Here is a 523,867-nt window from a genome sequence, read left to right as displayed (position 1 = left end):
TCCAAATGACCCCTGGAGAGTGCCGAGTGGCACCTCCCTAGTGTAATGGGGGGTTCACGCAGTGGCAAGTGGGTTTTGTAGGAGGGTGTCCTTGTGTGTGGGATAGTGTCAGGTGAGTGGGTAGCATATTTGTCAACCGCTCAGGGATGATTCAGAAAATAAATCACTATGATGAGTGCAGCTCTGGAAAGCAAGGGACCGAGGGCAAACATGATCAAATGTCCACCTTCAGGGAATCCATCTGAAAGAAGTTTCTTTGGTTCTTTGCCATTTTTCTGTAATTCTGAAATTATTTCAAAAGAAATTATGAAAAAAATTTAAATTTTATTTAATTACTTTATGTTATTGAAAAATTTAAAAATCATTTAAATTTTTATTTTTAATTATTAAAAATATTTTTTAAAAATGTGACCACATATTTACCAAATATATTAATGTTACTTTTTCTCTCTTTCATTTTTCACATACATTTGCAATCATTGCAAGTTGTATTACTACCATATAGTATTTCTTGTTTTCATTTTTTTTTTAATTTATAGATTTTTTTGGGGGGGGGGATCAGCTTTAAGTTTCCAGGAAAGTAGACTAGAAAGTTCACAGTTCCCCTTGCAACAATTTCCCCTATTATTAACATCTTGCACTGGGGTGGTACATTTGTTAACAATTGATGAATATGAATATTGATGTATTATTACTTAAGTCTGCAGTTTATAGTAGGGTGGTGTACATTCTATTTTCAGAAAATGTGTGCTGAGTCGCTCAGTCATGTCTTACTCTTTGCCATCCCATGGACTGTAGCCTACCAGGCTCCTCTTTCCATAGAATTTTCTAAGCAAGATTACTGGAATAGGTTGCCATTCCCTCCTCTAGAGAATCTTCCCAACCCAGGGATCAAACCCAAGTTTCTTGCATTTCCTGCATTGGCAGGTGGATTCTTTACCACTTCACCACCTGGGAAATCCATTCTATGTGCTTTAACAGATGTATGATGTCATATATCCACAATTGCATGATCCTAAGATTAGTCTATTCTTTTTCAATCATAAAAAGAAAGAGAAAGAGAGGGAAAGAGGGAAGAAAAAGGGGAAGGAAGAAAATCTAGGTCAGTCTCCTGGTCTTTCCCCTTCTTGCCTTCACCCCAGCCATCATCCTCTCCTGCCCGCTGTCAAAAGGTGAGCTCCACAACAGAGGGGACAGGAGGGTGGTGTGACTTGGTCACACTGCCCATCAGTCGTGTTGCATTCCAGAATACGATCTGGGACAGGCACCCCTGGCCCACCCCTTCCTGAGTCTTCAGTCCCCAGAGGTCCCTCAGCCTAGGACCCCGCTTGGCAGACTAACTATCCATTTTATTTTAGAAATGATGCTAAAATCACAAGCAACAAAAGAAAACAGGTTAAAACTTTTGTGCATCAAAAACTATCAAGAAGGACTTCCCTGGCAGTCCAATGGTTAAGACTCCACTTGCAATGCAGGGGGCACATGTTTGATGCCTAGTCAGGGAACTAAGATCCCACATATCATGTAGTGCAGCGTGGGGAGTGAGCTATCAAGAAAGTAAAAAGACAACACGAAACGGAATGAAATAGTTGCAGACAGTATAGCTGATGAGGGATCAATACCAGAATATATATATATTAAAAAAAAAAAAACCCTTATAACTCAGCCTTAAAAGGACAAACAACCTAACTGAAAAATAGGCAAAGGGCTTGAATAGACATTTCTTCAAAGATGATACACAAATGACCAATTAGCACATGACAAGTTGCCCTAAATCTCTAGTCATCAAATAAATGAAAATCAGAACCACAACAAGATACCTTCTCGAACCTGTCAGGATGGCTACTATCAAAGCAGCAGAAACTAACAAGTGTTGAGGAGGACATGGGGAAACTGGAATACCTGTACACTGCTGGTGGGAATTTAAAATTGTGCGGTAGCTGTGGAAAATAGTCTGGCAATTCCTCAATAAGATAAATACAGAATTAGCATATGATTCAGCAATTCTACTTGTATATACATATATATGGGCTTCCCACGTAGCTCTAGCGGTAAAGAATCCGCCTGCAAACGCAGGAGACAAGAGACGAGGGTTTGATCCCTGGGTTGGGAAGTTCCCTTGGAGAAGGGCATGGAAACCCACTCCACTATTCTTGCCTGGAGAATCCCCATGGACAGAGGAGCCTGGGGGGCTACAGTTCATAAGGTCTCAAAGACTGAAGAGATTTAGCATGCATACATATATGTATATATATATGTATGTGTCTATATATGTATATATATGTATGTATATAAATATATACCTGAGAGATTTGATAATATGGACTCAGATAATTGTACAAACACAACCACAACAGCACCAGTCACAATTGCCAAAAGGTGGAAACAGGCCAAATGTCCATCAATGAATAATGAAATGATGAATGAATAAACAAAATGTGGTCCATTCATACAATGGAATATTACTCAGCCATAAAAAGGGATGATGCACTGACACATGCTACTCCCTGGATGAACTTGAAAAACATCATGCTGAGAGGAGGAAGTCAGACACAGACAGACAGACAATGTGTGATTCTATTTATGTGAAATATCCAGAACAGACAAATCCACAGTCACTGTTTATATTATTAGTTGTGGATAATTAATCATAATATAGGGTCCTAGGTCCTGTATTTGGAGAGGTAAATGGCAGCCCACTCCTGTATTCTTGCCTGAAAAATTCCATGGACCGTGGAGCCTGATGGGCTACAGTCTATGGGATCGCAAAGAGTCGGACACGATTGAGCAACTTCATTATACTAGGGTCCTCATATCTGCTGTCACCCTTTAACTAAAGAGTCTTAGCTTGTTGAGGGGAAAGATGTACTTTATGAACAAACTTCTATAGCACATTTTGTGGGGTGCTTTATTGGCATGACCAATAAAATCTAATATTTTCATGACTTTTGATAGCTATTTGTTGGATGTTAAAAGAGAACTATGGAAAGTTTTCTTCTCTTTGCTGTCACATTAAAATAAATTATTAAAAATTATTTAAAAAATTCCACAGAGATGACAGAAAGCAGGGTAGTGGCTTGGAGTGGGGGTGGGGGTGAGGCTGCTGTGGGAGGGGACAAGAAGTAACTGCTCGTGGGCATGGGGTCTCTTTTTGGAGTGAAGTGTGTGTTAGTCGCTCAGTCGTGTCCGACTCTTGGCAACCCCAGGGACTGTAGCCCGCCAGGCTCCTCTGTCCTTGGGGATTCTCCAGGCAAGAATACTGGAGTGGGTTGCCAAGTCCTCCTCTAGGGGATCTTCCCGACTGAGGGATTGAACCCAGGTCTCCTGCATTGCAGGCAGTTTACCATCTGAGCCACTAGGGAAGCCCTTTATGGGGTGATAGAAACATTCTAACATGGGCTCTGGTGGGGATTGCCTAACTCTGGGGATATATTATAAACCATTAAATTGGACCTTTAAAAATGGGTGAATTGTAGACTTTCTTGGTGGTCCAGTGCCTAAGACTCTGCATCCCCAAGGCGGGGACCTGGAGTTCCATCCCTGGTCAGGGAACTAGATCCCACAAGCCACAACTAAAGATCTGCCTGACACAATTAAAAGAAAAAAAAAAAAAAACCAACATGCCGCAACAAAGATCAAGGATCCCCCATGCCACAGCTAAGACCTGGCACAGCCAAAATAAATAAATAAATAAATATTTTTTTAAACTCCATTTTTTAAAAAATGGGTGAAATGTATGAAATCTCTCACTAAAGCAGTTACTCAAGAAAATGAAGCTCCGTATAGCCTTCTAATTCTCTGTATATTCATTCTATTAATGTTTGAGAGTTTGATATTGAAATTCCCACTAAAAATCATCAGTTATCTACTTAAAAAATAATTGTACCATATGAAACCTAGTTCTGTACTTCCAAGTCTCCTGGAAATGTGTCATCATGCTTTCATAATTTAAAAAAACAAAAATAAGCCCCAGACATGATCTGCCGAGTGTGGCTGGCAGACAGGGTCTGGCGCTGGTGGCCACCCTCTGGCCCTACGTGCCTCTTGGGCAGCAACCTGAAGCCCCAGATGGCGCTGCTGAATTTGCTTTGAAAATTTGGATCTAAAAGTCTATCCTGGCTCTGCGTCCCTGTGCTGGGAATGGCTTCTGTCCACGCCCACTCCCACTCCTGGCCCCCGCCACGGGAGACTGCAGTTTTTCTCCATCGTGCTGTTCCCAGAGTGACAGGCTGTGCTTGCTTCAGCGGGGAAATAGGCTGAGATTTCAGCATCACTGGAACCTGGACAGGCCACAGGAGATGGTCTGCGCCGGGCAGGAGAGCTGGCTCTGGGCCAGCAGGGCTCCACAGACCCAGGAGACCCTTAGGAAGTGGAAACCCCAGGGCAGGAGAAGGGATTTCCTCTCTAGCTCCGGTCATGCGTCGGGCAGGGGGTGGGAGACCTCCACTCACAGAGCCTGGGCACCTTTTCCCCCCCACACCGCTGGGCGCCCTGCCAGGGCGGGGTGAGGGGGAGTGAGGTAGGCAAGCACACCCTGACCTTGGCAACAGCGACAGATGCCCTGGGGAGGGGGTCATGCTGGAAATTTGATTGCTGGCTGCTTTCAGGATTCAAGGGAAGTTATTGCTAGTGGGTACAGGGGCGGGGTAGTGAAAAAACGTTCTAGAATCAGACAGAGGTGAGAGTTGTACAACATCTTGAATATACTAAATGAAACTGAATTGTTCCCTTTAAAACGGCTACTTTTATGGTGTGTGTGAATCTCATCTCCATTAAAAGAAAAGAGAAGGGACTTCCCTGGTGTTCCAGTGGTTAAGAATCCACCACACAGTATTCAGAGAAGGCCAGTTTAGAGATTTTATTTCCTGTGGGTATCCTTTAATAAAGAAGGAAAAGTATATCTTTAGAGTACATGCAAAACAGAAGTATCTGATTAGAAATTATTTTGAAAAAAAAAAGTGAAAGTCGCTCAGTCGTGTCTGACTCTTCGCAACCCCACGGACTAGTCCATGGACTTCTCCAGGCCAGAATACTGGAGTCGGTAGCCTTTCCCTTCTCCAGGGGATCTTCCCAACCCAAGGGTCAAACCCAGGCCTCCCACATTGCAGGCGGATTCTTTACCAGCTGAGCCACCAGGGAAGCCCAAGAATACTGGAGTGGGTAGCCTGTCCCTTCTCCAGCGGATCTTCCCGACCCAAGGAACTGAACCAGGGTCTCCTGCATTGCAGGTGGATTCTTTACCAAATGAGCTATCAAAGAAAAAAAAATCTGGCCTGCAATGCAGGGGATGCGGGTTCAAACCTTGGTCGGGGAACTAAGAGCTCACGTTCTTTGCAGCAGCTAAGCCCACTCGACATGACGACAGCCTGTGCACTATGGTCTCTATAAAACAATGAAAAATCCCGTGTGATGCAAGGAAGAGGCTCATGCTGCAAACAGGACCCAATGCAGCCAAACAATGTTTTCTTAAAAGCAGAGAAGAGAAAGAAAGAGAAGAGAGAAAGAAAAAGAGAAAAGAAGAGAAAGAAAAAGAAAAAAAAATGCATTTTGCTGCTGAGGAACCCAGAAGACTCAGCGTGGCCAGGATTTTAGAGGGTCTTGATTTTAAAAAATAAAAAATTCACATTTTGAGATACAGTAAAGTCATTCTGCCTTATGCGTAAGTTAACTTGAATTTTATGCTAAATAAACTAGCTTGTCCGTGGCCTATCATAGATACACTGTGTGCGTGCTCAGTTTCTCTGTCGTGCCCGACTCTTTGCGAACTCGTGGACTCTAGCCTGCCAGGCTCCTCTGTCTATGCGATTCTCCAGACAAGAATACTGGAGTGGAGTGCCATTACCTCCTCCAGGGGACCTTCCCCACCCAGGGACTGAACCCTCATCTCCTTCTTCTCCCACATTGGCAGGCAGAGTCTTTACCACTAGTGTTTCCTGGGAAGCTCAAATACATTGTACATCTGCTTTATTTATTTAAGGAAAGGCCATGTTGACCAGAAGTAAAGAATGTCCACAATAGAAAATCAAGATTGAATGCCCCTTCTCCTGGAATGACAATGCTAGTCCTCCTTTGATGATAAGACTCCTTTCCTGGGTGCCAGGCCCTGCTGACTCGCTGTGTACGAGCTAGTCTGTCCTTTATTTTGAGCCACTAAAGAAATGTAACCCTGACTTGTTTAATGTTTTGTTTTTGATGGTTAATAAAGCATTTTTATTAACCAGCTAGTTACTGCCATTGGAAGTTACATGGATTTTATTTTTTTTTTCCATTTATTTTTATTAGTTGGAGGCTAATTACTTTACAATATTGTAGTGGTTTTTGCCATACATTGACATGAATCAACCATGGATTTACATGTATTCCCCATCCCAATCCCACCTCCCACCTCCCTCTCTACCTGATCCCTCTGGGTCTTCCCAATGCACCAGGCCCAAACACTTGTCTCATGCATCCAACCTGGGCTGGTGATCTGTTTCACCCTAGATAATATACATGTTTCGATGCTGATCTCTCGAAACATCCCACCCTTGCCTTCTAAGCCCACAGAGTCCAAAAGTCTTTGTTTAATGTTTTCTGTTCTCTCAAGATATAAAAACTGTGCTGAAAACCCTGCCTCTCCCGAGCAGCTTCTCAGAGTAATCTGGAAAGATGACTTCTGGGCTAGTCCTTAGTCTGGCTCAAATAAAACTCTTTCCTGTTCTTATTATGCACAGAGCAGACGTTCAGTGGAACAAGTGAATTTTGGAGCCAGGCGTAAGTTCAAATTCTGACTCTTGCATTTACCAGCTGTGTAACCTGGGAGAAGCTGAGTCTTTTAATTACCTCGGCTGTCAAGTGGAGATCACAACACTTCCTTTCAGACCAATTTGGGGATTAAAACTCAATTTGCAGATTCAACTCACTGGGACCTTGTCTGGCATGTAGAATGCACTTGATAGAAAGGAATCATGTTCACCCAGTGGAACACAATCCCTGAGGCAATGAAAAGGAAAGATATAGTGACACATGCAATGACATGGACAAATCTCAGGATAATAATGCTGATTGAAAGAAGATAAAGAGTACATATTATAAAGTTCTGCTTATAGAAAACTATAGAAAATGCAAACTACAGTGACCAAAGTGGCTGCTTGAGAAAGAAGGGGAGGGACAGGCAGGAGGGATTTGGAAATATTCTGTTATTTCCTACTTATTATAATGTAACAAGAAATATATACCTGTTCTTCACCCCCAGTTTCAGGAACATAGCTCCTAAAACCACTGTTACTTCCTAAGTGATAAGAGCAACAGGAGCATATTTTGTTAAAATATTTGGTTTCAGTCCCATTTTTGAAATAGAGAAGTGTCTTTTATTGTTTATACCGTTTTCTTTAAAAGAGAATAATGTCAGATTTTTAAAAATTCTGTTTGTATATTTCTGGCTGTGCTGAGTCTTCATTGCTGCACGCCAGGCTTTCTCTAGTTCTGGGGTGGGGAGCTTTGCTTCTCGTTGGACGGCTTCTCTAGGTGCGGAGCACAGGCTCTAGGCTTCAGTAGTTACGGCTCTCGGCTCTAGGGCGCAGGCTCAGTAGCGTAGTGCTCGGGCTTGGTTGCTCTGTGCGCTGTAGTTGTGGCGGATGGGCTTAACTGCTCTGTGGCATGTGGAATCTCCCCGGACCAGGAATTGAACCCGTGTCTCCTGCATTGGCAGGTGGATCCTTATCCACTGGACCACTAGGGAAATCCTAAAATAATACTTTTTCAAGCACACCTGAATTTCAGGTACTGAGATGACCTCTGGAAAGCACGTGAGGGTGAGGGCTGGTTGCCTGGAAAATGAACCACGTGATTAGAGAGTTGGATCTTTCGGTTCCACCCGCTCTGACCTCCAGGGAGAGCAGAAGTACTGGCGATTGACACTGAATCACTAAAATCCAACGATTAGTCAATCGTGCCTATGTCATGGAGCCTCCATAGAAACCCAGAAGGGCAGGGCTCAGAGAGCTCCTGGGTTGGTGAACAGGTGGAGGTGCTGGAAGGGTGATGTGTCTGGAGAGAGCATGGAAGCGCCACGCACCTTCCCGCAAACCTGGCCCTGTGCGTCTCCTCTGTCTGGTTGTCCCTGAGTCCTGTACTTTATTAGAAACAAACAAACAAACAAAAAAACAGTAACAACAAGGAATGTTCTTTCCTGAGTTCTATGAGCCAGTCTAGCAAACTGTTGAAGCCAAGAAAGGGATCTTTGAAATCCATGATGTATAACTGGTCTTTCAGAAGTCCTGGAGGCCCCGCCTTGACCCTGGCATGGAAAATGGGGACAGTCTTGTGGGACTGACTGCTCTTCTGTGGGGTTTACACTAACTCCAGGGCATTAGTGTTGAATCATACTGAGGACAGGCTGGTGGTGGCCAAGGGGAAGGGGGTGGGGGGTGGTGTGGAACAGGAGGTTGAAGTTAGCAGATGTAAGCTTTTTAAAAAAATATGTATTTATTTATTTCGCTGCACCAGATCTCAGTTGTGGCATGTAGGATCTTCTTTTTATTTTTTTTTTTTCAGTTGCCTCGTGTGGGATCTAGTTTCGTGATCAGAGATCGAATCTGGGCACCCTGAATTGGAAGCATGATATCTTAGCCACTGGACCACCAGGGAGGTCCTGGATATAAATTTGCATTTATCAGATGGATAAACAATAAAGTCCTACTCGACAGCATAGGGAACTATATTCAATATCCTATGATAAACCGTAATGGAAAAGAATGTTTTAAAATGTACGTATGTTCCCTGCAGGCTCAGCAGTAACGAATCTGCCTGCAGAAACACAGGTTTGATCCGTTTGCTGGGAAGACCCCCTGGAGAAGGAAATGGCAATTCATTCCAGTATTCTTGCCTGAACAATCCCATGGACAGAGGATCCTGGTGGGCTACAGCCCAGAGGGTCACAGAGAGTCAGACACAATTTAGTGAACACACACATATGTTTAACTGAATAACTTAGCTGTACAGTAGTAGTTAACACAACATTGTAAATCAACTATACCTCAATAAAGATACAATTAAAAAAAACACAGCTTACTTCTAAAAAAATAATAGCAAAAGAATTGTTAGTGCGGAAAACCCCTATGTTTGGTGTCAGAAGTGCTGTGTGAATAGAGGACAGAAAACAGGAGTTTTCTTTTAGGTCCTCAGGGACTTCGAGGGGTGATGGTTGTGTTCACTATCTTGACTGTGGTTACAGGTCCATGGGCCGGTGTATGTATCAACACTTGGCTAGTTAAGGGCTTCCCTGGTTGTCCAGCGGTGAAGAATCCGCCTGCCAATGCAGGAGACACGATTTGATCATGACTTGGTCCAGGAAGATCCCACTCTCTCTGGGGCCACTGAGCCCATGCACCTCAACTACTGAGCCTGTGTTCTCGAGCCTGGGGGCCGCAGCCAGTGAGCCCGCATGCCCTAGAGAAGCCCCTGCAGTGAGAAGCGCGTACACCACAGCCAGAGAGTAGCCCCCACTCCCTGCAGCTAGAGAAAAGTCCTCAAAGCAACAAAGATCCAGTGCAGCAAAAAATAATAATAATTAAAAAATTAAATGGCTAATTAAAAAAACAACAACAGCTAAATTCTTCACATAGGTGCCATATGTCAGGTATACCTCAAACAATCTGCTTATAAAAATAGAAACATACTTTTTTGGATGTTTAGAACGCACATAATTTTATTTGTTGCTGTTTCATTTTCTGCTTAAGTTTTTAAAATTACTCTCATACAATTTTTAAAGGCCATACTCTGTTTAGTGATTAGAAAATATTAGCTATATTCCGTTACATTTTTAAAACAGGGAACTCTTCCCTGGTGGGTCGGTAGTTAAGACTCTACACTTCTACCACACTTCTACTACAGGTGGCATGGGTTTGATTCCTGGTCAGGGAACTAAGATCTCACATGCTGCACAGCCACAGTCAAAAATAAAAATTAAAAATACATTAAAAATGGAGACGCAGGAGAATGGGGTGCAGGGCCAAGACTTTGCAAGGAAGCAGAAGCATCTCAGAGCTAGCAGGACAAAGGGGTCTGCAGTGTACATTTGGATTCCGTCCACTTTGGGTTTGGGAGAATCCAGCTGCCCAGATGCTCCTCTGAGCACAGAAAGGTCACACACGGTCCTGTCGACAGGAAGGAGCTCCTGCCCACTCCAAGTAGCATGAGGAAATGGTGAGGGGATGTGTCCAGTTGCCATCTTGGGGTGGAGGGACCCAGAGATAAAGCCAGGCTCCTCTCCTGGCCCAACAGGGTCCATCCCATCTTCCCGGAGCTGGGAGGGCGGTGGCGGGCAGGCAGGCCCCAGGCAGGCCACATCTGGCCCATCAGTTCTCAGGTCAGCTGTGGCAGAATCCATGTGGCCCTGAGGGCCTGCAGGGATGTCACCTGCACTTCTGAGCACCCATTGCAGCCTCACTGCTCCAGACTTGACAGCAGGAATGTCTGGTTGGATGGCCCCAGAATCACTTCCTGGAAACTCGAGTTTGCCGGGTTTTCATCTTCAGAGCAAAAGACACACCCTTCATCATCATCAGACGCTAGACTATCTCCCTTGGGGCCTGAACACAGCCACACTGTCACGGGGTAGACACCTGGCATCCCCCTGCAGGCCACCTGTGTCGGGGGGGCCCATACTGATGCACTGTCTATACCCCTGCGGCTCCTTCTCACCTTTCACGTACTGTCCAAGAGCTTTAGCATTGTTGTGGGTTCATTAACAAGATGGCACCAGTCAGGTTCGCTCGCCCCACCCTCTCACACACTCTCGCGCTCTGTTTTGTAAACAATGACTTTGCACGATAATGCCGTGGCTGAGATCACTTATAGCACTGCACATGCGTGGCACAGGGTACTCGCTTGGTCACAAGCTACTTTGTGTGGTATGCCTGTATGCACTTCACCATGAAAGCGCTGGCTGCTGCTGCACTGGGCTTGCAACATCATGGCTGTGTTATATGAGGTTATGTTATGGCTACATTACAGCTACATTATGGTTATGTTAGGGCTTCCCTTGTAGCTCAGTTGGTAAAGAATCTGCCTGCAATCCAGGAGACCCGGGTTCGATTCCTAGGTTGGGAAGATTCTCTGGAGAAGGAAATGGCAACCCACTCCAGTATTCTTGCCTGGAGAATCCCGTGGACAGAGGAGCCTGGCGGGCTACAGTCCACGGGGTTGCAAGAGTCGGACACGACTTACTGACTAAGCCAGCACAACCATGGTTATGTTACGGCTGCTGAGTCAGCTAGGAGAGAGGCTGTGTTATGGCTGCCGTGCCGTATCTGCAGTTCCTACAGCTCCTCAAGTCCCCTTCCAGCCTCTTAGTTTGTGCCTTGCCTACCCTGGGTTCAGCGAATAGTGTGACCATCAAGACAATGGGCGTCATGAACAGGATCAGCAATGCAGTTGCTAAGGCCCTCCTGGGGGACACCCCCAACCGGGTGACCATGCCTCCGCATGAGTCCCTGTAACATGTACTGTGTTCACCCGCCCCCCTGACCTGGGGGCTGTCTACACCCATTTACATCACCCAGGGCTATACATCTTTAGGAAGACCGCCATGCAGGGGCACTGCATCTGTCCTGCGAGGAGTTGAGGGTACCACCTGCAGCCCTTCTTACCAGCACCAGAGCCCTTGGCATGGCCCAAGGTCAGACTCCTCTAGGCACCAGCATCTAGGTGGTCGGCACCTTTGTCTGTCCCCTGGACTTCGACCTGGGCTTAGTCATTCATTCTTGGAAGCTCCTGAGAAGTGAGAGCAGGAACCCGCCTCAGATGGCATCCCTGCTCTGAAGTTTGATGGAGGCAAAAACTGAGGGCCAGCCCCACCTGGGCATCCTGGCTGGTTCTCCCTTCTGGGCAAACAGGCTGGAAATAAAAGTGCCACTGTGAATGCCCTGGCCCTGCCAGTCAGGCTGTTTCTGTCCCGGGGAAGATGCCAGCTCAGTGCCAGGAATGTTCTGGACACACCCTGGGCCAGGAAGGAACTAAAGAGTCATCAGTCCACCAGCAGTTCCAAGTACCCACTCCTCGGTGGGTGAACTCACCTCACTGTGCAGGAGACTGAGTCTGTAGCGGGCCGAGCCTGAGATAGCCCCTGGGCCAACAGCAACTCTGATGCAATCGCCAGTTGGGGGGACAGAGACATGGCCCCTTGGGTGAAGTGGGCAGGTGCAGACAGCTTCCAGATGAGGTAGACGGGGTAGACAGTCCCCAAGTGAGGTGGACAGGGGAAGACAGCCCCCAGGTGAGGTGGACAGAGTAGACAGTTCCCCAGGTGAGGTGACAGGGGTAGACAGCCCCCAGGTGAGATGGGCAGAGCTAGACAGTCCCTAAGTGAGGTTAGACCGTCCCAGATGAGGTGAATATGTGCAGACAGTCCCTAGGTAAGGTAACTGATCCTTCCCATTCTTCCCTTCTCTCATCAAGTACTGTGGACTCCACTTACCAGGCCAGAGAGTCAAGTGTTCAAAGATGCACCAGGTTAATCCACCTTTCAGCAGCTCACAATATTTAGGAAGATCTGTCTTGACAGGTGAGTTCCAGAGCCTCAGAGAGCAGAGCTCACATCCCAGGGCACCAGTGGGGACCAAACCCAGATGTAAAGCCAGCCCAAGCCCAGCGTGGAGTCCGTGGTCTGAAGAGAACACACTTTCTGTGATGCAGTGGTGGCTTCCCAGGTTTGACATAGGCAGCCTGGGAGCAGGACGGACCAGCTCCCCAGCGGGCCGCTTTGCAGGAAATAGTTCATTGCTCTTTCGTGGAAACCTTCTGAGGCTCCCTCAGCATCCTGGCTCCCGAAGCCCGTGGCCCACCCGACCCTGAACACTCACCCTCCCACTGCCCCGTGAGCCAGATGGTTCGTGCTTGCCTCCCGCAGCCGGTCCCGATGTACCCGCCTCGTCTCCAGGGGGTTTCAGCTACAGGGCTAGGCCTTGCTCTGAGGCTGCCTCTGTCTGCCTGCCTCCTAAGTTGCTTCAGTTGTGTCTGACTCTTTGCGACCCCAAGGACTGTAGCCTGCCAGGTTTCTCTGTCCACAAAAGTCTCCAGGCAGGAAAATTTGAATGGGTTGCCATGCCCTCCACCAGGGGTCTGGGGGTCAAACTCACTTCTCCTGCATTGGCAGGCGGCTTCTTTACCACTAGGGCCCCCTGGGAAGGCCCTGCTACCTCTATATAGAAATATAATTCACATCCTAGATAGTTCACCCAACAGGAGAGCTACATTAAAAGAATGAAATTAGAACATTCTCTAACATAAAAACAAACTCAAAATGGATTAAAGACCTAAATGTAAGACCAGATACTACAAAACTCCTAGAGGAAAATATAGGCACAACAGTGTTTGACATGGATTGCAGCAAGATCTTTTGGGGCCCTTCTCCTAGAGTAATGGGAATGAAAACAAACATAAACAAAGGGGACCTAATTAAACTTAAAAGCTTTTGCACAACAAAGGAATCCATAAACAAAATGAAAAGACAACTGACAGAATGAGAGAAACTGTTTGCAAATGATGCGACCAACAAAGGACTGATCTTCAAAATACACAAACAGCTCATCAGTTCAGTTCAGTCGCTCAGTCATCTCTGACTCTTTGCAACCCCATGGACTGCAGCACACCAGGCCTCCCTGTCCATCACCAACTCCCAGAGCTTGCTCAAACTCATGTCCATCGAGTTGGTGATACCATCCCACCATCTCATCCTCTGTCATCCCTTTTTCCTCTTGCCTTCAGTTTTTCCCAGCATCAGGGTCTTTTATAATGAGTCAGCTCTTTGCATCAGGTGGCCAAAGTATTGCGGCTTCAGCTTCAGCATCATTCTTTCCAGTGAATATTCAGGACTGATTTCCTTTAATTGACTGGTTTGGTCTCCTTGCAGTCCAAGGGACTCTCAAGAGTCTTCTCCAAAACCACAGGTAAAAAGCATCAATTCTTCATCACTCAGTTTTCTTTATGGTCCTACTCTCACATCCATACATGACTACTGGAAAAACCATTGCTTTGACTATATATAGGGCCCTTTGTTGGCAAAGCAATGTTTCTGCTTTTTAATACACTGTCTAGGTTTCTCATAGCTTTACTTCCAAGGAGCAAGCATTTTTTAATTTCATGGCTTCAGTCACCATCTACAGTGATTTTGGAACCCAAGAAATAAAGTCTGTCACTGTTTCCATTGTATCCCCATCTATTTGCCATGAAGTGAAGGGACCAGATGTCATGATCTTCGCTTTTTGAATGTTGAGTTTTAGGCCAGCTTTTTCACTCTCTTCTTTCACCTTCATCAAGAGGCTCTTTAGTTCCTTTTTACTTTCTTCCATAAGGGTGGTGTCATCTACATATCTGAGGTTATTGATATTTCTCCCAGCAGTCTTGATTCCAGCTTGTGCTTTATCCAGCCTGGCATTTTGCATGTTGTACTCTGCATATGAGTTAAATAAGCAGGATGATGATATACAGCCTTGACGTACTCCTTTCCCAATTTGGAACCAGTCTGTTGTTTCACGTTAGGTTCTAACAGTTGCTTCTTGACCTGCATACAGATTTCTCAGGAGGCAGGTAAGGTGGTCTTGTATTCCCATCTCTTGAAGAATTTTCCACAGTTTGTTGTGATCCACACAGTCAAATCCACACAACTGCAGCAAGATCTTTTGGGGTCTGTCTCCCAGAGTAATGGAAATGAAAACAAACATAAACAAAGGGGACCAAATTAAACTTAAAACCTTTTGCACAGCAAAGGAAACCATAAACAAAATGAAAAGACAACCAACAGAATGAGAGAAAATGTTTGCAAATGATGTGACCAACAAGGGATTGATCTTCAAAACACACAAACAGCTTATCAGTTCAGTTCAGTCGCTCAGTCATCTCTGACTCTTTGTGATCCCATGGACTGCAGCATGCCAGGTTTCCCTGTCCATCAAAGGCTTTAGCGTAGTCGGTGAAGCAGAAGTAGATGTTTCTCTGGAACTCTCTTGCTTTTTCGGTGATCCAACGGATGTTGGTAATTTGATCTCTGGCTTATCTGCCTTTTCTAAATCCAGCTTGAACATCTGGAAGTGCTCAGTTCATATACTATTGAAGCCTAGCTTGGAGAATTTTGAACATTACTTTGCTAGAGTGTGAAATGAGTGCAATTGTGCGGTAGTTTGAATATTCTTTGGCATTGCCTTTCTTTGGGATTGGAATGAAAACGGACCTTTTCCAGTCCTGTGGCCACTTCTGAGTTTTCCAAATTTGCTCGCATATTGAGTGCAGCACTTTAACAGCATCATCTTTTAGGATTTGAAATAGCTCAGCTGGAATTCCGTCACATCCACTAGCTTTGTTCATAGTGATGCTTTCTAAGGCCCACTTGACTTCACACTCTAGGATGTCTGGCTCTAGTTGAATGATCACACCATCATGATTATCTGGGTCATGAAGATCTTTTTTGTATAGTTTTTCTGTGTATTCTTGACACCTCTTCTTAATATCTTCCACTTTTGTTAGGTCCATACCATTTCTGTCCTTTATTGATGCCCATCTTTGCATGAAATGTTCCCTTTTTATCTCTTAACTTTCTTGAAGAGATCTCTAGTCTTTCCCATTCTATTTTTCCCCCTATTTCTTTGCATTGACCACTTAGGAAGGCTTTCTTTTTTATCCTTGCTCTTTTTTGAAACTCTGCATTCACATGGATACATCTTTCCTTTTCTCCTTTGCCTTTTGCTTCTCTTCTTTTCTCAGCTATTTGTGAGGCCTCCTCAGACAACTATTTTGCCTTTTTGCATTTCTTTTTCTTGGGGATGATTTTGATCACCGCCTGCTGTACAATGTCATGAACATCCATCCATTTTTCTTCAGGCACTCTGTCTATCAGATCTAATCCCTTGAATCTATTTGTCACTTCCACTTAGTAAGGGATTTGATTTAGGTCATACCTGAATGGTCTAGTGGCTTTCCCTACTTTCTTCAATTTAAGTATGAATTTGGCAATAAGGAGTTCATGATCTGAGCCACAGTCAGCTCCTGGTCTTTTTTTTCTGCTGACATATAGAGCTTCTCCATCTTCAGCTGCAAAGAATATAATCATTCTGATTTTGGTATTGACCATCTGGTGATTTCCATGTGTAGAGTCATGTCTTGTGTTGTTGGAAGAGGGTGTTTGCTATGAGCAGTGCATTCTCTTGGCAAAGCTCTATTAGCCTTTGCCTTCCTTCATTTTGCACTCCAAGGCCAAACTTCCTGTTAATCCAGGGATCTTTGACTTCCTACTTTTGCATTCCAGTCTCCTCTGATGAAAAGGACATCTTTTTTTTTTTTTAATTTTTTTATTTTTCAGTGGGTTTTGTCATACATTGATATGAATCAGCCATAGAGTTACACGTATTCCCCATCCCGATCCCCCCTCCCACCTCCCTCTCCACCCGACCCCTCTGGGTCTTCCCAGCCCACCAGGCCCGAGCACTTGACTCATGCATCCCACCTGGGCTGGTGATCTGTTTCACCATAGATAGTATACACGCTGTTCTTTCGAAACATCCCACCCTCCCCTTCTCCCACATAGTTCAAAAGTCTGTTCTGTACTTCTGCGTCTCTTTTTCTGTTTTGCATATAGGGCCATCATTACCATCTTTCTAAATTCCATATACATGTGTTAGTATACTGTAATGTTCTTTATCTTTCTGGCTTACTTCACTCTGTATAATGGGCTCCAGTTTCATCCATCTCATTAGAACTGATTCAAATGAATTCTTTTTAACAGCTGAGTAATATTCCATGGTGTATATGTACCACAGCTTCCTTATCCATTCATCTGCTGATGGGCATCTAGGTTGCTTCCATGTCCTGGCTATTATAAACAGTGCTGCGATGAACATTGGGGTGCACGTGTCTCTTTCAGATCTGGATTCCTCAGTGTGTATGCCCAGAAGTGGTATTGCTGGGTCATATGGCAGTTCTATTTCCAGTTTTTTAAGAAATCTCCACACTGTTTTCCATAGTGGCTGTACTAGTTTGCATTCCCACCAACAGTGTAAGAGGGTTCCCTTTTCTCCACACCCTCTCCAGCATTTATTGCTTGTAGACTTTTGGATAGCAGCCATCCTGACTGGCGTGTAATGGTACCTCATTGAGGTTTTGATTTGCATTTCTCTGATAATGAGTGATGTGGAGCATCTTTTCATGTGTTTGTTAGTCATCTGTATGTCTTCTTTGGAGAAATGTCTGTTTAGTTCTTTGGCCCATTTTTTGATTGGGTCATTTATTTTTCTGGAATTGAGCTTCAGGAGTTGCTTGTATATTTTTGAGATTAATCCTTTGTCTGTTTCCTCATTTGCTATTATTTTCTCCCAATCTGAGGGCTGTCTTTTCACCTTACTTATAGTTTCCTTTGTTGTGCAAAAGCTTTTAATTTTCATTATGTCCCATTTGTTTATTTTTGCTTTTATTTCCAATATTCTGGGAGGTGGGTCATAGATGATCCTGCTGTGATATATGTCAGAGAGTGTTTTGCCTATGTTCTCCTCTAGGAGTTTTATAGTTTCTGGTCTTACATTTAGATGTTTAATCCATTTTGAGTTTATTTTTGTGTATGGTGTTAGAAAGTGTTCTAGTTTCATTCTTTTACAAGTGGTTGACCAGTTTTCCCAGCACCACTTGTTAAAGAGATTGTCTTTTTTCCATTGTATATCCTTGCCTCCTTTGTCAAAGATAAGGTGTCCATAGGTTCGTGGATTTATCTCTGGGCTTTCTATTCTGTTCCATTGATCTATATTTCTGTCTTTGTGCCAGTCCCATACTGTCTTGATGACTGTGGCTTTGTAGTAGAGTCTGAAGTCAGGCAGGTTGATTCCTCCAGTTCCATTCTTCTTTCTCAAGATTACTTTGGCTATTCGAGGCTTTTTGTATTTCCATACAAATTGTGAAATTATTTGTTCTAGTTCTGTGAAAAATACCGTTGGTAGCTTGATAGGGATTGCATTGAATCTATAGATTGCTTTGGGTAGAATAGCCATTTTGACAATATTGATTCTTCCAATCCATGAACACGGTGTGTTTCTCCATCTGTTTGTGAAAAGGATATCTTTTTTAGTTGTTTTTTAGATGTTAGTTCTAGGTCTTGTAGGTCTTCATAGAACCGTTCAACTTCAGCTTCTTCAACATTAATGGTTGGGGCATAGACTTAGATTACTGTGATATTGAATGGTTTGCCTTGGAAATGAACAGAGATCATTCTCTTGTTTTTGAGATTGCATCCAAGTACTGCATTTCAGACTCCTTTATTGACTATAAGGGCTACACCATTTCTTCTAAGGGATTCTTGCCCACAGTAGTAGGTATAATGGTTTTCTGAATTAAATTTGCCCATTCTGGTCCATTTTAGTTCACTGATTCCTAAAATGCTGATGTTCATTCTTGCCATCTCCTGTGTGACCACTTCCAATTTACCTTGATTCATGGACCTAATATTCCAGGGTCCTACAAAATATTGTTCTTTACAACCTTGGACTTTACTTCCATCACCGGTCACTTCCACAACTGGGTATTGTTTTCACTCTGACTCAGCCTCTTCATTCTTTCTGGAGCTATTTCTCTGCTCTTCTCCAGTAGCATATTGGGTATCCACTGACCTGGGGAGTTCATCTTTCAGTGTCATATCTTTTTCCCTTTTCATACAAACCAATCAAAAATTGGGCAAAAAAAAAAAAAAAAATTGGGCAGAAGATCTAAATAGACATTTCTCCAAAAAAGACATACAGATGGCCAAAAGGCACATGAAAAGATGTTGGACATGGCTAATTATTATAGAAATACAAATCAAAACCACAGTGAGTTATCACCTCACACTGATCAGAAAGGACAGCTTCACAAAATCTACCAATAATAAATGCTGGAGATGCTGGAGAAGAAAAGGAACACTCTACTCTATTGGTAGGAATGTAAATCGGCACCCACTATGGAGAACAGTATCAGGCTCCTTAAAAAACTAAAGATAGAGCTACGTACGAACTAGCCATCCCATTCCTTGGCATATGTCTGTAGAAAACTGTAATTTGAAAAGGTACATGCACCCCAATGTTCACAGCGGCAGTATTTCCAATAGCCAAGACATGGAAGCAACCGAAATGTCCATCAACTGATGAATGGACAAAGAAGATATGGTATAGTTATGCAATGGAGTATTGTTCAGCCACAGAAAAGAGTGAAATAATGTCATTTGCCACAATATGGATGGATCTAAAGATGATCATACTAAATGACATCAGGTAAAGACAAGTATCATAGCATATTGCTTACATGTGGAATCTTTTAAAAATGATACAGGACTTCCCTGGTGGTCTATTAATGCAGAACCCACCGGCCAATGCAGGGGACATGGATTTGATCCCCAGTCCAGAGAGATTTCACACACCACAGGGCAACTAAGCCCTCACGCCACAACTTCTGAGCCTGTGCTCCAGAGCCCAAAAGCAAGAATAACTGAAGCCTGAGTGCCTACAGCCCGTGTCCCACACCAGAGAAGGCCCCGCAGTGAGGAGCCCGGGGACCACGGTGAAGAGAAGCCCACTCTCGTCACAGCTAGTGAGACTGCCAGCAGCAAGGAAGACCCAAAAACCAATAAACAAAAATTTTTTAAATGGTACAAATAAACTGATGTACAAAACAGAAATACAGTAGATTCACAGACATAGAAAGCAAACCTATAGTTACTAAAAGGGAAAGGGAAGAGGGAGTCTGGGATTAACATATACACACTGCTGTATATAAAATAGATATATTTTATATAGATAACCCACAAGTACATACTGCATGGTACAGGGAAGTATACTCAATATTTTATAATAACCTATAAAGGGAAAGAACCTGAAAAAAAAGAAAAAGATGCATGTGTGTATGTAAAACTGAATCATTCTGCTGTACACCAACACAACATTGTGAATCTACTACACTTCAACAAAAATAAACATTTTTAATTAAACTTTTTATTTTGTATTGGAGTATATCCGATTAATGGGCTTCCCCTGTGGTTTTTAACTGGTAAAGAATACGCCTGCAACGTGGGAGACCTGGATTTGATCCCTGGGTTGGGAAGATCCCCTGGAGAAGGGAACGGATACCCATTCCAGTATTCTGGCCAGGGGAATTCCACGGATTGTATAGTCCACGAGGTCGCAAAGAGTCAGACACGACTGAGCACACACACATAGCCGAGTAACCACATTGTGATAGTTTCAGGTGGACAGCCAAGGGACTCAGCCATCCCTACACATGTATCCACTCTCCCCCAAGTCTCCTCCCATCCAGGCTGCCACGTAACATTGAGCAGAGTTCCTTGTGCTATCCGGTAGGTCCTTGTTGGTTATCCACTTTATTTATTTTTTAATCTTTTTACTTTGTATTGGGGTACAGCTGATTAGCAAACAGTGTTGTGATAGTTTCAGGCGGATGGCAAAGGGACCCAGACATACATATACATGCATCCATTCTCCCCCAAACTCCCCTCCCATCCAGGTTGCCACATGACATTGAGCAGAGTTCCATGTGCTATAGAGTAGGTCCTTGTAATAAAACTTTTTTAAAGAGGAAGTTCACTCATTCCAAATGTACAACTCAATGGTTTTTTTGTATTTTACAGAGTTATGCAGTCATCGCCTTAACCTACTTTCAGGACATCTCCATCATCTCAAAAGGAGACCTCTGTCCCTGTCATTCATTCTCCAATTCCACTACAGCCCCTGGAAACCACTAATCTGCTGTCTCTATAGAGTTGCCTGCTCTGAGTATTTCCTGTAAAAGGAATCATGCAACTCGTGGGCTCTGGGGTCTGGTTTCTCTCACTCAGCATCACATTATCAAGGTTCCTTTCTGAGGTACCCTTCACAGCTTATCTGAGTTGGTGGAGTAAGCCAACCATGGTTCTGCTGAGGACCCCAAGGGGCCCCACAGTCTCTGACATGAAAAAAAAGACTACCACCATCAATAAGAGCATTAATAATAATAATGGTTGGAGCTTCCCTTGCAGTCCAGTGGTTAAGCTACCACCCTTCCTCCGTAGGGCACACAGGGGTCAATCCCTGTTCAGGGAACTAAGATCCCGTTTGCGGTATGGTGCAGCCAATCAGTAAATACTAAAACCTTCCTAAATAATAATAATGGGAGGCCTTTGTGACTGTGGTTGAACTGCACATACCGGTTATGAATCACGTCCTTTTTCTTTCTTCTCACAACCGCTTTGAACGAGGATGAGTTATCCCCAGTCCTCAGATGAGGAGGCCATATCTGGGGGACCCTGGCAGCCCAGTGTCAGAACCAGGATCCCACCACCCGCCTCCCTCCTTCCCCCACACCCCTCAGCAACATGTCTCTCTTCAGCCGCCTGCTCACACGCTCAGCTTGGAAGGCTGTTTGCAGCAGCCTTTCATGGCCAACCTCTTCCTGGGAGTGTGGAGGCATGCAACCCTCTGTACTCACAAGGGAGAAGGAAATGGCAGCCCACTCCAGCAGTCTTGCCTGGGAGCTCCCATGGACAGAGGAGCCTCGAGAGCTACAGTCCATGGGGTTGCAAAGACTGAGCAACTAGGCACGTACTTGCAAGGATTCCCTGGGGTGGCAACCTTGAGTCTGGGCACAAGATAAAGAATTTGACTCTTTTGTTCTCATCAGAAAAAAAAAGAAAGATAAAGAAGGAGGTATTTTTCAGGGGGATGTACCAATCCGTGAGCCTCTTCATTTCTTTTATAATCCTCGACTGGTGTTAGTGCGTGGACTAAACTCTGCATCTCCTGTCGTAGCTTAAGTCAGCTGCTGATCATTCACTAAATCATAATAGCATAGGTCAGTTCCTAAGTTAAATCTAGACTGCTTCCATTAAGACACAAATCTCTAAGAGAAAAATCTCTTTTTTACTATGAAACCATAAAGGATCTGTTTTATAATATTGAGATTAATTTACTGTTATGAAAATTTCATCAGTTTAAAAAAAAAGTAAGTGCTGGGACTTCTCTGGTGGCCCAGTGATTAAGAATTTGCTTTGCAATGCAGGGGACGGGAGTTCAGCCGCTGGTGGGGGGACTAAGATTCCACATGCCCACATGCTGCTCTTAACCCCCACGTGACACAGCAAAGACCCTGCATGCCTAAACTAAGACCTGATGCAGTCAAATAAATAAATAGTCAGTGCCGTGAAAATCAGAGGGAAAAAGAGCTTGGCCACTGTGAGTGAGTTGAAGTGTGTCCTCCGGCCAAAAATTATATCCTAGTCCTAATTCTTGTCCTGGAACCCGTGAACATGATCTTCTTTGGAAATAGGGTCTTTGGTCTCAGGTGTCACCTGAATGCCTCGCTGTCAAAGGAGATGCAGGAAGACAGGAGATGCAGAGACATTGCTCAGGGCTGTGGGGGGCGGGAGGCGGAAAAGCGTCATAGGAAAGTGCTCACGAACAAAGATCAGGATGTGACCCAAATCACTTTTCCCCTGTGTGACTTCCCTCTGGTGATTCGATCACTGGCAGTTAAAAAGGATAGCACATAAACGACCCTGATGCTGGGAAAGATTGAGGGCAGAAGGACAAGAGGGTGACGGAGGATGAGCTGGTTGGATGGCATCACTGACTCAATGGACAAGAGTTTGAGCAAACTCAGGGAGATAGTGAAGCACAGGGAAGCGTGGTGTACTACATACAGTTCACGGGGTCGAAAAGAGTCAGACACGACTTAGCGACTGAACAACAACAAATTCAAAGGTCATCATGTAATTTGACAAGTCATTTTGCATAAAATATCTTCAGAATTCTTGAAGACATGTCCTGCTCTGCTTTGGAATTGCAGAATCATTGCAAATTGCTTTGGCTCAGGCACTGCTGGGGCCCCCCTTGCACCTCCACAGATCTGCGCCCCCACCCTGTTCGTCCCTAACGCCAAATCTGCGCACGTTGATCCCCACGGCCTCGTGTTCCCGGGCCTCTCAAGGCAGCTCTGGGAGGCAGATGCAGAGGCGGCCGTGTGACTGCACAAATTGCTGGCGCGTGGCCAAGTCAGCTCTGGACCCAAAGGCCAGAAGCTTCTAGCTCTTCGGGGGCAAATGTGGTGCTGACAGGAAAATGTTTGTTTGGTTTGTAAGTTGAGCTGGCCCACTGTGGAAGGGATGATAAAGATGGAAACCCATGTGGTCATGATGTGGTCAAGGCTCTGAACTTGGCTTTGATGGGCAACGCCACAGGCGTGATCCTAAGGGGGCTCAGCAGAGAGTTGACGGACGTGACCTGCGACCCTTTCCCGTTCTGAAATCATCAGACATCTGCTGAGTGAGCTGTTTGGGAACTGGTCCCAGGCCAATGTCATGGAGGGAGCAGAGTATGGGGCGGGGGTGGTGGGTGGGGGGGGCAGATAATCTCCAGGGCCCTTTTCATCAGGAACACACATGAGTCATTTTTAATCAATCAAAAAGAGGAAACGAGACCAAATGCAGTTAATGAAGGCTCGAGTGCCACGCTGTGAAGAACTTCCAGGAGTTGGACAGGCAACAGTGAAACCTTGGAGACAGCTTAAAGGGCCATCAGGAGGGAGGATGGTTAAGTAATCAAGGTCCCCACCACACAATGCGATATCAGTAAGTTGAGAAAAAAGAGCAAAGGAAAGCTACATATGCTGACATGGAAAGATACATGACATAGGGTTCAATGCAAGAAAAACCTGCGAAATAGTCTGTATTTGTTTCCTATGCCTGCTGTAACAAATTACCACCAGTCTGGCGGCCTAAAACCACACATACTTATTATATTACAGTCTTGGAGACTGGAAATCTGAAAACAGTGTCTTCAGGCTAAGTCAAGGTATGAGCAGGGGCTGAGTCCTTAGAAAGACTCAAGGGGAGAATCTTTGTCCTTGACTTTCTGAGTCTCTTAGGCTGCCTGTGTTTCTGGCCATTTGAACCCTTCCCAGATCGCTTCCAACTCTTGCTTCTCACATCTTCTCTTTCTGTGGGAGACTACCCTCTGCTTCCCTCTGATAAGGATACTTGCCTGTGATTACCTTTAGGACATACCTGCAAATCTAGAATTATCTCACCATCGTCTCAAAATCTTTAACATAATCACACTGGAAAGTCCATTTCATCATAAACCTGATATTTACAGGTTCTGGGGATTAGGACATGAACACCTCTGCAACGAGGGAGAGTATTATTCAGCCTTGAGGGTGGCAGAAATTGTGTTCTGGTTCTATGAATGTATCACAGTTTATTATGCGTCATAACATAAGGTATCACTCAGGGATCGAGGCGGGAAACAGTAGTCACTTGAGGTCTTTTAACAGAAAGGGCTTTATTTATTTATTTATTTTTAAATTGTTTATTTTATTTATTAGACACACAGCATGTGGGATCTTAGTTCCCCAACCAGGGATTGAACCCATGCTCCCTCCATTGGGAGCTCAGAGTCTTAACCACTGGACCACCAGGGAATCCCCAGAAAGGGCTTTAATACAGGAAATTCACAACGGCTTGACTCTGCAATTGGAGCATGAAAGCGGCCACAGACAATATAGAAATGAAAGAGAGTGGTTGTGTGCCAATAAAACTTTATTTATAAAAACAGGCTGCAGGCTAGATTTGGCCCTGGGGGCTTTAGTCTGCCATCTCTGGGTGATATCACAGCAGACGGCGCAAGCAAATGGCATAGTCCTCACTCCTCTGCTCCAAACGCCCTGAAGGCTCCTGGTCTGGCCATAGCACTCTTGCCCAGGGTCTTTGCACTGGCTGTTCCCTCTACCTGGAACATACTTCACCTGGATACTCCCATGGCAAAACTCACCACCTACTCAGTAACAGATACAATTGCTGTTCTGATTCCTTGATCTCCTCACCCTTGTTGTTGTTATTGTTGTTTTTACCTTTTCCGGATATGATCAGCTCTGTGTATCTGAGGATGTGGGACCCACCAATAAAGAGGGCTTACTGTACTACACCATTTTATATAAGGGACTTGAGCATCTGCAGATTTTGGTACCCGTGGTGGTCCTAAAAGCAATCCCTCTTGGATACTGAGGAACAACTGTGCAGGAATACTTAATTTTATTGTACTTTGAAGATATTGCACAAGACTTTTCACAGATTGGAGGTCTGTGGCCACTTTGCATCGAGCAAGTCTACTGAAACCATTTTTCCAACAGCATTTGCTCACTTCATGTTCTGTGCTTAGTTGCTCAGTCACGTCCAACTCTTTGTGACCCCATGGACTGTAGCCCACCAGGATCCTCTGTCCATGAGATTCTCCAGGCAAAAGTACTGGAGTGGGTTGCCACGCTCTCCTCTAGGGATCTTCCCAACCCAGGGATCGAACCTAGGTTTCCCACATTGCAAGTGGATTCTTTACTGTTTGAACCACCAGAGAAGCCCTGGAAGTCCCACTGAGATATAACCACTTCATGTTATATTTTGGTAATTCTTGCAATATTTCACACTTCTTCATCATGGTTATATTTGCTTATGGGGATCTGTGATCAATGATCTTTGATGTTACTACCACAGCTCACTGGAAGCTCAGATGATTGTGAGCTTTTTTAAACAATAGGGTATTTTTAAGTTAGGGTACATACACTGTTTTTTAGACATCATGCCACTGTACTCTTTATTTTTAAAATAAATGGCATTCAATGCTTTTATTCATATTTTTGAAGTTTGTGTGAAATTTATAACTTGAAGGTGATGTAAGGTTTATTTTTGAAACTTACACAATCAAGGTTGAGTAACAAGTGTATGAGTAGAACTTTTTTCCTTTCCAAATATAACTCAAAACAGCTTTTATCCCAGTTTATTTTTCTGTTTACTGGATGCATTTATGGAAGGCACACAAGTATTTTGTTTTCTATTTTAACAACTTAAATGTAGATAAGACATATAAATCTATTTCTGTTAATTAAGGAAACTGGCAGATTTTCAAATATTGCTACAAATTACTATTAGGGTTTCCCTGGTGACTCAGATGATAAAGAATCTGCCTGCAACTCAGGAGACTGGGTTCGATCCCTGAGTCAGGAAGGTCTCCTGGAGAAGTAATGGCTACCTACTCCAGTATTCCTGCCTGGAGAATTCCATGGACAGAGGAGCCTGGCGGGCTACAGTCCATGAGGTTGCAAAGAGTCAGATACGACTGAGCAACCAACAATTGCACTTTTCACTTTCACTATTAGACCAGATACTATGGGTACTTTGAGAAAGCCTCTTTTTAGGCCAAAAGAGTAATTTTTTTTTTTTTTTTGAGAAGAAGAGGAACAAGTGTTTTTTTTAATTGAAATAATAGTTGATTTACAATGTTGTTTTAATTTCTGCTGTACAGTAAAGTGACTCAGTTAACATATATATAGTTGTTCAGTCTGTAAGTCATGTCCGACTCTTTGCAACCCCATGGACTGGAGTCCGCTAGGCTCCTCTGTCCATGGGATTTCCCAGGCAAGGATACTGGGGTGGGCTGCCATTCTCTTCTCCAGGGTAATTATTTTGATGTCTTCTTATACTCAGTTAACTAAAGGCTGGCAACATGCAGAAAACTTGGGCTTAAAAAAATTGCTTTGCTGTTTCGAAATACACTATAATCATGTCCAGGCTATTATCTAAACCAGGGGTCTATTTCCTATAGGCCAAATCTGATCTGCCGCTTGTTTTTGTAAATAGCTTGGTTTCCATAGTGCTTGAGCTACAACAGCAGAATTGAGTAATGATGACAGACACCGTGTGACCACAAAGCCCAAGATATGAACAGGCTACTGTACAGCGCCTACATGACTTTCATGGGTACTGGGAAACCAAAAAATTTCGCTTGACTTGCTTTATTGTGATATTTGCTTTATTGCGGGGGTCGGCAACCAAACTCACAGTTTCTCCAAGGTATGCCTGCGCTTATTCCCCCTCTGATGTCCTATATAACTTATTGTGCTTATCATGTCTTGGTGATGTCCCCTCACTAGAGGATAAACCCCACTAGAGCAGGAATCTTTGGATCAACTCTCTGCACACTTGATTGAATGAATGATAGTTCTGTGTGTGTGTGTGTGTGTGAATGCACATGTGTACGAGTGTGCATAGAGATATAAACACATATCAGGAAAGAGCCACACCAAACTGTTGGAGAGAAACTAGGGAGAGATTCTCATTTCTCATCTCACATATTTTTTGCAACAAGCATATTTTCTGTTTTAAAACACAAGAAAAGACAGGAATGTTTCCCAAAGGCATAGCATTTCTTTATAAGAGCTTGGAACCAATAGAAGATGTACAAAGGCAAAGCACTGGATTTGGGTGTACCTTTTAGGGACGATAAAAACAGGATTTCTGAGGTGAAAATGGAAAAAATAAGCAGGGTCTCTTTGTAATCTTTTTTTTTTTTTTTTAGCTTTTTTTTTCCTTTTGAACATTTTATTTTGTATTGGGAGTATAGCTGTTTAACAATGTTGTGATGTTTTCTGATGTTTTTAGGTGAACAATGAAGGGACTTAGCCATACATATACATGTATCCATTCTCCCCCAAACTCCACCCGGTCCAGTCTTTCACATAGCACTGAGCAGAGTTCCCTGTGCCATCTTGGTGAACTGTTTTTGGTGTTAGAGTTCATGTGGTGATGAAGCCTTGGATTAAAAAAGCCCTGATGAATCACACGGGCAGATTTCAGCACGGCAAGTGGGAGGAAAGGGCATTTCTGGAAGTCCACTTCTTTGTCCGTGGCAGGGGTGTGCGCTCCAGAGTAGGGGTTGACCCTTGCAACCAGGGAGCAGTGTGCAGGGGCACCTAACAGATCCGGGGCTTCAGGAGCACTCGGCTTTTACCTGCTAGGTCAGTATCCTGGGGCTGTGTGGCAAAGTAGTGTTAAACAACAGGAATTTCTTCTCTGACAGTTCTGGAGGCCAGAAGTCTGAAATAAAGGTGCAGGCAGGGCCATGCTCTCTCTGAAGGTGCTAGGGCAGTGTCTAGCTTCTGGGGGCTCCGGGTGTCCTTGGCTCGTGACTGCATCACCCCCATCTCTGCCTCTATCTTCACACAGCTTCCTCCTTCTACATCTTCATGCTGGCTTCCCTCTCTGCTTGTCTCTTGTGTCCCAACTCCCCCTTCTTATATGGACATCAGTCATTTTAGACCCAGACCTTCCCTAAGGATCTCATCTTAACCCACTTAAATCTGCAAAGACTCTGTTTCCAAATAAGGCCATGTGGTGACGTGGTGGGCGTTAGGGTTCCAGCTTTTTTTTTTTTTTCTTTTTCACGGCTGTGCTGAGTCTTTGTCGCAGCTCGCAGGCAGCTGCTGCAATGAGCAGGGGCTACTCTCTAGTTGTGGTGTGCTGTTTCTCATGGAGTGGTTTCTCTTGTTGCAGAGCACGGGCTACAGGGTAAGCAGGCTGCAGTAGTTGCAGCCCTCGGGCTCGGTAGCTATGGCTCTTGGACTCGAGAGCGCGGGCCCCAGCAGCTGTGGTGCATGGGCTTAATTGCTCTGTGGCATGTGGGAATCTTCCTGGACCAGGGATCGAACAAGTGTCTCCAGCATTGACAGGTGGATTCTTAACCACTGGACCACCAGAGAAGCCCCCAGCATATCTTTTTTTAGGGGACACAATTCAACTGGGAACAGAGGCCGTGTCTTTCTCACAAGGCAGCAAGAGATAATATGTGTCTGTCCGTCTCTCGGGGAAGGCTGAGGGCTGTGTGTGCTGGGCCTGCCACATGGAATCTCTTCCTACAGTCTCAGATGCTGGAGCTACACTAACCTCTCTTCTCTACCTCCTAGTAGCCTCTGATCATGTGAACTAACCCACTGCAGTCAGGAGACAGAACAGGCTTCCACTGTTAATAAATTGTTTGTGAAAGTATCATGCCCGTCACATTTGCGTAATATCATGCTTATCAGAAGGGCGCCTGTGATGGCTCTAGGATGATTACTGGAGGGAGAAAACAGCAGTCTCCAAGAGTCTTATTTTGCTAATATGTTAAAAGTGAGAGAAGGGAATTCCCTGGGGAGTCCAGTGGTTAGGACTTGGCGCTTTCACTGCCAGGGCCTGGGTTCAAACCCTGATTGGGGAACTAAGATCCCGCAAGCCTTTTTCAACAAGGGAGGGCACCCCCTCCCCCCACAAAAGGAGAAGAAAATGAATCCTCCCCACGTATGAACCAGAACATTCTGACTCAGCACAGTTCAATTCAGTCGCTCAGTCATGTCAGACTCTTTTTGACCCCATGGACAGCAGCACGTCAGGCTTCCCTGTCCATCATCAACTCCTGGAGCTTACTTAAACTCATGCCCATCACATTGGTGATGCCATCCAACCATCTCATCATCTGTCATCCCTTTCTCCTTCTGCCTTAAACCTTTCCCAACATCAGGGTCTTTTCCATTGAGTCAGTTCTTTGCATCAGGTGGTTAAAGTATTGGAGCTTCAGCATCAGTCCTTCCAATCAATATTCAGGACTGATTTCCTTTAGTATCGACTGTTGGATCTCCTTCAGGAGAAGGAAAGAGAATCACAAAGGAAGAGGAAAGATGAGAGCTATGGATCCCCTGTGTTGGGGATTAGTGATATGCTAGTATCTGCCTGGGCTTCCCCAGTGGCTCAGCAGTAAAGAATTCGTCTGCAATTCAGGAGCCACAGAAGACACAGGTTTGATCCGTGGGTTGGAAAGATGCCCTGGAGGAGGGTATGGCAACCCACTCCAGTATTCTTGCCTGGAGAATCCCATGGACAGAGGAGCCTGGCAGGTTACAGTCCATGGGGTCACAAAGATCCGAACACCACTGAAGTGACTTAGCATGCACACACACACGATTTGCCTGAGCACCAGCCAAACCCCACCTGGGTCCGCAGTGAGGGCATCCCAACCTGAGTTCTGCATCCACCACGGCGGTGCTCACTGTACCAGGAAAACTCCTAATTTCTCAGGGTCGACGGTTCACTGAACTAATCCTCAGGACATGAGTTCTCAGCGATCACTGAGGGGGGCTTCCGGAACTCCCTGGAACCCAATCAGTTCCAATTAACCAGAAAAGGCAGGAATGTGGGCTGTGGATGGAGCGGGGTGAAAGGGTTTCTCAGCAGGAGAGCAAGCCTGGTCCACAGGCCGCCTCATGGAAACAGGCGCGGGTGCTGCCACAACCAGAGGAGGAAGGAAAGGAACCCAGGTCTCATGGTCAATGGGGTCTCCCTGTTCGATGGGGCTGCCAGGCCATGGGATCAAGCAACACCACCCTTTAGAGTTAATTTGATCATTTAAAAACCACATTTCAGTAAGCTAGACAGAAGGACAGATACTGCATGATTCCACTTATATGAGGTCCCTGAAATAGGCAAATCCATACAGATGGAAAGTAGAATCAAGATTCACAGGGTCCTGGGGCTTGCGGGGGAGGGTGGGGGCATGGGAAGTCAAGTTTTTGGTGAGCAGAGAGTTTATAATGGGGTTGATGAAAAACTCTTGCATATAGATAGTGGTGATGATTATAACTTCTCCAGGGGATCTTCCCAACCCAGGGATTGAACCTGGGTCTCCTGTGTTGCGGGCAGATTCTTTACCATCTGAGCCACCAGGGAAGCCCTATATAACATGATGAATGCATTTAATGCCCCTTCCAAATGTCAAAAATGATCACTGTTTTGTTATGTGTAGAGTCTATCACACTGAGTTTATTCAAGGCAAAGAAAACAAACAAACAAACTGGATGCTTTCTGCACAGAAGCCAGAGTCCTTGAAAGGAGCCATCACAGTCCCTGTTAGCAGGGAAGCAATGCGTGTTCCAGGGAAACCCAACTGTCCATCTCTTGCCAAAACTTGGCCTCTGTTCACAGGTGCCAAATAGAAACACAGAGACAGAGTTTTGGGTGAAGTAGAAAGAGTAGCTTTTAAGGCTTTGCCAGGTAAAGGCGGCTACAGGGAGCTGATGCCCTCAAGACTGTGTGACCCACCGTGAGGGAGGAGTACACAGTTATATAGTGTTCAAGGAGCAGGGTGTGAGCAGCCCCGGGACAATTCTGTGACTGGTTGGCATCAAGGTGAAGTCTTAGGCATCATCAACCTTCTGGTTTCAACCAGCATAGGGTCTATCTTGAGCCTCCTAGGTAGCCAATGCAGGAGACACAAGAGATGCAGGTTAGATCACTGGTTTGGGAAGATCCCCTGGAGAAGGCAATGGCAACTCACTCCAGTATTCTTGCCTGGAAAATCCCATGGACAGAGGAGTCTGGCAGGCTATACAGTCCACGGGGCCGCAAAAGAGGACACAACTTAGCTACTAAACAAAAACAAGAGGGTCTATGTTTTTGTGGTCGGCAGTTTTGACCTGGTGGGGGTCTGCTTCCTGTAAAAACAAGCTAGGGACGTTCGTCAGTCCTTTATATCTTTCGAGGACTTCCCTGGTGGCTCAGATGGTAAAGTGTCTGCCTACAACGCAGGAGACCTGGCTTTGATCCCTGGGTCTGGAAGATCCCCTGGAGAAGGAAATGGCAACCCACTCTAGTATTCTTGCCTGGGAAATTCCATGGACAGAGGAGCCTGGTGGACTACAGTCCATGGGGTTGCAAAGAGTTGGACACGACTGAGTGACTTCACTTTCACTTTATATCTTTCAGGGAACTGGAAGTTCGGTGATTTTGTTATGTGACAGAATTACAGTCTAAACTGTTAACAGTTCTCCAGCCCAACAGCTCTTCTTTGTCTTTACGTCTTCGCATCTCCCAATCATTCACTCTCCAGTCAGCACTTCACTTCAAAAGTAAAGGACACAGGGGTTTGTCGAGATCCAAGTTCACTGTCATTCCTTGGGGTCGAGTGGAGTCTGTGATTCACCTGTGGAAACCCGTCCCAGCCCCTGGCTGTGGCAGGTCCTAGGAAAGGAGTGTCTGAACTTCAGTTGTGGCAGGTGAGACGATCCAGGTTCAGATTATCTGGCCTTGTTCTGATAACGGCCCATGGAGCTCTCACCAGTCACATCAAGTCATTCTCACGCGCCTGGGTCTACTTCTCCCCACCTTGTCTGGTTCACTCCAGCAGCTACACTTGGCAGCCACAGCTCCTGCCTTGAATCGAGGTAGCCAAGGGAGAAGTTTGAAAGCTGCATATTGTCCAGACTCACTAAACAACCTTAGGCCAGAGGACCCCCACCCCCAATCTGAGCAGTGAGGGTGAAGCAGGAGATAGCTGTGGCCCCAGGCCAAACAAAGGTCCGTATAGTCAGAGCTATGATTTTTCCAGTAGCCATGTATGGACGTGAGAGTTGAACCATAACGAAGGCTGAGCAACGAAGAATTGACACTTCTGAACTGTGGTGCTAGAGAAGACTCTTGAGAGTCCCTTGGACAGCAAGGAGATCAAACCTGTCAATACTAAAGGAAATCAACCCTGAATACTCATTGGAAGGACTGATGCTGAAGCTGATGCTCCAATACTTTGGCCACCTGATGCAAAGACCTGACTCATTGGAAAAGACCACGATGCTGGGAAAGATTGAAGGCAGGAGGAGAAGGGGACGACAGAGGATGAGATAGTTGGATGGCATCACCGACCTGATGGACATGAGTTTGAGCAAACTCAGGGAGTTAGTGAAGGACAGGGAAGCCTGGTGTGCTATAGTCCATGGGGTCACAAAGTGTCAGACACGACTGAATAGCAACAATAGGCTGAACAGTTTCTCCCCTGTGAACAGAAACTCCATAATAGCAGGATGATGGAGGACTGGGCCCTGCCCAGATAAAAGACCACATGTTCCTCATTCTTAAAGTTAAGGAGACCTCTCCCATACACATGCACAGAAGACCCTGGAGGTCAAAAAGGGATGGAACATCACCTCACACTAAGTGATGTCAACTACCTATAAGCCTCTTCACTAGAATTCATCTTGGCTAAGAGATGCATGTGCATATATGGAAGGATCCTGAGATATATCAAATACAGACTCAGGGCCAGGCAAATCAAAATGATTGGCCAAAGGGAACCTCAAAGAAATGCCCCATAACAGTAAATCAAACTATCACAAGGGTGTGACTCAATGACTCTCCTGAGCCCGCCTGTGTGTCTGCCCACACACACTGTACTCATTTTTTCCTCCTAAAAAATACTTTACTTTGTTTCACTACTTCCTATCTTCGTGGAAATTCTTTTCTGCAAAGCCGAGAAGCCAGGGCCCTTGTCACTGACCCCTGGTCCAGTGGCTAGGATTCAGTGGTCTCACTGCCACGACCTGACCTCAATCTCTGGCTGGGAACCGAAGCTTTCTTCAAGCTGCTGCAGGCCCCCCTGAGATCAAGGGTCAGCTCAGGAGGCAGAAATGGTCCCTGACACCCTCTTCTCCCCATGTGTCTGATTGGACCCTGTATTAGTCTCCTAGGGCTGTTGCCACAAACAGCTACACACTTGGTGGCTTCAAACAACAGAAACTTATTCTCGTGCAGTTGTGGAGGTCACAAGTCTGAAATCAAGGTGTCAGCAACTCATGGTTACCGAAGGGGAAGGGGGTGGGGAGGGATGAACGAAGAGACTGGGACTAGCAGATGAAGCTACTATACCTACAACAGATAAACAACAAGGACTTACTGTATAGCATAGGGAAATATATTCAGTACCTTGTAATAACCAATTAATGGGAAATAATATTGAAAAGGAATATATTATACATATATATACAATATATGTACATTTCTATTTGAATCACTTTGCCATACACTAGAAACTAACACAACATTGGAAATAAACTATACATATTTAAACTGCTTATTTATTTTTGGCTACGCTGGGTCTTCGTTTTTGTGCACGGGCTTTCTCTAGCTGTGCTAAGTGGGGGCTACTATTCGTTTCCATTCTCCCATTGCGACGGCGTCTCTTGTGGCAGAACACAGGCTCTGGAGCACAGACTCAGGCTCCGCAGCACGCAGGCTTAGTTGCCCCACGGCATGTGCGATCTTCCCAGACCCGGGATCAAACCCATATCCCCTGCTTTGGCAGGCAGATTCTTAACCACTGGGCCACCAGCGAAGTCCTATACATTTCTTTTTTCATTTAAAAAAGGAAAAAAGAAACAAGAAAGATGTCAGCAGGACCATGTACCCTCCAATGTCTATAGCAGAGGTGTCTTCTTGCTTCTTCAAGCTTCTGGGAGCTCTCAGCATTCCTTGGCTTGTGGCTGTATCACTCCAGTTTCTGCCTCCGTCTTCACAAATTTCTTTCTCTGTCTCAAATCTCCCCTCTGTCTTTCTTTTGTAAGGACACTTGTCATCAGCTTTAGGGCTCACCCAGATCTTGAGATTCCTCACTTTATTACATCTGCAAAGACTGTTTTCCAAATAAATTCACAGTCACGGGTTCCAGGGGTCAGGATTCGGAGGTAACTTGGGGTGGGGGCGCAAATTTTACCCTACTATGGCACTCAAGCACATTCTCCATGAGGACCAGGTGTCTGCCTGAGTCTCATTGGTCCTTTGGGCAAATCTCGTTCTTTTAATGTCTCTTCCAGGTAGTACCCCAAACAGACTCAACCTTCTCAGGATGCGGAATTCTCTTTGAGGACCAACAACCCCAGAATTGAAACCTCCATCATGGGACTTCGCTGGTGGTCCAGTGGTTAGGACATGCTTCTACCACAGTGGGCACAGGTTTCATCCCTGGTCAGGGAACTGAAATGCCTCATGCCACTCGGCAGAGCCAAACAACAAACAAACAAACAAAACTCCACCACAGTTCACCACCACTTGAATGTTCCACGTGACATAGTCAGACAGACCACACAAGGCCTGGTGACCATCCAGGGTGCAGAGCTGAGAGTTTCCAGGAGAGAGTTGGGTCTGACAACCCACCCCTACAATTCCGGTGCAACAGGAAAACGTGAAACAAAGCCAGGAAGAGAGATGACATTTGACACAAAAAGATGCCCATGCTATTGCAGATGGCATATCACCAGGGTGCATTTCCACTTCATTTTTGTCTGAAATTTGAATGGAATCATATGCTCCAGAATATGAATTGTGCTTGTCTCTGCTGCTGGTGACAGTTTTTGATGATTTGCAACTCTCCTTTGGATGATCTCAATTTTCTACAATGAAACTATCAAAAGAAGTCTGAGATGTAAGAAATACTAAAACACGAATACAATGTGAGCATCAAGACTTTCTTTTTTAAAGCGTGAAAAGACATGAACAATTTCATCTGAATTGATGGGTGATGACCGCAGCAGGACGCAATTGGCCGGGGGACTGAAAAAGTGGACGCTTTCGAGCTGGGGACTTGCTGCCCCCTAGAGTCCATCGGGAGGACTTCAGCACCAGGACCAGAAAAGGGAAGATGGAAGGGCATGGAAGTCAGGCAGAGAGGCTGTGTCAGCACGTGCTCTGACTCCTGCAGGCCCCCTTCCTCGTCTCCTCCTTGAACATCTGGCCTGACAGTGGTCCTTCGGGGTGCTTTCCTCCCCCACCCCCAGTCACGGGCAGGGGAGCTGTCCACTTTGGGTCCCCTGCCAGCTCCCCAACTGATCTGAGTGCCATCCCTCAAGAGCACTGCTACCCAGCTGAGGACACTGTAGGGACAGGATGCTCCAGCTCACCTCCAGAGAGGTGCCCGGTCCAGAGTGGGCACCTCAAAGATAACTGGAGGCACAGGTGACCTCAGGACTGCATCTCTGGGGCCTCTTCCTTCCGGTCTCATCTCTGTCCACCTCAGCCCATTCTGTGCAGACTAGAGGTTACAACATATGGTTCAGCAATTACACTTCTGGGTACTCATCTGAAGGAAACAAAATTACTAATTCCAAAAGATATCTGCGGACTTCCCTGGTGGTCCAGTGGTTCAGAATCCGCCTGCCAATGTGGAGGACATGGGTTTGATCCCTGGTCTGGGAAGATCTCACACGCCATGGAGCCACCAAGCCCGTATTCCACAATTACTGAGCCCTCACTCCACAAGAGAAACCACCACAATGAGAAGCCAGAGCACTGCAACTAGAGAAAGTCTGCATGTAGCAGCTAAGACTCAGCACAGCCAAAAATAAATCAATAAAAATTTTTTTTAAGAAAATAGTTTTTAAAAAAGATAGTTGCACCCTCATTTTCACTGCAGCATTACTTACAGTAGCCAACACAGAAGCAACCTAAGTGTCCATGGATAAAGAAAATGGAAGAAGGAAAAAAAAAAAAAAAAAGAAAATGGAAGATATGTATGTATGCAATGGAATATTATTTTGTTATAAAAAAGGAGGAAATCTTGCCATCTGTGACAATATGGGTGGACCTTGATGGCAATAATGAAACGAAATAAATCAGGGGAAGGCAAGTACCAAATGATCTCTTGTAGAGGTGGAATCTTTTAAAAAATGGACAAAGGATCTGAATAGATATATGCCATGGACTGAATATCATGTTCACCCTAAATTCACAGTCTGAAATTAAAATATCCAAAGGGATGATATCAGGAGGTTGAGAAGCTGGGAAGTGATTAAGTCATGAGGATGGAATCCCCATGAATGAGACTGTAAGAAAAGACACCAGAGAGTAGGTGATCTCTTCTCTTTCTCCTTCCTGCCACGTGAGGATACAGCTAAAAGGTGTGTGTGTGCGCGCACACACATGCGCTTGGTTGTGTCCAGCTCTTGGCAACTTCATGAACTGCAACCTGCCAGGATCCTCAGTATACAGGATTTTCCAGGCAAAAATACTGGAGTGGGTTGCCATTTCCTTCTCCAGGGGATCTTCCCAATCCAGGGATTGAACCTGAGTCTCCTGCTTTGGAAGGTGGATTCTTTACCACTGTGCCACCTGGGAAAAGATGGCCATCTGTAAATCAGGAAGAAGGTCTTCACCAAGAACCTAACCATGATCTCAGAATTCCTCAGCCTCTAAAACTGTGAAAAATAAGTTTGCTGTTTAAGCACTCAATTCAGTTCAGTTCAGTCACTCAGTTGTGTCTGACTCTTTGCAACCCCATGCACTGCAGCATACCAGCCTTGCCTACTCCCAGAGCTGGCTCAAATTCATGTCCATCGAGTTAGTGATGCCATCCAACCATCTCATCCTCTGTCATCACCTTCTCCTCCCAACTTCAGACTTTCTCAGCATCAGGGTCTTTCCCCAACGAGTCAGTTCTTCACATCAGGTGGCCAAAGTATTGGAGTTTCAGCTTCAGCATCAGTCCTTCCCATGAATATTCAGGACTGATTTCCTTTAGGATTGACTGGTTTGATCTCCTTGCAGTCCAAGGGACTCTCAAGAGTCTTCTTCAGCACCACAGTTCAAAAGCATCAACTCTTTGGCACTCAGCTTTCTTTATGGTCCAACTCTCATGTCCATACATGACTACTAGATAAGCTCTTGGTTTAGCACTCAGTTTACAGTAGATTCATTACAGCAGCACAAACTAAGACAACATTTTTCCAAATAAGATATACAAATGGTCAGTATGCATTTGAAAAGATTCTCAACATCACAAATCATTAAGGAAATACAAATCAAGCCCACAATGAGATACCATTTTAGTATATCCACAGATTTGTGCAACCATCACCATAATCAATTTTAAAGTTTTTCATCACCTCACGAAGAATCATCATACTTTAGCATTCAACCATATCCCCCTTTAATAATACACTTTATTTATTTTGGGGAGGGGGTGCTTTCCAGGTGCCTCAGTGGTACAGAATCCTGCCCACTAGGAGACACAGTTTCCATCCTTAAGTCAGGAAGATCCTCTAGAGGAGGAAATAGCAACCCATTCCAGTAGGCTTACCAGGAAAATTCCACGGACAGAGGAGCCTGGTGGGCTGCAGTCCATGGGGTTGCAAAGAGTTGGACACGACTGAGCACACACACACTTTTTAATTTTTGAAATTTTTTTATTGGGGGATAATTGCTTTACAATGTTATGTCAGTTTCTGCTATACAACAATGCGAATCTTGTCCATGTATACATATATCCCCTCCCTCTTGAGCCTCCCTCCTTTCCCCTAATTATACAGTTTAAATGGATGAATTATGTGGTGCGTGGATACATCTCAATAAACGTGTTAAAAAAAAAAAAACCTTCTAGGTGAAAGGTCAAAAAAGTTAATAATAGACTCACTCTTACGTTCTCACCCCCAAGTTAAAGTGTTGCTACTCCCTGACCTTACCTTCCTTTTTGAAAGTAACCATGAATTTGTGTGTGGCAACTGTTGTCTTGCTTTTTGTCAGCTCCACTACCTGTATATGGAGCCCCCATGATCTTTTTTCATTTTGAAAAACCTGAGCGTCACCCAAACAAGGTCTAGTTACATTCCCTTCCAGCTGCCCATGTTGCTACTGAGAATTCAGACACCAGGACTTTCATTTCTGTTTCTTCTTTCTCTGCAGGTTTGAAAGTCTTTCCTTTAATCCTTCGTGTTCTGAAACATATGCTGACTTTGTCCAGTTTGACAGATAGCTTCCAACATGGCCTTTGGGGTGATCAGGTCATGAGGGTGGAGCCCCCATGAGTGGAATTAGTGCCCTCATAAAGGAGACCCCCTTCCACCATGTGAGGACACAGCAAGAAGATGCCGTCTATGAACCAGGAAGCAGCCCTCACCAGATACTGAATCTGCTGGTGCCTTGATCTTGGATTCCTAGAACTGCAAGAAATATACTTTCTGTTGTTTGTAAGTTGCCCAATCTATGGTATTCAGTTATAGCAGCCCAGACGGTCTAAGACAACCTGCTTCCAATTCTTTGCTGTATGTAACTAGGAAGGGAATTGCAAAGGTATTTAATAGAGAAGGCGGGCATGAAACAGCCCTGATTTTCAGGTAGTGATGAGCATGGATTCAGGTGTATAAAGTTAAAAATCCCTCTCTCCTTACTGGAAGAGTCAGAAGGAGCTGGCAAGGAGTTTTGGTGTGATGGCAGATTGGGGAGGTGTTAAGAGGTGCGGGAAGATCTGGGGAGGAAGAAGGTAGGAGTGGAGGGTGGTTGTAACTCCCTTCACAGAGATGGTCACTTCCTTCCCTGTGTGCTCCTAGAGAAGAGCTGTGTCACCACGGTATGTGTGAGTCACTCAGTCGTGTCTGACTCTTGGCCACTCCCCTGAACCGCAGCTGGCCAGGTTTCTCTGACCATGGAATTTTTCGAGCCAAGAATACTGACACTGCTTATTTGCATTAGTTCTTTGTTTTGTGAGTACTCTAACTGCAGGATTTTCAGAGAGAATTTGAGCACCACCTTGGGTTGTGTCGTCTTATCTCCAATTTGCTATGACAATTTACCCTAACCCCTCCTTCTGTAAGTCGTCAACAAACTGATATGAAACCATAGCTTTTCTGATTGTACACCTGTGTTCATTACAAAAAATAAAAGGAAAACGTAGACCAAGAGGGCAGAAGCTTTCTCACGACCTGTCACTCAGACCATCAGCGTTGGCATATTTGATGTTCAATTCTAGTCAGTGTGCTCGTTCTCTAAGAAATCTGGGAAGGCCCTCCCTAGCACAGCACTTTGTCCAACCTCTTGCATGCCTGCCTCTCCAGCACTAGTGAGAAGCTCTTCTTTTGCATGGGAGCAATTCACAAAAAGCAAATCTATTTCTTGGCCCATAAACTTTCATTCAAAAATGGTGACAGCTTTGAGTGCCATAGGAAACAAACTATGTTATTTAACAAGTTAATTTCCTACTTTACTGTTTAGATCAGGGTCAGCAAACTTTTACTATGTCAGATGGAAAGTACTTTAGGCTTTGCAGACCTTAGGGTCTTTACCACATAGACAACTTTGCCATCAGAGTGAAAGCAAACACAGACCATTTGTACAGAAAGGGTGTGACTGCGTTTCAATAAAACTTTACATGCAGTCATGGGAAAAGGCTCAGATTTGGCTTGGAGTCTGTGTAAGTTTGCCTGATGGCCCAGATGGTAAAGAATCCGCCTATGATGCAGGAGACCCAGGTTGGATCCCTGAGTTGGGAAGTTCCCCTGGAGGAGGAAATGGCAACCCACTCCAGTATTCGTGCCTGGGGAATCCATGGACAGAGGACCCCGGCGGGGTCCAGTCCATCAGGTAGCAAAGAGTTGGACACAACTGAGCAACGAACACTTTCACTGCAGTTTGCCAACCCTGGTTCAGATTTCTTCCAGTGATTTGTGCTCATTCTCAGCAGTCATGGGAGAGGAGCAGTCACACAGACCTGCCTTTGTCTTTTCGTTCACAATGAATGAATGATGTTAATGAATGAAGCAGAGAAAGACGGTGTGGCCGGTGGGGTGGGGGTGGGCACAAGGAATGGGCCTGCACCCCCTCTCATCACAGGGGTTATCACACAGAGTGGTTCCAACTCTCGGGGTCACTGGGCAATGTCCAGACACATCTTTGATTGGAAGAATGCTACTGGACACGGCGAATGAAGGACAGGGATGCCACTCAACATCCCTCCGTGTGCAGGATGGCCTCCACTGCAAAAAATGACCTGGCTCCAAACATCAACAATGCTGAGATTGAGACCATAACTTAAACACAAGCATGAGAATTTAGAAAGCCTGTCTGGGGACTTTCCTGGTGGTCCAGTGACTAAGACTCCATGTTCCCAGTGCAGGCAGTCCAAGTTCAATCCCTGGTCAGGCAACTAGATCTCAACATAATGCAATGTAGGAAACCCGGATTCAATCCTTGGGTTGGGAAGATCCCCCTTGGAGAAGGAAATGGCAACCCACTCCAGTATTCTTGCCTGCAGAATCCCATGGACAGAGGAGCCTGATGGGCTACAGTCCGTGGAGTTGCAAAGAATTGGACACCACTGAACAACTAACACTGTTTTACCTAAAGATTCCCACATACTGCAACAAAGATCAAAGATACCACGTGCTGCAACTGAGACCCAGCACAGCTAAATAAATAAATAAAAATAAATATTTTTAAAGAGTCTGTTTGCTTGGGCTCCATTGTTATGACTTCATTGTGGAAATGTGATACATGCAGATGAGAAAGTATTTGACCTAAATGTTAAAAGAACACAAAGATGCAACAAGAATCACAAGCAAGCATTCCTCCCACCTCAAGGTTCCCAGTGACTCCACCCTAGAGACAGCTTCTCTCTCAACACATTTTTGTTTATCTTTTCAGGCTTTTAGAAATTTTAACATTAATCATTCCACACCCTACACGTTATTTTGATTTATTTTCATTTAAAAATTCATGGGAACCAGTCCATGTGATTTCTTTCCACAATGAATAGCTGTTCTTTGAAGAGTTTTCAGTTTAGTTCTTAACACGACAGAACATACTTTACATACCATCTGTTCATTCTGCAGCTCTCTGGGATGCATGTGTGCTAAGCTGCTTCATAGCCCTTGCTAAATTGAGGCATGTGGGACACCACTGCCCATTGTAGACAGTGGGTGGCATAATTTCACAATTGTTTAACAGAGGCTAAAAGATGAAGGGAACTACAGGGAAGATGGACAGTCTAAAAGCTGCTAGAGAAAGGAGGAAGAGCAGAGGGATATTAGACACTTATATCCTGAATACGGGGCCACAGGAGGGCTTGGCCTACGGGCTAGAAGCTTGGACTGTCACTGGTGGAGGTGGGGAAGGCTGCAGGAGGGTTATATATATGAACGTGCTTACTACCATCAAGTGTACCATCCAAGAGCCTTCACTGCGGTCCCGTGGTTAAGAACCTGGCTTTCAATGCAAGGGATGCAAGTTCGATCCTTGGTCAGGAAACGAGGTCCCCCATGTGCCACGGAGCAGCCAAACCTGAACTATAATTTCTTAGCCCACACAAATGGTGGAAAAAAATGGGTCAGGACATGGAGACATTTCTGGGACTCAGATATAGGAGCTCCACGGGAAACTCCAGAGGGCTTCAATGGATTTGGAGATATAAGAATGGAAGGGTTGGGAGTGTGGATGCAAATCGGGAGGTTTAAACCAGCTTGCTGGGAAAAGGTTGTGGGTTTTGTGGGAATGGCTCCTTCATCTGAGTGGGGACACCTGTACCACGACCTATAGCTGTAAATTCACACCCTACTGATGGAGGCCCCAGAGGCCCCCGTGAGGAGGGGAAGTTTTGGCAGGGTTAAGGTGAAAGGGGGACAAAAGAGAGGCTATGTTCACAGGCTTTGGGTTAAAAAGGCCACATTTCTTTAATCTAAAAGCATCATGGGGGGACTTCCCTGGTGGTCCAGTGGCTAAGACTTGGAGCTCCCAACGCAGGGGCCTGGGTTAGACCTCTGGTCAGGGAACTAAGATCCCACATGCCAAGGGGCACCTAAGGCCACGTACTGCAACTACTGAACCTGCGTCCCACAGCGAGAGAGCCCACACAGCCAAAAGTTAAACGGTAAATTTTAAAAATGATAAAAATATTTTTTCAATGATAAAAACTTAAGAATAATGTAAACAAAAAGTAAGTGCCATGGGGATGGATCCTACATCTCACTGGGCACCGCTCCCCGCCCTGGTGTCCCAGCACAGAAGGTGTGTAGACAGGAGGCACGCGGGAACCAGGAAGACTGCCCGGCCTACGTGGGGAGCACGGGAGCCAGGCACGGGCTGGACGCGGTCCCTGTGCCACATTCCTGAGTGGGGTGCAGACGGCAGCTACAAGACCCTGTAGGAGTGCCCCCAGCACGGCCACCAGGGCTCTGGACTGCATGGAGAATCTCCACTTGAGGGCCAACTCCTAACCCGCTGTCGGTCATTCAGCAGAACCACCCGGTGACTGAGGACATGAAGCCATCTTGAGAGTGAAATATAGCTGACTCTTGAGCAGCACTGGGTTAGAGGCTCCACAATCAAAAATCTTCACAGAATTTATGCCTCCGTACCCACAAGTTCTGAAATGTGGATTCTCCCCACCAAGGACTGCATCATGCTACACAGTATTTGAGCTTCCCTGGTGGCTCAGTGGTAAAGAATCCGTCTGCAATGCAGGAGACATGGGTTCAGTCCTTGGGTTCAAAAGGTCCCCTGGAGGAGGAAATGGCAACCCACTCCAGTATTCTTGCCTGGGAAATCCCATGGACAGAGGAGCCTGGTGGGCTGCAGTCCATGGGGTCACAAAAGAGTCAGAAAAGACTCAGCAACTAAACCATCATGTAGTATTTACTACTGAAAAAGATCCATGTATAAGTGACCTGGAGTTCAAACCTACACTGTTCAAGGGTCAACTGGTCATAATGTCTGGGAGGTTCTGAGGCTCAGGACCAGGTTTTCAGAAAAAGCTGGGACAACACGCGCCTTCTTCTGCCCCTTACAGAAAAGCCAAGTTTCCATTGCAAAACAGTTTTATTTGTTAAGTTATCAAATGAGATTACCACACAAAAATAACTACATGGCTAGGCTAAGTACATAAAGTGCTCAAGTTTCAAGAACCTGGGCGGGTCGCGGCAGGTTCCCCGCCCTCGGAACAAGGGACACAGGACATGCTTCCTTCCCCGTGGGGTGCAGTGATGTCCTTGCTTGGGGTGGGGACACACTCTGCATGTGGACTCACAGCTCATCCTGGCCAAAGAGGCTCCTGACCTCTTCCTGAGTTTCCCCGCCAGTGGCCTCCGTGGGATTAAAATACCACCGGCTGAGGGCCTTGGGGCTCTGGGCCTCTTCCCAGACCTCCTGGTTGATTAAGGCTGCCTCTTTACTTGCCTCGGCGGAAAGTTCCAGAACCTGGTCGAAGCTCCTGCATCAACAAGAAGACGATGGAATCTTTTCACCACCCCTACAAGCTTGCCCGAGTGCCTATGAGGCTGCCACATGGGGGAGACAGGTTCAGGGTGACCCTCCTTGGGCTCGTGGGAAAGCGTGGGTGAGTAAGATTTGTCTGAGCAGAACTCAAACAGCAAAGCCTCTAGAACAGGACTGGCCAGGTGTGAAGGAAAAGAGTGGCTTGCTCGACAAATATTTAAGGAGTACCAACACCGTGCCAGGAACCGTCCTAAGGGCGGGAGGCAGAGCCATGAACGGGGCACCGTCCCAGGGATCCCACGACATACACAGCGGTGGGGAAGCGGGCATAAAACATGCTTTCCATTCGTGTGTTTTCCATTCACTCCAGTGACCCTCGTTCCCATTCCCAAATGAGCATGTTTCCCATTCACCCCTGTGACCCTGGTAACCTAGAACCTGTTGGCGTGTCTGATTTCACCCCAGGCACACAGAGTGAGGTGATGGCATAGCAGGTGGTGTTTATCATGAGGACCTTTCAAACTTTTCAGGCACCTTGGGAAGTACATTTGGCATCGTAAAGGAGAAGAAAACTAGATTCTCTTTTGGAAGAGCTGGAGGAAAGCCCAATGATTAGAAAAGTCCCGTGGGTGGGGGCAGGCAGGCAACTTTGTGGGATTGGCCAAGGGCTGTATGGACCTGGGCCCTGGTTACACAAGGGCGCCTGTTTGTGAAAGCCATCGTCACCACCTGTGGCTTTTCTACATGTATTTAGACATTAATAAGAGGTTCCAAGATCTCTCAAAGCCACTGTTCTGAAAAACACATAAAGACCAATCTAAGGGTCCCTGATGTGCTATGTTACCCTGGGGAAGTGACCGCCCCTTTCTATTTTGGCTGCTCAAGAACACACACAGGGGACTTCCCTGGTGGTCTAGTGGTTAAGACTTCACCTTCCAATGCAAGGGGTGTGGATTCAACCCCTGGTTGGGGCGCTAAGATTCCACATGGCTCCCATGCCAAAAAACCAAAAAACATCAAACAGAAGCAATGCTGTAACAAACTCAATAAAGACTTAAAAACCGTCCACATCCAACAACAAAAACAAAAAATTTCTTAGAAAAAGAACATACACCGGGTTTTCTTGGGTTGCAAGAATCTTGCTCTCTCCCTGCCTCGCTGAACCTTTGTACCCTTGGCCCCTGGAAATATCAGAGCTGCCCACCCTCCGGAGCACAGCAAACCCTCCACAGGGCAGCTGCCAACAGCCCCTCTCTGCCCGAAGGGGAGGTGTCAGGGAGGGGTGCTATCTTTTTCTTAAACTATTTTCTGCAATACCTTCGGAGCTCCAGGTCCTTCTTCTGGATCACCTCCCTGAGTTCCCTCATCATGTCAAATGCCTTCACATTGTCTTCTGAGCTGCCAATGCCAAGTGCTCCCAGCAGATGGCGTGTGGTCGTCAATTCCCGCTGCAACTCGTCTGGAGGGAAAAAGGGGTCGTCAACCAGTTTCAAGGCGCCCCAAGCAATGGACACACGAGCTGGGTGGCCACCTAGATTTTTCTCCTTTTGCTGGAATGCTCTCATGTGATGCCAGAATTGTGAAAGGCTTGAAGGAAGAAAGGGCAGTGAAGGAAGACATTCGTGCACGGGCACCGCCTCTGTGCCCCTTTGCCTGAGATCACAGGGGCCTGAGATGATGGGTCAGGTGTGTCTGCCATCCAGGAAGTTACGGAAACATACCTGAAATGGCATACTGGTGTCCTCTCTATAGAAATGAATGCATAAGACAGAGAAGATCTGGGCGAGAAGTAACTTAAGAACAAACCCGTGGTTTCCATTCCCCGGTCCCACCACTTTTGCGCCCGCTCCCCACATCACCCCCATGTAGAAAGCCATCTGCAAGAGCACTGGGTCCCCCACCTGCTCTAGCAAAACCAGCATTTCTGAGTCTGGTACAAGTCCCAACACTACACGCCACAACTGTACGTTATAACACTTGGGGACCCTTATAAGGGTTCTTCTTATCAACACACATCTTTGCCGACAGACTGAACTGTGTCCTCCCCAAAAGCCATGTTCAGGTCTTAATCTCAGGTACCTATGAGGGTGATCTAGCTGGAAATGAGGTCTCCAGAGATGTAACTGAATTAGAACGAGGTCATTAGAGAGGGGCCTAATCCAGCAACTGGTGTTCTTGTAAGAAAGGGGGAGTTTAGATAAGGAGTCTCAGAAACAAGGTCATGTGAAGACAGAGGCAGTGCCGCAACACTGTAATAAAAAACAAAAAACAAAGCCAAAATAAACTTAATAACAATAGGGATTTCCCTGGCGGTCCAGAGGTTCGGAAACCGCCTGCCAACGCAAGGGACATGGGTTTGATCCCTGATCTTCAGTTGCCTCGGGGCAACTAAGCCGTACGCCACAAGTCCTAAAGACTGTGCACCTACAGCTCGTGGTCAGAAACAAGGAGCCCACACACAGAAACGAGAGGAGCCCCCTGCTTCCGACAACTAGAGAAAACCACAAATACCCAGTGCAGCCAAAAAGAAAATAAATCATTAAATATAAAACAAATAAAAGGAACAGCTGGGGAAAAAAGGAGAGAGAGGGGCAGAGTTTGGAGAAATGCTCCACCAGAGAACACCTGCCAGAACACTGAAGCCAGGAGAGAGGCACTCTCCACCAGAGATTCCAGAAGCATCCAACCCCAATGTGGCCCCCTCAACGGGGAGGGAACACTTATCTGTTGTTTTCAGCCACCCCGTTTGTGCTATTTTGTTACAGAAGCCCTAGGAAACTAACAGTCCCCAATCCCAACTCCTCCCAACTGTCTAAGGAATTTATCAGACATGGAGACCGAGAGTTACAAATAAAATTAGAAACCTGGACAGGGATGATGGTTCAACAAGGCTCATTTTTCAAGGTCCTGTGCCATACATATACTATTTCACATTGGAAAAGGCTTGATTTTACATCAGCTTCAAACAAAGCATATGCAAGTGGCTCATGAGAACTCAGCTTAGAAATGACCAAACTCTATGCCATGTGAACCAACAATCTCACTCCCGGGCATTTATCTAGACGAAACTTTAATTCAAAAAGATACTCGCACTCCTACCGTCATAGCAGCACTATTCACAACAGCCAAGACACAGAAGAGACCTAAGTGTCCACCAGCAGGTGAATGAGTAAAGATGACGGACATATACACACAGCGGGATACGACTGCGTCATGAAAAAACATGAACTATGCCACTGCAGCAGCATGGACGGGCCCAGGGTCATCACACTCGGGCAATGAGCCAGGCAAAGACAAACGTCATATGTCACCCACTATGGTGGAATGTAAAAGAAAAATGGGTACAAATGAACTTATCTACAAAAGAGAAACAGGCTCACAGACACAAGAATAGACTGGTGGTTACCAAGCAGCAGTGGGTTGGGAGAGAGATGTAGTGAAGTCTGGGATTCAGTTCAGTTTAGTTCAGTTGCTCAGTCGGGTTCAACTCTTTGTGACCCCATGGACTACAGCAACGCCAGGCTTCCCTATGCAGCACCAACTCCCGGAGCTTGCTCAAACTCACATCTATCGAGTCAGTGATGCCATCCAACCATCTCATCCTCTGTTGTCCCCTTCTCCTCCTGCCTTCAGTCTTTCCCAGTATCAGGGTCTTTTACAATGAGTCAGTTCTTCTCATTAGGTGGCCAAAGTATTGGAGTTTCAGCTTCAGCATCAGTCCTTCCAATGAATATTCAGGACTGATTTCCTTTAGGATTGACTGTTTTGATCTCCTTGCAGTCCAAGGAACTCTCAATAGTCTTCTGCAACACCACAGTTCAAAAGCATCAATTCTTCAGCACTCAGCTTTCTTTATGGCCCAGCTCTCACATCCATACATGACAACTGAAAAAACCATAGCTTTAACTATATGGACCTTTGTCAGCAAAGTAATGTCTCTGGCTTTTTAATATCCCGTGTAGGTTGGTCATAGCTTTTCTTCCAAGGAGCCAAGGTCTTTTAATTTCATGGCCGCAGTTACCATCTGTAGTATTTTGGAGCCCCCCAAAAATAAAGTCTGTCACTGTTTCCATTGTTTCCCCATCTATTTGCCATGAAATGATGGGACTGGATGCCATAATGGTAGGAATGTTGAGTTTTAAACCAACTTTTTCCACTCTTCTCTTTCACTTCCATCAAGAGGCTCTTTAGTTCTTCTTCACTCTCTTCCATAAGGGTGGTGTTGTCTGCGTATCTGAGGTAATTGATATTTCTCCCAGCAATCTTGATTACAGTTTTCACTTCATCCAGCCCGGCATTTCGCACAATGTACTCTGCAGAGAAGTTAAATAAGCAGGGTGACAATACCTTGACGTAACAAAGCCCTCTTTTTCCAACTTGGAACCAGTCTGTTGTTTCATGTCCGGTTCTAACTGTTGCTTCTTGACCTGTGTATAGATTTCTCAGGAGGCAGGTCAGGTGGTCTGGTATTCCTATCTCTTGAAGAATTTTCCAATTTGTTGTGATCCACACAGTCAAAGGCTCTGGCATAGTCAATAAAGTAGAAGTAGATGTTTTTCTGGAACTCTCTTGTTTTTTTGATGATCAAACGGATGTTGGCAATTTGATCTGTTGCTCATCTATCTTTTCTAAATCCAGCTTGAACATCTGGAAATTCAAAGTTTACGTACTGTTGCAGCCTGGCTTGGAGAATTTTGGGCATTACTTTACTAGTGTGTGAGATGGGTGCAATTGTGCAGTAGTTTGAGCATTCTTTGGCATTGCCTTTCTTTGGGACTGGAATGAAAACTGACCTTTTCCAGTCCTGTGGCCACTGCTGAGTTTTCCAAATTTGCTGGCACTGGAGTGCAGTACTTTTACACTTTTGATGATGCAGCACTTTTACATCTTTTAGGATTTGAAATAGCTCAACCAGAATTCCACCACTAGCTTTGTACATAATGATGCTTCCTAAGGCCCACCTGACTTCACATTCCAGGATGTCTAGCTCTAGGTAAGTGATCACACTATCATGGTTATCTCAGTCATGAAGACCTTTTCTGTATAGTTCTTCTGTGTAATTTTGCCACCTCTTCTTAATAACTTCTGTTAGGTCCATACCATTTCTGTCCTTTACTGTGTCCATCTTTACATGAAATGTTCCCTTGGTATCTCTAATTTTCTTGACGAGATCTCTAGTCTTTCCCATTCTATTGTTTTCCTCTATTTCTTTGCAATGATCACTGAGTAAGAAGTTTGGATTAGTAGATGCAAACAAAGCATATATAGAACGATAAAGCAATATGGCCCCGCTGGGGAAGTATATGCAGTATCCTGTGAGTAACCGTAACGGCTGCTAAGTCGTGTCAGTCGCGTCTGACTCTGTGCGACCCCACAGACGGCAGCCCACCAGGCCCCTGTCCCTGGGATTCTCCAGGCAAGAATACTGGAGTGGGCTGCCATTTCCTTCTCCATAACCATGATGGAAGAGAATATAAAAAATGATTTTTTTTTATACACACACACACATATATGTAGAGTTGAACTGGGCTTCCCTGGTGGCTCAGCAGTAAAGAACCTCTCCGCCAAAGCAGGAGACCTAGGTTCGATCACTGGATGGGGAAGATCCCCTGGAGGAAGAAATGGCAACCCACTCCAGTATTCTTGCCTGGAGAATCCCATGGACAGAGGAGCCTGGTGGGCTACAGTCCATGGGGTCACAAAGAGTCAGACATGACCAAGCACACACGCATGGCTGAATCACTTTGCTGCACAGCAGAAATTAACACAACACCAATTCAATTATACTTAAATGAGGAAGGAAGGAAGGAAGGAAGGGAGATAGAAAGTGGGAGAGAAAGGAAGGAAGGAAGGAGGCAAACTCTAGGGCAGCTGAAAACTTGCGTGAGAAAGAGACTTGTTCTAAAGAGAACCGTAGGGTCTTGGATGGTGCTCTTCACACCTGCCAACTTCTTCAAGTGAAGTATTAGATGGGAACGCCCTACGGGAAAGATACCATCTCCGCTCTGCTTAGAAGACAGGACAAGGCAGGGGGTGGTGGCCCTGTGGTTTCCCAGCTGCCAAAGCACCTCACTAGATCTGCCCCAGGTTGAGAGAAGGCAGGTTCCCCAGCATGCCTTTCAGGACGGGAGATCACTGGAGGGTCATCCTACAAACCTGGGTTCAAATCCCAGCGCATCTCTGACTCGGGACCCGACCCTGAGCAAACGTCAGCCTCGCCGGCCCCCCGCATCCTCTGTCATTTGACGGGGGACACATCATCTCCTTGTGAGGAGGCCTGGGACATGACACAGAGGGATAAAGGCACCCAGGACCCAGGAGATGCCAACAAGCGGCAGTGGCTTGTCCCGCCCCTTGCCCAACAGCCGCCCAGCTCTCACCTAGGAAGAGCTGCCTGTCTCCATCCAGGTGGACTGATTTCACGGGCAGCTCATGCCGTGTGGTGTCCAGGGCCGTTGCGAATGTCTTGTACTGTTCCCGAAAGCGGCTGGCCACAGCCTCCAAGGGGCTCAGCATCTCAATCTGCAGGCAGGGAAGGAAGAGCCTATGAGATGAAGCCCTGCGCTCCCCTCCCTGCAAGTTCACAGGACGGCACATGTGAGGTAGATTCAGTACTGTTCTGGGACTTCCCTGGGGGTCCAGAGGTGAAGACTCCACACTTAGAGTGCTTCCACTGCAGGGGATGTGGGTTCAATCCCTGGTTGGGGAATCTCAGATCCCACAGGCTGCACAGTGCAGGCAAAAGTACAAGAAAATAAAAATAAAGAAACTGATTGTTGTTCAGTCGCTAAGTCGTGTCCGAGTCTTTGAAAGCCCCTGGACTGCAGCACTCCAGGCTCCTCTGCCCTCCACTATCTCCCCAAGCTTGCTCAGTTTCCTGTCCATCGAGTCAGTGATGCGGATACCACCATTTAAGAACTGGCCGCACCATTCAGAACATCTGATTAGACAAACCTTAATAAAAAGACGCAGCACTGGCCCTGCCAGGTCTCCCTGGGCAGCTTCCGGGGGGGCGGGCTCTCCCCGGTTCCAGTCGGCCGGGAGCAAGGTGGCCCAGGCCTCCTCACCAGGAACATGTGCTGGCCTTCCAGCATGTTCCAGGGCTGAGCCCTCGACTGGGATCACGGTGGACCCAGGAAGGCTGGGCCCTCCTGTTTCAGAGCATGGAGTTGATAGGCCGCCACCCACCAAGGCCATGCCTGCCAAGCCTTCTTTCCTCATACACGCTGTCTGGGGGTTGTAAGGATTCCTTTGTGTGATTATCTTTTCTTTTTATTCTACTGTGAGGTCCAGGAGGACAGGGACCCCGTTTTCAGCTTGGGGCCAGGCCACAGGGAACACTCACGAGCATGTGCTGGGTGTCACGGGCTGGGCTTGTTCTCACAAACTCCTTGGTTGATACCCCAACCCCCAGCACCTCAGAACGTGACCTGACCTGGAGACTTTACAGAGGTAATCCAGTTAAGGTGGGGTCATTAAGCTGGGCCCTGATCAGTATGACAGGTGTCCTCATTAAAGGGGGCAATGTGGAGACTGACGCTCACGGGGAGAAGGCCAGGTGACAATAAGACCCAGGGAGCAGATGGCCGCTGACAAGCCAAGGACAGAGCCTGGAATATATCCTTCCCTCACAGCCCATGGATGGAACCCACCCTGCTGACACCTTGATCTCAGATGCACAGCCTCCAGAATGAAGGGAGAAATAAGTGTCAGTTGTTTAAGCTGCCACCCCATCTGTTGTCCTTTGTTATGGTGGCCCCAGACACACACTTCCTGGGTGAGGAGCCCCATTTCCTGATCGACACTTCCTAGGTTCCCAGGGTTCACTGGGACCTCCCTTAACATGGACATTCCTGTCCATTCAGCACCAAGCTTGAATCTCCCACCAGCACCCTGGCCCACCTGGGCCGACCAGAGCACGTCTCTTTTTTTTTCTGGCCACACCCCATGGCACGTGGGACCTGTTTCCCAACCAGGGATGGAATGCATGCCCCGGGGCACTGGAAGGTGGAGTGTTAACCAGCAGACCACTGGAGAAGTCCCAGTGCCCATGTGTGCTAAAGAGATAGGCCCATTGGCAGGTTGGTTCTGACACTGTTCTGACATTACCGCCACGTCCTCTGATAAACTGCCACATAGAAATACCCAGTGGTGTCAAAAGCCGAGCACAGAGCTGAAGCCAAGTGAGGAGGGACACTCACAATAAAGGCTCTCTCTGACCCCCCCCGAAGGATGACGCTGCTGGGACACGAGGCTCGGAGGCCGTGGTCACCCCTGACCTGTGCATCCAGGAAGTCCTCCAGCTCCCTCTTCTTCTGACAGAGGAGAAGCCTGCGCTTCAACTCATAAGCCTTCTTCTGGAGTTTCTCTTTCTCTTTACACAATATTTCTAGGTTCTTTTCTGCCTGTTCTTCGAATGCAGACAGGCCATTCTCCATCTGGGAAATGCAAAGCAAAAGTTCAGGCCAGAGAGGACCCTGCCTCCATGGCTGACAGAGGCCACCCTTCCATCTGCAACGCAGAGGAAAAGAGGCTCCATCCTTACCCTCACGGTCAGCAGGGTCAGAAGGAGAGTCTGGGACTCCATCATTTCCATCGCTTGTGACAGATCCTTCAGAAAAGAAAAAGATATTCCCAGTTCCCCAAGAACTGATATAAATCCAGTTCTCTCCCCCTAGGAGAGAAGGGGCAGAACCCTAACCCATATGCACCATCTTCAAACTAGTAATCTGCTGTTTCTTGACTGTGTATCACCAAGCGGGTTCTATTTTCTCACTTCGTCTTTTGGGGCCTCTGTGAAAGGACGAGGGTGCTCTTTGGTCCCTTTCTGGCAGTTGGGTGGTCTAGTGCCAGCTGGACGGCACCCACCAACCCAGTGACCCACCAGAACCAGGACTAGGGGTTCCCCCATGGGTGAGACCACAGCCCAGCCACCTTCCCTGCCATGGTCGGGACCTAGCCTATAGACTGCCTGAGTGTGGCGCCAGAAAACCAGACCCCAATCTCATTTTTCACATGACCCTGAACTTTATCTCCTCCCAGAGGTGTATACTTGGGAAGATGAAACTGTAAATCCTCTAAGAATGTTGTGGTTTTTGTCCTAAAAGACATAGCTGGCTTGTTCGCTCTTGGAGCAAGGCACTGAGGGGCGCCTGGCATAAGGCAGGAGTTGGGACAGACTTAGTCAACCTGCAGCAGCAGCTTCCCTCTGATTCCAGACACTCACTGGGCTCTTTTCACTCACGGTGGAAGATGATGACAACTCAGCTTTCTTTGACTTTTTTTTAAATTGCGGAGTCTTTCGGACCACACTTTTATCTAAGATGAAGAAAAGTGTTATCCATAAAGGGAAAGACATAGGCCACCCAATGTTCACTGCAGCACTATTTACAAGAGCCAAGACATGTAAGCAACTAAATGTCCATAGACAGATGAATGGATAAAGAAGATGTGGTACGTATCTGGGGCTTTCCTAGCAGCTCAGATGGTAACGACTCTGCCTGCAATGCAGGCGACCTAGGTGCGATTCCTGGGTTGGAAAGATCCCCTGGAGAAGGAAATGCCAACCCACTCCAGATTTCTTGCCTGGAAAATCCTGTGGACAGAGGAGCTTGGCGGGCTACAGTCCATGGGGTCGCAAAGAGTCAGACGTGACTAAGCGACTAACACTGGTATATATCTACAATGGAATATCATTCGGCTATAAAAAGAAGGAAATAATTCTATTTGCAGCAACATGGGTGGACCTAGAGATTATCATACTAAAGAAGTCAGACAGAGAAAGACAAATATCATATGATATCACTTAATGTGGAATCTGAAAAAAAAAAAAACAACTTATATACAAAATGGAAACAGACCCACTGACAGAGAAAACAAACTTGTGGTTACCAAAGAGGAAAGGTGGGGGGGGATAAATTAGGAAGTTGGAATTAATTAACATTTAAAACAGATACCCAATAAGGACCTACTGTACACAAGGGAACTATACTCAGTATAACAGGGAGGTCTGTATTTTATAATAACATATAAGGAAAAAGAATCTACACAAATACAATCTTTATATATATATATGTATATATATGAATCACTGTGTTATATATCTGAAACTTACACAACCACTGTAAATCAACTATACTTTAAAAAAGCAAGTGTTTCTAAGGTGAGAAGAGCAGACTTCGGAAGACCTCAGGGAGGCACGGCAAGCCCCGTCGGGGAATGGACGGGGACAGTGAAGGACTCACCATGAATGGCCGAGAGATCCAGGTCAGACAAGGCAGTGTCATGCCCATCCAGCAAGGTAGACTGCAGGTTGCCTTTGTTGCCTCCACTGCCATCTACGAGACTCAAGGAGAATTCCGCGAGTCAGCACAGTTAGCAAGATGCTCTACACCTAAGCCTGGAAGCAGGAAACTTTTCTCTACAATACCACCTGCTTCCAAAAGTTGTTTCTTGTAAAGAAGGCTGAAAAACCTTTGGAAATTCCCACCCACCAACTTGAATATATTTTAAAGAAGAACTAGAAAAGAGAGGCATTCTTTATGACCAAAAGACACAAATAAGCCTTTCTGCCTAGTTTAAATAAAAGATGCTGTGTACATATGAACGTATAAAAGATAAATAGACCTAAGACCTACTCTATAGCACAGAGAACTACACTCAATAGTTTGTAATGACCTATAAGGGAAAAGAATTGGAAAAAGAACAGACATAATATAGAACAGACACTTAGTATAGAATAGACATTTAGTATACGTATAACTAAATCACTGGGCTTTACAGTTGAAACTAATACACTGTTAAATCAATTATCCTTCAATAAAAATACAAAAATAGGGAATTCCCTGGCAGTCCAGTGGTGAGGAATCCACGCTCTCACTGCTAGGGCCCTGGGCTTGACCCTGGTTGTAGAACCAAGATCCTGAAAGCTGTGTGGTGCAGTGAAAAATAAATAAAGAAAAACAAAATAAACTTATAAACAAACAAACAAGACGCTTTGCGCAGAGAGTTCTCCAGACAAGAACACTGGAGTGGGTAGCCATTCCCTTCTCCTAGGGGATCTTTCCAACCCAGGGATCGATCCTCGGTCTCCTGCACTGCAGGCAGATTCTGCCATCTGAGTCACCAGAGAAAGCCAAGAGTCCAATAGAATGCAATATACATGTTCTGCCCTCTGCTCTTTTTCTCTCTTTCTCTTGTAGCTTCATTTTTTAGCCTCTATTTAAAAATGTGAAATTACACCTTGTACTGTCTAAAATGGGCATTTGGTGAACTGCAGGTTTCAATTAAACAAGGTTTCCAGAAGGCTGCAGAATGAGCAAATAGTATATAAAATACAGTCATGTTAGCAAGTAAACAGAAAACTCTTCAATGAACAACTATGCAGTTGAGGAAACAAAAGTAAAGTGACAAAAAGTATAGATGGTGGTACCTTTTGTGTTCAAATGTTCATTAGATAAACAAAACTCTATCAAGAGCAGTTGGTTGCTTCCTAGGTGAGGAATGGGAACTAGAGGTAGGAGATGGTGACTTTTTCTGTTTCCACTGGTTGAATGTTCTGTCATCTGCCTGTATAGCATTTCCATTAAAAGTAATTTCCTATCAAGCCATACAGTGGAACTCAAGCAGTCCCTCTAAATTATCATGGCTATGTTTAAATTATAATTCTGTCTTGGCACTACTGACATGGTGGGGGGGGTGTCGTGTAGATCATTCTTTGTGGGACCATCCTGTGTTCTGAGGGTATCAATCTCTGGCCTCTACCCACCAGCATCCCATACCTCCCCCTTCGATAATCCCAGCTGAGAACCCTGAGTTATAAATGTGGCAGGCCCAGTTTTTGGCCCCTCTGACCATGCCAGCTTTCCCAGCCTCACACATGGCCCTCAACCCAACTGTGCGGGAAAAGACTAGAAGGCTGGCTCCAGCTCCATGTGCCTGCTTCTCAGTCGTGCCTGGGTCAAGGAACAGGATAATTTCTGACAAACAGCTGAAACAGGATCAGCAAGTTGCAGCCTGCAGGCCAAATCTGGCCCACTTCCTGTGTTTGTTAATGAAGTTTTATTAAGACACAGACATGCCCATTTGTGTACACATGGTCTGTGGCTATTTTCACGCTGAGAAAGGCAGAGTTAACTGTTTGGTGACAGAGGCTGTCTGGTCTGCAAAGTCTAAAATATTTACCACTGGCTCAGAAAGCTTTGCTGACCCTTGATCTAAACAATAAAGCAGGAAATCTAAGTCGGAAAAGAACATATTTAGTTTTCTCCTATGAGAGTCAAAGTTATTGCCATTTTGAATGAGAGTTTGTGGGCCAAGAAAGCTTTGCTTTTTGTGAATTGCTCTTCTACAAGAGAACACCTGCCCACTACCACTGGTGAGGCAGGCACAGGAGGAGTTGGATGATGTGCTACTTTGGGGAGGAGGCTTCCCCAACTTCTAGAATGAGCACACTGACTAGGACTGAATAGCAAATACACCAATAATAATCCTCTAAAGTAGGTCATGGGTGAGCTTCTGCCCTCCTGGGCTACATTCCCCCTTTTCCTTGGTCACACGGCATGTAGGATCTTAGTTCCCTGACCAGTGATCAAACTCATGCCCCATCCCTCAACTCCCGTGGAAGCACAGTCTTAACCACTGGACCGCTAAGGAAGTCCCCATTACCCATTTTTAAAATAACCAACACATGACATGTCTACAATCAGAAAATGTGAAAGTGTTTCGTATCGCTCTGGTGATAGCTTTTAGGGGACGATCCAACCCAAGATAGTGAGAGGCAGGAGGAGGGTGTGGGCTCATACCCTCTCTGAAAGTCCTGCTCTCAGAGATCTGGTGGGGAAATGGTCACGTGAGCAAGGAACTGGGGCCACAATGGAGCACCATGACGGCCTTGTGGCTCTTCTCTGGGGCCGCCCGGCAAGGAAGGGACCGGCCCCCTCGTTCCTCTGCCATCCCCTGCAGCTCCTCACACATCCCAAATCAGTCTTTATACTGAAACTCTCTGCCTAGTTCCTTTCCTTCATGCTCCCCATGAAGGATGAAGGAAAGGGAGTTTTAACTCAGCATACTTAGAAACAAAATTTACCACCATGCTCATCACCATCTGAGCCTCAGAGCTCTTTCACGCCCTCCCTGCATCTTTACCCACCTTTGCTCTTTTGGAGCTGGCTGGATTTTGTTCCACCTTCAGGCATCGTCCCACCGGCCTTTAATGCATCTGCTGCAGAAGCCTGTTAGGGGAATATGTGACCTTCAGGGGACAAGACACCTTCCATCCTGCCGTCTGCAAAGCCTGCATTTGGTCTTACTTGGAGGCAAGGGGATAGACTCAAGGAGTTCTGACATTTAACCGCATATAAACAGGATGAGGGCTTCCCAGGCAGTGCTAGTGGTGAAGAACCCACCTGCCAATGCAGGAGACATAAGAGATGTGGTTCAGTCCCTGGGTTGGGAAGATTCTCTGGAGGGCATGGCAACCCACTCCAATATTCTTGCCTGGAGGACCCCACTGGCAGAGGAGCCAGGCAGGCTACAATCCATGGGGCAACAGAGAGTGGGACATGAGTGAAGCAGCTTAGCATGAAAGCCCACACAAAGAGGATAAATGTTACTTTTTTCAAAAAGGATACCCTCATATCCATTGAACATAGGAAACAATCAAAAATTTGCTGGCAGTGGTATCTGACATGGCAGATTACAGATGACTGATTTTCTGTATACTTTTTAGTATTGCCCAGTTTTACAGAGAGAATATATTAATTCGGTAGTCAGAAAAAAACAAAGCTTCTGTACAGGTCTTACTCTTCAAAAATTATAAAAAAGCAAGGAACACTTGGGGCTGGCAAGCCATCATAGTAATATAAAAGCAAAAAGAAAACCTTGTAAAGAGTGAAAATATTCTGATGTACAGACACCACTCCTATTCAGCCTCCCAACGGAGATCTGAGAATAAGAAATAAAAGGCAAGCGAGTTGCAAAAGAAAAAAGAAAACTCCCTTCTTGCAGACAGGATACTTCACATTGAAAATCCCAAGAGAGGTTTAGAACCACTGCTAAAATTAGAAAGTAAGTTTAGTAAGTTTGCAGGATACAGGGCCAATATAAAAAGATACTTCTAGCAATGAACAACTTTGCGACCCCATGGACTGTAGCCCACCAGGCTCCTTTGTCCATGGGATTATCCAGGCATGAATACTGAATGGGTTGCCATCTTCTCCGCCAGGGGACCTTCCTGAACCCAGGGATCAAGACTGGGCTTCCTGCATTGCAGGTGGATTCTTTTACCACTAAGCCACCTAGGAAGCCCCCCCGTATGCTGGACACCTAAAACCAATACAATGTTATATGTGAATTATTTCTTAATTTAAAAAATTAATAAAATCTCATCACAGAAAAAAACAAATTAAAGAAAGAAAAGACAGTATCTTGTATAACAGCATTAAAAACCACCAAATACTTAGGTATAAACCTAACCAAACATGGAGAAGATCTGTATGCTGAGAATTACAAAATACTGATGAAGGAAATCTAACAAAAACAAATAAATGGAGAGGAATACCATGTTCATAGATTGAAAGACTTGGGTGTTTTTAGGATGTTATTCTCCCTAAATTGGTACACAGACTCAGTATAATTAAAATTCCAGAACCTTTGGTAGGAAATGGCAATATAAGTCTGAAATTTGTACAGAAAGGCAAAGGAACTAGAAAAACCAGTTTTGGAAAAGAACAGAGTGGGAGAATTCACAGGATCCAACTTTAAGACTTACTACAAAACTATGTAACCTGGGCGGTATATAAATGGCCAAAGGACAGGCACACAGAACAGTGGAAAAGAACAGAGGCTAGAAAAGATGCACACATGTACAGGCAATTACTTTGCAACAGAGGTGATGAGACATACAGTGGGGAAAGGAGAGTCATTTCAACAAATGGCGCTGGATATGAGGACATCTGTACACTTAAAAATGAACTTGAATTCCATCATCACTGCAGATACAAAAATTAATTCAAAATGGATCCCAGACCTAAATATAAAACCTAAAACTTTAAAACTCAGTGGAGAAAACATGGGAGAAAATGTTTGTGATCTGGGCTGAGGCAAAGGTTTCTCAGCTAAGACACCAAAAGCACATTCCGTAAAAGCAGATATTGACAAAGTTCATCGGAAATGAGAACATCTGCTGTTCACAAGACACTTAAGAGAACAGAAAGCCAAGTCACACACTGGAAAAAAAACATTTGCAAATCACCACAAAGGGTTGATATTGAGGACATAGAAAGAACTCTCACAACTCAAGGATGAGAAAAAGAAAAACACCTAATTTTTTTAAATGGGCAAAAGATGTGAAAGGACACATCACCAAAGATATAGGAACGGTCAATAAGTGCATGAAAAGATGCTCAGTATCATCAGCTGTTACGGAGATGCGATTTAAACCCACAGTGAGATGCCCTGTCACACCCACTAGGACAGGGTCGTCTTAAAGCAATCACTCTCCTCTGTGGCTGCAGCCTCCCTGGGTAAGTCAGGCAGTCTCTTACAAAGTCAAACACACAATTCCCTTAGAATTCCCTTCTCGGGAGAGATGCCAACACATCCATGCAGAATCCTGAACAGCGATGTTTAAGGTGGCTTTACTCAGAACTGCCAAAAACGGGAAACAAACCCGATGTCCTTTGCCAGGGAACGGCTGAGCACGCTGTGGCCTGTCCGTGCAGTGGAATATCAGCCAGCAAAGGAACCAGCACTAACTGTACAGGGCAGGCAGGGCGACCTTTACGTGAGAGCGGCCAGTCTACAAGAGGCTGCATCCTGGATGGTGCCTTTAAAAGATCTTCTGGAAAACCTGAGCTACAGGGACAGAAAACAAATCGTGGTTGCCTGGGATGGGGAAGGGCTGGTTCCATCAGAGCACAAGGGGTCTTGGAGGTGACAGACTTCTCCATCTTGACTGTGGTGGGTCTGTGACTCGATGCACTGGTCAAAACTCACAGAACTGTATGCTGAAAAGAGTGATGCTTCCTTTATGGAAACTACACCTTAATTTAAAAGATGAAAAAAAAGAAAACAGAGAAGCTCTTAAAAATCTAAAATACTATATAAGCATGCAGACACATGGGGGTGCTGTAACCAAGCTGGCCAGGGAATTTTAAAATTATGAAGTGTGGACTGTTAGCCCTTGTTGAAAATTACTTCAGTAATGTAAACCACAGACTCTGGGTCCAGATGCATCATTTTAGGTTCATCAGCTGTAAACACGTCACACTCTAGTGTGAGATGTTGACAACAGGGAGGATAGGCATGTGAGGGGGTGGAGTGGGGGTGATGTATGGGAAACCTCTGTACTTTCCACTCAGTTTTGCTTTGACACTCAAATTGCTCTAAAAAAATTAAGTCCATTAAAAAAAAAAAATCACCCCAAGCAGCGTATCAGTTGGCACAAAGGTATCCTTTTCCTTCAGGCCAGGTCTTAAATCATGTTACTTAAGAAAGAACCTGCCATTCACCCTACCAGAATAAAAGAAAGGCAGTAGAAATAAATATTTAACTAAACTTTATCAAATCATATTATTTTTTCCAAATCATAAACAAAGACTTGAAAAATGGGGTAACACAAACCTTATACACACTGGCGGTTGGTACACGCTGAAACAAAACATCACTGGGTAACCTAAGGACTGTTTTCATTAAACATCACACAAAGTGGGTTCTCAGACTGTTCAATGTTTTCTGCTGTCATTTTCAATGGCCTCATCATCCTTGTGGTGTGGCTAGAAGGTAAGTCACTAAGCCCTTCCTGTAACACTGGGCGATTCAGGCACGTCATTTTTCCCTGCAGTCTTTCTCTCACACCCTACAGGTATTCTTTATGACACCAGCCAAGGCCAGGGAACTGTGTGCCAGGCATCAGAAGGAACTGCTTCAGGACAGAATCCAGAAAGGAATTACTGTGTTGAGAGACAGGAATAACTTTATGATTCACTAGAGCTCACAGCTCTGCAAAGGGAATTCTCTAAGTGATCAGCCACCCACAACAGAGATTCATGCCTTGGCACGATGGGCGTGACAGTCCCAAAGGCAAACTGGGCCAAACCCCTGAAATGTTTCCTTTAGGACCAGGCTGTGTCTGGCTGGTGCAACTTGTCTCAGAATTCCAAGTTCAGAACTGTTTCAAATGTACGTTATATGTTACCTTTCTGGGGGCTTTCTTTTCATACTGCAAGTACCGCGACTCCACTATCCTTCCACCTGTAAAAGACACACAGTTGGTTTATAATAAAACCACAGCATGAGGTGTTAACGATCCACCAGGTAAGAAGGATGCCAACACTCCACCCCGAAAGCTGGGCACTATCAGCCCTCCCTGCTCAGCCTTGAGCATGTATGAGACATCTATTGTATGCAAGAACACGTACGAGATACCTCCTGTATACAAGGGCTTCCCAGGTGATTCAGCCATGAAGAACCTGCCTGCCAATGCAGGAGGCGTAGGAGACGTGGATTTGATCCCTGGGTCAGGAAGATTGCCTGGAGAAGGGAATGGCCACCCACTCCAGTATTCTTGCCTGGGAAATCCCATGGACAGAGGAGCCTGGCAGGCTAGTCCCAAGGGTCACAGAGAGCTGGACACAACTGATTGATGGAACGCGCGCACGCGCGCGCACACACACACACACACACTCTGTACACAAGTGCTTGGGCTAGACCCTCTCTCTCTCTCTCTCTCTCTCTCTCTCTCTCTCTCTCTCTCTCACACACACACACACTCTGTACACAAGTGCTTGGGCTAGACTCTCTCTCTCTCTCTCTCTCTCTCTCTCTCTCTCTCTCTCACACACACACACTCTGTACACAAGTGCTTGGGCTAGAGGCGGAGCCACAGAGACCCGAGAAACTATGATCAAGGAAGAGCAAGGGGGCTTCCCTGGCGGCTCAGTGGTAAAGAACCCACCTGCTAATGCAGGACACCGGGTTCAATCCCTGACCCCACATGGCTTGGAGAACTAAGCTGGGGCGCCGAGCCTGTGCTCTGAAGCCCGGGAACCACAGCTACTGAAGCCCCCAGCACCCTACAGCCTGCATTCGGCAAGAGAAGCCACTGCAGCGACAAGCCTGACACTGTAACTAGAGCGTAGCCCCCGCGCACCGAAACTAGAGAAGAGCCCATGCAGCATCGAAGATACAGCACAGCCAGAAATAAATAGGCAAATAAAATTACTTTTTTAAAAAAGGAAGAGCAGGAATATGTGCCAACGGTAAGAACAGAAAGTGGACTCATGGCAGGGCAGGGAAAGGAATAAAGAGCTTCCAAGGTGGCCACCTAGGAATTCCCTGGTGGTGCAGTAGTTAGGACTCCGGGTTCAATACCTGCTTGGGGGAACTGAGAGCCCACAAACCCTGCCACATGGCCAGAAAAAGGCAAAGATGGCCACCTGTTTACTTTCTCCTCCCGCCCCAACTTGCTCTGTGTGCTGTGACCCCCAATTGCCCTTCTCCCACCCAAGCCCGCCTATGACCCAACCATGGTACTGCCTGTTACATCCCCCAAACCCACTCCTAGCTCAGGACTGCTCCCCTGAGACTCACTCAGTACCAACACCCTTCTGGAACACAGCCATATTCGCTGGTCAAAGTCCAGCCCCACGTCCCCTTCCTCACCTGACCCTGGGACACTGAAGGTGGATGGAGGAAACCCACATGTCCCCTCCATCCTCCAGGGGCTCTCACTGCACACCCAGTGCTCACCCCCAGTTCTCTGCTCCGACCGTCCACCTCCTACCCCGGGCCGTCCCTTCGGTCAGCCGGTGACACCTTCCCTACTTCACCGGGAAGACAAAAGCAGTCCCAGGAGGCCCGCCCAAGTGGGCATCCAGCTGCCTCCCAACCTCAGGGCCATACCCTGGGCTCCCCCGTGTGATGGAACTTCTGTGCTTGGGGGTAAAGCAAACCCCCAGCTCTGGGTGCTGGGGCCCAGCCCTTACCCAGTTAGGAAACTGCCCTGGCAAACCCACTCCCCCAGCACTGCCCTGTATCGCCCCACTTCCTCTCTCCAAGGGTCACACTGTTCATTCTCCCTCCACTCCAACCCCCGTCCCCTCCCACTTCTCTGCTCCCCTTTACTATGCTGGCTCCTCCTCCTTTCCTCCCTGCTTCCCTGGAATCCCCCCACTCCCCAGTCTGGCCCTCACAATCACAAGGCCACCAAAGAAATTCCTTCCGGCCAACCCCCTGAGGTGTCCGAGCTCCGAAGCCCAGTGGGCCGCTCTCAGTGCTCGTTCTGAGGCAGCAGCAGTGGGCAGCACGCTGGCCGCACCCTCCTCTCTGACGCACTGTGTCCTCCAGGCTCACCGCCCTGCAGCAGCTACAACAGGCTGTCCTGTGGGTCCCGTGTCCCCTGTTCCTCAAGCTAGCAGGCTGGAGGCAGAGCTGGTGGTCGCCCCAGGCAGGCCCCAGGCAGGGAAGAGCCGTGCCTGCAGGGAGAGTGGGCTCAGTCAGTCAGGCAGGCAGGACGCACCGAGGGTCCAGGTCAGAACAGGCAGGGTCCAGGGCGGAGAATCAAGCCACACGTGGGCTCAGCCGCCAGGTGTCTGGCAAGGGACTGGGGCGAAGGACACCCCTAGTTTCAGGTGGAGATCATAATGTGCCGGGTCTAATACCATCAACAAAGGATTTGACTCATCTAGGAAGGAGATTCTGGGTTCCCTGCACAATTGAAAAACAGCTTCAAGTTGCTGGAAAATAGAATGCACCTGCTTGTTCTCAACAGTGATGGGTTTTCCAAACAAGCAATGTTATAAGGAAGGATATAATTTGTGTCCAAGAACTAGACCATGTGTAAACAGGACAGATGTTACAGACCAGGTAACATAAACCTCCAGTCACTGGGGAACTAGAATTCTGCTCCAAATTCTCTGACAGCCACACTGATGCAGGGCATAAAAATACTTCAGTCTAACAGAGGTTTGAGCTGCAACGTGGGAGAACCTTGGGTCTACCACCCAAACTGGGTACTGCCAAGAGTCAAGGGCTGTTGACGGTGACCCCAGACACACAGGTGGACTTCAGACACGTGGGTACCCCCAAGAGACTGACACACTTATTCAGAAACAAACTGTGATGTTTTATAACAAATTCAGCTCAGACTCTCCTCACCCACTCTCACCAGTGGGTGTCCCTGGCACAACCCGAGACCCACATGGCCAGAAAGGCCCACTGCCCTAAGCAACCCCCACCAGGGCCTGCTGCACCCTTGGCTGCAGGGCTGGGTGACCAAACTCTGGGTCCCCAAAGGTGTGACTAGAAAGAAGGAAAGTCCCAGCTCTCCTGCTCTGACCTGTTTTTTCCTTTTTCCCCAGAAGCACTTACTGTGGGGCGGTGGGGGGGGGGGGGAGATCACTTTTTTTTTGGCCAAGCCTGCAACATGTAGGATCTTAGTTCCCTGATCAGTGCCCACTGCATTGGCAGTTCCACAGAAGTCCAAAACTCACTTAATTTCAGTGAATTCCATTTCAAAAGATAGATTCTCCAATGTTACTCACCTTGTGTCCTTCCTTTGCTCCTAGCACCCCTAGCAGTACTGGGGCCCACGGCAGGAGGCTTCCTAAAAGAGAGGAACGGGAGAAGGGAGGTCTTGTTAATGCAGGTGGATAAAAAGCTCTGGGAAGCCACCCCGGAGGCTGGGCTTCCTTGGGACAGCCTTGTCCCAGCACCCACCCCTCGTGCCCACCTCTGCAAGGTGGGGCTACCTCCACGGGACGAGGGATTCTGGGTCCCAGCCTTGTCACCTGGGGAGAACACCTAAGAAGAGCAAGCTTTTCTTTGCTGGCTGGGCCATGTGGCATGCGGGACCTCAGTCCCCCCACCAGGGATTGAACCCAAGCCCCCTGTGACTCAGGTGTGGAGTTTTAACTGCTGGACCGCCAGGGAAGGCCCAAGATCAAGCATTTTTGCCGAGTCTGAACGATCTCAACTTCACTGATTCATCAGACGTTTGTGTGCCAACTGTATACCACTGAGGATACATGGTAAATAGTAGTCTAGGTTTCTCCTCTGAGAGGGATAACCAGCAATTTCCTATCAGGCAAGTGTGAAGAGGGAACGCCCAAGACCGGTAAAGGGGTGGGGGTTGGGGGTGAGTGACAAGTACCATTCATTAACTCACATACGTGACGAAGGACATTCCCAGACAGGGATCATCAAGGTCAAGGGCTCAGGAGCCCTTGAGGAGAGGGCACAGAGAATGATGTGGAAACTGGAATCGGTAAGACCCAGTGTCTCAGGAGTAAAGAATCTACCTGCCAATGGAGGAAACGTGGGATTGACCCCTGAGTCAGGAAGACCCTCTGGAGGAGGAAATGACAACCCGCTTCAGTACTCTTGCCTGGGACAATCTCATGGACGGGAGGCCTGGAGTCGCAAAAGAGTTGGACACAACTCAGCAACTAAACAATAAGAGCCCTATGGCTTAGCTGGAGAAGACTGAATTTAAGGAGGCGGTGAGGGATGACAAAAACACTGCATCCCAAGAGCGAGGCGGGCAGGAGGTACTTGATAAATATTGTCAGCTAACCCTAACCCTAACTCAGGAGTGCTTGCTGAAGGGCAAGTTTGACCCTAGGAGACATTTGGCAGTGTCTGAACACCCGTGATGGTCACAACAGAAGGGACTGCTATCAGCCTAGTGGGAGAGACCAATGCTCAACACCCCGCAATGCACAGGACTGCGCCTATCACAGAGATGACCCTGCTCCAGATGTCAACACTACCAAGGTTGGGGGACCCCTGAGGTGGTGAAGGAGTGATTGGCAGCGTGGGAGGCAAGTCTGCTGCAAAACTCCTGTCAAAAAATTACGAACCCTGATGGGAGTCAGGGGGAGAATGAATACATGTTTGTGTATGGCTAGTCCCTTCGCTGTTCGCCTGAAACTATCACAACACTGTTAATCGGCTATACCTCAAGACAAAATTAAAAAAAAAAAAATGAACCCTGAATATTCTTCAACCCTAAAAAGGAAAGAAGTACTGATACGTGTTGAAGCAAATAAATCTCAAAAATGTTGTCCTGAGTCAAAGAAGCCAGGCACTTAACATCACGCGTTGCATGATTCCATTGATAGTAAATATCCAGAACAGGCTAATCCATAGAGACGGAAAGCAGAGTGCTCAAGAGAGAAGGATACCTATATATGTATGTAATTATGCCTGATTTGAGTTGATGTATGGCAGAGACCACTACAGCGGGATGCCAGGCAGGAGTCTGGCCGCTGTCAATCCTCCTGACGTCACAAGACAGGCTCCACTGGTGACAGTGGGGCTGGGCCCCTTGTTCAGCTCAGGGTGGCCACCTTCCTGGTTACAGGTCCTGATCCAAGGTGAGACCCAGGCCGGGGGACCTCCAAGCCACAGTGGGGAGAGGCAACTTAACAAATGCTGGCTGGGTGCCAGGTGCTCTGCCCCTTCATGGAGTGTTCCTAACCCCGCAGACACCTAATTGTTGGCCTGCTTTCTCTCTGTCTTCCAGGCAAGGACCTGGGATTTATACAGGCCACTCCTAGGGAGTCTCAGAGCTGGAAAGAGACAGAGTAAAGATTCCCTCTGGGCTACTCAGGTGGTGCTAGTGGTAAAGAACCTGCCTGTTGATGCAGGAGATAGAAGAGACGAGGGCTTGATCCCTGGGTCGGGAAAATCCCCTGGAGGAGGGCATGGCAACACACTCCAGTATTCTTGCCTGGGGAATCGCATGGACAGAGGAGCCTGGCAGGCTACAGTCCACAGAGTCTCAAAAGACTCGGACATGACTGAAGAGACTTAGACAGACAGACACACACACACGGATTCCCTCTGGAGTCTGTGCCAGGGCTCTGGAGACAAAGCAAAGGGACTTAGGCCAAACCTGCAGGGACCTGGAGGGTTGGGGAAAGGGGGGCACTACACCTGTGCCAGCCTCAAGTGCTTCCCCCAAACTTCAGAGAGGCTAATGTCAACCTCACAGTTAGGACAAGGGGCCATGGAATAAACACAAGTGATTTATTTCAGGCGGCCCGCTAAATTTTCATGTGCACAGGCACAATAAACCTTGGTGGAATAAACAAAGCCTTGTGAGACATGGAGTATTTCCTGTCATATCAATAAACAAGGACATCCCGGTCATCAATGATTCCAGTCCTCCAGGGCACTCAGGAAGGAGACAAATACATAGGCAACCCAGCAGCCATTAGGCCACAACAACTCCACATGGGGAGCCCTGAAGAACTCAGTGCAGGATCCTGGCCCTAGACAGCTGAGATGAATACGAAAGGAATGATTTCAGTGAGCCTAGAATCTTGCATCTTTCCCTACATATAAAAGCACTAGATTCCTTAATTTGAGACACCTGGTTTTCTTTAATTCACAATAATCTCTTGACGTTCAGGCTATCTGCCCTTTGTTACCAACTGTTGAGTCCTGCCCCCCAGGCCACTGGAGGCCTTGCACCAAGACCACAGACACGAAGCCCAGAACCAAGGTCACCTCTGAAACTGACGGAGCCCCTTTGTAACCACTGTAAAAGCCCACCTGCTATGATCATCACCAGCAGGGTTCTAGATCCCGAATTAGGCACAAAAAATTAGGTACAGCCCACAGCTGTGCCCTAACCAATCACCTAACGCCAACCTTCCAGCAGGAATTTTCTTGGTCTTGAGGCTATAAAACTTGGCTATTAATCCATGAAACCTGTCAACCCACTTGCTGCATTTGCAGCGCCCTCATTATCTCTGCTCTTTGCTCTTAATAAACTCACTCCCTTCTGAAATGCTCTCTGTCTGGAAACTCTTTTCCAACTGGAGCTCAGACTGCCTCAACACAAATTTTCATATTATTTGACTCCTCCCTGTCCCTTCAGAGCAGTTTTCTCACGGTTACCTGAGATGCTGCCTCCCAGGCTTAAGTCCTAAACATTTCCGCTGAATAAAACATAACTCTCAACTTCCAGGTTGTGACTATTTTTTAACTTGACACCCGGAATCACACCTGGCAAGAGGGAAGTATTCCACATCTGTCTCTTGCTGTGTGAGCCTGGGCAAATGGTCTTTCCTCCCGAAGCTTCCATCGTCTCATTTGTAAATGAGGAACACAGGATTTAAAAAAAAAAATGTAGATGAAAGGAGATATTTCAGCGGTTCAACAGCTGTCCATTACAAAAAAGATAATTGGAAGAACTACGGATCACATTTAGTAGCGAGGCACGGCTCTAAACCACACACTAGGCGGCGGCGTCATCAGCCAGGTTTCTCCAGGGAGGAAAGCGAGGCACAGAGAGGTTAAGTCACTCGCCAGAGGACGCTCCGGATGGAAACTTCTGACCAGGGACTCGAACTCGTCCTCGGGTCCTGCGCCCACGCTCCCCAGCATGCACAAGGCCGCGTCCCACCTCCCAGAACCCGCGCAGCTCGGTGGTTCTTGGAGGGGCTCAGATTCGAACTCACCCCGAAGACATTTACCTCCCCAGCTTCGCGGCCCCTCAGTCCCCAGACCTCGACTACAGCCCTCCAGCTAACACCCACAAACCCAGGTCCGCACAACTTACGCAGCGCCCCGCCCCAAGGTATCCGCCATTTTCCCGCCTTCCACTCAAAGGCCGGCCTTTCAAGTCGAACCCCCCGCCCTCTCCCGGACCAGGCCATATCGCGACGCCGCAAGAGGGGTGACCATGAGTAGAGCGGCGGCCTCCTGCGCGCGCGTCTCTCTGGCCTCCCCTCACACTTGGTTTCGCCCACAAGCGGCAGGGGGCGGGGGCACGGGCAAGAAGTCGGAAGCGAGGGGCGGAGATTCGTGGCCCTCCGCCCCCTGGCGCTTTTGCGTCACGCCCCCCGATCCCGCCCCTCCGGAACCCGGAAGCCGGAGCGCGCGGGGGAGCGGCGGGCGCGGCGGGGCGGAGCGGCCAGACTAGCAGCGGGCTGGCGGCCGGGCGGGGACCTGGCCCGGGACCGGCGGCGCGCGGCGGCCGAGGCCCAGGTGAGTGCCTGGCGGTCGCGGGTTCAATATTCTACCTCGAAGCTCGCACCGGCGGGCTGCCTTCCCGAGAAAGACGGGACTAAGGGTTAGTGGGGAGGGGTCTCGCGAAGGCAGGGGTCGAGGGGGCGGGAACGAGCTTGAGGGTCTTGGAGAGTTTGCAGGAGGCGGAATGGGAACAGGACGTTAAAGGAGAAAGTTGATGTGATGGGCCTGGTGAGAGAGTTTTTGGGCGGGTGTGAGGGCAGATCTTGTGGCTTTGATCAGCTTCTCTGAAGAGGACGTGGCTTAAGTGGTAGTTGGGGGGTCGCAGGAAACGGGGCTGGGAGAGAGAACGGCAAGGAGGCGGGGTTGAGAGGCCCAGGCTGGGGGTTGAGAGGAGCGAGGCCGGTGGGGGAACAGCCGGGGTGCGTTGGGAGGAAGAGGTATAGGACGGCCTGGGGGCGTCTGCTTACGGTGAAGAGGTAGACGGATGGTGCCTGAGGGAGGGCAGCGCCTGCGACTGACTGGGTGCTCAGTGTGAGGTGCTGTGGACCCACTGGTGCCGTGGCCGCCGGTACGAGGGGAAATGGGGGATGGGAGAGGAGGCAGAAAAGGGGTAGAAGCCATGGCGAAAACCGAGGTCTGGTTCAGGGAGAGACAGGGGAGGAGGGGGAGGACAGGACTAGAGTGGCCCGGTTCAGATGTTGGCGTGCACCCCATGGAGATTTGGGGAGGGGACGCGTCTTCCCCTCTTGATTCAGCTTATTACTGGCATCACCCGCCAGCTGCTGGGTGACCCAGGCTAGTCCCAGCGCCTTCTGAGCGATATTCAGAACTTGAAAACTCAGCACACTCCTTCTAAGACTGGACTGGCTGGAGCCTGGGGATTCTAGGGAGCAAGGAAGGAGCTCTTGGGCCCCCGCTTTGGGGCCGGAACTGGGTTTCAGAGGCGAGGGGGTGGGTGTGCACACACCCACATGTGCTAGGCTGTCACCACCTCCTCCCAGTTGCATCCTTGGACTTAAATGGGTAAAATGACATACAGGAAATCTGTTCCCCAGCGGCCAAGAGCTCAACCCGGGACAGGCACAGCCTCTGGTGGGCGCTCTGTAGACCAGCAATCTTTAAGGGGAAGCCTCTCCCACACCTCTGTCTGAGGTGGGAGATGCTGGGGGACATTGTGCCTTACAGTTGAAGGGTACCAGCTCCTACCTCCCTGAGGTATGTCCTGGTCTTGGAGTCCCCAGACTCTCAAGGCCTCCGGGAGCATGGAAGGTGACATGGCCAGCTGGAAAAGTTGTCTGATGGGCCTGGCTCTGGCAAGGGCCTTGCACTAAACAGTTTGGTTTGTTTTTTTGTTTTTTTTAAATCTGACTGCATCACACAGCATGTGGCATCTTAGTTCCCCAACCAGAGATTGAACCCAGGTCCCCTGCATCAGGAGCTCAGAGTCCCAAGCACTGGACCACCAGGGAAGTCCCTGCACTAGATGGTTTTGATCAGCATTAATTTCTTTTCTTTCCCAGCCCTGGGGATCCTTGTCTGGAATCTACTAGAAGGGCTAGAGAGCCTGGATTTATAGCATGTTCAGGACAGGAGTCTGGATAGCTTGAATGTGAAGAAGGCCATGGAAAGATAACCACCCCGTTCACTTCCAAAATGTTCTGGCGCTTAGGGAACCTTTGTAAGCAAGACTCTCAGCCTTGTTTCCCCAGAACACATGATTAGAGCCCACAGTCATGCCTCCTGCAGGTTTTGCGTTTGGACTTGCCCTGGCCGGGACTCCCCCGCCACCCCACCGCCCCGTCCCCCCTGCCCTCGCCCTCTTCCTTCATGAACTGGACCAGAATCTTCTGGTTCCAAAGCCCTGCTATTGTCTCCTTCCTGTACGAGGAGTGTGGCTAGGCACATTCTCATGGAGGGTCCTGTGTTGGGGGTCCTAACCTCCAATCAAATCTGTTTGTCTTTCTCCACCTGCAAAATGAGTGGATTGGCCTAGTCAGTGTTTCTCAACTTGGAAACCCAAACCTTGGCTTCTCCAGCACGCAGCCTCCTCTAATTTTATGCAGCCTGACAGATGAATCCCCACTGCAATAATCCCTCTTTTCCATCCTACAGTTTATATCTCAAAATGATTATTGTATTGCATTCCCTTATCTTCCATGTAGAAAATTGCAGTGCCAAACGTGCTTTCACACGTCGTACCTGTTCCCAGGGTTTCAGCTGCATCCTTCTGGCTGAAAATCCCTGGGCGAGACCCTCTGTTTGTTGAGTCCAGGCCTGTGACTCAGAGAAGCAGGTGGGGACTTGGGAATCTCCCTTTTCTATTTCACTGTAGGATCCCCAGGGGAGGGGGGCTTGTTAACGTACTGCTTCCCATTCCTTGTCTTCCTGAAGTCGTGTGTCTTGGGTGGGTCCAGAGTTCAGTAAAGCAAGGGCTGATTGTGTCAGACACTGTGAACTGAGTGCCAGGGATGAGGATAGGCCCTCATGCCCTGATGGAGGGACATTCTAGTGGGCTACCCTCACCCACAGGCGTGATGGAGTTCACAGTAACTGGTCAGTTCAGTAGCAGAGATGACACAAGAAGTTGTGGGGACAGAATCAGGAATGACCAGCTCAAGCTTCAGGGCATGGGGGATTCCAGTAGGTTTCCTCGGAAGAGGTGACTGGCTGCAAGCCAAGCCTTGAAGGATATGGAGGTGTTGAACCAAGCCGGAAGAGGGAACCACATAAGTGTGTCCCTGTGTGGCTCTTCATTGAACATCTGCTGTGATAGACACTTTCATACCCAGTTCTCTTACTCTGCCAGGCATCAGCAGGGAGACTGTGGTTCCCGTTTACTAGATAGAGTGAGGCTATAAACTGAGGCTCAGGAAGGTGATGACTTCAGAGATGGCTCCCTGTGCTTTCCAGAAGCGTGAAGGATCATTAGAAAGCTCAGTTTGCTAAAGACCAAATTATTGGAACAGTGTCTTGACTGCAACACCATTGACATCTGGGGCCAGGTCATCTGTTGCTGTGGGGGCCACCCTGGGCCTTATAGGATGTGGAGCAGCAGCCCTAGCCTTCACACACAAGATGCCAGTGGTACATACCCACCTCAAGTTGTGACAACCAGAAGTGTCTCCAGACATGGTTTGTGTGTCCCCCCCAGGGACAAGAGGTCTCTAGTAAAAGCTGGCTCCTGCCACCAGGCCTACCGTCACCTCAGTGACTCTTTGGTGTTTGTTGGACTCCCAGCAAATTGCTGCCAAGAGCAGGCATGGGGAAAAGAGGCCAGCTACTGAATTCTGCCGTCCCCTCAGTTCTTAATCTGGAGTCCTGATAAAAAGGAGACACCACTGGGACTGGACCAAGGGGGAGTTAGGGAACGTGCCCTGAGAATGTTGCACGGAGGAGGAAGAGGAGGTGAGCCGGAGCACTTGTCATTCGCTGGCACAGCAAATGCCATTGCCTTTCTCTTCTTTGTCTTCCCACTGACCTGGATTTCTGCAGGCACCGTCCTTGTCTCAGAACAAATGGTTGCTTTTCTTCCGAGATTAGAGGTATTCGATTCTCTTCTCAGAGAGCTCCTTTGGAGGCAGTCCCAGATCACTGTGGCTCTCGAAGCCACGTTATCTTCTCCCGTTTGCCCTCCTGGCTCCAGACACAGGTCCATCCTCAAGCACAGGCTGTCTAACTTTTGCTCTCTGTGCATCCCCCTCTGCTTGCTCCCCGACCTTGACACTGCTGCTTTAACTCCGGGGGCAGAAAGGGCACATTCTGGGGCCATCCGACCCCTTCTGAAGGCCGCCCTCCCCCCAGCCCCCATCCACCGGCCCTTTGTGCGGCCAGCATCCCCAGTCAACTGTGCCAGGCAGCCCCTGCTCGGCCTCCCCGCCGAGCAAGACAGGCCCTTCTCTCTGCCCTCGTCCCGGAGACGGAGGAACAGAACAAAGGGCTCTGTCTGAGCGCGGCCGGGGCCCCCAGCAAGCCAACCCACTGCCGGCTGCAGCTCAGAGACCCCCACTTCACCTCGTTGCCTGTTTCATTTTGGCCCCCAAAGGGCTCCAGAGATTAGGCACGTCTCAAAAACGCAGCCGATGAGTTTGGGTTCTACTCATTTCCTTGTTGAGACTCTGAGCCTGAGTCCTGATGATAAATAAAGTAGTGATTCAAGGGTTCAGCCTGTGGCTTAGTCGGAGCAATGAATAAGCTGCCCTGGTCTGAGTCATTCGTTTACATCCCAGCTCTGCCCTGTTTCTTGAGGTTGTGTGTGTAAGAGGGAAGCCAGCTCCAAGTGTTTCATGACTGTCACTGCCGGCTGTGAGGGTTTCCTGGGGCCACCGCAGCAAAGTACTACAGCTGGGTAGCTTAAGCAACAGAAGCATATTGTCTTGTGGATCTGGGGGCCAGAAGTCCAGATCAAGGTGTGAGCAAGGTTGGGTCCTTCCAGGGGCCACGAGCAAAGGATGCACACAGGCCTCTCTCCTCAGCCTGTCAATCGCCATCTTTTCTCTGAGTCTTCACTGCATCTGTGCGAGTCCATGTCCAGTTGCCCCTTCGGATCAGTGCCCATCCTAGTGACCTCATTTTAACTGAATCACCTCTTTAAAAACCCTGTCTCCAAGTACAGACACATTCTGAGGTCCTTGGAACAGTAGGACTTCGATACAATGAATTGTGGGGGGCAGGTGCATGCTCAGTGGTGTCTGACTCTTTGTGACCACATGGAGTGCAGCCATCCAGGCTCCTCTGTCCATGGGATTTTCCTGGCAGGAGTACTGGAGTGGGTTGCCATTTCTTCTTCCAGGGATCTTCCCAAGCCAGGATTCGAACCCAAGTCTCCTGCATTACAGGCAGGTTCTTTACCTCTGAGCCACTAGGGAAACCTTATGGGGGCCAGCAGAGGGTTGGCGGGGGACAGAGTTCAGGACACTGGGTAGGAGATGTTTCATTTTTTGTGAAATTAATTTAGTAAGGGAAATTTCATTTAATAAGGGAATTTTTGATAGATAATCATCCAGATAGAGAAAAGTTCATTCAGTTTTGTCTCATTCACTGAAATAAACACTGTAGGGGAGATGGGCAGGTTGGCCACGTCACCTTGGGAAGTGCCCTCTTAGGGAATTTTCCAGCTCTTGCACATGTCCTTATACTTGGAGTGACTACAGAGAGGCAAGAACATGACTCAGGGGGAGCAGAGCGTGTGGGACTTTTATTAGGGATGTGTTTAGAGCCAGACCTGGGAGACAGTGTGTGCCCACCCAGGGGCTAGCCAAGGTTTATAACTGAGGTATATGGGGGCCCCTCTCCTCAGTTTTGCCAGAATCAAGAGGGGGAGTCTAGAATCAACTCCATTCATGAAACAAAGTGACTTTGGGGCCAGCTGCTTCCACAGGTGATGAGACAAAAGAAGTTTTTGGAAGACTTTAAAATCATTCCACAAGAAATGTCGCCAAGCCTGGACCAGATTTGGCGATCTCAGGTGTGCCAAGCATCAGGAGTAGCCCTGGTCTCTCTGCCCAAGCACAGGTGTCTGGCTGGCAGTCATGCCCACTGAAGTCAGATTCCCAGCCTGGTGAGGGCTGTGAAGTGCCTGGCACTGGGCAGACTTGGAACCTGGGCCTAGCCTGAAGTGGCTGTTGAAGAGGAAGACGTGGAGCTCTGGTGTGGTCATCTCCTCCAAGGCCACTGCTGCTGCTGCTTCCTCGCAAATGGGGTGAACATAGCATCAGCATCAGGACCATGAGGGCTTTGCCAGGATCTTCCCACTCATCTCTCAGAGCGTCTCCATTCCATGCAAGGGTAGACAGAACCTGGGGAGCCGAGCGGAGAAGACTTGGAGATTTTTGCATCTCAGATCCCATGGGTGCACCCAGGGGCTTTCATTTCCTGGCGAGTGTGCCAGGGTCCAAGGCCACTGCTTGGGAAGATGGCCAGAGTCCTTGGCTGTCATGTGGAAATGCTGTTTATCAGAACGGTGACACAGAGGACTTCCTTGGTCGCCCAGTGGTGATGATCCCCCACTGCCAATGCAAGGGGCGCGAGTTCAGTCCCTGGTTGGGAAACCATTTTCTGGCATGCCACATGATGCACACAAAAACAGGTGGCACACGGTGTTAAGAGCATAGTGGCCTGCCCCATAGACCCTCAGGGAGCTGGTCCCTTTCCTCCTGGTGGTCCCCAGGGAGTCTGCCCCTGGATTAGCAGGAAGAGGAGAGGATGAAGGTAGGGGGGCTAAGGAACACGTGTCTGAAAGTGGAAAGAGTGACTTGAACAGGGACAGGTGACTCTAGGCGCCAGCAGCTCGGGCAGCTCTCTCTAGCTCCCTCCTTCTCTGTCTTGTGTGGTCAGGTGAACACGGACTTGGAATCACACGAGCATCTTTCATGCCTTTGAGGCCCTGGAGAGACCCTAAAGTGTGCAAACTTTTGTTTTCTGATTTATTCAAAGCATCTTTTCTCAGCCTTGGCGTTGGTGCTGACCGGGGCTGGATTGTAGTCTGTGGTGGGACCTTGTTGCCCGTCATCATGTTCAACAGTGTCCCCAGCCTTCACCCACCAGTTGTGAGTAGCACCCCCTCCCAGTTGTGACAACCAGAACTGTCTCCATACATGTCAGGTGTCCCCTCGGAGGAGAGTCACGCCCCCCACTCCCCACCATGGCAGACCTAGCATTGCAACCCCCAGAGCCCTACCCTGAGGGTCTGCAAAAGGGAAAAAAAGGTGTTAGTTGCCCAGCTGTGTCCAACTCTGCGACCCCATGGACTATAGCCCCCCAGGCTTCTCTCTCTATAGGATTCTCCAGGCAAGAATACTGGAGTGGGTTGCCATGCCCTCCTCCAGGGGCTCTGCCTGACCCAGGGTTTGAACCTGGGATTCCTACATTGCAGGCAGATTCTTTACCCTCTGAGCCACCAGGGATGCTGGCTCTGAACTGCCTGTAAAAACCAAGCGGGCTTCCCTTGTTCTCTGGGGGCTGCTCGGCCTGGCCTCAGGCAGGGCCTTTGTGTGTTGGCTCCGCAGCTCTGCCCGTATTAGGTTCTCAAGGTGGCTTTCCATTTGGGCGCAATGACAGATGCACTGTGTGATTGGAGGGTAGGGGTCACAAAGGGCCCCCCTCTGCCTGCCCAGACCCGCTTCCCAGAAGACTTCCTGAGTCTTTACCAGTCCACTGGTCTATAGGAAAGAACCCAGATGCCAGCCCCCGACAGGGCCTTGCAGGTCTGCCTTGCCCTTGTAATCAGAACCCACCAGACCCGTGGACCTAACCCAGGCCACCCTCAGTCCCCCTGACCTGTCACACCTGCAGGGACTGCCCAGTACCCCTCCCCCCTCCCCCCGGTCTGCCTGCCATGCTAGGTCTGGCTGATCCTTTCCTGATGTGTCACTATGTCTTCGTCCTTTCTGCCTCCAACCCCCCAGGGCTCCCTATCAGCCTTGCAGGAAAATCTAGACTCCTTCCCACATTCACAAAGCCCTGTGGGATTTGACCTTCCTGACCCCGGCCCCTCCCCCTCCAGCCTCGGCCCTGCCAGCCACACTGGTCCCCTTGTTCGGAGGCCAGCCCGGGCTGCCCCTGCCCTTGGAGCTCACCGCCCTCGCCTCGGCTGCCATCGCCACGCTCAGGCCATCCATCCCCTCGCGCTGCGCAGGCCTAGGCAGCTGTCTCCTCTGCGCACTCCCCTGCGCCGCTCCCCGGCTGGTCCAAAGTGACCACCCGGCTCTGGTCAGTTTCCATCCCCGTGGCAGCACCGCTGACATCCAGGACCAGATCACTGCTGTGGGGGACGTCCCGCGGGTTGCAGGGTGTTGAGCAGCGTCCCAGGTCTCCACCCACCAGATGCCAGAAGTCTCTCCCCTCCCCCCAGTGGTGACAACCAAAAATGTCTCCAGCCTTTGCCAAGTGTCCCGTGGGGTGGGGCAGGATCACCCCCTCACCCGCCCCACGGCTGAGAGCTGCTGCTTGCACACACTGCGCTTTTTCTTTTCGGAAGCACCGTTACTGTTGGAAAAACCTCTTCACTAGTGGGTTGGTCTGTCAGGTTGCCTGAAGGCCAGACCTCATCGCCACATTCTCACTCCCTATTTTACCAGCTGCCTGGCCCAGCCCGGTGGGGTGGGCAGCAGAGAGACACTTGTTGACTGGGTGGATTTTGAAAGAAGACATCCTCTTTGGGGATATAGCACAGGCTCCAAGAAGGATCGGCCTCGGGGAGAGATGCATGGACCAGGTTGCCCCAGCATGGGCCTGGGAGAAAGAGCTTTTTCTAGGACTCAGACTGGTTGGGCCAGTCTGGAAGACCAAGGGACGAGTTAAGAGAGAAAGGGACAGTCACGAGAGGGTGTTTGGGAGCGGCTTCTCTGGGGGTTTTCAAATTAAGCAGAAGAGAGGTGGTGGTCCTTCCTGATCACGGCTTCTCTTGGGGACTCGGCACCTTGTGCACACAACACCCTGGACCTATGTCCTGGGGCTTCTGTAAATTGGCACCACAAGCTTGCATGACTTAAATGATAGAAATTGATTCCCTTGAAGTTCTGGAGGCCAGAAGTCCAAAACTGGAGCATGAGCAGGTCCATGACTGTCTGCAGAGACCCCGGGGGCGGGGGGGTGGGGGACCCTTCTTTGCCCCTTCCAGCTTCTGGGGGCTCCATGTCCTGTGGCCACATTCCCCCACCCCTAAGTTAAATTAAGCCCTAATCAGTCTTACAACTCTCAGCCGCCAAGAGTGAGAAACATGCTTCTTTTGTAGCTGTTTCTCGGCAGGTCCATCTTACCAATAACTTCATGTCATCGTTTCCTTAAAAACAAAATCCCAGCAGGCTCAAGGAAACACGCCTGGAAAAGTGGAAACTCGCTGCCTCCAAAACAGCATCCTAACTGATGCTGCTGTAACTCTGGCCTCCTCCTTTTAGCTTGAGGATGATTTCATCCAGTAAACATGTGGCTTCAAATTATGGCCTTATATAAACGAAGCAGCTAAGCTACACTTTCTAGAGGCCCCCATCCGCCTCATTTTCCAGTCAATTCCGAATCTTTCGCCAAGCCGATAGGCAGAATCTGGGCTTTTTCATGCACGAGGCCTCGGCCGGACTAGAGAGAACAGCTCTTTCACATTTGTCACTGGCCCCCAGGGCTGGACTTTGGGTCGCCTCCTCCTCTTCCCGGCACCTCCTTTCTCTGAGAAAGGCCCTGTACTGAGGCTCACATCTCCTCAGAGCATGGAAGGGACACTGGTACAGTGTTTGCTAAAACTTTTTCATTTTTCACCATTCAGACGATTCGGCGGGAATTCTTGTTATTGTGCCCCGAAGACTGGCTGTTAGTTAAGAGGGAGTGAATTCCCAGTGTTCTGCAGCCACCACCTGTGTCGAGTTCCAGAACATTTCCATCACCCCTAAAGTAAACCTGATACCCATCAGCAGTCAGTCCCGATCCCCTCTTCCCCAGCCTCCTGCAACCACTCATCTACCTTCTGTCTCTATGGATTTGCCTGTTCTGGACATTTCATTATCAATGGGATCATCCTTGGTATCTGGCTTCTTTGACTCAGCATGATTTTTTGGAGGTTTGTCCACCTTGTAGTTTGCCTTAGAGTGTCATTCCTTTTTTATGGCTGCATAATATTCCACTGGGTGATTGGACTGCATTTTGTTTATCCACTTATCCTTTTTTTTTTTTTTAATTTAATTCAAGTTTTATATTTTCGACTTTACCAGATCTTCATTGCTGCCCACGGGCTTTCTCTAGTTGCAGCGAGCAAGAGCTACTCTTTGTTGCAGTGCAAGGGCTTCTCCTTGCGGTGGCTTCTCTTGTTGCAGGGCATGGCCTCTAGGCACGTGAGCTTCAGTAATTGTGGCTTGCAGATGCTAGAGTGCAGGCTCAGTAATTTTGGCGCACGGCCTGAGTTGCTACACTGCATGTGGGATCTTCCCGAACCAGGGCTCAAACCCATGTCCCCTGCATAGTAGGAGGTTTCTCAACCACTGGGCCACCAGGGGAGTCCCTCTACTCATCCTTCGATAGGCATTTCAAGTCCACCTTTGGCTCTTTCATCAGGAATGTTAGAGTCTGCAGTGTGACTTAGATTTAGTGATGAGCACATAATTGTCCACCGTGTTCCAGGTAGATAGATCCTCTCAGTTCAGGGATGGGTTTTCCTTCCTGTTCACACTGCGTGCGCTTCCATGAGCTTTGGTCAGAAGGCAGAACAGGCTTTTAACTTGGGGGCATTGGGAACGGTGGTTTGAATCAAAGACAGACATAGGTTTTTGGGACCTGCCATGCCCGACACACAGCCACAGTGTACAGTTGCTGCTTTGCTGAGCTATCCCTCCTGGGGACCTGGGGCCCCCAGTTCCTCAGCCCCAGACCTGCTTCCTTTCATTCCAGACACAGTCTGGGGCTTCCTGGGTGCAGGTTTCACATGCACTTGGGACAAGACCTTAAGCTACAGTGTGACTGGCTTCCAGGTCTCAGGCTTTGTTTAGACCCTGTGCGGAAGGCATGCTTAGAAGCCAGAGAACTCAGCTGAGTGCCTCAGTGAGCTGATGTCCCCTGCTTAAGGACATCCCCCGAAGCTGTGGTCATCAGAGCACAGCACCACACAGCTATCAACAGCCCAGGGGCAGACCCACGCGTGTGTAACGTAACTTCACTTATCTTCTTTAACAAAGAAGCACCCTGGTCAGGGGAGAGGCTGATTCTTTAAGAAAAAGCAGGAAAACACTTGTTTCATTCTTTGAAGCTCGTCTGGATCTTCCTTTCACCTCCCACACCGTACTGGGTTGATTGGTGTCCCCCTAAATTTATGTCCCACCCAGAACCTTGGAATGTGACTTTGATTAAAAATCAGGTCTTAGGACTCCCCTGGTGGCCCGTTGGTTAAGAATCCGCCTTCCAATGCAGAGAACGCAGGTTTGGGTAACTGAAATCCCACATGGCGCGGGGCAGCTGAGCCCAAGGGCCTCAGCTACTGAGCCACTCCGTGCTCTGGAGCTCAAGCCACGACTAGGGAGAAGCCCACACACTGGAACGAAAGGTCTCGCGTGCCACAGTGAAGATCCTGCATGCCGCAACTGAGACCCGATGCAGCCAAAAGTGAATAGACAAATAAATATTAAAAAATAATAAGGTCTTGGCAGATGTAATTAAAGATCTTGTGGTGGCTGCATCCTGAATCCAGTATCTGATGTCTTCATAAGAGGGGAGGACCCAGAGACAGAGAAGGCCTCCGAAGAAATCGGAGTGATGCACCTACCAGCCGAGGAGGGGCGAGGGTCGCCAGAAGCCAGGAGAGACACAGGAAGGTTTCTCCCTCAGGATCTCCAGAAGGAGCCAGCGCTGCCCACGCCTTGATTTTTAGGCTCATTCAGAAAGGCAAGACAATACATCTTTCTTGGTTTAAGCCACCTGGTTTACAGTCCTTGGTTAGAGTAGCCCTAGGAAATTGTCACACCCTCCAGTATAACTTCCAGATGAATAAAGACTTAAATGTGGCAAGTAAGTCCAGGGAGGGAGAGGAAGACAGCATGTGGTTCCACGCTCATCAAATCTGGGAGAAGAGTAGGCTGCCGACATCATGGAAGAAACGACCCACAGATGTGTCTGCTCAGAAAATGTGGTATCTGGATCAAAAAACAGCATACACAGAAGTAAATTGGTATGTGCTTCCCTGGTGGGTCAGCGATAAAGAATCCGCCTGCCAGTGCAGAAGACACAGGTTCGATCCCTGGTCCAGGAAGATCCCACGTGCCATGGAGCAGCTAAGCCCGTGCACCACAGCTATCGAGCCTGCAGTCTAGAGCCCAGAAGCCACAACTACTGAGCCTACTTGCCCTGGAGCCCTGCTCCACAACCAGAGAAACCACCGCAGTGAGAAGCCCGCGCACTGCAACTAGAGAGCAGAGAAGAGCCTGCACAGCAGTGAAGACCCAGCACAGATAAAACATAAGTTTTTTTTTTTTTTAAGTAAATTGGCATGAATTAAGTTCATCAGACATCGCGAAGACATCATACTCTTGCTATACAAAGAGTTTCTCCAGAACAGTAAGCTGGGTAGGCATGGTTCATTGGAGGGGAAATGGGCGGCTGACATTAAACAGCTTCCAGAAACAGAAAAATCGTTTCTGAAGAATACACTTAATTCTCCAAAAACCCAGCCTGACAGAGGATTAAATGTGACAAAACACTCTTTTGTGCCCACAGAGAGCCACAGGTTGAGAAAAATATTAATCCTCGATGCCAGTGAGGCTGCTCCGGGCCGAGCTATCTCTTGGGGGGGCGGGCCTCTCCGAAAGTCACTTGGGAAGAGGGAGTCGGGGGCCTTCAAAGTGAGGCTGTAAAGGGGATCAGATCAGCCAAGTGTTCAGGTTAAAATGGTACCACCTAGAGAATTGGGGGTGCTGGATCTACGAGGGTACACTGCATTGGGAGCAGAGCTTCCTAGAGTCTGCTGGAGGGGTCTGAGGGACATCCCAGCCCAAGAATGCGGACAGGGGACAGGGATGGCACTGGAAGGAGGCAGCGGGGTGGAGCCTGCCTCTGTCTGAGTGGAGGGGAGGGCGGGATGCCAGCCCCTGGCAGTGGCCTGGTCAGTGTTTCTCGGGCTTGTAGCCCAGCCTGTGGGAACCAGACTTCCCACTATGGGCTGGGGGCTTCGGGCAGCTTTTCCATGACTGATGGGGTCCTGCAAGGTCTGTCCTGTGAGCCTGAGCCTGGCTGAATGAGACGTAGCCAGAGCATGTCCAGGAACTGCTTCCTGGTGGCCACTGACCTACCGAAGAGGGGCTCTGCCTCATGGGGGTTGACGGCCAGGAGCAGAGGGCTGGCCGGAGGGAGGCCCCAAGGAGCTCTGTGCTGGGACACTCACATCTAGACCAGTATTGCAAGGGGCTCCCTTGCAGTGGCCTGGGGGATGGAGGCAGGGGTCCCTCAGGGGTCCTTCCGACCTCCTGGTGAAAAGAGAAGCTGTTCTGGGGACAGCAGACAGGATGTGGTCAGTGGGAGGAGCAGGGAGCAAACACCCTCCGGTGTTTGGGGCAAGAGGTGGGGTGGGCAGCCCTGGGCAGCTTAGCCACTGAAGGGGGAGTAGAGCAGTGGATGGGCCCCAGGGGTCAGTCCAGGTGCCACCTGGTCCCTGGGGCTGCCGAGCGAGTGGGCAGGACCAGGAAAGGCGTGACTGGCAGGAGCTTGGTAGCATCTTTGGGGAGGGCAGCTGTGGTTTCAACTCTGTAGGGGGATGGCAGATGGAGGTGTGGAGGGGGGGACAGTAGGGGTTGCGGTGGGGGGTGATGGCAGACCAAGGAGGGGGAAGGAGCAGGAAGGGCTGGCTTCAAGCTGCGTGGAAGTGAGGAGGGAGCTCGGAACTGGACCCTTGCTAGAGAAGAACTGACTAGTGTCTCTGGTTTTTCAGGCAAAGGAGTTATTTCATTGGGAGGAGGGAAGGGAGCCCCTCTGTGAGGAGAGTGTGGGCTCAGGTGAAGCTTGTTGGGTGCTGGGAGGGCCCCACAGGCAGGTGCAGGGGGCATTTTCTCAGGATGCAGATGTGATGGGGCCTGGAGGGGCAGCTGCTTCAGGGTGGATCAGGCGGGCCCTGTGGGGACTCCTGCAAGGGGCCCCAGCTGACGTCTGCCCTGCCCCACCCCTTCTTTTTGGCCCGCCTCTTCCCCCCTGCAGCTCCAGCGGTCAGCAGGCGCCTTGAGCAAGCCTTATCTACTTCCTCCTGGCCTGGGGGTGGGGTGCACATCAGCTGGGCCTGTGGCTGTCCCCACAACCTCCAGCCTCTGAGCATGGGGTCTCCTGCACCTCTCAGCAAGGGGCCCAGAGCAGTAAAAGTCCCCCGTGGGGCTCCAGTGGTGCCTGATGGTCAGGCAGCCCTGGCGGATGTGGGCCACACAGCCCTCAGACTATCCCAGCATCATCCAGACCCTTGTCAGCCCAGGTGACAGAGGCCCTGGGAGGAGTGAGATGACATGATTGGGCCCTGGTGGCTGCTCGCTCAGCCCGGTGTCTGCTGGGAGTAGAGAACAGATGCACCCACGTGACCTTTCTGTCACTTGCAGCCAAGCTGCTTGAGCCTGAGACCATCCAAAGCCCCCCGCCCTTGCCCCATCCTCCTCGATCCCCTGGAAGTGTGATGCACGTGAGTCACATTTCCACAAGTGTGCGTCACAGGGGCAGGCTCTGCCTGAAGCCCTGGGTCGTGTGTCTACACTCACATGAGTGTGGGTGTATTCAGATGAAACTCTGTTCGTACTCCTTTCTCTCTGTTTGTGTGTGCGCAGGTGTGAGCACGGTTGTATGAGAGTGCGTATTGATGCCTGTGTGTCCGCGTCTGCACAGATAGGCTCACATTTGTGCTCGTTGTGTGTTCTCGACCACACACATGCATTCACATGACCGTGATTAAGGTGCAGATCTACAATTTGCATTCTTACCTGTCTCACCTGGCTCAGAAGTGCACAGATACCCACCTCCCACAGCCTCGTGCTGCCCAGGAACATCCCGAGATCAGCTCTCATTGTTTCTGGGGGACAGTCAAGTGGGCGAGACCTCTGAACATGGACAAGCTCATAGATCCGAGCCGTTTTCCTTGCGGTGGCATCCGAGGAGCTTGGTGACAGGGCTCAAGAATTGGGCATTTTGGAAAGAAAGCAAGAAGTTCCAAAAAGTTGCATTCCTAGGGAGCTGAGCCCTTTCATAGTTTCACATGCTTTTTTAAAAACAGTGCTTTTTTTTTTCTAACTTTTTATTTTATACTGGCGTATGGCCGATTAACAAGCAATGTTACCATAGTTTCACGTGAACAGCGGAGGGGCTCAGCCATACATTAACAGCTTTTTGTAATATTTATTTTGTATTTAATTATTTGGCTGGGCCAGGTCTTAGTCGCCATGTGGGATCTAGTTCCTCAACCAGGGATCAAACCCAGGCCCCTGCATTGGGGTGGGGGGCTGGCACGGAGTAGAGAGCTCGGAGTCCTAGCTGCCAGACCACCACGATGTCCCTAAACCGCCTTGTTGGCTATACAGTTACACCCTGTACACTGCAAATGGCACTAATTTGAAGTGTGTAATCGGATGAGTTGTGACACACACAAGCACCCAGGAGCCCACAACTACCGCCAAGATAAAGAGCACATCCATTGCCCGAAAGGTCTCCCCAGCTCCTTTGTCCTCCCACCCTGTCACCCTCCCTCAAGCAGCCAACAGTCAGCAGTCTGTAGATTAGTTTGCATTTTCTAAAATTTCTGTACAGTTGACCCTTGAACAATGTGGGGTTTGAGGATGCAGACCTCCATACACACATGCAGTCAAAATCAATGTATCACTTTACAGTTACACACAGCACTCCACCCTGGGATTCAGCCAACCACAGGTCGTGTTGTACTAAAGTCCATAATGTGCGTGTGCTTCCCAGGGGGCTCAGTGGTAAAGAATCTCCCTGCCAATGCAGGAGACACAGGTTCCATCCCTGAGTCAGGAAGATACCCTGGAGGAGGGCATGGTAGCCCACTCCAGTGGTCTTGCCTGGGAAATCCCATGGACAGAGGAGCCTGGCGGGCAACAGTCCATGGGTTCACAAAGAGTCGGACACGACTGAGAGACTAAACATGCAAAGTACATATATAGTGAAAAAAATCTGCATATAAGTGGACCCACGGGGTTCAAACCCATGTTGTTCAAGGGTCAGGAGTATGCAATCATGTATATACACTGCCTTGAAATTTTTATTGAGGTGAAATTCACATCACATTAAATTAACATACAACGTTCATATAACATTAAAGTGAACAATTCATTGATATTTAGCATGTTCATAATGCTACGCAGCCGTCACCTCTGTGTGGCTCCAGAACTTTTCCATCACCCCAAAAGGAAACTGCGTCCACCAGCAGTTTCTCCCCTTTCCCCCACCTCGCTCCCCAGCCCCTGGCAACCACTAGTCTGTGGTTTTGCCCATTTCTATGGATTTACCCATTCTGGATATTTCCTAATAGACGGATCCTGTAACACGTAGCCTTTGCTGTCTGGCTTTTCTCATCCAGCGTGATGTTTTCGGGGTTCATCCACACTGTAGCAAGGACCATTCCACTCTTTCATCAGCTGATGGAAATTTGGGTTTTTCCCACCTTTTGGCTAATAGGGTTGTTGTGAACGCATGTGTACAAGTATCTGTTTGGATACCTGTCTTTAAGTCCTTGGGGTTCATACCTAGGAGTGGAATTTTGGGGTATGTGTATATTCTTTTTCATCTTCGGTCTTGCACTCAGCACTCAGATTCCAAGATGGTTCTGTGTGGTTCTGTGCTGTTGTGCAGGACAGAGGTTGGTCCATTCTCACTGCTGAGTCGTGTCCCATCGTGTGGCCGGTTTATTCGTCCATTCACCAGTTTGTCTGCATTCAGGTCGTCTTTAGTCTGGGGCTTTTAGAAACAATGTCAGTAAGACCATTTATGCACAGTTGTGTATGAACATCTGCTTTGTGTCTCTGGAGTAGCTCCTAGGAGTGGTTCCATCGCTAGGAGTGGGTCACCTGCTAGGCATACATTAACTTTTAAGGAAACTGCCAAAGTGTTTCTATCATTTCATCATTTTTCTGCAGGATACTGTGGCATTTTGAGAAAAGATGCTTAGCAATGTGCACATCCATTTATCTGCTAATTCTGCATGAGTTAACTGACCCCAAGGAAATTCTCAGAGTTCTACACAATGTTGTGTGTCCAGGAGCTCAGAAACCATGTTTCAGAGCATATTTCATGACATGGAAACATGTTCATTTGTCCCAACAAATTCCATTAAGAGCAATTCAGGCTTTATTAAAACGTGTAACATCTGTTGAATATTAAGCTGGAAGGAAATATACGAAAGTTCCTTAATAATTTGGGGGGAAGTTTGGGAAATTAAATGTTCCCGTCTACTCCAGCCTTCCTGCTGGTTGCCACTACCTACCTACCTATTTGTGGCCGCTTCATTATGTCTAGTTTGTTCAGCCTCACCTGTCACCTGCCCTCCCAGCAACACTGTGGGACTCAGTTTCCCAGAGTCCAGATCATCACAGCCTCTGGTGACCCCTCATGTCCGCAGGGCTGAGTCATGCAGAGGTCAGCCTACTGTTTCTACAAAGGACTGGGGAAAATGTATGTTCAACTTTCCAGGCCTTAAAGTTACTAATCTCTGTCATAGTTATGTTGTTATAACAAAGGCAGATGTAGACAGTATGTACATGAAAGGGCAGAGCTTCATTCCAGTGAAACTTTTTTTTTTTTTTTTTTACAAAAATAGACAGTGGGCCTACCACAGTCCTCCCTCCTTTGCCTTTTTGTTGAATGAATCCCTCTTCATCCTTTAGAGCCCCTCTTAGATGGTACCACTTCCCTAAAGCCTTCTCTGGCTCTCAGGGACAGTAGTTTCTCACGCTCATGGTTGCTAACCTCTCACATTTGTTTGCATATCAGCATCTCCCACTGGGCTTTGAGCCAAGGTCTGGTTCATCTTTGTATCTGCAGCCACACTCGGATGGCACACAGCGAGCCCCACGTGACCCACGCTGCGTTTCTGCCTCTCACTCCAAGATACAAAAGTGAGCTGTTGCCAACATTGACTGTCTTTTCTCCTCTCTCAAAATGTCTTCAGGAGCAGATGTTTTTTTCTAAATAGGCTTTTTCTGCTGGGGTCATTCTTTAAAATACATATCTGACTGCACCAGGTGTTAGTTGAAGCACACCTTTTGTTGTGGCGCGTGGGCTCCAGAGCCTGTGGGCTTAGCTGCATGTGGGACCTTCGTTCCTGGACCAGGGATCGAACCCGCATCCCCTTCCTTGCGAGGTGGATTCATAACCACTGGACGACCGAGGAAGTCATTTTAGGTTTCCAGAAAAGTTGCAGAGACCAAACAGGGAGTCCCCTGAACCCCTCACTCACGCTGCCTGAATGTGAACACCTCACACCACCAGGGCACGTTTGTATGACTAGGAAACCAACAGCAGCAGACTGCTGTCCACCAACCATCTGACGGTATTCAGACATCACCGGTTCTTCCACTCCTGTCTTCTCTCCAGCCATGACCCTGTGCAGACAACCCCGGCACATGCAGTCATCACAGCTCCCCAGTTTCCTCTGGCTGGGGCAGCTCCTCAGTCTTTCGCAGCCTTGGGGAGAATTGACCAGAGCTCCTGTAGGAGGCCTCCGATCTGGGTCTGCCTGATGTTCCCGTCATGATGGGAATGGAGTTGAGTTGTGAGTTCTAGAAGTAAATGTCCACTGGAGAGTTCTCTGGAGCAAGTTTTGCGGGGGGCACTCCCTTCATCCTCCTCAGTGGGGTTTCGAGGTCCCCGAGTTTCTGGGCAAGGTCAGTCTTGCTCATCCCACCCTTCCTCTTTCTGCCCCTCTTGTGTTTGGGGGACATAACGAAGGCATGTGGGGCCAAGTCTTCATCTGCTTTGGAACTTGCCAGGAGAGGTTTTGTCAGAGAGGAGAGGCCAGGAAGGACTGAGCTGAGAGATGGCTGTGGCCGCTGGACTTGAGGGTTGAGGGGCTGGTGGGGAGGGATGCGGCCTGGGAACTGAACAGACTCCAGGGGAAGGGTTTGATTTTGGGGGGGCGGGGCCTGGTGATGTTGCTTGGCGGGAGCCATGAATCTGAAGTCAGGGCCACGTTTAAGGACAGACGAGACTCCTTGACCTTTCTGGGTTTTCAGGAGAGCCCATGGATGCAGGCCGTGGGCCTGAGGCCGTCTGTCCGGAGGTGGATGTCAGTGTTGCACCCCCCTCCGCCCTCCACCCCCTCTGACGGTGCCACCCCCTCCCTTCCAGCTCCAGGACGTGCGCCCCGAGCCCGGGAGGCATGCTGAGGCCAGGCTGCCGGCAGGATGAGTGTGAACGAGGCGGGCAGCGCCGGCCGCCGGGGGCAGGCGGCCTACCACCTACACATCTACCCGCAGCTGGCCTCCAGCGAGAGCCAAGCCCCGCAGCTGGCCTCCTGCCGCGTGCCGGCCACCAAGGACAGCACCACGTCCGACGTCATCCAGGACGCCGTCGCCCGCCTGCAGCTGGACGGCAGCAAGCGCTATGTGCTGGTGGAGGTCAAGGAGACGGGTGGGGAGGAGTGGGTGCTGGATGCCAGCGACTCGCCCGTGCACCGCGTGCTGCTGTGGCCGCGGCGGGCCCACGACGAGCACCCGCGGGAGGATGGCTACTACTTCCTGCTGCAGGAGCGCGACCCCGACGGGACCATCAAGTACTTGCACATGCAGCTTGCATCCCAGGCGACGGCCACTCGGCGCCTGGTGGAGCGCGGCCTCCTGCCCCGGCCACAGGCGGACTTTGACGACCTGTGCAACCTCCCCGAGCTGACGGAGGAGAACCTCCTGAAGAACCTCAGGCACCGCTTCCTGCAGCAAAAGATCTACACGTACGCCGGCAGCATCCTCGTAGCCGTCAACCCCTTCAAGTTCCTCCCCATCTACAACCCGAAGTACGTGAAGATGTATGAGAACCAGCAGCTGGGTAAACTGGAGCCTCATGTGTTCGCGCTGGCCGACGTGGCCTACTACGCCATGCTCCGGAAGCACGTCAACCAGTGCATCGTCATCTCGGGCGAGAGCGGCTCGGGCAAGACGCAGAGCACCAACTTCCTGATCCACTGCCTCACCGCCCTGAGCCAGAAGGGCTACGCCAGTGGTGTCGAGAGGACCATCCTCGGCGCTGGCCCCGTGCTGGAGGTGAGTGGGGGCTGGTCGGTGGGAGGGGGCCTTCACATGCAGACTCCATGAACATTCAGATACGGGGCGGCAGCGTCCATGGAGACGGCAGTTACAATCACAATTCCTCAGAAATAGGAGATTCAGCATGCCCTGGGCAGGGCCACACGGGTAGGCACCAGGGTCCATTGGAAGCAGCGAGAACCAAAGGAGGGTGTAGGCAGGAGTCTGTATCATGGTTTTCATGGAAAATCTCCAGTGAGTCAGGGCAAACAGGCTTGGGATTCGCTGGTGTGAATAATTTCAGAGTTTGGGGGCATAAGGACTGGCCTAGTTGAATGGTCTCCCCTGGGGTGATTCAGGGCCTGGGGAGAGCAGCCTCGAGGGTGAAAACATAATAACAGGTGGGGGGTTGGGGGGGGCCGGTGTGGGCTCTGAAATGGTTGGTTTGTGTTTGGAAAACATGCTCGTAGAAGGGTCCTTTCTTCTCTCTAGGAATCCCCCCGGGGTCAGCCAGGCCCCAGGTGTCAAAGCCTCGGATATAGAAAACAACAAGTCCTGATCGATGCCTCAGTGTCCTCTTAATGTACTTCTGATGTCTGGAGGGATGGCACTCCGCATGCTGGGTCCCAGAAGGAAAAGGGTGGCGGGTCCAAACTGAATAGTTTCTGGCAGGGTGTTTCTGGTGGGGGTGGGGCTGTGGGGTAGAAAGAAGCCAGCGAGGTGAGTGCAGGCCTGGTGGCTGGGGACAAACTAGAAGAGGGGGCCACCTCGCACCCCAGCCTCCTGCTCCTTTTCCCATGTCCCCATCGGCCAGACACCGCAGGAGTCATGGCTCTGTCACTGTGGATGAGCCTCTGGACACAGGGGCAGTGGAAGTGGTTCCAATGGCCCTCACCCTTGGAGTCTTCGGACAAGATGTTGCCACATCCCAGAACGTAGCTTAACTGTCGTCTCCTGGTGAGAGCCAGGGCCTCATGGGCGCCCAGGGGTGTGCACCTCTGGGTTTGAAGTCTGAGACCCTGCTTTCTTTCTTTCTGTTTTTAATAAGATTTTACAACGATTAAATAATTTCGAGTATAAAATTTAACCTTAAACAGTTAAATGTTATTAAATATAGCAACATTTTGGGTTGATCCAAAAGTTCGTTTGAGTTTTTCCGACATTACAGAAAAAAGGCAACAAATCGTGCTATGTCTTTGAGCAGTTTTAGATTTATAGGAATACTGAACAGGTGGTCCAGAGAGTGGCCATATTCTCCCACCACCCCCCACCACACACACACACTTCCCCTTGTCATTAATGTGTTGTGTTGGCCTGGTGTATTTGTTTACTATTGGTGAGCCAATACTGACACAGTATTATTAACTACAGTCCACGGTGTGCATTAGGAGCCACTCAGCATTGCACATGCTGCGAGTTTGCACAGATGCACAAGGTCATGTGTCCACCATGAGGATCATACAGATAGCTGCACTACCCTGGAAGTCCCTCATGTTCTGCCTGTTCGTCCCCCTACCGTCCTTCAGCTCCTGGAAACCACTGATCCTGTTAGCGTCTCTGTGTGTGTGTGTGTGTGCACACGTGCACACGCATGTGCACACACCTCGTCATAGCTGACTCCTTGTGACCCCAGGGACTGTCACGCACAGGCTCCGGTGTCCATGGGATTCTCCAGGCAAGAATACTGAATTAGGTTGCCACTTCCTCCTCCAGGGGCTCTTCCTGACCCTGGGACTGAGTCCACGTCTTTGTGTCTCCTGCATTGGCATGCGGGTTCTTTACCACTGCGCCTCCTGGGACGCCCCACTGTCTGCATAGTTTAGCCTCTTCCAGGATGCTAGATGGCCGGAATCATGCCATCTGTCGTCTTCTCAGACCAGCGTCTCTGGCCTAGTACTAAACACTGGTCCGAAGGCCCCTCTGCATCTTTTCTTGGTTCAAGACCTCGTGTCTCCATGTTGCCAAGTGATGACCCCTGGGTGTGCCAGTCTGGCCATCCTTAGAACCCTAGAGCCCCACCCACCCTGAGCGCTGACCTCCGGCTTCTAAATAGCCAGAATTCAGTGAAATACCATCGAGACTGCGCCTGCTGAGTACGTTTCAGTTCCTCTTCCTCTCTGACGATCTCTGAGATCATCAACCAGAAACTAGCTGGGGCCGTCCAGCCGGGCCCCATGCCAGCACACATGGCCTGTTTCTGTCTCCTAACACATAACGTAAAGATTCCTTGGCTTTTTTTTTTTTTTTTTTGCGCAAGCGTGTTTTAAAAACTCCCGAGTGATCTGGCCACAGAATGGACACTTTTCTCTTCAACTGTGTTCCCTGCATGCGTTCCCTCCTCTCATCCATTCCTTCTGCAAATCTTCACGTGCAGGCGCTAATCTCAGCACTGGGCTGTGCAGTGTCCAAAACCGACACAAAGGCCTGCCCACAGGGAGCTATGGGCTAGTGGCAAGGAGGCAGGCAGAGAAAGAAACAGTGGGTCTCGAGTGTGAGCTATGTATGAGCCAATAAGAACAAGTAGGCAATCCAATGGGTAAGACTCTGTGCTTCCAGTGTAGAGGGCATGGGTTCAATCCTTGATTGGGAAGCTAAGATCCCACATGCTGCGTGGCATAGGCAAAAGCAAACAAACAAAAAAACAGAGAGTGAAGTGAGTCAGAAAAAGAAAAACAAATATTGTCCATTAACACGTGTGTAGAATCTATAAGGATGGTACCAATGAATCTATTTGCAGGGCAGCAGTGGAGATGCAGAGAACAGACTTGTGAACACAGTTGGGGATGGAGAGAGTGAGATGAATTGGGAGAGTAGCATGGAAGCATATGTTACCACACGTACAATAGATAGTGGGAATTTGCCGCATGATGCAGACGGCTCTGCGACCACCTACAGGGGTGGGATGGGGGGGGGAGGTGGGAGGGAGTTTCAAGAGGGAGAGGACGTGTGTTTACCTGTGGCTGATTCATGGTGACGGATGGCAGAAACCAGCACAGTTTTGTAAAGCAGTTATTCTCCAATTAAAAGCGGACACATTTTTTAATAAAAAGAACAGTGGTAGGCTCAAGGAATAACAGGTAGGGAGACGAGGCGAGAAGGTGATGTGAGCCAGGCCTGGAAAGAGGACACAGCCAGAGCAAAGTCCGGGAGGCTTGGACCGTGTCCGGCATGTGGAAGCAAAGTCAGGGGTCCTGGAGGGCATGGGAAGGGGCCAGAGTGGAGTGAGAAGGGGCAGAGCAGAAGGTGGTGGGGACAGGGTGGGTGACAGGTCATTCAAGACCTTGCAGGATTGCGGGGTGGGTCCTGTGTGTTATGGGAGCTATGGAGGGTATACTAGATTAAAAAAATTATAATAATTATTTATTTACTTGGTTGTGCCACTCTTGACGTGGGCTCCTGGTTCCCCAACCAGGGATCGAACCTAAGGCCCCCGCATTGGAGGTGCAGAGTCTCAGCCACTGGGCCCCACTGTGCTCCCAGCAGTGGCTGGATAACATGGTGCAGACACTCAGTGACTTTAGAACTGGGGACAGGAACAAGAGAGCAGACCCAGCATTTCCTGAGCATGGTGATTTGCCAAGTGGACCATTCACCCCTAACAGAACCAGGCAGGCAGGGGGGTGGGCCACACCAAGGTGTGATGAGGACGCCAAGCCCCAAGTTTCAGCGCAGCACAGCAGGGGAGCAGGATGGACACTGCGGCTCAGCCTTCTTTCAAGATGAGGAGCATCTCGGGCACCAGAACGAGGTTCCTAGTGCCACCGTCACAAAGCATCACAGGCTCGTTGGCGTCAGAGAGGAATTCCCTCCCTCCCTCACTTCTGGAGGCCTGGAGTCTGAAGCTAAGTGTGGGCAGAGCCTCACTCCCTCCAAAGGCTCTAGGAAAGAACGCTTCCGTGCCTCTTGCAGCTTCCGGGGCTCAGGGCAGGCGCTCCTGGGCTCGTGGCCACATCGCTATAATCCCAGTCTCTGTCATCACACCGCCTTCTCTTCCTCTAAAGACGCCAGTCATCAGGTTTAGGACCGGCCCCAATCCAGGATGACCTCATCCTAACTAATGACGTCAGCAGAGACCCACTGCCATATAAGGCCACGTTCACAGGTTCTGGTGTCAGGATGATATATACAAGCCTTCCGTGGGGGCACATAAGTCAGTCCGCAGCAACGCCCTGCCAAGGGACAGCTGACTGTGTCTCATGCCTTCTTCCCCAGGGGCCATCCTGGGGACCCCTCCTTCCTCTGCTGGCCTCCACGCTCCTCCCCTGCTGTTGCCCCGGAGGATTCTGGCCCTTTCTTTGAGGGCTGTTAGTCACCTCCACGGCGGGTGTCTGCACCTGGTGAGTCAGATGCCTCTGACCTCGCCCGGCTGCGTCCCTCGAGCCTCAAGGGTGGAGCCAGCGAGGCTAAATTTCTCCAGGGGTTTCAGGAGCTGCTGGAGGGAGGAGCCCGTGCCAGCTTCCAAAACAGGCTTGAGCCAAAGGCACGTCATGGCCTTAAATGTGCTTCCTGAGGCAACCGTTTGGGAAGGGAGAAGGTGGTTTTAGTTTTGAGCTGGGCTGTGCCCCAGAGCACCGCTGACATCTGGGGCTGGGCCACTCCGGGCTGGGGCCATCCTGCGCATTGCAGGGTGATGAGCTGCCCCCCTGACCTCCAGCCGCCTGTTGCCAACAGCACCCCATCCACCCAGTGGCAACAACCGCAAAATGTCCCCAGACATCACCAAGTGTCTCCTGGGAGCCGAGTCTCCTCTGGGTGAGAATAGCTGCCTCAGTCACAGCTGGTGCTCCCAGGAGACCCAGGCACTGTTCCTTTCAAGTGTTGATGGCTTAGAATTGTCCGTCAGTCAGTCCCAATCATTCTGGGCTAACTTGAGAGTCACTTTTTTTTTCCTAATGCAATACTTGATATGTAGTTTTCCTTTCTTTTTGGCCCTGCCTGGTCTTTGTTGTTGCTCAGGCTTTTCTCTAGATGTGGCGAGCAGAGGCTAGTCTAGTTGTGGCATGCAGGCTTCTCACTGCAGTGGCTTCTTTGCTTGTGGAGCTTGGGCTCCAGCGTGCAGGGAATTCAGTAGTTGTGGCACACGGGCTCAGCAGTTTCGGTCCCAGGCTCTAGAGCGCAGTTTCAGTAGCTGTGGTACACGGGTTTAGTTGCTCCGAGGCATGTGAAATCCTCCCAGATCAGGGGTTGAACCTATGTTCCCTGCTTCGGCATGCAGATTCTCTACCACTGAGCCACCAGGGAAGCCTGAGAGTTGCTAATAAGAGGTATAATTAGCTGTCAAGCCGTCAGGCCCACGGGGTGTCAGGCTTCAGGTGCCACAGTCATCATCACATCTCTGAGGACTCACAGCAGCTCTGCTTATTTTAAAGACAAGAAAACAGAGCCCCAGAGAGGCGTGCTGGTGTGTAAATGTCCTGGGGCTGCCATCCCAGGGCTCTTAAAACAATAGGAATGTATTCTTTCACATTTCTTGGGGCTAGAAGTTTGGACAGGATTGGCCGCTCCTGAAGGCCCCCATGGAGAGTCCTTCCCACACCTCTCTCCTGGTTTGTGGTGGCTGCCTTTTTGGTGTTCCTTGGCTTGTGGCCACATCACTCCAGGCTCCGCCTCTGTTTCTATATGGTCTTCTCCCCATCTCTCTCTATCTTGAATCTCCTTTCTCTCTCTCTTTTTGCTAACAAATAAGTATTAATTTTCTTTATTTATTTTAATTTTTAAAATTTAACTGTGTAAGGATTTTAGTTAGAGGGTAATTACTTTACAGTGTTGTGTTGGTTTCTGCCGTCCATCAACATGAATCGGCCATATGCATGTGTCCCCTCGCTCTTGAAGCTCCCTCCCCCTCCCACCCCTCTAGGTTGTCACAGAGCCCTGTTTGGGTTCCCCGAGCCGTACAGCACGCTCCCGCTGGCTGCCTGTTTTACAGGTGGTAGTGTGTGTGTTTCCGTGCTGCTCTCTCAAGTCGTCCCACCCTCTCCTTCCCCCGCTGTGTCCACAGGTCTGTTCTCTGTGTCTGCGTCTCCTTTGCTGCCCTGCAGGTACGATCATCAGTACTCTCTCTCTAGATTCCATATGTATGCATTAATACATGATATTTGTGTTTCTCTTTCTGACTTACTTCACTCTGTTTAATAGGCACTAGGTTCATCCACCTCATTGGAACTGACTCAAATACATTCCTTTTTATAGCCAAGTGATACTTCATTGTATATGTATCACAGCTTCCAAAAGTACAGAATGCTTTGCGAATTTACATGTCATCCCTGCACAAGAGCCATGCTGACCTCTGCATCGTCACAATTGCAGTGTATGTGATGCGGAAGCAAGCACTCCTCTCTCTTATAAGGGCACTGGTCCCACCCTGTGTCAGACAGTCTTACCTCCAGATCCTTCCCTTCATTCCACCTGCTGCTTAGTCACTCAGTCTTTTGTCCGTCTCTTGTGTCCACACGGACTGTAGCCCTCGAGGCTCCTTTGTCCATGGGAGTCTCCAGGCAAGAACACTGGAGTGGGTTGCCATGCCCTTCTCCAGGCGATCTTCCTGACCCAGGGATTGAACCTGTGTCTCCTGCATTGGCAGGTAGATTCTTTACCACTGGGCCACCAGGGAAACCCATTAATTCCATCTGCAGAGACCCTATTTCCAAAGAAGGTCCCACTCCCAGGCTCCAGGGATAAGGAGTTGGGCATATCTTTCCGAGGGATGCGAGTCCACCCAGTACAGTCTGGGTGCCCCAGGCCACACCGCAGGCAGCCACAGCCGGATCACGCTTAACACCCAGCCTGAGCCTGAGTACCCCTCTGCATCTTCGTGAAAAAGATTTCCTCTCTCAGCTTGACTGGGGCCACAGAAAGCCGATTGGGACTTTTTGTCAGCTCCCTGAAAGGAGAAGTTGAGTTGTTTTGAGGTTTGGGTGTCGCTGGGCGCCCCCCCGGGCGCGGGCTGCAAACTTGCAATTCTGACCAGAAAACAGGAAGGGGGCATTGTGGAAAGCCGGTTCCAATCAGCTGATCTGCCTGCCTGCCACAGTTAACTGTTACTGTCACCATTTCACACGGCGTCGCTCAGCTTCCCTGCAGCCGCCCCATGAACCGCCCCCGGAAACACGGCATTCACGCAGGGCCGTTGTTCCAGCTCAGAAATACTGAAGGTGCAGAAGGCAGGCTAGCCAGGCGGTGCAGTCAGGGGCCCGTGACCCACACCGTGTGCCCTCTGAGAACCTGGCGACTCTGTGTTGCAGCCCTGGCACTGGCCACGGGTCTGGCCGCACATGCCAAGGATGTGCCCCTCTGCCTTGGCATCAGGGCTGCAGGTGGGGGCGGTGCTCAGGCTCGGATTCTCTTTGTCCTTACTGAACTGTAACACTCGCCACTAATATTCGCCAACGCGCATGGGGTTTTAATTTTGAAAGCAGAAATGAAACGAGGATCCTTGCCAGCTGGACTCTTCCCAAAGGGCCAGAAGCTGGGTTTTCAGTGCCTCCATGCAGCCACTGTGGCCTGGCCCACACAGAGCGGGAAGGCTGGGAGACTGCACCCGAGCTGTTGGGGGAAGGCCAGCGACAGGACAGTGGGGCTGTCGGAGCTTTCTGCTGCCCCTGACCCCCCCACCCCCGGGGACCCTAAAAGGGCATGTCCTGGGACTGTACCAGCCTGGGTCCTGAGCACCAACCCCCACTGAGGGCCCCACAGACCCAAAACCACCTGACTCCAGACTCCTCCAGCCTCCCTCCCACCCACCCCATCAGCCACTGTTGGCCTGTCCCCTGGCAGCACCTGCCAGCTACCTGGACATGTCATCCGGAATCAGCATGTCCCCCATCATTCACCTTGACCTTTCCTCATAGGGATACCTGCGCAAACCATGTCCTTCCCTCCCATAGGGCAAGGATGGGCCAGTCCTTGCCCATCATTGGGGACACATGGGCAGAGCCACTCAGCTGAAGTGAGAGATGGTTCCAGAGCCAGGGGTATGCCTCTGCACTTAGATTTTTCTGTTTAAGAGCTTTGTTAAGATATAATTCACCCATTTCCAATAAAAAATTCACTGTTTTTTTTAGCATGTTCCCAGTGTCATACCACCTTCACCTCTGTCTAGTACCAGAACATTTCCGTCACCCCAAAGGAAACCCCATCAGCAATCACTCCCCATTCCCCCTCCTCCAGCCCCTGACAACCACTGATCTGCTTTCTGGCTCTGCGAGTTGGCCTGTTCTAGACGTGTCGTGGGGTCATACAAGTTGTGATCTTTGTGTCTGATTCCTTGCACTCAGCTTGGTTTTTTCCCAGGTTTATCTGTGCTTCGCTGGAGGCTCCGATGGTTAAGAATCCACCTGCAATGCAAGAGACGCAGGTTCAATCCTTGGGTCAGAAAGAGCCCCTGGAGGAGGGCCCTCCAGTACTCTTGCCTGGAGAATCCCATGGACAGAGTAGTGGCCTGCAGTCCATGGGGTCACAAAGAATCAGACACAGTTGAGCGATAAATACACACACATCCATGCTGTAGCGTGTGTCAGTGCTTCATTCCTTTCTCTGGCTGAGTAACAGTTTCCTCTACAGAGAAGACCACATTTTGTTTATCTTTCACCAGCTTTCTCAGCATTTCACTCCTTTGTCTGGCCAACTCTGCAGTTGAATTTTCTCCTGGACTCTGGGCCCCCTCCCAGCCCCAGCCAGGCCAGCATCCCTCTCCACCCAAAACAGGAGGGTCGAGGGTACGAGGCAGACATGGAGGTGATCCCACTGGAGACTCTCGGGGTTGACTGAACCAAGCCTGGGAAAAGAGCAGAGCACTGGCCAGCAGCCTGCTCCAGGTATGCAGGCCTCGGGGGCATGCCGAGGGCCGGATGGGTGCCTGCAGACACACCTAGGACTGTCCATCTGTGTCACCCATCTGCATGGGCCTGCCACATCTGCTAAGAGCCTGGTGTCCAGAAGGCATCTGGCATTTGGGAGCAGTGGGGAGTGAATGTGTGGGGCAGGCCACCAGGGGCCTCGGAAAGCAGGCCAGGGTTCTTGAGCCGAGGCATCCGATCAAAGTAGACAGTCCAAGGGGAGGAAGAGGCTGGGTCGGAGATGGCTGCGTGTGCTGCCTGTGGCTTCTCCCAGGATACTAGTGAGGACTGTGGTCTGGGGGGCGGGCTTCATCCAAGGGATGTGCCAGGAACACAGAGCCCCCTGGACCCCAGCGCTTGTCGAGCCTTAGAGGTTGTCCAGTCACGTGGGGACCTGCGGCAAGCTGGGCCACCTCCTGGTCTTGCTTGTTAACTACGGGAGGAGGTGAGTTTGCCAGGAAGATTGAATGTTGAGAAAGGGGCATGTGGCCACGGACAGGTCTCTGGGGACTATTCTGGGGGCATGGGCCACAGCATAGAGGACACTCAGGATCGGGACAGAAGGAGGGAAATCACTGGTGTTGTGTGCTGCGCACCGCCCCTCCCAAACCCACAGAGGGGCCAGGACATTCAAAGCAAAAGGGTGTCGGGGCTGGGAGCCTTTATCTGGTGTGTGTCTGTCTGTGTCCAGGATCATAGGAACCCAGAGGCTAGATTGTGTCTCCTGTATGTGAATACAAAGGCATTTGGGGGTGTTTCCGCGATCTGATGGGGAACGTCAGGTGTCAGCAGGCAGCTAACTGGATGGGGAGGTGGTGGAATTAGGATCGGGAGAGTCTAGGGCAGCAACCTGGGGCACTCCAGGGTGAGATGTGCCAGCTAGATGTCCCCTGACCCCAGCCAGTGGTCAAGGCTTGGCTGGTACCAGGCTGGCCTTGAAGCTCAGTGGCTAGAATGTCAGCAACGTGAACATCAGGGTCAGCAGTCTACGTGGGGGAAGAAGGAGAGTGAGACCCGGCCAGGGTGGACACCTGGAAGGGTGGACGTGACCGGGAGACAGGCAGGGAACCTGGGAGGGGGTGCCGTGGGGCCAGCAGGCTGAGCCACTCGAGAGCCTGCGAGGGAGGCCTGGGCAGGATGGCCCCTGGGAACGAGCAATCGAACGTCTGGGGGCTTCTGTCCCCCCGCGTGGCCTCCCCAGGATGTTGAAAGAAGTCACCGAGGGGCCCTGGGTTGGCAGAGCGGGCTGAGGGAGGGCAGGAGCGGAAGCCACAACCCAGGGTCTAGGGGGACAGCAGCAGGGCCTGTCCCACGGAAAATGAGAGAGGGTGAAGGAGGCCTCATGCAGGGTCAGCCTCACGCCTCACAGATGGAAACACCGAGGGGCCTAGGCTGCACTTCTGCACCGTTGACATCGGGGATGGGGACCATCCCATGCTGTGTCAGCTGTTGAGCAGCATCCCTGGCCTCCCACCAGATTCCAATGGCACCCCCTCCCTAGGTCAGAACAATCATAAACGTCCCCATACATCACCAAGCGTCCCCTGAGGGGCAGAATCACCACATTTGAGAAGTTCTAGGCCAACTGCAGGCAAAGATTGATTTCAGTGTTAACAGATGTCCAGTGCCCAGATGGGTTGAGATTTGGGGAGGCTCTGTGACATTGTGCCATTGTGGTTACACATCACCCCAATTCTGTTCAGTTCTATCTCATCAGCTCAGCACGGGGCGGCTGGCGGGCGGGGATGCTGTTTCCGGCTGGCGATCTGCTTCGTTCCTGGGAACAGGCGGCTGGCGCTGCTTCCCGCCTTGTGGCCAGCCACAACCAGGAGAACTGCCCACCCGTCACCAGAAACCTCGTTTCTTTTTTTTTTGGCCACACTGGGTCTTCATTGCTGCACGCGCGCTTTCTCTAGCTGAGGCAGGCGGGGCTGCTCTCTAGTTGCAGTGCACGGGCTGCTCATTGCAGTGGCCTCGTCGCAGGGCACGGGCTCAGTAGCTGTGGCACACGAGCTTAGTTGCTTCGAGGCATGTGGGATCTTCCCAGACCAGGGATCGAACCTGTTGCCCCTGGATTTGCAGGCTGATTCTTAACCACTGGACCACCAGGGAAGCCCCTCCTCCCATCTCCCTCACCAATAGCAAAGCTCATTCAGATGCGAGGGTTGGGTTTTCCATCCAAGTTTGTGCTTAGGGCAAAGTTTTCAAACGTTATTTGAAAAGCTGCTCATCAATGCAAAAAAAAAAAAATGCAGTCACCCATGTGGTGACCCCCCCCCCCCCAGAGCTGAGAAGTCACGCTCCCTGCAGGCTTTCTTTCAGGCAAATGTCTTGAAAGAACTTTAGCAGATTTCTGGTGCATTTCATGCTGGTTTCTCTGGACTGGAATTTTGCCACCCCCACTATCCCTGTCCTCCTGGGAGTAACTTTCTGAACCTCACGCCAGGCGCTGACTGTGGTTCACCTCTTCTTTAAGCAACTCCCCAACAGGAAACAAACCAAGACTGCCATGGTGGTTTTCACTGCTGGAGAGCACGCAAGGTTATCTGCACCGCCGCCCCGCCCCTCTCCTTGGCAGAATTGTGACGTATTCTATTGTAGCTTTTGGTTTCACCTCATGTACTTGGCATTTTTCATATGTTGCTTCACTTTTTTAGTATCATTTTCCTTATCTGAGGTATAATTTCTTTTTGTGTGTACCAGGGCTTGGCAGACTAGAGCCCACAGGTTAAATCTGCCTGCTTCTACACATAAAGTATTATTGGCACACAGCTATGCCTGCTCATGTATGTATCACCCGTGGCATCTCTCAAAAGAGTTGTGACAGAGACATCCTATGGTCCCCTAATGATGACTGTTGCACATCTGACCCTTTATAAGAACGGTTTGCTGACTCCCTCACACTTTGTGCACATGGAACATTCTAGAATATTCCAGTTACTTTCTCTGTGCACGCATCTGACTTCTGCTCTGTTCTCCCTTCCCAGATATAAGGAAGCCAAGTTCCCACCCTGGTTCCAGATGATCCCTATCACCCACCTGAAATCTTTCTGCCTTGGTCTGTGCCATCTATATATTCATATATCCACTAACGTACATCTACCCACAGAGGAGTCTGAAACCCATCTTTGAGGGGTCAGAAAGGAAGGGCTTGCATGTAGGTGTCCCAGAAGCTCATCTCGTAAGTTCACCCTTCAGCTCTCACTGTCCTTCTCCAGTGCGCTGTGTCCCACAGGCAGCTGGGCTCACTTGTGCGGCCAGAGTGTTTGAGGTCTGGCTGAGCGCGGTGGGGGCCGTGCGGGGCCCCCTCCCGATCTTGCATTTCACGGAGGGGCCCTTGAAGGGTTTCCAGCCACACCCTGGACCCTGAGTCCACCTGCATTCTGCCTGCAGGGCAGTACCATCTGCCAGGCACAGTGGGATGAAAACAGCAAGCAAGACCCCAGGGCCTCCCAGCCCTGCCCTTCCCCCCGCCAGCCCCTGGGCCCTCCACGAGCTGCTGGGAGAGCCAGCGTGAACTCACTGAGGCTGGTGGGGCCAGGCCAGGGCCACACACTGAGGGCCACAGCACCCCGGAGGAAGCTAGCATCGGGGTCCCGGATGTGTGCCCAGAAGGAGGCCCTGGAGTTGACGGCACGCAGATAGTTTAGCCAGAGAGATGAGCCTGGGGACAAGCGTCCCGTCACCCGGGCTTGGGGGTGGCTGTGTTCCCAGCCCTGGTGCTTAGTACATATCAGCAGGCGAGGGTGCTCCCGGCTCTCCACAAGGATGTCACAAGATGCGGGAAATGGCAGGAGCCACAAAAAAGAACCACTTGGTTGGAAGGAGGGAACTGAAGCAGAACGCCCAGCTGAGAAATGAGGCCACACCAGAGCAGGAGGGGGTACAGAAAGATGAGGGGTTGTCTTTGGGGGTGTGGAGAGGATCAAGGTGCCCTACAGCTGTGATTGCCTATGACTTTTTGTCAGGGGGCCCCTGGAAGTGTTAGGGGACAGCCACTTGGAAGACATGGTCCATGGGCACTCTCCCCCCTCCCATGCCTCGCAGACCTGCAAGGCTGCCTCTCTGGCTTGCTGCCTAAGAGTGCAGAGCCCTGACGCCTTGCATTCATCTGAGGCTATTTTAGACCAAAGTGAAAGTTATATTTTGGGGAACATTGAGCCTAAGAGAAGAGTGAAATTATGGGTGTATTTTAAGCACCCAGAAAGGCCTCCTTGGAATTTGCAAAAAGAGTTGATTAAAAGGCAAAGCATAGCTCCGGGCCCGGGACACCCCTGCCACAGCCACCGCCCTTTCCGAACATTCTGGGCACTTTTCTATACCAGGGCTGGTGGACTGTTGGGAGGGGAGGCGCAGTGAAAGTGTCTATCCACCATCCATCAGCCCATCAGCTACATCTGGCTCACTCTTTGGGGCGTGGGTGCGGCCAGGCATCAGGTAACCACAGGGCCTGGCAGCCAATTTGTTTCCTGGTAGTTATCCAGGATGGAGCAGCTTCAGGGCCCTGTCCCCAGCATCACTGGGGAGTTTCCCTCTGGAAGTTGGCTTCTCTGTCATTCAGCCACTGCTGGCCGCAGCCAGCTCCCAAGGCCAGGCCCAGCAACACCTCAGTTCCCTGAGGCCCATGGAAGTGACCTGTCTTTTGGAAAGGCCAGGAGGTCAAACTCAAGGCTCTCGGTCCACCACCCAGACGCTGATCATTCCTCTGACCCCAGCTCGTAACTGTTGACCGACTCCTCTCGGGTGCAGGGGGCAGTGGCCGCCCTCTGGCAACGGTCAGGTGCCTGGGCCTGAAGTCTCCCATGGTGTGAGCTGTCGGGAAGTGTTCAACGGGATCCTCACCCGTTTAAGGGAGAGTAAGTCACAGCCACCTATGAGAATTTACAAAGTTCCACTGAGCCCTTCCTGAGGGCCCAGGGATCTCTAGGACAGCCGATTCTTTTAAATTGAAGTTTGTGTGGTGGCTCAGATGGTGTAAAGATTCTGCCTGCAATGAAGGAGACCTGGATTTAAACCCTGGGTGGAGAAGATGCCCTGGAGAGGGGAATGGCAACCCACTTTAGTATCCTCGCCTGGAGAATCCCGTGGACAGAGGAGCCTGGCAGGCCACAGTCCATGGGGTCACAAGGAGTCAGACATGACTGAGTGACTAACACTTCCAGTGTCTTTCGTAGCTAATTTACACTGTCGTGCCAAGCTCTGCTGGTGCAGCAAAGTGACTCAGCTGTACACATACAGACTTTTTTTTTTAATTAAAGAATAATTACCTTACAGAATTTTGTTGTCCTCTGCCAGACATCAACAAGAATCAGCCATAGGTATATATATATTCCCTCCCATTTGAACCTCCCCCCCATCTCCCTCCCCACCCCACCCCTCTAGGTTAATACACAGCCCCTGTTTGATTTCCCTGAGTCTGCAGCAAATTCCATCAGCTTTATATTTTACATATGGTAACGTAAGTTTCCATGTTACTCTCTCCATACATGTTACCCTCTCCTTTTCTTTTTTAAAACGTTTATTTTCGGTTGCACTGGGTCTTCATTGCTGCATTTGCGTGCTCTCTAGTTGTGGCGAGTGGGAACTACTCTTCGTTCCGAGTGCAGGCTCTAGGAGTGTGGGCTCAGTGGTGGCGGCTCACGGACCTAGTTCTTAATGTTCTTTCCTGTTAGGGTTTATCACAGGCTATTGAATATGGTCCATGCTAAACAGTGGGACCTTGTTGTTTATCTGTTGTATGTATAATAGCTTGCATCTGCTAATTCCAAACTCCCAGTCCTTCCCTCCCCGACCCCACATCCCCTTGGCATGCATAAGTCTGTTCCCTGTGTCTGTGAATCTGTTTCTGTTTTGTAGATGGATTCATTGGTGCCATATTTTAGACTCCACGTATAAATACCACGTTTAGATACCACGTGATATCATGTGGTATTTGTCTTTCTCTTTCTGGCTCACTTCGTTTAGTATGATCATCTCTAGTTGCGTCCACATTGCTGCAAGTGACATTAAGTCACTTGTTTTCGTGGCTGAGTAGTGTTCCATGGTTTATATGTACCATATCTTCTATATTCATTCTTCCGTCGATGGACTTGTCGGTTGTTTCCATGTCTTGGCTATTGTGAATAGTGCTGCGGTGAACATAGGGGTGCATGAATCTTTTTGAATTACAGTTTTGTCCAAGGATATGCAAAGCAGCCAGTTTTTTAATTTCTTAACAGAGTCTAAGGCTCATTTCTCAGCCAAGGGCGATTCTACCACCAGGGGACATTTGAAAACATCTGGAGATTTTTTTTCTTTAATATTTATTTATTTGGCCACATCAGGTCCTAATTTTGGCACGCAGGATCAGTTGCTCCTCTCATGCGGTATCTTAGTTCCCTGACCAGGGATCGAACCTGAGTTCCCCACATTGCAAGGCAGAGTCTTAACCACTGGACTGCCAGGGAAGTCCCTAGAGATGTTTTTTTGTTGACCAAGGGTGCTGCTGAACATCCTGCGATTCACAGAACAGCCCTTCTGCGAAGAATGATATGTCCCCAAAAGCCTGTATCAGCCGAGGCCAAGACACCTGCTCTGGTTTAGGGGCCTTTAGGATGTGGGGTTGGAAATCAGGCCTGAGGTTCTGGACGGAGTCTTTCAGGGGGCCGTGTGGATCCAGGAGCCACTGCCTGGACAGAATGCTTGGTGGAGGTATGAATGTTGGCGAGGTTGGGGGCGGAGGGGTGGTGGGGAGACAAGGTGACAAGGACGTGCAGCCCGGGAGGAGCGTCCAGTTCTGCCAGAGTGCCTGGACCGGTTCTTCCCCCTCAGCACGTGACTGCACCCCTCCCCACAGAATCCACCACCTCCAGGTCCTCTGGGCAAAGAGCTGACTCTTCAGGAAGCCCAACTCATAGATGTGATGTGACCTACAGCAAGCCGACCTCTCCCCTCTGCCTGCTGCTCTCCCCTGTCCCAGGGCCTTTGCACCTGCCGCACCCCCCTGCACCATCATCTAGCTAGGTCCGCCCCCAAGGCTTCCTGGGAGAGGCAGAGGAGAGCTCCCGAGGCCAGCAGGGTCCTAGCACGGCAGCAGCACAGTGTGACTCCTAGCCCCACCCCCGAGGCTCCGCGAGGCCCTCTGGTGCTCGGGGCCCATTATTTTCTGCAGCAGCTCGTGAAACCCAGCTGCCCCAGATTGCAGCTGTGGCAGAGCAGGGAGGAAGCAAGCACGGTGATGCGGTCATGGCAACGCTGAGGCTGGGGGGACGCCTCATGAGGATCCAAGCCCTCCTGTGCACTGGTGGCCTTCGATGCCCATTCCAAAGCTGCCCCTTAAAGAAGATGGGAGGGACTTCACTGGTGGTCCAGTGGTTAAGAACCTGCATTCTTAGCCTGCATTAAGTTTCGATCCCTGGTCGGGGAACTAAAATCCCATGTGCCACGGAGCAGGTGAGCCCGCACACCATAACTACAAGCCAGTGAAGCCAAATAAATATTTGAAAAAAGTTTAAAAAGATGGGAGACACTGGGGAGAGGCCCCTATGAGAGAAGCAAAGGCCTGTGATGAAAGGTCAAAGGGAAGTTCACACCAATCCAAAAGAGGTGACTAGAAGCACTTTACCCCTGAGCATGGGGGACATCGAAGGGCCTTGGTTGCAGTGGTCCGGCCGGACTCCAGTTCACACCAGCCGTGGCTCCCCCAGACCCAAGGAAGATGGAAAGACCCTCTAAGGCAGGCCCGGCTGTTACTCCTACTGCCCCTTTCCAAAGCAGAGTGGACACAATGGAGATTACTCAGCCATAAAGAGGAATGCCAACTCGATGCGCAGGAGTTTGAGCAAGCTCCAGGAGATGGTGAAGAGCAGGGAATCCTGGCATGTTGCAGTCCTCGGGGTTGCAGAGTCAGACACAACGGAGTGGCTGAATGGCAGCAACCAGAGAGGAGTGAAACGCTGACACACGCTACACTGTGGACGAGCCTCGTGCTGAGTGAGAGGAGCCAGACACACAGGGCCACGTGCTCGCGATCCCACCCACATGAAGCGTCTGCAACAGGCAGATCCAAGGAGACGGAGAGCAGATGAGTGGTTGCCAGGGGCTAGGGGAGTGGGACTGCGGAGTGAGTGCTTACAGGCGCAGGGTTTCCTCTGGGGTAATGAAATGTTCTGGAACTCGATAGAGGTGACGGTTGCCCAACATAGCAAACCTGCCAAATGCCACCAAATCGTACATTAAAACGGTAAATTTTAGCACAGTTAAAACCCCGAATATTCATTGGAAGAACTGAAGCTTAAATACTTTGGCCACCTTATGTGAAGAGCCGACTCACTGGAAAAGACCCTGCTGCTGGGAAAGATTGAGGGCAGGAGGAGAAGGGGGTAACAGGTTGAGATGGTTGGATAACATCACTGACTCAATCAATGGACTGAGCAAACTCTAGGAGATGGTGAAGGACAGGGAAGCCAGGTGTGCTGCAGTCCACAGGGTGGCAAAGAATCGGACACGACTGAGCGACCAGAACATACACAGCTGGAATGCTCCCCATTCCCAGGTCCCACCACGGGCTTCCGGCGGCTCAGTGGTAAAGAATCGGTCTGCCAGTGCAGGAGACGTGGGAGACACAGGTTCACTCCCTAGGTTGGGAAGACTCCCTGGAAAAGGAAATGGCAACCCACTCCCATATTCTTGCCTGAGAAATCCCATGGACAGAGGAGCCTGGCGGGCTACAGTCCATGGGGTCACAAAGAGTCGGACACGACTGAGCAACTAAACAGCAACAGGTCCCGCCACATCAGCCTCTTGGATTCCTTGCCGTCAATCTCGTACTTAGCAGGCACAAGCGCAGCCGTCCCAGAGCTGGTCCTGTTGGCTCCTGCCTCTGGGGTGGCCCCGGTGCACCCGAGCTCCGTCTCCCGGGGCCCCACGCAAGCCCCTGACCCAGCAACAGGACACAGGACAGCTTAGACCTGAGCCCCACGCAAGCCTCTGATCCAGCAACAGGACATAGGACGGGCTTGAACTTAGACCTGAGCACCATTAGGTAAAACTTCTCCAGCAAGCGTGGAAAGTGCTCCAAAATGTTTCATCCAGCTGCTTATCTTGAACATCACCATTTCCACCCAGAGAATGTTTCACTTCAATGCAAATTGGCGAAACCCTCCCCCATGACTGAAGGATAATAAAATCGACTAGAGCAGGTTTGCAGTGACGGTTGCTGTGGAATGTCTCCTGGATTCGGCAGTTTACACTTAAGCCCTGGCATAGTAGTTTACCCCAGGGACCTGTAAACTGGTTCCGTAAAGGGCCACGTTAATTAGCATTTCCAGATTTCACAGCCACTCAGCCTGCAGCTACTCACCCTGCATCATAGAGCGAAAGCAGCCGCAGACAGGGCATAAATGAACAGTGGGACCGTTTGTCAATAAGACGTCATTTACAAAAACAGGCAGTGGGAGAGGAGCATCAGAGGTACCAGGTTGGGGGCTTCCCCAGTGGCCAAGACTCCAGGCTCTCGATGCAGGGGCCTTCGTTCGATCCCTGGTTGGGGGACTAAAGATCCCACATACCACAAGAAGATCTGGTGCAGCCAAATAAATACTTTTTTAAAAAAAGAACAAATACCCAGATTGAAGGACATCCTAAAATATATTCATCCCATCCTCCTTAAGACTGTTAAGGTGTCAAAAATAAGTCTGAGATACTTGATGTGGGAGGACTGAATGTAACGTGATGAAAATGAAAATCGCTCAGTCATGTCCAGCTCTTTGTGACCCCATGGACTATATAGTCCATGGAATTCTCCAGGCCAGAATACTGGAGTGGGTAGCCATTTCCTTCTCCAGGGGAACTTCCCAAGCCAGGAATTGGACCCAGATCTCCCACTTTGCAGGCCGATTCTTTACCAACTGAGCTACAGGGAAGCCCATTTAGCATATGATACTGGGATAGAAAACGGCAATAGGGGGGAAATGAGGACATCTGAATGAATGCAAACTTAGTTTAGTAATAATGCATCAGTCAGTATCTGGCTTCCCTGGTGGCTCAGCTTTAAAGAACCTGCCTGCAATTCAGGAGATGCAGGAGACCCGAGTTCAGTCTCTTGGTTGAGAAAATCCGACTTCCCAACCCACTCCAGTATTCTTGCCTGGAGAATCCCATGGACAGAGGAGCCTGGTGGGCTACAGTCCCTGGGGTCGCGAAGAGTCAGACACGACTGATCTCACATGTGTGATCAATCAGCATTGGTTTGTTCATTTTTTATGACAAATGTGCTGTCATAATATTGACAGTAGGAGAAACTGAATGTGCGGCACTTGGGAATCCTCTGTGATATTCTTAGAACGTACTAGTAAATCTAAAACTATTTTAAAAATTAAAAGGTTGTTAAGAGGAAAAAGAAAGATGTCGAGCCAGATTTGGGCTGTATGTGTGGAGGGAAGGGCGTCCATAGACCATCCCCCACAGGCCACATCTGTCACACGGACAGGCTACCACCATGTCCATGAGATGTGCAGAGCAGATCTCAGGTAAGATCTGACTCCGAAGTTGGGTGAACTTCGACCTGACACTTCTCCACCCTCTCCCACTTCCCCATTGCCATCCGCTGAGCCATCATCAGTGGCCTTTGGTGCTTTCCTCTGCTGCCTGCATGCTCGCTGTCGCCATATCCTGTCGTCTCTTCCTCTGAAATGTCCCCTACCAGCGCCCAGGCTCGGCTGGTGGCCCCAGTGGTGTGTGCAGGTGCCACTGTCCAGCAGTCAGGGTGGTGTCCAGGGTACCGGCTTCCCGAAGGGCCCCCGTCACGACTGGGGCCAAGCCACTGAACTCAGTCTGCTAAACAGCCCCTTACCTTCCAGGGCTGTGAGGAGTCAAAGCTGGAAGGCGGCTCTGGATAGTGATTTTTTTTCTCCTGCACCTGTTCTACATCACCCGGGGGCCTGGTTTCTGCTCACTTTCCCTCCTTCTTACTGCGCCTGGCTGAACAAGGCTACCAAGTAGAAGCATGCGGGGAACTGGACCCGTCTGGGGTTGGGGTCGGGAGAGGCTGCTTTCAGTGAAACCCTGCACTATGAAAGTTTTCCATCTCTCGGGGATAAGCGGTAGGAAACAATCTGATTAAGTATGAGTGCTAAGTTGCTTCCGTCGTGTCCCACTCTTTGCGACCCTATAGACTGTAGCCTGTCAGGCTCCTCTGTCCATGGGATTCTCCAGGCAAGAAAACTCGAGTGGGTCACCATTTCCTTCTTCAGGGGATCTTCCTGACACAGGGATCGAACCTGAGTCTACTGTGTCTCCTGCATTGCAGGCAGATTCTTTACCGCTGAGCCACTGGGGGAGTCCCCCGATTAAGTATACTGAGCACAAAGCTCTTTGCTCTTTCCTGCTTCTGATTATCAAGACCTTTATTCTAGATGCTCAGGAAAGTGGGAAGGGTGTAAGTCAGTGTCCTCTTGCTTTATTTCTCCCTAGAGAGCCTTCACTTGCTTAGTAAACCCTAGAGCAGGAGTTCTCACCTTTCTAGGGATCACAACACCCTCGGGCTCTGGTTTAAAAATTTAGATTCCCTAGCCTTTCCAGAAATCCTGCAGGTCCGGAATGGGCCCAAGTCTGCATCTTTAACAAGTCCCTACAGCCCATACTTGGATTCTGAACTTTTCCTCTCCCTTATCGCAACCTACCAGAGCAGCAAGGTAGAGGTGACTCATGGGGAAAGGCAGAGGAATCTTGACAGTTTCTCTTTCCCCACTGTTGTAAGGGGGGGAGCCCCAGGGAGACAGCTTTGCTCACCCCAGGTATGGAGGGTGGACCCAAGGGTCGCCCCTGGTGGGGGGAAGGGATCCTCCCCTGCCCCCTCCCTGTCCCCGAGGGTTTGGAGAGAAGCTATGGGGCCTGTAGGGAGAGTGGAGGGATGCTCTCAGACTCTAGTCTCTCCCTCCAGCTCACCCTTGGGAGCTCACCTTTCCTCACAAGGGCACCTTTGCTGCATGGAAAGTATTAAGAGAGTCCTTACTGTTCTCAGCAGCAGCACCGGGCAGCTTGAGATTTGTGAAAATGTTAGTTGCTTGGTCCTGTCTTACTCTTTGTGACCCCATGGACTGTAGCCCGCCAGTCTCCTCTGTCCATGGAATTCTCCAGGCAAGAATACTGGAGTAGGTTGCCATATCCTTCTCCAGGGTATCTTCCAGATCCAAGGATCGAACCCAGGTCTCCCACATTGCAAAAAGATTCTTTACCACATGAGCTACCAGGGAAGTCCTAATTTGTACAGAAATTCATACAGGGAAGCAAAGGAAATTTGCCATTTCCTTTTCCCCTGGAGTAGGAAATGGCAACTCACTCCGGTATTCTCACCTGGGAAATCCCGTGGACAGAGGAGGCTGGTAGGCTACAGTCCGCGGGGTTGCAGAAGAGTTGGACACAACTGAGTGACTAGCACACACACACACAGGGAAGCAAACATCATCCTAAAAGGAAACCTTCCATCGTGAGCCACCACCCACTTACAGAACAAGCCCTCCACTCACACCTCCCCCTGCTCAGCTCAGCCTAAGTGTGACTCCTTCCAGCCCACCAGGCCTGGTGGGTCCTCCTTCCCAGATCATCCCACCACACAAATGCAAAATAAATCAGTTGCAAAGTGAGGTTGAAAAATCTTGCAAAAGGTGCGTGATTGCAGGAAGTCATCAAAAGTGACCCGGAGAATTGCTCTGACCTCCAGTTACTCAGCCACACCCGTGAGCGGCAGATGGGAAAGAGAGCCAAGGATGGGAGCCTGCGCCTCCGGAGGGAATGAGTCCATTGTGTTGCTGACTTTATATAGGTGCACTCTGCCTAAAGGGAGTTTTCAGCTGGGTTCACCAGGCGAAGTTCAACTCCATGCTTTATGAACAGGACACACCCAAACCAAAGTAGTTCAGGAAGCTAAAAATAAAGGGACAGGCAGGTAGATAGAAACGGGATAGAACACAGCTGCAATTTTGATATGTAAAAGGGAGAGCTGAGGCCTCTGAACATTGTATGATGAAGCAGACTCACCATCATGCCAAAATCATCAGTTTACTCTCAAGATATAATCGTTGTCAATATCTATGCATCACAACACAGCAGCTGCTTATAGAAAGCAGAAATTATAAAAGATACCAGGAGAAGTAGATGAAAACATAAGCTTCCTTGAGTAGACAGCAAATAGACAGGGCAGTAAGATGCCCAGACCTCACATTTAGGCAGATCTTTTGGTGATATCACAAACCCTTCACTCCATGATGAGAATAAATCTTAAGTATTTGTGGAAGTTCAGTTCAGTTCAGTTCAGTCGCTCAGTCCTGTCTGACTCTTTGCGACCCCATGAATCGCAGCACGCCAGGCCTCCCTGTCCTTTACCAACTCCCGGAGTTCACTCAAACTCATGTCCATTGAGTCGGTGTTGCCATCCAGCCATGTCATCCTCTATCGTCCTCTTCTGCTCCTGCCCCCAATCCCTCCCAGCATCAGGGTCTTTTCCAGTGAGTCAACTCTTCGCGTGAGGTAGCCAAAGTATTGAAGTTTCAGCCTCAGCATCAGTCCTTCCAATGAACACCCAGGACTGATCTCCTTTAGGATGGACTGGTTGGATCTCCTTGCAGTCCAAGGGACTCTCGAGAGTCTTCTCCAACACCACAGTTCAAAAGCATCAATTTTTCGGCACTCAGCTTTCTTCACAGTCATCCCTATATCAAGTCACAGAGAAAGCGTCTTAGAGCTTCCAAAAGTAGAAATATTATCATCAGTTCTCCTTATAATACCATAAAACTAGAATTAATTTTTAAGGCCCTTTCATATGGAAATTTGTTTTAAAGGAAAAGTAACCTCTGTTAACTCTTAGATGAAGGGGGAATCTATAAAGCAAAGTTGGTGGTAGTTTAGTCGCTCAGTCGTGTCTGACTCTTTGCGACCCCATGGACTGTAGCCCGCCAGGCTCCTGTCTATGGGATTCCCCAGTTAAGGATACTGGAGTGGGTTGCCATTTCCTTCTCTCAGGGATCTTGCTGACCCAGGGATCGAACCTGCATCTCCTGTGTCTCCTGCATTGGCAGGCAGATTCTCTATTGCTGAGTCATCAGGGGAGCCCATAAACCAAAATTACAGATATTCTAAAAACCATTAATTGAAACTGTATAGTATCAGAATCCATGGGAAGTATTTAAGCAGTAACAGCAGGACAGTTCGTAGCCATAAATACTTTATATCCATAAATAGGAATAAATGAAAGTAAATTAATTAACATCCCAACTCAAAAACCTGAGAAAAAGAACCAAGTATACCGCAAAGAGAGTGAAGCATTAGTTGCTCAGTCATGTCTTACTCTGTGACCCCATGGACTATAGCCTGCAGGCTCCACTGTCCATGGAATTCTCCAGGCACGCATACTGGAGTGGGTAGCCTTTCCCTTCTCCAGGGGACCTTCCCGACCCAGGGATCAAACCCAGGTCTCCTGCACTGCAGGTGGATTCTTTACCGTCTGAGCCACCAGGGAAGCTCAAAGAGAATGATTTGGGTGTCAAATGGATAAAAGATGAGCCCTTGGGAATTCATCAATTCCTCCAGTATTTTTGGTGCAGTAAGAACCAAGCAAGACCCTCGCCCATCAAAGCTTAACTTGTTCTTTATTCTTTCTGTAATCTAGCACGTGGTTTCATTTATAACCTAAACCAAAATTTAGTGAAATATGAGGTACAATAACTTGTTTCATACTGGGTTTCTTTTTTTTCCCCTAAGATTCCATAACCCCGCCTCCCCACCTCCCACTCCCTGGCACAGGTCACCATGAAACTTCAGTCGCTGGTAGGAGTCTGTCCATTTCAAAGGGCCTTGTCCTGGGCCCAGTAACCCTTGGTGTGTTTTCCAGCGTTTCTGTTCTCACCTGTGGCTGGGTAAGAGTGACAAAGTCTGTTAGGAGCTGGGGGCACAGAGCCGGAGTCAGTGTCCTGTCCCGGCGGCACTCGACTCTCTTTACATGCCTGCCATCTGTCCATCCGTCCGTCCAGCCAGCAGCTGGCTAGAGGGAGCCTGCTGGGTATCCCAAGCCCCGTGGGCAACAGGGAAAGAACAGAACCCAAGCTAAAGTTGTCAGCCGGGCCCTAGAAACCCTCTACTTCCTCATCTGTGAGTCAAGGAGCATGAGGTTGGGGGTGATCCCTCTACTTCCTGCTCTGCACCCACAGGCCCAGTGAGCCTGCAGCTGTCACCTGCGTGGGCTGACCTGGTAATTGGGGGTCCAATCTTCTGCCCCACAGCCACCACCTCTCACCATCATTGCTACCCACTTCCCATCGTCATCCCTTTTCTCAGCCATGCCACACAGCACGTGGGATCTTAGTTCCCAGACCAGGGATCAAACCCTCGACTTTTTGCGCGGGGAGTACAGACTGCCAGGGAAGTCTCCCTCTGTCATCGTGTCCTCACCCTCCCTGGCTCCGTCTCCCTCCACCCGTTCCCCGCACTGCAGCAGCGCTGTGGGAGTGACATTCGCCTTGCTTCTCCTTCCCCACCTCCCACCCCATCCACTCCCATGCCCCAGGAGCAGGCTTTCGCGTCCCCTCCCACGCAGCCCCTCTGAGCCTGTGACTCCGCTGGCCCCTTCTGCCCTCCATACTTCCCGGTCCCACTTCTCTGTGTCCTTGCTAGGTCTTTGCCAGGAAAGCAGTCAGCTTAGGTGACTCAGGCCGTCTCGTGCGCATCTTGCAGGTCAGAGTGTTGACGTCTTCTCCCTGCCTCAGCACCGCCCTGGCCCCTTTCGGAAGAAAGAGGCGTTTAACCAAGAGCCCCAGTACGGTGGCTGACATACCTTTCCTGTAAAGGGTCCAGGTGTCAGTATTTTCTCTGCCGGACCAGTCTCCCCCAGCACGACTCAACTGCCATACTCTAGAAGCAGGCACAGACCACCTGTAAATAGACGTGAATGTGCGCCAGCAGAACCTTATCCATGGTTGTTGAAAGTTGAATTTCCTATCACTTTCATGTGTGGGGACGTACTCTTTTGATTTTTCCAAGTGTTTAAAAATGTAACAACTGGGACTTCCCTGGCTATCCAGTGGTTAAGACTTCATACCTCCAGTGCTGCGGACACAGGTTCAATCCCTGGTTGGGGAACTAAGATCCCACATGCCAAGCAGTGTGGCAAAAAAAAAAAAAAATGTGACTACCATTTTTAGCTCGCACACCACACAGAAGCAGGTGGCTGGCCGTAATTTGCTGACCCTGGTAAAGGCTCATATCTAAGCCTGACCCCCCACCCATTCCTGAGCATTACATAGGCATCCTCCCCATGGCCACATGCATTTGTGTACAGGTCACCTGTGACTGCTTCACGCTCCACCAGCAACCCCAAATACTTATTAGCTGGCCCTTCAGAGGATAAGCTGGCCCGTGCCTGGTTCACACAGAGGGTTACCTTTTGTCCTCGAACAACCTGAGAAGGCAGGGGTTTACCCCTTCGTTTTACAGAAGAGGAACTTGAAACTCGTGAGCAGCAAACTAATTTGTCCCTCCTGGCACAGCCCCCCAGCCTGGGACCACAAGGACCCGCTGGAATTCCCTGTTGACGTGGAGCTGTTCTTCTGGGCTCCTCACCAGAGGTAGCCCTCCACCCCGCACACACCCAGGGGCGTTATTTTCCCTGCATTTCCATACAGGAAAGCCCCAGGCTGACTGGATGCCCCCCCGGGGCTGTTTGCTCTGTAGACTCAGCTGAGCCCATTTCCTGGGCGCCCGGGTCCAGGGGCTGTGGGATGCCTCCCAGGTCTCCTTCTGCGGACATGACAGCCGCTTGTGTCCCCAGACAGACACAATCATGTGGAAAGTTACACCTGGAACTTGGAGAGCACTTGGGCAAACAATTGGAGTTCCAGGGCTGGTTCCCAGTCACTCCCGGGTACTGCTCTCTGCACCCCCAACCACGGCTAGAACAAGAGGGCGAGTGGAAGCCAGTCTGTCTTTTAGCCCCACCTTTAGGCTTCACGGTAGCCTAGTATTTGCTTGAGTTATCTTACCGTCCGCAGCCTCTCCTGGCACCACCGACCACTCCTCTGTCTTGGTGTGTGACCTGGACCGGACATAAGAGATTTGGAAATCCTGTGTGGAGTGGCTCGTGGTCTCAGGGTGGGGAACAGAGGCTCTGCCTGACCTGGCATTGCAGGGGGCGGGGCAACGTCAAGGTCACGAGAGGCAGTGGGCAGCCTCCAGGAAGTCCAGGGGCGGTGACGTCCCAGCCACAGCCAAGGTGAACGCGTGGAATGTCCCTGTCGGAGCCCCAGCAGGGAGGAGATCTCTGAGACTAGAATGGGGCCAGGCCCACGGCTGCCAACCAGTACATTGTTGTCAAGTGAATAAATGAAACCACGTGTATAAAAGCACCATGTACACTTGGGAAGGGGCCGGAGGGAGGAGTCCCCATGGCTAGATCAGGAAACAGAAAGCCAGCCCCACAACCAAGATGAATTCTCTACAGCAATCGAAGACAGTCACAGGTATATCTGGGGGGCAGTGGAGTTACCCCAGTTCAGGATACATCTGCCTGGCTGGAAGGACCACCACCCTGCAAGGGTGAGGCTGGGGAACTTCTCTCCAGGGGAAATCCTCGCCCCCCCACCCCCGCCCTGACTTGAGACTCACCTATCAACACAGGAGACAGCAAACATGCTTGCCTTGGTGATCTCATTCCATGGGGCTTTTCACTTTTGAAATCTGAAAGCAAAACAGTTTGTCTAATGCAATCCGTCAAAGCTTGTCCGGTTTTCATGTGGGATGTACAGAGGCCAGATGTGAACTTGGGGCTGGGGAATCTGGTTGCCAGACCTTGGGTGAGGTGTCTCTAGCCAGGGCAAGCAGACACCCCAAAAAGTCCCAGGTCTACTTGCCTGGCTCCCAGCACCAAGAGCCAGTCTGGACCAGGGTCTGAGGGGCAACAGTCAGGGCGTGGGCTCACAGTAGAGGCCCTGGGTTCCAGCCCACAGCCACGTCACCCACCTGTTCTTGGACTTCAAGGAGGTCAGATGACCTCTCTGCTCCTGTTTCCTCATCAGAAACAGGGAAGGCCAGGTCTGTCCTTTAGAGGAATTCAAGCAAAAGAAAGAGTCATAAGCCCGTAGCAAGCCTGGCGTGTGGCTGGCACATACCACAGGCGATTCTTTAACATTACATCGCCATTCTTGCTAAAATATTGACCATGCATTCCAACAGAGAGAAGACCCACCCTCTTGAGATAGCAAACGCACTTTCTAGAAATTTCTGACTACGTAGGCTGCTCAACCTTCGATATCTTTGGTTTAAAAATCCTCGTTCAGAGCATTTCCCTGACAGTCCAGTGGTTAAGGCTCCATACTTCCACTGCAGGGGTCATGTGTTCAATCCCTGGTCGGGGAACTGTTCATAAGATCCCACATGCTGGGCAGCATGGCCAAAAATTTGGAGAAAAAAAAAATTAATAAAAAAACCTTTTTGAACCTCGCAAAAGAAGAACCTCAAAGACAAGAGCAGTTAGAAGACAGCCAGACTTCCCCCAGCTGACGGCATCCCTGGCAGGGGCGGGGGTGGGTGCCTGGGGAGAAGGTCAGAGAAGCCAAGGCTGCTCCTGCTTCGTTCACATGACTGGAGGAGGGGTTGAATTAATGGATCCTCTCTTTATGGTTTTTTTCCTTTTATTGGATAAACTTTTAACATGGTTCTGTATGTTTTTTTCAAAGCATATACTTTATATTAGAAGCATGTCTTTTATGGGACTTCCCTGGTGGTCCAGTGGTTAAGACTCCACGCCCCCAACAGCGGGGCACGGGTTCGATCCCTGGTCAGGGAACTAAGATCCCGCATGCAGCATGGCATGGCCAAAAGAAAAGACATAAAGGAGGGGAAAAACAGGAAAAAGAAACATGTCTTGTATATTATAAAGGGGGGAGAAGCAGCATTTCTGAGAAAGTAGAGTCCTCTCCCAAATAACGTTTTACCAGGACTCTGGATCGTGTGGCATGCCGGGAAGACAGCAGGAGCGTGTGGCCACCCCTGCCCCAGAGCCAGCTCACATCGCATCACTGCTGGCACCCGGGTCCCACTTCCTCCCTCCCCTTTATCTCCAGCCCCACATGATCCATCGGGCACACCAGCCACCCTTGTACTTGGAAGCCTTGCACACCCCTGGCCGGCCCTGGGAACAGCTACACAATAGCTCCCCTCGCTTCGGGTGCCAGGCCAGCATTTCCTCCTCCTCCTCCGACGGACGTATAATAGCACCAACCGGATATTTTTAGATCAGCTTTGAAAAGTCGCAGTGTGTTGAGACCACATACCAGACGCATGAGGTCACCGCGCTGGTAATCGCAGAACCAGAGAGCTGGTCCCAAAGACATCCCCTCTGGTCCCCAGGACGCTCGGCCTGGATGTTTCCTTAAAACTCACCAGAGACTTGTCCCACATTCATAAGGGACCACCGTGGCTCCTCTGGGTGGAAATATGCATTTCTTGAGTGTCTCTGTGGCAGGCCTTGAACCCAGCCACCGCTGCGACTCAGGACTTGCCCCTGGAGGGATGTCACTCAGGGTCAGGCACCCCCCTCGCCATCTGTTTGTAGTTAGGACAGGCAGCACTTTGCATGCTCGCTCGTGGGAGCTCATTTTATCACAAAGCAGGCTTGTCCTCAGCTCAGACACCACCCTGCGGTCGGGAAGGAAAGGAGGAGACGGATCTGCCGTCTGCTTCTCCCAGAGTCATGGCTCAAGAGCCCGTGAGGTTTACCCCAAAGGCTGAACATAAGGGAAACAGGAGATTAAAACCTGGATAGACAGTTTTCTTCACCAGGGGGTCCATCAGGGCCTACAACACACGCGGGGGCCTTTATTACAGGAGGGAGCCCCAGACAACCTACTCCTCCAAATACCTTTTACTTTCATCTCTGCTTCTCAACCCCCAGCAATTCGGCTCTTGCTGGGGACTTTTTTTTTCTTATTTATTTGACTGCATCACAGCAGAGGATGGGGTGATTAGATAGCATCACCAAGTTGATGGACATGAATCTGAGCAAATTCCAGGAGATAGTGAAGGACAGGGAAGCCTGGTGTGCTGCCATCCATGGGGTTGCAAAGAGTCAGACACAACTTAGCAACTGAATAACAAATCAGGTCTTAGTTGCATCATGTGGAGTCTTTCACTGCGGCACACGGGCTTCAGTAGTTGTGGCACGTAAGCTCCAGAACCCTCAGGCTCAGTAGTTGCGGGGTGCAGGCTTAGCTGCTCTGAGGCATGTGGGATCTCAGATCCCCGACCTGGGATTAAACACCACGCCCCCTGCAGTGCAAGGCAGATTCTTAACTCCTGGACCACCAGGCAAGTCCCTATGGGGATTTCTGGGGTTGTCCCACATGCTGCCGGCCTCTGGTGGGTAGAGACCAGGGATGACCTCGGTACCCTGGGGATTGACCCCACCCCAGGCGTCAGCAGCGCTGAGGCCAGGAACCCTGCACTGGGTTCCACAGACGCTCAGGAGAGCAGAGCAGATGGAGGCCCGGGCCCCAGCAGCTAGCCTAGAGCTCAGTCACACGCATCCGGACCCTGTGAAGACAAGGGGGCTCTGTGGCCGCTGTCGGACTCTGGAAAGTGCCTCGTCAGGCTAGATTCCACCACCACAAGGCCAGGTGAAGACCATCCCCTCAGAGTGCCCCCCTACCCTGCACGTTCGTCTCTCAGTCATGTCTGCCTCTTGGGGACCCCGTGGTCTGTAGGCCGCCAGGCTCCTCTGTCCATGGAATTTCCCAGGCAAGAAGACTGGAGTGGGTTGCCATTCCCTCCACTAGGGGATCTTGCCGACCCAGGGATTGAACCCTGGCCTCCTGCATTGCAGGCAGATTCTTTGCAGTCTGAGCCCTGAAGGTACCCCCTTTGCAACTGGGCCTGGTTTCCTTCCTGGGACCTCCTCTCCCTCAATCACTCCGCCCCTGCTTGGCAGTCTGGCAGTTGGTTCAGGTTTTACAGCGAGGCCTGGATCTGGGTTCTGGGGTCTAGAGCCCCAGGGGCAGCAGGGCAGGAAGTCACGCATCCCTTGACCTCATCAGCCGGGAGCATGACCGGTGCATTAGCCCAACGGGGGCTGCTGCCCTGATTGCAAACTCCACTGAATGGAGTCATTTTCTGAGGAAGTGTCCCTGGCCTTCCAGCAGATGCTTTTCTGTGGGGCTTCTGCCTCCAGGCGTGGAGTCAGAAGCTCTGATAAATGATGGACCTGCCTCCATCCTGCCTGCAGAATGAGGGCTTGAAGAAAATCCAAACTCCTCGGTGACTCCCTGAGAGCCTGGCCGCCTCTCTCCACCCTGCCCCTGCCCCCCACCTCCCCAGACCTGCAGATACACACCCCACCGCACAGCAAACCTTGGCAGTGGCCTTCCCACCTCCTCCTAGCTGTGGCCTCCTCAAACAGGAACAGCGTGAGCCTGACACCTTTCTTGCTACTGCCAAGCTTCCCTTTCCTCGTGCGACACCCCCGCCCCCATCCCATCTCTGTGTCTCTTCCCTCCTCTGCCCAGCCCCCCACCCTCACTTCTTTGGGCCTGTCACTCCCTGAAACAGGGACCACCACTCCCCAGGTACTTCTCCTGCCCCACGTTCCCCCAAGACTCCCCCGAACCCTCCCCTTGTCTGGGTACCACGGGGGAAAGAAGTAATCTCAGGAACCTGAGTGAGGGACAGAGGGTGTTCTCTTATTTTCATCTGGCTGGTGGTCACGTGGGAGACCCCCGGGGGCAGTGCCAGCCATGGGCTCTGAGCACTGCGCACACTTCCTCTGTGTATTGGGAATGAAGCCCTGATTCATACCACAACGTGGATGGACCCCGGAAGCATCAAGCCAAATGAGAGAAGCCAGACGCGAAAGGCCACCTAGTGTGTGCCCCCACTTAATGTGAAATGTCCAGACTAGGCAAATAAATCCCGAGTGACAGAAAGCAGATTGGTGGTTACCAGGGGCTGGGGGAGGAGGGCTGGGGAGTAACTGCTGAGGAGGATGGGTCTCCTTTTGGGGCGATAGAAATGTTCCGAAGCTAAACAGAGGTGATGGTTGGACAGCATTGTGAATGTACTGCATGCCACTGAAGTGTTCACTTTTGAAACTTAGTTTTATGTTATGTCACTTTGACCCTAATTAAAAAAAAATAATTGTTGTCAACCAGCTTGTCATGCCATGGTATTGCAAGACCCTCCAGGAGGGGATGTGTCCTGACGTCTGCTCCCTCACAATCAGGCTGGCGGCTGGCCTGAAGCCGGTATCAACCCAGCGCCTAGCAAACTCCTTTTGGAAAATAAATATTCTGGATAGTAAATATTTTATGGCTTTGCAGGCCAGATGGTCTCTGCCATAGCTCCCTACCATCACAGCACAAAGACAGTGGTAGATGATCAGTAAATGAACAGGCCTGGCCGTGTGCCAGGACACTTCATTTGTGGATGCTGAAACTTGAATAGGATTTTTACATGGCAGGAAATATTACTCTTCTTGGGTTTTGGGGGTTTTTTTTTAAACCATTTACAAATGTAAAAACCACTCTTGGCTCATAGTCAGTACAAAAACATACAGTGGACTGGATTTGACCACAGGCCAGAGTTTGCTACGTGAACAGTTATTACTGAAAAAAATTCCTACAGTTGGTATTTCCAATGTCCAGGACTTAGAACTTGAGCCCCGCCTACACCTCAACACAGAGGTAAAGAGCAAGCCCATGAGATGTGTGGGAAGCTCCTGTGGCTCTGCTGAAGAATCTGCCTGCCAGTGTGGGAGCCGCAGGAGATGTGGGTTCGATCCCTGTGTCTGGCAGATCCCCCGGAGGAGGAAATGGCAACCCACTCCAGTATGCTTGCCTGAAGAATCCCATGGACAGAGGAGCCTGGTGGGCTACAGTCCATAGGGACAGAGTCAGACGCGACTGAGCATGCACGCACACACTTGGGATGCCTGGGGCTCCCCAGCTGTGTGTTTTCCAGGTATCACCTGGAGTCTGTGAGTGGCTTCCAGTGAACTGTGGTCCACAACACCCTGAGGGAGCCTCCAGGCTAAGGCCTGTAGAAATTTCATCCTCACAATCTGAAAACTGCTTTTGTTTTCCTCGCAGGCTTTTGGAAATGCTAAAACAGCCCACAACAACAATTCCAGCCGATTTGGGAAATTCATCCAGGTCAACTACCTGGAGAGCGGCATTGTGAGAGGGTGAGTCAGCTGGTGCCCACGCTCTGAACTCCACCGTTGTTCTGGGGTCCTAGGCTTCCCTGCAGTGGGGACCCAGCAGGGAACTGAATGCTGAAATCATGATCTTGCAGGCATTTGTGAATCATGCAGGGAAATGAGTATGATTTTCAGTCATTGATATGAAAGTCTGAGAGGTGGCAGGAAGTGTGGGGGGGGGGGGTAGCACCATCATAACCAAACCTGCCTGCCACAGGGCATCACTTAGGACATTGAGGCACCCACTAAGTTAAGTACAACGAGCGAGAGTTCCTAGCATGATGGAATTTGCCAAGAGCAGGCGAGAGGACACACCAGCCTATTTCCTGATCTTGATGTTTCTAATTCTGTGGGTCTAGGGAGAGATGATGTGGACTCTGGCATTTGCCAGATGTGACCCTTTAGCTGGAAGGAGACATGATGCTAGGTAGCAAAGTAAGGCCATTGTCCAGGGAAGTGCTGAAAGTAGATGGAGAGAGGAAGGGACGGGATGTAGATTGATGGATGGGATTCCAGGATGGGTGGATGGATAGAAGGGTGGGTAGATTCATAGATGGATGGATGATGGTTGGGTAGGTTCATGGATGGATGGATGGATGATGGATGGGTAGCAGGTTCATGAATGGATGGCTAGAAGAATGGATGGGTAGATTTTTAGATGGATGGATGATGGTTGGATAGGTTCATGGATGGATGGATGGGTGATGGATGGGTAGCAGGTTCATGGATGGATGGCTAGAAGGATGGATGGTAGGTTTTAAGATGGATGGGTGATGGATGGGTAGATTCATGGATAGATGGATAGAAGGATGGGTGCATAGATTCATGGATGAATGGATGGATGGAATCATTGGTAGAGAATAAATGAGAGGATGGATATATAGACTGATGGATGTGGATGGATGGATAGATTGACTGATGGATAGTAGGTTCATGGATGGCTGGATAGATTCATAGATGGATGGATGATGGATGGATAGGTTCATGGATAAATGGATAGAAGGATGGATGGGTAGGTTCATGAATGGATGGAGGGGTGGGTTGATTCATGGATGGATGGATGGGATCATTGGTGGATTCATAAATGAGTGTATAGACTGATGGATGGTTTGGATGGCTAGATGGATGAGGAGATAAATGAGTTCATAGGTGGTAGCTGGATTGTGAGGATGACTGCCAGGCAGAAGTTAAAACAGATTTACATTTTGTGCCAGAAATATGAGTTCCTTAGTGAAGGTACAGTTACTTCAACTGAATGTGCAACTTTGAAATTGTGTTCCAAAAAAAACACAAAAAAGAAATTGTGTTTATTTGTTTTCTATGCAATGTTATGCTAATAAAAATACCTGGCAGCCTTATGCAATGAGTTAATGTTACAAGGAATTATCTATTTGGTCATAATGTGATTTCCACAGTTAATACTGTAGAATTTTTTTTCCTCTAAAATGTACCTTCTGGGTAGTTTCAAGTAGTTAAAAAAAATATAATTGTGACTTAATACTGCATAGTGTTTTCTATTTTTTTTTTTTAACATGCAAAGGTCTTATGAGCCATAAAACTATTTCACATGCGGGGAAGACATTTTGGCAGGATCCATTGCCCGGTGACTTAAAGGAACCCTTCCCGCTCCACATTCTGGTGTGAGGGTCCACAGTGGTGGTGGGATTTGCAAAGACTCCAGGTGATACTCTGAGCAGTAGAATAAGAATCCTTAAATGTTAGACGCAGGGAGATCTAAGCAACAGGCCCATGGAGGCCACAGGAAGGTTCATGTATTTTGGGAAGGGAGAGGTCCTCCAGGAGAATTGATTTCAAAGTATCTGGGTTCTTCTGTCCATCTAAATCTGACTGGGACTTGCCCACTGGTCCAGTGGTTTTAAGACTGTTCGCTTCCACTGCAGGGGGATGGGTCCAATCCCCAGTTAGGGAACTAAGATCCTACATGCCTCATGGTATGGTCAAAAAATAAACCTATAGCTAACTGATGATCATTTCAGTTGATGGTGCATGTTCAAAACAAGGACAGAAATGTTTTCTTCCCAAATCCTTCAGCCTCTGGCTTCTTTCCTGTTTCCCTGTGCCCAGGCTCTTAAGTGATGTAGGGAGAGAGACCCTCACTAAAGGCAACATCTCCTCTGGCCCCTCAGCCCCTCAGGGACCCTCAAGAGTGGGCAGTTCTCCCCATGGCCCCCGCCCCCCGTGGGCCGTCCAGTGGTCCCTTCCCAACTGCTGCTGGGCCCAGCTTGGTCTCTGCATGGGCAGAGCCACTCTCCTGCCCCCACTTGCCCCACAGGTCTCAGCCCTTTCTCCAGAAAGACCTTCACTCCTTATTCTATTCTATCCCACTCTTCTGTGCTTCGAGGCTTATGGGATCTTAATTCCCCAACCAGGGGTTGAACCCAGGCCACAGCAGTGAAATCACAGAGTCCTAACCAGTGGACTGCCAGGGACTTCCCCCTCACTCCTTATTTTAAATCTGGTTTTCTCCCATGGGTCCATATTGCATCTGCCACATTGCAGTGCCTCTGACTAGCAGGGGAAACCCATGGTATCTTACTAAGTAGAAGATGCAGAAACAAACTGTTTTTAGTTCTAGCGGTTCCCTTGGGAGCAGAGACACCAAGAGGCTGCCTCACGTTTTCCTGGGGCCCGCCCGGACTGGCTCTGAGGCCAGAAGCCAGAGCCTTTGCTGCCAGTGGGGGCGTCGATGCCCCTGTCCTCCCCGCAGATCACTCCTTCCTGTGCTCTCCATTTCATGTCCCATGGCTGCTGAAACAGAGTATCACAAACCAATCGGCACACAACAGTAAGGTTTATTCTCTCATGGTTCTGGAGGCCAGAAGTCCAAGATCAAGGTGTGGGAAGGGCCATGCTCCCTCCAGAGGCTCTAGGCGAGGATCCCTCCTGGCCTCTTCCAGCTTCCGGGGTCCCCAGGCTCCCTTGGCTTGTAGCCACATCACCCCAGTCTTTGCTTCAGTCTCCACGCGGTCTTCTCCCCTGAATTTCTCTATGATCTCCTCTTCTGTCTTCTGGGATACTTGTCCTTGGATTCAGGGCCCATCTGGACCATGGAGGAGGATCTCATCTCTAGGAAAAAAGGTGAGAGTGTTAGTCGCTCAGTTGTGTCCAATTCTTGCGACCCATGGACTGTAGTGTGCCTGGCTCTTCTGTCCATGGGATTTCCCAGTCAAGAACACCGGAGTGGGTTGCCATTTACTTCTCCAGAAGATCTTTCCCACCCAGGGATCAAACCCGGGTCTCCCACACTGCAGGCAGATTCTTTAGCGGCTGAGCCACCAAGGACGCCCCATCTCTAGATCTTTCACTTAATTTCATCTGCAAAGGTGTTTTTTCAGAATCACAGTCACACGTTCCAGGTGGACGTGTCTTCTGGGGGCCACCATTTGGCCCAGCACATCAGCAGGGCTGGCTCTCAGCTAACCAGCCAGTCTGCCCTGCCCTCCTTGTCTCTTGTCAGGCTCAGGGCAGCTGTGGTCCTGGGTCGCTGGATCTCATAGATCAGCTGCAGAGTCCTATCTATGGCCTCGGATTCAGGAAAGGAGGTCCTCCCTCAGCCCTTGACGGTGGCCTGCCCACGCTGGGTGGAAGGAGATGCACTTCCCGTCTAGGGAGTGGCTGCCACCAGCTCGCAGGGAGCAGGCCCAGACCCGGTTCTGCTTTTGGGCAGGTGACACTTTTCAGTGCCACTTTCCGACGAGGCCAAGGGTCAAGGACAGTCCACGCCTCCCCCCAGTTCCTCAACTTGCAGGGCCTCGTGTTCCTGTGGGCTCAAGGGCTCACTGCGGAGGGGATCCCTGGCCGTGTGCAAGATCACCCCTGTAGGGGCCCAGGCTTCCCCAGTAATCACCAAAGGCTGTGGCCCGTCAGATTACAGCTCGGTGCCCCTGAGGGGTCACTGTCCTTGCCCATGTGGCGAGAGAGCACAGAGAATTGGCCACAGATTGAGATGGAAACGTGAGTCTAGGACCAGAGGGAGCCTCCCTGCCCAGGAAAACAAAACTGCTGAGAACTACAAGTTACTGGTCAGAGGAAGGAGTGGAAGAAAATAGGAGTTTGAAAGAAGAGAGGCCACGTGCTTGCTGAGCCTTTGGAAACCTACCCGTGTGGCGTGTGTGCGCTTGCACAAGGCTGCCGTCCTGGGGATAGTCTAGAAGCATTCAGCAGGCCTGGGACCAGGGCCCTGATCCCGCACCTCAAACCCCAGCTCCCTCTTCTGTGTTACAGAATGGACTCAGATGAGGGTGACCTGCAGAGCTATATAGCTCACATACTTGGTGAGAGCAGATCCCATGAGAGTCAGGTCCCCACCAGGCCACCCCCGTCCTGTGGGGTCCTGGACAGCAAGTTAACACCTCATCCATCAGTGGGAGCCACGTTGCCCCTCCCGGAGGGCATTAAATCCAGTGTATTTAATCTCAGCAAAATGGTGCCTAGAACCTCGCAGTAGAGCCCCAAGAAATGTCTGATGTCTCTGTTAGCATTGAGGGTGCAGCTGGGTGAGTACCTCCTTCCTGCCCCAGGACCAACACAGCCTCAGGGACCCGGGCCCAGCCAGTGTCCGTCCAGTGATAAACCGATAAACAAAATGTATGTCTAGACATGTAGACTATTATGCCAGTTTGCTCAGTCGTATCTGAGTTTTTGCCACCCCATGGATAATCTACCAGCCTCCTCTGTCTGTGGGATTCTTCAGGCGAGAATACTGGAGTGGGTTGCCATTTCCTCCTCCAGGGAATCTTCCTCACCCAGGGATTGAACCCATGCCTCCTGCATTGGCAGGCAGATTCTTTACCACTGAGCTCCCTGGGAAGCCCTGTAGACTCTTACTTAGCCATAAAGAAGAATGAAAGTTCTGATACATGCTCCCAAGTGACTGAATCTCAGAACCATTGAGTTGAGTGAAAAAAGGCACATTCAGTATCCAGCTGACCCTTGAACAATGCAGAGGTTAGTCAGAAATCTGCAGATGACTTCGAGTCGGCCCTGTATATCCGAGGTTCCTCCAGTTCCACAGTTACAGTTCCTTCATATCTGTGGTTCCACATCCGTGGATTCAACCAACCGCAGATCATGTAGGACTATGGCATTTGCTATTGAGAAAAATATCCACCTATAAGTGGATCCACAGTTCAGACTTGTGTTATTCAAGAGTTAGCTATACATACTAAATGAGTGTTTTGGGTTTTTTTTTGTTTGTTTTAATTCTAGAAAATCCAAAGTAATCTTTAGCGGTGTTGGTGCATGGCTGCTGGGGGTGGTGGCAGGGAGGTGTGACGGAGGACCCAAGGAGTCTTCTCGGGGTCATGGGTGTGTTAGTTGTCTTGGTCACAGTGATGGACTCAGGGATTTACATGTGTGACAGCTCGTGCAGTCATACATGTTATATGTGTTTTGCATCAGCTATTCCTACTAAAGCTGGTTTTGAAAATTATATGGAGATTGTGGAAGGACCCAGTGAAAAATTCATCTGGGTGCATGCTTTTGAGTATGTATAGTTGATCATATATCAATCATCAGTAAAGATGTTTTAAGAAGAATAGAAAGTGAATCCATTGTCTTGTATATTGATTTTCAATTGGAGAAACACTTCATGGCTGGGGAGATGGTGGAAGCAGGGTTCAACCTTCCAGCCTTATTCGTGAGTACATGGGTCTTAATCATTTCAATTCCTGCCACCTGGGGGGCCGTCCCGAGTGATGCCAGGTTGGGCTTCCATACAACTGTCAGCCCACATCTGGTGTGTAGGGCAGAAGTGGCCAGCCCAGGTCCCTTATTTTTATAGATGGTAGTAGTAGGGTGAGGTGCATTTACGACAATAGTATTTACCTTAAGAATGAAATCGTATTTACGACATTTAGGTTGCTTGTTTACAACACTCAGCGCTATCACCCTTTTGTGCCTATGCTTACCTTGGGTCCAAGGTTGTTAATCCGCAGCTGGCTTTACCACAGTCATGAATCATTCTTGTTCTTCCGGGACACAACATTAACATGTAACACTTGGTTCTTCTTTTTCTGCTTGATGACAGAGCGGTTGTCGAAAAGTACCTGCTTGAAAAGTCTCGCCTGGTCTCTCAGGAGAAGGATGAGAGGTAGGGGGATATTTCCTTGATGATCCCTGATATGTGCCTTCTTCCCTATGAAGGAGAGAAGCAGATGTCCTGAGATGGGGAATATCTACGGGAGGCCCTGATGGATCTCCTGGGAGCGTGAGCTTTGCCACCTTCTGCTTCTTTCTATGCCTCCCTGGGGCTTTTCCCTGGAGTAGGTGTTCGGGTGTCTGCTGAAATATGGTCAGATTAGCAGCATCTCTGGTCCGCCAGTGAGTGAGAGATGCCCACCCCCTGAGGAATCTATTCACTGGAGAAGCTTGTGGTTTGATTTTTGCAATTTTTTTTTTTTAAATCATAAGAATCGACTTATTGTCTCCAGTTTGTACATAATTGAGGTGCTTTTTCCTCCCTGGCCTGGTCTCCAAAGCAATATTAGTAGTGGTTTGAAGAGTAGCTATCGCTCGGCCTCCAAAAACAACTTTTTTCTCCTAATTTTGACCTACAGGAACTACCACGTGTTTTATTATTTGTTACTTGGCGTCAGCGAGGAAGAGCGTCGGGAATTTCAGCTCAAGCAGCCTGAAGATTATTTCTACCTCAACCAGGTAAACAGCCTCGAGCCCCAACCACAAACGCGGCCTCTGTTCCCCACGGGCTGTTTACGCTCTGCCAGGGGGTCAGAGGCCGTCCGCCTTGGCCCTCTCCAGCCCCCAAACCAGCTCCAAGGAGGCCCAGAGCGGGGCGGCATAAAGGAGCCCATTCATTCCCTGCCTCCCCGGCCCTGTCCCATCGGTTCCAGCCAAAATCATCCTCACACACCACCCTCCCCAGCCCAGAAGTACCCAGAGCCCCGCCGACTTTGTTTTTCAGCATAACTTGAAGATCGAAGATGGAGAGGACCTGAAGCATGACTTTGAAAGACTCAAGCAGGCCATGGAGATGGTGGGCTTCCTTCCTGCCACCAAGAAGCAGTAAGTGGGTGGGCCCAGCCAGGCACCTCCCCCTGCCTGGAGTTACCAGTCACTCAGAGATCTGACCTCCCCCTAGTAGGAACCTCACTAAGGAGAGTAGCCCAAGGAGTGACAGAGGACTGTCATCATTAGCCCCTGGGAGATGCCAGTTAAAACCACAGGGTGGGACTTCCCTGGTGGTCCAGGGGCTGACTCTGCACGCTCCCATGGCAGGGGACCCCAGTTTGGTCCCTGGTTGGGGAACTAGATCCCACATGCTGCTACGAAGACCAAGTGCAGCCAACTAAATAAATACATATTTAAAAAAAAAAAAAAAAACAGGGCTTTTCAAAGGTCATTCATCATTTAAAAATTCTTTTTTTTTTTTTCGACCGCACCCTCGCAGCTCATGAGATCTTAGTTCCCAGACCAGAAATCGAACCTGGGCCCTCAGCAGTGAAAGCATGGAGTTTTAACCACTGGACCACCAGGGAATTCCTCTGTCATTTAAAAGTCTTAATTTCTTCATTAACAGACTAATTAACAGATTTTGTTAATTAGCAGAAAAGCTACACTATCTCAATAGAGGTAGGAAAAAAAATCTAATAAAAGAAAATTTACTCAGGTATATTTACCCAAAACAGAAAAAAAGCCACAAGGCTCTTGCCCAACAGTGTGGGTATGCTTCACATTACGGAGCCATACACTTGAAAACGGCCAAGAAAGTCAATTTTATATGATGTGTCTTAGACCACAATTAAAAATTATTTTAATTCTTCAAAACCACTCGGAGCATTCTCCACACCTTCCTGGGTGACCAGGACACCCAGAGGGGACGCCTCTCCCCGGCGTGCTGCCAGGAGGGCGCCATGAGGCCAACCCCTGTGGACAGCCGTTGGGCAGCTTTTACTGCAGATGCGTGTACACACCCAGACGCGTACATGCGCTTGGCCAGAGACACACGCAGGAATGCACAGAGCAGCCTCGTCTCTAACAGCCCCCAGCCCCGGGAAACCCTCCCAAATGCCTGCCAGCCAGCGGTTAAATAAATCAACACATTACAAGATATCCCTGCAGGAGTCGGCACACCTTCCGGGGATGGATAGCAAATGTTTTTCAGCTTCGTGGGCCACACAATCTCTGTGGCATGTTCTTTGCATTCTGTTTTCTTAACGACCCTTTAAAAGCATAAGAACCGTCCTCAGCTCAGGGGCTAATGCAGAAAAAGGCCCCAGTTGGCCAGGTACCAACCCTGCACAGCTGTGGTTCTCACTGGGGTCCTGATTGTGCTCCCAGGGGACAGTTGGCCTTGCCTGATGACGCTTTTGAGTGTCACACTGCAGGTGTGGTCGAGGGACCAGGTGGGTAGAAGCCAGGTACCAGCAGTGCCAAGGCTGAGAAGTGGCAGCGTTAAGAATAAAGACTGTGGGAACTTCCCTTGGTGTCCAGTGGTTAGGACTCCACTGCAAGGGATGCAGTTTCTGTCCCTGATCAGGGAAGTGACATCCCACATGCCATGCAGCTTGGCTAGAACAAAAGAAAAATACATAAGTAAATCTTTAAAAAAAAGAAAAAAAAAAAGAACAATGCTACATGCAGTAACACACATGACTCCCCCACCTTACACCTTTTCAATCACAGGCCCAATATAAGTACACGTGATTTCACCAAAGTCACATTCACAGATGGTGTTAGATGTCAGGACAGCAGTTTCTCTTTGGGAGCTAGGGAGGATCCAGGACCTGAAATGTTGTTCTGTTTTTTGGTCTGAGTGTCAGTCACAAGCATCTCTACAGTTTGTGACACTTCATCAAACTCAACACTTGGGGACGGAATTCCCTGGTGGTCCAGTGGTTAAGATTCCACACTTCAGATGCCTGGAGTGCAGGTTCGATCCCTGGTAGGGTGACTAAAATCCCATATGCCTCACAGCGTGGCTGAAAAAGAAACCAACAACTACACTTGGGGACCTGTGTGCTTTTTTTTTTTTTTTTTGATATGCATGTGATGCCTCCATAAGAAAATTGTTAAGCTCCCCCAACACCACTACCACCAAAAAAACAATAGAACTATATGCCTCCAAAGTCCTGTTTCACAGAGAGTCCCCAGCGGAGGAGTGGACATCTTTCGGATTTTGCGTGTTCTGGCTGGAATGGCTGGTTTTACAGACACAGCCCAGGTCGCTGGAAATTTGAGCCCAGTTCACTGGAGGCTTCTGGTGCCTCGAGACTGGGGAAGTGCTGCAACCTTGGCTCCTTCTCTCCCCCAGGATTTTTTCCATCCTCTCAGCCATCCTGTACCTAGGCAACATCACTTACAAGAAGAGAGCCACGGGCCGAGATGAAGGCTTGGAAGTTGGGCCCCCCGAGGCGCTGGACACACTGTCGCAGCTCCTGAAGGTACTGTCCCTTGTCCTCAGCCACAGTGGCCGCCCACCGAGACCCACACTTCCTGCCCTGGCTGAGCTCCTGTCAGCTGGGGCCTGTCTGCCTGCTTCCTCCCCCGCTGTCTCGGCCGTGTCCCTTCCTCATTTCTTTTCTTTTTTTGATGGAGCTATGATTGACATGCGACATGATTTTAGCTGCAGATAGACAGCATAAATGATTCAGTATCTGTATTATATGTTGCCAAATGGCCACCACAAGAAGTCTAGTTAATGCTTGTCACCCTCGGGGGCTATGGGATTGTTTTTCTCTTACGATGAGAACTTCTAAGATCTACTCTGTCAGCAGCTTTCATTTATGCAGTACGGTCACATTAGCCACTATCTCCATGCTGTGCACTGCATTCTCATGACATTTTATAACCGAAAGTTTGTGCCTTTGAACCCCCTTCACACATTTCACCCCTCCTCCATTCCTGGCAGTCACCAGTCTGTTCTCTGTATCTATGACTTTGGGAGGTTTGAGGGTTGTTATTTTCTTGTTGTTTTTTTTTTTAATTCCACATATAAGGGAGATCATACAATATGTCTTTGTCAGACATATCCCTTAACATAACACCCTCAAGGTCTATCCCCTCCTCATTTCCTTTTTTTTTAATTGAAATATAGTTGATTTACAATGTTGTGTTACTTTCAAGTGTACAATAAAATGATTCAGTTCTACATATATTCTTTTTTAGATTATTTTTCATTATAGGACATTGAATATAGTTCCCTGTGCTATATGCTATGCAGTTGATTATTTATAATAATGTATATACTTTAATACATTAAATACATGTTTTTAATGTATTAAAGTATATACATTATTATACATCTAATACATGTCTAGATCTGATAGACAGAGTGCCTGATGAACTATGGACAGAGGCTCATGACATTGTATAGGAGACAGGGATTAAGACCATCCCCATGGAAAAAAAATGCAAAAAAGCAAAATGGCTGTCTGAGGAGGCCTTACAAATAGCTGTGAAAAGAAGAGAAGTGAAAAAAGCAAAGGAGAAAAGAAAAGATATACCCATCTGAATGCAGAGTTCCAAAGAATAGCAAGGAGAGATAAGAAAGCCTTCCTCAGTGATCAGTGCAAAGAAGCAGAGGTAAACAGCAGAATGGGGAAAGACTCAAGAAAATTAGAGATACCAAGGGAACATTTCATGCAAAGATGGGCTCAATAAAACAAAAATGGTATGGACCTAACAGAAGCAGAAGATATTAAGAGGTGGCAAGAATACACAGAAGAACTGCACAAAAAAGATCTTCATGACGTAGATAATCAGGATGGTGTGGTCACTCACCTAGAGCCAGACATCCTGGAATGTGAAGTCAAGTGGGCCTTAGGAAGCATCACTACGAACAAAGCCAGTGGAGGTGATGGAATTCCAGTTGAGCTATTTCAAATCCTAAATGATGATGCTGTGAAAGTGCTGCACTCAATATGCCAGCAAATTTGGAAAACTCAGCAGTGGCCACAGGACTGGAAAAGGTCAGTTTTCATTCCAGTCCCAAAGAAAGGCAATCCCAAAGAGTGCTCAAACTACCGCACAATTGCACTCATCTCACATGCTAGTAAAGTAATGCTCAAAATTCTCCAAGCCAGGCTTCAGCAATATGTGAACCGTGAACTTCCAAATGATCAAGCTGGTTTTAGAAAAGGCAGAGGAACCAGAGATCAAATTGCCAACATCCGCTGGATCATCGAAAAAGCAAGAGAGTTCCAGAAAAACATCTATTTCTGCTTTATTGACTATGCCAAAGCCTTTGACTATGTAGATCACAATAAACTGTGGAAAGTTCTGAAAGAGATAGGCATACCAGACCATCTGACCTGTCTCTTGAGAAACCTATATGCAGGTCAGGAAGAAACAGTTAGAACTAGACATGGAACAACAGACTGGTTCCAAATAGGGAAAGGAGTACATCAAGGCTGTAGATTGTCACCCACCCTGCTTATTTAACTTCTATGCAGAGTACCTCATGAGAAACGCTGAGCTGGATGAAGCACAAGCTGGAATCAAGATTGCCAGGAGAAATATCAATAACCTCAGATATGCAGATGACACCACCCTTATGGCAGAAAGTGAAGAGGAACTAAAAAGTCTCTTGATGAAAGTGAAGGAGGAGAGTGAAAAAGTTGGCTTAAAGCTTAACATTCAGAAAACTAGGATCATGACATCTGGTCCCATCACTTCATGGGAAATAGATGGGGAAACAATGGGAACAGTGTCACACTTTATTTTTTGGGGCTCCAAAATCACTGCAGATGGTGACTGCAGCCATGAAATTAAAAGATGCTTACTTCTTGGAAGGAAAGTTATGACCAACCTGGATAGCATATTTAAAAGCAGAGACATTACTTTGCCAACAAAGGTCCATCTAGTCAAGGCTATGATTTTTCCAGTAGTCATGTATGGATGTGAGAGTTGGATGGTGAAGAAAGCTGAGCACCGAAGAATTGATCCTTCTGAACTGTGGTGTTGGAGAAGACTCTTGAGAGTCCCTTGGAGTGCAAGAAGATCCAACCGGTCCATCCTAAAGGAGATCAGTCCTGAATATTCATTGGACGGACTGATGTTGAAGCTGAAACTCCAATACTTTGGCCACCTGATGCGAAGAGTTGCCTCGTTGGAAAAGACCCTAATGCTGGGAAGGATTGGGGTCAGGAGGAGAAGGGGACAACAGAGGATAAGATGACTGGATGGCATCACCGACTCGATGGACATGGGTTTGGGTGGACTCCGGGAATTGCTGATGGACAGGGAGGCCTGGCGTGCTGCGGTTCATGGGGTCAAAGAGTTGGACACGAGTGAGCGACTGAACTGAACTGATATACTTTAATCCTAAGCTCCTAATTATGCCTCCCCTTACGCTTGCCCCCTTGGTAACTGTAAGTTTACTTTCTGTGTCTGTGGATCTGTTGTATCTCTGTTTTGTACATAAGTACATTTGTATCATTTTTTAAAGATTCTGCATATAAGCGATATCATACGGTATTTGTCTTTGTCTGACTTACTTCACTTAACATAATACCCTCAAGGACCATCCCTTCTTCATCTCCTTTTATTTTTTTTAATTGAAATATAGTCATTTTACAATGTTGTGTTGCTTTTAGGTGTAGAACAACATGATTCAGTTTTATATATATGCTTTTATAAGTTACTACGAGATATTGAGTATAGTTCCCTGTGCTATACACTATATAGCTGATTGTCTGTTTTATATATGTGTGTATACTTTAATCCCAAGCTCCTAATTTATCCTTCCCTCTACCCTTTCCCCTTTGATAACCATAAGTTTGCTTCCTATGTCTGTGATTCTATTTCTGTTTTGTAAATAAGTTCATTGGTATCGTTTTTTAAAGAGTCCACATATAAGCGATATAATGTGGTATTTGTCTTTATCTGTCTGACTTACTTCACTTAGTATGATCATCTCTAGGTCTCTCCTTATTGCTGCAAATGGCATTATTTCGTCCTTTTTACGGCAGAGTAGTATTCCATGAATATCCATACCACATTTCCTTCATCCGTTTTCATCTGTTGATGGACATTTAGGTTGTTCCGTGTCTTGGCTGTTGTAAATAGTGCCCCTGTGAACATTGGGGTGCAGGTATCTTTTTGCCCCATCTTCCTTCTGGGAAGGGCCAGCTCCATCTCAGCCTTTTGAACGGCCCATCGAAGTTTTTTATATATTTATATAACTGAATCAGTCTGCTGTATACCTGAAACTAACATAACGTTGTAAATCAATTACTATTTTTTTTTAAAAATCATCATTTGATCAGCAAGGTCATTTTGTAGTTGGACCATCCTCTTGTCTACTGGTCCTCAACCCCGGGAGCACTGGGCAATGTCTGGAGTCATTTGGAGGGGGTACCCGTGTCTTCTGGTGGGTACGGGATGCTATTTAACAGAATGCACAGGACCGCCCCCACAACAAAGAAGTAGCATTAGTCACTCAGTCCTGTCTGACTCTTCATGACCCCATGGACTGTAGGCCACCAGGCTCCTCTGTCCATGGGATTCTCCAGGCCAGAATACTGGAGTGGGTTGCGATTCCCTTCTCCAGGGGATCTTCCCAACCCAGGGATCAAACCTGGGTCTCCCTAGTTGCAGGCAGATTCTTTACCATCTGAGCCACTGGGGAAGCTGAAAGAAGGAGCCAGCCCCAAATGCATGTGATGCCGAAGCTATTTTCTGGACGTGTGTTCCATTTGTGGCTCTTTAAAATGCACCTGCATGCAGGAGCCCCAGCTCCTGTTGTGCTCAGGGGAATGAGTGAGTACATCTGCCACGAGATGGAGACAGTCCCCTGGCCCAACTCTTGACTGCCCATGGACAGGGCTTGGCAGTCAGGGAGGAGCAGTCTCCTCTCTTCGCCCTTGCACCCAGACCAGGAACCACGCCAGCAGCGACAGCTATAAACACAGGTGGCACCTGGGCCAGAGGGCTGCAGTGACACCCAGGCCTGTGTGACCACAGTCTAGGCCATCGAGCAAGCCTGTGGGTATGAACATTCTGAGGCACACCAGTGTCCCACACACTGTGGGTTGGCAGCCCTGAGGGTGGGCTCTGGGCCCACTTCCTGGCCCAGCTCCCGGGGGGTCCTTCTTCTGCCCTCCTCAGGCCTTGCCTCAGTGACACACGGATCTAGTCAACAAGCTCTCCAGCTTTTCTCTTCTCTGTTGTTTTTTTTTCTTTTTAAGTTTTTATTTATTGCATACAGTCGGCTTACAGTGTTGTGTTTCTGGTATAAAGTGATTCGTGTATGTGTGTATATGAATATATATCTGCATATGGGCTTCCCTGGGGGCTCAGCTGGTAAAGAATCCACCTACAATGCAGGAGACCCTGGTTCGATTCCTGGGTCAGGAAGATTCCCTGGAGAAGGAATAGGTTACCCACTCCAGTATTTTGGGGTTGCCCTGGTGGCTCAGACGGTAAAGGATCTGCCAGCAATGTGAGAGACCTAGGGTCGATCCCTGGGTCAGGAAGATCCCCTGGAGGAGGGCATGGCAACCCACTCCAGTATTCTTGCCTGGAGAGTCCCCATGGACAGAGGAGCCTGGTGGGCTACAGTCCATGGGGTCACAAAAGATTCAGACACGACTTAGTGAGTGAACAACGGCAGCAACAACATATGTGCATGTGTTCTGTTTTAAACTCTTTTCCATTATAGGTTCTTACAGGATATTAAATACAGTTCCCTGTGCTATACAGTAGGACCTCGTTGTTTATATATTTTATATAGATTAAATGTATCTGTTAATCCTAAACTTCTAATTTGTCCCTCCCCACCCCTCTTCCTCCTTAACCTTGAAACAGGTGAAGCGAGAAATCTTAGTGGAAGTTCTGACCAAAAGAAAAACAGTGACCTCCAACGACAAACTCATCCTTCCCTATAGTCTAAGCGAGGTGAGTGCTGCCCTGGGTTCTCATGGGGTGCGCAGGCCCAAAAATATGGGTGCTCAGGGTGGGGATAGGGAGAGCCTTCAGAAATAGCTGGCATGGGTGGTCATTTTCCTGCCCCTAATTTGACTTCCCTCATGGCTCGAATGGTAAAGAATCCACCTGCCAATCCAGGAGACACAGGAGGCGCTGGTTCAATCCCTGGGTCAGAAAGATCCCCTGGAGAAGGATATGGTAACCCACTCCAGTATTCTTGCCTGGGAAATTCCATGGACAGAGGAGCCTGTCGGGCTACAATCCTTGAGGTCGCAAAAGAGTCGGCCACAACTGAGCATTTAACAGCAGTTTGACAGAGGAGAACCTTGGAAACTCAAACCAGCCTGTACAGCTCAAGGGGCAGAGCTAGAGCCAAATGTGATGGTGTCTGTGTCGGGCTGTCTAGTGGGCACTCTGGTTCTTACCAGCAGAGGACGGCCACCTGCAGCTTGCAAGCCAAACCCAGCCCACTTCCTGCTTCTGTCAATAAAACTTTATTGGCACTTGACCACAACCATTCATGCACATGAGGATCTGCTGCAGTGGCAGAGCTGTCCCGCAAAGCTGATCATGTTGACTCACGGGCCCTTGCCCAAGAAAGCTTGCTGACCCCTGGGTTAGAGCGTGGCCTTTCCAGCCGTTGTGCAGGTCGCTGCATGTTGATAAGATGCCTCTCTAGCCTTTGCCCCAGTCTCAGTGTTTTTCTGTGGCATGTTTTTCTTTTTTTACACCTCTCAACTTGCAGGTTGGGGAGTATCAGGAAAGTACCTAGCCACGAGGGCATGGGGGGATTTTTAGCGCATGGGAGAAGCTGCTCAAGCATCTAAAATGGACACCTAGACAGTTGGAGCCCCTGTGGGCAAAGGTGCTCAGCCGTGGTACGTGACAGGTGCCACAGGCCACTAGAGCCCACACACAGCTGCTCCCCGGCGGCACTGAGCTGAGCCAGCGAGATAAAGGCCAGGGACAGGGCAGCATCCTACACAGCTCCATTTCCACAAAACCGGAGTAACTTGTTATCTAGATCTTGATAGCAGGCTGAGTAAGTCCTGTCGCAACTTAGATCTGAGAGCATACAGACAAGGAATTTCTTGTAGGTAAATTAGACCCCAATGAGCCTTTTTTAAAAATTGTAAAGATCAATCACTGCTTTTAGGCACACAGTGGCCTGGCCCATGGTGCTTCCAGAACTGCAGGGGTTGAACCCAGCCCAGCCTCCTGGTGTATTTCCCCACAGTGCCCTCCCTGAGCCCATGTGCCCATCCCAGCAGTCCCCAGTGTCCTGAGGAGCAGGCCGTCCCACGAGAAAGACTTGGCCAAACCACAGGCTGCCAGGTCAGGGCTTCATGCCCCGGTGTGCAAGGGCGTCTGCTGGCAGGACAGCGGGCAAAGTGAGAAGGGGAGGTATCAGAGGAGCTGAGTGGTGCAAGTCGCCACCTCAACCTCCCGGCGCACGCACCTCGGGGGCCCACCCGGCCAAGGTGTCACCCCCACCCCCGCCCCGCACTCTCTGCCCGCAGGCCATCACCGCCCGTGACTCCATGGCCAAGTCCCTCTACAGTGCGCTGTTCGACTGGATCGTGCTGCGGATCAACCACGCTCTCCTCAACAAGAAGGACATGGAGGAGTCTGTCTCGGTGAGGGCCACACCTCCCCGGCTGGCACCCTGTGACCCCGGCTGCAGTCGGTCAGGCATGAGGCCGGTTTCTCCCCTCAGCAGCCCCAGGGAGCCAACAGGATGCGGTTCTCAGGGCCCAGTGCAGAGAAAATAGGGGACTCTGGGACTTCCCTGGCAGCCCAGTGGTTAAGACTGTCTGCTTTCACTGCTGGGGGCATGGGTTCAATGCTGGTTGGGGAGCTAAGATCCTGCATGCCACACCGTGCAGCCCCAAACAGAAGTCAAAAACACAGGGCTTTTGGTTTAATATTACAGGTTGTATCTACTCAATGTTATGTGCCAGCCTGGATGGGAGGGGGGTTGAGGAGAGAAGGACAGAGGTGTATGTATGGCTGAGTCCCTTCACTGTTCACTTGAAACTATCACAACATTGTTAATTGGCTGTACCCCAATACAAAATAAAAACTTTCAAGTTTGAAAAAAAATAGGTTCTAAGACCCTTACCATCGGACAGATTGCTCCCAAAGAAGTGCCCACCAGTAATTACCATTCTCGCCATCTCCCCCAGTGCCTGTCTATCGGAGTCCTCGACATCTTTGGGTTTGAAGACTTTGAGAGGAACAGTTTTGAGCAGTTCTGCATCAACTATGCCAACGAGCAGCTCCAGTATTACTTCAACCAGCACATTTTCAAGCTAGAGCAGGTAAGGAAATACCGGCTTAATTCATTCATCCAGTCCTAGGAGGAAGGGAATGAGCCAGAACCGGGATCCCCATGGGGACCTGGTTTGTCATCAAACCTGCCCCAGAATTTTTCTCTGCCCAAAAGGGAGTCCGGGAACATTCCCACCAGCCCCGGATGAGGCAAAAGGCAGGGATATTTGTACTTTCTCTCTGCTCAGATGTGAAAGTTGATTCAACGGGAGACAAGTTGAGTTCCCTTATAAGGATTTGCTTTAGTCAACAATGAAGATATCCCATGTTACAGGTGTTTTCACTTCAAAATAACCAGCCTTCTTTACCCAAGTATTGTCTTTCCCATGATGGATTCTGATGAGGAAAGAAAACCAATGGGTTTACACAGGTATATATGTAAAGGTGCAAGTGTTAGTCCTCCAGTCATGTCTGATTCTTTGGGACCCCATGGACTGTAGCCCACCAGGCTCTTCTGTCCATAGAACTCTCCAGGCAAGAATTCTAGAGTGGGTTGCCATTCCCTTTTCCAGGGGATCTTCCCAAACCCAGGTCTCCTGCATTTGCAAGCAGATTATTTACTACCTGAGCTGCCAAAGAAGCCCCTATATTTAGCAAATATTTAGCTAATTTTACTATTATGTCTTTTAGCTGAAACTCATTTCTCACTTGAAATGTGGCTGGTCCAAACTGAGTTGAGTAGGAAGAGCAAAAGACATAGCGGATTGCAAAGACATAGCGTAGGGGGAGACAGGCATTTGGGGGACTTCCCTGGCAGTCCAGTGGTTAAGACTGCACACTTCCTGGGCAGCCCTGGGGGGAGGGGGGTTTGGGGAAGAATGGATGTATACATGTATATGCGTGGCTGAGACGCTCTGCTATGCACCTGAAACTGTCACAACATTGTTAATCCACTGTAGTCCAATAAGATAGTTGTTTGATTTTTTTAATGAATGAAGATAATTTACATAATCATTAAAAAAAAATAAGACTGCACACTTCCTCTGCACGGAGTTCAGTCACTTACTCATGTCCAACTCTTTGTGACCCCGTGGACTGCAGCACGCCAGGCCTCCCTGTCCATCACCAACTGCTGAAGCTTGCTCAAACTCATGTCCATTGAGTCCATGATACCATCCAATCATCTCATCCTCTGTCATCCCCTTCTATTCCTGTCTTCAGTCTTTCCCAGCATCAGGGTCTTTTACAGTGAGTCAGTTCTTCCCATCAGGTGGCCAAAGTATTGGAGTTTCAGCTTCAGCATCAGTCCTTCCAATGAATATTCAGGACTGATTTCCTTTAGGATTGACTGGTTGGATCTCCTTGCAGTCCAAGGGACTCTCAAGAGTCTTCTCCAACAGCACAGTTCAGAAGCATCAATTCTTTGGCCCTCAGCTTTCTTTATGGTCCAACTCTTATATCCATACATGACTACTGGAAAAACCATAGCTTTGACTAGATGGACCTTTGTTGGCAAAGTAGTGTTTCTGCTTTTTAATATGCTGTGTAGGTTGATAATAGCTTTTCTTCCAAGAAGCAAGCATCTTTTAATTTCATGGCTACAATCACCATCTGCAGTAAATTGGGAGCCCCAAAAAATAGTCTGTCACTGTTTTCATTGTTTCCCCATATATTTGCCTTGAAGTGATGGGACTGGATCCCGAGATCTTAGTCTTCTGAATGTTGAGTTTTAAGCCAGCTTTTTCACTCTCCTCTTTCACTTTCATCAAGAGGCTCTTCAATGCTTCTTCAATTTCTGCCATAAGGGGGTGGCGTCATCTGCGTATCTGAGGTTATTGGTATTTCTTCCGGCAATCTTGATTCCAGCTTGTGCTTCATCCATCCTGGCTTTTTGCATGATACCCTCTTGCATATACATTAAATAAGCAGGGTGACAATATACAGCCTTGACATACTCCTTTCCCTGTTTAGAATCAGTCTGTTGTTCCATGTCCAGTTCTAACTGTTGCTTCTTGACCTGCCTATAGATTTCTCAGGAGGCAGGTAAGGTGGTCTGGTAGTCCCATCTCTTTAAGAATTTTCCACGGCTTGTTGTGATCCACACAGTCAAAGGCTTTGTCGTAGTCAAAAAAACAAAGCTAGATGTTTTTTATGGAACTCTTGCTTTTTGATGATCCAACAGATGTTGGCAATTTGATCTCTGGCTCCTCTGCCTTTTCTAAATCCAACCTGAACATCTGGAAGTTCACAGTTCACATACTGTTGAAGCCTGGTTAGAGAATTTTGAGCATTAGTTTGCTAGTGTCCCTGGTGGCTCAGAGGGTAAAGCGTCTGTCTGCAATGCAGGAGACCTGGGTTTGATCCTTGGGTGGGAAAGATCTCCTGGAGAAGGAAATGGCAACCCACTCCAATACTCTTGCCTGGAAAATCCCATGGACGGAGAAGCCTGGTAGGCAATAGTCCATGGGGTCACAAAGAGTCGGACACGGCTGAGTGACTTCACTTCACTTTGCTAGTGTGTGAGATGTGTGCAATTGTGTGGTAGTTTGAACAGTTTTTGGCATTGTCTTTCTTTGGAATTGAAATGAAAACACCTTTTCCAGCCCTGTGGCCACTGCAGAGTATTCCAAATTTGCTGGCATATTGAGTGTATCACTTTAGCAGCAGCATCTTTTAGGATTTGAAATAGCTCAACTAGAATTTCATCACCTCCACTAGCTTTGTTTGTAGTGGTGCTTCCCAAGGCCCACTTGACTTTGCATTCCGGGATATCTGGTTGTAGGTGAGTGATCACACCATCGTGGTTATCTGGGTCATGAAGATCTTTTTGTATAGTTCTTCTGTGTATTCTTGCCACCTCTTCTTAATATCTTCTGCTTCTGTTAGATCCATACCATTTCTGTCCTTTATTGTGCCCATCTTTGCATGAAATGTTCCCTTGGTATCTCTAATTTTGTTGAAGAAATCTCTAGTCTTTCCCATCCTATTGTTTTTCCTCTATTTCTTTGCATTGATCTCTGAGGAAGGCTTTATCTTTCTGTGCTATTCTTTGGAATTCTGCATTCAAATGGGTGTATCTTTCCTTTTCCCCTTTGCCTTTCGCTTCTCTTCTTTTCTCAGCTATTTGTAAGGCCTCCTCAGGCAACCATTTTACCTTTTTGAATTTCTTTTTCTCAGGGATGGTCTTGATCACTGCCTCCTGTACAATGTCGCGAACCTCCCTCCATAGTTCTTCAGGCACTCTATCAGATCTAATCCCTTGAATCTATTTGTCACTTCCACTGTAAGGGATTTGATTTAGGTCATACCTGAATGGTCTCGTGATTTTCCCTACTTTCTTCAATTTAAGTCTTCATCTTGCAATAAGGAGTTCATGATCTGAGCCACAGTCAGCTCCACTGTAGGGAGCACGAGTTCTATCCCTGGTCCAGAAACTAAGATCCTGCATGCCTTGATGCATGGCCAGAAAGTAAAATTGAAAGAAAAGTCATTTTTGTCTCATTGGTACGAGGCCGTGTTTGTAATTTTTTATGTCAGTTAAATCACATGTCATGATGTTGACATACATCATACACCTTGGGTGTACTGGGTTCAATTAACTGTATTGTTTAAGTTAACTTCACCTGCTTTCTTTTCACATTTTTAAACATGGCTGTTAGAAAGTTCAAAGTGACATGAGTCTCTCACACATATGATTGTCGGGACATTGTAGTTCAAGAGCAGGGGCTGCCCAAAATTACTGGCACATGGCCACACCCCTTTGTCTCCTTTCTTGCCACAAGAGCAAAGCTGAGTCATCATGCAGACACCATCTAACTCATAAAGCCTAATTTATTTACCATCTGGCTCTTTACAAAGAAAGTTTGCTGACCCCTGGGTGATTTTAAGTGTGATTTTTAAGCACTCCGGTGTGATGCAGTAAGTCCCCTACATCATGAACGAGTTCTGTTCTGATAGTACGTTCATAAGTCCAACAAAGTTAGCCTAGGCACCAAACTGGGTTTTCCAGGTGGTGCTGTGGTAAAGACTCTTCCTGCCAGTGCAGGAGAGATGCAAGTTCGATCCCTGGGTTGGGATGATCCCCTGGAGGAGGAAATGGCAACCCACTCCAGTTTTCTTGCCTAGAAAATCCCATAGACAAAGGAGCCTGGTGGGGACTATAGTCCATCGGGTCACCAAGAATCAGATAGAACTGAGTGACTGAGCGCACACACACGCCCAGTTAACACATAAACCTGTACTGTTACAGGTTTAGAATAATTTTCACACCAATAATACATAAAAAAACAAATGCAAAAAAGGAAGAAAATATCTTTAATCTTACAGTACTTGGAAAAGTACAGTAGTACAGTACAGCAGCTGGCATACAGGGCTGGCATGAAGTGAATAGGCAAGACTGACTGGAGGAGGGAGGGGAGGTGGGAGGTGATAGAACTGAAGATTGTCAGCAACAGAAGACAAGAGGGCGAGCTGCACAACCACTTACAGAGGGTGCGTGCACATGGCAATGTACACCAGACACGCCAACTCACTTACTTAATTGGACATGTGAGCACACATTCACATCTTTGAAAGTTCACCACTTGAAGGTTCGTATGTAGAGGACTTCCTGAAGATGTTTGAGAATGTGCGTTCCTGTTCCCTGTTGCTAACTGTTTATTTATCAAATAATTTTATGTATTTATTGATGTATTTCTATTGATATATTAATATGCATCCTATGTTATTTGCACGTTTATATATAAATATGTATGTGCATACATAAATAAAACGTTTTTACATAGGATGTATGCTGTGTAGATGTTACTGTGTCCATGAAATGATGAACTTAACAGACACCCCTTGAACCCTGCAGGAGGAGTACCAGAGCGAAGGGATCTCATGGCACAACATCGACTACACAGACAACGTCGGCTGCATCCACCTGATCAGCAAGAAGCCCACCGGCCTCTTCTATCTGCTGGACGAAGAGAGCAAGTGAGTGTCCATGGGCCCGATGCATCCAGTTCTGCAGCCCCGGGGCCTTACTCCAGTCCATTGCATCCCAGAACTTCCAAGTTGCTCAGAGTCATGTGGCTGCAAATCCTGACCCCACATTTGCAATTCACCAGAGAAATATTAACACTCGAAGTAGCTGTGAACTCAGGAACACACCCTCGCCCTCCCAGGAGTCCTTGGGAAAGACTTGTGGGACCTGAATCTAGAAGCTGGGCACAGGCTTGGTGCAGCCTTGCAAAGGGCAGGGAGTGGAATCAGGGCCCCGGATATGAGATTCTCCACCAAGCCTGTCAGCCTTCGTCCACAAGACATGATGAAGGCTGGAGAGGGTATTTTTAAGGTGCTTTATGCTTGGTCACTCAGCCAGAGTTCCTGAAATCGCAGGACAGCCTATAACAGCAGAAATTTATTCTCCCACAGTTCTGGAGACTAGAAGCGCAAAATCAGCCTTGATGGGCCAAAACCAAGGTGTGGGAGGGCCACCCTCCCTCCAAGGAGGAGACTTCTTCGCATCTTCCACCTTCCAGGTGTTCTTGGCTTGTGGCCAAGAGTCTCTGCCTCTGTAGTCACATCATCTTCTGTCCTTCTGCCTCATCTCTTCTAATAAAGACTCCAGTCTACTAGATCAGTCAGTACCCACTCTAATGACCTCATCTTTTTAGGGGAGAGTGGGGACCGCGTCATACAGCTTGTGAGATCTTAGTTGCCACAACCATGGATTGCACAGGAGCCCTCAGTTGTGAAAGTACCGAGCCCTAACCACTGGATTGCCAGTAAAGCCCCCCTAAAGAGCTCATCTTGACTTGACACCATCTAAGGCCACAGTCGCAGGGTCAGTGTGTCAGGGCGTAGACATGCTTCGAGGGTTTGGGTTTCTTTTGACTGTGTCGGGTCCTAGTTGCAGCACGTGAGATCTTTGTCGCATCCTGTGGGGTCTTTTGTTGAGGTGCGCAGACCCTCTAGTTGTGGCTTCAGGACTCAGTAGTTGCAGCACGTAGGCTTAGTTGTTCCCCGGCTCATGGGATCTTTGTTCCCTGTCCAGGGATGGAACCTGCATCTCCTGCATTGCAAGGCGAATTCTTATCCACTGGAAGGTTTTTTTTATCAGCAACTTTTATCAGGCCCCTCGTTTGCTGCCAAAGTCCCCTCAGGCCTGGGGTGGATCGGGCTCACCACCTGCCTCAAACCGAGTCCCATCCAGGACAGACACATCCATTCTCGGTCAGAATCCAGAGAGAAAACCGGCTCAGTTAAGGGAAGGAGCAGGGCACTTGGAAGGGTTAATTGTCCCTCCCACCAAACTCCCCAGAGCCAAATCTGGGAAAGGCATTCAAGGCAGGGCCAGGCTGAGTCTGATCGGATTTGTCTTTGTTTAAAATCTTGCTATTTTAGGGGACCTCTCTAGCAGTCCAGTGGTTAAGACTCTTTGCTTCCAATGCAGGGGGCACAGGTTCGATCCCTGATTGGGGAGCTAAGACCCTACCTGCTTTGGGACACAACCAAATAATAAATAAAAATGGATGCAAAGAAAAAAAGTCCATGGTGAGCAAAAAAAAAAAAGAAAAATCAAGATTTAGAAAAATAAAGTTTTATTGTTTTAGTTCATCATGATTTTAGGGGGGCTTGGGGGGCTTCAAATTGGATTTTCTAAAATAGTGTGTAAAAATGTTATTTATTTCCACAACCGAGTGAATGGGTCTCTTGCTCTCCACACCCTGACCCTGGCAATGATGTGCCTCATAGCTACAGGGTCTCCCCCTCCCACCCTCTGTCAAGCCATGAAACCTGGGCATCAGGGGTTCGGAGGCATACCTTGCTGCCCGTGTTTGCAGTGAGGCAGAGCTCAGGCTGGATGCCAAAGCCAGCTGCGGCATTTCCTTCCTGGGAGGCTGAAATAGCCAGATACAGCGGCTCCCTTAGTCAGGCCTCGATCACCTCCCTGTTTCATCTGTCTCCCAGCCCCTGCCTCTAACAGGGGGGCATGGGCAAGACCCACTGCAAGACACAGCACCCAGGTACAGATGCACCTGAGACCAGCAGTCACCCCTGTCCTGGGATTATTCCAGGAACTGCCCATGATGGGCCCCAGTCACGATCTTGCCTGGACCAGACATTTACATGGACCACCAGGGCTGGGTCACTGGGCTGCTCTGCCTGTTTCAACTTTGCTTCCCAGCTCTGAGGGCATCACTTTGCCCTCAGCCTCGTGCCCAGGCCACCGCAGCCCGAGCACCCGCCCGCCTCCTCCACGGAGGGCCTGCGACCTGCCCATAGCACAGAGCAGGTGAGCGGCTGCAGTCCCTGCAGTTAAAGGTCTCCTGTGCTCTCCCCAGCTTTCCGCACGCCACGAGCCAGACTCTGCTGGCCAAGTTCAAACAGCAGCACGAGGACAACAGATACTTCGTCGGCACCCCGGTCATGGAGCCGGCCTTCATCATCCAGCACTTCGCAGGGAAGGTGAAATATCAGATCAAGGTAGGCAGCTGTCTGTCACCACTGTCAACCAGGTTGCGCTCCACTTGGGGAATGGGAAGGGGACCCCTGGCTGCCCTGGAGGTCCGTTCCCTCAGGCGCTCACTCCCTCCCTCCTCTTTACTGCTTTTGCTGGGCGAGGTTCCAGGGCGCTCAGACCCAGTGTCAAACCCCTGGCTTTGCTTTTGAGGGCCCCATGGGCAGGAACCCCCTCTCTGTCGTGGAGATGGGCCCCGCTCCCCACCCAGTGTGGTCCCTTCCCGAGCTGACCCCAGGGCCTCAGCCGACACTAGCAAGGGACCACCTACCACCCTTCTTACCCATCCTCCCCATGCCAGGACTTCCGAGAGAAGAACATGGACTACATGCGGCCAGACATCGTGGCCCTCCTGCGGGGCAGTGACAGCTCCTACGTCCGGGAGCTCATCGGCATGGACCCCGTGGCCGTGTTCCGCTGGGCGGTGCTCCGGGCCGCCATCCAGGCCATGGCCGTGCTCCGGGAGGCTGGGCGCCTGCGGGCCGAGAGAGCTGAAAAGGCTGCCGGTAGGAGACTCCTGTGTCACTGTCGAGAAAGGGGTGCTCAGAGTCCACTGCAAAGTGTAAAATTTCATCACATTTAGCACATTCCTGAGTTGTGCAACTTCTGTCTTGTTCCCTAAACTTTTCTTTTTCTTTCGCACTAGTGATAAAGAACCTGCCTGCCAGTAGAGGAGATGTAAGCTATACGGGTAGGGTAGATCCCCCTGGAGAAGGGCGTGGCAACCCACTCCAGTATTCTTGCCTGAAGAATTCCTTGGACAGAGGAGCCTGGCGGGCTACAGTCCTTGGGGTCGCAGAGAGTCAGCCACACTGAAACAACTTAGCACGCAATAGTTTATTACAAGATACTGACTGTAGTTCCCAGTGCTACACAGGAGGGCTTTATGGTTACCTTCACATGTAATAGTTTGCATCTGCTAATCCCAAACTCCTGATTTATCCCTCTCCTCATCCTTTCCCCTCAGTAACCATGGGTTTGTTTTCTTTGTCTGTGAGTCTGTTTAGTACAGAAGTTCGTTTGTGTTATTTTTTCTGATGCCGCATGTAAGTGATATCGTATAAAATTTGTCTTTGTCTGACTTAACTGCATTTAGTATGATCGTCTTTAGGTCCACCCCTGTAGCTGCAAACAGCATTGTTGCATTCTTTTTTATGGCTGAGTCATATTTCATTGTATATCTATACCACGTCTTCCCTATCCATTCATCTGTCAATAGATATTTAGGTTGCTTTCATGTCTTGGCTATCATAAATTAGCTCCCAAGCCTTTTGATCATGCAAAACAGAAGGTTTGTAGCGGGATATCTAATTTAAGCTGCTCATCCTCACAAGGCAAGAAGGGGTGTTCCTGTTTTTCTGTGAGAACAGCCTGACAAAGGATCACTCAGCTCCAGATACCAGCCCCAGGGTTCTGTTTTAGGAATGGTGGGGTGTTGATTAAAGGAGGATTGAAAGATTAAAGCCACTACATTGAGACAGTACTGTTTGGGCCAGACAGGGTGGGCAGAGTGGCCTGGCCATGGGGGCGGGCAGCATATGCAAAGGTCCTAGGGCATCTGTTTTAGGAAATAGATGGTGCTGTTTGGGGAGGAAATGGAACATTTCATGGTTCCCTGCTGTGCCCAGATTTGAGTGTCAGCGCCCCCCCCCCCAACCCGGCCCCCTCCGTTTTTTCAAATTGGGTTCAAGTCAGAATCACAGGCTCCGTGGAAAAGTTAAGAAGCCCTTCAGCTCCAAGCAACCCTCTCCTCCAAACTTCATGTGCTCTGTCTCCCCAGCAGGTCTGGACAGCTCTGGTGCCCAAGGTCACCTGGGAGAACTACATAGAGGAGCCAGCACCCCGTCAGAAAAACTCTACCGGTGAGCGAGATCTTGATCTGTCCCAGCCAAAGCCTGTAGGCAGCGGCATTGTTTAAAACGGCGCCAGAAACCCGACACCCTGAACCCAGGTCAGAGTTGACCTGAATAAGGAACCCAGCAGCCGCTTGAATCAGAAACACCCAGAAGCAACGGCATCTGGTGGCCGCATTTCTGCACACAGAGAGGCCAACCTCGTGCCTCATCTGTTTTGGGGGATGTGGGCGTCTCAGTTCACAAAGGCTCGTTTTCAGGGCCGGTTGTGACCGTTGGCGGGCGGGGCTGAGAGGCTGCTGCTCTCTGAGAGCAGCAAGCTTGATTTAAGAGCACTTCCTCCCTCAGCCTGACCAGGGCGTCCCAAACACCGATCTGCTAACTTACTTTACTCAGTCAGAAACACAGATGCGTTGTTGCCGCTCAGATGACACGGGGGTGTTCTGTGGCCACTTAGTGACGGTCAGTGTTCCTCCAGATAACCCTGTTGGTACTGAGTGTAAAAGTGAGCAGGCTTGTGCTTCTAGGAAGGCAGGCTATAAAAGGTCATGCTCGATAGCCATCTGAGGCCAGGACAAAGCCAGGGGAGGGACCCTTCAGGCAGCCTGCGAGAGCCCAGCCAGGCAGGCTACACTGAGACGGGACTCTGGGCCAGACAAGGCAAGCAGTGTGTGCTGACCTGGGGGGACAGCTGGTGTGAAGGCCCTGGGGCAGCGGAGTCCCCAAGCTCTTTCTTGAGACTCCCAAAGGAGTGAGCCCCTAAATTTTGAAACTTGAAAAAGTCGTTTTGTTTTTTGAGCACTTTGTAAGAAAACCCCCCTCAAGAGGTCCATGAAAGCTTACATGTGGAGTTAGAGATAGCTCCTAGGTAAGTGGTCGTGTGCCATTTGTCTGAAGGCAGTGTGTCATTTTCCTCCTTTCCTCCTTTTGATTTTTTTCCCCTAATTGAAGGATAATTGCTTTACAGTGTTGTGTTGGTTTCTGCCAAACATCAAGAGGAATCAGCCATAGGTATACTTGTGTCCCCTCCCTCTTGATAAAGAGATATGTTGTCTTTTTTATTCTTTTTTTTTTAAAAAAAGATGCATTTTTAAATCAGCTTTTTCACCCCAAAGAAGGCAAGAGAGGAAAAAAAAAAGAAAAACACTGCCCCCTATTTCAGAGTGGCCCCTGACCCCCTCGGTCTCCCCAAGGCCTGGCCCTGGGGCTGCAGGTCCCACCCGCAAAAGCACATTTAGTTTATACAGATTCTCCCTTTCAGCTGCTCAATGCTAGATTTCTCATTTGACGGCTCTGAGGAGTTCGATATTAACGCTTTTGAAGACATCATTGCTTTCTATGAAAGCAAGAAGTAAGTAGAAGCAAGGGCCTTGGAACCCGAGACCAGGGAGGCACGCCCCAAGGAGCCATCATCCCAAGGCGCTCAGCGCAGCGTTCAGAGCCAGAAGAGAGGGGATCAGTGAGCCAGGGGGCGCTCTCGCCAGATTTGGCCTGATCAGGGGGGTGTGGGCTGAAGCTAGGGGCTTCACCGTCATCATAGGGAGCTGACTGCTGCGCTGACCGCTCAGGGTGGAGAGGTGACGTGTGACCTCTCTGTTGTCTTTGCTCGGTGCCTCCCTGGAGGGTGAGGGAGCAGAGGTAAGTGCGGCCATCTGGCCCTGGGCATGGTGCATGGAACACAGACAAGGGGCTGCCGATCGGGGTCTTCCCAGGTCAACTGCTCAGAGCTTAAACATGTATTCAGGTAACTGCAATGAAGAAGTGTTTTTTTAATCTTTTTATTTACTTAACCATACCAGTTCTTAGTTGCAACATGTGGGATCTAGTTCCTTGACCAGGGATCAAACCTGGACCCCTTGCATTGGGAGCATGGAGTCTTAGTCCCTGGACCACCAGAGAAGTCCCTTGGAATGAGGAAATTTTTTTTAAAAAGGGAGACAAACCCCCAGATCATCGTGCAGTCATCACTCCCTCATTTCTAGACATTCTGCCCTAGACATTTGCTGTCAAGAAATTGTTCGCGAATGTCCATTTTCAAGGCATTCGATTTTTGTCCCTAAGCCATTGTCATTCTCACACCTAAAACGTCTGCTCAACCCTGAACCCACGGTGACTGAACAGAACACAGTTAATAAGGTTGAATTCTGGGGGGTGAGTATCTTCAGCTGGAGTGTCACCCTTGGGGCTCTGCCGGGCCACGCTGTGATGGGGCTGTACTGGGTGCTGCAAGGAGTGGGGCAGCCTCCCCGGCCCCCACCTCCAGATGCCAGTCAAGCCCCCACCCCAGTCAGAACAACCAAGCATCACCCCAGTTATAATCCTGTGTGAGTTCCACTTCATTCCTCCCAAGGCATTTCTTGAAGCCGACAAGGAGGCAGACATATAGCCACAGAACCATCACGAGAAACCCATCTGCTTCCGACAGAACTCTCCCCGGTCTCCTGTTTTCAGTGGCCCGTGGGTGCTTTCTATAGACTCCAACAGGCTCAAACACGAGGCCTTTTCCAGTGATCCGAGATGCCCTGTTGCAAATTCTGTTCAGCCCCACGTGTCCCCACCCCCTCCCCCACTGCCGGAGGATGGCAGACCCTCCTTGGGGTGGCCGAACCCTGACTTCCCCGTGCAGGAGGGAGTGGTGGCAACCTTCAGCCCTTCCCCAGGTTGCATGTTTTGGCTCCAGTGGCCTGGAGACGGTCCCGACCGTGCCAGGGACCCCAAGGTGGCGGGCCCACTGCTCTAACCCCATCTTCTCTCTGTCACTGCACCCCCTCCCCCCAGCGATTTGCATGACCAAATCATCCGGAGTATCAAAGGATTGCCCTGGCAGGGTGACGACCCCCGTAAGCTTCTCCAGTCCCTCAATCGGCTCCAGAAACCCCGCACCTTCATCCCGTGAGTCCCCCCCAAGGTTGTGGGCACCCCCCTCTCCCCCACAAGTGCAACGAGCGCCTCCCCACCCCAGACACCCTCCCCACCCGACCCCCCCGCCTACAGGGGCTTCCCATAACACTGAATGAGCCGCTGTCCATGCCGCGCTGTCTTGTGGTTCTGTTCTCACGCCAGCCGTCGCTAAGTGGTCCTCGTCATACTCCCCTCCTAGTGTCTGCACCCTGACCCAAATCCTTGCCAGCCCCCCAGTGTCCAGCACAGCTTCCCAGGAACGCTTCTGCCATGAAGCAGCTGATTTTCTGCCCCCAAACCTGCCGAGCAAGGCTTGCTTCCCCCCGCCCCAACCTTTGCCAATATGAGCTTATAAAGAAGCCTCAGAGGCAGGGTGTGCAATCTTGAGGACCTCTGTGCATCCCATGACCCTGCTTTGTGGGTGTGATGCAGTAGAAAGGGCCGGAAGCCACACAGATGAGATTTGGACCCCCCCCTTATCATTGTATGACCTGAGTGCTCTGAGCATTCACCCTCTGTCTGCAAAGCAAGGGGTAGCAGTTTTCATACCCTCCAGCCCAGCAGGCAGCCACCTCAACCTGTGGGCACCAGCAACTGCTTAGGGCTCAGGCCGAGGAAAACAAAGCTTGTGCCTGCAGTGATGCCTGTTTGCAAAGTCATTTTTATGATGCCTCATTCCACCCCACGGCGATAAACGTGAAACATGACACAAAGAACCTCAGAGCCAAGCCTCTGGCAGATCTGCAGGGAACCATTTCCTCAGCAGGTCTTAGAAACTTCCCAGGCTGCAATTTTTTTAAAAAATCTTTTCTTGTCTGCAAGATTCCATTAAGTATCTAAGAATGTGCGGGTGGCCCCCCCCCCGCCGCCGCCTCGGCCAAAAAGATCAGCTTTTGTTTTTAACCTGCTGCCAGTTCAAGTCCTTAGGCCCCCATACACCCAGGCCCTGTCTCAGTTCTTTGAGAGACAGATCCCTGAACCGGCCACCCGGGCAGGGGCCCCAGAAGGGTCTTTGGACTGCTTTGGGTCCCAGCATGTAGCAAGTAGAGCTGGGACACCTGGTAGACCCGGCTGCATGGGGTCCCTCGGAGCCCCCTTTGGGACATCTCACAGTCATTCTGTGAGATCCAGCAGCGCCCCCCAGACACCCAGGGGCCCCTGCCACCTCAGGGGCAGCCGCTGGCCCACGGTCCCTGGCGAGGCGGCGGCCTCGTTGCACTTGTGCCTCCGGACTCTCGCTCTCTCTGTTCTCGCTCCATCTAACCCGCAAGGCGTGGCTTGCTAAACTAACCCAGAGCCAGACACTGTGTTCCTTCTGTTCACAAAACCATTTTTAATATTTTGACAGGAAAAGTAAAGGTATCAAACAAAAGCAGATCATTCCAAAGGTAAACACACACAACACCGCCCAACACCACCTCGCGAGCAGCTGGCTCGCATCGTGTTTCTAGAAAGCGGGGTGGGGCGGGGGCTTTTACCTTCTCGAGCTTCTCTAATTCTTTCTCTTTCCTTCCCTCTCCCTTTTCCCCTCTAAAAAACTGTCTCCTGTTGAAATGACACAGAGGGGTCTTTGTTTGGGTTTTCTAGAAGCAGGACCTGTGGTGTGGTCTCTGCACAAGTGGTGTACAGTGGGGAAGTCCCAGGAGAAACCTGAGGTGGGGGACGTCAGGAAGTGGGCTCAGCCTGACCCCGGGGAACCCAGGAGTGTCAGCTGTACCTCAGAGCTTACCTCACCAAGAGGCGATGGGACCCTCCTATCATATCCCCGCGTTGGGTGTCTTTAGCTGCGAGCCAACTCCAAGAGGGTGGGATGGGCTCGTCAGCGCCTGGGCATCCAGGGAGGAGGCCTGTCAGCCAGGGCGGTCCCGTTGGGAAGGGGGCAGCTGTGCATCGCTGGCAGCCTAGACCCCAGCAGCCAGCCTTGGCTGCACACCCAGGCGCACCCAGGCGCCCTGTCTCATCTCCACGTACAGCGTGCTGAGGGATTCTGAAATTAGAAAGCGAGAGCAGCCGCCCAGTCCACTCAGTCTGGCCAGCAGGTGGGACAGCACTAGCCCCCACCTTGTATCGACAGTGAGGGTTGGCCCACGGGAGGGCCGGCCGGGTGAGCACTCATAGCAACATGGGGTGCTTGGCACGCCTCGAACTGCACAGAGGGAAGCCAGCACTCCGTAGCACTTGGTTTCTGGGCACTCAGGCCACTAGTGGCTGTAATCAGCTCTCTCGGAGGCGGTACCATCCACAGGTTGCAGCTCGGGCTCAGTCCCCTAGTGAGGTCACCACTGCTGCCCGCCAGGCCCCCCTGCCCCAACCCCGTCTCTGACAGCACAGCCCCCAGACTGAGCCTGAGAGCTGCCACCCCAGGGGGCATTGTCCTGGCTCTGGGGCCGCACGAGATGCCTCCCAGTGCACCCTGGGGCTTTGGGAGGGCAGGCCAGACCCTGCGATTCTGTCCTAGAACCTGCTGGACTCCAAGTCCCTGAAGCTGATCATCAGTATGACCCTGCACGACCGTACTACCAAGTCCCTGCTACACCTGCACAAGAAGAAGAAACCGCCCAGCATCAGTGCCCAGTTCCAGGTGGGTGGCCCGGGGGGCGTGGAAGGGGGTGCTGAGCTCTGCCTGGCACTCACGTGGCTGGGCCAAAACTAGCCTAGCACAGGGAGCTTCTCATTATCACCAGGCTTCCTGACCGTAGCACTGTTTGCCATTTGGGGTTGGGTCATTCTCCATGGTGAGGGCCATCCTGTGTGTTGTGGGGCATTGAGCAACATTGCTGGCCTCCACCCACCAGACGCTGGTAGCGTTGTCCAGACATGACTACCAAAACGTCTCCAGATAGTGCCAAGGCTCCCTGGGGGAATACAGTCACCCTTGGTGGAGAACCACCAACTTAAAAGAGTCATGAGGCAGCGTGTGAGTTAATGTGAACACTGAACTGTGTCCTTAGATCACATTTCCCTTCTTTCCCGGGTTGCCAGGAAGCTCAGCGACACTTACTTCTTTTCTCAGTGGGGTCCAATGGCCGGTGAGGGCTTCTCTGGTGGCTCAGTGGTAAAGAATCCACCTGCCAAGGCAGGAGATGCAGGTTGAATCCCTGGGTCAGGAAGGTCCCCTGGAGGCGGAAATGGCAACCCACTCCAGTATTCTTGCCTGGAAAATCCCATGGACAGAGGAGCCTGGTGGGCTACAGTTGATGGGGTCACATGAGTCGGACATGAGTTAGCAACTAAACAACAAATGGCCGCAGACTCTCACCATTAACTTTTCTGTTCCTTCCCATTCTCCACAATCTAAGTCTTTTCCTTCCACTTCAGCTTTTATATATATATATATATATATATATAATTACATCATTTAGGAACTCCCACAATACCCTTTTGTAAATAGCAGGCCAGAGACCAAAATCACTACAACCATGATCCCTTCTGAGGCTGACTTTTTTTTTTTTCAATCAGAGAATTTAATGTATGGTACTGGTTAAACAGGTACTAGAGGACTGAGAAGGCAGAAGGGGAACAGAGAAGGAACATTGAGGTAGTAACCATGGGCAGGAGCTTGTACCTCTAAGGCTGAAGGAACAAAAGAAACAGTTTGGGATTCCTAGAATTTAGGCACTCGGAAGTGAGGCCCTGCAGAGCTCAACCTCTGATAAGAAGGTGGCCGCCAGCTGGTGCTGACATTTCTGTGGGAGCAGGAGGAGACGGGTTCTGTTACTAACCTGGGTTCTTGGCCTCCTTTGACATGTGATTTAAATCCCTAGAAAGAGTTAATCTGGTTCCACCACCTCCCCCCCCCCCCTTTCACCTGATACAGAAACATAGCGGCCCTCAGCCACGGGGACCCACAGCTCCCTTGGGGACCGTCTGGGGTAGCACAGCCTCCTGCTGCAGCCTCCCCTGTTCCCTGTCAGCACAGAGACACCCCTGTTGATGCAGGAAGGTGACCTGGATCCCCTTCCCTTGAGGGACGTGCCCCCAAGGGGGTCCCAGCTCAACACCTTACCTCCTCTCTCTCCTCAGACTTCCCTGAATAAGCTCCTGGAGGCACTGGGGAACGCAGAGCCCTTCTTCATCCGCTGCATCCGCTCCAACGCCGAGAAGGTAAGGGGCTCCCCCATCTCCGGGGTGGTGAAAGCCAAGCCCAGGTCTGGAGACTGGCAGGGAGTGTTACGGTGTGTCTAGGGGTGGGGGAGTGCTGGGAGTCAGGAGGGGTGGTCAGGAGTCCTGGAGGAAGCAAGTGTCCACACAGGTTTCGGGGACTGGAGGAGGCTGGTTCTGCTACCAGCCAGGGATCCTGGCCTCCTTTGACTTGTATTTTAAAAGTGTGCTCTAGCCAGCCAGGAGTGGCAGGGATCAGCAGGAGGCAGCCAGGGCCATCTAGTGACCAGCTAGGAACAGAGAGACATCCTCTGGAACATGGGGGATTTCCCAGTGGCTCAGCGGTAGGGAATCCATCTGCAATGCAAGAGACGCAGGTTCGATCCCTGGGTCGGGAAGATCCCCTGGAGGAAGGCACAGCAACCCACTCCAGTATTCTAGCCTGGAGAAACCCATGGACAGAGGAGCCTGGCGGGCCACAGTCTGGAGGGTCACAAAGAGTCAGACATGACTGAAGCAACTGAGTATGCATGCGTGCACTGGAACATGGAGGGGCCCCAGAGAAATTTGGCTTGAGGACGGACAGGTCAGGTTGCTCTTCAACTGTATCCCCAAAGCAGTCAGCATAGAAAATGTGCCAGATGGGAGAGGCTGAGGTCAGAAAACAGGAGCCCAGAGCCTGCTGCTCATCCTGAACTTTCTGGGAAGACAGCACCAGTGGGGGCCCCAGCAGCCAGTTCAGCCCCTGCTGCCAGGCTTTCCTCACCCCAGAGGTCCACTGGCAATTCTGTGCCCTCGAGAACTTTGCTGGAGCCATTCAGGACTTGGGCTCTCTGCCGGGCACGAGCGGATCTCTGAACAAGGACATCCTCGTGACTCTTCGCCTATGCTGTCTGTCTCTACTCTTCCTGCTTCCGTTCCTCTTCCCTGCTCCTGGGATGTTCCGCTGACCTCCAGAGCCCAGCTTGGCCCTGCCAGGTGCCAAGGCTTCCATCACCAGGCGAGGACCTGGACTCAGGCTCTCTCATCCTCCCTCACCCCATTCCTAGTCCCCCAGGGACGGCAGCTCAGTGGTTCCTGTCCCTGCCCCCACCTTCCACCAGCTGCAGAATCAGACCCACTTTCCCCACCTGTTTGGATTTTACCTCAACATTGGACAACTCAGAAAACACTCCAACACCTGCTCTGGGCAAGAGGCATGCCCACAGCTTATTCTTCGCTGTTGAGCATCTGTCCTGTGTACTTTAGGGTATTGAGTAGCATTCTCTTCAGTCTTGGGGAGCCCACCAAATACCAGAAGCATCTCCAGTCCTGTCATGACATCCTTTGCCTCATGCCTTTCCCTTCCCTCCATCCACTTAAAATAACATGCACCAGCATGGAGTCCAGGCCACTGAGCTCTGGGCTGGAAGCTCACTGAACCCAGCTCGTTTCAGCCTCTCCTCTCCCTCACCCCCAACCCTCCAGCAGCAAGCACTTCCCTGCATACCTGTCCATGGCTTGGGCTCCCCTTTCTCCTCGGGGTCTTCACCTAGCTGCTTGCTGCCCTCCTCCCCTACCTGTCCTCTTAGCTCTCAGGACTTGGTCCAGGGTCCCCTCTCCTGTAACACCTCCCGCGGCCCAGCCATGTGTTCTTTCTGCTGGATCCCCAGTACTCATCCTGATACCTGGCACAGAATATGAGTCCAGCACAGGTTTGGGAAGGGGCCTTTAAGAAATAAATCTTTGCACGAATTTATCTTAAGTTAGTCAGTGAGAAGTAGTATCTGTCTCCCCAACAGCAGGGAACAGAGTAGATCAGATGCCATGTTTCCTAGAAGAGATGAATGCCTCAGGTATCACTGCTGAGCAGCCCTACTTCTTTATTGCAAAAAGCATGACTGGAGCAAAGAAAAAAAAACCAGGTGCCCACAGCTGCCAGGCTGGGAACAATTCCCAGACCAGCCCCGGCCCATGGGTGTGCACTGACTGCATCCGTATCTGTAGTCCAGAGGGATGGCAGTCACGTGGGAATCAGCACCCCCTCCCAGGGCTGCCTGTCCCCAGCCACCTGCAGACGTCTTCCCTGATGGCTCAATCCCGTTTCAGAAAGAGCTGTGTTTCGATGATGAGCTGGTGCTGCAGCAGCTGCGTTACACGGGCATGCTGGAGACCGTGCGGATCCGGAGGTCAGGCTACAGCGCCAAGTACACATTCCAGGTAGGACGCATTCATGCACGCGCATGGCTCTCTGGATACTGGCCACCTCCAGGGAGAACACTTCTCTGGGGCCTGAGCCTGGCAGGTTACTTTCCATCAGGGTTTCTCCACCCTGATACTGATACCTGAGTAGGGAAGATCCCCTGGAGAAGGAAATGGCAATCAACTCCAGTATTCTTGCCTGGGAAATCTCATGAACAGATGAGCCTGGCAGGCTGAAGTCCATGGGGGTCTACAAAAAAGTCAGACACAGCTAAGTGACTAACAACAATAACTGTTGATATTTGTACCGGATCGTTCTTTCTCATAGTAGGTGGGGGTCAGGCGGCGTGTTAAACCAAACAGGGAAGAGGGAGCCACACAAGCAGATCCCTGTGTAACTTGGCCCTTTATTGGGCATTTTCTGTAACAGGCACTTGTTTTTCTTTCTCCAATCTTTATTTTTTTCTTAATATATATATTTTATTGAAGTATAGTTGATTTACAGTGTTTCAGGTACACAGCAAGGTGATTCAGTTATACGTATACACATGTATTATTTTTCTTTTTTTTTTAATTTTTATTTATTTATTTATTTATTTATTTTTTATTTTTTTTATTTTTCATCGGGTTTTGTCATACATTGATACGAATCAGCCATAGAGTTACACATATTCCCCATCCCGATCCCCCCTTCCACCTCCCTCTCCACCCGATTCCTCTGGGTCTTCCCAGTGCACCAGGCCGGAGCACTTGACTCATGCTTCCCACCTGGGCTGGTGATCTGTTTCACCATAGATAATATACATGCTCTTCTTTCGAAACATCCCACCCTCACCTTCTCCCACAGAGTTCAAAAGTCTGTTCTGTACTTCTGTGTCTCTTTTTCTGTTTTGCATATTATTATTTTTCAAATTATTTTCCATTACAGGTTATTACAAGATATGGATTTGTCTCTGTGCTTATAATAGACACTTTTATACCCAGCTCTTTTATTCTGCCAACCAGCTGCAAGGGGGCCCTGGTTCCTATTTTCTCAGTATGGAAACTGAGACCCAAGGAAATGATGACTTCAGGGCTTTCTAGAAACACAGAGACTGGGCTTTCTCGAAACACAGAGACTCACTAGTAACCCCAAATTTGTGAAGACCAAATTTCAACAGATTCTCCACTATGTCACCATTGACAGTTGAGGCTGAGTCATGGCTCTGCGGTGAGGGCCACCCTGTGCACCATTGTGTATTGAGTAGCATCCCTGGCCTCCACCCACAGGATGCCAGGAACACTATTCCCCTGAGTTCTGACAACCCAAGATGTCTCCATTTAACACCAAACATCCCCAGGGGGTAGCATAGCCCAGGTGGAGAATCTTTGGCTTATGTGGGGAGATGGCAGCAGCTGTGCAGGGCTTGAGTGAGCACTGGGCCTGAGCCTAGAGCTGGAAGCGCCTGATCCCCATTCCATGGTTACCTGCATGGCCTCAGGTATGTGGCTGCATTGTGGCATGCCTCCCCTTCTCATCCACAGAGATGGGAATATCATCTTTCTGATCTGCATAAGCAGGAAAGGCACATTACCAAAAAGGGAGAAAATGCTGGTGTGTTTCACTCATGATTGGCTATTAAAAATTCAGGATAACTGTTTACTTGTTTGCTTAAGAAGGGCATACCAGGACTTCTCTGATGGTCCAGAAGACTCCATGCTCCCAATGCAGGGGGCACAGGGTTGATCCCTGATTGGGGACATAGCATCTCATGGCACAGCATAGCCAAAAAAAGGTCAGGGGGCATAACTTGGGAATTTTCCCAGTGGTCCAGTAGTTAGGATGCTGCTCTTCTACTGCAGGGGATGCAGATTCAACCCCTGGTCAGGAAACTTAGATCCCACATGCCATGCAGTGAAAAAAAGGCATACCTGCAGCTACGGTTCAGCCCTCTAATGAATCACAGACTGTGAGCCCCCCAAGGTCAACTTCATCTTCTGGCTCTCCACCAACAACGCCAGCACCCAGCAGGTCCTCGTGATGATCACTCTCCCACCGACTGAAAGATCCAGTGCTCTGTGTCTGCGACAGTCTTTCTTAAGCTTCAGACTATTTCAGAAAGTCCCAGACCTTAGTTTTGTCAACACTATTCACATCAATCCAAGTTTTGGCTTCGGAAATGACTTGCCCAGGGAGTTGCTAGAGCCGTGCTCTCTCTGGTGGCAGAAACCCTCACATAGATTCTCCTTTCTTACACAAAATCACCCAGGATTTCACGGAGCAGTTCCAGGTGCTTCTCCCTAAGAATGCCCAGCCCTGCAGGGAGGTCATCTCTGCCCTGCTGGAGAAGATGGACATAGACAAGAGGAGCTACCAGATCGGCAAGACCAAGGTCAGCAATTGCAGCCCTCGGAGGGCCCTTGTACCCATGTCTTCCACTCCACATGGGGTCCTCTCACAGCCCACACCATTCCCTGGATAATGAGGGCTCTGCTGAGGAAGTACGTTTCTTGGGGTGCAGCACGTTATTTCTTCCCGGAAACCAGAGGGACAGAGTGTGGGGCTCAAGCATCAGTTTCTCAGTTTCTCATTTGTAGGCTAGGAGCCATCATACCAGGGTGTCCAAGGGACTGGTCAGAAACCTTTGTAATGGCGCACAGCTCCCCAGCAAGTTAATCGTGTAGAGTTAGCACCTGACCCAGCAGTTCCCCTCCTAGATATAAACCCAAAAGAACTGAAAACATGTGCAAATGAATCCTAGTACGTGTACATTCATAGCAGCACATTCTAGTCACAACTGCCAAAGGGTAGAAATAGCCCCTGTGTCCATGAACAGATGATGGATAAATAAAACGTGGGCCATTCACATAGTGGAATCTTACTCAGTTCTGATACACGCTTACATGGATGAACCTTGAAAATGTTAACACTGAGTGGAAGAAGCCAGGCACGAAAGGTCCTATAGTGTATGATCCAGTTTATATGAAACATCCAGAACAGGTAAATTGATAAAAACGGAAAGCTGGGGCTTCCCTGGTGGTCCAGTGGTTACGACTCTGCACTTCCAATGCCAGGGATGCAGGTTCAATCCTGGTTCGGGGACTAAGATCCAACATGCTATGTGATGTGACCCCCCCCCAAAAAATTTTAAAAATAAGACACAGCAGATTAGGGGTTGCCAGGGCCTGAGGGAGGGGGATTAGGAAGTGACTACTAACAGATACAGAGTTTCCCTTGGGAGTGATGACATGTTTCATAGCCGGATGCAGGTGACAGCTGCACGATATCATGAAAGTACTAAGTGCCACCAAGTTATTCACTTTAAATGGTTCATTTTATGTTATGGGAATTCTATCTCAACGTGTATTTTTTTTTAAAAGCTCCTCTTGGTCAGGTCAGTAGTCAGTACACCAGCTCGGCCTCGCTCACTGCCAGGTGGGCTGAGCAGACCTGAGGACAGGGGTGCTCGAGGCCTCGCTGACCCGTCCTCTGCCCGCCCCAGGTCTTCCTGAAGGAGACTGAGCGGCAGGCCCTGCAGGAGACACTGCACCGAGAGGTCGTGCGAAAGATCCTGCTGCTGCAGAGCTGGTTCCGGATGGTGCTGGAGCGCAGGCACTTCCTGCAGACGCGGCGGGCGGCCATCATCATCCAGGTGCCCGGGGGGCCCGCGGGGCGGGGCGTGAGGGTGGCTGGGGTCACGCGCACCCAGCCCCTGAACGCCCCCTCCGCTCTCAGGCCTGCTGGCGGTCCTACCGCGTCCGCCGGGCACTGGAGAGGACGCAGGCGGCCGTGTTCCTCCAGGCCGCGTGGAGGGGCTACCGGCAGCGGGCAGCCTACCGGCGCCAGAGACAGAGCATCATCCGCCTCCAGAGCCTCTGCCGGGGGCACCTGCAGCGCAAGAGGTGAGCAGAATGGGACCGAGCACCCCCCCCCAACCCCCCAGAACATTCCACCCACTCAACACTCAAGCGCTACCTGAGATAGCACCTGGCCGGCAGAGCTGTCAGGATGTCCCTGTCTGGATGCAGGGAGGCCGAGGAGGGGCTGGCAGGCGTCTAGCCAGTCTAGGCACACTGGGCCCCAGAGAGACACTCCAGGGCTGGTAGGTGGCACCTATGGCAACCCCAGGTCACCATTGGTGGCACTCAGTCTCTGCCAGAGGACCCCCCCGCCCCCGCCACCGCCCACTGCACCTGCCCACCCCCAGCCACTGAGCAGAACACCGGGACTCAGAGGGTTCAGGCTACCGGGACCAACCCTCAGGGGGCCTCCTTGTCACTCACGGGGAATCCACCCGGCCAGGAACCCCAGAGGAATTCAGAGAGTTCTGAACAGATCCCTCCTGCAACAAACCTAGTGAAGTTCTCTCTGACCCTGATGGCTCAGACGGTAAAGAGTTCCTGCAGTGCAGGAGACCCAGGTTCGATCCCTGGGTCAGGAAGATACCCTAGAGAAAGAAATGACTACCCACTCCAGTATTCTTGCCTGGAGAATCCCACGGACAGAGGAGCCTGGCAGGCTACAGTCCATGGAGTACAGTCCAGAGTTGGACCCGACTGAGCAACCAGCACTTCTCACTTTTTTCACTGAACCCATTAGGCAGCAGTGCCTATGACAATATGAGGCTATTCCCTGTCTCCCCCTTTGCTGACTGAGGATGGGCCCACCTTTCCCAAAGCATCTCTGGGGGCCAGGGTCTCACCCCTTGGCAGAGGGGGAGCCTGGCCCCCCAACCCTGTACCTGCAGGTGGAACAGGGCTCCCCAATGCCCTGGGTGGATTTGCTCCTGAACCCACCTCCTTTCCTCCCCCACCCCACCAGCTTCAGCCAGATGGTGGAGGAGAAGAAGAAGGCTGAAGAGAAGGAGAGGGAAGCTGAGCAAGCCGCGAAGGAGGAAACCACCGAGGCCGAGCTGGCCCAGGTAGCTGGGCCAGAACCTGAGCAGGGCCTAGAACCCTCCACGGAGGGTGAGCCTTTGGACCTAGAGTCCGAGGTATGGCCCAGCGATGGGGCTCCCCCAGCCGAGAGCTGCCAACCTGAGAAGGAGGTCCCGAGTGTGGAGAAGGCGCCCCCAACCCAGAAACACACAGCTGAAGGTCGCGAGAAAGTGCCCCGCAGCCGGGAGAAGCGTGAATCACGGCGACAGCGGGGGCTGGAGCACGTGAAGCTCCAGAACAAGCACATCCAGTCCTGCAAGGACGAGCTCACCCTCAGAGAACTTTCTGGAAAGGCTGTCCCAGGGTCAGAGGAGAGCCTCCCAGAAGACAGAAAGGAGGGCAGGGAAGATGAAAGCCCTTCGGATGCCAGGACTGAGATGGAGATGGCGGCCCCCAAGAAGCAGCCTCATGTGCCCCCACAGGCCATGCCAAGCAGCCCGGACTCGGGAGAAGCCCAGGCCGGGAGCCCCAGGCCCGGCCACGAGGAACGACCCACCAGCCTGGCCCTGGACAGCAGGGTCGCCGTGCCGGGACCCAGTGCCAGCCCAGAGACCCCCAAGGACAAGAGCAAGCCAGGGATCAGCCCCAGGGCCCAGGAAAGGCCCAGCAGTCCTGGAGGCTCCACGCAGATTCAACGGTACCGGGATCCTGACACTGAGCGGCTGGCCAACGCCGTGGAGATGTGGCGGGGCAAGAAGCTGATGACCGCGGGCAGCAGCTCCATGCTGAGTCAGTCCCTGGACCTCAGTGAGCGGCACCGGGCCGTGGGGGCCACCCTCACGCCCACAGAGTAAGCCTGCACCCACCTTTGTCCGAGCGAGGGCTGGGGCTGCTGGGGGAGGGGGGTGGCTGCACAGCCGTGCCCAGCATCATGCATCTCAGAAACACGTGCGGTTCTGTGCCCGAGAGCCGACACCGGGTGGGCAGCAGCCCCAGGGAAGCAGGGCACCCGAGGGAAGATTGGGAAAGACGAAGCCCCTGCCCGAATGATCCCTACTCACACAGGGAGCCTGCAGCCTTGTGGGGGGGCGGGTGGGCCTCAGGTTTAGGTTCCCCCTCCAGCCTGCCTGGACCTCAGTTTCCTCATCAACGGGTGGGGGTGATTGCGCACATACATGTAGAGGTTGAAGGAGGAGCTCTCGACACACCTGGACCCCTTCTTCTTGTTCATTTGTTAAGTTGTGGCCGATTCTTCATGGCCCCATGGACTACACCTCACCAGGCTTCCCTGTCCTTCACCATCTCCCAGAGTTTGCTCGAACTCATGTCCATTGAGTCAGTGATGCCGTCCAACCATCTCATCCTCTGTCGCCCCCTTCTCCTCCTGCCCTCAGTCTTTCCCAGCATCAGGGTCTTTTTCAATGCTTTGACTCTTCACATCACGTGGCCAAAGTATTGGAGCTTCAGTATCAGTCCTTCCAGTGAATATCCAAGGTTGATTTCCTTTAAGATTAACAGGTTTGATCTCCTTGCTGTCCAAGGGACTCTCAGAAGTCTTCTTGAACACCACAGTTAAAAGCATCCATTCTTCAGTGCCAGCGTTCTTTATGGTCCAACTTTCACGTCGATATGTGGCTCCTGGAAAAAACTGTAGACCCTGGACCCCTAGTAAGCTAAATATCAGTGACTCCAAGACCCAGCCCCTTGTCGCAGAGGCTAGCTTCTCCAAAGGAAAGAAGAGGTGGAGAAAGACAAACTGCTAGGACAGGCTTTCTTGGCCTCCGTATGACAGGCCTCTGGGGCTGGCTCCATCTCTGTGGTGGGGGCCATCCCGAACACTGTGAGGTACAGAGCAGCATCCCCGGTTTCCCCCTACCAGATGCAGGAGCACCACCCCTCCCCCAGTCCTGGCAACCCCAAATGTCTCCTGCTCACCCTTGTCAGTAAAAGCCACGTTTCTGTGATCTCACAGGGAGAGGCGCGTTTCCTTTTCCACGAGTGACGTCTCCAAGCTCCTCCTGTCCCCATCCCAGACCAAGACTCAGGTAAAGCTTCAGGCAGCGGTTCCTACCCCTGAGGGTTCGAGCCCACTTCCATCTCAGCTGCCCTGGTACCACCAGAAGCCAACGGTGGATAGAAGGCGCGGCGGCGCGGGGAGAATCCCTGCTTTCCCTCTAGCAAGGCCGCCTGCCTCTGCTCACCCAACCCCGCTCCCCTACAGCCTTCTGCCGAAACAGATGGGGAGCCCATCACAAAGAAGCTGGCCATCCAGAAGAAGAAGTCAGCCGACGCAGCCTCAGGGACAGACGCCAGCCTGTCCCCAGGCTCTGCCGATTCTAAGTAGGTGTAGGCTTTGGGGGTGGGCTTGGGTACACCCAGGGTATCCAGGGCCTTCGGTCCCAGAGCAGTCTAATCTCCTAAGCCAATCCCACTCTTGCTGCTGCTGCTTTTTTTGGCCACTCGGTGTGCGGGCTCCTAGTGCGCTGACCAGGGATTGACTCTGACCCCTCAGCAGTGAAGGTGCCGAGTCCTCACCAGTGGGCTGCCAGGGGATTCCCATAAGCCAGTTGCACTTAGGAAGCGCAGTTGGCCTGGAGAAGGAAGTGGCAACCCACTCCAGTATTCTTGCCTGGAAAAGGCCATGGACAGAGGAGCCTGGCGGGCTGCAGCCCATGGGGTTACATCACTGAGCATGTGTGCACGAGGTGGAGGGAGATGGGTTGGTAGCTATAAACTGGTAGAACTAGAAAAAAAAGAAAAGGAAGCGCAGTTGGGGGGCATTTGCTTAGCATTTCCATAAAGAGAGACCACATGGGACACAGATTGTTGCAGCATCAGGATGAAATGATTCCCAGTGAAGCCTGGAGCCAGCGTGGGTCACCTCCGCTGAGGCCACAGGCAGCATCGCTTTGGCCATTTGTGGAATCATTACCGGGCTTCCCAGGTTGCACCAGTGGTAAAGAACCCCCCTGCTAGTTCAGGAGACATAAGAGACTCAGACTCAGTCCCTGGGTCGGGAAGATCCCGTGGAGGAGGGCGTGGCAACCCACTCCAATATTCTTGCCTCGAGAATCCCATGGGCAGAGGAACCTGGTGGGCTACAGTCCATAGAGTCGCAGAGTGGGACATGACCAGAGCGATTCAGCACGCACGAACGGAATCATTACCAGCTCCCAGCACCCCGATCCCCACGTCAGGGAACCCTCCAGGTCTTTGAATCACAAAGTCTGGGTCGCAGCTTTATCCCCAAAAAGTCCCTGCCACGGAGATGTAGCTGGTTCAGAGAGCAGAGGGGTGGGGCTCTGGGACAGGGGAGCCTTGATCCAAACACTGAATGGAAGCCTGAGGATAGCGAGGAGTGGACTGCAGTGGGAAGAGAGAGCCCCCCCACTCTGGGGAGACCCCCACCGCCAAAACAAAGTGCTGCAAACAGGGCAACTTCAGACAATAGGAATTTACTCTCGTGTTTCTGGAGGCCAGAAGTGTGAAATCAGGGTGTGGGCAGGGCCATGTGTCCCTCCAGAGAATCTCAAAGAGGGACCCCTCCTTGCCTCTTCCAGATTCTGGGGGCTGCAGGCACTCCTTGGCTTGTGGCTGCACCCCCTCCCCCACTCTCAGCCTCCATCTTCACATGACATTCTTCTCCTGTCCCCTGTTTCTTCTCTTTTCTGGCTACTCTGGGTCTTGGTTGCTATGTGCAGGCTCAGTAGTTAGAGTGCATGGGCTTAGTTTTCATGAGGCATGTGGAATCTTAGTTCCCCAACCAGGGATCGAACCTGCGTCCCCTGCATTAGAAGGGAGATTCTTTACCACTGAGCCACCAGGGAAGTCCCTTTCTGTCTCTTATGAAGACAACTTGTTACTGGCTTCAGAGCCCACATGGGTAATCCAGAATGACTCAGAATCTTAAGATCCTTTGTTCAGTGTCTTAGTCCATGCAGGCCGCTGTAAAAAAACACCACAGACTGAGCTGAAGGCTGGAAGTCCAAGATCAAGGTGCCAGCAGATTTGGTATCTGGTTCAGAGAGGCCTTCTCACAGCATCCTCACATGGAGGAAGTGGCAAGGGAGCTCTCTGGGGTCTCTTAAAAGGGCACTAATCCCATTCATGAGGGACCCACCCTTGTGACCTAATTACCTCCCAAACTATCACACCATCCCTAACACCATCACACTGGGAGTTAGGCTTCAGTATACAGATTGGAGAAGGAAATGGCTACCTACTCCAGTATTCTTGCCTGGAGAATCCTATGGATGGAGGAGCCTGGTAGGCTACAGTCCACAGGGTTGCATAGAGTCAGACATGACTGAGTGACTTCACTTTCATTTTCATACAGATTTAGGAGGACACATTCAGTCCATAGCATTTAGTCATATCTGTAAAGACCCTTTTCCCAGATAAGGTCATGCTCATAGGCCCTGAGGGTTAGCACATGAACAAATTTTTGGCAGGTGGTCATCATTCACCCCATCATATATCCAGTATCCATAGTATATGATTTTGGGTTTATTCTTTGAGCCCCCCCCCCCCCCCCCAGTAAAACCCTTGTGCCCATAGAATTATCTTGGGTGAGGGAAGAAAGGGAGGGTTTTTTTCTCTCTTTTGCTGTGCAGGCTCTTTGCTGTGGCACATGACCTTCCCTAGTTGTGGCTTAAGGGCTCCAGAGCATGAGGGCTCAGTAGCTAGAGTGAGTGGGCTCAGCTGCCCTGAGGCACGCAGGATCTTGGTTCCCCACCCAGGGATAGAACCCACATTCCCTGCACCTAAAGGCAGATTCTTAATCACTAGCTCACCAGGGAAGTCCCCACTTTTCTTTACATATGAAAATAGGGTGACACTGTGACATCTGCTCACTATCTCAGTCTTCCACCCAACTTCCCTGTCAGTTCACACAAACCAACCTTATTTTTATTAATTTTTTTTCCAACCTTATTTTTAATGGGATTACCTGCCAGTGGTAGCCAGTGAAAGGGCTATTCCTCATTAACAGCAGGTTGACCCTTCCTCTGGCCTCAAATCTGCCTTCACTTCCTGAGACTTAAGCAGAGCCCCCTGTTTTCTCCTATAGATCCACGTTTAAGAGACTTTTCCTTCACAAGAACAAGGATAAGAAATTCAGCCCAGAGGGTGGAGAAGAGACAGAGAGCGCCATACCCGGGCAAGCCATCCAGGAAGCCGCCACCACGAAGAAGAATCTAGAAGGTTGGTCATTCCAGATTCAGAGATGGAGAGCAGAGCCCCTGGGTCCACTGAGGGTCGTCCCAGGTGGGGACCTGAGTCAGCTGTGGGCTGAGTCCTGGTCACACGGTTTCAGGGCTGGTCCCGATCCCCAGAGGCACTTTCTGGCCACAGAACCCAGTGTGCGGGGCGCGGGGCCCTAGTTCCCCATGCTGGTGACTGCACCCCCGAGGCCGACCCACGTCCTCCTCAGAAACCCACCACGCTTACCAGCCTCTCCTGCCCCCTTCCCCACCCCTCCAGTCCCCTCCAGCCACCAGCACCGTCATGCCACAGGTGAGAAGCACCCCAAGGAGCCGGGAGGCAAAGGGAAAAAGAACCGAAACCTCAAGATTGGCAAAATCACGGTGTCGGAGAAGTGGCGAGAGTCCGTGTTCCGCAAGATCACCAACGCCAACGAGCTCAAGTACCTGGATGAATTCCTGCTCAACAAGGTGGGCGGTCGGGGCCCTGGGCCGGGAACGCTGGGGGCAGGGGTCCCACGCAGAGTGGCTCCAGACCTCCCTGGGGGGCCATTCCCACTTGGTAGTTTTCTGAACCGTTACACCAAAGCTCTTACCATATGGGAACAGAAAGGCCAGGTCCATGGTTCCAACACACAGAAGCTTCTGGAAATCACATGCTTCTGTCTGTGTTTGGCATCTGCTGGTTTTCTGCAAAACCCAGCTAGGATTCCCGTGAGATCACTTGTAGCCTGCAGTCATCCTGTTCTGTGCCCATACTGACATGCCGGCAAATGTGTGTCTTATTACAAGGACTGCACAGAATGAAGCATCTGATTCTGGGACGCAGCCCCACCCTTCACCCACTGAAATCGTCCAGAGTACACAGGCGCATGCACACGTGGGTTGCGCGCCCGGCAGATGCGTTTTATTCTGCAGCTCCTGCCCAGGAAGTTTGACATCTGCCGAATGAAGACACTTGGTGTGCTGTCTCACAGCGCCCCTTGGGGGCAGTTTCCTGCTTTCTCCACGTGAGGAAGCACTGGTGTCCCGAATAACCTTCTAAGCAGAATACCAGACATACACCGAGTGCCGCCAGGCTGTTCCTAGGTCCTGTGGCCCTTCCTCGCCCTACCACGCAGCTGCAGTTGCTTGTGAACAAATTACTTTATTTAGAACACTTTTGGGGACTTCCCTGGTGGTCCAGCCGTTAAGACACTGAGCTCCCAGTGCAGGGGGCCCAGGTCCAATCCCTGCTCAGGGAGCCAGATCCCACAAACCACAATGAAAGCCAGCTTGCATGCCTGCTCGGTCGTGTCCGACTCTGCGACCCCATGGAGAGTAACCCACCAACCTCTGTCAGTGGAATTTCCAGGCAAGAGTAGGTAGCCATTTCCTTCTCCCAGGGATCTTCCCGACTCAGGGATCCAAGCCAATTCTCTTACATTTCCTAAATTGCAGGTGGATTCTTTACCACTGAGCCACCTAGGAAGACCCAAGACCCAGCTCAGGCAAATTAATTAATTAAAAAAAATTTTTACAAGATGCATTCAGTGCAAGGTGATGATTGAGCACTTATTGTGTGTACTAGAGGGGCTTCCGAGGTGGAAAAGTGGTAAAGAGCCCACCTGCCAATGCAGGAGGTGTAAGAGATGAGGGCTGGATCCTTGAGTCAGGAAGATCCCCTGGAAGAGGGCATGGCAACCCATTCCAGTATTCTTGCCTAGAGAATCCCATGGACGGAGGAGCCTGATGGGCTACAGTCCACGGGGTCACAACTGACTTGACTTAGTACACATGTGTGCAGTAAAGGTAAAGAAATCGGGTGTGTTCACACCTCAGTCTCAGGCAGCCCCATAGCCAACAGAGCAGCATTTGAGAGCTTCGGAGGAAGACATCAGGTTGACAGGAACAATAAAGGGTTAAGACACCCTTCAAAGGGGGAGGCATCTTGAAACAATCGGGCTATGTGAGGCAGCCCCAGTCCTGAGGAGTGGCCAGGAGTAAGTGCCTGTGCTGGGCAGCAGGAAGGGCCCCGTTAAACCAGGGTTTCTCAGCCAGGGCTGAGTCTGCCCCTAGGGGACACTTGGTAACATCTGCAGATGGTTTTGGTTCCCAGCACCTATCGAGGGAGGCCAGGATTGCTGCTTGACACCCACAGTAAGTGATCCCAGAGAGGCCAGTGTTGTCAGGAGAGCCCGAATGGTTCCCAGAGGAGCCAGGGAAGGACCTGGGACAGGGCAGAGCGGTGACCACCCAGATGCCTGGCTCCAGGCAACACGGGATCAGCGGGTCTCTCCTTCCCTCTCCAGGTGAATGACCTGCGTTCCCAGAAGACTCCCACTGAAAGCTTATTCATCGAAGCCACCGAGAAGTTCCGAAGCAATCTCAAGACCATGTACTCCGTCCCGGTGTGTGGAACCCCAGCCCCGGGGAGGGGCCCCGAGGCAACCCCCACCCCCTCCCCAGCCCGGGCACTGCCGTCTGTCTGTCCTACGGGAGGGTCACACCCTGGATTCCCACAGAACGGGAAGATCCACGTGGGCTACAAAGACCTCATGGAGAACTACCAGATCGTCGTGAGCAATCTGGCAGCCGAGCGCGGCGAGAAGGACACCAACCTGGTCCTCAACCTCTTCCAGTCACTGCTGGACGAGTTCACCCGCGGGTACACCAAGAATGACTTCGAGCCTCCCAAGGTGGGGGCGGCCGCTCCGGGTGCGGGAGGGCCCCTGTGCCGGCACGTCGCTTTGGGGAGGGGTATCCCCAGGGGGCCCCACACAGACCTGGCCTTTCTGCTCTCTCACAGCAGAGCAAAGCTCAGAAGAAAAAGCGGAAGCAGGAACGCGCTGTGAGTATGTGTGTTCTCGTGTGCGCGCACACTCAGGGAAGCATGTGTTTCCCCACCCCGCCCTAAGGGATCCCCACACTGAGATGCCCCGGGAGGCGCTCCCCCAAGGGGCCCCCGGTGGCCCTGCAGGGGTACGCCTGCCCGCTCAGCCCCCCCCCCCCGCCACCCCAGGTGCTGCAGCACAACGGGCACGTGTTCGTCAGCTACCAAGTGAGCATCCCCCAGTCCTGTGAGCAGTGCCTGTCCTACATCTGGCTTATGGACAAGGCCCTGCTCTGCAGCGGTGAGTGCGCCGCCCCAACCCCCGACCCCCGTACCCCCTGACCCACCCCCAGGTCCCCGGACGCCCAGCCCACACCCTCTGGCCCCCGGCCCGACTGCATCCCCAGCCCCTCACTGGGCACCTGGGGCCTTCACCCCAGCTACAGGACCAGTCTTTTCAGAACACTGCCCCTGGACTTCCTGGTGGCCCAGTGGTTAAGACTCCGCCTTTCCCACGCAGGGGGCACAGGTTTGATCCCTGGTCAGGGCAGTTCCACATACCACAGGATGTGGCCAAAAACAAATACATAGAAAAAAAGAACAGTGCCCCTCACCACGGGGCAGTGGGCCCACCTCACCCACTCCTACCCCACCGCTACTGTCATGCTGGGCCAGAGGTCTGTCCTCAGCTGACGCCAAGGCCTCCCCCAACTCCACAGCCAAGTCCCCCTGGCCCCTATCTGTTCTTGTTGCCCTCACTGCCAGCCCCTCCTCATGTGCCAGGCAAGGCCAGTCAGTCCCCAAGGGACCCTGAGAGACAAGCGCAGCCCAGAATGACCCAGCTGGCCCCCAGTCGGGCAGCCAGGGGGTGACCAAGCCTGGGTGGGAACCCACTCATCCCCTGGAAGCCCAGGCCAGGTCAGACAGGCCTCTAGGGCGTCTGCTTTCCTACCAGAACCAGTCAGGGCTGGCTTTCCTTCCAGACCAGGGTAATTTCTTCTCCCCTCGGCCCATGTGAGGAGCAGCCTGCCACCTCACATCCATAGTAAATGCCCAGGTGGTTGTCACTGTCCTGAGACACCGGGACAGGCAGCTGCGGGACCCCGAGTCCCTGAGGCACTGCTGGTGACCACCCCTCTCCCGCCACCCCCTCCATGACCTCCCTAGTGTGCAAGACCACCTGCCACAAGAAGTGTGTGCACAAGATCCAGACCTGCTCCTTCAAGTGCGGGAGGAAGGTGAGCCCACCAAGGCTGGGGACTTGGCAGAACACCCAAGGAAGGCCGTCCTGAGAGATGTGGAGGAAAGGGTGTGCCGGGTGCAAGGCCAAGACTGGTCACCAGACCGGAGCGCAGAGCTGGTGGCGGGGGGTGGTCCTGCAGCAGAGCACACCCTGGTCCTGTCAGCCCCCGGGGCCCCCCAAAAGCTGGGGTCGGGCTTGTGTGTGCATCTCAGACTCCGGCCCCACTCTCCCCGCCACCAGCGGGAGGGAAACCCCTACCCTGCACCAGGGGAGGTGGGGTCCTCGGTACTGGGTCGTGGCACTTCACTTAGAGACCCCTTGCCAGCGGCCTTTGAGGGACCCCCACCGCCCAGCACCTCTGGCAGGTCTGCAAGGGAAAATGAGGGGCAGGGAGGGACGGAGGCCACAGAGGAGGCTCAGGGGATGACAAGGAAGGCAACCAGCCCAGGCCTGACCCATCCTCACTCCTCATCACAGATGGAACCAGGCGCGGAGTCGGGCCACTTTGGCGTGTGCGTGGACAGCCTGACCAGCGACAAGGTCTCAGTGCCCCTCGTGCTGGAGAAGCTTCTGGAACACGTGGAGATGCACGGCTTGTACACCGAGGGCCTCTACCGCAAGTCGGGTGCCGCCAACCGCACACGGGAGCTCCGGCAGGCACTACAGACAGGCAGGTGCTGGGGGGGGGCGGGGGGGCTTTCCCGGTGGCTCCGACATTAAAGAACCCGCCTGCCGTGCAGGAGACCCGGGTTCAAGCCCTGGGTCAGGAAGATGCCCTGGAGAAGGAAATGACATGTATGCTCGCCTGGGAAACCCCATGGACAGAGGAGCCTGGTGGGCTACAGTCCACAGGGTCGCAAAGAGTCAGGCATGACTGAGCCACTGGACACGCATGTGGGCGGTGGGTGCTGGGGGAGGAAGGGGGTGTAGACGGGTAAGCGTCAAGGGCAGGAGGGCGCCACCTGGGGCTCCAGGCGCAGCCCACCCTCCTTCCTCACACTCACCAGCCTGTGTGCCCACGCTGTAGACCCCATGGCAGTCAAACTGGAGAACTTCCCCATCCACGCCATCACCGGGGTGCTCAAGCAGTGGCTGCGGGAGCTGCCCGAGCCCCTCATGACCTTCGCCCAGTATGGCGACTTCCTCCGTGCCGTCGGTGAGTCCCCGCCACTGTGACGAGGGCAGGGGTCAGGCTTGAGCCTCTGCTATGGCCAGTCAGGGAGGAGGGACCCTTAGCTCCCCAGCTGAGAAAACAAGGCCTTGGCCGGGCCCAGGACCGCGCTGTGGCCCTGCCTCCTTGCCACACACACTGCCCCGGGCCCTACACGGAGGGAGGTTCCAGGCGCCCTGGGGCCCATCGGGTGGGGGCCGCGGGCCGCTGACACCCGGGACCCTCCTAGAGCTCCCAGAGAAGCAGGAGCAGCTGGCTGCCATCTACGCCGTCCTGGAGCACCTGCCAGAAGCCAACCACAACTCCCTGGAGCGGCTCATCTTCCACTTGGTCAAGCAAGTGCCCGTGCCCTAAGTGCCCACTGCCTGGGGGGTGGGGTCCCGGCGAGAACCCCGCCATAGCATTCTCTGGGCTGGTGTGCCCTGCTGGCTCCATGCCAAGGCATGAGCCTATTTCGGGCAGTCCAGCTTTTTCGTGGACCTTTTTCTCCGCCCTGCAGAAGCCAACGTTTCTCACCTCCCACCTGCAGCGGCACTTTCCCCACAGTGACCCCTGAGCCTCTGGAGGGTCTCCCCGCAGTCACCCCCTAACTGCCGCTTGCCACACAGGGTGGCCCTGCTCGAGGATGTGAACCGCATGTCACCCAGCGCACTGGCCATCATCTTCGCACCCTGCCTCCTGCGATGCCCCGACAACTCAGACCCCCTCATCAGCATGAAGGATGTCCTCAAAATCACCACGTGAGTGCCAGGACCGGCCAGTCCCCGCCCCCAACACACACCCAGAGCAACCCAGCCAGGGACCCCACAACTAAACAGGACAGCCCGCTCCAGAATCCTAGGATGGCCTAGCCTTGGTAGCATGTAAATGTGCTCGCAGAGAAAAACCCAGAAGAACATACCCCAGGGGACTTCACACTCACAATTGCAGGGGGCCGGGGTTCGATCCCTGGTCAGAGAACTAGATCCCATGTACTGCACCTGAGACACAGTGCAACCACACACACACACACACACACACACACACACACCCAGGAGGACTTCCCTGATGAATCAATGGATAAAGAATCCACCTGCAATGCAGGAGACACAGCTTCAGTCCCTGGGTGGGGAAGGTCCCCTGGAGAAGGAAATGGCAACCCACTCCAGTGTTCTTGCCTGGGAAATCCCATGGACAGAGGAACCAGGCGGGCTAAGTCCATGGAGTCACAAAGGGTCAGACACGACTTGGCAACCAAACCACTGCCACCACCCCAGGAGGTGTCCTGAGCACTGGGGTCCTGCATGGACTCCATTTGGTCTCTCTACCCTTCCTTCTTTTCTTCTGAAGTCATGGAGAAAGTCATGACTTTCCACAGTCACACTAAACCCAAACTCCTGACAAAGTCCAGATGTGCGCTGGCTGCTGTGATTGGCGAACAGGGCTCTTGTGACAGACAAGGGACAAGAAGCAGCCGGGCCTGGTGGGGGCATCCTGAGGCTGACACATGTCCAGACCCTGGAGGAGACCTGGCAGCATCTCCCCTCCAGCAGCAAGAGCATCACTCCTGAGTTCTTTCGAGGGTGAAAACCCAAAAACAGGGGAGAAATCCCTCACCCCAGTCCAGGGTGAGAGACAGATGGTGTTCCCAGCCTCTGGGAGCAGTGGGAACCGGCAGCAAAAAGGAACAGTTGTCTTAAGGTTCCTTCTTCCCACCAAATGGTCTTCAAAATTCCCAGAAAGTTCTTTAGAAGGATGGATTTCCCTGGCAGTCCAGTGGTTAAGACTTCCAAGCTTCCAACACAAGGGGCTCAGGTTCGATCCCTGGTCAAGAAACTAGGATCTCACATGGTGCACAGTATGGCCAAAAAAATTAAAATGAATGAAAGATAAAGGACTCAAGGGCGTCAACAGACATCCATCACTAAGAGGACACTGTTTAGGCGGTGAGTTGTAAAGTAAGAACTTGTCACCCAGGGTGGTGTCATGAGGCAGGCCTGAGGGCTATGCCTGACCGTGAGTTCCCCCAGGCATAAACAGCAGCTGGCAGGCAGAGAGGAGAGCCCACTGAGGCCCGACTCTACGTGGACAGCCATGTGGCATTGACAGATTTTCCTCCAGCCTGTTCCAGCACATTCCTTGGTACTTGTTTTTTTTAATCTGTGATCATGATAGCAGGAGGCCTGAGTCATGACTGCCTCTCCATCCAAACTAAGTCCATCCCATCCCACCATGCCCTCCCTGCCCTGGTATTGACCATTCCACTGGCCAGCAACCATTCCAGGCTGGCCCTGACCACTGTGTCTTGGGTCACAACTGACTTCTAGAGCCCTTGGGGCCAGCTGCCTACAGCCATGGGGTAGACGGCCCAGCCTCCATGGTACTCTACCTCCTCCTTCAGAGGAGGTGGCGTGTTAAGACCGGGATTCAGGCTCAGAGGTGGAGTGAGCTGCACGAGATCACACGGCGAGTGAACCAGGCCCACAATGGGAGCTGCAGCCTTGCCTGTGGCCCTGCCTGCTCGCAGCCACCATGCCCCTGTCCTGGGCCAGCATCTCCCTAGATGTGGGACCCTCACATTGGCCATCCCTGGCCCCCATCCCAGGCGGTAGCTGAGTAGTCTTCTCCACAGGTGCGTGGAGATGCTGATCAAAGAACAGATGAGGAGGTACAAAGTGAAGATGGAGGAGATCACCCAGCTGGAGGCTGCTGAGAGCATGGCCTTCCGAAGGCTTTCCCTGCTGCGCCAGAATGCTGTGAGCTATACTGGGCGGGGCTTTGGTGGGGCGGAGCTGGTAGGGGCGGGGTTTGGGTGCGGTGGGCGGGGTCTCACCTGTCTGCCCAGCGCACACTTCCAGCACACATCCTTGGCCACAATCAGCCTGACCTGGGGCCTCGTGGCAGCATGGTTAGAGGCCGATTCCTCACCTTGGCCAAAAGACCCGTCCTAGCCCAGCCTCAAGGTCGGCTGTTCCTCTCAGCAGTGGGGGAGAAACCTGTCACCTACTTGGGAGGGCTCTTGGTCATTCTCCAACCACAACCCTGGCTGATTGAGGCCCCGCCCACAGGGAAACACCCACAGCAGAAGAGGCTTGGGGTGGGGGCTGGATAGGGAGATAAGGGGCCAGTCGCGGGCTCCTGTGGGAGGACCCTGTCCTCGTCCCCACGGTCAGATATGGCTGTATGCCATGTAGCACTTAAGCCCTGGTCGTGGCCCTGTGTGGTCACCCTCTCTTCATCTCTCCCCCAGCCATGGCCTCTCAAACTGGGGTTTTCGTCTCCCTATGAGGGGGTCCTGGTATGTACACCTACGGTCCGTCCTCCTCACATGTCTCCTGGTGTGGTGCATGCTGGGCTTCCTTTCGGCCCCTAGGGTCCTCGTAGAATAGGCCGAGCATGTCTTAACCTCCGGAAGTGCATGCTGGGGGAACCTCATTGCCTGCTGATCACCTGTGCTGAAGACAACTAATCAGCCAAGTACTGGCCATTGGGTCCCCGCATGATCCCCAGAGAAGCCTCACTAAGCCTAGACTTCCATGTCAGAACTAATCTCCCCCGGAACTACTCATACCACCCTCTCCCCATCTGCAAGCACTGATCTCCCACCCACCCAGAGGGGCTGGCCAGATATGCTGCATCTCTTTGCAGATTAAGAACCCCAAGACCCGGGGGAGCAACAGCGGTGGCCCGGAGGAGCTGGGGGTGCTGCAGGAGGAGGAAGCAGCCGGCGGCGATGAGGATCGGGAGAAGGAGATCCTAATCGAGCGGATCCAGTCCATCAAAGAGGAGAAGCAAGTATCTCTCTGATCCCTCACCACCCTCAGCTGTCCTGTCTGGTCTCCATCCACTGGCCCCTCCACTAGAGAGGTCTGGCTGTTAGGAGGTTGATGGGCTAGACTTAGCCCTGTGGTCCAGGGTCCATCTCATGGGGCACTGCTGTCCTATAACACAGCTTAGGACTGTTTAAACCCCCCACTTGGCCATCATGGTCCACAGGGAGAGAAGAGGCCACAGGGATGATGCCTGAACCAAAGTTGGCCTCAGCTAGGGTGATCCACCAATTTATTGTCCTGTCAGGGTGGAAGTATAAACAGAGATGCAGTTGACAAATTACGCCAGGAGGTTGGGTGTAGTCCAGGCCACCTGGGCATCCTGTTCTTAGGAATAGGCTGGGGCACTCCAGACAGAAGAAACAGCATGTGCTAAGGTCCTGAGACAGAAACTCCTCACTAGCTGAGTCACAGATGCCTGGTTTCCCTCCAGTCTGACCCTTTGCTCACATGAACTTCACTGAGCCAGGGGCATCTGGGGTGAGGTGTGCTTTGGGAGTTGGGTTGGGGATGCTAGGGGGCAGAGAGTCCCATCTAGGAGCAGAATAACCTACTCTGTCCCCTACTGGCCTGGCACTTTTCCACGGGGCAGTCCTTCACCATGGAGCAGCCTTGGACACTGTGACCCCCTTCATCCCCAGGGAGGACATCACGTACCGGCTGCCAGAGCTGGACCCTCGGGGCTCCGACGAGGAGAACCTGGACTCAGAGACATCGGCCAGCACTGAGAGCCTGTTGGAAGAGCGGGCCGGGCGGGGGGCCTCGGAAGGTCAGTATTAAGGTAGCGTCTGCTTTTTTCCTTCCCGTGTCCACACCCAGCAGGCCCCCGGGCGAGGGTCCATCTGCTGGTCATGAAGCTGCAGTAACCCTGCCATCTGTCTCTCAAAAGGGCCCCCCGCGCCTGCTCTCCCCTGCCCCGGCGCGCCTACCCCGAGCCCCCTCCCCGAGGCGGCCGCCCCTCCTCGACGAAGGCCGTCGTCCTTCATGACGGTCAGAGTGAAGACCCCCCGGCGGACCCCGATCATGCCCACGGCCAACATCAAGCTTCCACCTGGCCTGCCCTCCTATCTCCCTGGCCGGGCGCCTGGTACCCAGGAAGCTGCCGCCACGGTGAGGCGCCGAGAGCCACCGGCCCGCCGCCCAGACCAGGTACACTCTGTGTATATCACGCCAGGCACTCACCTGCCCACTCAGGGCCCTCAGGAGCCCCTGGACAAGGATGACCGGCCGCCTGGGGCCAAGCGGAGGTATTCGGACCCCCCAACCTACTGCCTGCCCTCTTCCTCGGGCCAGGCCAATGGCTGAGGGCCCTGAGCTGCCAGCATCCGCACGTCCAAGGACGGCCCAGTCCCCGAGCTGGGCACCGGAGCTCCAGAGCCAACATTCAGCGGTCTGAGAAAGATCCAGAGTGGAAAGCTCCGAGAGTGATGTGAGGTGGGCACTGGCTCCAAGTGAGTTCAGGCGGGGAGAGGCCGGCCGAGGCCTGGCCGCCCTTGTGAGCCCCCAGGTCACACGGAGGCACCCGATCACAGCACCGAATCATAGTGGGCAGCCCAGCATCTCCCAACTCCCCTTTTGTACGTTTTCAAGGTCACTGTTTCTTTGTGCGTGGTTTACATAAGTTTAAACTGTAACAGCCTTAACAGAAGACCAAATTGTTTTTTTATATGTGTATGTACAAACTTTTATATTAACGCCCTGCATCTCCCTTATAACCTGAATGTGAGTCTTCAGAGCAAACCCACACAGCCGCCAAGCTTCGGAGGCTCAGACCCACGCTGAGGGACAGCTGAGGGGGCTGAGGGCTAGGACTCTGCATGAGGGGTTTGGACACTTGTGGCCCCTGACTGCCCCGTACTGCAGCCTGGCTGGTGGCTATCTGGCCCATTCAAGGGAACAGTGGAGCCTTCCGTGGTGATCAAGACTGTTGGCTAGAGCCAGGACACAAGATGGTAGGCGGACTCCACTCCAGGCACCACAGACCTCACATTATTCCAGGGATACTCGAATGTGGCCGTCACTCCTCGGTCTGTTGTGCCCCGAACAGAGAAGCCCACCTTGGCACTGCCCGCCCCATGTGGCAGAACAGGAGCCCACAACTCAGGACCGTTCATGGGTGGAGAGGGCAAGGCCTGGGATTGTATGTCTCTGCAAATCTACAGTGACAGTCTGGGCATCTGGCATCTGCAGAAGTGGGGATTCCCCTCTTAGGCTCAGCCCACTCTCACAACACCCAGACACACAGCGCCAGGTCTGGGACGAGAGACACCCACAGGCCATGTGAAATAAAGAAAAAGTGCCTAAGAGGTGTCTGCGTGCAGTTCCTACTCAGACAGGCTCCAGGTTGGCGGGTGGGGGTCAGACATGCAGCCTCAGCCAAAAATGGTGATGGTGCAGGGCAAGGATTGAGCCCCTTTGTCTGGGAGGACTTCCATCGTTCCTCCAGCCAACTCCTTTTGGAATTTCACACAAGCAAGGTGGGCTTATTTTTTGGCTGTGCCATGCAGGTTATAGGATCCTAGTTCCCTGACTAGGGATCAAACCCGCACCCCCTGCAGTGGAAGCTCGACCAGTGGAAGCAGGCAGCTCATGGCAGAGCCACATTGAGGAGAGCCTGCTGTCCTGGAAGCTGCCTCCTGTCACACATAGCCTCTCCCCAGCAGGGGCTTAAATGTCAGCTGAAGGGGTCATCTGCCTTGGGTGGGGGGTGGGGAGTCAGTCCTGGTGGACCCACTAGAGCCTGAAGCAACAGCACCACCACCATTACCTGGGGGAAGCTGGAAGCTCCCAGGTTGCAACCAGATCAGCAGTTGTGGGAACTGGTTGGCAGATGGGGTTTGTAGGAGTGGGGGAGTTAGAGACCGTGACAAACCTGAGTTTAGGTGGCACATGCTGAAGAGGTGGCAGTCTAGTCCAAGGCCATGCAGCTGGGATGGGGAGGCCTGGGATTCAGACCCTGCCCTCTCTGGCTCATGCATGTGTGGATGTGTGCTCAGTCATGTCTCACTCTCTGCCACCCCATGGACTGTAGCCCACCAGGCTCCTCTGTCCATGGAATTTCCCAGGCAAGCATACTGGAGTGGGTTGCCATTTCCTTCGCCAGGGTAATCTTCCTGACCCGGGGGTCGAACCCGCGTCTCCTGTGTCTCCTGCACTGACAGGTGGATTCTTTATCACTGAGCCACTTGGGAAGCCCTGTCTGGCTCTAGAGCCGCCCCCACCCCCACCCCATCAATAACCTGGGTTTGAGTTTGGACTCATCCACGGTACTTATAGGGCACCAAGGCCACTGATGTGGCCTGAATACAGGTAACCTGAAGGATGGGGAGATAGTTGAGGGATGTGCGCCAGGCTTCAGCCCCTCTTAATGTCCTCATCCTCACTCGGAGGGCCCACAGAGGGAGACTCGAACAAGGTGCCTTGACTTCTTGAGAACGCGGGTGGGGTTCTGTCCACGGGGTTCTGGGCGTTGAGGGTGACCCAGCCACACCTCATGCTCCCAGGTTTAGCTCATGTCACTGCCAGACTAACCGTTTCCCAAGAGCAGAAACAGGTCCGGAAAAAGTTAAGAAACACATGGCTACGACGGGAGGTGGAGTCAGGGTCAGGGCTGGGACCGGAAATAATAGCCCCTAAGTCTTGGATTCCGAAGTCCCACGTCAGGGCCTCTCCTCGTGAATTCAGAGAAGACTGCCTGGATGCAGAAAGGCTCAGAGTGGTAAAAACTCAGGAAGAAGTGGAGAGAGGGGTAGGAATTTTGAGGTGGGGGAAGTAATGAGCACTTCACGCTTTGCATGTGGGTCTTCTGGCACCGAATGACCTGATCCTTTCAACCTTTCCGGAAGGGTCAAGATGCTCGCAAGAATTAGCGAGCGATTCATACCGGAGTAAATGCAGACGGGATGGTGTCTCGCATTGAAACAAGACATTACTTCCGCCACCCTAAACAAGAATGGGACAGCAAACAAACAGTGCACTTCCGACCGGAAGGAGGCCACGGAAGGCACTTCCGCCATCTCTTAAGATGGCGCCGGCGGAAGGGGCGGAGTACCACCGGGTGGTGATGGCAGCGTCGAGGCTGGAGCTGAACCTGGTTCGGTTGCTGTGCCGCTGCGAGGCGATGGCAGCGGAGAAACGGGACCCGGACGAGTGGCGTCTAGAAAAGGTAGGGAATCCCGTGTCTCCTCGTAAACCCCGAATCCAGGAGAGTGGTACCCGCAGCTAGAGGCCACCGGGCCCGACTCCCCCGCCCCGCCAGCCAGCCTGGCCACGCCCCTTCCGGTTGGTTCCGGCCACGTCCGCCTGCTGCTCTCCCGCCTTCTCCCTAGGGCTCAGCTGGTACCGCCTCCTGATACTTGGCTCCTCCTGTTTCAACCCCGCCCCCATCCTGGCCTCGCCCCTTGTTGGCTCTGATCTCTGAGCAGGATGTAGGGGTTGGGGGAGGACTGGGCTGACACCCCACTTTTTGTCCCCAGTATGTGGGAGCTCTCGAGGACATGCTACAGGCCCTGAAAGCACAGGCGAGGTGAGTGCAGGCGGCCACAGTGGTTCAAAATTGAGTCTCCTACTGGAGACAAGGTCTCCAGTTCCCGCTAAGAACCTCCCCTCAACTGGGCACAATAGGCTTTGCTTTTCCTCTTCTCCCCTTCCAGCAAACCGGCTTCCGAGGTGCTCAATGAATATTCTCGGAAGGTAGATTTTCTGAAAGGGATGCTGCAGGCAGAGAAACTGGTAAGCAGGGGCACCTCTGCCTGGTCAGCCTTCATGCTCACCTGGGGCCTGCCCCTCTGGTGACTGCTCTCTTCCTGCTTCTGCAGACCTCCTCCTCAGAGAAGGCACTAGCCAACCAGTTCCTGGCCCCTGGCCGAGTACCAACTACAGCCAGGGAACGGGTACCCGCTACGAAGACAGTGCACCTACAGTCACGGGCTCGGTACACCAGTGAGATGCGGAGTGAGCTGCTAGGCACGGTAGGGCTCCCTCCATAGTCCCCGGGAAGCTTTAGTTGAGGACAAGAATTTGTGCATGGAGGTGGCCAGAACAACAAATACTGTCCGGTGCAGGGACTAGGATACCCAACAGACAGGACCTGGACCATCAGACAAGGCTTCCCAACAGACAGCCATCGTGGCCAGAGCTTTACTAGATGAATAAGAGTTTTGTTACAAGGCAAAAACAGCACATCTACACTTAAAAGCCCCAGAGTTGGCTCAGAGCAAGGTTTGGCCCCTGCCTCACCACACATCAGTGAGTTTTTTTCATCTGTGAAATAGGATGACAGATACCTCTATGAGCACTTTCTGTGGATCTGAAAAATACCTTCAAAATATGAACCCTTGTTTTCAGTTTATAGATGAAGAAACTGAGCCTCAGAGGTCTTGTCCAGGGCCCTGATTGAGGGTGGGGAGTTTCGGAAAGCAGAAAGGACAGGTCTGGGGGCATGGCATGGTTGGTGATTCTGTGCCTCTCCTTTTTTCCCACAGGACTCTAGTGAAGGTGAGACAGCATGAGCAGAACAGGACTCAAGGCCTGGGACAGACATGTGTCCTTAGTGCCCCACATCCCTCGTGCCTAACCTGGCTCCCACAGGGTGTTCACAGCCCAGGGAAACTGTGCCCAGGGGCCTTACCAAGTTATACTTGAAGGGGGTGCCAGGATAGAGGAAGGGGCCCCAGAGTTGGACACTCCAGCCCAAGGGACTAAGGCTGACTAGAGGGAAAGACCTGGGGCCTGGGGGAGCCCGGATGAGGAACACTTCCTAGCAGGGAATGCTTTGAAGCCTGACCTAGAGCCCACCTGCTGTGCAGCAGACAGAATGGGAAATGGCGTTGTGAGTAGCAGACACATCCCGGGCAATGGTCAGGAAACTGGAAAACAGCAAACCAATTCTTCCTTTTTGCCTGCTTGGCTTGTTTTGCTTTCAGAGCCCGAACTGGATGTGAGGAAGAGAACGTGAGTATCTTCAGCCCTTGGGGAGCATTAATTAAATTTAAAAAAAAATAAAAAACACCACTAACCAACAGCCACTTCTGAGGATGCTTTTTCCCAGAAGCCAAAGCAAAAAAAGGAGAAACAGCCCCAAGCAGGGCAGTAGCTGGAACTGTAACCTCTAGGGCCCTTGAAAACATGTTGGTCTCTTCCCTCCTTCCCCCACTCCCTGATCTCATACCCACTGGTCTACCCATCTGTGGGGTCAGTGGGGTGTCAGGGCCCACACCAAGGGATGAGAAGCAGTCAGCAGCCGAGCTAGACCTCGTCCTGCAGCGACACCAGAACCTCCAGGAGAAGCTGGCAGAGGAGATGCTCGGCCTGGCCCGGAGCCTCAAGACCAACACACTGGCTGCCCAGAGTGTCATCAAGAAGGACAACCAGGTATGCGGACTCTGGGAACCCTAGAGCCTCTGGTTTGGGGCATCAAAGAATGCTTCCCAGAAGAAGGTCCCTATAGCTGGGACTTAGCTGGATGACTAGGAGTTTGACAGAAGTAAAAAATGGCATTCCCAGAAGAGGAAACCACACTAGCAAGGGCCGAGAGGTATAGATTTACCCCAATACAGTAGGAAGAGGCGACACTTGGACCCAGTCCTGTTGACACTCTCCCTCCCTCACCCACAGACCCTGTCACACTCACTCAAGATGGCCGACCAGAACCTGGAAAAGCTGAAGACAGAATCCGAGCGGCTGGAACAGCACACGCAGAAGTCCGTCAACTGGCTGCTCTGGGCCATGCTTATAGTCGTCTGCTTCATCTTCATCAGCATGATCCTCTTCATCCGTATCATGCCCAAACTCAAATAAAGACTTGGCCTGGCCTGTGTCACCTGTCCGCTCTCTGCCCTTCACCCAGCCCAGGGATGATGCCCTTTGGGGTTGGCAACATGATGGGAAGGCCCTTGGAGCCCCCTGAGAGCTACAGAGAGTACACGACCAGGGAAGGAAGGAGGTCAGGCAGCTGGGGGAGGTGAGTCAACAAGCCTGCCTCCCATTTCCGCCCCTCCCCCACCCCCACCCCAGGTACCTGCTTCACACTGGACAAGGCAGGGCCCATAGAGGCCCCAAGAACTCCCAATATGATGAAGTCAGAGCCAAACACATTCCTGTGGAGTCGAAGTAAGGTCTGGGGAGGGTGGGGGAGGAGTGGGGCCATGCCTGGAGGTCAGCCCGTAGGAAGGGTTGAAAAGTTGTCTCTTTGAGCTGTGAACAACGCCTGGATTCTTGGCCTCCGGAGGAGATGAATTCAATCCAGAGCCAGTGACAAGGCTTGATCGCTCAGACCTTTTGTGTAATAAAGTTTTATTGAAGTATAAAAGAGAGAAAGCTTCTGACATAGACATCAGAAGGGGGGCAGAAAGAGTGCCCCCTTGCTAGTTTTTAGCAAGAAGTTATATACCTATTAGCAAGCTGCTAATTAGAGAAAAGGAAACGTCTGAAAACTCAGAGTGGCACCAGGCCCCTCACGCACAACATGCGTTTTGAGATAACACTGGCACGAGGTGAGTCATCCCGGGCCATAAAACAATTGACATAGGGACTTTCCTGGTGGTCCAGTGGTTAACATTCTGTGCTTCCAATGCAGGGGGCCAGGTTCAGTCCCTGGTCAGGGAACTAGATTCCACATGCCTCAACTAAGACATGGTGCGACCAAATAAATTCTTAAAAAAAAAAAAAACAAAGAAAACTGACATGAATCTTGTAGAAAGGTAGATTTCCAAGCAAATACATAGTTGCACTAACATAGCTGAAGAGAACATTTCCATGAGTAAAGCATACTGGTTTGTTGAACCATTAAGGGTTCTGAGTCTTAGGCAGAACTTACTTACCGAAAGAGTCTAAAGTAAGTACATAGTTCATTACCATAGCTTAAGAAAAACATTTCCATAAGAAAAACGCATTGGTTAGCTAAAGGTTTGAGAAAAGTTCATTTCAGGTGGAACCAGGTGTCATCATGGCAACACAAAATTTTAAATTAAAAAATTTAATTTAAAAATAAAATTTAAAGAAAACTTGTAATTTTGTATAGAGAAGGGGGAAAAGTCTGACACTTGTAGTTTGTTTCTTCCTGCCACTTAAAAGAGAGGTTAAAAAAATGTCTGACAGTTGCAACCTATTAACTCCATTTGGGGACCCCTAGCCTTTCTGCCTGTTACCCTCTCAGGGTGTCAGTGCTGGGCTTTCCTTGGGATTCAAAGTGATAATTGAGAGACAAGGCTTAGCCCAGCCACAGCCTAAGATCTCAGGACATTGCAGATGCTTCACACAGTCCCTCAGCAAACAAAAGAAAATCAGGGGAGACCCTGCCCTGCCCAGGTCATAGTCTGGGTGGGCGTTGGAGTTGGGACCCTGGAAGGGGTCATGGAGTGTGAGTCCAGAGGAGGTATGGGTCCTGGGTTCTGCTTATCCCTACTCCAGATGTCAAGAGCAAAGTCTGTGAAACGGATGACTGAAGAAGCTTGGTAAGGAAGCGTGGAACAGAAGGTGCCTGTCCCAGACCATCCAAGCAAGAGCACTGTGAAACAAGCATGGAGTTGTCCGTGTGGGCCCCACCCCCACTCCACCAGCATAGGTGTGAAACCACCGCTAGTAGCTTTTAAAATTCTGGTGGCAGTTTTTTAAAGCTTTATGAAAGCTCTAGTGGCAATTTTTTTAAAATAGACCATAAGAAGGAGGCTCATGCTTCTGACTCAGAGATGGTTCAGTATTAGGAAGCATGTTAATAGCCATATTAATGCATCAGGAATCAAAATCATAGGGTGAAACGGTACCTTGTACTGTTCACAGCATCCATTACGCAAAGTCTCAATTAAAAATAATGAGCATTTCCTCACTGAATGGAAAAATCTCAAGTCAAAGGCAGTGTTGAGTTTAATGGGCAAATACTAGAAGTTTTACCATCAAAGTGAAGAAACTAAACTGAGGTGGAGTGGAGGGATACTCAACAGTCCACCCATCTCCTCCAATGATTTAATATTGTCTGGAGGTGCTAGTCAATGCAACTAGACCACAAAAAGAAATTGAAAGAAAAGAATAAAATTATTCATAGATGATAAAATTGTCTATATAAAAAGATCCAAGCAAACTAACTAAAACAGCTATTTCAGTAAGAGAATTTAGTAAACCAGCAAGAGGGTTAATGAATAATTAATTTGCTATATGCAAAAAACAAAGTTGCAAAATATATTGGAAGATCCCATTTATAATAGCAACAGCAAAGATACATTACCTGGTCAAATTAACACCCTTAGTATATAAAAAGCTCCTAAAAGCCAACAAGAAAAAAAAAAAGATTTGCAGGAAATAAACAGGAAAACAAATACAAATGGTTTCTGAATTTTCTCACTCACCAGATTAGGTAAGATTTAAAACTTTGAAAGTACACATCCAGGAAACTGTGATGCCATTGAGGTTGCAAGGGCTGTGGGAAAACCAGTTGATTAGAGCATTATTGGCACAAGCTCACTGGAAAACAACTTGACAATTGATGCTGTTCAGTCGCTAAGTTGTGTTCAGCTCTTTGAGACCCTATGGACTTGAGCACACCAGGCTCCTCTGTTCTCCACTGTCTACCAGAAGTGAAGTGAAGTGAAGTGGCTCAGTGGTGTCCAACTCTGCGACCCCATGGACTGAGGCCTATAGGCTCCTCTGTCCATGGGATTTTCCATCCCAGGCAAGAATGTTGGAGTGGGTTGCCATTTCCTTCTCCAGGAGATCTTCCCAATCCAGGGATTGAACCTGGGTCTCCCGCATTGTAGGCAGACGCTTTACCATCTGAGCCACCAAGGAAGTCAGAACTATCTACCAGTTTGTTCAAATTTATGTCCATTGAGTTGGTGATGTAATGTAACCATCTCATCCTCTGCTACCCTCTTCTTTTGCCTTCAAACTTTCCCAGCTTCAGAGTCTTTTCCAAGTCAGTTCAATCTTTTTGACAATATCTTTCAAAATTAAAATACACAGGTCTCTTTCCCCCGTGGATTCCGGGAAGTTTCACTTCTAGGAATTTATCCTACATAGTCCTCCACAATTTGCCAAAGAAATGTGCACTTGAATCTTTTTTCTATAGTATTGTCCGTAGTGAGGAGAATTTCTCATTGACTTAGAATCTCTCCGAAAGAAGATACAATTAACTGTGGCCTCTGGGAGTAAGGGTGGGTGAGAAATTCACTCTGCGCTACGCTTCTTTTCTATTTGAATTATCTAAACATGCCTCCAGTGCTTATTTAAAGAACTATTTTTCAAATACAACCGCTGAGTAAATAGATAAGTTGGTGCTGTCGTTCAGTCGCTGTCTTATCGGTCTCTCTGCGACCCCATGGACTGCACCACGCCAGGCTCCCCTGTCTCCCGGAGTTTGCTCAGACTTCTGTCCTCTGAGTCGGTGATGCTGTCTAGCCATCTCATCCTCTGCCGAAAGTTCTCCAAATAAACTGAGGGTCAGAAAGGGTGAGTCACCGGCCCCAAACACAGCAGCTAGCTGTCTGCGTCAGTCTCACCGCCAGGGTGGGGGTCCACTTCCCGGTTCCCCAGGCCCGCCCCCTCACCGCCAGCCCCGCCCTATATACCGAGGCCCCGCCCCTGACCCGCGGAGCGACCCAGCCAGTTGACTCCGGCCTGTCGTTGATGCACCACACGGACTTCGGGAGCGGACCTAGAGTCGGAGCCCCAAACGCTGGGACAGGTGACCCAAGACAGGAGTGGTTCGTGCGGCCCGCCACCGGACCGGAGATCCCAAGGGTCTTCTCGGGGGCGCTGTCCGTGGCCTCCGCCTAGCCGTGAGGGAGAGATTGCGGGCCGCGCCGGGGTTAACGCGAGCCAATCCTGGGCTGCGCGGTACGTAACGGATTATTTGCATAGCGCTCTTCCGGGTCACGCACTCGGCGGCGGGCTCTGGGGCTCTCTGAGGCCAATGGCGTGCGTCTATGCAAAGGAGGGCGGAGATGGAGAAAGTGCAGCGTGTGAAGGAGTTGGCCGCTCTGGGAGCCGCCTCCCAGTGAGTCCTCCCACCGTCCCACCTCCAATCATGTCCCCCTGCTGTGTCCACAGTCCGCCCGCCGACCATCCCCGCCACGCGCGGGTCGCGACTCTCCCCGGAGGACCCGCACACCGGCCCGGGGACGCCGGAGCGGCGCCGCCCCCAAGCCGATGCCCGCCCGAGAGCCCCCCCAGACCCATGGCTCCCGGGGGAATCTGCAGACCCGTCCGCCTGGCCCTGGTCCTGGTCCTCCGGTGAGTCTGAAAGGGAGACGGGTTCCCAGGCCGAGCCCAAGCATAGAATTCATTCCCCCCTGTTTAAGGGATGACGGCTAACCCTCGTTAACTCCAAACCATGATTCCTGCGCCTGCTGCAGCGACTGGTGTCTAGAGGCCCCAAACCCAGCGCTCCCCCAACTGTGTGCCAGCCAACTGTGTGCCAACCCCAGCCCGGAGCCCGCAGGACAAAGCCCAAGAAGATTGTATTTGAGGATGAACTCCCCTCCCGGGCCCGCCTGGGCACCAAGAAGTCTACTAGAGCCGTCCGCGAGAGACATATGCCTAGGCCCCACCCCGTGCCTGACTATGAGCTGTGAGTGATTCCTAATTTCTTGGAACAGGAAAGGGGCACTGAGACTGAGGCTTTGACAAGTGAATAAGAGTTTGGTGGTTTAGTCGCCAAATCGTGTCCAACTCCTAGGACCCCATGGACTGTAGCCTGCCAGGCTCCTCTGTCCATGGTATTCTCCAGGCAAGAATAATGGAGTGGGTTGCCATTTCCTTCTCCAGGGGATCTTCCTGACCCAGAAATCGAACCTGGGTCTCCTGCAATGTAGGCAGATTCTTTACCAACTGAGCTACAAGGGAAGAGTAAGTGTTTACCAAATAGTAAAAAGAGAAGAAGGGCATTTGGGGCAGGGAGCCCAACAGAGTCAAAGAAAAGCAAATTACACTGATTGTGGAAGAGTTCTTTCCACTCATACTCTGACCCCCTTTCAACCTGGTAGTAAGTACCCACCAGTGAGCACTGAGAAGGATCGGAACCGCTATGCTGCAGTGTTTCAGGACCAGTACCCAGAGTTCTTGGAGCTCCAGCAGGAGGTGGGATCAGCACAGGCAAAGCTCCAGCAGCTGGAGGCCCTGCTGAACTCACTGCCCCAACCCCGAAGCCAGGTCAGCACCCAGGTGGAAACCCTCACCCTACATCCCTTGCAAGTGGCCTAAGCCTGGCCTCTTAGCCCAGTGGATTCAGATCTCTGCGCCTCTTCCTCCTCCAGGCTGGGCGGGCACCACATCACATGGGCCAAGGTCAGCCCTTGACAAGGTCCACCTTGTCTGAACCTCAGTTTCCCCATCCCTCCTTGGGTCCTGTGCTCCCTGAGCACCCACTTCCTTCTCCCCTGGCAGAAGGAGGCCCATGTTGCTGCCCGTGTCTGGAGGGAATTTGAGAAGAAGCAGATGGTGAGTCATGCCTCTTGAGTCCTACAGCCTGGCCTTTGCACCCCCCCCTCCACATACTCACACTCCCATGAGTCTGGGCACTTGTGCCCAGTTTCATGGAAAGAAAACTGAGGTTCAGAGAGGAAAAGACAAAAGCTCAAGCAGCTTGAGAGGCATAGGCCAGACTGCCACAAAGACTTCCCTGGATCTCACCCTGCTCAGGACCCCAGCTTCTTGGACAAGCAGGCTCGCTGCCATTACCTGAAGGGCAAACTAAGGCACCTCAAGTCACAGATCCAGAAATTCGACGACCAAGGAGACAGCGAGGGCTCTGTGTACTTCTGAGCGTCCTGGCAAACAGAGGGAACCATCAGAGTGGGGGGCCCTACCCTGCCCTTCCTTCTCTTCTTCCCTCCTGATCTTTGCTGTTACTGCTGCCGCACCTGGGGTAGCCATAGCCATGCCTGATTTTAAATGCCTTCGCCTTTGAGGCCTAGATCTGATGGCCCCTCTTCCAGCAAGACTTCCCAGAACCTGCAGGACCTCCATGGAGACCCCACATCCCAGTCCATCCCCTAGAAGCAGGTCCCACTCCCCATCCCTGTGGAATAAACATTTATTAAATACCTACTGCCACTTAAAACTCCTGATTTCACTCTTTGTCACCAAAAAATTGTTCTTCCATTTTCCCAAGGGAAAAAAAAATTAAGGATCTGAGAAAGGGACTTGGCGGGGTCTCTGGGTGGACTGTGAACCCTAGTCTGTCCAGGGGGCTCCCTGGCCTCCAAGAGTCTCCAAGAGTAGGAAGCTGAGGGGCCAACTGCTACCGTCACCTCCTCACCCAGGAGGGTTCCCCAATGTCCACCCCATGCCAGGCTCTGGGTAGCGTGGATGGAGCACAGGTAGGACCAGGCTCCATGTGAAACCCAATGATGGTAGCCCAGCTTTCTTTGAGCCTTGGCCTCCCAGAGGACACGGACAGTTAGGCAGGCTGCAGGCAAGGAAGGCAGGGCCAGCCACTGGGTCACAGAGAGGCCTCAGCCTCAGGATCAGTCCTCAGGGAACACGTGTCCTCAGGAAGAGAGCCCAGTGTGATAGAGCAAGGACAGAGGGCTGGACCCCGACGGGTGTCCTGACAACCAGGGAGGTTCAAGATGTCTTTTCCCTGCAGAAGAGGATTGGGTTTTGTAGGAGCTCAGCAATCAGGCCTGGACAAGCATCCAAGTCTCTGACCGACTAGAAGCAGGACAGACACCACGGTCTTGGTCAGTCCACAGATGTCCTGTGAATCTGAGAAACAGCGCATTGCTGTCCAGCCTGGCTGGAGTGGACAGACGTTCACTTATCCACAGGACCTCTCAGAAAACACCTGCCCAGGGCAGAAACCAGCCCAGCTGCCAGTGGAAGAGCTTCATCCCATTCCAACCTCAGTCCCCTTCTGGGGACAGGGCACACCCAAGAGACTTTCATTCACTTGTTCCCGACTTCCCAGATGTCCTCCGAGATGGACATGGGGAAATGTCCATCAAAATGTTCCAATGGGGAACATTTTGGAGGGCTGAGGCTGCTTTATGGCTAAGCCCTGGCCCACCCTACAGGGTGAAACCTAGGTTCTCCCCTGTTTTCAAAGGAGCGTTTGATAAATTTGTCTTCACTTGACAAGCCTTCAGTCAGGGCCAAAAGGTGTCACCCACCACCACCATCTAGGCCCTTTCTACCCATCCCCTAGAGCCACGGTCCTGCCATAAATTCCATAGATGCCTTTCCCACTATAGAACTGGGCCACAACCTTCTGAGGCCAGGATGGCAAGCCCCCTGGTGCCCTCCATCACCCCATATCACCTCAATTAAGTCCACATTTCAAGGTCTGACCTTAGAGGTCTCCATCTTCTAAATGCCAGTTTCTAAAAGTTTTTTTAATTACATGTGACAAAACAATTTTAAACACTCGGGCACAAAAGGGGACGTCTCATGGAACTAAAACACCCAAGGGTTTCAGATATGGCTTGATCCAGGGGCTCCAAAAGTATCCTGGGAAATTGGTCTCCTTTTTGGCTCTGCTTTATCCTCCTAATTTCCAATCCTGCCGTTAAATCTCACTGGCCAGCTCTGGGCCACACGCCCTCCCTAAACCAGTCCCTGTGGCCAGCGAAATCAAGGGCTCTATCTGGGCTGAGATCATGTGACAGAACTAGCCCCAAACATCTCTCCCAAGAACACTGGGGCCCAGACACCATGATTAAGGGTTGGCCAAAGAAAACAAAGGGACTTCCCTGCCAATCCAGAGGTTAGGCCTTGGCATGGTTGGGGAACTAACATCTCATAAGCTGTGTGGTGCAGCTAAAAAAAGTAAAACAATCAAGTGCTTAGTTCAGGGTTTGTGTGAATGTACGAGGCTCACTTTCATAGGCCAGAATCTAAATTCAAACCTGAGCCATCTGCTCAGCCCAACTCCTACAGACTCACTGGCTGACCTCTGGCCTCTCCTTCCAGCCTGTTTCTCCACAAAACTATCCCACACAAACAAAGCCTGCAAGTAGGGCTGTTGTTAGGTTGTAGGTGTTCCAGCTGAGCTGGGAGTGGGTCCCCATGGTAGGGTGCCCTCTGTGTCACCCCTCCCCCCACTAAGATGATGGAGACTGTGCAGGTAGGAAACTTCTTTATTATTGGCCTTGATTCATCCATCATGTAGTGTCCAACGTGGATTATGTGTCCAGAGGATCAGTCTGGCACTCATCACCCCTGCCTGGCTGCAGCTGCCCCTCCAGTCCAGACGCCAGGACTTTGTCCATCACACCAGAGAAGCCACACCCTCACGAGTTCAATCTTGGGGCACCAAGAGACAAGGCTGTCCTGGGATTGGACCCTCTGTCTCGCCCCTCATCTTGATCAGGGTTTCTGGGGAAGACTTGACTGGAGTCTAGACAAATCAGTCTCTTTTTGGTTTCACTGATCATTTAGAAAACAGAAAAGACAAACATTTCACAGTCTTTAAAAAATAGGAGTCTGAGGAGGGAAGCCAGGGTCCTCTGTCCAGGGGAGGCTCCCCCCAAGAGGCCTGAGCATCCGTGTCCCTTGAGGTCTGCAGACCTGGCCCTGTCTGGTCACTGGCCTGAGCCGTAGGGCCAGTTGAAGGTACTTCCTGACAGCAGCATGTCTCGGATCAGCGTCTCGATGGGCGTCTTTCCCACCAGGCGCATGAAGAATAGCTGGGAGATGAGGGAGGCAGGGACCGCACGCAAGGCAGGGAGCCGCAGCAGCAGGCGCCCAAAGCGCTGGGGCTGTGATGGGTACTGGGCCCGCACGTACTCGGTGAGGGCCACCTGTGCCTTCTCCTGCAGGCTCTCCACATGCGCTGGGTCTGAGAGGCCGCAGGCATCTAAGGGACAAGGGAAAGGTCAGAAGTGGTGGCAAGAGGACACAGGACCCCAGGGCTGACCGGGGCTGGGGACACCACTCAGGGCAGTTGGTACAGAGGAAGGCACTCAAGGGATGAGAGATGGGGCCTAGGGCACAAATGGTGTCTAATATCTAAGGCGGTGTTGGTCCCCAAGAGATATTAAGGTGGCCTCATCTAAGGATGATGACACGGGATGCAAGTAGTGATGTCTCAAGGGTGGAGGGGCCCTGACTAAAGCATTTAACAGGGAGACAAGTTCTAATCAAGCTTAAGGAGGAAGGAATTCCCTGGTGGTCTAGTGGTTAAGACTGCACTTCCACTGCAGGGGCTGCGGGTTCAGTCTCTGGTTGGGGAAGTTCTGCATGCCAGGAGGTGAGGCTGAAAACACCACAAATAAAAAGCTCAAGGGGAAGAGGGGGCTGGCAAGGGGACTTGGGAAGAAAAGTAAAGCCTAAAGAGGGTATTCAGACACACTAAATAGACCTGCCTTGTGAGTGAAGGTGACAGGTGAGAGCCTTATGAATGTCCTGGGTAAATAAAGAGGAGCAAAGCCATATTATTGGATAAAAGCCACCTCCCAGAGTAGCCTGGGTCTGGCTCCCGCATCCTTGGTTCCAGGAGACACCTAGTGGGACCTCCTTGCAAAGTGCAGAGTCTGCTATGCCACCACTCCCTGGAATAAAGCAGGGCTTTGGCGGTGGGAGGGTTACTGAAGACTAGGAAGGAACTAAGATTCCTCCGCCCCTAGGTGGGAGGGGCTTCAAGCCACACCCCCTACCCGATCCAGCTCAGCTGGGGGTGGCCCCTGGAGCGGGGCAGGTTGGGAGCCCTGGGTCAGTGGTCTAGGGTCCTAGGAATTAGGGAGCGAAGGGCCCAGGAGAGCCCAGAACCAGGTGTCAGAGCACCCTTGCCTTTCACAAGTGGAAGGCAGTCCTCCTTAAGTGGTCAGTAACAAGAGGAGCATCCTGATTTGCCAGATGAGGGTCAGAGAGTTTAGGGAGAACAGAAACCAGTAAGTGACGGACAGAGCCAAGTGGGCAGACTTCCCCTCCCGCGGCCCCCCACCTGTCATTCTGCCATCAGTGCCCACTGACCACGATGAACACCTTGATGAGGGGGTGAAGGGTGGGGGTTCTCAGGGAGCCTGAGAATCAAGGAGGGAGGCTGTAGGGCCTTAAGACGTGGAGCTGTGGGGGATCAAAATTCTTAGGAAGGCCTGGAATCAGGGGGTGGGGCCATCACGGTGTCAGACCGCCTGCATTGCCTCCCTCACTGTCCCCCAACAGCGCTGAAGGCACATGCAGGGACGCAAGTCTGGTTAGCTGTAGATCAGGAAGTGGAGAACTAAGGGGGTCAGGGTCAGAAGCTAGGTCTCTCCCCTCCCCCACCCGGCCCCTCCCACGGCCAGAGCCCCCCCATTTCAGGGCGTCTCACCAGGTGTGAAGAGCGCGATGGCCTTGAGGCAGCCATACTCCGCGGAGTCGACCTGCAAACGGCCCAGTTTGTCCACCTGTTCCTGGAAGGCGCGCACCTGGTCCATGAAGGCCACGGCACGCTCAGCGGCCATGGGCGCGGCATGCAGGCCAGCAGCGGCCAGCAGCGGCGCCGTGTGCAGGGGCAGCGCTGCCTGTGCCGCGTTCAGCACGAAGAGCTCGCTCCAGCTGAGGCGCAGCAGCGCCACCTGGTCGGCCACCGGCAGCTCGGGGAAGAAGGGCGCGTGGCGCGCCCACTCCACGGTGCTGAAGAGCAGCCGCGCCGCCAGCTCGCACACGTTGTCGATGCCCAGCACAGCGCCCGCCGCGCCGCTCCCGGCTCCAAAGGCGCCCGCGGCTCCGGCACCGAAGCGCCCGGCCGCCGCGGGGTAGGGCTCGGCACGCAGCAGCTGCGCGATCAGCTCCGACACTGGCTGCCCCGGGAAGAGGTCTCCGCCGGCCACGGCCAGCGCAGAGCCAGGAGGGCTGCCCGAGGAGGCTGCCACGGTGCCGGGTAGCGAGTGCGGAATTCGGCCGCGCTGCACCGCTGTGAAGGGGAGACAGAGATGGGGGGCGGGGAGGCGGGGGGGGGGGGGGGGGGAGAAGCGGGAGGGAGATTGCCAGCCCCGCAAGAAATTCGGAAGGTACAGGAGAGGGAGGGGAGAGGGGACGGGGGAGGGGAGCAGGAATCAGGAGATGGGGAGTGAGGACACAGGAAACCAGAGAGGGGAGAGTGGGGTGTGAGGAAGGGGGGGAGGAATTAGCGGGAAAGTAGGTACCCCGAGTCACGGGGTGGGGCAAGTAGGGAGGAAGAAAGGTTGGAGATAAAATGACCAGGTTACTCATTCCCTCCACTCCAAGCCCCCCAACTCAACCTTTCCCTGAACCCCCAATCCCTACCTCATAGGCACAATGCTTGTTGGGAGGACAGAGGCCAAGTTCTTGCATGCCCCACCTTGCTCCACCCTGTGCCCTCAACCTGAGGTTGAGTCCAGCCACCATCAGACTACTACTTTTAGAGGAGGAAGTTGGGGGGGGGGCGGCGGGAACCATCTCAGGTGGAAATGGGACCACTGGGTGAGGGCTAATTTAAATCACACATATCCCCCTCCCCCTCTTCTGGACTGTGAGCTCCCCTCTGCAGCTAGGGAAGCCAGACCTGTCAATCATATCCTCATCTGTCAATCATAGGAGTCTAAGAGCTGATAATGGGTCTGGGTGGGCAATTATCTTCCTAGGACATGGGCACATAGCCAGCCTACCCCTCAAACAAGTGATCAGTAGGGGCTGGCACTGATCTCTCCTATGGAATTAGGATATTCCTCTACCTCCCAGCCCCACCCTCCAGGTCATGGCCCCCTAGAGCAGCTCTCATCTGCCTGGGCCTCTGCAGTGACCTCAGTGTTAAGGATGAAATCCTGGTCAGTAGTGTTAGTCGCTCAGTCATGTCCGACTCCTTGCAATCCCATGGACTACAGACGGTAAGGCTTCTCTGTCCATGGGATTCTCCATACAAGAATCCTGGAGTGGGTAGCCATTCCCTTCTCCAGGGGATCCTGACCCAGGGATTGAACCCGATCAGCAGCAGGTGCTCAGTAAAACATGAGATTCCATCGGTAGCTTTGCCTGTGAATGGGGAGGACCAATTGCTGACCTTGGCCAGTGCCCCCAGGGATCAGGTAGGTGAGAAGAGGAAAGCTGAGGTGCAAGGAAGAAGGATGGCTGCATGCCAGCCTGGCCTGTGCCACAGTGGGCGGGGTGGAGGGGCTGACTGGGCTGGGTGCCCGGCAGAGACTAATTAATGAGCTTTAATGAGGTGGCATGCACGGTCTCATCACCCCCATGAACTTCTGGTCAACCCACCATGGAGCAGAGCAGAAGGACGAAAGTGGAGCTGAGGGCTAGCAGAGCTGATCAGGGAAGCAGGGTTCAAGCCTTATCCCATGTGATTTGAAGTCTCAGGAACCTGTAGTCTGTCAAATGAGTGTAGCCGGGTTGAGGGCCGACAATGAATCCCAATCAACCTCTGGCTCACTTGGTTCTAAAGCCCACTGCCACCATTCATCCATCACCTGGCCACCTCAGGGACTGTGCATTTGCTATTCCTGCTTCCTGAGAACCCCTTCCCCAGCTCTTCCCATTAAGCCCAGACTGTGTGGGTTCAAATCCCAACCACAATTAGATCGCTCTCTGTACTCTTTCCCCACCCATAAAAGTATGCAGTTGATAATAATCATGACGATGATAACACCAATCACTGAATTAAGTGAGAATGTATCTAACTGGCTTGGAATAGCTTTTGGCACATGAAAGTGAAAGTGAAAGTCGTTCAGTCGTGTCCAACTCTTTGGGACTCCATGGACTACACAGTCCATGGAGCTCTCCAGGCCAGAATACTGGAGTCGGTAGCCTTTCCCTTCTCCAGGGGATCTTCCCAACTCAGGGATCGAACCCAGGTCTCCCACATTGCAGGCAGATTATCTACCCAGTGAGTCACAAGGGAAGCCCAGAATACTGGAGTGGGTAGCCTATCCCTTCTCCAGCAGATATTCCCAACCCAGGAATCGAACCAGGGTCTCAGAGTAAGAACTAAATGGATAGTAACTCAAGCCAAGAAACATTAAGCACCTTCCATGTTTTAGAACCTGGTGTAGGCCCTGGGGATGTGTCAGAAAACAAGACAGACAAAAGTTTCTGACCTTGAGGAGCAGACATTCTGATGGAGGAGCAAGCAAACTATAAAGCAAGATAGATGGCCTGAATAAAGGGGCTGCAAAGGGTAATCAGGAGGGGTTCTCGGAGGAGGTGGTGTTTCAGTAAATCTTAAAAGAAGGTGAGGGAGGAAGCCATGTAGGTGTCTGGGGGAGGTGTTCCAGACAGAGGGAACCACCTGTGCAAAGGCCAAGAGATAGGGCTGTGTTCGGGTCATGATCTGAGATTATTACTTCCACCTCGAGACTTTGAAGATCTGAAGCCTGGATTTGATGTGGATTTTAGGTCAAATTCACAAGTGGAGACAAAATCCAGGTTGCGGGGGTGGGGGTATGGGCAGTCACCCCCAACTTCACATGACCAAAGAGAGTGATCAGATGATCTTAAGAGAAAGACTCTGGCGGCTGTTCCCAGCTTCTTTCACAGAGGCTCAGCAGAGAAGAAACCAACAGTAGAGCAGGAGAGACTCAGCTTTTAGACACAGAAAAGAACTGCCAGCCTGGCTCATAAGAGTCCAGGCAGTGACACGAAGTCCAGCCTTGGGGCCGTCATTGAAATGGGCCAGATTCTGCTCCCTAGCCCAGTGCTTCATGTAGAAGTCTACATATTCCACCTGAATTCTGAGAGTGATCAGAGTTCTAGACCTAGCTGCCCTACGCGGATCCACCCAAGTCCCCAGGGCAAGGACAAGAGGCTGGGCCTCCCTCTGACTCCCAGCACCCCCGGTCAGGCGGAAGGGTGAGCTGCCCTTTGCCTTAGTCAGGTGAGTTCCTGCCTTGGGCAAACACAAGGCAGAGGGTGGAGGGAAAGCAAATCAAAAAAAAAAAAAAAAAAGGTACATCATTGTTCAGAAAGTGGTGGCCAGGCTAGAGGGCAGAGGATTACCGGGGTTAACTTCAGGTTCTCTGCCCCTGAGGCCGGGTTGGGAGAGGTGGTGGGGAGAAAGGTTCTAACATGGGCCGGAGTGGGGGAGCCCCTTGCAGCCCAGTTCTGCCTCAGCCACCAGGCGGCCACAGATAATTGGATTCCTCCAGCCCAGGGCCAGATCGAGGCCCATGGGATCTCAGGATCGGTGGTAACAAGGTTAGCAGGCGCCAGACCCCGCCCTCCATGGCTCCCAGACCCCAAGAGAGGGAGCAAAGGGCAGGCCGCTTATTCACCCCCTGCCTGCCCCACCCCAGCGGGGACTCACCTTCCTTCCTCATGCCCACCCGGAAGCACTTCTTGAGGCGGCAGTATTGGCACTGGTTCCGGTGATGCTGGTCGATCTGGCAGTCACGGTTGGACCTGGGTCACCAAGGGGATCACCATGACACCTACATTCTGGCCTGGGAGCCACCAGGACCACCCCCCATCCCTACCAACAACCTGGGCTGGGCAGGTGACCCCAAAGTGGCACAGAGGTGTGCAAAGAGGAAACAACAATTTGGGGGAGTGGAGACAGATGAAGAGCAGTCTGTGGCAAAGTGGATTAGCATGCCAGGGAGGGTTATGTTGGAACTGGGTTTTGAAGGATGAATACAAGTTCCCCAGGTGACCAGAGGCAGTTCCTGGCAGAATGACAATGATAGCCAAAAGCTTTCCAGTTTCATTTTACTTGGTCCTTGTCAGGCCAGGGGACAGGGTCTTTGTCCCCAGGGCACTGTGAGAACAGAGAAGGAACATGGTCACCGAGCAAGACTTTGTGAGTTGACTTAAGAGACTAGAACCCAGGCCAGTCCTCTATGGGGTCACAGCACCACGGGGCCCCAACATTACTGCCTGACACAAGGCCACCATCAATGTATAAACAAACAAAAGAGTGAATGAATGAATGCCTGTACCCCTCAAAGATGTCAAACCCCTCCTCTAGAAAGACCATCCAACACCTAACGGGGCCCAAGAAGCTTCCTCCAGGCAGTCCTCCGAGATTGCTGGTGCCTCTTCCAGGGATGGGACATGTGGCCCCGCCCTCTGAAGCAATGAGTTCCGTCCAAGGTCAGTTGCAAGGCTGACCTCCTCTGAGCCTTTTGAGGCCCAGGCTGAGGGCTGGAGTCCCAGCTGGGCACCAATAGGGTACTCGGAGCCAGTCACAAAGGAAGAAAAATACTTAACAAAGTTGAAAAGTCAAACACATCCTAGCTGCGGACACCCGAGGCCCGACCCTTGGGCAGCGACTTCTCCACTGAACCTTAGTTTCCCCATCTGTAATCGGGGGGCCAGAGGCCAATTCTATACGGGATGCACTCATTCTGGAGAAAACTGGGAGTGGGGGTGGAGGAGGGTGTCAAGACTTGGGCCCACCTGGGAGTCCCAGTGGCCAATTTTGGAGAGGTGAGGCTCCAGAGGCCTCTGCGTTCTGCAGCACCAGCCTCCGAGCCCCAGGAAGGGGCCCTACTAGGGCAAAGGGAGCTCAGGCAGAACCAGAACAAAGCCCAGCAGGCAGGCAGTGGGAGGGTCCTGGGCAGCCGGGTGGAAACAGCCAGGCCTGGGGCAGGCAGGCAGGGGCCTGGCTCGGGTCCCCCAGACTTCAGGGGTGCCCTGAACCTTCTGCCTCAACTTCCCCAGTTGTAGAGTCAAGACAGATCTTCTGTCCCTCCAGATGCGGAAACAGGAAGTTCTACCTGTTATCCCACCTAAACAGCACATGCTTTGGCAGACCCCACAGTCCAACTCTGCCTTCTCCCTGGGCTTCTGGCTTTCAGTCCAATTTGATCATTGCCCTCTTTTGCTCACACACCTTCTTCCATGGTTCCCCACTACTTTCACTCCAGAATTTCTGACCCACTTGGCTCTAACTTCTCCCATGCCTGAGTGGTCTCACCTTACATCACCCTTACATCACTGATCCCCAAGCCTGCCCACTCAGTGTTTGCTGGAGCCACACCCTCTGCAGGAGTGCCCTTCGCTTCTACCTGCTAAACTCCTCATGTTTCAAGGTCCACCTCCTGTGGCCTTCCTCTGTGACCCTCAGGCAGAGCTCCTTGTTCCTCCTGGGACCCCAGACCATCCCTCCCTCTGGCCCAACCCAGAACCCACAGACTAGGATGCCTGTGTCTCACTCAAACTGGGAGAGGGCTGGGCTTGGAACTGGGGTCTTTTCTAGGGTGCTGGTATCAAACCATCCACGTCAGGCCCTGAGGGGTCTTTGTTGATTCAACCTGAGGCTCAGTGAGAAGCAGTGACTTCTCCCGGTCACACAACACAGACCTTCTGAAGAACCTGCTGGTGGCAAACCAGGCCCCTCTCCCTGGCCTTGGTGCTCCCACTCTAAGGGAGCATCTAGGACCCCCAAACCACCTGAGCCTCTCCCCTGCCCTCCCTAAAGACCCGGCCAGAGAGCACACAGTTATTCCAGCAGCAAGAATGAGGCCAAAGTCTGGTGGCCCAGTTAGCATTGGAGGAGGGAGTAAGCCAGCTTCATGCCATATAGAGCCGCCCCCAACAGGCCAGATCTGGGGCCAAATTCCTGCTTCAGGTACCCAGGACCCCACCCAGTGGCCCTGCCAACAAGCCCTCCATCAGCAGCTCCCCCTGGGGAGGTCCTGACCCAGACCCGCCTGGCCCCCGCCGCCTTCCCAACCCCACAGCTCCCTTGCTAAGCCCCGAGTGGGCAGGGTCTCTCCCTGGGTGACCCAGGGCAGGTGCCAAGAGCTTTCTGGGCCTTAGTTTTGCACATGTGGAAAATGGGACCCTCCAAACTGGCTCTGCAGAGCCCAAGTATGTTCCTGGAGGATGCAGAGTAGGGGTTTGTCAACAGAGCAAAAGGGGACTCAGCAAAAAGTGGTGGGAAAGGGGGTGTCCTGAACTGGACACCCAGTGCCAGCAGCTTCTCCCCTAGACCTAATTCCCCGGGCGGGAACCAGAAAAGCTAGCGAGGTCACACCCAGCCAGTGGGGACTCCAACCTAGGATTGCCCGGGGCTGCTTCTTGGAAACATTCATCCCCACCCAGTCTCAGAACCGACAAAAGTTTCAGGGATTTTCCAGGATCCCAGTTCTGCACCTACTCCTAGCTGGGGGCGGGGGGGCGTAGAGCGGGGTGCGGGGCTGGAGCAGCCAAGATGCGGTCAAATCCAGCCTCCACCTTGGACCTCTCGAAGCAGTTTCCCGTGACCCAGGGCCCAGAGAGCGCCCAGGGGGATTCCCCCTGAGGCGCAGGCCCAACCCCCGAAGCAGAAGCGCCCCCTGCCCCAGGCGAAGGAAGCCGCCCTGTGCCACCTAGTTTCGCTCCAGCCGCCGCCACAGTAGTCAGGGCGACTTTGGAAGTGATATTTGACCCCAAGGGCGCGCCGTATCGATCCGCGCGGCCGCAGACAATGGCCCCCGGACGCTGTGAGCTCCACAGTCCAAGTTCCACGTTCGATCCCCACCGGGTCCCCGGCGCGCCGAGATTCCCAAGGGACGGGATGCCCTGGGATTAGGGACCCACCCCTGACAGCACCCCAACCCCTCGCCGCGCAGAGCTGACCCCTCTCCGGAGAAAAGGAAGGGAGGAAGGAGGAGCGAGTAACTGGGGCGGAAGCCGCCAGGGACCACCTGATGGGGGGGACCTGCACCGATACAGCGCCGACTGTATACACAATCCCAGGAATGTGATGGAGAGGGGGCGAAGGACCTGTGCCCCGATCTCAGACGGGCAGTAGAGAGCCAGGGAAGGTCAGCGCCAGGCCCAAGGTGACCGAGCAGGTCAGAGGCCCGGCCCGGGTGCCGGCGGCGGTGCGCAAAGAGGGGGCTCACCGGCAGGTGTAGCTGAGGTTGCGGCGGATGCTCCGCTTGAAGAAGCTCTTGCAGCCCTCGCAGGTGAATACGCCGTAGTGTTTGCCGCTCGACTTGTCCCCGCACACCACGCAGTCCACCTGCAGCCCCGGCCGCTCCTCGTCGCCTGGCTCAGCGTCGCTGGCGGCACCGGGCGGTGAGGCCGAGTCTTCCTCCGCCGCGCGCGGGTAGCCGCCCGCCTTGTCCACGCCATTCGTGTCGCCGCCGCCCCCGGGGCCGCCCCAGCCGCCGGTCACCATGGCCATAGCCCCCGGGCAGCGGGGCCGGGGCGCCCCCTCCGCGTTTCTCCCTCGGGGCACCCCTCGAGGCCCGGGGGACCCTAACCGGCGCGCATCCGGTCCCGGTGCGCGGGGGTCACCCGGTTGCTCCCCCCAAAAAAGTTTTGCAGCAACTTCCTGCGGCCGGTCCGCGCGCCCGGGCGGAACTGGTCGGGCCGGTTCCAGGTCAACTTTCCCACGCGTGCGCGGGGCCGGGCCCCGGACCGGGGGGGCGCGCTAGAGGTGCTGGCCGGGGGCCCCGGGGACTCGCGCCCCGCCGCCCTGGGGCCCCGGCGGGGGAGCTCGGGCCATGGCCCGACCCAGGCAGCGCAGGGGGTGCCCTCCGGCCTGGCCGCCGCTTGGCCAAGGGCTGCGGCCAACTTAGCGGGCTGCCATCCGAGCGCGGGAGGCCGGGGGGAAAGTTTGGCCGCAAGTTGCGCGGCCGCCCGCGGCGGGGGGGAGGGGCGGCGGGCGTGCGCCGGGGCCGGTCACCGCACCCCCTGAGTCCCCCAGGGCCCCCAGCGACCGCTCGGGGCCTGCAGGACCGCGGGCCGGCGCTTCCCGAGCTGCCGCCCCCGCTGCGGCCGCGCCCGCCCGGCCTGGGCCTGTGCCTGAGCCCGAGCCTCGCTCTCGCCGCCGACCCCGCGCGCCGGCCTCGCGCTGCGGCCGGTTTGACACACAACGTTCCATTCGCGGGGCGGGCGGGGGGCGGGGGCGGGGGCAGGGGCGCGCGCCGCGGGCTGGGGGCGGGCGCTCGTTGCCCCGGCGACGGCCGCCCTTATAAGGACATGGGTGGCCGTGCGCGGCGCCCGGCGCCCGGGCCGGCGGGAGGGGCTAGGGCGGAGCGCGGGGCCGCAAGGCCTGACCCTCCTCCCTCCTCCTCCCTCGCTCACCCCACTCCCACCCCCGTCCTCGCCCGGCTCCAGCCTTAACCCCTGCCGGGCCGCGGCGGGAGCCTGGGCCACTGCTGCCCTCTGCCCTTCCGCAGCCTCGCCAAGATGTCTCTCTAAGGCCCTCCCCTCCACCTCCGGCCTTGGAAGTTGTGTAGCTCAACCGCCCTCGAGGCGCCCCTCGGCACCACCCCCTTGCATTCCCGGCAGAAGCAATAATGGGGGGCCGGTTGCACCGGGGAGCACGCCCCTGCGCAGTACACACACACACACACACAGACACACACACACCACACACCCCCCTGGGGCATTTCTTTGCACAGTTGCATGATGGATTGTATTTGCTTCCTCTTCCAGAAAGTCGCGGCGTCCGACCCCCACCCCACCCTTTCTCCGCTTGGGCTAACACCTGGTGTTCGGAATCTCCGGGGGGGAAGGGATGTTGTGGTCTGCGGCCGGCAGGGGCGCGAGGTCAGGGGGCCCCTCTCCAGAATTTCAGGCTTCTGGGGGCAGGGCGCCCACCCGCCCAGCGAGGCTGGAGGCGACAGGAATGCCCACTACCCCTGCCGGGGGCCTGCCCCGTTTCCCCTTTAATTTCCCTTTCTTTCTGTGCTTCACAGAAACAGCTTGACCAGGGGCCGACTGGACTACAGATGTCTCTTCCAGGCTCCCCAGAGTCTCCCAGCTGCTGCTCGACCTCCATGTCACTGCCCCCAAGACCCAGGGTTAGGACAGCCAGCATATATTAAACACCCTTTGTATGCTCAGGAGAGCAGGCCGCCCTGGGCGAAGAAGCCTGAGCCTCTGCTTCTGAGCCTGTTAACCTTTAACCGGCTGGAAAAGCCCTTCCTGCAGTGACCTTTCACCTTGGAGTCCTGAAGGTCCAGGCCTTATCTCCTGCCCTGCCCTGAGCTAAGCTGGACACTCGGACACGTGGCTGGGCCTCTGAGGGCTGCAGGCAGGAGAAAAGGGTCCTCTGCCCCCACAGGCTCCTACACCCTCCCCTCTCGGGAAGGGTCCTTGAGAAAAGCCACCCCTCTCTCCAGTTGACGTCTGAGGGACATCCTCCCTGGCAAAGGCTGGAGATGTTTGGAGATCTTGCAGCAGTTAAGAGGATACCAAGGTTCTGGAGAAGCCAGGCAATGGATGCCCAGCCCTGGGCCTCTGGGCCTCCTGGGAGGGTGTGGCTGGGTATGAGGGGGGAGGGAGGTTTTAGCAAGTACAGAAAGCAAGAAGCACTAGGGTTAGACACGAGGAAGGACTTTCCAAGGGCCTGACTGGAGTGGAGTTCTCTGCCCCATAACCTGAGTTGGGCTTGAATGGTTAAAGAGGACCCTTTAGGTACTGGCAGTGCAGTGGTTAGGGCTCCGTGCTTCCACTGCAGGGGACATGGGGTCGATCCCTGGTCAGGGAATTAAGATCTCAGATGTCCCAAGTAAAGATATCGCCTGCAGCAACCAAGACCCGGGTCAGCCAAATATTTTTTTTTTTTTAAAGAGAGAGGACCCTTTGGTTCTGCGGCCTGGGAATGGGGGGCGCTAGCTGGGTATTTGGGGTGACGATGGGTGTCTAGGTCCCTGTTCTGAACTTTCTAGGATCCTTGATGGGGGGGAGACGTGGAGGTGGGTGTCTCAGAGATGAGAGCCAGAGACTTGCAAGGAAGAGAAGGCTCAAGGAGTCAGAGGGGGCCCGGAGAAGGGAAGGGACGGGGAACTGGCGTTTGAGGGACACAAGCCTAGGGGAGGGGTCCGGTGGGAGACTGGAAGAAGGTCTGCCACAGATCCCGGAACTTCGAGGTGATCCAACCTTTGGGGGGCCGCCCCGCCTTAGCCCAGGAGCTCTATCCCCCCTGCAGTCCCTGGAGGCCGGGTGGGGGGGTGGTGCTGAGGTCCGGCCCCGCCCCACCTGACCCCTGCCCGCGGCCCCGCGGTGACATTTGACCTTGCAGAGGCCGCGACCAGGGACAAAGAGGCCTGGGCCCATCTGCTGCGGGGCACCCGTGGGAACAGCAAGACCCGGCTCCCGGTGGCCTGGGAACCTGCCCCCGCCCTCCAACGGCGACCTCAGCTCTCGCCCCCACCGCCGGCGTGAACTCCTTCCCCACCTTCCAACAGGTGACCTTGTCTCCTCTCGGCCCTGCCCCCCCCGCCACGGGCAACCTAGTCAGACTCGGGGCTAAGGTCACTCTTAGACGCTTAGGGAGGGAGACGGACGAGAGGGTCGTTACAGTCGGGTCCTCTGCCGGGATAAGGGCGACCTTGCCCGCCTGAGTTTCCCTGCTTTCTGCAAAGCCTGCCTCGGTCCGGAGATTGTGTTTATGGTTCGAAGGTCACCAGCCCCCAGCGCTGGCCCGAGGCTCCTGTGGATCCGGAGGACCAGGTTGAGTCTCGGCGGCTGACTAGCGCCGACCTCAGGTCAGCCTTGCCCTGCCGGCGAGAGGCAGCCGCGCCGCGCACACACCTGCACAGGTGCTGCCTGAAACCCCCCCTCCCCCCGAACCTCACCCCCACCAGGCTGGGAATGAAAATCTATCTAATCCGCGTCTTGAATTTCAGCTGCCACCCAGGAGGGGACAGCTGGCCACTAATCCGAGGCGTCTGGGTCAAGCCTAACCCCCCCTTTCCCAACTCTGCCAGACTCCGCTGGAAGGGCAAGGGGCGTGGGCTATGTAAATAAGATGCTAATCACTTGCCCGCTATTAATCTGACACTGGCACCTCCCAGAGCTCCCATCTCCTGCAGGTAAAACTGGCAACTTCTCAGACTGGCCAGGAGCCATCCAGACGCTCTAGGGCAGTGTACTTCTTTGCCCACCGTTACCAAACCCGAGTTCCTCAACAACAGCTGTATAACCCCCCTGAGATCTCTCTTGCAGAGTTTCTACCCTTTGCCCACCACCCTAAAGCCCTTTACGTTAGGTCCACATTCTTTGAATGCAAGTTCTAAGGCCACTTCTGATTCCCCCTTCTCCCTCCCTCCACTCAGGGAGCAATGCTCTTCCAGCTAATGCTCCACATGCTGAACTGTTCAGGCCTCAGTCTTCCTTCTGGGTTATGGGTATCTTCTTGGCAACATCCTTCAGACCAAACCTAGCATTTCCTTGAGAAGTGGGTGGGCAGAGGAAAGTGTGCCCTGCCCCCAGTGGACACCCTGCCGGGCTTCTGGAGACAGATAGGAAAGAAAGGAAAGGAAAGTGAAGTCGTTCGGTTGTGTCGCAGTCTTTGCGACCTCATTCATGTACTGCAGCCTCCCAGGCTCCTCCGTCCATGGGATTTTCTAGGCAAGAGTACTGGAGTGGGTTGCCGTTTCCTTCTCCAGGGGATCTTCCCAACTCAGGGATTGAACCCGGGTCTTCCGCATTGCAGGCAGACACACTTTACCATCTAAGCCACCAGGGAAGCCCTGGAGACAGATAAGGGTTGGAATTTCAGCTCTGGCTATGTAACCTCACTGAACCCTGAATGCCCCCAGCCAGTCATGGGAATCCTGTCTCCACAGCCCAAGTTGCTTCTTCCATGACCCTTCTGACATGTCTCTTCGCATGCCATATGGTGTCAGACCAAATATACAGAGTCCTTCTCAAGTGCCAGCCCCCTCCCCATCAAACCCCAGACACTCAGGTGTATCAGCCCTCATCACACAGAACATGCCTCAACATGCAAAGTCATGCCACATGACACAGTGTATATCCAGAAGAGTTTATGATGTGACCTGTCACAAGTATCTGGCACGTCCAGACATGGCCAGGTTAGGGCCTAGAGAAAGGTCTCCCCAGGCCGGGAAGGCGGGCAGGGAAGTCTGGACCTCCCCAGGGCCCTTTCGGTGGCTTCTAGCACGGCCAGTTCCTCTGCCTGTCGGGCTTCCATCAGTGTCATCTGCTGTTCCAGCTTCCGCCGTTGCTCTTCCTGCTTCCGGTGGGCACCTCGGAAGGCCATGACCAAGGTGCTGGAGGGAGAAGGAGGCTGAGCCAGGAAACAGTCCCCCATTCCACCCAAGACAGGGGCTATGTACTCCCAGCCCCAGACAGGAAGTCTTTGAGATTGGGTCTTCCGGCGGTCCTAGCATCACTCAGCAGGGGCTGACACACATCAGGGACCAGAGGAAGTGTGGAATGGGTTGAACCTGCCACCCACCTTAGGGGGGGAAGCTGTGGCCCAGAGAGAGCCAGGGATGCCTCTGAGGTTACACAGAGAGACCCACCTGTGAGCTTTGCATAAATCACTGTTCAGCTCAGTACTCTGAGCACGTCTGGCTCGTCCCTTCCGAGCCACCTCTTCTAGCTCTTCCCGCAGAGACTGCAGCTGCTCCCGCAGGCCCAAAGCCCTGGTACAAGGGTGGGGAGAGAGGAACTCACAGACATAGCCACTCCTGTCTGCCTTCCCCACTCCCACCCACCTGCCCAAGATGTTTCCATGTGAATACAACGGTACACCCAGTCCTCCACTGTACGCAACACCCCAGTGGGCTCTCACATATTACCCCCAGCCAGGCCACACACACCCCAGCACAGTACCCAGGCACACACCGAGTGAGTGATGCTGACAGTTCCTGGGTCAATTCTTCTGGGTCCTGCACTTTGCTCACTTGGCCTCCATCAATACCCCTGCAGCCGCCAGGGAGAGCAGGAGGACCCTGAGGGAGGCAGAAGGGAGGGTAGTGACACTGACCTCGGCTGAGAGTGTGTTCAGTCCAATCTAGACACTGAAGTCATCACAGACTGTGGTGGCTACAGTGCCTGCTCTCACAGAGCCCCCAGCCTTATGATACACCCCAATAAGGATACAGTTGTTCCCTAACAAGGGAAATAACTAACAAGAGATCTCATTTTCAGGCAGTTCACGAGGACTTCCTAGAGGAGGTGATGTCTGAGCTCAGACCTATAGGATGTCAAGGACTCAGTTAGATAAACAGGAAAGTGACTGGTGTTCCTGGCAGAGGCGTAGCACTTAGAAAGGCATGGAGATAGAAGAGATGATCAAAGGAGGGTTCCAGAAGGCTCTAACGCTTTAAACAGAGGACAGATATGATTAGACAGTAGGGGCAAGAAGGAAAGCCTCAGGGAGTAAGCTGGAGCCAAAATTTAGGAAAATATGAAGCACGGTGTGGAGCTGCTGGAGTGGGGAATGGGAAGTATGAATAGCCTGGGGGTGGGAAGTAGAAGGGACAGGTGTGAGTGGGAGACACTAAATCCCTTGGGGCTTATTGGGCTCAATACACTCAAAGAAAGAAACTCTGAAGTACAAGTGTGAACTTTCACATGCATTTTTACCATTCAACTCCTTTTTTGGTGCAGAAATGGAAACTGAGGCTCAAAGGAGGCTAGGATTAACCAGGGCCACATATCCAGTAGTATACTGCTATCCCTACCAGGCCAAGGCAGGGTCACTCACCTGGGACCACTCCTCCTCATCTCCGCTGCTCCCACCTCCACTGCTGTCTCCACCACTGCTATTGGCCCCACCGGTCCGAAGCTGTGCCCGCTCCCAGCGCAGCTGCTCCAGCAGGAGCACATGGGCTGGGCCCTGGGCTCGGAGGGCAGCCTCCCGCAGTTCCAGAGCCCGCTTTTCCCGCCGCACCAGCTGTAGCCGCAGCATCAGGTCTGCCAGAGTCTCCTGAGAGACCAAGGAGAGGGTAGAAAATTTGTGCCTTGAAGGTCAACTGTTGAGAAAACCGAGCCTCTAGGAGGTGCCCACTGAGGGCTGCTCAGGCAAGAATCCTAACACTTACCTTGATCTTGCATGATGGGAAATATCCTTCCATAAAAACTACAGCTGTAGAACTAGACATTCAGAGAGAGCAAGTGTCTTAGACAAAGTCAAGTAGCAACTCAATGGTAGTGTCTGGAGTTTCTCCAAATTCAGAACCTCAGCTCTTTCATGTGTGTGATAACTGCTCAGTCATGTCTGACTCTTGCCACCCCACGAACTGTAGCCCGCCAGGCTCTTCTGTCCATGGAATTCTCCAGGCAAGACTACTGGAGTGGGGTGCCATTCCCTTCTCCAGGGGATCTTCCTGACCCATGGATCGAACTTGTGTCTCCTGCATTGGCAGGCAAATTCTTTACCACAGAGAAGCCCCCAGCTCTTTCACGCCAGGTTACAAATTTCAAACAACATCCAGCAAAAGTCTCCCTTACTACCTGGTCCCCTCACAGCATCTCACTCAGACTCAGCAACAGATTTGGTCCCACCAGGAAAGACTGACACAGTGACCACAGCCCATGTGTACCCGTGTGGCCGCCAGGTCCTGCTGGATCTGCATCTTCTCCAGCCGGGGCAGGGCTGGGCCAGGCTGGGTCCCCAGAATTGCCTGCACCATGGCTTCTGCATGGGGCACGGTAGATATGGGCACCCAGGTGGAGCCAGGTTCGGGGGGAATCTTGACCAGAGCACGGCGTTCCTGGAGACGCTGAACATAGCCCAGGAGCTGGGTAGCCACCTCCTGTGATGTGGGCCTATCCACACTGCTGCCTTCGGGACTGCAGAAAACAGAAGAGGCCTGTGTCAACACTGGTCAGCGTGGCTGTACTAACTTCATGGCAATCCTGGGGGGCTTTGTCATCTTCCACCTTACTGACAATGACGGTTCCTTCCTATGCCATCTGTGGTAGGCATGGTCAAACTAACACAGTGGGCACCATAATGTAAACCCATATGGGCAACACCAGCCCACTGATGATCATTCATCAGTGATGAATGATGAATGAATGCCACTGTGCCAATGGACACAGTCACTCACACCATCATGGGGAAGCCATCACGCCAACTCAATGAGCACCATTGCTTACCTGCCAACCCTGTTACGCAGCATTATGACAACCCCTATGGGTACCAGCATCATGCCAACCCCATTAAGCACCATAAGGCCACCTAGTCAGTGGGCACCACCATCCCATCTTCATGCCGCCCTGGTGGGTCCTATACGAACCCCAATGGCTGTCACCACCATGTTGACTTTGCTGGGTAGAAACCAGGCAACTCCAGCAGGCCTAATGCCAAGCATAGGAGCCACGCCAACCCCCAATATAGGGCCAGTGCTGGGAGCCCCATTCTGCAACCAGAGCCCCACTCACTGGCCCACCCAGTCCCCAGGGCTCCCAAGGGTACCTTGGATATGGATCCTGCAGTGTCACTCCATCCATGGCAGCCTTCTCCTGGGCTAGGAGCCTCTGAGCTTCCTTCTCAGCTGCCTCCAAGTCATCCATGAAGGCTTCTTTTCCAACTCCTGAGTCTGCCTCCCGGAGAGTGAGTAAGGCTCCATATGCCTCCTCACAGTGTTCACTGTGGGACGGCAGTTCTGAGCACTCCAGCATACCCATCTTGCTATGTAGGTGACATCCCCACTTGCTCCTGGATCCCTCACTGCTCTTCCTAACCCCAACCCTGGGAGTTTGTAAATTCCTTCAGCACTCTTGGACGAAAATTGCCTTAAGTTAATTTCCATGGCAAGGGCAAATACTTTTCTGAGAGGGCTCCGTCTCTCTCTGGGGATTAAGACTATCCTCTGAGGATGTCCATTTCTTTCCCAGGCAGTGAGTCACGGTGGGGTGCACTGACCTATACTGCAAGGCCAGACGCAGCGCAGTGGCCTCAGCCTCCCGCTGGCCCAGCTGCATGCTGAGGCCCTCACACCGGCCCTTGTACTCCTGGAGCACAGCTGACAGCAGGCGGTTGAAGCATTTGAGCTTCTCAGTTTTCCTGCCTCCAGAGGTGGGGGAAAGGGAAAAGTGAGTGACTTTGAAGGGCAGTTAGGACACCACTGATCTCCACCCTTCCCCATCCCTCCCCCACTCCAGCTCCAGACTGCTGGCTTTATATCCCAGCTGGGAGGCACCAGTGCCCTTATGAGCTCAGCATTTGTGACTCTTACCCTCGGAGTTGCTCCATCTGGGCTTCCATGATGTGCATCTCAGGAGCAAGGGGCTGGGTTGGGAGAGACCCAAGCATCTGGGTGCTGGAATCACTCTGCAGGCGCCGGAGCAGGGGGTGAGCCCGGGAGAAGGGATCCTGTCAAAAAGAGGTGACTTGATTCACCCAGAATTGTCATTGAGAGCCCAGCATCATGGGTTTAGGCTTGAGTCTCATGGCCCCAAACCCTAAGGACCTGAAACAGACCACGGTTTTTAGCTTCACACACTCACCTGTGAGCCCCAGGTCTCTCCGTCAGCCCCAGAGCTGCTGGAACCACTACCCGAGCCACCTGCTTGGTCACAGGAAGGAGGTGGGAAGGGCTCCAGCCTCAGCAGGGAATCCTGCAGCTCCTGGACCTTTGGGGAAATGGGGAATGTAAGGCTGGGGTGGCTCCAACCACCTGCCATTCTTCCCTAAGACCTGTTCTTGGAGCAGTGGCAATAGCACCGGCTGGAAGGTAGGACCCCCCCCCCCCCACACACACACACACACAGATTCTCATCCTGTACAACCTTCTTGTACAACCTTGGGCAAGTCGTTCAGCCATGACTTGTTGGTCAGGCATTCAGTCATGCAGTCCCTGAATCAAGACTTCTCTTTCCAGATGTCCAATGGGTACATGAAAAGATGCTCATCATCACTAATCTTTGCATGCGTGCATGCTCAGTCACTTCAGCCGTGTCTGACTCTTTGTGACCCTATGGACTGTAGCCTGCCAGGCTCCTCTGGCATGAGAGTCCATGGGATTCTCCAGGCAAAAAAAAGAAAAAGTACGGGAGTGGGTTGCCATGCTCTCCTCCAGGGGATCTTCCCGGCCCAGAGGTCGAACCCGTGTCTCCTATGGCTCCTGCATTGCAGGTGGGTTCTTTACTTCTAAGCCACTGGGGAAACCTCACTAATCCTCAGGAAAATGCAAATCAAAGCCACAATGAGATACCACCTTACATCAGATAGAATGGCAAGCATCAAAAAGACAAGAAAAGGACTTCCCTGGCAGTCCAGGGGTTAGGACTCCGCGCTTCCACTGCAGGAGGCACGGGTTCGATCACTGGTTGGGGGAACTAAGATCCTGCATGCCTTGCCGAGTGGTGCAACCAAAAGAAAAAAGAATGCAAGAGATAAGTGTAGGCGAGGATGTAGAGAAAAGAGAACCTTCATGCACTGTTGTTGAGAATGTAAATGGGTGCGATCACTATGGAAAAAAGTATGGCAATTCCTCAAAAAAGTAAAAATAGAATGACTATATGATACAGCAATTCTATTTCTGGGTATTTCTCTGAAGGAAACCAAAATGCTAACTCGAAAAGACATCTGCACCCGCATGTTTGTTGCAGCATTATTCACAAGAGCCAAGACACAGAAGCAACCTAAGTGTCCACCGATGGATGAATGGATAAGATGTGGTAAATATATTTAGAGAATGAAATATTATTCATCTGTAAAAAAGGAATCCTACCATTTGGAACAATATAGAAGGACCTTAGGGTTTCCCCGGTAGCTCAACAGTAAAGAATCTGCCTGCAGTGCAGGAGCCGCAGGAGACGTGGGTTCGATCCCTGGGTTGGGAAGATCCCCTGGAGGAGGAAATGGCAACCCACTCCAGTATTCTTGCCTGGAGAATCCCATGGACAGAGGAGCCTGGTGGGCTACAGTCCATGGGGTCACAAAGAGTCGGACACAACTGAAGTGACTTAGCACGCACGCAGAAGGACCTTAAAGGTACTGTGCTAAGTGAAACAAGCCAGCCAGATAAAGACAAATAGTACATGATCTCACTTATATGTGGAATCTAAAGTAAAACAAGGGAGTTCCCTGGTGATCCAGTGGTTAGGACCCAGTGCTTTCACTGCTGTGGGCTGGGGTTCAACCCCTGGTCGGGACCTGAGATCCACCAAGTCATGCAGCAGGGCACAGATAGATAGATAGACTTAGAATTTTTAAAAACTGAACTCACAGATACAGGGAACACGTTGGTGGTTGGGGGAAGGGGCCAGGGTTGGGGGGAGGGGTCAGGGGGTAAAACTTTTTTTAAAAAGACTTCTCTTTCCCAGCTGAGAAATGGGCTCCGCTCCTTGCGCTGGGCTTCCACAACCCAGGTCTCACCATCTGTGTCCCTCCTGCCCTGACATCACCTGGGCTCTGGACCCAGACATAAAACTGTCCCTTTAATGGCCCCATGTGGGTGGTTCACGGCATCTTGAGCTGATTAAGGCCTAAGTGCTCTGGTCTCCCTTCCTCCAAACCTGCCCCTCCCACAGTCTCCCTATGTCTCACTTCCAGTCTCTAAGGCTCTCAATCCAGGTCTCGTCCTCAGCCCCTCTCGAGCTTTCACATCCCACCTGCCAGCTCCATCTTCAGCATCCCCGCTGAATCTGCCCAGTTCTCACCGTCTCCACAACTTTGCCACCTCCTGGATCTCCAAGATTCCACCTTGGAATCCACAAGCTGTTCCTCACAAAGTCGCCAGAGGGCGCCTGTGAGCACCTGCATCAGGTCTCCACCCTTGCTTGCTCAGAGCCCTCCGTGCCTCCCACCTCACTCAGAGCAAAAGTTCAAATCCTCCTTGAGGCCCACAAGGCCCTCCGGGATCTGCTCCCACCACCTCGGTACCCTTGTCTCCTCCTGCTCAGCCCCACACTGGCCTCCTCACTGTTTCTTGAACACACGAATCGCACTCCAACCTCCAGCCTTTGCATATACTGTTCCTTTTGTCTAAAATGCTCTTCCCCAGTTCCTTACATGGTTCCTCCCTTGCCTCCTTGTGGCCTTTATTCAAGTGTCATTTCTTCGGTGGGCCTCTCTGATCCTCTTAACTAAAGTTGCGAGGGACCTTTGTCTCTTTGGGGTTGCCGACAAAGGTCCAAACAGTCAAAGCTATGATTTTTCCGGTAGTCAATTATGGATATGAGTGTTGGACCATAAAGAAAGCTGAGCGTCAAAGAATTGATGCTTCTGAACTGTGGTGTTGGAGAAGACTCTTGAGAATTCCTTGGACAGCAAGGAGATCAAATCAGTCAATCCTAAAAGAAATCAGCCCTGAATACTCATTGGAAGGATAGATGCCGAAGCTGAAGCTCCAATACTTTGGCCATCTGATACAAAGAGCTGACTCATTGGAAACGACCCTGATGCTGGGAAAGATTGAAGACAGGAGGAGAAGAGGGTGACAGAGGATAAGATGGTTAGATAGCATCACTGACTCAATGGACATAAGTTTGAGCAAACTCTGGGAGATGGCAGAGAAGACAGAGAAGCCTGGCTTGCTGCAGTCCATGGGGTTGCAAAGAGTTGGACACAACTGAGCGACTGAACAACAGCGAGGCAAGTCAAAGCTCCAAGAAATCTTCACAAATGAACAAATGATTCAATGTGTCTTATGCCAGGCCTGCCTCCCTCCCACCAGGCATGCCTGGGTGGCAGGCCTGCCCTGCTCACCTCTCTCTGCAGCATCTCCTTCTCAGCCTGGAAGGCCTTCAGGGAGTTCTGTGTGCGGATCAGCTCATCCTCCCGGCTGCCCAGGGCCAAACGCAGCCAGGCATTCCTTTCAGCCAATCTGGCTGCCTCCCGCTGGCAGCACCCAGCCCCCTCCTGCTCCAAACAGGGCTTTGGTGCCCCCTGGCTTCTGTCCTTTGCATCCGCTGGCCCAGGACAGTTTGGGGGACGGTGGCGCCAGGCAGCAGCAGTTGCTTCCAGAGAGCTCAGCGCTTGCTGAAGAGTCTGAAATACATCAGGTCCAGGGGGGACGCTCTCCTCGTCCTGTGGGGCTACCTCTGGGGCCTGGTGGGTTTCCTCATGGGGCCGCTCCTCAGGGGCTGGGGCTGGTCCCCTGCTAGTGTCCCCATCAACTTCTTTGTCAGTCCTGTGAAGAGGTGAAGGATGGAAATTTCTGGAAATGGGGTCATCTGGGATAGCTAACACACAGAGGGTTTGTAACAAGGCCAGCACTGCATCATACAGGGCCTTGAAAGTCAGGCCACGGGCAATGGGAGCCATGGCATGTGTGTGAGTCGGGGAGGGACATAAAAACCATCTATGGGTGGGAAAGATGTGCCAGGCCTGCAGTGGGGGACACAGACCAAGTGGGCCTTACCTGCTCTCCAAGCCCTGCCCTTTGGCCTCCACCTCAGGGCCCAACAGTTCCAGCTTGGCGCTATCTTGAGATGCCACAGGGCCCGGCTCAGAGCTCCCACTGGCTGCCTCAGCCTCCTCTGAGCTCTCTGCCACAGGGTCCAGCTCACCCTGCAAATGATCCCCAGGACTGAGCTCTGAGCCAGGCAGATCTGGGTGCTGGGGTCTTGCAGGGTTGGGTGTGGCAGGGAGGGGAACACTTACGGGCAGAGCGTGTCTCCCTCGCCGGCTTCGGGGCCGTGTGGCCCTGGCACTCATTGTTATCCAGAAATCAGTGTCTTCTGAATCCTCCTTTATCCTCAACCACTAAAACTACAACCTGACTTCAGCTCAAAGCAAATGACAACCTTAATTTCCTCTTCTGTGAAATGGGCATTGATTTCACTTCTCCAAAAGGATCTTGAGTTATCAATGTGGATTTGGTGCATTTGAATGCCTCCCTTGATGGTCAGCTCACTACCTCTCAAGGTTGCCCTGACCTCTTCCTTCGTTTCTGTCTCCTTTATTTTCCTCTCTCTCTCTGATCCCTTGCCTCCCCTATCTGGGTTTGGGAGGAGGAGTTCAACTGTCCTCTCTCCTCCCCAGGGCTCTCCTGAACCAGAGATTCTAATCCTGGGATTTGGTTCCCTCAGCCCGCTCTACTTCCCTGTTCTCCTGGGGGGTACCTTGGTCAGAAAACCAAGTCCCTGGACATTCTTGGGGTCACTCTGACCACTGCCCGCTCAAGCTTGGGCTGGCCAAGGCCAGCCTGGGAGGGGCCGGGAAACAGGAAGCCTTCTCCCCTGGCCATGTGACTTGCTATTGTGTAGTTTCCTCTTCAAGGACAGGGGCTTCCTCCAGCCCTAGCAACAGGACACATGTCCAGCTCCCGAGATGCCTGTCCCTCCTCGCCTCTGCTTCCAAGGCCACGGCTCCTCCAACTCTGACCCTTAGATTTTATTTCTTGGAAGCTAGAGTGCTCCTCTGGGCTGATGCTCTTCACTTGGCCTCTGACTGTCCCTTAAGCGTCAGAGTTCTCGCTCCACTTCAAGTCACAGACAGACCTGGAGTTGGTCCCCCTGAGCAAGCGATGGTCCCTTCTGAGCCCTAGTTTCTTTGTCTTCCTTCAGTGTCATGGGAGGTTTTTGTTTTGTTTTTTTCAAAACAAAAAAATTTCTTTTGAAATATAGCTGATTTACAATGTTGTATTAGTTTCAGGTATGCAGCCAAGTGTTTTTTATTTTTATTCTTTCTTTTAGAATATTACAAATTCTTTTTTATTCCTTCGCAGGTTCTTTTCATTATAGGATTACAAAATACTGAATATAATTCCCTGTGCCTTTTGTAGGTCCTCGTTGTTTATTGTATATAGTGTGTACCTCTTAATCTCAAAGTCCTAATTTATCTCTCCCCCCACTTCCCCTTTGGTAACTATAAATTTGCTTTCTTATGTCTGTGAGTCTATTTCTGTTTTGTAAATAAGATCATTTGTATCATTTTCCCCAAAATTTAACTGTACATCTTGTATTTTATTTTTAAAATAAAAAAATTTATTTATTTATTTATTTATGGCTATGCTGGGTCTTCATTGCTGCGTCAACTTTTTCCTCGAGTTGTGGTGAGCGGGGATACTCTCTATTTGGGGTATGCGGGCTTCTCATTGCCATGGCTTCTCTTGTGGAGCAGTTTCGAGGCACACAGGCTTCAGTAGTTGCAGCACATGATCTCAGTAGTTGTGGCTCCTGGGCTCCAGAGCACAGGCTCCATAGCTGTGGAGCATGGACTTAGTTGCTCCACAGCATGTGGATCTTCCTGGACCAGAGATCGAACCAATGTCCCCTGCATTGACAGGCAGATTCTTTACCACTGAGCCACCAGGGAAGCCTTGTATCATTTTTTTAGATTCCACATATAAGTGAAATCCCTGGAGAAGGACATGGCAACCGACTCCAGTATTCTTGTCTGGAAAATTCCATAGACAGAGGAGCCTGGCAGGTTACAATCCATGGGGTCACAAAGAGTCAGACACAACTGAGCAACTAAACAGCAGTATAAGTGATATCATATATTTGTCTTTGTCTGACTCGCTTCATGCAGCATGATAATCTCTAGGCCCATCTCTGTTGCTGCAAATTTCTTTCTGTTTTGTGGCTCAGTGATATTCCAGTATATATATATATAGTATATTGTGTATATTGTATATATTGTACACATTGTATATATATACATGTATATGTATATATACCTCTATGTGCTTAGTCACTCAATCGTGTCTGACTCTTTGTGACTCCTTGGACTGTAGCCCGTCAGGCTCCTCTGTCCATGGGCATTCTCCAGGCAAGAATACTGGAGTGGGTTGCCATACCCTCCTCATATACATACATATACACACATATATGTGTATTTATATATATATATAATGTGTGTATATATATGCATATATGTTTGCATATATATACATTTGCACATGGTCAGGCACCATCAGAGAACTGAATCGTAAGGCGCCCTCCTTGTTGCCTGCTGCCTCTCTGACCTCCCCATCTCTGGTTCCTCTGTTTCTCCTCCATAAATGCTGAATTCCTCAGATCCCAGAGATTCCTACATCCTGTTCATTTTCCCTGCATCCACCTCTAAAGGGCCTCTTCCGCATCTCCATCCACAAGCAGAGCTCAAGCCTCTCTCCTCCCCAAGGTGGATGCCAGCCCAGCTCCCTCCCAGGGTTCCCCCGCCTCCACTCCCTTCCCCACCCAGGACCCAGAGACAGAGGTCTCGCTGTTCACCTCCCTGGCTCATACACCCTCCATGGCTCCCCATTGCCCTTGGGAAACATTTCATGCTCTTCAGCCTGGCATTCAAGGTCTTCAATAAAATTATGTATGCGGGTGGCACCAGTGTGTACTCCCGTCTCTAGCTACGATAACTTCTTCCATGAACAGCTGAAGCTCCTCAATTCCCTCACACCCTGGTGCCTTTGGCCATGCCTTAACCTTTGCCTGAAACACCCCTTCCTTCCTCGTGCATTTGATGTAAACTGTGCATAGCCTGGAGTAGCCTGAATCTCTCTGGTTCCACTGACAGACTCTACGAGGCTGAATCTTCCTGCCTCCGTTCCCCCAAAGGTCGTAGCGAGAGAAGTTGGCAATTTTCTGACTTGAGGGTGAACATTAAATTTCTCACTCTTAGCCTCTGTTCCAGCCACATTAAGAGACTTTCACAGCTCCAAAGCTCCTCAAAACCTACAAACTGTTGCCCAGGCGGTTCCTTCTGCCTGGAATGACCTTACCCCTCTTGTTTTTTCAGCAAATTCTCCATCTTTCAAAGTTCATTTTACACAGCCCCTCCGGACTCTCTTTGAACCGGAGTTTAGGTTATGTGGGCAGGTTTAACAGATTTTAACAAGAAACTGAGGCTCAGTTTTTAGGTGGTTATGGAGCTGAAGGGAGAAGTGTGCATGAAGAAAGGAAGGGTGGCTTGAAATAGTTCTGGCTTGGTATTTTTTTAATTTTTGCAAATATCTGTAAAAAAGGGGCTGATTTAAATAATTGGGAGGGGCCTTGGGATCTGGACCACGCCCACCTCTGCCGCAAAATCCCCTCACTGAGGTTCGGTCAAGTCCATCAATCACCAATCAGCCCCTCCTCTTCTAAATCCCGCCCAATTCAGCCCCACTTTGTTTAATCACACGGTAAACTAGGTCTTCTCCATCTTTCTGAGCCTTTCCCATTGTAAGTCTTACTCCACTCTGCCCCGATTTAGCCTATCACGTCAGAAGGGCTGACCACCGTAATCTGAATCGGCCAGAAACATAAAAACTCCTCCTTGTCTCACTTTAGCCAATCGCATCCCAGATCCGGCCCCACTCGACTCCCACTCCAGCCTATCACAATCCAAACCCCGCCTCCTAGCACAGTCTCACCCTATCAGCTTCCAAGGCTCTCCAGCTTCGTCCCATTCATCTCTCCGCTCGGCTTTCGGCCGCTGAACTACAGTTCCCAGTAGGCGTGACGGCCGCGCCGAGCTACTTCCGGCTGCTAAAGATGGCGGCTTCCTAGCGAGTCAGCGGATGAGTAGGAAGGAGGTTCAGGCAACGGTGAGCAGAAGTTGGGTGGTGAACGCGTGCGGGATCCGTCCTTAAAGGCCCACCTTCCTTAGCTGCAGAAATTCAGCCTCTCATTTGCTCTGAGGCTACCGCCTTCAGCTCTAGTTTCTCCTGCAGTCTAGCCTCCATCTCTCTTGCTGCTGCTATGCTTTCCTTCGAGATTATGGGGGCTGCAAGGCGCTCAGAGATCATCCCCAGCAGCCCTCACCCATTGCCTAGACAGACAAAGTGTTCCACTGGCGCCCCGTTTTTCCGCAAAGGAATTGCACACCTCTCCAGTGTGCAGACACCGCCTAAGCAGTCACTACGGAGGGGAGAACCCTAGAAGTTCGTATCCTTTATTCACCAAGACATTTTCAGTTTCAGGTGGCAGAACCCCCAACTCAGTCTGGCTTAAGCAAGAAAGGGAATTTAGGCATAGCTGGATCCGGGCGCTGAGAAGTCTTTCATTTTCTGGGTGAGCATCACTTCAGGCAAGCTCTCTTTCCCCTCTTGGAAGCAAGAGAGGCTCCTAGCAGCTTTGGACTTGTATCCTTCCAGTACTGCAATTCGGATCTGCCCCTCCTTGGCGTGTTCTGGGTCACGTCCTCATCCCTGAGCCATTCACAGTGGCCAGATGAGCACCTTAGCCAAAAGGGGGAGAGGAGGGGTTAGCTCTACGAAAAAAAAGGGGAGGCTGTTATCTCAAGTCAGAGTGGATGCTGGGTTGATAAGTGTAAAAGGTACCCATCCTACAGATGAGGAAACTGAGTCCCTGAGCAGAGTGACTCTTATTGTCAGTAAGAGACTTATGACCTGTTCTGCTCAGTAACCAAATGCTTTTAAAAGCCCTAAGGAAAGGATCCTGGCTTCCCTCATCCCTGCTGCATCCAGCCACTCCGGAACCATGGAGGTGGCAGAGCCCAGTTGTCCCACGGAAGAGGAGGAAGAGGAGGAGGAGGAAGAGGAGCAGTCAGCTGAGCCCAGGCCCCGAACTCGCTCCAACCCCGAGGGGGCTGAGGACCGGGCGCTGGGGGCCCAGACCAGTGTGGGCAGCCGCAGTGAGGGTGAGGGCGAGGCGGCCAGTGCTGATGACGGGGCCACCAACCCTCCAGGAGCCGGTCCCAAGTCGTGGCAGGTGCCTCCACCAGCCCCAGAGATCCAGGTGCGGACCCCAAGGGTCAACTGTCCAGAGAAAGTGGTAAGTGAGAGGCTTGGCCTGTGGCTTTGAGATGTTAGGGAACCTTGGATTAAATGTCATTCTTTAGGATTCACTCTGGAAAACAGTCCCTTTCTATTAGTGTCCTAGGGCAGCTGGGCTTCCCAAGTGGCTCAGTGGTAAAGAATCCACCTGCCAATGCAGGAGACGCTGGTTCAATCCTTGGGTTCGGAAGATCCCTTGGAGAAGGGCATAGCAACTCACTCCAGTGTTCTTACATGGAGAATCCGATGGACAGAGGAGCTTGGAGGGCTACAGTCCATGGGGTCATAAAGAGCTGGACACAACTGAAGTGGATTCAGTAGCCCTGCAGCATGTGGGATCTTAGTTCCTTGACCAGGGGTCAAACCTTTGTCTGCTGCACTGGAAGGCGGATTCTTAACCACTGGACCCCCAGGGAAGTCCCTCAGCTGCCTCCTTCTAGAGTGGACGGCTTGGCTGGGAACTGGGGGTCATCATATAGCCTTCTCCCATGGGGCTTCTTGGAGAGGGCCAGCAGAGTGGCATGGGGGCCCACAGTGACATCCAGTTGCCAAGTACTGCTGGTCACAGCCCTCACTAGCCTCCAAATTTGTTGCAGATCATCTGCCTGGACCTGTCAGAGGAAATGGCGTTGCCAAAGCTTGAGTCATTCAATGGGTGAGAGGGGTTATTTGGGGGCTGGGGTTTGCCACCATGGCTGGGAGGAGCCCAGCCCCCAAAATGCAGGGTTGTCTCTCTGAGACTAACTCCTGGGTCCCGGAGGGATTGGAGAGTAACCGTGATAACTGGTAATGTTACAGCTGCAGCCCACTGGGGTTCTGTTCTCAGCACTTGAGAGCTGTCACACTCCACCCATGTCACAGCCATGACTGGGAAACTCCGAGAAGCAAGGTGACTTGCTTAAGTCCTCCTGGCAAATGGGCAGAGCCAGATTCAGAGCAAGGCCTGGCTGACTCCAAAGTCCTGGCCTGTGAGCAGCTGAGTCTCATTGGGGTCAGGCAGCAGGGCCTGAGCACAAGCCTACCTCCCCTTCTCTGGCATTCCTGATGATCCATGACTGAGCCAAGGTGGGGTGCCTCCTCTGGATCAGATGTGAGGCCCAGGCTGGCCAGAGGGACCCATTCAGTGAGGACAAAAGCTGGAGAGTCAGCTGGGCTGGGTTTGCGGCTGGGCTCTACCACCTGCCTGGCTGCGTGACCTGGGCCTTAACCACCGCCTCACTCTCACCCCAGCTCCAAAACCAACGCCCTCAATGTCTCCCAGAAAATGATCGAGATGTTCGTGCGGACAAAACACAAAATTGACAAGAGCCACGAGTTTGCGCTGGTGGTGGTGAACGATGACACGGCCTGGGTGAGGCTGGGGGCAAGCCTGGTTCCCCGGGGGCCCCCAGGGCTGAGAGCACCTTGCTGAGTTTCAGTCTTCCCTGCAGCTGTCTGGCCTGACCTCTGACCCCCGTGAACTCTGCAGCTGCCTCTACGACCTGGAAACAGCTTCCTGTTCCACCTTCAGTATCCTTTCTATGCAGGGAAGAGAATGGCCCCAGTCCTGAGGGAAAGGGGGGCTTTGAGTCACTGAGGGCCTTCAGGTCATCTGATTCCAGCACCCTCGTTTATGATCTGTGCTGAGGGAAAACTAGCTCAGAGAGGGCAAGTGACTGGAACAGGGTCACATAGCATGCCTCCTGGCAGCCGGCTCAGAGGCACCTGTACTCTCCCAGCCTCTGGAGGAGGGAAGCCACCCACCTCTGTCTACCCATGCACTGCTCTGCTCTCCTTAGCATTCTCACCAGATCTGGAAGGTCTCTTCAGCCTCATGTAAGTCCCCCATGGGGAAATTATTACTCACCTTTGAAGAGAAGAACCCCTTCTGGGTAAAAGCTCCAAACAGCCCAGAAATAGTCCTTTCGGGAGGCCGAAAGGCCTCCTTTCTCAGCCTTACCCCCTGGAACAATTGCTTACTTACCTGTCTGAAAGCATTTTTGCAAAAGAGGTTCTTTTTCACATCTTGCCCTCTATGTTACTTTCTTTTTTTCCTTCTAATTTATTTATGTATGTATTTCTTTTTGGCTGTACTGGGTCTTGGCTTTCTCTAGTTGCAGTGAGCGGGCTTCTCATTGCGGTGGCTTCTCTTGTTCCAGAGCACAGGCTGTAGATGCAGAGGCTTTAGTAGTTGCAGCACGTGGACACAGTAGTTGCAACTTGTGGGCTCTGGAACACAGGCTCTGTAGTTGTGGCACTTGGGTATAGTTGCTCTGTGGCATGTGGGATCTTCCCGGACCAGGGATCCAACCAGTGTCCCTTGTAATGCAAGGCAGATTTTTTAACATCTGGACCACCAAGGAAGTTCCTCTGGGTTATATTCTGACAGCCCAGTGGCCCGCCACTACTTTAACTGCAGGGCCGCAAACTTTTTCTTTAAAGGGCCAGATAGTAAACATTTTTGGCTCTGTGGGTCATGTGGTCACTGTTGTGTTGATCAGACTCTGCCGTTGTAATCCGAGCAAGCTCTGGCTTTGGGGTCGGCAAAACCTCTGATGGGGCAGGAGAGGTCAGGGAGAAAGGTGAAGCTGGGAAGGTGCCGGGGCAGAGGGAACAGCATGGGGAAAGGCTCAGAAGCAACAGTGAACTCGGGAGGGGTCAGGTGGGACCTCATACCCAGTGAGGAGCTGGGCTCTCCTGGGGGCACGAGAAGGGCAGGCCACCAAGGTGTACTCTGACCATCCCCCTTCGTGCTGCACAGCCAGCAGAAGACTGAGCTGCCAGTCACGGAGAACGTGCAGACGATCCCACCGCCGTATGTGGTCCGAACCATCCTGGTCTATAGCCGTCCACCCTGCCAGCCCCAGTTCTCCCTGACAGAGCCCATGAAGGTGAGTGAGACCTGGGAGAAGGATGCCTGCAGCCAGCACGATGGTAGTTAGATACTAGAAGGGACTTCCTGACCACAGGTGCTGGGGTACCTGGAATCAGGTTCCCAGAATCTAGAGATTTGGGGTCATGGGGCCATAGGGTGACCCTAGTCCCAAAGACTACCTTTCTTCCACTGCAGAAAATGTTCCAGTGCCCGTATTTCTTCTTTGATGTTGTTTACATCCACAACGGCACTGACGAGAAGGAGGAAGAAATGAGCTGGAAGGTGAGAAGCCACCAGAGTATGGGCGGCAGGTGGATGTACATGGGAGGTCTCCGAACCCCCCTACCCCAGCCCTAAGGGAAAGGAGGCCCTTTTCACTGAGGGCCGTCAGGGCATCTTATGCTCACCCCCTAGATTATGATCTGTGCTGAGGAAAAGCAGCCTCAGAGAGGGCAAGAAACCAGGCCAGGGTCACACAGCATGTCTCAGGCACAGTGGTACCTGGCAACAGGCTCAGAGGCACCTGTACTCCTATGGGGTGGGGAGAAGGGAAGCCACCTGCCCCTGCCCACTCACACACTGCTCTGCCATTAGCCTTCTTCTTACCATTCCTGGCCCTTCTAGATCATGGTCAGTCAGATTCCAACATCTCCCACTTGTCTGCAGTGAACTAAAGGGGCTGTTGGGACGGTGGCCCAGGAGGATGTAAGGTCCTATCCACCTCATCCCCAACATCCCCTGCTTCTCTCTCTTCCTGCTTATTCTGTCTCTGTGCCCTCTGCTTGGAGCACACTTCCCTCCCTGCCTCCCCAGGCTCTGCTGGTCCTTTACATTCCAGCCCTGAACTAGTCATGGCATCTCGACTTGGCCACTTATCTCTCTGAGCCTCACTTGACCCAACCGTGAGCAGAGGGGGTTGAGCCCAGCTCCTGTTTATATGTCAGTACACAAACTGGAAGACCCTACTCTGAGAAGCCTTCCCTGCTCTTCTGGATAGATCAGCGTCAGGGGGCTGGGGGTCATGTGCTTCTCCAGACTAGGGGCTCCAGCTCTGAGACCCTTGGGGTGGGTGGGTGGCAGGAAATGTTTGCTGAATGTGGGAATAGTTTCTCCCTGGCAAACTCCTCTGCACCCTTCAGAACCCATCCCTGAGATCCCTCCTGAGAGGTCCTCCAAGACAGGGAGGGCTTGGCAGCAGAACATCTGCATGAACAACCCTTCCTTGGCCCCACAGGACATGTTTGCCTTCATGGGAAGCCTGGATACCAAAGGTACCAGTTATAAGTACGAAGTGGCGCTGGCTGGGCCAGCCCTTGAGCTTCACAACTGTATGGCCAAGCTGCTGTCTCATCCACTGCAGCGGCCTTGCCAAAGCCATGCCTCCTATAGCCTGCTGGAGGAGGACGATGAAGCCACTGAGGTTGAGGCCACTGTCTGAACCATCCCTGTGCATCCAGCCTTCTTGTACAATGAAACCCTTGGCACGGAACACTGGTTCTCAGACTGGGCTCGCTAGGACCCCCAGAGGGGGTTCTAGGAAGTATCTGAGGCACCTGGGCAGCCCTGAAGGAACCCTAAGATTCCAGGAAGCATCCCAGGGACTCTGGACACCCAGTCCCCATGTTTCCCAGCTCATATTCCCACTCCTGAGTTTTTCAGTTGTAATTTTTGTTGTGCTTTGTGTGATTTTTGTCATCAGAATAAAAATCTGAGACTCCCTAACCCAAGTCCACTGTTCATTGAAATCTTTTCAGTTGCGAGTGACAGAAAACCCACCCACTGGACTGAAAGGAGAATGGCTAGGTTCTTGTAGATAAGAAGCTAAGGTGTAGCTTTAGGCTTGGCTGTATCCAGGTGCTCTGACATTGCTCTGGGAAGAGCTGAAACACCCTGCATGGTTGGTTTTCATTATGCCCTGCTTTCCTCCCAACCTGTGGAAAGGGGTAACATGGCTGACCACTCTGCAAATCCCAACCCAGGTGAAGTGAGGGCTCTCGCAGCACCCCTTGTGACAGGTCTTGCTTGGGTCAGTCATGGGCCAGAACTGTGGAATGCCCTCATTGGTCAGGCCTCTCTCAAGCCTCTCTGGGAAGAGAGGTTTATAGTTCCATCAGGAAATAGAGTGGATGCTCTCCAGAGGAAGGGAAACAGATAGAACAGGTCCATCACTCAACTTGATCTTCCTGGATAATGAGCAGTTGTGGGGAAAAAAAAAAAACACACCTTACCAGCTAGATTTTCTCAGTTCCATATAAAACGAAAATAGCTTTATCAAGAAACAGCTTTACTTTCCCAGGAGCCTTTACTGGGCACCCGTGTGCCAGGTCCCTCTTTCAACTTAACACCAGCCTGGAGGGGATTATTCTCCCATTCTGCATATGGGGAAACTAACACTCTAAGAGGCCCAGGGCTCCAAAGTAATGGACTTCAGACTCCGCAGGACTGAAAACGGGCGGCGCAGAGCCTCCGCAGGCGGTAGCTATTAACTGAAACGTGACATACTGTGATGGCTGCGTGCGCCTCGGCAGAGGGTTCGGGAAGACTCGGTGCCCTGTGGCACCCCCAGGTCCCGGGGATCGAAGCTCCATCCCCTCCAACAGGGTGTGTTCTTGTTTACACCGTTGTGAGAGGGCACACATGGCAACCTCCACCCTTCCGGGCCCTTATCAGAGGCCCCAGACATCACTTGGCCCTGAGCAAACATCACTTGGCGCTGGGCACTACTTGGTGTCGCGGGCTCGGGCCAGCACTAACGCTCCGACCCTCGATGTGGGCGACGATGCGGCGCCGCTCAGCCTGGCTGGGGTCGCTGCACTGCACCAGGGCGCGGAGAAGACAGCCGAGGGGCGGAGCGGCGCGTGCGCACAAGGGCGCCGCGGGAAGTTGGAAACCGGCAGGCGGCGTGACCAGGTGGCTGCCCCAAGGAGACAGCCGGGGCATGGGCCCGGCTGTTGGTTTGGCGCGGCGGCTGCGGACGGCGCTGCAGGAGGAGGAGTTGCGGTGAGGGCAGGGCCGGAGGTGGGGGGGCCAGGGCTGGGGGTAGGGGGCGAGTGCCACGGTCCACTCTGACCCTCTATCCCTAGGACTGTGGAGGACTTGCTGCGCCGTGGTGCCGACCCCAATCTGGTACTCGAGGATGGCGCGGCGGCCATGCACCTGGCAGCCAGAGCCCAGCACCTGCGGAGTCTGTGTTGCCTCGAGGCCCTGCTGCGCCGAGGCGGGGACCCCAACGCTCGGTGAGGCCGGGTGTGGTCTCGGGGCAGGTCTTCCATGAACGAGAGCTGTCTCCCGAGTACAAGGACCAGCCCTGGGAGTCCTGAAGACGGCGTCCAAGGATGCGGACTCAATCCCCGGGGGCGTACCTTAGGGAATCCGGGGAGGGATCTTGAGGGTCCAAGGCAGAGGCAGGGTACGAGACCCAGGATAGGATATGAGAATGCGCCGGGGTCAAAATGGGAATCAAAGTTTCAGATCCGGCGGTAGAAGCTCTAGAGTCAGAGAGCAGAGGTTTGGGTCCCAGCCCGAGGGCGCAGGTTCGAAGTGTGGCATCTCAGGATGGAGGGCGGAGATGGAGGGCTGATAGCCAGGGCTCCCGGACCCGGAGATGGAGTTGCTTCACTGACCCCCTCCTCCGCTCATGCCCTAGATCGGCCGAGGCACTGACACCGCTGCATGTGGCCGCTGCCTGGGGCTGTCGCCGGGGCCTGGAGCTGCTGCTGAGCCAGGGAGCGGACCCCGCGCTCCGCGACCAGGTGGGGGGCCCCATCGCAGTCTGTAGCAAGGCAAACCCGGAGAGAGGGAAAGAGGAAGGAAAGGAGGAAGAGAGGGAGGGAAGAGGGTGCCCGCTACTGACCGCACCCTTGCAGGACGGACTCCTGCCTCTGGACTTGGCGGAGCAGCAAGGGCACCAGAACTGTGTCCGTGTGCTTCGGGAGCTGGAGACTCGGACCAGGGCCCCAACCCGGACCTGGAAAGGCTCCCGGAAGCCAGAACCCGAGCCAGAGCCTGGAGGTGAGTGGTATCTGGGCGGCTGGGAGTGGTTAACCTCTGATATAACTTTGCAGATCTCTGTGTCTAATGCCCAGGGCTTCACCACCAGGGTCTCTGATCAGTCTCTCAGCCTCTGCCTCACCCCTTCCTCTTTGTGATTGCAGCTGCCTGTTTCTGTTCGATCTGACGTTGCTCTTTCTCTCTCACTTCCTCTTCCCCTCCTTACTGACTCTCCCTCTTACCCCCTGCTCCAGGCCGAGGCCCTTGTGAAAAGGGGCTGGATACCAGCCTCTCCGGTCCTCCTAATGTGATGCTGAACTCTACAACACTGGGCACAGGCAACGGCAAGGACGTGAGCCTGGAGGCTGGCCCTGGACCCCCCGGCCTGCTTGCGCACCCGGAGACTGCTGACACAGATGGTGGATTGGAGTCCCCACTGGGGCGCTGGGACTGCAGCTCGGTGACCTCCTTTGTCACTGCTGTTGAGGCTTCGGGAGCTGAGGATCTAACTGGCCACATCTCCCCCTGGGCTGGTGTCCGACTCTCCCAGAGGGTGCCAAGATCTTTGGGCACCCTACAGCTGGCACATCAACCCCTCATGGAGGACAGGGAGGCAGAACTAAATGCCCATCTGCAGGCCCTGACTCTGACCTTGCCGGATGATCCCCCCTCCCCCAAGTTCTTCCCAGACAGAAGCTCAACCCATAGTCCCCCTTGGGAACCGCTGCCTGGACCTTCTGACACCCATATCCCAAGAGAGGACCAGCTATCCCCCGACAGTGATTTGGCTGCCCTCTGGCTGACAGAGGATGAGGCAAGCGCCACAGGAGGCAGGGACCCCAGCCCCTGTGACCAGTGTCCACCGGACCCTACCATGTCTGACCTGGAGCTGCTGCAAGGGCTCCGGGCGCTTGGCAAGAGCCCAGGTCCCATCACGTCCTTCACCCGGCCACACTACCTCAGACGGCTGAAAGAAGCCCAGGCTGCTCCTGGTGAGTATCCAGAGTTCAAGGAGTCTCCGGGAATCTTCCAAGATCCCTTGGCTCAGAGTGCAACCTACTTCTCCCTTCGTCTCTGGGAACCACCCTTTCCTTTGTCTTTCTTGACCCAGTTTCCCTTCCCAGGCCCAGATTTTTCAGGGCACAGCCCAGAGCTGGCTGAAGCCCTGCGGACAGGCCGTATCCCAGATGCCCAAGCCGATGAAGATGCACTTGTCCAGCAGTTCGAGCGGCCAGACCCCACCAGACGGTGGCGGGAGGGGGTCGTGAAGTCCAGCTTCACATACCTGCTGCTGGACCCCAGGTACTTGGAGCAGGAATGACTCAGAAGTGGGAGCTGGAAAATTCTGAGATTGGTTCTTACCTGCTGTGTCTTTTAATTTATTTTTGGCTACACTGGATCTTCTTTGCTGCAGGCAGCTTTCTCTAGTTGTGGTGAGCCAGGGCTACTCTCCATTGCTGCTCCTCATGGCAGTGAATTCTCTTCTTGTAGAGCACAGGCTCTAGGTACAAGGGCTTCTGTAGTTGAAGCATGCAGGCTCAATAGTTGGGGGCGTGTGGGCTCTAGGGCATGCGGCGTCAGTAGTTGTGGCACGCAAACTCAGTAACTGTGGCTCACAGGCCCTAGAGCTTGTAGGCTTCAGTAGCTGTGGTCCCCAGGATCAGTTGCTTCGCGGCATGTGGAATCTTCTCAGATCAGGAATCAAACCTGTGTTCATGTCCCCTGCACTGGCAGGTAGATTCTTACCCGCTGTATTACCAGGGAAGTCCTGCTGTGTGTCTTTAGGAAGAGAACTGGCCCTCTCTGGTCATCAGTTTCTTTATTAATAAAAGGCAATTGGATCCACTTCAAGCTGCTGAGTGTCCTTGGCAATCAGTTACCCACCCCGCCTTTTATAAAACGGGTCACTGGACATGGGTTCAGTTTGCTCTGTGACTTAAGGACTATCTCTGGGCAGCTCTTGTCACATTTCCCTCTCTGAGCCATCTACTCCATCTAGGAAGACTCAGGACCTGCCAGCCCGAGCCTTCTCACTGACCCTAGCTGAATGCCTTCGGATTTTTGTCCAGGCCATCTTCTACGTGGGCAAGGGAACACGGGCCCGGCCGGACATTCATCTCTGGGAGGCCCTTAACCACCGAAGACGGCCAGGAAAACAGGTATGAGGATAAGTAGCAGGTTTGTGGCAGGGTTGACCCGGCTGGGGCAGGTAGAAGGAATTATGGGGCAAACTCTGACCCTGCCCTGGCTCCCCCCAGGCCTGTCCCAAGGTACGCCGGATTCTGGACATTTGGGCCACTGGTCGTGGCGTTGTTTCCCTGCATTGCTTCCAGCATGTGGTCCCTGCAGAGGCTTACACTCGAGAAGCATGTCTTGTGGATGCTCTAGGTAGGTGTCTGGCTTGTGGGGTAGGAGTGGGCTCACATGAAGGGCACTTGATCTACTGATTCCCTCACCCCTTCCCCATCACAGCTGTCCATTCAGCCAATGAGCAATTACTGAGCACCAACTATGTACCTGCATGTACACATATTTTACTCCATTGGTTTATCCCTGCTTGAGGGCAATACCCAGTGGGTTCCCTGGCACAAACTTCTGCCCGCAGCTCCCAGAGGCTGCCCTCATGACCTTATTCCTAATCTCCCCAGGAATCCAGATGCTGACTAACCAGAAGCAAGGACACTGCTATGGAGTGGTGGCTGACTGGCCCCCCACCCGGCGCCGCCGCTTGGGGGTACATCTGCTGCACCGTGCTCTCCTTGTCTTCCTGGCTGAGGGTGAGCGAGAGCTACGGCCCCAGGACATCTAGGCTTGTGCCTGAGCACTAGGGAATTGGCCATTTAACCTAAGTAGAGATCAGGGTGTTTGAACGTTTCAGCTGCCCCTGCATTGAGAGCAGCGCTGCACACCACCCCCGCCACTGCCCTCCCATCTCCAGCTCCAGAAGGCTGGTAAGGGAGCAGCAAGACAGATCTCCTCCTTGGGGTAAGGGAGGACTTTATTACAGGTGGAACTGCTGGATAGGTAGTGAGCTCCCTGTCATGAGAGGAGAACAAGTCGACCAGAAGTTTCTTTGGAACATGGTGCTTTGACAATGTCAGTGCTTTGGCAGTTTGGTCCTGTCTGAGCAAACAAGTGACCATTTTTATCTCCCTGATACAGAGGACCCACAGTGTAGGTTGTGCTGGGGGTTCCTGAGCTACATGCAGGGAATCTGCCCAGCTCAAGAGTCAAGTTTTGCTGCTTCCCAGCTGTGGGACCTTGGACCAGTAATTTCTCTGTCTGAGCCTCAATTTCCTAAGTTGTACACAATGAGGAAAGTGCAAAATTCTACCTCAGGGGGACATTGAGGGAATCAGATTAAACCGTCATGGGGTAAAGTGTTTGGCTCTGAGCCCTACTGACCCAGAGATGGCCTTGCAGCCCTGGTGGAAAGTTTCTGGTGGAATGGGGTGGGGGGCATACAGGATGTTCCTGAGGGGTGTGTTGTGTGTTGAGGGGTGGGTAGAGCTGGAGATTCATTGGAAGGACTGATGCTGAAGCTGAAACTCCAATACTTTGGCCACCTGATGTGAAGAACTGACTCATTGGAAAAGACCCTGATGTTGGGAATGATTGAAGGCAGGAGAAGGGAATGACAGTGGATGAGATGGTTGAATGGCATCACCGACTCTATGGACGTGAGTTTGAGCAAGCTCTGGGAGTTGGTGATGGACAGGGAAGCCTGGAGTGCTGCAGTCCATGGGGTCACAAAGAGTCGGGACACAACTGAGTGACTGAACTGAACTGAACTGAGAGCTGGAGAAGTCATCGCAGCGTGGGTGTGAGACACCAGCCCTCCTTGGGATCGCTGTGTGACTGAAACCTCCTGGTGTTGCTTCTCTGAATCTGTGTCTTCCATTATAAAATGAGATTAACCTTGACTTTACACAAAGAGCTTCAGTAAATGCCAAGCTGCTATCCTAGGGAGGTGTTGGCCGATCTTTTAAATTTTCCAGAAGTGATCTGCTGCCTCATTGGGTTCATAACCTGCCTGTCATTGTGGCTCTGCCAACAAGGCCCTGCGGGGTGGGGGTGGGGGTGGGGCTAAGCATCCATCTGCCTCCTGGCCTCCACTGCTGAGCCCATGGCTACTCTGGCTGTTGTAATAATTAAGAGTCCCTGCCTCTGGCATGAGCCTGGGCTCTACTTTTTGAACGGAGCTGGTGACAGCTCTGAGTGCCCCTTTCCTCATGTGTAATAATTAAAACAGCATGTCATGTCCCAAGAATACACATAAAGAATCCCAAGACATCCCTCCCCACCCTCCCCCCCAAAAGAGTTCCAGAAGAGATGGAATTTGTCTAACACAGTGTATCCTGACCTCAGCCCTACTGATTTTGAGGTCAAGTTGCTCTTTGCACTGGGGGCTGTCCTGTGTTCTGTAGGGTGTCAGGTAGCATTTCTGGGATTAACACATAAGATGCCAGGAACATCTCCCCCCAAGTTGTGGTCATCAAACATGTCTCCAGAATTTACCGAATGCCAACAGTGCCCCTGTAAAGACCCCAGTTTAAACTAAAGGTGGGCTTGCAAACCAATGGGAAAACAATCAAAGGTGTAGCAACTGAGGTGACAAATCTCTCCTCCCACCACCCACACAAATGACAGGTAAGCCTAGATATACATACATTATTAGAATAAAATATGGGGACTTCAGTGGTGGTCCAGTGGCTAAGACTCCACCCTCCCAATGCAGGGGACCTGGGTTCCATCCCTGGTCAAGGAACTAAATCCCATACGCCTCAACTAAGACCCAGTGCAGCCAAATAAATAAATCAATATTAAAAAAAAATAAAATATAGATGGCCATGGAGCAGGGAAACCCAACGAAATCTGGATTCAGAAAATAGATTCAAAATAAAAATCGTCTTTGTGACAAAAGCAACCCCAAACCGAGTTATAAGATGAAATGGGACAGTAAAGAGGTACTGACTTGCTGTGTGGTGTGGGGTGAAGAGGATTCAATGAACCCATGGGTATCTGGCACTCAGTACAGGGCTTTGCATACAGCTCACACTCCATTATGGCTACACTAATCAGATGCAGTGGCCACTGAGCCTCATCTCAACTTTAGCATCAACCTCAGTTGGTTCTTCTCCTCCTCCTCTCCAGGGACCAGGAGCTCACCCCTTACTGTCTTCTGCTCCAGGAATGCTGCCCAAGCAGGCCTTGTTTTGAGAAGGGAGGTGAGCTCGGAAAGCAAGCCTGGACCACCTTCACCCTCAAGTCTTTGTGGGTCAGCCCTGAAGGGGAGGTACCTGAGTCAATTCAGTCTACACTTGGGGAGACTGAGGCTCAGGGTGGCCCTATGCTGTGGTCACCCAACACAAGGCTCAGATTGTCACTTCTTTTTATTGAATTACAATAAGAGATGTGCAGGTTCGGTGGCTCCAGCCCCCTCCCAAGCCCTCCCCACTTGGGCAACAATAGCTCCCAGCGCCAAGGAATGGGGGGGGTCAGGGGTCTCGGGCATGGTGGCGGGGGTCCCGAGAGTCCCCGCGGGATTCGTGGGTCCTAGAATCAAGCACGCGGACATGGAAGACAGCGGGGTGGCGGCCTGCCTCGGCCCTGGCATTGTGGGGGAGGGGGCTTCTGTACAAGGTCACCCTCCGCGGGGGTCGCTGCTACGGCCCTGAAACAGTGATGGGCCCCACAGGACTAGCAGAGAGCGGTGTGTCCACTTGGCTCCCACGAATGCCGCGTCTTCCGGCCCAGCCGGCCAGGGGGCGTCTCCCTGACCTGACCCCGCCCACCGGAGCGAGTGGCCCGCCCACCTGGTCCGCAATGCAGACCCCTAGCCGGTTCGGGACTCTTCCTCCCGCTCCTCGGCTCACTAAGCGATACCCGGCCAGCTCAGTGGCTACTTCTTTTCCTCTGGGGGCGCAGGCAGGGGCTCGGGCAGGGCCTTGGGCGAAGGCTCGGGCTCCCAGAGCAGGAATTCGTGGAGCAGCGTGTTGACGGTCTCCGGACACTCTAGCATCACCATGTGACTGCCTTCATCGATGAGCTTCAGGAAGGCCAGGAGCAGGATCTGCAGAGGAGGTGGGCTCAGAGCGGCCAGAGCCAGGACCCGGCAGCTCAGGGCCACTCAACCCCTATCTATGCATGGCCTGCAGCATCAGGAAGTCCTTCTTGCAATTCTATATTCCTTCATTTCCGTTCAAGGGGGAGCTAGAGGATGGCCTGTCACCCTCCACGCGTGTTAAGTTGCTTCAGTTTTATCTGACTCTTTGCTACTCTATGGGCTATAGCCCACCAGGCTCGTCTGTTCATGCAATTCTCCAGGCAAGAATACTGGAACAGGTTGCCGAACCCTCCTCCAAGGGATCTTCCTGACCCAGAGATCCAACTGGTGTCTCTTAAGTCTCATGACAGGCAAATTCTTTACCACTAGCACCGCCTATGAAGCTTGGCCTGTCACCCTGCTGGGCCTAATTCGGTATTCATTCATTCTGCCTTTTTTTTTTTTTTCATTCTGCCTTTCTTAAGTGCCTACAATATGTCCAGGGCAGGACTTTTCAACTTGGGCACTCATGGCATTTGGGGTGGGATCATTCTCTGTGATGGGGGCTATAGGATGTTGAACAGCATCCCTGGCTTCAATGCACTGGATACCAGTTGTAGCATCCCACTCCCCTACCAGAGTGTGATAAAAATCTCTCCAGGGAATTCCCTGGTGGTCTAGTGGTCAGGACTCTGCATTCTCACTACTGAGGGCTCAGGTTCAATCCCTGGTTGGGGAACTAATATCCCACAAGTTGCACGGCACGGTCAGAACTAAAATTTAAAATAATAATAAAATTAAAATAAAATCAGACATGGCCAGATATCTCTAGGGAGCAGAGTCACCTCAGTGAGAACTCACTGAGAGTGACAGATGGACAGAGCCTCTCACGCTAAGGCCGGGTTTCTTAGTCCTCACAGGATGGACACTTGGCATCGGGTCATTTTCTGCTGTGGGCCAGTCTTGCTCACTGTAGGTGAACAGCGCCCCTGGCCTCCACCACCAGGTTCCAGAAGCACCTCCCTCACCCACAGTCATGACATGTCTGCAGACAGTTTCAAGTGTCCCCTGGGGGGCGGAATCATCCCTGGTTAAGAACCGATGGTGCAGAGCTCTTCTAAGCACTAAGGATCCCAAGACTGGGGAATCTGATCTAAAGACCCCTATTAGCCCTCTTGCAGGATTATGTTGCCCATCACAAATCCCAACTGTGAAGAGTGCCTTTTTTTGGGGGGGGGGGGTGCCCACACCACATGGTATGTGGGATTCTAGTTCCCCAATGAAGGATCGATCCCATGCCCCCTGCAGTGGAAGTGTGACGGGCTAACCACTGGACCGCCAGGGAAGTCTGGTGAAAAGTGCCTTTTAGCGGGCAGGGGGGACAGCACATAATCCGACCCCCCAGTCCCAGGCAGTCCCACTTTCTGGATTCCACCTTTGACCCTCAATCTAAGCTCTGATGTCCCTGGGGCTGGAGCACAGAGTCCCCTGGGGCTGTGCAGGGGGGATTTGAGGGGTGTGGTGACTGAAGTGCCATACCTCAGCCATGCGCTGGTCTTCCTCCACTGGTACAAACTTGTCGTGCATGCCGTGGACGAGCAAAACCGGCACAGTGAGCTCAGCGTGGTAGACCTCGTCGCCCTCAGGCCAGTACTGGCCGCTCATCATGGCCCGAAGCACAAAGGAAGACACATTGAATGCGTTGCCCTCCTTCAGCAGCTGCTTTTCTTTGGCCCCTTGGCGGGCAAAGCCGGCCCTGGGGGTGGGGGGTAGGGTGGGGAGCACCACTGGAGCCCTCAGGCCATCTCAGCCAGCGGCGGTGCTCCCCATGCCAGCCCCAGTCATACAGCCTTCCCTCCCACCCAACTTGGGGAGATGCTGGGGCAGGGCCGGGCCACTCACTTGAGGAAACTCCACGCCAGACAGGGAGACAAACAGTGCAGGACGCACGTGGGCATGTTGAAGATGGAGCAGAAGCTGGGCTCCAGGGCCGTGGGCCCGCCGCCGTTGATCATGATCACCTTGTGCACCAGGTCTGGGTACTCGTGTGCCAGGAACGTGCAGAAGGAGACTCTGCCCCGAGGGCGGATGGTGGGGAGGGTCGAAAGGCAGTGGTCAGCAGGATGCAAGCAGTGAGAGGATGAATGCCCTCCCCTCACCCAGAGGCAGGTCCTTGAAGGCCAAGATTCTTCCCATGGGGTCCATGAGCACCAAAAGCGGGTGAGGGATGGGAGAGGCAATCCAAACACCCTGAAACTGTGAGACTGTGTTTGTGTATGTGTGTGTGTGTTGAAGGTGGACTTTTTTTTTTTTCTTTTGGAGAAAGGACCCAAACATAGAAATTTTATCAGATCTTCAAAGTCATCATAACCCCCAAAGAGGTAAGAATTACTTATTATCAAGTGTTGGGAAAGCCATTTGATTAAACAAAACCTTTGGCTTCTCAGAGAACGTCACTGTTTCCAGTGTATCCCTTCCCTTTAAATCTGCCTGCAATGCAGGAGACCCCAGTTTAATTGCTGGGTCAGAAAGATCTGCTGGAGAAGGGATAGGCTACCCACTCCTGTACTCTTGGGCTTCCCTGCTGGCTCAGCTGGTGAAGAATCTGCCTGCAATGAGGGAGACCTGGGTTCGATCCCTGAGTTGGGAAGATCCCCTGGAGAAGGGAAAGGCTACCCACTCCAGTATTCTAGCCTGGAGAATTTCATGGACTATATAGTCCATGGGGTCACTAAGAGTTGGACATGACTTAACGACTTTCATTTTCACTTCACCTTCCCTTTAAGGATCTTCTCTTACTGGCCTCTGGGTTTGTCACATCTGCCTGCTTTATGCAAGGTAGAAGGGTGCAGGTACCTCTCCTCATTACCCCGAAAGCAGGGTTTAGGCAAATGATGGCCTGAGGGCTAGCTGTTTGTTTCTGTTGTTAAACTTCACTTTAAAATTCTGTAAGTGTGTAAAATAGCTTATAAATAAAGATTTATTGGAATAAAGCCACACTGAAACAATTATAAATTTGTTTACAATTATGCCTGCTTTCCTTCTATAGTGGTAGGCTTGTGAAGTTTCAACAGAGATCAACCATAAGGCCTGCAAACCTAAAGTATTTACTCTTTGGCCCTTTGAGGAAAAGTTTGCCAACGCCTGCTAAAAAGAGGAACAGGACACAAGCAGGAGTCAAATGGACTTGACTGTGTCTGTGACTCACTGTGTGTCCTTGGGCAAAGTCCTTAACCCCTCTGAGATATCATCTCCACATTTGTGACACAGAAGCCATGCTGACCTCATAGGATTGTTATGGAGTCACAGGGGTTTCCACACATGGGTGCTCATTTAATGGAGGAATCATTATTGTAAGCATCCACTTTGGGGTATGTTTTTATATAAACAAATAGGAGCTATGCTACTTCCTAGTCTGGCCTTCCTTTCTTTTATGTAACATTTCTTTTTCTTGTCTAATTGCATGCGCACAACTGCGAAAACAACGGCTCTCAACCTGGCTGCCTGATTAGACCCTGCCCTTCATCCTGGGTAAAGGACAGAATGGTACCACTTGGCAGGGATCAGGCACCAAGACCCAGAGCCTTCCATGGTGTGGGCTCTCATCTAAATGCCAAGGTGGTATTATCTATCACCCCTTTAAGAGAGAGTACATGCATATTAAGTCACTTCAGCCATGTCTGATTCTTTGCACCCCTATAGACTGTAGCCCCCCAGGCTCCTCTGTCTGGGAGGATTCTCTAGGCAAGAATACCGGAATGGGTTGCCATGCCCTCATCCAAGGGATCTTCCCAAGCCAGGGATTGAACCTGAGTCTCTTACATCTCCTGCATTGGCAGCCAGGTTCTTTACCACTGGTGCCACCTGGGAAGCCCTTAAGGGAGAGTAAATTAAAGTAAACTGTACCCTTTTAAACAAAAATTATGAAATACCAGGTAGTCTTTGCTTAGAGCCCTTGGGCTCTCCAGAGCAACCAATTCTTGAATTTAATAGAAGACAGTAGTTTTCAGCTAGGGGTGATTCTGCCCACCAGAGGACCTTGGCACTATCTACAGGCATTTTTGATTGTCACAATCATCACTAAACCATCGTGCTAGTGGCGTCTAATGGGCAGAGGTCAGGGATGCTCCTAAACATCCTACAGTGCCCAAGAAAGCCACTCACAGGAAAGAATTACCTGACCCCAAATGTCAATAGTTCAGGGATTGAGACACTGCTTTAAAACAATGTGAAACAACAGTGTTGGTGGCAGGAGTCCATGTGTTGTTGTAGATGTTAGTGGGATTTTTCAAGAAGGGAAATCAATATTTTGTGAGTGGGTGTGGTTCCTGCCAGTCCCCGCCCCTCACCCTCATCCCCCCCGCAGCATTTGCTCACCCATAGGAATGCCCAATGAGCACGTTGCGCTTCTTGGCATAGCGCTTGAAGATGGCACGCATGTCCTCCGCCAGTGCATAGAAGGTGTAGGCGGCGGCCACTTGGGGCGCTGAACTGGCCCCATGGCCGGCCAGGTCGGGCGCCACCACCTCGTAACCAAGGCGCACGAAGAAGTCCAGCTGCTCCTTCCAGATGGCCAGGGAGCCGCCGACCCCGTGAATGAAAAAGAGCACCACGTCAGCCTGGGCGCCCTTGCAGCTGGTGATGCGCTTCTCACAGTCAATGTGGATGGTCCGCTTGGGGCGGCGGGCTCGCCGCCGCCGCCCACCACTGCCGCTCCCAGCACCGCCTGGGACCGAGCGACCATCACTGCCCGCTGGGTCCGCCAGCTCGACCTCAAGAGCGGCTGGTGGCTCCCCGGAGCCATTCTGCCCGTGCAGGAGGTCAGCTCGTGGTGCCCGGCCCAGGTTCTCCACCAGTAACCGCCCATTGCGGTACACGGTGATTCTGCGCTGGCAACGGACCAAGCCGGACTGGTCCCCCTGGACGGCGTCTGACAGTGGTGGAGGTGGAGTCGGGGCCGGAGCGGGTCCCGCATGCTTTACCCGCAGCACGCGGCCAGGTTTGACCTCCACAAATGTGTAGCCATCGCTGGACTCCACGCTCTCCAGTGGCCCCACTGCATTGGGTGGTGCGCCCAGCAGGCAGCAAAAGATCCCATCGGTCACGCCGGTCAGCATGGTGTGTCCTGTGAGTGGGTGTGACAGCCAGGTCAGAGGCTGTCTGCATAGGAAGCCCTTCTTGCCCACACTATCCACTCTCTATACCTGGGGTGGGTGAGCTGCACTGGGAGGCCCTGTCTAGGCCCCAGTTTAGGGGTGGTCAGAACCAGGCATGGACTGAGATGTTTTGTCTGGTCAGAGCCTGTGTGGTGGTTAGTCAGCCTAGTCTATCTCAAAGAGAAGGCTGTGGCTATGGCTGACACCAAGAGGCATCCATGGGGAAGGTGGTAGAATTGGGGGTTGCGGGGCTTCCTGGAGGAGGGGACATTGTGGCAAATGTGACCCATCCCTGAGGACCCTCCAGCTCAGGTTTATAACTTATGCCTTCCTAAATCCATTCATTCATTTGTCCATTCATTCACTCATGCACTCTTTTGTTAACTCACTTTCACTAAACCAGCATAAACTGAGGGCTCCACAGATGTCTTAAAAATATGCAGATCCCAACAATGAGCCCCCATCCCAGGCCTCTAAATGTGGTTTCTGAAAGTTGAGGCCCTGGGAGAGGAGTTTCAGGACTGAGCTCCAGAAGGCCTTACCCAGCTCCCCAAGATCATGGATGCAATGGGTCTGTTTTAGAGACCAACAAGCTGAGGCCCAGACACTCTGGGAAGAAGCAGCTCTGTACACACTGGTCAGAACCCTGGGTTCTAGGGAACGTGATACACAGCCTCCAGTGGTGGAGATGAGGATGGAGCCCTGGCTGGGGGCCTCCAGGCCTCCATCCCCGCTCCCTGGGCCATCCCCAGCCCCCACCCCCCGCCGTGGCCATGGCAACTGCAGGCAGTTACATAACTCGAGGGGGATACCCGTGCAGCGCACCCCCATTGTTTAGGCCCTGGGGATGGGACCAACCCCTCCCCGTCCCCATCCTGGGCTCCGCGGGTATAATGAACGCCGAAAATCCAGCCTGCGGTAGCCCATACTTGCTGGTGGAGGGGGAGCAGGCCGCGCCCCCCGCCTCCGGCCGGGTTCCAACCCGGGATTGCGGAGGGGGGCGCAAATGCGCCATGCCAGCCCTCCTCCACAGAGCCAGGCCCTCAGCTCCTGGGTGCCCGTGAGCCCTGTGGCGGGATCGAGGCCATTGGGGCACCGCGGCTTTCTAAGAGCCCGAGGGCGGGCTTTGTGGACACCCCCTCCAAAGTGAAAGATCCAGGGGCCTCAATGTCCCTTTCCCACGGCCCTCTCTCTGCTCACCTCATCGAGGGCCCTGGGACCCGGGGCAGGGCAGAGGGGTCCCGGGCAGAGAAGCCAGCGTCCGCCTGCAGGCGCCGTTTACATGGTGGCGCGGGGTCTGGCCGGGCACCTCTAAGCGGGCGGGGAAGGGCCCGGGGCGGTCAGCGCGGGGACATCCCGCTACCTCCGAGCAAGCCGGCCCTTTAAGCGTCTCCTCGGGCGGGACCGTGAGCCGACTGACTGGCGTCTCGGCCAATCGCAGCTGCGTAGTGACCCGTCCTAGTTAGACTGCCAATCAAACTCGGAAACTCCGGGATTAGGGCGGGCTCTTGGGGCAACGGCCCCGCCCCCCTCAGGGGTTTACTGAGGTGGAAGGAGAGATTGGGCCTGGTCCAAGGCCGAGAAGGGGTCGGAACCTGAGGATTTCTGGGCCCCTGGGAGGTAGCAACCGGAGCCCTCCTCGCTGCGAAGAGGATTTCCTCGGCTAGCCTCAGCCTCCGTACTGGCCTGTCTCCTCTAAACGTCGCCCCAATGCCCCTTTCTCTGAGCTCACCTTTCCTTTCTACAATCTCGCAGATCTTTGCAATTTGCAAAGGAAATTGCAAAAGGCAAGGAAACAGGCTCATAAAAGGCACAAGGTCACAAAGTAAGCAGGGGGAGCAGAGATGGAACTTGGAACTACGACTGTGTGACTCCAAGTCCTGCAAATAGTTATTCTTTAAACCATTAAAGAGGTATCTTGGAGCTATTAGGAATTAGTTTCACAGATAGGCCATTTTAACTGCTGGTCAATTTAACTGGTGACTCTGGTCCCAGCTGGAGCCAGAGAGCCCACAGTTCAAAGCCAGCTTCTGCCGTTTGCTGATATATGACCTTGGGCAAGTCCCTTCCCTGAGACTCCATTTATTTCTTTATTAAATTAATTCCCTCTCCCGCATGAGTTTGCTAGGCAGTAAAACACTTAGCGAGGAAAGTGCTCCATACATTATTGACATTATTATTGTACTACTGTCGTATTGTAGTGGTTTGCTAAATGATGATGCAGGTAGGATGGGCTTCAGATGACAAGGGGTTAACCATCCTTTGCCCACTCCTATCCCCTGGAATTTGCTGCCAGAGCTGAATTAGGTTCAGCCACCCACTCTTGTCCACTCAGGGTGCTCCTGGGAGACTACAGTTTTATCCATGCAGAAAAAAAATTCCCCGCCCCCTCCCCAAAGTGGGTGATGCTGCGGAGCGGGGCGGAGCGTTGGACCAGAGGGAGGGACTAGAGTCGGGGAAAGGAGAGTATCTGAAGAGGATTTTTAAAAGATGAACTGGAGAGCACCAAGCAAAGGAGGGAAGGTGTGTGTTTATGTCGAAGGTAGGCTTCAAATGCCTGCCAAATATTTTCCCTGGGGCAATGGGGCGCCATAGAGGGTACGTAAAAAGGGAAAGAGCTCAGGTACGAGTATTAGAAAAATAGAGACTGAACGGGGGCACCACCAAGGGCAAGTCTGCAATCCTGGAGTTCTGCAGATTGAGAGACTGAATGACCACCCCAAGGACATCCAGCCAACTCCAACTCAGACCTCCTGGGCTCCCCGCCAAGGGGTGGAGACTTGGCTGAGGCTAAAGGAAAGCTGCCAGCCAGCTGTGCGCCATCTGCCTTGCTCCCGCTGGGGGTGGGAGACTGAACCAGCCGTTTCCTGAGGCTGCCACCAGCTGCGCCACCGTCGCCCCCGGGCACCCTCTGCAGGGCTACAAGAGAAGGAACTACAATTCCCAGCAGACGTAGGGAAATAATGCTTTGTAGGCATGCGCATGCGGAGAAGGCTCCGTTCGCCTGCCGCCTGCTGGTCGAGAAGAAGAACTACACTCTCGGGCGGGCACGGACGCTCACGCCAGAGGTGCGGTGCGTCTACGTAGAACTACAATGCCCAAGGAAATGTGGGCTCCGCTGTAGAAGAAACTACATTTCCCAGAATCCCTCGTTCCGCAACTGCGGAGCCTATAGGTTGCGGAATAGCTGGAAACTGACGGCGTGCTGCGGCTGAACATGGCTTTCTCGGTCAAATCCGTGGGTTGCCTGTTGGGCCCAGTCAGTAGGTCAGCGGGGCTGCTGGGTGGCAGGTGAGTCTTCATGGGGACAGCTTCTTAAATCTGGGAGTAAAAGCGGAGTCGAGGGCTGCTTGCAGATATTTACCAATCGCATGACCTTCCAGTGCCTTCCGAACTCCTCGAGTACCTTTTCCTTCCAGGCTCCCTCCCGGCATTGGTCTGGAAGCCGAAGCTTGGAAAGGTTGAGCTCCACGCAGAAGTCACACAGCGCCCCCTCTGACCTTTCTCTCCGTCTCTCTGCTCCCTCAGGTGGCTCCAGGGTCCCCGGGCCTGGCTGGGGCTCCCCGACACCTGGAGACTCCCTGCCATGCAGCAGACCAGGGGCAGGACGCGCGGGAACGAGTATCAGCCAAGCAACATCAAGCGCAAGAATAAGCATGGTTGGATCCGGCGCTTGAGCACGCCAAACGGCGTTCAGGTCATTCTTCGCCGCATGCACAAGGGTCGAAAATCGTTGAGCCATTGAGGAGCACGACGTGGCGGCTGGATCTCCCCCATTAAAGCATTTCCCTCGCTTAGCCTGACGCTGTTTTTGTGGAGAGCTGGGGAGCGAATGAACTGAACTGGGGAGCAGGGACTACTGGGACGGACATGAATCCTCCTCTAGGTTTCTGGAAGAGGGAATGGGAAGTCAGACGTTGCCAGAGTGCCTTTTTACGCTCTTGAATTAGGAAGACTTTGGAGCAAGAGTCCACAGATGGTACAGTGAACGCTTTTGTAACCCAGTACACAGCTGTATTCACAACTCGTCCTGCCCTCTCCTGTGAGGCAGATCTAAATATTTCAGAATGCACCTCTCTAAAATAAGGTTCCGTTAATACATATTAACAAAACTTTCCACAGCTTAAAAAAAAAAGTCAACAATTCCTTTATGTTGTTAAAAGTCTAATAAATGTTCAAATTTTCACTTGTCTTATAAAATGTCATAATTCTCACAAATTCTAGGAAGGCTTGTGAGAGGTGGGAGGGGTTTGAACCCTCCACCTGCCCCTTGGGATGGGCGGTGTGACCTGGAGCAAGACCTCAGCCCTCTGAGGTTATTTTGGTTCCTGTAAAAAGGGACTTCCCTGGCAGTTCGAGTGGTTAAGATTCTCCACTTTCCCAACTGCACGGGGGCAGGTTCAATCCTATATGCTGCGTGGCACGGCCAAAAATAAAGTAGATTCATCCTTAAAATGATGCTCATTTCTCCTTTGCTGTGGTGTCGGTGGTGGTTTAGTCGCTAAGTCGTGTCTGACTCTTTGCAACCCCATGGACTATAGCTTGCCAGGCTCCTCTGTCCATGGGATTTTCCAGGCAAGAATACTGGAGTGGGTTGTCATTTCCTTCTCCGTGTTGTTGGAGTAATGATATTCTGTAACTTATTGAGAACTTCCTCAAAAAGTCCTTGTCTCCAGGCTGTCAGGCTGGGGGTGGGGTTTTGTGGGGTTTAATTCACACCCAGGCAATTTGGACCCAGTGCACAGTGGAGGCAGGGCTAGGAGGATGAGCGTGAGGATTGTAGGAGCCCAATAGGAGGTACTGGACTTTGCCTTGGGAAGAAGGCAGTAAGACAAGGCTTCTTCGAGAAGGTGGTCCAAAAGGAGAGATTGGACGAGTCAGGATAAAAGGTGGACGAAGGAGGCCGAAGAGGCCCAAAATTTCCGGGCAAGGAGGCGGGACTGGATCTTTGGGCTACTGGGGAGCCACGGGAAGTGTTTCAGAGATAGTCTATTCCGTCATTTGAAAGATAGTCAAACGACTAGTGTGGGGGAAGTTTAGATATGCTGAAACGTAAAGGTTGGAAATGGCAACCCAGTATTCTTGCCTGGAAAATCCCATGGACGGAGGAACGTGGGGTCGCAAAGAGTCGGACACGACTGAGTGACTTCACTTTCACTTTCAAAGGTTGGAACCCTGGGGAGGAGGATGGGAGTGTTACGGCGGGTGCCCATCCCTCCAGGGCTGCTGTGAGAACCCCACGAACCACCATACGAAAAAGCGTAGCAAATGTTACAGAGCGGTGGGACCTCCGCTGTTGCGGACTACAAATCCCAAGGGGCTTTGAGGACCCGGCCTCCACCCATTTCCGATTTCACCGCTCACAGCTTGCAGGTCTCGGGCGGGGTTTTGCTTTCTCAATGTAACTTGACCACGAAGGAGGAGGCGTGACGACCAATGGGCGCGAGGTTTAGCCGGATCTGGCCAATGGCGGTGCGCAAAGACCGCGTAACTTGGAGGCGGAGCCAGAGGGCAGACCAATGACGGAAGGGCGGTCGCACCATCAGTGTAGGCTGCGCAGTGGCTGGAAGTTACTGTGCGGCGGCGGCTAAGAAGGCGGCTGTGGTGGCGGCGGCGGCGGCTGAGGCGGTGGCTGAGGTGGTGACGGAGGAAACAGAAGATGGTGAGAGTGGCCGGCAGGGCCATATTCCCCCTCCGCTCGACAAAATGGCGCCCCGGGCCCACCCACTTCCAGTATTCCCCGAGGCCCCTCACCGCCCTACCCAGCCCCCTCGGGGCTGGCCCCGCCCCTCCATCTGACCTGTGACCTTCGATCCCCCCGGACCCTGCTGTGAGCTTCCTGCTTACCGCACCCTGGCTCCGTCTTCGACCCCTGACCTTTTTTAGGCTTCCAGGCCCTGACAACTCATTCATTTCCGGGTCGCGGGTCCCCCGGAAATCGCCTGGTGGATGGGGATGGGGTCCCCTAGGTCCCCAAACTCAGGCCTAGTACTCCGCGCCCCGGGTCTGGGCCTTTTCAGTTCGGGAGGGTTTGGAAGACCGGGCTGAGCGTCGGGGCGGGGAGGGGGCTTGACATAGTGACATGCAGGGCTTTGTCGCCGAAGGAAGTGCGACATCGCGAACTGCCCTGGTTCCTCAGAGCCCTAACCCCACCTCCGACATTCCGGCCCCGACCAGCTGGAAGAGGGAGCAACTTTATCTCTCCAATCGCCAGGCCCTTTCCCTGATAAATAGGGGTAGCAGTAGTCCAGACCTCATCGGGTTGTGATAATTTAGGGAACTGACGTCTTAAGGGGCTTGGGACAGTAAACGCTCAGCAGATAAGATGGGTGACTCGGGGATGGTGACTTTCTCTCTCAGCTTTCTCCTCATCTTGAAGTGGAGATGATGCCAGCATGTTGTTGGGAGGTTAAAATCCCCCTTGGGCCACTCAGTCATCCTGGGGTTTGTGTCTGGTAGTTCTGTGGGGTTCAGTCTTTTCACCTGTGAAATGGGACCCAGCCTTAGAGTTGGGCTGAAGTCCCCTCCATTCCCCCCAGTATTTGGCATCCCCAGGGCTGACAGAGGTGATGGAAGCTTTTGTCAGGGCAAATCAAATAGCACTGTTCCTAGACTCAGAGTCCCAGCCCACAAGGTGTAGTCCTTAGGATGCCGTGGGGGATGGGCAAAAAAAGACTTCTTGTCAGGAAGAGTATGGGAAGGTGGTAAGTTGGTTCCTAGCAGGTGGGTCCCCAGGCCTGGGCATTGTCCTCGATTGCTCGCTGCAACCTCACTGCCTACGTTCAGCCCCTAAAGAGGATTCTGTTGGCTCAGCCTCCAGAACGATTTCTGGATCTGTCATCTCCAGGCACTGCCATCTCCCACCTGAACACCTGCTGCAGCCTCCTCCCTGGTCTCCTTGCCTCCATCCTGCCCCACTGGCAGTCTGTAATGCACCAAGAACCAGAGGGTGCTTTTAAAGCTGTCAGTTGGATAATACCACCATCTCGCTTACAAAACATTCTGGGGGCTTCCTGTTGTCACCCCAATGAAACCCACCTCCCCCCTTAGCCTCCAAGGTCCCCCCTGCCTACCTCTGTGACCTCATCTGTACCCACTTCACCCCTCTCCCTGTGAGCTCCAACCACTGTGTCCTTGTTTTCACATCTTCACATTCCAAGTCCCTGCCACCCCAGGGGCTTTGAATCTGTTACTCCTGCCTGGAATGCTCATCCTCCCGGGAATATCATCTGCCAGAGGGCCCCTTCCTGACTGCAGGAGATCCCCATGTCTCTCTTTTCTGCACACCATTTCTTTGCCTCATCTTGCTTTGGTTGGGTCACTGGCAGGCTGCCCGCACAGGGACTGGCACACAGATATTCAGTGAGTGTTTGCTGAAGCAGTGGACAGCTTCTGGGCCCAGGTGTAGCTGGGATTTGTCTGGCTGAGTTGAGGATTTCTCCCTGTCTCTGAGGCTTCATCTTCCTGCTCAGCTAACAGGAAGTACAGGCCATCCCCTGTCTGCATTAATTTATTCAGCACAGACACACTGCTGCTAATAATACTCAGTTGATGCTTCCACCTCAGGGCAGCTCTAGGCAAAGCTGTTTCTCCATATTGTCTTCCTGGAACTCAGAACAACCCTGGTTCACAGCAGGGACAGCCGGGCTGGGAGTTCACATGCCCCAGGTCACATAGCCAGGGAGAGGCATTCAGTGCCGGCCTGGGTCTATGGAGCCTCTCACCACTCTGCCACCCGGCCCATGTGAGCCCTGTCAGGGGCTCAGGGTTGAGCCAACCCTGCCCTCTGCCTCGGGGAGGGGACGGTCCATGAAGGAGCTGGACGTGTAAACAGATGACCTCGCTGGGGTGGGTGTGAGTGTGGGGAGAGGAAAGGGGGAGGGGGATTGAGCTGGCTGGAGAGGTTGGTGGGTGGAGAACGGAGGGGTATGGTTGGAGGGTGGCTGAGGCTGGGGAGGGGTGTGGCAGCAGGCTGGCATGGGCCAAGCCCCATCAGGGCTGTGGAGGGGGACCCCATCCTCTCCTTTCAGGGCTCAGGCCTGCGTCACTGCGTCTGGGCCGTGCCCCCCAGACCAGCTGGCCTCCCCACCCCCTCCCCTCACGTGGCTCCCCGTGGCGCCCTGTCCGCATGGCCACTGGGCTCTCACCACGCGCTCTTTGGTCCCCATCCGTGTCCCCATGCACCGGCTGTTCCCGGGGGCTGGGGGTAGGACTGCTGTGGCTCTCCGCAGTGCCCTAGTGCCTGGCGTGGAGCCCACCGCATGGCTGGGTCCTGAGGAAAGCCTGCCAGATGGATGAAGCAGGTCCCATGGTCTGGAACTGAGCTGAGGCAGGGGTCCTGGGACAGGGGAGGCAGGCGTGAGGGGCTCTGAGCTGACTTCGGGGTAGTAGGTCACTCAGATATGAGGGCCGCCTCCTGGGTGGGAGCGGGAGGCCATCCTGCTGCCATCTTGCCAAGGCCCAGCAGAGGGAGCGGTTGGTCCCACGAGGGGTGATGGGGGAATCCCCCGAGCAGCGGCTTCCCCGAGGGCGCAGCCCCGGGGGTCAGGCTTGGCAGTGGGGCCCCCAAGGGAGGCTTACATGGCCTGCAGGCGCTGAGCCTTGGCTTTTAGGTGGGAAGGGGGGCACTGGTGTCCCGGGAACAGGAGGGGCACACCTGGACTCAGCCAGCTTCCTGTTTCCATTTGGGGCTGGGGGACCTCTGACGAGTGTCCCGTGAGCTTTCTGCCTCAGTTTCCTCGACTGCACGAGGGGCGCCCCCAGCTGGGGAAGGCCCTGGCCCTCCCGGCTGTCCGCCTCCAGGCCTGATGGCAGTGTTGCCCTCCTGCTCTGCGGGACGTCAGTCGCTGCCCCGGCTCTCAGCCGTCACTCCTCCCCAAGGCTCTTGTGCCTCGGTTTTCTGAGGCGGATACAGCTCCCATTGACCTTTATTCCTCACATCTCGTGGCCAGAGACCTGAGCCCCACCCAGAGTCAGGGTCTTCCTCTTCCAGAGCACCCAGCTGGTGCCAGCATGCCAGAGAAAAAGGACTTACCACGAGTTAGGGCCATGGATGAATGCCGTTGCCGGCTCCCTGGCACCTTGCAGACCTAGAGCTTCCGGCCCCAGGCAGTGGGGTGTGAGGGGACAGAGGTGGCCAACCTGCTCCCTTTAGGCTTCTGCCCACCCTCCCCCACCCCCCAAGGCATTCTCCCCTCACAAAGAAGCCTTTGGATGTGGGGACCCCAGGAGCAGCCCCAAAACTGACCCTTGTTCCCACAGTGTTTGACGAAGAGCTCAACCAGGTTTAAAAAGCTAGCACTGACACACTGAAACAGGTTTCTGAGTTTTCACAAGACTTGGAAGCTTGGTTGACCCTGGGCTCTGTCCGGGTCCTATGTGCAGGCAGCCCCTGTGTCCCAGCTGCCCTTTCCTCTTCACCCAGGCTCCTGCTCCCCCAACCTCCATGCACTGTCACGGGTGACTTAGGGCGGACGAGTCTCTCTCTACCCCAGGACTCGTTCAGAGATGCCTAAATGGAGATGAGACCAGGAGTTTTATATTCAACAAGCACAGAGGGCAGGTCTGCAATCGGATGGCCTGGGACCAGCTCCCCACCCCGCAGCTCGCTCCTGACTTAAGTGTCAGTTCCTTTTTGAGCCTCAATTTCCCCGCACCTCTTAGACTTCCCTGATAGCTCAGTTCATAAAGAATCCGCCTGCAATGCAGGAGACCCTGGTTTGATTCCTGGGTTGGGAAGATGTACTGGAGAAGGGATAATCTACCCACTGCAGTATTCTTGGGCTTCCCTTGTGGATCAGATGGTAAAGAATCCGCCTGCAATGCGAGGGACCTGGGTTCAATTCCTGAGTTGGGAAGATTCCCTGGAGAAGGGAAAGGCCACCCACTTCAGTATTCTAGCCTGGAGAATTCTGTGAACTGTATAGTCCATGGGGTCGCAAAGTGATGGGGCTATTGTGAGGACTGGGCAATCCTAGTAACTCAGATGGTAAAGAATCTTCCTGCAATGCGAGAGACCTGGGTTCAACCCCTAGGCCGGTGATCACCTGGAGAAAGGAATGGCTACCCACTCCAGTATTCTTGTCTGGAGAATTCCATGGACAGAGGAGCCTGGTAGGCTACAGTTCGTGGTCTCGTGAAAGAGTCAGCCATGACTGAGCAGCTAACACTTTCACTTTCATGGGAGAATGTGCCCTAACCCCAGGGTTGTTTGCTCCTAAGAGTAGACGCATCAGGTGACCCGCCCAAGGGTGAGTTCTGGAAAACCTGAATGATGGAGCAGAAAGAAGGAAACCGGAAGCTGTCTGGTGGCCCGTCCTGCCACAGGTGCTCTGGGGGAGGCCCAGCCCGCTGCCTGGTTTCTCACTTACCATCTTCCCTGTCTTCCAGGCAGATTTTCTGAAAGGACTGCCTGTCTACAACAAAAGCAATTTTAGTAGATTTCATGCCGACTCTGTGTGCAAAGCCTCGGTGAGTACATAGGCCATAAACTGCCTCGAGGGAAAGGGTCAGGGGTGATGTGCAGCCCGAGGGTCTGAGTCTTGTCTGGAACAGAGGCTGAGCTTCAGGCCCAGCCCCACTCGAATTCCTTGCATGGCTTTTTTTTTTTTTCCTTGCATGGCTTTTAATCCGCCTGGGAGTGAGGGTGCCAAATTGAGGTGTGTGGGGACCGCAGACTCGCCCAGTCTCCTAACCCATGCCTTCCCACCTCTCTTGCAGAACCGACGTCCCTCAGTCTACCTGCCCACCAGGGAGTACCCTTCTGAACAGAGTAAGTGGCCACTGTCCTTCGGTGCTATCCCGGCTAGCGAGGGGAAAGGCCGTGGGGTGGTACAAGAGGGGACCTGTGGGAAGCTGGGCCACTCCCAGCCCTTGGGAGTAGCTGGAAGCCTGCCTTTCCCTGGGACCCTCCTGATCTCCCCACTGGCATAGACAATCTGCCCCCATCGAGTCAGATGGCCCCCGCTGGCTCCGTGACACAGGTCTTGAGCCTTGTACTGTGGGTGGGGGACCCATCCCAGCCTGGGGAGGGCAGCCTGGGGAGGGGCCTGGAGCCCGCAAAACAGGGGGGCTTATGGTTATTTGTTGTGGGCCTGAACCCTGGACCTTTCTCGGCTCGCTCTGTGGTCACTGGGGCTTGGTCACGTGGATCCGTGCTCCTGGGCTGTCTGGGAAAGTAGGAGCTGGCAGGCCGGGGCTTATTCCCTGCCTGAGGGTGGAATCCGAGCTCCGCTGCGGACTCGGCCCCTACCTGGGAAGCTGGGACCCCATTGCGGCAGCCGGCTCGGGCTGCTGGTAGTGGCATGGGCTCAGGTGGGGCTGCTTGGCTACTAGAAGTCTGCTCCTGGGTTGGGGGTGTGACTTGAGTCCCAGGGAGGCCCACCCAGAGCAGTGACACCCAGAGGCCATGTCAGGGCAGGCAGTGCCAGCGTCGCCCACAGCTCGCTCTGTCTCTCCTCCTCAGTCATCGTGACAGAAAAAACAAACATCCTCTTGCGCTACCTACATCAGCAGTGGGACAAAAAGGTAAGGCACGCGGGGTGTGGGCGCGGGCCTCGGGAAGGAACACGGTGCCCAGCAGGGGGCTGCGAGCTGAGGAACACTGGTGGCTGGGAGACTGAGGGTTCGGGTGGGGCCTTGAGGGCTAAGTAGGCGTTTGCCAGATGACCCAGGAGAGGGAAGAATGCTGTAGAGGAGAGAAGGGCTGTGCTGAGGCCGTGGGGCTCTGGTGCTCGGGGACAGGCAGGGGCTTGCCAAGCTGTGCCGAGAGGCCTGGCTCCCCAGAGGGTGTGGGGAGCATGGCCCTGACGGCAGGTGGACATGGGTGCTGTTGCTTGGAATCTTCATTCAATGGTGAAAGGCTCACGTGGTTAAGACACTCAGGCCCTACTGCGATGTTTAGCTGAGGTGAAAAGTCATCTTCCCCACAAGGGGCCATCTTTCTGACAGGATTTTTTTGCTTTCTTGAACATCTGCCTGTGTAGTTTTGCCACGTGGTCAGGTGGTCTTTTTTCTCTAATGCTGACCACTGGACAGTGACCTGCTCTGGGCCAGGTTGAAGGGACCCCATGATGCAGTGACTGCTCAGAACACCCCAGCCCCCGGGCTCCGCAAGCCTTGCTCCCCACCAGTGAGGGAAGGAGCTTTTCCCAAGTCAGCACACTTTGCTTTTCTGTGGCAGTTCAGGGGGCCTCCCCAGGCACCTCCTGAGTGCCCCTTGCCCTCCGGCACAGTGGGTGATTCTCTGTCTGAGAAGTGGACCACGTGGGGAGTCAGACGTCGCGGTGACTCCCTGAAGCGCCTGTCCCAGGCTGGGGTCCCCAGTGACTCGGCAGGGCAGGTTCAGGGGACAGAAAGGTCAGCCCAGGCCCAACTCGGGGCGGCACTGGAGGCCTGGAGCTGCAGAGGCAGCGTCAGACTTAGGTGCTCCCCCACGGGAGGCTCACGGCCGCTCTGCTCCCCTGCCCCCCAGAACGCCGCCAAGAAGAGAGACCAGGAGCAAGTGGATCTAGAGGGCGAGAGCTCGGCGCCGCCCCGCAAGGTTGCGCGGACCGACAGCCCGGACATGCACGAGGACACTTAAGGCACGCCCCCCCCTCAGGCGCCTCCCGTCCCATCCGCGCCTCGCCCACCTGCCTTGTGTAAGCGCCCCCCACCCAACCCCTCCGCCGGCCCGCCCACACCCCTTCCACGCCACTTCCAACCTCATAGGAGCCAATGTATTTATTTTCCTTGAGTTTTTATTTATGCTGTAAAACGTACCAAGCAATGGTTACAGGGGACATCAGACCCAGTAGTGTGATGTTGGTAGATGCTTTAAAACAAAAACAAAAACGTTGTTCCTCACCTCCCCCTGTCCCGTTCCCCTTCCTCCTCTTGCCCCCCAGTTCTCCTCTGGAAAACTGGAGCGTGTCTATGAGGGTCTAGAGCCGGGACCCCGCTGCGGCCGGCCGGCATGGGTGGGGGCCCTTCTCCCAGCACCCACCTCCCGGTCCGGGCCTTAAAGACTTTGCCTTGTCTCGAGTTCCACCGGGACCTATTCTGTGCCCAGACCTTGCTCTGAGCTCGAGTAAGGGGGAGAAGTCAGCCCTTCTGGATCTTTCTCTTAAGTCATTTTATCATGGACTAGTGCGTGCTCCGTGTCCACCCCAATAAAAGGATCTTTCCTACCCGACCTTGCGTCTTTGCTCCGCGTGCCTCGGCGCCAGAGGATGGAGCCCCTGAGAGTCGTCCGTCATCACCAAGAGGAGCCAAGAGGGGCCTCCAGACACGGGCCCCAGAACCAGCTGGATCCTCTGATGGGCCTGCTTGACCATCTCACTGAGTCAAGACCTGCCTGGACCCTCCCCTCGGCCTCACCCGCATCAAAGTGTCCCCAAGGACCAGGACACCCCCCTTCCCCCGCTGGAGAAACGGTCCATGCTGCCAAGGATGGAGTGTGGTGGCCCCATGCCCAGGACATCAGTGAGCAGGGCCACATGCCCACCCGCCATCGTGGAGACAGGTGGCCTGGCCTCCCGCCCTGGCTCAGGAGGCGGCACGCGGAGTGCCAAGGAAAGCCCAACCCCAGTGCCCTCGGGCGGCAGGTTCCTTGGCCAGTCCCGGCCACCAGCTGGGCTGGGTTTGGGGCTGACTCTGGGGAGGTAGGGGGCATTCGGGCTCCAGGCAGAAGGTTCAGGGCCCTGAGCACCAGGGCACAGGGCCAGGGGAATGCCACTTCTTTCCCCCCACCGCCCACCCTGAGTGGGAGCCAGAGTGTTGGAGCTGATTGCTGGGGTGTTGGGGGTGGTGAGGGGTGGAGCTGTGGAGCGAGGAAGACAGCAGGCTGCAGGGAGTGCCCGTCCCGGCGTGTCACCGTGGAGATGCCAGCCTGAGTCAGACTGTTTGGGCTTCACCAGGGGTCTGCTGGGTGGAAGGTTCCAGGCTTTACTGCCCAGCTGTGGGGCCCACCTCTGGGTGCCTCTGCAGCAGTGTTCAGTTCTTCAGCAGTGGTCATAAAGCAGGTGCTTAGGAAAGGCAGGTTTGACCATGGTCATGCCAGGGAGGACCAAGTCCCTGGAGGCCCTCAGACCAGCTCGGAATTGCTAGTCCCAGGGGTTGGCTTGGCCCTGGGGAGGCGCGTGGTGTCACCAGCTGTTGGTGACTGAGTAGATGGCAGGAGTTCAGCTTCAAAGGCCATGGGGCCGGGCAGGTCATGTCCTTCAGCCTGTCCTTCCCCGAGGCTCACCCACACCTCCCTGGCCCCAGGGGGCTGGGTGCCGTCTCCTGCCAGTGCTGTCCATGGTGTGCGTGGGGTCCATGGCCTCTCCATGGCTGCCCCGGCTCAGGCCCCTCAGCCAGCCTCCACCACCCCCCCTGCCTTTGGGGCCCTCCTTGCTCTGCTCCCCACAGACATCACTCTGCCTTCCCACACCTGTGCCTTTGCACGGGCTGCTCTCTGCCCTTAGCGAGCCCTGATGGCTTTTCCGTGGCCTCCCACAGTGCCCCTGCCTCACACTGGCTCCCCCAGCCCTGGGGCAGGGCCTTTCTGACTCTGAGCCTCTGGGTGTAGACCCCCTGAGGCTGCAAGAGGCCACGCCCACCCCATCACACAGTGAAGGGCCCCCCGCTGTGACAGCGTTCTGAGCGCGTCACACAGCAGGGCCATGCCAGTCCTGCCCAATGCTGCCTCTGAACACACCGGCCCCATAACATCGAGGCACCAGGTGCCTTCTGACTCCCAGCCCCGAGTTCTCCTGTAGCCCTTGCCTTCTCAGATGTCAGCCTGGGAGGCAGGTCTGCCAGAAAGGGTGGCCTGGCTCGACCAAGGCTGACTCAGGACCCACACCTACGACCCGACCTGCTGATTCCTGCTGGCACTTTTTTTGAGATTTCTTCCTTTGTCTAGGAGGCTGAAGATGGGACCTGAGGCTCTGCAGCTCCTCCCAGGGGGGGGCCCTAGGCCTGGATTTCTGGAGTTTTCCATACGTTTGGCCTGGAGACCCAGTTCTTAGGCATTCCCCAAGGGTCTCAGGACAGAAGGGGAACCCACTCTGGGCCTGCCAGTTCCCCAAAGAGCTGGCCCCAACTTTGTCATTGGGCCCTGGAAGTCCCCTTTCAGCAACTCCGCCTTTGGGCACTGTTGAAATATACTTTTTATTGCATTTCTGCCGTTTTACAAAAATATGACAAAATAAATTAAAAACAAATAAATAATCGCCTATTCTGTGTGTTTTCTGTTGTTTTTTGGGGGTTTCGTTTCCCCCCCATCCTGGTCGAAAGGAAAACGGCAGATAGAGGGGCCCCAGGCCCCCGGCCCTGCCCCAGGAGGGGGCAGCCAATACTGGGGTACATCGGGCCCGGCCCAAGTGTTTTCTGGGTGGCGGCCGCCGCCCCGTCTGTGATTGATATTGCATATGAAAACAGGAAGGCAGGGCGGGCGGAGCTAATGCCAGCCGCTGGGCCAGCACACGGCCTGAGGACTGGGACTGGAGCTGGGGCTGGGTGAGGGCATCGGGGGCTGGGGGGGCTCGGAGGTGGGAGGCAGCGGCGGCAGCGGGAGGCTGTAGAAGCTGGCGTCCCCCGGCAGGGGCTGGAGGGCAGGCGGGGGCCCGGCGAGGGCGCAGGGCGGGCAGTCGGTGGCAGCAGGAGCCTGGCGGGGGGCGGCGCCCTCGCCCCCGCAGCCCCACGGCCCGTCCCACTGCCAGCAGCCCGCGGGGGGCGTCGGGGGCCGAGGCAGCGGTGTTGGCGGCGGTGGCGGCGGCGCAGGGCTCCGGCTGCGGCGGGTGCGGAGGGCCGGGGCGCCCACAGGGGCCAGCGCTGTCCCTGCGGAGGCGAGAGGGGCCGTTCCGGGGAGATGCCGTCCCCGCCGCTGGGGACCCTGCCCGCGCTCCCTCTGGGCTTTCAGGCACATGGAGGGCCTTATTGCTTCTGATCAGTGACAAGGGGTGGGCTTCTTCGGGGACATCCCCGGCCTATGGGCACTGGGCCCCTCCCCTTCACGGAGAGAGGGCAGTCTGAGGAAGTACCACTGACTTCCGACCTACGTCCCTGGTGCTACAGCTACCGCCTCTTGGGCTCCCTGGGATGGGTGGCTGGACCCCGGGCTCGGATGAGGTGGGAGGGGCGGCAGTGAGGCCTGTGACTCTACTCCACAGACACAGGGCTGCAGCCCTGAACTCCCCTAGTGGGCAGCCTGAGCCCCTCCTTCAAGGAAGGCCTCCAGGAACAGCTTGGGCTGCAGGGTGGGGACTTGCATAGAGGCCTGGGGGTTCTGGTCCCCCAGAGTGAGCTGGGTGTGGGGTCTCATGGGGGCAGGAAAGACTAGGCCAGGTGGTGAAGGGGCCTCCCTCATCTCTCCTGGCACCAGAGCATGGCAGGCGGGCACCCTGGGAAGGGCACTGGGGGACCAGGGACTTTGGCATCCCTCCCCCGGCGGGTGAGGAGGGTCAGGCACAGGGCTCTGGGCTCTCAGGGACCTGGAGAGACTGGGTAGGCTTCGATCAACAGGCTCCATGTACCACACACCCAGGTCCCCAACTGGTACCAGGAAACGGAGCCACCTCTGTCCCCTTCAGCCCCTCTCCCCACGCCTGGACACCCCACCCCTACCCCCAAAGCCCAGCCCAGAGTCCCCGCCCCCGAGTTAAAGCTTGTGACCTGAGCCTTCCTCTTCGGGCCGGGGTGTGTCCGGCTCCTCAGCTGCAGCCTCGTCCGCCAGCCCACTCCGCTGGGCTCGGCAACCGCCACCGCTGAGGGTCCCGTCCTGCCGGGCCTGCCCGCCCGCCCCGTTGGACCCGGCCTCTGCCCGGGCCCCGCCGAAGGGGAAAAGCTTGCCGGCGTGGAAGGCCTTGGGTGGAGAGTGGCTACGCTCTGGGTCCCGCCGGGTCTCAGGTGACTTGAGGAATTTGAAGCTAAGGAAGGCTGGCAGGCGGGTGTCACTGCCAGTGGGCGACTGGGCAGGGGTTGGCCGGGTGGTGAGGTTGGACCCCGGGCCGGCCGGCGAGGAGGACGAGGCCCCGGACGACAGGAACTTGCCCTGCAGCGGGATGATCTGCTTCAGCTTCATGACGTTGTTGGGTGCCAGCAGGGACCCCGGGCGCTTGGGTCGCTCCGGCCCGTGGCCACCTGCCCCACTGCCCTTGGCCTTGGCCGAGGTTTTCTCCGGGGCAGCAGGGTCCAACCCAGAGCCCTCGGCCCGAGCCTCCTCTCGGCCACTGGCGTCTCGCTCCCTCCGGGCGTGGTGTTCCGCGTGGCGCTGTCGCTCCTCCTCCTCCCGCCTCCGCCGCTGCTGTTGCTGGTAGCGGTGCTGGGCCTGGCGCTCATGTCTCTGGGGGCAGAATGGAGCCATTACGGGCGATGGGAGGAGTGAGGGTGTGAGCAGGTGCCCACCCAGGCCTGGGCCCACGCCAGGGCTCTCCTACAGGCATGGGGAGAGATCCACACACTTCTTGGGTTCCAGCAGCATCCCTGGACCCACCCCAGGGCTCTCTGAGAACTGAGAAGAGAGCAAACATTTACGGGCCACCAATTCTGTCCCCGGTCACACGCCAGATGCTGTCTTAGAAATTGGGAGAGTTAAAACAAATATTGGGCCTCAGCAGTTCCCTGCTTTCTGGAGAACTGGGTAGAGACAGCTGTGACTGTCCAGTGGCCAGTAGCCACACATGGCATTGTTAATTAAAAAAAAAATTTGTTTTTGGGCCCCACCACGTGGCCTGCAGGTATCTCAGTTCCCAGACCAGAGACTGAACCCGGGCCATGGCAATGAAAGCACTAAATCCTAACCGCTAGACCAGCAGGGGACTCCCATGGTTTTGTCACTTTAAATAACTGAAATAAGGTAATTCCCTGGCGGTCCAGTGGTTAGGATTCTGTGCTCTCACTGTGGAGGGCCCGGCTTTGATGCCTGGTTGGGGAACTAAGATCCCATAAGCCACGAAGCACAGCCAATAAATAAATAAACAACCAGATAACTGAAGGAAAAGCTCGGTTTCTCAGTAGCACCAGTCCCGTTGCAAGCGCTCCTTGGCCATCTGTAGTAACGAACGGGCTACATGGGCAACCCAGAATAGAACATTTCCATCACTATTTTTGGGGTTTCCCAGGTGGTGCAGCAGTAAACAATCTGCCTGTCAATGCAGGAGACTTCTCATAAGAGACTTGGGTTCGATCCCTTGAGAAGGGAATGGCTACCCACTTTAGTATTCTTGCCTGGAGAATTCCATGAACAGAGGAGCTTTGTGGGCCCCAGTCCATGGGGTCACAAAGAGTTGGACACTGAGCAACTGAGCACACACACACATCATCATGGAGGGCTCCACTGGTTGGTGGCAATGAGCTCCCTGGCCCGCTCTGCAGCTCTCTGGGGAATGTGGCACAGGCTGGGCTTCTAGGAAGCATCAGCTGTGTCCCTAACCCCAAACAGGACACTGCCCAGCAAGCTGGCAGATGACAGTTCATAAGTGCTGGCCTGGTGTGGGATGCTACCAGGACCCCAGAAGAGACCAGGTCCTTTTGAAATGCTAATTATTACCCCAGGCTTCCCTGGTGACTCAGATGGTGAAGAATCTGCCTGCAATGTGGGAGACCTGGGTTTGATCCCTGGGTCGGGAAGATCCCTGGAGGAGGGCATGGCAACCCACTCCAGTATTCTTGTCCAGAATCTCATGGACAGAGGAGCCTGGTGGGCTACAGTTCACGGGGTCACCAAGAGTCGGATACAACTGAGCGACGAACGCCACCATGATCTGCACATCTACCCTCCTAAGGATGTGAGTGCCCAGCCATGTGAGGCGGAGAGGCGAGGGGAGAGAAGCCCCTCGGAGCAGAGATGTAAAGCATGCCAGGCCCTGGCCCACGTACCTTGAAGGCCTCCCGGCGCTGGTACTCCAGCTTGGCCATCTCCTCAGCCACCCAGCCCGGGATGTCGGGGATGGCCACATGGATGAGGTACTTGAGGAGCAGAGCGAAGTGCTGAGGCGACAGAGGAGGAGGCTGCAGGCGTGGGGACAACCCCCCCGGCCCCCACCGCCTGGGTCCCCCACCCGGCCACCGGTCCCACCTCGAGCACCACCACGGACACGATGGCTGCCTCGGGACTGAGCCAGGGGAAGAGGCGCTGCAGCTGCCCACACTGGCCAATTAGATAGCAATTGACCACGATTGCCAGGACGCCCATGACCTCCATCACCTTCTGCGGGGGTGGGAGGGACAAGAGGGGCTCAGGTGGGGTCCCGCCAGCCTCCCCAGCACCCGCTCCCCCTCCGGGCGTCCTGGCTCAGAGCCCTGGGCCCGTCCCCCACCTGCCACTGGCCAATGCTTTCCACCCGCTGCCCAAAGGGCCGCTGGAGCCCCGTGCACAGCTTGAGGGCATCACTGCGGATCTCGATGAGGTTGTTGATGAGGGCGCAGAGGGCAGCCAGGGGGAAGGCGGACGAGAAGAGCACGACATAGCCAAACTGCACAAACATCTCCTGGTAGTCCTGGAACGTGTCCTGTGGGCAGGCACCCGGAGGCTGGGCCTAGGCCCTCCCCCAACCCAGGGCACCGCCTCCCTCAGCCCACCTTCCTCTCGTCTAGCCCGCCTCCTTCAGATTATCCTGCATGGACCCAAGCTCAGCAAGGTTAGCATGTTTCTGATCACATAAGGGTGAGTCGCTCAGTTGCGTCCAACTCTTTGCAATCCCATGGACTGTAGCCATGGGATTCTCTAGGCAAGAAAACTGGAGTGGGTCCCCATTCCCTTCTGCAGGGGATCTTCCCAACCCAGGAATTGAACCCCAGTCTCCTGCATCGCAGGCAGATTATTTACCATCTGAGCCACCAGGGAAGCCCTGATCACATAAAGGGTCCTGTTATTCCTTCCTGTCACTCCCACCCCACCTCCACCCTCAGACTGTGTGCCCTGCCCTTCTGATGCCTCCACGCTCGGGTGCCCTCCTCACCTCATATTTCTTCATGCAGCTCTCGAGCTCCGCCTGGGTGAGCTGAGACGAGTGTTCCTCCTCGGGTGGGTCGATCCAAGATGACCGGTTCTGCCGCCGCTGCTTCCGGGCTGAGTCGCCCGAGCCTGGCTCTGGGTCCGGGCCCCCATCTGGCCCCTGGTCTCGGCCCTCACCTCCGGCCCGGCGGAGCAGGACAGCTGGGGGAGGTTCCCGCTCGGGGCTGCTGGGAGCCCCCTCGGCCTCATCGTCCTCCTCGGCCAGTGTGAACACACCTGGTTCCAGCCCCTTCTCCATCATGGTGGGGCTCCCCTCCTCCAGGAGGGCCTCCTGGCTTGGGCCTGGCCGACGCCGCCCAGCCCCCCGCTCAGCAAAGCTGACCTTCTTCAGTCGGAGCCCGCAGTCCAGGAGGCCGCCCTCCTCGCCTTCCTCATCCTCATCCTCCTCCTCTTCATCCTCCTCCTCCTCCTCTTCGTCCTCCTCCTCTCTGCCCCCCCGGGGCCCATCCCCCACCTCTCCCCCTTCCCCTGCCGGCCGCCGCTCCACTGTGGCCTCCTCTTCCTCCTCAGGTGCCCCGCAGCCCCCACTGAGACACCTGCGGCTCCCCCCACTGCTGCTGCCACCGCCACCCTCTTCAGCCGGGGGCTCGAGGTGGCGGCGTGCGGGGCGCCGGAGGCTCAGGAGGCCAAGCAGGGCACGGGCCAGCTCCCAGGCCGCCCGCAGGCCAAGCTCTCCTCGGCCCAGCCGCCGATACAGGTGGGGCTGCAGAACCTCTCGAACATTCTGAAGGAACTGGCGGGTGATCAGCAGTGTGGCCAGCATCTGGGGGTAGGAAGGGGGCGGAGAGTGGCCTCGTGGGGGGTGGGTGGGGCCCTGGGCACTAGGACAGGCTGTGAGCACCCACCCTCCCAAAGCACACATCCAGTCACAGCCTGAACCCAGTTTGGATGTCCCCAGGCACAGAGGCAACCCCAAACCACAGCTGGGCGGGCCACAGCGCTTCTAGCTGATCACCCGGGCAGGCAATGGCCTCCCATCATGCCGCACCTCCCGGAGCTCGGCTGGTGCCCACAGGGCCTCCAGGGGCTCTTAACACCTGCACGCAGTCGGTGGAGCCCCATCCCTTCAGAGCATGCACCCTCGGCTAGGCGTGAGGCCCCCGGCACAGCCACCTGCCCACCCTGGCAAGGCCCCGAGGGCTCGCCACCACCTGCCCGTACTTTGGCCCGGGCCTCAAGAAGGAGGCCCTGGAGGGAGAGGAGGAGCAGGCGGAACCGCAGGGCCACGAGCGGGACCAGCACCGCCCAAAGCTGCCGCTCGAGGCTCTGGGACAGGGACAGGACGATCAGGAGCTGTGGAGGGACCGATGGACAGGTGGACAGACAGATGGGGGGGGCATGACAGGCAGAGAGAGGACACACAGACAAATGGACAGAGAGGAGAGAAGGATGGAGGAGGAAGGGAGGGGCTGAAGAGCCCATGGACCCCTTGGGCCACGTCTGGCCCCCACAGCCAGCTGCCTTGGGGGGTACTGCTTTAGGCCAGGGTCTCACCTCTTTCAGGCGTTCCATGTCCTTGAGGTAGAAGCCAATGTAGAAGAGGCTCAGGTATGAGTTGACGAACTGGAACTGTGCGAAGCAGGCAGGGGGGTGGTCACCCTTCCATGTCTGTCCCAGGGAACCCCCATGTGTCCCCTGTAGAACCCCTGCCTCGGGACTTCCCCGGTGGTCCAGTAGCTAAGACTTCACGCTCCCAATGCAGGGGGCCTGAGTTCGATCTCTGGTCAGGGAACTAGATCACATGTGCCACAACTAAGACCCGGTACAGCCAAATAAATAAATAATAAAAAAAATAAAAGAAGCCCTGCCAGCTTGCTGGCCACCACTCACCAGGACGACCTTGATGATGAGGTGCTTCTCATAGGCACTCTCTAGCCGATAGTTCTCTGGGGGCCAAGGAGATGAGTGAGAGTGTAGCCCAGACCGTCATGGGCAGCAGGAACCCCATAAGGGAGTGGGGCCCTTCCTCCTGGGGGCTGGGCAGTGGGACCGCCCCTCACAGTGCGTACCCATGTCGTTGAGCCAGACAGCCAGCTTCTTATAGCCCTCGGCGCTTGCGCTGACCAGCAGGGCCAACATGACTTTCGGCAGGAAGCGGGCAAGACGGGGCAGCCCCTTCACGCTCAGCACCAGCTCCTGCAGGGACAAATGGGTTCACAGGTTACCCCGGTCACTGGACTTGGCTCGGGGCACACCTGAACAGGTTGGGGCCGAGGCCAGGGCTAGGGACTGGAGGTCACCTGGAGCTGGAAGCAGCCGAGCATGAGCAGGAACACGCAGGCTAGGCAGGTGAGGCACAAGGGAAGACTCACGAGCATCTGGAAGAGCAGCCGCTTCCAGGGCGGGTAGTAGAACTCCTCAGCCTGAGTCACGGGGCTGATGCGCCGCACGCCCTGGCAGAGGGTGAGGGTGCGGCCGGACACAGGATCAGAGGGGCTGCCTCTGTCCCACCCCCTTCCCAACCCTTCGAACTCCATGTCTATGATGCTTTGTTATCGCGGTTTGTTGCTAAGCTGTGTCTGACTTTGTGACCCCATGGACTGCAGCACGCCAGGCTTCTCAGTCCTTCACCATCTCCCGGAGTTTGTTCAAACTCATGTCCATTGAGTGGTGATGCCATCCAGATATCTCATCCTTGCTACCAGGGTGTGTCCACTTAATGCACCCTCCTAGTCTCTCAAATCCAACTTTCCACACCTCTCCCTTAGGGCATGCAGATCCCCTCACTTGGCAAACCTTCTCAGAAGCTGCAGCCCTACTTCACCTCCTGCTTTGTTCTTATAATGCTACTTGCTCAGTATGTTTTCTCTTTTTTACCCCATTCTCAAAGTCTCTGAACTCAGACTGCCCCGACTGACCCTGAACTGGGGTCGTGGCTCCTCCACAGCTTCCCCGGGTGAGTCCAGTGTTCCCCACTTGTAGGCCAGCTCGGCCCCCCTCCGTTTCCACTCCTCCAAGAACAGCGTTGACCAGACCACGTTGAAGAGGGCAAAGACCACGCAGGACACATCCCGGCTTGTCTGGGGGTGACAGAGGAGGGCTGCAATGTTGGCTGTCCCAGTCCAGGGAGGAAGTTATCTGAGGTGTTCCACCCCCTGTCCAGTCCACACCCGGCACCTGATCAGCCTCTGTGAATGTGTACAGGACTGAGCCGAAGACCGCCGGGTACACCATTGCCGATGTGTAGAAACCCAGCCAGGCAAAGTACATGGCAATCTTCACACCAAAGTAGTCGCAGATCTCATCTGCCGGGGACGAGGAGGGGGCGGACCCAGTCAGCCCTGCCTGCCTCCTGGGACCCCCACCAACCCCCCACTCCAGCCAGGACCACACCTAGAGGCTGGTTTTCACACACAGCCTGCACCCATGACTTCATGAGACGGTTCAGGATGCGCTGCTCGTGGACTGGGAACACCTGCTGGATGATCCCTCGGGCCGCCAGTTCAGGGACTGTTGGGGGACAAGAACGGGTGACCCCACCCGTCTGCCTGTGCTGGGCCTCGCCAGTCCCCCCTCGACTGAAACCCAAGTTATAACTTTTTGCCTGCTCTTAAACTAGCAGACGCTTTTCCCAGGAGAAGCGTTCTTGGTGAAAGAAACATCATTCCTCAAAATTTGGGAGGGGCAGGGGCAGGTGGGATCCCAGTGGGGAAACACGTTTTTAAACAGAGCTACTTGGTTTCAGCTCATTCCTCCAAACGTCTGAGGAATGGTGCAAAGCTGGCATTAGGAGGTGAACTTGCAGCGACTGGTTTTCTGGGGGATACTGAGGCCCAGAGTTCACCACACAATTTGTGGAGTGCTGTCCATGGTCCTGCCCCAACCTCATCGCAGACCCAGAAAAGGGTTTCTCCTGAACCTGCCTCCAAGGAGACAAGCCCCACCCCTTGCCGAGGCCACACCCCTTCAGCTCATTGGTTGAGCTCCTGGCCCCGCCCAACTCCTCGGGAGGCTCTGATTGGTTTCATCTAGGCCCCGCCTTCCTAACCCAGTCCTCTAAGAGCCCCAGCCAACTCCCCACATATGATTGGAAGCTCGGGACCACCTCACTCACTGATTGGCTGGTCCTCCAGAAAGCGCACATTGTGCAGTGCCTCGCCCTGCTTGGCACGAAGGTTCTGCAGCCAGAAGCGGATGATGCTCTGGCGCTCCTGCAGGGGACAGGGCGTGAGCACAGGGAGCAGCCGCCCACGGGCTAGGAATGTGCGCTGGGGGCCAGAGCCGGCCGCACCTGGGAGGTGAAGAAGCGCAGCTCACTCTCCACATTCTCGTAGATGAAGTCCTCCTCGCAGGAGAAGCCGCGGGTGCCCCCGCCAAACTCGGCCTTCACTGCTTTGCGCAGACCCAGCTCGTCGGCCCCTCTGAGTAGGCTGCGGGAAGGGCAGGGGAGGTGGGATCACGGGGAGACCCTGGCTCACCATCCTGGAACTCGGGATGGTGTACCTGGTGGCCGTCTGGGACAAAGGCAGGGTGGCTGGACCTCGCAGTTGGCGCTTGGAAGGGCGGGGAGCTGAGTAGCAGGGTCAGCGAGAGGCCAGGGACAGGGACTCGCCTCTCGTATGTGGCGGTGACGAAGAAGGCGTAGGCGCGTGTGTGGCGATGGTGGCGGACTTGCACGATGAGCTCAGGGATACCCACGCGGATGTGGTTCAGCAGCCATAGCAGCGTGTGGTCATCGGTTGTATCTGCCAAGGGGCACAGTGACCAATGGCTCTTGCCAGGAGTGGCAGGGGAGCTCAGCTCGGGGGAATTCAGTGCGGGCCCTGGGCGGGTGAGCACAGACAGGTACCTGGGAAGGTCATCAACACGTCACAGTTCTCCGTGGGCACCGTCTTCATCCATGCTTTGTGAGACACCAGATACCGACCCACCTGCAGGAGCCGCTTCCCAAAAAGCTTATCTGGGGAGAAGGCGGGGCAGGCTGGGGTCAGGTCAGTCTCAGATGGCCTGGCCTCCAGTCTTAGTCCCTCCAAACCTTGCCGCTGATCACACATTCGCCAGGGCTCCTTGGCACTCAGCTTGGCATTCAAGGTCTTAGGAGCTCTAGCCCTAGCTTGTTTCCTTCCCTCCACGTCCTTGTACCAGCCAGGCCCTTCTCTGGGAATGCCCTTCCCCCAGGTCCTCCCTTACAAATCTTACTCATTCTTGAGGCCCAGCTCCGCCTCCGAAACCACAATCGATGGGGCGCTCACTAGCAGCTCTGAGCGCCTCACCACATTATGTCAGCGTCTCCTCATAGCTGGGTGCGGTTCTTACCCCCATTTCACAGGCGAGGAAACTGAGGCCGAGCATTTAACTCACGCGCCCAAGGTCACAGAGTCCAGAAGGGATTTGAACCCAGGACTGCATGATTCTGTATCCTCTGTGGAGAGGCTGTCTTGAGCGCATCACTGCTCAGCAGCGATCAAGTAGCCCAAGGGGTGACTGGGCTCAGTCCCGCACCGGGGCTCTAGGAGGGGCGTGTCCATATCTCTGCCCTGGGACCCCACACCCGCTGCACCTTTCCAGCCGCGCTCGCCCGGCCGCAGCCGCAGTGCCGGGAAGAGCCGTGCCTCGACTGGACTCCAGGCCCGGGACGGTTGACTCCAATAACCCTCCCCGTAGACCTGCCGCGAGCACCCCAGGCACCTGCAACCGTGTCAGATCCAGGCGCTGCACACGTACCCAGAACTCCGGACGCCGGGGCTGCAGGCTCGCCCTCCGGCGGGGGCCTCTTGCCACGCTCGCCCTCCAGGGACGTGCCCCCAGCGCCGGAGGTGGCTTCCGCCATTGCGAGGGCAGGTCAGGTCAGGGGCTGCGGGCGGCCCAGGCGCCGGGGGGCCGCGGGCTCATGGGGCCAGGGCAGCCACCGAGCGCGCCTAAGGAGGAGACAAAGGCCGCGCCCGCCCGCGCCGGCCGCCGTCCCCGCGCGCCCGAGCGCTGCTTCTCGTCCCCGCCCGCGCGGAACCTCGATTCTCCTTCTCGGCCCCGCGCGCGTCGTTCTCTGGTTCTCGACTCCGCCCGTGTTGTTTTCCGAGTTTCGTTCTCGCCCGCCCACCTCGCTCTCTGGTGTTCGTCCCCGCCCGCGCCGAATGTTCATTCTCCTCCCTGTCCCCGCCCGAATCGTTGCCCCAATCTCGACACCGCCCGCCCTGGGCCTGGATTCTCTGCCTTAAAGCCTTAGTTTCCCCACCGGTTTGGAATCTGAGATGGTCTTGCGGGTAGGTGGTGTGGGTGGGGTTGGGGGGGGTGGGGGCGGCGGGGGTGAGCCTGGTCGCTGGAGATTCCCGGTAGCAATAACTCCAACCACCACGGGGAGAATGAGAATAAGGGTATCATGCCTTAGTACATGCTGTTCCTTACCTAGGACACTTTTCAAGCCCTCTTTGTCCAGTGAACTGCTGCACCCTTCAGGATAAAACGTCCTCAGAGAGGACGCGGTAGAGTTACCAAATTTCAATTCAGTTCAGTTCAGTCTCTCAATTGTGCCCGACTCTGCGACCCCACGGACTGCAGCACGCCAGGCCTCCCTGTCCATCACCAACTCCCGGAGTTTACTCAAACTCATGTCCCTTGAGTCGGTGATGCCATCCAACCATCTCACCCTTTGTCGTCCCCTTCTCCTTGGGCCTTCAATCTTTCCCAGCGTCAGGGTCTTTTTAAAAGAGTCAGCCCTTTGAATCAGGTGGCCAGAGTATTGGAGTTTCAGCTTCAGCATCAGTCCTTCCAGTGAACACCCAGGACTGATCTCCTTTAGGATGGACTGGTTGGATCTCCTCGCAGTCCAAGGGACTCTCAAGAGTCTTCTCCAACACCACAGTTCAAAAGCATCAATTCTTTGGCGCTCAGCTTTCTTTATAGTCCAACTCTTACATCCATACATGACTACTGGAAAAACCATAGCCTTGACTGGATGGACCTTTGTTGGGAAAGTAATGTCTCTGCTTTTAATATGCTATCCAGGTTGGTCATAACTTTCCTTTCAAGGAATAAGTGTCTTTTAATTTCACGCCTGCAGTCACTATCTGCGGTGATTTTGGAGCTCCAAAAAATAAAGTCAGCCACTGTTTCCACTGTTTCTCCATCTACTTGCCATGAATTGATAGGACCGGATGCCATGATCGTTGTTTTCTGAATGTTGAGCTTTAAGCCAACTTTTTCACTCTCCTCTTTCACTTTCATCAAGAGGCTCTTTAGTTCTTCTTCACTTTCTGCCATAAGGTCTGCATATCTGAGGTTATTGATATGTCTCCTGACAATCTTGATTCCAGCTTATGCTTCATCCAGCCCAGCGTTTCTCATGATGTACTTTACATATAAGTTAAATAAGCAGGGTGACCATATACAGCCTTGACGTACTCCTTTTCCTATTTGGAACTAGTCTGTTGTTCCATGTCCATTTCTAACTGTTGCTTCCCGACCTGTATACAGATTTCTCAAAGAGGCAGGTCAGGTGGTCTGGTATTCCCATCTCTTTCAGAATTTTCCACAATTTATTGTGATCCACACAGTCAAAGGCTTTGGCATAGTCAATAAAGCAGAAATAGATGTTTTTCTGGAGCTCTCTTGCTTTTTTGATGATCCAGCGGATGTTGGCAATTTGATCTCTGGTTCCTCTGCCTTTTCCAAGTTTAGCAAGTAAAAATACAGTTCTCCTATTTAAATGTGAATTTCAGGCAAATGAATAAATTTTTAGTATGTCCCAAATATTACATGCTTCCCTGGTCACTCAGATGGTAAAGAAGCTGCCTGCAATGGCCAGAGACCTGGGTTCTATCCCTGGGTTGGGAAGATCCCCTGGAGAAGGGCATGGCAACCCACTCCAGTATTCTTGCCTGGAAAATCCCCATGGACAGAGGAGTCTGGAGGGCTACAGTTCATGGGGTTGCAGAGTCAGACATGACTGAGCGGCTAACACACATACACGGACACACAAACATTGTATGGGTCATAATTATACTGACAGGATAAACCTTGTTCATCTGAAATTTACATTTAACTGGGGGTTCTGGAGAATCCCAGGGATGGGGGAGCCTGGTGGGTTGCCATCTATGGGGTCGCACAGAATCAGACATAACTGAAGTGACTTACAGGGGCTCCTGTATTTTGTCTGTCCTCCAACCCCCTCCATCCTCTGTAGCCTCCTCCATTAGACTGATCGACCACAAGGGCAGGGGCCCAGACTGATTCTCCGTGTTTACACGGTAGGCATTTAATGTGTACTTTTGACAGATGGAACAACTTGGAGAGAGCCAACGTCATCATTCACTCCTCTTCTACACGTGAAAAAAATTTTTTTTGGACTTTTATTTTTGTGGTGGGGTATAACCAGTTAACAATGTTGTGATAGTTTCAGGTGAACAGCGAAGGGACGCAGCCAAACATATACAAGTATCCTTTCTTCCCTAAACTCCCCTCCCATCCAGGGTGCCAGGCAACATTAAGCAGCGTTCCATGTACTATACAGTAGGTCCTAGGTGGTTATCCATATTAAATATAGCAATGTGAACATGTCCCCAAACTCTCTGACAAATTAAAAAACTGAACAGAGCGAGGCGTGGAGCTAATCATTAGAACAGTACTGTTCCAGTCTTCCCTAAGTATAGTTGCGCCACCCGCCCGCTCCATCCGAGAACCAGAGAATTCGCCGCGTGACAGCACCCCGGAGACCCCGCCTATCCAGTGCCTGGAATTCCACCATCAGCGCTTTATTTCACGGGCCGGCGCTGTCCCGGGTTAACCTGAAAATAATCTCCCCTTTCTGGCTTTCGGGGAGCCAGAGACAGACGGGACACACAACTCTGCACGAGGAGACCAGGGCCAGAGTAGCTCAGAGGGGAAAGAGGACTGTGCTGGGGATCCTAGGGAGGCTTCCTAGCGGAGGGGACCTTGGAGCAAGGCGTTGAGGCTGTTTGTCAAAGGAAGGGTATCTGAGGCAGAGGGACGGCGGGAGGGAAGGCTAGGGAAGGGCGAGAAACTGTAGAGTTCCGAGAAAAGAAGTCTTCCCAGAAATTTGGAATAGATTTCCCCAGGGCCAGGGAGTAGGTTACCCGGAGCTCATCCCTCCCGGCCACTGAGATGCTCTTGAAAGTGAAAGGCACTCAGTCGTGTACGACTCTTTGCGATCCCATGAACTGCAGCCCACCAGGCTCCTCTGTCCGTGGGATTCTCCAGGCAAGAATACTGGAGTGGATTGCCACTTCCTTCTCCAGGGGATCTTCCCGACCCAGGGATCGAACCTGGGTCTCCTGCATTTCAGGTAGATTCTTTACTGTCTGAGCAACCAGGGAAGGCCCCGAGATGCTCTTGCTTCGACTCAAACCCTCGCCTTTCTATAATTTCCATTGCCCTGCGCCACTCCTCATTTCCGGTGTCTAGGAACCTGGCCTCTCTAGGATCCTAAAAATTCTGTCTAATGTTGCTGGAGGAACACCATTTCACTGCACTGCAGCGGGCGAGCCCTCGGCTTCTTTCCCTGTCATTAGCCAGTAGAAGCGAAGACCTTCGCTGGATAGGCGGTACGTCTTCTAAGGGGCCCAATGATAATCGACAATTGTTGAGCACTTGACCAGTCACGCCGCAGAGTGGGCGGGACCTCCTGAGAGGACTTGCAGACCCGCACGGCAGGGTGGGCAGGCGGGTAGCCGGTTGTGAATCCATGTGGCGGGGGCTGTGGACCCTGGTATCCCGGGCTGCACGTGGGCCTCACAGGTGGGGTGAGCTGGCGGAGGGCTGTGACAGCGTAGGGCATTGCTTGGGCCCCAAACCCTCTCCCTGGGATCTGGGTCCGGTTCCCTGCGGCAGAACCACCTTTCGCCTCAGTCCAAGCCCCACCCCCGGCTGCAGAGCCCACCGAAATCCAGTCTTCTTCTGGCCTCAGAACCTCCGATCAGTCCATCCCCTAGCCACAAAACGTCCACTTGGGGGCTCGAGCCATCAATCCACCTGCCACTCTGGCGTCAGAGCTTCTCAGATGCACTGACTCTCCTCCTCTCCAGTCCCAGACTGTGCACGCGCCAGGGCAGTGGTTACCCGGCCCCCGGTTCCGGAGCCACTATCTTCGCTCTGAGCTCTGGCCAAGGCCGCTGCGGCATCGCGGTGATCCGAACCAGCGGCCCTGCCAGCGGCCACGCCCTCCGGAGCCTCACGGCGCCGCGGGACTTACCCCCGGCCCGCAAAGCCTGTCTGCGCCTGCTCAGCGACCCCCGCTCTGGGGAGCCTTTGGATCGCGCGTTGGTGCTTTGGTTTCCAGGTACGGGACTTCAGATCCGGAACCTCAAGTAGCTCCTATGACCGTACTTCCTCCTTCCAGGGGTTCGCCCAGGCTGTATCCTGCTGACACCCATCTCTTCAACATACTAGGTCCCCAAAGTTTTACGGGTGAGGATTGCGCGGAGTTCCACGTGCATGGAGGGCCGGCCGTGGTGAGTGGTGTCCTGCAGGCCCTGGGTAAGTGCAGCCTTGGGTTTGAGGTATTGCTACGCCGGTGACCTGGGTAGGGGCCAGGGGCCTCAGGATCTTGAACCTTCCCGCAGGCAGTGTGCCAGGGCTGAGGCCAGCGGAAGCAGGCGAGTTCACCAGGAGGGCGTTCGCCCACGGGAAGCTGAGCTTGACGGAGGTGGAGGGGCTGGCAGATCTGATCCATGCAGAAACCGAGGCGCAGCGGCGACAGGCCCTGAGGCAGCTCGATGGGGAGCTGGGTGACCTCTGCCGCGGCTGGGCCGAGACCCTCACTAAAGCAAGTACACGATTCGCTCAGACCTTGCCGCAGAGACACTACCTAACCTTTTCCTGTGTTAGTGTTTCCTGCCTATGAGCCTCCAATCTGGTCCCTTAAGGTCAGGCTGAACCCGGGCACCCACACTGGGTGAGTTTCTGTATGATCACACTACCCATCTCTCCCTCCCTCAGGCTCTGGCCCATGTAGAGGCCTATATCGATTTTAGTGAGGATGACAACCTGGAGGAAGGCGTCCTGGATCAAGGTGGGTCCACCTGGAGGTGGGAGGTGGAGATATCTGGCATCCAGTGCCCCGAGGTCCTCTTACTCTCTCTCTCTCCTTTCCTCCATCCACAGCTGATAGTGAGGTGCGGAAGCTGGAGGTGGCACTGGGCGTGCACCTTCGAGATGCCAGGCGCGGGCAGAGGCTCCGCTCAGGAGCGCACGTAGTGGTTGCGGGCCCTCCCAACGCCGGCAAAAGCAGCCTGGTGAACCTGCTCAGTGCGTGGGCAGGGGGCGGGGCTCAGGGCAGGGGGCGGGCCTGGGAGCTAAGGTACTGGGCTTTCCGGGGTAGGGAAGGGGCCCGGGAGGTTGAAAACTGTCCGTCCGGGGATGGAGCCTAAGGGAGGGACTCTCTTGTCTCCACCCCGCCCGCTTCCTCTGACCCAACCCCAACCCCCACCCCCAGGCCGGAAGCCTGTGTCTATCGTGTCCCCGGAGCCGGGGACCACCCGAGATGTTCTGGAGACCCCCGTGGACCTGGCCGGGTTCCCGGCGCTACTGAGCGACACTGCGGGGTTGCGGGAAGGCGTGGGGCCTGTGGAACAGGAGGGCGTGCGGCGCGCCCAAAAAAGGTGAGCTGGAGGGAGGTGGGAGCGGGAAACGCGGGCCCTTTGCTGTTTCTACCAGTTGCATTTATCTTTCATTAGTCCTTAATGAGGAAAGGTTACTAAGGTGGGGCCTCAGTTCTTTCGGGAAGGCAGCTTTTTAGGTTTGGCCTTTACCCCGTCCCTGCCCAGTGCACTTCGTTGCGCAGCTCTGGAGTCCATCCTCCATTTTCCCGCCTCCCCAGGCTGGAGCAGGCTGACCTCATTCTGGCCGTGTTGGATGCTTCTGACCTGGCCTCTCCGGCCAGCTGCAACTTCCTGGACACCGTTGTCATCCCGGCAGGAGCCGGGAACCCCAGTGGGAACAGCCAGCGCCTCCTGCTTGTGCTGAATAAATCGGACCTGCTGCCCGCTGGGTGCTCAGACCCCCATCCTGACCTCCCCTCCCACCTGTTGCTGTCTTGCCTGACGGGTGAGGGACTGGACGGCCTCCTAGAAGCACTCAAGAAGGAGCTGGCTGCACTGTAAGCCCCCTTGCCCACTGGGCAACCTCGCTGTGTCCAAGTTTGGGGGCTAAGCCAGTGGCTTTGGGTACAACTGGCCCTGCTAGCTCAGTTTCTGCATCTAAAAACGGGGTATGATCGTTCCCCTCCCCCCCACTTTGAATGTCGAGAGAGACCTTGTCCTTTGTCCCTTCCAGGTGTGGGGACCCGTCCACAGGCCCACTTCTGACACGGTCGAGGCACCAGCACCACCTCCAGGGCTGCCTGGATGCCCTTGGTCAGTACAAGCAGGCCAGAGACTTAGCCCTGGCAGCCGAGGCACTTCGGGTAGCCCGAGGGCATCTGAGTCGTCTCACTGGCGGAGGGGGCACCGAGGAAATTCTGGATATCATCTTCCGGGACTTCTGCGTGGGCAAGTGAGGGGGCAGCTGAAGCTCAGACCCAGGCTGGAGGAGCACCCAGAAGCCTTGGGGTGTCTGGGAACAGCTTAGGCCAAGTGGGGGAACTTGACCCCAAACCACAAAGCCTCTGTTGCTGGTAGTGACTGAACAGCAGCCGGCCAGATTTTGGGGGTTTGGCCCTGAGTGGGGCTGAAGGGAGGTCCTCTGGGGTACAAAATGCTGGGGGAGGAGGAGTGGAGGATCAAGACGGAGGTCGAAAGGTCTCAGAGGTTTTTGTTTTATAGTTTTTAATTTATTTTGCAAATACCAAAGAAAGGTAAAAAATGGGTGATCTAGAAATATTTGAACACCCTCTCCTTGGTTGTTGTATCCTTCCAGAACTTTCTGTGCATGCTTGCATACTTGTGGATATGCCTATAAAATATAATTTTTCTTGTATTTTGTACACAGATTGGTGTTTATTGCTCTGCAAACTGTCCTTCCCCAACACCCACCACCACCACCACCACCCTGCACCACACAGCATGCAGGATCTTAATTCCCCAACCAGGGATTGAACCAGTGCTCCCCCTGCAGTGGAAGCTGGGAATCTTAACCACTGGACCGCCAGGAAAGTCCCAAGCTGTCATGCTTTTTGTGGTATTGATCTTGAAACTTTGCTTCTTTTATCCTCAAAGTGACTTGCAAAATCCCTACTTCCTCTCCAAGCTTAGTCATTAGTCACTCAATGACTATCAGGTACCTACTATGTGGTAGAGTCGCACCCATCATTTGATTGGATCTTCATAACAGCACAATGCAGTGGTTATGTTGTCATAGTTTTATAGATGAGGAAACTGAGGTTCAGAGAAGTGTTTAGTTGCTGAAGGCCCCCAGCTCTGGGATTTGCACATAAGGTTAGATTTCAGTTTGAGTTCACTGTGGACCTGCTGGGTGATAGACTGAGGGCAGGGGGCTGGAAACAGAGGGGAGTAAGCAGGCATCACTCCTGCTCCTGTTGTGTTTTTTTTTAAATTTTCAGTTGTGCTGGGTCTTCATTGCGATGCATGGGCTTTCTCTAGTTGCAGAGCATGGGCTCCAGAGTGTGCTGACTTCAGTAGCTGCAGTGGGCGGACTTAGTTGTCCCTGGGATGTGGCATCTTGGTGCCCGGACCAGGGATCGAACCTTCCTCCCCTGCATTGGAAGGAGGATTCTTAACTACTGGAATACCAGGGAAGTCCCCACTCCTGCCCTTATTAAAGAAGAGACACAGCTCCTTTTGGTGAGGTCGGATGCTTGCTTGCTCTGTCCCTTAGTCGTGTCCAACACTTTGCAACCAATGGACTGTAGCCCTCCAGGTTCCTCTGTCCATGGGATTATCCCAGCAAGAATACTGGAATGGGTTGCCATTGCCTCCATCAGGGGATCTTTCCAACCCAGGGATCAAACCCACGTCTCCTCTGACTCCTGCGTCAGCAGGTGGATTCTTTATCACTGAGTCACCTGGGAAACCTGAGTTCTGAAGGCTGTTGGGCAAACTTACGATGAGGAGACCTGACCTGGTCAGGGATGGATGTGAGGGTAGACATGGAATTTACTCTGACTTCTGAAAGGTGAGAAGAAGACAGAAGAAGCCAGCAAGAACGTCGCAGTCAGATGGCAGGGCATGTGCAAAGTCCCTGAGGTGGGAGTATCACGGTGTGTTTGAGGGGCAGCGAGGTGGCCAGTGTGGCTGGAAGTAGAATGAGTGAGCGCTAGAAGGGAGAAAGAATCCAGGAGAGGAGGGCCTGATAGTGAAGCCTCTGATTATGGGGACTTATGAGGGATCTGGGCTTCTCTGATAGCTCAGTTGGTAAAGAATCTGCCTACAGTGCAGGAGACCTGGGTTCGATCCCTGGGTTGGGAAGATCCCCTGGAGAAGGGAACAGTTACCCACTCCAGTATTCTGGCCTGCAGAATTCCATGGGGGGACTATTGTCCAAGAGGGAGGCTGTGGTCACAAAAAGTTGGACAGGACTGAGCGACTTTCAATTATGGGGGATCTGCTGTTGATTTGAGGAACCAGCAGAGGGCGCTTTGCCCTAACAAGAAAGGTGCCCGACACCAGTGACGTTCCGGCCCCCTAAGGTCCCAGGGATCCAGGCTTCCACACCCACCTGATGGCTTATGAATAGTTAACTCCCCTTTTGCCAGAGGTGGAAATGGAGTCTCAAATAGGGTCAAGCTCTTTTTCAGAATCAGAAAAAAAAAAAATCTCCACCTCCAGTAGTTGAAGATACAAACAAACTCTCAGGTTTCAAGGGACACGAGAGCAGAGACTGGGACATGTCCAGGGCCCATCTCACAACCATAGGGACCCTCTGACCCCATTTCGTCATGGCTTCATTGCAATGTCACTCTCTGTTGGTCTGTTTGCTTGTTTGATAGCTGGGGTCCCCCCTGAATGGGGGACTCCTGAAAGGGAAGGGTCACCCCAGTTCAGTCCGTGGATATTACTATTAGGTCCATTTTGCAGAAAGACAAGAAGCAGCATTGTGGGTGTAGAGAGGGTGGGTGTCCAGATATCCTTTGCGTGGAGAGGGTCTGGAGGGCTCCCAGCAGGGAGGAGTGGTGTCCGGGTGGGGAGGAAGATGCTCTTGGGAAAGGATTCCTCGACCCCGCCCACCTACCCTGTCCCTGGCACATCACGGACTGAGGTCCTTGGCTACAGTCCCTTTTTTCCAAGAAGGGGGAGGCGGTTTGTGGGAAGCAGGCATGGGGATTATTTATAGAGGTCACAGGAAATCCCCAAAGAGTCAGGACCTCACCCAGTGGCTGGACCACAGGATCAGGGAGGGGGTCTGCCAATTGCTCCCCGGCTAAGACTCAACCCCCACCTGGCTCTCAGGGCAGGGCGGGGCCAGCAGAGGGCCTCAGCCTGGAGAAGTAAGAGCTCCAGGATCAGGGCAGGAAAGAGGGAGGGATGGCGTAGGGGAAGTACCCAGGAGGAGCAAGAACTCTGGGGCATCCAGAGGGGCTGCCAGGAGGAGCGATCTCTAGGGCGGGGCCTTGGGGACAGAGGAATTGGCAGGCGGTGAGAACAAAGCATTCATTCTAGTCTGAGGGCACAATACCGATGCAAAGTCTGTGAGTCTTCGGTCAAAGAGTCACATGTCTAGAACAGCGGGAGGCAAAGGCTGCACTGGGTGTGGGGAGGGAGGGCCCAAGAGAGCTGAGGAATTGGGCCTTATTCCCAGGGCACCAAGGAGCCGTGGAGGGGGTGCGAGTGGGAGAGACGCGAGGTCAGGTCCCAGGACGGATGGATCCCTCTGGATCAGCACGGAGGCTACAAAGGAGGCAGAGGCTGAGGCCCAGTGTTGGAGGCCTGACCTGGGACCGGGCTGTGCTGTGCTTAGCCCTCGGTCGTGTCCCACTCTTTGCGACCCCATGAACTACAGACCACCGGGCTGGTTGGGAGGTTGATATCCTGGGATGTTCTGAATGGAAAAGACCAAGCAAGAGCCAGAGACCTGCATCCCTGGGCCCAGAGCATTTAGGATGATGATTGTTTTTTTAATTTATTTATTTTAATTGGAGAATAATTACTTTACAATATTGTGATGTTTTTTCCCGTACATCAACATGAATCGGCCACAGGTATACGTGTGTCCCCCCCATCCTGAATCCCCCTCCCTTGTATTATTTTTATTACATTCATTTCTAGGTGAGTAAATGGAGTCTGAGATCAACAGAGCCAAAATTTGAATGCAAGAGCGTCGGGGTTTGGAACCCAAACTTAGGACCGTCTGCTGTCAGCATCCTCGCTAGGTCTCCTTACTCCTGGCTGCTCAGGCAGTAGGCTCAGGGTCAGGGACGTCCCGGCTTCCTTGGGGCCTCCAGACGGGCCCGTCTGGGCGGCTGGGCCTGGCTGACCCTCCTGCCCTTGCTTGGCGGGGCCCCAGCCGAGTGTTTCCTGCAGCGGCCTGTCTCTCGCCCGGGTTTCCGTATCCAGGAAATATCGCTCCTTTGTCCCTTCTGACCAGCCTGCCCTAAGCGTGGCATTGCCAGCCCTGCCTCCTCGTGACTCATCTCCTCCCTCCAAGGTCCCAGGGGATAGGCTGGGCTGGAGGGATGGAGGACTGGGGACAGACAAGCTGAGACCCTAGATGACAATTTTTAGGCCGTTCTCCCACCGATGACCATTTGCTTTGTTTCCTGGAGTTTTTGCTTCTCAGGGACAAAGTGCTATGAATGGGGCTGCAGAATCAAAGGATTTGTATGTCTTCACTCCCCGCCCCCCGCCCCCACCCCCACCCCCACCCCCACCCCCCCCACCCCCACCCCCACCCCACCCCACCCCACCCCCGGCATTCGACAACTTGTGGGATCTTAGTTCTCTGATTAGGGATTGAACCAGGACCCTTGGCAGTGAAACCAAGGAATCCTAACCACTGGACTGCCAGGGAATTCCCTGCCTTCACTTTTATTAAATATCATCAAACTTATTTCCAAAAGGGCCAGGATGAGATGGGCATTTCTACCAGTCCTAGAGGAAAATGCCCTTTTTTCTACATCTTCACAAGCAGTAGGGATTATGGCTTTTTATCCTTTTCCTTCCCCCCATCCCAGTCTAATTGGTATGATGTGATTTCCCTGGGTCCCTCTAATGTGCAAAATTTCCCTGGTTTCCTAATTATTTAGTGATCAGTGAGTTTAAGTGCTCCCACACTGGACACCGATGGCCTTTCTAACGTCTACCTTCCCACCAAAAAGCCCCCCCAAAAACAAATGCTTGGGACTTTTGTGAAATTGTTCTGGAATAAGGAGTTCCTGACAAGCAGGCTATGGTTCCTCAGTAATTGTCTGTACCTGGGGGAATCTTTGCAAACCTACCAAAAACAAAAAGTGGAAGTCGCTCAGTGGTATCCGACTTTTTGCGACCCCATGGACTGTAGCCTACCAGGCTCCTCCGTCCATGGGATTTTCCAGGCAAGAGTACTGGAGTGGGTTGCCATTTCCACCAGAAACAAAAGCTACAGGTAAATAATCTGCTTTTTCAGAAACTGATTTGTATTTATTTAAGAAATTGCCTTAAATTTTTATTTATTTGTTTATTTACTTCCGACTGCACTGGGTCATGCTCGCTATGCACGGGCTTTCTCGAGTTAGGCAAGCGGGGCCCACTCTGCAGTCTCGGGGTGTGGTGACTTCTCTGGCTGTGGAGCACGGGTTCTGGGGCACTCGGGCTCAGTAGCTGTGGCGAACAGGCTTAGTTGCTCCACAGCATGTGGGATCTTCCCGGACCAGGGATCGAACCTGTGTCCCCTGCCTTAGCAGGCAGATTCTTAACCACGGGGCCACCAAGGAAGCCCCAGAAACTGCTTTTTAAATATAAGTATGTATATGTATAACTGAAATCACTGTGCTGCAAACCTGAAACTTTCACAACATTAAAAATCAACTGTGTGAGATGTGTGTTCAGTTGCTCAATCATGTCCGACTCTTTGCAACCCAATGGATGCAAGGGCTTCTCTGTCCATGGGATGCTGCTGGCAAGACTACCAGAGTGGGTTGCCATTGCTTCCTCCAGAGGATCTTCCCTACCCAGGGATCGAATCCACGTCTTCTGCATTGCAGGCGATTCTTTACTGCTGAGCCACCAGGAGAAGCCCCAGTCAACTATACTACTTAAAAAAAAGAAAAAGAAAGAAACTGCTTTTTCAATTTCTGCTTTAAAAAAAAAGAAAAGAAAAAAACCTGCTATTTTAAAGAAACACTAAAGTCATATTATCGCTGTCATAATGTGGGGCTTTGTAGGCATTTCATATAACCCTTATTGATTATATGATTTTGCCATTTCTCTTCACATACAGAGATGCCTGGAGCTTCCCCATTGGCTCAGTGGTGAAGAATCTGCCTGCAAGGAAAGAGCTGCAGGAGATGCGGGTTTGATCCCTGGGTCAGGAAGGGCCTGGAGAAGGGCCTGGCAAACCTCTTCAGTATTCTTGCCTGGAGAATCCCAAGGACAGAAGAGCCTGGCGGACCACAGTCCATGGGGTATTAAAGAGTCGGACACGACTGAAGTGACTTAGCACGCACATGCGCATGGAGATGCCTGCGTCTTGAGGGAAGCCGGCGTCCACCCATGTAGGTTCCAGGTTGAAGGGTCTTCTGTTCTGGGGATGCTGGGGATGGGGTTTTTCGACTTTCATCTTATTGCTAGTTCTTTGGCCACTCAGAGCCTGGTGGTGCCTTTTCAAAGCAAAAATCACGACTCAGGAGACTTTGAAGGGAGGTTTCGATAACATTTATTTAGTGCTACTAACATTTATACGGGCCACAGGCAGGACTGGGTGTAGGGGAAGAAAGGGTGAAGGGGCAGCCCCCTCCCGGGCTCCGAGGGGACCCCTGGATCAGAGACATTCCCTCTCCAGGGGGGCCTAGAAACTCTCAGGGGAGGACAAAGGTGAATGTCTTCCTGTTCTCACTTCCTCAGACCCGGAGCACTAAAACGCTCTAAACAAGTGGGATAGGATGGGCGCCTTGGCCTGGGTGCACGAAGGGGTGACTTTGGGCAGGGACTAGGCAGAAACTGCGTGTGTGGTGTCGCCTCGTGTCTCTGTGATGTCATCACCTCGTCTCCGTGTGACGCCACCAAGCTGTCCGTGTGATGTCCCTGCATCTGTGACGTCGTCACGGTGTCTAGGAGTGAGGGACGGTGTGGTGTGGGTGTGAGTCTGTGTGAGAGTATTGGGGTATGCAGGGAGGGTGTGGGCGAGGGTGAGCAGAGGACGCCCGCCCAGGGCGCCCACTTTGGCGTGTGTGCGTCCCACGCTGCGGGCGTCTCGCTGCACCGGGCCTCCAGACAGGTGAGTCGGGCCACCCCTCGGTCAGCGGGGTCTGGAGCCTTCTCAGCCACTGGAGCAGGAAGGAGACGAGAATACAACAGTCGGTCAGGCAGACAGCAGGACAAACCTCGCCTGGGCCTGCCTCTTACCCTGGGCCCCTTCTAGCTCCCAAGAACCCTAGGGGTCTTTCCGGTGTTAATCACAAATTGGCACTTGCTGTGGGCACAGCCATCTACCTCTACGAGGATTAAATCATGTGCTACTGCAGCTGCTGACCTCCAACACGCCCTGAAGAAGCTCAGAGGAGAAAGCAGAAACAAAGCACTCTGTGCTCCAGAAGCTGGCAGGACAGGTCTTTAATAGTTATATATTCTCAGGAGCTAATTTTATGAGCCCAATTCTTGTATCTCCTCATATCTAGAAAAGCACTAAAATCCTTCATGGTGACAGCTGTTTCTCGTGACTAGCAAAGCTTTCTACAAAAAAAATATGTGCTTGATCTCATGTACGCCCCTTTTACCAAAATCACATATGTACCATCTTCTCCCTCTTTGGAGCCGTTGCTCAGAGTTACCTGATCTTCTGTCTCCTGGGCTGCAGCCCTCACATGGCCCCAAATAAAACTTAACTTGCATTTAACGTTGTACATTTTTTTAGTCGACACCAGTATCAACTTCCCCTTAGATTTCATCTTGTTGAACCTCTGTGGGACTGAGGTGTGTGCCTGTCCGTTATACCACTGACAAGACTGGGGTTCCAGGAGGCCACCTCCAGGTTTTGCTGCAGTCTGTCTGACTCTCCCCTTTGCTCCCTAAGGCCCTGGGATCCTGGGAGTTTGCCCAAAGTCCCTGCCGCCTCAGTCCCCCCTCCACCCCCACCCCCGACTCCCCAGGCAGGACCTTAGTTTCCCTCTTTAGTCCATACAGAACTGACCTAGAGCCAGCCCCTCACTCACTCCCAGGAAGGTTTTTCTAATGAACCTGCCCCTTTTCACAGGCTTCCCTGGCTCCTCTGCACCCTCAGGACAAAGACAGCTTTTTTTTAAGCCAAATCTTCTGTATCTGGCATTCAAGGCTCCACCCACTCCACCCCCCACTCCCAGACCTCCCCACTGGGGAATCAAAACCTGTCCAAGCATCGCCCAAATTCTCAGAGCCATCCCTTCAACACTACCCTTCCGCCTTGCCTCTGCTGGAGCCGTCCCACTGTCTGGAATGCCCTTCCCCCTCCTTGGCCTGGCAAAGGTTCCCTTGAGGGGTCAGAGGTTGACGCGGAGGCTGTTTCCTGATGGGGGAGGTGGGGGCCTCAGCCAAGTCCTGCTTCCGCTGGCCCCCTCCCTTCCTTCCCCGGCTCTTCCCTGGGGCCCCCACAGCCTCACGTTCGTAGATTCCGAACCCCCCTCCCCCCGCCCCCCCACAACCAGCTCCAGCCTCTGTCCCTCACCAGGATCCACTGGCTTCGAGCCAGCCCTGACAGAGATCAGATTCTTTAACCATTCCTGCCCACCAACCTGGAAGGGAGGGTCGTCCCTGGCCATTTTCTAAGACCCACTGATCACCTGGACCAGGGCTGTCGCCCTCACCATGTTCCCAGGTTCCTGCCTTCACCCCGCAGAACAGCAATCAGACAGAGCCTGTGAACACCTGAGTCAGGTCATGTCCTTTGCTGCTCACAGCCCCTCGCAGGGCTCCCAAAGTCCTCACCACTGCCCCAAGGCCCTGCCTGATCTGTCCTGCCATCACCCTGACCTCACCTCCTCCCACTCCCCGCTCCATCACTCCACTCCAGCCACACCTAACTCCTCACTCAAACTCACCAGGCATGGATGGTCCTGCCTCAGGACCTTTGCACAGGCTGCCTCACTGCCTGGGGCACCCTGCAGGGAATCCCCTCCTGGCTCCTCCCTCACTTTTAGTTCTCTGCTCACATATCACTCCTCAGTGAAGCCTGCCCTTAGCCCCCGGTGGAAAATTCCAACCTCTTCAAGCTCCCTCATCCCTTTTCTGTCTCACTCATTACCAAGGGGCCCTGTCATAGCTCATTCATCTGATTTGTTATCCATCTCCCCCACTAGCCTGGCAGTCATACAGGTGGTGGGAATTTGAATATCTGTGCCTTATTCTTCCCTGTGTTCTTGACACTGAATAGCTGCTCAAGAAATATGGGTTGAACGATAAAATGAATGGTCATAGTGATAGTAGTGAACTTGAATCGACACTTGCTGTCTGCCTGGCTCAGAGTCAGGGCTGAAGTTCCATCTTCAACCTTACACACTGTGACTTTCTCCATCTTCAACCACAGAGCCACGAAACCAACATATACTTAATGTTTGTCTTCACCTCCATTGTGTTTTTTTTAATTATATAAACTGATCTGCAAAGGAAGCTCAGTCTTACTAAGTAGAGGAAAGCTGGAACATTTGGCTTCCCTGGTGGCTCAGATGGTAGAGAATCTGCTTTCAACTCAGGAGACCCGGGTTCGAGCCCTGGGTCAGAAAGATCCCCTGGAGAAGGGAATGGCAACCCACTCCAGTCCTCTTACCTGGAGAATTCCATGGACAGAGGAGCCTGGTGGGCTACAGTCCATGGGGTCGCAAAAACAGTCAAACACAACTGAGCAACTGACGCTTTCAGCACTTTTTGGCACTAATAGAAAACCACATAACAACGTTCAGTTAAAAAGCATGACCTTGTTCTCAAGCCCAGCCATGGCGGAGGCCTGGGTGTTCTCTCCCTCTGTGAGCACAGGCAAGCTGCAAGGATCTGGGGTGCATGGGGGTGACTTAGCAACAGCACAGGCTTTCTGGAGGCCCAGAAGGAATAAGAGTGGAAAAGCAATCAACAGTCCCCACCCCATGGGATGGGTGATTTGAAGCCTGCCTCGAATCTACCTCCCTATTGGGTGCCTGTAAAAATCATTCAGTCATTCACAACTTGTCCAGTGAGTGACTGGATGAACTGGGACTCAAACCCAGAGCTGAAGACCCCAGCCTGCCCGTCCCAGGCCCCTCTCTCACGGGGAGGCAAATCAAGCCGGAGCCCGTGGGCCAGAGGCTCTTCCTGCGATCCTGCAGAGAGAAGCAGGAGGGGCCAGGCTTAAGCACACATTGTTTCCTTGGAGGGGAGGGGCGTGGGGGTGCGTCACTTGGGGTAAACAATGTCAAGAGCTTCCCCATTCTCAGCTGGGACCAGGCACGCTTGGATGATGAGCCTGGCTCCAACCCCGAGTTGCTGACGCATGACCCCGGGCTGATCACTTCCCTGGGGCCTCAGTTCCCTCCTCTGAGAAATGGGGATAATAATAGAACCTCCTTCCTTGCCATGATGGCTTCAGGCCAAGATGGAGAGAGGAAAGCTCTGTTTGTTCAAAAAGCAGGGTCAAACTCTATTCAAAGAGTGAGGGAACCCGTTCTGAAGGGGGGTGAGTTCCCCGTCAGGGGGAGTATGTAAGAAGAGACACGGTGAAGATGGAGCTGGGTGTGGAGATCTCTGGGGAGTTAGTGACAGACTTTTGGAAGTCCTTTGGATCCTATGGGCTTTGTTTAGCACCCTGGGGCTGAAATAGATCTAGCTTGATGATAGCCGCATGGCAAAAGCTTGGACAGCACAGGCTTTGGGGTCAGAGGGATCTGAAAAAAATTCCACACACTTCCCTGAACCTCAGGTCATAAACTGCAAATGGAAAGCCAATCCTTGACTCCTAGTGGGAGCACAGGGTGTTCTAGGGGCCGTGGCCTGAGTCACCTTCCCGGTGACGCACAGGCTGTTGTCCAAAGGGTGACTGGGCCCGGGGAGGAGGGGAGGGGGGCAAAGGCATGGAGCTATGACCTGGTCATGTGCCAGGCACCCTTGATGCTCCCCACTGAGGCTCTGGGTCCCTTGCTCCAGCCAGTCGTGGACAGCACTTTACAGCCGGCAAAGTATTTTCTTGCCCTGAATCTCAGAATGTGTGTGTGCATGCTCAGTTGCTCAGTCACGTCCGACTCTTTTCTGACTCCACGAACTATAGCCAGCCAGGCCCCTCTGTTCACGGAATTTTCCAGACAAGAATACTGGAGTGGGTTACCATCTCCTCCTCCAGGGTATCTTTCCGACCCAGAGACGGAACCTGTATCTCTTGCATCTCCTGCATTGGCAGGCGGGCGCGTTACCATTGCAACATCTGGGAAGATGATTTCAGGGACCCTCACCCCCCCAACATTTCTGTGGAGTTAGAAAGTGTGGCTCAGAAGGGTGGAGGGAGAGGCCCAGGGTCACCCTCAGACACTGTTCTCCCTGCTACCCTTCCTTGGCTACGTTCACTTCTGCTACCCTCGTCTTTGCTCCGGCAGTTCTTGCCACCTGCAGGGACTGTCCCCTTTGCTGTCCCCCAGGTTGGCTCCTGTCCGTCTTCCAGCTCAAAGATCCCTTCCTCACCGAGGCTCTCCCTTGCCTATCTGGAGTCTGATCGCCTAGGTTCACGTCCCAGCTGTGTTACCTGAGGCATGAGGTACACCCCCACCCCCATGCCTCATTTGCTTCTTCCAGAATGTGGGGGTAACAGTAGCTCACTCATGGGTTAAGATTCTGAAGATTAAATGAGTTAAATGGACAGAGTGCTTAGGACTATGCCAAGATTGCAGTCAGCACCCAATCACGGCAGGTTTTTGGTCATTTTTCTTACCCTGCCTCCTCCATTGTCTCTCTGGCCCATTATTCAGAGACTTTCATGAATGAAACTGTATGTGTCTTGGTCACGACTTTGACCCTGGGCCCAGCATGAAGTGTTAGTCACTCAGTCGTTTCCGACTCTTTGCAACCCCATGGACTGTAGCCCACCAGGGTCCTCTGTCCATGAGATTCTCCAGGCAAGAATACTGGAGTGGCTTGCCATTCCCTTCTCCAAGGGATCTGCCTGACCCAGGAACTGAACCTGAGTCTCCCGTATTGCAGGCAGATTCTTTACTATCTGAGCCACCAGGGAAGCCAAAGGTGCCAGCACAGGGCCTGGTATATATAGCAACCGCTCAATTAAGGAACAAACAGTGTGATATGAGCTCCCCCCCACCCCAGTTCTGTACCCAGCCTTGTTCAAACCCTGAGACTGCACCGTCAGCCTGAGACAGTCCAGAGCCTCACCTGGCTGAGACCAAGACGTTGCTGGCAGGGGCCCGCTGGGAATCCAGGATCCTTCTCTTGAATTCCTCCAGGCTAGCTGGGTCTGCCGAAAGAGGGAGGGGTCAGGGCTAACTGGGGGCCTTAGTAGCCCTGCCTCCAGGGCCAGGGATGGGCTGGCAACCCGAGATACAAGGTGGAATCCGCCACCCATCTTGGCCCTGCCCTCTGTCACTCACCGATAGGTGGAGGGTTGGGGGCAGGGGCCACGGGTCTTGGCCCAGGAATCGTCAACTGCGTCAACTGCGACTGTGGGAAGAAGAGTGAAGGGAGGTTGGTGGAGGCCAGTGCCCCCAAACACAAGTCCTGGGGAGTTTCCTGCCTTTCTACACCCTTAGAGACCTGAGTTCCTTCCAGGGCAGAGAAACCGACAGATACCCATGCAAGAAGGACACATACGATGATGGCTATATAATCACCTGCAGCCATCTGCCCTGAAATGACTGGGAGCTCCAGGCACTGAGTTCCCCTTGGCAGCCCCCCAGAGACCCCATTCTGCAGGGATCCTGCCTCGGTCTCCACTACAGCCTCAGTGCCAACCTGACTCCGATCCGTGGCCCCAGTCAAGTCTATCCAGCCAATCCAGCCCTGTTCCAGACTGAAGTTTATCTGCTCTGCAAACCAACTGGACTTCCGTCCTCAAGGCCATCCCTCAAACAACCCTAAATGAATTCCTCCAAACCTGAAATTCAAAACCAGTTATGAACTCAATTACCTAAAATTGGATCCTAACCTGAAAACAGAACCTCCCTTAGAATCAAATCCAATCTCAATGACAAATGTGATCTATTACTTTACATCTAACTCTGACCATAACCCATCCATTAGTCCCAGCCGCTGTGAAAAATCTACTCCACAACTTCATTCCCTGAGCCCCAGTCCTGTATTCCCCTATGACCACCCATAAATACTTTCCCAATACCACACTCAACTCCAACTCAATCTTAGACCTCAGCCTCTACCTGAGTTAGAATTCTAACCAACCTCAGCCCGAGATCAATATCCACCCAGCTTCTACACGAGACCCAACCCTGACCCTCACTGGAACTCTGGTATATCCCTGCTCTAACCCAGGATCACCTAATCCTTCCCTTCAAATATATCCCAACGCCAAGCCAACTCAACCCCAACCAACCACCCTAAACTCAAGTTAGTCTCAACTCCTAACCCATGTTCAATCCCAACCCCAATCTTAATGCCCATGAAGTGCTGAATCTACCCTTAGCCCCAAACTTCTAAGCATCTCTAGCCCCACCAACCGCCTATAGTAACCTAAGCCTCAACTCCAGCCTTAACTCAATGCAATCCCAAAACCACTGAAATCCTTGATTCGTTCTTCACTTGACCTAGATACAATGACCACTCTGCATGCAACCTCTGACCCAACTTTTAACCTTTCCTCATAATCCAAACTCAATCCATATTCCAAATTCAACCTAATTCTAAGACTAATGAAATCCTACTTGAAACCCTTACCTTAACCGAAACCCACTCTAGACACAGGAGTCACCAATCATTCACCTTGACCCAACTCTAGACACAAGTTTAGCACCCACATCAAGCCTTTCCTGTGACCTGCCTTAACCCTCATGCTGACCCCAGGGTCACTTCCAATCCTTAATCCAGCATCCTCTGATCCTTCAACTCAACTCAAATCCATCCTGACCTTGACACCAACACTGAATGAGTCCCTAATTCTAATGCTAAGCCAGTTTTGAGGCCCACCGCCTTCCTAAACTCAACCCCAATCCTTATCTCTTTCTTAATATCATTCCCAATCCAAACTCCACTGCAGTCCTAATGCCAATAAAATCCTGTGTCAATACATGATCATAATCCTAAGGCCATTCTAGACTCATGGACACCCATGTGTGATCCCAGCCTCAAGTCTAAATCCACCCTCAATGTCTCAACTCACCCCAGTCTCAAAGGAATCACAGTTCTAGATTCACCCCTCACTCAACCCGGGACCTGATGGACACCCTACCTCCGACTCCAGTCTTAACCCCATCCCCTTGCTCAGCGCTGATACAAATTTTAAGCTCTGCCTCAATCCTAACATCAGTGAAACTCTCAAGTGAGTCCTAACAAAACCAATCTACAGTGGGAAGCCAACCTCAAAAAGAAGTTAAAAAAAAAAAAAAAGCCAAGTTCAAACCCAAGTTCAACATCACCATCAACTCGGCCTCCAGACCCGTCCCTCCAATGCAACCTGAATCTAGGGCCCCCTACCCACCTTCGTCTTGATGCAGGTGTCCAGGGCTGAGTTGCTGACTGCCAACTGCAACTTGAGGTGCTCAACCTCCCGCTTCTTCTCCTCCAGCTCCTTGGCCAGCCTGTCCCGTTCCTTCTGCAGCGCCACCTTCTCCTCCAGGGCCAGCTGGGTCTGGCGGGCACATTCAGTTTGGAGCTTGACAGCCTGGGCCTGCGCCTCCTTCTCCACCTTCTCCTTGGCTTCCTGACTGGCGCGCAGGCTCTGCTCGACCTCCAGTTTCTGGCGCTGGAGTTTCTCGTTCTCGAGGGTCACGCTGTCGATGCCAGCCCGCAAGCTCCGGGCCAGCTCTTCCACCTTGGAGGTCATGATGGAGGGCAGGCTGTCGCAGGCTCTCTGGATGGAAGGCAGTTCTGAGCCGAGGGGATGGTACAAGTTGAAGCTCAGGGTGCTGAGGGTGCGCGGGATGATGGAGTCCCTCCAGAGGTTTCGCAGATCCGTCTCAAACTTGTTCTTGTCCAGGGGGAGGCAGAAGGCCTGCACCTTCCGCAGCCGGTCCTCAGCCAGCAGCCGCTCCTGCTGTTGCTGGTCGCGGGTTTTGCCGCACTCGGCAAGCTGTTCTTCTGCCACTCGCTTGCCCACTGTCAGACCGTCCTTGTCTTTGGTACACACCAACTTCTCCTTTGCCAGCTCCACTTCCAGTGTCTTGGCTTTCTGGGTCAGCGTGAGGGCCAAAGCTAGGGGTATAGGACCAGAAGACTCAGGAAGGGGGGGAGTTGCCAAGAGACTGGGCGGGGAATCTTCCACCTTGCTCTGCACGGCCCGTAACCCCGACTCTCACCCTCACCCACTCACCATCGCAGCTCTTGTTAGCCTCCTTGAGGTGCTCTTGGCACTGTTTCTCACTCAAGATGATGGCAGCCATGTATCGCTGGTTGTTCATGTAAATCACCTACGGGAATGGGACGCAAGACAGAGGTCGGTGTCCAGCACCTGTGGGACCCCGCGCCCCCAGGCCTGCCCAGACCCTTGCGACGGGGGACCCAGATCTGTCAACCAGGCGGTCTGTGTTGGCACAGTTCACAAGGACAGTAGCTTCTTTACAGGGGATGCTGGTCTGAGCTTCGAAAGTTGTTACAATTATAGACAATGGAATACTACTCAGTCATAAAAAAGAATGAAATTTTGCCATATGTACCAACACGGATGGACTTGAAGGGCATCCGTGACAAAGATCAACACTGTATGGTTATCACCGATAGGCAGAATCTAAAAAATACGACAAACTAGTGAATATAACAAAACAAAAGCAGACTCACAGATACAGACAGCAAACGAGTGGTTACCGGTGGGGAGAAGGAAGAGGGAAGGACCAATACAGGAGCTGGAAACTTTTTTAAAATGGGTTATTATGGGATTACACGAAATCATATGCGTGAAACTTTTGAAAATTGTAAAACATTATAGAATTTAAAGAACCTCTCATTCAAAAAAAAAAAAAAAAAGCTTAAAAAAAATCCCACTCTTTCCCCTACGCATTCTAGTCAACTAGGGGGTAAAAAAAGTTTTATGATTAATACTATTCAGCAATAAAAAGGAATATTTTATACACTGATGCATTGTATAACCTGAAGGATTCTTGTAAACATTTACAGCCAATCAAAAGTAGATATTTAAGGGCTTCCCTGGTGGCTCAGTGGTAAAGAATTCGGCTGCCAATGCAGGGGAGATGGGTTCAATCCCTGGAAGATCCCAAATGCCAAGCGACAACTAAGCCTGCGTGCCACAACCACTGAAGCCTGCGTGCCCGGAGCCTGTACTCTGCAACGAGGGAAAGCGCTGCAACCCGAGAAAGCCTGCATGCAACACCAAAACCCAGCGTGGCCATAAAATAAAGAAGTAAATATCTTAAAAAAAAAAAAAAGCTTTTCAACATGGATGCTAGTATGGGCTGGATTGTTGTCCCCTACCCCAGATTTCCATGTCAAAGTCGTAATCCTCAGGACCTCAGAATGTAAATCTTTTTGGAGAGGATCTTTAAAGAGGAGGTTAAATTAAGATGAGGTCATTGGGTGGGCCTTAATCCACAGTGACTGCGGTTCCTATAAGAGGAAATCTGGACACCCAGACACGCACAGACGTGACCTGAAGACACAGGGGGAAGGCCGCCATCTGCAAGCCCAGGAGAGAGGCATGGAATGGCTCCTTCCCTGGCGGTCCTGTGAGTTAGTCACTCAAGTTGGGTCCAATTCTTTGTGACCCCATGGACTGTAACCTACCAGGCTCCTCTGTCCATGGGATTCTCCACGCAAGAATACTGGAGCGGGTTGCCATGCCCTTCCCCAGCAGATCTTCCCAATCCAAGGATTGAACCTAGGTCTCCCGCATTGTAGTAGCTTTTGAGCTACTTGGGAAGCCCTAGAAGGAAACAATTCTGCCAACGTCTTGATCCTGCGCTTTGTGAAAATAAACTTCTGTTATTTAAGTCACCTGATCTGTGGTACTTTGTTAAGACAGTCCTAGCAAGCTAATACAGGTGACAAGATTATTTCATGGGAAAGATGATTCTTTTCAACAAATGGTGCTGGCACAACTGGACTGGTACATACTAAGGAATAAATTTGGACCCCTAACTCACACCCTGGTGGCTCAGAGGTTAAACTGTCTGCCTGCAGTGCAGGAGAAGACCTGGGTTTGATCCCTGAGTCAGGAAGATCCTCTGGAGAAGGAAATGGCAACCCATTCCAGTATTCTTGCCTGGAGAATCCCATGGAGGGAGGAGCCTGGTAGGCTACAGTCCATGGGGTCACAAAGAGTTGGACATGACTGAACGACTTCACTTCACTTCTAACTCACACCATATACAAAAATTAGCTCAAAACATATCAAAGACCTAAATGTAAGGGCATAAACTAAAAAATTCCACAGAAGAAAACTTATGTGTTAACTCTGCCTGAGTGTGAACTTGGCAGTACTTTCTCTCCTTTTCTTTTTAAAAAATACTTATTCATTTGGCTGTTCCGGGTCTTAGGTGCATCATGTGGGATCCTGTGGGTTTTTTAGGAGCAGCATGTGGGATCTAGTTCCCCTACTAGGGATTGAATCCAGGCCCCCTGCATTGGGAGCTTGGAGTCTTAGCCACTGAACCGCCAGGGAAGTCCCAGCAATGTTTTGTTAGGTATGATACTAAAAGCACAAGCAGCCAAAGAGAAAACAGCTAAATAGGACTTCACCAAGATTAAAAACTTTGGTGCCTCAGGGGACAACATCAAGAAAGGAAAAAAAAAACTCATAGATGGGAAAAATACTTGCAAATCATGTGTCTGATGATGAGACTAGTAACCAGAATATATAAAAGCAAACTCTTTAGAAATTAATAATAAAAATCAAGCCAATTGCAAAACAGACCAAGCATCTGAATAGACATTGTTTCAGAGAAGACATACAAAATGTCAACCAATACATCAAAAAATATTCACCACCTTTAGACATCAGGAAATACAAATAAAAACCATGATAAGATATCGCCTCAGAATGATATAGAATGGCCATAAATAAAACAAAGAAGAAGGAACAAGTGTTGGTGAGGATGTGAAGAAACAGAATTCTTGGTCAGTACTGGTGGAACTGTAAAAATAATGGAGCCACAGTGGAAAAGAGTCTGGCAGTTTTCCAAGAAGCTAAACATAGAATTACACGCTGTTGTTCAGTTGCTCAGTGGTGTCTGACTTTTTGCAATCCCACGGACTGCAGCGTGCCAGACTGCCAGCATGCCCAGCGTGCCCTGTCCTTCACCATCTCCCAGAGTTTGCTCAAACTCATGTCCATTGAGTCAGTGATGCCATCCAACCATCTCATCCTCTATTGTCCCCTTCTCTTCCTACCTTCAACCTTTCCCAGCATCAGAGTCTTTTCCAATGAATTGGCTCTTTGCATCATGTGGCCAAAGTATTGAGGCTTCAGCTTCAGCATCAGTCCATCTAATGAATAATCAGGGTTGATTTCCTTTAGGATTGACCGGTTGGATCTCCTTGCAATCCAAGGAACTCTCAAGAGTCTTCTCCAACACCACAGTTCAAAAGCATCAATTCTTTGGTGCTCAGCCTTCTTTATGGTCCAATGCTCACATCCATACATGACTACTGGAAAAACCATAGCTTTGACTACACAGATCTTTGTTGGCAAAGTAATATCTCTGCCTTTTAATACGCAGTCTAGGTTTGTCATAGCTTTTCCTCCAAGAAGCAAGCGTCTTTTAATTTCATGGCTGCAGTCACCATCTGCAGTGATTTTGGAGCCCAAGAAAATAAAGTCTGTCACTGTTTCCATTGTTTCCCCATCTAATTTCCATAGAATCACACTATGACCCAGCAATTCTATGTCTAGGTATATACATCTGAGAGCAATGGAAGTGTATGTTCACACAGAAACTTGTACACAAATATTCACAGCAGCGGTAGACACAGCACCCATAAAGTAGAAACAACCCAAGTGTTTCATCAGCAGATGAATGGATAAAACATGATCCAGCCGCCCAATGGAATGTTATTCTGCCACAAAAAAGGAATGATGCACTGACACATGTAGTAACGTGGATGAACTTGAAAATATGCTGAGTGTGAGGAGTCAGACACAAGAGGTTATACAGGGCCCCGTTCTATTTAAATGAAATATCCGGAATAAGTAAATCCATAGAAACAGAAAGCAGATTTGCAGCTGCTGGGGGCAGAGGAGGGAAGTGACTGCTGATACAGTTTCTTTTGGGGGTAATGAAAGTTCTAAATCAAACTGATGGTTACCCAACTCTGTGAGTGTACTAAAAATCATTGTTATGTACACTTTTTCTCTTTCATCTATATTTTGTTGTTATGTACACTTTGAATGGGTCAATTACATGACATGTGCATTTTAACTTGACAAAGTTTTTATAAGTAACTTTTCTTTATAAACAAAGGGCGTGCCTTTCAAACTTTGAAACAGAAGCCTCTGTAGAAATATAACAAGGAAAGGTAGGAGAGGGGTGAAGAAGGTTTGCTTTTCTCTTTTTTTTTTGTCCTTCCTCCTTTTGGAAGCTGACCCTGTGCTAATGACCTGGGGGTGGGGGAGAGCAAAAGTAGCTCTGGAGGTACTGCCTTTGTGGTCCAGTGGCTAAGATTCTGCCCTCCCAATGCACGGGGCCAAGGTTTGATCCCTGGTCAGGCAACTAGATCCCACATGCCACAACTAAAGATCATGCAGGCCACAATGAAGATCATGCAGGCCACAATGAAGATCATGCAGGCCACAATGAAGATCAAAAATGCCATGTGCCACAGCTAAGACCCCACACAGCCAAATTAATAAATTAATTTAAAAGAGAAAAAAGGGCTCTGGAAGTGCTGTTTTCAAAAGCTTTAACTACAGAAAGGGAAGATCTAAGGGTGTAAGTTGGATCCAAAGATGAAATGAGAAAGAGGTTTTCTTCTAGTTGAAGGAAGTGGCTCCCCAAAATACAAAAGTTCTGCTTCTGTACAGGTTCCCAGATGCCAAGATGATGAGAATAACATGTACTTAGAACTAATGCAATCTGATGGAGAAGGAAATGACAACCCACTCCAGTATCTTGCCTGGGAAACCTCATGGACAGGGGGGTCTGGCAGGCTACAGTCCACGGGGTTGCAAAGAGTCGGGCTCGACTAAAACTAAACAACAATAGCAAACACAACCTAACAATACAAAAAAGTACCTTCTCTTGTCAGGGAGTGTCTAGGTACATCTTTCTGAAGAAATTCAGGAGTCCCTCCCTCACTTTCTAGCAGCTGTGGCTGCCCTGAACTGAGAGGAAAAGAACTCACCGATTAGTAAACAAGTATAAATAATCTGAAGCATTTTCTGGAGTATTTGTTAGGACATAAAGCCAGGAAGCTCTTAAAGACTATTGGAGTTACGTCAAAAGACACAGGAGCCAGAATGCAGGATTCCTAGTGGCCTATTTCAGAACAATTTGACCATCAAAAAGTTTATTACATATTGTATAGTACCAGAGCTATATTTAATACCCTATAAATAAACTACAATGGAAAAAATAGGAAAAAGAATATATTAATGTATACATATGTGTAACTGAATCACTTTGTTGTACAATAGATATTAACGCAACATGTGAATGAAATGTACTTCAATAAAATAAAAATTTTTAAAGATATTATTACAAATTCTAAATAAAATCCTGGAACTTCTCTGGTGGTCCAGCGGCTAAGATTCACTATCATCCGACAGATGGGGCTGCCGTGCCAAGGGTGGGGGCTCTTCCCCAGCATTAGCACTGACTTTCTGAGGATCCTTGGAGAACATCCTGAGGGGTTCCAGGCCAGAAGAATTTGTCAATTTAAACGGGGAAAAAGGTATGATTTTCAAATTTCAAAGTTGTGAAGACCCAGATTCTTAAATTTCTAATATTCTATGATGGGAGCATCTGGGATTGAAAAATATGCAAGTCTATAACTTTATGATAAAAAAATAAACCAACAAAAAAAGGAACTTCCCCGGTGGCCCAGTGGCTAAGACTCCACACTTCCACTGCAAGGGGTGCAGATTCAATTCCTGGCAAGGGAACTAAGACACCTGGGCAGTCGTGTCCGACTCTTTGTGACCCCACGGACTGTAGCCCTCCAGGCTCCTCTGTCCATGGGATTCTCCAGGCAAAAGTACTGGAGTGAGTTGCCATTTCCTCCTCCAGGGGATCTTCTCCACCCAGGGATCAAACCTGCATTTCTTGCATTGCAGGTGGATTCTTCACCACTGAGCCACCTGGGAAGCCTCAAGATCCCTGTGCAGTGGGACCAAAAAACAAAAAAAAGGAAAACAGAAAAAGAAAAAACAAAACTATAAAACTTTACGATTCTGCAATTCCTAACAGTTCCTGGACCGGAAGGCCATCTGTGTCCTAAAAGATCCAAATGAGCCAATTCCCAGGAACTGAGAAGACCGCCCTGAACTGAGGGGGCTGCCCTGGCCTGGGGGGCTCTTGGGCGGGTACCTGGTCCTGCCCTGAGGTCTGAGGAGGGACTTGCCTCAGACGGGTTCTGAGGGGACACTCACCCCATTCTGCGGGTCTGAGGGGGGCCTGCCCTGTCCTGGGGGTATGAGGGGGAGACACCGCCCTTGACTGGGCAGTTTCAAGGGGGTGGGGCATGCACGTCCTTCCTGCCCAGGGGCAGGGACTGGGTATTTTGAAGCCCCAGAAAAGATGTTTTCTTCCCATTTGGGGCTGTCCCCTGCCCCAAACAGCCCAGAGACCTCCTGTGGGGGAAAGCGAGGCTGTCCCCTCATCCCCCAGAAACTTCCCTTCTCCTGCTCACCCCATCTCTCACCCCATTCCAGCCAAAGCCTGAGGAGGCATCCTTATCCTCAGTGTCTCCCGGGAGCTGGACCGCCCTAGAGGAACTGCATGTGAGGGAAACCCCAGGGGATCTTGTTGAGTGAGTTTGACAGGAGCCGAGGGTGTGAAGTGGGTGACCGTCTCCACAAGACCCAGGGGTAACTATTTCTGCTCACTTGTCTTTCCCTTCGCCAGGGGATCTTCCCAACCCAAGTCTCCCTCATTGCAGGCAGAGTCTTTAAAAGCTGAGCCACTAGGGAAGCGCCGTTTCTGCTCCCCTGCCTCCCCAAAACCACTTCCTCTCTTCGGTTCAGTTCAGTTCAGTTCAGTCGCTCAGTCGTGTCCGACTCTTTGCGACACCATGGACTGCAGCACGTCAGGTTTCCCTGTCCATCACCAATGCCCCAAGCTTAACCAAACTCATGTCCACTGAGTGGGTGATGCCCTCCAACCATCTCATCCTCTGTCGTCCCCTTCTCCTCCTGCCTTCAATCTTTCCCAGCATCAGGGTCTTTTCCAGTGAGTCAGTTCTTCACATCAGGTGGCCATTTCCCCTCTGCAAAAGGGCTTTAAAGCTTCTCCCTACCTCTCAGCATTCAGTGACAAAATAATATTTCCAAAGGAGACATCCAGCCTCGGGCAGACCTGGGCCATTCATACTAATTATGCAGAACTCAACACTCTGTGTGGTTTATTAAGTCAGCTCTTATTTGCAGTTTGTGTATGCTGGCACCTTCTGGGTGCTGTGTACATATTAACTATGTATATAGCGTCTATGTCTGGTAACAGACTGGATGCCCAGTTCAACTTGAATTCCAGATAGACCACAAATCATTTTTTTTCAGTCTAACTATGTCCCAAATACTCTGCAAGAAGATCAAACCAGTCAATCCTAAAGGAAATCAGCTCTGAGTATTCATTGGAAAGATTGATGCTGAAGCTCCAATACTTTGGCCACCTGATGCCAACAGCCAACTCATTGGAAAAGACCCTAATGCTGGGAAAGATTGACAGGAGAAGGAGAAGGGGGCTGCAGAGGATGAGATGGTTAGGTAACATCACTGACTCAAGGGACGTGAGTTTGAGCAAACCCTGGGAGATAGTGAAGGACAGAGGAGCCTGGTGTGCTGCAGTCCATGGGGTTGCAGAGTCAGACACAACTTACTGACTGAACAACAACAACCAAGTCCCAAATATTGCATGAGACATAGGAATAAAATATGCATCACTTCTCTACATCGGCTTGTCATGCAAAATGTCCCCGTCTTCATGGATGAGGAAAGTGAAGCTCAGAGAGGTGAGGTGACCAGCCTGGGGTCCCCACGGTGAGTGTCTAGCCTGTGGTCTTACCCGATCGGCCTGGCACTGGCGGAAGCTGGCATTGATTCGGTCCAAGTCTCGGCGGGCGCTTAGCATCATCTGATTGATTGCATCCCTGGCGCGGGCGGTGAGGTTGAGCTCCTTGGACAGGTTGGCCTGGGAAGCCGTGAGCCCCATCACCTGGCCGTACAGGCCGTCGGCCCGGCGCTCGGTGGCCTGCAGGTTGGACTCAGTACTCACGTGCACGTTGCCATAGACCATGAAGAGGACGAGGCCAAGGATGATGAGGAATTGGATGAGTGAGACGAAGAGGAAAAAATAGCGCAGATAGTACCAGCAGCCCCTGGAGCTGCTCCCGGCCCGTGAATAGGGGCTCCCGTGCTCCGTCGCCAAGCCCATCTCCTCCCAGCGTCTGCCCCTTGTACAAGCGCTGCTCGGCTGGCTGGCCTGCTCAGGGTGGTGGCCGCTGCCCCTTCTAGACCTTGCCACGGCAGGGGGGAGGGGGAAGTGTTTATATTACTCCTCTTAATACTTCCTCTGCCTGGCTCCTTCCTGGCCAGGAGGAAATGGGGGCTGTGGGTTATCACAACACTCCCACCCCGGGCTGTGAAGGGAAGGGGGGAGGGCACCAAGGCACGTCTGGCCTCTCTGATTAACTACGGGTGGGGCACAGGCTGGAGCGGCCAGGCATCCTTGGTTTTACTGAGCCTCAGTTTCCCCTTCTGCCCTTGCTCTGTGCCCGGAGCTGTTCTCAGCTGCGTATGACGTCTTTTCAACATCCCCCTTGTGTGGAAGACACACAGATGCCGGGAGGAGAAAGGACTGTTTTGGGGGGCGGGCGTCAGCTCTCACTCTGGTCATTCACAGAGCTGGCCTTAACTCCCCTTGGAGGGGGCTGGCTACAGATGTGCGCCCACCCCAAGGGATAGTGCTATCACAGCAGCTAAATTGTGCAGAGCGCGTTGCCCGGCGCCAGGCACACACAGCACTCAGTAATTGGCGCAGATCACCGAAGGCTGATCGGTGGACGGCGGTGGCGTGGGCTCCCCAGGCTGTCATCCCACCCAATGCCTGGCTCATGTAGGCACTTAGTAAGTAAAGCAGCTGTGAACTTGGGGCCAGTGTGAGTTCCCATGACGGGCTTCTCACGTCTGAGTCTCAGCCTCCCCTTTGGTGAGATGAGCCATGCAGGGCGCCAGGTCCCAGGGTGGGGGAGGGGGCTGGGAGAAAAGATTTGCCAGTTGCTATTATTACTACCACTTCCTGTTTGAAACCTCCTTTTCGAGCTCTGTGAGATGGTGAATGGGAAGCACAAGATGGTGGGGGTCGAACTTCACTGTGGGAAGGGATTTAGGGACCGAGGAGCAAAGGACTCTGGGTGTGCCCTCCTGCTCAACGCGCCCCCCTCACCCCGAAACAGGCACTCTAGGTAAACCTCCTCTGTAGGTGACACCAGAACCCCTCCCCAAGAGGAGCGTTGAGAGGTCTTCAGTCTTGGGAAGACAGAGTGGGACACAGACCCTAGCCCAATGGGGTCAAGGCTGATAGGAGGGAGGGACGGGGCCAAAGGGAATGAGGCAAGGAGATGGAAAGGGGGCTGGAACCTGGGTGGGTGATGATAACACCGCTGCCGTCCACTGCCTGTGTGGGGGCACAGCAGGGTGAAAGTGGTGGCATGGGGAAGCAGCCCCCTATTAGCCAGGGTAATGGGGTGGGAGAGTTGTTGAGGGGGAGGGGTCCTCCAAGCTGCTGTTCATCACGGAGGCAGGAGTTGGGTGGGGAAGGAAGAGGTCCCAGCGGTGGGCAGGAAACCCCTGTCTGACCTTTGGCCTTTGCAGCTACGCATTGATTCCTGATTCCGGACCCTTCTCAGCCACTCCTGGGAGGGAGGAGAGTTGGGGGCTGCAAGTGATGCCCAACCAGCTATTTCTCTAGGTTGGACAGGCCCACCCAGAATCCCCCGGAGCTGGGTGGGAGGAGGAGACCGTCCCTCTTCACTGATGGGGGCCACGCGGGCAGAGTGAGCACATGGTCTCACTGTAGGCCTCCGGAGGGACGTTCTGGCTGCGCCGCCTCCTGCTGCGTGACCCGGGACAAGTGACTTCTCCCCCTGCGAGCCCCCATCTTCTCCTGTCTAAAGTGGAGCCACCATAATCAGTAGCCTCGGTGCCTGGCACACGGTCAGCCTCAATATAGGGTGGTGTTTGTTAAAGGTGGGGCTGGATCATGTGCAGCCTCTGAGGCTGGGCTGAGGAACCGAGACACACTACTCCAGGTGCTGTTGCCCTGGTCCTGCGGGATCACTGGGGGCAGGGAGCGTGACGGGGAGAGCCTGAGTGACAAGGGTCCAGTTCAGAGCTCGGGCATGGGGACAGTGCCTGGAGGTGTTACAGTCTTGGTATGAACTTCAGATCCTGGCTATTCCTCATCTTATGTTGAAGATGCTGCACATAAGTATGTATGAATATGGTATCTGTTGTCAAGAGAAAAGATAGGCAACCACAAACTCCCAGAAAACTGAAAAGCCACTCTAGAACTGACAGTATCAATGTGTTACAATTTGGAGCAATTGTCACAGTCTAAGAACAAGAGTTTGAAAAATACACACAAATGTCTTTTGGGTCAAGCTCAAAAATAACACTCTTTTTGGCAATTTGGTCTCACAACTTAGATTTGTAATGTTTCTTTTTCAATAAGTTCCCCCCCCCCAACTTGTTTTTCAAAAAGTTGGATTTTTTTTTTTTAATGGAAACAGTAATTATGAAACTTCTTTTTGCTCAACATTATGACTTTGAGATTGCTGATTCCCTTGACCACTGTTTAGGTTTTCAGGACATATATTTTATTATCATAATAATTATCAAGGGGCACTTAGAATGTTTCTAAATTTTTTTGTTTCAGTGAACAGAATAAGATTTGAAATCAAATCTCCACAAGTGAAATTGCTGGGTGCTGAAGCAATAGCATTTTATATTTTGACAGCTGTTATCAATTTGTCCTCCAAAAAGGTAGTTTCCATTGACACCCCTGCCAGCAGTGTCTAAAATTTCTAAAAACAGACTCTTTAAACACTTTCTGCCTGCATTCCTGGACAGAAAATTCCAGAGGGGGGAGGTCCCTGAATTCACATGAGGTCAAATGCATCAAATAATGGGAGAGTTTGGTTTTTTCTTGAAAACCATTTGTCATAGTCACAGGAAATTTTGTGTATGAATTTCTCTGAATTCCCTCGGAGGGTCATCATAAAACCCAACACCATAAAAAAAAAAAAAAAAAAAAAAAAAACCCAACGCCAATTTTAATTTTTTTTCTAAATCAAAAACAGTCCATATGGTTTCATTTGATTGTTTGGTCAGAGATGGGAAAACTGTCCTGAGGAAGTCAATTCCATGTCACTCTGAAGACTGAACTCTGAAGTTCTCAAGGAGAAAAAGGTTTTTTTTTTTTTTTTTTTTTAAAGAGAACTCTCAGAACTTCAGGAAGGTTCAGGAGGAAGTGAAACTTCTGATGGAGAAAACTTTCAGTAAAGTTCAGAAAACCCTCCACATTTTTGCCAACGTCTTCGGGTTTTGGTTAATTGCAAAGGAAATTAAGTTTGCGACTTTGGGCACTGAGAGAGGAGGCAAAGAGAGCCCTTTGGAGGGGAAGAGGCTGTCCTCTTTGGGCCTTCTGGTTGAACACCTGGGACTGGGGGCCAACAAGATCAAGTTGCTGCTGTCCCCAACGCCCTCCACCCAGGTTTTCCCTTTTCATCCTCGCCCCCACCCCTCACGCCGCCCCACTGACTCCTGTTTCTGCAGCCAGGGAGGGATCCCAGGGTGACAATTAACGAGGCGGCCAGGGCAGGGGCCTGAGAGAGGGGACACAGAGACAGAGAGATGGAGACTTGAGTGGTAATTAGACAGGTGGAGACAGGGAAACAGCACAGAGCAAGAGCAGGTCGGGGCGCAGGCCCTGTGGACTGGGAGGGATATGAGGTCTGGGAGGCAGGGCAGCTGGGGGGTTCTTAGTCCTGGCCTGGGATTGGGGTCTGTTCTCTCCCAAATGCCCCCAGTTCTCATCCACTCCCTGTCCCAGGGGACCCACAGCTTCCAGCCTCCCACCTGCCTCTTTTCTCCCAACTCTGACACCAGATCTGATGGTTCCCTTTCTGCTCACACACATCCCGTGGCTCCCCGTTTCCCTGGAGCTGATTTTCAGCGATCTGGCACTTATGACCAAGGTGAGGTTAGCAGAATAAGTGAATAATAATGAAAATGCTTTAGGTTCCGTATACAGCGCTGAGTCCAGCCCTTTGTGTGGATCAGCCCTGGACCCCACAGCTGCACAGTGAAGGGTCTTAAATCCCTGAGGCGGCAGACAGGGCGAGGCCAGTGTCAAGACCTAGCTGACTCCAGAAGGAGAAGCTGTTTCCTGCTCACTTCTGGATTTACGCCAGAGTTGGAGGGGGTGCAGGGGGCGGAGGCGGAGGGTGGGGTGAGGGAGAGCGTGTCTCAGACCCATCCTTCCAGCCTCACAAGTTCTGGGCCTCAGCCAGCAACAACTAGGTCTGAAGACTGGGGCGACTCCTGGCGGTCGGTAGCGGAACAAAACTGTTAAGACTTCGTTTCTCTCCTCAACCTCACCTCCTCCGTTGGCGCGAGGGATGGGGTCCAATTCTCCCTCTAGGTGGACCCTCTCCCAGTAAAGGCCCTTAAAGCCACCTCCAAGGTGGGCGGGAGTGGGAGATTATGAGCAGAACTGCCTGAGGAGGGGATCAGAGTTTCAAGGGCTCCTTACACCAGCCTCTTAAGACATTTTTCAAGACGAATTTTAATTAAAGGCAACACATGCACGTGAGTTTTAAAACGCAAACTCTACAAAAAGAAGGGGACGACAGAGGATGAGATGGTTGGATGGCATCACTGACTCAATGGACTTGAGTTTGAGCAAGCACCGGGAGTCGGTGATGGACAGGGAAGCCTGGTGTGCTGCAGCCCATAGGGTCACAAAGAGTCGGACACGACTGAGCTACTAAACTGGAATAATACAAAGGAACATGAGACTTCCTCCCCGCACTGATATTAGATCCCTGATTCCTTTTCCAGGGGCCACAGCTGTGATTAGGATTTCCTTCAGAGATATTTGGATAAAAGTTTCCCCCAGTCCCGATTTTTAAAAGATGTACACAGACTATAACTCTTCTGCTTGTTACATGACTAGGTCTCCAGCGAAGGTCACTTTTGGCCTTTTTAACAGTTGTACAAGGGGAATTTCCTGGCGGTCCAGTGGGTAGAACTCTGTGCTTTCACTGCTGAGGGCGCCGGTTCAATTCCTGATGGGGGAACTAAGATCTGCAAGTAGAGCAACTTGGCCCAAAACAAAACAGCCAGCGCCCCGGCCCCCCACCGCCCCAGTCCATACAAAGCTGCCGAACAGCATTCCGTGGTGTGGATGTACGCATATTCATTTAAACAGACTCCAGTTGGTGGACACTGAAGGTGTCTCCAATTTTTTGCAATTACCAAGAATGTGGTAATAATAACTTCATTTCTCCTCTCCTCCACCCTTATCTTTAAAAAAGTAAACTGTTTATTTGGAATGTTTTAAATTTACAGAAAATTTGCAGAGATAATACAGAGTCTCTGAATAGCCCTCATACAGCTTCTTCCCTCATTAGCATCTTATATACCATAGTTCATTTGTCAACATTAAGAAATTAATCTTAGTATATTACAATGAACTGAACTCTAGACTTTATTTGATTTCCTCACTAAGTGTTTTCTGTTCCAATATCCAAACCAGGATTCTCCACTGCATTCAGTCCATTATTTTGTATGCGTTTAAATATAGTTGTTGGGAATTTCCTGGCAGTCCAGTGGTTTGGACTCCAAACTTTTACTTCTGAGGGCCTAGGTTCAATCCCTGGTCAGGGAAATAGGATTCTTCAGGCTGTGTGGCCAAAAAAAGTGAAAAGTGAATAAAGTACTCTGCTGGGTTCTTAGTATCCAAGACTATAATTAAAAAGTGACTGTAGATTAAAATGTTCTTGATAAAAAATACGGCTGCAGGAAAACTGCTTGAAGAAGAATTGATGGGTCAAACACTCTTAATTTTGAGAGAGTCTAGAAAATGGCCCTCCCAAGTAGTCGTACCAACAAACCGTTTCACCAGTACTGTGTATAGTCACAGACTTTTAACTTGTTTTTGCTTCTGTCCTTGCCAAACCAGTGGGCAGAAAGTGGTACCATAGGGTTGTTTCAGTCGGCATTTCTTCTTTAGGAGTGAGCCTGGGCACCTTTATCTGCATGCTTCTTGAACTGGTTGCCCATATTCTTTGCCTGTTTTCTGTCAAGTTATTTTTTAAATTTTATTTATTTGGCTGCGCCCGGCCTCAGTCGCAGCATGCAGGATCTTCATTGTGGCACAGGAGCTCTTAGTTGGTGTGTGTGGGATATAGTTCCCCAGCCAGGGATCAAACCCAGGCTCCCCCTTTGGAAGATCCAAGGCTTAGCCATTGGATCACCAGGGAAGTCCCTCTACTGAATTATTTTTTGAAAAATTAATTTAGGGGAGATTCTTACATAATAAAGAAAGTAGTTTATTCCTGAATATGAAACACTATGTGAAATGGATCTTTCTTGTCTTCCAAGGGATTTTCTACCTCGTTGTTTTGGATATAGGAAAGCTTCCGTTAATTCTCTTGGGTTTTCTATATATAGTCATACCACCAAAAGATAATATTAAGTTGAATTGTTTTTGAGGCATTCCTGCCAAAAATGTTAACCTCAAATTAATCATGAGGAAACCACAAAAACCCAGACTCAGACACCACAGAATGACTGGCCTGGGGCTTTAAAAAAAATGCCAGCGTCATGAAAGGCAAAGACAGATTGAGAAATGTTCCAGATTAATACGATGTGTAAGCCAGGGTAATCTTTTGTTATAGAGGGCATTATCAAAATAGTTGGCAAAATCTGATTACAGTCTGGAGATCAGATCCTAAGTGTCCACTGACAGATGAATAGATAAAGAAAATTTAATATATGTATATATATATATATATATATATACATACACACAATGGAATACTGCTTATAATAGGCTCATAAAAAAGAAATGTTGCCATTTGCGGATGGATCTAGAGCGTGTTAACTGAACTAAGTCAGAGAAAGACAAATACTGTATAATCTCACATGAAATTTTTGCTATTTTGATGACCTTTTCAGAATGCTTTTCATTTGATACATTAGCATGGCAAATTTTTTTTTTTTTTTTTAGCATGGAGAATTTTATTAACAGACTTCCCAATACTGAACCATCTTTGCATCTCAGGCCTATGTCCCTTTGTTATGTATTACTTGATTCTCCTAAAATTTCATTTGGGAGCTTTGTACCCTCAAAGGGAGAGAGATCTGGAGTTTTCCTATTGTGCCATTTTTGTCAGGTTCTGGTGTCAAGGATATGCTGGCCCTCACCATTTTACAGACAAGGTAAACTGGGGACGAGACAGGAGAAGCGACCCCTTCAGGTCACTCCCAGATCAGGGCTGGACCCTAAGTCCTCATGTCCGAGGGATGAGGGCAACTCTGGCCTTGTCCTTAGAGGGGACTTAGGTCCCGGCTCTGCACGATCTCGCCTTGCGACCCAATGGACCTCAGTATTCCCGTCTGTAGATAGGTACTAGATGGTCAGAAAGACAGGGTCGTGTCTTCTTTCAGCACAGTTTCAGGGTTGCTGCTGGGTCAAAAGCTGAGCGTGGATGGGTGTCGACTGAGCATCTCATCCAGCTTGGGCACCTCTCTGATTGTCCCTGCAGGGCTCCCAGGGTCTGTCCTCCTGGTCTCGAGCCCCCATCCAGCTGGGGGCCGACTCACCCTCGTGCGCGCCGCGTAGGTCGCCTGCAGCCCCCAGAAGTTCCTGGGCGAGAGCGCGAGCGAGGGCTGGGCCGGGGTCGGGACCCGGAGCGGGTCCGAGGCTGTGAAACTCTGCGCTGGGGGCCCGTCTGGGCTTCCAGGGCTTTACTGCCGGGAGGGGGGAGAGGGGCCGTCAGCACCAGAACCCCCATCCCCAGAGACCCTCCGGCATTCATCTACTCTTCCTGGTATCCCACTCCCCAAAGATTCCAGGCTTCAGGATCCCCCATCCCTTCTCCCCTGGTCTTTTCCAGGACCACTCCTCCGGGACTCCCAGTCTTTTCCCCGGAAGCTCCGCCTCCAGGCCCCCGATCCCTCCCTTGATACTTTTCATTGCAACGTTCACCTCCACTCCTGGCTCCCCTCGGAGCCCCCATATGCGCCGGGCCCCAGGGACCCATGCCTCAAAAATGCCAGCCCCAACGTGGGCATTCCCGCCCCCGTAGAGCCCGCCGCTAGGGTCTCACGCTGAGACCTCACTTGGATCCTCTCCCAAGGCCCCGCCCACATGACCAGCCCCGCCCCGCCCCGAGCCCTGGACCCTTCCCGCCCGCCCTTCACTCACACGTGCTCGCGCAGCGCCGCCTCCCGGGCTGCGCAGGCTTCGCCCTCCGCCTCGGCCGTACGTGCGCGCCGCTGCGCCTCGTCCAGTTGCTGCGCAGATTTAGCGGCCGCCGCCTCCCAGCGCGCCAGGGCTTCTGCGGACGCAAGGCGCGAGATCAGGCTGGAGCCTGGGCTCCTACTCCGCATACACTAACTCCGAGTTTATAGTCTGCATACTGTTTATGTGGTTTGTTGTATTGGAATTAAATTTGTGTGCTGTTTGCATGACCTTTACGTGTTATTTGCATAGTTTTTCAGAGGTTTACATGGCTTTGGGGAGTCTACACGGCGTGTGCGTATTGTTGCGTTTGCATTGTTGTGACATTTGCCTGACCTTTGCATATTATGTGCATTTCTTTCACGAGTTTTCTCGTTGCTTTGCTTTATGTTTACACCTGTCTGTGTCATTTGCCTAGCTAGGAACCGTCTAGGCTCCTCCCACCTCTAGCATGCCCACCCCTTTGCACCCCAACACACCTGTGAGCGCCCCGTTCTCAGCCCCCATCTGGGTCCCCTGCGCCTTGGCCTCTTCCATCTCAGTCTTCAGAGTCATCAGTTGGGTCTGAAGCCGACTCTGCAGAGTGGAGTAGAAATGAGGGGGGACGGGAGAGAAAGTGAATGGGCCCTGCCCTTTCTAGGGGCGACGCCATTTGGGGTCCTGTATTTGTAAAACACAGAAGTGGCCTCTAAAGTCTGGGGTGAAAGGTGCCTGCCTGCAAGGAGATCGTTGCCCAGGTCCACTGACCCTTGGGGCGTCCCAGGTGGCTCAGTGATAAAAGAATCTGCCTGCAGTGTAGGAGGCTCAGAACACGCAAGTTCGATCCCTGGGTGGGGAAGATCCCCAGGAGGAGGAAATGGCAAGCCACTCCAGTATTCCTGCCTGAAGCCTGGTGGGCTACAGTCCATGGGGTCGCAGAGTCGGACACGACTGATGGACTGCACACTGACTCCTGCTCCAGGCCAACGATACAGAAAGGTTTAGTTCTGCCCACCGGCTCTGGTTCTAGTCCTAACTAGATCTAGCTTCCTGGGACTGGGGTTTCAGACCAGCACAAGCAATATGGTGGTTGATGATTGAGTTTCTAGGGTATTGGTCGCCTCTGGAGGACATTCTGCCAAGCAATTGGCTTGGTCTCCTCTGAGAATCTTTCATGGGGGCTGGGGGAGAACCATAATTTGAATCCAGGGCAGGCTGCTCTTAACTTCAGCTGCCCCAGGCCCTTCCCTTAAGCAGGCTGGAAAGGCATAGGGATGAATTTTCAAAAGGCATGAATTTTCCAGAATTCGTATGCTGCCCAACCTCTGCTGGGCCCAGTACACAGGGGTACACAGTAGTTAGTAAATGTGAGTGGTTGGGACTTTGAGGATGGTTCTTCTGCGAGGCCCAGGGTTGAGAAAGAGTTAAGAAAGGGTTAAGAAAGAGTTCGAAGAGGGGTGGCGAGAGGAGAAGGGAGGACCTGGCTGGTACCTCCTCCAAGAGGCCATCTTTAGCTTCGTAATTACAGGTGACACGAATGTCCCTCTCTCAAAATAGGGACACTGGACACTGGCTGGGGGGTGGCTGTTGAGTGGATACTTGGGGGAGGGTTAGCACAGGGCCCTCCCAGGGGTGCTCAGGGGTCTGGGACAGCCTCCACCAGTGATGGGGCAAATAGCAGAGGATAGTGGAGCCTTTAAAAAATTTTTTTTTAAGTTCATTTGTGTAAGATATATTTTTTTAAACTGGGCTACAATTGCCTTACAACGTTGTTAGTTTCTGCTCTACAGCAAATTGAATGAGCTGTGTTAGTGGAACCTTCTCGGTCAGAAGGTGGATACAAGGGTGAACTGGCCCTGTAGGAGTTGGAAGGAATGGTGCTGTTCTCCTTTTCCTCCCTCAGTTGAAGAACGGGGGAAACCAAGGCACCGAGGGGGATTCCTGGGTGTGTGTGTGCGCACCCTCTCCCCATCCTTTTCGGGGTTCCCCAGCCCTCCAGCCTGCCCACCTACCTGGCGGCCCTCACAGGCCCTTAGGGCCTCCTCCAGCTCCCGGCGGACACGCTCGGCCTGCTTCAGCCGCTTCGTCAGGGCCTCCTCGAGCCGGGCAGCCTCTGCCAGTCGGCGCCGAAGTTCCTCCGCTTCAGGTTCGGGGTCTCCAGGCGGCGCCGTGGTGTTGGCGGCCGGCTCTGGGCAGCGCGGTCTCCGCGAGGCCGAGGAGGCCAGATTCCAGGCCAGAAGGGCTGCTCCGGCAGCAACCGCTGCCAGGAATACTGCGGCCCCGCACAGGGCGAACACCCGCCAGGCGCGCCCCGGCTCGGGCTCCGGCCCGGGCTCGGCCATGCCGCTGTCCACAGCTCTGGCCCCAGACGGCCACGAGCATTTAATTGGCACCTTGGGGAGCCAGGGACACCCACGGTTCCGCCCCTCCCGGCGGTGGTTTCGAGTTTATTGGGAGGGGCTGGGCCCACGCCAAGGGTCAGCCCAAGCTACCGGAGCCCAGGACAGGGCTGGGGATCCCGGGTTCCAGTACTGTTTCTGCATCCCGTGTGACCCTCTAAGCCTCAGTTTCCTCCTCTGTACACTGAGGGTGACAGTGGCTCCTGCTGTAGGGCTCTGTAGGAATCACCTGAGCATATCTGCGCAAAGCTCCCCTTTGCACCAGGGGCCCTTGGCAAGGGTCTGGGGGTATACTGCCCCCCATTCTGTTCATGGAGAGACCAAGCCTAGAAGACGGGAGGCTACTCGAAACAACTGAGGTTGGCCTGGCTCGGGCGGCCGCACTTTTTTTGTGCGGGCCAGAGCGCAGACCCAAGGGCAGATGCGTCCCATCTCCCTGCCCGTTCTCCACTAAGCCACCAGGGGGCGACCTTACAATGTGAATCAGACCCAGGCGCGTCTACACCGTTCCCCTGACATTCCGGAGTCAAATCCTCCTCCTCCCTCTCTACCCTCTTTCATTTCCATTTCCCCTTCCTCCACCCTACTCCCCGCTTTTTCTCCTCCTCCTCTATCCTTCCCCACTTCCCATCCTCCCCGCTCTCCTTTCTCCTGCCCCTGCGAGGCCCGCAGCAGCTCTTCAGTGTCATTTCCGGCCCCCTCCAGCCCCGCGCAGTGCTCTTCAGGCCAGCGCCTTCCTATCCCAGGGTTGCCCAGGGACCTTTCCTCCCTCTTTGCCCAACTAACTTCCTTATCAGTGACTTCCCCGTCCGCCAGTATGTCTCTTCCTCTCCGTTCCCCACTAATTCTGACCCCTTTTGGGGAGGGGTGTGTGTGTGTGTGTGTGTGTGTGTTTCTTCACTTCCCGACCCAGGGATCGAACCCGCATCTCATGTATGGCAGGTGGATTCTTTACCGCTGAGCCACCGGGGCATCAGGCTGGGTGAGCCCGGAAAAAGTATTCTTCACCCGCTTTGTTCCCACTGCCACCGCGTGGACCTGGCACACAGCAGCGGTGCAGTAAATGTGAGCTGAGTGAACACTATGAACAAGAATCTGTTCCTTCCTGATAGGCCACCCCCTACCCACCTCCACCCCCCCAGGAAGAAAACAGGCCAGGGACACAGAGCAGCTAGAAGTCACTCCCAGATTCCCGCTGGGGCTGGAATCCCTCCCCGTCCCCCAGGCCCGGCAGCACCCCTCAGGCCTGGTTTCCAACTCCTGGCTGGGTCACAGTCAGCCAGGGAAGAGGGACATTTTCAGGAAGGAGAGAAGTTTATACCCCGGCCATTGGGTGGGAGTTTGGGGGAAGAATTGAGCAGGTCAAACCCATGGTATCAGGCAAATCTGCCTCCTCCATCTGTGAAGCGGTACTCGTAGGGGAGGGGGAGGCGGAGGCGGAGTGCTGTTTCGGGACTTTCCAGTAGCCTAAGCTGGGAGTGGGGGTGACGGATGTAGGGTGGAAGGACTGAAGTCATGTGAAAAGGGCTTCCTGGCAATCAAGAGAACCTGCTAGAAGCAGAGGGCCCTGATGCTGGGAAAGATTGAGGGCAAGAGGAGAAGGGGGTGACAGAGGATGAGATGGTTGGATGGCATCACCGATTCAACGGACCTGAGTTTGAGCAAGCTCCAGGAGATGGTGAAGGACCGGGAAGTCTGGCGTGCTGCAGTCGATGGGATTGCAAAGAGTTGGACACGACTGAACAACTGAAGAACAACCACTGCCTGAGCGGCTGAGAAACCTTGAGCAAGTCCAGTTACTTCTCTGGACGTCAGTTCCCTCATCTGTTAGATGGGGCTGCTGATGCGGGGTAAAATGCCTTAGTCATTGGAAAGGGACACCACAGGAGCTTCTGCAGAGCCCTCCTGTGAGCTGGGGGCCCAGAAGTGATGGAGACCTGAGCCTCACCTTCTAGAGCTGAGATTCTCACTGGAATTGAGTCTGCGCCCCCAGGGGAAATCTGGTAAAGTCTAGAGGCATTCTGTTGTTGTCACAAGCTGGTGGTAAGGTGCTACGGGCATCTGGTAGCAAAGGATGGTACTCAGCATCCCACAGAGCACAGGGCAGCCCCACCACAGAGAATGGTCCAGTCCAGATAGTAAGAGTTCAGAGGCCAAGAAACCCTGCTCTAGAACTTCAGGGTGAGGAGCAGGAGCTCCGAGCAGAGGGCAGAGACGGGCTGAGGCTGTGAGGCAGGAAGGAACTTGACGAATCAATATATAGAGAAATGGTCAGGGTGGGTGGAACAGAGGAAGTTAGGGGATGGGGGGTGTTGTCAGGGGGGCCTGTGGCAGGGATGGGGTTTGGGGACACCTGGGAAGACAGTAGGAGCCGTGGAAGGGGAGTCTAAGATCATCTGGGTTGGGGCTAGAGGGCAGTGCAGAATCCTGGGCAAACACAAGGGGCCTGCCCCTAGTGCTACACACAGAAAGTTGCCTGGACAATAGTTGGCATTCCAGGAGAACTTGGAGGAAGGAAGATAACAAGGGAGGAAGGAAATAGGGGCCATGGGAGGGTCAAGGAGTGGGTTAAAGGGTCTATCAGACAGAGGCCTTCAACTTTGAGCCCCTCCCAAGTTTTATTTTTTTTTCTTCTTCTTCTTCTTTCTTTCTCTTTTGGTAGCGCCGTGTGGTTTGCAGGATCTCAGTTCTCCAATCAGGGATTCAATCTGGGCCGTGGCAGTGAAATCCTGGAATCCTAACTACTAAGCTACCAGGGAACTCCCCATACCTAACCTTCAGTTTTGAGAAGCAGAGAGGCTCTCTGGGGGAGGGGTTCCCAGAGCTGGGTACTGCAGGATGAATAAGAGTTTGGGGACGGAGGTGGCAGGGCAATGTGACAGAGATCTGTCCTGTATCTGCACCTCTAGGTTTAACTCCCAGCCCTGCACTTTCTGCTGGAAGGGATTGGGAATCAGGACAAAGTGTTCCTCATCACAGCCACAGTTTCCTCATGGAACCACTGTCATTAGAAGATGCAGCCAGAAGATAAGAGCAGAAAACTGCAGGCAGGGAGTACTGATGAGGATGTAGGCCCCTGATAGCTCAGTTGGTAAAGAATTCACCTGCAATGCAGGAGACCCTGGTTCGATTCCTGGGTGAGGAAGTTCCCCTGGAGAGGGGATAGGTTACCCACTCCAGTATTCTTGGGCTTCCCTTGTGACTCAGGTGGTAAAGAATCTGCCTGCAATGCGGAAGACCTAGTTTGGAACCTTGGGTTTGGAAGATCTTCTGGAGAAGGGAAACACTACCCACTCCAGTATTCTGGCCTGGAGAAATCCATGGACTATCGGGGTCATGACATGAGTGACAAAGAGTCAGACATGACTGAGCGACTTTCTCTCTCACTTTCAGAGGAGAAGAGGGCTGGAGGGGCTGTGGGGTGGTGCCTGCCTGAACCCCAGAAAACCCAAGGAACATTCTAGAGCACAGGGGCTGAGTTTGGATGCCAATGGGTGTCCACAGAGCAGGCCCCAGGTGCTTGGAGGTGACACAATAACACTCCAAAAACTTGAGAGTACAATTTCCCCCCCCCCCCAAAGGGGTGTTTACTTTTTCTAGCCAAATGACGCCAGAAGAAAGTGACTTTCTAGAAACCGTGTCAGCAAGAAGCGGGTGCCCCACTCTTCACCCCTGAGCCCTCCCCAAGTCTAGGGCAGACTTGGGCCAACTCCCCTACTTCTCCACGCAAGACATCCCTCCAGAGCTGGTCCGTCTTGGACCCCTTAGGTTACCCCATCCCCCCACCCCCCACAACCGTCTTGCCATGTGGTCCCCTTAGAGCTGGCCGAGTCAGGAAGCCTCACAGGGAAGCAGAGAGGGAGCCAGACCAGTCCAGGTTGTGGCCTAAAAAACAAAATAGGGACTCAGGTACTTCCTTGGCTGGTAAAGTCTTTGCACTTCCAATGCAGGGGTTGCGCGTTCGATCCCTGGTCTGGGAATTAAGATCCCACATGTCATGCAGCACGACCAAAAAGCAAAAATTAAAATAAATAATTTTTAAATAGAAAACGAAAAACAAAATACGGGCTCAGAGAAGGGCAGAACACAGGCCCCGCCCTCAGCCCCGCCCCCACAGGACCTCCCTACTCACTGGGTGGTGCTCCCTCCCTTTCCAAGGTCCTTCTCCGTGTCCAGCCCTCGCCCCAAGGACAGGCCACCTCCCCAGACCCTGACCCAGCGCAACTCCCGGTCCCTCCGAGCTTTCTTCTCCCGCGAGCTGCCCCTTCCTTACCAGCCGGCTTCCTGGGATCTCATGGCAGCGGAGCGTTGAGGACCAGGACCGCGACCACAACGAATAGGAAGCTCGAGCAGCTGGACGCGCTGTTTCTGGAGGTCTCACTCTGTCTTCTGGAATAGAGATCGGGGCCACTCAGGCAGCTGCCGGGCCGCCCTAGGCTTCTCCCCTAAGAATCTGCACTCCTCCCCGCCAAATCGCTGGGCAGGAGAGCGAGCAGCGGCCCGCCCCCGGCTGTGTGACAGATGGGACGAGGCTGGGACTTAAACTTGGTTTTTTCCCGAGCCCAGGCGGTCGGGAGTCGGGTGAAAGGGGCGTGCCCCGGGGGATCCTCTCAGACCTTAGTCGCTCCACCTCGGCCAACGCGTCCTTCAGCTTTTAGTTCAATATCTTCAACTCTCCTGGTTGGGGGGTGGGGTACAGGATCAGGGCAGGTCGACACGGTGACCACACCCACTCACCTGACCCCGGCCCAGGACAGGACTCTCCAGGCCCTCGTCGAGCCCCTGCTGGGAAACCTGGAGCCCCACCCCCTCCCCAGCTCCACCCCTCCCTGTCTCCCGACCCAGCCCTGGGACCCTCCCTCCCTACTTCTTTTCAACACCTGACCCCCACCGCCCCCCACCGCGGAACCGGGGCTGTGTTTTTCTCACCCTGAAACTCCGCCACCTGGGCCTGCTCCTTCTTCAGAGAGTCCCTCAGGGTCACCTGGGTCAGAGGGGAGGGTCAGAACCTGGACTCCTGTGCCTGGGTGCTGGACCCCTCCCTGAGCCCCGGGATCAGAGGCGCTCAGATGCACATCCCCTTCATTTCCCCTCCAACCCTCCGCCTGCCCCTCAGTCTTCTACCCTGAAGAATGGGAACAACCTCCCACCCTCATCGGGCCACCCATGAGTGTGATCCTCAAAGTGGGAGTTTTGAGGACCCCCTCCAAGAGAATTTGGAGGTTTCCTATGCCCTAGGAGAAGTTTCCAGATCCACTGGGGGTATTGCACAAAATTTGTTTTTTTAATATTTATTTGGAAAAAAAGTTTTATTTGGTTGGGCTGGGTATTAGTTGCAACATACTGGATCTTTAATTGCTGCAAGTGATCTAGTTCCATGACCAGGGATCAAACCCATGTCCCCTGCATTGGGAGCACAAAGTCTTAGTCACTGGATCACCAAGGAAGTCACTAAAGAACATTAAGAGGTCCTCCTAAAACCAGAAAATGGGGTGGGGTGCGGGTAGGGGAAGATTTCAGAGCCCAACTTAGATGTCTCTGAGCGTTTCAAGGTCCTCCATGTTAGAACAGAAGTGAAAATTTCAAAGGCTCTCAGGATGCAGTGGAAGGAGCTGGGGAGGTCCTCTTCCCAGTCCCTAGAGGGGATTTCTGCTCCCCAAGACTGGCCCAAGTGGAGTTTCTAGGTTCCCATTCAAGCGCCAGTGTTTAGAGATCCTTCATACCCTACAGGGATACTGACACGTGTAATGGGAGTTTTAAAGCTCCCCACACCAGCACCCCAGGGAGAGTTAGAGGTCTTCAAAGCCTGGTGGAGACATCCAGGGGGCAGTCTCAAGGTCCCTCTGGATCTCCACAAAGACCCTGGGAGAGCCTCCCAAGTACCCAAGCCTGTCTAGGGGTTGCGGTGGCTTACCACAGTCTGGTTGCAGGTGGCAGCTTCGGCTTCCTTCTCGTGTAAGACTTCCTGGGCCTGGTCTAGCTGGCGCTGCAGGTGTTGGTTGTCCTCCTGACACTCGGTCTGTGCTCGGAGGCCATCCAGGCAGGCCTCGCTGTTGGCCCTGACAACGAAGAAGATCAGGGACACAAGCAGACTCACCGCCACCAGGAGCAGCAGGAGCGCCAGCCACAGTGGCAGCTTGCGGCGGGTCAGGATGAATTCCTCCAATTTGTCCACCATGGGTACTGGGCTGTAGTGATAAAAAGTGGGTGCCGTAAGGGAACTGCCCTTAGGGAAGTTCCAACAAGAGTTATAGGAGGTCACAGGAACCCCTATGGGCTAGGACTGCCCCCCTGATTAGCATAATAGCGGTGCTGACCAATGAGAAGCTCCAGGAGGATCCTCTGACTTGGAGACACTTGAATGGAGCCTGTGTAGGCAGAGGGCAGCCAGGCTTTCGGTTTAGGTTTCGGGTTTGGTTTCCTTTTTCGTTTTCCTGCAAAAAAATGTGGGTTTCTTTTGCCAAATTCTGGCCTTGGACTTTCTGGGTTGGATGCTGGCCAGTAAGATCCTGTGAGAGGGGACTGGGGCTCCCTGGGACACCCCATGTCAAGTCCTGGCCCTTCTACATGTATCTGAGGGAGACAATTGCACTTACCGAGCACCCGGTGCACGCCAGCTCTGTGTTCGTCTGTACCACAAACGGAAGAGGCAGAGGGAGTTTTCTGGGCCGCAAGTCCCCAGCTGGGAGAAATGAAAGCTGAGACGTGAGTGGTGACTAGGGCGGTGTTGTGTCTGGCTGAGGAGATTGGGTTTTGAAATCAGGGTCTCCGGGTGACCTACCCGGGGTTCACGTAGAATTCCTGATCCCTGCTGGGGGGACCATGGGGAGCCATGGAGGGAGTCAGAGGAGGGACCACGTCCGCTGGGAGGGGTACAAGGGCTGGGTGTATCCACGTGAACAAAGCTGCAGTTCCTGCATTTGGCCACCTGAGGACGCACCAGACAACAAACAACCACCCAGGTCCTTGTCCTGGCTCCAGGCAGGAACTTGCTCTTACTGCCAGCATCTGCCTCTGCCACACGGGGACGTCACATAAACCCTCTGAACAGTAATCGAACATTGCCTTAAGGGACCTTCCCAAGGCAGGCTCTTCCCCCATATCTTCTGTTTTAGCTCCTTTATGAAGTATGGAGATAATAGTATCTAATGCACATTCCTGAGTTGTTTTTACAGGTGTGAAAATGCCACCTCCCTTCCTCCTACCCCAGCCACACACCAAATGGAAGATGTTAACTGCTTGAGGATCAACAGCATGTAGCCCCCAGAACTACTGGTGGAAAAGGATGTTAGCCCCTGTGACCTCACCATCAGTCACTCAGAGGATTGTCCCATACCCTGTGTCCACTCACCCCTCACCTGAGCCTTGAAAATGCTTTTCAGAAAACTTTGGAGGGTTCAGGATTCTTTGGAGGCATAAGATACCTGCCTCGTTGCAGGGTCCTGCAATAAAACTTTCTCTCTTACAAACTCCATAATTTTTTGTATGTTTGTCCTCACTGTGTGTCAGGCACATGGACTTCTGTTAACAGAACCTCACTTTCCTCATCTGTAACGTGGGGCCATTACAGGAGCGGCCTCGTCAGGAGGGGACAATGAGGAGTTTTGAGTAAAGTCCTTTGGCATGCAGCGGGCTCTCAGTGGAGGTGTGGCTGGGCATGTGACTCAGGGCAGAAGGACTGGTGAGAAACGTGGAAATAAGGCTCAGGAGTGAGGAGTACATTTAGAGGAAAGAAAGTCAGATCCATTTGGGACACTTTGAACCCGAAGGACCTGGGTTGGGGGTGTCTAGGGAGAAACCTCCAAAGGGGGTGCGTGACATTCCAGGGAATTCAGGCTGCACTGATCTCCCTTCCATATGACCAAGGGAACCAGAACTTCCAGCTGGAGACTGGCCTGATTACACACTTCCTGTTGCAGGAAGTGACTTCTGGAAGGCAGCTGTGCAATTGTCCAGTGGCTTCTTTAACGACAGCCCACCACTACCCAGATTCTGGGGGCTCAGACATTTGCAGGGCTTGCGGTCAGCTGGATCAGATGGCACGTGGGCCAAAGCCAGGGATGCCGGTCCTCAGGATGACACCCCTCTGCCTAGTTACACTGCTCAAGGCGAAGATCCACTCCAACAACTCAAGTCTACACGTGGACATCATCAGACAGTCTATCTGACATCAGACTATGTTCTTTGTCCCCAAAGATGGAGAAGCTCTATACAGTCAGCAAAAATAAGACCTGGAGCTGACTGTGGCTCAGATCATGACTCGTGATTGCAAAATTCAGGCTTAAATTAAAGCAAGTAGTGGAAACCCACTAGGCCCTTCAGGTATGACCTAAATCCAATCCCTTACAGTGGAGGTGATGAATAGATTCGAATGATTGGATCTGGTAGACAGAGCGCCTGAGGAACTATGGACAGAGGTTTAGAATAATGCAGAGGAGCCACTGACCAAAACCTTTCCGAAGCGAAAAAAGTGCCCGAAGCAACGTGGCTGTCTGTGCTTAGTGACTTGGTCATGTCCAACTCTTTGCGACCCCATGGACTCTAGCCCGCCAGGCTCCCCTGTGCATGGGGATTCTCCAGGCAAATACACTGGAGTGGGTGGCCATGCCCTCCTTCATGGGCTCTTTACAACCCAGGGATCGAACCCTGGTAACCTGCATTGCAGGCAGATTTTACTGTCCGAGTCACCAGGGTTGTCTTAGGAGGCCTGACAAATAGGTGGGGAAAGAAGGAAAGTGAAAGGCAAGGGAGAAGGGAAAGATAAACCCAACTGAATGCAGAGTTTCAGAGAAAACCAAGGAGACATGACAAGGCCTTTTTCAGGAACAATGCAAAGAAATAGAGAAAGACAGTTGAATGGGAAAGACTAGAGAATTCTTCTAAAAATTGGAGATCTCATGGGAACATTTCATGAGCTAAGAGAAACAGAAATAATTAAGAAAAGGTGGCACGAATACACAGAAAAACTATATAAGAAAGATCTTGTGGCCTAGATAACCATGATGCTGATGTCACTCACCTAAAGCCAAACATTCTGTGGTGTGAAGTTAAGTGGGCCTTAGGAAGCATTGCTATAAACAAAGCTGGTGGAGGCGATGGAGTTCCACCTGATCTATTTCAAATCCTAAAAGATGATGCTGTTAAAGTGCTGCTCTCAATATGTCAGCAGATTTGTAAAACTCAGATCTGGAAGAGGTCAATTTTCATTCCAATTTCAAAGAAAGGTAATGCCAAAGAATGTTCTAACTACCATACAATTGTGCTCAATTCACATGCTAGCAAGGTTTTGCTCAAAATCCTTCAGGCTAGGCTTTAGCAGTACATGAACCAAGAACATCCCTTGTATGAGGTGGGTTTCAAAAAGGGAGAGGAATCAGAGGTCAAATGGCCAACATTCTTGGGTTGTGGAGAAAGCAAGGGAGTTCCAGAAAAACATCTACTTTTGCTTCATTGACTATGCGAAAGGCTTTGACTGTGTGGATCACAACAAACTGTGGAAAATTCTGAAAGAGATGAGAGTACGCGACCACCTTGTCTGTTTCCTGAGGAACCTGTATACGGGTCCCAAAGCAAATGTAGAATTGGACCTGGAACCACCGACTGGCTCAAAACTGAGAACGGAGTGAGACATGGCTGTGTGTCGTCACCTGCCTATTTAACTTTACGCCGAGTACCACATGTGAGATGCTGGCTTGGATGATGGTCAACTGAATCAGGATTAGCAGGAGAAACAGCAACAACTTCACACATGCAGAGGACACCACTCTAATGCAGAAAGGGAAGAGGAACTAAAGAGCCTATAGATGAAGATGAAAGAGGAGAATGAAAAAGCTGGCTTGAAACGCAACATTCATAAAACTAAGATCAAGGCATCTGGTCCCATCACTTCATGGAAAATAAAATCAGAAAAAGCATGTGACAGATTTTATTTTGTTGGTTTCCAAAGTCACTGGGGATGGTGACTACAGACATGAAATTAAAAGACATTTGCTCCTTGGAAGAAAAGCTCTGACAAACCTAGGCAGGATATTAAAAAGCAGACACGTCACGTTTCCAACAGAATTCCGCATATTTACAGCTATGGTCTTTTCAGTAGTCATGTGTGGATGGGAGAGTTGGATCATAAAGAAGGCTGAGCACTGAAGAATCGATGCTTTCGAATTGAGGTGATGGAGAAGACTCTTGACAGATCCTTGGACAGAAAGGAGATCAAACCAGTCAATCCTAGAGGAAGCCAACCCTGAATATTCATTGGAAGGACTGATGCTAAAACTCCAATACATTGGGCCCCTGATTGGAAGAGCCAACTCATTGGAAAGACCCTGAGGCTGAGAATGATTGAAGGCAATGGGAGAAGGCGGAAGCAGAGGATGAGTTGGTTAGATGCATCACCGACCCAGTGGACATGACTTTGAGCACACTCTGGAAGATAGTGGAAGACAGAGGAGCCTGGCAAGCTGCAGTCCATGGGGTTGCAAAGCCAGGGACACCACCGAGTGACTGAACAAGGACAATTTCCTAACCCCACCCCCAACTCCATTCAAGCCACTCGGCAGCCAAGTGACCAGGGATGAGGATGGACTTGCTGTGGAGACTGACATGGAGCCCGTGTGTCCCCTGAGTAGGGCCTCCCTCCCAGGCTAGGACTCCGGGTACAAAGACACGGCCCTTGGCAAAGCTGATATGGGAGCTCCACTGGGCTGAATTTTGAACTTCAGGGTCAGCTTAGGACCATGATTTCAGATAGGGGTCAAGATTGTGTGTGTCCAGCCCTGCCTCCCTGCCAGACCTGGGCAAGTGATTTCATCCTAGCCTTAGTTTCCATAGCTGTAAAACGGGGATGAATGTAAGAGAACTTTTTGTGCCCTTCCACATTATGCAACCAAAAAGGGCTGTATTCACCTTATTCTAGTCTCAGCCCTGGAAACAGAAAGTTTCTGGGTTTCCATCAAAGATTTTGATTGGAAAAAGTAATGCATATTCTCGTGAATTTATGCTTTAAAACATTATGTACATATATAATTGGCTGTGCCAGGTCTTATTCGTGGCAGACTGAATCTTTGTTTCGACACACGGAATCTTATTGACTGCCTGTGGGATCTAGTTTCCTGATCAGGGCCAAATCAGGTCCCCCTGCATTGGGAAATGGAGTCTTACCCACTGGATCACTCGGAAAGTCCCAATCTATCTTTTTCTTTCCATTTTTGGCTGTGCCTTTCGGAATGTGGGATCTTAGTTCCCTGACAACAGATGTAAACCATGTCCCCTGCAGTGGAAGTGAGGTGCCTTAACCACCAGACCACACGGATGTCTCAGCTTTCGTTTTATTTGGTTTGCACAAATCCAGCAAAGATAGTCCGGAAACTTTCCATCGACCCCACACCCCATTTCCCCTACTTGGGTCATTCATCTATAAGGTACCTGTCTTGCAATGTATGAACCAATACTGACTGATATCAGTGTTAACTGAAGTCCATGCATTATTCCGATCTCCTCAGTTTTCCTCTAATGTCCCCTCTCTGCCCCCGGATCCGCATGGGACCCTTAGTCCTGATCCCTTTTGAAGCTCCCCTGGGTCAGGCAGATTCTCGGGCTTTCCTGGTCTTGACCTTGAGAGCTTAGAGTCAGGTGTTCTTTGGGTGGTCCTCGGCTGGGATTTGTCTGGTGTTTTTCTCATGGTTGGCTGGGCTTTGGCGAGAAGGACCAGAGAGGCTAAGTGCCTTTCTCATCACACACGTGTGTCCAGGGCACGTGCTATCCCCTGCCTTAGCCTGTGATGCTGATCATGGCCCCCTGGCTGAGGTGGTGTCCGTCGGGTGTCTGCACCATTAAGCGACCTCCTTCCTCCCTTCCTCCTGTGCCTTCGGCAAAGAGGTGACAATTGATAGCCCACCAAAGCCATGGATGCCACACGTCATCCTCTTGAGGGTGAGATATTTGTGTATGTTACTTGATATTCTTCCACCTGGGAGTTTTTTTTCTCCTCTCTTTCATTTATGGTTTTAACCAGTCATGTATTTATATTCCTGTGAACTCATGGATATTGATTTTACATGTGATGATATGTATTTTTCACTCAAACTGTTCCAACTTTGGCTCTTTGTCATTTTTGACAAGCTTCATTCCACTGCAGCATTCTGGGACATTCTCTGCAGTCAGGTAGAAACCATATGCTTATAAGGGGCTCTGTTAACGAAGGCCACCATCACCCACTATTTTAGGAGTAGGGGGCACACTCAGGGAGAGCTTCCTTTCCTTTTCATTGGTCATGTCTCCCAGCTTATGGGATACCAGTTCCTAGACCAGGGATTGAACCCAGGCCACGGGAGCCTGGAATCCGAACCGCTAAGTCATCTGAGAACTCCTTGAGAAGCAGAGAAACTTTGGGGGAGGGGCTCCCAGAGCTGGGTACTGTAGGATGAATAGGAGCTTGGGGGATGGAGGAGGCAGGACAAGGAGACAGAGATCTGTCCCGAGTCTGCACACCCACGTTGGAGTCCCAGCCCTGCCCTTTTTGCTGGAAGGGATTGGGAGCCAGGACAAAGTGGCCCTCGTCACAGCCTCGGTTTCTTCGTGGAACCACTGTCATCAGAAGATGAAACGGGAATGAGATGAGAGAAGCCAGGAGATGAGGGAACAAAACTGTAGGGAGCACTGACAAGGTTCCTTCAGATGCTGTCCGCAGAGAAGAGGGCTGGGGATGCAGTGGGTGGTGCCTGCTGGAACCCCAGAGAGCTTGAGGAACATTCTAGAGCAGGAAAGGCTGGCTGTGGATGTCAATGGATGTCCACCTTTGTCTGCAGGGCAGGCCTCAGATGCTTTGGGAGGTCACACAGTAATGCTCCAACACTTGAGAGTCCAGTGTTCCCCCCAAAAGGGAGGTTTACATTTCGAGTCCAAAGACCCAAGAGGAAAGTGAGTTTCTAAGAGCAGTTGTCAGCAAGATGGAGGTGCTGCAACCTGACTCGCGTGCCATCCCTAGCTGTGGGCGGCCTTGGGCCAGCTCTGCTACTTTCCCACTCAATGCATCCTTTCAGGACTGCTCTGTCTTGGGCCCCTTAGGCTACCCCATTGTCTTTACAATCTGTTGCCATGTGGTCATTTCACGACTGCCCAGGTCCGGAAGCCTCAACCCAGGATTCCGAGCTGGAGTCGGCCCAGTCCTGCTTGTGGCCTAAAAGACAGCAGAATAGGGAGTCAGAGGCGGACGGATCCCGGGCTCTGCCCTCAGCCCCAGCAGACTCTAGAGCCCCTGCCAACACACTGAGTCCTCCCTCCATCCCCGGACTCCTCTCCCCGGTGCCCAGCCTTCTGCCCCGCAAGCAGGCCACCTCCCCAGACCCTGACCCAGCCCCAGTTTCCGGCCCCTCTGAGCTTTCTTCTCCCTGGAGAGGTCCCCTTCATACCCGGCTTTCTGGCATCTCATTTCTTCAGACACTTGCAGATCACGAACAGAGCCGCAGGCAACAGGAGGAACAACAGGAAGTAGGAGCTGGAGCCGTTGTCCTCCGCTGAGGACTCACTCTGTCCTCTGGAATAGAGATCGGTGAACTCAGGATTCGGCCCCTGGGCTCCAGAGGATCTGCGCTTTGCCCTTAAGAATCTGCACTCCTCTCCCACCAAGTCTCTGGGCAGGAGAGTGAGCAGCGGCCACCCCAGGGATGTGGGACAGATGGGACGAGGCTGGACTTCAACTTAGCCCCTGAGCATTGGGTTTTTCTGAGCAGGAGGGACTCGGGAGCCTGGGGGTGGGGCGAAAGGGGCGTGGCCGGGGCGTGGTCTCGCACCTTAGTGTCTCCCAAGCGTCCTGCAGCTGTTGGTTCAAGGTCGCCAACTCTCCTGTTTGCGGGATAGGGTACAGATTCAGGGTCCTCGACACAGTGACCTCGCTAAGCCACCTGACACGCAGCCGGGACCTCACGTGACTGAGCGCGGTGATCATTCATCCTCAGCAGGGAAACCCGGCTCCCGGCCCCCCCACCCCAAATGGAATCTGGGCCCCCTTCCTCACGCCTGATCACAGCCCTGGGACCCTCCCTCCCGACTGCGTTTCAACACCTGCCCTTCGCTGCCCCCCAGCCCACTCCGCGGAGCCCGAGTCATCTGCTTTTCTCACCCTGAAGCTCCTCCACTCGTGCCTGCTCCTTCTTCAGAGAGTCCCTTAGGGTCACCTGGGTCAGAGGGGAGGGTCAGAACCTGGACTCCTGTGCCTGGGTGCTGGACCCCTCCCTGAGCCCCGGGATCAGAGGCGCTCAGATGCACACCCCCTTCATTTCTCCTCCAGCCCTCTGCCTGCCCCTCAGCCTCCCACCTTGAAGAATGGGCACAACCTCCCACCTTCCAGGCACACCCATAAGAGTGTGATCCTCAAAGTGGGAGTTTTGAAGACCCCCAGAAGAGAATTTAGAGGGTCCCCATGCCCAGACTCTAGGAGAAATTTCTAGATGCCCTGGGCTATACATAGCCCAATAAGATTAGGAGTTCCTTCTATAACCAGAAAGAAGGGTCTGGGGGTGGGAAGTGGGGGTGATGATTTCAAAGCCCGAGTTAGGGGTCCACGAGAGATTCAAGGTCCTCCATGTTAGAACAGAAGTGAAAATTTCGAAGGCTCTCAGGAGGCAGTGGAAGGAGCTGGGGAGGTCCTTGTCCCAGCCCCTAGAGGGGATTTCTGCTCCCCAAGATTGCCCCAAAGGGAGTTTCTGGCTCTCCCCATTCAAGCGCCAGAGCTTAGAGACCCTTCATGGCCTAAAAGGATACTGACGCCCATGGTGGGAGTCTTAAGGCTCCCCCCTACACACACCAGCACCCCAGAGAGAGTTTGGAGGTTCCCACACCCTGGTAGTTACAAAGGGACACAGCTTCAAGGTCTATCTCGATCTCCACGAAGACCCTGGGAGAGACCCACGCTCGGGGCCCTCTGGAGCAGGTGCAATGTCTTACCACAGTCTGTTCGCAGGTGGCAGCTTCGGCTTCCTTCTCGTGTAAGACTTCCTGGGCCTGGTGTAGCTGGCGCTGCAGGTGTTGGTTGAGCCCCTGACACTCCGTCTGTGCTCGGAGGCCATCCAGGCAGGCCTCGCTGTTGGCCCTGACAGCGAAGTAGATCAGGGGCGCAAGCAGCCCCGCCGCCACCAGGAGCAGCGGGAGCGCCAGCCACAGCGGCAGCTTGCGGCCACACCGGGCTGACTCACTCGCGTCCTTTCCCTTGTCTGTGGCCATCACGGACTCACTCATGTCCTTCTCCTTGTTGAGCATCACGGACTCGCTCGTGTCCTCCTCGGTGTCCGTGGGCACTGGTCTGCAGGGAGTAGAAGCAGTGCCATCCTGAACCGCGGGGACCTTTATAGGCTAGGCCTGCCCCCTGATTAGCATAAGAGCGGTGCCGACCAATGAGAAGCTCGAGGAGTTTCCTCTGACTTGGAGACACTTGAATGGAGCCTCTTGCAGGCAGAGGGCAGTCAGGCTTTCAGTTTAGGTTTCCGTTTCCTTTTTCCTTTTCCCGGGAAAAAACAGTGAGTTGCTTTTGCCAAGTTGTGGCCTTGGGCGCTCTGGGTTGGATGTTGGCCAGGACGATCCTGTGAGAGGGGAGTGGGGCTCCCTGGGACTCCCCATGTCAAGTCCTGGCTCTTCTCCCACATGGATCTGAGGGGGACAATTGCACTTACTGGGCACCCGGTGCACGCCAGCTCTGTGTCCGTCTGTACCACAAACGCACGAGGCAGAGGGCAGTTTTTGGGCCGCAAGTCCCCAGCTGGGAGAAATGAAGGCTAGAGGTGGTGGTGACTGGAGGCAGGATTGTGTCTGATCTGACTGAGGAGACTGGGTTTTGAACTCAGGGATCTCCTGGTGACCTTGAGGGCTTCACTTAGCGTCTCTGTCCCCTGCCGAGCGGACCATCAGGAGCAATGGAGGGTGTCAGAGGACCGACGAGATCCTGCAGGGAGACGGGAGAAGAGCGGGACTTCCGACACTACTCAGACTGCAGTTGTCCTCCATGGCCACCAGGGGACGCACCAGACAGCAAACAACCACCCAGGCCCTTGTCCTGGCTCCAGGCAGGAACTTGCTCTTACTGCCAGTTTCTGCCTCTACCTCCTGGGAGACTCCACATCAACCCTCTGCAGTGTAACCGAACATTGCCTTAAGGGACCTTCCCAGGGCAGGATCTTCCCCCATATCTTCTGTTTTAGCTCCTTTATGAAGTATGGAGATAATAGTATCTAATGCACGTTCCTGAGTTGTTTTTATAGGTGTGAAAATCCCACCCCCTTCCTCCTACCCCAGCCACACACACAAATGGAAGGTGTCAACTGCTTGAGGATCATGAGCATGTAGCCCCCAGACCTACTGGTGGAAAAAGATTGATACTATTAACCCCTGTGATCTCACCATCAGTCACTCAGAGGATTGTCCGATGCCCTGCATCCACTCGCCCCTCCCCTGGGCTTTGAAAATCCTTTTCAGAAACCTTTGGCTGGTTCAGGATTCCTTGGGGCATATGCTACCTGCCTTCTTGCAGGGCACTGCAATAAAACTTTCTCTCTTACAAACTCCATAATTTTTGTATGTTTGTCCTCACTGTGTGTCAGGCACATGGACTTCTGTTAACAGAACCTCACTTTCCTCATCTGGAACGTGGGGCCATTACAGGAGCGGCCTCGTCAGGAGCGGACAATGAAGAGTTTTGAGAAAAGTGCTTTGGCATGCAGCAGGCTCTCAGTGGAGGTGTGGCTGGGCATGTGACTCGGGACAGAAGGACTGGTGGGAAATGTGGAAATAAGGCCCAGGAGTGAGGAGTACATTTAGAGGAAAGAAAGTCAGATCCATTTGGGACACTTTGAACCCAAAGGACCTGGGTGGGGGGTGTCTAGGGAGAGCCCTCAAAGGGGGTGCGTGACATTCCAGGGAATTCAGGCCGCACTGATCTCCCTTCCATATGACCAAGGGAACCAGAACTTCCAGCTGGAGACTGGCCTGATTACACACTTCCTGTTGCAGGAAGTGACTTCTGGAAGGCAGCTGTGCAATTGTCCAGTGGCTTCTTTAACGACAGCCCACCACTACCCAGATTCTGGGGGCTCAGACATTTGCAGGGCTTGCGGTCAGCTGGATCAGATGGCACGTGGGCCAAAGGCAGGGATGCCGGTCCTCAGGTGACACCCCTCTGCCTAGTTACACTGCTCAAGGCCAAGACCCACTCCAACAACTCAAGTCTACACGTGGACATCATCAGACAGTCTATCTGACATCAGACTATGTCATTTGCCCCCAAAGATGGAGAAGCTCTATACAGTTAGCAAAAATAAGACCTGGAGCTGACTGTGGCTCAGATCATGACTCGTGATTGCAAAATTCAGGCTTAAATTAAAGCAAGTAGTGGAAACCCACTAGGCCCTTCAGGTATGACCTAAATCCAATCCCTTACAGTGGAGGTGATGAATAGATTCGAATGATTGGATCTGGTAGACAGAGCGCCTGAGGAACTATGGACAGAGGTTTATAATAAAGCAGAGGAGTCAGTGACCAAAACCTTTCCGAAGCGAAAAAAGTGCCCGAAGCAACGTGGCTGTCTGAGCTTAGTGACTTGGTCATGTCCGACTAGTTGCGGCCCCATGGACTCTAGCCCACCAGGCTCCTCTGTGCATGGGGATTCTCCAGGCAAGAATACTGGAGTGGGTGGCCATGCCCTCCTTCAGGGACTCTTCACAACCCAGGGATCAAACCCAGGTCCCCTGCATTGCAGGCAGATTTTTACTGTCTGAGCCACCAGGGTTGTCTTAGGAGGCCTGACAAATAGGTGGGGAAAGAAGGAAAGTGAAAGGCAAGGGAGAAGGGAAAGATAAACCCAGCTGAATGCAGTTTGAGAGAACAGCAAGGAGACATGACAAGGCCTTTTCCAGGAAGAATGCAAAGAAACAGAAACAGTCGAATGGGAAAGACTAGAGAATTCTTCTAGAAAATTGGAACATTTCATGAGAAGATGGGCTCAGTGAAGGGCAGAATCAGCAAGGAGCTAAGAGAAACAGAGACGATGAAGAAAAGGTGGCGAGAATATGCAGAAAAACTCTGTAAGACGGGTCTGTGTGACCTAGATAACCATGATGCCGGTGGCACTCACCAAGAGCTGAACATCCTGCAGTGTGAAGTTATGTGGGCCTTAGGAAGCATTGCTATAAGCAAAGCTAGTGGAGGTGATGGAGTTCCACCTGATCTATTTCAAATCCTAAGAGATGATGCTGTTAAAGTGCAGCTCTCAATATGTCAGCAGATTTGTGATACTCAAAGCTGGAAGAGGTCAGTTTTCCTTGCAATGACAAAGAATGGCAATGCCAAAGAATGTTCAAACTACCATACAGTTGTGCTCATTTCAGATGCTGCCAAGGTTTTGCTCAAAATTCTTCAGGCTAGGCTTTAGCAGTACATGAACCAAGAACATGCATTGTATGTGGTGGGTTTCAAAAAGGGAGAGGAACCAGAGGTCAAATGGCCAACATTCTTGGCTTGTGGAGAAAGCAAGGGAGTTCCAGAAAAAAATCTACTTTTGCTTCATTGACTATGCTAAAGGCTTTGACTGTGTGGATCACAACAAACTGTGGAAAATTCTTAAAGAGATGAGAGTACGAAACCACCTTGCCTGTCTCCTGAGGAATCAGTATACAGGTCCCAAAGCAAACTTAGAATTGGACCTGGAACCACCGACTGGCTCAAAACTGAGAAAGGAGTGAGGCATGGCTGTGTGTCCTCACCTGCCTATTTAACTTTATGCAGAGCACAACATGTGAGATGCTGGCCTGGATGAATGGCAAGCTGTATCAGGATTAGCAGGAGAAACAGCAACAACTTCACACAGACAGAGGACACCACTCTAATGCAGAAAGGGGAGATGAACTAAAGAGCCTTCTTGATGAAGATAAAAGAGGAGAATGAAAAAGCTGGTTTGAAACACAAGATTCATAAAAGTAAAATCAAGGCATCTGGTCCCATCACTTCATGGACAATAAAATCAGAAAAAAGCAGGAACTGTGACAGATTTTATTTTCTTGGTTTCCAAAATCACTGAGGATGGGTACTACAGATATGAAATTAAAAGACATTTGCTCCTTGGAAGTAAAGCTCTGACAAACCTAGGCAGGATATTAAAAAGCAGACACGTCACATTTCCAACAGAATTCCGCATATTTACAGCTATGGTCTTTTCAGTAGTCATGTGTGGATGGGAGAGTTGGATCATAAAGAAGGCTGAGCACTGAAGAATCGACGCTTTCGAATTGAGGTGATGGAGAAGACTCTTGACAGATCCTTGGACAGCAAGGAGATCAAACCAGTCAATCCTAGAGGAAGCCAACCCTGAATATTCATTGGAAGGACTGATGCTAAAGCTCCAATACATTGGGCCCCTGATTGGAAGAGCCAACTCATTGGAAAGACCCTGAGGCTGAGAAAGATTGAAGGCAAGGGGAGAAGGCGGAAGCAGAGGATGAGTTGGTCAGATGCATCACCGACCCAGTGGACATGACTTTGAGCACACTCTGGGAGATAGTGGAAGACAGAGGAGCCTGGCAAGCTGCAGTCCATGGGGTTGCAAAGCCAGGGCCACCACCGAGTGACTGAACAACGACAACTTCCTAACCCCACCCCCAACTCCATTCAAGCCACTCGGCAGCCAAGTGACCAGGGATGAGGATGGACTTGCTGTGGAGACTGACATGGAGCCTGTGTGTCCCCTGAGTAGGGCCTCCCTCCCAGGCTAGGACTCCGGGTGCAAAGACACGGCCCTTGGCAAAGCTGATATGGGAGCTCCACTGGGCTGAATTTTGAACTTCAGGGTCAGCTTAGGACCATGATTTCAGATAGGGGTCAAGATTGTGTTTGCCCAGCCCTGCCTCCCTGCCAGACCTGGGCAAGTGATTTCATCCTAGCCTTAGTTTCCATAGCTGTAAAACGGGGATGAATGTAAGGGAACTTTTTGTGCCCTTCCACATTATGCAACCAAAAAGGGCTGTATTCACCTTATTCTAGTCTCAGCCCTGGAAACCAAAAGTTTGTGAGTTTCCCTCAATGATTTCGATGGGAAAAAGTAATGCACATTCTCGTGAATTTATGCTTTAAAGCATTATGTATATACATAATTGGCTGTGCCAGGTCTCATTCGGGGCAGACTGAATCTTTGTTTCGACACACGGAATCTTATTGGCTGCCTCTGGGATCTAGTTTCCTGATCAGGGCCAAATCAGGCCCCCTTTCATTGGGAGAATTGTGTCTTATCCACTGGATCACTCGGAAAGTCCCAATCTATCTTTTTCTTTCCATTTCTGGCTGTGCCTTTCAGAATGTGGGATCTCAGTTCCCTGACAACAGATGTAAACCATGTCCCCTGCAGGGGAAGTGAGGTGCCTTAAGCACCAGACCACACTTATGTCTCAACTTTCATTTTATTTGGTTTGCACAAATCCAGCAAAGATAGTCCGGAAACTTTCCATCGACCCCACACCCCATTTCCCCTACTTGGGTCATTCATCTACAAGGTACCTGTGTTGCAATGTATGAACCAATACTGACTGATAACAGTGTTAACTGAAGTCCATGCATTATTCTGATCTCCTCAGCTTTCCCCTAATGTCCCCTTTCTGCCCCCGGATCCTCATGGGACCCTTAGTCCTGATCCCTCTTGAGGCTCCCCTGGGTCAGGCAGATTTTCGGGCTTTCATGGTCTTGACCTTGAGAGCTTAGAGTCAGGTGTTCTTTAGGTGGTCCTCGGCTGGGATTTGTCTGGTGTTTTTCTCTTGGTTGGACTGGGCTTTGGCGAGAAGGACCGGAGAGAGTAAGTGCCTTTCTCATCACACACGTGTGTCCAGGGCACGTGCTATCCCCTGCCTTATCCTGTGATGCTGATCATGGCCCCCTGGCTGAGGTGGTGTCCGTCGGGTGTCTGCACCATAAAGCGACCTCCTTCTTCCCCTCCACCTGTGCCTTCTGCAAAGAGGTGACGATTGATAGCCCACCAAAGCCATGGATGCCGTACGTCATCCTCTTGAGGGTGAGATATTTGTGTATGTTACTTGATATTCTTCCGCCTGGGAGTTTTTCTTCTCTCTTTCATTTATGGTTTTAACCAGTCATGTATTTATATTCCTGTGAACTCATGGATATTGATTTTACATGTGATGATATGTATTTTTCACTCAAACTGTTCCAACTTTGGCTCTTTGTCATTTTTGACAAGCTTCATTCCACTGCAGCATTCTGGGACATTCTCTGCAGTCAGGTAGAAACCATATGCTTATAAGGGGCTCTGTTAACGAAGGCCACCATCACCCACTATTTTAGGAGCAGGGGGCACACTCAGGGAGAGCTTTCTTTCCTTTTCATGGGTCATGTCTCCCAGCTTTTGGGATACCAGTTCCTAGACCAGGGATTGGACCCAGGCCACGGGAGCCTGGAATCGGAAACCACTAAGTCATCTGAGAACTCCTTGAGAAGCAGAGAAACCTTTCGGGGAGGGGCTCCCAGAGCTGGGTACTGTAGGATGAATAGGAGCTTGGGGGATGGAGGAGGCAGGACAAGGAGATACAGATCTGTCCCGAGTCTGCACACCCCCGTTTGAGTCCCAGTCCTGCCCTTTTTGCTGGAAGGTATTGGGAGCCAGGACAAAGTGGCCCTCGTCACAGCCTCGGTTTCCTCGTGGAACCACTGTCATCAGAAGATGAAACGGGAATGAGATGATAGAAGCCAGGAGATGAGGGAAGAAAACTGCAGGGAGCACTAACGTGGGTCCTTCAGATGCTGTCCGCAGAGAAGAGGGCTGGGGATGCAGTGGGTGGTGCCTGCTGGAACCCCAGAGAGCTTGAGGAACATTCTAGAGCAGGAAAGGCTGGCTGTGGATGTCAATGGATATCCACTTTTGTCTGCAGGGCAGGCCTCAGATGCTTTGGGAGGTCACACAGTAACGCTCCAACACTTGAGAGTCCAGTGTTCCCCCCAAAAGGGAGGTTTACATTTCGAGTCCAAAGACCCAAGAGGAAAGTGAGTTTCTAAGAGCAGTTGTCAGCAAGATGGAGGTGCTGCAACCTGACTCGCGTGCCATCCCTAGCTGTGGGCGGCCTTGGGCCAGCTCTGCTACTTTCCCACTCAATGCATCCTTTCAGGACTGCTCTGTCTTGGGCCCCTTAGGCTACCCCATCGTCCTTACAGTCTGTTGCCGTGTGGTCGTGTCAGGACTGGCCAGGTCCTGAAGCCTCAACCCGGAGATCCGAGCTGGAGTCGGCCCAGTCCTGCTTGTGGCCTAAAGACAGCAGAATAGGGAGTCAGACGCAGAAGGATCCGGTCTCTGCCCACAGCCCCAGCCGACTCTAGAGCCCCAGCAGACTCTAGAGCCCCTGCCAACACACTGAGCCCTCCCTCCGTCTCCAGTGCCCAGCCCTCTGCCCCGCAGGCAGGCCACCTCCCCAGACCCTGACCCAGCCCCAGCTCCCGGCACCTCCGAGCTTTCTTCTCCCAGGAGCTGCCCAATCCTACCGGCCGGCTTTCTGGGATCTCATGTCAGCAGAGCGCTGAGGAACAAGACCGCGATCACAACGAATAGGAAGCTCGAGCAGCTGGCCGCGCTGTTTCTGGAGGTCTCACTCTGTCTTCTGGAATAGAGATCGGGGCCATTCAGGCAGCTGCCGGGCGGCAGGTCAGGCCGCTCTAGGCTTCTCCCCTAAGAATCTGCACTCCTCTCCCACCAAGTCTCTGGGCAGGAGAGTGAGCAGCGGCCACCCCAGGGATGTGGGACAGATGGGACGAGGCTGGACTTAAACTTAGCCCCTGAGCATCCGGGGTTTTTCTGAGCAGAAGGGACTCGGGAGCCTGGGGGTGGGGCGAAATGGGCGTGGCCGGGGCGTGGTCTCGCACCTTAGTCTCTCCCAAGCGTCCTGCAGCTGTTGGTTCAAGGTCGCCAACTCTCCTGTTTGCGGGATAGGGTACAGATTCAGGGTCCTCGACACAGCGATCTCGCTAAGCCACCTGACACGCAGCCGGAACCTCACGTGACTGAGCGCGGTGATCATTCATCCTCAGCAGAGAAACCCGGCTCCCGGCTTCCCCACCCCAAATGGAATCTGGGCCCCCTTCCTCACGCCTGATCACAGCCCTGGGACCTCCCTCCCGACTCCCTTTCAACACCTGCCTTCTCCTGCCTCCCTAGCCCACTCCGCGGAGCCCGGGTCATCTGCTTTTCTCACCCTGAAGCTCCTCCACTCGTGCCTGCTCCTTCTTCAGAGAGTCCCTCAGGGTCACCTGGGTCAGAGGGGAGGGTCAGAACCTGGACTCCTGTGCCTGGGTGCTGGGCCCCTCCCTGAGCCCCGGGATCAGAGGCGCTCAGATGCACACCCCGTTCATTTCCCCTCCAGCCCTCCGCCTGCCCCTCAGCCTCCCACCTTGAAGAATGGGCACAACCTCCCACCTTCCCGGGACACCCATAAGAGTGTGATCCTCAAAGTGGGAGTTTTGAAGTCCCCCAGAAGAGAATTTGGAGGGTCCCCATGCCCAGACTCTAGGAGAAATTTCTAGATGCCCTGGGCTATACATAGCCCAATAAGATTAGGAGTTCCTTCTATAACCAGAAAGAAGGGTCTGGGGGTGGGAAGTGGGGGTGATGATTTCAAATCCCGAGTTAGGGGTCCACGAGAGATTCAAGGTCCTCCATGTTAGAACAGAAGTGAAAATTTCGAAGGCTCTCAGGATGCAGTTGAAAGAGCTGGGGAGGTCCTTGTCCCAGCCCCTAGAGGGGATTTCTGCTCCCCAAGATTGCCCCAAAGGGAGTTTCTGGCTCTCCCCATTCAAGCGCCAGAGCTTAGAGACCCTTCATGCCCTAAAGGGATACTGACGCCCATGATGGGAGTCTTAAGGCTCCCCCCTACACACACCAGCACCCCAGAGAGAGTTTGGAGGTTCCCACACCCTGGTAGTTACAAAGGGACACAGCTTCAAGGTCTATCTCGATCTCCACGAAGACCCTGGGAGAGACCCACGCTCGGGGCCCTCTGGAGCAGGTGCAATGTCTTACCACAGTCTGTTCGCAGGTGGCAGCTTCGGCTTCCTTCTCGTGTAAGACTTCCTGGGCCTGGTGTAGCTGGCGCTGCAGGTGTTGGTTGAGCCCCTGACACTCCGTCTGTGCTCGGAGGCCATCCAGGCAGGCCTCGCTGTTGGCCCTGACAGCGAAGTAGATCAGGGGCGCAAGCAGCCCCGCCGCCACCAGGAGCAGCGGGAGCGCCAGCCACAGCGGCAGCTTGCGGCCACACCGCGCTGACTCACTCGCGTCCTTTCCCTTGTCTGTGGCCATCACGGACTCACTCATGTCCTTTTCCTTGTTGAGCATCACGGACTCGCTCGTGTCCTCCTCGGTGTCCGTGGGCACTGGTCTGCAGGGAGTAGTAGCAGTGCCATCCTGAACCGCTGGGACCTTTATAGGCTAGGCCTGCCCCCTGATTAGCATAAGAGCGGTGCCGACCAATGAGAAGCTCCAGGAGTTTCCTCAGGCTCGGAGACATTTGAATGGAGCCTCTTGCAGGCAGAGGGCAGTCAGGCTTGCTTTCAGTTTAGGTTTCGGTTTCCTTTTTCCTTTTCCCGGGAAAAAACGGTGAGTTGTTTTTGCCAAGTTGTGGCCTTGGACTTTCTGGGTTGGATGCTGGCCGGTAAGATCCTGTGAGAGGGGAGTGGGGCTCCCTGGGATACCCCATGTCAAGTCCTGGTCCTTCTCCTTCTTGTTTCTGAGGGGTACAATTGCAGTTACTGGGCACCCGGTGCACGCCACCTCTGTGTCTGTACCACAAATGGAAGAGGCAGAGGGCGTTTTTTTGGCCTCCAGTTCCCAACTGGGAGAAATGAAGGCTGAGACGTGAGTGTTGACTAGGATAGTGTTGCGTCTGACTGAGGAGACTGAGTTTTGAACTCAGGGATCTCCTGGTAACCTTGCTGGGGTTCACTTAGCGTCTCTGTCCCCTGCCGACCGGATCATCAAGAGCTGTGGAGGGTGTCAGAGGACCGACCAGATCCTGCAGGGAGACGGGAGAAGAGCGGGACCCCCAACACTACTCAGACTGCAGTTGTCCTCTATCGCCACCAGGGGACGCACCAGACAGCAAACAACCACCCAGGCCCTTGTCCTGGCTCCAGGCAGGAACTTGCTCTTAACTGCCAGCATCTGCCTCTACCTCCTCCGGACTCCACATCAACCCTCTGAACAGAACAAGACTCCACGCGGCCTTCCCAGGGCGACTCCTCCCCCATATCTTCTGTTTTAGCTCCTTTATGAAATATGGAGATAATAGTTTCTAATACACATTCCTGAGTTGTTTTTTACAGATGAAAACGCCCCTGCCCTATGGAGTGTCCCAGGGAGCCCCACTCCCCTCTCACAAGGTCTTACTGGCCAGCATCCAATCCAGAAAGCCCCAGTCCAGAATTTGGCAAAAGCAACCCACCGTTTTTTCCGGGGAAAAGGATAAAGGAAACTGAAACCAACACCTAAACCAAAAGCCTGGGCTGCCCCCTGCCTGCACAGGCTGCAAATGAAAAAGCTGCTGCTGCTGCTGCTGTTGCTGCTGCTGCTAAGTCGCTTCAGTCCTTTCCAACTCTGTGACCCCATAGACCGTATATCCCACCAGGCTCCTCTGTCCCTGGGATTCTGCAGGCAAGAACACTGGAGTGGGCTGTCATGTCCTTCTCCAAATGAAAAAGCCCCACCAACCAAATGGAAGATGTTTAGTACTGAGGACCATTAGCGTTTACTCCCAGACCTACTGGTGGGAAAGGGTGGATGATGTTAATCCCTGTGACAGGCACCCTGTGACCTCATCAGCCACTCAGAGAATTGTAAATGAGCTCTAATCTAATTGGCCTAAAAGAAAAAAGTGCTTACAAATCAAACAATTCTAAATACAAGAGAAATTAACCTAAATGAATTTCAGGTTCAGGTGAACTGGGAAATATTCAGTATTAAATACTTGATATTAATCTTTGTTTGTTGATCTACCTAATGTAGACATGTCTAAGAGTATTTAACATTAAGCAAAATATTTTCATTGTATCTAGGTTTAATATAAGTTAAATATTATATCTGTTACAAGTTTGTCAGCAAGGAAATTACCTCAAGTGAAGAAACTTCTAAAAAATGTAAATGAGATATGAGCCTTTAGATAAACTCTATTAAGAATAATTATGCTTTAGGAATGTCTGTTTAAAATTGCCTCTCCAGGTAGAGATAACTTGAACTTTTAAGGGTTGTGCTAAACTAAGTGTTGGAACTCTATTGAATAGCTAAGTCATTTCCAAATAAAATAAGACTTTGAAACATTTACTACAGAACACTAATTTCCTCTCACAGAGAAACTAAAAAGATTTGGGATTTTCAATGAATGATGTTTGTTGTCATCCTAAATGTTCTCTTTAAGAAAGCAAAGGTTTTAGAAATTATCACTGGTATTTATGCTCACCGATGTATAAAGTGCTAATATAAAGTCAGTTCTTGGTTGCTTAAGGGAAGTAGGAAGTGTGTTTTCAGTAAAGAAGTTATGAGGAATGGAATTGCATTTTGTGAAGTGAAAAGAAAGTAAGCCTGACTTATTGGTGGCTTTTTAGGATAGGAGAACACAATAATGGGTACAGAAAATGATAAGGCTTGTGAAAAGTGAACCATGAGGAAAGAGTTTTGTACATGGTTAGGACTAAATTTAAAATAAAGTTAATTAAATTTATCTTTTAAATAAAGTATGCTGGTGCAAAAAGTTAAATTTAGCTTTTCTCTCTGTTAAGAATCTTATCTTCAGATATTGAACTGCCTTTCATAATAGATTGAAGTTTGTTTATCTCTTAAATGATCTGTTCTGAAATCCTTTACTGTTACTTTGGCTATTTCAGTTCAGTTCTGTCACTCAGTCGTGTCCGACTCTTGGCGAACCCACGCCAGGCCTCCCTGTCCATCTCCAACTCCCAGAGTTTACTCAAACTCATGACCATTGAGTCGGTGACACCATCCAACCATCTCATCCTCTGTCGTCCCCTTCACCTCCTGCCTTCAGTCTTTCCCAGCATCAGGGTCTTTTCAAATGAGTCAATTCTTCACATCAGGTGGCCAAAATATTGGAGTTTCAGCTTCATCATCAGTCCTTCCAATGAATATTCAGGACTGATTTCCTTTAGGATGGACTGGTTGGATCTCTTTGCAGTCCAAGGGACTCTCCAGAGTCTTCTCCAACACCACAGTTCAAAAGCATCAATTCTTCGGGCACTCAGCTTTTTTTATAATTCAACTCTTCACATCTCACATCCACATATTTCGGCCAAGTGAATAATTGTTTTTTCACAATGACCTATAATCTTATCTGACTGAGTGTTCTAAACCTTTTTGATATTTGTTGACAAAACTTCCTAAATCATTCTAATGAAGAAGATCTCTAGCTAACTTTGGAATGCTTCAGAGGGCCTCTGAAACATCCCAAAGAGAGATATTACACTAATTAGGTTCATTTTGTATACAGAATTACATGGGGAGTATTGTCAAGTGAGTAATGTCTCAGATTATATTCTATGGTAAATGTTACTAATATAGATATCCTAGAAACTGTATGGTGTTCCTAAAATTCTGATATGTTTGGGTAAGATGTTATCAGGCATAATTCTAGTTACTATCTCAAGATATTGTCATAGCACTAACCAAGTTTTGCAAAAATGCTTTCACTTCAAGAAGATTTATAGACAGGACTTCTGGATAAATACCGGTTTCTGAACTAGGTAAGGATTCTGATGGAAAACTTGATGACTTCAAAAGGTTAACAAAATGACTGAATGAACTGGTGAATATGCTTATAACTGTATTGGTTTCTATCTGAGAAAGTACTGATTTAAATCTGTGTTTTCCAGCTGTTATCTTTCCTGGTGGTTCAGACAGTAAAGCTTCTGCCTATGATGCGGGAGACCCGGGTTCAATCCCTGGGTGGGGAAGATCTCCTGGAGAAGGAAATGGCAACCCACTCCAGTATTCTCGCCTGGAAAATCCCATGGATGGAGGAGCCTGGTGGACTACAGTCCATGGGGTCACAAAGAGTCCTACACGACTGAGCGACTTCACTTTCCAGCTGTAAGGAGAAGAAACCTTCCCCTCAAACTAATTATGACAGTAATTTGGTAAAATTATATTTTATGAACAAATTGAAACATTTATCTTTTCTCTCTGTCTGAACCCTCCAGAGATTGGAAGCTCTTAGTTTCCAGTAACCTTATTAGCTAGGTTAAGAAGGGTATCTAACAAGAACAGAAATCTCAAGGAATTTTAGAGACCTTGAGGAGGGAGGAATTTACTTAGATCTGTTAGGCAAAATCTGTGATAAGCCTTCCATAACCTTTCCCTAGCCCTGAAAGGTTTTATTTTAAAAGTTCAGTTTGAGACTATAAAAGTCTCAGCAAAGCAGTGTGTAATCAATTATGGTTATGTAAATCATCAGGCCAAGTTTATTGAGACCAGACCTATATTACAAACAAGTGTTAATCTGGTTATATTTGGTAAAAATGATGGTGATTTTAGGGGGAAATTTTGGGGTTTCCCTTGTGGCTCAGCTGGTAAAGAATTCACCAGCAATGCGGGAGACCTGGGTTCGAACCCTGGGTTGGGAAAAACCCCCTGGAGAAGGGAAAGGCTACCCACTCCAGTATTCTGACCTGGAGAATTCCATGGACATGGGGTCACAAAGAATCGGACATGACTGAGTCACATTCACTTTCTTTCTATACTTTAGGGAGAAAAGATGTTTCAATGAATGTTAAATTCCAGTTTGTTAATGGAGGTCTGTATCTGCTAAGACTCATTTCCTGGATAGTTCTTAGTTGTTAGAGTGTATTAATGTAAAATTTAATTGAATTATTAAAGGACACTCTAGGGTTGTTTCTGAAGCTATCTCAGTAATCTATCTTTGGATGAAGATCAGATGCTTCATGCATGACCTGCAACCAAGACTGGAAGAAGACATAATTTAAGGAACTGTCTCCAACCTGGATGGAAGGACCTTTCTATCAGTTACTCTTAACAAGCTCATGCCCAGTGAAATTGAAGGGAAGTTGACTCTTGGGTTAACTCCTGCTTCCAAAGGCCCCTTAGGTGGACTGGTCTATAGAGAGGCCTGCTTGAAGGAAAGTTCCAGGGCTCAAAATATCTTGGAGTTAAAACTCCCCTCTGGGTCCTCCCCACAATTCTATGCAAAACAAAGAACTCTCTCACCCAAAGAAAAAAAATGGACATTAAGGTTGATTACTCCCAGCTCCCAGCTGGTCCTGGCCTCTGGCCAATCTCCAGAATTCCTTGCCCCAGCCGTTTAAGAGATAACTACTTCGAACAACCTTGGAAAAGAACAGGCCCCCTTAAGACAGTAGATTTCCACATATATGCCTATATATACCTACTCTTTTCTTGGGTTAGTGCAACAGCTCGCTAATCTGACTGCTGCCCCTTCTGGCCTCGCTAAAGGTGATCTGTTCCTGTAAAGTGCTGGTCTCTTTCTTTTTCCAAACCTCGCCTTCTATAACTCACTTACTCTACACTGCTGACCTCAAACTCACCTTAAAACAATGCTCAAACAGAGGAAACCGCACTACACTAGGACAAGAGAAGACAACATCAGAAGTAGATGTTGTCTACTTGCTCAAAATGCTGCTCTGACTTATATGATCATTTATAATGTTTTCTTGATTCCTTGGACCTCTGCCTATCAGTCAAGTGTTTTCTATCATGGACATGATTCTATGATAGTTTAAAACTCAATCCAATTGTTGGGTTGTGGCCAATTACCTGTGTCTAGTATTTCTGGGTTACCTTGGTGGATTTCTGTTCTCTAGGGCTCTGACTGGATACCGCCTAGGAAATTTCTTTTAGATGAATGTTCAGTCCTGTTCTATCTATTCATGAGGTTACTAGATGGGATCCTCTCACCTGGCCGATTAATAATACCTGCTGTGATGCTGGCCATAGATTTGAGTTTCCTCTTAGGGTCATTTAAACACAATCAGAGTGATGAGCTAAGTCTCAATAAAAACATTTACCTCTCATCTATTAAAAGGAAAACTCCCACGATTATGGGGTGGATCTACATGGTTAACTTTAGGCTACGGTCATCTAAGTTTAAAAGCTCCTCCACGTTGGGAAGGGTTAAACCATACAAAAAAAAGATCAGCTTGGTAATTATGAGAAAAGGCTCGGTACTTTATGAACTATGCCTATTATTACACTTAGAGTGATTGGTATGGAATTCAGGGGATTTGTGGCACTAATGTATGGCCTTGACATCTTCTGAGATGAATATGAAGGTATTGCCTGGGATTGCCATGAATTTAAGGTCGTACATATTAGCAAAGTAGAGGTAATCCGAACCAGTCTACCATTGTTATTGTCAGGCGAGTGTATGCTCCTCGGTTCTGTCTCGTCACAACAAAGATTTGGAGTGACGGACTTTAAAGAGCTTGATGCATCACAGCTCTTGGGTCTTGGACAGACCGTGTTAAAGCTCTTAGACAAATCAGTGCTACAGCTCCGTGTTACAGTTGTATTTTATTTAGAAAATAGCAGGAAAATCCATCCTCAAGGTGTGAGGGCATGCCAACCCAAAGACACGAAGAGAAGAGAGTGTGGGAGCGCGGGAGTGCGCTGGGGAGTGGAGTGGTGGAGGGGGGATGGTGGTGGAGAGAGAGAGACCCCTGGCCCTTGGCTCCTCTTTTTATATGTCTTTTCCTCCCCCCTGGGCTTGTCCTTTGTAAATTGAGCTAGCCAGGAGTGCAGTTTGTTCTACCTGAGGTCCTCACTCCAGTCCTCGGACCTTCCTTCATTCTATTTTCACAGGCTTTTCTCTTCCTTGTCTTTTAGCCACCACCATTTTGGATTCCTGTTTCCTATTCTAACTACCTAACATTCCCCCCTCAAGGAGTGGGAGGCCCAATTCTTTGGGAATAGGGGCGTCGAGGTCTCTGGCTACTTCTTGCTGAACTGGGACGGCGAGGGGTATTGGGCCTTCCCCTCTCGCTAGTCTCAGGCCTCCGAGTCCATATAGTGGTGTCCATCTAAGTGTGAGCGATATTTTCCATGGTCAGCTGTAGTTTTATATATCCTTGTTGTACTGGCAATGCATGTTGTAGCTTGTTGACCTGAGCAGAGACAAAACGGGTCAGACAGTTAATAATACATGGAGCAATCATAAGCAGCATCAACATGGCGTAACAAGGACTAGTAGGGGCATTAACCAACTCCAAATTCCCATTGCCGGGATGGCTCGAGTCTTTCCTAGTTCAGCAATCAGAAGATCCATCTCCTGTCTGTTTTGGAGTACCATCCCTACCAAGCTGTGTTGACTTTTTAGAGTTATCTTGAGAAATCTTATCTCCAGAAACCAGATTTTTGGGGTGTTCATTAGAATGGCACTCATTTATAGCTCTGAATAGGAATCTGAGATCTCCCAGGGGCTCATAGGTGTACTGAGTGTCCTCTTCTGTTTTCTTCCATGGCTTGACTCATGAGTCCAGGAGTCATGTCCTGGCACCTTGACTGCTGTGGGGATAGAAAATATTACAGGGTAGGGGCCCTTCCATGTGAACTGGAGTTAAGTCTTTGGGGACCCATCTTTCCAGACTTTAATTAGGACTTGAGTCCCTCGAGCATATAGTGGTGACTCCTTAGAATCTTTTGGGTCCTGGTTCACACTCCACAAGTGTATATCCTGTTGGAATTGCCCAATGGCCATGGTATAAGACTGGAGGGTCTGAACCTCTAGATCTAGGAAGAGGTCATTGACATAAACAAAAGATCTTCCATATAGCATCTCATAAGGACTAAGACCAACCTGTTCCTTAGGGGCAATACAGGTGCAGAGGAGAGCTATTGGTAAAGCCTCCTTCCATCCCAGGGAGGTCTCCTGGGTTCTTTTTTATCGCTGATTTTAAGAATTAGTGGGCTCGTTCTACTTTTCCTGAAGACTGAGGCCTCCAGGCCCAATGGAGATAATAAGTAATGCCTAATGCTTTGGAGACCCCTTGGGTGACCTTAGAAGTAAATCATGTCCCGTTGTCACTTTGTAATGACCTGGGCAGACCAAATCTTGGAATGATTTCATGGAGTAGTTTTTTTCACCACCTCCTCAGCCTTCTCAGTCCGGGTGGGAAAGCCTTCAATCCATCCTGTGAATGTATCTATCATGACTAATAGGTATTTATACCCTTGAGAAACTGGCATCTGGGTGAAGTCCAAGTGGCAGGCCTCTCCTGGGTAGGCCCCATGCCGTTAGACAGGCTGGGCCAGCTGGGGTCTTCGAGCTCCTTAGTGGTTATTTAATTGGTAAGTGGGACAAGAGGAGACCACTTGCCTTATAGTCGTTTGGAGGCTTGTTCCTCTGAAGGACCTTTCTAGTAATCTTTGGGGATCTTTTTTCCCCTAAATGAGTGGTGGCATGTAAGGAGTTAACCAACTTCCACTGGAGGTTCCCAAGCAGAAAAAGGAGCCCCTCCTTTTGGAACCACCCCATACGATCTTCTTGAAAGCCCTCACTCTTAGCTTTAAGAGTCTCACCTTCAGTATATGAAGGAATTTCTGGCAAGTTAGTCTGTGGAACTAAGGTGGCAATCCCTATTAGGTCATGGTTCTGTAACGCTGCTCTCTTAGCTGCCTGATCGGCTGCTTGGTTCCCTCGTGCCACTTCTGTGCTCCCTTTCTGGTGTCCTTTACGGTGGGAGACTGAAACCTCAGTGGGCAGATGGACTGCCTCCAAGAGTCTAAGGATTTGATCACCATATTCGATTGGGGACTCTTGGGTGGTCAAGTGGCCCCTTTCTTTCCAAATAGCAACATGTGCACGTAGCACCAGAAAGGCATACTTGGAGTCAGTGTAAATGGCTATTCTTTTTCCTTTTCCCAGCTCTAAAGCTCGAGTCAAGGCTATGAGCTCAGTTAATTGGGCTGAAGTACCTGGTGGCAGAGGCTTAGCCTCTATGATCTCAAAATTGGAGACTACTGCATATCCAGCTCTTCCATCCAAGACAAAGCTGCTTCCATCAGTGTATCAAATTTCCTCAGGATTGGTCAGAGGATCTTCTGACAATCCCTCTCAGGGTTTTGTCCAGTCGTCCAAGGTTTCTAGACAAGAGTGAAAAGGGAGAGAGCCCTTGGGGGTAGGCAGGAGGGTGGCTGGGTTAAGAACCTCACAAGGGGATATAGTGAGGCCTGGATTTTCCATCAGCACTCCTTGATATCTGAGGATTCTTTGATCAGACATCCATAAATGCCCTCTCCCATTTAGGGGTTGTTTCACTTGGTGGCTGGTAAAAATAGTTAGCTTGCCCCCAGAGGAGAATTTTAAAGCATCTTCTATCATGACTGCAATAGCTGCAAGATTTCAAAGACAGAGGGGCCCAGCCTCAGGCGGTTGGGTCGAGCCTCTTGGATAACTAAGCTACAGGCTGGGGCTCAGATCCCAACCTTTGAGTTAACACTCCCAAGGCTATTCCCTCTCTTTCATGGACATAAAGTTGGAATGCTTTTTCTGGATCTGGCAACCTCAAGGCAGGTGCCTGAGTTAAGGCCTGTTTTAGTGTAGCCTCTGCCTTCTTTTGAGGAGCTCCCCACATCAGTGGGATTGAATCATACTGTCCGTTTAAGCTTTCATATAAGGGCTGGGCAATTAGACCATAGTTGGGTATCCAGATTCTACAATACCCAGTTAGCCCCAGGAAAGCTCTCAATTGTTTTCGAGTCGTGGGGGAGGGCAACTGGAGGATTCCTTGTACTCGACCAGAGGACAGCCTCCTGGACCCGTGTGTAACCTGAACTCCCAGGTAAGTGACCTTTGTCTCGACCATCTGTGCCTTAGCACGGGAGACTTTATATCTCCTTTCTGCCAAAAAGTTTAGAACCTGAATTTCATGTTGTTGGGCATTTTTCTCATCTAGAGAGCAGATTAGTAGGTCATCCACATATTGTAATATTTTCCCATTAGGTCCCAAGTCCAGATCTAGGAGATCCCGGCTAAGGGCCTGTCCAAACAAGTGGGGGCTGTCTCTGAACCCCTGAGGTAATACTGTCCAAGTCATCTGTTGGTGTTTTTCTCCTGGGGCCTCCCACTCAAAGGCAAAAAGATATTGGGATTCCTTAGCCAGTGGTATGCAAAAAAATGCATCTTTGAGATCCAAGACTGTAAACCACTTGGCACTGGGTGGGATTTCTCCCAAGATTACATAGGGATTGAGTACTATGAAATGGAGGGGGACTAGAGTTTCATTTATGATCCGGAGATCTTGAACCATTCACCAGGTTCCGTCCTTTTTCTTTACTGAGAGGATTGGGATGTTACATGGTGAATTGGTGGGGACCAATTGTCCACAAGCAAGGAATTTATTTATTAAAGGCTGTAGTCTCTCCAAAGTCTCTCTTCTGAGGGGATATTGTTTTCCATTAGGAAACTGAGTGGGATCTTGGAGAACAATGATGACCGGTTCAGCTTGGTGGGCTTGTCCAAGAATCCCCTTGTCCCACCCCTGGGGGTTAATTTTGTCCTCCTTTAGTTTTTGATCCCTCTCTATTGGAGAGGGAGTAATGGGTTCTTCAGTAGTAACCAGGAGCTGTAGAGCTCTAGGGGCTGAAAAGCTTCCCATCACAAGGGTGGTCCCCGGTTTAGTGAGTATATCTCTTCCCAATAAGGGAGTAGGACACTCAGAGACCATCAGAAACTGGTGGGAAAATATTTGTCCATCCCAGCAACAAAGAAGTGCTTGGGTGAATCTTTTAGTAGTTGTTTTTCCTGTAGCACCCAAAATGGTACAGGTTTAGGAGGAGAAGGCCCCGGAGTAGGAGATCAAGGCAGAGTAGGTAGCCCCTGTGTCAACCAAGAAATTCTCAGGCCTAACTGCCACACCCAGTTGCACCCTTGGCTCCAGCCCCATGATGATTATCTGTGACAGGCGGGCTGGCTGGAGCGGGCCGCTTCAGTTCTGTTGAACCATCGTGAGGGAAGGCTTGGCCCTTGACCTTGAGGCTCTTGGGTCCCCAGGGCAGAGTGCTTCCCAATGTCCCAGTTGATGGCATTTGTGGCAAGCTGCTTTAGGAGACTTGTCAGGGTTTGGACACTCTTAGGCCAATGCCCCGCCTGTCTACAGATTAGGCATTTGCCTCGTGCCTTGTCCTTCAAGGACTCGAGGTGTGCCATAGGGCTTCCCTGGAGGGCGGCCAGCATCTGGGCATGCCTTGTCGCTTTCCTTCTCTCCCTCTCCTGGGCCTTGGCCTCCTTCTCCTGTTCTCTGTTATAAAAGGTATTGGGGGCTGTCTGGACCATCTCATCTAAAGAGGTAGCAGGATCCTGCTGCCATAACTGTTGTAGCTTTACTCTGATGTCTGATGCACATTGGGACAGGAATTTGTCCTTTAAAATCACCTGTCCCTGGTAAGAGTCTAAGTTCAGATTGGTAAACTTTTGGAGGGCCTCTTTTAGCCTTTCCGGTAAGGCAATGGGGTTCTCATTGGGCTCCTGAGTTATTGCTGAGTTTGGGCACAGTCCCACAAGTAATAGGCCTCCTTCTGTTTCCATGGGTGGACTTCCTTAGGGGTGAGTCTTTCTGAAGCTTATCCTACCCAGTACTGCGGCAACCTGAGAGCCAGGCATCCCCGGGTCAGGGTGCAGATCCCCAGGCAGGCTGAGGAGTGACAGCCTCCTGAAGATCGAATCCTTGGGCAGGTCGAGGAGTGACAGCCTCCCAAGAATTGGTTCCCCAAGCAGGTTGAGGCGTGACAACCTTTCGAGGGCCAGATCCCTAAGCAGGTCAGGGCAGTTGACCTCCTGGGACCCCCGGACTGCAGTTGGGCACCCCCAAGGTCTCCAGGGTGACCAGTGCTGGGTAGGTTAAGAGGTTGTAATCTTAACTCATTGCTGGTTTGTCCACCGTGAATGGGAATAGATATCATTATGTAAAGCAATCCAAGCTTGTGCCCTGAGACTGGGAAACAGTGAAACAGTCATAAGCCTTATCCTCTTGCTCTAAAGGATTGTAAGTCACTGATTTCCTCCCCTAGTCCTCCATAAGAGCAGGTTAGGGTGTCTCCAATGGTAAACATTTCATTGTCATAGAACCACTTTAGGTAATAACAGAAGTAATGACAAAGAGTGGGTTATCTGGCCCTGTTAGGGACATTAAGGTATTTTAATAATAGGCTGGGTGGAGAAACGTTGCCTACAAGGAGGCAGGGTCCTAATTGTAGGAGTTAGTAATTGGCTCAAGAACAAATTTGTTAAGAGGCCACAGACCAGATATTCCATAAAAGGGGAGTGGAGATTTGATCCACAAGTATGTTTGTAACTTTAGGAGAAGGGTGGTAAGAGTTTGGGCCCAAACGGCCTGCAGGGCTAACTTCCAAAGTGGAAAATATTATCCCTGGAAGCCCAGTTGCCCTTGAAGGGATGCCAGCAGATGGACTTCTAGCAGGCACTGTGTGCCTGTCGCCCGCCCTAGCGGGTTCACTGAGAGATGCTGGTGCTGCACATGTTGTAGGAAACATGGAAGATGAAGAGCTGAATATCTAGAGGGGTTGGATATTATACAGTACTTCCCTCCCATGGGCCAGCAATTTTCTGGTTGTCCCTCCAGAAGATTGTAGAGGCAACATTGTGGGCCTGGACGGGGCTCAGGAAAAGAGCATGAAACAGGAGGGAAGGGGGCAGAGTACAACCTTTGAAAGAATGACAGCACGGGAGCATAACATAACTCAATTAAAATCAATTATGTCCAAGATGACAAGTCAAATTTAAGTAAACCTTAATGCCCAATCTATAAGCCAAAAGACACACCCTGAGGTGGCAGGACAGCTCCAAGTCACTGTCAAAAGACTGAGGAGTGAGTGGTTCCCCAATGATTGGGATGAGTGGGATCCTCCCACTCATTAGCATATGGATTCACCCCGAAAAACCTAGCCAGGCCCCATTCCATGTCCAGAGCCCTCTGCAATGGCCCACACCCTGCGGAGTGCGCGTCTCTCTGAATCCTAACAAATCCACCTCTTACCTATCGCTTTGTCTCTCACTGAATTTTTGCAATGAGACATCAGAGCCTGAGCTTCATTAGGTCCTGAAGCCGGGCATCCTGGGTTTTGGCTGGGCTCGAGTCCCGGGAGAGAGAGCTGAAGGACAGGAGGAAAAAGCAGTGGGAAAAACGTGCCAAGGAATCCCATTCATAGCCTGCTGGAAAATCTGCTAAAGACCTGACTTTTGCCTTTTACCTCGTTGCAGCCGAGAAAGCAACATGGGTCACCAGCAGCTCTACTGGAGCCATCCGAGAAAATTCGGCCAGGGTTCTTGCTCTTGCCGGGTCTGCTCAAACCGGCATGGTCTGATCCAGAAATATGGCCTCAATATGTGCCGCCAGTGTTTCCGCCAGTATGCTAAGGACATCGGCTTCATTAAGTTGGACTAACTGAACTTCCTTAGATGGCTCATCCAGCACATCAAATTTAGGCGGAAATAATACTAGCTCTTTGTATATAAAATAAAAGTTTTCAAAACTTCAAAAAAAAAAAAAAAAAAAAAAAAAAGACCTGACTTTTGCTCACAGTTTTCATTGGCCTGATCCTTGGCACAAAGAAGATTAAGGACAGAGAACCCCCATCGGCTTGGGTAACAGCTACTGGGGCTCAGCAGATAGAACCTTTGGGACATGCTGAGGAGTGACCTCTCCAGAGTCCCTCAGTTGCGCCCATTGCCACCCGCCTGTTCGTGGAGGGCTCGAGGAAACAAGAAATGAGAGATTGTAAAGGAATTAAGATTTCGTTAGGCATATGTCCCACCAGCCATAGGAGCGAGGACCTCCTACCTTAACCGGAGGTCTTCTGGAATCTGAGACTGAGTCGCGTGAGCTTTCTGCTGAGTTCGTTTTTCGCTGTCCCGGTTTCCCGTACAATGGGCCTCTTGTCCCTTCGTGTTCCGCTTGTACCGTGGGAGCTTTTGCAGAGTTGGGCTCCTGCTGTGAGTGACCTCCTCCTTGCGGGGGCCACACCAAGGTTGTTTCAGCCAGGTTAAACCCGAGTCATGGCACCATAGATGTCAGGCGAGTATATGTTCCTCGGTTCTGTCTCATCACAACAAAGATTTGGAGTGACGGACATTAAAGCCTTTGGCACGTCACAGCTCTTGTGTCTTGGACAGACCATGTTATATAGCTCTCAGAGAAATCAGTGCTACAGCTCCATGTTACAGTTCTATTTTATTTAGAAAATAGCAGGAAAATCCATCCTCAAGGCGTTAGGTCATGCCAACCCAAAGACGCAAAGAGAAGAGCGTGGGGTGGGGTGGGGAGGGTGGGCGCGGGGGGAGAGAGAGAGAGAGAGACCCCTGGCCGTTTGGACCTTCCTTTGTTCTATTTTCGGGGGCTTTTCCCTTCCTTGTCTTTTAGCCACCACCATTTTGGACTCCTGTTTCCTATTCTAACTACCTAACAGTATGATCCCAGTGGGTCAAAGATCTGTATTCTATTGGTATGAACATTTAGCAGCTTTTGTGTGTGTGTGTGTGTGTGTGTGTGTGTGTGTGTGTGTGTCTGCCTTCAACGGAGTTAGAGGATGTAATTGGCCATATCGAAGCCTTAACAACTTTCATAAGCTTTAATGGATAGTAACCAGGCTATTAGCCTATTAAATTCTGAGATCTCTATGATGAGAAAGGCAGTGTTGACAACTGCAAGGCCCTTGAAACCTTACAGTATCTCAGGGAGACATCTGTGCTATAATTCAAACTGAATGCTATATTTTCACACCTGATAAATCCTTTAATGTAACACATTTGATGAATCACATGAAAAATCAGGTTTATGCTTTAAGTGACCCATTCCCTAGTCCTGACTATCTTTTTAAAAAAAAGCTGGTTTGGTATGAGAGGCTCATGGCTAAAATATTTACTTTTAATTCCACTAATGTTATTAACTATACCATTTATATTTTGCTTGTTTCACAAGATTATTATTTCTTGTATTACCAAGTGCATGACTGAGCCTCCAATGAAAATGATGACTAGACCTGAAGCAGTTGATCAAATGTATAGCTTGATATATGATCAATGATTGTAACAGTCTAACTCTAGGTATGAAAAAATGTAATGAGAGGGAATACTTTCCTGGACCATAACTAGAAGACAGGTGTCCAGAGATCTTTGACTATTAAGACCTAGTTTAGTAACAGCACATTGAGTGGCCTATCAACAAAAACCTTCTTCAGAACTGGGAATGAGTCTTCCCAGCAACGCAGGGCAAAATGGTCATGAAATGCCCCCCAAAACATGGTCAGATTTATAACCACAAGGGGGCCAGGTCAACTACAAATTGGCACTTACCAGGAGGATTGCCAACAACTGAACAACAAAAGCATTTGCCTTCTGCCTCTACGGAGACTGAACCCCATGCTGCTCTAGCTGTTGACCTTCAATAATCCCTGAGGGAGTCCAGGGTGGTGTGAGGCACTCTGTGCTTCAGAGAATTTAGCGGGACAGATCTTTAGACAGTTGGATGTTTTTAGGAACAGATTTTATGATCTCAATCCTTGCATCTCCTCATATCTAGAGAAGCACTAAATCTCTTTATGGTGACATCAGATCCTCATGACTCACAAAAACCTTTTGTAAAATGAGTGCTTCACGTCAGGGAGTGTTTAACAGTGGGATTCCTGTGAGCTGCTTCCTATCTCTCCTGAGCCCTCTGTTCCTTATCAGTCCCCATCCTGCAAGAGGAGCAGGCAAGCCCCTCCCAGGACGGAGATCAAAGGGATGGGATGCTTGCATAGGATTTCCTTCAGGCTTTTCTATTTGGTGAAAGAGATTGTTTACGACCCTCTTTTGATATGGATCGCCTTTTGGCCTTATGGCCTCTGTTGCTCCTTGCTTCCTTGGTAACTTGTAAAGTCTGGTCTCTTGATCTTTATCTGAAGAAGCTACCTTGTATTACGGTATATATACCCTTACAGAATTCAATAAAGCACCCTTGTTCCATCAGAGCTTGGGTCCCCGTGTCTTTCTTTCTCTCTCTATATATATCTCTCTCTACTTCTGGCTGATTCCCTGGAGCGCAAAGGCCGGCTGCATAACCCAGGGAATGTTAGCCCCTTTCTTTCTTTCACTTTCTCATTGTCCACTCCGGACCACCAGGTTCCGGTCCATTAAAGGACCCCAGCACTTTATGGGATTGAACTCCCTGTCGGGAGCCGCTGGGACGTGCTCAGACCGTGACAAGGTCACGAGAAGAGAGAGGAACCTGCAAGGCAGCTCTTCCCCTCAGGGTCGCCCCGGGGACCCAGCTTCCCCTTTCTCTTTCTGTCTTACTATTATTGTGCTTTCTACTAAATCTTGGAAATGTAATATGTAGTAATCAGGCCTCCCCGGAATAGCCCAAGCCGAGGGTATGGCTATGGGCAGAAATAAGGAAAAGGCCACAGGCATAGTTTGGCTGCTTGCTTAGAAGATTATAATGCTCTAGATTAGAAAAGAGTAGAGACATTTAGATTCAGAAGTAGATGTACTGCTTCAGTTTACTTGCTCTTTGGTCAAGAGGGTTTTCATTGTTGCTATTTCAGTGCTGCTATTTGTTCACTGTTTCCATTCCCTTAATAAACATAGAATATTACGGGTAATTTTGTAGAATTAGAAAATGTGTGACATAGGATTTCAATAGTATAAAAGATTTATATCAACCAGCCTCGCTGCCATTACCTCACTATTAATAGAGGTGTTTTGCTGCTTCAGAGGTGTTTTGCTGCTTCATAGTTAAAGGTTGTAGACTGAGGTTTTGTGGTCTTAGAGAAAAATATCAAGGTTTTCACATGGTGCTATTCTCAAAAATGTCAAACATGTTTTTCTTTCTTTTTTTTAAGACATGTTTTTCATAACCCTTCCCATGTATTGTTTTATTGTCCAAAGAATTCATACTCTATCTGGAATCTATGGAACATTGTTTTTGTCAGAGTGAAAATGTTAGGCATTGAGGCAAGAACACTATGTACGGGACATTCAAGGAAAAAACCCTGTAATCGAGATTGCTCCAGATGAAGTCACTGGAAAAGATATGAGGGAAAATGTTGACGGAAGTATGAAACCCACATCTGATGTAACATGGGGTGATGGTAAGGGGAAGGCAAGAAAAGCAATTCTATATAATCTGAGCTGTTAAAAAATAAACAGAGTTCTTGCATTGCAACCAGAGTCCGTGCACTTCTTTTCGCTGATGCCACTCATCCCTTGGGTGCTCCTGGACCCGCTGGGGCTGGACCCCTGCAACTCCCTCTTCACCAGAGCCTCATATATTGACTTTCCCCCACTGCAGCTTTGGAGCAGCCCCTCAGAGCTGTCTGAGATGCTGCCTCCTGGGCTGCAGTCCTCATTTTGCCCCAAATAAAGCTTAACTCACAACTCTCAAGTTATACATTTTTTTTTTTTTAGTCGACAACCTGCATACAGGTTTCTCAGGAGGCAGGTAAGGTGGTTTGGTATTCCCATCTCTTTAAGAATTTTCCACCTTTTGTTGTAATCCACACAATCAAAGGCTTTAGAGTAGTCAATGAAGCAGAAGCAGACATTTTTTTAGAATTCTCTCCCTTTTTCTATGATCCAATGGATGTTGGCGATTTGATCTTTGGTTCCTGTGCCTTTTCTAAATCCAACCTAAACAACTGGAAGTTCTTGGTTCATGTACCATTGAAGCCTGGCTTAGAGAATTTTGAGCATTACTTTGCTAACATGTGAAAAGAGTGCAATTGTGCGGTAGTTTGAACATTCTTTGGCATTGACTTTCTTTGGGATTGGAATGAAAACTGACCTTTTCCAGCCCTGGGGCCATGCTGAATTTTCCATATTTGCTGGCATATTGAGTGCAGCACTTTCACAGCATCGTCTTTTAGGATTTGAAATAGCTTAGCTGGAATTCCATCACCTCTACTAGCTTTGTTTGTAGTGATGCTTTCTAAGGTCCACTTGACTTCACATTCCAGGATGTCTGGCTCGAGGAGAGTGATCACACACCATCGTGGTTATCTGGGTCATTAAGATCTATTTTGTACAGTTCTTCTGTGTGTTCTTGCCACCTCTCCTTAACATCTTTTGCTTCTGTTAGGTCCATACCATTTGTCTTTTATTGTGCTCATCTTTGAACTTCAGTAGGTATGGGAAATCCCATGGACAAAGGAGCCTGGTGGGCTGCAGTCCATGAGGTTGTGAAAGAGAGGGACATGACTTGGCCACTAAACAACAGTGGTGACAACAAAGGCATTCAATGGATACGAGGGCTGGCACGTGGCTCAGGGAAAGAGAGGTGGGCAACATGGGAACATGGCCCCAGAGTAAGGAGTACACTTTGAAGAAAGACGATCAGGTCCACTTTGGATACTCTGAACCCGAAGGGCCTGGGCGGGGGGCATCTGGGGAAAGACTTCCAAAGGGGGTTGGACCCTGGAGTCACGTTCCAGGAAACTCAGGCTGCACTGATCTCTCTTCCATATGACCAAGGGAACCAGAGCTTCCTGCTGGAGACTGGCCTGATTACAGACTTCCTGTTGCTGGAAAACAACTGTGTACTTTCCTATGGTTTCTCTAGCTGTAGCCTGACCACCACCCAGATTCTGCTGCAGCAGTCATTTGTGGTGTTTGCGGTCAGCTGGGCCAGATGGTGCGTGGGCTCAAGGCCAGGGGTCGAGGTCTCCAGTTGGACATTCCTCTGCCTAGAAGCCCCTTCATTAAAGCCACTTAGTAACCAAATGACAAGGGATCAGGGATTCTCTTGCTGAGGAGGTCCAGGGGGAGCTTATGTGTCATCAGTAGGGCCTCCCTCCAGGGCTAGGACTCCAGGTGCAAAGATAGAAACCTTGGCAAAGCTAACATTGTGCCCCACTGTGGTGACCTTCAAACTCGGGATTGGGAGGGTCAGCTTGGGACCATGATTTCAGGTAGAGGCCAAAACTGTGTATGTATGCAGCCCCGCCTCCATGTGGGACTCTGAGCAAAAGGAAACAGTTATTCCAGCATTTTACCTGTTTTATTTTTGAAGAATCATTTTATTGTTGTTTGCAGAAATACAGCAAAGATAGTACAAAAACATTCCATAAATCCCATAGTCCATTTTCCCTACTCTATCTTACATTCGTATGGTACATATGTTATAGTTATAGAAGCAGTAGTGATTGATGAGTTTTACTTAAAAATTTTTTTTAAATTTCTTTACTTTTTAAAAAAAATTTCTTTACTTTTTAATTGAAGGATAATTGCTTTACAGAATTTTATTGTTTTCTGTCAAACCTCAACATGAATCAGCCATAGGAAAAATAATTTTTTTTTATATAGACCTTTTTAAAAGCCTTGTTGAATTTGATACATTATTGCTTCTGGTCTCTTTTTAGGTTTTTGGCCACCAGGCCTTTGGGAGGTTAGCTCCCCAATCAGGGATCAAACCCACACTCCCTGCATTGGAAGACAAAGTCTTAACTGCTGGACTGCCAGGGAAGTCCTGATAACTGTATTATTAACTAAAGTCCATGCATTATTCATATCTTCTCAGTTTTTCCCTAATGTCTTTTTCCTGCCCCAGGAACCCCACATGACATTTCGTCCTCATGTCTCTTTAGGCTCCTCTGGGCTCAGACAGTTTCTAAGCCTTTTTTTTTTTTTTTTTAATTAAAAAAATAATTTATTTTAAATGGAAAGATAATTGCTTTATAATATTGTGTTGGTTTCTGCCATATGTCAACTTGAATCAGCCATAGGTATACATATGTCCCCTCCCACTTGAACCTCCCTCCAGCCTCCCTCTGCATCCCACCCCATTGTCACAGAGCAATGGTTTGAGCTCCTGAGTCATACATCAAATTCCCAGGGGCTATCTACTTTACATGTGGTAGTGTATATGTTTCTGTGCTACTCTGCTATTCACCCACCCTCTCCTTCCCCCCAAGCCCCGTCCCGATGTCCACAAGTCTGTTCTCTATGCCTGTTCTCAGGCTTTCTTGGTTTTGATGATTTTGACAGTTTGGAGTCAGGTGTTCTGTAGAGCTGCCTTCACTTGGGAATTTTCCGGTGTTTTTCTCATGGTTGGGCTCAGCTTTGGAGAGAAGGACCATAGAGGATCAGAGTCTTTCTGATCACACGTGTGTGCAGGGTACGTGCTGTGAGTGTGGGTTTCACTGTGGTGTTGACCTTGATCACCTGGGTGTCAGTCGGGGGTCTCCACCATGAAGTTACCTTCTTCTTCTCTGTCTGTTCTGTGCCATCTGGAAGGAAGTCACTATTTAGAGCCCACACCTAAGGGCTCCGCAGGTGGTGCTAGTGGTCAAGAACCCACCTGCCAATGTAGGAAGCGCAAGATGAAGGAGGAAACAGACAGAACAGGCTCCGTCTTGAAAGCAGGACTCCATCTTGGGCCGGATTGTGGACTTTGAGCTATATACCTACCAACTGGAATACCAGACCCCCGGATGGAAGAGCCCCAAGGCTCGTACCTAGACGCTCTGTCGCCTAAAAGAATGCCCTAATTATCTGTGTAACCGAATAGAATCATACATTTTATTATGCTTATTGGGGTATGACCACAGATCTATTGATAACTGTCCACTGTTAACTACCAAGGCTTAAGGCATATGAATCACGGGTTTAAGGCATATGAATCACGAATCACGAGTTAACTTTGATTGTATCTATCTTTTCAGAGAATTTGGGAAGGTGGGTTTGAGCACATACGCTTAGAGGGTATACATATGAGGTTTTCACAAAAACTGGTCGGGGTCCTTGGCTAAGAGGAGACTCTGCCTTGGGCCCACTGGTGTAATAAACTGCACTCTGCTATCTGCATTGTCCTTCTGAGTGAATTTGTTTCCCGGAACTCTTGGCTACAACAAAGAGATATGGGTTTGATCCCTGGGTTGGGATGATCCCCTGGAGGAGGACATTGCAACCCACTCCAGTATTCTTGCCTGGAGAAGCCCATGGACAGAGGAGCCTGGCAGGCTACAGTCCATGGGGTCGCAAAGAGTCAAACACAACTGAAGCGACTTAGCACACAACTAAAGCCTGGGAGTCATATTCCACTTCCTCAGGGGTGGGTCATTTGTGTAAATTGTTTGGGATTCTTCTGCCTTGGGGATTTGTCTCTTCTCCTTCATTTATTTATTTATGAGTCACATGTTTATATTAGTTCCCAGATCAGGAACTGAACCTGGGCTGTCAGCAGTGAAAGCGTGGAGTCCCAATGACTGGAGTGCTGGGAAATCTCTGTGGGTGATTTTTCTTTTCGTGGTTAATATTAGGAGGATAATGTAAGACATTAAAGAAACAGATGTTATAAAGGACAGGAAGGTTATCCACAATCCTGCTTCCTTCACTTAACTGCTTTGTTTCTGTTTATGAAACTGTTGTAGCCACGCGTTCCGGGAAACAAACTCACTCAGAAGGACAATGCAGATAGTGGAGTGCAGTTTATTACACCAGCGGGCCCAAGGCAGAGTCTCCTCTTAGCCAAGGATCCCGACCAGTTTTTGTGAAAACCTTATATACCCTAAGTGTATAAGGTTCCCTTAATCTAGTCTGAACAAAGGAAAAAGAAAGATACGATCAAAGTTGACCCATGATTCGTATGCCTTAAGACTAGGTAATTAACAGTGGACAGTTATCAATAGACCTGTGATCATACCCCAATAAGCATAATAGAATGGTTCTGTTCGGTTACACAGATAATTAGGGTATTCTTTTAGGCAATGGAGAGCCCGGGGGCTCTTCCTTATGGGGCCGGGTTTTCCAGTTGGTATGTCGTTTCCATAGATATAGGGACATATAGCTCAAAGCCCACAGTCAGACCCAAGATGGAGTCCTGCTTTCAAGATAGAGCCTATTCCGTTTCCTCCTTCAAAACTACACAGGTATTTCATTGCATTGACAAGACACCTTTCTTTGGGACACTGAGGTGTTTTCAGTTATGAATGGCCAAGTGTGGGTGGCAGAAGATATTGCCATGCTTATAGGAAGGTGCTGTAAGGTATAGATCGAGCCGAGGCAGAAAAGGAAAGACGACCTCAACAGAAGTAGGTTACCTTTATTCAGGCAAGGAGGGGCGACAGCTGGCCTAACGATCAGGCTGAGTGCCAAGAGGGATCGGGGAGGCTCCAGATTTATAGGGAGGTTTGTGGAAGCGATAAGTGAAATGTTAATCAGGTGGCGTGTTTTGGGTATTCTTTAGTTAAGATGGCATTTATAGTTGGGCAGGGGGTGATAAGTTTCAGATAGATGCAACTGGCCTGGAGCACCAGGGTGGAACTAAAGTTCTGTTTTGTTTTCTCCGAAGTTAGACGATTCAGCAAGGGCCTTTGAGACTATTGTTTTCTTTTCTAGGCCCAAAAGACTCCTTTAGGTGCTGGACCTGGGCGATGCTACTCCCATTTGCAATGACTGGAGAGGGTTTTGGTTGTCACGATAAGTGGGTAATGGGCAGGAAGGCCAGAGGTCCCCAAGTGGCAGGAGGAAATAAACTGCAAGTGGCAGACATCCATCCTGCCTGAGCTATCCAATGTGTTTTTCTTATGGAAATGTTTTTCTTAAGCTATGTTAATGGAAGTATGTATTTGCTTTAGAATTTGCCTTTCTTCAAAATGGTTCCACCTAAGACTAACTTTTTCTTTTCTCAAACCTTGGGCTGATAATGGCTCAACAAACCAGTATTCCTGTCAATTGTTTTATGACTGGGGGATGACACACCTTGAGCCATCCTACCTGTTGTGGGAGAGGGGCCTGGTGAAACTCCCTCAGCCTTGAGGGGTCTCTTATCTGATTCAGTTCAGTTCAGTGGCTCAATCGTGTCTGGCTCTTTGTGACCCCATCAACCGCAGCATGCCAGGCCTCCCTGTCCATCACAAACTCCCAGAGTCCACCCAAACCCATGTCCATTGAATCGGTGATGCCACCCTACCATCCCATCCTCGGTTGTCACCTTCTCCTCCTGCCTTCAATCTTTCCCAGCATCAGGGTCTTTTCAAATGAGTCAGCTCTTCGCATCAGGTGGCCAAAGTATTGGAGATTCAGCTTCAACATCAGTCCTTTCAAAGAACACCCAGGACTGATCTCCTTTAAGATGGACTGGTTGAATCTCCTTGCAGTCCAAGGGACTCTCAAGAGTCTTCTCCAACACCACAGTTCAAAAGCATCAATTCTTCGGCGCTCAGCTTTCTTTTTTCTTTTTCTTTTCTTTTTTTTTTTTTTTTTAGCTTTCTTTATAGTGCAACTCTCACACCCATACATGACCACTGGAAAAACCATAGCCTTGACTAGACAGACCTTTGTTGACAGAGTAATGTCTCTGCTTTTTAATATGCTATCTAGGTTGGTCATAACTTTTCCTTCCAAGGAGTAGGCGTCTTTTAATTTCACGCCTGCAATCACCATCTGCAGTGATTGTGGAGCCTAGATAAATAGAGTCAGCCACTGTTTCCCCATCTATTTCCCATGAAGTGATGGGACTGGATGCCATGATCTTAGTTTTCTGAATGTTGAGCTTTAAGCCAACTTTTTCACACTCCTTTCACTTTCATCAAGAGGCTCTTTAGTTCTTCTTCACTTTCACCCTAATAACTTTCTAACAGACATAAAACACCTTGCTAAAAACTAGCAAGGGGGCGCTCTTTCTGTCCCCGCCTGATGTCTGTGTCAGAAGCTTTCCCTGTCTCTATTCTACTTTAACGAAACTTTGCTACCCAAAAAGCTCGAAGTATCAAGCCTCGTCCCTGGTCCTGAAGCTATATCTTCTCCTTTGATCAGGAATCCGACACCGTTCACCCTAAGCTACCAACAAGGGGAGAAGGAAATGCACTGGCATTTAACAAGTGGAGGCCAAGGTTGATGTTCAACATCCTGTAATACACAGGACCTCAGCCCCACCACCACAGCGGATGCTGGGTCTGAACAGTGCTGAGGGTGAGAAGCACTGCGCTGGAAGGTCTTAGGTGCTGCTTAGGCGTCAGTTGTCGTTTAGTTGCTAAGTTGTGTTGTTGTAGCCACGCGTTCTGGGAAACAAACTCACTCAGAAGGACAATGCAGATAGTGGAGTGCAGTTTATTACACCGGCGGGCCCAAGGCAGAGTCTCCTCTTAGCCAAGGACCCCGGCCAGTTTTTGTGAAAACCTTATATACCCTAAGCCTACGTGCCCAAACCTACCTCCCCAAATTCCCTGAAATGAGTCGGAAAAAGGAAAAGAAAGATACAATCAAAGTTAACCCCTGATTTGTATGCCTTAAGCCTTGGTAGTTAACAGTGGACAATTATCAATAGGCCTGTGGTCATACCCCAATAAGTATAACAGAATTTATGATTCTATTCAGTCATACAGATAATTAGGTTATTCTTTCAGGCAACAGAGTGTTGGGGTCCAGCCCCAGCGGGCCCAGGAATCCCCAAGGGATAAGTGGCGTCGGCGAGGAAGAAGACAGACACACACAGAAGGTTGCGTAGAAGAGGCAGCTTTTTTTATTTTTAGGACAGCTCAGATTTTATGGAATGAACGTTACCTCCCCCTTTAGCACCACATATTACATCAGATATTGGTTTTGTGCTTCTGTCAATATTTTTCTTCCCCATGTTTTCCCCTATGTATTCATCTGGAACATTTCTGATTACAGGGTTTTATCTTAAATGTCCCATACATTAATCTTTTTGCCTCAGTGGCCTAACATTTTCATTCTAACAAAACAATGTTCTACAAATCTCAGGTATAGTGTAAATTCTTTGGACAATAAAACAATACATGGGAAGGGTCACAGTAACATGTTTGACATTTCTGAGAATAGTACCATGAGAAAAACCTGATATTTTTCTTTACTTGAAACCACAAAACCTCAATTTACAATGATTAACCATTAAACAGCCAAAACACCTCTAAAGCAGCAAAACACCTCTATTAATAGTGAGATAATGGCAGTGAAGCTGGTTAATATAAATCTTCTATTGAAATCCTATGTACCCCATTTTCTAATTCTACAAAAATGCCCATAATCTTCCATGTTGTTTAAAGAAAGGGAAACAATGAACAAATAGCAGCAAGGAAATAGCAATGATGAAAACCCTCTCAACCAAGGAGCAAGTAAACTGAAGCAGTACATCTACTTCTAAATCTAAATGCCTCTACTCATTTCTATTCTAGAACATTATAATCTTTTAAACAAGCAGCCAAACTATACCTGTGGCCTTTTCTTTTTTGACTTGATGTTTATGGTCGTGTCCTGAGCCAGAGCAATCATGAGCATTTCCAAAAGGCTTGGACTTTTCCAGGGAGGCCTTATTACTACACATTATATTTCCAAAAATTAATAGAAAGCCCAACAACAGTAAGACAGAAAGAAGAAAGGGACATACTGGGCCCCCGGGACAAACTCGAGGGGAAGAGCTGCCTTGAAAGTTCTTCTCTGGTCCCGTGACCTTGTCACCGCCTGGGCACGTCCTGGCGGCTCCCGACAACAGACAGTCTAGATACAAACCCTGGGTCTCTTCCTTCCAGGGAAGGTTTTCTAGTTCGTATGTCGTTTCCATAGATACTGGTCATATGGCTCAAAGTCCACAGTCCGGCCCGAGATGGAGTCCTGCTTTCAACACAGAGCCTGTTCTGTCTCTTTCCTCCTGCAGTGTCCGTCTCTTGACCAGGGTCCTCTCTCCGTAGAATTTCCCAGGCAAAAGTACTGGAGTGGGTTGCCATTTTCTTCTCCGGGGGATCTTTCAGACCCAGGGATCGAATCCCCATCTCCTGGATTGGCAGGAGCCATGACGGAAGCCCTTAGTAGTCAGACCTGACCTTAAATTCTGTCTTGGCTCTGGACCAACTACTTCACCTTGCTGAGACTGTGCTTTCTTATAGAATGGGTGTGATATCAACTCCATCCCCAGTCATGAGAATGAAATAAATCAATATATCAAAATTGTTTAGCTCAGGGGCTTCCCTGGTAGTTATGTATTCACCTTACAATGCAGGGAACGTGAGTTCGATCCCTGGTCAGGGAACTAAAGTCCCACATATGTGGGAACAACTAAATCCACACACCACCAGTGAGCCCACGTGCCACAACTAAGAACCAATGCAGACAAATAAATAAATATATATTTTTTAAGTGTTTAGCTCAATATCCGGTGCCTTCCAACTGCCCTGTGAGAGTTCATCTTTGTCACTGTTTGATGATAAGTTTTGGATTCGGTCGAATTCTTTCCTTTGATTCAGTTCCCAGAAATGGGATCACCGGGTCCCACAGGATGTGTTTCTCCTCGGCTCTTGCTTTCCCTGGAGAAGAAACCAGAATTTAATCTGTTGCCTGCCCCCGAGTGAATTCTTGTCCCTCTGAGCATATCACAGTCGTTCTTGCTTTCCTTCCTGCTCCTTCCAGCTCCTTCCCTGGTTCCCTGTTCCATCAGGCCATCCCTCTTCTGTAAGGCACACCAACTCCAGAGTGTCCTCCACCTGCCATGGACCTTTTCCTGGGTCCACAGTTCGATCAGCACCCTTTTCTCGGTCCCAGGGCTAAGTGTGGGTGTTGAAACCATGTCCCTTGTTGCAAGAGGTCACTGAAAGGATGTGACCACAGGTTGGCCTGCGAGCTGGACCAGCGCAGTTGGAACCTCCATATCCCTTCCTGTATCCTTGGAATGTATATCCTGCACACTTTTTCTTTTTTAAAAGATCGTTTATTTTTTGCCGCACTGGGTCTTTGTTGCTTCGTGTGGGCTTTTCTGTAGTTGTGGCAAGTGGGCCCTACAACAGTTTCTCCGTGAGGTAGCTCCTCTTCTTGCGGAGCATAGGCTCTTGGCACGTGGGCCTCAGTAGTTGCGGCAGGTGGGCCCTAGGGCAAGGGTTCAGCAGCTGCGGTGCACAGGTTTACTTGCTCTGCAGCATGGGGAATCTTCCCAGACCAGGGCTCGAAGCCATGTCCCCTGCATTAGTAAGAGGATTCCCACCCACAGTGACCAGGGAAGCCTCTACCTGCTTTTCTTACTCCAGGTCACTTCTAGACACAATCTTGAGAGAGTAATGCATTTTTGAGACCCTCTGGATGACATATCTGACTGTACCACATTAAAGTCTCTATAAAATCCATGGACAGAGGAGCCTGGTGGGCTGCAATCCGTGGGGTCACAAAGAGGCGGTCACAACTGAGTAGCTGAACACATTCACACACACACACACTGTAAGATTGTGGTGGGTGGGTGCAGAGATCTAATCTCTGCAGCTACCTCTGCTAAGCTCAGATGTAAGTTCCCTTGCTTATCAAGCTTGCCAGCTACCCATCTGGAGTGTAGGTCTACCTCTTCCTCCCATCTCTCCTTACCCTCCATCTTCAAGGACTGGTTTCAGATTTCACTCAAGGAATTCCAGAGGTTAGAAAACAACAATTGGCAAGCCAGCCAGGAGACTGAGGAAATGGGCCTTAGGAAAGAGGCATCTTCCAGGAAATTTCAGATCGGCTGTTGACCTCTTGGTGGGGAGGAGTGGCCCATATGTTAGATGCTTACGGACCTCTGTGTGAATACAGAAATGTCCTGAAAACACCATCTGGTGTAATATATTTGAGGAACCATTCAGAGTGCACTTCAGCAAAGAAGGGAGATGAATGGCTGCCACTAGGGGCTGGCCACTGAGGCCCAACCAGATGCCGAAACTTGAGTCAGAAGTTGGAGGAAGAGCTGAGATTAGAGAAGGATGTGAGGTTGTCCATCACTCTGCTAAGTAAGTAAGTAAAGTCGCTTAGTCGTATCTGATTCTTAGCGACCCCTGTAGCAAAGAATGGACTGTAGCCTACCAGGTTCCTCTGTCCATGGGATTTTCCAGGCAAGAGTACTGGAGTGGGTTGCCATTTCCTTCTCCAGGGGATCTTCCCGACCTAGGGATCGAACCTGGATCTCCAGCATTGGAGACACTTTACCGTCTGAGCCACCAGGGAAGCCCAATCTTGGGGCTAATGGACAAGGTGGTAGAGAACAGGATGCTCAGTTGGAGAACTGAGAATTGAGTGTGCTGCTTTGCAAAGCTAGGAGTGTGCAAGCTGCCTCAGATTAAGGTTGGATCACTTGTGACAAAGCCAAGGTGGGACCCCTGAGAAAGCGAGGAGCATGAAGGGGAGGCTGTTTTGGTTATTGACAGTGAAACAGATGAAGCGCCCTGTGCTTTTGGACCCCTAAGACCAAGGTAAGCAAAAGCACGGGAACAACAAACCCAGCCAGTGGGGCAGCTCCCAGTTTACGAAGTTTTTATGATGAGACAGTACATGCCTGCTGAGCTTACTGATGTCGCAGCTGAGAAAACGGATGAATAGAACCTTATTTACAGTGGACTGCGGAGGCTAGAAAGACATGCTCTCCTGCCTTACCCCTCAGTGTCAGTTCTGCAACAGAAAGAGGTGGTACCTCTGCATCTCCAACGGGAAGAAGATTACTACTTTGCTGCTCGGCAGGAGGAAGGAAGGCTTTCTCCTTGCCTGGCAACAGTCCAACCAATCAGAGACTGTCACAACTCAGCCAATGATGAAGCACTAGACTTTGAAATCTCAGCTTCCTCCAATGGATTCTTCATTTATAACAGCCCTTCCCAACTCCCCCTTCTCCTCCAGGAAAGACCGATTCTCTCCTATGTTCTCCAGACTTGCCTGTGGTTCTCCATAGATTGCATGTCCCCAGTTGCAGTTCTTTGCTGTTCCCAAATAAGCCCATTTTGTTGGTAAAATCACTGGCTGCTTTATTGTTTCAGGTCAATTATTACTTGGTGTCTGAGACGTGGGGTCCAGAGGAAACTCCTGATAACTCTGAGGTTGGTGAGCAAACAGGTGCTGGTACCCACAGAGCCCACCGAACTCCCTGCTTCCTGCCAAGCATTGAGTCTGAGGGTAAGTTTTCTCCTGGATTCAAACTCTGGCCTGTTTGCATTTTGAAACTTTCCAGGGTTTCCAGGCTTTATTCAAGTTTTTTTTTTTGAAGGCTTCATCCTTTCTGTTAAAGGCTTTGCCCTTTCTGTGAGCACTGTGAGTACTCATTTGTCACGTTGGCTTGACTTTTTTCTCCTGGAACTATGCTAGTTCTGTCTAATTCCTTTCGGAACCTGGCTGTTCCTGTTGAAACTGTGCTGTTTAAGAATTTTTCCTTTTGTTCTAGAGAAGAACCTCTACGAAATGGGATTCCAGTCATCTAAATGTTTTTAGGGTGCCCCCAACCCTCCTCCAGGGGCCCCCTCCCTAGTCAGCTATATGCTTAAAAACCACAGTCCCTTTTCATGCCCATTTCTAACTAAATAGACTGACTTAATGAAAAGTAATTTAGAACACCGGTGGCCATTATGGGAAACTTTTTAATTCCTCAGACTTATTTTCTTGAAAGTGAATTGGACAGCCAAGGCTGTAAAACTGTCCAAGCTGAATGGGATGCTTATTTTCATTGGTATTTTTGAGGCTTCCAAATGTTATCAGGAGTCTAAAACAGCTTCTGTGCAAAGTACAATTTCTAAAATAACTGAGGCAAACAAATAATTAAAGACAAGAACTGTGAAGATGCTCTTTGCCCCTCTCTCATCTTCTTTGGTTCCAGATGCCCAGCTGCCATCTTGTGCTCAGGTCCCACCTCAGGTACCATTTTCCTTTTTTTCCCTTGAAACTATTTCCATCTTCTCTATACCCATTCTTCCTATTCTTGGGCTTTCCTGGTGGCTCAGCTGGTAAAAAATCCACCTGCAATGTGGGAGATCTGGTTTTGATCCCTGGGTTGGGAAGATCCCCTGAAGAAAGGATAGGCTACCCACTCCAGTATTCTGGCCTCGAGAATTCCATGGACTGTACGTTACATGGGGTCGCAAAGAGTTGGACACGACTGGGTGACTTTCATTTTTTTTCTATAGCCATTGCTTCCCCATCCTGTCACTAAGCTTCCCCTTTCCCCTAAATCTATCCCCCTCCACTCCCCACCATCAGAATCCACCCCTTTAAAAAAAAAAAAAAAAAAAAGCAAAAGGAAAAAGAATCTGCTCCTTTAAAGCAAAGTCTTCTGAGGATCTAAACAACCCACAAGGTTTTTTTCTGTTCCCTGGACTGTGACTGAATTACAAGCCATAGTTCCCTATGAATTGCAAGAGCTTCCTAAAGCAACTAGGGACATCTGTAGGTTCCTGAAGAGTTTAACCTAGACAGTGTATTAAAAAGCAGATATATCACTTTGCCGAGTGATGACCTATACCGAAAGGTCCGTTTGGTCCAAGCTAGATTATTCCAGTGATCATTTACGGATGTAAGAGTTGGACCAGAAAGAAGGCTGAACGCCGAAGAATTGATGCTTTTGAATTGTCGTGCTGGAGAAGACTCCTGAGAGTCCCTTGGACAGCAGGGAGATCAAACCAGTCAATCCTAAAGGAAATCAACCCTGAATACTCACTGGAAGGATTGATGCTGAAGCTGAAACTCCATTACTTTTGGCCACCTGATGCAAAGAGCTGACTCATTGGAAAAGACCCTGATGCTGGGAAAGACTGAAGGGAGGAGGAGAAGGGGAGGCAGAGGATGAGGTGGTTGGATGATAACACTGACTCAATGGACATGAATCTGAGCAAACTCTGGGAGACAGTGAAGGACAGGGAAGCCTGGCGTTTTGCAGTCTATGGGGTCACAAAGAATTGGACACAGCTTAGCGACTGAGCAACAACAACAACATAGCCACACTCAGAAGTTTTCAGCCCCACCCTTGGTACCCTTGATATTTACAGAGGGCAATGTCTTTGGTTAGGAAGGTCCCTTTGACTTTATAAATTGGGTGTCTCCTTGCTGAGGATACAAGGTTTTTATCTCTCCAATATCAGAAAACATATTGGGGATTGACATCCTATATGTTCAAAGTCTACAGACTCCTACCTGTGAATTCCACCTTGGGAATCAAAGTGTACTCCACCTAGAGTAATCAAAGCAATGTTGAGGGGAAACGCCAACTAGAAACCAGTAAGCCTACCCACTTCCACAAAGACTGGTAACTGTCCAATGATGTAAATTGCCTGGCAGGCATAATGAAATAGGAGAAACTATCCCCAAACTGCCCTGAGCGGGTTATTGTACACTCTGCCCATACTGTTTCCAACAGACTGGTGTGGCAGGTGAAAAGGCCAGATGGCTCATGGCGGGTGACCATGGGCTACTGAGAATTGAGTAAGGTAGTGTCCCCCATCCTTGCTATTGTGCCCCAAATTGCCACCATCTTAGATACCTTGGCTACAGTCCTAGGAGTATGCCATGCTATGCTGGACTTAGCAAATGCTTTTTTTTCAATCTCCCCCTGGCCACTGAGTCACAAGATCAATTTGTCTCCATGTGCGAGGGGCAACAGTGGGCCTTTCAGGCACTTCCCCAAGACTACCTGCACCCCTCACCACATGTCATAGGATGGGAGCCTCAGACCAGCCCCTATTCTCCTTCCCCACATCGCTAAAGTGAGCCCGTTACATTGATAATATGCCTGATAATGTTGTCTTGTGTGCTGCAGGGCCTCTGCAGACTTTAGTGGAACATCTGTGAGGGAGGCAACGATGTGGGTGAACCCACAGGAAACACAAGTCCCATCACCATCTGGGAGCTGTTTGGTTGGGTGAGAGGCACATTGTCCCAGGAGCCATGAATGATGAGGGGCAAGCCTGTCAAACCCCTAATTATGTGAAAGCAGTGCAAGCTTTCATAGGGGTTTGGAGGTTTTGGGGGACTTTTATCCCCCACCTGTTGCAATGCCTCCATCCTTCAAAACAATTGTTTTGTTGAAATATGGTTGATTTACAATATGTTAATTTCTGTTTTTATATAATTTTATTTATCTTTGACTGCACTGGATCTTCGTGGCTTTGTGCAGGCTTTCTCTAGTTGTGGCAAGGGAGGGCTACTCTATGCTGTGATGCTGAGGCTTCTCACTGCGGTGGTTTCTCTTGTTGGGTAGCACAGGCTTTAGGTGTGCAGCCTCAATAGTTGCAGCATGCAGGCTCAGGAGTTGCAGCATGCAGGCTCAGGAGTTGCGGCTTGCAGGCACTAGAGCACAGGCCCAGTAGCTGTGATGCATGTGCTTTGTAGCTCCACGGCATGTGGAATCTTCCCATATCAGGGATTGAACCCGTGTCTCCTGCATTGGCTAGTGGATTCTTACCCATTGCACCACCGGGGAAGTCCTCAGTGTGTTAATTTCTGCTGTACACCAAAGTGACTCAGTTATACACATATATATGTTTCTTTTCATGTTCTTGAACATTCTGCTTTATCACAGGACAGTGAATAGATTTTCTTGTGCTGTGCAGGAAGACCTTGTTGCTTATCCAGCCTGTATATAATAGCGCCTCCATCCTTTATAGCCACTTTAAAGTAAAAAGAGGGCATATGGGGATTGAATTAGAGCAACAAGCTGCCTTTGAGAAGGTGAAAATACTGGTGAAGCAGATTAAAGTTCTGGGCATCTCCTAAGCAGGGCTACCATTTGAGTTAAATGTATCTATGGCTCTGGAAAGTGTGGGCTTTGCACCCTGGCAGAGACAGCAGGAGAGATACCCCTAGGATTTTGGTTCAAGATCTGGAAGGGGGCGAAAACCCAATACATCTCCACAAAGCAATAGCTCCTAACAGTGTACATCACCCTCCTCCTAGTAGAATCTCTCATGAAAAACCATATATCATGGTTTAACTTACTCTCATCTCAAGGGGTGTGTTACGAATTCATTTCATCCACCCACTTCTGCCATGGCTGACTCCCACGTTGACTGAGTGACATTGCTTTGTGCAGCAGAAGACCACCCTGTCGGCCAGCCCACCACCTCTAGAAAGGGGGTCCTGGGCTGATCCTGAAGCTGAAACTCCAATCCTTTGGCCACTTGTTGCAAAGAGTTGACTCATTGAAAAAGACCCTGATGCTGGGAGGGATTGGGGGCAGGAGGAGAAGGGGACGACAGAGGATGAGATGGCTGGATGGCATCACTGACTCCATGGACATGAGTTTGGGTAAACTCCGGGAGTTGGTGATGGACAGGGAGGCCTGGCGTGCTGCGATTCATGGGGTCGCAAAGAGTCGGACACGACTGAGCGACTGAACTGAACTGAACTGAACTGAACCAGGCTTTGTAGAGTATGTAGATCCTCTGAATACTCCCGCCTCTATTCCTGTGGTAGCCCCTATATGCTACATATAGGAATTATACTTAGCATATTCCTACGTATATATGCCTGCTATGTGTAGGGGTCTGTCTGGTCCAGCTACAGGCGGCAGGGATTGCAGCGGCTATTCAGTCCAACAGTGACACCGTGTGGATGGCGGACAAACTGCAGTAGTTTGCGGGGTGATCACTCAGGAGCCCAGGTTGGTTTGCTAACCTTAGGCAGGGAAGCCTGGCCTGACTCAGTCCACGGGGTCGCAAAGGGTCAGTCCTGTCCAACTGACCGACTGAACTCAACTGAACTGCACTGCCAGTTGGACTGTTCTGATGAGATTAACGCTATGGCTTGGACAATGGGAAGCCAAGTGGTGGATGATCGTGAGTAAGCCCTTGTGGGGCGAGGACATTTGGAAAGACATTTGGGTTTGCTTCCAAGAGCCTGCGGCATTTCTCACCGTTTCCCATGCCCCTGGCTCTATTAAGGCACGGACAACCACTGGCAATTGGGGAGCTGATGTCCTGGCCCAGTGTGAGCCCTAGTGGACCCCTCAGTAAATTCAGCGGATTGGACGCATAGGAAGAGCAGCTACCAGAGCGCCTGAATGGGGTGACGTATTGCCAGGGATGCTATATTACCTTGAAATACAGTGACTCGGTTAATACTGTAACAGCGTGTCCTGTGTGTTCTAAATTACTGCCCCCACACCCCTAGCTCCTCCCCAGGCAATGGCCAACGGAATCTGGGACCGTTCACTGGGGTTCCCAGTGAGGGACTGGCAGGGCAAACTGATTACATTGGCCCGCTCCCTCCAAGTGAGGGTCCTAAAGGTTTTGGTTTACGTGGGCACAGCACCTAGGCTAACCCAAGCTTTCCCCTGTGGCTGCCCAAACCAGGCTGCCGCCATCAGAGGATTAGAGAAACAGTAAAGATATACCCTCTTCAAATAGACAGTGACCAGGGGTTGCATTTTAAAGGTCATATTGTGCAAGATTGGGCAAAAACACATGGCATGGAAGGGAGGTTCCCTTTCTCTGAGAAGTCATAGGCAGCAGTGTCGGGAGCCGCCAGGAAGTACCCAGGCCGTGATAAGGTCATGGGATGAGAGAGGAGCCTGCAAGGCAGCTCTTCCCCTCGAAGTTGTCCCGGGGGCCCGGCATGTCCCTTTCCTCCTGTCTCACTGTTGTTGGGCTTTCTACTAATTTTTGGAAATATAATATATAGTAATAAGGCCTCCCTGGAAAAGTCCAAGCCTTTTTAGAAGTGCTCATGATTGCTCTGGCTCAGGACACGACCATAAACATCAAGTCAGAAAAAAAGAAAAGGCCACAGGTATAGTTTGGCTGCTTACTTAAAAGAATATAATGTTCTAGAATAGAAACGAGTAGAGGCATTGAGATTTAGAAGTAGATGTGCTGCTTCAGTTTACTTGCTCCTTGGTTGAGAGGGTTTTCATTATTGGTATTTCTACGCTATTTGTTCATTGTTTCCCTTTCTTTAAACAACATGGGATATTATGGGTATTTTTGTAGAGTTAGGAAATGGGGTACATAGGATTTCAATAGAAGATTTATATTAACCAGCTTCACTGCCATTATCTCACTATTAATAGAGGTGTTTTTGCTGTTTAATAGTTAATCATTGTAAATTGAGGTTTTGTGGTTTCAGGTAAAGAAAAATATCAGATTTTTCTCATGGTGCTATTCTCAGAAATGTCAAACATGTTACTGTGACCCTTCCCATGTGTTGTTTTACTGTCCAAAGAATTTACATTATACCTGAGATTTGTACAACCTTGTTTTGTTAGAATGAAAATGTTAGGCCATTGAGGCAAGAAGATTAATGTACGGGACATTTAAGAAAAAACCCTAAAAAAACAAAAAACAAAAAACAAAACAAACAAACAAAAAAAAGAAAAAACCCTGTAATCAGAAATATTCCAGATGAATACATAGGGAAAAACATGGGGAAGAAAAGTATTGACAGAAGCACAAAACCAAAATCTGATGTAATACGTGGTGCTTAAGGGGGAGGTAACATTCATTCCATAAAATCTGAGCTGTCCTAAAAATAAAAAAAGCTGCCTCTTCTACGCAACCTTCTGTGTGTGTCTGTCTTCTTCCTCGCCCACGCCACTCATCCCTTGGGGATTCCTGGTCCTGCCGGGGCTGGACCTCGGCAAGCAAGGTTGGTGGAAAGGAAGCATGGAATTTTAAGACAGCATATTAAACAACCAACAGGTAAAACCACCTTGTGCTATCCCAGGCTTCATTTCTGTTGCTATTATTTTTTAATTTTAATGTATTTATTTGACTATGCCAGGTAGCTCCTCGGCCAGGGATCGAACTTGAACTCCCTGCGTTGGGAGGGTGGAGTCTTAGCCACTAGACCACTAGGGAAGTCCCTCCCAGGCTTTCATACATTTAAATGATCGGCTCATAGGGCCTGTTGCCCCGTAGGCCAGACTGGGGAGCCCTGATGAGACACCTCACGCTGTAAAGGTCTGGAAGTAATGAGAGACCGCTACAGCCCTGAGTCTCACCATGGATGAGCAAGCTGTGCTGCTGAGATTACCAAACCTCGTGATCTGCTGGACTTTGCAATGGGACATCCCACTGTGGTGCCGAAGAAGACTCTTGAGAGTCCCTTGGACTGCAAGGAGATCAAACCAGTCCATCCTAAAGGAAATCAACCCTGAATATTCATTGGAAGGACTGATGCTGAAGCTGCAGCTCCATTTCTTTGGCTGCTTGATTCCAAGAGTCAACTCATCAGAAAAGACCCAACTCATCAGAAAAGACCCTGGGAAAGATTGAGGGCAGAAGGAGAAGGGGGTGACAGAAGACGAGATGGCTGGATAGCATCACTGGCTCAATGGGTGTGAGCTCTGGGAGACAGTGAAGGACAGGGAATCTGGCATGCTGCAGTTCATGGGGTGGCAAAGAGTCAGAAACGATTGAGCAACTGAAAAACAACAACAAATCCCAACAGCATGTGTGAGTCGCTTCGCATCTCTATGTGAAGTGGGGTTACTTGCTCTCCCCTGGGATCCTGTTGTCCCGCTATTAAATACAAGCTGTGTCGGTGGAAACACCCTGTCCCTGCCTTGGAACAAGCGCCATTGAGAGGGGAGAAGATAGGGGTCCTGATCTGGCATAACCTGCCCCCAGCCCATCTCCTCACGCCTGACTGTGTGCCTCTGCCAGCAAACGTGTATGATTTGTACAACCAGGTCAAGTTCCTAAAGCTGCAGTTACATCAAATATCTAAGGATCACGTCACAATTGTAATTCTTCTAGAAAAAGAGACTTCCCCATGCAAGTTCCTAATAAATAATCTGTTCTGTTTCTCTGTTTTTTTGGCCATGTCACTCAGCCTGTGGGATTTTAGTTCCCTGACTGGGGATTAAACCTGTGCTAGAAGTGTGGAGTCTTAACCACTGGGCCACCAGGGAACTCCCAAATAATCTGTCTTCTTGACTTTAAACTTCTGCTGCTCCTATGGTGTCCAGTCATAGGATGGGACCTGGTGGAAATATATTCCAATGGTGAGCCTACCCATATGCCCAGCAGAGGAATCAATCCAACTGTTGGGTGTGTGGGCAGCTGCCCCTCTACTTCACTGGGATTGCCATGCTGGGTACCAACACTCCAGTGTAGGTATGAATGAATGATGGGACTAGAGCAGTACATGACCTTGCAAAAAACGAACTGAGATGAATGCTTTAATTCGTTTGATATTATCAGTATTGACCCAGAAGCTTGGCCTGGGGCACAAACCATCAGTAACACTGGACAGGAGTGTTTTTCTTCTGTCAATCTGTCAACAAAGGCAGTCCAGCAAACTGCTGACCGGAAGGGTCTTAAAAATACCACCATCAGGACTTCCTGGTGGTCCAGTGGCTAAGACTGCATGCTCCCAATGCAGGGGGCCTGGGTTTGATCCGTGATCAGGAAACTTGAGCTCACATGCCACAACTAAAGACCCTATATGCCACAACAAAGACTGAAGATCTCACATATCAACTAAGACCCAGTGCAGTCAAACAAATAAGAAAATACCACCATCAGAGCCATGGGTGACTATGCCCAGCTCTAGGACAGAGTCACGTGGCTTATTCAGTGTTATGGATATTTGAACACCCAGGCACCCCTATGTCGGAAACAGAAAAAACACTCTCAGTAGAACCAACCAGTTGTACCAGGAATATAGGGAGGATATCTTTGAAACTGTGCAGGCCTTCTGTTATACATAGTAAAAGGCAACAACTGGTCTGGCACTGACTGGTCATGTCACCCACATGTTTACTGGGTAGTCCTAAATAAGATCCAATGGACGTGTGGCAAAATTCCTTGGATGTGACTTTCACCTAGATGGTTGGGCTGCTGCACTCTGGGTAGAGGGGAGGATCCACCCCACGGTCACAAAAGTTGCCAGCCTCGCTCCCCCACCTGCCTTCTCCCAGGTGGACGTGTTCTCTTCTCCACTGGTACGATCATTTGGCTGCTGTCTTTATACCCTCTACTGGCCTGGAAGATGTTGTAGCACACATAGACGCCCCTACTCAATTGACCCAGAAAGCCTTAAATGAGAAGAGCTGTCCTCCAAAATGAGATGGGCTTGGACGTCACTGCTGCCTCCCAGGGAGGCGCCTGGGCCATTATCCAAGCAGGATGCTGTGTGGTCATACCTGCTGAGTCAGCTAATGTAGTATCTTTATTAAAGCACGTGAGGACAGAAGTAAACGCCCTGAATGATCCCCAGCCTCAGGGACTCAACACATCAGTGGTTCGGATCATGGTGATTTCAGGCACACATAGCAATGACCAGTAGCTTGAAGTAAGACCTTAGTTCTCTGACTGGGGATGAACCATACCCGTGATGGTGAGAGCTCCATGTTCTAACCACTAGACTATGAGGGCCCATGGCTAGAGTCTGGGTCCCAGTCTTTGTCTAGCTTGAAAAGAAAAAATTCCCCCAAGGACATGGACGGTAGAGAGGAAAGTAAAGCGTTTGTTAGAAAGCCAGAGTACATGTGGACAGATGAATCATGATTGATTTGCCTCAGAACCATACCCTATAGCATGATAGCCTCTGGGGGCGGGGGGTGGGGATTGACTTGACTTATTGTGGTCTGGTGCCCCTGCCTTTTGGCCCCTGAGAAGCCTTTCCACCCCTGCGGTGTCTCTCTTGCCCCAAGGATGGGAAATATGTGGTGCCTTGGTGTTTATTCAAATAGGGTTGAGCCCCGTCCTGTCCCTGCCATAACTGTTACCTTAAAGTGTCCACAGGAGACAAAGTAGATCTATTTGCTCTGTTCCTATTGTTATTTAAATCTCTTAGTGCCAACAGGGGGCCAGTTGTAAGTATCTAGCCTGGAGCCCACCTGCCTTCTGCTTCAGGAACTGTAAATGGGAGGCTAGCTGTAAATGCCCAGACTGGAACCCATCTTTTTTCTGCTCCAAGAAATATGGACAGGAGGTTAGTTGTAAAGGCCTAACCTGGAGCCCATCCTACCTCAGTGGGGCTCTTGGTGGGGAAAATTGTTACTTATTTTGGGAATCATTATTTTAAGCTATGTTTCCTCTCACACGTGCCTATGTTGTTGCTGAGCTGCCTGACTCCAGTGCAACCAGATAGCCGTCGTTAGCCATCTCCTTGCTAATGAAATCCCTCGCTGAACACTTATTGCAGGGATGAGCCAAATCTGACTCTTTGATGGATCTGTTTCTTTGATTCTGCTTTTGTTTTTCATTGCTTTGGTTATTGCAATCATACATAATGATCTGCCTCAGGGAACCCTGCCCCTCCGCCTGAAGGGATTAACGCATCCCCTCCGTGAGGTTGGCCATTCCAGGAGATATTTGCAAGATAGATTTGCAAGAATATTTGCTAAAAGTCTTTACTTCAATTCTTTCCCCGTCTTTCCTATAAAAGAACCTGCATCCAGACCCCAATAAAATGGCTATTTTGAGACATTCGTTTGCCATCTTCTTGGTCAGCTGGCTTTCAAAAGCCATATTCCTTGCCTCAACACCTTGTCTCTTGGATAATTGGCCTGTTGAGATAAGAGCAGAATGAGCTTGGACTCAGTAACACACTCGGTGTACATTGTGGAAGAGGGGGCTAAGTGAGATGGAAGAGCTGATCATAATGGGTGCAGTGTTGGAAAAGGTCATTGAGAGGACGTGACTGCCAGTTGATCCTTGAGGTGAACCTTGAAAAGTGTGTAATATTTTTAGGTCATTTTTCTTTGTCATTGGATCAGAGCTATACGTTGACTAGTCATGTAAAAGTTTTCTCAGTGGGTTCCCAGGTAAGGTGGGGAACCTTAGAGGAAGCACTTGCCATTTTAGCTCAAGCAGTTTGTACTAGCTGTCCACACACTCAAACCAAAGTAACCAAACTAAACTCACCAAACCAAACCAAACCAGAACTTCACCAGCCAGAAGGCATACTCCAAATCAAATACTCCAAATCCAAAGAGATGCCCAGAAATAAAAAGTCAAATGGCAAAAATACCCCAAGAGGATGGCAAAGAGTTGCCCCGAAGTCAAAAGGCAAATGGCATAAATGCCCCAATTGTGACGTCCCGGCCCCACTAGACCTGTGACCTGGCAGTCAGAGCTAGCGGCCTTTTTTAGTTCTGATAGAGTTTCAAGCAATTTCTTCTTGGTTTCTTGCAAAGAAGTTACTCTATCATTTCCTCTTTTAGAATCTTCTAAATACTACAGTAAGCATTCCACTTAGTCTGTTTGATCTTACAGCTGAATTTTTTTTTTTTTTTAACTGTGCACACAGTTGATATTTTGGAATATCAAAAGAACTCCCAGTCTGGACACTTGAGATTGAGATCTCCTTTAATATAATTTCCCCAATTAAGTAGGTTCTTGCAGGTATAAACTTTGTATGCACATAACCCTGGCAGGAGTGTTAGAGGCTGGCTTCTGATGACCCTGGTTTCTGTTTGAGAGGCTCTCTTTCCCATTTTAAGTTGTATTTGTCATGGATAAAATTTGCTCTTTGCTTCTATCCAGACAAATTCCCCCCTTCTCCCCAGTACCTTTCCACTGGGTGGGTATTCCCCTGGTATCATTGAACCAGGCCCCAGCCAGTACCATTCCTCTGGATGGGTATTCTCTTGGTATCTTTAAACCAGCCTCCCCACCCCTGCCCAGTATCTTTCAACTGGGTAGGTGCCGGGCCAGCCGGAAGATTTCAGCGAGCAACACGACGCGTTCCTTTAGGCTAAGAAATAAAGACACAGAACAGATGTGGTCAAGAGGATCGCTGCAGTCAGCGATGATTCTTTATTTCTCAGGGTTACATTTATACTAAACCAAGAAGAGAATCTTCAGAAGAGAAAATATTTAAAATATTTTTCCATATACATCACTTTGAAATAACAATCACCAGAACTCTCTGATAATGTCAAGGGATAAGAAAGGCATCCCGTTTATCTTAAGGGTGGTCGTGAAAGGCTATCCATCTGCGTCATGTGTGCATTCAAGGCTTGCTAATGTTCTGTTAAGATTTAACTTGGATAATAAATTCCAGAGAGGAGTGGCGGGACAGAGAGCTATGTCTGCGAACAGACCCTTAAGGATCAAGGCAGCTCTCAGAGCCAGCCTTTTGGTTCAGGCCGCTCCCCGCAGGTAGGTATTCCCCTGATATCTTTTAACCAGGCCTCCCCCCAGTATCTTTCAACTGGGTGAGTATTCCTCAGTATCTTTCAAATGAGCCCCATCCAGTTCCTTTCCCCTGGGTGGGTATTCCCCAGTGTATGTCAGGCCCCAATATGGGAGATCTGAGTGTTATAGCCACGCATTCCGGGAAACAAACTCACTCAGAAGGACAATGCAGATAGTGGAGTGCAGTTTACTACACTGGCGGGCCCAAGGCAGAGTCTCCTCTTAGCCAAGGACCCCGGCCAGCATTTGTGAAAATCTTTTATACCCCATGTGTACTTGTCCGAACCCACCAGCCCAAATCCCCTGAGGCTTACAAAGGAAGGGTAAATACAATCACAATAACCCCATCATTCATGTGTTATGTGTTCAAACAGTTAATAATCAATAAGCCCTCGGTTACATTCCGATAGGTACTGTCCGGAGGCAGGGGTGATTAGTGTCTGTTTTCTCTTAGGCAATGAGTAACCTGGATGTGATCTTCAAGATTCCCTTGCCCAGAGGGGGTCTTATCCTTCCATTGTCGTTCCCACAGGCGCTAAGCACAGAGTTCAGAGTTCATTGGAGAGGCGGCCTAGCACGATCAACACGGACAGGCCTGAGATGGAGTCCAGGCCCTATGAATTCCTTCTTCATGAGAACCAGGGGAGACCTGCCTAAATTTGTCTTTACAAAGGTAAAGGAGGTAGATGAGTCTCTTTACAAAGGAGGTAGATGAGCCCAAGGGGCCACTGCTGGCATCAAAGGTACCAAAGCTCCAGTTCCTCCTAGAGTTCAGGTAAAAGAGGAAAGTCAACTCCGGTTTGCTTCGTTGGTTGCCATAACTGCAGACGAATAAAGATGCAGTGAGAGCTGCATGAAATGTTTTATTTGGGGCAAAATGAAGGCTTCGGTCCAGGAGACAGCATCTCAGATAGCTCTATAAAACTGTTCCAAAGAGGTTGGGGTTGGGGGAAGGTCAATATATTTGGCACTTATTTTACAAAAGGTTTTCTGTTAGTCATGAGGAGCTGATGTCACCATGAAGAGATTCAGTGCTTTTCTACATATGAGGAGATGTAAGGATTGGGATCATGAAATCAGTTCCTGAAAATATCTAACTTTCTAAGGATCTGTTCCACCAGTTTCCCTGGAGTGCAAAGTGCCTTCAGGGCATTTCAACAGCTGCAGCAGCAGCAGCTGCATCTGCAGGATTCAGATGGCAAACGCCCTGGGCAAGCACCAATTTGCAGTTGACAAGATTCTGGTGAGAAGAATTGTGGCAGGAAAGAAGGTGGGGTGGGAGAGGACCTCACACATCCCAGCTCTCGGGTAAGTCCTTGGGATGTCTACCAAGTGTGCATTCTTGGCTTTACACAGGAAAGAATTCAAGAGCTAGCCTTAGTAAAGTGAAGGAAGGTTTCCTCAGGGAGATATGCACTCCACAGACAGAGTGTGGGCCATCTCAGAAGGCAAGAAGCCCCAAGGTACGGGGTTGTCAGTTTTTATAAGGATGGGTAATTTCGTAGGCTCATGAGTCAGAGGAGTCTTCCAACTATTTTGGGGAAGGGACAGGAATTTCTAGGAGTTGGGCCACCGCCCATTTCTCCTCCTCTTGTGGTCAGTCTCATAAGAGATTGTCGTTGTGCCTGGTGGGAGTGTCATTTAGCTTGCTGATCTATTACAATGAGCATATAGTGAGGCTCAAGGTCTAGTGGAAGCCGACCCATCCACCACCTTGGACCTAGCTGGTTCTAACCAGTTTATTCTGTGGCTCAATGGCTATGTCATTCTTTTAAAGGTTGTGCCCTGCCCCTTTCCTCTCAGTGTGGAGATCTTACTCATTCTCTCTCTCTTTAGTCGCTAAGCTTTGTCCAACTCTTATGACCACATGGACTATAGCCTGCCAAGATCCTCTGTCCATGGGATTCTCCAGGCAAAAATACTGGAATGGGTTTCCATTTCCTTCTCCAGATCTTACTCATTAGTGAATGCCTAAGACAAACAAAAGTCCATCTAGTCAAGGCTATGGTTTTTCCGGTAGTCATGTATGGATGTGAGAGTTGGACTATAAAGAAAGCTGAGCGCCGAAGAATTGATGCTTTTGAACTATGGTGTTGGAGAAGACTCTTGAGAGTCCCTTGGACTGCAAGGAGATCCAACCAGTCCATCCTAAAGGAGATCAGTCCTGGGTGCTCATTGGAAGGACTGATGTTGAAACTGAAGCTCCAATACTTTGGCCACCTGATCAAACAGCTGACTCATTTGAAAAGACCCTGATGCTGGGAAAGATTGAAGGCAGGAGGAGAAGGGGAGGACAGAGGATGAAATGGTTGGATGGCATCACTGACTCAATGGACATGACTTTGGGTAAACTTCAGGAGTTGGTGAAGGGCAGGGAGGCCTGGTGTGCTGCAGTTCACGGGGTCACAAAGAGTCTGACACGACTGAGCGACTGAACTGAACTTAACTGAAGACAAAACTCTTAAATAAGTTCCCTTGTTTATTAAACCTGCCACCTACCAATCTGGTCCGTATAGTCAAAGCTGTGGTTTTTCCAGTAGTCGTGTATGGATGTGAGAGTTGGGTCATAAAGAAGGCTGAGCACCAAAGAATTGATGCTTTCGAATTGTGGTGCTGAAGGACTCTTAAGAATCTCTTGGACACTAAGGAGATCAAACCAGTCAGTCCTAAAGGAAATCAACCCTGAATACTCATTGGAAGGACTGATGCTGAAGCTGATGTTCCTATACTTTGGCCACCTGATCAGAAGAGCTGACTCATTGGAAAAGACTCTGATTCTGGGAAATGTGGTGACCCAAGGATGAAAGGGTCTTGGAATGCAGGAATGGAAAAACCAGACTCTTATCACCCTTCCCTCCCCTATTTGTAACTATTAATGGAACAGTATAACCTGTCTCCCCTCCTGCCCCACAGGGAGGAGGTATTTGCCTTACTCTTCCTCCCACCCAGTATACATGCCTTATCCAATCAGCAAATGACCCTCAAGACCCCATCCCACTCCTTGTACCCTGGGTATAAAAGTGGACTAAGGACCCCCATTCAACATCGGTTGAATTCAACCGATGTTGAATGGGGGTCGGTTCTCCCTTGAGCTGGCCTGCTGTTCTAACAGCATCTTCCATTCTAATAAACTTTATTTCCTCTCATTCTGTCTCATGTCTGGAAATTCTTTTCCTACCCATCCCCCAACCACGACAGGAAAGATTGAGGGCAAGAGGAGATGGGGATGACAGAGGATGAGATGGTTAGATGGCATCACCAACTCAATGGACATGAGTTTGAGCAAGTTCTGGGAGACAACAGACGCAGGGAAGTCTAGCGTGCTGCAGTCCAAGGGGTCACAAAGAGTTGGACACGACTTAGTGGCTGAACAACTGTAAGGTAAGCTCGGAGAAAGAGCAAGCCAGGCATTCAGGCAGAGAAAGATTTATTACAGGAAGAGAGACAGTGACTGGCTTTAGAGAAAAACCAGTGCACCCTCTGTAGCCAACCGTTCTTATAGCTTATAGATGGGAAATTGTGACCCAAAGGGAGGGGGCCTTAGTTTATCTTTAGCCCGCAGCTGGGGTCTTGTGATCACGTAGCTGGAGGCATCTCACACTTGGGTGGTCACGTAGCCTTGAGAAACTGGCACCAGCAGGGAAAAACATGATATCACCGTAAGGAAAAAAACAGGATGCCAGCAGGGCAGTGTGGCCACTGTGACTTCATCCCTTGTTTGTCAGGCCACCACAATAGGCCAGTTAAAAATAATACATGATGCCTCCAACTAATAAAATAAAATTAAAATAAAATAAAATAATACACGATGAGCCCCCTGTGGACCCTAAAAGCAACCACCACCAATCTGGAGAGTTCTGCCTCTTTCTTTGGTTTGTCCTTGCCTTCTGTGTATGGGGGCCAGCTTCAGATTCCACCTGGGGAACTTCTGAGTTGGGAATCAAATTTCTCCTAAGCAGTGGGAAGAATGGGGCACCTCAAGGGGACACTATAGTCTTGAAATTGTAAGCTGAGAGATTTCAGAAAGTTCTGAGGACTGTTGCAGGCAGTAGAGGTCAACAGTGTACTGTTTTTGAGTCATGGTTTTGACAGTTTACATAGTTCACATCTGCATTATAAGGCGAGTAGTGGGTCATAATGACCCCTCACAGGATTGAGAAAGAAATGTTATCTCTTAAGGAGCTACTGATCTCGGTGAGGCATCAGTGAGCAGTGGCGTGAAGGGAGATTGTTAAGGGAGACCACGAGCCTGCCTTGAGAAGGTCCTCACAAGGAACTGGCGAAGGGCCAGGACCGCCAGGCATGTCTCGATGTTTTGCCCTGAGAAACATTTCCTGCACATAGAGCTTTTACCACTGCATGAGAATAGTGGTGAGAATAACAAGCTGGCCTTGAGGAAAACAGATTGTCTTTTAATCCTGAGAAAATAGAGTCTATGTGTCTCATAAACTTTGTAAATTTGCTGTTATCAGCTTTGTACGTGCTCAAGCTTTGTCTGTGTAACCTTGCTTTTTGTAAGCTATCCCCTTGCTCTCATGTATAAAACAACTCCTTTAGAAGTAAAGTTTTGTCAGTCTCCCAGAGAGGCTGTCTGTGTCCTTTTCTCAGAATCCACTCCGCCGAGCCCGCCACAAGTGGCGCCCAACGTGGGACCTCGAAGTCACGACAAGTTGAACACGGAGAAAGATTCCTACAGAAGGAGGTAAGCAGACAATGGGACACCAGGCAAGTAAGATACCTTTTGTTTCACTTATGCATCATTTTCTGAAGCAATTCGGCACTAACATTTCTGTTGATCAGTTGACTGAGTGTTATCAGCTTGTTTTAGAATACAATCCTTGGTTTCCTGAGGAAGGGACTTTAGATAAACAGGTATGGCAACATGTCCAAAACAAAGTCTTAACTGCATATCGCCAAGATGCTCAAATTCCTCCCCTGTGGTCGGTTACTTAGGCATTGGTTCAGACCGTTATCAAACAACCTGATGGCAAAAGGGCTGATGTAGAAGTAGAAATGGTGCAATCTTTGCATGAATATGAATTAGATGAAAAGGATATGCAAGGTGCTTTACATCATAAGAATGTTCTTTTTAATCAGAAGGGACCCACTGATGTTGGCCATGAGAACAAACAGCCATCTGCTGTTTGTGATTTTTGGCCTCCTAAAACTGAAAGTCATTTTCCCCCACTGCCGAAGGAATTCCCTAGCACGGCTCTTCCGTCAGCTCCTGCTCTAACGCTCCCTTCGCGTGTTTCCCTTGATGCTTTGACCTAATTAAACGCGCATTCCCCATTGTATTTAACCAACCACAACCAGGTCATGTTACTTGGAACCCTGCTGATTTTACTTTAGTTTCTGCTTTCAAAAAAGCATGCACTCTTTATGGGCCCACTTCTCCATACTGTCTTGAATTCCTTCGGAACTGGGCGGATCATTGGCTTCCTGCCGACTTTGCAGCTGTAGGTAAAATGGTTTTGACACCTCAACAATTGTTGCAGTGGTAAATGTGGGTTAATGATGAGGCAAAAGAAATTTTACAGGAACAACAAAGTCATAGAAATCCTGCTCAACTAACTTTTGACATTTTAACAGGAACTGGCACTATGGCTAAGGTAGGGCTCAATCAGAATACTGCCCCACCCAAGGTATATCGGATAAAGGAGGTTTCCTTGCGTGCCTGGGCAAAGATTAACAATGCTCTGTCTGATGGGTCTTTTGTTAAAATATTTCAAGGACCATGGGAAGAATACGCCCAATTTCTAGGAAAACTTAAAGACGTTATAAAGAAATCCATTAAGGATGCTAATTTGCAGCAGAAGTTGCTAAAACAGTTGGCCTTTGACAATGCTAATGAGGATTATCAAAATGTAATCTGGCCAATTCGAGAAACCAGATCTATTATAGATTATATGAAAGTCTGTCGAAACATTGGCTCCATTCAGCATAGGGCTATAGTTGCAACCATGAAAACTCTCGCTGCACAAAAGGTTATAAATTTAAAATGTTTTAATTGCGGGAAGCCCAGCCATATAAAAAAGCAGTGCCATCTCCCCATTAGACCAAGGCAGCCTCCTACTGCTATAAATTTCAAAGAGAAAGGGAAACCTCCCAGACCTTGCCCGCGATGCAAAAAAGGAAATCATTAGCTAAATAAATACAAGTTAAAATATGACAAAGCGGGGAATCCACTATTACAAAAAGAGATTGCCAGTCGGAATATAAAAACGGGGCTACCCTTCAGCCCCGCACACAGAGAAGGGAATCCTCCTAATATTCTTCAGTTGCAGGCAGCTACACAACGTAGTACTTGTGTTGATATTCCTTGTCCTAAAGATACGGAACTTTTGGTAATAAATTCCCCTTATAAAATCAACACTGATTATTATGGCCCGATACCCTCTCAGACCATGGGACTGATTTTAAGTCGCAGCAGCTGTACCATGCAAGTTCTCACGGTCATGACTGGAGTTATTGGTAAAGATGACATAAGGAAAATTTCAATAATGGTTCAAGTCACCCAGAATTTATATTTACAAAAAGGTGATAAGTTTGCTCAATTGCTTCTCTTACCATATATAAAACCACAAAAGACTTCCACTACTACCAGAACGGGGGGTTTCAGAAGCACTAACATTACTTCAGGATTAACTACTTTATTACACGAACTCGAAAAACCCATATTACGACTTAATATTTGGGGAAAAAATTTTGAAGATATGTTAGACACTGGAGCAAATATCTATCTCCATTATACGCCGCTCTGAATGGCCCCCAGAATGGCCCATATGACCAGCTTCTAATAGAAAAATTGATGTAAAAGAAGCTAATTCTTTGACCACTTCTAAAAATGTTTTCTATTTATAAGCTCATGGTTCAGACCAAATTACAGTTTACATTAAACCCTATATTACGGAAGTTCCTATTAATCTTTGGGGCCAAAATTTCTTACAACAAACTAAAGCAAGACTTGTAGTTAATGAACCTTTTTGATCAGGGCCACCGAGTTATCGCCACTACGTCTACAATGGAGATCTAATGAATCTATATGCACTGCCCAGTGGCCCCTGACTGCAGTAAAATTAGCAGCTTTAAAGGATTTAATGAAGGGACAATTGAATTATGGGAGAATTGAACCTTCTTTTTCTCCATAGAATTCTCCTGTATTTGTTATTAAAAAGAAGTCAAGTAAATAGAGAATACTTATTGACCTGCGCAATGTTAATACACCATGGTAACCATGGGAGCATTGCAGCCTGGTCTTCCAAATCCTGCTATGATTCCAAAAAATTGGCCTGTTATCATTATAAATCTTCAAGACTGCTTTTTTACACTGCCTCTTCATGAGGAAAATAGACAACATTTTGCCTTTTCTGTTCCCACGACAAATAATATTTATCCTGTTCAGAGATATCATTGAAAAGTTTTACCTCAAGGTATGAAAAATTCCCCCACCATCTGCCAATATCTTGTTGCCCAAACTTTGCAACCCATGAGGGACACATACCCTAACGCTTATATTATACACTATATGGATGATATTCTGCTGGCCAACACTTCACAGCTCCAGTTAGACAAGATTTTTTCAAACACCGTTCAGCAGTTACAAAATCATGGTTTAATCATATCAGAAGAAAAAATCCAATGTACAGAAGCTTTTAATTATTTAGATTATCTGTTAACAAAAAACAAAGTAAAACCACAAAAAATGTCCATTAGAATGGATTTCATAAAGACTTTAAATGATTTTTCAAAAATTGTTAGGCAACATTAATTGGTTGCGACCTTCCCTGGGCATTCCCACATATGCTTTGCAAAATCTTTTTAAAACCCTAGAAAGACCTTCAGACTTAAATAGTTCTCGCCACCTGACCTCTGAGGTGAAACAGAAATTAAAATTAGTAAAAAAAAACGTATTGCTAAAGCCTTCATTCGTCATGTCCAACCTGATCTTCCAATTTTTTTATATGTTTTTCCCATTATTAGATCTCCTACTGCTGTTATATCACACAAAAAAACCTGTCCATTAGAATGGGTATATCTCCATTCAAAACAGGCCAAGAAAATTGTCTCTTACCTTGAACTTATTGGTACTATTGTCCATCAGGGCCATGCTCATACACAGACATTAACTGGATATAATCCTGATGGTATATGCATCCCTATTTCAAAGTTAGAATTTAATGCAGCATTACAAAATAACATTATGATACAGATTGCCTTTTCTAATTTCCAAGGGACTTTACTTCCAAATTTGCCTAAAGGTAAACTTTGGGACTTTCTAAAAACAACTCCTTTTGTTGTTAATTCCATCATATCTGAAACCCCTATTCCAGAAGCATCTACCTATTACATAGATGGAAGTAAACAAAGATATTCTGGAATAGTGGGTCCTCAGTGGATGAAACGAATAAAAAGTCCTTTTTCCTCTGTTCGGAGAGCTAAACTTTATGCATTATATCTTCTACTAGAGTGCAAGCCTTCCGCCTTTAATATACTTACAGATTCACTATACATTGCCTCCATGTTTTCTAATTTTGTCACAGCCCCACTTTCTTCTTCCGATTTGGAATTGACTCAATTGTTTTTGTCTGTTCAGACTCTCATTCAATCATGTTTATGCCCTTTCTATATTACACATATCCGTGCTCATTCAGGCCTTCCTGGACCTTTGAAGCTGGAAACAATAAGGTTAATAAATTAATAAATGCTTTCTTCTCCTCTCCAAAAGAAGAACAGGAGCTTCTTCATACCAATGCTAACCGCCTACATGGCCACTATCATATTCCTTTATCTGAGGCACGCAATATTGTGCGGTCTTATTCTGTATGTTCCCCATTACATCAATGGATGTCACCATCAGAAGCTAATCCTCGTGGCCTCCATCCTAATGAATTATGGCAAGCTGATTTTACCCACTTTTCTTTACCCCGTACCTCTCTGCTTTTTGTTGTAATTGACATTCAAGTTTCATTTGGGCTGTTCCTGCCTCTTCTAAGTCAACCAAAGCAACTATCCAGGGTTTATCGGCTTTTTCTTTCTCTCTCTTTTTTTTTTTTTAAGCGCGAACGCAGTCCCCCACTACCACAAATTATGCAGTCGAGTTTCCCACATTTGGGGAAATCGCACATCCAGAATGCAATGGATAAGCCTCGCCCTGGGAAAACCACCTTCATGATCATGGTATCTCCCCTGCCAGGTAAGTATTTTTGTCCGCTTTTTCAATGATGGGCCTACCTCATACCTTGAAAAGTGATACCGGTCCCACTTTTACTTCAAAAGGTTTTGCGACCTTTCTTTTGGATTAGAACATCCTTCATCTTCGTGAAATCCCTTATAACCCCCAGGGGCAAGCCGTTATCAAAAGGGCCCATAAGACCCTTAAATTAACTTTAAATAAATTAAAAGAGGGAACACTCTATACAAAATATGGCTCAAAAGGATATTTACCTCTTACTTTACTTACCATAAATTTTTTGAACGAATCTTCAGAAAAGATGACTAGAGACAAAAGACATTTCTTGAATATGTCCAAGACTAATGTTTCTGAGCAATTTTTGAATTTGGATGTTTGGGTTAAGCGATTCAATAACTGGAAGCCAGGGGTATTAAAGCTCCTAGGCAGAGGATATGGTCTTGTCTCTACAGATGGAGAAGATGTCTAGGCTCCGCAGCGGTATATACGTCCTCAACAACCAAGATCCCTCGGGAACAAAAAAATGGGTGACCCACATCACCAAAAGAATGGCCACAATGTCACTGGAGGAAGAGAAACAACAGAAAAGGAGGAGAACAGCTCCAGCTCAAGCGTACCCCACGTGGGCACAGATAAAGAACGTGACAAGGAAAGCTAAAGATGTACTGAAAGAAACCGGAACCCCTTTAACTCCTGATAAACTTTTCTTGGGTATGCTAGCTGTATTGTCCTGTACATCGGTGGTAAATGCTAATTATACATACTGGATTTCCATTCCTGCTCCGCCTTTGTTGCAATTTGTTGATTGGAATGAACCTAGCCCTCTGGTCTTAACTAATGATAGCCAACACTTCCCTCCTCCATGGTCTAGAGCTGGACCTACTCACCCTGATCAAGAGGGGAAAGCAGTCAATATATCCATAGGGTATAAGCTTTTACCTATTTGCTTCAGTGCAAGTCCTCCTTGCATGTCTATATTTCCTCAATGGTGGGGTTATTCCTATAACAGTGGCATAGGTTTTAGGTTGGGTTTTTTTGCTGCTGCTTCATTTCTGTTAAATCAATCTAAAAAATATTATCATGGGCGAATTTCTAACAGTACAAACGCTTTATTTTTACCTGAGGAACCTCCCTGTGAAGCAATATCCTGGCAAAGAAAACATCAAGGCCTTCCATTATTATGGTCTGACTGCCAGGGAATTATTGGGAAAATATCTCGTTATTTGAATGCTACCTTTATTGATTGGGGACCACATGAAATGTTTGCTAATTGCTCTGAATGGGAAGAGGGAACTTGCAATGGGACAAAAATATTAGATTTAATCATTCTTTGGGGGGACTACGGCATCAACAGAATGATATCCTCAATTGGTATAATGGTGGCCTTTCTCCACCCAGGCCCCATATGATCCACCCTCAACTCGGGCCTAAGAATTGGCACATCTGGAGAATACCTGCCTCTTTACACCAATTTGCTACCCTTATAAGACATGCTCGTATTTCAGATCCCCAAAACTATACTATCACTTATAATGTCACTGGGTTCATTCAAGCATGTGTACACCCCCCTTTTCTGTTTGCTATAGGAAAATTCATCATTATAAACTCCACGCAACTCGTCAATTGCACAAACTGTAAACTCTACACTTGCTTGAACCATAGTTTACCTTTCAATCATAGTAGGGAGGGAATTTTCTTATGAAACAGAAAGCAGAATTATGGATACCTGTTTCTTTTGATGAACCATGGTCTGACTCTATGTTTCTATCATTTTTACTAAAAAGAGTTGTCAAAAGAACTAAACACTTTGTCGGTTAGATTATATTAGGCATTATTAGCCTCATAACAGTCGTGTCTCTTGGCACTGAGTCAGGCATGGCCTTATATAATTCTATCCAAAATCATGAGTTCATCACTTCATGGCATAAAGATTCCCATGAGCTGTGAGCACAACAAGCAAAAATGGATCAGCAAATCCAGGCCCAGTTAGATAAAATATAGGATGCTTTATTATATGTAGGAGATCAAGTAAATCGATTACAATTACAACTCAAACTGAAATGTCTTTGAAACTTTACAAACTTTTGTATTACTAATTTACCCTACAACGCCTCTGAGTACCCTTGGGACACGATTAAAGCTCATTTGCAATTAGAAAAAACTAACATGAGTCTTAATATTGAAAAATTGAAGAAACAAATAAGTGACAGTTATTCTAACTTACCCCCAGAATTATATAGTTTGCAGTTTTATGATGCATTAACCTCCACCTTTTCATCACTAGACCCTCGATCTTGATTTTCGTCTTCTCATATTGTCTCATATGTTCTAATAATTCTCATTATATGTGTTGGTATTATAGGCTTCCAATGCCTCTGGATCAGATCCTCCCAAACCCAAGATACAAAAATAAAAATGATAAAAAATAAATAAATAAATAAAATAAAAATGATAGCTGCAGTCCTAACACTAAAAAAGAAAAGGAGGAAATGTTAAGGGATATTAGGAGCCTGCCTTGAGGAGAAGGTCCTCACAAGGAACTGGCGAAGGGCCAGGACCGCCAGGCATGTCTTGATGTTTTGCCCTGAGAAACATTTCCTGCACATAGAGCTCTTACACTCCATGAGAATAGTACTGAGAATAACAAACTGGCCTTGAGGAAAACAGATTGTCTTTTAATCCTGAGAAAATAGAGTCTATGTGTCTCATAAACTTTGTAAACTTGCAGTTATCAACTTTGTACTTGCTCAAGCTTTATCTGTGTAACCTTGTTTTTTGTAAGCTATCCCCTTGCTTTCATGTGTAAAACGACTCGCCATAGAAGTAAAGTTTTGTTAGTTTCCCAGAGAGGCTGTCCGTGTCCTTTTTTCAGAATCTACTCCGCCGAGCCCTCCACAAGATCTTAATTTTCTGCCCAAGAATTGAACCGGGGTAGCCTGGATGAGAACCAGGAATTCTAGCCACCAGACCAGCAAGGGCTAGAGGCTAGAAGCTCTTTTCCCCTGGATCTTTGCCCCCAGTGAAAAACACATTTATCACGGAGGCAGAAACCATAAACGTAGGTACAAAGTTTATTATTAGAGACGTAGCACAAGTCGGAGAGCACAGAGAAATGGTTTGTTAAGACAGAAGCAAGGCAGAGATGCACGCCCGGAGAGGAAGGGTGTGGGCGCTCCCCTAGTGAGGAGGCGCACAGTAAAGAGCCAGTTATGTCATTCGTATAGGTTAGTTCTTCCGGGTCTCTGCCTTCCTTCAGGCCAATTATCTGGTTTCTTTTAACACACCTGACCTGCCCTGAGACTCCCCACTGGGCGTACTCACACCCCTCAGCCAAGATGGATCTCAAAGTGAACGCTTCTGGGAGAAGCAAGACTCTGACTTTAGACCCACAAGGAGCCTTTCTGCACATGTGCAGTGTCTCCCTTGTCTCCAAAGAGGGAGGAGCAGAGATCCCTTAATCCTTTACTCAAACAGGGTTTGGCCCCTCTTTGTTCTTGCCATGATTATTACCTTGACGATTGCCATGACTACTATTACCATAAAGCGTTTACAAGAGACAAACACTGGCTATTTACCCTGCTTCTGTTGTTACTTCCAGTGTGGAAGGCAAACAGGAGGCTGATTATAATGCCTGAACTGGAGCCCACCTACCTCTTTTTTTTTTCTTCCCACCTACCTCTTATATCAGAAAATGTTAACAGTTCTAAGTGTTCAGCCTAAAGCCCACTTCTTTGTGCCCCATGAAATGCAAACAGGAGACCAGTTATAAATATCTAACTGGAGCCCAGCTATATATTGCATCACTGCCTGGCAGGCACCAGAAGAAAATTGCTCTTTCCTAAGCAGGCATTCCTGTGTTAAGTAGATCTCAGTTCAGTCACTCAGTTGTGTCCGACTCTGCAACCCCATGGACTGCAGCACACCAGGCTCTCCTGTACATCGCCGACTCCTGGAGTTTACTCAAACTCATGTCCATACAGTCGGTGATGCCATCCAACCATCTCATCCTCTGTTGTCCCCTTCTGATCCTTCCAATGAATATGCAGGGCTGATTTCCTTAAAGATGGACTGGTTGGATCTCCTTGCAGTCCAAGGCACTCTCAAGAGTCTTCTCCAACACCACAGTTCAAAAGCATCAATTCTTTAGCGCTCAGCTTTCTTTATAGCCCAACTCTTACATACATACATAACTACTGGAAAAACCATAGTTTTGACTAGATGGACCTTTGTTGGTAAAGTAATGACTCTGTTTTTTAATATGCTGTCTAGGTTGGTCATAGCTTTTCTTCCAAGGAGCAAGCATCATTTAATTTCACAGCTGCAGTCACCATCTGCAGTGATTTTGGAGCCCCCCAAAATAAAGTCTGTCCCTGTTTCCATTGTTTCCCCATCTATTTGCCATGAAGTGATAGGACTTGATCCCATGATCTTAGTTTTCTGAATGTTAAGTTTTAAGCCAACTTTTTCACTCTCCCCTTTCACTTTTATCAAGAGGCTCTTTAGTTCTTTGCTTTCTGCCATAAGGGTGGTGTCATCTGCATATCTGAGGTTATTGATATTTCTCTCTGCAATCTTGATTCCAGCTTGTGCTTCATCCAGCCCAGCATTTCTCACGACATATTCTGCACATAAGTTAAATATACAGCCTTGACATACTCCTTTCCAGATTTGGAACCAGGCTGTTGCTCCATTTCCAGTTCTAACTGTTGCTTCCTGACCTGCATACAGGTTTCTCAAGAGTTAGGTCAGGTGGTCTGGTATTCCCATCTCTGTAAGAACTTTCCAGTTTGTTGTGATCCACACAGTCAAAGGCCTTGGTGTAGATTTAGTTAATCTATAATACAGACGCACGATGCACACTAAAGGCGAGCAGGTAGTCACCCAAACGAGTAAGAGAGTTTTACATTAAAATTTTTCTTATCCTAAGTTAAAAACGATTTTTTTTCATCACAAATATAAAAAACATTTTTTGCTCTCATGTGGCACAAAAAAACAGGCAGTGGACTAATCGATAATACAGTAAAAAGCTGGAACACGCATGCGAGTAGATAATATTCCGTTCCCCAGTTGACCATATTTTCCATCTAAGCGTGTAAAAGCACTTAGCCATTCTAAATACTTTTATACCATCTTAATTAATTATATGTGTGAATAAATCCTCAAGTTACACCAAGATTTCACGGCTCACACTGATCCGTACTTTCCATTATTTACTAATCGTTGTATAACCCATGAGAGTGTCTTTTGGGATGACCTCCGGGAACAAAAATCGCGGATTTTTCATATCTCTCTCGGAAATTTCCGGGAAACACCGATGACAGCAGCTCTGGAGGAAAGGCTGATACCGCACGGAATTCTGGGAAATGTAGTTCTGATTCCCAGCTAGCGAGACATTTCCGGCAGAAGTCGCTGGGCTTGAGGTGAAAGCGAGACAGTTTTCCGCAAACGTCTCCCACAGGCGCACCTGAGGGGCGTGGCTCCTTGTCTCCACAAGATTGACCGGTGGCTTTCACGGCACGCGCATACTGCGTTTCCTGGCGCCCCCCCCCCCGACATCGCAAGGGCGTCTGGGAGTTGTAGTTCAGATTCCTGTCGAACTCCGTAGTCCAGCTGCCGCAGGAAGGTCCGAGGCTGTCTGCCGCCTTCGGTGCCTGTTTTGGAGGATGGATCCGGGGCCTGGGGCCAACGGGATGCCGTTGGCTGGCTTAGCCTGGTCGTCGGCCTCGGCGCCCCCGCCGCGGGGATTCAGTGCGGTGAGCGATGTCAGGGGCCGGGGACGGGAAGGCGGCGGCACGAGGGGCCGGGGGTTGAATGGGGGCAGCAGCGGCTGCGGCCAGGTAATTTCCTGGCTCTGACCCGCGTTCGCGCTGTAGATCTTCTGCACTGTGGAGGGGGCGCCCGCCAGCTTCGGCAAGACGTTCGCGCAGAAATCTGGCTACTTCCTGTGCCTCAATCCTTTGGGCAGCCTGGAGGTAACGAGCTCCCATCCTCGGAATCCCCCGATCTTCCCACTCCCCCTGTCCATTCGCGGAGCATTATGCCAGGGACACGGTCCGTGCGGCTGAGTGATTCTCGCTGTTTCCCCCCGCGCCCCGCCCCCGCCCCCAGAATCCACAGGAGAACGTGGTGGTCGACATCCAGATCCTAGTGGACAAGAGCCCCCTCCCGCCGGGATTCTCACCAGTCTGCGACCCCCTGGACTCGAGTGAGTCCCACGTCGAAGGCAGGGGTGGGGTGTGTGGAGGGGGTGAGGGGCAAGTTCGTTCGTCTCTGCAGGGGAGATCAGGGAGGGAATGGAAGGACCATAGGCGCGCGATTTTTGAGCCTTGGCCGACCCCTCGATGCTCTGGGTAATGGCAGTGTTGGCTGAGGATTGATCTAGGGCGGGATGATGAACCCTGCCCTGCGTAAAAATGTTTCTCTCTTTAGAGTAAGTGTTCAGTTTGTGCGACCTGTTTTATTCCTGTTGCTACTCCACCTCCTTACACTGTAGCCAAGCTGATCCAGGCGCAGTTCTCTTTTCCATTTCCAGGCTTTTGTACAGGGGCTGCTCTCCCAGTTCCCAGCCCTGACTGCTCTGCTTTCTAATCACCAGGCTCTCCCTGCCTCCCATGCCATCCCTGTGTCTTGTCATTTGTATTTGACTGTCAGCATATATCTATTGGTGGGTTTCTCTGGTGGTTCAGTGACAAAGAACCTGCCTGCCAATGCAGGACACGCGGGATCCATCCCTGGTGGGGAAGATCTCCTGGAGGAGGAAATGGCAATCCACTCCAGTATTCTTGCCTGGAGAATCCCATGGACAGAGGAGCCTGGCGGGTTGCAAAGAGTTGGACACGACTGAAGGGACTTAGTATGCATATATATGCAATAGACACCATCTGGCTTGCAAAGTCTGATATATTTACTACCTCATCTGGCTTGCAAAGTCTAATATATTTACTACCTGGCCCTTCACAGAAAAAGTTTGCCAAGTCCTGTACCAATAGATAAATGTTGTTTAGTCGCTAAGTTATGTCCAACTTTTGACGACCCCGTGGACTGTAGCCTGCCAGGCTCCTCCGTCCATGGGATTCTCCAGGTAAGAATACTGGAGTAGGTTGCCATTTCCTCCTTCAGGGGATCTTCCCGACATAGGGATCAAACCCGTGTCTCTTATGTCTCCTGCGGGTTCTTCACCACTGCCACCTGGGAAAGCCCTTACATATATATGCATATATGTAAAAGACATGCTTAGCTCATGAGCTAGACAAAAACAGACTTTGGGTCAGATTTGGCTTATCAGTTGTAGTTTGCTATCTCTGGGTTAGAGGGTTGAGGGAAAGTGAGTTTGGAGGGCCAGCATGGGCACCCAGTTCTATCTGATCCCACAGCTCCCCACCCTCACTGTGGTCCCCATGACCTCCCCATGAGTGCTCCTCCATGTCACCAAAGATAAGTCTGTCCCAATGGCTCCTAAAAGCATCATGGGTTCTCTTCCTATGACTTTACCATTCATGATATAACCACTGCCCCACGCCATACAGATAGCTCCCTTAAACAGCACACTGGAGAGTGATCTGGAGCCATCTTGGGGCCCCTTCCCTGCTTCTTGCCTCTTCTCACCCCCTTGCTCCCCACCCCCCCCCCAACTCCCAGAGGCCTCCGTGTCCAAGAAGAAACGCATGTGTGTGAAGCTGGTGCCCTTGGGGGCCGCGGACACAGCTGTCTTTGACATCCGACTGAGTGGGAAAACCAAGACAGTCCCTGGATACCTGCGAGTAGGGTAGGCCTGCTCCCCCAACTTCCTTCTTTGCCCTCCCAACTCCCTACCTACCCCTCTGACTCTCAGGGACTCCCATGAGTCCCCCCATCCCTCCTGCCACCTCGCTGTGCCTCAGTTTCCACATGTTAAGATGGGGACAGTTGTACTGGGATCTCACTGGGCGGTGGTGAGGAGCTAGTGTGTCTAAAGTGCCTGATATGGTGACTGAACCCGGCAGTGTGTTAGGATGTTGCTGATGGTGTAGGCTGAGACGTGAGGTCACCAGAGCTCGTCTTCCCTCTGGCCGCTGTTCTCATCTCTGGCTGCACGTCAGGCCAGAGCCCCTTCTCTCTCTTCTTCCTCCCCTAGGGATATGGGGGGCTTTGCCATTTGGTGCAGGAAGGCCAAGGCCCCTCGGCCAGTGCCCAAGCCCCGAGCTCTTAGCCGAGATGTGAGGGACCTCTCCCTGGACTCGCCTGGCCAGCCGAGGTGAGTCCTCCGGCTATGGGGCGGGGGGGGGCAGGTTCAGCATGGGGTCTCTGACCTGGGCTGTCCTGCCTCCATCAGCAAGGGTGGCTTCCCGGAGCGGACACTATCCAGACTGGGCTCTCGGGCTTCCACCCTGCGGAGGAGCGACTCCATCTACGAGGCCTCCAACCTCTATGGCATCTCAGGTGAGAGCAGGGTGGGGAGATTGACGCCCTGGGGTGGGGGTGGGGGTAAGACTGGTTCGAGGCTGTACCCCCAGGTAGAGGCCAGGGCAGGGTTGGACCAGCCCTGGGCTTGCCCTGTTCTGTCCAGACTGGGAAGAGCCGAGACCTCTGGGCTGGCCTTCTTGGGGTGGGGTAGGCAACAGGCGGGCTTCAGGTCTCCTCAGCCTCAGCTCCACCCGTCTCATCCGCTTTCCTCAGCCATGGATGGGGTTCCCTTCACGCTGCACCCCCGATTCGAGGGCAAGAGCTGTGGTCCCCTGGTGAGTCCAGGTCCTGGGCAGTCTGGGTCTGTCCCCACCCCTTGAGCTTCTAGTCACCACGATGCAGGGCGTATCAGCATGTGTATCCAGCACAGAGGGGAGTTCCTGCGTGGGAAGAGGCTGGAGGCCAAGGGGTGGGGGCGGGAGGGTCTCCTTCTGGAATGGGGGGTTCAGGAGGGGCAGCTGGATGCTGGGAGGCGAGAGGCAGTGGCAGGAAGGGGAGATGATGTTCAGGCAAATCTTCAGGGGGCCCTTCATGAAGACGGGGGGACGGGGGTTCCAGGTTGGGGGTCCCTGTCCCAGACTGACCTGCCCCTGCCTGCCAGGCCTTCTCTGCCTTTGCTGATCTGACCATCAAATCGCTGGCGGACATTGAGGCGGAGGTGGGTGTGGGAATAGGGAGGGGGCGGAGTTGGGGGGATGCAGGTTACCCTCGGCTCCCCTGGGCCCCCCTTCTGTCCCAGCTGTAACCCACCTTGAGGGCTCCAGATCCCTCATGCCCCAAGCCCATCATTCCTCGGGCGCCTCCCCCCCCCCCCCCCCCCCCGCCAGTGGCTGCTGTCTCACTCTGTACTCTCCCCTCATTCCCCTCCTCAACCCCCAGTACAACTACGGTTTCGTGGTGGAGAAGACGGCAGCTGCCCGTCTGCCTCCAAGCGTCTCTTAGCCCTTCAGCGGTCCCAGGGAGGAGCCGCCACACCTGACACCGCCCACCACCCCCCTGGCCACCCCCAGTCCGCTGACTGGCAGCTGCCCAGCCCATTCCACCTTGGGACCCTTGGCAGTGCAAGGCATGCCGGACCCTCGGCCACCTGGAGGAGCTGCAGCCTGGAGGAGGGAGCGTGACTGGTCCTCTCGGTGATGGGTTCTCCTATCTCCCGGGCCCTAGTGGACAGGGGTGGGGGCTGGACTAAATGAAACCAGTGCCTTCAAGTCCTTTGTGTCAAAACTCTCTGGTGCCTGGAGGCCATGCGGGTGTCCTCCTGGTAATAAACACCACGTTGTCCAGAGGTTGTCTATAATCTCCATCCTGACTGTGTGTCTCTCTGGCTCGTAGGAGCTGGGGTGGATGCACACTGAGCAAGTGGGGGTAAACCTGGAGGGGAGGGGGCATTGTTGCCACTCCCATTCTACAGAGGGGGAAACTGAGGCTCAACAGTGCTTACGCCCTGATTCTGGACCACATTGGGTCCCGCCCCTCCATCATTGCACCTAACAGTTGTAATAGTAACAGCTACGGTTTGTACTGTGAGGACCTTCTCACTAGTATCTGCTGGATAGTATCTCGTTTAGTCCTCCTGAGCCCAGTGGGAAGTCCTGGTTTTGTGGCCATTTCACAGATAGTGAAACTGAGGCAGGAGGTGGCTAAATTCAGAGCTGGGATTCGAACCCAGAGCCTGCTTTCTTAACCATCAAACTGTACTGCTATCTGTATCTCTTTTCCTCTACCGTGTGGCAGACACAAACCATGAATTCTCATGAATCATGATAGTTATCCTCTATAAAGTGGAAGGAACCCTGAATTAGGAAATACTGGTGGCCCTGGGAGACACAAGTAGGTTCCTCTAAGCCTCTGATCACATTTTCTCAACTAATCAATACACAACCTGGTTTTCTGTGCGTCTCAAGACACCTTTAACACGCAGCTGATTTGTTAATGGTGAACTCACAACCACCAGTCCTATAACTCATGTCTGAGCAAAATCATGTCTGACTCTTGCGATCCCCTGGACTGTATCCCACCAGGCTCCTCTGTCCATGGGATTTCCCAGGTAAGAATACTGGAATGGGTTGCCATTTCCTTCACCAGGGGATCTTCAAGACTCAGGGATTGAACCCAGGCCTCCTGCATTGCAGGCAGACTCTTTCCTGACTGAGCCACCACGGAAGCCCCAACAAAGCTCATCTAGCAGTGTGTCCTCCTGGAGGCACATCCCAGCCTTCTTGCACTTGCGGACACTAGACAGCTCTTCAGAACCACACCTGGAGACCTTTTCGAACAGCAAAAATCACCAATGAAAAAGCACAAAAATGAAAAATATGCCACTACCTAGACCTCAGGAACGGTGCCTGTGAGCTGCAATGGGAAGGCAGAGCATCGCCTTGTCCCAGCGCAGCTGCGAACACATACCTCTGGGACTCAAATTTCTCCCTGCACTGGGAATTCCCTGGTGGTCCAGTGGTTAAGACACAGCATTTTCACTGCAGTAGCCACTTTCAGTCTGCGATTGGGGAACTAAGATCCTGCAAGCCATGCAACGTGGCCCAAAAAAAAAAATTTTTTTCCCCCCTTCACTGTATTTGTCCAAATGACCACTAAAGCAGTGCAAGTGTTAATTTGGGAGTCACAGATTTGAGCCAGTAGGAGAACTAGCAAATGCAAACTCTGTGAATAATGAGAGTCAATTCTTTGTGTTAAGAAATAGGCAATGGTGGCTCAGATGGTAAAGAATTTGCCTGCAATGCTGGAGATCTGGTGTTATTTCGATCCCTGGGTCGGGAAGATTTCCTGGAGAAGGGAAAAGCTATTCACTCCAGTTTTTTTGCCTGGAGAATTCCACAGACAGAGGAGCCTGGCAAGCTACAGTCCATGGGGTCACAGAGAGTCAGATACAACTGAGCAACTGACGTCTTTTTGTTAGATGAACCACCCCGGGCTCATACCATCTCTCCCATTCATGTGGCTTCCTTTTCTGTTCTCCCTTCCTCGGGTCCCAGTGGCATCAGGGTGGCCCAGGTGTCGCTGCCGCTGCAGTTAGGAACATTCCCCACATCTCTGCAGCGGGGGAAGGCTGTGGCTTATTTCTCATCCATACCACGCACCCATGGCAGGGCGGCAACAGGCTGCTGGCTGTGAAAAGTGAAAAGTGTGAGTCGCTCAGTCATATCTGACGTTTTGTGACCCCATGGGTAGCTATAGCTCACCAGACTGCCCTGTCCATGGAACTCTCCAGGCAAGAATCCTAGAGTGGGTAGCCATTTCCTCCTCCAGGGGATTTTCCCGGCCCAGGGATTGAACCCCGGTCTCCTGCATTGCAGGTGGATTCTTCACCATCTCAGCCATTTCTCATCCACACCACATGCCCACAGCAGGGTGGCAACAGGCTGCTGGCCATGGTTGCAAGGAAACACACCTGAAGGGGTGGCCAGCATCTCTCCAAGGCAGTGGGGGTGGACCCATGCAGTCAATTAAATGCTCTGGTCTAGAAGCGCCTTGTCAAAGTTCTGCTCACAGCTCATTGGCCAGAAAGGATCACATGGGGGTCCCAAAGGTATGTGCCATTCATCCAGGCACTTGTGGCTAACACCAGTGCCATGGGGAAGCAGAGTGGGGAGACACTGCCCAGCACAGGGGTCTGAGGGAAGAGAGTCCTCTGCCCTGGGGTCTGAGGGAGGAGGTATAGCCCAAAACTGGGACTCTGAGGATGGAGACATGATCTGTCTGGGAGGAGGGAGGGGGAAGGGGGAGACTGCAAAATGTACCCCTCCCCAACACGTCAGCTGCCTTGGGAAAGCTAGGACCCTGGTGCTAAGATATCTCCTGGAATCTCCCCGTTCTGGGCACAGCCAGGCTGCTGTGGCGCCAGCCGTGGAATCTGATCCAGCTGGGAAGCAAAGGCTGTTTGTTCTCCCTGGTTGGGATCTCGGCCACCCTGAAACCAGCCCCAGATCACTTTCCAGGGCATCCGTGTGTGACCAGGGGCCCCCGGATGACCTGGGCTGGCCTTGCGTCCCACTGGACCAGTCATCGTGGCCAGGTCACTGACTCTGCAAAATCACAACCTTCTGAACCCCACAGGGCCTGGCGACAGAGAGCCTCACAAAGGGACCAGAGGATCCCAATGGAGCCTGTCCCCTGGGCCCCCAACTCCTGACTTGGGCCACATTGATCAACACTCTGACTGAGCTTATATCATCTTGAGCTACAGGGGAGGGAGGTTTCCTGGTGGCTCAGGTAGTGAAGTATCCACCTGCAATGCAGGAGACCTGGGTTCAGTCCCTGGACTGGGAAGATCCCCTGGAGAAGGAAATGGCAACCCATTCCAGGATTCTTGCCTGGAGAATCCCATGGACAGAGGAGCCTGGTGGGCTACAGTCCATGGGGTCACAAAGAATTGGACATGACTAAGCAACTATGCACGCACAGGGGAGGGGAATGAAGAGAAGATTTATCCTTTTGCCTTTTGCTCACTCCTGGGTGCTGAGAGCTTGGTAGTTGCAGGGACCTGAGTTCTGAGAGGGAGATTTCTGGAGACAAGCAGTCACAGCTCCAACGCTCACTAGCTGGTCACCCTGAGCAATGGCTTAACCTCTCTATACCTCATTGTGTCCATCTATACAATGGGCATCTCACTGGTCCTCACCTCAAAGGGTAGTTCTGAGGGGGAATTTTTGTGGGGGCGTGTCTCTCCACTGTCCATGTTGACTGTTGCAAAAATACTTCCTGGCTCTGAAAGTCCTTCTCTGCCGGAAGGTTTCTGCAGCCCAAAGTCCATGCGGAGTGGATGGAGGATGCAAGTCCTAGTGGCCTCTGCTAGTGGAAAACCCCACACTATGGAAGTGAAAGTGTTAGCCCTCAGTTGTGCCTGACTCTTTGCAACTCCATGGACTGTAGCCCACCAGTCTCCTCTTGTCTGTGGGATTCTCCAGGCAAGAATCCTGGAGTGGGTTGCCATCCCCTTCCCCAGGGGATCTTCCCAACCCAGGGATCGAACCCAGGTCTCCCACATTGCAGGCAGATTCTTTACCATCTGACCACCAGGGAAACCCAAACCCCACCCTTGTATTTAAATGTTGGTCCCTGCTTCTCTCCCTACCCCAAATCAGAGCCTTGATCTGTGCCAGACTTGAGCATCCCCTTTGGCCCCCTCCCTGCCCAATCCCCCAAGGCTTCTCTCCCATCATTCATTCTGCCTGTTCTTTTTTTAAAAATGTTTTTATTTATACATTTGGCTGAGCCAGGTCTTAGTTTTGGCGTTTGAACTCTTAGTTGTGGCATGTGGGATCTAGTTCCCCGACCATGGATTGAACCCAGGCCTCCTGCACTGGGAGCATGGAGACATAGCCACTGGACCACCAGGCAGTCCCTAGATTTACTTCTAACCAATGGAATACAGTAAGGGTTCTGGGACTTCACTTTTGTAACTAAGTTTAAAATACAAGACTTTAATCTTGTTGCAGGCTCTCTTGCTGTCCTTGATGATACATGCTGCTCTATAAAGAGACCCACATGTGGCAGAACTGAGGGCAGCCTCTGGCCAACAGCCATCAAGGAACCAAGGGCCTCAGTTCCATAGCTCATAGGGAATTGAATCCTGCCGACAACCACAAAGTGAGCTTGAAAGCAGATATTACCCTGGTTGGATCTTGATCACAGTGTGAAGGGGAGGACTCAGGAGAGTCATGCCAGATTCCTGACCCACAGAAACTGTCAGATAAGAAATAGGTATTGTTTTGAGCTGTTGATCTTTAGGGATAATTTGTTATGCAGCAATAAATAACTGATACAAATGATAAGTGTATTTAAATCAGGGAAAGAGAGTGTGCTGGGTTTTCAGGGGCCATTTTTGTCATTCCTGCTCCATTTATCCTAATAAACTCAGTTGGCATCTGAGGTAGTCTTCTGAGTCCGAGGCTCTATTTGCCTTGTACCTAGAACCATCCTGAAGACGGAAGACTCATGAAGTCTTTTAAAATTCTTATTTCACCAAAATATGTTTTAAAGGGTTTGAATAAAGTATTCTTTGATGGGAATGGGCCCCTCATTGCTCTGAGCAATTTCCCTGAAGGTGGCATCTGGCCTTCTGTTCTAAATGTCATCATTCCAAAGGAAGTAAGAAGTAAAGCAGAGAGAGAGGCTTCCCTTGTGGCCCAATGGCTAAGACTCTGCACTCTGGATGCAGGGAGCCAGGCTCAATCCCTAGTCAGGGAACTAGATCCCACATGCTACAACTCAGACCTGGTGAAGACAAATAATTTTTTTTTAAGTAAAGGAGAGAGACCAGGGATTGTATTGAGGGGACAACAGTGGTGACCCCTGTGGGAGTTAGGCAAGGTGTTGGCGGACATCCAAAAATTAATAGTTCTTCTCAATCACAGAGAGCAGAGGTAAGTGCTTTCAATATCCCATTTATGCCTGCCTTTGCAAAAGTGCCTGAAGCTTGAACAGATGCTATCTGTGCCTCCCTCCCCTCCACAGTAGTCTCTGCACGATGAAGGCCACTCACAGCAAACACCTGTGACTCTGCCTGGGGCCTCCTGTGATCACAGGAGCATGTCTAGCTGGTACATAGGGAAGGCCAGGAATGTGACGGGTCAGTTACCCCAGGAACAGATCTCAGGGTGATAAGAGGATAAACATCCCAGCCGCTTCGCCCTGGAGTGGGACCAATTGCCATGTGTGTTCTATGCGTTTCCGTGGGGTCCCCAGTGGGATGGAGTCCTAGTTGCCCTCAGGGCCGTTTGCTCGTTGGTGTCCCCTGCAGGGCTCCAGGGCTTCTGGGGGAAGTTGTTTAGTCACTAACTGGTGTCCAAAATTTGCAACCCCATGGACTGGAGCCTGCCAGCTTCCACTGTCTATGGGATTTCCCAGGCAAGAATACTGGAGTGGGTTGCCATTGCCTTCTCCAGGGGATCTTCCAGACTCAGGGATCGAACCCCAGTTTCCTTCACTGGCAGTTGGATTCTGTCACTTCCCAGATAAACCACATCTCAGCAATCGTGTCAGTCTTTGGTTCTGATGATCCCAAACCAAGGCCACATCTTTGACAGATGCTGTCTACACCTTAAAGTGCACCAAAATGCCAATAGCTACTTGCGTTGGAGAGGAGTCACTGACACTCTTTCTGATTTGGTCCTCAAGAGCTGTGTTATGTGGGAGCTGGGGGAATTTGCCTGATTTTTAAAAATATACTTATTTATTTGGCTGTATCCAGTCTAACTGCCGTACTCGGGCTCTCTTGCTTTGACATGAGGGCCCCGGAGTGAGCAGGCTTAGTAATTGCAGCGCAAGGACCCTCATCCCCTGCATTGCAAGGCAGATGCTCAGCCGCTGGACCACCCGGGCAGTCTCTGGTCCAATTTTTATAAAGAAAGAAACTGAGGTACAGGTCGCATGACTGCTCCCTAAGCCAGGTCTGCAGCAGCTGGCTCTTGGAACACCAGACATTCACTTTTAAAATGTATAGCTCAGTGTCATTTACTTCATGGATCACCTATATCTAGTTCCAGAACATTTCCATCACCCCAAAGGAGACCTTGTCCCTATTAGCCATCACTCTCCATCCCCCACCCCGGCCCCTGGCAACCACTAATCTACACCCTATCGATTTGCCTGTTCAGGACATTTCACATAAATGGGATCACACACCATGTGGCTTCCCATGTCTGGCCTGACGTTTGGTAGGTTTATCCATGCTGTAGCGTGGGTCAGAGCTCCATTCCTTGTCACAGTTCAGTACTATTGCATTGTATGGAATATTCTCGTATGCACCACTTTTTGTTTATTCATTCATCTGTTGATGGACATTTGTGTTGTTTCCATGTTTTGGTGATTATGACTAGAATGAGCACATATATACAGGGATTTGTTTGAACACTTGTTTTCAATTCTTTTGAGCCGCCTTTGCCTTAACTTTTGTCCGTCTACCCTAGTCCTGGCCTTGGGCACGAGGCCTTAGAAGTTCAACTTCTAATTCTCCTGACCAGTCCAGGAGATGAGGCACTCCTCACTCATAGCCACCTGGGGTCCTTCCTCCTCAACTCTCTTCCCCCTCTTCAGAGTCCCCAGGGCCTCCCCCATTCCAGAGAGCTCTCAGAAAACTGGAGTCTCCAATGTTTCCTGGGCATGTGCTCTGTCCTGGATCCTATGTGACGAGGTTATGGGGTTCTAGCCATCACCACTGCTGTGTGGTCTCACATAAGTGGCCTTGCTTCTCTGGCCTCTGTTTCCCCATCAGTGAGTGGGGTTGTCCTAAGAAGTAACTAAAGCCAGGAAGTACATGTCTGCAGTACGAGGCATGTGACATGACATGCTTTTTTTTTTTTTTGCCTGCACTGTCTTGGTTGCGGTGCGCAGGCTCTAGAGCTGGGCGGCTCAGTAGGTGCTGCCTGCAGGCTCTCTAGTTGCCGCTTAGTGGCCCCATGACATGCGGGATCTTAGTTCTCCAACCAGGGATCGAACCTGCATCCCCTGCATAGGAAGGCGGGTTCTTAACCACTGGACCACCAGGGAAGCTTGACATTTGTTCTAACTTTATCCCCTTCCATTGATATTTTCATGCACAACACAAGCCTTTGCTTTTTGGATACCCCCCACGACAGGTGCTGTATCGGAGGAGGAGGTTTGTGTAGGCTCCCAGGGGGCTCAGGAAGGATGTGGCTGAGGGGAGTAGGGCATCCAAGTCTCTAGCTGATCATTGGCTTGGGGACCAGCCTCCCCCAAGGCTGTTGGGCGCTGTCACCTCTCTGCCCATGGGTACAGGTCCTGGGGTCTTCAAGCCACTGTGTGGCTGAGCTTCCTCCACTAGGTGGCCCTAGGTGGCCCAGGAAGGGATGGACAGGCTGGGAGATTGCTGAGGACATTTATCCATTTGGAGTGGGGGCAGGAACCAGGGCATCCCCACACCCTGTGATACTTATATGCATGAAAATTTGTGGGAAATGGATCCCAGACTTGGCTCTACAAGGGGTACACTCTCTGTCCCCCAACTCTTGCCCTCCCCATCCCCACTCCTTCCAGTGCACCCTTCATCCTGGACCTAACTTGGCCATGCAGCATGTTTGGTTGTGGCTCAAGTGACATGGAGATAATGGCATGGAATTTATTTTCAGGTAGTGCAGGACAGGGATGGGGATGGGACCTCTGGAGACCCCTGGGGCTCTGAGTTATCCACCAAGCCCTGTAAGTTCCAAGGGTCCCAGAAATCAGCCATCAACCCACATTTTCTTGCCAACAGGCACCCCAACTAACAGAAGCACAGCTTGACAAGCATTGAGGACCTGCCGTGCACAGGCCCCAGGAATGACTCATGTAGTGTCTCACGGGAGCCCTAGAAGAAGGAACCACTTCTGTTCCCATTTTACAGGCCAGGAAACTGAGCCACAGAGTGGTGAAGCCCTCAGCCACAGGCCCACAGCCAGGAGTCTGGGTCCAGGTCTCCAGGTGCATCCGTGGCCCAGGGCTGCTCTGAGCTCAGCACATGCAGGTTTCAAATGCTCACAGCCCGGAAGGAGTCGCAGAGTCTGAGGCTTGCACTATCAGCAGCATGGAGGCTACAGGACCCAGGTTCGAATCCAAGCTCTGATGCTCAGTACTGGCCATGGGAGCCTTGGTGAGTCACTGTCTCTCTCTGGGCCTCGGTTTCCTCATCTGTAAAATGGATGGAGATGTTTAGAGAACCGCTGTCTAAGCTCTCCCCTCCCCCTCCTGCCTAGAACAGAATTTTATTCATTCTGGGCAGCTGCATTTCCTTGTCTCCTCTATATTGAAGTGTGGCCACATGACTGTTCTGGCCAGTAATGTATAACCAGAAGAGTCCCAAGGCCTCCCAGGAAGACTCCCAAAAGCTCCTGAGTCAGTCCTGGCCTCTGCCTTTCTCTCTGAGTGAGGAGGTGAAGGTTGGACCCCCAGCAGCCATTCTGTGCCATGAGGCAACCTTGAGGACAAAACGCAGAGATGGTGTGAACTGAGAGAGAAATCAAGTTGTACTGCTACTGTGGTTGAGCCTGGAGCTATCTCTACAAGAGTCCTCTTCCTGCTGCCTGACACTTGGTCTCTATCCCTGATCCTTGGGCTCACACCAAGGTGGAGTCCTTCCCTGAACCCCCTGGCCTGTGGCCCAGGATGCTGCGCATCTCATGTGTGACCTCTCCCCAGCGCCCCTCACTGGCAGACAGTGTCCGGTGCACGCGGGATGCAGGCAGGCCGCTCTCCCGGCCTCCTCCCATGACTGCAGGTGCTGTGTCAGTGACCATGGGTCTGAGGGAGTCCCCCAGTTTAGGGAAGGATGAGTAGAGAGTCCAGTGATGAATACCCTGCTGGGGCTGAGCCCTGGAGCCGGCCTTGGAGACTTCAGCAGGGCGGACAGGGTCATCTTCAAAGTGTGGTGGGGACAGTTCATGGAGGCCCCGGCGGGTGGTCCGGGCAGCCTGGAGCAGAGTGTGGGTCAGTGATGCCACCAGGACTAGAGCACCCAAGCCAAGGATGGAAGCAGCTGCTGCACCTGTCTCGATCTCGAAGAGCAGCAGGGCGTAGATGGACAGTGCTGGGGAAGGAAATGGCTCTTATTCAACGTTTGATCCCCAAGCCCTGGAAGAACTCCCCACATGGAAGGCAATTATAGAAAACTATACATTATGATAGGCACATAGACTAACTCATCTAATCCTTCCACACCTGACAAATATGTCATCATCATACCTACTTTACTATGTGTGTAGACACTCGGTCATGTCCAGCTCTTTGTGACCCCATGGATTGTAGCCCACCAGGCTCCTCTGTCCATGAGATTCTCCTGGTAAGAATACTAGAATGGGGTGCCATTTCCTCCTCCCAGGGATCTACCCAACCCAGGGGTCGAACCTGCATCTCCTGTTTGGCAGGCAGATTCTTTACCACTGAGCCACCAGGGAAGCCAGTGTTATGTGTACTTAACCACAACTGAAACAACCCAGATCTCAGACTTTTGGAATCTTTGTGATTGACCTGGAGTGAATGGCAGTCCCTCTCTGACCTCAGCTGGCTTATCTGAACAATAAGACAGTTGGCGACCTGACCTCAAGGACTGGTCCTCTGTGGCCCTATCCAATGTCCAGTTGGCACCTTTTTGGTGGGAACTATCCTGTGCATTGTAGGATATTTAGTAGCTTCTACCCACCAGATAGCAGTATACCCTCCCCCATCTTATCACGAAACCAAAAATGTCTCCAGATATTGATTGCCCAGGGTCCCCTCCGGGGCAGAGTCAGCCTGCATTGAGAGGTTCCGGTCCAGTCCCTAACCCCACCCTGTTCACTGGGCTAGGAGGACTGACCTACTTCCCTGGCATCAGTGATGTACATGGTCCTAAGTCTTGGCCAGTCAGGGTGTTGCTTCCCCTGGTTGTAGTGATTGGTGCGTGGCTATCACATGACCCAAGTTCAGCCAATCAGAGTCAGCCCTGGGACCTCTGCTTGGACTATGAGGATGGGGGAATTTCTTTATGGCAGCAATTAAGGAATTGCCAGTCTGGTGTGCTGCAGTCCCTGGGGTCGAAAATAGTCGGACATGACTTAGCAACTGAACAACGACAAAAAAGGAGAGCAGCTCAGAGTTGGTGGGGGATTTCTCAGCACTTCGTGGGCTGTTTTTAGGCTTTCTCCAGCTCTGCACTCTTGTTTTTGAACATGCCACACTGTATTATCTCTGGCATATTAAAGCGAGGCCAAGGACTTTTTTTTGCTCTAAACATTTTTAAAAGGTCTTTATAATTATTATTTTGGTTCTGGTTAGCAATGAATGAATGACTGGCTGGACATGCTTGGGAATTCTTGCTGAGTGAGGTCACCTAACCTCAAAAAGAATATAAATGGGAGCTGAACAAATTCTTCATTTAATGCTTAATGAGGCTGACATAGTTTTTGTGCCCGTTGTGAGTTTTTGTGTATTTTAGGACAAGAATATTTTATTCTCCAAGTCTCTAACAGTTTTGTCAGCCCCTGAAAAGGCTTGAGGTCATAGGTACTATGTTGAAAGTGCTTACAGATAAAGACTTCTTTCTCAGGGCACAGTGGGTGAAGAGGTGAAGTGAGAAGCAATTTTTTTCTGACCTCATTTGAGTGCCTGGATCCGGCCACACCTGAAACCACTAACCCCTGATCTTTTTGGATAGATGAGTCACTCCATCCACTCTCCTTTTAATAAAAAACCCCACATCCAGAGTATTTTATTAAGTCAAACAACAGGAGTGATGCAGTTAGTTATCCTGTGTGTACAAATTCCCACAATAAACCCTAAGCTCATATTTCATAAATAATCTTTTAAATATATCTTCTAAACTTCTATTTCTCTATTGTGGTACTAAGGGAAAAAATAGTAACAGCAAATCCCTTGTTTTTCAATAAGCTGATTTTTTTTAATTCCAGTAAAACAGGTTGTCTATAGGGCTACCAGAGATCTATGGATGATTTAACACTGACTCTCCAGAATCAGCAACATATTTTTCAAGATTAGAACAAAATATAAGATGTCAACAGTCTCTTCAAAGAAATGTGATGATCTGATTTCTTTACCAGCATGTGTGGGTGATCAAAGAAGAGTTACAAACTAGGGAAGGAAAGATTGTATGTCCTTCTGGCACCCAGGTTATTAGCTTTTACTCTGCTTCATATTTGGGGATTTAAAATTGCATTTCTGGTTTAGGGGGCTTTTTTTTTTTTTCTTAAGCCCTTCTTAAGCTGGATTCTGATATTTGTGATCAAAACAGTTTGTGCTAAGGCCAACCTGTGAAACACTATCTCCAGAAACCAGCAAGGACTGGGAAACAGATGTAGACAAGTGATGAATCACGAGTGTTCTGAAGACAACCACCATTTATGGAATCCCCACTGGGATCAGATGCCAGGCATGGGCACAAGTGTCAGAACCAAGAGTGAAAAAGTTAGGCTGGCTCCAGAGCTGACCCCAATTGTGGGGCCATTACCCTTGGCTGCTCCAACTCAGGGTCCTGTACCCCATGTTCTATCCTGAGCACATACCTGCCAAGTAGACGGAGACCCCACAACAGAAGAGGCCGAGAGCCACATGTCTGAGGAGGCGGCAGTCATAGAGAAACCAGTCAGACCTGGCAGGGAGGGGGGCAGGAAGAAAATGGACTCAGGAGGCAGAACTGGTGGAAGAAGTTTGGGGAGGAGAGGAAGGGAGAATGGTCCAGCTCTGGGGAACTGGAGATCTATGTGAGGACCCAACCATCCACCATGTATCCGTCCCCCTCCCTGCTCAATCATTCTTTACCGCCTGCCACCATTTATTATCCATACATCCATCCTATCCATCTGTATGTATCCAACCATACAGCCATCCATCCATTTAACCGTGCTGTGTTAACCCATCCACCCATTTATTTAAACAGCCACTATCATCCATTATCCATTTGTCATTCACCATCCATCCATCCGTCTACCACCCCTGACCCATCCATCCATCATCTGTCTCCCAGTCACCATTCATCGAGCCAACCATCTATCTGTCCATTCATCCACCCAGTCGTCATCCATTCCATTCCCCTCCCCCATAACCCCCCGATATAGTGAAAGTGAAAATGTTATTCAGTCGTCTCTGACTCTTTGCCACCCCATGGACTGTAGCCCGCCAGGCTCCTCTGCCCATGGAATTTTCCAGGCAAGAATACTGGAGTGGGTTGCCATTTCCTTCTCCAGGGAATCTTCCCAACCTAAGGACTGAACCTGGGTCTTCTGCATTGCAGGCAGATTCTTCACCATCTGAGCCACAAGGGAAAACAACCTACTTATATACATCAGTCCACTAAAACATCCAACATTCATGAAACAGCTGTTGCATATGGACACTTGCTAGGCATCTGACTTCCATTATTTTACTGACCATAAGCTTATTTGGGAATGAGGAAACTGAGGCTAATTTGTTATCAGCTGCAATAGAAACAGAGATTCCCAAGAGCTGTGTGAATTGAGAACATGGTTTTGAACCCAGCCCTGTGCTAAGTTTTTCTGCTGTGTGCACGCTCTTCTCCAGTCCTGTGAGATCAAGAAAAGGAGATTCCATCATTGCTCACCTCCCACCAGTACCCTAGAATTGGTACTCCTCCCTGGTCTTTCTGCCAACTCCCCTCCTGACCCCTTTTCTGCACAGTGGCCAGAGTGAGTTCTTCCAAACCCACTTACGCCAGATCACGCCCCTCCTGGCTCACAGCTTTCTCAGTCAGAGTAAAAATCTAAGATCTTCACCAGAGCACAGGAACCTCTATATAATCCAGTACCTCTTGGACTTCCCTGGTGGTCCAGTAGTCAAGACTCCACACTGCCACTGCAGGGAGTGCGGGTTCTATTCTTGGTCATGGAACTAAGATCATGCAAGTTGTATGGTGTAGCAAAAAAAACCCCAGTACCTCTCACTTCCACTTCCTGGTCCTCATCTCCCATATCTACCCCCACCCCAACCACATCGATCACCTCCAGCCCCCTTTAACACTTCAAGCTCATTCCTGCTCCAGGGCCTTTGCACATGCTGGTCCCTCTGCCTGGATCACAGTCCCTTAGATCTTGTGCCTCCTTTCTTTCTTCAAGTCTCAGTTCAGTCCTCCCTTGATGGTAGGACTCACCCCCATCCCCATGATGGTTGGTCTCACCCCTACCCTTTCCTGCTCCACCACATCACCTCATTTTCTTCCCTTTCCAGCATTCATCACCATTTGACATTATTGATCTGTTTTTCTTCTTCATTATCTGCATCCCCAGGAAGGTGGTCCAGACCCACTTGGGTCCTGCTGAGTCTCCAATACCCAGCGCTGGTCTCAGCCCCCAGCAGGCACCCAACACATATTTGTAAACTGACAGAATGCATGCTTTTCAGCACCCCCTTGAACTAGCAGATAGAGAGTGCATGGTTTGGATGGAATTCAGTGGTGGAAGTGCCCATCTGATCAAATCTATGGAAGCCTGGGCCAGGATCCTGGCTCCCCTCCCCCAGGAGGGCGGGACAGCCAAGTCTTTGGCTCAAGGAACGTCCTCACTCCACATGCAATGTGCCCATCTCCCTGAGCTCAGGTGCCTGACAAGGAACTCTACCCCCACCCCCACACCTACCCCTAGCCAGGGCACAGGTTCCTGGCTCTATCAGCTTTAAGTTCAAATGCAGCCCACTCCCTTCCAATCCTAGCAGCATAGACAGAGCAGCCTCCCCTGTCTGAGACTAAACAGGAGGATGATAAGGGGTACCAGCCGTTCAGGGGGCTTCACTGAGCTAATCACAAGATGTGGGAAGCACCTAGAGCTTAGGGTTCAATTAAATAACAAATGCTATCAACACTGGGGCTAGCTCCAGGCCTACTTTGAGCCTCAGTTTACTCATCTGTGAAATGGGGAGTCGCAGCAGCAGTTGTACCTGCTGTAAATTTTCAGCAAATATAGGAGAGAGGGAGGGATGGATGGACGAAAGGAGGAAGGGAAAGACGGATGAAGGGAGGGAATGAGGGAGGAAAGCTCTCCCCAACGCTGAGGCCCAGAGAAGGGCAGCGGCTCGCCCGGGCCCGTCCAGGCCCCAGCCAGGCAGTGGGGCCGGCCCTCCTACCTGTTAGAGCCCGGTCCCCGCGCCATCTCGGCGCCCAGGTGGCCGCAGAGCGCGGCGAGCAGCAGGCAGGTGAGGCCCAGCACCAGGGCTAGCGCGGAGAGTGCAGCGGCCAGCGGCAGCAGCGCCCCGGCCGCGTCCTCCGGCAGCCGGGCGCCGGCGCCCAGCTCCGGGCCCAGCCCGTCGATTCGCGGTCCTCGAAGCTCCGCGCGGCCCGCCTGCAGCTGGAACAGCAGCTGCGCGCCCAGCGCCGCCAGCACCGCCGCGGGGATGCCCAACAAGACCATCGCGGCCAGCACCCGGCCGCCGTACGACCTGGCCATCGGAGGGGTCCTGCGGGCCTGGGGGACAGCTGGAGAATCAAAGAGATTTTAGTGGGCAGGGCAGTTGAGGGGCGTCTTAGGGCCCTCGGCGGTCCAGAAGGGGGCGGTTTTTGAAAGTTGGAAGGGCCACAGAGAGCTTGGGACGCCAGTCGCGGTGGGGACGAAGAAGCGCTGGGAAAACTTGAGACGAAGTCTCTCTCTGGGGACCCTGTGGGCGCCAGCTCCCGGTCTCGGGGCTCTTGAGGGGCGTGGCCAGCAAGGGGCGGGGCTAATAAGGGGCGGAGACTGTCCCACGTGGGATAAGCGCACAGCGGCTGTGTCCAGGGCCACTAAACTCATTAAAGTGTCCCCCTTTCCCCTCCCGCCGCTCCAAGTGCCTGTTTTATCATTGTTTGGGGGGAAAGAAAAGAAACTTGCACAAATTTTTAAATAATTCACTTTGCTACCCTATCTCTACCTGGCAATTGACTGGGATGTACCCTCTGCTCACCTTTCAAGGCTGTGCAGAGACGTCACCACCTCAGAGAGGCCCTCCTGGACCTCCTCTCCACGCAGCACACCCGTCCTTCACTGCTAGACTTTGTTCTTCCCACGGCACATTTTGAGGGGTTATTATTTATTTCTTTTTTTGCATTTCAAGAAGAATTCTAATGAATCCTACTTCTTACATCTTCCCATACATAGAAAAACAGTATAACCATGAAATTGAAACATCTGTTCTTTGTGAGTAGCAGTAATATTTCATCAAGATTTATCTCTGATTACATGTATTCTTTAACAGCAAAACATGTAAGCTAGTTTCCCCCCACCTCTTCAGAGCAGCTCCTTAGAGCTATCTGAGAGACTTGTCTCCCAGGTTATAGTCGTCAGTAAGACCCTGAATAAAGTTTAACTCACAACTCTCACATTGTGCATTTTTCTTTTAGTTGACAACAAAATAAATACATATTTAAGTGTCTGTGTATATATCTCTGTATATGTATGTATTAATCACAAAAGCATTTAGAGTGGTTATTTCATGTCTACCAGGGCTTGTCAGTATGTCTTCCATGTAATGGACCGGTATGGTGTTCTGTGGGATGTCAAGATATTTGGGGCAAGGAGATCCAACCAGTCCATCCTAAAGGAGATCAGTCCTGGGTGTTCATTGGAAGGACTGATGCTGAAGTTGAAACTCCAGTACTTTGGCCACCTCATGCGAAGAGTTGACTCATTGGAAAAGACCCTGATACTTGGAGGGATTGGGGGCAGGAGGAGAAGGGGACGGCAGAGGATGAAATAGCTGGATGGCATCACCGACTCGATGGACATGAGTTTGAGTAAACTCCAGGAGTTGGTGATGGACAGGGAGGCCTGGCATGCTGCGATTCACGGGGTCGCAAAGAGTCGGACACAAGTGAGCAACTGAACTGAACTGAACTGAAGGTTTATATTATGATAAGGAACAAAAGAACTGACATTGCCTTGAGGCATCAACCATAAAGTTTATACTCTTGTTCCCGCTTGGTAAATGCAAATCTATTCTGATTTTGGTTGCAATGTGAATGAAGAAGAAAGCATTCTCCAAGTCCGTAGTTCCATTATCAGGTGCCTGGTGCTGTGTTAATTTGCTCTAGAAGAGATACCACACTTAGAATTGTGATTTTTTTTTTTTTTATCACCACCTAACTAAATTTGTGACGATCTGTCATTTTTCCATGACTCAACTGGCTTTTGTTAGTGGCCAAACAGGGGTCCTAAGGAGACTAGCCACTGGGTTGGAAGGCATCTATTCCAGGCGGAGCAACTGAGACACTTGTGTGCAGAGCAGGGTTGACTGCTTCAGAAACTGGGGAAAGATTGCCTCCTTGGGCAAAGGAGATTTGGGGCAATTTAGAGGTATGCAGTTTGCAGCCTCATGTCTGCCTAAATGTACCCACCCCCTGTCTCAGAGTTACACCCGTTTCCACCAGTGCTGTTACCTTAGCATAACAAGGACAGTGAGACTGACCATTTAATTGTGACTGCAGCTCTGCAATTCACATGCTTAGCTCCTAGGTTTGGTGTTAAGTCCAAGTATCTGCCTATAACCCCCAGGACATGGAAAATTCCTCCAGAACGCCATAGATGCATCATAATTCTGTATAAATATATATGTATATGTACATATATGTAAGTTCATGGATGTTCTTTTAATTTCTTTCCCCCCTATGCAAGCTGTAAAAAGAAGGTGCATACTCAGTTGTGTCCAACTCTGCAACCCCATGGACTGTAGCCTGCCAGGCCTGTCTGTTCATGGGATTTCCCAGGCAAGGATACTGGAGTGGGATGCCATTGCCTTCTCCATATTTATTTATTTTTAAATTTAAAAAATAGAACTGAAACTTATATGACATAAAATTAACCATTTTAAAGCGAACCACTCAGAGGTCTTTAGCACATACACAATGTTGTGCAACATCGCCTCGATCTAGTTCTGGAATTTCCATTCCCCACTTCAACCTCCATTAGCAGTCACTTTCCATTCCCCCTCTCTCAGCCCCTGGTAGCCACTATTCTACCTTCTGTCTTCTACGGATTTGTCTTTTCTGGACATTTCATATAAAAGAAACCAGACAATATGTGGTCTTTTGTGTCTGGTTTCTCTCCCTGGGCCTAAGATTTTTAAGGCTTATCCATACTGTGGCATGGGTCATTCCTTTTTTATGGCTGAATAATATTTCATTGTATGAATGGACCACATTCACCTTATCATTCATCTGTTGATGGACATCTGGATTGTTTCCATCTTTGGCTGGTTATGAATAGTGCTATGAACAGGTACATGGAACAATTTGATTCCCTGTTTTCATTTCTTTTGGGTCTATACCCAGAGTGGAATGGCTGGATTATAATGATAACTATATTTAAGCTATTGAGGAACTGCCTGTTTTCCACAATGCCAGCACCAGACACCCTGAAACCATTTTACATTCCCACCAATAGTACACCAGGGTTCCAATTTCTTGATATGCACATCAACACTTGTTATTTTGTTTTTTTTATTATAACCATCCTATAGGATGAGAAGGGGTATCTCATTGCGATCTTTGCGGGGAGTGGCTTGAAAGAGCTGACTCTGGGAGCTGCCTTGATTATCAAGGGTTCCTTCAAGGACATAGCTCTCTGTCCCGCCACCCCTCTGAATTTACTATCCAAAGATAAACACAACACTAGTAAGCCTTGAATGCACACAAGACGCAGACAGACAGCCTTTTTACGATTACCCCTAATCTAAATCAGGATGCCATTCCTGTGCTCTGGCACCTAGTGAGAGTTCTAATTATTGTTATCTTAAAGATGATGTACATGGGGAAGAATTTTCTTTGTGATGTCTCCTTCTTGGTTTAAGTATAAATGAAGCTTAGAGAAATAAAGGAGCATCGTTGACTGCAGCGATCCTCTTGACCCCATCTGTCCTGTGTCTTTATTTCTTAGCCTATATGGGGAAGAATTTTCTTTGTGATGTCTCCTTCTTGGTTTAAGTATAAATGAAGCTTAGAGAAATAAAGGAGCATCGTTGACTGCAGCGATCCTCTCGACCCCATCTGTCCTGTGTCTTTATTTCTTAGCCTAAAGGAACGCTTCGTGTTGCTCGCTGAAATCTCCCGGCTGGTCCGGCAGATCTTGATTTGCATTTCCATAATAACCAGGGACATAGTGCGTCCTTGTTGGCCAATGCACTTGTGGGCCGTTTGCATATCTTCTTTGGAGAAGTGTGTCTTCATATCCTTTGTTCATTTGGGTTGTTTTGTCTTTTTGCCTTCCTGCAGCACTTTGCATCTCTGGCAGCACATTGCCGTGCACTTTCCTGCTATCTGTGGCTAGGGGGGTGGGGGTGAGAAGAGCTGCTTCAGGACCGTGGGATGTCTACTTCAAGTGTCCACTGCTGTGTTCCTTTTGTGTCTGGATCTGCATCCAGCACATAGTAGGTCTTCAATAAAGCCTTGCAGGACATGAATGAATGGGTTGCCTTGTACTCTGACTCTGGAATTCTTGTAAAGTTTGAAATATCAAATCTGAAAAAGGTGTCAAAGGTAACACATTCCTGCTACATCCAGAATATAAGGGTAACTGAGGTCAACGTGGCCTGATGCAACCAGGTCCCTGCCTTAATGTATCAGGCCTGAAAGATGGCACAGTCATCATCTAGACTTGACAGAAGAGGAAACTGAGGCACTGAGAGCTTCAGTGACTCCCTGGGTCACACAGTCATCACAGACAGCCTGGCTGTATAAAACCCAGTGCTTTATACTACATTCCAGAAATAGATATATAGATCCCACTGGTTTTGAATGTCCATGTCTTTTTTCCAATTTGGGGAGCCATTTATCTTTTTCAGGTTTCAAATTTTGGGGGTCTTCTGGGAAAAGTTTGTGAGCCTCGAGCCCCCAGCCCAGTGCCTGATGGGCAAAATGACCGCAGGGTCGAGAGTACAGGGTGAACTTTCAGCAACAGGTGGCCTCTCCTCCCCTGGAGATTAGGGGTTAGGGATGAGCATGAAATGAAGCACTTGTCCAGCCCCCAAGCCTCTGCTGCTGCTGCTAAGTCTCTTCAGTTGTGTCCGATTCTGTGCAACCCCATAGAAGGCAGCCCACCAGGCTCCCCTGTCCCTGGGATTCTCCAGGCAAGAACACTGGAGTGGGTTGCCATTTCCTTCTCCAATGCATGAAAGTGAAAAGTGAAAGCGAAGTCGCTCAGCCGTGTCCGACTCTTCACGACCCCATGGACAGCAGCCCACCAGGCTCCTCCTTCCGTGGGATTTTCCAGGCAAGAGTACTGGAGTGGGTTGCCACTGCCTTCTCCCCCCAAGCCTCTAGGGCCTCCCAATCCGAGTCTCAACTCCCTCCCCGCAAACCCTTTCCGGGAGCTGGGAGAAGGTGTGGATTGCATTTATTTGCATGTTTAGCCCCACCCAGAGGACACGTTTCGCCGCCAAGCGGCGCCAGAGACAAAGTGCAGAGATTCGTGCGCGGGGCGAGCTCCAGCTCTGCCTCCTTGGCTGACCTGCCAGGTAGAACCTTATCTTATTGTCATTTCCCAGAAGAAAGGCTTCCCAGGTGGCCCTGGTGCTAAAGAACCCGCTTGCCAGTGCCCGACACTTAAGAGGCCAGGGTTCGATCCCTGGGTAGAGAAGATCCCCTGGAGCATGACAATCCACTCCAGTATTCTTGCTTGGAGTATCCCATGGACAGAGGAGCCTGGAGGGTTACAGTCCATGGGGTCATAAAGAGTCCGACACGACTGAAGGACCTTAGCACAGAAGGGAAAAAGGAGGGAGGGGGGTGGAAGGGGGGGTGGAAAGGTTGTCAGAACCGACTCCATCAGGTCCTGCCCTGCTTCTCTCCGCCATGTCATTACACAACCCCTCGCCCTGACTCACTCCTGGAGGGTGGGCCTCAAATACACCCTCTCTACTCCCCAATTCTAGGCCTTTCTTTCGCATCCGGGTAGCTCAGAGTAGCCCCACCCCTACCGCCCCTCAACTCCTGGGGCAGGGCTCAGAATAAAGACAACTTCCATCCCCAGCCCTGGGGCTCGGCTTTAAACTGGGTCCCCTCCCTCTGAACTGAACTGAACCTCCCTCTTCCTGCGCTTCACAGGTGGTGCTAGTGGTAAAGAATCCGCCTGCCAAAGCAGGAGACGTAACAGTGGGTTTGCTCTCTGGGTTGGAAAGATCCCTTGGGGTAGGAAATGACAACCCACTCCAGTATTCTTGCCTGGAGAATCCCATGGACAGAGGAGCCTGGTGGGCTACAGTCCATGGGGTCGCAAAGAGTCAGACACGACTGAGCCACCGAGGACATCCTTCTTCTTCCTAGACTGCACTGAGAGAGGTTCCCTCCCCTCATCCTGTCCCCCTTTCCCGCCTCGGTGAGGCTTTTCAGAGATTCTGCTTGCTCTGCCAGCCAGCCTTCCACCTTGGGGCTCAGAACGACTTAACCCACTCTGGTCCCGCCCACTACCGGGAGGAGGGGTTTGTCGTTATTCAGTCGCTCAGCAATATCCGACTCTTTGCTAACCCGTGGACTGCAGCCCGCCAGGCTTCCCTGTCCATCCCCACTCCCGGAGCTTGCTCAAACTCAAGTCCATCTAGTTGGTGATGTCATCCAACCATCTCATCCTCTGTCGCTCCCTTCTCGTCCAGCCCTCAATCAGGGGGAGATGAGAGCTCATCAAAGAATCGCTGTCTCCCCCGCTGCACCCCCCTCCCCGCCCCGCATTCTTGTGTTCTTTCCTACAGGGGATTCAGAACAGACCCCCTGCCCCCAGGCCCACCTACCCTTGGGGGTTGGGGGGAGGACTCGTCACAGACCTGCATCTCTCTGTTCCCTCCCACCAAAAGGGTCAGAACAGCCGGCTTCGCCCTCCCCCCGGCCCCGCCCCAACCTTCCTCTTGAGGGTTTCATCATAGAACCCCAGTCCTGTCCATCCCATCTGGGGGTCAGAACAGTCCCGCGGCCGCGCCCTCGGCCTCGCCCTCCTGTCCACAGCTGCCCGCTCTTCCCCGGCCTCGTGCGCCCCGCGCAGCCGGGTCTACGCGGTACTTGCAGCGGCGCAGGGGCTCGGTAAGGCTCCGCGGCGCGGGGTCGTCCAGGTCCTCGGGCTGCAGAAAGCTGCGGTCCAGCACCTCAGCCGCCTCCTGCCAGTTGGCGAAGCAGGCGGGGCCCAGGCGCCGGATCTCGTCGGCCCCGTCGAGCGTCAGCACTTCCCCGCTGGGTTTGAGCACCACGACAGCTGGCAGGCGCTCCACGGAGAACTGGCGCCCAAGGTCCCTGCGGGGCGGGTGGGTCAGTCCGATCGGACCCTCGTCCTGGATCCTGAGCTGAGGAGCCCTCCACCCCTCCTCCTAGTACTTATTGAGCGCCTTCTGTGTGCAACTGGCCCACGCCAGCCTCTGGGAATGCCCAGGAACCCAGAGAGGCCGGGGCCACACTGGCCTCCCGGCTGTGCACCCACCACAGGGCCTTTGCACTGGCCATGTCCTCTACCTTCAGCACTCTCCCCAGACATCTGAGGATTAGGACCCTGTATGCTGCAGACACCTAGCCTTACGTTTCAGTGCCTCTCTCTCTGCTCATGCACGACTCTCAGCACCCAACACACTGCATAGTTTATTTCTCCTGTTGTCGTTTTTTCCCACAGTAGAAAGTAGTTTCACTGGGGCACGGATTGCTGTCTCTATACCCGGGTGTCCCCAGTTCCTGAAACAGTGCGGGGCACAGAGTAGATGCTTGGAAAATGCACATGGAATGAAGGAATAAATATTGATCAATTCCATAAGGAGATATTAAACTGGCTAAGGGTCAGAGAGGGCCTCTCTCAGGAGGTGCCCTTGGAGCTGAGATCTGCAGGATGAGGAAGGGGAGAACAGGGGAAGGTTTTCCCAGGCAGAGGGCTCAGCTGGTGCAAAGGCCTGGACGTCGAGGAGAGATTGGAGTGCAGCCCTGATCATAGTGCAGGGCCATGGGAAGGACTCAATTTTGTTTTCTGGATGAGAGGAAGGCTGTCAGAAGCCATCCACTGGAGGCCCCAGACTTCATCTCCCATTAGGCCAGAATCTTATGCAGTCTTCATAGAGTAAAGAAGGCTGCCAGGGCCAGGCCCATTCATCCACAGTTCTTAATTTGAGTTCTCGGGTGGCCCTTTTGCCGGCCTTCAGGCAGAGAAACATAGTGCTTGCAAAATCCCAAAGGAATAGGTTGCCAGACTTAGCAACTAGAAATAGAGGATACCTTGTGTGAACAAATTTGAATTTCATGTAAACAACAAATAACTTTTTATAAGTATGTCCCTGAATTATGTGGGACATACTTATACTCACAGTTCTCCATTGCTTATGTGAAATTTATATTGAACTGGGTAGCCTGTATTTTGTTTATTTAAAAAAATTGTTTTTAATTTGGCTATGCAGCCTATGGGATCTTAGTTCCCTGACTAGAGATCAAACCCACAACCCCTGCATTGGAAGTTTGGAGTCTTAACCCCTGGACCACCAATGAATTCCCCTGGGTATTCTGTATTTTATCTGGCAGCCTGGTATGTAGGAAGGGTAGAAACTCTGTCTGGATACTTGCCAGAGGGAAGGGTATCCTACTCTTTGTGACCCCATAGACTGTAGCCCACCAGGCTCTTCTGTCCATGGAATTCTCCAGGCGAGAATACTGGAGTGGGTTGCCATTCCCTTCTTCAGGGGATCTTCCCAACCTAGGTATTGAGCCCTTGACTTTGATGTCTCCTGCATTGGCAGGCGGATTCTTTACCACTAGCACCACCTGTTGTTGAGAGGACCCTGCCCCAAACAAAGTCAGTGTTTGGCTGTGATGCCCTTATAGTTGGCATTTCTTGCCCCGCCAGAGGGAGATATTTGCCCTTTGGGGAATGGAGCCTCCTCAGCTGCAGAGGCCTGTGGGAGTGAGCAAGTTTGCAAACTCTGATAATCTTGGCTGGTGGATAAAGGTCTCCATGACCAGAAACTTCGAAGTTTTGTAACAAAACTGATGCGATCAGTAAAATGTCCCCAAATCTGCAACTTACTTTCAAATGGTTCAGCACAAACTTCACAGCAGTGGAGATAAAGCAAATAGAAAAATATGAATAATTTTCATGGGGTTCATTGTGTGCTCCTTCCAACTTTTTGCTATCTTTGAAATTATTCTTTTCTCTCTCTTTTTTTTCTCTTGGATGCTCTGTGCGGCTTGCAGGAAATTTTTCATGATAAAAATGCAGGGCTTAAAAAGAATGTAAGTCTGAGACTCCCCTGGTGGTCCAGTAGTTAAGACTTCATGCTTCCACTGCAGGGAGCATAGGTTTGATCCCTGGTGGGGGAATTAAGATCTTGCATGCCATGTGGTGCAGCCAAAAAATAAAGAATGACAGTCTTATTGCAGAAAAGGGGAAAGTTTTAAAATAGCCACAAATGATCACACTGTTTATCGGGCAGCTTGAACCCAGCCACCTCTCTCTCAGCTCCACTGCTGTCTGAGGATCGCACGCCCACTTATTAGGTGACATTTGGGGCACTGCTAAACATGGTGCCTGCTGGCTTCCCAGGTGGGTGCTGGAGGTAAAGAACCTGCCTGCCAGCGCAGGAGACACACTCGATCCCTGGGTTGATCCCTGGGTCGGGAAGATCCCCTGGAGGAGGGCATGGCAACCCACTACAGTATTCTTGCCTGGAGAATCCCATGGACAGAGGATGGCTATAGCCCATGGTTACAGTCCATGGGGTCACAAAAGAGTCGGACACTACTGAAGTGACTTAACATACATGCATGGTGCCTGCTGGCTTCTTACTCTGGGTGTTCCCTGAACTGGCTGTTTTTTCTCTGAAATCCTCCAAGCCTTTGTGCTGTGTCTGTCCTCTGCCTGGAAACCCTTCCCTTTCCTCACTCTTTACCCTCCTATCTATCCTCTCTGTCTTTGGGGTTCTCTCTTTGAAGCCATTTCCTCTGGGAAACATCCCCCGACTCCCAAATCTCAGCAAGGTCTCCCTGTTCTATTTTCAGAAGACACCCTGGCTTTGGCCTTTGGAACTGCTGCAGTTTGTTATTATGTATTTCTTTGAATGTTTGAGTCTTGGTTTTATGTTTGGCCTGCCTGCTAGGTGGTAAACTCCCCTGCAGCTGGGTGGAACTGGGCATAGGTACCCCTCCCTCCCCCATCTCCACACCTGACTTCTCTGTCCTGATTGGCCCACAGAGGGTGCTTTTATCAACTCCAGATGAAACAGATACACCAATAAACAGATGGTCTTCCTGGGTAGCTCAAATGATAAAGAATCTGCCTGCAACGTGGGAGACTTGGGTTCGATCCCTGAGTTGGGAAGATCCCCTAGAGAGGGGCATGGCAACCCACTCCAGTATTCTTGCCTGGAGAATTTCATGGACAGAGGAGCCTGGCGGGCTCCAGTCCATGGGATTGCAAAGAGTCAGACATGACTGAGCAACTAACACTTCACTTTCAGCAGAAACAGCCCCTCCTCCAGGAAGCCCTCCCTGACCTCTCCTCTTGTCTCACCTCCTCAGGTCATCCTCAAAGGGCAAGAAGAGCCACTTCTTGGGCATGTCCCTGAGGAACAGGTCTTGCTGCTCCTCCGTCGGGTCCTGGGACACGTACACCAGGGCCAACTGGGCTGCCCGCAGCACGTAGAACTCATCCGTGAGCCGCACGAAGAAGTCCCGGAGGATGGGTGCAAAGGCCTGGCACTCCGGGCAAGACCCAGCACCAAAGAACAGCAGCACCAGCCGGTTTTCCAGTCGGCGGCTGAGCTCAGCCTCTGTGTCCAGCTCATCCTGGTCACTGTTGTTTCGGATTAGGACGCGGCCAGAGAAAAGGGAGGCCATGGCGACTCTGGCTGGGTGCTGGGGACAGGGTGGAAGGACTTCGTGTGACCCTGAGCCTGCTGGCTGGCTGCTGCCCCAGGATTAGGAATCCTTAAGAGGCCGGTGTAGAACGTCAATAATCTGCCTAAACCTCGACCTGATTCTTTGCTGCCTCTGAGGGCAGAGGGCCAGCTGCTCATGGGCTGGTCTCAGGAGACAGCTGCGAAGAAATTAAGAAGCCAGTCAGACTGAGATGCGGGTGTGAAAATATTTTATTCAATTGTGATGTAAAAAGATAAGTGAATCTTACTGAATGCTCTCAGGAATTCAATCTTCATGAATGCATTTGGTAGTCCTAAATCACAAAGGCTCTATTAATTAATTGCTGTGATTTCTAAGTTGTTGTTTGGTCACTCAGTCATGTCTGATTCTTTGTGACCCCGTGGACTGCAACACTCCAGGCTTCCCTGTCCTTCGCTATCTCCTGGAGTGTTCAAACTCATGTCCATTGAGTCGATGATGCCATCCAACCATCTCATCCTCTACCGTCCCGTTCTCCTCCTGCCCTCAATCTTTCCCAGCATCAGGGTCTTTTCCAGTGAGTCAGCTCTTCATGTCAGGTGACCAAGATATTGGAGCTTCAGCTTCAGCATCAGTCCTTCCAATGAATATTCAAGATTTATTTCTTTTAGGATTGATTGGTTTGATCTTCTTGCAATCCAAGGGACTCTCAAGAGTCTTCACATTTCAAAGGTATCAGTTTTTCGGTGCTCAGCCTTCTCTATGATCTAACGCTCACATCCCTACATGACTACTGGAAAAGCCATAACTTTGTACGGACCTTTGTCGGCAAAGTGATGTCTCTGCTTTTTAATATACTGTCTAGGTTTGTCATAGCTTTTCTTCCGAGGAGCAAGTGTCTTTTAATTTCGTGGCTGCAGTCACCATCCACAGTGATTTTGAAGCCCAAAAAATAAAAGTCTGTCCCCATCTGTTTGTCATGTGATGGACTGGATGCCATGATCATAGCTTTTTGAATGTTGAGTTTACTGTGATTTCTAAGTTGAGATGAGTGTAAATGATATTTGAAGCTATCTGCCTGCCATGACCATGAGGTGCTGTGAAATTATCTTAGATTTACACGGGTGACAGAGTCACAGAACTGGCCAATAGCTGCTTTGGTAGCCCATGAGAAAACATGCACAATTCCAGTTAGAAGTTAATAAGAGTCAGCTATATTTTTTCTTCCCTCTCCTGAATTCTGTGTGGACAGCCCACCTTGAGATTCCGCGGTGTCTAAGTGTGAAACTCACCATCATAGTATTTTGCAACCCTCTCCCATCAAGCCCTGGGGACTAGTTTCCCTCTCCTTAATGCCAAGTTGGCTCCTAACTTGCCCCCCACCTTTTTTTAAAGTTTATTCATTAAAAAAATTTTTTTTAATTTATGGGTCTGTTGGGTCTTCACTGCTACTCGCAGGTTTTCTCTGGCTGCAGCGAGCAGGGTCTGCTCTTTGTTGTGGTGTGTGGGCTTCTCATTGTGATGGTTTCTCTTGTTCCAGAGCATGGGCTCTAGAGCACAGGTTCAGCAGTTGTGGCACACAGATTTGGTTACTCCGAAACATGTGGGATCTTCTTGGACAAGGGATCGAACCACTGTCTCCTGCATTGGCAGGCGGATCCTTAACCACTGAATGACCAGGGAAGTCCATTCTTAACTTGCTTTGACCAATAGAATGTGGTGGAAGATGCGAATTCTCAGGATAAGGCTATTCTTGCCTCCCACGCTCTTTTGGAAGGTGGCCTCCTGACATCCTGTGTAAGGAAGCTGATCTAGCCCCAAGGTTGGCAGACGTTTTATGTAAAGGACCAGGGAGTAAATATTTTCCACATTGTAGGCCATATGGTCTCTGCTACAACTTGGAATTCTCTCATTATGTGCTTTCAAAAGCTTCTCTAGATAATATGAAAATGAATTTATGTGTCTGGCTTCCAATAAAACTCTGTTTACAGACATGGAAATTTGAATTTCCTAGAATTTTCATTTGTCATGGGATACCAATCTTTTGACTTTTTTTTTTTTAAACTGTTCAAAAATGTGAAAACCATCCTTTGCCCATAGTGAGCAGGGTTTGGCCTGTGACCCTGTTCTAGCCTACTGGTTCAGAAGCCACATGGAAGACACCTAGATGCCCAGCCAACTGCTAGGACCAACTGCCACACGTGTGCCCTTACAGCCTAGCTGCTAGCAGAATGTAGCAGAGTGACCGAGCCAGGTGAGGCTGGCAGGGGACCATCAGGTGTTACTGACCAGGGTTGGGTTCTTGGCCTCCTTAATCGATAAAAATTGATCAGAGGCCAGACAAGAAGTTCGGGCAAGACTTTACTGGCAACCCTGCTGTAGCAGTGGGGAGAGAGAACAAGTAAGAGTCTGTTGCTTGCTCACTCACTGGGAGGGGGAAAGCTTGTTCCTTATTTGGGGTGAGGCTAAGTATGTGTCCAGAAGTTGGGTAGGAGGGGTGGCTTTGGTGGTGGTGTGTGCAGGTGGCATACCCGATTATTGTTGCTCAGTAACTCAGTCCTGTTCAATTCTTTGCGACCCCATGGACTATAACACGCCAGACTTCCCTGTCCTTCACCATCTCCCAGGGCTTGCTCAAACTCATGGCCATTGAGTCGATGATGCCATCCAGCCATCTCATCCTCTGTCATCCCCTTCTCCTCCTGCCTTCAATCTTTCCTGGCATCAGGGTCTTTTCCAATGAGTCAGTTCATCGTATCAGATGGCCACAGTATTGGAGCTTTAGCTTCAGCATCAATCCTTGTAATGAATATTCAGGATTGACTTCCTTTAGGATTGAGTGGTTTGATCTTGCTGTCCAAGGGACTCTCCAGCGTCTTCTCCAACACCATAGTTCAAAAGCATCAATTCTTCTGCATTCAGCCTTCTTTATGGTTCAACTCTTATATCCATACATGACTACTGGAAAAACCATAGCTTTGACTATACAGACCTTTGTTGGCAAAGTAATGTCTCTGCTTTTTAATACGCTGTCTAGGTTGGTCATAGCTTTTCTTCCAAGGAGCAAGCGTCTTTTAACTTTGTGGCTGCACTCACCATCTGCAGTGATTTTGGAGCCAGAAAAAAATAGTCTGTCACTGTTTCCATTGATTCCGCATCTATTTGCCATGAAGTGATGGGACCTGATGCCATGATCTTCATTTTGTGCATACTGAGTTTTAAGCCAGCTTTTTCACTCTCCTCTTTTACTTTCATCAAGAGGCTCTTTAGTTCCTCTTCACTTTCTACCATAAGTGTGGTGTCATCTGCATATCTGAGGTTATTGATATTTCTCTCGACAATCTTGATTCCAGCTTGTGCTTCATCCAGCCTAGTGTTTCAAACGATGTACTCTTTATATAAGCTATATAAGGGTGACAATATACATTCTTGTACTCCTTTCCCAATTTTGAACCTGTCCATTGTTCCATGTCCAGTTTTAACTGTTGCTTTTTGACCTGCATACAGGTTTCTCAGGAGGCAGATAAGGAGGTCTGGTGTTCCCATCTCTTGAAGAATTTTCCAAAGTTTGTTGTGATCCACACAGTCAAAGGCTTTAGCGTAGTCAATGAAACAGAAGTAGATGTTTTTCTGTAATTCTCGTGCTTTTTATGATCCAACAGATGTTGGCAATTTGATCTTTGGTTCATCTGCCTTTTCTAAATCCAGCTTGAATGTCTGGAAATTCTTGGTTCATGTTCTGTTGAAGCTTGTCTTGGAGAATTTTGAGCATTTCTTTGCTGGCATGTAAAATGAGTGCAACTGTGTGGTAGTTTCAACATTCTTTGGCATTGCCTTTCTTTGGGATTGGAATGAAAACTGATCTTTTCCAGTCCTGTGGAACTCCTGAGTTTTCCATATTTGCTGGCATATTGAGTGCAGCACTTTCACAGCATCATCTTTTAGGATTTGAAATAGCTCAACTGAAATTCCATCACCTCCACTAGCTTTGTTTGTAGTGATGCTTCCTAAGGCCCACTTGACTTATCACTCTAAGATGTCTGACTCTAGGTGAGTGATCACAGCATTGTGATTATCTGGGTCATGAAGATCTTTTTTGTATTATTCTTCTGTATTCTTGCCACGTCTTCTTAATATCTTCTGCTTCTGTTAGGTCCATACCATTTCTGCCCTTTATAGTGCCCATCTTTGCGTGAAATGTTCCCTTGGTATCTCTGATTTTCTTGAAGAGAGTTCTAGTCTTTCCCATTCTGTTGTTTTCCTCTATTTCTTTGCACTGATCACTGAGGAAGGCTTTCTTATCTCTCCTTGCTATTCTTTGGAACTCTGCATTCATATGGGTATATCTTTCCTTTTCTCCTCTGCCTTTTGCTTCTCTTCTTTTCTCAGCAATTTGTAAGGCCTTCTCAGACAGCTGTTTTGCCAATTTGCATTTCTTTTTCTTATAGTTCTACCAGTTTATTGCTACCAACCCACCTCCCTCCACCCTCATGTATGTGTACTCAGTCATGTAACCCCATGAACTGCAGACTTCCAGGCTCCTCTGTCCATGGGAGTCTTCAGGCAAGAGTACTGGAGTGGATTGCCATTTCCTTCTCCATGCATTTCTTTTGCTTGGGGATGGTTTTGATCACTGCCTCCTGTATGAAGTCGCAAACCTCCATCCATAGCTCTTCAGGCACTCTCTCTATCAGATCTAATCCCTTGAATCTATAAGGGACTTGATTTAGGTTTGCCTGAATGGTCTAGTGGTTTTTCCTACTTTCTTCAATTTAATTCTGAATTTTGCAATAAGGAATTCATGTTCTTAGCCACAGTCATATCCAGATCTTGTTTTTGCTGACTATATAGAGCTTCTCCATCTTTGGCTGCAAAGAATATAATCAATCTGATTTTGGTGTTGACCATCTGGTGATGCCCATGTATAGAGTCGTCGCTTGTGTTGTTGGAAGAAGGTGTTTGCTACAACCAGTGCATTCTCTTGGCAAAACTCTGTTAGCTTTTGCCCTACTTCATTTTGTACTCCAAGGCCAAACTTGCCTGTTACTCCAGGGATCTCTTAACTTTCTACTTTTGCATTCTAACCTCCTATAATGAAAAAGACATCTTTTTTTTTTTTTTTTTTTTGGTGTGTGTTCTAGAAGGTCTTGTAGGTCTTCACGGAACTGTTCAACTTCAGCTTCTTTGTCATTAGTGGTTGGGGCATAGACTTGAATTACTGTGATATTGAATGATTAGCTTGGAAACAAACAGATATTCTGTCGTTTTTGAGATTTCACCGAAGTAGTGCATTTTGGACTCTTTTGTTGACTGTGAGGGCTACTCCATCTCTTCTAAGGGATTCCTGCCCACAGTAGTAGATATAATGGTCATCTGAGTTAAATTCACCCATTCCCGTCCATTTTAGGTCACCGACTCCTAAAATGTTGATGATCATTCTTGTCATCTCCCGTTTGACCCCTTCCGATTTCCCTTGACTCATGGACCTAACATTCCACGTTCCAATGCAACATTGTCCTTCACAGCATCAGACTTTCCTTCCATCACTAATCACATCCACAACTGGGTGTTGGTTTTGCCTTGGCTCTGTCTCCTCATTCTTTCTGGAGTTATTTCTCCACTCTTCTCCAGTAGCATATTGGGCACGTACTGACCTAGGGAGTTCATCTTTCAGTGTCATACTTTTTTGCCTTTTCATACTGTTCATGGGGTTCTCCAGGCAAGAATGCTGAAGTGGTTTGTCATTCCCTTCTCCAGTGGACCTCATTTTGTCAGAAGTCTCCATGACCCATCCATCTTGGGTGGCCCTACCCAGCATTGGCTTATAGTTTCACAAGAGTTAGACAAGGCTGTGATCCATGTGATCAGTTTGATTAGTTTTCTGTGATTATGGTTTTCATTCTGTCTGCCCTCTGATGGATGAGGATAAGAAGCTTGTGGAAGCTTTCTGGTGGGAGGGACTGGCTGTGGGGCCATGCTCAGCACATCTTTAATCCAATTTTCTGCGGATAGGTGGGGCTGTGTTCCCTTCCTGTAGTTTGGCCTGAGGTCAAACTATAGTAGGGCTAATGGCAGTAATGACCACCTTCTTCAAAAGGGCTTATGCCAGAATGTGGGGCCTCCCAGGACTGCTGTGGTTAGTGTCCCTGACCCTCAGCAGGCCACTGTCAACCCACACCTCCACCAGAGACTCCTGGACACTCACAGGCAAGTCTGGCTCCTGGTGGGGTCACTGCTCCTTTCCCTGGGTCCTGGTGCACACAAGGTTTTGTTTGCGCCCTCTAAGCGTCTCTGGTGGGTCTGAGATTTGATTTGAAATGCGATTGCACCTCTCCTACCATCTTATTGGGGCTTCTCCTTTGCCCTTGGACACGGTATGTTTTTTTGGTGGGATCCAACAACAATAGCTGTTCAGTAGCTCTTTGCGATTTTGGTGTTCATGCACAAGATGAACTTTTGTTCCTGACACCCTGCTTTTGCTCCAAAATCTTCAGAAGTGGCAGTTGGGGTTTTTTTTGGTCTTTTTGTCCACAGTTTGCAGTTTTTTTGTGTGTGTTTTTTAAAAAATATTTATTTGTGTTTATCTATTTGGTTGCACCAAGTCTTAGCTGTGGCATGCAGGATCTTTAGTTGTGGCATGTGGGATCTAGTTCCTTGATCAGGGATTGAACCCAGGCACCCTGCCTTGGGAGCGTGGAGTTTTAGCTACTGGACCACCATGGTAGACCCATATGCATTAAATTTTAGTCCTTGATCTTCCTCGTAGCTCAGTTGTTAAAGAATCTGCCTGTAATGCAGGAGACCTGGGTTCAATCCCTGAGTTGGGAAGATCCCTTGGAGAAGCAAATGGCAACCCACTCCAGTATTCTTGCCTGGAGAATCCCATGGACAGAGGAGCGTGGTGGACCACAGTCCACAGGGTCGCAAGAGTCAGACACAACTTAGCGACTAAACCACCATGAAAGCAAAACTTGCTCAATCGTGTCTGACTCTTTGCAACCCCATGGACTATATAGTCCATGGAATTCTCTAGGCCAGAATACTGCGTGGGTAGCCTTTCCTTCTCCAAAACCACCATAGCTTCTTTGTATTTTGCTCCTCAAGGAGACATTTGTCCAGGTACGAGCGCTGCAACAAAGGGTTCCAGGTCCCAGGTCCTAGTCTCAGAGATAGCTCATGGCACCCTGAGAAATAGTCGATTACCCTTGTATGAAAGCACTCAGTTTGGAGTGACTTACTACACAGCACTAGGTAACCAGAACACCAGATCCTGAGGACGTTTTCTTGATCTGGGGAAACGTGAGAGACTCTAAAAGAACCTCAGTACTGGCTTTAAATAGCAAAAAAGAAAACCCACGCGATCCTCATTCTCAAGAGTCTCCTTTGCCTTATCAAGGCTTTTGTCACCAGGCCCATACCTGATGGGTCCTCATTAGGCTTTGCTGGTGGCTCTGTGGTTAATTAAGAATCTGCCTGCCAATCCAGGAGACGTGGGTTCAGTCCCTGTGTCAGGAGGACCCCCTGGAGAAGGAAACGGCAACCCACTCCAGCATTCTTGCCTGGAAAATCCCATGGACAGAGGAGCCTGGTGGGCTATGGTCCATGGGGTCGAAGAAGAATCAGATACGGCTTCATTCTGATAGGGATAGAGTGAGATAATTACAAGGTTACAAATCCCACTTGGGGATGATAGGTAGAGAAGGAAGTGCCCAGGCCTTCTGGTGACTAAGCAACGATTGGAACATTTTGAAAGTAAACAAACTTACTTAGGCCAGTATCACAGAAAAAGATACAAGACCCGCTCTTGGTCTTGAGAGGTCTGTAAGATAAAGAACCCTGAAAAACTGCATTCCAGCACTTAGCGTGCACAAGAATATGGGGGAAAGGTGAAAGAAACTAGGGGAAAGGTGACATTATACTGAACCCTGAGATGAATTACCATGTTTTAGTCTATGTTACAGACTTTTTTCTAATATCCATATGATTCTAGGTAGCCCATGAGAGTCCCACTTAGACCATATAGAGTTAAAAGAGGAGCTAATGATGTAAATCTTGACATCTACCCAAGAATGAGGAAGAAAGTGGCATTCTTTCCTCCCCACTTTTTCTTTGTAAAGATGTGTCTGTTTGCTTATTTATTTGTGGCTGTGCAGGGTCACTGCTGGTGGGATGTCTCTAGTTGCGGGGAGAGGGGACTACCTTCTGTGGTGATGTGCGGGCCTCTCATGGTGGTGACTTCTCTTGCTGCAAAGCAAGACTCTGGGAGCTCGTCTTCGGTCGCTGTGGCGCCCGGGCTTAGCTGTTCCAAGGCCTGTGGGGTCTTCCTGGACTAGGGAGCGAACCTGTGTGCCTTGTTTTGGCAGGTGTATCTTTAACCACTGGACCGCTTCACTGGTGGCTCAGACGGTAAAGAATCCCCCTGCGATGCAGGAGACCTGGCTTCGACCCTCCTCCCTTGCTTTGCCTGCCTGCTTGTGTCCTTCACAAGCATCTTACACTATTAAATCCACTTCTTACCTATCATGTTGCCCCTTGTTGAATTCTTTCTGCACCAAGACTAAAGCATCTGAGCTTCAGTAAGTCCTGTGATCAGGTGTGACTTTCAGCTGGGAGATCCTCGATTTGAGTCCCATCTGAGGCATGTGGCTTCAATTCCGTTCAGAAACAATTTCCTGGTCAGATTTTCCTCAGTCTGCCAGAACCGTGGGAAGTCCCAACTTGTTATGAATTCAAGATGTTACTGAGAGCAAAATAATTCTCAACAGTGAATTTTCCCATGATGTTTATGAGGTGTGAAGGAAAATAAAAGGAAGCCTCAGGAAAATGGTGTTGGCAGGCCAGAAGGGGGAGCTCTCATGCAGTACACTCAAGGTCAATGACAGGAAGAACTGTCCTTTACAGGCCCCAACAGAAGAATCATCAGTTACAGGCACCAAGAAGAAAAGATGTACATTGCATCGCCTACAGGAAATTGACTACCCTAGGAACTTTGCCAATGAGAAACTGTCATCACCTGAACTCTCACTTTTCTCCGATGGATTTTCCTAAAACAATGCCTCTCAACTTCCTCCTTTTTCTCTGTAAAATAATGACCCTCTCCTTTAAAAAAATGATTATTTATTCATTTATTTGGTTTTTCCAGTAGTCATGTATGGATGTGAGAGTTGGACTATAAAGAAAACTAAGCGCCGAAGAATTGATGCTTTTGAACTGTGGTGTTGGAGAAAACTCTTAAGAGTCCCTTGGACTGCAAGGAGATCCAACCAGTTCATCTTAAAGGAAATCAGTCCTGAATATTCATTGGAAGGACTGATGCTGAAGCTTAAACTCCAATACTCTGGCCATCTGATGCGAAGAACTGACTCATTTGAAAAGACCCTGATGCTGGGAAAGATTGAAGGTGGGAGGAGAAGGGGACAGCAGAGGATGAGATGGTTGGATAACATCACTGACTCAATGGACATGAGTTTGAGTAAACTCTGGAAGTTGGTGATAGATAGGGAGGCCTGGTGTGCTGCAGTCCATGGGGTCGCAAAGAGTCAGAAACAACTGAGCGACTGAACTGATTTATTTTGGCTGCATTGGGTGTTTGTTGCATCATGGGCTTAATTGTGGTATGTAGAATCTTAGTTCCCCAAGCAGGGATTGAACCCAGTCCCTCTGTATTGAGAGCACAGAGTCTTATCCACTGGACCACCAAGAAGTCCCCTTGTCTGGTTTTTTTTGTTTTTTTTTTAAATCATTGGACTTGCTTATGGTTTTTGCTGTATCTTGCGTGTCCTAAATTGCAATTCCATGCTATTCCCCTATAAGCCCATCTTTGCTGGTAAAATAAATGTTTTATTTTTAAGGTCAACAGAGATGCTGGGCTTGCGTTCTCAGAACAGCCCTATAAAGCCTGCGTGGTTTTATTCCATTTTACAGTGAAGCACAGAACCTGGGAGCAGTCACTCAGTCAATGATATCCGTCAGACTGCACAGCCCATTCCAGCTTGACTAGACCTTTCAGCTATCCCAGAATTTCCAAACTATAGCACCTCCACCCTTTGGGGCCAGATCATTCTAGGGGCTGTCTTGAACATCACAGGACATTTGGCAGCATCCCTGGCCTCCACTCACTAGATGTCATAACAGCCTCCACTCCCACCACAGGTGATTCATTGTAACAATTAGCAATGCCTCCAGGGACTTCCCTGGCTGTCCACAGCTGAAACTCTGAGCTCCTAACACAGGGAGCCCTTTTAGCCCCTGATCAGAGAACTAGATCTCACATGCCACAACTAAGACCCAGCACAGCCATATAAATAAATAAATACATAAATAAATATTTTTAAAAACATCTCTAGGTGTCAGCAAATGTCCAAAGGGGGCAGGATCGCCTCCTAGTTGAGAATCACTGTGCTAATGTGTTACCCTGCTGTTATTGGGCTGACTGGTTGCCCTTACAGAGACATATGCAAGTCCTAACTTCTAGAACCTGTGACTGTGACCTTTTTTTGGAAAAAGAGTCTTTGCAGATGTAATTAAATTAAAATTTCCTGATGCGATCATCCTGGATTATCTAGGTAGGTCCTAAATCCAACAAGTGTCCTTGTAAGAGGCACAAGAGATACACACACAGAGAAGCAATGTGAAGATGGAGGCAGAGATTGGACAAAGGTGGCCACAAGTCAAGGAATGCCTGGAACTGGAGGCAGGAGGTAGATGACCCTCCCCCCCCACCCCAGAGTAAAGGGATCAGGGATTCATTCCCCGTGGACTGAAACTCCAAGACAAAAACAGCAGGACAATTAAAGGAGGAGGCTGGGCCCTGCCCAGACCACATATTTCTTATTCTCGAAGTCAGGAGAACTTCCTGACCACACATGTGCAGAAAGACTCTTCAGAAGTCAAAGAAGGTGATGTGAAAGGATGCTCTACGCCTTTTCAGTAGAATCCCTCTTGGCTAAGAGATGTGTACGCACACATGGGAGGATCCTGAGATAAACCAAACACAGACTGCAAACCAGGAAATCAAAATGACTGGCCAAAGGAAGCCCAGAAGAAATGCCCCCTAAAAGTAATTCAACTACCACAAGGGCGCATCTCAGTGGCTCTTTCTCTCTCTGAGTCTGGCCATGTGCCTATCCACATGTCGGTCAGATCAATCGCTCTGTCGTGTCCAACTCTTTGCGACCCAATGGACTGCAGCACGCCAGGCTTCCCTGTCCGTCACCAACTCCTGGAGTTTGCTCAAACTCATGTCTATCGAGTCGGTGATGCCATCCAACCATCTCATCCTCTGTCAACCCCTTCTCTTCCTGCCTTCAATCTTTCCCAGAATCGGGGTCTTTTCTAAGGAGTCAGTTTTTCACATCAGGTGTCCAAACTTCAGCTTCAGCATCAGTCCTTCCAATGAATATCCACATGTACTGTACTCTTTTTCTCTTAATAAATACCTTGTTTCACGACTTTCCATCTTTGTGGGAACTCTTTTGTGCAAAGCCAAAGGGCCAGGGCCTTGTCACTGACCACCAGTCCACTGGCTAAGATTTGGTGGTCTCCCACTGACCTGGCCTCAATCTCCAGCTGGGAACCCAAGCTCTGCTTCAGGCTGTTGCTCGCTGAGGACACCTGAGGTTAGAACCACCAGAAATTGAAAGAGGCAAGAAAGGACCCCTAGAAATTCCAGACGGAGTGAAGTTGCTAACACTGATTGCTGAGCCCGGCTTCAGGAAGAACTGTGAGACAATACACTCCTGTTATTTTTTTAAATTTTTAAATTTTTTTGCATCTGACATCACATTTATTTTCAGGATAATGAAAGTGTTAATCGCTCAGTCGTGTTTAATGCTTTGCCACCCCATGGACTGTAGCCCACCAAGCTCCTCTGTCCATCGAATTCTCCAGGCAAGAACATTGGAGTCGGTTGCCATTTCCTACTCCACACTACTGTTATTTTAAGCTACTCAGTCTGTAGGATGTTGTTATGGCATCCCCACTAAACTAATCCCTCTACTGTGGTGGGCACTTGAACTTGGCTGAGAGAAACTACTCCCTCCCCCACAGTGCTCATGTTCTATTTATAGCGCAATTCGCATGCTGTGATGGTCCACTTATTTATTTCAACCTATCCTTCACTTCTCTCGTTGTGCCAGAAAGTTCCAATAATTCCCTCTGCTGAGGCCTCCAGACCCCTGTGGTTACCTGGGGAAGGGAGACACCTATCTTTCTGTCTCCCCCACCTACTGTGTGCCTGTTCATCCCCCAGATGAAAAGCCCCCACGAAACTTTGTGCATGGTGCCCTGGGAGGTGATCACCCAGAGGGCAACCAATGTGCCGAGGTGAGAGGTGACCCACCCAAGATCACCCCACTGGAGAGGCTCAGAGCCTGCTTTGACGCTGAAGCTTGAGTTCTGGTCCCCTTGTCCAGGTCTCAGCTTCCCCTTCTGTGAAATGGGGACAGGACTGTTCCTTTACTGGTCATCTGGAACCATGGCGAACTGCTGTTTTTGGAACTGGGAATTATTCAGATCTTAGGAAGGAAAAGCTCCCATGTGTTGTGTGATGTCCCTGGGGGTGTGTGGAAGCCCTTATGTAAAGAGATAAAAAAAAAAAGGGGGCTTCCCAGGTGGCGCTAGTGGTAAAGAACTTGCTTTCCAATGCAGGAAATGTAAGAGACATGGTTCGATCCCTGGGTCCGATGCCTGGGTCAGGAAGATCCCTTGGAGGACGGCATGGCAACTCACTCCATTATTCTTGCCTGGAGTATCCCATGGACAGAGGAGCCTAGTGGGCTACAGTCTATAAGGATGCAAAGAGTTGGACACGACTGAAGCGACTTACCAGCAGCAGCAAGGGTAAAAAAAGAACCCTGCTCACTGAAAACAGCTTGGGTCAGTGCTAGGGAAATGGTCCCTCCACTGGAGTACTGGCACCATCTTAAGAAAAAGGTGGGTCTCCAGAGCCATTAGGATTTGGAGACTGCTGACTGAAGACCCAGAAGAGTGTCTCCAGTAGCCATGGGAGGAGTTAGAAAAGACTGTCATGCAGCATGTGGGATCTTAAGTTGCTCCACCAGGGATGAACCCTGTGGAAGCACAGAATCTTAATAACCACTGGACCACCAGGGAAGTCCCATGTGTACTACTGATATTTAGTCAGGGCTCAGTAAACTTGGAAAGATGGGGGGAGAAGGAGAGAGAAGAAAGTGGATGAAGAATCGGGGAGGAGGGAAGGCCACAGGATGGGAGGAGAAAGGGAAAAGGAGTAGGTGGAGGAGGAGATGGTGAGCAAAGGGGGAGTGGAGGAAGGCTAAGGAAGGGGGCAGAACACTTGAAGAAGGGAAGGAGAATGGGGGAGGCCGATGGGTGGGGGGAATCAGGGCAAGATGGAGAAGAGGGAGAAGTTTTAGGAAGACTGGAAGGGGAACAAGCTCTCTGCCCACATTTGTGAAAGAATGAATCTCAACTCCAGCTAGTGCAACAGTGTCAAGCCTCAGTTTCTTTACCTGCAAAATGGGGTGATCACAATAGCGCTATATGGAAGGAAAAGAGTAGCTGCTGTAGTTTTTGGGCATTGCTGATCCCTAGCTGAGAAAGTCAGGGACCGATGGCTGGCTCCGGGCCTGTCCTCCGGATCTGTCTCCTCGTCCCCAGTTCACCCACCCTAGGCAGCCTGCAGGGACCAATGGCAGCATGCGTGTGGCGGGGAGTGCCTGCCCAGTCCTGTCCTCTAAATGGTGCTGGAAGCAGATGCTGGCTGCCTCCCAAGGAGAGAGCTGAGAAGGTCAGCCAAGCAGGGAAGAAACAAGTAGGGGTGGAATAGGCAGGGGGGCAGACGAAGGGGGAGCTTGGAGAGAGGGTTCCAAGGCAGAAGCCCACACGGGCACAATGCAATCGCAGCAGGCCCCATGAGGCTGCAGAACCAGAAGCCCCAAGGGGAGGTCCTCTGTCTTGGCCTCACTGTCGGTGCCCGCCTCCTGCCTGAGCGTCTGGGAGCCCGCGACTGAGCAGCCAAAGCCTGAGGATCTGTGAACGGCTCCAGGTCAGCCAGGGAACAAGGTGGTGAGCAGTGAGGACAGCACTAGCCCTCACCTGATCAGTTGGAGGGCTTTAGGGTCTCTAGGTGAGCACTTAGGGCTCTGGGATGCAAATAAAGGACTCTGTGGAGCTTCCTGTGGAAGGATGGGGACCTGGTGTGTGGATTTTTTTTCCTCCCTGGGCAGCTGGGGTGTTATTGAGACTAAACTCACAAGATTTGGAGACTCATTCGTATTTGGGATTAGTTGGGTCCCTTTAAGACTGAGATAGGGGTTGGATTCCCTCGTAGATCAGTCTCAGTTGGTGAAGAATCTGCAGTTCAGGAGACCTGGGTTCGATTTCTAGGTCGAGAAGATCCCCTGGAGAAGGAAATGGCAACCCACTCCAGTATTCTTGCCTGGAGAATCCCATGGACAGAGGAGCTTGGCAGGCTACAGTCCATGGGGTCGCAAAGAGTCGGACACGACTGAGCGACTAAACCAACCACCCAGGGGTTGGATATTCTGGGGCCCCTAAGCTGTGAGTTTAGGGTTCCTCAGGTTCCTGGAACGTCTGTTTAAAACCGAAGAAGCATTAAAGATTGGATTTAGAACAAGCTGGGCCAAAACCCAGTACAGGTAGGCCCTGAGTATAAACTGGGACTTTATAGTCCCCGGGCGGTTAGAATTCAGTTTGCCATCTAAGGCTTGGGCCAGGAGCGCCGGGGAGCCACGCCTCTTGGCTGAGGGACGCACAAGTTTTCTAATTACCAGGCTGGGAGGGGAGCTGGGAGCCTGGCGAAGTTTGGTCTTGGAGACCACAGCCGTCCTTGCCAGGGCGTTCTAGCCCCCGGGTCTCGTTGGCAGTCGTCACTCTGGCCAGACACCCCTCTCTATGGTCCCGGCCTCCGGTACGGGGTGAGCCTCTACTGTGCCGCAGGGGGGCTCTAAGTCAGGTCGGAAGAGAGCTTGTCTGGGAGGGCAGGTGGGGCGGGGCCTAGGGTACTAGGTGGGCCCAGGGGGTGGTGACTGCCAAAGCCTGAGGGCGGGGTCGGTAGCCGGGGTGGAACTCAGGCCTGGGAATACCGGCTAAACCCAGGACCGGGGGCGGGGCTTGAGACCCAGGGGTGGGGCCTGACTCAGGGCGGGGCGGGGCCATGGGACTAACCTAGGGGCCGAACCTGGTCTAGAGCTGGCGAGGCTCTGGAACGGTGCTTGGCGCTTACGGGCGGGGCCAGAGGCCCAACCTGGGGGCGGGACCAAGTGAGTGGCGGAGGCGGGTAGAGGCGGGACCTAGAGGAAAGCCGCCCAGGACCAGGGTCTGTGGTGGGGCCAAGGTGGAGCCTAGGCTTGTGGGTAAGTCGTTAAGGTGGAGCTTGGGTTCAGGGTACCGCCGCTCAATCGAGGCATGGGGCGGGGCTCGCCAGTGACTGACGGAACAGAAGACTGTCGGGGGCGCGGAGATACACTAATGATTGGCAGAAAAGCCTGGGCCGGGCTTGAAGCAGGGAGGTCTGGGACGGGGCGGAGCCTGTCCGAGACACGTCCAATCCCAGACATCGGGGTGGGGCCTGGCTCGAAGCGGGAGCGGAGCTCGATCTGGGGGCGGGGTTGGGTCGGTCGTGAGGCGGGGTCCGGGCTGCCCGCGGCCTCAGAGCTCTCCGCCTCCCCAGGATGCGGGCTCCAGGTGCAGGTTCGGCTTCCGTGGCCTCTCTGGCGCTGTTATGGTTGCTCGGACTGCCATGGACCTGGAGTACGGCGGCGGCGCTCGGCGTGTACGTAGGCGGCGGCGGCTGGCGTTTCCTGCGCATCGTCTGCAAAACCGCGAGGCGGGACCTCTTGTGAGTGCAGCCCAGGCCTGAACCAGGGGCTGGGGTCGGGGGCGGGCTGAGGGTCCACGGGGTCGAAGAGAGGGGGGCTGCAAGGGCGGCGTGAAGACTTAGGGGAGAGAGGTTTTGGAGACTGGGAGGCGGGGTTCGGGTGAGGGCGGGGCTAGGGGCGGTGCTGGGACGGAAAAGAGTGGATGGGGGACTCTGAGGGCCCCTGCAGGGGTCTTTAGAGGGAGATGAGTAGGTTTCAATGCCCTTGAGACTGAGTGGGTGACTTCAGGGAGCTGGACGACAGCTTGGGGGTATTAGGACTGCGAGTAGGACTTCCGGAGAGCTGAAACTGATGGAGGGGGAGCTGTGCGTCTTAGGGGGACGGGGGTCTATATGCGGCTTTGGTGACTGGGAGGACTGGGGACTTCAGGGACTCTGGTAGGTCCCTAGGGGGCTGTCAGGGGAACTTTCTCGGGGAAGATGAAAGGGCTTCCTGGGGAACATGTAAAGTGTTTTTAGGGTCTTTGAAGGATGTTTGTCTTCTCAGAGCCTTTTACAGGTTTCTCTGTAGTTAGAATGCTATTTGAGAGTTTGAGATCTGTGCGTGATTTTGGGGGTTGTTCAAGGCCTGCCGAGAGGTTGCTGTGTATTCCAAGGCTTGCTTAGAGGTCTCTGGTGACTATCTCTAGGGAGGGTTCGTAGGCATCCTTGGAAGGCCTCTGGGCTGTCTCTGAGGGCCTTGCACAGAGAAGCTGTTGGGAGTCCTTCTGCGGTGAAATAACTGTTTCTGGGCATTCTACCGGAGCAAGTCTTAGGAACAGCCTCCACGTGGAAGTCCGTGAACACTTGCTATGGGTCTGCCAGCCTTGATGCCCATGAGAAGATGGGAGGACTAACCCATTGCAAAGATAAACTGAGTTCTGTGAGCCACAGGGATGGTGTGGAATTGGGAAAAGTTCCTCTGCTAACTGACTGGTTCTGAACCTTTCAGAACCCGTCCTTTCCTTTCTACACCCTGGTCCCTGCCCCTGGTTTTCTGACATGCGGCTCGGATTGGTGCTCTCTGCTCACACAGTTTCCACGACCTCTACCCGCTGCAGTAGAAAAGACTCAGTCCCTAGCTGTGTCCTTGGGGTTCCGCCATTCTATTGCCTGCCCACTTGCCACTCCCCACGTCTCCATAGGTTCACCCAGCCCCCAGATCAACTTGCCTTATCAGGCTCAGGCTGCTTCCTCTGCCTGGAACATGTACGTGTGCATGCTCTGTCACTCCGTGGTGTCTGATTCTTTGCGACCCCCGGGGCTGTAGCCCACCAGGCTCCTCTGTCCATGGGAGTCCCAGGCAAGAACACTGGAGTGGGTTGCCATTTCCTTCTCCAGGGAATCTTCCTGACCCAGGGATCAAGCCTGAGTTTCCTGTGTCTGGAGGATTCTTTAGCACCAAGCCACCTGGGAAACCGGGCCCTCTTTTTTTTTTTTCCACCTGGTGATGCCTTATGATGTTGCCTCCCTCAGAGGAACCTTTGCTGAATTTTCCTGGGCAGCACTCTCCCCACACCTCCTTGTTGATCTAAGGATCTAGACCACGTGAGCTTTCTGACCTTGTCCCCACCCTCCTGTCTTCTTTGTCACTCTTCCCACTATACTGGCCTCCATGCCATTCCTAAACACGCTCCTATTTATTCAAGCCCCAAGGCCTTTGCACTTGCTGTTCCCTTTGCCCAGATCACGGTTCCCTTGCTCTTTATTTTCATCATGGGTTAAATGTCACCTCCTCAGACAGCCCTCCCCTGACCCTGTGTCTCTGTAGACCCCCCTACCTTCCTGCTTTCTGGGAAAAGAGCCAAGATTGATGCGGGGCTCCCTCTGTGTGAGGCACCCTGGGAATCATGACTTCTTCAAGTCCTCCCAGCCACCCTGGGAGGTCTGTACTGTCTTGTCCCATCTCACAGATGAGCGGATTGAGGCGCAGCATGGTTTGGTCACTTGCCCAAGGTCACACAGCTGGCCAATACAAGGGGCAAGATTTGAACCCAGACAGTGTGACTCCAGAACTTGACTTGTAACCACGAGCAGCATCAGTCACTTACAATTATCTTGTGTGTCTGCTTTCTTGTCTTTTAATTGTGGGGTCTCTTTCCTCCCAGGACTAACCTGTGACCTGGCGGGGGCGGGCAGCACAGACTGTGCCACTGTGGCCCTGGCCTCCTCCCACCAGGGTGGCACCCAGCAAGTGTACAGAATATATTGGGCTATCCGTACCCAGTCCTGTCTACCCTGGAACAGGGTAGGAGCTGAGTCCACTCTGAATCCCTGACACAGAGCTTGGCACACTTTCTGTATGGAGGCAGCTTGGGAGATGGTCGCACTTTCTGGTCTTCATAGCTTTGTATGATCCCTTTGCTTTGAGTGTGGGCTGGGCCTAGTGATTCACTTCTTTTTTTTTAGTTCTCAAATGTTTATTACCAAATTGCTGAAAGCTTTTAAGAGAAAAGATAAGAGGATTTCCTTAAACCTGGAAAAACAAAACACAAAAGAACCAGCAATGTTTTCAACAAAAAATCATACAAAATTATAATCATCATCATCAGTTCATTCAGTCCTATGCAATTAGTTTTTGATCTTCATCTTTTGTTAGCAGTTTTATAAATCTAGTTTTTCTTTAGAGTTCTATAAATCCTTACCCAGTTGATGTTATGATCTGAAAGTTACCATAAACTTGTATCCTAGAGTACTTGTCAGAATCCTTTTTAGAACTTTCTCTGAAGAAGGAACACTCTTGTAGGAACACTTTAGGAAAAGCCTCAGAGTAAAGCAATAACTGTCTGTAAATGTCAAAAGACTTAAAATGCCATGGCTAAAGATCTGATTAGAGTTCATTACAGTGTAGTTGACAGGGAAATTTGGTTATTTCTATGATACATAGCACTCTAAGACAGTAACTAGAATTATGACTAGTAATATTATCAGTTATTATTATTATAAATAGAATATCACTATATGTATTATTATGTTTTATCACAACATTACCAGATACTAAAGTATATTATATTTCTAGGAACATCATATAATTTTAAAAATACTTATATACCTATATAAATACAATATAAAGAAAGCTTAGTATTTTTACTTCTTAATGCTTCTTCACATGTAATTTAACATATCAAATAAGTCTAACTAGTTTAACATCTATATTTTTATGAGAAGAGAGAAAAAATCTTTTGCAATATGCTAGGGGCTCTCTAAAAAAATCCTAAAGTTAGTTTGAGGTCAAAAAGACTTCTTTGAGAATTTCATTTTTGGGAAGTTTGTAAAAAAAATATTAAAAGGTTTAAAAACACTTGCTCATATAGGGTCATAGGACACTGTGAAACAATACTAATGTATTTAACCAAAGTGGCAAAGACTTTACAGGCAAATATAGGTTGCATAGCTAATGATTCACTTCTGATGAACAGAATATAGCAAAAGTAATAGGATATTATTTCTGAGATTAGGTCATCAAAGACTGTGGCTTCCATCTGGGGTGCTCTTTCGTGGGTCTCTTACATGGCAGTCAGTAAGGCAGCTCTCTGGAGAGTTTCACATGAGTGAACTTGGAAGTGGATTCTTTCCCAGCGAAACCTTGAGATGACCACAGGCCCGGCCAACACCTTGATTTAGAGAGAACCAGAGCCAGACCACACAGCTAAAATGCTCCTGAATTCCTGAAACTGTAGGTAATGAATGTTTGTTATTTCCAGTCGGTAACTTTGGGTGTAATTTGTTACACAGCAATAGCTAACTAATGCAGCTTGTCATAATACCCACCACCCACTCCATACCAGTGTTCTAGAGTTCTCACAGTCTTGTAAGGAAGGAATGCTTACTAATCCCATTTGATCATTGATGAGCCAAAGCCCAAAGAGGGCAGGTCATTTGCCTAAAAATGCATAGCCAGGGAGGGGCAGGGCTCTAGAGTCTGTTCTTAGCTGCTGTGTTGTGCTGGAGTAGTGGTGGAGGCTGGCTGCCTTTAGATCTGAGGTTCAAAAATATTTAAGCACCCTGCCCCAGTTCTTCCAGCTCTCCTCTATTTTCATCATGAAATCTGATCACATTCATCCTTGTTTATTTCTTCCTGCCCCGGTGCCCTGGAACTCAGGGTGAAAACAGGAGGGGGCAAAAGGAACAGAGGGACAAGAAGAAGTCTCGGGAAGGGTCCAAAGGCAGACAGTGGCCTCTTTGTCCTCAGAGTGGGGGTGGCTTGTGCTACTGCCAGGCAGGGCGGCCCAGGCATGTAGCTGAAGCCCAGCGCTAGAGTCAACTGCCCGCCCGTGGGTGTGCTCCGGAGAGGGCTGTGAATGCTTGGGTAACGTGAGCATGAGCCCCTGTGGCCTCAGTTCGCATTTCTTTGCTGTGTTGTCTGTGGACAGGAAGCACCCTTGTGGGGGCTGTTTCTTAGGGTTTCCATTGTTACTGTTAACCCGCTGCCCATGGCTGTCACACTAGTGTCCCTTCATGGGGTTTTTGGGGTACCCTATTGAATTCAGCACGGAAAAATTGATGCTTTTGAACTGTGGTGTTGGAGAAGACCCTTGAGAGTCCCTTGGACTGCAAGGAGATCCAACCAGTCAATCCTAACGGAGGTCAGTCCTGGGTCTTCATTGGAAGGACTGATACTGAAGCTGAAACTCCAATACTTTGGCCACCTGATGTGAAGAGTTGACTCACTGGAAAAGACCCTGATGCTGGGAGGGATTGGGGGCAGGAGGAGAAGGGGACGACAGAGGATGAGATGGCTGGATGGCATCACCGACTTGATGGGCATGAGTTTGAGTAAACTCCGGGAGTTGGTGATGGACAGGGAGGCCTGGCATGCTGCGGTTCATGGGGTCACAAAGAGTCGGACACGACTGAGCGACTGAACTGAACTGAACTGATTGAATTCATCCATGGGAAGCTCTTAGAGGAGAGCTGGGCATCAAGTAGGTGCTCAGACTTGGTGGTACTGACGGCCTTCAGGCAGCAGTGGGTCCCTCAGGGGTTGGGAACTTGGCGGCCGGAGCCAGAGGAGCTAGCCCGTGAAATATCACCCTCTGGGTCTCCGTTCCTTCGTCCGGAAGAATACACCTTGTACAGCGCCTCTCCTTCAAGAAAACATGAATTGAGCACCTGCTGTGTGCAGCATGGGCACTTGGCCTGCCACGTGGTACATGTTGAATGTTGCCCTCAAGCTTTGGGGCAAGCTCGAGCAGCAGCAGAGGGACTCTGCTAGGGGGCCTGGGTCTGGGTTGTTCGGTCCTCTACTTGTGTGACCTTGGGTATGTTAATTCACCTCTCTGAGCCCCCACCTCATCCACCATCTGACATAGGCATTTTATTTATTTATTTATTTATTTCTGACATGGGCATTTTAGAATGCTACTTTGAAGGGTCGCTGTAAGGTCACTCAATAAACACTGAGGAGGATGCTCATCGTAGCAACTCTATTTATTGGTCAAATGGTTAAGCTATCAGGATTTGACCAGGGAGTTGAGTGTATAAACAGCTAACTTTTGACATTTTACATTTTCAGTTATTTTTTTGTAGTGATTAATATATAACAGGTACAAAATTCAGATGTTAGAGAGAGGTTTGCAGTGAATGTTGCCCTCTCTGGACTGTCTGCAGCCCTGCAGTTCCCCTCCTCAGGGGTGTCTTATGTCTCTTTTCCAAGATATACTTATGTAGGGGCTTCCCTGGTGGTCAAGTGGCTAAGACTCCATGCTCCCAATGCAGGGGGCCTGGATTTGATCCCTGGTCAGGGAACATGCTTCCCTGGGGTCCTACATGCTTCAACTAAGAGTTCATAGGCCACAACTAAAGAACCTGCTTGCTGCAAACAAAACCTGGTGCAGCCAGATAAATAAATACATATTTTTGAAAGAGAAATATATGCAGACCTTTTGTTCTTTATTAAAGGTATTTGGCCGCACCCTGTGACTTGTGGGACCTTTGTTCCTCAACCCAGGGTCAAGCCCATGCCCCTGCCTTGGGAGGCAGAGTCTTAATCACTGAATGCTGGGAAGTCCCAGACCTCTTGTTCTTGGTACTCACCAGTGGCCACACATTCATCATCATTTTCTTCACCTCATGCTTGCTTTCTTCTCTCCACTTACACTTGAAATTTTTACTTTTATTAAAGTCATGCAAGGTTCAAGATTCTAAGCCTTCTACCTCAAGTGGCAGCTGCCTGCTCAACCTTGACCCACATTTTCTCTTCTCTATCAGGAGTGATTCTTACCTCTTGTTTGAATCTCCAAATGGCTTATGTGGCAGTATCTGCATTTTTTCACTTTGAGAGCTGGTCTGTCATCTCCCTCTATGGAAGATGAGGATTCAGCATCCCTTTATCCCCCGTCCTCATTTTCTTTCTGTTCCTGCGCATGTTGTACACATACCCACCACCCCCATACATACCCAGACATACATGTTTTTCCATTCCTTCATTGTCCCAATATTATCACAGTAGATTCTCATCATCTGTTCTACAAAATTGCTGCAAATATTGAATTAGCAAATACTGAACCATTGTTCCTAGGGAAAATACAGGGTTAGGTTCCTGAGAGCCTCTGATCACAACATTTCCATCAACCAATCAATACATAATCTTGTTTTATGTGTGTTCTATTTAAAAACACCTCCTATATATTGTTTATTTATTACAACTGAACTCACTGCCAACAACATTATAACTCATGCCTGAATAAAACTTATCTAATATGTACATCTTCTCCAGAAGGCACATCACAGCCTTCTTGTGCTTAGGAACCCTAGACATCATTTCAGCATTATGCGTAGGACCCCTTTTAAACAGAAAAATCACCAACAAAAATCAAAAAGCTTACAAAAACTGGTGTATGTGGTGTTTAGTAGACTGCCAAAAGGATGCTTATTTATAATTTGAGTGAAACAACTTTATGTATTTTTCTCTGGAGTTATTGATTGCCTTTGTATTTGTTAGTTCTATGTATTTATCTGTACTTCAAGCTCAAACTCCACACATTTGTCTCTCTCTCTTCTTATGTTTATAGTGTCAGATGGGCTTTCAATTTCACCTTTTTGGAGAAATCTCTGTTCTAGCCCCCAATCTGTCCAAACCGTGCAAATTGCCCTTTCCACCTGGTGTGTAACCATCACCCCAGCCTTGCTCCTAGCCATCTTCCTGAGGACTAGCATCACTTTTCTCTGGGGTTGGATACCCTGTTTCCTGAGTTCCTGGTAGCCCTCCTCTTTGATTTGCTCTTTTAGTTAGTTGGAGCACATCTTTATTAGTTTTGGGAGAAATGATGCATGGGAATTTAAGTTTTTGAGACCCCCCGCCCCCCATATATGAAAATATCTTTACTTCCACCCTCACACTTGACTGATGGTCTGGGTATAGACTTCTAGTTTGGATATCATTTTCCTTCAAAATTGAAGGCATTTCTTATTTTCTTCTCCCATCATGGTTATTAGTGAGAAGTCTAAAACCTTCTGGTTCCTGATCCTTTATAGTGGCCTGTATTTTTGTTTTTCTTTCTGGCAGCTTGTGGGATCTTTTCAAGAGAGTGGGCTATTTCCATCCATTGTACGATCTGTTGGTGAGGTTTCAGGTCAAGGAAGTTGTTTTAATGCTGTCACTGGTGATTTCCTCACCTTTCCTTCCTTTGTTCTTAGAACTCCTGTTATTGAGTGCCTGGAACAATGTCTAGCTTGATAACTATTTGTTGAATATGATGTTGAATCTTCTGAACTGATGCTATAATTTTCTTATCTTTTCTCTTTTATTTTCCATCTCTGTCTTTTTATTCTACTTTCTATGATATTTCTTCAAATTACTTATAACCCTTCTATTAATTTTTAATTTATGCTCACATTTAAAATTTTTATTATGATTATCATTTGTTATTAATAAACTCTTTTTATTGATCTTTTAACTATTATTTTTTCTTTTTTATAAAGACTTCATTTTTTATTATCAGTTTTAGGTTTATAGAAATTGAGCAGAAAGTATTATATACTCCCTTCCTCTCCCCTGCAGTTTTCTCTATTTTTAAGATCTTGTATTGGTATAGTACACTTGTCACAATTGATAAGTCATTATTGATACATTACTAAGTCCATATTTTTCACTAGGGTCATGTTGTATGTTGGATATTCTATGGTGCCCTCACATTTAAATTTTCCAGGATCTTTTTTTCTCTTCATTCCCTGAAAACTTTTTTTTATAGCATTCTATTCTTATTTCATGGATGCAGTAAATCTTCTTACATCATCAGGGATATTAATGACTTTATTAGGTTTCTTTTTTCCTGTTTGCACAATCTTTTTTTCCTCAAAGATTTTCTTCTTTGTTTAGTTTAGTCTCCATCATCCCTGTTAGAGGAGATCCCCAGGAGTCTGGTAGTCTTTGGTTATAAAGTCAATTAGAAGCTCTCAGCATGAGTGTGTATAAGGGGTGAGGGATCTTGTCAACTCAGCTTCATGATGAGGGTCACCTGGCCAGGTGGTGCTTTGGGGAGACCTCAGTGCAGTGTCTTTGGATCTTTCCTCTGGGCCTCGTCACATTTTCCCATAGGAAGCTCTTCTGGTCTTCTGCCTGGGGTAGAGAACCCACCTGCAGATCCCAGGAATGCAGAGGGGGAAGAGGGCTGGAAGCTCAGTATCTGGCAGGGGAACGTTAACACCCATTTGCAGGAAGGTGTCCCACCCAGAAACCATCCTGTGGTTGGATGTTCAGTCTCCTCCTGGGTGGCAAAGGGGCCACTTTCTTTTTAAATTTTATTTATTTGTTTATTATTTTTGGCTGTGCTGGGTCTTCCTTGCTGTGTGGGCTTTTCTTTAGTTATAGCAAGTTGGGGGGGCTACTCTCTAGCTGCAGTGTGCGGGCTTCTCATTGCAGTGGCTTCTCTTGTTGCAGAGCACAGGCTCTAGGGCGCGGGCTTCAGTAGTTGCAGCACATGAGCTCAGTAGTTGTGGCTCCTGGGCTCTGGAGTAGTAGTCGCAGCACAGGGGCTCAGTTGTTCCATGGCTCATGGGAATCTTCCTAGACCAGGGATCAAACCCCTGTCTCCTGCACTGGCAGGCAGGTTCTCTACCACTGAGCCAGCAGGGAAGCCCTGATTGCGATACTGACATATCATACATCTTGTTTTCAGGTGGGCAACATAATGATTTGCTATTTGCATAAAAGTTTCTCCTGCTATACAAAAATAGAGCATTCCTGTGAAACTGTTCAGAAGCCAAAAGGATGTAATGCAAAGAAGCAGTTACCTTAGGATGCATCTTGCTAATGGATGCACAGAATAAATTGAGATAAAAGTCAGATGCTCACAGAGTTCAAAGCTATAGTGGCTTGATACTGGGATGCCAAGTGTATTTAGTTCCAGGGTAAGGGGCTTGGTGGTGCCTCTCTCGCTCCTTTGGGTTCATGCTGCCCCTGTAACAGCTCCCTCAAAAACAACACTGGAGGCTGTTTTCACATTTTGCCTTTTACCGTAAAAGCGAAAGTCCTCTTTGGATTTCTTTTGGTTAGCAAAAAGAGGTACTCATTTAGGTCTTTCACATAAGTGAAGAGGCATTAAAGTGAATTTTTGAGAAGTAGAGTGCATTATGTATATTATGAAATGATTACCTTATATATATTGTATCTTGTATATTATGAAATGATTAACCACAGTAAATCTAGTTAACATCCATTACCATACAAAGTGACAAAATTTTTTTTTCTTATAATAAGAACTTCTAAGATCTACTCTCAGCAACTTTCAAATATGCAATGAGGTATTATTAACTATAGTTGCTATGTTGTACATGCATCCTCATGACATTTATTTCACAGAGGGAGATTCTTAATTTTATTTTATTTTTTGGCCATGCCATGTGGTATGTGGGATCTTAGTTCCCTGACCTGGAATGGAATCTGCACCCCCTGCATTGGAAGCACAGAGTCTTAACCATTGGATGTCCAAGGAAATCCCAGAAGGGGTTTCTTAAACAGATTTCTTTCAATCCTGCAGCCCAGGATTCTGCTTTCTCCCACCTCTTATCTGCTGTTTCCAGTTTTCCACAGTGAGGTGATTTGGTCTCTGTGCCCATCTTACCAGTGAGTACACACTTTTTTAAAAAAAAATCCCTTTAGGGACTTTCCTGGTGGTCCAGTGATTAAGACCCCACACTTCCACTGCAGCGGACACGAGTTCAACCCCTCTTCAAGGAACTAAGATCCCACATGCTGTGTGGTGCAGCCACAAATAAAAACAAAACCTAAAACAAAAAAATAAACCCTTTACTAGCTGTTTGGGGGGATGCAGGGAGGTGTGATGACCAGTCAGTGTCTGGGTGCCCAATCAGCTAGCTACCTTTGCTAAGAGATCAGCACTGACTTTTCCCATTTACCTTCAGGGTCCTTCCTCATTCCTCGCAGTGGGGGTGCCATTCTTGTGTGCAGCTTTCTGTTGTAACTTCGAGCTGATGTTCATCTAACCCCTCACCTACTGCAGGATGTTTGGATTCCTTCCTATCTTCTGCTCAGAGCAGAAGGTGGCTTCCCAGGTGGCTCAGTAGTGAAGAATCCACCTGTCAATGCAGGAGCCACAGGAGACCCAGGTTCGATCCTTGGGCCAGGAAGATCTCCTGGAAAAGGGAATGGCTACCCATTCCAGTATTCTTGTCAGGATAATTCCACGGACAGAAGCCTCTGGTGAGCTATAGTCCAGTGGGTCACAGAGTTAGACATGAACTGAGCACACATATCCATCTTCTGCTCACTGGAAGCTACAAATGAATAATGCGCCATCATTCCCCCCATGTGACTTTAATGTGCCAAAATCAATCCATGAGTTAGTGGTGTGATTCAGAGCCATGGAGAGAGATTTCTGAGCCTGCGCTCTTTCTACCCAGTCCTTGCTTCACTCTCTCTTTTCCCCTGTGGGCCTTTGCTCTCTGTAAACCTGCCAATCTCCTTTCTGCCTTCAGGTCTTTGCGCTTGTGGAGCGCTCCATCTGGAATTCTTTCCCTCGAGCTTAACCTATGGCTGATTCCTTCTTATCCTTCAAAGTTCAGTGCAAATGTTGCTTCTTCAGGCAAGGCTCCCCTGTCCCCGTGGGTGAAATCTGGTCCACATCAATCTTGTTTGTTTTTTTCTTAGGAAACATATAAAACTGTCATGGCTTGTGTTTGCTTTCTCCATGATTATTAACTGTAGACCCATGGTGATAGGGCTTACACCTACCTTGGTTACCTTGGTGTCCCCGTTCCTGTCATGATGTCCAACATGTTGCAGTCCTTCATGGAGGTGCGCTGCACATGTGGATCAGCTCCTCTGGGGAGGTGTTCTCTGTGAGGAGGCTTCGGCTGCAAATAGTGGGGATCCCAATTAGAAGTGGCGTCAATAGTAAAGCACATTTACAGCTGCATGCAGTGGGGTATTGGAACATGAGATGGCTTCAGGCTGATCAGTTTGTGTTCAGCATGTTCTATTGACCCAGGTTCCTTCTGCCTTTCTGCACTGGCATCCTTGCTGCAAAGCCTTGGTGTCTCCAGTTGATTATCCTCATGGTCTCAGATTGGCTGCTGTGGCTCCAGCCGTCACATACTGACAACTTTCTCGGACAGAAGAAAGGGAATACGGGACTACCATGTCCCAGGTTGCAGGGGTTGTGAAAGGAGCTATTGTGATGGCAGGGGGTCTGTGAGTTGGGCACTGATGGAGTCAGAGCCAGATTTCCAGAGCTTTGAACACTGAGCAGAAGAGTCTTATGTTGCCAGGGAATGGTTTTGAGTAGGGAAGCACCCCAGCCAGGCTGACCTGCAAAGAGGAGGATGGTGGCTTGGTGAGGAGGATTTGGGGCAGCCAGGCAAGAAGTGCTCTTGTTCCCAGATAGTGGGAATGGAGACACACACCCCTCTCTCCCCTTGAATGGGGCACAGGGGTGAAAGCAGTAAGGAAGACAACCAAAGGTTGGAGATGAAGCAGTGTGTGTTAGTTTCCTGTGGCTTTCAGAACAAAGTAGCACAAACTAGGTGACTTATGGCAACAGAAATTTATTTGTGGAGGCCTGCAGCCTGAGTCTTCCCAGGTGGCACAAGTGGTAAAGAACCCACCTGCCAATGTAGGAGACACAAGAGATAGGGATTCAATTCCTGGGATGGGAAGATCCTCTGGAGAAGGAAGTAGCAAACCAATCCAGTATTCTTGGTTGGGAAGTCCCATGGACGGGGGAGACTGGTGGGCTACAGTCCACGGGGTCACAAAGAGTCAGACTCGACTGAAGCGACTTAGCACGCAGCCACAAAGTCTGAAGTCAAGGTGCGGGTAGGGCCTTCTGGAGGCCCCAGGGAGAATCTGTTCCATGCCTCTCTCCTAGCTTCCAGTGGCTTCCAACAATCCTTGGCAGTTCCTTGGCTTGTGGTTGCATCCCTCAGTCCAGTCTCTGCCTCCACCTTCACATGGCCTTCTTCTCTGTGGCTGTGTCTCCTCTTCTGTCTCTTAGAAGGACACTCGTCATTGGATTTAGCTGTGCTTAGTCGCTCAGTCATGTCTGACTCTGCAACTCCATGGACTGTAGCGCGCCAGGCTCCTCCATCCATGGGGATTCTCCAGGCAAGAATACTGGAGTGGGTTGCCACGCCCTCCTCCGGGAGATCTTCCCAACCCAGGGATTGAACCCAGGTCTCCCGTATTGCCGGTGGATTCTATACCATCTGAGCCACCAGGGAAATCCATTGGATTTAGGGCCTACCCTAAATCCAGGAGGATCTTATCTGAAGATCTTCAACTTTGTTACATCTGCAGAGACGCTTTTTCCACATAAGGACTTATTCACAAGTTTGGAGGGTCAGGACTTGCATGTGTCTTTTGGGGGCCACCGTTCACCCCACTGCGTACAGGGTGGGGCCTGGCCCAGGGTGGAGGTGGGAGACTCGGAGGAGTTTCAGATGTGTGATGTGGGGCCTTGGCCGTGCTGGTGAGATCATCAGGCTCCCGCTAGTCTTCAACGGAGAAAGTAATTGGTTGTACCCAGCCTTGAGGACCTCCTGGGGGCCACACCCCATCTGGGCTTCGGGATGCCAGGGTCACTGTGACGTGCTGTGAATACATCAGGCACTTTTTGTTTCCTCTGGAGCCCACAGCATAGTGAGGGAGAAGAACACTTGAGCAGGAATTAAGGAAATAATTTAAACATCAGAAAGTGACAGGAAGGGGACTTCTCTGGTGGCTCAGCGATGGAAGAGCCAAGCTGCCTGTGTGGGAGACACAGGTTCAGTCCCTGGTCTGGGAAGATCCCACACGCTGTGGAGCGACCAAGCCCGTGCTCCGGGGCCCGGGAGCAGCAGCTACTGAAGCCCTGCCCCTGGAGCCTGTGCTCCCCAAGAGGAGCCAGCGCCACTAGCGTAGCCCCTGCTCACCTCCGCTAGAGAAAAGCCTGAGCAGCAGTGAAGACCCAGCACAGCCAAAAATGAAAATGAATAAATAAAATTTATTTTTAAAAGAGAGAGCAAGTGACACGAAGAATACAGCATGAAGCGGGGAGTCAGGGTTCATGCTTGACTACTTCAGCCAGGGCGGTTGGCAGGGGGCACCCCACACAGGCGCTCAAAGAAGGAGGAACCAACCTTGCAAAGCCTAAGAAGGAAGACCTGCTCCAGGCAGAGGGGCACCAGGTGCAAAGTCTGGAGGCAGAACCCTCCTGGGCAGAGTGATGATAAATCCCTCTTATTCAGTCCTTTTACTTGGTCAGGCACTTAGTACACTTGACAGGTATTAGGCCAAGAGTCCTATTGTTTCCCCATGTACAGAGGCATTGTCACTCTGGGCCTTGCTTCCTGTTTGTAAACGGGGTGATGGCGGTACCTACACTTTGCTGAGCTGCAGAATACTTTAGAGGTTGTGATGCTTAGCCTTCTGATCCCAAGTAAGGAAACTGAGACCCAGAGAGGGCAGGATCTGCCCGGGTGCCACAGTGGGTAGGTGGTACCAAAGCTTCAACTCCAGGCCACTTCTTCTTTCCTCTGGGTTCTGCTGGAGCTCAGAGCTCTGGGACAGACTTGAGGAATCAGTGTTTGCACAAGGCTCTCAGGGGATATCTTGCCCCATCTCCTAGACGCCTTGGGGATTTCTTGTGCTGGCCTCCACTCTTGGAACTTGTTTGTTCCTCTTTCTTCCTTGCAGGGTGGGTATGAGTCAAGTTTGGGAGCCTGCCTCGTGGCTCAGATGGTAAAGAATCTGCCTACAATGCGGGAGACCTGGATTTGAACCTTGGGTTGGGAAGATCCCCTGGGGAAGGAAATGGCAGCCCACTCCAGTGTTCTTGCCTGGAGAATTCCATGGACAGAGGAGCCTTGAGGGCTACAGCCCATAGGATCATAAAGAGTCAGACATGACTGAAGCAGCTGAGCATGGGTCAAGTTGCTGGGCAGATAAAATGCTGATAGTGCATACCTCCCTGAGGACAGGATAGCAGCAGAGTTGATTGAGAATGTAAGACATGTCAGGCCCTGTCCTTAGAAGTCTCCATCCATCTCTTTTATCTGCCAGTGACCTGGGAGGCACAGAATCTTATTGTCTCCATTAACCAGGAAGCCCTATGCAGGATGTACCCACCAGGGTCCTCTATATGAGTGTCCTGGGGCTGCTGTTACAAATTACCACAATCCTGGTAGCTTAAAACAAAAGGAACTTGTCTCAAAGTCCTGGAGACCAGAAGCCAAAATCAGTTTCTGGGGACTCCAGGTGTCTTTGGCTTCTGGCTGCATCACTCCAGTCTCTCCCTCTGTCTCCACAGGGTTTTCTCCCTTGTGTCTCTGTGTCCTCCCTTCTTCTTCTTCTTTTTTAAAATCAATACTTCTTGGCCATGCGCATCACTAGCATGCAGGATCTTAGTTCCCCAACCAGGGATCGAACCCACACCCCCTGCAGTGGAAGTGCACTGTCTTCACCACTGGATCACCAGGGACGTCCCTCTCTCTTCTTATAAAGATACCTGTCAGTGGGTCTAGGGCCCACCTAGGCAATCAGGAAGACCTCATCTCATATTTATCTGTTTCAAAATAAGGTCACAGTCTGAGGTTCCAGGTATACATGAATTTTGGGGACACGTTTCCACAACTACAGTCACATAGAAGAGACTGGGTTGCATTCAGGTCAGCCTGTTGGACATTAGCATTATCCTTACATTCTAGGCCCTATCTCTAGTGCTGGAATGACAGCTCTGGACACAATAGACAGATAGACAGACAGATGGGGTGCCTGCTGTCATGGAAACAGACTTAGGAAACCCAGAAAGGAAGAACTGTGAAACCCACAGCTTCAGATTGTGATGATTGCTCTGAAGGAATAAAACCATATGGAGGTGGGAACTGGGAGTGTATTTACCCACTGTTACCCACTGCTATGTAACAAATTACCCTTGAGCCTCAATGAGGGGCCTAGGGCAGAGTACTCCAGGCAGTGGGAGCTGTGCAAAGGCCCTAGGGTGGGAACCTTTGACTTGCTGAAGATCAGGGAAGGAGGCAAGATCAAGCTGGGGGAATGAAGGGTGAAGAGGTGGTCAGATGCATGGGGCTGGTCCATGCTGGGCTTCCCAGGTCACAGGGAAGGCATTTGATCAACAAAACAATGGGAGCCTTTGGAGAGTTAAAGTATTATTTTTTTAAATTGATTTTTAATTTTTTTTAATTTTTAAAAACTTAGGGAATTCCCTGGGCAGTCAAGTGGTTAGGACTCCATGCTTCCATTGCAGGGCACCCAGGTTTGATCCCTAGTCAAGGATCTAAGATCCTGCAAACCGCATAGTGTGAACAAAAAAATTAAAATTAAAATTTTTTCATTTTTAAAATTGAAACATTTTATATTAAAATATTTTATTTAATTTTAAAATTTTATTTAAAAAAATTATGTATTAAAAATTTTAATCTGGAAAATTCAAGGCTGCAAAAGTAGAAAGAATAATGTAATAAGCCCACGTGGCCAACCCCCCAGCCTTCGTGATCTTCATATGATTGTTTCCTCATCTTCACCCACTTCCTCCTCTGTCTGAATCTCAGTGGCACGTATTTTCATCTGTTAGTTTTCCAGAGTATATCTCTGGAAGGCAAGGACTCCCTTTTTTAACCTTGCCACAGATAGGCTTCACGAGTTTCAATAATTTTTCTTGTAGTAAAATGCGTATAATTTACCATCAGCAACACTGAGTACATTCACAATGTTGTGCAACCATTAGCTCTAATTCCAGAGCATTTCCATCACCCCAAAAGGAAACCCTGTCCCCATTAGCAGTCATTCCCCATTCCCCCTTCCACAGCTCCTAGTAACCACCAGTCTGCTCTGTCTTCATGGATTGTTTTTGAGGTGTAATTTACATATAATAAAATGTACCCATTCTAAGTGTTCAAGTGGGGCTTGGGGTATCACACCCAGGCTACCACCACCATCAAGATATAGAACATTCCTGGGCGCTTCCCTGGTGGTCCAGTGGTTAAAAATCTGCCTTGCAATGCAAAGGATGCCGGTTCAATCCCTGGTCCAGGAAGATCCCACAAGCAGAGGGGCCACATGCACCACAACTGCTGAGCCTGCGCTCTAGAGCCCTTGAGCTGCAACTCCCGGAGCCCACCTGCCCTGGAGCCAGAGCTCCACAGCCAGAGGAGCCACCGCAGTGAGAAGCCTGTATACCTCAGACAGAGAGCGGCCCCTGCTAGCCACAACCAGAGAAATCCCGTGCACAACAGGACCCGGTACAGAAATACATACATAAATAAATATTTGTAAAAGTTGGATTGATCATTTTAAAAGATATGGGACATTCCCATCTCCCCAAGGACCTCTCCTGCCCCTTCGCTGTTAGTGTCCCTGCCCTCTGCCCAGGCCCCACTGATCTGCCTTCTTCCACTCGATCAGGTCAGCTGTCCACAATAGGTGCTCACTGTTTCCAGGACGAGTGATGGAACTGTGCCTTCGTACTGGCTGCCAGGAGGGGACAGGATTCTGGGCTCCATGTTCAGGGATGTGAATACAATCGTTCAACCTCTGTTTACAGAGCACCTACTATGTGCCAGGCTCCTGGTCAGATGCAGAGGGTGTTGCTTCCTCTGGGCCCCCTCACCAGGTTGCTGCAAACAGCGGCTTTGAGAGGGGAACCCTCCAATTGGAGATGTTCACTTACGAGGATCCATTCAGCCACCAAGAGTAACAGGGCAGGCACCCAAAGGGACCTGGTGGGCAGGAACCTGCCCAGGACTCCTTGTCCTCACTCTTCACATCTGTCCCCATTGCTGGCCCCTAGACAGAGAGGCCTTGCCCCAAGACCCTATTCATGTGTGGCTGCCCCTGCCTTTGCCAAGGATCTGCCCAGGGCCTGACCAGCTGCTCCCTTTGGTTGCAAGGTCCAGACCTGGCCTGGGAGCCCCAGACCCTCCTCCCTTCCTCCAAGTGTCCCATGCAATTATTTGTGGCAGGCTCACTATACTCCAAGAGGATGAACCTTGGTCTGTCTCCTCCACTGCTGTTTCTCTTGGGCCTAGAATGAAAAAGACAGAAGCCCTGTCTACCAGGAGCAGGGAGAGACAACTCAGAGGCAAATGGTGAATGAATAAACTGCATTTGGCATTTGTGTCTATACATGTGTGTGTGTGTGTATCTGTGTGTGTTAGTTGCTCAGTCACGTCTGACTCTGTGACCCCATGGACTGCCTTCTGCAGAGGATCTTCCTGACCCGGGGATTGAACCCAGGTCTCCTGCATAGCAGGCAGTTTATCATCTGAGCCACCAGGGAAGCCCTTTAAAGACCTTAAGTCCATGTTAAAAAACAAAGTAGGAGGGGACTTTCCTGGTGGCCAAGTGGTTAAGATGTCACACTTTTACTACAGAGGCTGAGAGTTTGATCCCTGGTGGGGAACTAAGATCCCACATGCTTTGAGGCATGGTCAAAGAACAATAATAATAAAAAGCAGGACAGAGTTCCCTGGTGGCCTAGTGATTAGGAGTCCATGCTTCCACCGCCATGGCCCATGTTCAGTTCCTGCTTGGGAAAGTGACGTCCCACAAACCATGCAACGCAGCCAGAAAACAATGAAGCAGGGACCCGAGAGGGAAGAGGAGGGGGTGATGCAATAACAGATGGGGGTCCAGGAATGGCCACCTGAGAGGGTGGCGTTTGAGCCAAGACCTTACAGAGGTGGGGGAGGAGCCACTTGGATGTTGGGAGAAGAGTGGTCCAGGCAGAGGGCAGAGCCTGTGCAAAGGCCCTGAGGTGGAAGCATGCCAGGTGTGTTCAAGCAACAGCAAGGAGGCTGGAGTGAGTGAGTGAGTGAGGGGGAAATCTGTGGGGAGGATGGAGGGGGAGGAGGGCTGGTCTCCATCACCACTGGGTCTCTCTAGGCCTGGCACACAGGAGGTACTCACCATTTGGGGATGAATGGAATAGTCTGTGCTCCTGTGCTGGCTGCTAGAGAGGGCAGGCACACCAGGTTCTGAGTTCAGGCAAGAACGCAGTTATTCAGTTTCTGTTTACTGAGCGCCTACTACATGCTGGGCTCCTTGGCTGGAGCAGATGTAACTTCCCTGGGTGCTCATAACCCTGGAGAAAACGGACTCCCAACAGGGTGGCCTCACACAGGGGTTTTGATGGTGGTGGTGGGGGGGTGCGGGTAAAGGGGATTAGGGAGGGCTCTTGGGGTGGACAAGAGAACATTCCCTGAGCCCAGCCAGCACCCAGTCCAGACTGGCCCCCTTTGAGAATGTGATGGGGGAGCAGTGGGCCCAAGCCCTGGAAGGCTCCCTGGGGGAGGTGGTGAAAGGAGTCACCAGAGAATGAGCAGGCATGTAGGCCTGTGTATAGCTTAGTGTGCTGGCAGGTGACATGTGTGGAGGTGCTCTAGTTGAGCCAAGTCACAAGGGCCACAGAATCCTGGTCCCTCCCCAGGGGCAGCTAGAGGGGCCTTCCAGGGACTCTCAGGATGTGCAGCTTGACCCAAACAGGAAGTCTCATAAATCTCTCAGAACCCTGACCTCTTGTTTTTAAAAACTGCAGATGCAGGTGGCTGTGTGGATCCATCCTCTCCTCTAACAGACCTTCCCGGCCCACCCAGGACCTTGTCTTCCTCCATTCCCCAGGTCCAGTCTGACCCCAGGGCCTTTGCACTGGCTATGAACCCGGCTTTACACTCACACCACTGCTTTTCACTTCTGAGGCCCTGCACAGGCCTTACCTGCCTGGCTGTCTCCAGGGCCACCGCTACCTCCATTCTGCCCCACGTCACTCTGGCTGAATCATCTGTCACAGCCTGTCATCATCTAGCATGTTCCTCACGCTCATTCATTTATGTAGAGGGGGTTTTTCTCCTGGGAAAACTATGAGCCTTGAAGGGTTGGATCTTGTCGTCTCTGAGCCAAGAATGCCCAGCGTGCAGTAGGTGCTGGTACCAAGAAAAAAAGAAATCCTGAAACAAAACAAACAAAAATAAAGCCAACTAAATCTTCTAATTAAAATATAAATAAAGCCAATTAGATCTTCAAACTGAAAAAAACAAACACAGTAGGCCCTGATACATATCAGCTGCCTTCATGAATTAGGGACAGAGGGAATGAATGAATGAATGAAAATGCTGAGGTCTGTTGTGGATCTGTTGAGTCTGAGGAAGCCACTGCAGGGAATTAAGGAAGCAGCACAGAGGAAGCAGTAGGGACACAAAGGATGGTTCTGATAACCAATTTGACGCTAAAACTGGTGGGACACAATAGCCAGATGAAGCCTCAAGAGGGGCAGAGTCAAGACCACTTGTATTGGTCAGGACAGAGGAAGCTGCTGTGACAAACAGGTCTTCCTTCACTCATCAGTGGCTTAACTCAGTACAAAGTTACCTCTCAGGGCCAGGGGCTCTGGATGGTGGGGCAGGGAGCCGGATAAAGCCAGGCGACCACTTGTTTCTTGAGCTCCTGCACTAGGAAGTTCTGGCTTTCTCGGTTCTGTGATCTAAAAGACATCACTTTTGCTTTAAACAATACAAACAAGTTCAAGTCTCACTCATCTCATGGCCTGGCGTCAGTGATGGCTGCTCATCTCGACAGGGTCATTTGGGAGACTGGCTCCTTCTCCTGGAGTTCTCCTTTCCCCTGGGACCTCTGATCACCTCGTATCCTCTGTCGGAGGGGCAGAGTCGGGGGACAGAGGAACACCTGCCGTTAGGGCCTCTCACTAGCCTGTCTCCTGGCCCCACCTGGGGCAGAGGCAGCTCCACTGCTTAGATGGGGGCACCTGAGCTGAATGACTCAGCCAACTCAGCCTAGTGCCATTCAGAGACTTGGGAGCGGAGCAGCCACCCAGCTCAGGGATGGATCCCAGGGCCCAGTTGAGGCAGGCAGGGCATGAGGAGTCTAGGCTGGAGGCGGTGTGGAGTCAGCATGGGGTACTCTGGATCTCCCAGTAAGGAGAAACGGAGGACTGGGCCCTCGCTTCCTGAGGGTCACCGGGCAAGCTGTGATGGGGAGGACAAGGTGACTCTAATTAACACTGCATGGCCAGCTTTGAGAATCCGCCTCCTTCTGGGCTGGTTGGTAAATAGCCCTTTGCCCTTCCTCTGAGAGACCCGGCAACCCAAGCATCCTCTTCGAACCCTCGTGACCCTTGGGGAACTGGGGTCTCTTCCTCTGCTCTCTCCGTGTGGGGATGCCGAGGCTCGGCGAGGTATCCGGGGCGGGTGGGGCACGCAGTGACACCCTCTCCTCATCCCCCCTTCCAGCGGTCTCTCTGTGCTGATACGCGTGCGCCTGGAGCTGCGGCGGCACCAGCGCGCGCGCCACACCATCCCGCAGATCTTCCAGGCGGTGGCTCAGCGGCAGCCCGAGCGCCTGGCGCTGGTGGACGCGGGCAGCGGCGCGTGCTGGACCTTCGCGCAGCTGGATGCCTACTCCAACGCTGTGGCCAACTTCTTCCTCCGGCTGGGCTTCGCGCCGGGTGACGTGGTGGCCATCTTCATGGAGGGCCGGCCTGAGTTTGTGGGACTTTGGCTGGGCCTGGCCAAGGCAGGTGTGGAGGCCGCGCTGCTCAACGTGAACCTGCGGCGGGAGCCCCTGGCCTTCTGCCTGGGCACCTCAGGCGCCAAAGCCCTGGTCTTCGGAAGGGAGCTGGCAGCGGGTGAGGCCGGGTGTGGGTAGCATCTTCTCGGTGGGGGTCTGGGGCTGCTCAGGGCAGGGAGATGGTGCTTCCCCGGCCCTGGGAGGGGCACCTGTCCATCTTCAACCATGACATGTTTTGGGCCGCAGCGGTGGCGGAGGTGAGTGGGCAGTTGGGAAAGAGCCTGGTCAAGTTCTGTTCTGGTGACGTGGGGCCTGATGGCGTCTTACCGGACACCCAACTCCTGGACCCGGTGCTGAAGGAGACCTCCACAGCCCCCCTGGCACAGCCCCCTGGCAAGGGCATGGATGGTGAGTCCAGGTGGGATCCCCCTGCCCATGCCCATCCTGCCCCCTCGTCCCACCCAGCCCAGCCTCTGGTCCCCAACACCCGCGTCTCTCTCAGATCGACTGTTCTACATCTACACATCGGGGACCACGGGGCTGCCCAAGGCTGCCATCATCGTGCACAGCAGGTGAGGGGCCCGTGGGTGTTGCCCGACCTCCACCCCCCACTGGAGAGCACTCCAGGTCGTCTCTCTAAGGTCTGATCATCCTGCCTCCCCTCCCCCCCGCCCCTGCCCCAGCTCTTTTTGAGGATCTTGTGGGCATCTTGATGTCAACTGGGTAAAACCCACAGCCCGTCTCAGGACCCAGTGCAGTCCTCTGCCCCTCCTCAGCCTCCTCCTGCCCCCATTCCTGCCCCCAACAGCCCTCCTCTCCTCGACGACCATAGGACATCCCAACTCGTGCCAAACCGCCCTGTACTTACCTTGGCCCTTGGATAAAAAGCCTCATTCGTGTTGTGCGCCACCTGCTACTTCTCTGATGTCATTTTCCTCCTCTGCCTCTCTGCTTGCTCTCTCCTGATTCCTCCAACCTGCCAGGTTGCTTCTGACCTCAGGACCTTGCATATGCTCTGCCCTTCACCTGCGTGCTCTTCCCTAGCTCTCCCCACAGCTCCTTCTCCCCAGGTTTCAGTCACATCCCCAGACAGGATACCCGAGCCTCCCTGGCTTTGTCCCCTTTAGCTGCTCTCTGTTGCTCTGTGATATTCCTCATGGCACCAAGCATCATTTCCTTTCTTTCTTGCATGTTCCTCCCCCGCCAGCCTGTAAGGCCCCTAAGAGCTGGGCTGGCTCCGCCTGGGTCCCTGCTGTGTCCTCAGCACCCAGCACGCTCCCCACCCCCCGACTCCCACGCTTTTCTCGGGGACGTGGGCCGCAGCCCCAGCACTCCCTGCCCCGCAGGTACTACCGCATCGCGGCGTTTGGGCACCACTCCTACAGCATGCAGGCAGCAGATGTGCTCTACGACTGTCTGCCCCTGTACCACTCCGCAGGTACCACGGGGCGGCTCGGGCGGGAGAGGGGGCGGGGCGCCGGGGACCCCTCATCGAGCCCCCTCTCTGCAGGGAACATCATGGGCGTGGGTCAGTGTCTCATCTACGGGCTGACGGTGGTCCTGCGCAAGAAGTTTTCGGCTAGCCGCTTCTGGGATGATTGCGTCAAGTACAACTGCACGGTCAGGCCCCGCCCCCGCCCGGTCAGGCCCCGCCCCCGCCCGGTCAGGCCCCGCCCCTCTTTCACCCCTCCCCTCCCCCCACCCGTCCCCCATTACGTTTCTGAATGGCTGCCTTGCAGGGACGTGAGGGGGCTCCGAGGGGGCCATCGGTGCTTTATGCTCTCTGTCCGGCCATAGACTAAACCTTCAACATGTAAGCTCCTTGTATCCTCATGGCTGCTTGGGAGCGGGCAAAGGGCATCACACCCATTTTGCAGGTAGGGAAACTGAGGCTTCTAATGCAGTTGGGATTGTACGGAGACTGCCTGAGCTCCTTAAGATGCTGCCTTCCCCACGCCCTGCGCCGTAAAGGTTTTCCATGCTGGTAGCTGCAGGCAAATGGGTGCCGTCACCGCCCTGGCCTGGTTAAGGCCACAAGGTCCAGGGCTTCCTGGTGGGGTAAGCATGAGGCAGAGGTGGAGGGCATCCACTGTCCTGCAGAGCAGGTAGGGGTTAAGACAAGTCTTTTCCTCTCCTCTGCCCTCCTCAGTGAGAGGAGACACCTGGAAGGGTTCAGTGCCATGGTGGGGGTGGAAATGCAGGTGCTAGTACTTTCCTCCAGGTGGAAGAAGGAGTGAGAAGGGGGTGTGTCCAGAGACTGACAAACTGGGAGGTACTGACCTCACCTTGAACAGGTGGGGCCCAGAGAGGTTCAGCCAGTTGCCTGCATCACACAGTAGGGCAGGGTGGGGGCTCTGGGTTGGCATCCTGGGGGATCCCTCAGGGTGAGAACTGTGACCTGCTCTGCTTCTGAGGATTTTATGTTCTCCTTGGAGTTGGGGGGGTCTTGGGAAAAATTGCTAATCTGAATCTTGAAATAGAAAACAGTCCATTTGACTAACTTAATTATTGAGAGTTGCAAATATAAACGTGGACAGAAATGTTTAGGGGCTTCCCAGGCACCCATCACTCAGCTCCAGAGGAGATCAGATACCCTGTCCTGCCCCCTCCGCCTCCCCACCCATGTCCCTCCTTCAGCCTTGTTGTGAAGCAACTCCAGACAGCAGCCTGTTTCCTGCATAGATACCTCAGTAAAACCTCCAGAAGATGATTGGTTCTTTTCTAATTAAGGTGAAATTTACATAAGATTAGCCACTTTGAAGTGGACACTTTAGTGGTATTTAATCCATTTATAGTGTTGTACAACTAGTCCCTCTATGCAGTTCCAGAAAATTTCCATCACCTCAAAAGGAAATCCTGTCCCCTTTGGCAGTCACTCCCCATTCCCCCTCCCCAGCCCCACGGCAACCACGAATCTTTCTGTCTCTATGGCCTGGCCTGTTCTGGATATTTCTTGTAAATGGGACCTCTCTGTGGGCTTTTGTGTCTGGTGAGGGCTGTTCTTAAAATGAAGATCTGAAAGCAGGGTTTCAAAGAGATATTTGTCCATCCATGTTCATAGCAGATTATTTACAATAGATAAAACATGAAAGCAACCCAAGTGTCCGTCCACAAATGAATGGATAAGCAAAATGGGTCCATCCCTGCGATGGAATATTATTCAGCCTTGAAAAGGAAGGAGATTCTGACACAGGCTACAACATGGATGAATGTTGAGGATATTATGCTAAGTGAAATAGGCCCATCAAAAAAAGACAAATTTCACTTACATTAGGTACTCACAGTAGCTAGAATCATAAACAGAAAATAGGGTGGTGGTTGCCAGGGGCTGGGAGGAGGGAAGAAGGGGGAATTAGCATTTAATGGGGATACAGTTTCAGATTTACAAGAGTTCTGGGGATGGATGGTGGTGATGGCTGCTCAATAATGTAAAGGTGTTTAATACCCCTTTAAAATGGCTACCCAGGTGGCGCAGCAGTAAAGAATTTGCCTGCCAATACAGGAGACACAGACTCGATCCCTGGATTGGGAAGATCCCTTGGAGAAGGAAATGGCAATCCACTCCAGTATTCTTGCCTGGGAAATCCCAAGAACAGAGGAGCCTGGTGGGCTGCAGCCCATAGAGTTGTTAAGAGTCGAACATGCCTGAGGGACTGAGCATGCACACACAAAAATGACTAAGATGGAAAAAGAAAATGCTAAGGTGGTGAATTTTATGTGTATTTTACCACGATAAAAGAAAGAGGGGAAAAAAAGGAGAAAAACCCCACAACCACATAACTGCAGTATCATTATCACAGCCCAAAAGCGACAGGATTTCTCAATCATCAGGAATCTGGACACTGATCCCCAGTGTTTTACCATGTCAAAAATATGGGTTTTGTTTTTTTTTCTTGTTTCTATATATATATTTTTAATTTAAAGTAGATAAGACGCACACATGGCACCTAGTTGATGTTTCTTGTAAGATTCCTTGTCTCTCTCTCATTCTTTCTCCTTTGTCTCCCTCCCTCCCTTTATAATCTATTTATTAAAGAAAGGGAGTTTGCCCTGTGGTGTGTTCCCAGTCTGGGGATTGCTGCGAGGTCCCTTGACATACTCTTGTCACTCTGGTATTTTCTGTGCCTTGGGAGTAGGGTTAAGCACAGCTATTTTTTTTTTAATCCATTTTTAAAAATTGAAGTATAGTTAATCGGCCATGTTGTGTTAGTTTCAGGTGTACCGCAAAGTGATTCAGTTATATATGTCTCTTTTTTTCAGGTTCTTTTCCATTATAGGTTATTACAGGGTATTGAGTATAGTTCCCTGTGCTACACAGTATGTCCTGTTGTTTATTTCATATATATTCATATATATATATTTCATATATAGTATGTGTATCTGCTAATCCCAAAGTCCTAATTTATCCCTTCCCACCCCCGATCCTCCTTCATAACTATTATTTTTCTATGTCTGTGAGTCTGTTTCTGTTTTGTAAATAAGTTCATTTGTATTGGCTTTTTAGATGCGCATGTAAGTGATATATGGTATTTGTCTTTCTCTACCTGACTTACTTCATTTTATATGATACTGTCTAGGTCCATCCATGGTGCTGCACATGGTATCATTTCACTCTTTTTTTATGGCTGAGTAGTATGTTTATTCCATTGTGTATACGTACCATATCCTCTTTATCCACTCATCTGTCATTGGACGTTTAGGTTGCTTCCATGTGAACATTGAGATGCATGTATCTTTTCAAATTAGAGTTTTGTCCAGCTATATGCCTGGAAGTAGGATTTCTGGGTCCTGTGGCAGCTCCGTGTTTAGTTTCTAAGGACCGTCTGTGCTGCTCTCCGCAGTGGAAGCGCAGCGTTTCTCAAGGACAGCGCTGCAGACGCTTGGCGCTGCCTCGTTCTTTGGGGTGGGGGCCATCCTGTGCACAGTAGGATATTTAACAGCAGTTCTGGCCTAAAATCACTGGGTGCCACCAGGACCCCACCTCCCAACTGGGATAATTAAAAATGTCTCCAGACATTGTCAGGTGTCTTCACCATGGTTGAAAACCACTGCTTTAGATATTTGATTGATTCAAGGTCTGCTTTTTTGGTCTGGGGTTCCCTGTGGGTGGTGTCATGGCCTCCTACTGGGAGGCCCACAGTGTCTGATGGTCCCTCTCTTTGTCCTTGACATGCGTATGTTGCATCAGGCTTTGTTCACTGTCTCCAGGACCCTGAAAGGCTTCTGTTCTGTTTCCTTGAAGAGTTATTTCTGGACCACGAGAAAGCATTGAGGGGCTCTATAAGGAGTACAGAGAGTGGAATCCTCAAATGAAAATCACTCAGTCGTGTCCAGCTCTTTGTGACCCCATGGACTGTAGCCTGCCAGGCTCCTCTGTCCATGGAATTCTCCAGGCAAGAATACTGGAGTGGGTAGTCATTCCCTTCTCCAGGGATCTTTCCTACCGAGGGATTGAACCCAGGTCTCCTGCATTGCAGGCAGATTCTTTACCATCTGAACCACTAGGGATACCAGGGAGACTTAAGAAATGCTGCTGGGTTCAGAAATCCCATCTCATGGCTGTTGGGTGGGGGAAACTGCATGGCTGTTTTTCTTTTTTTGCAGTAGTGGGTGCTGGCCCAGAACAACTGCCCAGCTGTCCTCATCAGAGGCAGCAGGCTGTAATCTGCTTTCTTGGCTGCATAAAGCAGGTGGGCAGGCAATAGACAAGTCAACCCATCATCCATCCATGGGTATACAGTTCCTGTGTCTCCCTGTCCCCTTGGGTGTGTACATTTGGTGTTGTAGCAGGGGTCCCAGGTTGACAGTTCACTCCTAGCTTCTGCCCAGATGCTGCCCCACAGGTTGGAGGTCACAGCATGGGGCGCCTGGTGTCTCCCTCTCTGAGCTGACCTGAGTTGTTTTCCCCTTAGCCCTGGATCTGTCCAAAGGTCCAGACCAGAGTAAAGATCAGCCGTTTGACTCTCAGTATGTAGAGCTGGCCTCAGAGCCGCAGAGATGTCATTGTCACCTTCAGCTGCCTCCGTTGTGGTTGCGTTATCCCTTCCCCAGCCTAATTTCTGAAGAGGAGGGTTGAAAGCTGCCGGGGACTACCTATAATGGTCTGGAGGGCAGCTCTGTTCTTAGGCAGGACTTTGTCAGCTGACAGGTAAAACCAAAACCCTAGCCCCAGCCCTAACCTAAACTCTTGGTTTCTTGAGGAAAGGGTATATCAACTTATGGAACTGAGGAGGCCAAATAGTGGACAGCTTCAGGCACACCTTGATCAAGGCGGCGGTGGTGGTGGAGGGGTGGGTGGGTAACTTCCTCCCCACCCTTGCTTCCCCAGGAGGGTTCCCAGCAGCTCCAGTTGAGGAAACAGCCTGTGGGCCCACCAGTCCATTAAAAGTCTCAGGGATGATTCTCATTGGCTGAGTTGCGATCACATGCTTATCCTTGAACCAATCAGTGTCTGAGGATGGACTGGACTCTGATTGGCCAGGCTGTATGACTTGCTCTGCCCTGGAAGCGGGGTGGGCTGGGCCACCAAGAAGGAGCCTGAGGGCAGAGGGAGAGAAACCATCACGGGTCTCTGATCTTGCCTTCCCCAGGCTTGCCTCCTGGTGATCTTCGCCCAACTGTATCTCCTCCCTGGGTCTTAGTGCTTTCATCTTCAATAGGGCGTTTTGGGAAGATTAAACAGATGAGCTCTGTGTTCGACAGACTTTTATTCATCAGAGCCGCACCAAGTCCTGCTCAGCCAGGTGGCATTTGAACTGAGACCTGCCTCTCAGTACGTCAGAGGGAAGAGTGTTCTAGGCAAAGGGCACAGTATGTTCAAAGGCCCTGAGGAAGAGACCCACGTGACAGAGCCAAGTGAGCACAGGAGTTGGCGGGAGACAACGCAGTGAGGAAGGCAGGGTAGTGAGGAAGGCAGGGCTAGATGGAGTTGATCACAGGTCAAATTTTATAATGCATTTTGGTGTGAGTACTTTGAAGCTATAATGATTGCCATGGTGGTTCATTCTGAACCTGTAACTGTTTCATTGAGACTCTGGAGCCAGGATGCCGGATTCAAATCAGATTTTACCTCATTCTCAGCCTTGGTGGGCACTTACTGTCTGTGAGCATCTGTAAAGTGGGGAGGGTAATCATTCAGAAGCCCACCCGGAGATGGGGACTCAAGGGCAACTGGGCTATCTGGGAGATGACCCCAGAGGGTGGGGCCACCGGAAAGGGCCTGCGGAGAGGGGTGGTGAGTAGATGGCTCCCTGGGCCGCTGGGGCTAGGTCTGTGCTGTGACTTCAGGGAAGCCACAAAGAACATGACCTGACAGTTGTCCCACCCCTAGTCAGGGCTGTGGGCGGGCAGCCTGAGCTCAAACAGGGCTCTGAGCAAGTGCATAGGTATAAATGGTCTGGACTGTCCTCTTGCTGTCATAATCTTTAAAGCCGTTTTGCTCCTAGCGCCCAGATGGGAGGAAGGAGGTTGTTGGGTCTGGGGGGCCTCCAGCCCGCGGCAGCCTCCGCCCCCAGGGGGCTCCTCTCTGCCCCAGCGCAGGCGCCCACTGCTCACTGCCCACCCCACCCGCAGGTGGTCCAGTACATCGGGGAGATCTGCCGCTACCTCCTGAAGCAGCCAGTGCGCGAGGCAGAAGGACGGCATCGTGTGCGCCTGGCAGTGGGCAACGGGCTGCGGCCGTCCATCTGGGAGGAGTTCACAGAGCGCTTCAGGGTCCGCCAGATCGGCGAGTTCTATGGGGCCACCGAGTGCAACTGCAGCATCGCCAACATGGACGGGAAGGTGGGTGCGGGTGGGGCGGCCCTCGAGGTCTAGGGGTTTGGGGAGCACTGCTCCCTCTGTCCCGCCGGCCCGGGTTCCCATAGAACAGCCTGGTTTGTGGTGGGCAGCTCGGCCAGGGTCCTGGGCAGCCTTCCTGCCAGCTTGCTCAGTCACCTGACTGTCGCCCCTGAGTTCTGACTCACAGCATGGCTCTGTGCCTCAGCCTTTCAGAGCCCCAATTTGTAGCAATGGAGGTGGCAAGGGAGAGCAGGGCTCTGGGGGATCCAGGGCCAGGAATGGGGTGCTGATCTTCTACTAGGCAAATCACTCAGGCTTCTTGGGTCTCAGTTTCCTCATCAGTAAATGGAATTAACAACTTAGGTTTGTTCTAATCATGGAACATCCTGAACTCAGCATAGCACCCTTTCCCCCTGCAGTATGCTCTCTGAAAACATGCAGACGTTTATGATTAGCAAGTATTATCTGCGGTCTATCCTTGCAGGACCCTTCTTCTCCCTTATCAAGCCTTTCCCACCCAATGTCAGGGACAGAAAAGGAGAAGAATAATAAAGCAAGCTCCCCGGAGGCAGGCATTCTTTTCTGTCTCTTGCTGCTGGGTCCCCAGCGCTGGACGACAAGGCCTGGTCCCCACATGCACTTGGGTTGAATGTGCAGCCCCAGAGTACACTCTTGCCAAACCAGCAGAGGTTGCTGCTGTAACAAACACGCCCAACCGCGTGCAGTGTGCAGACCCACTAGATGGGCATTTCTGCTCATAGAACTGAGCCAGGCAGCATGCCATGCAATGGGCAGAAGCTCTGCCAGTCTCCCTTCATGGCTTCAGAGTCACTCTGGGCACCCACTTCCTGCCAGCCTGGAGGGTTTTAAGGACCAAGAAGTGGTGGCCGACAGGCAGGTCTCCTCATGTGACTGCAAGGGAGGCTGGGAACTGGGAGAGAGGGGGCATGATTCCTGGTGGAGCCTGCACTTCATAACCCCCTCGTTCAGATCATCAAAGGTCACAGAGCTAGTGCTAATTCTAGGCTCTAAGGCAGGAGAGGCAAGATGTCGGGGGTGGGGTCGGGGGAGGCCACACCGTGTCATTGCAGGGCTCCTCGCTGACTGGGTTGGCCCCATCCCAGGTCGGTTCCTGTGGCTTCAACAGCCGCATCCTGCCCCACGTGTACCCCATCAGGCTGGTGAAGGTCAACGAGGACACCATGGAACTACTGCGGGATGCCCAGGGCCTCTGCATCCCCTGCCAGACTGGTGAGCAGGGTCCCGTCCTGTGCCCCTGGGGAGCTGGGGGCCCCACCTCCTGCCTGCCCGGCACAGCCTGAGTACTGCCTCCTCCCCAGGGGAGCCCGGCCTTCTCGTGGGTCAGATCAACCAGCAGGACCCGCTGCGTCGCTTCGATGGCTACATCAGTGAGAGCGCCACGAGCAAGAAGATCGCCCACAGCGTCTTCCGCAAGGGTGACAGCGCCTACCTCTCAGGTGTGCAGATCCCAGGGGCTGGCTGCGGGGATGGTGGGCCACCGTCTCACCTCCCGTCTCCCCTCTGCCAGGTGACGTGCTGGTGATGGATGAGCTGGGCTACATGTACTTCCGGGACCGCAGCGGGGACACCTTCCGCTGGCGTGGGGAGAACGTCTCCACCACTGAGGTGGAAGGCGTGCTAAGTCGCCTGCTGGGCCAGACAGATGTGGCTGTGTATGGAGTGGCTGTGCCAGGCAAGCTGGGGCTCTGGGGGTGGTCCGGGGTCCTGGGGGCAGCCCCAGAGGAGCCCAGCTAGGAGGAACTTGGAGGTACAGGTGCCCTGGTAGGCTAGACCTAAAGCAGTGCACAGCCTGGACAGCTGCACTCAACAGGGTGGCGGCCTGGATCTGGAATTATTCCTCATGCCTGATGCTGAGCTTCAACTTCCTCATCCAGGCAGTGGGCTCATGAAATCAGCTGTGGCTCAAGGTTGCTCAATAAAGTGTCCACTGCCTCAGCGAGCATTATCCCAGGTGCATAGGGCTGGAGATCAGAGGCCAGGGGCCACGACTGGAGAAGGGATCTGGTCTCATGGGGGGGCCAGGGGTGGTATCTCAGCCAAGTCTCTGTCTCTAGGAGTAGAGGGCAAAGCAGGCATGGCAGCCATCGCAGACCCCCACGGCCAGCTGAGCCCCAATGCGCTGTATGAGGAACTGCAGAAGGTCTTGGCGCCCTATGCCCGGCCCATCTTCCTGCGCCTCCTGCCCCAGGTGGACACTACAGGTGCGGCCCCCGCCTCTCCATCCATCCATCTATCAGCTTCTCAACCGTTTACTTACCCGTTCTGGTTCAACCCCTGTGCCTGGTCTAACCTGATGGTCCACGGCCAGCCGGCACTGTGAGCTAAGCCCTTCTCTTGTTGTATTTACACTCTTATTTCTTTCCATTCCTCATTCCTACTCCCACTGGCCATCCTGCAATGTTTGGTGCATTTCTTCATTTTCGGCATTTTTCTGAGGACTAGGAAATTTGAGCGAATCATCTCACACCTTTGAGGTTTCCTATTCTGTAAATCGTATCTTTGACCGATCTTAGTATTGTCTCATTCTTTCTTTGTGATTTACAGGAGTTCCTCCTAATAGTCTAGATGTTAATTCCTTAGCAATTGCAGACATTTTAAATCTCTTCTATTTTGGAATCTGTTAACTTTGTCCATGGTGCCCTTTATTGAAAAGAAGCTTTAATTTTGGTACAAATGTAAAACCCCATCGTCATCATCTCCGCCCCTATTTTTTTAATCTTGAGGTTTGTACTTTTCAAGTTGCTTTCCGTTTTTCTAATGGCCAAGCAGCATAACTTGCGGCATCTTAAGATCAAATCCATATCCCCGGCAGTGAAAGTGCAAGAGTCCCCAAACCAGGGAAGTCCCTGAAGTTTCATTAAAAAGAAAACAAAAAACCTTCCTAATTCTTGAGCACACAGGGATTCTCCCTTGATTTTCTACAAACTCAGATCTTTCACAAAACCCCTCTTTAATTGTCTACTGCAGGGAGTGCAAACTTTTTCTTTAAGGCCCAGATAGTAAATATTTTCAGTTTTGCGGGCCACAGCTTCTGCAGCAGTAATTCACCTCAGCTGTAGGGCAGAAAAGGCAGTAAGTAGTGTGTATGTGTCGGGGGGTGGCTTCCTCAGATGGGGGCTTGAATTTGGCCCGTGGGTGGATCATGGGCCTATAAGTTGCTGACCCCTGACCTCCTGTGTGACCGACCCAGCCTTTTCACCTTCTTGGTCTTGTGTGGGATGGACATGTGACAGGCAGGGAGTATACATGGAGTTTTGGGTCATGCGGGGGGTGGTCAGGGTGGCCTCCCTGGCAGAGGGAGCATGAAGCTGAGATGCAAAGGCCAAGGGGGAATCAGGCGGGCAAAATGGGGAGGAATGCTCCTGGCAGAGGGGACAGCCTATTCAGAGGCCTGGAGGTGCCGGAGAAAAGAGTGAGCTGGGGTGGGGTGAGGTTCCTGGCAGCCCCCTGCCAAGTCCCTCCCCCACTCCCACCCCCACTTCCGGCCCCGCCCCCACAGGCACCTTCAAGATCCAGAAGACCCGGCTGCAGCACGAAGGCTTCGACCCGCGCCTGACCTCGGACCGACTCTTCTTCCTGGACTTGAAGCAGGGCCACTACTTGCCTCTGGACCAGGATGTCTACACCCGCATCTGCTCAGGCGCCTTCGCCCTCTGACACTCCTCTGTCGGCCCGAGACTCCGCGCCAGGCCCAGCGAGCAAGGCGGGCTGCAGCCAGACAGCCCTGCCCTGTCCTGGGGCAGAGAAGCCGGATTGCAGGAGGAGCCCTTGTTTCCGCCTTCTCCTCTCCACCAGCTGGCCGCCCCCGCCTGCCTTCCACTCCCGTGTCTGTTTGTCTGTCTGTCTCCACTCCCTGCTTCTGGGCCTCCCCGCTGTCCCTGACTGCCCCCTTCCTCCATCTCTCCTCCCCTGCCCACTTCCTGCCAAAAGTAGAACAGACATTTCTGGGAGCTGCGGTCTGTGTGGGCCCCACAGCTGTCTTAGGGGCCTCTGCGGGTCCTCCCCACTGGGTGGGAAACCCAGAGTGGGGCCGCTCCACCTCCCTCTTAGCTGTGCCTTATTAACAAACCCCACCCAGCCCAGCCCTCCCTAGGCCGCTGGATTCCAGGACTTTGAAGCCCTGTGGGAGCTCCAGGCAGCCCCTCCGCCTTCCTTGCTGAATGAGGAGCTAGGCATGGTCTGCCTGGACAACCTGGGTTCAAGGGGGCCTCGGCCCGGGGCCCTCCAGGTCAACAGGGTGTCTCTGCCCAGCTGGGCCAATTGCCTTTTGCACTTCCTGTCCCTGCTGGCTCTCCCTCCTCTTGCCTGCCTTTCCTGACGCCCCAGAAACTTCTGGAACTGATTGTGACCACTTGGATGTTGCTCCTGCCAGAGGGGACCTGAAGATGACCCTGAGTGGCTGCTTGGCCCACTGCTCAGATGCTTACCCTGGAGGAGGCCTCTTGGGGACCCCACCTGCCGTGGCTGTTGGCAGCACTCAGGGGAATGGCAGCAGTGGATTTGGGGGAGCCTCCAGGTCAGGGGTGGCCTCAGATGCTCTCAGCGGTTCCTGCCTATTGAATGTTCCCCTGACCTTGCTAGTGACAACTTGGACCCTTGGTTGGTGACATCCCAAGACCACCCCGCCAGGACAGTCCGGACATTCCCATCAGCTTCGTCGGTGGCTCATCCCAGACACCCATCAGTGGGGGTGGTCACCCAGACTGCCGCCCATCCCTCCCTCTGGTAGCACCCTCCGGCAGCTAGAACAGCAAGGCCAGTAGCAAATGACCCTGTGCTGTTTCGCATGGGCCTTTTCAAGCACTGAGGTTTTATTTCCTCATTGAGTTTAAGAAATAAACCTGCAGAGCATCCGGTGCCTGATAGGAGCTCAGTCACTCACCTTTTGTCCCCACGTGGCCCAGAACCCTGTGAGTTTCAGAGAGCAGGCCCCTCCCAGGGACCACATAGTTGGTCACCAGACACGGGCAAGACACACTCGGCCTTCACTGACAGCTCCTGTGGCCTCTCCTCCCCCCCGCAAGGTCCAGAGTCTGGAGACTTGGTGGAGGGGCCATGGATTAGTGTTCTTACCACCTCCCTACAGCCCTGGGTTCTGGCAGGTGCAAAGGATGGCCCAGGACAGACCGTATGTCTCGGCAGGTCTGGGTGCCCCTCTCTGGGGGGCCAGCATGTGTGGCTGTAGCTCTGAGTGAGAGCCACCAAGCCTGCGAGGGTAATTGTCTGAGCTGGGATTTGAACCCAGGACATTGAGCTCCAGAGTTCATCTTCTCAGCTTCCTCCTCCAGAATTACAATGTCTGTCTTATCTTGTCTCCAAAGGAGAAGGAAGAAAATCTTATGAAAATTGCTATGTGCTAGGTGGGGGCACCCAGGGGGTGACTCTGGGGATGGATGGGGGTTGGATGAGTCCTGGACCAGCCTAAGAATGGATGAACTATTGTTGTGGGGTGCTGGTCCTTCACTGCCCACAGTGCAAGGAAGGTGATGCAAGGTAGAGCCTTTGAGATGCCCAGTGAAGGTGAGAAAGATGTGTCATGGTGGGGATGGAGGCCCCTGGTGTGCTGGTAAGCAAATGCATTCTGGGTAACATCCCTTCAGACATCCGACCACCTGCAAAGGTGTCATCCTGTTCCCTGTTGAACAGATGAGGACGCTGAAGGCACAGGGAGGGGAATGAAGTCACGGGGGCTCTGGTGAGGAAGTGGTCTAGTGGGGACGTTTCTCATTGCAGTCTGTCACTCTAGCTGCAACAGTGTAAGTTCTCTCCAGACCAGTAAGAAAATAATCCTGATGACTCAGGTTCCAGCTCTGTGTGTGTCTGCTCTTAAAAATTAATAAATTTTATTTATTAGGGCAGTTTGAGGTTTACAGAAGGTGAAGTTTACAAAAAAGTGAGCAGAAAGTACAGTTCTCATATGCCTTTTGACTGCTGTTTCCACTAGAATTAACATCTGACATTCGTGGGCTACATTTGTTACACCTGATGAGTTAATGTTGATACATTATTATTAAGCCAAGTCTGCAGTTTACATTAGGGTTACACTCTGTTGTACATTCTGTGGGTTTCAACAAATACATAATGGCTTGCAACCACCATTAGAGTATCACAAAGAATAGTTTCTCTTGCTCTAAAAATCCCATGTTCCATCTCATCACTCCTATCCCAACCTGTGGCAACCACTGATCTTTTTACTGTCTCCCTAGTTTTGCTTTTTCCAGACTCATGGATGGACTTGGAATCAAACTGGGTGTCATCTTTTCTTGGCTTCTTTCATTTGAGGTTTCTCTATGCCTTCTTGTGGCTTGATAGATCTGTATTTTTTTTTTTTTTTTTCATACCAAATTAGAAGCTCCATGACTTGCCCCTGGGGACCCTCAGTAAATCGTGAGGAGAGATGGGAGCTGATGGTGCTCTGCCCCATGCTGCTCCTTTCTGTATGGGCCCTAGAAGAATGTGCAGAGAGAACGCCTGTACTTGTGGGAAGAGAAACGCCCCAGCCTGGTGTTGGCAAGTGTGCAGTGAGAGGCAGGGGCTGAGCGCACAAGGGATCAGGAAGAAGCAGCAGCTGCCCGAGAGGGCATATGAGGAGAGTTAGCGCCAAGAGCTTCCCGAGGATAGGGGGCTGCAGGCTGGGTCCCTGCCCCACACTCTTCTGGCGTCCCCACCACTTCGGGGAAGATTCCAGGCTCTTTGGCTAGCACTGCCGTCCTGCAGGCTGTTTTCCTTGTACCATGAATAATTGTTTCCAGCCTGTGTCTGGCTTCCATGCCTTCATTCCTATTGTTCCTTGTGCCCAAATCACTATTTTTAATTGAGCTAATTATTTAGACCATAAATTCGCCCTTTTAAATTGTGCAACATGGTGGCTTTTAGTATATTCACAAGGTTATGCAACTGTCCCCTATGTCTAATTCCAGAACATTTTCATCACCCCAAAAAACCCTCATATCCATTAGAAGTCACTGCCCATCCTCTGTCCTCAACCTCTGGCAACTGCTACTTTCTGTCTCTGTGGATTTGTCTATTCTAGACACTTCATAGAAATGGAATCACAGTCTGTGGCCTATGGTGTCTGACATTTTTCTCAGCATGTTTTTAGATTCACCAAAGTTGTAGCTCATTCCTTTTTATGGCCAAACAATATACCATTGTATGGGTAGACCACATTTTTTTTTAACCACCAGTGGATGGACGTTGATTTCTTTTTTTTGGGGGGGGGGGGGCTATTGTGAATAATGCTGCTGTGATCATTTGTGTAAGTTTTTGTGTGAACATATGTCCTGAATTCTCTTGGGTGTAAACCTAGGTGTGGAAATGCTAGGTCACATGGTAACTATGTTTAACCTTTTGAGGAACTGCCAGACTGTTTTCCACAGTGACTGTATCACTTTATATTCCCACCAGCAGCAGTGTGTGCGTTCCAGTTTCCCACATCCTTGTCAGCACTTGCTGCTGCTGCTAAGTCGCTTCAGTCCTGTCCGACTCTTAGCGACCCCATGGACTGCAGCCCACCAGGCTCCTCCATCAATGGTATTTTCCAGGCAAGAGTACTGCAGTGGGGTGCCATTGCCTTCTCAGCACTTATTTTCTTTTATTTTGGCTGCACCGCTAGGCATGCAGGATCTTAGTTCCCCAACAAGAGGTCGAAATTGCGCCCCCTGCAGTGCAATCTTAGAGACTTAACCACTGGACTGCCAGGGAAGTTCTGTCTTTTTTATTGTGGTTATTTTAGTGGGTATCCAGTGGTATCTCCTTGTAGTTTTGATTTGCATTTCTTGAGGGCTAATAAGCAGAACATCTTTTCATGTGTTTGTTGTTGTCTAGTTGCTAAGTCCTGTCTGACTCTTTGCCACCCCATGGATTGTAGCCCACCAGGTTCCATGGAATTCTCCAAGCAAGAATACTGGAATGGGTTACCATTTCCTTCTCCAGGGGGATCTTCCCAATCCAGGGATCAAACCTGCATCTCCTGCATTGGTAGGCAGTTTCTTTACCACTGAGCCACCTGGGAAGCCATCTGTATACCTTCTTTGAAAAGAAATGTCTATTCAGATCCTTTGCCCAGTTTTTAACTGGGTTGTCTGTTTAAGTTGGAAGAGTTCTTAATATAATTCTGTATACTAAATCCTTATAAGATATGGTTTGCAAATTTCTCCTATCCTGTGGATTGTCTTTTCACTCTTTTGGTAGCATCCTTTGAAACATAAATATTTTTCATTTTGATGAAGCCCAGTTTATCTATTTGTCTTTTTTCTGGCCACACTAGTTAATGCAGCATTTGGGAACTTAGTTCTGCAACCAGGGACTGAACCTGTGCTCCCTGCATGGAGTCTTAACTGCTGGACTGCCATGGAAGCCGCACTCTTGCTTTTGGAATCAATTTCTAACTGAAGGTCATAAAGATTGATGCATCTATTTTCTAAAAAGAATGTTTTAGTTTTAGCCCTGACATTTAAATTTTTGTATACGGTTTGAGGTGGGGATCTGTTTTAGTTTTTTAGTGCTGAGGTGACAAACACCGCAAACTTGGTGGCTTAACACCAATTATCTTACAGTTCTGAATGTGAGAAGTCAGAACTGGATCTTACTTAGCTAAAATCAAGCTTTGGCAGGGCTGCATTCCTTCTGGAGTTTCTGAGACAATCCACTTCCTTGCCTTTTCCAGCATTTAGAAACTGCCCACATTCCTTGGCTCATGGACTCTTCCTCCATCTTCAAAGCCATCAACAGTGGGTTGAGTCTTTTTCATGCTGTCATTTCTCTGGTCCTCCTCCTTCTGCCTCCTTCTCCCATTTTCAGTGACCCTTGTGATGATATTGTGCTCATCCATGTAATCTCTCCTAAGGACAGGTGATTAGCAACCTAATTCAACCTGCAACCTTCATTTCCCCCTGCCAACTAACCTAACAAATTCAGATTTAGGGAACTACGGTGTGGACACCATTGGGGGACTACTTTTCTGCCTACCACAGGGTTCAACTTCATTCTTTTGCATGTGACTGTCTAATTTTCCCAGCACCAGTTGTTGAAAAGACTATTCTTTTTGTATTCAATGCTTCTGGCACCCTTGTTGAAGAGTCACTGATCACAGACATATGGTTTGTTGTTGTTCTATCTCAGCTCTATTCCATTGATATATATGTCTATCGCATGTCAACACCACAGTTTGATTCCCATAGCTTTGTAGTAGTAAGTTTGAAATCAAGAAGTGTGAGTCCTCCAATTTAGTTCTTCAAGACTGGTTGGCTATTTGGGGCCCCCTGCAATTCCTCATGAATTTTAGAACCAGTTTGTTGATATCTCAAAAAAGGCTCTCAGAATTTTGACAGGGATTACATCGTGTCTACAGACCAATTTGGGGATTGTTGCTATCTTAACGGCTTTCCCATGTGGTTCAGTGGTAAAGAATCTGCCTGCCCATGCAGAAGACGCAGGAGTCACGGCTTTGATCCCTGGGGAAGATTTCCTGGGGAAGGAAATGGTAACCCACTCCAGTATTCCTGCCTGGAAAACCCCATGGACAGAGGAGCCTGGCAGGCTACAGTCCGTAGGGTCAGACACAACTGAGCACAAGCACTCATGCTATCTTAACAATATGAAGTTTCCCAATCCATGAATATGGGATGTTTTTCCATTTATTAACATCATATTTTAAGTTACTTTTTGGCAAAGTTTTATAGTTTTCAGCGTATACGTCTTGTACCTCTTTTGCTAAAATTATTAAGTATTTTATTCTCTTTGCTGCTGTTACAAATGGAACTGTTTTCTTAATTTGCTACTTCTTTGAAAGATGCACTACCTATGCAAATCTCACTGCACTTATGACACTATCCTAAACTCTCAGGTTCTGAGGTTGTCCAGCTGCCCTAACCCACCAGAACTTCTGCCCCTTCCAATTCTCCTTGCTCTTGTTATTCCCTGAATATTATATCTCATCGGGCTTTCCTCATGGCTCAGTCGATAAAGAATCTGCCTGCAATGCAGGGGACCCCGGTTCGATTCCTGGGTCAGGAAGATCCCCTGGAGAAGAAAATAACAACCCACTCCAGTATTCTTGCCTGGAGAATCCCATGGACAGAGGAGCCTGGCAGGCTACAGTCCATGGGGTCGCAAAGATCAGACACGACTTAGCGACTAAACCACCACCATTCTATCTTATCAGCCAAGGCCCACTTGTCTCAGTCTGGGAGCTTCTCCAGGCAAGACCCAGGGGGGAGGAGGTCTCCACAAAGAACATGCAGGAGAAATTCAACACAGCTCCTACACTGTGCCACAGTTCAGGAGGCTGAGAGGACTCTGTGAACAAACCAATACACCCGTCCTTATAAAGTATATACTTTAAAATGCATAATTATACTTTATTTTCTATTTATTTATTTTTTAAACATTTATTTATTTGGCTGTCTCCAGGTCTCTGTTGTAGCACGTGGGATTTAGTTCCCTGACCAGGGATAGAACCCAGGTCCCCTGCATTGGGAGCTGGGTATCTTACCCACTGGACCACTAGGGAAGTCCCATAATTATACTTTAAAGAGAGAAACAACAAATACCAACAAGATAAACGTGCTAATTCAGAAATTTCAAAGTCCACCAAAATGCACGCCCTCCAAGAAATCGGCTCCCTCATTGCTAGCCTCGAAGCTCTGAGCTCCGCTCTCTAGCCCCGCCCTGATATCGGGAAGTAGAGCTCAGCTGCACCTACTCTGCCTGCTCCAGCCCAGGAAAAAGCTCCAAGATCAGGCAAAAAAATCAATGAGCGAATCAGGACCCACTGCCCGGCCCCCGCTGGACGTCATTCGTGGGTCTGCGCATGTGCTACAGGCACCTGGGCAGCAGGACTGGCGTTCACGCAGGCGCACTCGTGCCCGCCGGAAGGGCTTCCACCTCCCTGCCACCGCCGTCGCCATGGCCGCGCCAGCCCCCCGCCTCATCTCCGTCTTCTCGAGCCCGCAGGAGCTGGCTGCGTCGCTGGCCCAACTGGTAGTGCAGCAGGCAGCAAGCTGCCTGGCGGATGCCGGCGCCCGCTTCACGCTCGGCTTGTCCGGCGGCAGCCTTGTCTCCATGCTGGCCCGCGAGCTGCCCGCTGCCGCCGCCCCCGCTGGACCCGCTAGCCTCGCGCGCTGGACGCTGGGCTTCTGCGACGAGCGTCTCGTGCCCTTCGAGCACGCCGAGAGCACGTACGGCCTCTACCGGGTGAGAGCTACGGGGGCCGCCGGGGGTCACGCCGAGAGGGCCGCGCACATCGCCTGGACCCGGCTACGGAGGCCACCGGGGGTCATTTCGAAAAGGCCGCGCCCACCGCCTGAACCGGGCGACGAGAGTTATGCAGGGTAGACACCGTGCCCTCTGCCTGGACCGGAGCTGGGAATGGTCTGCTGGATGCCCTGAGGTTCCATCTGGGTGCACCTCCACTGCCCCCCGGGTGGACCGGTGATACCTTGTTTGTGTGTGTGCTCTGTCGCTAAGTCGTGTGCGATTCAGGTAGCCAAGCAGAGGGAATGACATGAGCAAAGGCATAGAGGCGAAACAGAGTGGTCCATTCCAGGGACTTCGAGAAGGTCAGACGCTGCAGGCTAGTAAGTGCAGAGGCCGAGTTAGGGAAGAGCCAGGTACGCGGGATCTGGTGTGGAAATTGGGCCTCGGTTTCCCCATCTCTAACCTGGCGAATTCTCTTTGATCTCCACTCTGCTTGTGGTGCTGACAACTCCGTGACTGGTTATTTTTGGCCTGGGGCCCCAGACTCCTATAGAATCAGGGGAACCCCCCACCCCCCATTTTATAAGCAGGGAAACTGAGGCCTGGAGGAGCTATGATCTGAGCTGCCCTTCACCCCTCCACTTTGAATCAACTCTTCCTGCCATGGTTGGAGAAGGAAAACCCACCCAGGTGTTGCAGGAAGGGGGACCCCTTCCAGGGCCCGAAACTGGGCTCTTGTCTAACAGTCGGAAAAGAATTGTCCGAGGAGACACATGCTGACAAAGCAAGAGATTTTACTGGAAAGGGCACCCGGGTGGAGAGCAGTAGGTAAGTGAACCCAGGAGAACTGCTCTGCCGCGTGGCTCACAGTCTAGGGTTTTATGGCGATGGGATTAGTTTCCAGGTAGTCTTTGGCCAGTCATTCTAATTCAGTGTCTTTCCTGGTGGCGCATGCATCGCTCAGCCAAGATGGATGCTAGCAAGAGGGATTCTGGGAAGTGGATGGACAGGCAGTGAGTGTCTCCTCTCAACCTTTCCCGAACTCCTCCGGCTGGTGGTGGCTTATTAGTTCCGTATTCCTTATCAGGATCTCCTGCCATAAAACAACTCATGTAAATGGTTACTATGCTGCCTGGCCAGGGTGGGCGGTTTCAATCAGTGTGCTTCCCCTAACACAGGGAGGTGTGGGAGGGGTGGGTTTGGCCAGAAGCCTCAGGTTGCTCAGGTCTTGGGTGTGTTGAGTTCTCTTCACAAAGGAGCTTGAGCTGGTTTTTTTGTTTGTTTGGTAATAAGGAAAGTTTACTGATTACCATGGCTTTATCCACATCATCTCATGAAACCCCACAAGTGCCTATGAGGCGGGGACTGTTAGTACCTGCATTTCATAGATTGAGAAACTGAAGCCAGACAAGGAGAGTCACCTAGTGACCATGGAGGGAGCTGGGGTATGAACCTGCCTGGCGGAACCCCCAGAGAGCACCTGGGACACATTTCAGGGGCAGGGGCCGCTCTCAAGTCTGCTGTCCTGTGTGTCTTCCCCTAGAGCTTAATTTAAAAGTGAGCTCACATTTTTTTACTTTGCCAGACATTGAAAGATTTTTAAAAATTTATTTTTAAAGGTTTTTTTTTTTTTTTGATGTGGACCATTTTTAAAGTTTTTATTGAATTTGTTACAATATTGCTTCTGTTTTATGTTCTGATTTTTTGGTGGTAAGGCATGTGTGATCTTAGCTCCCTGGCCAGGGACAGAACCCATATTCCCTGCGCTGGAAGAGGATGTCTAATTAGGAAAGCCATACTTGCTGAAGTAACAGAATCCTAAAAAACAGTCAAAGAGAAAGTTGGAAGGATATTCTGTGTGTGTGTCCTTGTATGCAGCACTAGGGACAGTTCCCTCATAGGGCTCATAGTGGGGTGGGGCATCAACACACAGGGCAACACGAGTGGAAATCCACTCATAGCCGCCGTGTAATGCAGTTTGGACGAAAGATAACAGTGTGAGATGATGGGGACTTCCCTTGTAGTCCAGTGGCTAAGACTCCATGCTCCCAGTGCCGGGGGGGCAGGACTGGGTTTGATCCCTGGTCAGGGAACTTAGATCCCGCATGCTACAATGAAGATCAAAGATGCCAAGTGCTGCAATTAAGACCCAGTCCAGCCAAATATTTTTTAAAAACAGCGTGAGATGATAAGTGTCAGGGGAGAAGGGAGAGCACCCTTCAGCCAGGGCACTGGGGCGCTCTGAGGAGGTGACATTTAGGCAGCGACTGGGAGGATATGAGGAGCTGGCCACAGGTAAGCTGGAGCAGAGGGTACAGCAGAGGCAAAAGCTATGCGGTGGGAACCGATGTGGGGCGAGGATTTGCTCCTGCCAGTTTCCCCGGGAAGGGAATCATATTAGTTTCCTGGGGCTGTGGTAGCAAAGTACTAAACAATGGGTAGGTTAAAACAACAGGCATTGATTCACAGTTCTGGAGGCCAGAAGGTCAAAATCAAGGTGTCAGCAGTCCCATGCTCCCTCTAGAGGCTCTCAGGGAGGAGGCTTCCTTCTTCCAGCTTCTGGGGGTTCCAGGTGTTTCTTGGCTTGTGACCACATCACTCCAATCTCTGCCTCTGTTTCTACGTCACTTGTTCATCTGCTTCTCTCTTTGTGTCCTCCTCTTGTAAGGACACAAGTCTTTGAATTTAGGGCCTATCCTAATGCCCCATGACCTCATCTACACTAATGACAACTGTAAAGGCCCTTTTTCTAAATAAGGTCACATTCTTTTTTAAAAATTAATTAGTTACTTTTTTTTGGCTGTGCTAGGTCTCTGTTGCTGCATGGGCTTTTCTCTAGTTGTGGCAAGCGGGGGACTACTCTAGTTGCAGTGCACGGGCTATTCTTATTGTCGTGGCTTCTCCTGTTACAGAGTCTGGGCTTCAGTAGTTGTGGCTCCTAGGCTCTAAAGCACGGGCTCAATTGCCCTGCAGCACGTGGGATCACCCCAGATTAGAGATCAAAGCCGTGCCTCCTGCATTGGCAGGCAGATTCTTTACCACTGAGCCACCAGGGGAAGTCCACATTCTGAGATTCCAGATGAACTTGAATTTGGGGGGGGGGGGGTGGTCACTAAGCAACATGGTACAAGGATGCAGAGGCATTCCTCTCCTGGAGGAGGGACCCCGGGCAGTTGGGGTTCTCTGAGCATGAATGGTTCACCCTGTACCATGGGCCTTCTGCTGTCCAGGCTGGGAGGAAGAGCTGGACCCACCTTCCTGGGGATGGTTCCTCAGCACCTGCAGAGTGTTTAGAGAGAACCCACCCGATCAACCAGCAGTTCCAGTTCTAGGAACCTGCCAAACCGATGCCCAGCCTGAGGAGGAGGAAATGACTCTGAGCCTCTAGGGGGAGGGCAGCTACGAAGGGAACTCAGGTGACAGAAATAGGGCATCCGTACTCCCCCCTGACTTCACTCAGTACAGTCCCCAAGGGTGTGTGTAGATAGGGACCTTGGGCAAAGCTGGTCTTTCCAACAATGGATCTGTCTGATCGTGCTCCTCCCCAGCTCACATACCCTCCTTGGCTCCCTGTTACAGAGCCTGCACTCCTCAGGCCAGCATTTGGTGGGGAGTCAGCACCATAAGTTCTGGCTGGTTTATCCCATGTCCTTGGTGCCTTCCCCCTCTGCTCCAAGCACTATATTTTTGTTATTTACCTGCTTTTACTTTGTGGGTCAGCCTGGCATTGCCTTGGCTGAGCTAGGCCCTGCCCAAAAGGAGGCACCAAGGTGGGGGTTGCCAGCATCCATCCCAGAGCAGATCAAAGGCCATGGGGCTCATCTCTGCAGGAAAGGGCTGGAGCCTTCTGCCTTGCAGGACTCCTGACTCCAGATAATTCTGCATTAAACCCACCAATCATAGGCTGGGGTGCTTGCTATGGGCTGAGCATGCTCACCCTATAGTGCAACCCAGAAGAGATATCAGTGCTTACCACAGTTACATATCACACCCCCAAGCAGCAGTTGGGGAAGGTGCAGGCAGAGGTGGCTGCTCAGAGGAGGCAGCTTGAGGGATGTGTAAGAGTTTCCCGGGTAGGATCAAGAGCTGGTGTACCTGCTGAGGCATGGAGGTCAGCAGGACCTCCTGGAGTGCTGAGGGGGGGTGGGGGCTAGGTTTTATCCTGAAGCCCAAAGGACCCTGCACGTTTACAAACAGGATCCTGGTGTGGCCAGACAGGTGCAGGCTGGAGCCAGGAGACCTCCAAACACCAGGGACTTGAAAGACCTCTGGCGGAATGCCGCTGGGATCCTCACTCACACAGGACGTGGGTATAGGACAGTCGTGTCCTAACCTGGAGGATCCAGGTAGTCCCAGGGGTAAGCCCCATGCCCCCACTGACTATGTTTCTGTTGGTGACACTGTGCCTCTGTCCGCTGCAGACCCACCTGCTCTCCAAGCTCCCTATCTTCGACAGCCAGGTGATCACCATCAACCCCGAGCTGCCTGTGGAGGAGGCGGCTGAGGACTATGCCAAGAAGCTGAGACAGGTGAGCCCCTTGGAGCCGCTGCAGGAAGACCTCATCCACCCAGTGGGCTCTCCCAGGGTGATGGAGTAAGCCTTCTGGTGACACTGAGTGGTCATCACTGGCAGAAACTCTCACTGGGGGTGGTCAGGAGACCCAGTCCCACGCTGGGCAGACCCCTTTAGGATCACCCTCTCTCTGAGAGGCCGCAGCCCTGCTCTGGGGGAACCTCCAAAGGCAGCCTCACCCCTGGTAGTAGGCCTGGGTATTCACATCTTGGGGATAACTGCATCCCCAGATTGTCGGGCCATTGAGACAGTGAAATGAATAGAGTTCCTTTTTTTGCAGATGAGGCTGAGCCTTGCTTAATGTGTTACAGCAGCTTGTTTTTCTGACAACTGTTTCTTTGTGTCCTCTGAGCTCTTCCCTCACAGCTTCTCAGGACTGTCTTCTTTCCCCACCCAGGCCTTCCAAGGGGACTCCATCCCGGTTTTTGACCTGCTGATTCTGGGTGTGGGTCCTGATGGCCACACCTGCTCACTCTTCCCAGACCACCCCCTCCTGCAGGTGAGCACACACACGAAGGCCCTGCTCACGTCTGAGCCCTGACCTCTGCCATCTGGGGCTTCCAGAGGGTTGGGAGTTGCCTGCAGCATGGTGTGAGTCAGCCTTGGCCAACAGGCGTGCCCACTGGGGCTTGACCCTTCTGAGCCTCAGATCACCCATCAAAACAGGGGCCTTCAATCAAGTACCACAGGATTAGCAGGGTGGGATGGAAGGATGGCTGGACGGTGCCTGGCCTGTGTGAGTCCTCAGGAAGTCAAGTGATGTTTTCCTGTTTCCACCTTGGGCCTCCCTGCCCCCAGGAGTGGGAGAAAATTGTGGCCCCCATCAGTGACTCCCCGAAACCACCTCCGCAGCGCGTGACCCTCACTCTTCCCGTGCTGAATGCAGCTCGAATGGTCATCTTTGTGGCGACAGGAGAAGGCAAGGCAGCTATTCTGAAGGTAACAGTGAGGGCCCCCTTCCCTAGAAGGTTGTAGGCAGAGAATGTGATCCCAGACACTGTTGTGCTGAAAGCACCAGATCCCCAGGTGTTTCGGTAATTCTTGGGTTGAAGGAGAGATGAAAACTGCAAATACAGGCTACTTAGGGGTTAACAATTATGAATTGAAATTGACAAGATACGGCCAAGCTGGCTCAGAGGTAAATTCATAGCACTTAATGTGTATACATATATATTTCATTATTAACTAGAAAACAATTAAAATAAACCAATCAAGCACTTTAGAATGAGAACAAAGGAAAATAACACAAATCTAAGAAAAGTCAGAGGAAGGAATAAGTGAGATTGAAATCACTGAATTGGCTCATATTCTTAAAAACTTAATGGGAAATAGATCAATAACATAGAGCCATACATAGACAAAGCCATAGCACAGACATAGATCCATAACATAACAACTACCCCTGGCAAAACTGGAGAAAAAATCATATGTAATAGGAATAAGTAAAAAAAAAAAAAGAAAAAAGAGAAAAAAGTAGGAATAAGAAAAAAGGTATAGTTATACATAATATATTAGGAAAATATAAAATTAATGAATTTACATTGGGCTACCCTGGGGGGTCGGTGGTAAAGAATCCTTCTGCCAATGCAGGAGACATGGGGTTCGATCCCTGATCTAGGAAGATCCCACATGCCATGGGGCAGCTAAGCCCGTGCATCACAGCTACTGAGTGTGATCTAGACCCCACAGGCTGCAGCTCCTGAGCCCACATGCCCTAGAGCCCAGCTCCACAGCAAGCGAAGCCACCGCAATGGAAGTGCCTGTCCCACCGCTAGAGAGTAGCCCCCACTCGCCACAACTAGAGAAAAAGCCCACGCAGCAGTTTAGACCCACCACAGCCAAAAATAAACAAATAAAACCACATTTTAAAAATCATAAAATGGATATTAAAAATAAACAAAAAGTACTTTAATTACTATCACTGAAAAGACCCGACAACTATGGAAGAAACTAGACATATTTTTTTTTCTTTTAAAATTTATTTTAAATATCATCTTTGCCACTTACTGTGTGACCTAAGGCAAAAATTATTTAGCCTCTCCTTGCATCATTTTCTCATCTGTAGAATGGAAATACCAAAAGTAACTAACTGTTGTGATTTAGTCACTAAGTCATGCCCAACTCTTGCGACCCCATGGACAGTAGTCCACCAGGCTTCTATAGACATATTTTTAAAGAAACAGTTGTCAGAAAAACAAGCTGCTGTAACACAGTAAGCAAGGCTCAGCCTCATATTTTATAGACTTATTTAAAGATAAATAAGTAACAATTCTTCCAGCAAGTGTTGGGCCCAGATGTCTTCATGAGGGTGGCCAATGTTAGGGTTCAGGGTGTAGACTCCAGCAGACCCAGTGTTCCCGCCAGTGATACCCAGCATGGCCTTAGATGGTCACTGAACCAAACCCCCGCCCCACCAAGCCTTAACTTTCCCATCTGCAAGGTGGGCTGGCAAGGTTCCTCCCCATGGACCTCCTGAGGGTCAGTTAAGGCAGCTCCAACCCACAGTCCACTCGCAGGACTCAGCCTCAGCTTCCCGGCCTGTAAAAAGAGGGGTGAGAAAGAGGCAACCCTGCAGGACTGTGGTCAGAAGTGAGCAAGTTAATGAATCAGAGTGCTTGCAGCAGACCCAGCTGGCAGAGAGTGCTACTTCCCACGCCCGCTGACCCCACCACAGCTAGGGGGACCGAATCCTCCTGACAGCCAAGAAGGCTTTTGACCTTTTGAAGTGGTTGGGAGAAAAAGCAAAAGAGGAGGAGTATTCTTTGGAGTGTGAAAATGTTATAGAATTCAGATTTCAATGTCCACGAATAAAGATCTGTTGGAACCTGGCCACACCCACTTGGCAAAGAGTCATCTGCTGGTACTTTTGCCCTGAAACCGCAGAGCTGAGTAGTTGCAACAGAGGCGGGGTGTGATCTGCAGAGCTGAAATAGTGACTCTCTGGTCTTGGCAGAAAAGGTGTTCTGGAGACTTACCTGGTGGTCTAGTGGCTAAGACTCCATGCTCCCGATGCAGGGGGCGTGGGTTTGATCCATGGTCGGGGAACTACATCCCACGTGCCGCAATTAGACGCCCAGTGCTGTAGCTAAGACCTGGTGCAGCCAAATAAATATTTTTTTAAATGTGTTTAAAAAAAAAAGTGTGCTGACCCCACTGTTAAACAGTCACAGATGATAAAAAGGAAGAGCCCCATCTCTGGTGATTGCTTGAAGCCAGGACATCTGGGAAGGGTGATCTCACCTCCTGAGGGTTGGAGAGGTCTGAGGGGTGCTGGGGTGCAGGGCAACCCCACGCTTCTGCCCTCTCCACACAGCGCATTTTGGAGGACAAGGAGGAGAACCCGCTCCCCGCCGCACTGGTCCAGCCCAGCACTGGGAAACTTTGCTGGTTTCTGGATGAGGCAGCAGCCCGACTCCTGACCGTGCCCTTCGAGAAGCATTCCACTCTGTAACCCGTGCCGAGAGATGCTACCGCTGTGACTATGTGCAGTCCCAGTGGCCTGGGACCTTCTGGGGCTGGGCCCCACTGCTGGCCCACTCCAGGCTTCATTTTTGAAAAGCTGAGTGGTGCCACTGGAAGCCAGTAGGGTCTGGCCACCAGGCCCGCCCAGGGGCTTAGCCTGTGGGCTGTGGCTCTGGGTGACTCGGATATTAAAAGGAGCATCTGTTTGAATTTCCACTGTCTCGTGGTCCTTGGTGGGTGGTGGGACCATCGGTCTCCAGGTGGCGCGCCTGAGTCGTAACAGTCATCCCAGCCTGTGGAGGGCAGGGACGGGCATCTGGCATGAGTGTCCTGGGCCTGCCATAGCCAAGTACCACACGTCAGGTGTCTTAAAACAAGTGCAGGTCACTGTCTCACAGATCACAAGGCCAGAAGCCTGAAATCTAGGTGTCGGGAAGGTTGGATCCTTCTAGAGGCTCTGCAGGAGTCTGTCCCAGGTCTCTCGTGGCTTCTGGTTGTCGCTGGCAGTTCTTGACCTTTCTTGGCTCGTAGACACATCACTCCAGCGTCTGCCTCTCTTGTCACATGGCCTTCTCTGTGTGTCTTTCCGTGTCCTGTCCTTTTCTGTTTTTCTTTTGGTTTGTCCTATTTTTTTCTTTGGCCATGCTCCTAGGTTTATGGCATCTCAGTTCCCAGACCAAGGATTGAACCTGGGCCACAACCGGGGAAGCCCAGCATCCTAACCACTGGGCCACCACTCACTCCCATCCTCTCCTGATAAGGACCCCTGTCCTGGGACATAAGGCCACCCTCAGTCCTAAATCTTGAGAGTTCGTCTCAAGAGCCTTAATTCGTTATGTCTATAAAAATGCTTACTCCAAATAAGATCTCATTCTGAAGTTTCAAGGGTTAGGACATGGACTTCACTTTTTTTTTTAACCTTATTAAAATAACACATAACAGCTTACCATTTTAACCATTTTTGTACAATTCAGTGGTTTCAAATACATTTACATTTTTAAGCAGCCATCACTGCCATCCATCCCCATAACTCTTTTCATCTTGTAAACCTAAAACTCTGTATTTGGGACTTGCCTGGTGGCCCAGTGGCTAAGACTCTGTGCTCCCAATGCAGGGGGCCCGGGTTCAATCGCTGGTCAGGGAGCTAGATCCTACATGCTGCAACTGAGACCCAGTGCAGCCAAATAATTAAATAAAAATAATATATATGTATAAATGTGTGTATATATTTATTTACTTAAAAACTGTATGCTTATTAAATGCTCACTTTCTATCCTCTCCTCTCCCCAGCCCTGGCAAGCACCATTCTGTTTTCTGTCTTGATTTTTTTTTTTTTTAAGTATAGTTGATTTACAATGCTGTATTAATTTCCACTGTACAGTACATTATTCAGTCACACATACATATACATTTTCTATATTCTTTTCCATCCATGGTTTACCGCAGGATATTAAATGTTGTTCTCTGTGCTATCCAAGAGGAACTTATTGCTTATTCTCTGTCTTTATGATTTTGACTGCTCTTAAGTGCTTCATATAATTAAAATCATACAGTATTTGTATTGATGTGATGGGCTTATTTCACTCTGCGTGGTGTTTTCAGGACTCATCCATGTTGTAGTGTGTGTGAACTTCTTCTTTAAAATATGAGCATATCATATTTTAGTTATTTATTCATCAATCAGCAGACACTTGGGTTACTGCTGTGTTTTGCTATTGTGCATAATGCTGCTGTGAACAAGGGTGGACAAATATCTCTTCCAGAGCCTACTCTCAATTCTTCTCAATAGGCATCCAGAAGTGGAATTGCTGGGTCATATGCATATGGTAATTCTATTTTTAAGTTTTGGAGGACCCTCCGTATTGTTTTCCATAGCACTTGTATCATTTTTATATTCCTGCCAACAGTACACAAGGATTCCAGTTTCTCCACATCCTGGCTCACGCTTGTTTTCTGGTTTCTTGATAGTGACCTGTAGACGTTATCCTTTGGGGGGACACAGTTCAACCCTGTCCACACTGACTTGAACTCCCGCTGCAAACCCAGGGCCAGGGTGACTTCTGCAGCTGGCCCTGCTGCAGGTCAGCTCAGAACCTTGAATGCCCGAGGCACTGCTTCTTTGCCTCAGGGCTCCAGCATTTCCCCAGTGTGTCTGCTTATTGCCCACCCGGCTCCAGGGACCAGGGCAAGCTGGTGGGCAAGGGGCATGGGAACTGAAACCTCAAATCCGAAACCACAGAAAGTGAAGTTTCTTTCAACATCTTGTCTGGGTTGATCACTCAGATGTGAGAGTGAGGAAGTGGGACCAATTCTGAACGGAAACCGAGGAAGGTGGAGGAGAGGTTTGGAAGGAAAGCAGCCCAGCCATGACCTTGGGCAACAGCAGGTGTCATGACCCCTGAAGCCATAGGCGGAGGCTGAGAAGTGGAGGGAAAGTGATGAGACAGTTATGAAGACCCCATGTGGAGGGCCCTGCCTGAGGCGTGTCACTTCTGTACCCCTCTGTTCCTGCTCCAGACCTGCCTGTGGCTCCCTTGCATTCACGGGAAACCCATCCTACTCACTCGACCCACAAGCCCTCATGTGGGCCCTGCAATTCCCCACCCTCCTACCTCACATCTAACCCCCATTCACTCTCCTCCAATCCATCCACCTTGCGTTCTTCCTGGAACCAGCCAAGTCCATTCCCACCTCAGGGCCTTTGCATGTGTTGTGCCTGCTGCTCGGTGTTCTTTTTCGTCCAGCTTTTTGCACGGCTTGGCCCTTGTTTCCTTCAGATCTTGGTGCACCATAACTTCCCTGACCCCTCCTTGCCCCTAGCATTTTCTATTTTTTCCTATTCCATGTTTCTCCCTTTTCCATACTGTCTGACAGTTTTGTTGTTGTGCTAACCAATGGTCCATGGGGGCTGGACCGTGTGGTCTGTTTTGCCCATGTCTGCATCCCCTGTCAGGAATGGCACTCAGGCTATTATGGAGTGATGTTGAAAACAAATTCTGGGGAATTGGTGAAGATTACAGTCAGATGCTCTTGGTTTAAGCAAAATGGAGATTTAGCTTTTCCTCTGGAGGGAGGCCACCCAGAACTGGTGGAGCAATGTCATGAACTCTTTGGGGACTCTGCAACTGACATCATAGTTGTGCCATTGTCATCACGTGAGTTTTACCTCGTGGTCCAAAGTAGCTGCGTATGCTCCAGCCATCATGTACATGTTGCATCCACTGGAATTTGATGCTCTCTCCGTCTGAAATCCTGTGAAAACCCCATCTGATCACATTTCAGTCTGAAATGTAGACCTTCCTTCCTCCCTGCCTGCCTTTCTGTCTTTCCTCCATCCCTCCCTTTCTTCTTTCCATTGCCAAACACTGAGGACTGCTTTGTGCCAGGCAGTGGAAAAACAGGTGAAGGGGTAAGGAGACCCAACTATTTCAGCACAATCCTCTGCTGTAGACAGGTAAAGCAGGATCTGAAGGGGCATGTCCCACCTGTCTACAGCAGAACAGTGGCACCCCTAGCACGGACCCCAGGACTGGAGGTGTCAGTCCAGTTCTGTCTTCCCAACCTGGGGCTGAATCCTTTTGGGCCCCAGAATCACCCCGTGTGGGTACAGATGAGGGAATAGGTACATGATTTAGATGCCCTATCCCTGCCTTCTCCCCCCACCCCTGCTCTCCCAACACTAACAGTTGCTCTCATCTGCTGCCAGATGTCTGCCCTTCATCCACCCTCCAAGTCCAGCTAGGTCTTTTTTCTCCACCCGCACCCTGGGGCAGCCCCTACAGAAACCACCAGTTCTGGGGAACTTGGCCCAGGGGAAGCGAGAGGACGCAGGTGCAGGGTGAGGCAGGCGGGGCAGGGGCAGGGCAGAGTGGGGAGCAGGTATCCCACGCGCACATACACACCAGGACTGTGCTCTGGCTTTGGATCCCAGGCGGCTGGTCTTGCAGCATTTGGGCCTCTCAGATCACCTTGCTCCCAGGTGGCCCCTGAGCTGAGGAACCTGGGGCGTTGTGGGAAACAGAGGGGTGTTTGCTTCACTCAGCGGAGCCCAGGAGCCGGCAGCAGGATGGGCGGGCGCCCCTCGAGCCCCCTGGACAAACAGCAGCAGCAGCACCTGAAAGGTGAGTGAGGCGGGAAGGAGCCCGATGTTGGCAGGTGGGATTTAGGGCTGGGTTGTCAGCTACACAGGATGCCCTGTTAATGTGAATTCTAGAAAAGCAATGAAAAAAAAAAAAAAAAAGAAAAGCAATGAATACTTATTTTAGTATCAGTATGTCTCAAATTTTGTATGAGGGCATATTTGTGCTGAAAAAAAGTATTCCTTAGTTACCTGAAATTCAAATTTAATTGGTGTCATGTACTTTTATTTGGTTCAATGTGGTAATCCTACTTGGGGCATGGGTTCAGTTGTGAGGGGGGTGCCCCGAACCTGGCCAGACATGGAATGGTCCTCTCAGGCGGGCAGGGACCAATAGGCCCCTCTGTGTGGACCTCAGGGAGTGAGTCACAGTTCTCCTCTTGAGACAAAGAAGGGCCAGCGTCCTTCACACTCCATACCTACAGCTGAGCACGCCCACTGGGGACATGGGGGGCTCACATAGACCAAGAAACAAGGTCAAGTTATCATTACATGAATGGATTCAATAAGCTACTGTGCAGAGTGTTGAACTTTTTTTCTGTAGTGGCTTAAGCAAGATATTTATTCTCTCTCTTATAGAGGGTTAGAATCCCTGAAGAAGGAAATGGCAATGCCTGGGAAATCCCATGGACAGAGGAGCCTGGCGGGCTCCAGTCCACAGTATTGCAAAAGAGTTGAACGTGACTGACTGACTAAACAACGACATAGAGGGGAACAGTGGAAGGCAGGCTGATAAAAGACAACCCAACTTCTCCATCTCATGATTCTACCATGCGTGGCTTCTGTGCCTGAGGTCACCGCCTGACTCAGAATTGCTGCTAAAGCTCCAGTCATTACATCCGCATTCCAGTCTGCTCAATGGATGTGTTGTAGACACAGTCAAGTGCACACATCTTAGAACAGCTTAAAGAGCTTTAACACTTGTGTAATCACCTCCTAGATCAGGCTACAGGACACGTTTATCACCCCAGAAAGTTCCCTTGTGCTGGGTGAGGTGTTTAAAGATTTTGAGAGTCTCCTCAGGTAAGGGGCACAAGGAAATTTTCAGATGCAATGATCTGTTCTTTACCTGGGATGATTTCACAGGCGTGTACATGTGTCAGAGTCATTAACGTCTGTGATTTATACAATTAAGGTGTGTTGTACATCAGTTATAAATTAAGCCTGAGTCCCTTAACTCCCCTGCCCCCACCAACCCCCCTGTGGATAAAAGCAGATCGTGGAGGGTTAAGGATGAATGGAATTGGAGCCTGTCTTTCAGGGAAGCTTTGGAGTGTGGGTAGGAATCCATAAGTAGATTCTCTGCCTGTTTGGCCTCCACTCCGGCAGTTTGAGAGGACGTGACTCAGCCACCTCACCATCCTCTTGTCCCTACAGGCCAGGTGGACACCCTGCTGAGGAGCTTCTTGCCTTGCTACCGCGGGCAGCTGGCGGCCTCGGTCCTGCGGCAAATCTCCAGAGAGCTGGCCCCCCAGGAGCCAGCCAGATGCCAACTGCTGCAGAACAAAGTGGGTGCCACAAGGGGGAGGGGGTGTGGAGCAGGCAAGGCTGGGAGGCTGTTTGTTTGAGGGGCCCTCTTCACATCCCTGCCCTTGCAGGAGCCATGACCTACGGTGACTATTAATTCATTCATGGAATGCAATAGTGACATTTCAGCCACATGGATGAAGCCACTAGATGAAGCTAGACTTACAGAGTGAAGTAAGTCAGAGAAGGAGAAATATCATATGACATCCCTTGTATGTGGACTCTAAAAAGAAATGATACAAATGAACTTACAAAACAGAAAGAGACTCATAGACTTAGAGAAGGAACTTACGGTTGCCAGGGGGAAAGACGGGGGAGGGGGGGGAAGGGATAGTTGGGGAGTTTGGGCTAACAGGTACACACTGCTTTATTTAAAATGGAAAACCAACAAGGGCCTGCTATATAACACAGGGAACTCTGCTTAATGTTATGTGGCAGACTGGATGGGAGAGGAGTTTGGGGGCAGAAAGGATACAATTAAGAAAAAAAGATTCATCCTTTGAACAAACATTCACCAAGCATCAACTGCCTGCCACATCCCTGGTTGGGTGCTAGGGTGCAGGGTGATGTTAAGTTGCTTCAGTTATGTCCGACTCTTTGCGACTCCATGGACTGTAACCCACCAGACCCCTCTGTCCATGGGACTCTCCAGGCAAAAATTCTGGAGCGGGTTGCCATACTCTCCTTTAGGCATCTTCCCAGCCCAGGGATCGAACCCACAACCCTTATGTCTCCTCCACTGGCAGGCAGGTTCTTCACCACTAGTGCCACCTGGGAAGGCCTACCAGGGATGCTGGGGACACAATAGGAACTGAGAGAGATTTCCCTCTGCCCTATGGGGCTCACAGTCTAACTGGGAGAAACGACGAGTTAGTTATCAAGCTAACGTATCATGGTGCAGGATAACCCCTGATAGGTGCTAGGAAGACAAAATGAAAGGTGCTGTTGAGGGTGGGAAGCTGGGCTGTAGGAAGGCCCTCCTGAGCTGAGATGTAAAGGCTGAGACAGAGCCAGAGCATTCTGGAGCCCACATCAGAAGGTCATTTTGGGAGAGGGCACAGCAAGTACAGAAGCCCTGAAGTTGGAAAAGGTGTGCCTGGCTGAGTGTAGTTCCCAAAGGCACAGCATGCCCGATGGACCCCCAGGCCTTTTCACGTGCCATCCTCCCCACTCCATCCCATCCTTTGGCTGCCACTTCTTCCAAGAAGCCTTCCTTGATTACCATCACACTTGCCTGAGTGTGGCCCCTCCTCTGGAACCCCCGTCCGTCTGCTTCTCCAGCGCAGCTCCAGGGTCACAGGTCTGCCTCCTCCACTTGTCTGCTTTGTAAGGATAGGGTTCAAGTCTTACTTCCCCTTCCCCCTCACTCCTTGTGCCCATGGGGTGCCTGCACCCAGTAGGGGCTCAGGAAGAGTGTGTCAACGGAACAGAAGAGCCTGGAGCTGCCCATTCTCAGCTCCAAACGTCTTCTGAGCTGGACGATGGCGCCCAGGATCTCCATGTGCCCTGCCCTGCTCACCCCATCTTCCCCAGCCTCAGAAGATGACTCTTTGACCATTGAGGAAACCAAGGCGCAGAGAGGCGAAGTGACCTGCCTGAGGTCACACTGCCAGCAGGAGGCAGAGGCGAGATTGGAACCCAGAGCCCACAGTCCTCATGACACTGGGTCATCTGTCCCAGCCAGGGCTCTGAGAGTTCCTCCTGGACACCCCATCTCCTGGCTGTGTCTGCCCTGCGATCGGGGCTCCCTGGTTCTGTGGACACAGACCCCACTCCCACCTGGGATGCCACCTGTCCTGCTTGGGCACCGTGGGGCCTGGGTGTTGCCCCCACCTGCACCTTCCACCACCTGCTGGTCCAGCCACCTGGCCAGGCAGGGCACAGCTGATGTTGGGGTTCAAGCAGCACGGAGGGATTTCCTCTTGCTTCAGTTGGAACATTTTCTTTAACATTTATTTTTATCTATTTGCATTAGGTTATATCATTTCCATAATAACATTTTAAGAATATTGCTGTGAAAAATGTCAGACCTAGGAAGAGGGATGGAGAATCCTTTAACAAACATCTTAGTTCCCACTACTCTACCAAAGAATCAAAACATCACAATTGCTGGTCATTTAGTCATCAAATATTTACCAAGTGCCAGCTATGCACCAGGCATCATGCTGGGGCTCAGTCGTGGGGCAACACAATTCAGGTGGCCAGGTAGTGAGATGAGCAATAAAGAAAACGAAACAAGTTAATGTCCCATCCTGCCTGAGGGAGGGGTCTGTGGACAGAGGCCTGGCCATTTCTCATAAACTTAAAACTAACACCTGTTCCATGATCTAGCAATCCCACCCGTATCAGTTAGCTATGCTGCATAACAATACACTGCAAAATCACTCCTTCAAACAACACACATTTATCTTTAAAAAAATGTTTCAAAATTTATTTTTGGCAGTACTGGGTCTTCCTTGCAATGTGCAGGCTTTCTCTAGTTGCAGCAAGCAAGCAGAGGCTACTCTTAAGTTGCAATGCATGGGCTTCTCATTGCAGTGGCTTTTCTTATTGCAGGGTGGAGGCTATAGGGTGTGTGGGCTCAGTAGTTGTGACTTATGGGCTCCAGAGCGTGTGGTGCCCAGGCTTAGCTGCCCCACGGCATGGAACCTTCCCAGACCAGGGGTCAAACCCAGGTCCCCTGCATTGGCAGGCGGATTCTTTACCCCTGGACCACCAGGGACGTCCCAACATGCATTTATCATCTCAGTTACGGTGGGTCAGGAATCTAGATGGGGCTTTGCTAGGTCCTTTCTTTCAGTTTCTCACAGGCTGCAACCAAGATGTTGGTCAGGGCTGGGGTCTCATCTGAAGCTCAAATGGGGGGGATCCCCTTGCAAGTAAATTGGAGATAACAAAAGTCTCCGCCTCGATTTGTATTTGGAAGTGAGTGCTGTGAGCATGTGTGATAAAGAATAAACCATCACAACAGCAGCTCCCAAGCACCTTGTCCTTGGGGGCACCCAGGTTACAGCACGAGCTGTCCAGGGGATTCGGACACTGGGACACTGTCAGATGCTTCTGACATCTGCCTGCCCATCCTCCCACAGAAGCTACCCCGAGTCCGTGAGCACCGAGGGCCCCTGACCCAGCTGCGGGGTCACCCACCCCAGTGGCAGCCAACCTTCTGTGTTCTGCGTGGGGATGGCCGCTTGGAGTGGTTCAGCCACAGGGAGGTGAGTGAGTGGCTTACAGTCCATTTACCTCTCCATCCCACCCTCCCCAGTGTGGATTTGGGGTCCAGTTCCCAGCATAGCCCCCTTCCTTTCTCCAGTCATCCAATATGAATCAAGGTCATCTGTGTGCTTGGCCCTGGATGGGCAACCATCTCCTGCTCTGCCAGGTGGGTAAACTGAGGCCCAGGTCAGCGTGGGGACTCACTTGTGGTCACCAGCAGAGTGAGGTTGAAACCATGCAAGGCCTTTGCATATCCCACTTGCATCCTGCTTCCCAGCTGGGGAATTCTTGTCTCCCTGGGACTCAGTTTTCACCTCTGTGAAATGGGATGGTGATGGTCTATGCCACATGGGGCTGTGAGGATTTGATGAGATCATCCTCATATAGCACTTCAGACTAACACACAGTGGGTACTGGGGGAAGGGATGGAGGCAGGGAGGTGGGTTAACCCCAGTTAACCCCAAATCTTCCCCTGATCTTACATTGGAATATAGAAGCCACCATTTAGACCTGTCCCAAGACAGTTCTTTGGATGTCCTTTGCAGGAATATGAAAATGGGAACCGTCCCCTGGGCTCCACGACCCTGACGGGGTACACAGTCTTGACTTCCCAACGTGAATATCTCCGCCTGTTGGATGCTCTCTGCCCAGACTCCTCAAGTAAGGCTCCTGGGGACCCCAAGAGCTGGTTTCTCTACTTTTGCACTGCTGATACTGGAGCCAGATCATTGTTTTTGCAGTGAGGGATGCCCTGGGCACCACGGGATGTTAAGTAGTATCCCTGGCCTCCACCCAGCAGATGCCAATAGCACGCTGCACCCCGCATGTGACAACTGAATATAACTCCAGACATTGCCAAGTGTCCTTAGGGGCAGCATTGGCTCTGGGTGAGCACTCTGTCTCTTGGAAGAGAAACACCCACTCTTGTCAGGGTGAAGGAGTTAGGTCACTAAACCAGAATCAAAGCAGCAAAGGGTAAAAATGATAAAAATCTGGTGTCAACAACATATGGAGAGATGGACAGTGGTGGACAGTAAAACTGTACAGACTTGTTAAGAATCTAATTGTTCAGTTTATAGTGTTTCCAGGAGGGTTCTCCTTCCCTCCTTCCTGTCTTTACTCCCTCCCTCCATCCTCCTCCTCTTCCTGCCCCTCCAACCTCTCTTCCCCTCACCTCCCCTTCCTCTCCACTCCTTCTCCTTCTCTCTCTGAATAGGGTAAGGAGCAACGTAAGTGGCTGGCATGCATCTGACTGAGGGCCTGCATCATTTCATTGACTTTGCCCAGGAGGCAGTCCCATCACTAATCACCCCATTTCGTAGAAGGGGACACTGTGGCTGAGGACTACCATACCGTAAGAGACAGAGCCAGAATTACACTCTTTGCTTCACTGCAGAGCTATTCTGCAGCTTAATGATGCAAAGATGTAGCAACAAAAACCATATGCAGAAATGTTGATGATGTTGAAAACACGGGAGTTCACCCAAATACTCATCCTTTGGGGTTGATTAAATAAACTATGGCCTCACCCTTAGGAAGGAAATCTGTGCAGCCTCTGAAGGTATCCCATACATACACAGGAGCCAAAAGGCCAGTTGTACGTCAGAAAACTCCACCCTGTTAAAAAAAAATGTATCCCATACAGCTTTGTGCAGATTTTAAAATCTGGGGTAATGTCCCCCAAACTGTTAACAGTTATTATCATTTCTGGAGGCTGCGATTAAAGGGATGCATGATGAGGAATGTCCACTTCTTTCTGCATTATTGTATTTTACTGCAGTGTGTATATATCACTCTGGAAGTTTGAACAAAACACTGAAGGATTTATGAGATCCCAATTTAATTAATTTGGGGCTTCCCTGGTGTCTCTGTCTGTAAAGAATTTGCCTGCAGTGCAAGAGACCACAGGCAGCCTAGGAGACCTGGGTTTGATCCCTGGGTAGGGAATATCCCCTAGAGAAGGAAATGGCAACCCACTCCAGTATTCTTGCCTGGAAAATTCCATGCACAGAGGAACCTGGTGGGCTACAGTCCATGGGGTCACAAGAGTCAGACACAATTTAGCAACTAAACCACCACTCATTTTTGTCCTCCCAACAGTTCTATGTCATTGGTATCACTTTTTAGCACATTTTACAGATAAGAAAACTGAGGGGTTTTTTAGGGTAATGAAAATCTGTGCAAAGAGATAGAAAATGGTTTGGCCAGGTATGAATCTGGGCCTAGCTCCAGCTCCCTCCAGCAAGCAGGGCTCAGATCACATGCCAGTTCAGACAGTTGTTGGTGGCTGCCCAGGCCGTCGTGTTGAGGAGAATGCTGAGACAGATTATTAATATCTGCCCTGGGCACACCTCCTCCTGGGACTGAGCTGAAATCGGGATCTTCTAAGCATTTCAGTATTGCGAAAATTCCATGGACAGAGGAATCTGGTGGACTACAGCCCACGGGGCGGCAAAGAGTGGGACATGACTTAAGCAATTGAGCTCACACAAGCATTTCATGGTGAATGAAGGGAATGAATGAAGGAAGACGTGAGCTTCTCTGTCTGCTTTCAGGAGACCATACACAGGAAGAGCCTGATCCCCTCTTGGAGATGCCGGTTAGCTCCCCCCTGTTCCTGCAGCATCCCTTCCGCCAGCACCTCTGCTTCTCTGCAGCCACAGGGGAGGCTCAGCGTGCTTGGAGACTAGCCCTGCAAGGTGGCATCCGGCTTCGAGGCACAGGTGGGTCCTGGCAAAGGGCAGGCAGTGGTGGGGTGCAGAATCTGGGGTCAGATGGCTCTGCTCCTGTTGGCTGTGGAATCCTCTCCAAGCCTCAGTTTCCTTATCTATAAAATGGATCGTGGGGAAGGACAGAGGGGAAACAGGCAATAATGCATGGCGAGGCTGTGATGAGGGTGCAGGCCTGTGGGAGCTTAGCCTGGGGATCAGGGAGAGGAAGTCAAAGCTGGAGTCTCAAAAAGATGAGGGACCAGCCAGGTCAAGAAGAGGAACGGAATTGACACATACAGTTGGGCAGGTTGTTGACTGAACAAATGTACCTAACTGGAGAGGCAATTGGAGACTGGCTCGGGACTGGGTGGTGACTGCCTGTAGGGGATGTCTTTCCCTAAATGGCATTGGCATCCACAGGAATTTAAGCCAACTGCAGGAGATAGTGGAGGACAGAGGAATTTGGCATGCTACAGTTCACGAGGTCACAAAGAATCAGACACGACTGAGCACCTGAACAACAAAACATAAAGCTCGCTTATGGGCTGATGATGGTCTTAGGGAGGTGTGCTTCCTGCCGAGGGCAATTCTTTGTGCAAAGGTCTGGAAGTGGTTGACCTAGCTGTTTGAACCTGGTGAGGAGGTGGAGGGCTTCCTCCTGAAGTGATGGGGAGCCAGGCAGCCTGAGGAGAGCAGGGGAGGGATGGGTGGACACTTAGGAGTCGCCCCCTCAGTCCTGCAGCGAAGTCAAGCGCCGGCAGCCCGTGCCTTCCTAGATGCCATACGGCTCTACCGGCAACAACACGGCCAATTTGGCAACGATGACGTGACCCTGGGCTCCGACGCTGAGGTCAGTGCCACATCAGGCCGCACCCGGGACCCCCAGGACCCCTCTCGGCCCACTGAAGCACCCATGGTCACCTCTCCCGCAGGTGCTGACCTCGGTACTGATGCGGGAGCTGCTGCCAGCGCTGCGAGCCCAGACCCTGCCCGGCCTGCGAGGAGCCCGCCGCGCCCGGGCCTGGGCCTGGACCAAGGTAGGCACAGGGTCGAGGAGGTGAAGTAGGGATGCTCGGGAGGCCAAGAGGGGGCAGGAGTCGGACCTGAGTGCCCAGTTTCTCTGCGCGTCTCTCTGTGCCTGTCTGTCCCTCCGTCCCTCTCATCCCCGCCCCGTCTCGGCGGTCTACCGCGCCCCTGACCCTTGTGGGGTCCCTTCGCTGGTCTGAGCAGCTCCTGGATGCCGTCCACGCTGCAGTCCTGGCTGGGGCCTCCGCGGGGCTCCGCGCCTTCCAGCCCGAAAAGGACGAGCTGCTTGCGGCCCTGGAGAAGACAATCCGCCCAGACATGGATCAGATGCTGCGGCTGAGGGCGCGCGTGGCTGCAAGGCTGAAGGGTGCGGTTCGGGGGCGTGGCCTAGAGGGGCGGGGCTTGAGTGGGAGGGGCGGGGCTGGGAGCCCTAGAGAAAGAAGGGGAACTGGTTGGGTGTAAGGGGTGGAGGCCAATGTCTGGAGCCGGGAGACCTAGCAGGGGCAGGGCTAGAAAAGGAAAGGCCGGGCCGAAGTGGGAGAATGGACGTGGTTTTGAGGTTTAGGATGAGGGTGGGGCGAGACAAGGGCCAAGTCAAGAGGAAGGGCGGGGCCACGGGAAGGGGGCGAGCCAGGGATGCAGAGGGTGAGACTCCAGACCCCGACTCGTGGGGAGAGGGGCCGAAGCGTTGGCAGTAGCGGGTCTGACCCGGGTTGGGGGTTGTCTGGTCAGACAGAGGAGATGGCAAAGAGAACTGAGTTGGAATCCGGACTCAGCCTCCCAGTGTGCGACTTTTGAGCTGATCCTCATCGCACTTGAAGCCTCAGTTTTCTGATTTGTAAAATGGTAGAGGAGGATGCTCAGAGTCTGCGCTCCCATCTTCCTCACCCTGTTGAGCAAATAGTCGCACACCTCCCCCCTTCCCTCTCCCATTTGCTGAGCACCTAGAGGAGATCCAGGCCAGTGTCTTCCACTCGCAGCCGAGGTCCAGAGCCCCCTGGAGTCCTGTCTGCGCGGGAAGGTGGATGCACAGCTGCCCCGGATCACGCAGACGCTGCTGAGCACTGTGGAAGCCGAACTCGCGGCGGTGCGGACCCTCCTAACCCAGGGCATGGACCGCCTGTTCCGCCTCCTGCGTGGGAGCTCCTCCAGCACCCAGCTGCGGAAGGAGGTGAGCTCCAGGGGCTCTGGGTTCATCGGGCCTATGGGCAGTGTCTTAACTTTATGGAAGAGTCACGTGAACCTTGCATCTTTCTTGTTTGAAAATCTTTTGAAAATCTCCGAACTTTCACTTTCTTCTAGGCTGCATTTTACTTAGGGTGGGCCACGATGGGCGGGGAGGTGTAAGAGGACAAGATTAGCGATTTACTAACACTGATCTGGAGTCACCTTACCTGAAAACTCTTCCTCTTCCCATTCACTTGTTTGGCCACAGCCCACCCCATCTCCTGAGACAGAATTCTGCTCTATGCAGGTCAGCTCAGTTCTTCTGATATGAAATGAGAGCGTACTATATGCTAAGAAACATTCAACTCATTAAGTGTCTGTTGACCTTTAAAATGAAAAAGCCAGTTATTTTACCAACAAAACACTTTAGGGAGAGAGAGACAGCCTCTACATTGCAATTTGGGACATGCAAGCTAGGGCAAAACCATAGGCAAGTCTAACAAAGCGGAAGAACATTATAGAGAAAAAGGAGGAAGTTGGGAAGGGTGACTTTGAAGGAAAGCAGTAGTTCAGGATGGTGACACTTTCTCATTGGTTGAGTGGTGGTAGTTTCTCACTGGTTGAGGCTGTTGCTGGGTAAGGAGAAAATCTTCCTCCTGTGAGAGTGGTAAAGCAGTAATTTTCTTTTCCCTGTTTGGAGTCTGCAGAGGGCAAGGGGTGGTAGTGCGTGACAGCTCTCCCTTTAGGGTTTAATGGCTTCATTTTATTTTTTTATTTGGCCCAGTCACTCGACTTGTGGGATCTCAGTTCCCTAACCAGGGACTGAACCTGGGCCGTGGCAGTGAAAGTGCCAAATCCCAACCACTAGACTGCCAGGGAACTCCCACGACTTCATTTTAAATGAGGTTTCCAGTACTCTTGACTGGAGAATCCCATTGACAGAGGAGCCTGGTGGGTTACAGTCCATAGGGTCTCAAAGAGTCAGGCAGAACTGAGTGACTAACACTAACACTAACTTTAGTAATCTTCACACCTCCGTTTCATAGTCACCTCCTTCAGAAATTTTTCCTGGCCCTTTCCACAGCTGCAGCTGCTTATGCTTCCCTCCTCATATGAGCATTTACGCACCACTATAGTTGTTTGTTTAAACTCTTGTCTCCTCCAACTTTTGCGTGAGCAATTTGAGGGAAAATACCACTTTGGATTATTCCACTTCTGTAGCCTCAGGATTCAGCACAAAGAGAATGTCAGGTGATGGCATTGGTGAGACGAGTGCTGGGTGTGCCTATTTCCCCTCAGTCTCGCCATCACCACATTATCATTTTTTTCTTTTTTTTAAATTTTTATTTATTTATTTTATCATCTATTTTTATTTGTTGGAGGCTAATTACTTTACAATATTGTAATGGTTTTTGCCATGCATTGACATAAATCAGCCATGGATTTACATGTGTTCCCCTCATTTTTTTCAAGTTTCACCATTTTATGTCCATCACACCATACCTCACCTTTATTGTGGGTTTTTTTTTTTTTTTTTGGTGACAACTGAGTTGGGATGTGTTTCCAGTTGTGTTTCTCCTTCAATGAATGGGCTCTATGGCCCTTGGCCCTGCTTTTCCACTGGTGGTGTTTTTCTCACCTGTCATTGGAATGCAGGTGTACTCATTTGGGGAGATGCCATGGGACCCAGAGCTGATGCAGATTTGCTACCGAGAGGCCAAGAGAAGCCGGGGGCAGCTGGGGCAGCTGGCAGCACCGTTTGGCTTCTTCGGAACACAGAGCCTAGTGTTTGGGGCCCAGGATCTCGCACAGCAGGTAAGGGTTGGTGGGAGGCTGGGAGGAGACGAGGCAAGGATGGCAGCCCCTACCTAACAGGTGCTACATGTGTGCTGAGGAGACCACAATGACCCAGACAGACCTGAGCCTCCCTGGCCGGGCTCCCAGTGTCATGCAGACATGAACTCATGAGTAGGCAGTAACCACATCTGATGGACAGGGCTGTGATGGGGACACCCGAGGTGCTAGGAGAACCCTGAGGGGGCACCTGATCCACCTCCAGGCTGGGGAGATTTTCCAGGAGGAGAGGACTGCCAGACTGGGGCAGCCATGGGAGGAATGGGAATAGGGTATGTCCTGGGTATAATGAACAGTGTGGCTAAGCCCTGGGAGGTGAGAGAGCTTGTCCACCTTTGGGAAAGTAAAGCAATTTAGAGACATTGGGCTGTAGATTTCAAGAGCGGGCAACGATGTGAGAGATATGACAGAGGTGGGGAGGCAGATGAATCAGGGCCTTGAGTAATGGGGCTGCAGGGGCTGGGTTCTTTTCAAGGGCAATGGGAACTATAGCCAGTGCTTGAGCAGGAGAGGGGCATGAGCAAATTCAAAGGTTTTTAGAAAGCCCTGCCTGCCATGGGGAGCAGTGGCTGTTGGTGGCAGGAATGGAAGTAAGGAAGTCTGAACCAGAGCAGGTTGGTGGAGAGAAGCCAGCAGTTTTGAAGGCCAAGGGGATGGGATCTGTTAATGGACATGGTGAGTGAGAGAGACAGAGCTTGAGAAGACCCAGTACTGCTTGACCCAGTTGTTCGGTCTGCATACTGCACAAGAGGGCTCAGTCATGGAGCCTGGACTCTGGACAACTCTCTGCTCCCCATGCTGGGCCTCCTGGCACTGACTGGATGAGGCCCAGGTCCTGAGAGGAAGAGAGTGCTATATTTGTCTTTTTTAAAATTGTATTTTTAAATATTTATTTATTTGGCTGTTTCCAATCTTAGTTGTGGACGCAGGGTCCTTAGTTGCAGCACATGGGAATCTTCAGTTGTGCCATGCAAACTCTTACTTGCATCATGTGAGACCTGGTTCCCTGATCAGGGATCAAACCAGGCCTCCTGCATTGGGAGCTCAGAGTCTTAGCCACTGAACCGCCAAGGAGGTCTCAAGGGTACTGCATCTTGGGACAAGAAGGAGCCTTCGGGGAGGTAGCTGGTCAGGGCAGGATGGATACTGAGAAAGGTTCAACTGAGCAGGCGCAGGGCCCAGAAAGAGCATGGATTTCCAAGGCTCATCTCAGCATCTCCTCCCACAGCTCATGGCTGACGCTGTGACCACCTTCCTACAGCTGGCTGACCAGTGTCTGACCACGACTCTGGACTGCGACCAGGCCACCCAGCAGCTGGAGAAAGTCAGGGGGCGCGTGCTGAAGGTGAGGTCTGTGAGGAGGGCGTGGCAATGGGCCTGACTGTTCAGGTGGCTGGGGGCCCAGCTACTGTGTGTGTCATGCAGAAATTCCAGTCAGATAGCAGCTCGGCGCGGAGGAGGTTCATCCACAGCTGGCTGCTCTGCATCTTCCTGCCCTTCGTGTTGAGCCAGCTGGAGCCGAGCTGCAAAGCGGTGAGCTGATGGGGGACAGGCCCTACAGAACAACCAAGCATCATAGAGCCACCTTGATGCGTAAAGACTTTTGTCCCCTGAGCCCCGAGACTGGGTCAGATGGCTCTTCTGGGCTCCCATAATGTCCTCTGCTTCTCCCATGACAGTGCTCTATGTCTGCCATTTGAGAGCTGGCATGGGGTCCCATGTATCACATATCAGCAGGTGATAGAGGCTTCAGAGAAAGGAGGAAGCGGGGAGGATTGTGCATGGGGGGAGGGTTCTGAGTGGTTAGGGAGGCTGTCTTTGGGAAGATGATGCTTGAGAAGCAGTGAACTAAAGGCATGAGCCATATTCAGGGGAAGGGTGTTCTTTGCCACGTGCATAGGTCCTGAGGGAGATCCGTTTCTGGTATGTCGGAAAACAGTGAGAAGGCGAGTGTGGCTGGAGCTTGGCGAGCAAGGAGGTAGGAGGTAGACAAGGAAAGAGGTCCCAGGCACCTGGCTATACACGGCTTAGGGGCGCTGGAAAGTGGTCTGCAGCAGGGGTCAGGCAGGCGGTGGCTGCGAGGGGACCCAGCAGGAACACCTAAACTGTTCCCACTAGGTGTGATGTGCTTTATTTCACCAATCCCCACAACAACCAAGGGAATAGTGAGTCAAGGAGTCCATTTTAAAGATGAGGAGACTGAGGCCAAGATTTCCCTGGCTAATCAACGGACATGAGTTTGAGTAAACTCTGGGAGTTGGTGATGGACAGGGAAGCCTGGCGTGCTGCAGTCCATGGGGTCGCAAAGAGTCAGACACGACTGAGCGACTGAACTGAACTGAATCAGTGACAAACCTGGGGAAGGAGCCCATTTTAAAGATGAGGAGACTGAGGCCCAGATTTCCCTGGCTAATCAGTGACAAAGCTGGGGCTGGAACCCATGTCACACACAGCCCACTCCCCTAGCTCAGCCACTCACCTGCTTCGGTTCCAGGAGCTGCTTAAGTTTGAGGGGGACGTCCTTGCTATGGGCAGCCCTGCCCTGACTATCGAGGGGATTTACGAGGATGTTGTCCGGGGGTTCCTGCTCCAGAGGATCAATGGAGGTGAGCCCCGCCCACTACAGCTCAGGGGAGCCTGGTGGCTCCTTGCTGTGTCTACTGAGTCCTACCAGAGTCCCCATTGCCTCTCGCTTCCTGTGAACACTAGCCTTTTGACTCAGGGCCAGGATGGGGAAAGAAGGTATCTGGAGTGGGAGAGCCTATAGGAACAGTGATGGAAGCTCCCTGAAGGAGGGGGCACTGGAGTGGGGCTGTGAGGGATGTGTAGGAGTTCTGAGGCTGAAAGGAGGGAGGGAACATTTTAAAACTGGGGATACATATTTACATTTATTCATTCAGTGACTTCTTCCTGTTTTATTCTGAGCTGGCGTTGAGGCCCCAAGTGTACCTGGACTTGGCAGTAGGCCTCTCAGGATTTCCTGGACTGGGAAGAGGCTCCTGAACAGTCTCTTCTCCCTCCAGCCTTGTCGCTTCCTTCTTGACCCAATGCCTGTGACTGCTGAGACGTGTACTCACAGGGTGATGAGCAATGTGTCATGGTCTTTCAGGGAATGCCACAGTTGACATGGAAGGAGAGGGGGCTGGAGGCTGCCAGGGAAGATGTGTAGGGCCTGCATGACAGGCAGAGGTGTTTAGACATTTTGTGGCAGGCAATAGAGAGCCATGGAGAGTGTGTGAGCAGAGGGCCACAGAGGCCAGACTGGAAGTCAGAGAGGAGGCTGAAGACCCGGTCCTGGGAGCAAACGATGGACTTGAGCAGGGGCAGAAACCAAGGGGACAGAGCCCAGGCATGAGGAAGAGGCAGAAATCAGAGGCTGCTGTTGGCCTTGGGTGTTACTGGGTACATGGGATGGACCACAACCCTGGAAATGGTGTGGATAGACTGGAGAGGTGTCCCAAAGGGCCTGGATTTGAAGGACGCAAAGAAGAAAGGGGACTTCCCTGGCAGTCCAGTGGTTAAGAATCTGCCTGCCAGTGCAGGGACACAGGTTTGATCCCCGGTCTGGGAACTAAGATCCCATATGACTCAGGGCAACTAAGCCCATGCACTGCAACTGCTGAAGCCCGTGTGCCCTAGAGCCTGTGCTCTGCAACAAGAGAAGCCACTGCAGTGAGAAGCCTGAGCACTGCAACTGGGGAGGAGCCCCCACCCGCTGCAACTCGAGAAAAGCCCACACAGCAACAAAGACTCAGTGCAGCCGAAAATTTAAAAAAAGATAAATAAAACTCAATGCATATATATGTATATGTATTTTTTTAAAAAAAAGAGTAAGAAGGGATGCAGAAAGAGCAGTCAGAGTTAGCAAAATTCTGGGAGTCAGGAAGTACGGGTGAGAAGAAACTCAGAGAATCTCAGAGGAGAAACTCAGAGATAGCAAAGTTATGGGAGCCAGGAAGTAAGGGTAAGAAGTTTCCTTGTTCTGTGCATGGCCAAACAAAAAGAACCTGGTTATCTTAGAATAGGGGACATTTTAAATGGAAAAAGGCTATCCTGTGGAAACAATTTTTTAGAAAACAAGTTTCTATTCCTAGAGGCTTTACAGGTCATGTGGGTGGGGTATGGTGGGTAGTTGGGGGCGAGGTTTCCATCCTGAATTGATTTGTGATGTCTGAAATGCTGTACTGGAAGGTAGAGTGGGTCGCATTCAGGCTCAGTGAAGGTGTGAAGATTGGCTAGCAATGTCTGCCATGGATACAGATGTGGACATAGGTTGGTATGAGCCATTCCTTTAGGGTTCCTGGTTGAGATACATCCCCCATCCTTTGCCCTCTTGTGGCCTCTCTGGGAAAATTCATGGCAGCCCTGGGATTACGGGGTTTGTCCACATGGGCCCAGGGGTTTCTGTTTTATTTTAGAATTGAAAAAGGCCCTTGGGGCCAGAAACATGTCCTGCATTCTGGATGACTGCTCAGAGGAGCCATGGGACCAGGCAGAAGCAGGTGAGGCCCTCAGAGGCTCTTGGCCCATGCCAGTGAATTGCTGGGGGTCAGGTAGGAGAATCTCCAGGGGGGTTGTGAGTGTGGGTTCTTGGAAGGAGCTGCGTGCACCTTGTCTGTTGACTTGGTCAGGTTGTCCAGGCTCATAGTGAACTAGGGCAATGGGAAGCCACAGAGTGTACCTGAGTGATAGAGGTATCCTCTGACATGCATATGAATTTGTGTCCCATTTCTTCTTGTCAGGACTCTACAGGGCCTCTCCCAGCAGCTACTGGTTCCCAACACTGGTGGGGAAGATAGTGGTGGTGGGAGTTTTGAGTTCACCTTGAACAATGCAAGGAACTGATTTCAGGGCTGGGGCAGCCTGGCCTCCTACTATAGGACCCTACCGCAAGCTCCTTGTTGGAACAGTAAATGCGTGTAGGGCTGAGGCTGTCACTGCTGGTGGTGCGGGGATCCTGAACTCCAGCCCTAAGATGGAAATGTTTTATGAAGAATTCCCTGAAATGGGACAGAAAACAGCTGATCCAACTGGAAGCAGATCAATGGGCAAGATGTTTATAATCTGGGTGCTCAGAACCAGGGTGGATGTAGGGATTCTGGAGTGGCTCACAGCTCCTCAACTTCCTTGGGTATCACTGTTTTGAGAGCTTTGTGAATCCACCCAGCTACATGGCTCCCACGTTCTTTACCCACAGAAACTCTGAGATAATAAATGTAGTTTTCAGTGGCTAACTTTTGGATCCTTTGTTATGTGGCAGTAGCTAACTAATACACATCCCAGCTGATCTGGGACAGCATCTCAGAGACAGTCGGGTTTCTCAGGTAGTTCAGTGGGTAAAGAATCTGCCTGCAATGCAGGAGATGCAGGAGATATGGGTTCAATCCCTGGGTCAGGAAGATCCTCTGGAGGAGCACATGGCAACTCATTCCGGTATTCATGCCTGGGAAATCCCATGGACAGAGGAGCCTGACAGGCTGTAGTCCGTAGGGTTGCAAAGAGTTGGACATGACCGAAGTGACTGAGCTCAGGGTAATTTCTCAACAGATTTAAATGTCTGCTAGTGGAATTTCTGAGTCAAAATACATATACCATTTCAAGGCTTATCACATGACCCCCACACCTTCACCTTACTCCTCTCTGGAAAAGCTGTGCCTTTTAATGAACTCAGAGTCAATTGCTGCAGATAAACTGATGAATATTCACACTCACTGGGATGAATGAAGATTAGACAATTTTTAAATGATTAAAATTATCCTGAAATGTCAGAATATTGGGGGATTTGCAACTAGGATGAGGGATTGTGGATGGGCTTCTTAACCTATTGTTGTTCAGTTGCTCAGTCGTGTCTGATTCTTTGCATGGACTGCATCATGCCAGGCTTTCCTGTCCTTCACCATCTCCCTGAGCTTGCTCAAACTTATATCCATTGAGTCAGTGATGCCATCCAACCATCTCATCCTCTGTTGTCCCCTTCTCCTCCTGCCTTCAACCTTTCCCAGCATCAATTTAACCAGAATCTAATTGATGATGGGGTTTTGCTTCTAGTCTTTTGCACTGATAGTTAATGCCACTGTGAATGACCTTTCATGTACTTTTCATGCAAGCGGGTAAATCCCCCAAGGTGAAATCTCAGGGTTTAGAGCACATATGTTTGTCATTTCAGTAGCAGTTTCCAGAGTGATCTCCATCAGGGTGGTCCCACCTGGTACCCCCTCACCTGGAGGTGAACTATTTCCCCACAGGCTGTCAGCTGACTTGGGATTTCTCAGATCTCCTGGGTGAAAAATGTCTTAGCATCATTTTAATGAACATATCTTATTGGGAACGAGGTGGAGAGTCTTTTCATGTGTTTAGGGGCCTCTCTGTGAAATTCTGTTTCTCTCGGTGGCCCATGTATGTATCTTCTGGGCACTTTTACATTTCTATTAAGCTTTTCTCACTAAGCTTCCATTTCCTAGTATTTGTTATATTCTAGGCACTTGATATGTCCAGATGTTTTGGCATCATTATGATACTTCTCCATTTTACAGATGTAGAAACTGAGGCTCGGAGAGGGACTTGCTCCAGGCAACCAGGCCCCAGCACCGAGGACTAGCCACTATGCCCACTGCCTCCTCCGGGGACATTCCAGCACTGAAGCTCTGCCCACACTTACTGTCATTCTCAACAGATAAATGTCTACTTGTGGAATTTCGGAGTCAAATATATGTACCATTTCAAGGCTTATTATGACCCCTACACCTCCACCTTATTCCTCTCCGGAAAGGCTGTGCCTTTTATTAACACTTCCACCAACAGTATTTGTGCATATTCTCCTTTCCAAACACTGGGACTTTTCATAAAAGAAAGACTGCCAATCTGATAGACACACACAGATTGCATTGTTTTAATTTCTTTGATGACTACATGCATGCATGCTAAGTCACTCAGTTGTGTCTGACTCTTTCTGACCCTTTGGCCTGTAGCCCATCAGGCTCTTCTGTCCATGGGATTCTCCAGGCAGGAATCCTGGAGTGGGTTGCCATTTCCTTCTCCAGGGGATCCTCCCAACCCAGGGATGGAACCCTCATCTCTTATGTCTCCTGCAGTGGGAGAGGGGTTCTTTACTACTAGCATCACCTAAAAATATCTCTACGGACAATTTATATGTGTTTTTATGTTTTGCTTTGTTTTAGTGAGTTGCCTTTTCAGAGCTTTTACCTACTTTTCAGGAGAGTTTATCTTTTTCTTATTGATCTTTAATAACTCTTTATATGTTAAGGATATTAACAGTTTTGTGATACAAGCTATAGATTCCCCCCCCCCCCCCCCCCCCGCCAGCTTGCTGTGTGCCTTTGGGATTGTTTATTTGCTCCAAATCTTAACTTAGTATCAAGTTTCCCAGCTGACAGTAGAGCTTTTACTGGTTTCCCCCTACCTGCCAGAAGCCATCAGTCCACTGGAGGTTGGCAGCTTCTGCATATCACAAGCCTTCCAGCTGCTTCCGGCACCAGTCCCGAGAGGGATTTCCCCAGTGTTTTTCTCAGTTCAGCTTTCAGAGGGAGGACATGCAGACTCCCTGGTTTTCTCCTATTCTGCCCTGGAATGTTCATCCTCCCCCAAGAGAATGAGATTTTCCTTAGCTTTCCCTCCTAAACTTTTGCCTCATGTCCCTTGAGCACATTGAGGACACACAATCTGTGCTCTGAATTTTACCTAACAATATTGAGCCTTGCCCCACCGCTCACGTTAACAGACATCTGAGCATCTTTCTTAAACCAATTTTTTATAACGACACAAAAGTGATCAGGGAAGCCTGGTGTGCTGCCGTTCATGGGGTCGCAAAGAGTGGGGGTCGCAAAGAGTGGGACAGGACTTAGCAACTGAACAACAACAAAAAGTGATTAGAAACACATTAGATTGTGGGGGAAAATAGATTATTGAAAATAATCTTGTAGCAGTTCTAGGAAAACGCCCACCTTGTCTCCAGAGCGTGTGCTCAGCGAGTTCTATCCTCTTGACAATTCTAAGGTCGTTATGACTCTATTTTACATATGGGCAAACTGAGGCTCACACAGCGACCCCCACGCGTGGGCTGGATTTATAGCCAGGTCTGGGGACTCCAGGGCCCATGCTCTTAGTATCCAACAACCCCTGAGAACATCTCTGGGAGATCGAGAACTAAGATGATAAAACCATGTTGCAGCAGAGGAAACTGAGATTCGGATCTCAACCCAGATCCTAACTATCCAGGTCTGCCTCGTGACACAATCGGGGGCTTACACAAATAGAAGTGGGACAGAGAATCGGGTTGATCCCGGCGGGGAGCAATTTCCGAGGCAAGGCAGATTCTAAGCTCTAACACCTTTACTGCACAGACCCACGTTCAGAGCGCTCCAAGTCTATGAGGGGGGGCGGGGGATCCCGAGCCTGCCTATAGGTTGACGTCATTCCTCCTAGGGGGCAGTTGCTGAGGCTACGAGGCACTTTGTGTCTTTAAGACCATTTGGAGGCGGGCCCTAAAGCCTGATTCCGCCTGGAGCTCTCCTCCCCTTTAAGGCGCGCCTCAGGGGCGGGGCCCTGACGTCCCCTTTAAGGCGCGGTCCGCGTCCGCCGGCAGAAAAGCGGCTTAAAGGCGACTCGTGGCGCGATGGCGGCGGCCCCACGCGCGTGCAGGGGACACGGGCGGCCTCTCCCGGTACTGCTGCTGCTGCTGCTGTTGGCGCTGCCGCCTTTGGGGGGCCCGCCCGGAGCCGCCGCCTACTTCCCCGAGGAGCGCTGGAGCCCCGAGTCGCCGCTGCAGGCGCCGCGAGTGCTGATCGCGCTGCTGGCACGCAACGCGGCCCACGCGCTGCCTGCCACGCTGGGCGCCCTCGAGCGGCTGCGGCATCCGCGGGAGCGCACGGCGCTGTGGTGAGCGCGGCGCCCACCGGCTCCGCATCAGGCCTGCTGTCCCCGTCCCGGCGGGTCCACGCCGCGTCCTGCCCTCTGTCTTCGCACTGGGCAGGGCGGACTAGACCCACGCGTGCCTTCTGCTTGCTGTCTCCTTCGGGCGGGCCAGACCCGCGCCGCGCGCGCGCCCTGCCTGCTGTCCCGCATCAGAGAGGACCAAAGCCGCGTGTGCCTTCCTGCCTGCTTTCCTCCGCCGCGTTAGCACCGGCGGAACCGCGCTGAGCCCGCTGGCCCCTTTAGGGTGGGGCGAGCCACTGCTCTGCAGCCTACCGTCTTCCCTGCCCCCACTCCCATTAGGACATATCCGGGATCACCCGTGCCGCGCAGCCCGGGACTAACCCCCTAACCCACTTGGGTGCACTCACAGCTTCAAACATGCGAAGCCTGAGAACCACCCCCCCGCACTGGGGCGTTGCCGTGGCCCACATTGTACTTCTACTAACTGAACGTCTTTTCGCTCCTGCTGCCGTTTTGGTCTCTGAGCCCAGCCTGAATCAGACTTCCTGACTACTGGAGTGGGTGGGTGGGGTGCCTGGCGGATGGCGGAGGGTAAGGGGAGCAGATTCTTCCTGGAAGCGGAATGGGGCAGGGCCAGGAACAAATCTGGCTGGTGACTCATCGCTTCCTACCTCAGTTTTCTCATCTGGAAAGTGGGGATACTAAGCTAACTCTGAGTTGTTTCTGAAGATGAACCAGTTAATGAGTGTGAAGCCCTTGTGCTGGGCATCAGTGACCCGAGTTGTGAATATTATAATAATAATTTTGTTCGATTTTGTTGTTATGACTGTCATCAGTGTTACCTTTGTTGTCAACTAAATAACAATTCATTTGGGAGAATAGCTCTTGACTGATGGCTTCCAAATGTTACTTTTCCCTCCAGTCCAGAGAATCCAAGCACATAGTTGGTGCTTAAGAAATGTTTTTTGAATGAATGAGTGACAACAACCCCACTACTCACAGGAGAGAGTTGAAGAAGGCAGGACCAAACCTTATGATATATATGTATTTTTACTAAATTGTACATATTTAGTAGCGAATATGGTCGTAAGATCTTAGATGCCCTGGAATACTGGCATCATATCTAATGTGTTTTTCCAAAATTATCTTGTGTAGTCCCCTCTGCAACTCAGTGAAGTGGGCCCAGTCCTCACCCCCATGTGTTACAGATAAGGAAACTGGGGCATGCTGGGGGGACGTGTCATGCCCAGGGTCGTGTAGCTGGTGTGAGGCCCAGCGGGTATGTGGCAGCCCTTGCTGCCTTACTGTTGCCTGTCCTGCCTCCGTCTCCCTCATTCCACTCACTGTCCTGCTCTGTCTACAGGGTGGCCACAGACCACAATGCAGACAACACGTCAGCGGTGCTTCGGGAGTGGCTGGTGGCTGTGAAGGGTTTGTACCACTCTGTGGAGTGGCGGCCGTCGGAGGAGCCCAGGTGAGCGCCAGGCCTTGCCCTGATCCCCCTCTCCAGTTGAACCTGGCTGTGTCCCTGCTCACACACCCTCCATGGCTCCCATTGTCCTGAGACAGACATACTCGCCCCCTCCCTTCAGCCCCTGACGTTCCAGTCCAGCTCTGCAGCCTTTAGCACTGGCTCTGGCTACCTACCACCTCCCCTCCTGCTTCCCCAGGGGGCCATAATCCTTCTGTTGGACTTTTACCCCCTCTTTTTATTCCACCTGGAATTCCTTCATTCCCTGGGCTTTGTGGTGGATGCCCGCTGCTTTATTCCTTGTCTCTCTTAGCTCAGTTGTTTACTTTCCCCACGAGCCCTTGGCCGATGTGGACTTCAGTTCCTTTCATTCTTTCGGGCTTTAGTTTTGTACCTACCCACTGCCCAAACCAGATTAGGAGTCTAGGAGGACAGGCTCCCAGTTTTTTCCGACTCCCCCTCCCGCTCAGAGATGGGGGCGTGTCCCTACAAGGCAGTAGAGGCCCCTGTGCCCCTCACCCCTCTCCAAGCTTTCTTCCCCTCTGGGTCTTTGCACACACTGTGTCCCCTACTTGGGACACACCATACCTCCATCCTCCTCTGTTTTCTCCTTGCTTCTTCCCAGCCTTCAGATCTAGCTTACACATCCCCTCCTCCAGGAAGCTCTCTCTGACTACCCCACATTCAGCCAGCTCAAGGCCTCTCTGGGCTCCGACAGTGCCCTGTGCTTCCCCCATCACAGCTGCCTCTCTGCAGGTCCTATCCAGATGAGGAGGGCCCCAAGCACTGGTCTGACTCACGCTACGAGCATGTCATGAAGTTGCGCCAGGCGGCTCTGAAATCAGCCCGGGATATGTGGGCTGATTACATCCTGGTGAGTTTCTCGGCCACCAGCGGGAGGTCTGGGGTCTCCAAGGGAAGGCGGAGCAGTGGGATTCAGAGACCAACCTTAACCCTATTTTACAGAGGGGGAAACTGAGACTCTAAGAGGGGAAGTGAGTTGTCAGAGGTGACACAGCTGGTTAGTGGAGGAGCTGGGTCTTGATCCTAAGCCACCTCGGTTCTTAATCATCAGAAGTGAGTGGGTTTTTATGTCCCTTATGGTTGGACCCTTGCTCATCTCCCCTTTTATCACCATCACCAGTGATCTGATATCTCTGCACAGACCCAGTGATGACCTCTGGGTGATTCCGAGAAGCAGGAGGATGGGGTGGGGGCTGGGGGATGTTGGGTGACACTGAGCTGCTGACCCCTGACTTTCACTTCCCCTTCCTGGGCCCCTGGCAGGAAGGGGCTGGTTGAGGTTTGAATGCAATATTGGGATACATGCCCACAGATCACGAGTCTTCTGTGAACTCCTTCAGCCTGGCCCCTTGACCGGGCGTGGTCCCCTCACTTGGTGCGATGGGCAGTGGGCACCGACCACTGAGCTTAACTCTCTGGAGGTTGAATGTAATGATGCCAGACTAAGTGCCTATGGTGGTTTCCCATCTATGCACCAGACCCCAAGCTTTGATCTTTTCCTTCTCTTTAAAAAAATTTTTTGGCTGCGCTGTGTGCAGGCTACTCTCTAGTTGCGGTGCGTGAGCTCCTCATTGCAGTGGTTTCTCTTGGTGTGGAGCACGGCCTCTTGAACACATGGGCTTAGTAGTTGTGGTACATTGGCTTAGTGGCTCTGTGGCATGTGGGATTGTCCTGGACCAGGGACTGAACCTGTGTCGAACCTGTGTCCCCTGCGTTGGCAGGCAGATTCTTAGCCACTGGACCACCAGGAAAGTCCTGGTCTCTATCTTCTTATTTATTTATTTTTGGCTGCGCTGGGTCTTGGTTGCTGCATGTAGGCTTTCTCTAGTTGTGGCAAGTGGGAGCTACTTTCCGTTGAGGGGCCCGGGCTTCTCATGGCGGTGGTTTATCTTCTGGGGCACTGGCTCTAGGGTGCACAGGCTTCGGTAGGTGCAGCTCCTGGGCTCTGGGACGCTCAGGCTTTGGTAGCTGCAGTGCTTGGGCTCAGTAGTTTCAGTTCCTGGGCTCTAGAGCCCAGGCTCAATAGCCGTGGTGCCCGGGCTTAGTTGCCACTCGGCATGTGGGATCATCCTGGATCAGGGATCTGACCTGTGTCTCCTGCCCTGGCCAGTGGATGCTTTCCCGCTGAGCCCCCAGGGAAGCGCTGGTCTGTACCTTCTTAATCAGTCAGCATATGTCTATCAGCTGCTCCCCGTGCCCTCCTCGTGCCGGCCTGGGGGACACAGTGACGATCAGCACAAGCTGAGCCCCCGCTTCCCCGGGAGGGTGAACGTGACCAGAAAGCAAACAAAACCGAACGAGGAAGTATCAGAAGGCGGCCCCCGCTCTGAGACACTTGGCAGCGTGATCAGTGTTCGGGGCTCCTGTAACAAGGTGCCAACACTGAGGGGCTTCCCATGCTACAACTTTCTGGTCTCACACTTCCAGAAGCCAGAAGTCTGAAATCTCGGGGAGGGGGCTTCCTTGCCGCTTCCAGCTTCTAGCAGCTTCAGGTGTTCCTTGGCTTGCGGCAGCATCCCTGCAGTCTCTGCTTTTGTGATCACGTGATCTCTTCTAATAAGGTCACCAGTCACTGAATTTAAGGCCCACTCTAATCTAGTGTGGGGCTTCCCCCGTGGCTCAGCGGTGAAAAATCTGCCTGCAGTGCAGGAGCTGCAGGAAACAAAGGTTCGATCACTGCATCGGGAAGATCCCCTGGAGGAGGAGCAACCCACTCCAGGATTCTTGCTGGGAGAGTTCCATGGACAGAGGAGCCTGGTGGGCTACAGTCCACGGGATCGCAGAGTTGGACACGACTGGAGACTGACACTTTCTCTTTCACTAATTTAGTATGAATCCCATCTTTTTTAAAATTGATTATCCTTTTATTTGTTTATTTTATCTTCTTTTCCATTATGGCTTATCACAGGATATTGCATTTAGTTCCCTGTGCTATACAGGAGGACCTTTTTGTTCATCTATCCTATGTATAATGGTTGACATCTGCTAATCCCGTACCCCTCGGCCTCCCTCCCCCACCCCTCATCCCGCTTGGCAACCACACGTCTGTTCTCAGAGTCTGTGAATCTCTTTCTGTCTTATAGAACAGGTTCATTTGTACGGTATTTTAGCTTCTGCTTGTAAGTGACATCACATGGTATTTGCCTTTCTCTTTCTGGCTTACTTCACTTGGTATGACAATCTCTAGTTGCATCCATGTTGCTGCAAATGGCATTATTTCGTTTGTACTATTCCATTGTATACACACACATGTTTTCTTTATCCGTTCATCTGCTGATGGACATGCAGGTTGTTTCCATGTCCTGGCTGTTGTGAATAGTGCTGCTAGGAACATAGAGGTGCATGTGTCTTTTTGAATTACAGTTTTGTCTGGATATATGCCCAGATCTGGGGTTGCTGGATCATATGGTGATTCTATTTTTAGTTTTCTGAGGAGTCTCCACAGTTTTCCATAGTGGCTGCACCAACTTACATTCCCACCAACAGTGTAGGAGGGATGAACTCCATCTTAATTACATCCGCAGAGACCCAGCTTCCAAATAAGGTCGCAGTCCCAGGTACCAGGGGTTGGGGACCTCCCTTAGGAGGGGGCCCTAGCAGAGATCTGAAGGAACAGAGGAGCCGGTCTCAGTGGGAGCTGGGGGTCAGTGTCTGAGGCAGAGCGAACAGAGCAGGAAGCAAGTGTGGGACATTCAGGGACTGGCTAGGAAGCCAGTGTAGCCAGAGTGAACTGGTGGAGGGGCTGGTGCTGAAGTGGTGAGTAGGGGCCGGACTATACAGGCCAAGAGGGAGGGATGTGGCTTTTACTTTGAGGGTAATGGGGAGCCATGGAGGGTGTGTGAGCAGGGGAGGGCTAGGTTCTGATTTCTGATTTTTAGAAGTTCCTCTGGCTGCCATGGGCGTGGGGCCGATGGGGCAGGAATAGGGTCAGCAGGAGGCCAGGGTGGGCGCTGGTTTGGGGCTGTGGCTTCGGGATGTGTTCTGAGGCTGAGAGAACAGTCCCTGCTGGATGTTTGGATGCCAGAAGGACCTCACATCCTGGCGTGAGCCTTGTGGGGAGGACAGAGCCATCTCCTGGGAGGAGGAAGGAGGCAACAGGCTCCTCCTGGGAGCCTGTGACTTGGTGCCTTATCAGACCATTTTATAGATGGGAGAATGGAAGCTTAGAGAAGTGACAGCCTGCTGGGTGGCCTCTCAGAACCAGTGAGGGACAGAGGTGGGACTCAAACCTCCTGGAGCCATCCAGCCCAGGGCCACCTTGTCTGCCTTCATGGGTTTTGCTTTCATGGTTTGAGGTTGGCTGGTTTTCACTTTTTTCCCTCAGCAAACCTGGGTGGAACTCAGGGATCTGGTTCAGAACTCAAAGCAGCTTTTGACACGCTGCTGTATTTTTGTAACTGAGGGCTTTGGTAATCCATATTGGAATGTGAAATCATTTGTTGAGTGTTTTGGGTTTTTTGTTTTTTATATAATTTTATGCATTTATTTGGGGCTTCCCAGATGGTATCGTGGTAAAGAATCTGCCTGCCAATGCAGGAGACTCAAGAGATCCAGGTTCCATCTCTGGGTTGGGAAGATCCCCAAAGGAGTAAATGGCAACATGCTCCAGTATTCTTGTCTGGAAAATTCCACAGACAGAGGAACCTAGTGGGCTTCTGTCCATGGAGTTGCAAAGAGTCAGACATGACTAAGTGACTGAGTACATGTATTTATTTATGTTTTAGTGCTCTGGATTTTCACTGCTGCACGTGGGCTTTCTCTAGTTGTGGCTAGCAGGAGCTCCTCTTCTTTGCGGAGCACAGGCTCGAGGGTGTGCAGGCTCCGTAGTTGTAGCTTACAGGCCCAGTTAAACCATGGCATGTGGAATCTTCCCGGACCAGAGATGTAATCCATTACCGCCTGCATTGACAGGCAGATCCCCATCTACTGTACCACCAGGGAAATCCCTAGTGTTTGAAAATTATTATTAAAAAGCCCTCTTTTTATGGATACTGTGGGTGTTACTTATAAGAAAATACATAAGAAACAGTAAGAATTGGTTTAAGAAAAAAAAACAAACACCATACCTTGTAATGTCACCTCCTAGAGAGACTCACTCTCTGGCTGTGTTTTTTTAATGGAGGTACAAGTCACGTAACATAAAATTAGCCCTTTTCAAGTGTACAAATCAGTGGCATTTAGTACGTTCATCATGTTCTGCAAGCACAGCCTCTGTCTGGTTCCAAAACTAGCTTTCATCACCCTCCGGGGAACCCAGTGCCCACGAGCAGTCACTCCCGACTCTCCCGTCCCTGGTGACCATTGATCTGCCGAAGTTTCTGTGACTTGGCCTGTTCAGGGCGTTTCGTAAACTATGCGTAAACTAAACTGGTTCTGACTTCACTCGGCCTGGGGTTTTCAGCGTTCACCCATGTTGCAGCGTGTGTCCCTGCATCACTCCTCGCCACGGCTGAGTCATGTTCTGTGCATGAAAGGACCACATTCTGTTTTCCTCCGCTGATGGACACGTGGTTGTTCCCACTGTTTGGCTTCTATGGATAACGCCTCTGAACATGGTGTACAAGTGTCCGTCCCAGTCCCCGTTTCCAGTTTCCTCAGTCTGTATCTCTGAGTGAACTCACTGTAACTCGATGTTTCACTTTCTGAGAAACTACCAGACGGTTCTGGCCGTTTTCACTGCGTGTATGCTCCAAGGTCACAGATTCAAATGTCCACAGCGGCTGGGCAGGAAATATAACAGGACCGCATGGTGTGTCCCCAGGGGCAGCCGCCTCCCATCTCCAGCTGCGCCTTACCTTGTGGGAATGCCGTTCCCATGTTACTGGAGAAGGCTGGTGTTCTAGTGTTTGCTGTTTGCAGCAAATGATTCAAGCATTCTCAAAACCCTGCATGGGTAATGGATAGCATGTTCTGTGGACCAGATGCATTAAAAAAAAAAAGAAAAACCAAGAATCAGACCTCCTGACAGCTCTCTGTAATAGACTGTGATCTGTATGTTTTCACATCCCGGTAGAGAGATCCTTACCTGTTTTATGTTGTTTGATTTTCACTTGTCTCGACTCTAACCAGACAATGGGACAGGGCCAGTTTCTGTAGCTGATTCTCCACGGCTAGACTCCTGAGTCGTTCCCAGCTTGTGTGATGAACGACTCTGCCGTATGGCCTTCCGGGGATGACCAGTAAGCGCACACCCCCCGTGATGACCCTGTCTGTGGGTTGGTGAATTTCCTTCCAGGTTGCCACAAACGGGTGATCATCTTTTTACTCCAATATTCAAAGTGTTAAAGGAAAAAAAGAACCTTACGTAAAGATCCTATTTTTACGAATTTTTTGGTTGGTGTTTAACTCACATAGAAAAAAGCATCTTCCTCCTGGCCCCTCCCTGCAGAGGTGGCTTCTGCTCCAACCATCCTCCTTATCAACCAGTGCTTCCCATCTTGTAAGTTCCCATAAATGGAGCCACGTGATGCACCGGCTGTCACTTCCGGGGTCTCTCCAGCACTGTGTGTGGGACCCGCTTGTATTGCTTTGTGTCGTGTGGCCCGTCCCTTCTGGCCGTGTAGTGTATTTCATCATGTGATCGTAACTCTGCTGGTGGCTTAGGTCAGAGCTGTCTGTTGAGAAGCACGGGGGCTTCCAAGGCCGCGTGTGCTACTCAGGGTACCCCAGGCCCCGGGGACGCTGGCCTCGGCCCCAGCTGTTCTAAGCCACAGCCTAGCCCAGGTGGCTCTGATGGCCCACGCGGATGCCACGTTGGGTGTTTTGCAGTTTGTGGACGCCGACAACCTGATCCTCAACCCGGACACACTGACCCTGCTCATCGCAGAGAACAAGACGGTGGTGGCCCCCATGCTGGATTCCCGGGCTGCGTACTCCAACTTCTGGTGTGGGATGACATCCCAGGTCAGGGGGCCTGGGGGTGGTGGGGGCTGAACAGAGCAGGTAGGGGCTGGGTTTGAAATCTAGCTCATTACCATGCTGCCTCATCGTGAGCATTTTATAAACACCATTGTGACAATTCTTAAATTAGGGGATGGGCTGCGATTGTTTCCACCCCACCTGCTGCCCCGGCCGCCAGTACTCTGAGGAAGAAACACAAATACAGAGGGGGGAGAGACTTGCCTATGCAAACATAGCTACGATGTGGTAGTGCCCGGATAGGACTTCAGGCATGGCTGGATCCATGTATTCAGCTAACACTCCTCTTCCTCCTTCCCTTGAGTGACTTCATTTTCAAACTCCTAGGGAATAATTCCAGCAGAATTCAGCTAGTTCCCTCTGATTGAACCTTGTCCAGTCTCCTTTTTGACCTGAACCAATTACTGAAGCCAGAAAAATGCTAGGCTCTGATTGTCCCAGCCCAGAGTTGAGGGTGGGGTTGTAGGGAAAGCCAGAGGGAGTGACAGACAGGTGCTAGAGTAGGGCTGTGCCTCGGGAAGGGGCCAGGTGGCTAGAGCCAGCAAGCTGATCTGTCCTATCTCTTCCTGTCTTTTTGTTTTGAATTGATATATAATTCATAAACTATAAAGTTCACCATTTTAAAAGTGAATAATTCAGTGGTGTCTATATTTTAAAGTATTTGTAGAAGTCTAAATTTATATGCTAACAATTCCAATTTGTAAAGGGTACAAGGAAGAGAGATAACTCCAGATTGCTCCAGAAGCTTGTAGAACTTCTAAAAGATGCCCCCTGACTTTTTGAAGTCCCGCTTCTGGTGTTTTAATTTTAAAATCAAAGAATCTCAAGTGTCTGGTCCCTTTTCAACCTTTTAATTGCCCTCCCCAAATGCTGCCTTTCTGATCAGAAGTATTGATCTGGGTCTGTGAGTAACTATTTCCCTGTTTCTCTACCACTGCCCAGCGACTGAGGTTTGGGGGTTGGAGACTCCTTGGCCCTGCCCAGAGCTCTGCACTCAGGGAATGCCCACTTCAGCCAGAAGCTGACACCTGGTCTTACTCTCCAGGTGTTCTGGGCCTCCCATTGTCCTGGTCCCCAGCCTGCCCTTTAGGGACCCCCACGCAGAACTCTGCCTCCACTCCCCACAGGGCTACTACAAGCGCACGCCTGCCTACATCCCCATCCGCAAGCGGGACCGCCGGGGCTGCTTTGCCGTCCCCATGGTGCACTCGACCTTCCTGATTGACCTGCGGAAGGCGGCATCCAGGAACTTGGCCTTCTACCCTCCGCACCCTGACTACACCTGGTCCTTTGATGACATCATTGTTTTTGCCTTCTCCTGCAAGCAGGCAGGTGAGCCCGCAGGGGATTTGCCATCCTGGGGTGTCTGTCTGGTTCCTTGGGACCAATTCTCAGCCCACAGAAGGCTCCCAGAACCAGCACTGCAGAGTAGATCGATGACTTCAGTGCAGCTGTATCCAGGTGTTCAGGGGCTATCCTCAGGACCCATTCTCTCTCCAGCCCTGGCTCTGCTGGGTGACTTCACTCCCCAGGTCTTTAAGACCTCCTTACTGATATTTCCCTATATTCTTCCAATTATCTATAGTTAAGCATAATTGCTCTGTAGTTGTATACTTAGGGCAAAAAAAGTTTTTTTTAAAGAGAAAGAGAACACTGAATGATGAGTTGTCATTTATTTTAAAGATGGGTCAGCAACTCATGGCCCGTGGGCCAAATCCAGCCCACCATCTGTACTCACTCATATGGACACAAGCTAGAATGTCTTTTGGGTTCTAGGATCCAACTCCCGTGTATGTATGTTGGGGTAATTTCCCATGCCAACCAGCAATTCTAGGACACCAACAAGGTGTCTGATAATTCAGCTCAATTCTATTTCAATTTTGACTCTGTCTACTTGGAGATAGCATCCAATTCCACAGGCTAAGGTCTCAGGCCCACAGAACTGACCCCTCTCCTGCTTCAGATGCTGGTCACAAGTTCAAGTTGTCACCTGTGGTTCTACTGCATACTCAGTTGCTCAATTGTGTCTGACTGTGAGACCTTATGGACTGTACCCTGCCAGGCTCCTCTGTCCATGGGATTCTCCAGGCAAGAATACTGGAGTGGGTTGCCATTTCCTCATCCAGGGGATCTTCCCAACCCAGGGATAGAACTCACATCTCCTGCATACATTGCAGGTGGATTCTTTACCACTGAGCCACCCAGGGAAGCCCACATGCTTTTGACCAAATGGCTATACATCAGAGGTTTCACAGCTTCCTTGGGTTCTGCTAATTTGCAAGAGCAGCTCACAGAACTCAGGAAACTCATTTACTAACTAGGTTACTATTTATTATAAAAGTGTATATAACCCAGGAACAACCTTCAGGAAAGGATGCATGGGGCATGGTGTGGCGAGGGGCGCAGAGCTTCCATGCCCTTTCTGGGCACATTCTGAAGGCAGACTTGAGTTGTTCAGATAGAGCAGTTTGGCCCACAAACCTAAGTATTTACTATCTGGCCCTTTAATGAAGCGCTTCTCTGGTAGCTCAACAATAAAGAATCTGTCTGCAATGCAGGAGCCTCAGGAGATGTAGGTTCGATCCCTGGGTTGGGAAGATCCCCTCGAAGAGAGCATGGCAACCACTCCAGTATTCTTGCCTGGAGAATCCCATGGACAGAGGAGCCTGGAAGACCACAGTCCATGGGGTCACAAAGAGTGAGACACAACTGAAGCGACTTAGCACCCACACACCTTGAATGAAAATCATTTTCGTTGGGATTATCACTTTAAAAAAAGGTATATGCTTGTTATAAAGTTTTAAACCATTCAAAAAAATATTTTAGCTATTCAGAGAAGGACAAACACAGACAGAGGTAATGATATTCATGGTTTGTCCAACTGCATCTCATTTCTGTGCATAAATGTGAGTTTTTACTGTTCACCCACCATTTTGTGGTTTGCTTTGTCGTGGAAGCCTGCGGGCCCTGTCAGTACCCATGCAAGGTGCTTGTTAACAGTTCTGGAGTTTTTTTTGTCTTCTCGTCTGGCATTGTGAACCCCTCTTCTGACCCCAGTTCCCAGATGGAGTGCTGGGGTGGTCTCTGCCAGTTGCTGGGAACAGCTGGACCCATTTACGCCCAGCCCCACGCCGGGCAGTGAGGCTAATGCTGCTGCTAGGAGGCTGCCTCCGAGGCCTTACTGCTCTGTATTCAGTTCTCGTCGTGGTTTCCTTGGCCCCAGAGGTCCAGATGTACGTCTGCAACAAGGAAGTGTACGGCTTTCTGCCGGTGCCACTGCGGTCACACAGCACCCTCCAGGACGAGGCCGAGAGCTTCATGCACGTGCAGCTGGAGGTCATGGGTGAGTCTGTCTGCGCCACCGCGGGAGGGCCAAGTTGCCTCCCTCTCCCCACCATCTCGCATCTATCCGTGAACACTGACTGAGTGTCTGTGGGCATCAGTCTCTTTGCCGGGCACTGAGAATCCAGTGTGAACAGTCGTCCCCACTCTCATGGCTTACAAGCGGCTACGCATGGCATGCTTGGGGAAATCAGGGTGAGCTTTCTGGTGGGGTGGCATTAAGATACAGGGTGAGTTAACTGGAAGGGAGATTGCAGCCGGAGGGAGCAGCATGTGCAGAAGCTGGGCGGATCGAGGGGCTGCGAGCTCAGAAAACAGGCAAGATTGGTGGGGCAGAAGGGGGACAGAGCCAGCAGGCAGGGCCACGGTGGGGGCATCAGACATTGGAATTAGGAGCGGGTCTTGTCCCTGGGGTAGGCAGGAGCCGTGGAGGGTGTTGGAGCATGGAAGGTAGGAGGTTTCACTGATGACCCTGGATGCGCTTGGCTGTGTCAGCCCCCAGACCCACTGTTTGTTTCTTATCTTATCTTATTGGACACTTTCTTTTTTTTTATTTGAATACACTTTGAAAAGGAAACTTTAATATGTATTTTTACTGTGGTTGCAAGCTGCTGTCTCTCTAATACATATACAAATAAATCCATGGACTATTATATTAGCACCTGGACCTCTGGTGAGGTGGGCTGAGTGCACAGGGCTGAGCTGCCGTTGAGGCTGCTTGAGGACGGGGCCTCTGCCCCAGCTGGGGAGCCTCTGAAGCAACCACACAGTGAAGCAATGTCCTCTTCTGTGGGGGCCTGGCCCTGCGCCGAGCACCCGCTTCCCTGTGAAGGCCTGTGAAGCAGCACAGCGATTCCTTCCACTGCACAGAGAGAGGATTGGAGGGCCAGGCCCCTGTCCTGGGGCTCAGCCCCCATCCCTCCATCCATTTCTAGAAGGTTCTATCTATGGCTCTCCCTTGTGGTTGAAGATGGAATGACACCCTGCTCTCTTTTAGAGGGGGCTCTGGGGTCTGCCTGCAATGAGGGAGACCCAGGTTCGATCCTTGGGTCGGGAAGATCCCCTGGAGAAAAGAATGGCTACCCACTCCAGTATTCTTGCCTGGAGAATTCCATGAACAGAGGAGCCTGGCAGGCCACAGTCCACAGGGGTCACAAAGAGTCAGACACAGCTGAGCGACTAACATGTAACACTTTGGGTCTTTTGAGATAACACCTGGAGGCTTCAAGGTCACCAGGGCGAAGACCCCCCCCACACACACACACACCCAAGTGTCTGCCCATGTAGCTGTCCAGGCCCAGCACGGCGGCCCCACCGCAGTCCAAGAGGTGGGTCTCTGCTAATTGCCAACTCCTTTCGGTGACTGGACCCTGAGAAGCTTCTCTGTGGCTACTATTGATGGTCCTAGTTTAAATTTTCACATATATTCTTGTTTCTGGTCAGGAAACCGTTCACTCCGCTGTTATAAACACAACAGAGGCATGCATATTTTCCTGTTTTTTTTGAGGGCTCGAGCAGATCACCCAGGACAGAGAGAAGGAGGGTCTGGAAGCTTACAGTTTACAAGTTCTTGTGAAAACTGTCTTTTCTCTCTACCTGTGTGTGGGTACCTGGTCCCAGGCTATGCATGTGATTTTACATGTGTTCAAAGATCTTTCTTACAATAAAATTTCAAGCTTACAGAAAACCTCGAAGAGATGCCCTCTGTTCATGGGGAATCCAGCAACTTGCTTCCTTCCCTGCCTGCTCATGGAGTGTCTTTCCACTTGGCCCCATACACTTGGCTCATTATGAGTCCTGTTCTTTGAGTTTTAGCACACAGGGCAGTGACGGGTCACGGGTGTGCAGCGTGATGATTGTTTTTATATCCTTTTATATCCAGATGCAGACCAAGCCCTGACCCTCCCCAGTGTCCCCACCGCCCGGCATCCACCAGCTGACAGGCTTTTCCCACTTTGTGCTTCACATCAGTGGAATCACACAGTGTGCGGCTCGGGTGTCTTCCACGCAGCGCCCTGTCTGCGCTGCCGCTGGCTGCTGAGTGTGGCCATGACTCACTCCCTTCCTTACTGCCTAGTATTCCATGTAGATGTTCAGCTGCAGATTTGTTTGCTCTTGGCTGTGTCATATGTCGGTTTACCCATCTTCTCTGGGGCATGTAGGGCATTTCTTGTTTCCCTGCATTGCAGTGTGTACAAGAGAGTTCTAGAAATGCATCTGTGGGTGCAAAGTTAGGAAGTATCTACAAGATTGCTCTCACTTCTTACACCAGTTACAACGTCAGGAGTGCCCAAGAACAGGTTCAGGTTGGATAATCTACTAGAAGTACTCGGAGCTTGCTGCAAGCTGTTATACTCACAATTTATTACAGGAAAAAGACACAAATTACAATCTTGGCAAAGGGAAAAGGTGCGTGGGGCAGCATCCAGGAGAGTTCCAAGCACAGGGACTCCTAGTGTCCGCACTAGCGCATGACAGCATGCGCGGTGCAGTGCCAGCAGGGCTGCTTCCCAAGCCTCTGCGTCGAGGGCTTGTGCTGGGCTCATTCAGGTATGGCTGACTGCCATGTGGCTGACCCCCATCTCCAGTCGCTGTAGAGACTGAGCCAAGACCCCCACCCTACATCACACGGTTGGCATAGATGCCCACTGTGGCCCAAGGCCTGAAAAAACAAAGACATTTCCAAGGTCTTCAACTACCCAGGAGCAGAGAGCAAAGGCCAGACCTGTCTGTGGTCAAGATTAATCCCTCACCCTCTAATAGGTCTAGCAATGTTACAATTTTTTTTTTTTTAAATTTGACTGCATCTGGTGTTAGTTGCAGCCTGCGGGATCTTCCACTGTAGCTCACGGGCTTTGTAGTTGCCCATGTGCCGGCTTAGTTGCCCCGAGCAAATGGGATCTTAGTTTCCCGACTAGGGATTGAAGCCACATCCCCTGCACAGGAAGGCAGATTCTTAGCTATCGGATGACTGGGGAAGTCCCTAGGGGTGTTGCATTTTTATATCACTGTGACGTAGCTGCATTGCCTTGCTCTTTCTGGACCCTAATATGCTCCATTTCCCCAGAACTGATAAGACAGGATAAAGAGATACCTCCACTTCCCACAGGCAGATCCTTCCCACACGTACACCCCACGGAGGCAGGCAGAGACTGAGAGAGAGGGGGAAAGTGATTTGCAGCCAGAGTCTCAGATCCCAAAGCCTTGCCCTTTTGGGTCCCAGGGTCCCCTGAGGATGGCAGGGGGTGGCAGGGAGCTGTGATGGGCCCCGAATAGGAAGAAGCCCAGGGCACAGTGTCGCTAGAGGAGGAGGCCCAGGCTGTGAGGTGGAAGGCTCCGGGTGGACTCTAGGGCTCACCCAGGCCTCTCCCAGACAGAGGGGCCTGTGTCTGCCCTGCTAGCTCACACGGGGCCTTTGTTCTTGGGGAGGTGGATGCCACACTCACCGGCACGCTGGGCTTTTCTGGGCCAGACTGGTAGATACCAGGAGCCTCAGCAGGCTCACAGCCCCCTGTGGATCTGTTCCTTCTATGGGAAACCATCAGGCATAGGCCAAGACAGGGCTCTGGGAATGTGGTCTGAGCACCGCCCACAGCAGCCAGAAGGGGAGTGATCGTGACCACCCTGAGATTTTTAGCACGTCTGGGCTTGTAGGTGGGTCACTGCAGTCACAAGGCCGCCAGCTCGCTGTGTGTCTTCAACCCGTCTACCCTCTGTGTGCGTCTCTGTGTCCAGGTTTCCCATTTTTATAAGGACCCCAATCACACTGATTACATGCCAAGTATATTTGTGTAGTGGCTCAGTCGTGTCTGACACTTTGTGCCCCATGCACTGCAGCTCTGTCCATGGGATTCTCCAGGAAAGAATACTGGAGTGGGTAGCCATTCCCTTCCCCGGGGGATCTTCATGACCCAAGGATCAAACCTGGACCTCCTGCATTGTAGGCAGATTTTTTACCATCTGGGCTACCGGGGAAGCCCATATTGATGAGGGCCCACCACCCTAATGACCTCATTAAAGATCCTATTTGTAAATAAGGTCACCTTCTGAGGTACTGGGGATCAAGATGCCAGTGTATCTTTGCAAGGAGGACACAGTTTAACCCAAAATAACATGTGTGATTTCATGGCATCATCTCATGATATAAACCTCTGAGAGGCTTTTTAGCCCATTTTCAAGATTGAGGGAAGGAGGAGAAGGGGGCGACAGAGGATAAGATGGTTGGATGGCATCCCCAACTCAATAGGCATGAGTTCGAGCAAACTCTGGGAGATAGTGAAGAACAGGGAAGTCTGGTGTGCTGCAGTCCATGGGGTCGCAAAGAGTCGGACACGACTTGGTGACTAAACAACAGTACAGATGAGGAGTGTCATTCCTTTGCTTGGTTTATGAGTTCGTGCCAAGCTCCTTGTTGGGTGCCAGGGAGCCAGTGTGAGTGGGTGGACCTGGTGTCCGTCTGGTGGATCTCACGGGAGATGATCAGAGAAGTGGGACTTAGGGTAGTGGAATGAGGCTTTGACGAAAGCCCAGGTGCTGTGGGGGACTCCAGAGAGGTGCCTGACTCAGCCTGGGGAGGTCAGGAGACTCCTGTTGGTGCATCCCAGCCCCCCCCCCCCCCCCAAGAAGACATCTTAGCTGATAACTCAGGGAAAGGGACGGGGTTTCAGCAGAGGCCCAGAGGTAGGAATAGGGGACGGGTAAGTCTGGAGCAGTGCCAACAGCCAGAGTGTGTAACAGGCAGGGGAGAGAGAGTGGCACCGCTTCTGCGGGCGGGGCTGGGTCAGGCAGGGTCCCAGCATCAGGCTGAGCAGCCCGGTGCCACGGAGCCATGCAGAGGCTGGGGAGGGGGCGTCAGGAGCGAGGCTGGCGCCCTCCGTCTCCATGACCCCCTGGTGACCCCTCGGCTTTGCTGCCCCCCAGTGAAGCACCCACCCTCGGAGCCCTCGCAGTTCATCTCAGTGCCCACCAAGACGCCAGACAAGATGGGCTTTGACGAGGTAGGCGGGGCGTCCCCTCGGGGCGGGGGCCGGGGCCCAGTCTGGAGGGTCCAACAGAGGCTCTGCGCCGCAGGTCTTCATGATCAACCTGAAGCGGCGGCAGGACCGGCGGGAACGCATGCTGCGGGCCCTGGAAGAGCAGGAGATAGCGTGCCGGCTGGTGGAGGCTGTGGACGGCAAGTGAGTTGGACCCTGCTGGGGGAGGGGCGGCGCCACGGGTGGGTGTAGACCACCCTGATGGCCGCCGCGGAGGGGGCGTGGGTCTGCCGCTGGCTGGGTGCTCACAGACCTGCGCTCGGGTGTAGACCACACCCAGGCAGGCCACATCCGGTCCACGATGGGTTGGGGGAGGGTGGGGGAGGGAGGCTCGCTAACTGGTGGGACTGTAGAAAGATGCGGTCTTCCTCTGCCCCCGACCCCTCCCCACTTGCAGAGCCATGAACACCAGCCAGGTGGAGGCTCTGGGCATCCAGATGCTGCCCGGCTACCGGGACCCCTACCATGGGCGGCCCCTCACCAAGGGCGAACTGGGCTGCTTTCTCAGCCACTATAACATCTGGAAGGAGGTATGTCTGGCAGGGGGGCAGGACCCTCCTTAGCCCTTCTTTTTATTAAAAAAAAAAATCTTATTTATTATTATCTTTATTTATTTGGCTGCATCCGGTCCTAATCGCAGCACTCGGAACCTTCCCTTCACGCGGGGGCTTTTCCTTGCAGCTAGGGGATTCTCCAGTTGTGGCGCTCGGCCTCTCTAGTTGTGGCTCGAAGGCTCAGTTGTCCTACCGTGCAGTATCTCAGTTCCCTGATCAGGGATCAAACCTGCGTCCCCTGCGTTGCAAGGCAGATTCTTAAGCACTGGACCACCAGGGAAGTCCCCTCCTCGGGCTTCTTAACAGCTCAGGGAGGGAATCCCCGGCACCCCAGGCAGGCTTCCAAAAGCACTTCAGGACACTCAGCCTCTCTCCTTGGGTGAATGTGGCACCCGAACCCCGGGTGGGGCAGCTGCCATCCTTCCACTGTGCAGATGTGAGTCCTGAGTCTGAGGAGGGCTGAGCCTGACTCTAGAAACAGGTGGGGTCTGAGGCCCGGGACCTCCCAGTGAAGCCTCTTCATAGCCAGCCACTATCAAGTATCTGGAGCCTGGGCACCGTGCTCAGAGCTTACTAGTAGGAGCACCAGCCACGGTGATGCTAACTAACGCACACCCCACACACTGGTACCCCACCAGCCACAGAGGCTCCTCAGACACCCTGGGAGGGAAAGGTTATGATGGGCGAGGATGCCAGATGGGGCTTTGAACCTGGGACCATCCAACTTGAGGCCAGATTTGGTGTTTGAGGCAGTGCATTCCCGCCCAGGTTGCTCTCTTTTTCTGACGTTCATCATGGAAGGTACGGGGCAAAGGTTGCGGTGTCCAGGCATCTGTGGAGCCAGAGGGGATCCAGGTTCAAGTCCAGCCCTGCCTCCGAGCGGGGTGAGCTCTGAGCAAGGAAGGGATTTCCCAATCTGAGCCTCGTTTTCCAAATGAAGAAGACAGAGTCTTCAGTCATGAAGATGATCGAGTTCATTCATTCAGGGAAGATTTGTCAAGTACTGACTGCGTGCCCAGCCTGGTGCTGGTCCAGGGGACACGACAGCCCCCCAAGACACACCCAGCTCCCACAGGGGATTCACAGCCCTGGGAGGTGGGGAGACTGATGATAAACCACAGGGAAATGACTAATATTGAAATAAGTGAGAGGCACCTACAGGAGAGGTCCAGGGTTATGAATCGTCCTCAACTAGCAGTTTTGGGTGATAGTCATGAAGGATCTCTTTAGTTGACGTTGGAACTGAGGCCAGCAGGGTGAGAGGGATCCTGCCTGCTGCTGCATGGGAGAAGGGTGCTCTGTATCAAAGGCATGGCAGGCGCAGGCCCTGGGGTGGAGAGGGGCAGCAGGCTGAGGCTGTGGAATCTGCTTCCCAGTTGTAAGGAGAAGGTTTTGGCCAAGAGGTAGATCTGAACTATTGGTGGTGTGTGTGTGTGTGTCTATTTTGCTTTTTTCCTGGTGCCCCAGACCTCTTAAGCAGAACTGGCTTTGGGGTCAGGCCTGGACTTTATCTCTCCAAGATCTCAGCGGGGCCTCCTCCCTCAGGTTGTGGACCGCGGGCTGCAGAAATCACTCGTGTTTGAGGATGACCTACGCTTCGAGATCTTCTTCAAGAGGCGACTGATGAACCTTATGCGGGATGTGGAGCGGGAGGGTCTGGACTGGGACCTCATGTGAGTCGGGCCTGGGTGGGGCCTGGAGACTAGCTCTGAGGGCCTTTGCAGGTTAATAGGTTGGGTCGACTTGTGGGAGGTTGGCAGGAGGACTCAATACTTGACCTGGAAGTCTGGGGTCTTAGAAGGCTGCCAGCTCTTTCAGGGCTTGGAGACTTGACTGGAGCCTTCCTCTTACTTAGCCAATGTGGCTAAGATTTGACCTGGAAGCCTGTGGATGTGGCTAAAGCACTTGGGGATGTGGCCTGGGTGGGTTTGGTCAGGGCTTGGGAGCAGGGCGGAGCCTTTGGTGCTGAGTGTGGGGTGTGGCCAAGCGACTCTGGGCCTTAGACCAGTACTAGGTGGAGGGTGGCCAGAGTATTTCCAGAACAGTCTCATGTAGGTGGGTTGGTTCATCCCCCTCTGCTTCCCCCTCCCCTGCGCAGAGCCCTGATCCGGGTTCTGAGCCTCAGACTCAGCAGCGTGTCCTTAAAATGAATAGTGATGGGTCCCCTTCACTCCTGACCGCTTCACCTGCACCCTCCACCTTGCCCACCCGTCCCACTGCCCTCTGAACCCAGAGCAGCTTCCTTCTCAGCCCCACTCTCCCCCGTGTGGGCCCTAGACCGCTGTGGGCCTGTTCCCACCCAGTCCAGTCACACGTGCCTCCGCAGTGCTCCCCAGCTCCCCCCACCCCAGGGTCTGACAGCGGCTCAGTGGCTCCCTGGGTTAGCATTCTTGGGCAGGTGAACAGGCGGACGGTGACAGAGCCCCCATTCTGCACCCTAGCTACGTGGGCCGGAAGCGGATGCAGGTGGAGCACCCCGAGAAGGCTGTGCCCCGCGTGAGGAACCTGGTGGAGGCCGACTACTCGTACTGGACCCTGGCCTACGTGATCTCCCTGCAAGGCGCCCGCAAGCTGCTGGCTGCCCGGCCGCTCTCCAAAATGCTGCCGGTGGACGAGTTCTTGCCAGTCATGTTCGACAAGCACCCAGTGTGAGAGGGGGCGGCAGTGGGCCAGGGGAGCTGGGGTCTCGCTGTGCAGCTGGCCTGGGTAGGGGGGCGTGAGGCTTCTCCTCTGCCTTCTCTGCCGCTTCCTTCATGAATCCCCTTCGCCACCCGCTTCTGTCTCCTACTGCCTCTGACCCCCACCCCGCTCCTCCCGCGCAGGTCTGAGTACAAGGCCCACTTCTCCCCTCGGGACCTGCGCGCCTTCTCCGTGGAGCCCCTGCTCATCTACCCCACGCACTACACAGGGGACGACGGGTATGTGAGCGACACGGAGACCTCAGTCGTGTGGAACAACGAGCGCGTCAAGACCGACTGGGACCGCGCCAAGTCCCAGAAGATGCGGGAGCAGCAGGCCCTGAGCCGCGAGGCCAAGAACTCCGACGTGCTCCAGTCCCCGCTGGACAGTGCCGCCCGGGATGAGCTCTGAGAGCTCTGAGGGCCGGTGGCCGTGGAGCCAGGGCAGCGGTCGCTGGCCCGGCCCCACATGCCCACCGGGGACGGCAGGGCCCCTGTGGCCCCTGGCAGACCCCGGAGGGCTCCCTGCACGGGGCAGCGTCCAGCCGGCTCTTGCTCAGCAATCACGTGCACGCAGGCAGCATAGGCGGACTGGGTGGGAACTGTTCATCTCTGGGTGCACCCAACACTTTGATTGGTCACAGGGTGCCAGGTTCCCGCGTTCTGGCAGTGAATGAGGTTTGATTACTCCCTCCAGCAGTGATGGAGTCAGTCATCAAGCGTTATCGATCCTCCATCAAGAATCAGGCGCTAATGATACACATTCACTGTTTCAATTCATGCAAGTATTTATTGAGTGCCTACTGTATGCAAGGCACCATTCCAGGCTCTGGGACAAGTGAGGCAAACTTTCATTTATTTGAACACATACTGAATACCTACTCTGTGCCCGGTACTTGCGACGCAAAAGTTCTTACTGACTCGGTGCATTTATGGGGTGCCTGCTGTGTGCCGGGAGCTGAGTGTGGTGCTAGGGCTAAAGATAATCAAGGTGCATTTCACTCTAATTGGTTTCTTCTCCACACATCCAGAGAGCATCTCCTGCACTAGTGATGCAGATGTTCAGTCAGCATCTGATCCCCCCACAGAGATGGACAAGTCCTTCCATTTCTTCATGCAGCAAGCATTTATTGAGTGCCTGCTGTGTGCCTGACCTCGCGGACTCCCAGTGGGGCTGACTGAGTTTGATTCCTCTCCTGCACCACCCCCGTCACCTGAAATGTGTGTACCTAACACCCCCCCACCACTGCCCAGGAATAGGCAGACTCTTCCCTCAACAGGGAGAGCCACGAGTTTCAGTGACCCCATGTCCTCATGCAAGGCTCCCCTAGACCCAGCCCCCCTGGAGGGGGCAAGGACCCCCTGTCCTCGGTTGCTTGGCCGCCCTGCCCTGCATCTCAGGTGTGGTCTACCTGCTTGATGGCATTCTTTTGTCCAAGCCTCTGGTGGGATCATGTGTTTGGGGCCTCGGATGGGCTCCGCTGCACTGGGGCGCTATCTGTGGCCTGGGCAGGACGTCCCTCAGCACAGCCGGGAGGACTGACCGTGCCTTCAAGCCTGAAACAAATGTCAGAACCGGCCAGCGGTGCCTCGTTCTCTGAGGGGTAGCTAACTGCTGTCCCAGTCGGGTTCTGGATAACTTGCTTATTTTTTTTATTAAATGTTCCTGGTTGGGTTTTCACAAACATCTGTGTTCCCTTCTTGGCCCGATGGTCTGCTCATCGCCTACACACCACCCACTGCTTCAGACCAAGACGTGGGAGGAAAGCAGGTGCTGGCGAGGAGCCAGAGAGGCGGGGGGAGGGTGGAATGAGAGCCTGGGTCCCAGCGCGCCCCGTGAAACTCACCCAGAACAGCGCGGGGAGGACAGCTGGTCAGCCGCACTCTGTCCTGTAGGGTCAGCTGCAGGGCTGTCTCAGGTGACAGAATGAGGAGGGGGCTGTCATAGTTTGGCGTCTGCAGAAAATAGACCCTGAGATGAGGACTTGAGTTATCCAAGAGGGGACCCCCCCCCAAGTAGCCCCCAGGGTGACGTGAAGAGGAGCGGGGAGGAGTCCTGCAGGGGTCGCCAGTGAGCCATTCATTTCTTCAGTTGCTCAGTAGCGTCCGACTCCGGTCACAGGGAGTCATTAACTACAGTAACTGGGGACCAGAGCTGGGGCTGAGCAATGCAGGGCATCGACCCTAGAGTGGTCCCAGCCCCCAGGTGAGGGAGGTGGGGCATTTATCCACCCTCAACGGCATGTACATTTTCTGGGTCAAATACTTACACGTTTTCAAGATTCTTAAGCCCTTAGAGCTTGCAGGGGGCTTTTACAAAATAACAGATGGTGTGTGATCCTACTGAAGAAATGAGAACTTACAGCTAAGCAAACTGAAAAAAGCAAAATTAAATCACACCTCCTCAGAGACAACTTTTTGGTGACAAACCTTTTCAGTCTTAGCCATGTGCATGGTGCAAATATATACATGTTTTGAAAAAGAAGTTTCATATTACATAAACTCTGTTACAACCTGCTTGTATTTTCTCTCACATAACATGTATTTTCTCCCACACAACACATTTTTATTTCAGAAACAGGATCAAATTGTATCCAGGTTTTTTTTTTCCTCCCCCTGCAAGGTTCTTTTTAAGTTTAACAGCATATTGTGGACATTCTAATCAGTGCAGGCACCTACCAGCTCTTTTTGGATTGTTACATATAATAAAAAATACCATTATCAGGATGGACCAGCCAGCATTTACTCAATCATCCTGACTGAAGAATATCACAGTCTGGCAATGAACAGCATTGTACAACACATCTTTCCTACTGGATTTTTTATTTCAGTTGGGTAAATTGATACAGATGAGATTGCTGGGTGAACAGAAATGAACGCTTGATGTTTCAGTAGAGACTACCATATTTACTCTGGTTAAATCCTAACTATTCATCATTTGTCTACCAGGGTGTCCAGTCCCCTCTCATCAAAGACTGCAATCATTTCTCATGTGTTACTGTTGCATGTGATGTTTCCATATCTTATTTTAACTCTTAGGGGTTAAATTAAGATTTTAAAATTTGGTGGGTCACTATTGGATTGGATTGTGTCTCTCCAGGACATTTGGTGATGTCTGGAGATGTTACTGGCTGTCATGACTGGGGGTAGGTGCTATTGGCATCTGGCAGACAGAAGTTAAACACCGTGAAGTGCATGGAGACGGTCCATAACAAAGAATGATTGGGCCCCAAAAGTCCACAGTCACACCCAGTTCCATTCTGCCTCTTGAAGACATGAGCCTCTAGAAGAGACTTCTTTGTGGCATGAGTAAAATTTCCTTGGCTATGAAATGTCTCTGATTCAAATGTAGATTCTTAGGCTCTGTTTCCAAACTGAAGGGGTCAGAATCTTGGAGGTGATGCCGAGGAACCAGAGTTTTATTTGGAGGGCAGCAGAGGATGAGATGGTTAGATAGCATTACCGACTATGAATTTGGGGAATGACATGAATTTGGGGAAACTCTGGGAGATAGTGAAGGACAGGGAAGACTGGCAAGCTGCAGTCTATGGGTTGCAAAGAGTCAGACATGACTTAGCCACTGAACAACAACAGTCCAGTTGCCTATGGGGCTTTCCAGGTGACTCAGTAGGAAAGAACCCACCTGCCAATGCAGGAGGTGCAAGAGACTCAGATTTGATCCTGGGTCGGGAAGATCTGCTGGAGAAGGGAATAGCAACCCGCTCCAGTATTCTTGCTTGGGAAATCCCATGAACAGAGGAGCCTGGTGGGCTATAGTCCATGGGGTCGCAAAGAGTCGAACAAAACTGGGTGACTGAGCACACACATAGGCATCTTGTTATCTAACCTGGAGCTCTCCTTTGCTCTCCGAAGCTGGGAGAACCAGATCCTTCTAGAACATTCCAACAGGACTGGCTCACCAGTGGGAACTGAGGTTCCCCATACTCACAGAAAGGGGGCAGTTGGGAGGTTCTAGAAACCTCCAACTTGGGGCACATACCTTGAATCTGCCTCCATCAGAACTGCTATTCTTTTATTGTTGCTTTTGGTTTTGAGTTTTGGCATGTGGCATACAAGACCCTTAGTTCCCCGACCAAGGGTCAAACCTGTGCCCCTGCTATGAAACCACAGAGTTTTAAGCCCT

The 523,867-nt window shown here is 50.9% G+C and overlaps 26 protein-coding genes, 2 long non-coding RNA genes, 1 other non-coding gene and 1 pseudogene across 51 annotated transcripts; 15 read left to right on the top strand and 15 right to left on the bottom strand.

Annotated features, from left to right (window-relative positions):
* Positions 1-43,212: 43,212 nt before the first annotated feature.
* On the bottom strand, positions 43,213-68,249 carry HAUS8 (HAUS augmin like complex subunit 8). 3 transcript variants are annotated; one of them, XM_065917489.1, is made up of 11 exons: positions 68,199-68,249; positions 64,171-64,232; positions 60,825-60,880; positions 56,778-56,859; positions 53,872-53,964; positions 52,854-52,945; positions 52,173-52,238; positions 51,907-52,065; positions 50,008-50,149; positions 44,945-45,086; positions 43,213-43,622 (listed from the first exon to the last, which is right to left on the bottom strand). In XM_065917489.1, the coding sequence occupies exons 1-11, from the start codon at positions 68,225-68,227 to the stop codon at positions 43,436-43,438; spliced, it is 1,110 nt and encodes a 369-aa protein (XP_065773561.1). In that variant the 5' UTR covers positions 68,228-68,249; the 3' UTR covers positions 43,213-43,435. The 3 variants fall into 3 exon arrangements, with proteins under 3 accessions (XP_065773561.1, XP_065773560.1, XP_065773562.1); XM_065917488.1 differs by lacking the exon at positions 68,199-68,249 and adding an exon at positions 64,794-64,843; XM_065917490.1 differs by lacking the exon at positions 68,199-68,249 and adding an exon at positions 64,794-64,843 and having other exon boundaries at positions 52,872-52,945.
* Positions 68,250-68,512: 263 nt separating this feature from the next.
* Positions 68,513-177,449, top strand: MYO9B (myosin IXB). Of its 12 annotated transcripts, none has more exons than XM_065917477.1 (42): positions 68,513-68,626; positions 87,404-88,311; positions 120,230-120,324; positions 126,389-126,451; positions 126,918-127,017; positions 127,283-127,383; positions 129,632-129,761; positions 135,127-135,216; positions 136,767-136,883; positions 137,433-137,567; positions 142,373-142,494; positions 144,849-144,990; positions 145,326-145,530; positions 146,808-146,886; positions 148,139-148,228; positions 149,656-149,769; positions 151,127-151,166; positions 152,237-152,359; positions 153,802-153,882; positions 155,968-156,078; positions 158,310-158,432; positions 159,543-159,692; positions 159,776-159,942; positions 160,862-161,767; positions 162,890-162,962; positions 163,139-163,257; positions 165,986-166,119; positions 166,399-166,589; positions 168,410-168,508; positions 168,623-168,796; positions 168,907-168,948; positions 169,120-169,231; positions 170,098-170,168; positions 170,651-170,843; positions 171,201-171,329; positions 171,574-171,679; positions 171,953-172,084; positions 173,956-174,079; positions 174,574-174,621; positions 174,972-175,114; positions 175,795-175,922; positions 176,043-177,449. In XM_065917477.1, the coding sequence occupies exons 2-42, from the start codon at positions 87,460-87,462 to the stop codon at positions 176,456-176,458; spliced, it is 6,570 nt and encodes a 2,189-aa protein (XP_065773549.1). In that variant the 5' UTR covers positions 68,513-68,626; positions 87,404-87,459; the 3' UTR covers positions 176,459-177,449. The 12 variants fall into 12 exon arrangements, with proteins under 12 accessions (XP_065773549.1, XP_065773550.1, XP_065773547.1 ...); XM_065917478.1 differs by having other exon boundaries at positions 146,805-146,886; positions 168,910-168,948; XM_065917475.1 differs by having other exon boundaries at positions 146,805-146,886.
* Positions 94,520-94,623, bottom strand: LOC136156800 (U6 spliceosomal RNA). Its single transcript, XR_010661266.1, has one exon. It is a non-coding gene; the product is annotated as a U6 spliceosomal RNA (small nuclear RNA).
* On the bottom strand, positions 110,157-114,278 carry LOC136165438 (uncharacterized). The gene is made up of 3 exons (XR_010662516.1): positions 114,137-114,278; positions 112,933-113,030; positions 110,157-110,815 (listed from the first exon to the last, which is right to left on the bottom strand). It is a non-coding gene; the product is annotated as an uncharacterized lncRNA (long non-coding RNA).
* A 1,322-nt stretch (positions 177,450-178,771) lies between the features above and the next one.
* Positions 178,772-181,970, top strand: USE1 (unconventional SNARE in the ER 1). Its single transcript, XM_065931864.1, has 9 exons — positions 178,772-178,871; positions 178,999-179,318; positions 179,629-179,678; positions 179,806-179,884; positions 179,971-180,123; positions 180,637-180,649; positions 181,078-181,105; positions 181,351-181,525; positions 181,769-181,970. Exons 2-9 carry the CDS (start codon positions 179,106-179,108, stop codon positions 181,949-181,951), a joined length of 894 nt encoding a protein of 297 aa, XP_065787936.1. The 5' UTR covers positions 178,772-178,871; positions 178,999-179,105; the 3' UTR covers positions 181,952-181,970.
* A 3,755-nt stretch (positions 181,971-185,725) lies between these two features.
* Positions 185,726-188,194, top strand: OCEL1 (occludin/ELL domain containing 1). The gene is made up of 6 exons (XM_065917474.1): positions 185,726-185,980; positions 186,194-186,376; positions 186,499-186,713; positions 187,129-187,294; positions 187,529-187,582; positions 187,784-188,194. Exons 2-6 carry the CDS (start codon positions 186,293-186,295, stop codon positions 187,904-187,906), a joined length of 642 nt encoding a protein of 213 aa, XP_065773546.1. The 5' UTR covers positions 185,726-185,980; positions 186,194-186,292; the 3' UTR covers positions 187,907-188,194.
* A 2,011-nt stretch (positions 188,195-190,205) lies between these two features.
* Positions 190,206-200,834, bottom strand: NR2F6 (nuclear receptor subfamily 2 group F member 6). Its single transcript, XM_065917473.1, has 4 exons — positions 199,864-200,834; positions 196,338-196,432; positions 192,396-192,980; positions 190,206-190,940 (listed from the first exon to the last, which is right to left on the bottom strand). Exons 1-4 carry the CDS (start codon positions 200,145-200,147, stop codon positions 190,666-190,668), a joined length of 1,239 nt encoding a protein of 412 aa, XP_065773545.1. The 5' UTR covers positions 200,148-200,834; the 3' UTR covers positions 190,206-190,665.
* Positions 200,835-204,741: 3,907 nt separating this feature from the next.
* USHBP1 (USH1 protein network component harmonin binding protein 1) lies at positions 204,742-213,819 on the bottom strand. The gene is made up of 12 exons (XM_065917472.1): positions 213,291-213,819; positions 213,049-213,197; positions 212,394-212,817; positions 209,189-209,314; positions 208,918-209,054; positions 208,605-208,745; positions 208,155-208,328; positions 207,277-207,526; positions 206,439-206,660; positions 205,574-205,680; positions 205,249-205,371; positions 204,742-204,993 (listed from the first exon to the last, which is right to left on the bottom strand). Exons 1-12 carry the CDS (start codon positions 213,342-213,344, stop codon positions 204,804-204,806), a joined length of 2,097 nt encoding a protein of 698 aa, XP_065773544.1. The 5' UTR covers positions 213,345-213,819; the 3' UTR covers positions 204,742-204,803.
* Positions 213,820-217,023: 3,204 nt separating this feature from the next.
* Positions 217,024-222,927, top strand: BABAM1 (BRISC and BRCA1 A complex member 1). Of its 3 annotated transcripts, none has more exons than XM_065917469.1 (10): positions 217,024-217,155; positions 217,525-217,621; positions 217,993-218,344; positions 218,943-219,001; positions 219,577-219,697; positions 219,777-219,855; positions 220,137-220,161; positions 221,087-221,216; positions 221,396-221,482; positions 222,435-222,927. In XM_065917469.1, the coding sequence occupies exons 3-10, from the start codon at positions 218,051-218,053 to the stop codon at positions 222,636-222,638; spliced, it is 999 nt and encodes a 332-aa protein (XP_065773541.1). In that variant the 5' UTR covers positions 217,024-217,155; positions 217,525-217,621; positions 217,993-218,050; the 3' UTR covers positions 222,639-222,927. The 3 variants fall into 3 exon arrangements, with proteins under 3 accessions (XP_065773541.1, XP_065773542.1, XP_065773543.1); XM_065917470.1 differs by having other exon boundaries at positions 217,026-217,155; positions 217,531-217,621; XM_065917471.1 differs by lacking the exon at positions 217,525-217,621 and having other exon boundaries at positions 217,065-217,155.
* Positions 222,928-224,090: 1,163 nt separating this feature from the next.
* ANKLE1 (ankyrin repeat and LEM domain containing 1) lies at positions 224,091-229,134 on the top strand. The gene is made up of 9 exons (XM_065931853.1): positions 224,091-224,200; positions 224,284-224,436; positions 224,847-224,952; positions 225,067-225,211; positions 225,445-226,182; positions 226,315-226,492; positions 227,190-227,349; positions 227,449-227,578; positions 227,839-229,134. Exons 1-9 carry the CDS (start codon positions 224,139-224,141, stop codon positions 227,997-227,999), a joined length of 1,833 nt encoding a protein of 610 aa, XP_065787925.1. The 5' UTR covers positions 224,091-224,138; the 3' UTR covers positions 228,000-229,134.
* A 1,431-nt stretch (positions 229,135-230,565) lies between these two features.
* ABHD8 (abhydrolase domain containing 8) lies at positions 230,566-237,792 on the bottom strand. The gene is made up of 5 exons (XM_065917468.1): positions 237,593-237,792; positions 235,614-236,361; positions 233,139-233,309; positions 232,776-232,992; positions 230,566-231,263 (listed from the first exon to the last, which is right to left on the bottom strand). Exons 2-5 carry the CDS (start codon positions 236,351-236,353, stop codon positions 231,093-231,095), a joined length of 1,299 nt encoding a protein of 432 aa, XP_065773540.1. The 5' UTR covers positions 236,354-236,361; positions 237,593-237,792; the 3' UTR covers positions 230,566-231,092.
* Positions 237,793-239,516: 1,724 nt separating this feature from the next.
* On the top strand, positions 239,517-240,578 carry MRPL34 (mitochondrial ribosomal protein L34). The gene is made up of 2 exons (XM_065931837.1): positions 239,517-239,683; positions 239,921-240,578. The coding sequence occupies exons 1-2, from the start codon at positions 239,610-239,612 to the stop codon at positions 240,135-240,137; spliced, it is 291 nt and encodes a 96-aa protein (XP_065787909.1). The 5' UTR covers positions 239,517-239,609; the 3' UTR covers positions 240,138-240,578.
* Positions 240,579-241,898: 1,320 nt separating this feature from the next.
* Positions 241,899-251,592, top strand: DDA1 (DET1 and DDB1 associated 1). Of its 2 annotated transcripts, XR_010660846.1 has the most exons (6): positions 241,899-242,054; positions 246,782-246,862; positions 247,112-247,163; positions 247,857-247,918; positions 248,865-249,033; positions 249,601-251,592. XR_010660846.1 is itself a non-coding variant. In XM_065917467.1 (5 exons), the coding sequence occupies exons 1-5, from the start codon at positions 242,052-242,054 to the stop codon at positions 248,973-248,975; spliced, it is 309 nt and encodes a 102-aa protein (XP_065773539.1). In that variant the 5' UTR covers positions 241,899-242,051; the 3' UTR covers positions 248,976-249,566. The 2 variants fall into 2 exon arrangements, 1 of the variants encoding a protein (XP_065773539.1); XM_065917467.1 differs by lacking the exon at positions 249,601-251,592 and having other exon boundaries at positions 248,865-249,566.
* ANO8 (anoctamin 8) lies at positions 251,509-262,478 on the bottom strand. 2 transcript variants are annotated; one of them, XM_065917463.1, is made up of 19 exons: positions 262,038-262,478; positions 261,163-261,273; positions 260,926-261,058; positions 260,605-260,743; positions 260,428-260,524; positions 259,707-259,823; positions 259,491-259,618; positions 259,232-259,393; positions 258,614-258,766; positions 258,383-258,509; positions 258,204-258,259; positions 257,868-257,942; positions 257,535-257,666; positions 256,318-257,136; positions 255,676-255,867; positions 255,435-255,566; positions 255,236-255,346; positions 253,031-253,700; positions 251,509-252,196 (listed from the first exon to the last, which is right to left on the bottom strand). In XM_065917463.1, the coding sequence occupies exons 1-19, from the start codon at positions 262,141-262,143 to the stop codon at positions 251,817-251,819; spliced, it is 3,840 nt and encodes a 1,279-aa protein (XP_065773535.1). In that variant the 5' UTR covers positions 262,144-262,478; the 3' UTR covers positions 251,509-251,816. The 2 variants fall into 2 exon arrangements, with proteins under 2 accessions (XP_065773535.1, XP_065773536.1); XM_065917464.1 differs by lacking the exon at positions 257,535-257,666.
* A 3,434-nt stretch (positions 262,479-265,912) lies between these two features.
* Positions 265,913-269,249, top strand: GTPBP3 (GTP binding protein 3, mitochondrial). The gene is made up of 9 exons (XM_065917465.1): positions 265,913-266,063; positions 266,351-266,604; positions 266,715-266,801; positions 266,888-267,090; positions 267,264-267,336; positions 267,429-267,572; positions 267,760-267,925; positions 268,144-268,422; positions 268,599-269,249. Exons 1-9 carry the CDS (start codon positions 266,011-266,013, stop codon positions 268,819-268,821), a joined length of 1,482 nt encoding a protein of 493 aa, XP_065773537.1. The 5' UTR covers positions 265,913-266,010; the 3' UTR covers positions 268,822-269,249.
* Positions 269,250-275,052: 5,803 nt separating this feature from the next.
* On the bottom strand, positions 275,053-292,155 carry PLVAP (plasmalemma vesicle associated protein). The gene is made up of 6 exons (XM_065917461.1): positions 291,685-292,155; positions 283,830-283,926; positions 282,999-283,711; positions 280,942-281,011; positions 280,727-280,808; positions 275,053-275,679 (listed from the first exon to the last, which is right to left on the bottom strand). The coding sequence occupies exons 1-6, from the start codon at positions 292,051-292,053 to the stop codon at positions 275,673-275,675; spliced, it is 1,338 nt and encodes a 445-aa protein (XP_065773533.1). The 5' UTR covers positions 292,054-292,155; the 3' UTR covers positions 275,053-275,672.
* Positions 292,156-298,895: 6,740 nt separating this feature from the next.
* On the bottom strand, positions 298,896-303,059 carry CCDC194 (coiled-coil domain containing 194). Its single transcript, XM_065931823.1, has 4 exons — positions 302,142-303,059; positions 300,630-300,726; positions 300,115-300,247; positions 298,896-299,657 (listed from the first exon to the last, which is right to left on the bottom strand). Exons 1-4 carry the CDS (start codon positions 302,469-302,471, stop codon positions 299,507-299,509), a joined length of 711 nt encoding a protein of 236 aa, XP_065787895.1. The 5' UTR covers positions 302,472-303,059; the 3' UTR covers positions 298,896-299,506.
* A 1,895-nt stretch (positions 303,060-304,954) lies between these two features.
* LOC136165411 (bone marrow stromal antigen 2-like) lies at positions 304,955-309,362 on the bottom strand. Its single transcript, XM_065931816.1, is given in 7 exon segments — positions 304,955-306,413; positions 306,802-306,917; positions 307,145-307,205; positions 307,458-307,512; positions 308,443-308,716; positions 308,846-308,962; positions 309,125-309,362. Coding segments are annotated over 4 exon segments (477 nt in total). The 5' UTR covers positions 308,707-308,716; positions 308,846-308,962; positions 309,125-309,362; the 3' UTR covers positions 304,955-306,413; positions 306,802-306,820.
* Positions 309,363-313,845: 4,483 nt separating this feature from the next.
* Positions 313,846-317,958, bottom strand: LOC136155580 (bone marrow stromal antigen 2-like). The gene is made up of 5 exons (XM_065917459.1): positions 317,469-317,958; positions 316,645-316,699; positions 316,316-316,367; positions 315,935-316,059; positions 313,846-315,702 (listed from the first exon to the last, which is right to left on the bottom strand). Exons 1-4 carry the CDS (start codon positions 317,778-317,780, stop codon positions 315,951-315,953), a joined length of 528 nt encoding a protein of 175 aa, XP_065773531.1. The 5' UTR covers positions 317,781-317,958; the 3' UTR covers positions 313,846-315,702; positions 315,935-315,950.
* Positions 317,959-322,938: 4,980 nt separating this feature from the next.
* Positions 322,939-327,026, bottom strand: LOC136155581 (bone marrow stromal antigen 2-like). Its single transcript, XM_065917460.1, has 5 exons — positions 326,572-327,026; positions 325,748-325,802; positions 325,419-325,470; positions 325,041-325,156; positions 322,939-324,807 (listed from the first exon to the last, which is right to left on the bottom strand). The coding sequence occupies exons 1-4, from the start codon at positions 326,881-326,883 to the stop codon at positions 325,060-325,062; spliced, it is 516 nt and encodes a 171-aa protein (XP_065773532.1). The 5' UTR covers positions 326,884-327,026; the 3' UTR covers positions 322,939-324,807; positions 325,041-325,059.
* Positions 327,027-339,806: 12,780 nt separating this feature from the next.
* Positions 339,807-340,069, top strand: LOC136165402 (small ribosomal subunit protein uS14-like). The gene has a single exon (XM_065931805.1). It carries the CDS (start codon positions 339,816-339,818, stop codon positions 339,984-339,986), a length of 171 nt encoding a protein of 56 aa, XP_065787877.1. The 5' UTR covers positions 339,807-339,815; the 3' UTR covers positions 339,987-340,069.
* Positions 340,070-371,804: 31,735 nt separating this feature from the next.
* On the top strand, positions 371,805-379,394 carry LOC136165399 (uncharacterized). The gene is made up of 4 exons (XR_010662500.1): positions 371,805-371,897; positions 371,992-372,085; positions 376,444-376,579; positions 377,029-379,394. It is a non-coding gene; the product is annotated as an uncharacterized lncRNA (long non-coding RNA).
* On the bottom strand, positions 376,439-376,587 carry LOC136156527 (U1 spliceosomal RNA; annotated as a pseudogene).
* Positions 379,395-382,142: 2,748 nt separating the features above from the next.
* MVB12A (multivesicular body subunit 12A) lies at positions 382,143-386,298 on the top strand. The gene is made up of 9 exons (XM_065931784.1): positions 382,143-382,329; positions 382,450-382,548; positions 382,685-382,781; positions 384,215-384,341; positions 384,690-384,809; positions 384,888-384,994; positions 385,232-385,293; positions 385,620-385,676; positions 385,898-386,298. Exons 1-9 carry the CDS (start codon positions 382,240-382,242, stop codon positions 385,958-385,960), a joined length of 822 nt encoding a protein of 273 aa, XP_065787856.1. The 5' UTR covers positions 382,143-382,239; the 3' UTR covers positions 385,961-386,298.
* Positions 386,299-394,113: 7,815 nt separating this feature from the next.
* TMEM221 (transmembrane protein 221) lies at positions 394,114-401,055 on the bottom strand. Of its 2 annotated transcripts, XM_065931770.1 has the most exons (4): positions 400,598-401,055; positions 398,029-398,114; positions 395,328-395,558; positions 394,114-394,663 (listed from the first exon to the last, which is right to left on the bottom strand). In XM_065931770.1, the coding sequence occupies exons 1-4, from the start codon at positions 400,915-400,917 to the stop codon at positions 394,602-394,604; spliced, it is 699 nt and encodes a 232-aa protein (XP_065787842.1). In that variant the 5' UTR covers positions 400,918-401,055; the 3' UTR covers positions 394,114-394,601. The 2 variants fall into 2 exon arrangements, with proteins under 2 accessions (XP_065787842.1, XP_065787833.1); XM_065931761.1 differs by lacking the exon at positions 394,114-394,663 and having other exon boundaries at positions 395,089-395,558.
* A 6,325-nt stretch (positions 401,056-407,380) lies between these two features.
* On the bottom strand, positions 407,381-411,281 carry NXNL1 (nucleoredoxin like 1). Its single transcript, XM_065916327.1, has 2 exons — positions 410,956-411,281; positions 407,381-407,711 (listed from the first exon to the last, which is right to left on the bottom strand). The coding sequence occupies exons 1-2, from the start codon at positions 411,279-411,281 to the stop codon at positions 407,381-407,383; spliced, it is 657 nt and encodes a 218-aa protein (XP_065772399.1).
* A 13,798-nt stretch (positions 411,282-425,079) lies between these two features.
* SLC27A1 (solute carrier family 27 member 1) lies at positions 425,080-460,789 on the top strand. Of its 3 annotated transcripts, none has more exons than XM_065917454.1 (13): positions 425,080-425,307; positions 426,955-427,122; positions 447,841-448,235; positions 448,364-448,525; positions 448,620-448,689; positions 449,464-449,555; positions 449,628-449,737; positions 455,690-455,899; positions 457,021-457,147; positions 457,237-457,374; positions 457,446-457,610; positions 457,993-458,139; positions 459,438-460,789. In XM_065917454.1, exons 2-13 carry the CDS (start codon positions 426,956-426,958, stop codon positions 459,593-459,595), a joined length of 1,941 nt encoding a protein of 646 aa, XP_065773526.1. In that variant the 5' UTR covers positions 425,080-425,307; position 426,955; the 3' UTR covers positions 459,596-460,789. The 3 variants fall into 3 exon arrangements, with proteins under 3 accessions (XP_065773526.1, XP_065773524.1, XP_065773527.1); XM_065917452.1 differs by having other exon boundaries at positions 425,080-425,388; XM_065917455.1 differs by lacking the exon at positions 425,080-425,307 and adding an exon at positions 426,567-426,637.
* Positions 460,790-466,817: 6,028 nt separating this feature from the next.
* On the top strand, positions 466,818-475,386 carry PGLS (6-phosphogluconolactonase). 3 transcript variants are annotated; one of them, XM_065917458.1, is made up of 5 exons: positions 466,818-467,134; positions 471,559-471,666; positions 472,108-472,209; positions 472,563-472,649; positions 475,024-475,386. In XM_065917458.1, the coding sequence occupies exons 1-5, from the start codon at positions 466,847-466,849 to the stop codon at positions 475,159-475,161; spliced, it is 723 nt and encodes a 240-aa protein (XP_065773530.1). In that variant the 5' UTR covers positions 466,818-466,846; the 3' UTR covers positions 475,162-475,386. The 3 variants fall into 3 exon arrangements, with proteins under 3 accessions (XP_065773530.1, XP_065773528.1, XP_065773529.1); XM_065917456.1 differs by having other exon boundaries at positions 472,509-472,649; XM_065917457.1 differs by having other exon boundaries at positions 472,509-472,649; positions 474,992-475,386.
* Positions 475,387-479,238: 3,852 nt separating this feature from the next.
* On the top strand, positions 479,239-497,600 carry NIBAN3 (niban apoptosis regulator 3). The gene is made up of 15 exons (XM_065931752.1): positions 479,239-479,293; positions 480,688-480,818; positions 483,927-484,052; positions 484,599-484,713; positions 486,609-486,776; positions 487,499-487,614; positions 487,697-487,801; positions 487,995-488,157; positions 488,771-488,961; positions 490,614-490,772; positions 492,040-492,156; positions 492,237-492,344; positions 493,306-493,417; positions 495,230-495,313; positions 497,345-497,600. The coding sequence occupies exons 1-15, from the start codon at positions 479,239-479,241 to the stop codon at positions 497,407-497,409; spliced, it is 1,815 nt and encodes a 604-aa protein (XP_065787824.1). The 3' UTR covers positions 497,410-497,600.
* Positions 497,601-499,395: 1,795 nt separating this feature from the next.
* Positions 499,396-521,408, top strand: COLGALT1 (collagen beta(1-O)galactosyltransferase 1). Its single transcript, XM_065917451.1, has 12 exons — positions 499,396-499,706; positions 501,067-501,177; positions 501,931-502,048; positions 507,967-508,101; positions 509,244-509,448; positions 511,340-511,459; positions 516,379-516,455; positions 516,529-516,635; positions 516,889-517,021; positions 518,591-518,718; positions 519,487-519,693; positions 519,868-521,408. The coding sequence occupies exons 1-12, from the start codon at positions 499,444-499,446 to the stop codon at positions 520,133-520,135; spliced, it is 1,872 nt and encodes a 623-aa protein (XP_065773523.1). The 5' UTR covers positions 499,396-499,443; the 3' UTR covers positions 520,136-521,408.
* Positions 521,409-523,867: the final 2,459 nt, after the last annotated feature.

This window comes from Muntiacus reevesi, chromosome 1 (assembly GCF_963930625.1).
Source record: "Muntiacus reevesi chromosome 1, mMunRee1.1, whole genome shotgun sequence".
In the NCBI taxonomy this organism is placed as follows: domain Eukaryota; kingdom Metazoa; phylum Chordata; class Mammalia; order Artiodactyla; family Cervidae; genus Muntiacus; species Muntiacus reevesi.
Note: the sequence above shows the minus strand (reverse complement) of the source record. Positions and strands in the feature narration are given on the sequence as shown.

Excerpts from the sequence above, each read along its gene's own strand:
- COLGALT1 (XM_065917451.1), top strand. The coding sequence starts at position 499,444 with ATGGCGGCGGCCCCACGCGCGTGCAGGGGACACGGGCGGCCTCTCCCG. Across the intron at positions 516,456-516,528 it reads ACAAGATGGGCTTTGACGAG|GTCTTCATGATCAACCTGAA; the intron begins GTAGGCGGGGCG and ends TCTGCGCCGCAG. Across the intron at positions 517,022-518,590 it reads ACTATAACATCTGGAAGGAG|GTTGTGGACCGCGGGCTGCA; the intron begins GTATGTCTGGCA and ends CTCCTCCCTCAG.
- PLVAP (XM_065917461.1), bottom strand. The coding sequence starts at position 292,053 with ATGGGCTTGGCGACGGAGCACGGGAGCCCCTATTCACGGGCCGGGAGC. Across the intron at positions 283,712-283,829 it reads GGCTAACAAGAGCTGCGATG|CTTTGGCCCTCACGCTGACC; the intron begins GTGAGTGGGTGA and ends CTATACCCCTAG. Across the intron at positions 280,809-280,941 it reads CCCCAACCCTCCACCTATCG|ACCCAGCTAGCCTGGAGGAA; the intron begins GTGAGTGACAGA and ends CTCTTTCGGCAG.
- MRPL34 (XM_065931837.1), top strand. The coding sequence starts at position 239,610 with ATGGCTTTCTCGGTCAAATCCGTGGGTTGCCTGTTGGGCCCAGTCAGT. Across the intron at positions 239,684-239,920 it reads GCGGGGCTGCTGGGTGGCAG|GTGGCTCCAGGGTCCCCGGG; the intron begins GTGAGTCTTCAT and ends CTGCTCCCTCAG.
- HAUS8 (XM_065917488.1), bottom strand. The coding sequence starts at position 64,828 with ATGATCCCTGTCTGGGAATGTCCTTCGTCACGTAT. Across the intron at positions 56,860-60,824 it reads AAAAGAAAGCCCCCAGAAAG|GCTTCTGCAGCAGATGCATT; the intron begins GTAACATATAAC and ends TTCCCCTAACAG. Across the intron at positions 45,087-50,007 it reads AGACAGGCAGCTCTTCCTAG|ACGAGTTGCAGCGGGAATTG; the intron begins GTGAGAGCTGGG and ends TTTTCCCTCCAG.
- GTPBP3 (XM_065917465.1), top strand. The coding sequence starts at position 266,011 with ATGTGGCGGGGGCTGTGGACCCTGGTATCCCGGGCTGCACGTGGGCCT. Across the intron at positions 266,802-266,887 it reads TGGTGTCCTGCAGGCCCTGG|GCAGTGTGCCAGGGCTGAGG; the intron begins GTAAGTGCAGCC and ends ACCTTCCCGCAG. Across the intron at positions 267,926-268,143 it reads GTGCGGCGCGCCCAAAAAAG|GCTGGAGCAGGCTGACCTCA; the intron begins GTGAGCTGGAGG and ends CCGCCTCCCCAG.
- SLC27A1 (XM_065917454.1), top strand. The coding sequence starts at position 426,956 with ATGCGGGCTCCAGGTGCAGGTTCGGCTTCCGTGGCCTCTCTGGCGCTG. Across the intron at positions 449,738-455,689 it reads GCGTCAAGTACAACTGCACG|GTGGTCCAGTACATCGGGGA; the intron begins GTCAGGCCCCGC and ends CCCCACCCGCAG. Across the intron at positions 455,900-457,020 it reads TCGCCAACATGGACGGGAAG|GTCGGTTCCTGTGGCTTCAA; the intron begins GTGGGTGCGGGT and ends GCCCCATCCCAG.
- OCEL1 (XM_065917474.1), top strand. The coding sequence starts at position 186,293 with ATGCCCGCCCGAGAGCCCCCCCAGACCCATGGCTCCCGGGGGAATCTG. Across the intron at positions 186,377-186,498 it reads GCCCTGGTCCTGGTCCTCCG|CGACTGGTGTCTAGAGGCCC; the intron begins GTGAGTCTGAAA and ends CGCCTGCTGCAG. Across the intron at positions 186,714-187,128 it reads CCCGTGCCTGACTATGAGCT|TAAGTACCCACCAGTGAGCA; the intron begins GTGAGTGATTCC and ends TCAACCTGGTAG.
- TMEM221 (XM_065931761.1), bottom strand. The coding sequence starts at position 400,917 with ATGGCCAGGTCGTACGGCGGCCGGGTGCTGGCCGCGATGGTCTTGTTG. Across the intron at positions 398,115-400,597 it reads CGGGGACCGGGCTCTAACAG|GTCTGACTGGTTTCTCTATG; the intron begins GTAGGAGGGCCG and ends CCTCCCTGCCAG. Across the intron at positions 395,559-398,028 it reads GGTCTCCGTCTACTTGGCAG|CACTGTCCATCTACGCCCTG; the intron begins GTATGTGCTCAG and ends TTCCTTCCCCAG.
- LOC136165402 (XM_065931805.1), top strand. The coding sequence starts at position 339,816 with ATGGGTCACCAGCAGCTCTACTGGAGCCATCCGAGAAAATTCGGCCAG.
- ANKLE1 (XM_065931853.1), top strand. The coding sequence starts at position 224,139 with ATGGGCCCGGCTGTTGGTTTGGCGCGGCGGCTGCGGACGGCGCTGCAG. Across the intron at positions 224,437-224,846 it reads GGCGGGGACCCCAACGCTCG|ATCGGCCGAGGCACTGACAC; the intron begins GTGAGGCCGGGT and ends CTCATGCCCTAG. Across the intron at positions 226,493-227,189 it reads TACCTGCTGCTGGACCCCAG|GAAGACTCAGGACCTGCCAG; the intron begins GTACTTGGAGCA and ends TACTCCATCTAG.
- LOC136155580 (XM_065917459.1), bottom strand. The coding sequence starts at position 317,780 with ATGCTCAACAAGGAGAAGGACATGAGTGAGTCCGTGATGGCCACAGAC. Across the intron at positions 316,368-316,644 it reads ACGAGTGGAGGAGCTTCAGG|GAGAGTTGGCGACCTTGAAC; the intron begins GTGAGAAAAGCA and ends TCCCGCAAACAG. Across the intron at positions 316,060-316,315 it reads GACGCTTGGGAGACACTAAG|AGGACAGAGTGAGTCCTCAG; the intron begins GTGCGAGACCAC and ends TCTCTATTCCAG.
- ABHD8 (XM_065917468.1), bottom strand. The coding sequence starts at position 236,353 with ATGCTGACCGGCGTGACCGATGGGATCTTTTGCTGCCTGCTGGGCGCA. Across the intron at positions 233,310-235,613 it reads CTCATTGGGCATTCCTATGG|AGTCTCCTTCTGCACGTTCC; the intron begins GTGAGCAAATGC and ends CCCTCGGGGCAG. Across the intron at positions 231,264-232,775 it reads AAGACCAGCGCATGGCTGAG|ATCCTGCTCCTGGCCTTCCT; the intron begins GTATGGCACTTC and ends CCTCCTCTGCAG.
- PGLS (XM_065917456.1), top strand. The coding sequence starts at position 466,847 with ATGGCCGCGCCAGCCCCCCGCCTCATCTCCGTCTTCTCGAGCCCGCAG. Across the intron at positions 467,135-471,558 it reads GCACGTACGGCCTCTACCGG|ACCCACCTGCTCTCCAAGCT; the intron begins GTGAGAGCTACG and ends TGTCCGCTGCAG. Across the intron at positions 472,210-472,508 it reads CAGACCACCCCCTCCTGCAG|GAGTGGGAGAAAATTGTGGC; the intron begins GTGAGCACACAC and ends CCCTGCCCCCAG.
- MYO9B (XM_065917475.1), top strand. The coding sequence starts at position 87,460 with ATGAGTGTGAACGAGGCGGGCAGCGCCGGCCGCCGGGGGCAGGCGGCC. Across the intron at positions 144,991-145,325 it reads AGGTGAAATATCAGATCAAG|GACTTCCGAGAGAAGAACAT; the intron begins GTAGGCAGCTGT and ends TCCCCATGCCAG. Across the intron at positions 159,693-159,775 it reads GGGCGGCCATCATCATCCAG|GCCTGCTGGCGGTCCTACCG; the intron begins GTGCCCGGGGGG and ends CTCCGCTCTCAG.
- NIBAN3 (XM_065931752.1), top strand. The coding sequence starts at position 479,239 with ATGGGCGGGCGCCCCTCGAGCCCCCTGGACAAACAGCAGCAGCAGCAC. Across the intron at positions 480,819-483,926 it reads GCCAACTGCTGCAGAACAAA|AAGCTACCCCGAGTCCGTGA; the intron begins GTGGGTGCCACA and ends ATCCTCCCACAG. Across the intron at positions 492,345-493,305 it reads TGGAGCCGAGCTGCAAAGCG|GAGCTGCTTAAGTTTGAGGG; the intron begins GTGAGCTGATGG and ends CTTCGGTTCCAG.
- ANO8 (XM_065917463.1), bottom strand. The coding sequence starts at position 262,143 with ATGGCGGAAGCCACCTCCGGCGCTGGGGGCACGTCCCTGGAGGGCGAG. Across the intron at positions 260,744-260,925 it reads GTCACCGCCACATACGAGAG|CCTACTCAGAGGGGCCGACG; the intron begins GCGAGTCCCTGT and ends CCCTTCCCGCAG. Across the intron at positions 260,525-260,604 it reads TGCGCTTCTTCACCTCCCAG|GAGCGCCAGAGCATCATCCG; the intron begins GTGCGGCCGGCT and ends TGTCCCCTGCAG.
- LOC136155581 (XM_065917460.1), bottom strand. The coding sequence starts at position 326,883 with ATGCTCAACAAGGAAAAGGACATGAGTGAGTCCGTGATGGCCACAGAC. Across the intron at positions 325,803-326,571 it reads CCACCTGCGAACAGACTGTG|GTGACCCTGAGGGACTCTCT; the intron begins GTAAGACATTGC and ends CCTCTGACCCAG. Across the intron at positions 325,157-325,418 it reads GACGCTTGGGAGAGACTAAG|AAGACAGAGTGAGACCTCCA; the intron begins GTGCGAGACCAC and ends TCTCTATTCCAG.
- NXNL1 (XM_065916327.1), bottom strand. The coding sequence starts at position 411,281 with ATGGCCTCCCTTTTCTCTGGCCGCGTCCTAATCCGAAACAACAGTGAC. Across the intron at positions 407,712-410,955 it reads TTTGAGGATGACCTGAGGAG|GGACCTTGGGCGCCAGTTCT; the intron begins GTGAGACAAGAG and ends CCCGCCCCGCAG.
- USHBP1 (XM_065917472.1), bottom strand. The coding sequence starts at position 213,344 with ATGAGTGCCAGGGCCACACGGCCCCGAAGCCGGCGAGGGAGACACGCT. Across the intron at positions 208,329-208,604 it reads CGTCTGGCCTTGCAGTATAG|TGAACACTGTGAGGAGGCAT; the intron begins GTCAGTGCACCC and ends GCCGTCCCACAG. Across the intron at positions 205,372-205,573 it reads CTGTCAGCATCACTCACTCG|GGCTTTGGGCCTGCGGGAGC; the intron begins GTGTGTGCCTGG and ends CCCTTGTACCAG.
- MVB12A (XM_065931784.1), top strand. The coding sequence starts at position 382,240 with ATGGATCCGGGGCCTGGGGCCAACGGGATGCCGTTGGCTGGCTTAGCC. Across the intron at positions 382,330-382,449 it reads CGCCGCGGGGATTCAGTGCG|ATCTTCTGCACTGTGGAGGG; the intron begins GTGAGCGATGTC and ends TTCGCGCTGTAG. Across the intron at positions 382,782-384,214 it reads CTGCGACCCCCTGGACTCGA|AGGCCTCCGTGTCCAAGAAG; the intron begins GTGAGTCCCACG and ends CCCAACTCCCAG.
- DDA1 (XM_065917467.1), top strand. Across the intron at positions 246,863-247,111 it reads ACTCTGTGTGCAAAGCCTCG|AACCGACGTCCCTCAGTCTA; the intron begins GTGAGTACATAG and ends CCTCTCTTGCAG. Across the intron at positions 247,919-248,864 it reads ATCAGCAGTGGGACAAAAAG|AACGCCGCCAAGAAGAGAGA; the intron begins GTAAGGCACGCG and ends CCTGCCCCCCAG.
- CCDC194 (XM_065931823.1), bottom strand. The coding sequence starts at position 302,471 with ATGGCCGAGCCCGGGCCGGAGCCCGAGCCGGGGCGCGCCTGGCGGGTG. Across the intron at positions 300,727-302,141 it reads GGGCCTGTGAGGGCCGCCAG|AGTCGGCTTCAGACCCAACT; the intron begins GTAGGTGGGCAG and ends TCCACTCTGCAG. Across the intron at positions 300,248-300,629 it reads TGAGAACGGGGCGCTCACAG|AAGCCCTGGCGCGCTGGGAG; the intron begins GTGTGTTGGGGT and ends TTGCGTCCGCAG.
- NR2F6 (XM_065917473.1), bottom strand. The coding sequence starts at position 200,147 with ATGGCCATGGTGACCGGCGGCTGGGGCGGCCCCGGGGGCGGCGGCGAC. Across the intron at positions 196,433-199,863 it reads AACCTCAGCTACACCTGCCG|GTCCAACCGTGACTGCCAGA; the intron begins GTGAGCCCCCTC and ends TTGGTGACCCAG. Across the intron at positions 192,981-196,337 it reads GGTGGGCATGAGGAAGGAAG|CGGTGCAGCGCGGCCGAATT; the intron begins GTGAGTCCCCGC and ends TCCCCTTCACAG.
- BABAM1 (XM_065917469.1), top strand. The coding sequence starts at position 218,051 with ATGGAGGTGGCAGAGCCCAGTTGTCCCACGGAAGAGGAGGAAGAGGAG. Across the intron at positions 218,345-218,942 it reads TCAACTGTCCAGAGAAAGTG|ATCATCTGCCTGGACCTGTC; the intron begins GTAAGTGAGAGG and ends AATTTGTTGCAG. Across the intron at positions 219,856-220,136 it reads AGCTTCCTGTTCCACCTTCA|ATCTGGAAGGTCTCTTCAGC; the intron begins GTATCCTTTCTA and ends CATTCTCACCAG.
- USE1 (XM_065931864.1), top strand. The coding sequence starts at position 179,106 with ATGGGACAGCAAACAAACAGTGCACTTCCGACCGGAAGGAGGCCACGG. Across the intron at positions 179,885-179,970 it reads TGCTGCAGGCAGAGAAACTG|ACCTCCTCCTCAGAGAAGGC; the intron begins GTAAGCAGGGGC and ends CTGCTTCTGCAG. Across the intron at positions 181,526-181,768 it reads TCATCAAGAAGGACAACCAG|ACCCTGTCACACTCACTCAA; the intron begins GTATGCGGACTC and ends CCTCACCCACAG.